Here is a 576716-nt window from a genome sequence, read left to right as displayed (position 1 = left end):
CACTTCAGTTATCAATAGTAGATCAGCTATAGCATCAAAATCAAGAGCCCACAGCTACAGGAACATTTAGCAAAGTTTGCCTACAGTATAGGGTTATCATAGTCAAGCACATTATCAGAGCTGTAACTAGACTTTTTGGTACCCTGTGCCAGAAAGAGCATTGGCCCCCCCTCATTTTTCAAAGGGACATAATGCACCCAAAAAAGGGCCATGGCTTCATTGGGAAGGGCCGGGGAAGAGATAGGAGAGGCCAGGAGATGCTGGGGATGAAATAAGAGGAAGCTACAAGCAAGAATGATAATAAACAGAAAATTGACAGGCCCAAACAGCCCCCCCTGACCTGTGGTGCCCTGTACAATGGCACCGGCCGCACTACCCTAGCTACAGCCCTGCACATTATGAGCCTGATTCAGAACATGGAATGCCAATGTTCATGGAGTTGACCAACTGAATAGCCACCGGATCATATACCAAAGGAGGCAAATCCCGACAGGGGCTGGTAAGGACACTAACCCTTCCCCTACCCTACCTTAACCCTTCCTTAGTAATGCCTAACCCTAACCTACTCCCCTAGTGCCTAACTCTAAACTCACCCCATTAGTGCCTAACCCAAACCTCCCTTCCCCACACCATAAACATAACCCTGCCAGGGGGGTACCTAACCCTAACCCCCCTAGTGGTGCCTAAACCTAACCTCCCATTTCCCTACCCTAACTCTAACCCTCCCTGGGAGATACCTAACCCTAAGTCCACCTACGGGTCCCTAAACCTAACCCTCCCTCTCGCGGCTAGAACCTAAGACACCCGGCTTACCTTCGTTCAGTATGCCGGGTGTTGGGATTTCATAGTGGAGCTAATAATAGGAGTCGGGATTTCGATGCCTATCTTTAGTCCCATGTTGGGCTTGCAGTGGTTGGGAAATTGGCGAATGGGATAGCGCCCGCCAGAATCCAGACTGCATCCCGGTATTACAGTGTCTACTGATGCTCATAGTGGGTGTTTCAGTCCTTGCACATTTATACACATGGATGTGCACCAGGAATGGGATTTGTAGCTGCATTTGCATAAAGTCGCAAATGGGCAACTGCCAAAAGACACCGCCGTGGCCCCATCTGCATCCAGCCGAAATCATGCCCTATATCTGAAGAGGGTTATTTCAATACATAGATCAGAAAAGCAACTTGCGTACATAAGTAAAAAATTGGAAACATTGGTCGTACATCGGTTGCACATCGAAGCTAGAGATGTGCAGTTCAGTTTTCCTGAAAAACAAAAACTCACCCCTACATCGGGGTTCTGATTCGAATTGAGTCCCAGCTCGGATAACTTTTGTGGTTCTGAGTCCTGGCTTAGGTCTGCTATAAGACTTGAACTCAGATTTAAATACCAAATCATGGGTTTTGGATTACATGTAAACAGGCCCAAATAACATGATTTTAGCTGATTTTCTTATCAATTAAAAAAAATCCAAAACCAAAACAAAATCAGAACCAGAAACACTTGAGGGTGGCTTTGTGGCATGTGCAGAAGCAAAAAATCTGCTTCACTGCTTCCAGCATTGACTATTCACAAATCTTTGAATCGGGACTTATGTGATGTTCTACTGCAAGGTACAGACATAGGGAGGATGCAATGTCGATGTTTGCGCAGTTGACCAATGTTTTTTTGTACTGTGCATGTGTCTGAGTCGCATGGTGCATGTATCTAGATGGCTTAGAGACATCATTTGCAGTGAGGATTTAGACAAAGATGGATTGACAGTTTCATTGGCCCTAGCAACTTACTTCAGATGAATATTCTGAGTAAACACAGGAATGCTCAGAAGTTTGATGGTGTGACCAATGTGCAACAGATGGTGCATCTTTGTGTGCAAGTGGTGGATTGGTGACACCACTAGTGGGTGCCTCAAAACCAATCCCAGCGGCTGCAAAATTTGCATATTTTCTCACAATTGCTGCAAACAAAGATGTAGCGGTGATGGGATTTACATCCACCTCTGAATCAGGCCCATACTTAAAAGATTCAAAATGTAGACAAAAGAAAAGGGTATTTCAAACAAGTAAAAAATATGACAACATAAAGGCTCAAATATGGAAAAGAGTAGAAGACTTTTACAAATGCATTGAACATCTTTCCATCTCCATCTCTCCAAGCCCATTGCAGTCCATTGTACAAAAAGGGAGGACATTTGGGTTTTCAAAATTCCATTTAAAGATACTGCAGAAATGTCTTATGAGCATAAAGGAGGAACAGTTTTTCCTAGATTCTAAGAGGCATGTGTAGCACAAATCAAACATGACACTGAATCCATCCTCAGAGAAGTATGGCAGTGGTAGAGTTGTCTTATGGGGATGACTTTCAGAGTCACTTACTGTACTTACTATCTTAACCAGGTTCAATGGAAATATGACTTACACACATTTCAAGTAAATCCCTACTCTTGGCCAAAATGTTCAAGCTGTGGAGGACAATGATCTAAAATGGCGCACTGCAAGAGTAGCAAAGAGGATTGGAATTAAGAAAATATATATTCTTCTTTAGGGGCTTAATAAGTGTATCTTATGTATTTTCCTATTTCTACATTGTTATTGCAATTCCCCAAATCTCACACCTGATAATTATGTAACTTGGTTCATTTTGATTTTGTTGGTAGTACAGTTGGTTCCATCACTCTCTTCTTGGCACAAACAAACTTCACTCATTTGTCTCGGCATTCCCTGCTCACTGAGACAAAGGACACAACATATTTAAAGTGAATCACAAGCTTACCAAGTAGTTTGGGGGATGACTTATTAGTGTTAAGAAATGTATAAAGTTAATGTCATAGAATGTTGAGGACTCAAATGCCCCAAATAAGCACCTTAAGCATTTAAAGCTTGATGTAACGTTATTACAGGAGTCAAAGTGGAGACAAGATGACCTTAATGTACTGAGGGACACCTTGATAGGGGAGTATAAAATGGCTACAATAACTGTAAATCAAAGAGGGATAGTGGTGATAGTAATATTCATATTTATTATAATGCTGTTTCATTGATAGCCTGGATGACATAAATGATAGATATCTGATTTTTAAAACTTGAACTGGAAGGTGAAAAAATTACTCTTGCTACAATCTTTGCTCCACCAGGCCCTAATAATGCTTTTTTCAGGTATATAATATCACCTTCAGGATTGGTGCACAATTAGGCAGTTGATTAATTAGGCACAGTTAGGCAACTGATTAACCAAAATCCATAAGGCCAAAGAAAAATGTAATCTTACAGTAAGTTGTGATGCGGGAAAGCATTTCACTGGAAGAGCTGGGTCACTGCAGATGGCATCAATTTGGGAATGTCCTGCGTTGACGCCAGCTAAATTCCGGATCTGATCCGGTTTGGAACACTGTTCCAATCTCTGGGTCATACCCAGAATTTAGGTATAAAAGCGGTATAACTTACAATTGTTTTCAAATTGCAAAGCTGCATGCGACCGAGGTCAGCTTAATCAGGCTGGCCGGCTTGCGAGGCCAGGAAACTGCCTCCGTCAACGCAGTCCTTGGCCTTGCTACTCCCGGAAAATGAGGCGGACATGCCCCAGTTTCTGGGAATGCCGGCCGCCCCCGCCCCCACACCGCTTGTTAAATACCCCTGCCTGTCAATCAGGCAGAGGCATTGAAGGGTATGTGTGCGATTACACAGCACCCATTCTTCACACTTGCAGAATGGTTCCTGTGCACATGCAGATTCCTAATAATCGGGAATCTGCATTCAGCATTGCACCTGCGTGGAATGCTGAATTAGCCCCTATGGTCCTATTTCACTGTCCATTAAAATAATCTGTAAACCCAAGCCTAGAGGTCCTGGGTTCACTTACAGAAAGTCCTTTTGAGGGATGAACCTAATTGTTGGTAACCCAGACCACAGCTGACTAATATCAATTAAGTGCACAATTAGGGCCCTTTTAGTATACAAACAAATCAGTCTCTACATTGCAGTGTTGTCAATTAAATGAAAGGTGTGTCTTTAGTGATTGCAATCAACATAAATTCCTGGTTTTATCTCACCAGTCTGCTTTCAATATAGGAGGATGAGGATCCCTCATATGCGGATCAACATGCACACATTCCAGCTTGTGGCATTACAGGACCTGCGTTCTGTCCTCTGCAGCTTCAGGAATCAGGGCATCTTTGGGAAATTACTTTCCTATAACAAGCCTGTGCATTCAGTAAACCCCTCTCAATGCATGCTTAGCTGCTCCCCTTCCAGCTTCAACACCCCACCAGAACTCTCCAGCAACTCTGCCGCAGACTTCTGGCTATTCTGCATCTGTCTCTGCCTTCTGCGCAGGTGCCAGCTGTGTGTCCCAAAGTCTTATGAGATGTGTAGTACTGTAGGCCAGTTCCCACAGCAACCAGGTAGGTACACTAGGTACCATGACTGTTGGCACCGTTTATGCACCAAAAGTAGACTTAAAATTGTTGGATAAAGCACTCTGTGTGCTATCTTGCATCTTTTCATCTGGGCACTATGACCCAGCACCACCAGAGGAGCATCCTCTGACCTGACCTGCCAAGTGTGCACAGTTCTCCATGTGTTGTTCTTCTAGTATCCTAGTGTGAAGCAGTGGCGTCACAAGGCGGGTGCGGGGGGTGCGGCCCGCACCCGGGTGTCACCCGCCGAGGGGTGACACCAAGGTGCAGGATCCCCCTCAGTGACAGGAGCCGGGTGCTGCACTATAGCATTAAGTGCAGCACTCGGCTCCTGTCAGTGAGGGAGCCGGCACTGCCCATGCCCGCACCTCCTGCACCCCCCGCCGGGCATCACCCCATTGATACCTAATGTATCATTTTGTTAACCACGGCCACGGGCCGGGTTCGCGCCGCGAGGCCACGCCCCTCCCAAAGGCCCGCCATGCGACGCCACGCCTCCAACACACCCCCTCCCGAAGGCCACGCCCCCATTTCGGCAGGTGCCGAGCGCATGGCGTCCCTCCCCGCACCGGGTGTCACCGTGGGGAGGGACGCCACTGGTGTGAAGGACCTATACCTGAGTGTCTCCAACAACAAAGACTGTAATAGTGTTATTTGGGTCAGATGCTCCAAATAACACTATGGGCCAAATGTAATAGGTAGTCAGTTTTAGTAACAGTACAAACTTGCACTTTCTCGCACTTTTAAAAAGTGCGAGTTTGTACTGAAACTCGCAAATTCAATAGCCTGCAAACTTTTCAGCTCAAGGCTATTGCATTTGCGAGTGTAGGCGAGTTTTTCCCTATGTAAACTGATACATTTTAATGCAACTAGCATTAAAAGGTGCGAGTTTTACAGAAGCCATCACAGATCAGTCAGATCTGTGATGGCTTCTGTGTGTGTTAAAAAAAAATGACATGCACCCCCTCCCCAAAAGCATAACCAGCCCTGGGCTTTATAAAGCCTGTCCTGCTTCTAAAAATACAGGGCACAACATGCATAGGGGGCCCCTGTATATTAAGAACCTACACAGGGCTTTGTTGAGCTGGTCCTGGTTCTGGAAAATCAGGGGACAAAAGTAGGGGTCCCCTGAAAATTCCAAAACCAACACCAAACTCTTTCTAGCATGGGGATAATGCCACAGCCAGGGAAAACTTTTCACCGGTTTCCCCAGCCAAAGCATTACCCCTGACCGCTAGTCAGCCCTGGGCAGGGATCCCTGGGGAGGTGGGGACCCCCCCAATAAAGGGGTCCCCCTCTCCAGGGCACTCAGGCCTTGAGTGATAGCCCGGGGCTATCCCTGGCACCCTAGGGCGGTGGGTGCCGGGTTGATAGTGTTGTTGTTTTGTGTAAAATAAAGGTTTAAATATTGTCTTTAGTTGTAGAACCACAAGTACCAGCAAGCCTCCCCTGCATGCTGATAGTTGGAGAAACACAAATACCAGCATGCGGGGCATTACAGGCCCACTGGCACTTGTAGTTCCACAACTAAGGAAATACTTAAAAAACCATCACACACTGTGAAAGTAAAAATTTTATAAAACATACCTGCAAACTCACACTCATACTCACACATACTCACCTAGTAATCCATAGGGGTACCTGAAATAAAAATCCATACTCACCTCTCCTATGCGTAGATCACCTCCTCTTGTCCAAGTAGGCATTCCAGGGGTTAAAACAACAAAATGAGAGTACCCGATTCCAAGCCGGACTGAGTAAAGGTGTGTGTTTCCACATACCTTTACTCCACGTAACTGACCAGGGCACACATATGCCCCGTCATTGAAGGAGCCACCAGCCAATCAGCAGGCATCTCCATCTGAGCAGCTCGCTGATTGGCTGAATGCAGTCTGCCTGTGTTCCCCATAGACTTCTATGGTGAGAATTTACCGTTGAAGTCTATGATGGGAACCGCTACATCATATCCACAAGGTTAATTGAGTTTAACTTTGAGGTTACATCATTGATACAATGTCGCGACATTGTATCAATGATGTAACCACAATATTAATCTCAATTAACCTTGTGGATATGATGTAGCGGTTCCCATCATAGACTTCAGTGGTCATGGATATGTGCATGTTTCTGTGTTAATCTGACTATTATTTGGGGACTTTTGGTTATCTTTTTTTGCGAGTCTAAAACAGACACCCTATTACAGTGGGCAAGTTGATTGTTTTCAATGTGAAAACATCTGGATGCGAGTTTGAGAATGGGGATTTTTAGTAACTCTGAAAAATGCGTGTTTTAGTGAACTGACACCCTATTACATTGGAGAGTTGTGAAAAATTGCGAGTTTAGCACCAAACTCACAATTTACCAAAAGTAACACCCTATTACATTTGGCCCTATGTCTTCACCTGTATATAATGTATATATTCCTCTGCTCCTACTGTATTTATGCTTACAGTGTATGCACAACAATGTCCATTATTAACCCCATATTCCCCTGGATGCAACTGGAGATATTGCATATTTAATCTGCTGCATGCTTGAATTAACCCTCTGCTATACTGTACATGCTTTCTAAAGGATAATAAACTAATCTCTGGTTAAGTAATCTGCCATGTGTACTTTCCTACATTGCACACAACTGACAACTATTACCATCATAACATCTGTCAATAGGTTAAGTGTCCCGGCACCAGCTTGTGAAGATTAACGATACCAAGAAAAAAGGCTGCAGCAACATGAAATAACATGATCTGATTGAGTACAGAAAGTCCATTATTTATACAAGGGAAATTGTACAGTGCAGAGGCTATTATAATATTCATAAAACTAACAGGCTTAGAAAACTACACCACATGGAAGTTTGCCATGGGTGATAATCCTAACCAAGATGATGTAGATAAAGACATGGGAACAATAGGTTTAGCTGTGAAACACTGTAGCATGTATATTCTATTACCCATGCAAAAACATGTGCACTTGATATGTGGATGGCTTTCAGACATCTTATGAAGACAAGAGTTTAATGTGAAAAATCAAACTGAGGGGTACTTTATATGGCACAAAGCTGAGTGCATGGAAGAATATGAATAATTACATAGATAAAATACTATCTATCTCTCAGTAATTAACATCAGTTGGTGACCAAGTAGACAAGGAGGAGGTTGTAATGGCATTGCTGCAAAACCTTATGCCAGGTTATGTTTTCCTAGTAGTGGCTTTGAAATCTTGTGCTATGAGGCTACAGAGAATGTTCAGGCCAAGTTACTGCAGTTTGAAGAGTGAATACCTGTAGAGACCAATGCTGAGAATTCAATTTTACTTTCAAGGGACGTAAAACCCAAAAAAAAGAAAGTAAAAAATGTTTCAACTATCACAAAATAGGACATAAGACCTCAGAGTCCAGAGAGACTGAACCAAATCGTACTTAATCATACAACCAGGATAGAAGGAATAAATCAGTATTGAATGTAGCAGTCACAAAAAAGATTGCTGGTACATAGATTCAGGAGCCACAAAGCAGTTTTCCTGTTACAATAGTTGGTTCATGTCACTAAGGCCATGTGATCTTATGAACGTCTGGGGAATAGGAGATAAAGTGGGTGATTCAGTGGGGGCATCAATTGCATCAGTGGCTGTGAATTTTGTCACAGACACTACTGTATCTTTATTCTACTGCTAATTAGCATGAAAAAGTCAAGTGTTAGCTAATGCCACCAAGTGTCAATCCTTTTTTGAGATGCCCACCAGTTGCAGTGTGAATACGCCAATGTGTGTACAAAAATGCACTATAGATGCACCATCAGCCTCAATATCAGCCATTCTGCCTGTCTATGGCAGGCACAGAAAGCCCAAGTGACCATGGCTGCCAGTGTCAGAACAAGTGAGTCTTTAGACACAGTCACTGACATTGACACTCTTGCGACTGTAAGCCATACCCTAGTTACCACTTAGTAATGCCCATAAAAATTGCATGGATTTCCACACAACTTTGGTCTGCATCTCCCAGCAACAAAAATTGGGACACGTGCATGCATGTACAGAGGTATTTGTGTCTGATGATTTACCTGCATTTACCCCCAAAGTCCATGAAAGTTGGGACATTTACTGTGCATTTAAGAATTAACGGTGAAACAGTTGTCACAGGCATATAAGATGTATTATTTGTGCCAGATCTAGGAACCAATCTGATTGCTATCAGTTTACTGGAGAAGAAAATAAAGTCCATGTTGCAAGAGTCAGTATGTTGTGTACAACAAAAGAGGGACTGTAATTACAACAGAACACGGTGCCAACAACTATATATCCTTGACAGTGAAAAGTGTTGTGTGATGGCATCTTCTGACTCCAACCAGTCCATGGAATTAGGACAACAGAGACTGGGTAACATCGGGTATGACAATGTTCAGAGGTTTGGTGACAGGGCTGTCAGTGAACAATCCAGAGAGACCAGAGTGTGAAAGTTGCATAAAGGGGAAGTAAACACTTTGCCCCTTTCCTAAGTCAGCATCCAGAGCTAAACTACCATTGGAACTAGTGCACACAGATGTGTGTGGTCCAATGGAGGTGGACTCAATGAGCATAAACCGCTACTTCATGCTCATAGATGATGCTACAAGAATGATGCATGTATAGTTCCTGAAAACCAAGAGTGGAAATTACAAGTAATGTTGTGGAATACAAGAGTCTAGAAACTCAGATGGGTCTGAAGATAAAAGTGCTAAATTCTGATAATGGTGGAGATTATGAAAATAAAGATCTAGCTGTCTCCCTCGTGAGTAATTCATACAGCACCAACTAACAATTGCCTACACACACAACAGAGTGGGGTGAGTGAAATAGCAAACAGAACAATTGTTGAAAGGGCACAGACCATGTTAAATGATCCAGGTCTGGACAAGAGATTCTGGACAGAATCAGTCCAAACTGCAGTCTATCTAAAGAGCTGAGCACCTACAGTGGCAATCAAAAGTAGAATGTTCTTGGAGGCATGATCTGTTAAAAGGCCAAGTGTAAATCATTTATCTGACATTGGGTGTAAAGCATATGCCCATATGTCTAAATAAAAGAGGTGCAAGCTGCATCCTAAGTCCATCTTGTTTGTCATTCTATGGTATTGTCAATAAAGCAAAGGGTAAAAGGACACAGATTGTGCAACATTATAGAAAAGAGCATCTAAAGACTTTGGACCAAATGTAATAGGGTGAGAATTTAGAAAATGTGAGAGTTTAGCAGTAAAATCTCACTGTTGTATCTTCAAAATGGGAAAACCTATAGATGAGAGTTTAAATCAAGAGAGTTTTTTGAGTCTAAAAACATGTGAGTTTGCATGTTCTCAGACTCTATCACATTGGCCAAGTTTAAAAAGTGTGAGAAAACACTCACATTTTCTAAACTCTCACCCTATTACATTTGGCCCATAGTGACCACTTTAACCAAAGACAAGCAGGACATTGTAACATCACAAAAATGTGATGCCAATTACTGTATGCCCAAAGCTGGAAGTGTGTCAGAGACTGAAACCACAGGTACTGTATAAGTGTTCAACCACAGAGCAGAAGCTCTATGAGGAGCAGCAAAGTTGTTGCCAAGGGTTACACTCAAAAATCTGGTATTGACTATGGGGATATCTTCTCGTCTGTTGCAAGTTATAGTAGGTTATGTATGGTCATTGCTATATATCTACTGTATATGATTTGCTACTATATCAGTTAGACTTTGATTCAGACTTCCTAATTGGTGAGCTAGTAGAAGAAATTTACATGGAACCACCAGAAGATTAAAATGTTGGAAGGTTTCCAGAAGGAAACGTATGTCTTTTAAAGAAATCATTGTAGGGGCTAAAACAGAGTGGCCACTGCTGGTACATCATACTAGATAGTGTACTGCTAGAGTTGAACTTTGTTCATTCAAAGACTGACCATTGCCTGTAATAGAAATGGGTAGAGAAAAGCTTATTCATCATATCAACTTTTTCTAAATGTTCTGGGCCTGGGGAAACTGTTGCAATATGATGCTAGGGGCAAACGGAGGTCAGACATGGTGAGCAGGAATGAGGATATACCTCAGTCAGAATCAGTATGATTCTGACTGAATCAGTATGGCCAGTGGTTCAAATCAAGACAGCGGAAGCCAGGCAGGGGTGAAGCTCCCAACTGCTAATTTAGGTAAGTACCGCTAACCTAATTCCCTACCCTAACACCAACCCTCCTTTAGGGGTGCCTAACCCTAACCTCCCCCTCAAGTGCTTAACCCTAACCCCCCCTTCCCTGCAGCCTAAACCTAAGTATCCCAGGGGGGTGCCTAACCCCAACCTCCCCCCTGGGGTGCCTAACCGTAACCCGCCTTCCCCTAGCCTAACCTTAATTCCCCCCGGGAGCCCTTAACCTAACCCCCCACCCCTGCGGCTGTCTGTGCCTGGCACCTGGCTTACCTTCGATCGTGATGCCGGGCGTCGAGCTCCCGGCGTAGATAAAATGACAGGCGTTGGGATTTCGATGCCTGTCATTAGACACTTGCCGGGATTAGACAGTGAGGATGCCGATGGTTGGCATGTAGACCATCGGCATCCCGACTGCATACCACCTCAGTCAGTACTGCAACCTCTGTCTCCTCCGGGAGCCAGCACACCAAAATCTGTGTGTGTTATCAATTTCTGGCAGTGGCGGTTAAGTTCTGATGTCACGCAAGGGTCAGGCTCAGAGGCAAGAAAGAAAATTACTACTGACAAAGTGACGTACAGTCATCACTCAGTTGCCCGCTGTGTGCTGCTGATGTTGCCTGTCACTGTATGCGTGATTATTACATCCGCCTACCTTGTTCTCAGCTTTCTTTGTTATTAGTTGATAGACTATGTATAAAAATGGATAATGAAGTGTATTACCTTGCATCCAGGCAGAGAGGCACATGACGGCTGTGTTTGTCCTCAACCAATTTTCTGAGTAGTTACATTAATGAACAGTCCTAATATATGTAAATTGGTATGTATATGGCCATACCTGTTCTTTATGCTTTATCATCTACTTGTTTCTGGTGTCATTTATTAACCCAAACTGAAAGGTGCACAACTTTGACCTGATTATAATGTAATGAGGACCAGCTGTGACTGCAACAACTGTACACAGATCATGATGTGTGCAGGAACAGGATAGATATACACAATTTGTTTTGGATAATAAGTGAAATAAGTGAATTTTAGCAGTTTTATAAGAAATGTTTATCACTCCAAAATACCTACATTTTTCCACCATTTCAGGTGCTGATATGTACTTTTAATGGGACACAAGTTAGGCCTTGACCAGTCAGTGACAGATAACAAGGTGATATGTGAGAGGGGTAATTATGATGGACAACGGGGTGATAGGAGAGGAGGGGGTAATGTGAACTCTGTAATGATAAGTGGGTGGTGATCTAAGTAGGGTAATGATGAGGGGCGTGATGTGTGGAGGTTAATGTGATAATGTGACCTGGGTAATAACAAGCAGGTGGTGTGAGGGGGGTTATATGAGGAGGGGGTGGTGTGAGAAAGGTAATGATAAGGGGGTGTTTTTCGTTGGAGCACTTGATATAAAATATAACTTATTATTTTCATTAAAATTATTTTTAATAACATTTGCAAAAATATTGCAATAATAAAAGATGTACATAGGATAAAGGTATCAGATTACAAATGATTTGTGTCCCATTTTGTGTTTTTACTGTATGTATCTTATTGCTAATACGGAGCTGCAGAAACACAGGGGCTGAAGAGAACTGGGGGAAAGTGGCTGGAGATTATTCTCAACTGACAGGATTATTGGTACAGGTTGAGTCTCCCATATCCAAAATGCTTGGGACCAGGTGTATTTTGGATAATGGAATATTCCGTATTTTGGAATATTTGCATATCATAAAGAAATATCTTGGGAATGGGACCCCAATATACACACAGAATGCATTTATGTGTTATATACACCTTATACACACAGCCTGCAGGTAATTTTATACAATATTTTCAATAATTTTGAGGCTCAAGCAAAGTTTGTGTACATACATGAAATTTATTTATGTTTCATATACACCTTTGTGCCTTAGACAAAGTTTGTGTACATTGAATCATCAAAAATCAAAGGTTTCATTATCTCAGTCATGCCAAAAATATTCTGTATTTCGGAATATTCCGTATTTCGGAATATTTGATATATGGGAGACTCAACCTGTACATTACTAACGCCTTTGTTCCCCCAACTGTGCAGGGGCAACAGCAGCAGCAACTTGGAACTGAAAGGAAGGCCCCTGGGGAATCCGACTGGAAGAAACAGGAAAAAGGTTAGTAGTTATTATTATTATTATTATTATTATTATTATTATTATTATATCCATCATAACTTTTAATAATATAATTTTTAAAATAGTATAGCTCTAGAAGGTATCACAGAAATTGAGTCCGCAAATACTGGGACCATCATAGAAGCATATATATAAATCACATAGACAGTTAACAAACACAAAACATATACACAAATTGCATCAGCGAAAATATTATTTCGTGATAAGTAGAGAACAGTGGTTCTCATGCAGGCTTCCCCTCGCAGATCTTGTTATATTAATATTAGGGGTGTTCACTGGCCACTTTTCGTGTTTTGTGTTTTGGTTTTGGATCTGGATCTTTCTTCGTGTTTTGGATCTGGATTGGTTTTGCCAAAACCACCCTTCAGTGTTTTGGGTTCTGGGTTTTGTGTTTTGGATCTGTATTTTTTTTATAAAAAGCATAAAAACAGCTAAAATCACAGAATGTGTTGATTTTTCTGCTCCTATGCTATTATTAACCTCAAAAACCTTAATTTACACTCATTTCCAGTCTATTCTGAACACCTCACACCTCACAATAGTGTTTTTATGTCCAAAAGGTTGCACCGAGGTAGATGGATGACTATGCTAAGCGACACGAGTGGGCGGCACAAACACGTGGCCCATCTAGGAGTGACACTGCAGTGGCAGACAGGATGGCAGTTTGAAAAACTAGGCCCCAAACAGTACATAATTCAAAGAAAAAAAAGAGGTGCAAGATGGAATTGTCCTTGGGCCCTCCCACCCACCCTTATGTTGTATAAACAGGACATGCACACTTTAACAAACCAAACATTTCAGCGCCAGGGTCTGCCACATGACTGTGGCTGAAATGATTGGTTCGTTTGGGCCCCCACAAAACAAGCTGGCAATTAATCTGTCCCTGCACAAACTGGCTCTACGGAGGCAAGATGTCGTCCTCATCCTTATCCACCAATTCCTCACCCTCTTCAGTGTTGTGTACATCCTCATCCTCACAGAGTATTAACTCGTCCCCTCTGGAATCCACCACCACAGGTCCCTCTGTATGTTCTGGAGGCTGGTCTCCCTGGAAGAGTTGATGATTCATTTTTATGAACATCATCTTCTCCACATTTTGTGGAAGCAACCTCCTATGCCTTTCGCTGACAAGGTTCCCGGCTGCACTAAACACTCTTTCGGAGTACACACTGGAGGGGGGGCAACTCAGGTAAAATAGAGCCAGTTTGTACAGGGGCCTCCAAATTGCCTCTTTTTCCTGCCAGTACAGGTACGGACTGTCTGACATGCCTACTTGGATGCTGTCACCGATGTAATCCTCCACCATTCTGTCAATGGTGACAGTATCATATGCAGTGACAGTAGACATGTCAGAAATTGTTGCCAGGTCCTTCAGTCCGGACCAGATGTCCAAACTTGGTCCTGCCTGCCCTGCATCACCTCCAGCGGTTGCTTAGGATACCTAAGTTTTTTCCTGGCAGCCCCAGAAGCGGGAGAAACTGAAGAAGGAGCTGTTGACGTGTCACGTTCCGCTTCAGCTGACAGTGTTTTCACAAGCAGGTCTTTGCACCTCTGCAGGCTTGTGTCGGCTGGAAAGAGAGACACCACATAGGCTTTAAACCTAGGATCGAGCATGGTGGCCAAAATGTAGTGGTCTGATTTCAACAGATTGACCACCCTGGAATCCTGGCAAAGCGAAAGAAGGGCTTTATCCACAAGTCCCACATGCCGAGCGGAATCCTTCACTTACTCCAGCTGCTTCTGCAAAAGCCTGATGAGGGGAATGACCTGACTCAAGCTGGCAGTGTCTGAACTGACTTCACGTGTGGCAAGTTCGAAGGGCTGGAGAACCTTGCACAATACGGAAATCATTCTCCACTGTGCTTGAGTCAGGTGCATACCCCCTCCTTTGCTTATATCATAGGTGGATGTATAGGTTTGAATGGCCTTTTGCTGCTCCTCCATCCTCTGAAGCATATAGAGGGTTGAGTTCCACCGCGTCACAACCTCTTGCTTCAGGTGATGGCGGGGCAGGTTCAAGAGTGTTTGCTGGTGCTCCAGTCTTCGGCATGCAGTCGCTGAATGGCGAAAGTGGCCAGAAATTTTTCGGGCCACCCAAAGCGTCTCCTGCACGTCCCTGTCTCTTTTCAGAAAATTCTGCACCGCCAAGTTTATTGTGTGAGCAAAACATGGGACGTGCTGGAATTTGCCCAGATGTAATGCCCGCACAATATTGGTGGCATTGTCAGATATCACAAATCCCCAGGAGAGTCTAAGTGGGGTAAGCCACTGGGCGATGATTTCCTCCAGTTTCTCTAAGAGGTTGTCGGCGGTGTGCCTCTTACTGAAACTGGTGATACACAGCGTAGCCTGCCTTGGAACGAGCTGGCGTTTCTGAGATGCTGCTACTGGTGACGCTGCTGCTGTTGCTGCGTAAGGTGATACATCTACCCAGTGGGCTCTCACAGTCATATAGTCCTTAGTCTGCCCTGTTCCACTTGTCCACATGTCCATGGTTAAGTGGACATTGGGTACAACAGCATTTTTCAGGACACTGAGGACACTTTTTCTGACGTTTCTGTACAGTCTCGGTATCGCCTGCCTAGTGAAGTGGAATCTAGATGGGATTTGGAACCAGGGACACACTACCTCCATCAATTGTCTAAATCCCACTGCACTAATGGCAGATACCGGACGCATGTCTAACACCAACATAGCAGTCAAGGCCTCAGTTATACGTTTTGCTTCAGGATGACTGCTGTCGTACTTAAAGGACTGTTGGAGGGTCAATTGTTTAGTAAAAGTAGTGGTGTTCCTACTTCCTCTCTGGGATGATGAACGACTCCCAGCAGCAGCAACAGCAGCAGCGGCAGCAGGAGGCGTAGCAATGCAGGATCCTCCGGAGGAATCCCAGATAGGAGAGTCAGTCATGCCAGTGACATGGCCTGCAGGACTACTTCCGATCCTGACTAAGGAGGAAATTGATGAGGAGGGAGTTGACGGTGTGGTTTGCAGGTGCTTGGATACAACAGGACAACGGGATTTAGGTGTCCCTGGACTGCTTGCGGTCTTAGCCAAAGTTTCTGAACTTGACAGTAACTTTTTATGAATGCGCTGCAGGTGCCATATAAGGGAGGATGTTCCTAGGTGGTTAACATCCCTACCCCTACTTATTTCACCTTTACATATGGTACATATGGCAAGACAGTTGTTGTCTGGATTTGGATAGAAATATTGCCAGACCAAAGAGGTGGAATGTTTGGTCTTCTGCCCAGGCATGACCGTGATGGGCTTTTTCATCCCACGGACAACAACAGTCTCCCCTGGAGCCTGATTTAAACAAACCACATCACCATCAGAATCCTCCTCGCCAACTTCCTCCTCAGCGCCAGCTACACCAGTATCCTCATTCTGTTGTACTTCTACAGTGACATCTTCAATTTGCATATCAGCAAGTGGACTGTGGGTGCTCCTTTCAGCACTTGCAGGGGGCGTGCAAATGGTGGAAAGAGCCACCTCTTCCCATCCAGTGCTGGGAAGGTCAGGCATCGCAACCACCACCACACTTGGACTCTCCTTGGGGATTTGTGATATCTTCTTAGAAAGCACAGTTCTTCGCTGTGCTTTTGCCAGCTTAACTCTTTTGATTTTTTTAGTGGGAGGAGGGCTTCCATCATCATGTGAAGCCGAACCACTAGTCATGAACAAATGTGAAAGACCTTAGCCATTCTTTGCCACTCCGTGTCGTAAATGGCATATTGGCAAGTTTACGTTTCTCTTCAGATGATTTAAATGTTTTTTTCAAGGTCATTTTCCTGAACTTTGCCATTTGGGATTGTATGTGCCCTCTACTATGACATTGAGCATCGGCCTTGGCAGACGACGTTGATGGCATGTTATCGTCTATGTCATGACTAGTGGCAGCAGCTTCAGCACTAGGAGGAAGTGGTTCTTGATCTTTCTCTATTTTATTTTTATCGGAGAAAGTTTGGTCCTCCATTTATATTATATCGATTTGATATATACGTGCGGCTAAGGTGCACACAAACACAGAAAATATTTTTTTATTTTTGCCGGAGAGTAGTGCACTTTGTGGGTTACACCACCCTTTAAGAAATGAGCCAGCCAGCTCTTTACTTATGGGAAACAGACGCACGCTTGGCGCTGCTCCTTTGTTGATGCACGTGTGGCTACTGTGCACACAATTTACAAACACAGAAAAAAATATTTTATTTGGTTTGGAGTGTACTTTGGGGGTTACAGCACCCTTTAACGGTCAAGCCAGCCGGCCCTTTACTTATGACACAGGCGCACGCTTGGCACTACTTTGTTGATGCACGTGCGGCTACTGCGCACACAATTCCCAAACACAGAAAATATTTTTTTATTTGGTTTGAAGTGTACTTTGGGGGTTACAGCACCCTTTAACGGTCAAGCCAGCCGACCCTTTACTTATGACACAGGCGCACGCTTGGCACTACTTTGTTGATGCACGTGCGGCTACTGCGCACACAATTCACAAACACAGAAAATATTTTTTTATTTAGATTGGAGTGTACTTTGGGGGTTACAGCACCCTTTAACGGTCAAGCCAGCCGGCCCTTTACTTATGACACAGGCGCACGCTTGGCACTACTTTGTTGATGCACGTGCGGCTACTGCGCACACAATTCACAAACGCAGAAAATATTTTGTTATTTGGTTTGGAGTGTACTTTGGGGGTTACAGCACCCTTTAACGGTCAAGCCAGCCGGCCCTTTACGTATGACACAGGCGCACGCTTGGCACTACTTTGTTGATGCACGTGCGGCTACTGCGCACACAATTAACAAATACAGAAAATATTTTGTTATTTGGTTTGGAGTGTACTTTGGGGGTTACAGCACCCTTTAACGGTCAAGCCAGCCGGCCCTTTACTTATGACACAGGCGCACGCTTGGCACTACTTTGTTGATGCACGTGCGGCTACTGCGCACACAATTCCCAAACACAGAAAATATTTTTTTATTTGGTTTGGAGTGTACTTTGGGGGTTACAGCACCCTTTAACGGTCAAGCCAGCCGACCCTTTACTTATGACACAGGCGCACGCTTGGCACTACTTTGTTGATGCACGTGCGGCTACTGCGCACACAATTCACAAACACAGAAAATATTTTTTTTATTTAGATTGGAGTGTACTTTGGGGGTTACAGCACCCTTTAACGGTCAAGCCAGCCGGCCCTTTACTTATGACACAGGCGCACGCTTGGCACTACTTTGTTGATGCACGTGCGGCTACTGCGCACACAATTCACAAACGCAGAAAATATTTTGTTATTTGGTTTGGAGTGTACTTTGGGGGTTACAGCACCCTTTAACGGTCAAGCCAGCCGGCCCTTTACTTATGACACAGGCGCACGCTTGGCACTACTTTGTTGATGCACGTGCGGCTACTGCGCACACAATTCACAAACACAGAAAATATTTTTTTATTTGGTTTGGAGTGTACTTTGGGGGTTACAGCACCCTTTAATGGTCAAGACAGCCAGCCCTTTACTTATGACACAGGCACACGCTTGGCACTACTTTGTTGATGCACGTGCGGCTACTGCGCACACAATTCACAAACACAGAAAATATTTTTTTATTTGGTTTGGAGTGTACTTTGGGGGTTACAGCACCCTTTAACGGTCAAGCCAGCCGGCCCTTTACTTATGACACAGGCGCACGCTTGGCACTACTTTGTTGATGCACGTGAGGCTGCTGCGCACACAATTCACAAACACAGAAAATATTTTTTTATTTGGTTTGGAGTGTACTTTGGGGGTTACAGCACCCTTTAACGGTCAAGGCAGCCGGCCATTTACTTATGACACAGGCGCACGCTTGGCACTACTTTGTTGATGCACGTGCGGCTACTGCGCACACAATTCACAAACACAGAAAATGTTTGGTTATTTGGTGTGGAGTGTACTTTGGGGGTTGCAGCACCCTTTAATTGTCAAGCCAGCCGGCCCTTTACTTATAACACAGACGCACGCTTGGCACTACTTTGTTGATGCACGTGCGGCTACTGCGCACACAATTCACAAACACAGAAAATATTTTTTTATTTGGTTTGGAGTGTACTTTGGGGGTTACAGCACCCTTTAATGGTCAAGCCAGCCGGCCCTTTACTTATGACACAGGCGCACGCTTGGCACTACTTTGTTGATGCACGTGGGGCTACTGCGCACACAATTCACAAAAACAGAAAAAATATATTTTTTTTTCAGCACTTGGGGGGAGCACCCCTGACAGACAGAGCACCCCCTGGACAACACTACAGCACCCCTTTAGGACTGGGACACTGCACAGGACTTTGGAGTGGACACAGCCCCTATGGAGAACTGACTGCACAACACAGTCCAGCCAGCCCCTATGGACTTTGAAGTAGTGGACACAGCCCCTTTGGACAACAGCAGCACAGCACAACACAGCACAGCACAACACTACACTACACAGCCCAGCCAGCCCTAACTCCCACCCTCCCTCTTCACTGTCCACAGCCGAGTGAGAAAATGGCGCCGACGCGGGTACCTTATATAGGATCCAAAACCCGCGAGACCCGGAATGCGGGATGATGACGTTTTGCCTCGATTTCAGATCCGAGTCAGGCGGGAAAAGTCGAGCCTGACTCGGATCGGCCTCGGATCGGGGGGGGCTCGGGGGGGTTCGGATTTCATAAATCCGAACCCGCTCACCCCTAATTAATATCCTAGACTGCACAAATATTGCAGTAGTAGAGGTTCAATAGTATATGTATTGGTCTACAGGGTATATGTGTGGGTAATCATCATACCTGCAAAAGGTATAAAAATAACTACCTGTTGTTGACATGTGGGTTATGATATGGAATCACAGAAATATACTTTTATCACTCATCAGTGATTAAGTCCGAGGAGATATCCCCAGCAACATGTGTAACAAATATTCAGTGCTCATTGATATTCCACATATATAGAAAATACCTTGTAGTCTCTTAACCACCAACAGCTCCTACAAAGATGTGTTGGACATTAGTTCAAAATCACAATAAAAGGGTTCAAATACATCTGTGACTGCTCCTGTGGGATATGGGAGTATCTCAGTTGTCGCTTGGTCATAATCTGACCATCTTCACAACATAAAGATTGCCTTGCACAGATGAGAACAGCAGTTTTAACAGTGCTGTCCATAATCACCTGTACAGAATAATTTATATATTTCTGTGTAGATACAGATGTAAATACTAATACTTAGAAATACCAGCAGACATTGCACATTTCAATTAAGAGTATAAGATAAGGCAACAATGTATGCAGACAAGTTTAGAGTCCCATAGGGATGATACAGTTACCCTTAGTAAAAAGATATGGAGGGAGGGGTGGCATGTGCACCTGCAAGATCGCATCCATCTGTTATCGCGGCTGTGCCACTGGGGACACGCGTTTCACATGTAGGGCTTGTTCACCCTCTTTCTACTAGGGTTCTCCACACATTTTTTTATCTCCATACAGGGTCCAAGTGTGAAGGAGGTGCCCTGCATACCAAAGGCCAGAGACCTGAAATACCACTATGTCACAAACACATCTAGCCCCAGCTGCAGCGGTAACAGATGGATGCGATCTTGCAGGTGCACATGCTGACCACCCCTCCCTCCATATCTTTCTACTAAGGGTAACTGTATCATCCCTATGGGACTCTAAACTTGTCTGCATATGTTGTTGCCATACCTTGTACTCTTAATAGAAATGTGCAATGTCTGCCGGTATATCTAAGTATAAGTATTTAGATCTGTATCTACACAGAATGTATAATATATAGATCCTGCTGTCACCAGTGTATGGAGATATTGGGGTAGATTTAGTATAGCTTCTAAAACAGACACTGTAAATAGTGCTGTTGCCTATAGCAACCAATCAGCTTATGTCTAGCATTTCTCTATTGCATTCCAGAAAATGATAGCTACAACCTGATTGGTTGCTATGGGCAACTCCACCACTTGTCTGTTTTAGAAGCTATAATAAATCTACCCCACTGAATCCTGTAGCTGCATGTGATAACCTTGTGTTATTCTGCACCTGCTTATTTCTGGTTAATAAGCCAATCCCTGGTTAAGTAATCTGCCGTGTGGACTAACCTCCATCGCACACCATTGACATCAATTACCATAATAGGATCTGCCAAGTGAAATTGCAGTTATGTAGTGTATTACAGGATGCAACAGTAACACAGAATAAGCACATAGAGGGGCAGATAAAGATGGGAGTAAAGCAAAAAAAGGAGCAACTTTGCACCTGGACATTCCATTTTGTAATGCAAGTGGTACAAATACTCTACCTTTTTTAGTGCATGCAGGGTAAATACTGGCTGCTTTTTCATGTAGCCACACATACTGGACATATTTATTTTTACACTGTAATTTAGAGTTCAGTCCCTCCCAACTGTAAATCTCTCTGTATATTTTATTTTGCCCCTTGCAGTGAAATATTGTTTTGCAAGCAGAAAATAGTCTCATTTTTTGCTTTACTGACAATTTTGAATAAGCCCCAGAATCTTCAAACACTTGGATGCCGTACCCAAGTTTTAAAAAGATCTGTCTGAAATGAGTATTTAAGACACCTTGTGCCAATGCTCATCAGGGAAACGGCAATCCACTAATAACATAAAAATAATACAACCACAATCACTTCATGGAAACAAGATGATATCCTAAAAGCTAATTTAATTTACAGTCAACAAACTTGTCAGTCAGGATCTGTCACGTCCAAAACGGATTGTGGACCAAATTGTGGACCCGAGCAGTTTCTTGATTTTGAAATGAAGCTGGACAAAGAGGATATTTATTCATGAATGTCTCTGCCTTTGCAGGAGGAAGCGGAGGATGCAGACCAAGAAGAAGAAGGGAAATTAACCCCTCCGGGGTAATCTGAGCATGACTCCTGGAGAAACTGAAGTGTAGGAACCTTGTACCAGTGCTGACTGGGAACGCTGGTGGAGGAGGCTCTGTGAAAACTCACAGGTGGCAGCATCAGTTGTCAGAACTGAGAAGGACAGTCCAACTGGCAATGGAACTATGAAGTGAAGCAGGAAGCAGAAGTCATCTCCAACTGGTACTGCAAACTGTAACACTGAAAAGCGAATGTAGCTAAGGAGCACAGAGAACTAGACACACAGACTAGCAACCTAAGAACTCCAAGATAGCCCTTAAGTACCCAAGGTTTGAGCTGGATTGGCTGTCAGAGCCAACTGTGAATTATGCGTAATTGATTGGCTCACTCCTGACATGTGACCAGATCCAAGATGGCAGCGCCCAGCACACGGCAGATCCTGCACAGACTCCCAGCTACCACATCTCCCTCCTGCTTCTATGCATAGTCACATGAATCAAAAGTGGCTCCTCCAATCCTGTGACATTAAAATTAATTTCTGACTTCTTCAATATCAATTATGGTGGGGGCATAAAGAACTGTGGGCTGCAGTTGAAAGCTTGTGGGCTGCTTTTTTTTACCTTATATTTGTTTAAGAATTTACTCTTTGTTTCAGGTATGCTGATTGTACAGTCAGAGATCGTACATAGGATTTGTTGGATGAGCCAGGTTCTATGCTACTGCAGGATAGGTTGATCTAAGGTTAAAGTCAACAATGCTGTTTCTACATTTATAGCAGGATATGTTCTGGTTATTGCTTGGAGAGTTGCTCTGTAGAATTATATAGCCTGATGAAACACACCTATATAACATTAGACATTACATACAGATGTGTCCTTGCTCATCTAGCCTCAAAATGCCATGAAGCATATTGAGCCACCAGGTCTCGTGCAACTCTGCTAGCGGTAGACACATTTTTGGCAAAATAAGACACCTAAGTCCAATGCAATGCGACTAGAAAGCATTAATTTGATATGTGACACTTGTATATATGTGTGCAACTAAAACTGAAATCGGAACTTGGTGTGGAAGAAAGCTGCGGCCACTGCATCATAGCACTTCGTATGCTGATTGAGAAACTCAGTTGCACAATTTCCTCGTGTGTCCTAATCACATCCTATTGCGACTTAGATGCAGTTTTGGCAAGAAAAAAACGCTAGAGGGGCTGTTTGGCATGGCTCCAGCAAAGATGAGTGAGGACACATCTGTATGATATCTGTAAAACATAGAGGGATGGATTCTGAGTTACATGCAATCAGATTTTGGGGAGGAAATAGCAATTTTCACACTACACATGATTCATTGCCTAGAATAAGCTATTTTGTTCAACTACTGTCGATTCAGAGTATCAAACATCTCAGCCTCAGCATGTGGCCAAAACTGCCTTATCATATGCGGGCATGGCTTTGTAGTATGGGTGCGTCCACAAGGCATGCCCCTGTTTTTCTCAAGCTGTAGGGCTACCTCCAGCAGAGAGTGAGGGCACAGGTGAGAGAGAATTCCCAATCTTCTTCCTACCCCTCAGGGATACAGCAGACAGGATGGTACAGCAGGACAATACCTGAAAAGCAAGAGGTCTGCTAAAAGCTTTCTCTGCTGCTGTGGCTGTTTCATAAGTGCTATGGGTCACTTTCTTTTATGTGTCTGTGCTTGCTTGTGCACAGTGAAGTGAAATAAAGTGAAAGTGATGCAGTCAAAAATCTAATTGTAAATAACAATAAGTGCTGCACCCATTTATATATATTACAACTAACATTCATATAGCATCCCCAATACATACTTTGACTCAGTGAATTGCAATTAGCCTTGCTCAGTATTGTTTCTTGACATATTAAGCTAACCATAACCCTAAAAATGAATGGGGTCCTTGGAATTGTGTATAGTATGTGTGCTTTAAATCTCTTTGGCTTAGCATCATTTGTGCTCCTCAAAGTACACTTCTACTTTCTGGTCTTTGCAAAATAAAAGTGAGCCAACTATGTTCAGTAAATGTGCAAACAAAACTGTGCAAAAGTGTAACCATCACTTTAACGTCCAACTTACTATAACTTTAGAACAGTCTCTTACATTAATAATATGTTCATTAAGGCTTTATGTATTGCTTATATTAACCCTTAATGTGAGGAAACATCAGGACTGTCTGTAGGGATGCGGTCAGAATGCCGACCACTGGGATTCCGGCAGTCAGATTGCCGACGCCAGAATCCCGACACTTGTTAGAATACCGGCGCCGGCATCCCAACCTCCGGAATCCCAAAGGTAAGTACTGGTGTAAGGGGGATGATTAGGGTTTAGGTTTAGGCACTAGGGGGAGTGTTGGGGTTTGGCTGTGGGGGGGAGGTTAGATTTAGGCTGCAGGGAGGTAGGGTTAGGTTTATGCACTAGGGGGAGGTCAGGTTTAGGCACCGGGTAGGGACAGTTAGGGGTAGGGTTAGGGGTTAGATTAGGCTTACTTACCTTGGTATTCTACCTTGGTTGTGATGCTAATGTCGGGATTTGACCACCGGAATCCCAAGCGCTGGCATCCCATACCCAACCCCTGTCTGTATTACAAGTGAAAGTGAAAGGTGCAAAGTTAAATCCAGAAATGTTTGGTTAATATCAACTGGATTTGGTCTAAAGGAAAAAGTGTTGCTTTAATAAATACCATGTCCACATAACATACAGTATTCAAACCATTAATGTAAGGAATTGCTTACAATGCAACCTACCATATTCATATTGTCCATGTTTCACCAGAAATAATATAATAGCAATAACAGAGTTTCAAACTACATTTCTATATCAAGTCACTGCATAAAACCATTTTTTTCTGCACGCGCATATTTTGTCAGTTGTATGAATAAGACTAGCAATAAAAATACAGACCCTAGAGGAAGCAGGGAAATGGTATCCAAGGTAACAGTGATTATATACTCTACTGAAAACTGTTTTTGTACCTGCACAATAAACTTTTATGTAGTAAGCATGCTAACTTTACGACCAATAAGTCTGCTCACGAATGTTTCTTATTTAGGTACAGTAATGGAGTTCAATGTTTTCACCTTAACAAAATAACAAACTGTAGTTGCTGACAACAGAATTGTTATTTTATTTACAGGTATCAAAGACAGAAAATGAAAGTACAGTATCCCAGCCAAAGGCATAATAAAGCACGCGAATGCTAGCATAAGCATGAGAAGAGATAAGCACCCTGTTTTTTATTGTAGCAGTACTGGTTAGAACTGGTTTTTTGGTCGCAGTCATGTTATTGGTATTTGTATTGAGTCAATCAGAGTTTGACAGCCTATCAGGGACCTGTTTAGGCGGGCTCTGTTTAGAGTTATCAGTGCACTGGGAGGAGTCAGCTTCCTCTTTTCCAGTTGTGATCCCACCCACCCACCCTGCAATTTAAATCGGCTTGGGCCGATGTTATTCGTTGGAGTGTTATTCTTTGTTTTCTTCCAACAGGTGAGGCGCAGCTGGCGGAAAGCAGTGCTCCTCGGCGGCTCAATTTAGTGCAGCTGAACTTGGCTAGCATCCCCCCTTTGAGGAGGCGAGTCGGTCGCTGCCTTAGGGGAGGACCAGGTCTCCATCTTATGGAGGGATCAGCACTTTGCTAGATTAAGGGGAGATGGTACTACTCGAGATAGCTCGCACTTGGGGGTGGAATCTCCACCCCCATCTTAGTAATACATTCCGCTTATGGGCTGTAGCCGAGTTAGCACTGCTTTTTCGCCACCATGCTCGATGCTATTACAGATCAATTACAATCCAATTAAATAAACTTGGCTGCGACCTCTTTATTGCAAATCTATTCAGTTGTCAGTGTCGTTATTTTAGATGTTAAGTTTAAGTTAAGTATGGTGAAAATAATAAAACTATGGGTGACTTAATAAAGGGAAATTGTCCTGTGCGATTAATATTTTGTACAATGTGTAGTGCTGTAAATATATGTAACCTAAGATACAATAAGGGGCCAATTTACTATTTATCGGGTTTTTGACCCGATAACTATAATTTATATTACTATCTATAGTGGTAATAAGAAATAATGCACTTCCAGTATGTATTAAGAAACACATCCAGGAAGAGAGATTCCTTCAAGTACCCCATCCCTGCGATATGTAAAGAAAAGTGATTGCTAACGCGTGGGACCACCGGCGCTCTACTGCACATGTGTAATCATCAAACTGTGCATGTGTGAGAGGCATTCTAAGGATCTCTCTCCCAGTAAAATGTGCAACCTGTGGCCAATACGCTATAATGGCTAACACTATCTAACTTTAACTTCACATTCCGGAGCTTGGTTAATCTCATAATACTATGGGGGTTGCTATTGCTATCGGAAATGGGGTATCCCCGTCATACACCCTGGGGATGCGTACATTTTGCTGGAATTCCCTCAAAAATGTCTTTTCTTGAGGCATTTCCACCAAAATTTTTTACTAAATATGCCCCTAAATTTCAAAATAAAGATTTATTACAAAGGCATTATACAGCCATTCTGTGCATAGTGTTAGGACATATAAATTATTACTAGCGGGTAGAGATGTGCACTGACCCCCATGTTTTGGTTTTGGATTTGGATCTGGATTAATTTTCATGTTTTGGTTTTGGTTTTGCAAAACCACCCTCATATGTTTTGGTTTTGGATCTGTATTTTTTTTTTACATTGATAAAAACTGCTAAAATCACATAAATTGGGCTTGTTTTTGATCCTACAGTATCATTAACCTCAATAACTTTAATTTCTACTCGTTTTCAATTAGTTTGGAGCACCTCACAGCTCACAATTTTGTTTTAATCCAGTTTAGGCCAAAAAGTTGCACCAAGCTAGCTGGCTGACTAAGCTAAGAGGCAGCAGTGGGCGGCACAAACACGTGGCAGTTCAAGTTTCAACATAGAACATCAGGAAACAAATGTTTTCATTAATAAAGTAGCCTGAGGGAGATGGAGTATGTATGTAGTTGAAGACATGGAAAGGAAGCTCTTTTTTCAGGCATTTTAGAGTTGGTTTAGAGTGTGGTGGCATTGTAGTGGCGTAGTTGCCTTGCTTTGGTGAAAAAAAATGTTTTTTGTTAATTAGTTAGATATTTGGATGTGTATGTTCTCCTTTATTAAATTATCGACCAAACAGTCCCTGCCAAGAAATAACACATATCATATGCGCATGGTTTTTCAGGAGAGTTGAACACCAGCAAATGATTTACATGCATGCTATTGTTCTATTTTACCCATGATGTTGTTGTCCAACACCATACTAACTTTAACTAATTTAATAATTCAAGAAACTTTAATGAACAAATTAAAATTGGATGATGTCAAAATAAATCTGTCCTTAATTTGATCCCAAATATTGTTGTCCAATGTCATTATTTTTAGATAAGTATTTAGAGTTAAGATAAAGGTTAACTGTGAATAATAATCATTAGGAAGTTTATTGAAAAAGAAAGAGAAAAAAGTGTCAATGATCAATAAGGTTGGGTGAAGTTGCAATACGTACAAGGGCACCACACACTGTAAAAGCCTCATTCAAGAGCTTCCAAGTTTTCTATGAGGCAAATTCTGTTAAAGAAATTTCCAAATATAGAATAGCATTAATAAATAGATCTCAATTTTATAATCTGACTGTCATAGAAGTGTTTTGTAATATTTAATTAGTAATATTACTGCTGACAACCAGAAGCTTTAGGATATAGGAAATAGACCAGTGCTGGTATGATTGTGGAGAGCAGAACAAATTTTGGGAGACTTAATTAGACTACTAAAAAATAAGACTATCTTTGCAAAGAGCCTTATATCTAAGTCATTTGGAAAAAAGGGGATGAGATCAGCCATACCACAAAAACCACTGACAAATGAAGTGAATAACATTGATTACCTCATTACAATGGCACTTGTAAGGGGCAGGATATATTAGGCAGCAAGTGAACACTCAGTTCTGGAAGTTGATGTGTTGGAATCCAGATAAATGAGCAAGTGTAAGGATCTGAGCAACTTTGACAAGGGCCAAATTGTGATGGGTAGATGAATGGGCAGAGCATCTTAAAAACATCAGGTCTTGTGGGGTGTTCCTGGTAAGCAGTGGTTAGTACCTACAAAAAGTGGTTCAAGGAAGGAAAACCGGTGAACTGGTGACAGTGTCATGGGTGCCCAAGGCTCATTGATGTGAGTGGGTAGCAAAGGCTAGCCCATCTGGTCCTAACCCATAAAGGAGCAAATGTAGCACAAATTGCTGATAAAGCTAATGCTGGCTATGTTAGAAATGTGTCAAAATACAGTGCATTACAATTTGTTTAGCCACAACCAGTTAGTGTACCCATGCTGACCCCTGTCCACCACCAAAAGTACCTTCAATGGGCACATGAGTACTGATCCATGGAGCAATGGAAGAAGGTGGCCTGGTCTGATGAATTATGTTTTCTTTTGCATCATGTGGACAGCCAAGCGTGTGTGGGATTTTTACCTGGGGAAGATATGGCACCAGGATGCACTATGGGAAGAAGGCAAGCCGACAAAGTCAATGTGATGCTCAGGGCAATGTACTTCTGGGATATGTCATTCATGTGGATGTTACTTGTACCATCTACCTAAACATTGTTGCAGACCAAGTACACACCTCTATGGCAACAATATTCCTTGAGGGCAGTGGCCTCTTTCAGCAGGATAAAGTGCCCTGCCACATTGCAAAAATTGTCCAGGAAGGGTTTGGGGAACATGACAAATATTTCAAGGTGTTGACTTCAAAATAAAAAAATTAATTCCCCTTTCCTAAATGGATGTGCTATACTGTATGCAGTTTAGCGCACCGAATGATAGAACCCACAAGGTTTCCTGCATTATAGCCATGATTGGAATATAAAGTGCCTGCTGAGTGGCTAAGAGCAGTCTGACTCTTAACCAATCATGGCTATAGTATACATAATCTTGTGGGCCCTTTCATTTGGTGTGCAATACTGCATGTTTGGGATCAGGAATTCTGTTTTTTTTATTTTAAGAAAACTTTGGATTCTACCTAGAGAAGGGGAATGGTCTCCTCCAGTGAGAAGGTAAGTATGTAGTGTGATTGTACGTAAATGTGTAATAAAGGAATACATCATTTGGTGTATGTCTCTTTTAAAATCTTCTTTAAAGTGGGGTTACAGGTGTCACCGGCCTGCTGACACTTTTGGCCTTGCTGGAACCTCTAGTCCAACTCTAAAGAACAATTTTATTTCTAACCTTTATACCATACCCTTGAACCAACTGCCAACAGGGGTCTCGGGGAATAGCTGTGGGCTTTCAGCTCAGGGCTTGCTGATCCTCAAGATGGATTGCAAGCCCTGAGCTGACCAGTTTGGGGCTGGTTTACATTATGGCAAGGGGACCCCACACTGTGTGTTTCCCTGCTGTAGTGTAAGCCCCATGGCTGGTCAAGCCCGGTGCTGGCTACTGGATATACTGGTGAACCCCAAGCCATTTTTACCCTGAATTTCCAGTAACAGAACGGGCTCAGAGGTCAGAGGCTGGTTATGCCTTTTTTGGGGGGTCCCATGCCAATTTTTATTTTTATTTTTAACCCATTCTTTACAGTCTACACACAGAACCACTACAATGTATAGTATAGCGCTAGCTGAATGACAGGAAACCCACAAGGTTTCCTACACTTAAGCTGATTTTAGCCAATCAGAGGCCAGTTACTATGACAATGGCCACTTATTGGCTAAGAGTTGACGGATTATTAGCCAATCATCACTAAGGTAAAGGGAACAAAAGTGGGTTCCCTTAGCCTAGATTCATAATGAATTGACACTAAAATGTTGACAGTTATTATGCTGACATTGTTAAAATGTTGACAGACGATGTGTCGACATTTTCAGAATATCGACAGGTGAAATGTTGACATTGTCAGAATGTCAACATTAGGGTTGTGCTGCAGATGGAAAGGTTAGGGTTAGGCTATGGGGAGGGGAGGATTTGGCTGGGAGGGGAGGCAGGAGCATATCTTTAGTGGGTGCAGGGGGGTGAGACTGCTATGGGGCCTGGGCCATCTCTGGGGCCTGACCTCCCCCTGCACCCAGTTATGTTGTAAATGTCTGGACACTCACCTCCTGAGCCCCGTGGATGGCTTGTAATTTCTTTGCAGTGTGCTGCTGCAGGGCAGCAGAACTCATGTGCCGGCCAGCTATGTCTCTCCTCACTGATGCTTGGAGGAGTTATAGCTGTGTTCAGGCCTGCCAAGAGCCGTGGTGGGCCCTGGTAATAGGGGGCATGGCCTAATAGGGGAGGCAGCAGCCACAAGCAGTCTCCAAATGCAGCTCAGCACACGCTGTGTGCTGGGCTGCTGTGAGGGGGGGGTGGCACCGGACCCGGGCCCCCGCCGGGCCCCTCAGGAAGCCCAGGCCCGGGTAATCTGTACCCACTCCCCCCCCCTCTCGGCACCCCTGGCTGTGTTGAGTCTACTGGGACATTCCCATACAGCAGCTACACCTCTTCCCTGTTGTTAGTGAAAGAGATAGATAGCATTGCCCATTATCAATGGTATGATGAGAGAAAGAGTTGAGTGCTGAGCTTAGGCTTTATAAAGCCCAGAAATCTCAGAATGTTGTACATTCACATGTGCTTATATTACAGACTGATAATATAATTGCACATGTATAGACATGTACAATACATTTGTGCATTCTCTGATATGTACATATCAAATACATTCATGTGGTTGGGTGACAGGAGAGGATGTGGCTTTTTAATATCTTACTGTTCTTTAAATGAGAGTGTGTATTGGATCCTGACTTTATTCAGTGGACAATTTGCAGAGCAAGCACTGGGCTATTTAATTGCAGCAGTTTCCTGTTTCCCTTAACTGATTATTGTGTTTGCAGCTTTGGCTTTGCCTTGCACATTCTGGCATTATTTCATATGTATTATTGTGAATTTTCTTTGACTACATTTCTGCTTGAGTATCTGTTTATTGTCATAATCTCCTGTAATTGTTCTCCACTCCTACTTGAATAGACCATGGTTACTCCTGATATCTTCCATTCTGGCAGCTGGAGAGCTACTCTTATTCCAGATATAGTTATACATACTGGCCATATGCTCAAGCCCCTACATTATACTGTGTAAAATAGTTAGTATTTTGTCTTTGCAACCTTGTATTTTACTAAAAAAAACATGGTTCACAAATAAAACTTATATAAAGTCATATGTACAGTACTCCTTGAAGAAGGCACCAGTGCCAAAACGCGTTGGAGACTCTCACATCAAACCTAACACCGATACAGGCTGACCTCCACTGAAGATCCCCATCCCCATCAGGGACTGCCAGTGCAGAAAGCTCTCAGCCCACCTGCCCACTGGTCACACCTCCAGTGACCGGCTCTACCCCGTACCAGCCTCTCTCCCTTCCCCCCCCTCCCAGGCGTGATCAACAACTGACTCCTGGCCAGGGTTGTCTCCACTGTAGATCCCCATTTCCACAAGGGACTGTCAGTGCAGAGAGCACCCCGCACATCCGGCCGCAAGTCCACACAGCCAACATTGCCAGTGACCAGCTCCATCAAGGTCACACCTTCCATATCCCCCCTCCCCCCAGCTTTTTTCAAAACATTATCCCGGGCAGACCACCCCCCCTCCCAGGGGTGGTCCCAGCGCACACGCTGCGACCCAGCCTCCCAGCGGCCCAACCATCCACACCTCTGGCTCCGCACCACCAGCGGCATGACCAAGAGCCAACCTCAGCTGCACACTCCGGTTGCTGACCTCTGCAGACCAATCAGAACAGCCATGCACTTGTAGCACACCAGCAACACCAAAAAACCTGCAGCTTCCAACCTATCTGCAACGGCCGCAACGTCGACTTACATCACCATAACAAAAACCTACCAGTAGGTTAGTACTGCCAAGACTTGCACCAACACACAGGACGCTGCACAGGTGTTCCAACCCACTCTGCACATCCCCCCACCCCCCAAGACTTCCTAGACCATAGGTCCAGCTGGGGTGATGTGCAAGGTCACTGAACCACACGGGAAGGAGGGTCCACCTACCTCCCCAGTCTCATCACCACTCATCACTGAACCCCACCCATCTGCCCAGGATCTCAACAGAGCAGCATTGTGACTACTCAATAAAAGATTTTGCCCCAAACTACTGTGTCTCGCTGGACTCATTTTGACCTTATCTCATTCCCCTTTTCACATTACTCCATACTACACTCCATACCCAATCACACCATCCTTCTCACCCCCAAAACACAACCACCACAAGAAGAAACATTCCAATTAACACCACTCACAAATACACACAAGTCATCACCATCACCACCACTAGCAGGGAGAGCACACCTTACCCCCCCTACCCCATTTGTACAGTACCAGCTGGCCAATCCTGTCCTAGGCATATGCAGTGTTTGCTAAAGAAATAAATACACCCATGGTTCCACATCCTCAATCACTAAAAGATTTACAAGAATTGCATTGGTTATAAGAAGTTGTTTTGCTTGTAGCTATATTAAACAGTTATTACTTTCCCAGTAGTGCCATATAACTGATAACACAACTGCAATATTCAGTATGATCGAGTGTTGATGCCAGAGTTAGGAAATTAATCAGAGTTCTGTGTCCAAAGTGGACTATCTTTAATGAACGCCCCCTCCTGCATGTGACATCTGTGTTTCCACTATTGGATTAATAAATCATTATGAAGATAAAGGGGAATCTGGTGATAATGTAATTTGGGATGATATAAAAGAGACAGGTATTTTAACATTTAAAAGCTTTGTTGGCAGGCTACAAAGAACATGGTTGGTAATGTTCCAGTATACTCAATACAGAAAACTAATTGATTGGATTATGAATGGAGGCCATTTATAAGGCCAATTATCAGAGGTGGAGCATATTGCCAACAGTAATAGCACGTTATAGTATCTGTATAGATGATCTGTTGCTTTTTGTCTATAGATGTTGTGATGCCCAGGCCAATTTTCAAACACAGAGCTTATACGTATAACCTTGACATGTGATAAGGTGAATTTGAGGCTTGTTGTATACTCTTCTGAACTTCATGTTCTGCATATTCACTGAAACATATATTGGAAATTGCTTAGACCTCTGCAGATAAGCAGATCTAAGTAGTGTGCAGCTGCAGGCTAGTAGAGGGAGTAGCAAGGGCTGAGTCAGTACCTCCTACTTTTCTGAATCTGCACACTACACATATTTGCTTAGCTGCAGGGGCATATATATAATGAGTGCAGGGCAGGGGCAATCTCTTCCATTGGGCTTGTTGGGCAGTTGCCCAAGGGCCTGAGACTTGTAGGCCAACCCACCCCCTGCAGCTGCAGCCAGTTGGTAAATTTATGATATTTTTATAAGCCGGCCACCGATGCACTGTATTCTGATCTAACCTCCCCCACCCCATCCCCCCCGGGGACGAGTACTCACCTCAGTCCCAGTTTCACTTCATCCAATGGCTTCAGACCAGTCTCTCTACATGTGTGGGAGGTCTGATGGGCATGCAGGAGGGTTTAGTTTTATTGACCATTTAAATTTTTTCCCATGAATGGGTGGGTAGGGGCTCCAGTGCATTGCTTTGCCCAGGGCCCACACTGCTATTAAGACAACCCTGCAGGTGCTTCTTTAGAGAGGAGACCCGTGTTCATCCTTCGTCATAGCCCCTCCTCTCACTCCGGTGTCCGGCAGCTGACTGACATGGCTGGTCGGACACTGCAGAATCAATAGACTCTGGGCACTAGAGTGTGCCCAGGGTCTATTGGGCATGCGCAGATCGCTGGGGAAATGGCGCGGCAGCCATTTTCTGGAATTTGAACAGCGCTACGCAGGACTTTGGAGAGGTAAGTGTGACAAAGTATGGGTGCAGGATTTGCAGTGCAGGCCCCTCTGGACCTGGGGGCCCATGTGCACTGCACACCCTGCACCCATTATAGATACACCCCTGGTGCAGGGTGTGCGGGGTACTGCACACCCTGCACTCATATTATACTTATCTCTCTGGAGTCCCACGTCGGCACCAGTGTCTTAGCTGTAAAAAACAGCTGGAAAATGGCTCCCATGGACATTTTCCCATCGTTTACACATGCGGAGTACAGGGAAAATGTCCCCGCTGCCATTTTCTCGGTGACCTGCGCATGCGCTATAGACTCTGGGCACACTCTAGTGCTGAGAGTCTATAAGTGCAGCGTTGGCCACATGGGCCCCCTCCTCTCTAGAAATGCCCCTGCTTAGTGGTATAATGTCAGGTACATATTTGCACAACCGGCAATCTTATCCTTCGCAAGATTACTGGTACACACTAGGAAGATTTAATGAATTACAGAATAAGCAATCATTCCATCCTTCATTAAACTGCACAGCCTCGCATGCGATATCGTGTGATTCGCCATGCAGCATGGCCAATAACACTATACTGCATGTGACCCACAGTCGGTCATACACACTGCATGATACTGTATGCCCGATTTGTCATTCCGATTTGCCGAAATTGGGCAAATTGGGCCGATATCGTGCAAGTGTGTACCCACCCTAAGCTAAGAATTACAACTACCTTAGTTATGGTTAGAATTATAAGGCTTACTACAAAGGATCAAATAGCTCATTGTACAGTATGGTGTCTGACAACAATTCTTGAGTGAGTTCAAGTACCCTGATGAAGGGGTAAGCAAATGTGTGTTTTTAATATAAGAGGGATAAATGAAAGTTATCCCCCTTAACTTGATAAAGGGGTGCAGTCTCATTGTTTTATCTTGCAGTGCAGAGGACACACTCATTGGTTTATCTTGCAGTGCAGAGGGCACACTCATTGGTTTATCTTGCAGTGCAGAGGGCACCCGCCCACCTAAAAGGACCTTATACTTTCCCCAGTTCGCAGTTTTAATATTTTTCCAAATTTAATGGTACCACTTGTAGAAGTGAATTTTGTAATGTGCTCTGGGAAATATAATAATATATATTTTATGCACACAAAATTGTTTCATGTACTATAATAAAGAAACTATGTCCCCTTACACTCATTACTAATTTAAGCCCAAAATTACAATGTTAAACCAAGCAGTAATTCTTGAGAAAAATCAAACAATATTTTATTGAAAAGGTTACTAAAGTGGTATAAGATGGAACTGGCGTGTGTAATTTTACACAATATGTCTCTAAAGATTTTTCACCACCTCCTCACAAGTCAGGGCAATTTTCGTGATTACGGACGCATCTTTCAAAAGATGAGGGTAGGCCTGCACCTTGAAATGCAATCCAGAGTATTTGGGGAGTGGCATTGGGTATGCTGATTGCATGTCCTCTATTAAGTATTAGGTTTGCTGTGGATATTACTACACCAGGGGTAGAGCAATTTTGTGCATTACATTAATATTTAAAGTAAAGAGGTGATATAGCATGAATATTATGTAACTAGCCAGTAGGTGATCAAAATGTGAGAGAATCCTGCTCCTGTATAGCCCACTGACTATCATATACTACATAGTATATGAATACTTCCTTTCTCACGCTTTTTATATATCATATGTCTACTCATGTATTACTGGTTCATACAATTATTTAGCGTTATTAGTTTCAATTTATTAATGGCTCCTTAGAAGGGTTTGTGAGAAAAGTAGGCATTACACAAACATCTGTTGAGAGGGATGAAGTGATAAACATTATAAGGTATCACCTAAATCATTGCAAATTACTTTTATATTTAGCATCTCATCTGCATTTGTTTGATCTCATTGGGATGCCAAGGCCTCGAAAAACAATTAGCCATTTAATTTCTTTTAATTCAAAGCAGCTGCTGAGTATAAAAACTCAATAGGGAATAAGCTGAGCTTGGTCCCTGATCTTGAATATAAAATTAGGGGTTCTATGCATTATGCTAACTTTGCTGAGAGTAGGTTAAACATATTTACTCTATTTACAACTTTGTAAATGTTTGAGGATTTAAGATAAGACATACTTCTAGTTATCATATTTCAGCTTTGTGTAGAAAATAGAATTAAAGGAAAATTAATTTTAAAATTCAGACATTCTGGCCACAGCTAATGAGATGGGGATTATCTAGAGCAGGGATAGGGAACCTCAGGCCCGGGGGCCGAATAAGGCCCGTGGAATCATTTGGTCTGGTCCTTGGAGCTATTTTCTGCTAGCCTCATCTGGCTAGCAGGGTGCCTAGAATGTCACCCTGCAGCCAGAATCTATGCAGTAGTGCCACCTGCAGCGTTCTTAGGATGCTTCAGACAGTCACCCTGTTGGCCTTACTGATCCTGAAGCATCCTCAGGATGCTCCAGACATTGCTGTAATCACCGGCATTTGTGACCCCACCCCTGTATGACATCACACGGAGGGGGGCGCAGCATACACCCAGCCCTCGAATAATGTTGTATATATCAAAATGGCCCACAGCAGAAAAAAGGTTCCCTACACTTGTTCTAGAGAAATTATTTTGTGAACATGAAGTTTTAGAAATTGCTCATCCAACCACTGATTGCACTTGTCTTTCAATAGCTGTTTTTGATTTATTCAGTGTTACTGCACTGTAATTTATAGAATGTTTGCATCTTCAGCAAAATTATGAATTTGAATCTGATGAAAACTTGAATGTATGCCCTGATTGCGTCATGTGCATGCTCGCAACCAGTGCTTTTTAAATTAGTTTTTATGAATCTGTTTATATAAGATGATTTATAGAAGATTAACAATAAAAATAAAGCAGGGTGTTCCACATTTAAGCATCCTAAATTTCCAAGACAGTTATATCATGCAAAACTATATGTACTATATGCAATATTTCAAGTCACACTACCAAAAGCAGACATAGAGTAGCTGTGTCATTTCACTCACACACGCATATTTATAGTCACTGCTACACATCCACTATATATCCTTCCCAATTTATCCTCCAACTGTTCAACACTTTCCCTTAGCACATATGCTCTTATGGGCAAGGTCCTCTACCCTCTTGTTCTTCCTTAGCACAAGCCATGTCACCAGGCCCCACTCCCTTGTCTCTTCATCTTCAGTGACTGTTTTTTAATAAAGGATCACTGAGTACTGAATTGACTTGCCTCTGCTTACTCCTGCCAGCTTCAGTGAGATTATCTAACCTTATCCCTGTCAATATGTCCTGTCTAGTCTGTTGTGGTGTGGTTTTAATGTTTTGTACTTATGCTAGCTATGGTCTGTGTCACATCTCATGGATAAGTAGTAGATACTGGCCTGTATTTCGTGATTAATGAGACCTTGTACTGAGGTGCGGAGTCTAACGTGCTGGCGGTATTCTCCAGGGACCCCAGCAAGGAGGTTTGGACTTAGCTGTGTATGACATGCAGGTCGCGGCCCTCAGACTTGGTTCCCTAATACAGGTGCTGGTGTACTCTGGATGCAGAGGTGTATGAAGGAGGCATGTAAATGTAGTCAACAAGCCGGGTCAGAACCAGCCGGACAAGATGGTACCAGGAATCAGACAATATCAAGGTCAGGAATGAAGCCAATGTCAGAACCAGAATACAAATCACAGTACCAGAGAGGAGACGGAATCGGGTCACGGACAAGCAAAGGTCAGGAACGAGCAGGAACAATCACAGATAGAGCAATGCTGGAGTGAGGTTGGAAGCCTATACTCTGGCACCAGAGTGTACTCTGGAACCTCCTTATATAGGAGGAGGCTAGAGTTTGGTGCCTAAGCAATGTCATTCCCCGGTGTGCCTGGTCCTTTAAGAGTATTACTGAGTGGCCCATGCGGCTATATGAGAGCCACAGCTGCTCACTGGAAGGAGAGGAAACAATCCGTCGGAACCACACACAGCATGTCCCGGCCGGCTGCACAGCAGGGGAGCTGCTGAACATTGTAGCAGTGGACACCGGGAATCACCCACCTGCTGCCCTATGGACCACCAGCACTGCAAGACCCAATAGGTAGATGCCAGGATCCAGCACGCCATGACGGTTTGCCATTGTGTATTGTATTTATGATTTCATACTGTTGCTACTTTATATTTAGCCTCTGTGGTGCTCCGTAAACTTTGTAGCCCTTTTATAACTAAAAGTTAATATTAATAATGACAGATAGATAGATAGATAGATAGATAGATAGATAGATAGATAGATAGATAGACAGATATAATATAAAGGGTGAGGGGGTGTCCATAAAGTCTGGACGCATGCTGAATTATATTATCTAATATTTTTGCAGATTGAAGATCTGACTACCTTGATTACTTCTTCTGCGGTATGCTGATGGCACAAGTGTATTAGTGAAAATCAGAGACACAAACCATCTGAGGCAACACATCAAGGTAGCATGTATAAAGATTGATGGAAATGCTGTGTTAATGTACCATGTTCATTGAAATTTTGCACAGTGCATTGAAGTGTATATTTCTAATGAGGGACAACAAATTGAACACATCGTGCAATGTGATGTATTGTAATGTAATATCAATAAACCATTTTTAGGGACTGGAGTTTGGAGTAAAGGGAAAAATCAGCAGCTGTGCACATGGACAAACCTAACTTTGAGATTAATTTTAAAAGAGATTTATTTATCAAACTGTGTTTTTCAAAAACACTGATTTTCTGCGTCTTTAAAGCAACAATAATATTAAATGCAAAACACACTTTTTGTTTTACATTTTATATTAATTTCCAGTTAATTTAGAAAACCCTACTTGATAAAGAAACCCTAAAGACCAGGGGCTGGCTGGCAACTTTCAGCCTGGGGGGCAAACCAGAGCAAGTGGCCCTGCTTTTCTACCGGCGAGTGCAATTTTAAAAATGGGCATGACAGTAATGTTGGGGGTGTGTACCACAGTAAACTACTACTTGCCTGATTTTTTGAACCTATATGGTACACATCATAATTACCTTTATTTACTTCAATGACATTGAATATATTACACTATAAGGTGCTTGCTTTTCACCTTCTGACAAGAAAAAAAAAAATTATATATATACACATTGCTTGAAGTGTGCAGGTATGAAATGGTATGTCATGCCGTTACTTCACTTCGGCACCCGTCCGGCACTGGGACTGTCCCAGTGCAGGTCAACAAGCGGCTGCTCTCTCTGCTTGTTTAAATTTATCTCCGACAACGAATCAATCATGGCTCGCGGAGCAGCAGCCAATCAGGGGAGGCCGGGGCTGGGACTATCACTGTCTCAGCGCCGGTCACCAAGCAGCTGTATGTTTAAATTTGGCTCCGGCCATGAGCCAATCACGGTTAACGGACCGGCAGCCAATCAGGAGCGGCCACGTGGCCACTCAATTGGATGACAGTCCGCGAGCTGTCATTTGCTCACAGCCGGCGCTGAATTCAAAATGCCAGTACCACCAAGGAGAAAGATTGGGGAAGGGCCCAGGGAAGGGAGCGCAGCAACCGCGTTTACCAGAGCAGAGCAGGGTGAGGTGGGCAGTGTGCTGTGGTGTGAAGTATGCTATGAGCTATATACACACACACAGTCACACTTAGCACACACACACACAGTCACACTTAATCAGCACACAGTCACACTTAGTCAGCACACACACATACAGTCACACTTAGCACACATACAGTCACACTTAGTCAACACACACATACACACAGTCACACTTAGGACCTCATTCAGAGCCCCTCACAAAATGCGAGCGCTCACTCAGAATGACCTCCTGGCCGCTCGCTAAGCTATGGGTTGCTACCCACAGCTTTAGCGAGTGACCAGGAGATGGTCGCGATGCTCTCGACCATCGCGACCATTGGGGCTTGCGACGAGACCCTTGAGGTAGGGTTTCGTCTGCCGCAAGCCCCAGAGAGCTTTCGGCGCTAACAGAGCCATAAGCTCTCCACTGACATCACTCGTGATGTCAGTGGGGCCGCCCTCAAACAGCAGGCGTTCGCATGGGAACGCCTCCATTTGGCCAGCCACCCCCCTGGCCCGCCTAACAAACGGGGCGAGCTGTCGAACACCATCGACAGCCGCACCGTTTGTAGTGAGCCCCGGAGCGAGAGAATCTCTCTCTCACTCCGGGGCTTGCGCACGTGCAGTGTGGCCACTGCACGTGCACAGGGCACAACATTGACTCACTTGCGAGCGCTCAAGCACTTGCGAGCCGGACTGAATGAGACCCTTAGTCAGCACACGCACACACACAGTCACTCACACAGTCACACTTAGTCAGCAGACACACACACATACAGTCACACTTAGCATGCACACAGTCACACTTAGTCAGCACACACACACAGTCACACTTAGTCAGCACACATACATACAGTCACACTTAGTCAGCACACACATATTTTAAATAACAAAACAACACAAAGTTTATGCCACTGTGACACCCTTCACTTACCTGGTATGGGTGTAGAAGACAGGAAGCAGGCACTCCTCATCTCTGCAGCTCCTCTTTAGGCTCTTCCCACTCCCCCGATAGGCCATGCCCCCTTTTTCATTCTCCAGCCTCTTGGAATTGTGGGTAGGGAAACCTGGCTCCCCATTGGTCAACAGCGGCCATCTTTTGTAGCCTGACATGGGGGCAGCCATTTTGTGTTAGCCCATGTTACTTGAATTGGCTCTCTCTCTCTGGGCAGCAGCACTGGAGCCGAAGCGTCGCATCCTCTGCATGCCGGCCCTGACACACCAGAATTGTACCGGCCCGGGGCGCAGATGGCACCCTGCCCCCCGGCCCAGCCCACCACTGCTAAAGACTGTCATATAGAAATACATGCAGAAATAGTTATTTGCTTATTCCATTTTAGGTAAGAACAGGAAATTTGGTTATAAATGTTTGATTTTTATGGTTTTATCACTAAGCATCATCCGTTCAAAAGTAGAATTAGAGATACAGAAATATACACATATTCCAATTTATGTGTTTTCTAGAGTTTTGACCTATTAAACTGATGAAAGAAGATAAGAAAATAATTCAGGAATTAAAACATTATGAAGGTAAAATTAGCATCCAAAGAAGATTATTTAAATTAATTGTCCTATGTACTAACAGGAGCTAGGATTGTTACATATTGAAGCTACATATTAAAACTTGTGCCAGTGTGTGCTGAAGTGCATTCAGTGTTGGGTTAGTTTCTCAGAAGTTAACTACAATATGACAACATTCCTGAAAGTACAGTATGTTGATATGGTGGAAATATTTTCTATTCTGCATCAATGTATGAGATAAAGCATTTTTTTTTATAAAGAAATGATGATGGGAGTGGGTAATTAGCATTTATAACACATAAAATATATTAAAAGGGCATTGGGCCATTTTATCTTTAGTGTGTCTTGGCATAGATTGTATAACCATCTGGAACTCAATTAGAGGGCAGCAACACCATTCTTTCATGAGAAATTCTTTCAGTTTGTTTTTTAATGAAAAAATATATTGAACACTAGTTCAGAACTTATTTTTTGAGCATTGCCCCCAAATTGGTGATATCTTTCACTTAAATTTCCATGCCAACATTACCTATACATCCAGTTATAATAGATTACCAAATTGTGAGGCTTTTAGTGCTGTGGTTACTGCCAACTGTGATCCCTTTGTCAAAAAGCCATTGACAAAAATTCAGTGTAAAATATGAATAAAATCATGATCATGGTGACTCTGTGAATACAATACAATAGTCATCCTCACAGGAGTATATTTCAGCCTCCTTATTCCTCATCCATATAATATATAATCATTGTTTTCCAGTTTCTCTGTTGAAGGAAATGTCAAGGGTTTGCGTGATATCTTGAGTTTGCTCCTATACTCATCAAATATACAGTAAGATAAATTTGCCTCTGATAAAATGGACCCAGAGGTTGGCTGTGTGTGTGAGTGTGTGTATGGGTGGGAATTAAGAATGGAATTGGGTTGCTAGAGATTACAAATTTCCAGTAACATACCGGAGTTCTAGATGTGAACTCCAGCCTCCCAATAACATTTTCAGGAAGCACAAATGTACACATTGGTATTTTTGGATGAGGAGCACTCCTGCACTGCCTCCATCCTCAATGCTACCAGGTAACTGAGTTAGAGGTCTCCAGGACCTTCCAGAGCTCTGCAGGAGGCTTGAGCTCTGACATACTCTACTGTGCATGTGCATCTTGTTCACGTGTTCACTGATATATCAACTGAACATTTCAAACTCTGTCCCCCGATTCCTGATCCCTGGTTTCCCCCTCCCTTCCCCCCACTGCACATAGTTTGTCAGTAGTCCAGTGATATCTCACCACCTATCACTCACCCCTTCCTACGTTTGTCCCTTGTGCCTTTTCTATTATTTATGTCCACATATTACAGCCGGCTGAACATTTAAACACCATAATATTGTTTTTATTAATAATGTATCATTGAGTCAGTTTTGATACAATTTACATTTTTACATTTTTGTAACATTGAAATAAACCTCATTGTTTCGTTTACAAGTAATCAGGATTCAGTGTGAATTTCTGTAGTAATATACAAACTAGGGGTGTGCACTGGCCACTTTTCGTGTTTTGTGTATTGGTTATGGATCAGGATCTTTCTTCGTGTTTTGGATCTGGGTTGGTTTTGCCAAAACCACCCTTCCGTGTTTTGGGTTCTGGGTTTTGTGTTTTGGATCTGTATTTTTTTTTAAAAAAGCATAAAAACAGCTAAAATCACAGAATTTGTGTGTTTTTCTGCTCCTATGCTATTATTAACCTCAATAACCTTAATTTCCACTCATTTCCAGTCTATTCTGAACACGTCACACCTCACAATAGTGTTTTTATATCCAAAAGGTTGCACCGAGGTAGCTGGATGACTATGCTAAGAGATACGAGTGGGCGGCACAAACACGTGGCCCATCTAGGAGTGACACTGCAGTGGCAGACAGGATGGCATTTTGAAAAACTAGGCCCCAAACAGTACATAATTCAAAGAAAAAAAAGAGGTGCAAGATGGAATTGTCCTTGGGCCCTCCCACCAACCCTTATGTTGTATAAACAGGACATGCACACTTTAACAAACCAAACATTTCAGGGCCAGGGTCTGCCCCACAAAACAAGCTGGCAATTAATCTGTCCCTGCACAAACTGGCTCTACGGAGGCAAGATGTCGTCCTCATCCTCCTCATCCACCGATTCCTCACCCTCTTCAGTGTTGTGTACATCCTCATCCTCACAGAGTATTAATTCATCCCCGCTGGAATCCACCACCACAGGTCCCTCTGTATGTTCTGGAGGCTGGTCTCCCTGGAAGAGTTGATAATTCATTTTATGAACATCATCTTCTCCACATTTTGTGGATGCAACACGCCTTTCGCTGACAAGGTTCCCAGCTGCACTAAACACTCTTTTGGAGTACACACTGGAGGGGGAGCAACTCAGGTAAAATAGAGCCAGTTTGTACAGGGACCTCCAAATTGCTTCTTTTTCCTGCCAGTACAGGTACGGACTGTCTGACATGCCTACTTGGATGCTGTCACTGATGTAATCCTTTAACAGACAGACGCATGCTTGTTGCTGCTGCTTTAAGGATGCAGGTGCGGCTACAGCCCACACATTTCACGAAGACAGAAAAAAAAAGAAGAATTTTTTTATTGTTTGTGGAGCGCACTTTGAGGGTTACACCACCCTTTAATAGACAGATGCACACTTGTCGCTGCTGCTTTGAGGAGGGAATCATATGCAGTGACAGTAGACTTGTCAGAAATTGTTGGAACGTCCTTCAGTCCGGACCAGATGTCCAAACCGGCCCTTGACTTATGACACAGGCGCACGCTTGGCGCTGCTACTGTGTTGATGCACGTGCGGCTACATCGCACACAAGTCACAAACACATAAAAAAAATAGTTTTTTATTTTTTGGAGCACTTTGAGGGTTACACCACCCTTTAAAAGACAGAGGCACGCTTGTCGCTGCTGCTTTAAGGATGCATGTGCGGCTACAGCTCACATTTCACAAAGACAGAAAAAAAAAGAAGAATTTTTTTATTGTTTGTGGAGCGCACTTTGAGGGTTACACCACCCTTTAACAGACAGACACACGCTTGTCGCTGCTGCTTTAAGGATGCAGGTGCGGCTACAGCCCACATATTTCACAAAGACAGAAAAAAAAAGAAGAATTTTTTTATTGTTTGTGGAGCGCACTTTGAGGGTTACACCACCCTTTAACAGACAGACGCACGCTTGTCGCTGCTGCATTGAGGATGCAGGTGGAATCTAGATGGGATTTGGAACCGGGGACACACTACCTCCATCAATTGTCTAAATCCCACAGCACAAATGGCGGATACCGGATGCACGTCTAACACCAACATATCAGTCAAGGCCTCAGTTATACGTTTTGCTTCAGGATGACTGCTGTCGTACTTCATCCTCATCGCTAGGGACTGTTGGAGGGTCAATTGTTTAGTAAAAGAAGTGGTGTTCCTACTTCCTCTCTGGGATGATAAACAACTCCCAGCAGCAGCAACAGCACTAGGAGGAAGTGGTTCTTGATCTTTCCCTATTTTATTTTTATCGGAGAAAGTTTGGTCCTCCATTTATGTTATTTTGATATATACGTGCAGCTAAGGCGCACACAAACACAGAAAATATTTTTTTATTTTTGCTGGAGTAGTGCACTTTGTGGGTTACACCACCCTTTAAGAAATGAGCCAGCCGGCTCTTTTCTTATGGGACACAGGCGCACGCTTGGCGCTGCTCCTTTGTTGATGCACGTGCAGCCACAGTGCACACAATTCACAAACACAGAAAATATTTTTTTATTTTGTTTGGAGTGTACTTTGGGTGTTACAGCACCCTTTAACAGTCAAGCCAGCCGGCCCTTTACTTATGACACAGGCGCACACTTGGCACTACTTTGTTGATGCACATGCGGCTACTGCGCACACAATTCACAAACACAGAAAATATTTTTTTATTTGGTTTGGAGTGTACTTTGGGGGTTACAGCACCCTTTAACGGTCAAGCCAGCCGGCCCTTTACTTATGACACAGGCGCACGCTTGGCACTACTTTGTTGATGCACGTGCGGCTACTGCGCACACAGTTCCCAAACACAGAAAATATTTTTTTATTTGGTTTGCAGTGTACTTTGGGGGTTACAGCACCCTTAACGGTCAAGCCATCCGGCCCTTTTCTTATGACACAGGCGCACGCTTGGCACTACTTTGTTGATGCACGTGCGGCTACTGCGCACACAATTCACAAACACAGAAAATATTTTTTTATTTGGTTTGGAGTGTACTTTGGGGGTTACAGCACCCTTTAACGGTCAAGCCAGCTGGCCCTTTACTTATGACACAGGCGCACGCTTGGCACTACTTTGTTGATGCACGTGCGGCTACTGCGCACACAATTCACAAACACAGAAAATATTTTTTTATTTGGTTTGGAGTGTACTTTGGGGGTTACAGCACCCTTTAACGGTCAAGCCAGCTGGCCCTTTACTTATGACACAGGCACACGCTTGGCACTACTTTGTTGATGCACGTGCGGGTACTGCGCACACAATTCACAAACACAGAAAAAATATATTTTTTTTTAGCACTTGGGGGGAGCACCCCTGATGGACAGAGCACCCCCTGGACAACACTACAGCACCCCTTTAGGACTGGGTCACTGCACAGGACTTTGGAGTGGACACAGCTCCTCTGGACAACTGACTGCACAACACAGTCCAGCCAGCCCCTATGGACTTTGAAGTAGTGGACACAGCCCCTATGGACAACAGCAGCACAGCACAACACAGCCAGCCCCTATGGACTTTGAAGTAGTGGACACAGCCCCTATGGACAACAGCAGCACAGCGCAGCACAGCACAGCACAACACTACTCTGCACTACACTACACTACACAGCCCAGCCAGCCCTAACTCCCACCCTCCCTCTTCACTGTCGACAGCCGAGAGAGAAAATGGCGCCGACGCGGGTACCTTATATAGGATCCAAAACCCGCGAGACCCGGAAGGCGGGATGATGACGTTTTGCCTCGATTTCAGATCCGAGTCAGGCGGGAAAAGTCGAGCCTTACTCGGATCGGCCTCGGATCGGGGGGCTCGGGGGGGTTCGGGTTTCAGAAATCTGAACCCGCTCACCCCTAATACAAACCAACATAAAAAAATTATTGTTAAAAAAAACATTTTGTCAATTATTTGGACACACTAACAGCATAGGAAAAATAGAAATGTTTAGAGGTGAGCACTAAGATAGCACCAAACAGGTGCAAGTTTATTTCTGATGTGTGTGTTTTGAATTAGCCATAGTGGGAGGTCTGGCATTATGGATCATATTAAATCAAAGACACACAAAATTGCATTTAGTGCTTCTTTAATCCAACACTTCCATTTTGACAAAATGACAGCTATAGAACTATTAGCCATTCTCAACAACCAAGAGAAATAGATTGGACATTGATACAGTAGGAGCCAGTCTATTAATGAAGACACATTTTGTAAAACTATTCTGTGAGCAGATTATAGCTATTATCTTCTAGAAGGTGCTAGTTATATGTTAAGTAGAATCTGATTGGTTCTATAGGACTTCTATAATCTCTCACTTTAGTAAATATACCCCTGAGTCTCTTTGTTTGGTGCTGGGCTGTATTCCAAATTTGAAGACTTGTAAAAAATGTGTAGAAGGTGTCCTAGGAAAGGACTGTATGACAATTCCCAAAACCCAAGAGTGGAACTTTTTTAAATTAGACCATTCAAGAACTTTTACAATATTTTTGCTGCTTGATTTACTCAAATGGTGCAAGCTGCAATTCATCCAATCTGATTTGATCAATCCTAGTGTACTCTGTACCCTGTAATCATCCTGCACATCTCTGAACTGTCAGCAGCACTGTCGCATGTTTCCCAGAGCTGAAGACAACTGAAAATGTACATAGGTTCTGCATGACCATATCACTAGGTAAGTGCATGTCAAAGGAGCATGGAGGTAAGAAGTAGAGAGTTGGGGCCAATTTAACTAACCAAAATGTGTGGCTGCACCCTTCGTCCTATAATGTGGTACCTCAACATCATCAATTGTTCTGTACACCTCTATGGACAAAGTACAAAATTGAGATGTTGGTGTCTGTGAGATATACGGGTTCAGACAGTCTCCACAGTGTTCCAATGGGCACTTTGAGTATTTCACAGAGAACTGAATTACCTTGAAGATAGTCTGGTGATTTAAATCTCACAAAGACAGTGAATTCCAATGTGTTATAGCTGTGCAATCACCTACTTATCATTTTTTGCCATCTACCTAATCATAATTGTATTGTTTAATGGTTAGTGAGAAAATCTTTGAAGCCGCTAATATACGCAAAATGTGTTGACTACGAATGTAATTGTTCCATCTATTCACCAGATGTGTCAATGTTCTGTTGCTGTCCGTGAATGATATTTCAGTTTCCCCAGCAGAGCAAGCAACATGGAGGGTTATAGTTATGGTATTAAAGCAAACATGTTGCTGAAAAATGTTCTCTGTCTAGAAATGTGTATAGCCACGGAACAAAGGAATTTGAGGCACTATGACTTTAATGTTTACATTTTGGAGTTGTACCAAACTCTGTAACAGTTGAGCAATGATCATCATTATATCCAGTAGATATATGGGTACAGTACATATATTATAGAATGAGAAGATAAGATTTATTGAGAGGCTGATTCAGAGTTGGAAGCAAAGCAAAAAAAAACAACTAGTAACTCTCCACTTTGGCAAAACCTTGTTGCAGGTGGGGCAGATTTAAAATGTGCAGAGACATATAGGGTTGGGAGGGGCATGTCCAATTTCAAACCTAAATTAAGGGAATCACCAATCCGCCAGTCAGAAATGCAGATCGGCGGCTATCGATGATGACCTACCTGTTGGGGAATCTGTGAAATTCTTAATGTTGAAAATGCCCGATTTGCAGATCACAGTCTTATATTAATCGTGTTGGATTTCAATGATTCTCTGACCCCATTGTCTTTGGATCAGGGAATTGACCCAATACATTGCAGATATATGGGGTCCTTTACAGTAATAATATAGCTGTCCAGCATTTGTGGGCTACATGTAAATGCAGCCTGTATTTATCCTGCATGCAAAAACAATAAATGTATATGCACCTCTTGCATTGCAAAATGTTTTTTTTTTATTTGATTCCAATGCAGAATTGGCCAAAGAATTAGTAGGATTTTGCAAATAAAATCCTGCTAATTATGATGTATTTTTATTTCAAAATACATTTTCATTATACTGCTTCCAAATACCTTTAAGTTCTTCAGAAATTAAGTGCTTAAGCAGATTTTGTTTTTGTAGCATTTACCAGTAAAAACGAAATACAGCCCTGGCCTTTTCATAGACATATGAAAGGAGAAAAAATAAATAAATGCTTTAACTGGTTTTCTATGCATTGATTTTCCTAAAGAGTCAGCGTGTGGTTAGATGCTCTCCAGCGCCTGATGGTATTTCCAGCCAAGGTAATAACATTGCTACAGTTCTGTACCGAGATCCACCCGTACAGGAGTTGGTAAGATGTGAAATGTCACATCTCTGCCTCATATCTCTCATTCTGCTTTGTTTCTGGGTGACATTTTAATGGTAAATGTTTTATGTTGATGGCAATCTGACATCTCTATGAAACAAGGACATAGATTGTTGAAATTACTATTGAGACATTGAATTAGTATAATCAGAGTATTGCGCTACAAGGTAAAGTCATAGATACGAGGAAATGAATCATTGTAAATCATTAAAGCACTTTATATTTATTTATATTTATCCAGTGTAGCTTGCACTCTGTAAATAAATGAGAATATCTTACTGCAGAAGTGAAAAATGGCATGTCTTACAGGTCCTAAATAACCTGTCTGTGTTCTAGAAAATGCGCATCTCTTCTATCAACCCTACCCCTCTATATCTGAATGTCTCCCTCATTAGACATCAGCAATCACAAAGGACACAGGCCCCTCTAGCCTTAACATTTATCATCAACTATCACTGAAAATTATCTATGCTTGTATTGAAACAGACACAATTTCTGCAATGACTGTTCCAAGAAATGTTTTTAGTTACCTTGAAGGGGAATCATCACTAAGTTCATGAAAAATGCCTACAAAGGAAAGATATAACATTTACAATACAATAAATATGTAGGTTGACATTTCTGACAATCTTAGGTTGGCATTCTAGATTGGAACACTAAGGTCGGGATGTAATAGAGATCGAGTCTGCCAGAGGTGTGGGATGCAGACTGATCTCGATCGTTTTCTAAAGCTACAGTCATTTACAAGGCAAAGCCGAACTAGCTTTGGATTGTAAATAACTGCAACTTTAAAAAAACGATCGAGATCAGTCTGCATCCCACACCTCCGGCAGACTCGATCTCTATTACATCCCGCTCCAAGTGTTTCATCGCTCTCTAATAAGAACAGTGTCAGATAATAATGGATAGATGGCTTGGTTCAGAGATGGATGTAATGACGATTTTTACACAGAACAAGCAATTTTTAGCTGTTGCGCATGTATCAAATTTACACTGCGCGTGTGCTGCGATTGTCTTGCGATTCCACATGCACAGAGAACCCAATTGCAAAGTAAACTTTTGGGGATGTATTGAAGGGGTGGTTAGAAAAACACAGGTGTGTCTAACCCATACTTGCAAACTCTCTCTCATTGTCAGGGAGACTCCCTGAAACAGTAGCAATCTCCCTTACTCCTTAAAGAGTCTAGCAATCTCCCTGATTGCAACTTACCCTATTATGAAGCTGTTATATTAAAAAAAAAGAGCTATATACATTAAAATTAGAGATGAGCAGGTCCGGGTTCTCAGAGGACCGGACCCATCCGAACATACGGGATCCGAGAAGGATCCGATTACGGCTCCGGTTTTCCAGCTGAACTCAGAATCTAAAACGAGGCAAAACATCATCATCATCCCGCAGTTGGATTCTCGTGGCTTTTTGGATTCTGTAAAGATCCCGGTGATCAGCGCCATTTTCACATTGACTGTGGAGAGTGTACAGAACAGACGTGCTCTGTTCTTCTCTCTTGTTCAAGGGTGCAGTGTTGTTGGGCTGGGGCTGCAGTACATAAAGTGGTGGGTGCTGCTGTGGCACTGTTGTCCTGTCAATCAAGGGGTTAGGGTTGCAGTTCATAAAGGGGTGCTGTGTCATCCAGAGGTGCTCTGTCAATCCAGGAGTGTTTTCCCCAGTGCAAACAAAATAAAAGTTAAAATTAAAAATGATCAATCCACAAAAAATTATTTTTTGTGTGTGTGTGCTACCTACACTGTTATTGTTCGGTGACACTGCCGGCCAGAATGCAGTTTATCATTCAAGTATTTGTGACTCTGCAGGTGGTTCATATGCACTCTGCAGGGGTACTTTGTTGTCCATAAATGGGTGCAGTGTTATTCATCAAGGGTCTGCTGCCTTGTCCTTTGGGTGCTCTTCCCCAGTGTAAAAAAAAAATGTTTGGTGACACTGCCGGCCAGACTGCAGTTTATCATCCACGTATTGTGACTTTATAAGTAGTAGCACAGTGTGTTATTCTTATTCATAAAAAATATTGTGACACTGTAAGTGGTAGCGCATTGTGTTATTCTTTTCTTATTCTTAAAAAATCTTGTAACACTGTAAGTGGTAGCGCAGTGTGTTATTCTTTTCTAATTCTTAAAAAATCTTGTAACACTGTAAGTGGTAGCACAGTGTGTTATTCTTCGCTTACTAAATAAAAAATATTGTTACACACTAAGTGGTAGCGCAGTGTTTTACTCATAAAAAACTTGTGACACTGTAAGTGGTAGCGTAGTTTGTTATTCTTTTCTTATTCATAATAAATTTTGTGACACTGTAGGTCATTGATACTGCAGTGTAATATTTAAAATTGGTACAAGTTGACGAGTGTGCTCTACCCCACTTAATTCGTGTTTGTTGATATGGAGAACGATCAGTTGAGAGGAGAGCAGGAACCACATACTAGTGCTGGAGCTGCTACCAGTGCCAACAGTAATGATTATACTAGTCTTTCTACATCATCTACTAAAGCCAATGCCCAAGGGCATATAGGGCTTAAGTCAGGGCATCTAAAATCAAAGAACTAATCTTTTACAGTTATAAAGAAAAACAATCAAAGGGAAAGGTAGCTGCAGAAAGACATAAAATTGCCAATATGCCTTTCACCACACGAAGTGGCAAGGAAAGGTTAAGGCATTGGCCTTTATTTATGACTGGTGGTTCTGCCTTACGATGATTTAAGCACAAGTGAACATGCTGACATAGAAATCGAGGATGCTTCTGTGGAAGTGCACTAGGATGAGGAGGATATTTGTGTAGCTGACGCTAATAAGATGTTGATGAAGAGGATGTTGATCATATTGTTGATGAGGATGTTTTTTGTGTAAATCTGGCATCAGTGGAAGAAACAGTTGTTGCCCATGATAAGGAAAAGCCCATTGTTATGTCTGGACATAAGACAACAAAATCCACTTCTTCTTATGTGTGGAATTATTTCTACCCAAATCCGGACAACAATTGTCAAGCCATCTGTACCCTTCGTAAAGCCAGAATAAGTAGAGGTAGGAACCTTAACCATCTAGGAACCTCATCCCTGTTACATCTTCTGCAGCGCATCCATAAAAAAAGTTTTTTCAAAATTCAGAAACTTTGGCTAAAATAGTACCAACAAGCAGTCCAGCATCAGCTAGCTCCCTTCTTTCTGCAAGATCCAAGCACCTGCCATCTTCACCACCAACACCTTCATTGACAATATCCTCAATCATGAAGTGATTGGTTTGTTTGGGCCCCAAAAAGACAAGCTACCAATAGGCAGCTAACATTGGTGGCAATGATCTCTACAGTATGTGCACAAACTGGCTTTACAGATGCAATATGTTGTTGCCTTTATCATCCAGTTCCTCAACAGTGTCTACATCATCTTTCTTCAAACAATATTAATTCGGCCCTGTTGGAATCCACCTTTACAGGTGCCTGTAATTTTTGGATGTAATTGGTGGTAAAGGTGTTCCTCATGGAATTTGTAGTTAATTTTGATGAACATCATCTTTTCCAAATTTTGAGGAAGTAGCCCCCTATGCCAATCACTGACAGGGTTCCTGACTGTACTGAAAACTCTTTTAGAGTACACACTGTGGGGTGGGCTGCTCTAGTAAACCAAAGCCAGTTTGTGCAAGTGCCTCCAAATTGCCTTTTTTTCCTGCTAGTAGTCAAACGGGCTATCTGACATACCTATTTGGATGCTATCATTAAAAATAGTCCTCAACCATTCTTTGAATGGTGACTGTATCAGATGGAGTCACAGTAGAGGTCTCATTAATTTAATTGTAGGCAATTCTTTTAGATCCTACTAGATGTCAAAACTTGGCTGTATTGACTCACCTGCATCAACAATGGGTCTTTTGGGAAAGTTTAGTTTTTCCTTGGCAGCCGCACTTGCTGGAGAAACTGAAGGAGGAGCCATAGCTGCATCACGTGCCTTGAGCTGACAATTTGCTTAACAACAGATATTTGCATCTCTTCAGATCTGTGTCCATTGGGAAGAAAAACATGACATATAACTTAAACCTAGGATTGAGCATGGTTGTCAAAATGTATTGATCCAATTGGAAGGTCCTGACAAACCTTGGTTCCTGGTGAAGCGAATAAAGAACTTGATCTACAAGTCCAACATGCTTTGCAGAATTGCTTCATTTCAGTTCCTCCTTCACTTTCTCATGTTGCTTTTCCAACAGTCTAATTAGGGAAATTACCTGACTCAAGCTGGCAGTATCTGAACTCACTTCACAGGTGACTACTTTAAAGGGTTTCTGCACTTTGCAGAACATGGAAAGTAATTTCCACTGAGCTTGAGTAAGGTACATTCCCCCTACTCTTCCTGTGTCATAGTTTGCTATATAGCTTTGGGTGGCTTTTTGCTGTTCCTCTATCCGCTGAAGCATATAAAGGGTGGAGTTCCACCTTGCTTCAGCTGGTGGCAAGGCAAATTCAACATTTCTTGCAAGTGCTGCAATCTTCTACATGCACCTGCTGTATTGCAAAAATGTCGAGGAATTTTTAATACCAGAGAGAGCATGGCCCTGTCATTTAAAAAAAAAAAATTGCACCACCAAGTTGATTGCATGAGAACACCAGAGGACATATTGGAATTCACCCAGCTGTAATGCTCTCACAATATTGGTGGCATTGTCAGTAATTGTGAGAGTCCAAGCAGGGTAAGCCATTTTGCAATGACTTCCCTGAGTTTTTCTAAAAGTTTGTCAGTGGTATGCCTCTTAGTGAAACTGGTGATACACAGAGTAGCCTGCCTCTGAATGAGCTGAAGTTTCTTAGATGCTGCTGTTGGTGCAGCTACACCCACCCAGTGGACTGTTACAGTTATGTAATCCTGCATTTGCTTTGTTCTGCTTGTCCACATATCTGTGGTTAAGTAGACAGTGGGTACAATGGCAATTTGCAGGACACAAATTAATTTTTTTAATGTCCCTGCACAGGCTGGGAATTGCTTTTCTAGTGAAGTGGAATCTAGATGGGATTTGCTAGTTGGGACACAGGACCTCAATTAACTGTCTAAAACTAAACCCACTCCATTATTGGTGGATATTGGATGCACATCTAATACAAGCATAGAGTTTATGGCATCAGTGTTCCACTGTGCAACTGGGTGACTGCTGACTGTTTAATAGTCAATTGTTTTTTCAAACTACTCCTGGGATGAAGATCCACTCCCAGGAGCAGAAGCAGCAGCAGGTGTTGTGCTCAAAGATTCTTATGGGGCCAGGACTGATGTCATTGATTTATTATTTTTTGTAAATGCCTCCTCCCCTCCCCTCCTCCCTCATAAATTTGCTTCGGAATCAATAAATTAAAAATGAATTTACTACTAATTAACCCTTCATTTCCCTGTCTTCAACTACATACATACTCCAAGGTCTTTTGAATAATAAAAAAATTTGTTCCTCGATGTGCCATGTTGTAAGTTGAAGTGCCATAGCCACTGAAATCTTCTACATGTGGTTGCTGAATGCCAATTATGTCCAGAAATTACATACATTGCGTACAGTAGGCTGAGGTAATCTGAGGCATACCACCTGTTGTTGACAAATAACTTCCAGTAGGCCCGACAAACATTATGGATAATGGGAGTTCTAGTTCAGTTAGAGAGCTAAAGGCTACTTTCCTCTGATTTAAACAGCGTCTTGGTCCCATTATCCCTAACAACTTCCCTAAGCACAAAGTAAACGTCTGTTTACAGTATGTACTAGCAGCTCCTCCACAAGTAAGGCATTTCTATTAGTTGTATAAAAAAACCTCCTCCAGATCAAAGATGTAATTCATAAACTGAAGAACTTGTTCCTACATTGATCTTCCCTCATCATTTTTTAAAGAATCAAAACATTAAAATAAATAAATTAAAAACTAATCAATCTTTCTTTCCTTTCCTGACTTTTGTCCTTAAGCATATTCCAACTCCTTCGGGCCTTTGACCTAGTTCTTGATTAATGAAAACATTCCTGGTTTTTAAACTTTGTATGGGGTTGTATAGTTTATTAAACTTCCATAATGTCTACCACTGCAGTACCACTCTGTGCCATGTTGGAAGCTGAACTGCCATATGTTAGTGCTACCCACTGCTGTTACTTAGCTTTGTCAGCCAGCTAGTTGAATGCAACCTTTTGGCCTAAACTGGATTAAATCAATATTGTGAGTTGTGAGGTGGTCAAAATTTACTTGAAATGAATGGAAATTAATGTTAATGCAGTTAATAATACTGTAGGAACAAAAACAGGCCCAAATTATGTGATTTTAGCTGATTTTTTATGATCTTTTAGAAAAAAATACAGATCCACAACCAAAACACGCAAGGGTGGTTTAGTCAAAACCAAATTCAGATCCAAAACACGAAGGAGATACAGATCCAAAACCAAAACATGGGGGTTGGCGCACATCTCTAATTAAAATGGGATCATTAGTATAATTTCCCCCCAACGGATATAAGGCACAATAATCACCTATGGCTACATGTATTTTCTGAAAAGTATAAGTGTGTTTCCATCAATAAGTAGATCTTACTAACTGCTAGTTTTATGACACCCCTCTCAGATGTAGCAATATAGTATGTATAGGTGTTGCTTTCACAATCTTCCTGAACAGTTTTTTTTAAAAGTAGGCAAGAATGGTCTTACCATTTAAATGACGTACCTAAATTAGCCATTGTGATCTCATATGCAGCACGAGAACTCTGTATTTGAGACAGGTTAGACCTTCCGCAAGCGCTGCACCAATATTTACACAGGTATGCAATGTCAGATGCAGATTAGAAGGCAGCAGTGAGCATCCCTAAACTTGGGTAAGCTTTGGTACTATTAGTATATTTTTGTAGCTATTTATGTATTAATATTCAGGCACTAATAAAAACACAAAAAATATATATGAATGTTTCTCCTTATTATAGTATGCAGATTGTTGCAGCGCCTAGCTAGTAATTCTGATATACTCTCTTAGATGATCTATATTTAATCTTATCTAAAGTAACAAGGAGCACAAATGATTTTCAATTCAACATTTAATATCTGTGTGTATATATACATTCGAAATTTGCATTTAAAAACAATCCATAATTATACAGAACACCAATCGATATGAAAAAATGAAAAAAAAATTAAAAGAAAGTCTACCTTTACATATATAATCAATATGCAGCTGATTTGATTATTGCAATGATTTAGCCTTTTGTCTCTAATATAGTTGCAAGGTATTTCTAGCTTATCTTCAGACTCCTTTCTTTAGTGCATCCCACAGATCATATTATTAGCAAACCCGGTTAAGCGGTGTAAGTATAGAATTCATAGGCATTAGAGAGGGTATTGTTTTTTAGGTGAACAGTTTTCATGTTGACATGAATAATGTCAATATGAGGTCGGCATGATCAAAATGTCAACATGCTAAGTATGTCAACATGCTAAGTATGTTGATATTCATCATGTATGCACAGATGACAGGTCGACATGATAGAATGTCGACCTACTTTAACGTCCCGGATGGCAAAGCACTCACTTACCTGGCCACGATGGCAGTGGCACATCCAGTGACAATATTCAAGTCCCATGGTCATGTGATCAGCAGTTTCAGTGAGTATTTTCACCCTATTCCTAACCCTAATGCTTATTCCTAATCGTCCACCTAGTGCCTAACCAACCCCCCCTCTCCCAATGCAACCTAACCCTAACCTTCATCCTGGTGCCTAACACTAACCCTAACATTGTGAACATGTCAATATTCTAAATATGTCGTCATTGTGAACATGAAGATATTCTGAGGATGTTGGCATGGTGCCTAACGACTCATTTATGTAATTGAGGTGTTTACATTGTGAATTGTTGACATGGTACTGTAACTGTTGATCATGTGGCCGTCTACCATTAGAGATGCTGACTTTGGCCCTCATTAAGAGCCGTACGCTCTGAGCAGAGCACACGCTCTGAATGAGGGCCGCCCTCCATGAAAATGGAGCGTCCTCCTGGACGCTCGTATAGCTGTCCAGGAGGACGTCTGGTGCATGCGCACGACGGAGCTCCCTCCGTCGTGCGCATGCTCAGTCCAGAACATCGACCCACTTGCGAGCGGACAGCCGCTCGCGAGTGGGTCTGAATCAGGCCCTTTGCTCCCATTGACCCTAGCACCATATTAAGTGTTGCAGACATGGATAAAGGAGCATTTCTCCTTGTCATTGACTCCTGAGCATAGACGAAAACACCTAGGGCCTGATTCAGACCCACTCGCAAGCGCATAGCGCTCGCAAGCAGGTCAATGGCCAGGCAGTGCGCACGCGCGAGCCCCGGAGCGGGGCAGAGCTTTCTACAAATGGGGTGGCTGTCGATGTTAATCGACAGCTCGCCCCTTTTTGTAGGCAGGTCAGGAAGGTGGCTTGCCAAACAGGCATTCTCGAAGGAACGCCTGCCATTTGGGGGCGGCCCTACTAACAATACAAATGATGTCAGTAGTGAGCTTCTGTCTCTATTTGAGCCAGAAGCTCACTGGGGCTTGGGTCAGATGAGACCCTACCACAAGGGTCTCGTCGCAAGCCCGATTGTCGCGATGGTCAGGACCATCGCTACCATCAACTGGTCGCATGCTAAAGTCACCCACAGCTTAGCAAGCGGCCAGAAGGCCGGTCAAAAAAAAAAAAAGCCATTCAGACCTGCGAGCTGGTCTGAATCAGAGCCCTAGTTCTCAGGATGATCTTGCTGCATTATATCTGCTTCAAGTAAACACACATAAAAAAGTTAGTTGTATGATTTTATAATCATATCTTGCTCTGTTTTGCTTTCATTATTATGCATTATTTTGTGGAACTCTTTTGAAATCATTCTTGTGACTCAAAATGATAGTGTGTAACTGAAGCTCAGAATGTTCATTTGAGTGCTGCACAACTAAAATAATAATAATAATAATAATAATAATAATAGTAATTATTATTATTATTATTATTATACAGTATATATATTATAAGTGCACAGTTGTGCCCTTATATTAAGGCTGCATCTAAAAAAATGGAACTCTCTATAGAGAATTCCAGAGGGGGGGCACACCTCAAAAGCTTTTGGAGGTACCAAGATGAAATTTGGCATGGCCAGGTAGAACTGTCGCTTGGTGCTGCATGCCAAATGTTAGTGCAAAAACATAAAAAAAGAGGATTTGGGAGTAATCTGAACTTCCAACTGTCACTTTTTTGTGGCATTCTCAATTAGGACCACTTTTCTGCTGTTCTCTAAGGGGGATTTTTGGGAAGGCATAACTCAGGGTAAGGGACAAATTTTGACTAGGAGTTTGTTTCATTTGCTAGCTATTGTGCCAGGGTACAGTACGTACTTTTGGGGTTCAGGAAAATTTGAAAGTTACAGTTTTTAAACTATTACCTCAAGAATGCGCCATTGAATAGATAGGAGATTTCAACTTGTTGTGCAGCTGCAGTAGCAGCCTCCAGAAGGTGTACTCACTGTGGCCTCACTTGGGTGCACAAAGATGGCCGTCGTTTGCGGGCTTTAGTGGTGGTGGGCCATTAGCTGCAGTGGGACCTGGGGGAAAGGTGTGAGGGGGTAGCGGGGGTTAGCTGAGGCCAGAACCTGGGGATGGTAGCAGGCCTTAGCGGCGGCGGTGTGGGTGGCAGTGCAGTTGGCAGTGGGGCAGGCATGAGGACCTGGGTGAGGTAGCAGCACACAGAATGCAGGCTTGGTTCTGGAAGATCCATGATACCTGCTTCTGTGTTTAAAAAAAATAAAAATAAATTATGTGACCCTGCCCCCCAAAAAACAACCAGCACTGGGCTTTGGAGACCCAGTACTGGTTGTGCTAAATACAGGGGACAAATGATGTAGAGGTAGCCTGTATTAAGAACAACCAGCACCAGGATTTTCAGAACCAGTCCTGGTTGACAAAATCTGGGGAACAAATAATGTAGTGGACCACCATATTCAGTGCCACCAGCACTGGGCTATGAGCCAGCCCTTATTCTTGAAATACAGGGGGAAAAATGTGTAGGATCCCCCTGTATTTACCAGAACCAGCACAGGACTCTTTCTAGCGGGAGGGTGATGCCACAGCCAGGGGAGCCCTTTCACCGGGCCCCCCAGACAAAGCATCACCCCTGACCACTAGTCAGCCAAGGATAGGGATCCCCGGGGAGCTGGGGAACCCTCCAATAAAAGGGTCCCCCTCTCCAGGGCACCCCAGGCCCAGTCTGATAGCCTGTGACTATCCCCGGCATCCCTGCAGTGGTGGGTGCCAGGTTGATTGTGTAAAGTGTGGTGCAAGTAAAGAGTTAAAATATTGCCTTTTGCTGTGGAACTAGTGTTTCCAGCAAGCCTTCCCCGCATGCTGGTACTTGGAGAACCACAAGTATCAACATGCGGGCATTACAGGCCTGCTGGTACCTGAAGTTCCACATCTAAAGCAATATTAAAAAAACACAGAACACAGTTGAAAAGTAAAATTTTATTAAAACATATATGCACACACACAGGTACTCACACATGCACACACACTATGTATCCCTGTAGCTATTCTGTCCTATTCTCCAAGTAGATAATCCTATGGAGTACCTGTAATAAAAACTCCATACTCACCTCTTCCTATGCATTGATCTGTCCTCTTTAAGCAATCCAGGGTCTTGGCAAAAAAAAAAAACAGAGATACCCGGACTCACCGACATGACAGCTCCACCCAGGATTTCAGTTCAGAAATCTCAGTGCAGAGTGCTCACTGACTGAGAGAGGTGAGCCTTCCGCCTCTCAGCCAATGAGCTGTTCTCACCATTGACTTCAATGGTGAGAACCGAACGTGCCCATTTCAAAAATCGTGCCTCAGCCCCATTTTTGAAATTCAAAGATGGCCACTGCAAGCCAATCACGGCTCGCAATGTCATCACCCCGCCCCATCTGCTTACTTAAATAAAGCCAGTGCAAGGCGCCGTCCACTTAGTTCATCAGCCGGGTAGCTGAAGAGAAGACCAACTGAAGCAAGAAGAGACCGGGAATTACTGGATGGGCGGCGGCCAGGAAAAAGAGCTTAAAGGCCACCGCTCTTCAGGTGAAGAAGCCATGGAAGTCCTGGTGGAAGCGACAGCTATGAAAAAGAGCTTAACCACTTAACTGATTAATTCTTTTTCCAAAATTGTAGGTTTCTTTTATGATTGAATTAGATCAAGAACATAATTTTAAACTTATCCATCACTATTTTATTTGATAAAAATATTTTTTTAAAACACAGTGTACCATAAAAATAGTAATTTTTATGTTATACCATAGTGATGGCCATTGACAGTTGTACCATCGATGGTTCAACCATCGTTAGAAGCCATCAATTGTTTAGCGGTTGGTCGAGATCTGTGCAGACCACAACTGCTGATGTTTCCTAAACATCGAGGGTTGCCATCGATGGTGCAACATTGATGGCAACCAGCAATGGTAAACCACTTGTTTTCAGTCAGACCATCGATGATTTACAAACCTTCGATGGTCGTTTGCCATCCCTAATCAGAGGCTCTGTGATATCTATTGATGTACATATATATATATATATATATATATATATATATATATACAGATAAATATATATCGAACACATGTATATATATATATATATATATAAATGTATATATAACTGTTCCTGTTTACACACACACATATATATACTATATATATATATATATATATATATAATACTGATCCTGTTTACACACACACATATATATATACATATGTTTATATATATATATATAGAGAGAGAGAGACATACACATATATACATATGTTTAGTGGGGGCGGGTAGAACTGTCGCATGGTGCTGCATGCCAAATTTCAGGGCAAAAACATACAAAATGAGGACATGTGAGTAATCTAAATCTCCAACTGTCACTTTTTTCTGACAATCTCAATTAGGAACCCTTTTCTGCTATAGTCTATGGTGGATTTTTGGGAAGGCTTAACTCAGGGTAGAGGTGGAATTTAGATTTGGGGTTTGTTTTATTAGGTAGCTATTGTGCCAGGGTACATGCCCTTGTGGTTCAGGTAAATTAGAAAGTTACAGTTTTTAAACTATTACCTCAAGAATGCACCATTGTAGAGATAGGACTTTTTAACTTGCCTCAGTAGGAGCCTCCAGCAGGTGTAGTCATAGTAGCTTCTCTTGGGTGCAGCAAGATGGGCGTCATTTGCGGGCAATAGTGGCGCTGGAAAAAAACAATGGTTGCAGCGGCTGGGACATGGATGTGGCGGTGGGGACATCAGCGGCGGCGTTGGCTCGGGTGTCGGCGGTGGTCATGGGTGTTGGCAGTGTCAGCGGTGGTGCAGGTTTTGGCAGTACCCAGCAGCGGCGGAGGGTCCGGCGGTGGTGCAGATGTTGGCAGTGGGCCTGGATCCGGGAGTATTCAGTCGGGAGTATTCAGTCCCCGCCAGCCATTCTGCCGAATATGGCAGTGCCATTTTTGAAATTCAAAGATGTACGCCATGAGTCAATCACGGCTCGCAGCAGCCATCTTTGAATTTAAAAAATGGAGCTGAGGTGCCATTTTTGAAATGGGCGCCACTACCATACTTGGCAGAATGCTGGCGGGGACTGGATCCTCTCGGATCCAGGCCTGCCACTGACACCCAAACAGGCACTGGTCCTGCAGCTGCTGGGTGGCACCGACGATGATGTTGCAAGCCGTGATTGGCTTGTGGTGGCAATCTTTGATTTTTGAAGATGGCCGCCGCAAACCAATCATGACTCATGATGTCATTGGAGGTGGCGGCACCTGAAGAGGACCACAGAAGCCCTGAGAAGGTGGCAGCCACCCCCCAGGTGAAGACTCCAGAAGCCCTGGTGGGTGGGCACCCACCAGGTGAAGAAGCCGAACCCCTGGCGGGTTGGCGACTGCCGGGCAAAGATGCCATAAGTTTTTTTGGGGAGCGGCAGCCATGAAACAGAGCTGACACAGGCTGTCGCCCACTAGGTGAAGACGTCGAAGCCCTGGCAGGTTTGCGCCTGCCAGTTGAAGACGCCAAAGCCCTGGTCGGTTGGCGCCCACCAGGTAAAGGCACCAGAAGTCCTAGTGGGAGGCAGCCATGAAAGAAAGCTGACACAGGCTGCCATCCATTAGGTGAAGACATCGAAGCCCTGGTGGGTTGGTGCCCATCAGGCGAAGACACCGAAGCACTAGTGGATTGGTGCCCGCCAGGTGGAGACGCTGAAGCCCTGGCAGGTTGGCGCCAACCAGGCGAAGACACTGGAAGTCCTAGTGGGAGGCAGCCATGAAAAAACCTGACACAGGCTGCCGCCCACTAGGTGAAGACATCAAAGCCATGGTGGGTTGGCGCCAACCAGACACAGACACAGAAGTCATAGTGGGCAGCAGACAAGTAAAAGAGCTGACACAGGCTGCTGCCCACTAGGTGAAGACACCAAAGCCCTGGTGGTTTGGTGCCCAACAGGTGAATACACTGAAGCCCTGGTGGGTTGGCATCTGCCAGGCAAAAATGCCAGAAGTTCTAGTGGGAGGCAACTACAAAAAAGAGCTGACACAGACTGCCGCCCACTAGGTGAAGACTTTGAAGCCTTCGCAGGTTGGCGCTCGCCAGGCGAAGACACCAGATGTCCTAGTGGGAGGCAGCCGCCCACTAGGCAAAGACACTGAAGCCATAGCAGGTTGGTGCCTGCCAGACGAAGACGCTGGAAGTCCTAGTGGCAGGCAGCCAAGAATAAGAGCTGACACAGGTCGCCGCCCACTAGGTGAAGACGATGAAGCCCTGGCAGGTTGGCGCCCACCAGGCGAAGACGCCAAAGCCCTAGTTGGTTGGTGCCCACCAGGTGAAGATGTCAAAGCCCTGGCGGGTTGGCGCGTACCAGGCAAAGATTCCATAGGTCCTAGTGCGTGGCAGCCATGAAAAAAAGCTGACAAAGACTGTTGCCCACTAGGTGAAGACGTCAAAGCTGTGGTGGGTTGGCGCCCACCAGATATAGACACCAGAAGTCCTAGTGGGAGGCAGCCATGAAAAAAAGCTAACACAGGCTGCTGCCCTCTAGGCGAAGACACCGAAGCCCTGGCAGGTTGGTGCCCACACGGCGATGCCGAAAATCCTAGTGGGAGGCAGCCACATAAAAGAGCTGACACAGACTGCCGCCTGCCAGGCAAAGAAGCCAATGCCCTGGCGGGTTGGTACCCGCTAGGCGAATACATTGAAGCCCTGGCTGGTTGGCATCCACCAGGCGAAAATGCCGAAGCCCTGGCGGGTTGGCACCTACCAGGTGAAGAGGCTTAAGCCCTGGGGTGGTGGTGGCCATGTAAAAGAGCTTAAAGGCCACTGTCCCCCAGGTGAAGAGCTGTAAAATAAAATATTACAATATTAAAGTGTGTTGTTTTATTTAAATATTTTTTTTACAGGTGGACTACAGGTGGCAGTGGGCCCTAATGCCCAGCATGCGGGTACTTGTGGTTTTCCAAGTACCAGCATGCAGGGAGGTGTGCTGGGACCTATAGTTCACCTGCAAAAGAAAATATTCTTTAAAATGCACCACATCACACAAACAACCTGGCACCTACCGCCCAGGGGTGCTGGGGATAGCCCCGGGCTATCAGCCTAGGCCTGGGGTGCCCTGAGGAGGGGGAGTCCTTTATTTAGGGGTGTCCCCAGCTCCTCAGCGATCCCTGGCCTGGACCGACTAGCGGTCAGGGTTGATGCTGCGGCTGGGGGGCCCGGTGAAAGGGCTCCCCTGGCAGTGGCATTAGCACCCCATTTGAAATAGTCCGGTGCTGGTCCTGGAGAATACAGGGGGACCCTACTCATGTTTAACCCCTGTATTTCCAGAACCAGGACTGGATCAGAGCCCAGTGCTGGTTGCACAACTTACGGGGGACCACTACATCATTTGTCCCCCGTATTTTGGCAACCAGGGCTGGTTCTGACTAGCCCGATGCTGGTTGTGCTTAAATACAGGGGAACCCTATGTCATTTGTCCCCTGCATTTAAGCATAACCAGGACCGGCTGCCTGTGTTTAAAAAAAACTGTAAAAAATGGCGTGGCCCCACCCCCCAAAAAACAACCAGCACCGGGCCTTGGAGACCCAGTACTGGTTGTGCTAAATACACGGGACAAATGATGTAGGGATTCCCTGTATTAAGCACAACCACCACAAGGCTTTTAAGAACCTGTCCTGGTTGCCATGATATGGGGGACGAATGATGTAGTGGTCCCCAATATTTAGCACAACTAGCACAGGGCTCTGAGCTGGTCCTGGTTCTGGAAATACAGGGGGAATAAATTCATAGGACCCCCCTGAATTTCCCAGAATCAGCACCGAACTCCTTCTAGTGGAGGGGGTGATGCCATAGCCAGGGAAGCACTTTCACCGGGCCCCCCAGCCGCAGCATCACCCCTGACCGCTAGTCAGCCCAGGCTGGGGATCCCTGGCGAATTGGGGATCCCCCAATAAAGGGATCCCCCTCCTCAGGGCACCCCAGTCTGATAGCCCAGGGCTATCCTCGGCACCCCTTGGCGGGTGCCGAGTGTGTAAAGTGTGGTGCATATGAAAATATAAATATTGTCTTTTCCTGTGGAACTACAGTTCCCAGCAAGCCTCCGCCACATGCTGGTACCCACAAGTAACAGCATGCGGGGCATTACGGGTTTACTGGTACTTTTAGTTCCACAGCAAATGCAATATTAAAATGAACACACAATACACCATAGAAAAGTACAATTTTATTAAACATACATGCACACACACATGCATACACACTATCTCACATACTCACCTATGTATCCCTGAAGCCAATCTGTCCTCTTCTCCAGTAGGTAATCCAATGGTGTACCTGTAATAAAAAAAATTCATACTCACCTCCTCCTATGCATAGATCTGTCCTCTTCGTTCCAAAGTAGGCAAATCCTGGGTCTTGGCAAAACAAACCCAAAAAATTACCTGAGCCCACGGACATTAGTAGTGTCCTCTGAGGACACTACTACCTGAATGACAGCTCCGCTGTGGGATTTCAGTGCAGAAATCCCTGTATGGAGTGCTCATTGGCTGAGAGAGGCGAGCCTTCCGCCTCTCAGCCAATGAGTGGTTCTCACCATTGAATTCAATAATGAGAACCGAGCGCGACATTTTTGAAATTCAAAGATGGCCGCCACAAGCCAATCACGGATTGTAACGTCATCGCCCCGCCCCCTCGGTTGGCTTAAATACTGCCAGCACGAGTTGCCGTGCACTCAGTCGGTGGTGGGGAGGCAGCAGAGAAGAGCTGCCAAAGACAGAAGATGCTACGGAAGTCCTGGATGGGCGATGGCCATGAAAAAGAGCTTAAAGGCCGTCGCCCTCCAGGTGAAGATGCCATAGAAGTCCTAAGGAAGCGGCAGCAATGTAAAAGAGCTTAGGGTTGCCTCCTCCCAGGTGAAGGCCCCGCTAAATAAAATATTTTAAACAATGGTATCTGTCTGTTTTATTTTAATATTTCTTTTGCAGGGGTACTATAGGGGTACTATAGGAACCAGCAGGCCCTTAGTGCCCTGCCTGCTGCTACTTGTGGTTCTCCAAGTGCCAGAATGTGGGGGATGCCTGCTTGGACCTGTAGTACTACTGCAAAAGACAATATTTATATATTCATAATTCATATGCACCACACAAATCATCCCAGCACCCACCACCCAGGGTAGTCCTGGGCTATAAGCCTGGGCCTGGGTTGCCCTGAGGGGGGGACCCCTTTATTGGGGGGGTCCCCAACTCACCAGGGATCCCTGGCCTGGGTTGACTAGCAGTCAGGGGTGATACTGCGGCTGGGGGGACCCAGTGAAAAGGCACCCCTGGCTGTGGCATCATCCCCCCCGCTAGAAGGAGTCCGGTGCAGGTTCTGGGAAATACAGGGGGACCCTATGCATTTTTCCCCTTGTATTTCCAGAAGCAGGTCCAGCTCAGAGCCCTGTGCTGTTTGCGCTAAATATGGGGGACCCCTACGTCATTTGTCCCCCGTATTTTGGTGCAACCAGGACAGGTTCTGAAAAGTCTGGTGCTGGTTGCGCTTAATACAGGGGACCCCTACGTTGTTTGTCCCCTGTATTTAGCACAACCAGTACTGGGTCTCCAAAGCCCGGTGCTGGTTGTTTTCTGGGGGGCGGGGCTATGCCTTTTTTTTTTTACACATTACATTTCTAACAGATGCATAGATGGATCTCACTGCTGCATACGTGCATCTGTGATTTATTGATTTGATTTTCTGAGGTGCATACGCACTACCAGTGAGCCTTCTGTCACCCACTGATGCCCCCTTTGCACTGCACTACTGCCACTTCTCTGCACCACTGCTGCTGCCGCTACCCCACAAGCCTACAGCTATCTCACACTATGCACCTCGCAAACCAACCTCCTGTGTGCTCTCCCCACTTCCACCTGTGTTAGTGAACCATTTTGTTGCCCTTCTCCCTTGCAGGTGGCCCAGTTTGCTCATCCAAACCCTGATAATTAATAAATTTAAAAAAGCTATGATATTCCATAGACAAAAAACCTCACTGTTTCTCATGTCCCAATAAGGCTGCTAAGACATGATCTGAAAATTCACAAACCTATTGAATTTCTGCAACTCAAACTCCAAAAAGCCATAATGGACCTGTTCCTTGTGAAAATACAGATATGGTATGCCATGACACCAAGTGGTCAACTGCAGATTCAGAATGAGATTGCTGTCACTCACAAAATGGTGGAGCTGCTAATTCACAGAATTGTGTGTTCATTGGAATACACACATGCAGTCTATGCAACTGAGGTTTTATGGTAGCTTAGTTAACCCCTTCACTGCAGAGCATAAGTGGGACTCATCCTTGCATATGCACCAACAGTGCAGAGGACGAGCCCTATACATCCTCTATAGCAGTGAGTATAATACCCCCAAAAAAATATTACATTGTCCAAATGACCAACAGGGACTCCCTAAAGGTGCCAGTGATGCGCATCACTGCTGTAAAAAAAAATTAAATGGTGGAGGGGAAGGCACTTTAAATTTCTCTATCTCCCCATCATATACCACAAAAAGATAAGTGCACGCTTGTTTGAAAGAGAGGAGCCCCCTCTTCAAAGCATTGTGCCTTTATATAAACCAGGCATTAATCACTTGCACTACAGAAGAATATTGTAGTCCAGGCATGGGGAAAATCTCCCCAACCTAGCTACCAATATTAATGGGTTCGATTTTAGAAACAGTAGGCTCCCCAATAAAGCTTCTTAATATTTATTGTCTGGGGATCACTTGTGGTCAAGTTACACAATGCCATGATATTGAAAATGTGCATTTTCTATATAAGGGAGAGGGGACCATGTGCTTTATAATAATAATAACACTTGCAACTGTATGAGTACCTATATTTGAAAGTAGGGAGTCCCCCCTTTCAAATTTGTGGCCCACTAATAACTATTGTCTAGTGATCACCGGACAATATTACTCTGTGGTACAGAAAATACACATTTTCCGTATATTGATCATGCTCAAAATTACATCTGTAAATATGAGAGCACCCATATATGAAAGAGGGGAGTCCCTTATTTCAAATTATGTGGCCCCTTTAGCAGCTATTGTTTAGTAATAACCTGTAATTACCATATATTATCATCCAGCCCTACAGAAAAAAAATCATAGATGGGAGAAGGACACATTGTGCCCTACCTCCCCCACATTGGCCCACACACACATGAGGGCAACCTGCTTTGGAAGAGGGGAGAGTCTTATTTCAAATTATCTGCCCCCCTTAGTAGTTATTGTCTGGTGTTTGCTAGATAATAATAGAAAACACAAAAAAATAAAATGTTCCATAGATGGAGGATCAAAAGCCCCAATTTCCCCAATCTTGTGCCAAAAAAAGGGGTCGCTTCATGTTTCTAATTTACCTTGTGATACATAATGAGGCTTGTAGACAGCAATCCCCCTATTTCTTAATGAGATATCTAATTGTTTCACACAGCATCTCATTTTCTGTTCATTTATTGCTATTGTGTTTTGGGGCCTTGAGGTAGGCTGTTTTCTTACAGTATGTCTGCTTACATGCATGATTAATAAGGTATTTGCTCTATACATTCATTTTAGTTGATTACTCTTTGCAATTTATCTTCAATTGTTACCTTATTTGCTGTTGAATTGCTTGATGTACTTTTTTGATTTGCTTCAGTATTAATAAAAAAAACACTTTGGAAAATAAATCCCATTATTATTCCTACCATAGTTTAAAGATTTTAAATCATTTTTAATTGCAGATATTTTGGTGTAAACCTACAAGAAGAAGCCTGCTGTTTGCTATTTTTGGAAGTTGAAGTAATGTCAAAACAAGAAGCAAAAATATTTATTTGAAGTGTTTATTAAAAAAAATCTTGTTTGATTTGGTTCACTTCATTGTAATTCAATTCAATTTTATTTCATAAGATAAGAATGAACAAAACAACGAATGGTATTTTCTGAAAACACAAAAGTCTTCTGAAAAAAACAAAAAAGGTACAGCATTATTTGTACAGATATTGCATAAATAAATCGGTTATATTGCTGTTGTAATATGACAAGTGTTAAAGTTGAAAAATGGCCTCAGCACAGGGGTGAAAAAACTTTTACCAGTGAAAAGGTTAAGGCTTGGACTGCAAGGCCTAAGCCTCTTTGGTGCTTTATTTGGTCTCTCTGTGGCTTCGGCAAGTCTAGAGCATTGGTGTCCTTCGCCTTAACTGGCATTTCTTTTTTCTTTTGGTTAAAGGGCCTACCTGACCTGACTAAAAGCTTTTTGATTGTGAAAGTTTTAAAGGATCAGACACAGATCAATCTGATTCCAGCTGATAGAAGGATTTAATTTTGCTTATATTTTTAATTGTGGTAGTCATGGAGGTTGAGGTTTCAAGTGTTTAAACATTCCTATTTTAACTGGCTTTTTCCATGGCATTTCTTGAGGCCTTTCGGATTTCAAAGGTCGCTCTGTACAATTGGGCTGAGTCAATCATGCCTTGTACAGACATGTTCATTGGGGAGGGGTTGGTAATTTGCAGAATTCAGCACTCCAAGACTGACCAGCTGGGGATGGGCCACTGAGTTTCTTTTATTAGCAGAGTAGTATAGTGACAGCAGATACTGTAGTAGTAGCAGAGTAGTATGGTTACTGCATATAGTAGTAGCATAGTAATGCTATCACAGATATGCATAGTTGAATGTGCTTAGTGCAGTTGTCCTCCAGATGAGAAGCTAAAACAGGTACTGTGATGACACAGGGGTAACTATCTCGGTAGAGGGTGGATTTGTGCAGTGTTTAGATGCTTTAATGAGGGTCAACACACACAGCTTCCATGGTAAAATCATATAAATGAAGCTGGACTTGTCAGCAAGAATCAAAATAGAAAACAACAAACAGCCTGTTCCCTATTTAGGGCTTTTAACTCACTTCTTGACCCCTGACTACCTTTGGGGAGCTAGTTTGCAAATAAAATCTCTGCCTTCTTCCTTGCAAGTCTATTGCCGGCTCCTGCCTGGCTTGGCTTGGCTTCCATAGCTACACAACACAGTCAGTCTTTGTGGCCTTCGCTGCTTCAATGTATACAGTCTTTGGAATTTTTGGTCCTCCCTGCCTCCTGCATGTCTGGACTCAGGCCCCTCGGTCCCCAATGGCCTCCAGGCACGTTGAGCTCTGTAGCTGCCAGTCTTCCTTGGGCTGATTCCACATGCAGCCCGACTGTAGGTCTGCCTCTTTAGCCCTCACCTGAGCTCTCTCCACAAGACAGCCCTAAGGTGTGGCAAAACTTAGTATTTCTACACTGTATGGGTGGATCTCTCCTGCCCCACACTGTATATGCTGCTCACTAGTCCCATCCCTTGTGATACTGCGACATATCCCCCTCACCAGTTTGAAGGCCCTAGGTTCAGCGACATGGGAAGATGCACTTTCATGATGATTTCCCTCTTCACTCTCCTCATGAGGAAAATCCACCGCATCCATGGTCATACAGACTCTTGTGATCTCTGGGTTTCTCATTCTCCAGGTTCCAGAGTTTATCTTCCTCCTAACTTTTGTTCTCACTATATTTTACCATTTGTACTCTTTGCTTTCTTTATGCCGTACTTGAGGCTCATCCTTGGGTACCACATCAGGCATTAATAACTTGAAGTCACTTTTCCCAAAGTTACATACTTCATCTTCATATTTGTCAACTGCATCAAAACCCAGCAAGCTATTTTTCTTGGAATCTTTTGGTTCAGACCAAAAAAAACTGCTTTTATGATCTTATCAGATAATTGCATTGAAACATCTTTAACCTTCAACCTTGAAGCCTTGTATTGGCTATTGGCATACTTCACTGGCAAATTATTTTCTTTCAAAGAGCCACCCTCACCCTGAGAGTCGCCAGCATCACAACTTCCAGACCTTGGCTTTATGTCAAAAGACTGTGTACTGGCACTGCCACATTCAGATTCCAGACTCTCATGTCCATGCAAGATACTTGAATGTTTGCTCCATTAATCCACAAACTTTATCTCACAGCTTTGATGGTTATCTGCCACTTCATTAAGGCATACAGTAGATCTCTTGAATTTTCTTGTTCTCCTGCTGTTTGAATCTTAAACATATGATGAACTTCCACATGTTCCACCAGCACAGGTTGAAGTTAACTCTCCACAGAGGTGTTTATTTTCAAATACTGTTTAGCTGGACTACTTGCTTCGAGCATTTTAATGTGAGACCACTCCACTTCCCCACAGACAAATTCAGCAGCATTGCAAGTTCCATCCTGCTTGCACAAAGGCATTGTTTCACGTACATGAGTATTACTGTTCACAAGACTTTCAGTATTAACTTTATTTATGGTTCTGCTTTACACTGCAAAACTGTGTGATTGACTCACATTCATATCACTCTGCACACACAGCAACAAGAGAGTCTCATCCTTTGAAGCCATCACTAACTTTGTAGACTTCTGTACCTTTGCTTCACGGGATTTGTGATCATTATCTCTATACGTCACTTCTTTATCATCAATTTCAGAATTTGGTTATGCAATCTGGACCTGTGTCCCTTTTGGAGGATTTTACACCCTCAGCTATCACTGTAAGCTGAAACACACTGCAAGGAATCTCATCCACTTTTTTAAGACAGTCTTTTAGGGAGTTTCCCAACTTTGATACTTTGGTCCCATCTTGGACACTGTGAAATGTAATGGGGACAACTTCATTGTCAAATTGCTGCTGACAAACATCATTCTCCTGGAATATCTTACTTTATTCAAGCATTTCATTGCTCGCCCACTGCTTATAACACAAGACACTGTGCACAGGTAGCATATCACTTTGTGCCCCAGCCTTTTCAGGACCAACCTGTAAAAATTGCTGCTTGTGTTTATATACTTCTGTCACACTGGGTTTATCAAATACATCAGACACCATTTTGGATCCAGAATCCAATCTTAAAGTGCCAATCAGCTTCCCCTGCTTTTCCCACTGCCATGTGGAACTTTTTCTGAGCCACAGCCAGCTGCTCTTCCAGCTGGGCAATTTTCGCCATGGCACCTTCGAACTTGCTCTCTGACTGCAGAAGATTGCTCTCCACAACTTCAAAATCAGCTAGTCTCAACTTTTGTACAGCTATTTAAGACTCTGCCACGTTTAATTCAGATTGCAACTCCAGTTCTTTGGTATTCCTCTCCATTTGGAATCTTTTCAACTGGTCCTGTGTACTTAGCAGACACTTCTCAAGGTTGTCACTCAGTTCTTGCAACTTCCAAGCCCTTATGGGCAATGTTAAGCTCTCTCTCCAAAGCTTCACTGTGCTCCATTGTGTCATGCAGCCTTTCCTCAAGAAATACATTTCTTTCCATCAGACCCTCTGAAACTGCTCTAGCTGCATTTAAATTGGACTGGAGAGTTTGTACTTTCTTCTTACAGCTGACTTCAAGACGGACAATCTCCATCTCCTTCACGGCCTGTCTCCCACTGAGTGTGAGTCTGCAGCATCTGGAGATATTTATCTTTTACTTCACAAAACTTTTCAGCCAGAGAACTTTTCTCCAATTCACAATCTTTAAGCTTTACTTGTGTGGACACAATTAAAGAGTCTTTTATTTTAACACCAGAGTCAGATCTGCCATGTTCACTTTCGTGCGCTCTGCATTACTCTGATATCTCTGGACACATTCTTTCAATCCCACCACTTCATGCTGAAGGACTACACACTTTTTGATTCAATTGAACAATATCTTGCTTTAATATGTCATTCTTTGCTAGCAGCATATCATTCTCATACCCATTGGCCAGGATGGCACTTGCCAGGGGCAAAAGGGGGTGCTGTCCAGCAGTGCCACCAGCAACCAAGGGGTGGATCAGGCTGGAACTAGCGGCAGTGCAGCTACCACTAGTCCCCCCGGGCCCCACAAGTGTAGGACAGACCGCAGTGACAGCGGTCTGCCCTACACAGTAACAAACACACAGCTGCCAGTGGCAGCTGTGTGTTTGTTATAGCAGCCAGCCAATGAGAGTCACACAGACTCTCATTGGCTGCTGCGGCCATGGCGGTCATCGGCAGGAGCCGGGATCAGGTAAGTTGTGTTGTGTTTTTTTTTGTTTTTGTATGTTTTTTTTTCTGCTACTGCAGAGAGAGAGGGAGGAGGAGGGGGGTCACTGTAAAGGGGGTGGCTGCTACTGGGGGCACTGTAAAGGGGGTGGCTGCTACTGGGGTCACTGTTAAGGGGTGGCTGCTACTGGGGTCACTGTAAAGAGGGTGGCTGCTACTGGGGGCAATGCAGCATAGGGGGATTACTACTGGGGGCAATGCATAGGGAGACTACTACTGGGGGCAATGCATAGGAGGTATTACTACTGGGGGCAATGTATAGGGGTGATTACTACTGGGGTCACTGCATACGGGGGACTACTACTGGGGGCACTGCATAGGGGAGACTTCTTCTGGGGGCACTGTATGGGGAAGGTGACCGCTACTGGGGTCAATGCATAGGGGGGAATACTACTGGGGGCACTGCCTGAAATTATGTGGGGACGGGGGCGCAAGTCCATTACATTGCCAGGGATGCTCGTATCCCTAGATACACCTCTGCTCCTAGTGCACCTTGCACCTTACTACACACACTGACATTTTTATTCTGCTTTGACAATATAAATGCCTCTTTCTCTGGAACATTTTGAAATGTTTGAGAAGTCACCACAAAGGATCAAACAACTTTTAATCACTTTGTTGTAACAGACCTTCACTTTCACCCTGGATGCTCCAGTCCTGGATTTGCAAATCTCCAGCTTCAGACTGGACTTTTGTAGCAGGCCTTCTGCCTTTAACATATTTCTTTTTATTTCCCATAATTCTTGGCACAAAATACACAGAGACAACTTGCTTTTGTTTTCACTATATCACACTTTGCCTTCAAAAGTATTTTCAACATAGCAAATCATCTTTCTTCATGTGGCACTACAATTACCAACATGTATCAAGCAGTCTCAACAGCCTTTCAATAGGAATCTCTGCTCCACACCACACTTGATTAGCCATACCTGACTAAACTAACTTGAGCATTTCAGCAGAATAAATGACACAATTTCTTTTAACCCTTCCAAAGCTGCAAAAAATCCAAATGCTTTGAATTTTCCTTCAGGAATTTCAACGTGTGCACATTTCTCTTCACAGACACAATATACAGTATATTTCAGAGCTGACAATTGCCAAACATTTGTATGTGTCATAATGGTTTTCCATGAACTGTATGCAGGCAATTTGCAGAAAAACAATACTCCAACAACTTTTGCTTCTGGCAAACTTTGCATCTCCCAAGTTGCAGACAATTCTCTTCAAACAAAACTTCATAATGACTTATCTTCACTCACCAGTTCACATTCATTAGCTGTTATAATCCACCATTTCTGCATGGATCTTTCTTGCGTAGACCTTTATACCTGCATGCTCCAACATATTGTGATGACACAGGGGTAATTAGCTTGATAGAGGCTGGATTGGTGCAGTGTTTAGGTGCTTTAATAAGGGTCCACACACACAGCTTCAGTGGTAATATCAAATAAATGGAGCTTTACTTGTAAAAAAGAATCAAAATGGAAAGCAACAAACAGCCTTGTCCCTATTTAGGGCATATAACTTACTTCTTGACCCCTGACTACCTTTGGGCAGCTAGCCTGCAAATAAAGTCTTTTCCTTCTTCTCTACAGCTCTATTGCCAGCTCCAGCCTGGCTTGGCTTGGCTGACACAGCTACACAACAGTCTGTCTTGGTAGCCTTCCCTGTCTCCTCCAGGTATAGTCTCTAGTTTCCTCAGCCTGCAGCTTAGCTTCTTCAATGTATACAGTCTTTGGAGTTTTTTGGTCCTCCCTGCCTCCTGCAGGTCTGTACTCAGGCCCCTTGGCCCCCAATAGCCTCCAGGCACACTGGGCTCTGTAGCTACCAGTCCTCCTTGGACTGATTCCACATGCAACCTGACTGCAGGTCTGCCTCACTAGCCCTCACCTGAGCTCTCTCCACAAGACATCCCTTAGGTGTGGCAAAACTCAGTATTTCTACCCTGTGTAGGTGGATCTCTCCCATCCCACACATAATCTGCTGCTCACCAGCACCATCTCTGGTGATACTGCCACAGTACAATGTATGAGCCAAGATACTGATGGTACTGTGTGTGTGTGATGCAGGTGTTGGTGCTGGTGGAAGTTAGTCCACACCTGGTATGCTTAAACAGTTCATAGATTTATTGTAATCTGGTAGAACAGTAAGTAACAAATGACACAGGGATATCACAGGTGTAACAGCCATAGGCAATCTGTGTTGAATATAGCAGCCTGGAGATTTGAGTAATGCTATGCATTATAGTGCCCAGTGGCTCTTGCACATGAATATATCAATATTTGCCCCAAGGTGGACAGATGTTGGCTTGTCCATGCTGATCACCAATAATAGAGGTTCACCGATGTAGATAAATGTGTTGGCCAATGCTGTTAAGACCACCACTTATAGATTTTGCTAGTTAGGGGCATGAATATTATGTGAATTTCTACATAGTGAGCTAATCAGAATGCTTCAAATGCCAACACTCTCACTTAGTTGCCAGTAACGGATACAAGCGGTCTCTTTAAACTAGGCTACATCATTTTATTGGCATCTTGTGTAGCCAATACAAAGTGGGAAGGTGAGTGTTACCTTTTGTGTGTCTTTGTAAGATATAGTTGACATATTGAAAGCCAATTAGAGGACTACAATTGCAGACCATTCCCTGTAGTTGCCAGTATTGGAATCCAGCTTTGTCCCCTCACATTATGTTACATTATTTGATTGGTGTTCTATGTAGCCAATACATACTGTATTGGGGAGATGGATGTTTAACTCTGCTGTATCTATGTAAAATATAATTTATATTCTGAGGGACTAGTGAAGGATGAGAGGGTGGAGAATCATTAGATTCATTTGTTCAATATCCAGTGGTTAAGGAGTGGGTGGGGAATTATCATGGTTGACAAAAAAATGCAACAAACATACCTTGTTTGAAACAACATTGCTTTCTTTATTTAGAAATAAGGACTAAAAAACTACAAATGCTACAAATGTGCCTAGATTGAAAAAATTACCATTATCAGTTTATGAATTGACTCAGTGGAATTACCTGATCTATAAGAAGAAGTAATGATTACATGATTTCACACTGTGAAATAACACACTATAAGTGTATGATTACACATAATTATGTTTAATACTGTTTTATAATATTTTCACATTTTCTTTACAGTATATTTGACTGTCTATTTTTTGGCTTATTTGTATTTTTATGAATAAGATAAATAAAAGTTCAGTTTTAATAATTACATAAAAGAATGCCCCACTAAAGGTGTTTATTTTCCCTTTGTCAGTGTTCAGTGTTAACTATTTACTCCTAGGGAGCAGCACCAACAACAAACAATATAAACTGAGGCTAGTCAGAAAACCAGACGTCCTCAGCCTATACCTGGCGCTCCCTAGAACACAGCTGAAATAATAATTGGAAATTAAAAATGAAAATACATATATAAGAAAAGGGAAAAAAATTATTTAGAATCTATATCCTCCACAGTCCACAGCGCTGCAAAACTTAATGCCAGTTGCCAATCTGACATACAAAACTACAACCATATGAAAGAGAAATAAGTTGTGCTGCTGTGACTGGGTAATCAGATGTGCTTGATTAATCAAAATAACCTTAGCTTCTCTGAATCATATAAAAAAAATAACATTTATTTAATGTACACACAATAACATTGTAATAATATCATAAAATGTAACTCTTCACAAATGTATTCAACACAATGATACAGTTGTTGCAACAACTCAAATAGCTATTAAAAAGTATCAATTCAATAAGTTATATTGCCATAAAAGAAAAGAGTCTTGACTTGGGTCAGATTGTAGGTAATACATATCAAATGCTCACCACTTGTTACCACATTTGAGTGCTTTAGATATCCAGCAAATTACTTTGTATATGTCAGCGTCAAGCTGGTGCTTGTTGTGCGTCAGAGCTCACTGGTAAAGATGAATATTGAAAAGAGCGCTGGATGTATCTGGATAGTTCGACAGAGCAATGCTCCACTCGGCAATGGGATATGCGGTGAAATTCCCACAGGGCAGGTGGGACGGAGTAGCAGCTGTAATGCAAGACAAAGGTCTGACTGACACCGCGCTCTGTTTCCAACAGCAATGTTACCTTCGCTGCACTGCTCTACGTCCCAGCTGCCGGCTGATAATAATCCAGTCCGAATCGGAGCTCACGCCTCACCGCAATGAGGCGTGAGCATCCTTATTATAAAAGAAGTCGACTATATGGGGTAAATTTACTAAGATTCATGTTGGGCCGAGATTGCAATCTCGGGTGTAAATATAGTTTTTACCAACACAGGTATTTACTATTGTTAAAATAGGGTGTTTTTTTTATTTAGGGGGGGTGAATTTGGCCGTGTTAATTCCGCAAATTCAGCAGTTTTATTCCCTAGAAATGAATACACCATCTACTCAATTCGGAAATACTTTTCATTCACTTCAGCATGCTGGTCAGTCCTGGTTTTAAAAATAGCATTGCAGGTGGATACTACCTAAGATGCCTAACACAACTAAATAACAGAACTAGGGTGTGCACCTCTACCTTCTATCTTGACTACTACTATGATACTGCGCCCATTAGATGGTATAGCCAACTGCCAGTCAACTAATGTACCAGTCAACGAATGTGAGTGCATCCAAAAATTAAACTAGTTGCCCCTAGACAAAAATAAAAAAGGGAGGGTGGATAAACAAATTGACCTTAGCAAAAGTTTAATACAAAAATCTTGCTGCTGGAATTTCTTTAATTATCATTTCAGATTTGCCGATTAGCTGACTTATGTCTGCAGAGTCAGACAAAAAAATCTAAATCAAAACACACCCACAAAAGAACAATGAAATTACCATAAATTAGTCACAAATTATGAACAAAAAATTCAAAAATTATACCTACAAAAACAGATCCTAAGAAACAGACCTTATATAACACATAGGGGTACATTTACTAATATTCATGTTGGTCCCGATTTAATCCATTTTTAAACATGGATAGTATCAATCAAAAACGCCCATTTATTTTTATTTAATTTACCAAGCCCCCATTTTTAACAGGATCGTGTTGTCCAATGGTTAGAAGTCATGGAATAGAACTGAGCTGAATTATAAGTTTTAGCATGTAATATATTGTACTATATACTGTATATGTCAAAAAGGCTGTATTGTGAAAAAAGGTTGAGCCTGGTAATGCTGTGATCAAATTGTTTGCACAACAGGCCATATTGGAATGCTCAACAGTGATCAGTGAGCTTCTTCTAGAGAAACTCTCTACTCCAGTCCTCAAGTACTCACATTTTCTGTATTTCTTTAATTATTATTATTATTATTATTATTATTATTATTATTATTATTATTATTATTATTATTATTTTTCTTCTTTTGGCATGCAGGGTAAATACTTTCTGTTTTTGCATGTAGCCACAAATACTGGACAGCCTTATTTTTACACTACAATTAGATCTGAGTTTGCATACACACATCTCAAATTTAAATATATTGACACATTTTAAATCTGCCCCACCTTCAGTGCAACATGGTTTTTTTTCCCAGGTGCACAGTTACTTGCTCTTTTTTGCTTTGCTCCCAACTCAGAAAGAAAATCCTTATGTGGTAAAGGGTAACGGAGATAGCTGTGTAATGCACTGCTATTTCAGATTTACCTGAAACTTTTACAGTAGCAGCTAACATTGCATGTTTTTAACATATACAGGACAGAAAACATGATATGCCTTGTTGTTGTGCTTAATATCTGCAAATGATAGATCTTTCTTTTTGTTTCAATTTAATCTGTTAACGGCATTTGGATTCTCTACTATAGGATGCTTTACCTTCACATGGCAATTTGTTTGTCCTAAACCCTAAGTGGGTGTGTACACAATAGGCCTGATTCATCACGGATCGCAACTGCAACAACGTACGCAGATTGGCCGATAGTGAATACTGCGCATGTGTATGCACAACAGTGCACGTGCATGAGTTAGCATTGCGATCGCTCTGCAATCACTCACACAGAAAGAAAGCCATCGTAGAGCGAGTGACGGGAAGTCAGCGTTTGGGGGTGGTGACAATGGAGTGGTTGGAGAAATGCAGGCATGCCTGTCCGTTTGAACGCCGTTGCATGGGTGTGCATAAATTAGCCACTGCGACAGCATATTCAGCTTGAGTACTCACCTCTTGCAACAAGGTTAGCAATTTTTGAGTAAGGTCAGACCTGCTGTAATTCTGTGTGAAAATCCGATGTTACCTATGTGTAACACCCCCTAACCTGGGTATACGTAAGAATGGGGTTTCTAGGTTCTTTCTTGGGTACAGAGAGGTAAAGAGGTAAGTAGACTGACTTTGGACAAGTATATTAGGTATTTTATTACAATGAAAAGATCTTATCATGTCGATTGGCACTTTAACAATGAAAATGACAGGTTTAATCTCTATTACAATTCACAAGAATAATACAACAAATTATATTTTATTGTTCAGGAACATAGGGCCTGATTCAGACGCGGACGCTATTTGCGGACGGTCGTTCCAAAAAAGGGGCCGGCTATTTAAATTGAGCCCTCGCTCTTTGCGGTTTGTTGATGCCTCTATGTCTGAGCGAGCGAACGAAAAATGCGCTCGCTATTTTGTAAAGACACTCCTATGCCGTTCGCATCACACGTCATCTCCGTTATTTATTAGATTAATCGGGTACATCGAAATGCATCTGAACTGCTCGCAGTGCTTGTGGTAGGTTTTTCTTACCGCTATCACTGCGAGCAGTTCAGGCTAAAAGACAACCAAGTGACGTGGTCGATGACGCTTCTTTACTAATTATGCACTCCCATTAAACGCCCTTTTGACCGTTAGGCACGCCTGCGTTCGGATCTCCACTCCCCCGTTTTCAAGCACCTTCCCCTGTTACCGCCCACAAATGGTACATTCTGTCAATCAAATTAGCAGCCCCTCGCTGTTTTGCGAGCACACGATTCCTGACCGCAATGACTGGTTGGCGCATGCGAATTACGACCCATACTCATGCGCAGTTGTGCGAACATCGCTCAGAGCGAACGAGCGGCCGGTTACGAGCGACTCTGAATCAGGCCCATAGCCTCCTTGCAATCGATAAGGACTCCTCTACTGCTGATTCCAAAAGATTAATGAATACAATGCTTTTCCAACAACAGTTTAACCTAAATACTTATAAGCAAATAATAGTGACAATGCATAACAGTCTCTATGTAGTCCTTCTATATGCTAACTAATTTCCTAAGATTTTCTGGCCAGAAAACAAATAGTTCATGAATTAATATAACCCTTAAGTCCTGTTGGTGTACACTGCGTTGCCCAGGTTAGTAGATGTTAGCGCTGACTCTAAACTGTCTTTAGTAAAGGCCTCTCCAATTACAATAGCTCAAATTGACAAAGCTGAGCGTGCTCCTGTGACAACTGTCTCTCCTTATTAATCCTAGTCGGTGGAGTGGCTAGTTTGGTTATAATTTAAGCAGGGATATGAGCAATCAGCTGCACTTCCAGAAGTTACTTATGTTGCAATTTAACAATTAGTACTTATGTTGCAGGTTGGCACTTGCAGATAGACTTAATTCTTTCTACCTGTCTGCAGTCTCTTTTTATCCTGAATGCCACTGTATTTGTTGGCTTAAGTCGGGAAGACTGTGTGTCACTCTGCCGCTAATCTTTCCTAATGGGACAGGTGCTTAGCCAATGTAAACAGTAGCCAGCAGTAATGCACTGCATGTTTTTTCTAGAAGGCTCTTGAGGGGTGGTGATGCCAATGGGGTGGCTTAGTCCAACTGCCTGCCGTTAACTATGGTGGTCAACTGGAACGGGAATATGTGCGGTGCAGTTTCTTACCACCCGGCTCCGCGGCTGATCCTCCCCATCTCCTCTCTACTTCTGCAGGGACAGTTACTGCAACCATCTGTCCAGGTCTAGCCGCACCTCTGCTGCAGCTCAGGCCGCCAGTTTCCGCCCCAGCCGCACCTCCTTTCTCGACTGCCTTCCGCTTCCTGCTGACAGGTTCTCTCTGCCTCCACAATGTCTGCGGACCGCAACACCGACTCTCAGCACACCTGGATCGAGACTCCTGCCCTCCGGCTCTAACAGGTAAGCCGTGCCTCGGACCTCTCTTCAGCCACCGTTCACTCCAGGAACTACTGCCTCTCTCTCAGCGGCACTGCCACCAACATCCCTCAGGTACAGGCCCCTTAGCACAGGAGCTCTGCTCCACTTAACTGCCTCAGGCAATGACTCCAACTGTCAGTCCTGCAGTCCCTTATATCTCCTTCCTCCGGGTACCCTGCACGCTCCGGCTTCTCTATATTCCCCAATGTCCAACTGGGGTATCTGTTACCCTATTTACCGTCCTTTGGTAGCGTCCTGCTCTCGTGACCCTGAGTAACACTGGGTCCCTCTATCCAGACCGTTCCATAGTTTCTCCTTTATGGGGACAGTTTATACAGCCATTTTATCAGCAAATAACATTTTATAACAACATTTTTCACTAAATAACAGTGCATTTGTCTTCATACATATATAGGGGCACTCCTGACTTTTTACTGGCACAACTTTATACAGAAATGGGATCCTCTAATTCCGGGGTACCACATATGTATACGCAGGACTGCAAGTTATTACTGATGTGAGATAGCGGTAGTGGGAGGTAGTAGGCGTCTATTTGCTGGCTGTGCGATGGCTTTGCGATTGCATTCATTAGCATATTTTCACAGCAGACATCCATGCGTAATCGCTGCTGCGATCGCAATAGCGATCCATATTAAATCAGGCCCAATTTGTTCCTGAAAGGACTCCTGATTTGCAGCATGGCTCTCATATGTACCATAGGCAACTTTTCTTGTTCTGGATTTGATTTTCTTACTCTTATCAGCCTGAATAATGTTTTAGATTATTAAGGCAGAGGTCAGCCAAGCTGTTTGTTTTTTGTTGTTGTTGCGTTGCTTTGACATTAAATTGTACTTCTAACAGGTGTAGCAACATTTTCAAAATGTTTAAACTACAGAACCTGAAGTACTGCATATATTTCAATAACTGCATTATATTTGTGATGTATACTGCCACGGAATGCTATATAATTTCCTCTTGTACATCCACTGATTATTTGGCAAGTGGTTCAGGTTCATTTGTAAAAATAAAATAATAATTAAAACTGAAGCTGGCAATTTAAATTTCTGTATACCTAGACATACTTGCTTAGCATAGTTTTGGCAGAGAGACAACTAAGTAAAAAATTAGAACAAATGGGATAAAATATTGTACAGCTGTTCTAAAACAGACGTCTTGCTTGAATGCATTAGCTGTCTACACTTCCTTAGCATGTAATGGGCAATATATTAATTTATAATTAATGTAATACTGTGATGCTCAGCAAATAGCTGCATGTTCCTCTAATAATTAATCACTGAAGTAGCAGACATTAATGGCTGGCAGAATTACTGCTTTCAGTAACTGGCTAGACCAGAATACTTTGTTACACCACCTTAGAAGGCTGTTCTCTTCAATGATTTTTTTTTTCTAAATAAAGAAAAATTCCTCTCAATTTAAAATGAAGACTGCAAAGGTTAAGAAATGAGACATTTATAAAAACTGTTGCACATATAACCATGAAATAAAAGATAAGGTGGCCCTTATCACCATTCAAACAATTGCTTTTATTTTCCAATCAGTAAATAAAATGCCAAACTGATTTGTAGCTATGGGCAATCACAACATTTGTCACTTAGATTGTCACACTGAGTACAAACCTTAACAGAGCAGCTCAGAGCCACTCCTCCCTCATATTATCATGCTGGAATTTTTTTCCCTCCATTTTTTCCTGTAGCCAATGCACTGCTTCTTCTGGCTCACCCCTCCCATCGGACCAGGGCCCTCATTCAGAGCCGCTCGCTAGCGGCCGTAGGCTCGTTCCGAGCGATGTTCGCACATCTGCGCATGCGTACGGTTTTCAGTACGCATGCGCGAACCAGTCAGTGTGGCCGAAAATCGTTTGTACGCTATATAGCGAGTGCCTGCTATTTTGAGTGACAGAATGAGGCGTATGTGGGTGGTAACAGGGGAAGGTGTTTGAAAACGGGGGAGTGGAATTCGAACGCAGGCGTGCTTAAAGGTCAAAACGGGCGTTTTAAGGGAGTGCATAATTAATACAGCAGCGTCATTGACCACGTCACTTGGTTTTTTTTAACTCAGAACTGCTCGCAAAATAGCGGTTGAAAAAACCAACCACAAGAATAGCGAGCAGTTCATACGCTGTACGATGTACTTGATTAATCTAATAAATAGCGGACATGACGTATGGTGCGAGCGGCCAGGGGGCGTTTTTATCAAATAAACGAGCGTATGTTTTGCTCGCTCGTTCAGACTTAGAAGTGTGAACAGACTGCAATTTGCGAACGGATCATTTGAATAGCCACCCCTTGTTTTTGAACGAACGAACGCAAATAGCGAACGGCTCTGAATCAGGCCCCAGGTGTCTTATTTTAAGCAGATAACAAGGAAATTATAACCACAAATGTTTACCTCCAGATTACTTTCTATGTGTTCTTTACTGTTTAGATGAAAAAGGATGTACTTTTCCACAAAAAATATCACAAATATAAAAACAATAGTACGCGCATGGAATCAACAGTAGTAAAATTATAAAAATATAAATACTATATTAAAAATAGATAAAACCAAACTAATAGATTCATCATATCATAGATGAGCAGTCATTTGATACAATACTACAGTAACAAATCACAGTGCAGCATCCTAATGAACATATAGGCCCGTATTCAAGTAAAAGTGAAAAGTCGAGATCCGTGAAAAAATATCGCCAATTGCGACTTTTTACCTGACGGAAAAGTATCACCGTATTCAACTCGATCTGCTTTTCGCATACGCAGAAAGTCAATGCAATGTAATAGTTGAAAATGATTCGCCTCTGAATAGCAGGAGAAAAGAAGTGCTAAATTTTTGTTTGGGGGTGCATAGGTGGGGAAACCACACAGAACCCTTGGAACAGCCCCCAAATGGAGAACTGCATCAAAAAATTCCTAAAACAACCTTAAGAACACCTCAAAAAAGTGCATTGAATTTGGTGGCGAAAAAGTGCCAAGTGGGGGGACAAGTTCGCAAACTAGCGAAATAAGGTTCTGGGGGTGCTCCAAGAAGGGATCAAGAGTTTTTGGGACTGCAGGTGCCTTTATGAAGGCAGAAATTCGCATTTATTAAAACAGCACTTTACAAACATTAAAATATGCTAGCACCCATTTTCAGGTACCCCAAATTTGACAGGACTAATTATTTTCTACAAAAAAAACCTGCTTTATGCTATTCTTCACCACTTGTGCAAAAACACTAATTAGTGGCAATTGTGTGAACTTTAAGTACTCCGAACAGTTGTATTACGGCTAATCGGGCACTACTACATTGATCCCCAATGTTTCTGGATCTTTTTGGGGGGTTCAGGCTGTTTTCCATGATTCTGACACCACTTTTCTACTGTTCTGACATTGTGTGTCTCCGTTCTCGCATCTTTTGGATTTGAATAGGGCGAATAGCGGGTACGCGCACGATAAGTTTCCGCGGCTAAAATGTAGGCGAAAAGTCCGGCAGGCAACACTTTATCGCGTACATAAAACTAACTAAATACGGGCCATAGTGGAAACAAAAAGTATTGAGCCATTTCAAATCAATCAATCAACCCAAAACCGTTAACATTTTTATTATTTATCCCCAAGTACAAAATCCAGGATAAAGAATTGGCTGGTTTAGACATCAGTGTGTTAATATAAGGAACACTCCATGTTCCTAAGGAGAATGATTCATTGGTAATAATAATTATTGGTTCATTGGATTCATAGTTTTAAATTTTTTCAGGAAAACACAAAAACAGAGGCATGTTTATTTACAAATTACGCATGGGATACGACAGCAGCCAGCTGTGCAGAACAGATCTCATCTTCTTGCTCTGGACCACTGCCAGTGATGTCCTGGTCTGTGACCGCCAACAGCACTCCAGAAAATGCGCCCCAGAATGCCATGTGAAAGTCACTCCAGGGTGCATGTTCCTAAACCAAAAGTGCGAGGAGGGAAACATAATTCCCCTCCAAGCACAAATATGATGATCTCTGCATGTGCAGAGATCAGCTGCAGCAGGTGGGAAAGATGACCAGTCCCCCCTACCCAAGGGATTGCACAGTAAATGAGAATTGTTCCCCTACCTTATATTTATTAACAGTTTCTTATATAGCACAGCATATTCTGTTGCGCTTTACAATTGTAAGCATTAATAGAACAAAACTGGATAATAACAGACAGATATATAGGTAGGAAGGCCCTGCTCACAAGCTTACAATCTATAGGGAAATAGGCATTGATGCACAAGGATAGGTGCTATATATTGCATTTTGGTCCAGCCAGAATGCACAGTTTCTTGGTTGGCTGCATGATCCAGTCACACAGGAATGTCAACCAAATGTCATGAGGATGTGAGAGAAAGACGATGTGTGAGATTGTGTGTGGACTGTAAAAGGGTATGTAATTAGATGTGGAAGCTATGAAGGTTATGTGGGAGGTTCTGGAATCTGATAAGCTTACCTGAAGAGGTGAGTTTCAGGGAACGCTTGAAGGATTGGAGACTAGAGGAAAGTCTTATTGTGCGAGGTAGGTTATTCCATAGAGTGGGTGCAGCGCGAAGAAAGTCCTGTAACCGTGAATGGGAGCAAGTAATGCATGGGGATGAGAGACGTAGATCTTGTGCTGAGCGAAGAGGTTGGGTTGGGAGATATTTTGAGATGAGTGAAGAGATGTATGTTGGTGTGGTTTGGTTAATAGCCTTATGTGTAAGCAAGAGTATTTTGTATTGAACAAGGTAGAAAACCGGCACCCAATGGAGGGACTGACAGAGCGGGGCAGCAGAAGAAGAATGTTTCGCAAGGAAGATAAGCCTTGCAGCTGCATTCATAATGGATTGTAATGGTGATAGCCTGTTTTTTGGAAGACCAGTAAGGAGGCTATAGCAATAGTCAATGCGGGAAATAATAAGTGCATGGATTAGAGTTTTTGCAGTGTCTTGTGTGAGATATGGTCGAATTTTGGATATGTTTTTTAAATGTATATAACATGATTTTTAGACAGATTGAATATGGGGAACAAAGGACAGTTCAGAATCAAGGATGACACCAAGGCAGCGAGCTTGTGGGGTGGGGTGGATGGTCGAGGTATCAACAGTGATAGAGAGATCAGGTTGGTAACTGTTATTGGCCGGTGGAAATATAATTAATTCTGTTTTAGAAATATTAAGTTTCAGATGGCGAGATGACATCCAAGATGAAATGGCAGAAAGACATTCAGTGACACGGACCAATACAGATGGAAATAAATCTGGAGAGGATAGGTAGATTTGAGTATCATCTGCATACAGATGGTACTGAAATCCAAAAGAGCAGATAAGTTTGCCAAGAGAGGTGGTATAGCTTGAGAATAGTAAATGACCTAAGACAGAGCCTTGCGGTACTCCAACTGATAGAGGTAGCGAAGAGGAGGCAGAATCAGAAAAACGAACAGTAAAGGAGCGATCAGATAGGTAGGAAGAAAACCAAGAAAGAGCTGTGTCCTTAAGACCTAGGGATTGCAGTGTTTGTATGAGAAGAAAATGGTCAACAGTGTCAAAAGCAGCAGAGAGATCTAGAAGAATTTGGAGTGAGTAATGGCCTTTAGCCTTGGCAGTGACAAGATCATTTACTACCTTAGTCAGTGCTGTCTCTGTGGAGTGTTGGGAATGAAAGCTGGACTGAAGTGGGTCCAATAAGTTATGTGAGTTAAGAAAGTGTGTGAGGCGGGTGTAGACAAGTCTCTCAAGTAGCTTGGAGGGGCATGGGAGCTGGAAGATAGGACAGTAATTTGAGAGACTATTAGGGTCAGAATTTTGTTTTTTCAGAATGGGAGTAATCACTGCGTGCTTGAACAGTGATGGAAAGTTGCCAGTAGAGAGAGAGAGAGATTACAGATTTTAGTTAGGGTTGGGATAAGCACAGGAGACAGAGCTTTACTGATTTGTGAGGGTATAGGATCTAGAGGAGAGGTAATAGAGTAGGAGGAGGAGAAGAGTGTAGATACTTCATCTTCGTTTGTGAGATCAAATGAAGAGAATGTGCCAGAGGGTTCAGGTAGGGAATTGAGCTGGTCACTAAATAGGAAGCAAGATCTTGTGCACAGATAGTAGCAGGTGGTTTGGGTGATGGAGGGGTAAGAAGCAGTTTAAATGTATTAAAAAGTTGCTTGGGGTTAGAAGCTTGAGAAGAGATTAGAGATTGGAAATATGTTTGTTTGGCAGTGTCAGAGCAGTACGATAAGAGTTGTAGATAGTCTTATATGTGAGGAAGTCACTTGGAGTATGAGACTTTCGCCACTGACGTTCAACTTTACGCGAGAGTTTTTGTAGATGCCTTGTTAAGCTAGAATGCCACGGTTGATGTCTGACTCTACGTGGTGTGTGATGGGTAGCTGGAGCTACTTCATCGAGGGCTTTTTCTAGAATCTGGTTTAGGTGTGATGCAGCAGTCTCAGGAGAAGTGAATGTAGAAATTGGTGAAAGTTGTTGTTGTAGAGAGGTAGATAGATGTTGAAGGTTAATGGCATTAATATTTCCACGGGTTTTAGGTTTAGGTTTGGTTCATTTCAATGATGTTGATGTAATAGAGGAGAGTGTGCAGGTGATAAGGTTGTGATCTGAGAGAGGGAAAGGAGCATTAGTGAAATCAGAAACTGAGCATAGTCTGGTGAATACAAGATCAAGACAGTGGCCCTCCTGATGAGTAGATGAGTCAGTCCATTGGGAGAGGCCAAGAGAGGATGTTAAAAAGAGTAGTTTGGAGGCATGAGGAGATTGTGGACTGTCAATGGGGATATTGAAATCACCCATAATGAGGATAGAAAATGAGGAACCCAGGCAGAAAAGTGTTCAAGAAATTGTTGAGGTTGCCCAGGTGGGCGATAGATAACAGCAACTCGCAGAGAGAAAGGTGTGAAAGTCCTGATAGAATGTACTTCAAATTATGTAAATGTGAGTGAAGGTACCTGTGGGAGAATTGTGTATGTGAAAGATTGGGAGAGTAATATTCCTTCCCCACCTCCTTTACAATTACCAGGCCTGGAGGTGTGTGAGAAGTGTAGGTTACCATGTGAAAGTGCAGCAGGGGAGACAGTGTCTGATTGTGTAAGCCATGTTTCTGTTATTGCCAGAAGGTTAAGGTTGGTTGAAATAAAGAGGTTGTGGATAGATGTTAGCTTATTGCAGACAGAGCGTGCATTCCATAACGCACATTTTAGTGACTTGGATGGTGAAGGGAGGCATGCAATGTTTATGAGGTTAGCTGGATTTATAGTTCGTTGTGGGTGTGGAATGTGGGTTGGGCCTGGATTTGGTGATATGTCAACAGCTAATAGAAGCAGCAGGAGAGAGATATAAATATAATTGTTGGATTTGTCCGAAAGATTTTTATGGCGACAGGTTGTGGATGTTATTGTCAGTGTGTATAGATAAGTTAAAAGCTTGTGCGTGTTCATAAGTGGGGAGTAGATTAAAGAGGTAGCAATATGTACAGAAGGGTGAGCTGCAGGAAGAGTAAAGGATGTAGTAGCCTTAGAGATGATCCATGAAGTGAGATTATAAAAATAAGTGTTTGATACATTTTTTTTTTAATTTGGGAAAAATAAAATTTTCTAAGTAATGGGTTTGTAATTACCTTATACTGTGGCTATATAAAGAGAGGGACCAATGATAAGTTTCTCATTCATCTTATAGCATTGTGGTAATTATCCATAACATCACATCCCTATTTCTAATACTGTCTTGTTTAAAGGTGTGTCATGGTTTGCCCTAACCAATTATTGTATTAATGTTTATGGTAAGCATTTTATGTATTATTTTTAAATAAATATTATTATACTTTTTTTATGGTCATTTACTCAAACTAGTGCTCCACCTTTGTTTGTATTGTATATGTTTTAGCTGGTTGTACAATCTGCTGTGTGAGCAGCTTGCTTAATTAGGTTATATCACCTGACTGATTAGCGCATATTACCTTTTACACTAAAAAGCTGTAGCTGTTTATTAAAATCAATATTATTTGTAAATGGAACCCTTTATATTTGCTGCTCAATACACATATCATAGGGCCTGATTCAGCTTGGATCGCAGTTGCGAATATGCACACAATCGGCCGATTGTTGCCTTCTGCGCATATGAATGCATCACAGTGCACGAACCGGTCACTGCGTACAGGACTGCAAAAGCAGTGACTACGCAGACCCACTACAGAGTAATTGACAGGAAGTGCCATTTGTGGGTGGTGATGTGGGTGGTCGGCGAAACGCAGACGTGCCAGTGCGTTTGAACTCCGTTGCAGGCACGTCCATAGATTATCCACTGCAATGCCTTATGCAGCCTGAAGCCTCATAGTGTGCGCTGAAGTTAGCAATTCCTGAGTAAGATCTGACCTTGTGCAAGTGTGCGTGAGACTGCGATAGTACCCGATTGTACCAATGTTTTTGCACAATTGCTAAACATTGCGGATGTGTGGCAGGTAAAGTGGGTGTCCTTATGTTATGCTGCGGAGGCATAGCAATCACAATGAATTAGTATACTATCGCAGTTGAACTGCGTGCATAATCGCTAATGCATTCGCAGTTGCGATCGGTAGTGAATCAGGCCCTTAGTTTACCATATTATTGCACAACTTTGACTGTATTATGTAATTATGGTAATTTATTATTTTATTTATTTTTTACCATTAACTACTTTTTGATGCTGTTACAAATAAAGGCCAGTTAGTAATACAAAGCAGTTTCTAGAGAGACACATTTATTTTATCTTTTCACAGGATACTGTTTCATTCACTCACCACTGCTCTTCTTATCTCCCTGCTGTTCTGTACTTGTGCCCGGGAACAAGGCAAAGGACCTTGTGATCTGTATTACAAGTTTACTGCTATTCTATGATAAACACATCTGCCGTTTCACGGGCTGCATTTGTCATCCTTGGTAAACTGGTTGTCATTCTCATTCTGCGGTGTTATGGGATTATCATTGTAAGTGGATCCTTATCTAGATTTGGTCCTTTGCCTGCAATGAATGACATTTTCTGCAGTTTATAGCACACTTTCAGATTCTCAAACTGTCATATTTATGCGATTGCCTTCCTGTCATGCATTTATTAAAGAAGCTGTTCCCCTATCAAGACAAAAACACCCAAAACTTTATTTACTGACAAACTAAAGTGGATCTGATATAAAGAGCAAGGAATAGCCATGACCTCTACACATGATCATTAATGCTCATATAAGATTTGTGCTGTGTTCACTATACCATTTATTCAGACAGTCTGACACTGCATAGTCATACACACTTTATGTGAAATGCATAACAGACCATGGACACTGCCCGCTTATAAAACCATTCTTTGCAGAGATATCCAAAGGGAGAGCTGCTTCACCTTAATGGCTGGTCCTGACCCCAGCCAGACCCCCAGACTGGCCAGATAATTAGTACACCCTTCTCTGTACCACTGTGTACAGTTACAATAGTAAATAATGAGTCAGAGGGGCTGATGCAGAGTTGTTGGCAACATGGGCGTAAAGGACTATAAAAACAATAAAGCAAAATATAGAGCCTTTCTGCTCATATATACAGCGATATACATCTCGAGATACATACGTGTTGATCTCCATGATATGCATTTGCGTAAACATGTATTTACAGGTCTCAGCTAATGACAGAATCCTGGGGGTCGGCAAATATGTGTATGTTCACTTTCTGATCTTGTGCAAAGTGAAATTATGTAAGATATGATACACAAACTGGCACAGTACTCACTTTGCATCAGCCCCAAAAAAATACAATGTACTGTAAATGCAAAATCAGAGTCTGGTTTTGAGGAACAAAATTATGAAATTTTGGAAGAGCGGACATCTATACTGTGCAAGAGGAGCAGTTGAGTGAGATTATATATGTTAATTGCGTAGTACAGTAGGTGAACATGTGTTCTTAATTATTTGTAACAACAAACACATTAGATTTCCTTTTGCAGTGTATAATATCAATAATTGATATTACATAAAGTGGAGTGTATTCATAGGGGCAGTCTTTGTTGGGCACAAGGATGCACTGACATGTCTGCTAAAAATTTTTTTTTTTGCTGGTGGTCTTTGGGTCTCGTTGTATACTGTTAATGGGATCCAAATTATGTCTCCATATATGGAGAAGTAAAAAAAAATAGGTACACACCGAAAAGTGGCACATATAACTAAAACATCCCTGATATTCTCCCAATATTTTGATTAGTTTAAGAAATAAAGGAGGCTAATTTGATAAACATTTTAGGGAAAAAAATGAAAAATAGTAATTTAAAGGAAGGGGTTTGAGTAATTTAATTTAAAAAAATGTTGTACACTGATATGTTCCGCCTCTTCTGATTTTACACCTTCTGAATATGTCACGATAACAAACAATGAAGGAACTATGGCTGCAACTCCATTGGTGCTTTTAGAGGCCCTAAACACTTAAAAGATTTTGGTGCCCCCATATATATTTTGCTCACAAATCCCAAAATTCTTGCCAAAGTCTTTAAAAGCCTCTAAATTAGGAGAATCCCCCCCATGTGGCAACACTGTACTGAGGGCATACAATCGGGAAGCCGGCTGCTGGAATCCCAGCAGCCAGCTTCCTGACTGCTTTATCCCGCTGTGGGATAAATGACGGGCGTCTATATCTAGACGCTGCTCATTTCCCTGATGCCGGGAGACAGCCGCGGGGGGGAGGGTTAGGTTTAGGGCCCCTGGGGGGAGCTTAGGGTTAGGCACCCCCCCGGGAGAGTTAGGGTTAGGCTAGGGGGAGGGAAGGTTATGGTTAGGCACCCCCAGGGAGGACTAGGGTTAAGCACCCCCCGGGGGACTTAGGTTTAGGCAGCGGGGAAGGGGGGGATAGGGTTAGGCACTTAGAGGGGGGATTAGGGTTTAGCACAGGGGGGAGGTTAGGGTTAGGCACCCCTAAGAAGGGTTAGGGTGGTTAGGTTAGATTAGTTCATACTTACCTCACCACAATCGGGATTTCCAGCACTGTCGGGCTTCCGCTGCCGGGCTCTGCTGTTTTGTCGGGCTGCCGGGATTCAAACTACCGGCCATGCACCAGCCGGCATATCATACCGATTCCCTGCCGAGCGCAGCTGCACTCACTCTAGTGGATGACTGAATGGGACAGCCGACATGACCAAGACAAGAATGATCATGTGAGCCTCGGTGGATCGTGTGGAACATTTCTCATGAGGCACCAGTATATTCACATCCCAGCAGCCCTGGTACCTCTCCATCACTCGAATATCTTGATGAAAGCGCTCTTCTTGCTCCTTGTTGAGATCGTTGCAGTTTTAAGGAAAAAAGTCTAAATGCGAGCTGCAGAAATGCATCTTTATGTACATACAGTACATGCACAAAGAGCCTGGAAGCTCTGCAGGAGTTCCTCAACAACATTTACGTACTCTGGGCTTTGATATTTGCCCAGAAAGTTTGTGCGTTTGTGCTAATGGACTTTAATGCGAACCATGCACTCCACTCACTGTCCTCCATACTTTCATTAACTTTAGTATCTTTCATAAGTTCACTGATCTGAGGCCTGTCAAAAATACCTGCCTTTAGTTCGGCCTGACTGACATGTGGACATTTGTGATTGAGGAATACAAAAGCTCTGCTTTCTTTGTTGAGTGCCTTGACAAAACTTGTTATCAATCCAAGTGTGATGTGCAGCGGTGGAAGTAAAGTTTTCTGCGGATTTATAAGAGCTTGTGACAGAACATTGTGCAAACCTGGTTCCAGGCCAGGTCTTGTTTCTCAATTGCATTTGACATAGTGCTGCTTGTCTGCTCAACTGTCCCACAGACATAGAAAGCAGGGGTATTTGGTATAGCTGCTTTGTATACCCAGTACTATGGATACAACCTGTAATTACAAGTGGTGTTAATAGGTACTAAGTATGGTATCACATCATTATTATTACTGGTGCTTCAAGAGAGATTTTCCAGGTGCAAAATCATTCACAAAAGTCTTTGAAAAGGTCCTTTCTTCCAGAATAACTGTATTTGTGTACCATTGCATATATATCCTGTACAATTGATGCAAATGTAAGCCTGCTTTGAAACAATAAACATAATTTCCAAACTATTATATAATTTATTTAAGAAATATGAACTTTTTTAAACTTGAGAGAGCAAAAATCCAGACCCGATTCAGCATAATGAGTTATATTTTTGAATTCACCATGCACTACTTATAAAAGATCACCTAAAAAAGCCTTAATCTCAAAAATGATGCAGACCAGAGTAATTGAGTGTTACATCCCTAATCACGTTACAGTATAGTAAGTGTTAAAGACATAATACATATAAGCAATATAATTAATTATGTTTTTTTTATTCTAGAAGAGCAAATGCAGAAATCCTACTTTTACAGGAATGCATCTTCAGAATCTGTGCACTGCATTCAGGGCCGTAACTAGAGGTGTGCGACCAGTGCTGCTGCACAGAGCACAGGGCTTTGTAGTTGACAGCATGGCCCTTGCTCCTCAGCCAAGATCACTGTTGCGGCGGCAACCCCAGTGGGCATGGCCACCCACCTTAGAACATCCAGAGGATGCTCCAAGTCAGTGCTGCACATAGTGACACTGGAGGCCCTGCTCCCTCCGCAAGGCGTAATTACGTCAGTCGCTAAAGGGCCAGGGCCAGCACAGGGTGCACTTAAGCCCTGTTACAGCCCTGACTGCATTATAACATGCATCATTTATTATTAGAGATGTGTACGGGCCCTTGTGTATTTGGTTTGGGTCTAATCCATCATCGTGTTTTGGTTTTGGCAAAACTACCATCAAGTGTTTTGGTTCAGATTCGGTTTTAGATTCCTTAAAAATCATTATAATAATTAGAGATATGCACTAACCCTCGTGTTTTGGTTTTGGATCTGGATCTCCCCTGGTTTTGGATCTGGATTGGTTTTGCCAAAGCCTCTCCTTCGAGTTTTGTTTTTCGGTTTTGGTTCTGGATCTGGTTTTTTTCTTAAAAAATCGTAAAAACAGTTAAAATCATATAAACTTTTTTGTTCCTACAGTATTATTAACCTCAATGTCATTTATTTCCACTAGTTTCAGTCAATTTTGACCACCTCACAGCTCACAATATTGATTTTTTCATCTAGTTTAGGCCCAAAATTTTCACCAAGATAGCTGGCTGACTAAGCTAAGCTGTAGTAGTGGGTGACACAAACACATGGCAGTTTAACTTCAAACATGGCACATCAGTAAACACTTTTATTATTCAAGGGATGCCTGAGGGAGTTGGAGTATGTATGTAGTTGAAGACAGGGCAGGGACAGGAAGGTTTGATTGGTAGTAAATTTTATTTTGTTTTTTGATTCTGAAGAAAATGTATGAGGGAAAAGGGGAGGGGAGGAGGCATTTGCAAAAACAATGTGATGCATTCACATCAGTCCTTGCCACAGAAGAATCCTTGAGCATGGCTGCTGCTGCTAGGAGTTGATTTTCTCATCCCAGAAGGGGACCAGGAAGAGTGCTTTCCAAAAAAAAATAAACAATTGACTTAAATAATCCTTTGCAAACCTTCTATAAAGACATTTCCCAACCTGTACAGAGACATTAAAAAAAACATAGTTAGTTAGTGGCCTCAAAGTTCAACTTAACCAGCACAGAGATGTTGACAAGTGTAAGATCTATGATTTAAGGCAGGGGTAGCCAACCCTAGTCCTCGAGAGCTACCAACAGCGCATGTTTTCCAGGTCTCAGAGAATCATAACTATAATAATTAACTCCACCTGTGGATCTTTCTAAATGTTTTGGTGAGTAATGAATACACCTGTGCACCAGCTAGGTCATCTGGAAAACGTGAGTTCTCGAGGACTGAGGTTGGCTACCCCTGATTTAAGGCCTTACGTTGTGTCTTTCTTGAGAATCCTGCACCTGCTTCTGTGGCTAGGAGTGGATTTTCATCCCAGAAAGGGACCAGGAAGAGTGTTTCCAAAAACAATTGACTGAAATAATGATTTGTATTATCTTCTGTAAAGGCATTTCCCAACCTATACAGGGACACTAAAAAAACAGAGTTAGTTTTAGCGGCCTTAGTTCAAACTGCCATTGTTCCCACTGTCCACTTAACCATATCAGATATGTGAACAAGGGGAACAGAGCATTAAAAGCAACATTTCAGATTTAAGGTTTAAGTCTTACGTTGTGTCTTTCTTGGGAATTCTTTCTTGAGCGCCATGCCTGCTTGCTGGGAGTGGATTTTTTTCTTCCCAGAAGGGGACCAGGAAGCGTTCTTTCAAAAAAGAAATAAACAATTGACTTAAATAATCCTTTGCAAACCTTCTGGAAAGGAATTCCCCAACCTGTACAGGGACATTTAAAAAAACAGAGTTAGTTACTGGACTTCAAATTGCCGTTGTTCCCACTGTCCACTTAACAATATTACTTAGAGATGTGAACAAGCGGAACAGAGCATTAAATGCAACATTTCAGTTTAAGGTTTAAGTTTTATGTTTTGTCTGGAGATCATTCAGAAAGCAAAAAAAGAGCTCCACCACAAGCAGCAGATGACTAAACTCACACACAAAGGTTTAATAGAAATAGATAAAACACCAGATCAGATGTTTACCCTGGAAGATCTGTCTGATTCATCATAGTGCCCCCAAGACCAAGATTGTGCAAATTCCGCTAAAAGAGAGACTGACACCACAGCTAAACATGAGTCATCTTCTGGATGTGAATTGTCTCATTTGCATGGGGAAAACCCAACCCTCAGATGAGATGGATCTCAGCCAGTGGACAACATTGAAATCACCATTAAAAAGTCACAATGGAAGACTACAGTGTGGAGAATCTTTCTTCACAGTCAGGAGAGGCCTCAGAGAACATGAAAAAAAATACTCTAGGTGCTGAACTTCAAGGGATTTCTCCATCATGTTCTGCAGTGTGGAAAGGTTTCATTCACATGTTTTCTATAAAACAGTTCAAAGTTACAGCCTTCAAAGTGTCTGGCTATAACACCCACCTTTGCCAGGAATTACCAAAGATTATTACAAGCAAAGGATTCATCTGTCCGGAATCTGTCTGGGAATTCATGGATCGTATATGGTCTGAATGCACTAAGACATCCAGTGATTCTGTGTTCTGTAGCCAACTTTATTCCTACCTGAATCACAAACTGAAATACGGAATAGTGAGCACAGACAATATGGAGGCCTTTGTTATTCCGCTGCCTGCATGCCAACCAATACCTCCCAGACTACATCCACTGGGGGGAACAGATCTTGATAATGACCATCCCCATTTGTTGCTAGACCTTCTTCTTCCAAACCATCCATCCTGGACTTCCTGTCCAAAAAGGGTGAGCAGGACACAGAAAGAGGAGTTAGATGTCCCCGATTAAATTTTTTTTAATCTATAATAGATGATGTGGAGAGATACGAGCTTCAGATGTTGGAGCTGGGGCTCCCACCTATTTGGCTTCCCTCCAGAGAACAGAGCTCTGTTCCTCAGGAAGTGTCTATGCCTGAGCTGATAGGTAGTCTCTGTCTGTTGGTAAACACCCTTCAGGAGATGGCAACCCAAAATAACAACAACTATAATAATAATGTGTCCACTGATAACCAGCCTGATCCCTTAACTGCAACATACCCCATATTGCCAACTCATAACATGAAACCCAATTTGCAGCCTCCTCTTCCTTATGACACTAATCCAGTCGCCATGGTTGATCAGTCAGCCATGTGTGGTCCACCCAATTTTTTACATTCTAACTTCATAATAACACACTAGACTTATAATCTTTGCTTTTGTTTACATTTTTGAATAGAACAGTTTTAGAATTTAGTATGTCCACTCTATATAGGTTTGTAAATAAATATAGGCTTTAGTTTTTTTAGAGCATATAACTTTATAAGCTGTTGGGATAACATTTCTGCTATGTTTAAGATTTAAAAGAAAAACTTTTTCTAACCCAATAACTTAAAAAAAAAAAGTTTTCATTGCAATATTCATGCAGCCCCTTGACGGACAGCAGCACAGCACCCCTGCGCAGCTACGCCGATGACAGGTGTGGCTAATACACACACAAAAATTATTGTTTATTTTTTGGGCAGCAGCCCTTTGACAGACAGGAGCACAGCACCTCTGCGCACCTACGCCGATGACAGTGACAGCCAGTTGTGGCTGACGCACACACAAAAAAAATGTTTATTTATTATTTTGGGCAGCAGCCCCTAAACAGACAGGATCACAGCACTCCTGCGCAGCTACGCCAATGACAGTGACAGCCAGGTGTGGCTGACATGCACACAAAAAACTTTTTGTAACCCATTAACTTTAAAAAAAAAGTTTTCATTGCAATATTCATGCAGCCCCTTTGCAGACAGCAGCAAAGCACCCCTGCGCAGCTACGCCAATGACAGGTGTGGCTAACATGCACACAAAAAAGTTGTTTATTTATTATTTTGGGCAGCAGCCGCTCGACAGACAGCAACACAGCACCCCTGTACAGCTATGCCGATGACAGTGACAGCCAGGTGTGACTGACACGCACACAAAAAAATGTTTATTTATTATTTTGGGCAGCAGCCCCTTGACAGACAGGAGCACAGCACCCCTACACAGCTACACCGATGACAGTGACAGCCAGGTGTGGCTGACACACACACACAAAAAAAGTTATTTTATTTTTGGCCAGCAGCCCCTCGACAGACAGCAGCACAGCACCCCTGCGCACCTATGCCGATGACAGGTGTGGCTAACACGCCACACAAAAAAAATATTTTATTTTTTAAGCACTGAGGTGAACCCCTTAAAAGAGGCAGCAGCCCCTTAACAGACAGCAGCACAGCACCCTGCACTGATGACAAGTGTGCTTAACACTAACTTTTTTTATTTTTTTCACACTGGGTGTGGGTGAAGAGCACCCCTGAAGGACAGAGCACCCCCTGGACAACACAGCACTACAGCCAGCCCCTATGGACAGATCAAGTACAACAGCAGGCCCCTATGGACAGGACACCAACAGCCAGACAGCCCCTATGGACATGACAACAGCCAGCCAGCCAGGCCCCCTATAGACAACAGCCAGCCAGTAATAAGTATTAAGTATTGACAATAACAACAGCACAGCACAGCTCCCAGCTCCCTCTCTCTTCACTCTCCACAGCCGGAATGAAAAATGGCGGCAAATCACGGGACCTTTATAGAATCCAAAACCGGGATGATGATGTTTTGCCTTGTTTTCAGATCTAAATCAGGCGGGAAAACCCTAGCCAACTCGTATCTGCCTCGGATCTCCGAAGTTTGGGTTGGTCCGGTTCTCAGGAAACCGGACCCGCTCATCTCTAATAATAATAGATACAAAATGTATAAAGAAATTGCTAAAACAGCTAAAATCATGTAATTTGGACCTGTTTACATACAAAATAAAACCAGAGTTCTGTTTTTACTGTAAATCCAAGTTCCGAACTGACTACAGAACCGAACCAGGGCTCGGTTCAACTCGGAACCTCAAAGTGATTCCAAATTGGGACTCGAATCGACTCGGAACCCCTATGTTTGGGTGTGTTCGTATTTCAGGAAAACCGAAATGCACATGTCTTTTTGTTATTCTCTTTCATTTGTATCTGTTGCAACAGGCATTTTTTCGAAACACATGATTTTAAAGATGTGAAAAAACTTTTATCTATAATTAGAGCTATTATTTATCACTTATTATTGCCATGTGTTACTTTGTTCTCTATAAGCCAGATTTAACAACAATATAATAGTTTTCACATGTCAGTTATACAAAGCAATAATTATACATTTGCCCTGATTTTGAGTGTGTAAGATTTTATAACACATTGGAAACTTACAGCTAAAGACTAGCAGCCACTATTGGAACCAGGTTAATTACATGGCTGATTCACAAAAGGAGTCAGCGTCTGTATATCTAAATAGTGTGGAAAGGTCACAGTTGGAATGCAAGATGATTGTACAGTAGTAGCATGAAAGATGACTTGGGAATCTAAAACATTCAAAAAGTTCAAGAAACAAGGTACTGAGAACAATTAACAAAATGGAACAGTTTATATTCATTCAAATTTGTCGATAAACTGTACAATAAGCAAACAAAGAAGATAATAGTAATATGACACTTACAGTGAAGCCAGCAAACTGCAGAATTATAGTCTTACATGTGTACTTTAAATAACTTGTACCTAATTAAAAATGCAGCATATACTGTAGATATGCCCGGCATGTAGATGCGTTGATTGTATACTATATATGCATTGATCCTGAAATAAAGATGTGACTAGCATAGGAGGGTTTGTGTCTGAATGCTAAATATGCCACATTTGTCAGTACAGTAGATAGCTGTCACTGTACTATACCTACACTATTATCTGTTGTGTATCAGACAAATCTTATGATCAGTTATTTACAATGTACTAATGTCATTGACTGTATTGTGTATCAGACATTTATATTCACATTATGTCTATTTACTTTTGTTATTATTATTATTATTATTATTATTATTATTATTACTATTATTCTGCATTTGTCATTAAACAGCTGTCAATGTGCCTAATGTGTTGTTAATAAGTTACTCTCTATGCTAATATTATGATTATGTACTAGTATATCAGCACATTATGCAAATTTAAATTTATATATGTAAAGCAATGCAATAATATCTTGGAGGAAAAAACATTTCTTAAACAATATATAAATATCAACAAACATTAAAAATACTAATTATAAAAACAAAAGTCAGCAGTAAAATCTAATCATCATGAACAAGATGCCTGAACATGTTCAATAATTCTAATAAGAGTGTGTCTTTTGGCCCATAATTGCCTTAGAAAGTCCATGAGACAAGTACTCTCATCCAGGACTTGTGTATGAGAAGAGACAAAGTAATCAGTGTAAGAATATACATTATGAATTGTACTATTTCTTATCCTTTTGTTTCATATTGCATGATATAAATGCTGACTTTTTCCAGCACCCTTTCAAGTGATGCATCAAACCTTTTAATTATAAAAAGTGGAGAAGTTGTCCATAGCAACCAATCAGCTTCCAGCTATCATTTATCTAGCACCTATGAGCAACTGCTGCTAACACAGGTAAATGGAGGAGGATAATTTAGTGGAAGCCAGGTAAAGGCTTGATTGAGTGATTAGTAACAGTAATAGCTATAAATAAAAGTAAATCAGAGATATGAAACACTATGAAATAACAAGCTTCCAAAATTCAAATAGGAAATTACAGTCCTCAGGACAATACAAGAGATTCAAGGCAGAGTAACATAGTAAAAGCCGATAAAAAGTAATTATATGATATGACATGATGATATACTCTGTATCTGTAGAGAAGCTGCAGCAAATGTTGCCTATAAGAAGTTGGTGATTGATGGCCTTGCAAGATACAGAAGAACATAAATGCCCCATCAAAGTACATTAACATATGGTGCCTGTCAAACACAAACAATAAAAGGATGATAAGGAGGATGTTACTATATCTATAGCTAAGCTGTCATAAACTAGGCCTATATGCCTGGAAGAAAAGCTGGTGCAAGATATAGAAGAACATGAATGTTCCAGTAAAGTACAGTAATATGTGCCAGCTGTCAAACACAGATTCTTGGTAAAGCCCATAATGAAAAGTAGTGCACAATGGAAATGCCCTTTGGCACTACCTCCCACCCTTATGTTATATATTAAAACAGACATGCACAGTTTAACAAACCAAGCACTTCAGTGACAGGAACTGCCACTTTTGTTGCTGAAGTGCTTGGTTTATTTGGACTCCCACAAACCAAGCTACCAATGTGCTTAAGGTGGCTAACAGTGTTGATAATCATTGTCACAATTGGAAGATATCATTATCATCCTCACATTCACCCTAATCAGTGTTAAAATTATCATCACAATTAATTGGCTCATCCCTACTAGAATCCACCTTACAGAAGTCTCTGCACTTTGTTATAATTTGCAGCAAAGGTCTTCATTTCGATGAACATCACTTTTTCCACTTTTTTTTTTAAAATAGCTTCCTTCGTCAATCACTCTCAAGGTTTTTGGCCATGTTAAACACTCTTTCAGAGTACACACTGGAGAGTATGCATTGGTACTAGCTCATCTCTAGTACCAATGCATTGTTAGGTACATTTATTTATACAGGGTATAACTAAATTAAACACTAATATAACTCCCACATTTGCTCACCTCAGGGCTGATACAGAGTTGAAAGTAAATCACCTGTGTAAAAATGTATACATATCTTGCAATGCCACTTCCTCTACATGTATGTCTGGTTTGCTACTAGTCAACATCAGTGGGCACTTTAACCTATGCTATGCAAGGTGCAAAAGATATGCCTCCAAACCAGTGGTGTCATGAGGGGGGTGTGGGTGTCACCATTGGACACCCTTGCCCTTCTGCTCCATGTGAGGTTTATGTCCTCCCTGAGCTAGCCTTAGGACACCTGTGTTATGGTTTGAGGGGGTGACACCAAAATGCAGGCTCCTCTGCAGTGAGTGTAACCTTCTCCTGTAGCACCCGGCTCCTGTCATAGAAGACAAGCTGAAAGTGCGGACTGCCCAGTCTCCCAGGGAAGCCCAGTATCTCCGGTTGCCGCTGCCCCCAGAGTGATGTTATTGGGATCCCCTGAAAGGCCACAACCCCTTTATTTAAGCCCTATCCCTTTTGACCAGGGGCACCTCTGGCTCCAGAGAGTGCACCAGAATGTCAAGACCAGGTGACATCTCTGCTCCAAACAGGTGTGATTATGAATTGCCTATGCAAGAAAGCCACATTACAACCCAGTTCCATCTTTTGGTCATAGGTGTAGATGTGATTGCAATGCATACGATTCTGCATTACTTGCAATTGCATGTGCTCAATTCAAGAGCATGCGCAGAGCAAATTAATGCAACATACGCTCCGTAAAAGTGTGAACATTGAACTCTGCATCACCCCCTGCCTCTTAGGTAATAATTGCTATATCCATGTTTGCCTCATTATGGAGAAGTTATGCATATTCCCAGGAAATATGGCAGCCAGGCTATGAGATACATCACATAAACCCTAGGTAATGACTGAATAAAAATCGCTTTGATTATTAAAACATTAACTCATTTTGCACAGCTTGAAGGAAAGCTGTATTTGTGGCATTCACCTCCCCTATGACTTGTGGAACCTGAGCAATGTAGTAAAATTGCTCTTTTACCCGTATAAAGAGCTGAATAATTTGCTTGATGCATGGCAGGAATAGCCCTATGACCTGCTTCAGTACATGACTAAAACATCTGCGAAATCCCTGCCACTGCAGGTAGTGTTGCCTGGAATGAGTTAGGCACACAGAAACAAATCCAACAATTTAATCAGCAGTTGGATTAATGTTCAGATGCTTATTAAAGGCTCAAAGACCATCTGTACAATTTGCAGATTCACCAGAATGACACCTCAGTGTATGCATGCATCTGAGCCAATATTGGCTTAGGCATGGCCTGTATATTCTCTCCCTGTGACTGCTTTTCGGTCTTTGCTGCTGCTCTCCCTTCACTATAAATGACAGCAAGTACCCTATATGACAAATTAACTTATGACATATTAATTTAACAGACAAATGAGGATATGAGTGTGGATTATAGAAGCTAGATCAGAAACCAAGTGTGAGATATTGCTACAATAACCAGCTTTACAGATATAGGACCTGATTCAGCAAGAATAGCAATTGCACAGCTGCACACATGCAGCTTTGCAATTGTGATCCTTGCTATTATGCAATTGCAGCAGGAGGTGTATGACACCCTCTGCTGCATTTGCAATCCCAGCACTGCTGCGTAGGTCACAGGCTGGGATCACCACCGCGGCCATCGGTGCCGGGCCTCCGGCCTGCTGAGTAAGCCTCAGCTTACTCAGACTGCCCGGTTTGCGAGCCCAGAATACTGCGTTGATCAACGCAGATCCTGAGCTGGCCATTCCTGGAAAACGGGGAGGACACACCACCTTTTCTGGGAACATCGGCGGACCCCACAGCGCCCCTTAAATACCTCTGCCTTTCAATCAGGCAGAGGCATTCAAGGGTCTGCATGTGACTATGCAGAACTCATTCTGCACATTCGCAGATGGGTTCTGCGCACGTGCAGATTTTCGATGAATCAGTATCATCATATTTAGTAAACCATAATGTTGATCATGTTTTCAAATACTTTTAATCTAACAAACATGACATAATTCTAAATTGCACGTATGCTTATGTAACCCCCTCTCAGTGTGCATGCGGCCGGCGGTATTTTAAACTGATTCCGTGTATTATATCTCACCTAGATGTTATTGCATTTTGTCTCCATGCCTTCCTACGGAATCGGTTTGATATCCCGACAATGGAAGGCTGCCTGGTGCAGAATCCTAACAGTGGTAGGCAAGTACCCTAACCTCTCCCACCCCCCTAACCCTCCCTTGGGGGTGCCTAACCTAACCTCCCCAGGGGGTGCCTTACCCTAACCTCCCCTTTCCCGCACCCTAAAGCTAACCCTCCCGGGGGGTGCCTAACCCAAACCTCCCCCCAGTGGTTCCTAACCCTAACCCCCCCTTCCCGTAGCCTAACCCTAACCCTCCCCAGGGGTGCCTAGCCCTAATCTCCCCCCGGGGGTGCCTAAACCTAACTCCCCCTTCCCAGTGGACAGAGTAGTTACTTACCCGTCAGGATAATCGGGATTTCTGCTCTTTGAGATGCCGACGTCGGTATCCTGTTCACCTTCAGGATATCGTCGTCTGCATATTGCTGGGCGGCGGTATATTGACGCCCGGCATGCTGTCCACCGGCAATATGACTGCATCCTCTTCCTACACCCTTTGGCACCTGCCTGGATGACAACAATGCATTCTATACATAACGTACTTGACAGTCTTTATAACTATAGTCTTGGCAGCATACACAGCCATAGACTGCTATTGAGAAAGAGGCACAATTAATGGTTTGTGAAAACAGCACAACACCACACTTCCTGGCCATTACCAACATAAGGAGCTGCAGCCTGCAGTTTACAGGTAAGAAATCTCCAGCTGCTGCCCCTTTATATCAGTGACTGGCTCCCAAGGCCGCCTTGTGGTAAATACTGACACTAATCAGGGCCGAAACTAGGATATCTGTCACCCGGTGCAAGGCAGCAATTTTGCGCCCCCTCCCTTCCTGTACCAGAAGTTTGTCCTTGCTCCTCCATAAGGCAGTGCACTACTCAGACGTCCTTGGTATAGTGACTTACATTCTTCCACAACCATAATGCCCATTACACATTATGCCACACACTGCAATGCCTATTACCAAAGTGCCAGTTACATATTTGGCCGACACCATTTTATACCCCACAGTAAGGCTTCTAATTACTTTAAAATTACCTGCTCGTTGTCAGGGGTTACATGCTCGTTGCCAGGGGGGTTTATGCTTGTTGCCAGGGGGTTTATGCTCGTTACCAGGAGATTTCACGGGAGAAGATGAAGCTTTCAGCATTTTCTCCCGGCAGCGCCAGAGTTCCCGGTGTTGGGAACGCTGTGTGCATTGCACTGGCCTAACAGACACTAGAGGTCCAGTAGGACCTCTAGCATGTCTCCTCCAAGGCGGCGGCCATTTTTGGATGGCCGTTTTCAGCAGAGTTCATGCGGACGGCTAGTCCGCAAGGAATTTGCTGAAAACGGCCATCCAAAAATGGCCGCCGCCAAGGAGGAGACAGACACTAGAAGGCCAGTAAGGACCTCTAGCATTTGTCTCCTCTTTGGCAATGGCCATTTTTGGATGGCCGTTTTCTGAGTCGGCAGCCCCCAAGCCACCTCGAGTCAGCTTTTTCACCCCTGCAATCCGGCACCCGGTGCACGTGCACCTCTAGCCCCCCCCCTAGTTGCGGCCCTGCACTAATGTTATGTCACTCATTCAGTTTTTTTTAGTCTGCTACTTAACCCGCCCTGATAAGAGGATAGGTTTGCAGATGTGTCATGCAGCAATCACCTCCTGAGTGGCGTCACTGTTGGAAGGCCTGACACACACCTAAATGCACAGAAGGGAGCACTAAATAAAGAATTACAAGTTGATTTAATAAGGTATATTTAAAAAACATATATTAAACCTTAAATACAATATAATCACAAAGAAAACAAAGGTATCCTGCACATGACTTTTTAATGACTCTTATGGTAGTTAGAATAAAAATCAATAATTAAAGCAGAATGTATTAACTGCAAAAACCAACTTATATATCAATAAAATAGTAAAACATTACGTGATATTTTAGGTTGGTGGTGCTCCCCTGGGTAAACTACAGTACAAATGCATACTTAAAAAAATGTTACAAAAGATGAGAGGTACATTTGTAACAAAAACAGAAGGAACCCATGGTGGGGGCACAACTTAGATATAGGCCTTTGAAGGTTGGATTTATATGAGAAATTGGAAAATTAGTTTAAAATAAAAATAAACTTTTAATAGGTACAGTTAAAATAAAGCGAGAGAAAGCAAGTAACCAAGTCTTACATATAATGTATTGAATTTAGAGTTTTAGAAAATATATAGTGTAAGCTGGGAGAAGGTATTAATTGATAAATCTCAGTGTAAGTGCGATAGAATTCTATGTTTTGGAGAGAACTTATTTTAATGTCTTAAAGGTACAGGTACACTAACTCAGAACCATAAACTGCTGACATGAGAGGTGCTAATATGCACCTTAACCAATTTTATAGGTACAGACTAGTTGCTCATTACAATACTTGTGTATCCTTATCGGGATGCAATCGGGAAACCGGCTGACATGATCCCGACAGCCGGCTTTCCGACTGCTTTATCCAAGCCTGGGTTAAATGACAGGCGTCTATATCTAGACACCTGTCATTTTCCCGACGCTGGGAGACAGGCGCCCAGCACCCCGGTCGAAGGGATGCGAGCGGACAGCCGCGGGGGGATTAGGTTTAGCACATACGGGGGAGACTTAGGGTTAGGCATCCCCCCGGGAGGGTTAGGGTTAGGCTAGGGGGAGGGAGGGTTAGGCACCCCCAGGGGATACTTAGGGTTAGGCACCCCCAGGGGGGACTTAGGTTTAGGCAGCGGGGAAGGGGGGGTTAGGGTTAGGCACTTACAGGGGGGATTAGGGTTAGGCACTTGGTGTGGAGGTTAGGGGTAGGCACCCCTAAGTAGGGTTAGGGGGTTAGGTTAGGTATTACTTACCTGAAGACGATCAGGATTTCCAGCGCTGTCGGGCTGCCGCTGCCAGGATCTGTTCATCTGTCGGGCTGCCACTATCGGGATTTCATACCAATTCCATCCTTATCATCAAGGATATTATGCTTGGACAAAAATAACTATCTTAATGATACATATACTGTATGCTTCACTATGCCACAGTAATCATGCAATCAATGGCCAAAATAATTTTCAGTCCCAGTAAAGAACAACAATTATCTTTTAATAAAGGTAACATCTCTGTTCCAGCAAGTATTTTGTATGTGCTTCTATGTACTCGCCAAGCAAATATCTTGGAAAATCATAAATCGCAGAAAAGAAATGATATTGTATAAAACTATGGCTTCTCCTCCCAACTCTATTACTTTAAATAAATTGCAAAGGGTGCTACTCTGCAGTGACTAAATATACAATACAAAGGAGCAGAAGCATATCTGTAATAACCAAGAACTTAGCTATAGTATAGGCTAAAATAAGGACATGTCGAAATGCTACAATATATTATACTGCATACAGTAATTATTTAGAAAAAAAAGTGTATTAATTTACAATGTGTTTCCTAATTAACAAGGTGTTTCCTGTTATATAGTAATATAAAAAGTTTTTGTTCTGATTGTAGGCTGAATCCAGCAGGGTTATGATCATATAATTGTTTCTTCTTAATATTTTCATCATGCTTGCATTCTTAAAATTAAACCATGTGCTGCATCTGCTTGTTTATTACCTAAAACATTATCTTCTACTTGTGTTTCATCTTCATCCTTGATCAGTTCATTACTCCCATCATTAATCTGACCAATACCATCATCATCATCTTTGGTCACCAGTTCAACACAAAGACATACAGTATATGGCTTAAATATATACATGTGTGTTGGGATGCAATGATAAGGTCAACATTTACAATTTCGACAAGCACCATAATGTTGGTAATTATGATGTTGACATTTTTGAAATGTCGACTTGCAATGTGCCGACATTCTCAGAATGTCCACATGTCCACAGTGTTGACATCTGAAATGTGAAATCCTGACATTCTCAGAATGTCAACATTAGGGTTAGGCTGTGAGCACTAGTGGGAGGGTTATGGTTAAGTTGCCAGGTGAGAGGTTATGGTTAGGCACTATGGGGAGGGTTAGTGATTAGGGTTAGGGATAGGGGATTAATATTTACTGGAATTGCCACTCATTCAGAGGACTGCACTGGGACTGCTCCAAATGTGACCTGGAAAATACACCCCTGGAGATACACTACCGCCGGGAGCAGGTAAGTCACCGCTACACCACCAGGAATGGTTTCTCCATATTCTATCATATTCTATATGCCCCCGTTTCTGGGAATGCAGAAAACATAGGCAACATGCCCCCGTTTCCAGGAACACAGGCCGTCTCTACCCCACAAACTCCTCTGCCTGTCAATCAGGCAAATGCATACAGGTGCCCTGTGCGAAATAGCAGGACCCGTTCTGCACATGCGTATAATGGATCCTGCGCATATTCCCAAGCAACTAGTGTGCGCTGTTGAATCAGGCCCTCTGTGCGTGGTAAAGTACAGGACAAAAGAGTAATTTAAACAAACACATCAAAACAAAATAACTGACATGTGGGAAAATGTAATGTCTATTGATCGTTTAAACGAGTCATTGTAGTTAACCAAATCTATATAACTACATATACAGAGAGATGTACATACAGACAGCTAAACATAAATGGATTGGTGAAAGAGCTATATAACATTTGCTTACCTTAGTAGTGGGACCTGGCTATCAAGCCCAAAAACAAGCTACCTAAAAAAAAATAAGCCCAAAAACAAGCAACAAGCAACCATCCAAAAAGCAAGCAACTAGGGGAAAAAACAAGCCCAATTCTGCTTGTTATAAGCGGACTTGGCAACTATGGTGAGAAGAGAGGAGAGGTGAATGCTGCAGTGAAAAGAGGTGAGTTTTGCTTTGAGGAGAGGTGAGTGCTGCAGTGAGGTGAGGTGTGAGGAGAGGTGAGTGCTGCAGTGAAGTGAGGTGTGAGGAGAGGTGATTGCTGCAGTTAGAGGTGGTGAGGTGTGAGGAGAGGTGAGTGATGCAGTGAGAAGAGGTGTGAGGAGAGGAGAGTGCTGCAGTGAGGTGAGGTGTGAGGAGAGGTGAGGTGTGAGGAGAGGTGATTGCTGCAGTGAGGTGAGTACTGCTTTGAGGAGAGGTGATTGCTGCAGTGAGAGCTGGCGAGGTGTGAGGAGAGGTGAGTGCTGCAGTGAGAAGAGGTGTGAGGAGAGGTGAGTGCTGCAGTGAGGTGAGGTGTGAGGAGAGGTGAGAGCTGCTGTGAGGTGAGGTGTGAGGAGAGGTGATTGTTGCAGTGAGGTGAGGTGTGAGGAGAGGTGAGTGCTGCAGTGAGGTGTGAGGAGAGGTGAGTGCTGCAGTGAGGTGAGGTCTGAGGAGAGGTGAGTGCTGCAGTGAGAAGAGGTGTGAGGAGAGGAGAGTGCTGCAGTGAGGCGAGGTGTGAGGAGAGGTGAGTGCTGCAGTGAAGTGAGGTGTGAGGAGAGGTGATTGCTGCAGTTAGAGGTGGTGAGGTGTGAGGAGAGGTGAGTGCTGCAGTGAGAAGAGGTGTGAGGAGAGGAGAGTGCTGCAGTGAGGTGAGGTGTGAGGAGAGGTGATTGCTGCAGTGAGGTGAGTACTGCTTTGAGGAGAGGTGATTGCTGCAGTGAGAGCTGGTGAGGTGTGAGGAGAGGTGAGTGCTGCAGTGAGAAGAGGTGTGAGGAGAGGTGAGTGCTGCAGTGAGGTGAGGTGTGAGGAGAGGTGAGTGCTGCAGTGAGGTGAGGTGTGAGGAGAGGTGAGTGCTGCAGTGAGGTGAGGTGTGAGGAGAGGAGAGGTGTGAGGAGAGGTGAGTGCTGCAGTGAAAGGTGGTGAGGTGTAAGGAGAGGTGAGTGCTGCAGTGAGAAGAGGTGAGTGCTGCAGTGAGGGGAGGTGTGAGGAGAGGTGTGCTGCTGTGAGGAGAGGTGAGTGCTGCAGTGAGGTGAGGTGTGAGGAGAGGTGAGTGCTGCAGTGAGGTGAGGTGTAGTGTGAGGAGAGGTGATTGCTGCAGTGAGAGCTGGTGAGGTGTGAGGAGAGGTGAGTGCTGCAGTGAGAATAGGTGTGAGGAGAGGTGAGTGCTGCAGTGAGGTGAGGTGTGAGTATAGGTGATTGCTGCAGTGAGGTGAGGTGAGGTGTGAGGAGAGGTGATTGCCGCAGTGAGAGGTGGTGAGGTGTGATGAGAGGTGATTGCTGCAGTGAGGTGAGTACTGCTTTGAGGAGAGGTGATTGCTGCAGTGAGAGCTGGTGAGGTGTGAGGAGAGGTGAGTGCTGCAGTGAGAAGAGGTGTGAGGAGAGGTGAGTGCTGCAGTGAGGTGAGGTGTGAGGAGAGGTGAGTGCTGCAGTGAGGTGTGGTGTGAGGAGAGGTGAGTGCTGCAGTGAGGTGAGGTGTGAGGAGAGGTGAGTGTTGCAGTGAGGTGAGGTGTGAGGAGAGGTGAGTGCTGCAGTGAGGTGAGGTGTGAGGAGAGGTGAGTGCTGCAGTGAGATGAGGTGTGAGGAGAGGTGAGGTGTGAGGAGAGGTGAGTGCTGCAGTGAATGGTGGTGAGGTGTAAGGAGAGGTGAGTGCTGCAGTGAGAAGAGGTGAGTGCTGCAGTGAGGGGAGGTGTGAGGAGAGGTGTGCTGCTGTGAGGAGAGGTGAGTGCTGCAGTGAGGTGAGGTGTTAATAGAGGTGAGTGCTGCAGTGAGGTGAGGTGTGGTGTGAGGAGAGGTGATTGCTGCAGTGAGAGGTGGTGAGGTGTGAGGAGAGGTGAGTGCTGCAGTGAGAATAGGTGTGAGGAGAGGTGAGTGCTGCAGTGAGGTGAGGTGTGAGTATAGGTGATTGCTGCAGTGAGGTGAGGTGAGGTGTGAGTAGAGGTGATTGCTGCAGTGAGAGGTGGTGAGGTGTGATGAGAGGTGAGTGCTGCAGTGAGAATAGGTGTGAGGAGAGGTGAGTGCTGCAGTGAGGTGAGGTGTGAGGAGAGGTGAGTTGTGGGAAGAGGTGATTGCTGCAGTGAGAGGTGGTGAGGTGTGAGGAGAGGTGATTGCTGCAGTGAGTTGAGTACTGCTTTGAGGAGAGGTGATTGCTGCAGTGAGAGCTGGTGAGATGTGAGGAGAGGTGAGTGCTGCAGTGAGAAGAGGTGAGTGCTGCAGTGAGAGGATTTGTGAGGAGAGGAGAGTGCTGAAGTGAGGTGAGGTGAGGTGTGAGGAGAGTTGAGTGCTGCAGTGAAAGGTGGTGAGGTGTAAGGAGAGGTTAGTGCTGCAGTGAGAAGAGGTGAGTGCTGCAGTGAGGGGAGGTGTGAGTAGAGGTGTGCTGCTGTGAGGAGAGGTGAGTGCTGCAGTGAGGTGAGGTGAGTGCTGCAGTGAGGTGAGGTGTGAGGAGAGGTGAGTGCTGCAGTGAGGTGAGGTGTAGTGTGAGGAGAGGTGATTGCTGCAGTGAGAGCTGGTGAGGTGTGAGGAGAGGTGAGTGCTGCAGTGAGAATAGGTGTGAGGAGAGGTGAGTGCTGCAGTGAGGTGAGGTGTGAGTATAGGTGATTGCTGCAGTGAGGTGAGGTGAGGTGTGAGGAGAGGTGATTGCCGCAGTGAGAGGTGGTGAGGTGTGATGAGAGGTGATTGCTGCAGTGAGGTGAGTACTGCTTTGAGGAGAGGTGATTGCTGCAGTGAGAGCTGGTGAGGTGTGAGGAGAGGTGAGTGCTGCAGTGAGAAGAGGTGTGAGGAGAGGTGAGTGCTGCAGTGAGGTGAGGTGTGAGGAGAGGTGAGTGCTGCAGTGAGGTGTGGTGTGAGGAGAGGTGAGTGCTGCAGTGAGGTGAGGTGTGAGGAGAGGTGAGTGTTGCAGTGAGGTGAGGTGTGAGGAGAGGTGAGTGCTGCAGTGAGGTGAGGTGTGAGGAGAGGTGAGTGCTGCAGTGAGATGAGGTGTGAGGAGAGGTGAGGTGTGAGGAGAGGTGAGTGCTGCAGTGAATGGTGGTGAGGTGTAAGGAGAGGTGAGTGCTGCAGTGAGAAGAGGTGAGTGCTGCAGTGAGGGGAGGTGTGAGGAGAGGTGTGCTGCTGTGAGGAGAGGTGAGTGCTGCAGTGAGGTGAGGTGTTAATAGAGGTGAGTGCTGCAGTGAGGTGAGGTGTGGTGTGAGGAGAGGTGATTGCTGCAGTGAGAGGTGGTGAGGTGTGAGGAGAGGTGAGTGCTGCAGTGAGAATAGGTGTGAGGAGAGGTGAGTGCTGCAGTGAGGTGAGGTGTGAGTATAGGTGATTGCTGCAGTGAGGTGAGGTGAGGTGTGAGTAGAGGTGATTGCTGCAGTGAGAGGTGGTGAGGTGTGATGAGAGGTGAGTGCTGCAGTGAGAATAGGTGTGAGGAGAGGTGAGTGCTGCAGTGAGGTGAGGTGTGAGGAGAGGTGAGTTGTGGGAAGAGGTGATTGCTGCAGTGAGAGGTGGTGAGGTGTGAGGAGAGGTGATTGCTGCAGTGAGTTGAGTACTGCTTTGAGGAGAGGTGATTGCTGCAGTGAGAGCTGGTGAGATGTGAGGAGAGGTGAGTGCTGCAGTGAGAAGAGGTGAGTGCTGCAGTGAGAGGATTTGTGAGGAGAGGAGAGTGCTGAAGTGAGGTGAGGTGAGGTGTGAGGAGAGTTGAGTGCTGCAGTGAAAGGTGGTGAGGTGTAAGGAGAGGTTAGTGCTGCAGTGAGAAGAGGTGAGTGCTGCAGTGAGGGGAGGTGTGAGTAGAGGTGTGCTGCTGTGAGGAGAGGTGAGTGCTGCAGTCAGGTGAGGTGTGAGGAGAGGTGAGCTCTGCAGTGAGGGGAGGTGTGAGGAGAGGTGATTGCTGCAGTGAGAGGTGGTGAGGTGTGAGGAGAGGTGAGTGCTGCAGTGAGGTGAGGTGAGGTGTGAGGAGAGGTGATTGCTGCAGTGAGAGGTGGTGAGGTGTGAGGAGAGGTGAGTGCTGCAGTGAGAATAGGTGTGAGGAGAGGTGAGTATTGCAGTGAGGTGATGTGTGAGGAGAGGTGAGTGCTGCAGTGAGGTCAGGTGTGAGGAGAGTTGAGTTGTGGGAAGAGGTGATTGCTGCAGTGAGAGGTGGTGAGGTGTGAGGAGAGGTGAGTGCTGCAGTGAGAAGAGGTGAGTGCTGCAATGAGGGGAGTTGTGAGGAGAGGAGAGTGCTGCAGTGAGATGAGGTGAGGTGTGAGGAGAGGTGATTGCTGCAGTGAGAGGTGGTGAGGTGTGAGGAGAGGTGAGTGCTGCAGTGAAAGGTGGTGAGCTGAGGTGTGAGGAGAGGTGATTGCTGCAGAGAGAGGTGGTGAGGTGTGAGGAGAGGTGAGTGCTGCAGTGAGGTGAGGTGAGGTGTGAGGAGAGGTGATTGCTGCAGTGAGAGGTGGTGAGGTGTGAGGAGAGTTGAGTGCTGCAGTGAGAATATGTGTGAGGAGAGGTGAGTGCTGCAGTGAGAGGTGGTGAGGTGTGAGGAGAGGTGAGTGCTGCAGTGAGAATAGGTGTGAGGAGAGGTGAGTGCTGCAGTGAGGTGAGGTGTGAGGAGAGGTGAGTGCTGCAGTGAGGTGAGGTGTGAGGAGAGGAGATTGCTGCAGTGAGAGGTGGTGAGGTGTGAGGAGAGGTGAGTGCTGCAGTTAGAAGCGGTGAGTGCTGCAGTGAGGGGAGTTGTGAGGAGATAAGAGTGCTGCAGTGAGGTGAGGTGAGGTGTAAGGATAGGTGATTGCTGCAGTGAGAGGTGGTGAGGTGTGAGGAGAGGTGAGTGCTGCAGTGAGAATAGGTGTGAAGAGAGGTGAGTGCTGCAATGAGGTGAGGTGTGTGGAGAGGTGAGTGCTGTAGTGAGGTGAGGTGTGAGGAGAGGTGAGTGCTGCAGTGAGGTGAGGTGTGAGGAGAGGTGATTGCTGCAGTGAGAGGTGGTGAGGTGTGAGGAGAGGTAATTGCTGCAGAGAGAGGTGGTGAGGTGTGAGGAGAGTTGAGTGCTGCAGTGAGGTGAGGTGTGAGGAGAGGTGAGTGCTGCAGAGAGAGGTGGTGAGGTGTGAGGAGAGGTGAGTACTGCAGTGAGGTGAGGTGTGAGGAGAGGTGAATGCTGCAGTGAGATGAGGTGTGAGGAGAGATGAGGTGTGAGGAGAGGTGAGTGCTGCAGTGAGGGGAGGTGTGAGAAGAGGTGTGCTGCTGTGAGGAGAGGTGAGTTGTGAGGAGAGAAGTGCTACTGTCAGGAGCTGTAAGCAAATGAGTGCTGCTGTGAGGTCAGAGGAGCAGAGAGGTAGGAAAGAAGACCTTCTGAATAAAAGAAGATGGAAAAGGCGTCCACGGAAGAAGAGAAGACACCACTGACCGTACCAGCAGCCGAAGCAAGAAGCTGAGGACCACAGAGTGCTGCAGTGGTGAATAGGAAAAGAGCTAAATGATACTCCCCACTGCAGCCTCTCCCAGTATTCAGCCACCTTCACTTATTTAACCCCCCCCTAGACCACCAGGGTTGGCACTAGGCCCATGGGTGCAGTCAGGCCTCAGGACTGCAGTGCTTGTTAGGTGGGCAGAGAGCCTGTGCCCCTAGTAGGTGACCCTGGGCACAGGCCCAGGTCACTGTCATTATTTGAAGTGGGGTTATGAAAATATCAATTGAAGGGCTCAGGATTTGGGTCTGCCTAAGTAAAGCCCATATATATATAAATATATATATATATATATATATATATATATATAAGCTTGTGAGCAGGGCCCTCTACTGTCTGCCTGTTATCAACCAGTCTTGTTTTCTAACTATGTTGATCCCAATTGTAAGGCACGATGGAATATGCAGGGAGCTATATGAGTAACTGTTAAATAAATAAAAAAGTAACAGTTATTTTAGTTGTTCATCGAGTCAGTCTCATGCCTGCATCACCCGATCATAAATAAGCTCCAAGGAGAGGTGTGGAAGAGCTGCACTAGATATTTCCTTTCGTAGAGAAACAGCCGTGATGACATCATTCTTTATACTGTAAGTGCGTCAGGCAGCTTCCGGAAGTGTGACAAAAGGCAGAGAACACTATGGGCCTGATTCAGAGCCGCTCGCTATTTGCGGTCATTCGTTTAAAAAAAAGGGGTGGCTATTCAAATGAAGCGTTCGCACTTTGCGGTCTGTTCACGCCTCTAAGTCTGAACGAGCGAGCAAAACTTGCGGTTGAAATTTTGAAAAATACGCCCCCTGGCCGCTCGCATCATACGTCATGTCCGCTATTTATTAGATTAATCGAGTACATCGAACAGCGTATGAACCGCTCGCTATTCTTGTGGTTGGTTTTTTCAACCGCTATTTTGCGAGTAGTTCTGACTAAAAAAAAAACAAGTGACGTGGTCGCTGACGCTGCTGTATTAAGTATGCACACCCATAAAACGCCCGTTTTGACCTTTAAGCATGCCTGCGTTCTGAATTCCACTCCCCGTTTTCAAGCACCTTCCCTTGTTACCACCCACATACGCCTCCTCCTGTCACTCAAAATAGCAGACATTCGCTATTTTGTGAACAAACGAGTTTCGGCCGCACTGACTGGTTCTCGCATGCGTATTACAATCCGTACGCATGCGCAGTTGTGCGAACATCGCTGAGTGCGAACGAGCGGCCGCTTACGAGCGGCACTGAATCAGGCCCTATGTCTTTGTCCTCAGGAAGCAATCAGGTGTCCAAATATTACATTTCTGACACTCAGAGTCTGAAAATGTTTTTGTTACCCAGAACCAATATAATTTTTTGAGTCAGATTTGGAACCTATGGTTCAGGGGCGTATTAAGAGAGGAGGGGTCCCGTGTGCATTCCCGGCCAGCGGCTCACTGACCACTGAGTAGACTCGGTGGCGGACATTTTCCAGGCGTTTTGAGGAGTCCTGCTACAGCCGACACGGGACTTTGCAGAGGTAAGTATTAAAAACTCTGAGTGCAGGGCGTGTGCGGTGTGGGCTCCTGTGCCCCGCACACCCTACACCTATAGATATACCCCTGCTATGGTTTCAATTTTGATTATTTCATTATATTATTTCTGTTTTATTATTTTACTGCTGGTTACAAGTTTTTTTATTTTTTATGTAAAACTCTTTAAATCTGAACACTTTATATAAAATACTATTCAAATATTAGTATCATTTTTAATGATTCATTGATAACATGACATTATAAATTTACAACTGTATCATGGGGAAAACTCTACATGGCTAAATGGCATTGGGACATTTTTAGATCCTGTCTTATGGATATACAGTATAAATTTATTGACAAGTACAAAATAAATGACACTAAAAACAGATGTGTACAGTAACAATAAAAGTGTTAAAAGAGGACTTTGTATATATGTATACATACATACTTACATACATACATATAATAACCTGCTTACTAGCTTACAGCTCAGTGTATCATAAACCACACAATTGCTAAGCCATGCAATTATGTACTGGTATTTCTATGTTATAACCAGAGAAGACACTAGGGGACACTGTGCCTCTTCCGTAGTCCACACTACCCATCCTACCTCCTTTCTAGTCCCTGAGGATTCTGCTTAAGCTAAGGCTGCCAATGAAGTCAAAGCCTAATGCATTTCTCTGTGGTACCACAGGCTGCATCTCTTTCAAATTACAGTGCAGGCGGACCAGACAACATTTTCTGAATTAGCATCTCCGGAACTCCTATGCTCACACACACACACACACAGTACACCACATCTAGAGTACAGCAAGGTAGCTGTCTGCTTTACCTATGGACATTATCTTCACTTCACTTTGGATTAGGGTAAAACTCTGATTTTCTGCGAAGCAGAGAAGCAATTTGGAGGTAGAAGCAGGAGTTCCTGTGGAGAACCCATTTTGGACACCTGCATTCTTTTTACATTTTTTGTATCCCTTTCTTTTGGATAGCTAATGGATGAGTGAATGCAACACTGGTCTTGAATAAGCTAAGTTTCTGGAGTTCTATTGGAAAGCAAGATGCACCCTTCCACAAATATGGAAATGTAACTGGGATCTTTGATGGATATCGATTTTAAAGAAAGACCACAGGTAGGTTATATCTAGCTTTTTATTAATCCTTTCTGATTGCTGATGCTGACATAAACCTTCCAACTTCTGCTCAATTTATGATAGAAATCACTGTTTTAATCAAACACAGATGTCAGGGTGGCACATACTGTATTCAGGATACATAGTGGGAACTCAAGTGCAAGAAAATAATGGAAATTAAAAAAACAAAGCAGCTTTCTGCACTCCTCAGTTTTTAAAACATTGCTTATTTTCAATCATCTGAAGAGCAATTTATTTCTCGTAATCAATCATTCAGACATGTTAATGATTTCAAGGGGTGAATAGAGGGGAAATCAGCATATGATTACTGCATAAAGTTTGCCTCTCTGCCTCACATCTAATACTACTTTCATGCTTCAGCTGTATTCGCCTTGTTCAGGAATCAAAGCATCTGGTTAATTGTGTGAATGAATTGGGTATTTGAGGTTTCTTTCAATTACTAGGCAAAAAAAAAACACAAACGAAGCATTTTATATGTGGCTTTTAAGCACATCAGCTGAATTCCTGATGTCACGGTGTATGTGGTATGCAGTTCAGGTACTTTGATGTCCTGCATATTGTATGTAAAATTCTCGCTATAGTAATGTATTATGCCTCTGGCTCTTAACTGCTGTATTATATTAAAATGCTTTTCACATTTTCATAGGCGCAGTCTAGCAAAAGTGCTTATCCAATTAAAAAGAGAAGCTTGTGGTATAGAAATGATATTAGAAATACAGATTCAATTTTTTCTTGCTGTGAAATCTCCATAAACAGTGCACACCCAGATCTCAAATACACAGAGAAAACTGTGTGGGTGTGTGTGAATATATATATATATAGTGACAGGTTATATGAACTTTAATAGATTTTATTTCAATGAAACGGTAGGAAAATAAAATGTGTACTGCAAATATTAGTAATTTCTATTAAAAAAAATCTCAAAATGATTTATAATACTATTTTACTGTGCTTTTTTTAGTTTTATAGGCCTGTCTGGAAAGCGAGGGGTTAATATTTGAAATTTTCAAGAGACTATCAAAGTCACCATTATTACACTTTAGCATCTATAATGTATATTACAAGGAGTTGTGCAGGCAGGTATGCATGCATGTACTGTATGTATGTGACAATATATAAAACTCATACAATGTGCTGCGAAAGCTGCAGAAACAAAGAATATTTGAAAATCATAGAAACAGAAGGTTGTATAGTGGACATTACTTATGAAATCTTGATTTGGGGGGACAACAATGTGTTGAAAATATGTTGAAAAAAATCTTTCCTTGTTCAGCAGCAAAACTTTAGGGAAGTTAATCAAATGTATGTTTTGTTCCAGTAAAGGGCAAGTTTGTTTAGTGTAACAGTTTTGTAAATTTAAGCATCATTATATTATATCATCTATTTTAAAATATTATTGAGCTCTCATTTAAACTTTTTCAGGTCATGTATAAAATGATGGGATATTGAGTTCTATTGCCTTTTATTTGAAGGGGAATTTTGAGAAAAAAGTGTTTCTAAGGTTAGGTTCGCCATTATGATCCCTGCAAAAGAAGTGTAATGCAGGCCTCTGTACCCGAGGAGACTGAAGCTTTTGTTGTTATCTTTCAGCCAGGCCAAGATTTGCACAATACCAATGGAAATCTACAGAAAGGGGATGACAAATTAATTCTAGCCCAGAACATCTTAGTATAAACTATAAAGCATTGATGACTTTCTTATTATAATTGTTGATTAGGTTTTTGTTGGCCTAATCTAGATTTTGCCATTTATCGCAGAGCATATGGTGAAGTGAGCAAAGCAATGCTAAGCTGTTCTCGCCTTTGGGTCTGATAATGAGGAGTTCCTTAATAGCTGCAGGGCATTTTCAGACAGAAGAGGAATACATCAGGTGAAAGAAAGCTACACAGCTTTGTAGTACACAATGTAACTGATAAGGTTTGTAAGCAGAGCATATTTTAAGTGGATTTTTTTTCGAATTAAACTTTGTAGTAGAATATTGACATGCAACAGGGAATATATGGTCTTGCTTTGGAGCCTTGGTGCCTATGCACCTGCATTTGGGAGGAACTCAGAATTTAAAATGAGTCATTGAATGAGAATATTACATTGTCATTGGTTTGTGCAGGTGTGCTGGGTTTTCAAAATGTGTCCCTAATGTTCATTATTGTCCAACTGCACAATTAAAATCTTTTTTTTTGCATGATAGCTGCAGGTTTTTTTTTCCTAGTTCTATTTAAAAATACAGACAAGAACACTATAATTAGATTTAGTTAATGACTTGATGGGCTTTGTAGTGCTCCAAGGTCAGCTGAGACAGTATCGCAAGCAACCTGTAAGCATATAAAGGTTCACCAGCAAACTGTTCTTGGAATCTATTTAAACATGTTGACAACTACGCATTGTGCATGAGTGTGACCTTATTACACGAAGTGACACTTCTCCTAAGCAGCTTATTGCACCTGAGTAGCTCTCCATCTCCTGTTCTGGCCTAGTGCATTATTAGCTTAATTGCAGAAGGAACAGCGCCTTTTATGGCAATGCTTATTTGCATATAGTCATTAATGGGGGAGTTTTATGTTTCCATTACCTTTCTGGCTTTCTCATTGAGATTTAGAAAATAAAAGTCATCCTGGTGGGATCTGTTGAATTTAAGGAAAGTAAAAACTGACTTACTGAAGTTTTAGATCTAGTCAACAACACTTTTTTTGTTTAATTATAAAGGAAAAAAGTAAAGAAATAATCAAAAAACAAGCATTTTAGGAGAGTGCTTTTCTTTCAAATACCAAAGCACCAATTCTATTGTGTTTCCAAATAATTACAATGCCACTGTTCTCTCAGAACCTGACTTCCGCTGTGATTTCCTAGCAGATGAGGTCACATACTATATTTACAATCATGTGCCATAAGTAGTTAGTACATCAATGCAATATTCAGTGACAAATGTGGTATGAAGTGGCTATTCTGTTAGCTGTAAACCTGTTTTAAATATCCACTGTCAGAATTTCCTGCTAGCCACTGGTGGGCGAGCTGTGTCTTCTTTAGCAGCTGTGGGGAGAGCGAGCTGTTCAGGGGATGAAATAAGGAATGCCGTGCCACTACAGTCTACATTATAAAGCAAGAGCAGGAGTGACCTTGAAAAGTGATAGCGAAAAGTGCAGGTGTAATAAGGATTCCAACAGCTGTCTTGTATGACAAACACATGTTAAAGGCAAGAAGAGGTTGGCTGTGAAAAGGAAGAAGTGGAATAGGAATAAAATATTGTTAAGGCTTCACAGTAAAACACTCAATTCTCCACTAATACCAATAATAATCAAATTCATTGCTTGCCCAGGGAGTCTGTAGTTATTAATACTATTGTAGTTGTAGTATAGTAGTAGTAGTAGTAGTAGAATTTGTATTTTCTAATTTATTACAATGATAGAGTATTGTTTATTTACAAACCACCCAGGTTTACTTCTTGCTGCTCACCCCTTTGAACCCCTTAGAACTTGCAATTGTAAAGAATTGTGACCCCAGTCATTTAGCCATTATGATTACAAAACCTATGTAACTGATAGTGGATAATAGCTTCATGTACCCTAAGGATGCAAATCTCACTAGGACACGTATCCTCTTTTCCTTTAGATACAGCTAGCAATTTTGGTTGTTTTTGCATCATTAGAGTAAAAATGATATGAATAGATAAGGAAGGCCTTACAATTATTTCCTGTAGGACTCCCCAGAGAACATATTAAGAAGTAGTTTATAAAGTCATAGGGGATTTATGAAACCTATTAAAGAGGACAAGTGGAGGTGTTGCCCACCTCAGATTTTAGCTTTCACTTATCTTGCACAGTCTATTAAATGCAGGGGCATATCTTTAATGGGTGCAGGATGTGCGGTGCACACGGGCCCCTGGGCCCAGTGGGGGCCCGCACCGCACACCCTGCACCCATATTATCTAATACTTACCTCTCCGAGGTCCCATGTCAGGTGTCTCAGCCCTGCACATAACACCGGAAAATGGCCGCAGCTGACATTTTTCCTGTGTTTTGCACATGCACAGTGAGGAAATCACAGGGGTAAATGCTGCCGCACCATTTCCCTGGCGACCTGCGCATGTGCAGTAGACTCTGGGCACACTCTAGTGCCCAGAGTCTACCGATGCTGCGGTCGGCGGTCAGATGCGTCACTCTGCTGCCGGCCGCCAGGGAGAGAGGAGGGGGTCCCCGACAGGGAATGAATACGGGCCCCCTCCTTTATTAATACACCCCTGATTAAAATATAGCTATAATCTGATTGGTTGTTATGGACAACACCTCCACTTGTCATCTTTAAATGGTACCATAAATCTCCCCCAATAAGAGCAGTGTTAACATTTTTACATGTGTAGCCAAGCATTTTATTTTCATGATAATATATCGAGTAGGTGGTAATATTGCATTGTTGTCTGTTAAATCTTCAGAGAAGCTAATATTCTTTGCAAATGTCCAGATATATAATTTTGTATGTGCAAAAAATAATTCTAAAATACATTTTACTAAACAACTGCATAAAAAAATGGATACACTTTATTTTTTAAAGAAAGAGGCCACTATAGATACAACAGTATGATGTTTATTGCTGCAGTACCATCTATGGGCTGATTAATGTTTATATGTTTGCTATAGTACATGAAGAATTAATTTCAGGAAACTACAATACTTTAGGGACCTAAAATTTAAAAGCTTCACAAATTTGTTTCCTTCCCTTTAACACTGTATTTTAGATTTAGCGTCTGTAAATAAAGGGCTTATAATGTAAATGATTGCAGTTGTTTAGAAAGCAAACTGAATAATAAATATAATAAAATTAAACCCCACCTTGAAAGGAAATGTACTCATCGTATTCTTTTTTCTACTCGGTAGTGGACTATAATTCAGATGAATGAAAGGACATGTTGATGGTTGTTTATTCTAACTGCCTCCTAAATTATTAACAAATTATCTAGTACTGCTGCTTTGAAGCTGGTAACGATGGCCATGTTGGCTAAATTAATGATCAGCCGTAAATGCAAAAGTCAGAACTGAACGTAAATCACAGAATGAAACAAGGATGGTTTTACGCTTATGTGTAGGGACTCAAAGGCCCAAAGCAATCAGAGGTAAAACCATGCATGTGTTAGCTGTTTTATGCCAGTAAGACGAGGGCTTTGAGGAATGGGAATAGGATGTTGCCATGAAATAAAGAAGAGTGCACAGATGATACAAATGCTATTACATGCTATACTTTTACAGATACTGTAAACTATTGATGGTCATGTATTTGGCAACAAATTGTCTAAATCAGCGGTTCTCAAACTCATTCCTCAAGAACGCACACAGGTCACATTTTCCAGGTCACCTAGCAGTTGTACAGGTGTATTCATTACTCACTGACACATTTTAAAAGGTGGAAATAATTCTTTCACTATCGATTCTATGAGGAGACCTGTAAAACATGCACTGTTTGGGGTCCTGTGGACCGAGTTTGAGAACCTGTGGTCTAAATACAGCAAAGAGTACTGACAGTTATAGCCCAGAACGCCAATAACACTTACCTAAACTCTATCACCCTCAGTCCCCTACTGTGCCTCGTTCTTATTCTCGGATTTGGGCTGATCATTAGATTTACTTGAATATTCTCTGATGGAACTCTAGCCAAATTTTGGGCCCTATGTTTCATAAAGGAAATTATGTTAAAAATTAGTTAGTTATCCTTTGATATACCAAGGTTAAAGGTGTATATCCTATTAGCCGCGATAAAGCGATAAATTGTCACACATTAAGTTATCGCACGCATCACGCAATAATGTCACTTATCATATCTAAGCACACTCCCGTATATTGAGCAATCCGATTGCAGAAGTCGCGATGGTGCATTAGTGCGATCATTCTTGTTGGTTTTACCCGTGAAAATTATAGGTAAAAATGGGGAAATCTGCCTGTACCCCCAAAAAAGGTAAAATTATATAGGATAACAGTATAGAAGTATATTAGTGACCATAATAAAAGTATTTGGGGTTCTTAAATTGTGTCAATGTCAAAATGGCTGTTATATGCATTATTCTAAAATAGTCAAATAATGATAGAAAACAAGTGTTTTTATTGCAAAATAAATTTTCTGTTTAAATTGGGGGTTTATAAAAATGCCTATAAGCATATATATGTGTCATTTAAAGCCGCTTTAAAAAAACCTACAAAATACATCTCTAACACCCACCTGCAATCTTAAAAACACCTCTTCCATTCATATAGCACCCACATATACAGTACCTGTTTCACATCATTTAACCCATTTTCCTACACTTTGCACTTTATCATCCCAAAAATTACTTGTCATTATTGGCCAAATTAAGCTAATTAAAAAATATTTATTGCCTTATTAGTCATTAAGGAGTGTCCCAGTGGTTCTAAACCAAGTCTCAACATTTTTAACTTAAAATAGGGATTTTTCCCAACTTTTCACCTGGTCAGGAGGTGGTGAAAATTAATTTGTGAAAAATTCAACAGAGAATTTGCACCAGCTAATTATGCGGATAACAGGATTGCACTATAAGTATTTAGTCGCTCGATAAGCCGTTTTTCATGAAAAAGCATCTTATCATGGCTAATAGGATATCCCCCAAAATGTTAGTAGTCTGTGTACTGGATAAACTCTATAGTGGGACTTTGCAACTAGAATTATACCCCTTTCACACTGCCGAAATAACCCAGGTTATTGCCAGGTTGACCTGGGCCATGGCTCAGTGTGAAAAGGTCCCTGAAAAATAACCATGACCAGGTTTGGACACGGGAAGGGCACAGGTCATTGTGCAGTGTGAACGGTCCAATCTGGGTTATACAACCCGGGTCATGCCTTGGAGCATTCACCACCATGTCCATTGGCTAAACAAGCTCCATCAGGTGCCCATTACTTATGGGCGGGCAAAAACAATTGAATTCCCTGGATAGATGGATAGATAGATAGATAGATAGATAGATAGATAGATAGATAGATAGATTACAGTATGCCTTTCACACTGAGCCTTTGACCTGGGATATTGCCTGGGCAACTCGGATCCTGGTTTGGTTTGAATGGGTCAACCCAAGTTGTGTGTCCCAGGTCCTCGACCCTGGTCATGACCAGGGTTATTCTCAGAAATGACCAGGATATACTGTGGTCTGAAAGGTGCGACCCAGGTTATTCAACTTGGGTTATGGTAAAAGCTGCTGGATGGCGGATCAGGAGCATTTTTCATGACTCATCTTCGTGAGCATGTAAAAAAAACATTGATTTCTAATTACATATACTGTTTTCCAGGGCTGACATGGGTGCAGTGTGAAATGGCTTGGGACTAACCCGGGTTCAAGGTGCAGTGTAGCACTCCTTTCACGCTGCCAGCAATAACCCAAGTTATTTTGCGTGAACTCACAGCAACCCGGTTATTGTGCTGTATCAAAGGACTGAGTTGAAATAACATGGGTAATGCGACCTGGCATTTCAACCTAGGTAATGAGCAGGGTTGCACATGGGGTTCAACCCGGCCCACGGTGCAGTGTGAATGGGTAACCCGGATCAATGTGTTCCAGGTCCCATTCACAGCATAGGAAGAGCAGGCACTTGGAGATGATCTCATATCCAAGGGCTGGCTTGGCATGTGATGTAATCAGCTCGGCCAGGTCAGGCTGCCAGTCTAATACCTGTTTCATATCTAAATGCCAGGTCACACCTGGAATTTTATTCATGGGCCCATCCCGGGTGCGACACCTTTCAGACTGGTGGCTCCCGGCAAAAATGCTGGGTTTATGACATCACTATCATCACATGCTGAGTCAGCGCTTGATGATGAGATCATCTCCAAGTGCTAGCTTTACCTAGCAGTTCACACTGCATCACAAACTGGGTTGAACACGTGTTCAACCCTTCTCTTGACCAGGGTTGAAATGCTGGGTTGACCCAGCTTATTTAAACCTGGCTCTTCCACACTGACCAAGTTCCTGCAAGTTCACATGCAATAACCCAGGTTTTTGGAGCAAGTTTGAAAGGGATGGACCCATGTACAAAATCCGGGTGTGACCCGAGATTGTGATGTGAAAGGGGTATGAAAGCAGGGGCGTATTTATAATGGGTTCAGGCAGTGTCAGACTGGGGAATAAAGGGCCCACCGGGGTATGCAGTAGTAGGGGCCCATGCTTAAGAGTTGTGATCATCCACTAGAGGGGGTGTGGACAGCCACCACATTTGCTTGGCTAACCATTAGGCAAATATTGGTGTAATTTCTATAGAAGAATATCAAGAACCAATGTTTTTCAGTGATCCTGCTCCACGAGGTAACTGAATCTCCAATAGAGTAACAGTGTACAATTCAGTGCAGTCTAGAACATGACCCCTAGAGGAGAGGGTGGGACCCTCAGGCAGTGGGGCCCACCGGGGATTTCCCCTATACCCCTGTGGGCTAGTCTGACCCTGGGTGCAGGGTGTGTGGTGCACACAGGACCCTGGGTACAGGGGGCCCACACTGCACATCCTGCACTCATAGTTAGTTATACTTACCTTTACACAGATTCCAGTTTCCTGCTCTGCAGCAAAAAATTACAGGAAAAGTGGCGGCGACTATTTCCTGTTGACCCGCACATGCACAGAATAGATGTCCACCAGGAAAAAGGCGCGGGCGCCAGAATCTACGGTGACAGATAGGAGGGCGCCCAAACGGAGGCTGCACAAGGGCCCCCTCCTCTCTTAAAATACCCTTGTATGAAAGGGATATGAAGAGCAGTAACATGGGTTGAAAACTATGTTCAGTAACCTGGATCTGACTCAGGATTTAGATGTGAAAGGGAGTATTAGTTTGTAAGCATCTTTATGAGCAAGACCCTTTGTTTTCCTGTCTGCGTTTATTTTACCTAACTTGTACATCCCTGTTTTATGTCTATATTTTTCCACACTATCCAGTGTTACAGAGCACTGTGGTAGCTCACAAATTAATGGTGGTACAGGTTGAGTCTCCCATATCCAAATATTCCGAAATACGGAATATTCCGAAATACGGAATATTTTTGGCATGACTGAGATAGTGAAAACTTTGATTTTTGATGTTTTAATGTACACAAACTTTGTTTAAGGCACAAAATTATTAAAAATAAAGTATAAAATGACCTATAGGCTGTGTGTATAAGGTGTATATGACACATACATGAATTTCATATATGTACACAAACTTTGTTTGAGCCACCAAATTATTGAAAATATTGCATAAAATTACCTGCAGGATGTGTGTATAAGGTGTATATAAATCATAAATGTATTCTGTGTTTAGATTGGGCCCTTTTCCTAAGACATTTCAATATGGTATGCAATTATTCCAAAATACGGAATATTCCGATATCCAAAGTACCCCTGGTCCCAAGCATTTTGGATATGGGAGACTCAACCTGTAATAATAATAATAATAATAATAATAATAATAATAATAATAATAATAATAACTTACACATTTATTCACATAGTGCTGTTTCTTAGATGCCACAAAATGATAATTCTTGTGTGTGCCTAATGTTTGCAAAGGTATTGTTTGCAAGTGTTGCGTGTCCTTTCCCTCTTTATGAAGCAGACAGTGGATGTCCCAATACAAGAGTAAATTGAGGAAATAAGAGACGTCAGGTAAATCAGCCCCGGGTCTCCAGAGTGTACCTAATGTTTTAGCCTATTTGTATGGTCTGGACTATTATGGATTTTTCCGAGGCTCTTCCTGTGAATTACAGATCACTTAATGATAACCAAGTTCCTAAGCAGAATACTGTTTCTCATTCATCACAACTTAATATATATTAGAAAGCAAGTTTAAAGATCATACCACAAATGAAATGAGACACAGCTGTGGACTCTTCTAGCTGATGTTACCTGTGTAATAGTCTCAGCAAAAAACACTGATGCAGTTGTACATTTCGTATTTTTCATTGTTTCAGTGCATGAAGGTATCACTACATTTCTCACATTTTAGCACCGTATGTTGGCATGCAATTTACATGCTGTTGCATTTGTCAAAACATGATGTATAGAGTGCGTCAAATTCAATTATATGCACGTGAATATGTCACAAGCCTTATTTAAACTTAATGAAATGCACACTTCAATATTAAGATTAATTGTTGAATGACAAAACACATTGTTTAGAAGTATTCTTGCTGGATTATATATTATGCTGAGTTGTTCTGCTGTACAAGGTAGAAGAAAACCGTTTTATTAACATGTGCCTCACAAAATGAGTCACGCTTAGACCTAGATTTATATAGGACTGAAAATGTGTCGGTCATGTTATAAAAATATAAAAACAAATCAGTGCTAAATCCTTCTATTCTACAAAACAGCAGTCCTCCAAAACAGGGAGATTCTACACAGTCTAAAGATAATAAATACACAGGCATATGCCTTTATTGTCTTCTGTATGTTGTGCTAGCATTTACATGCACAACTGAATGCATATAGTACAGCCCTATATTTGCTTCAGTAGGAATTGGGTCAGAATCATTGGCAAGCACATGTTATGAGAGTGTGGTCATGCCTCAAAGTGCCTCTAAATTGACACTAATGACCACTAGTTTGATGCGCTGGGCTACCCCATTTCCTTCCCTTTGACTGTAGCACACATAATGCAGAGCAGCAGTTAACACAACATACAGTACAACCTCAATACATCCCCAATTCATCCCCAATAGGGACTGCTTTACGACCAGTGCAACAATCTAACCCAGGAGACAGTAGCCCTACCCAAATCTTGCCTATATATATATATATATATATATAATAACAAAGAAAAGTCACTTGCCACTCAGTTCAGCTCTAAACATCCACCTGGGTGCCATCCAGAACCATAGTATAATCGTATATAAATGCAGCAGCACTCTCAGGATTTCGTGTTGGAGAAAAACACTAAGAAGCTGGTATCTGTGTCAACGTTTCAAGTTATCCTGATGAAAATTTATAATGATAAATTGAAACATTGACACAGATACCAGCTTCCTGGTGTTTTTCTCCAACATGAAATCCTGAGAGTGCTGCCGCATTTTTTATACGAATATATATATATATATATATATATATACACATCTGTGAATGACCAAAATAAATTTATAGAAATTGCCTTCTCTTGACAGAACTTCAGATGTTTGACAATGTATATACATCAAGTTAGTTGTTGTCAGCTATTTCAGACTGAAAAAAAACACACTGCAATGTCCTTCAATATTCACACTGACAGAAACAGAAAAACCTTACAATCTGATAGTATCTTAACCCTCACCTGTCTAGCATTAAGTGAAACTTTATTATCTACTCTGCTGCAAGTTAGTGCCCATTTTTGACAAAGGCTATGTAATATCCATTGATTGGCTTGCTAATAGTAAAGCTGGCCATACACATATCAGTTTGCCAAGTTTGTTCTTCAAGTCCATTAGATCTCCACATATGTAGCCAGATGTAATCATTGTCCATTGCATTGTAGTAAAATTGCTCCAGTAGGCATTTAACAGATACAATTCAGCAGTTGATTAGTATTGATGGCCTTTTGAGGCCTATACATGCTGCAATTTACTATCAATTCAGTCTAAAATGGACTACTCGGCCATTGAAATTGTTGCATGCGTGGATCCTTTATAACTTTGGCAGATTTGGATATCATTAGCACAGAAGTAGTACGAGAGACCAAATAAGCTCTTTAGTCCACCAAAAGAAAAAATATGTAGTTCTAAAATCAGGCCCAAGAAAACAGAAGGCCTGTTACAGAAGATAACAGGCCTTGTGGGACACCCAGCAAGTAGTGGGAGTGAGGAGGTGGATGTTCCAGAGGCAGAGACACTGTAGGAGCAGTTGGTTAGGTAGGACCCAGTAAATTACTCCATCATGAAAGCCATTAGAGTTAGGGGTGTGCAGGCAAAAATGGTGATCAACAAACGACAGAAAGGTCCAGAAGGATGAGTGTAGAGAACTGATCCTTAGACTTTGCTGTAAGTAGATCATTGGTTGATCTCTTTTGTGATGGCAGACTCATAGGAGTGTAGTCATGGAAACCAGTTTGCAAGGTTGAGGAAGGAGAGAACATGAGATTAGCAATTGTAAATGAGCTGCTCAAGTAGTTTGGTGGAAATAGGAAATATAAATTGGTTTGCAGTTAGAGGGAGTGACTGTGCCAAGATGAGTTTTTCAGGAAGGGTGTTATATATTGGAGAGGAGCTCTCAGTTCATCTTGCCACTCTAGGACCTCCAACCTGCGCTACTGTGCATGCACGGCTTCCAACCGTGTCTTTCTCCTTGCTCTGTTCTTTATAACGGACGTGCCCCTAAGAGTCCCCAACATAACGGAGGCTGTGCCTACTATATGAGACCCAAATTAACACTGTGTCACCACTGTTCAAAACATTAACTATCCCATTGCCACCACTGCATAACTACAGTATATGAGTGTACTACAGATGCACAATAATGCCCAGCATACCCTGTACACTCCAAGCTGCAACTGGATATCTCTGCATCCTGTACCTGCTGCTTATACTGGTAACCCTGTGTTATCCTGCTCTCTGCTTCTACCAGTTAATAAACCATTCCCCAGTTAAGTTTATCTGCCATGTGGACTGACAACCATCACACACAGCTGCCAACTAATACCACATTAGGATATGCCAATAATATACACATGTCTTTAAAGGAGGATGTTGATATGCTAGTACACAAAGACAGTTTGAAGAGGGTGAGCTACAGGTGGGCATTCAATGGTATAGCGGGAACAAACAGTTGAAATGTAATAGTGGGTACAGTAGGTTGTGGGGTGAGACAATAATGGCTAACATTTGAACTTTCTTATGGGGAAGAGTAGAAGAATGTCTGTAAAGCAATATCATGTTGAATAATATTGGTTTTGTGTTTGAAGTAGGTGATAGACCCATTCACTGTGAGGGAGAAAGGGAAGAGTGGTGCAGGTGGGTGCTGATGGGCAGTTAAGTGGAAAAGAGTCATTGCGAGTTAGGAGATTAGGTGTAAATTAGAGAAGTTAAGTGAATTTGCTTGAGAAGTGAAAGTACAGTGTTAGATGAAATGGTGAATTTATAATTAAGGTAGATGGAATTGGGGTTCAGCAGTGCTGAATGGCCATTATATTTAGTGTGTGTATTTAGTGGTCCATGGAGACCAGACATGGGGGAAAATAAATTACAACATATAAAATTTCCTAAACTCCGCTTCTACAGTCCAGGTTTTAAGGATATCCCTGCTTGAGCACAGGTGACTTTATTAGCACCTCAATTTGATTTAACCATCTGGGCTCAAGCATGGATATCCTTAAAACCTGGACTGTAATAGAAGATTTTGGGAACCTCTGCCCTAGGGAAATATAAGGCCTGCAAAAAGGTTATTTTCCCGTAATAATAAACAGCTTCTTGCTGCTTGCTCCTCCACATGATTATCCATAACAATCTATGCTCCAGGAGTAGACACATGTCTATGGCTGCATGTCTATCTATGGCTGTATCTACAATGGCTCTTTACTTTGTAGCAATTACATGAACACGTGCTTACAGTACTCTTCCTATGCTTTCACACCCCTTCCCTCTCCCATTCTGCCCCAGGGGCATAAGGAGTGGCTAAAATCTTATTACATGTACAGTATATATAGACATGAACATTGTTGAAATGCTTGCACAGTACGAAATAGCATATTTCTTGCAAAAATGGGGCTTGCATACAAATCAAAATGAATCTCAAAATGTCTGCTGGCTGTAGAATTATTTGAAAATAAATGCTTATTGTTAAGATCACGTTCTTCTGTGACAACTTCAGATGTTGTTGTACATAGATCAAAGAAGCAAAAATAGAAATAAGAATGTGAAATTTAGGGGGGGATCAGCAGTATCCCTATTTTCATTGCATATAGTATAGAAAATAGATAGGGAGATATAACAGAGAAAGAGGGTAAAGGTGCCTACACACTTGCCGATATTTTAAACGACTGAACGATAACGATATCATTGTCGTTCAGTCGTTCACTATATCGGCCAGTGTGTATGCTAAAACGATGAACGATAATGACGAACAATCAATGATGCGTGCTCCCGCGGGTCGTTGGTCATTGTCGTTCATCGCCCGAACATGCAGGCAAACCTGATGAAATTGTCAGTTGTTGCATGTTCGGGGATGAGGGAGGGTGCCCAGCATTGAACGATATCGTTCATGATATCGTTTAGTGTGTCTGCTCAATGTCATTGAGCACACCCCTAACGGGGACACACTAGACGATATCGCTCAAGGAGCGAATCGTCTAGTGTGTACGCACCTTTAGGCATTGAGATGACTGCTAACCCTCAATCCTACGCTTTCAAATTTTGTCATGAAAGGCAATACATTTACTATTACTTATTTGTAAAAGAAATCACATCTCAGCACTGTCATGCTGTGTAAGGTAAGCAAACCTTCATCCTCTAATGCAGGATGCTTATGAAAAATTAATATTGTAAGCCAGCAGAGGAGTAGAAAGTATTGTAGCCTGGCAGTATACTGTATGACTCACTAGGGTATTTCCACATCTCTTATATATAAGGCTTTGTTCATAGTATTCAAACAGCATATAAGACAGGCATGTATCATATCATGCATCAGATTTTTCTACTATTCTATTAGTCTTCATGTGTAATCGAGGCATTACAAAATAGATGGATAACTACACAGAGTTAAAATCAGCGCACCTATATTTAGTTGTTTAATCCATTAATATCCACATCCTTATATGTATGGGTTAAGCTGCCAAGCACATTACCATAAATGTCACTGACAGGCCAGAACTCTACTGACATGACCAATCTGTAGTTGATTCATTTTGATTCCTGGCCCCCCACAACCGTATCTTCAGTTAAATGGCAGGATATGCAGTTTGTGGAGATAAACCCTGGTGATGTTTTCACTGGGGTCCCCTTAGCAAGACTGAGAGACACTCAAGTCCGGTAAGATTATCTCCTTCTAAACTCTCACAGGAGCACCGTTAAATGTATTTCTGTTCATTTTGTCAATTTAAGTTTAAACAAATAGTTACTATAAAAATGTAAAACATAATTACATTGTCCCCCAGTGTCTGCTCCTAAATACTTAGGTATGCAGTACAGAAAAAAGTAAATTACATTTTTTTTATTTTTTTTGGTTTTGATTTATACATTTGTACAATTGTGATATGTGCACTCATCACAAAGGTACAATGGAAGCTGTGTAATTGAGGTTTGCACACAATCCACAAGCGATGCTGATGTCAACATATTATATTTATAATATACTGCGCATGTATGAAAAACTCAGAAAACCCTTCAGGCACATGCGTTCCACAGAGTGTATGCACGAAGATGCTGTTGCGATCGGGATAGACGGTAGGAGATATAGGGGGTGCAAAGTGATTGGTGTTCCTGGGCAGTAACTAGGAGGTGGTAAGAAGTGAGCACAAAAAAAGTCTGTCCCATGGGTGTGTTATGGGAACGTAGTGGGTGTGCCAATGTAAGCAGCTGCCTTCCCAAATGCACAGCTACTGTACTGCCAAAGAGGCCATGGTCAGATGAAGTAACATTTATGTGATTAACAGCTTTATTAATTGTGACTCCACTTACATTATCTATTTGGTAACCTGTAAATGTGACCTACATTTTGTCAGTCGCACCACAATACCTCTCAAAAGACGTTTTATGGAACACCATCAGACTATCCTAAATAGGGTCACCACACATAATTTATCAAATCATTTTTTGCAGAAACACAATAGAGATCCAAACTGTTTTAGAATTGTGGGTCTTGAGCAGACTCCAAATACCCCCAGAGGGGGAGTTAGGTATAAAATAATCTGTCGACAGGAGGTCTTCTGAATGTTTAAACTCAACTCTTTTCCTTCAGAGGGCCTCAATGAATCCATCAAATTAACTCATTAATCGTAGGAGAGGGAGATAGGTTCCCCATTACTAACTCTGAGACCACAAGTATACTATCTTTAATATTGATTTCCATCTTGGTCAGACTCCAGGCTCCCATATTTCTTCTTTTTTTCTTGCTGTTTTCTATTGTGACCCTTCATACGACCTACAGTATTTGCTGTAGGGGTGAGCAGGTTCGGTTTTACTCGGTTTTACCCGGATCTTTTTATTGGCTATCGCCGAACATGTGTTTTGGATAGCGAATAAAATCGAGCCAAATTTGCGGTAAAGTGGCAATAAGAACCGAGTAAAACCGAGTAAAACCGAACCCGCTCACCCCTAATTTGCTCTAAGTGTTATTATTACAAATCATTTTATACAGAGTATTCTGCTATTTAAGTAAGAATTTAAGAATCATGGTAATGATCTAGCATTATTCTATTATATTGCTTGTAAGACAATATCAATTTATCTTGACCCTATGCTAGTTCTATATTATATATTTGATTGTTCCCCCTCCATCCCCTAATGTCTATATACTGTTTAAATATTGATTATATTGTTGCTAGATAAGCCTTATAATTGCACTACAGCCAAATGACTAAACAAATATTATGTCATTGTCTCTTTTATATACACAATGTTGATAATAAAGGTTCTGATTTATTTATTATAAACTACAAATCCAGAAGTATATGAGACACTTGCTTTATTGATCTGCCAATTGGTTGGCTAGATCATGTGATTAATCAGAGAACACTACAATTCCTATGGGATATCCTTGTCAAACATTGTTGATAGATCGGTCTTGTCACAGGACATACTATATGTGACATAAAAACAGCGGCATGGCTACTCCGGCCACACTTATACTGCAGTGCCTAAATTCATCCTGTCCTATGATTAGATATAACCACATAATTTCCCTGGATCATTTCCTGTGTAAAAGCTGACTTATCAGGTCACATTGGAAAATACTACAATTCACATGAATCTATGCGATGTTCCAGTTAAAGCCTGCTGATTCATAGTCCTGACATGTGACCGCTGTTTACCAGGTCACATGTCTTTTGTTTATATCATGTGACCCAGTAGTCACAACATGATAAGATATTTATTCCAGTTGTATGTATGATTATATTGCGTCCATTCATTGTGCAAGTGTTAATATAATAATTATAGATGTCTCCTGTAGTTTACATTTTATATATATTTTTCAATATGGCTTGGCTGATTAAGCAATTTGCACAGTCTGCAGCTGCTTCCTGTTTGCACTCCATTTTAGGTATACAGTATAAGACAAACATGCATAGGGTACAATTATATGCTTCTGAGGAAGTTGTGGATATATTCCACGTTGAAACGCGTAAAGCTGGTACTCTGTTTTTGGACTCTCTGGACATTTGGACTTACATACTGACCCATATGGACCAGCTGTTTGAAGCTACTCCATCTATCTACACTTACCATCTACTACCATCTGTTGCAGAGACTCTTTGCTAATTCCACAAGACTGAGTTTTAATCTGTCTACAAACTGGTAATACTGTCAATGTGCTGGTTAATATTCCAGATAATAAACATTGTGGACACTAATTGTGACATGGACTCATACAGACTCTATCCATTGTGGTCCAAAATCCATGAAGTGTTCATGCATTTGCATTTATGCAGTTTATTTTATATTTTTATTAATGGAGCTCAATAAATTGCTCTTTTTTTAAGTTCCAACTCAGCCATATTTACATTTCTTTTTTAATTACTGTTGAACATATCATTCATTTTTATGGAATAAACATTTTAGCAAATTTAATTGGTATTGAAATTTGATGTTTTGAGCGCTGTTCTTTCTTTTCAATATAATTAGTAGATCTTTTCTGGCTGAGTGAAACAAAAAGTGTTCCATGTCTGAGTGGTGCTTTTTTCAAGTATTAATTTTTTTACAATGCTTGCAAGTATTCTGCCATTTTCTGGACACTAGAGGAATTACTCCATGGGAGAACTATTCCATTTTATCTCAGTAGTGCAGATCTCTCTCATTAATAATACATACAAATATGCAAAGAAATAAGATTCTCTAAGCTTAATAACTTATATAAATATGTGTACCAATGACAAATTGTAATAATTTTCTGTCCTTGAAAGTAAAATAGGTGAAACCTACAGTATTTTGGATGCTGAATTCAAATCTAGTTTTAGAATTTTTCTATTAGGCATAGTTTTGAGAACTAGATTAAATAAATTTTACAATCATTGGATAATTATTTTCGCCAATATGGCTATTATTACATGTAACACATGTATACATTTATGGTTATAATGAAAAGCTATATTTTCGCTGTAGTAACATCTATTTTCAGTGTCCAGCAATAGTTTGCCAACATAGACAGGCTCCACTTTCCTTGGTAACATTTTTCCATGTCAAAGATAGCTTATGAAATCGCTTGCCGTCTTCATCGCTGATTGCCCCAAGATTTCTCTAGAAAACAGTCTAAGTGGGAGTCCAAAAAGTTAATATTTAGACTCATATTGTAACCAAGAGCTTTAAATGAGGTCAGAAGGTCATTTACAAAGTCACGATAGTTTTCTGATTTGTGATTTCCCCCAAACAATTATTTTAAATGACAACCATGCAAATTGTTCTTGTTCACTAAGCTCTGCATCAAATTTTTCAAATCTGGCAGTTACCTGATTTGAGGTCTTACAAAAATACCCTTCTTTATTTTTGCCTCACTGGTTTGGGGAGTTTATTTATAGTGTTGACAAAAATCTTCATCAGCCTAAGCTTAATGTGCAACGGAGGCAGCTAAACATTATCCAGATCAATGAGAGGAATATTGTAGCATAAATATTATATTATATAAATTGAATAAATATATATGTTTGTTACTATTTTGGTTCCAAATGACCTAAAGAGCTTTTGCTGGAACAAAAAACCTATGAGTAATAAAAAAATTGTGAAACCATATTTGAATCCAGCGTGAAAAGTATATCAGAATCAGGTACATTATTTTTTTGTGTGGGACAAAATCTATGTTAACCAGTGTAATGAGGCAGATTTCAGTCCAGCAATGAAGAATTTATGTTTTTATAATTGAATTCTTACTTCCATAGTATAAATTAGTAGGTTTTACCCTGTTTATAGATCTCATAATAAAGCATATAACTTTATTTGTCTTTTATATGCCATGCTCTTATTTCTCCAGAACAAGCCACGATCCCCACTCAATAATATTCTCTTGTTATGTCCCAACGACCACACGACAAATGTAACTGTTATGAAAAATGTTTATGTGAAAGTGTGCATGTACAATAGGGGCAACATTTCACAAATGCCAGAATGATTATACGCAACTTTGTTTAAGCCATATACATATGTACTGTCTATGTAAGTAAAAATAAGCTCTACTTATAATTAGAACATATTTCTATTCAACTACATTTTACAATCTTGTTCATATTTATTTTCTTCATGCTACTTCATCTCTACTTGCGAGCTTTGCACTTTTTTGATAATGTAATAATTGTCTTGTCAAAGTATTAATGGGTCTGTTTAATACTTTCATTATAGGGCTACCACTGTAGCTAACAAAGCATTGTGCCACTTCTTCCACTTGAACTGCTTTCTTCAAATCTCCATGATGCCAATTCATTTGTATAAGAACCTCTTTATATCTCTACTTCGTATGTCAGCATTGATAAGTGTTTTAGGATGGCAGTATAAAGAGTAAGCCATGCTTTGCACTCTGTGATATATGATAGTGACTGTTGGCACTATAATAACATTTAGAGGTATAGTAGATCTACAAACTCGTGGCTTCTTAAAGATACCGATAACCAGCAGCTATGAACTATGGATTTATAGGAGCAACTGAAACAAGCCAGATATTTTTAAACAGTGGTGTATTTATAGTGGATGCCCGCACCCCATACTTTGCATCCATTGCTATGACTTACCAGGTGGCTGCCTACACCAGTATTATGGTGATATCTGTTCACATACATGGTGTTGGCTATTCCTGGAAATATAGCACATGCTCTGAATATAACAAAGTCTTTGCTATCCTCTGTGCATGTGCTGATGACATATTTTCATGGGGGGAGGCCTAAATATATTTGCATAAATTCCCCCCCCCCTTCCCCCAACATGTTCCTAACCCAGCATTTTTCTGTACAGGGCATTAGTCCTCCAAAAGGATATCTATTTCTAAAGCTGCATACACACAACGATTTTGTTACCAACGATTTTATGAACGATGTTTATGAACGATTATCTGTCAGATTATCTGTCAGATTTTTTTAAAGTGTAATGAACGATTTTTTTGAACTACAAACGATTTTTGCATATTCCCTTAATGAAAATCGCTGAGTTGACAAGTCTGACTGAACTACAAACTACAAACTACAAACGTGAACACGCATGAACAATAATCGTTCATCATTTGACTCAGAAAGTGAACGATTTTTTCAAACGATTTTCGTTAAACGATATCGTTTAACGATAATCGTTCAAAAAAAGTTGTGTGTGTATGCAGCTAAAACAATATCCAGCTATGTTTTGACATAAATTACACAGAGAAGAAAGTAAAACTAATTTCTGTCTGGAAGTATATGTACTGTTTGCAAATACATGGTTTGCTTAAAATGTCTTCTTTGCAAATGTGAAAATGTCAGGCAATCAATGTAAAATGATCAGTGTTAATAGTACAATAAAATGAGCTGAATCATGTATTCATTTACATTCACCCTTTTCTCAAGCCAGTGAATAAACTGAATGATTTATAATTTCCTATGGGCTGCCATGCTGTTTATTTCCAGGTATATTTTGTGCAGCATAAGTTACACCAATCAGAAGTTCCTTCCTTACTGATGTAATTTCCTTCAGAACTAATCACACTCCTCCATTTGGTATTAGCAGGGGTTAAAGTGGGCAGGAATGGGGTGAAACTGAGCGCCCGATTCAGACCCACTCGCTAGGCTGCGTTCGCATGCAGCCTGATGATGTTTGCAATGTGCGCATGCGGGAAGCGTACGCTCGCTGCACATAGCCACCTCGCTAGAGTGAGTTACAGGAGAAGCCGTGTGTCGGTGGTGACAGGGGATAGTCAATGGAAACGAGGGAGTGGTGGTGTGAACGCAGGTGTGCCTGAGCGTCTTAACGCCATTTCAGAGGCATGCATAATTAAGATACTGCATCATAATACACGTCACTTGGTTGTTTTACACACTGAAGCACTCGCAGTGCTTGTGGTAGGGTATGGTCAACTACAAGTGCTGCCTTTGCTTCCGATGGTACTCGATGTTACAGATGGTTGCCTACACTTCCTGGAGATGACGTGCACAAGTGGGCGTCTTAAGACAGACTGGTGGGCGTCTGCATACACTGCGTGATCGCACGCCAAGACATAGTGGGCGTGCCAATGCCTTGCTGTGCGATCGCGGATTTGCATACTTTTGCAGCATGCAATCGCATCTAGTGAGCGGGTCTGAACCAGGCCCTGAGTTCCATCACCTATAATGGTAGGTGGAACTAGTTCCCCCTCTGCCCCATCCCTGAATATAAGTCCTACAGACAGAGTACCATGGTCTGGTGGTGGCCGCCTCCCCATCCTCAGTTTCTGGCTCCATGATCCTCCTCCTCCACCTGTGGCCTGCCCCTCCCTGTCACTCCTTTTGCGGCACAGCGTATGTGACGTCATGCCTTCACTGCTGCTGCACAGTGCACTGAGGAGCCATGAAGAGGAGCAAGGGACAGGGCAGGCACGAAGGTGAGTTGCTGCTAGAGGGAATTGGTGGGGTATAAGCTGCAGGTGGGAGAGGAAACACAGGGGCAGGGAGCTGCTGCTAGAGTGACCCGGGGTGGTATAAGCTGATGGTGGGAGAAGAGACACAGGGGCAGGGAACTGCTAGTGGGGGTCACAAGGGAAAGGAACTAATGGGGAGGGACACATGGGGGTAAGCTGGAGAGACACAGTGGGGTGGTGTTGGAGTAAAGACATGGGAATGGTGCTGCTTGTGAAACACAGGAAGATGGTGCTGAAGAGACTGTGGGATAGAGAACTTTTTTTCTTTTTAAGCAACCTAACATTGTAGGCTGATGGCAGGAGTGCTAAAAAAGCATCTAAAATGTATTACACACTGTCATAGCCACCAAATCTTCTAGTCCCAAGGCCCCTGGCCATTCACTTTAAAGTTTCCTTTACACAACAGTGTGTGTGTCCTGATCAGTCTTCACATTGTTTTGGTCTCTAATGTGTGTGTATGTGGAGGGGAGCAGGCAGCGAGGGAATTGAGTTCCACCACCTCTCTAGGACCACTTTAAGACCTGGGTATTAGTAATTTTGTGACTCATCTCTATGCATAGTCGCTGCAGTGAATAGCAGCGTGTGCAAAAGGAAGGAATAAGGCAGTGCTGCTTTTGCTTTATAATTTTGACTATAAGTAGGTGATGGCTGTTATAAATTGGAAATTGGGACTACTAAAACTGCCAGACTATATTTATACCTGTCAACAGAGCAATGTTTATGAACAAAGATATCTCCTACAGATTTATAGGGTACCTAAAAGAAAGCACTCATTAAATATTAAAATATTCAACCTTTAAATAGATAATATTTACTAAAGGCTAGAGAAAAAATTGTTGCAGTAGCTAATATCTTCCCTTGGCTACGCTTCTTTGTTCTTTGTTCCTTCAATGGCCCTTGAAGTATTAGGAAAAAAAGGAGTGAGGCTGGGTATTTACACTGTCCGACACTGAATACTACACGCTTTCCTGTGCACCTCTATGGTGTGGCAAGAAAAGTCTGTGAAGTGGAGGGCCACAAGTTTCTCAAGAATCCAATTGCCCCATAAAAGTTTATTTGGTGGACATATCCATTAAGTGTATAAAACTATGCAATGAAATACTTTAAATTAAACATTAAGTATAGATCTTAGTGTTATTATGGATAATATATACATAACTACCAATAGTAACCATTGATAACCAAGCAGTACAGCAGTGAAATTATTGTCGCACTATTTGACAAATAATAAGGTTTCACATTCAGAAGCATGGAGACTAATCTTTTGTGATACATAATAATTAAATAAATTAATAGCAAAATAAAAAAAGAACAAAGAAAAATGATTTCAGTGTTGAATCCATTTTTAGGGCAGTCCAAAATTCAAATAGGTAAACCGCACCAACTGTCAGTGAGTCCTGGCTGGTGATGTTTGCCAGCATTTAGGGTGGCAGTGGTGTGGCTCTTCTATTTCAATTTTGACTGCATTGTAGCCCCACCTCTGGAGCCGCCACTGCATGTAAAACAAGCCTTATGCTGACTCTTGAGTCATGAGGATCCTCACTGTGCTTGCTGTTCCCTGAATATATGCAATTATTGGCTAGTGCACATGTGCTAGCCGGGACTGTCGAGTCATGATATGCACAAGTCAGCAGTTCAGGAGGCAATTTGTGAATCTGTGAAATTACCCAAGCTTCCCAAGAACTCCAATACCAGTGTAAATACCAATATTCTGGGAGTCTTCCACGTGTTCTGAGAGCATAGCCACTTATAACATGCAAACAGACAGACTAGACTGACTAGATGGATATGATTGTTTGGTCTGGTGATCAAATGCGATCACCTACAATAACTATTGGGGGGCATATTTTTTGAAAAAGGGGACCCCCCTATTTCAAATGAAGGTGTCTCTAAGTGTGTACATGCCAGTTTGGGAGAGACAGTGCACATCTAGGTGTTTATTAATAGTGATATTAAATCCCTGAAAAATAATATTTCAGATTGCTGCACATTGCAGAGATTTGGAATGTTTTATGTTTGCTATTTATCAATCCATGATAAATAGAATGATGAATACTCAATCCTGGTGAATACCCGATCCTGATCGGTGACTGGCATCCTAAAACTGCTGGCAAAGAGTTTCTGCAGTATGCGGGGTATGAGTTTCTGCAGTATGCGGGGTCACCATGTTGCCTGTCTTGAAGCGTAGGCTGTCGGAGAGGGATCCTAAGGAAAATATGCATACTATGAGAAGACAATGATAGAAATCTGGACTTTTCCATGTAAAAGTGCACAGTGCTCATAAAAGCTTAATTGTTACAGATTGCATAGAAAGGGAAACACTCATTCCCTGTCACGTTAGAACACTTCAGCTCTGAAGATCCTGAATAATGAAGGGTCTGTGAAAACATAATTGGTTGATAAAATATTATTACACAGAAAAATCTTTCTGCTAATTCACTAGACACATTACCTATATCAGCATAACTAATCTGATTTGTCTAGATTTTCAGTTGTTCTTGGGCTTTGTTCACAGTATTAATGGCTTATAGATGCTGCAACATGCCCTAGTTCTTGTGACAGTGAGTGTTAAGGGCAGCAATACAATTATAGCAAGGTTTGCAATATTGCAGCATGGTTGTGATAAATATTTCATCAATTTAATAATCCAAAGGATGTGGCAGGTATAGGCATTAAAGGCATTTCCCTGTTTCTTCCTCTCATTAGGCTCCATACTCATGAGGACTTCCAAAAAATAGCTAAGAGCAGCTAAATCCATTGTAAAGGTTACCGCTTGACTATAGTAATTTATAGTTATGAAGCCAAGAGACTTTGCTAAATAAGTTAGAAATATAGGGTCATTAATCAAAGTGTCTCAACCATGCAAAATATCAGATACAGTACTGAGGGGAGAAAGCTCATTTTTATTATCGGGAGTATATTCTACTGATCTCTGTGAGTATGGCAATATTTACAGAATGCAGTACTACACATAACTGAAATGCACAAAGTAAATCAGATTTTACAAGTTTAATAGATTAGCTTATTAAAATTCATTGGTCATTTGAATAACCGAAATCAACACGTGTCTTACAGACAATAATGTTGAAAAGTGCCAGATATCTACAGCTGACTCCATTTTGTTCACTGACACGGTGAGGACAATAGACAGTATACCTGTATTCACATATCATACAACAATCCACCAATGATTTATTTAAAGAGGCTTAGCCATATTTTGTTTGACATTTTCTCTTTATACTATATTTGTGTAATGTAAACATTTAGCGATGCATACATAATATTATCCTTATACAATTAGGTATGCCTACTGGGCTCACCTCACAATGTTTTGCTGTTATTTTTTCCATCTTTTATAATGACTTTATATTTGAATGTAAAATTTCCATTGACATGTTTGTAAATAATGGTTGTTCAAGTATATTGACATCCGATCGCACTGGTTATACACTAAAGATATTTCAGTTACAGTTTCACAATACAAATAATATCCTCCTTAGCAGCTATTGAATCCAAGGATGTAAAAATACAGCAAGTTGCATCTGTAGACAGCTCCCTTGTCTCAGTTGTTGCTGCGGGCCTAACAAGAACAGACATTATGGTCACAGTGGCGATGTAAAAAAGTCACATATAAAATATTGTTTCCAATTAATTGGGAAGTAAGGTGGCACAGTGGTTAGTATTTCTGCCTCATAGTCCTGGGTTATGGGTTCTACTTCAACCACGACCCGATCTATGTAGGATCTCTGTGTATTTGTCTGGGTTTCCTCCAGGTGCTCCAGTTTCCTCCTGCAATCCTAAAACATACTGAGAAGTTAATTGGCTTCTGACCGAAAACATGAACCCTAGTTAGCATGTGTTTTGCTGTGATATATATTATAGATAGTAAGGCTCTACTGGGGCAGAGAGCTGTGTAATTGTGTTGCTATATGAATGAATAATGTTGCTAAATAACAATAATAATAATAACAATAACAATAACAATAATAATAATAATAATAATAATAATAATAATAATAATATATACATATATACATATCAGGCATAGCTAAACAAATAAAGTCAGTGACGTTAATATTTGTTAAAATTGCCTTTGGCACACCTACTGTAGGTAAGTGGCCTAATTGGACATTTAGATCCCCATTTAATAACGAGTGATATACTCATTATCACTCATTACTAATCTACAATGGTGCTCCTACCAATCAGCTATTAACAGTCATTTTTGAAACACAGCCTTTAAAATAACAGTTAGGAGCTGATTGGTTGAAGGATCTTTGTAGATTAGTAGCAAGTGATAATAAGCATATCACTCGTTATTAAATGGGGCTTTAGTTGTTTGTCTCTGGGCTTGTTCTAAGTGGCAGGATCAGTCTGTGTGGTTGATTAAAATGCATGTTATAAGTTATAACTGGGGTGGGAGCTTGGCTTAATTTACTCTTTGGATTTAGATCAAAATTAGCAGAACATTACATTTATATTAAATGCTACAAAGTACAAACCAGAGTATGGGAACCCTGGTAGACTTTTACACTCAGCTGTAAGTGCACTTTAGGTACCTTTCATCGCATGATTCCCCTTTTAAAAATAATACAGTGCTACATAGCTATTTGTACTGCAACAAATCATTATGTTCTATTCTATATTTCTTATCAGAAAATCTTCATTCTGTGTATTTTACAACACATACAAAGTGGCTGTTTTCTCAGACGCCTTGAGAACCATTGAAAAAAAGTCTAATTTTCACAGGATGGATCACTCGATTTTGTTTTCTTCTGAAAAAGTCCCAAAAAGAAAAATACAAGCAAGGCAATAAAATAAATGAATTATACAAAGCCGACAGAGTGCTGGCATGCATCTTATATTCCCTAGGCTCCAGTTAGTGATAGGTCATTAAAGGCAAAGAAACCTGAGTTTGCATAGTGACAAATTAGCAAACTATTGCAATCACTGCTCCACAGGTACAGTTCAGCCTGGAAAACAGACTGCAGAAATTTATAGTACCCTAGGCCATATGTTAACCTTGTAAAGGGAATGCAGTCATCTCCATTGAGTTGGCCAGCAGTTGGTTAATAATGCTTAAAACTTTGTCCACTTTGCATTATCTGACTTTTACTATTTCAAAATTGCTTAGGAGACATACGCTGAGGGAGAGACTCTTTCTGTAGCCAACACATATAAAATAAAAGCAGCTCATAACCTTGTACCTAATGCTATATGACTTCAATCATGTGATAAGCCAAAGGAGAAGGGATTTCACTCCAAATTAAGAAACAAGGGGGGAAATTTATTTAAGTATGGTTTAGTGAAATCATCGTTATTTCAGCGATTTTTTTGCCAGTTTCCAAACTGCCTGATTTAATAAAGGCCCAACCACTGGATGAAAAAGCTGGTTTTCAAATGGCCACATTAGAAATTGTAGCACCAGATTCGGTGGTGTCACTGGGGTCGGTAATACCCAGTGCAGGCAAGTAAAACCCCTTCATGTGACAAAGGCGCACATGACCAAACAGGGGATTTTAGTCTCATGGGGAAGGGGCATGGCCTCACGGCACATCTTCGGTTTCATCACTCTGGGGGCATGCCCAGCAATCCCGGGAATGCCGGGCTGCCCCAAGAGACTCTCCATGCATTGCTGGTTCCTCATCAGTGACCGGGAGCCGGGCTCTGCACAATAATATCACAGTACAACATCTGGCTCCAGGTCACTGAGGAGGAGCTGACATATTGGTGTCACCCCCTCAGAGGGTGACACTAGAGGAGTAACTATAGAGGGTGCAGTGGGTGCACTTGCTATGAGGCCCGGCGGCTTAGGGGGCCCGCCAGCCCAGCAAGCGTCCCCCTGTACCCTCTGTAGCATGGCTGGCCAAGTTGCTGGTGCAACTGGGAATGCTGGTCTCTGAAGCGATCAGAGACTAAAGTCACCTCAGATCACTTCAGAGGCCAGTGTTGCCAGTGATGCAATGCGTAGGTGCATGGGTGATGTCACCCATGCACCCACGATGAGAGGAGCCTGCGCCTGCTGCTGTATCTAGTTAGATCGAGTCAGCAGCAGCGTCAACGCAGGAGAAGAGCTGACGGCATGAACTGGAGCATTTCCCAGCGGCCAGCATGAGAGGTAAGTACTGCACAGGGGAGAGTGGCCACAGCATAAGGGGCACTACTAGGGGCATTACTGAGGGCACAGCAAAAGGGGCACTACTAAGGGCATTACTGGGGACACTGCATTAGGGGCATTACTGGGGGCACAACATAAGGGGCACTACTAGGTTCATTACTGGAAGCACTGCGTAAGGGATACTACTGGGTGCACTGCATAATGGGAACTACTGGGGGCACTGCATAAGGGACTTTAATACAGGGGGTTTCCATAAGGGGCTCTAATACAGAGGGAATTGCATAATGGGCACAACTACAGGGGGCATTGCATAATGGGTACAACTACAGGGGCACTGTATAGGTAGACCTATGGAGGCCCCAAGGAAATTTTTCTATGGGGCCCCCATTCCTCTAGTTATGTCCCTTTGTAACACCCTGTGTGGTCCGTGCCCTCCGCAACCACCTTGTAATGACACTGTCCAGATGTATTTATATTTATGCATGGTAAGAATACAAATCATGATATCTATTAAGCTCCAGTTTGACAAAGCATGGGAAAATTACTGGAACTCAGGTTAAAAAAGTGGTTGAAAGAGCTCAATAGCTGAAATTGCATTCTATTTAGTCTGTCTTGCTTGTCAGTAGTTTAAAAATAATTAAAGCAATAACAAAAATAAACTCTCCCTTTTGTTCTGTAAGAGTCTAATGCTACTCAGCATTTAACACAGTCCTCAGACATTTGGGCTCCCAAACCTAAAAATTTCCTATGGTAAGTGGAGATAAATCTCTCATAGGGCTCTATTTATTAACAATATTTTTACTAAAATAAAGTGAAAAACGGTGTTTTCACACCCTTTACACATTATTTTAGCATCACCTACAGTTATTACAGGGCAATTGGAGTAGAATTCATAAAATTCTACTCAAACCCCTAAGTATGACTTATTTTTAGTAAGCAGATCGCATTTCCCATAATTGTAATGGGAAATGTGATCCGACCAAAGTTACTAAAAATAAATTGTAACAAAATACCGGGGAAAGCCCGGTGATAATAACGCCACCTGGAAGTGGCGTTATCCAGGGTCTCCCTGTTACCGGGCTCCTACTCTGCTCAAAAAGGCAGAGCAGAGCCCGGAGTCGGTCCCAGTGATCAGCTGTGTGGTCTAAACAGACCACACGCTGATACACTGCAAAAAAAATGGTCAAAAAAAAAATTCACTTACCTGACTCCAGGGACTGGTTGGTTAAATAGTAGTGTTCAGCGTTAACCTACTCTAGGTTAGTGCTGGACACTACTATTTAACCCATTATTTTCTCTTGAGTTTGGACAACTCTGTGCCCAGCTGCTTCCGAGAACATTAGCAGGCATACTGTAGCGCTGCTGTCCACATTCTGTATAACATAAGTATCCAGGGGCTGGTGGTCGGGGCTCCGGTGATGACTCCCCTCTGGTCAGGTGGTCTCCCATGCTGCACTGCAGCCCGGTCATAAGATGATCAGGTCCCAGTGCAGTATGGGATATCAGCTGACCGGAGGCATGGAAGACATCACCGTAGCACCGATGACTACAGGTAAGTGCTATTAAGGGAAGGGGGTTCACAGGGGGAGCTGTGATCATGGGGGGTGGGGCTTAGTGTCAGGGGCAGGGCTTAGCACTAGGGGGTAGCAGCGGCGGCCGGACGGCGCATGCGCGGGGCACTAGTCACGGTATTTCTTTGTGAAAATATCATGAATAGAGTGCGGGGAGGGGACTTGCAGGGACAGAGCTTTCTTGCAAGCTCTGTCCCTGCAAGGGATTTGTAGTAAATCCCTGTGATATTGCCTAAAATCGCAATGCAAATTCAGTCGGTAATATCACACTACAATCTGCATTACAAATGCAGATAATAGTAAAATAGAGCCCATAGAGAGACCACTTTTGATTAGCTTCCCATCTATTAAGTAGGCAGACTTACAGTCATGAATACATTTGGCATTGGGAGCTCCTCATGAGCAGTTCTTATTTTTTTTTAATCTCATGTGGACTATGATGGATCAAGTAAATAGTTTACTTATTTTATCTGGCCACTATTATTTATTAATTTATTTAATAGGGTTGATTCAATAGTGGCTAATGGCATCTATACCAGTGGCAATGCTCGCAATCTAGTGCGCACACACCCTCACTAATGTTACAGCAAAATAAGGGTGAATTGGGTGTCCTTGGTGTTCCATTTCAAATGTTCCAATGCCATTGCAAAGGCATAATGCATAGGACCTCATTCAGAGTCTCTCGCAAGCGCTGTGCACTCGCAAGTGGCCCGATGGTTTGCGAACACGCTTGCGCACGCTTCATTCTGCACATGTGTGAACTACTCTGTGCGAGCGCAGCCTGCTCACTCGCCCAGCAAAGACAGCACAGTGAAATGAGTGACAGAAGAGGCCATTTGTGGGTGGTAATGGGCAGGACACTAATAACGGGGGAGTGGAGGTGCGAACGCAGGCATGCCTGAGTGTTTCAACGCCGTTTTTAAGGTGTGCATAATTAACAAGCAGCGTCATAGTAAACGTCACATGCTTGTTTTTTTACAGTGAAGTCCTCGCAGTGCTTGCGGCAGGGTAAGGCAACCACAAGCGCTGCGATCGCTACCGATGGTGCTCAATGCACAAAGGTTTTAATACACTTCCTGGAGATGACTTGCGCAAGTGGGCGTCTCAACATAGGCTAATGGGTGTCAGCATACACAGAGCGATCGATCGCACAGCCAAAGTGGGTGTGCTTATGCCTTGGCCAGCGATCGCATCCCATGGTGTCACTTGGAAAAATTTGCATACGCTGGATGCGAGCGAGTGGCCGCTTGCGAGACACTCTGAATGAGGTCCATAGCCTGCAATTGAATCAACTGCCAGGGGTCCCTTTTATTTATTTATTCAACAGGAGCATTAGCATAGATGTATTTAGAAACAGTGGTATACAATGGACAGGGGTATGAGGAAGGATCCAGAGCTGCTCTAAGTTAGGGTCACATAAAAGGACTGGGCCTGAGCAAAGTCAGGTGTTTCTCATCTGTTTTTTTAGAGCTTAGTTAATAGCTCCAGGTTGCAGTCACCCTTGCAAATAATGTAGACTCCAGTATCTTGCATTACTTAGCTGTCATTGGAGTTGTCTCCTGCAATTGCAGGGGTGCTCATATCATATGGAACTGCTTTGTAGGACAGGTGTAAGTACATGATGATGATGACTTGTAGTAAACCAGGTGAATATGTTACCTATGCAGAGATAAAAGCATCTTGAGAAGCATACAGCTCTACATATGTGTCGAAAAATTCTATTTTTCTGTACATTTACTTTTGAATAAAGTACGCCAATTTAAATTTCAACTTTGGATTTAAGTAATCCCAATCCTACCCCAACCACACCTCTTAGGACATAATTCTAACTCTATTAATAGACTCACAATATTGAAAATAAGCTAATGCCTTCAAAGTTTACCCAATGGAATGCCCACTGCTGCCTTCTCATATCCATCTGATGACATGCAACAGCGTGAACATCTGGAACATCAATATAGATCTAGCAGCCATGCAGCTTCTGAGTGAAGTCTGACCTGTCCAAATATTGCGGCTCTCCTGACACGTAGTGAGCTCTCGTGCTGCGAAGGAGATTACAATGGCTAATTTATGCACGCCCAGGAAACAGAGATTAAATGGTCAGACACACCTGTGTTTGCACAGAAATCCCCAAAGTTGTTCCCCAACGCTGACTACCTGGCACTCACTTTGGGAGTGAATTCTCTGTGTGAGCGTAAATGCAAATCAAACGCTGCAAGTGAGTAGTGCAGCTTTTGCACAGTGGCTAACAATTGATCAACCTGCATAAACATCTGCATTTGTGTGCAGATCGGAATCAGGCCCACAGTACAGAATTGCATTTGTGTACTAGCAAAGCAAAATCAGAAATCAAAGATTACACAGCTGAAACTTTCCATCTCTGTGAATTTACCTATTCTGCTGCAAAACATTATATATATATGACATTTTGCTGCAATGTTTTTACTCTCTAATACACATCTATACCATCTATTAATGTAACACACTTTTAATGTTTCAGTATGTGTGTCTTACCTACAAAATAATAATATTTTACTTGCTTAATCTCATAGCATCTTCACTACACAGCCACATAAGAAAATCCCTATTCATTAAATCTAAACAAATTCTACAAATCCCACTGCTTGGAAAAATGGAAATGTGTTCTTTATTGCCACTGCATTATAGGCTGTTAACTAGAGATGTGCGGTTTGGTTTTCCTAAAATACGAACACACCTGAACATAAGGGTTCCGAGTCTAATTGAGTCCCAGTTCAGAATCACTTTGGGGTTCTGAGTCAAACCGATTCCCGGTTCAGTTCTGTATTCAATTTCGAACTCGGATTTAAAATCTGAACTCGGGTTTTGGATCGCATGAAAACAGGTCCAAATTACATGATTTTAGCTGTTTTAGTGATTTGTATTGATTTTTATTGATTTTTAAGGAACCCAAAATCGAATCTGAACCAAAATACTTGTGGGTGGTTTTGCCAAAACCAAAACACGATGATGAATAGAATCAAAACCAAAACCAAACACGGGAGTCCGCGCACATCTCTTCTATTAACTATTTAAGGTACTCTAGCACTTTACCCCTGTCACCAGTTATTTCAGATGCAATGCCATGCAATTGTCAGTGAACAAAAGTTATTTACAGTATGTGACAATAGTTGAATCTGTATGGCTACTTTGTGATTTCAGGTACACATAACGACACATCAAGTACACTCACCTACACATCTAGAAAAGTATGTTCCTTATATCTTTCCCCTCTTTATTTTCATATGTACTGTATGTGTCGCTCATTTATAATGCATAGAGGCCAAGTTGTCCCACAAATTAAATTTTTCAAACCCAGAGGGAAAATGTGCCCATATATCACATCTGCACTGCTTTATTATATGCTTGTGATTATTTTCTTATTTCAGGTTTTACACCTCTAGGTATTTTTATATTTACTGTAAATTATTATGTATTATACTTTCTGCAGCTATTTTAGTGTAGAGTTGCCAGTGCCTGGGAGGCTTGTCTCTTGTTCTTATTCATAGCATACAGTATGTAAAGCAAATATAAAGTAATTTACCTTTTTCTTGCTTCCATATCACTATGAGAAAAAGCTTGCTGCTCTTTGCTAATATAAATATATATTCTGTGCATATTGAACTAGGCAAGTTGTTTCTGTGTGTCAAAATGTGTGGCTCTGTGAGGCAATACAAGCCTTCTGTGACAGCAACTGATATCAGTTTACATTGATTCCTATGGGAAATCCATAACTTGCAAACATGGAGCATAGGCCGTGGCATTCTTAGGGGAATTGAACAAAATTACTATGTACTAAATTGCTAAATAAACAGTAATTTCTAGGATAGGATTTTGTATAATAACCTCCTACAGGGAAATGAATCCACTTTATGCACCCCAGTAGAAAATTGAAAAGCATTGTGTTGGCATAATTGATAACATGCATTAGAGCACTGTTCTATTTACTGTTTTTAAGACGGATGCTTGGTATATATTATATAGTAATTTGTAGGGTGCTTGGTAGTTTACAAAATAAAATGGAAGTTTCATTTTTAATACATGCCAAGTGAGAATATCACAAGTGCAAGCAATGTTGCAATAAAAAGTATAGAACTGCTAAAACAGATATATAGATGTACTGTATGGGCTTACCATACTATACGTTTACACCAGGACACTCATGAATTACACAGGTTCTAAGGCTGGTTCTTACTTAGAGCCTGCATTTCACCTGGTTTTAAGCAGCCATAGAGCCTGTGTAATTCATGAGTGTCCCGGTTTAAAAGGATAGTATGGTAAGCCTATATATGTACATTGATGTACAGCTTTGTATAATACAGAGGTTCCCAAGCTGAATCCACAAAGCACCCTAACAGTCCAGATTTAAAGGCTATCCATGCTTGTGTATACAGTATATGGTAAAATCAATGATATTTTTCTAGAAAAATTGTTTCAGGAACTCTTGGGAGGGGCAAAGGTGGGCGGAGCTGTGAATAATGTGGTTGGAGCTACAGCAGGGGTGGGGCATGAATTGGAGTGTAAAGCTGAATAATATGCATGAAATAACTGGGACAAAATATGTCCCCCATGCTCTCTATGGCTTCCCTGCATCTGGCTGCCATGTTAATGGGGTGATTTTTATCAAATGAAGGAGAAAGCATCTGAGTAACAAGCATGCACACTTGTTTTATGTGGAGTGGACAGCTTGATTAATGCACAAAATGCCTGCAATATCAACCCCTCCCTCCCTTCCTCCCAGGTATGATGTCCCATTGGGACAGCGTCCAAAAGAAGTGCCTGATATATGTGTGCTATGTAAGTAATGCTATCCACAGTATTGGGAAGGTAATAGCCCCCAGCAGAGCGGCAGTGGAGTACACTATACAATATATTGAGAAAGGTTACATTTTGTGGTTGAGTGATCCTTTAACTCCTCTGCTCCAATAAGACTACGATATGAGCAGCATAGATAGGGAGACCTGCCTCACATTCTGGAAGGTGATAATGATGGTGAGGATAACAAAATAGGGACTCAGAATACTTGGCAGGGGCAGAACTATGGGAGACAATGGAGGCGCCTGCAGCCAGGCTCCAGCTCTGAAGGGGCACCTCCTCCATTGTCCAAAACATATTCACCCCACTTAGGGCTGTAACTATGTACCTGGAGTGTACTATCCCGGCTGCCCAATACATGGCACCCCTTCCCGGCACCTGAGAAGCCACCATACAGTAGTGAGGAGCTCCATGTCAGACCATCAGCTGCTGCCTTTGTCTATCTATACCTGTCTGTATGCAAATTGCTTCATTACAGTGTCAGCTGCTGTGACGGGGGGGTACTAAATTATAACTTGCCTCCGGGTGTCTGGGATGAACTTATGCCACTGATACTTGGAACTGTGTATATAGATCCTGGATCAGCCCTGGCCAGGTAATTACACACAGGAAGATGGAGACATACAGAGTAAGTTCATCTGGCATGTCATATCACCATGCCAGGGCAGCCAGGAGGGGACCCTTGCTGTTCACCCGTCTGCATCATTAGAGAGGAGGCATGGGTAACCAGGTGCTCTCCAGATGCCGGGGCACTAAAGGACCCAGCACGCTCTGATTGCCAATGCTGGCACCTCCACAGCAGCTGGGGACACTGCCTGACCCTGGGCTGTGGAGACAGGGGCAGTACCTGGTATTACTCACACTACTAGGGAGATGATCTTGACACCATCTCCCTCCTCCTTACACGGCCACTGCGCTGTCTGTCTCAGCGGGCCCTTTTCTTATGGTGATAGATCATTCATGGGCTGCTCTACTTGCTATGACAGGCGCTGACGGGCAGAAAGACAGAGGGGTATATTTACTAAAGTGAGAGTGCTTAGAAGAGGAGATGTTGCCCATAGCAACTAATACAATTCTAGCTATTATCTACTAGAAGGTGCTAGTTAATTGTTAAGTAGAATCTGATTGGTTGCTATGGGCAACATCTCCAATTTTAAAAGCTCTCACTTTTGTAAATATACCCCAGAGAGTTGCCTGGTGCACCTTCATTCTAGTGCAAAGTAGTAAGCCTGATTTTCAAAACCTAATGAATGTCAGTTAAGCTGAGAGACAAGTATATACCTAGTCTGCTTTCCAGAGCGTACCCAGTAAATGCCGTGAGAAGTTTGAGAGAGTCTGAATGCATAAATATATGATGTTAATGACTGGCATAAACTGGGGCAGTGAAGCCTAACTTGGGATTCCAATTCATATGTTCCAAACTTGCCCTCAATATGCCCTAGGGAGAATAAGAGACATAAACACTACTGTACACTGCCATTAGTCCTAGGCTACACCCTTTGCCTACCAGTCAAATAGGAAATGGGATTCCACCCTGCACCAAACCCACATTACAGTTTGTTCATGGAGATCTCAAAAAGGGCAAAAACCTTGTTTCAGACAAGTTTAATGGGTTGTATCATTATTTTATACACACATTTCATAGAACCCCATTAAATAAAGTGAGCCATACTTGACTTCCCCGAAGGCCAGGACAAGGACACAGAGATTTTTAATTGTGTCTCTACTAAGCATATACTGTAGGTTATGCAATGGAGAATAGCTTTCTGTGGATCAATCACAATTACCAGGACCATAACTAGGGGTGTGTGGCTGGTGCGACTGCACAGAGCACAGGGCTTTGTGGGCGGCACCGTCACATCCCCACGGCCCCTACTTCTGGCTGGAAGGAGTCTGGAACAGCACCCTGCCACCAGCACTGCTGTGGTAGTGCTGTCTGTAGCAGCCATTGGAAACTACAGGCAGGCACCCTGCCATAATTACAGCTGCCCGGAGCATCAGGTACTACTGCAGCTTCAAGTGCCTGAGGTCCCATCACTTTATGCGCAACATCATGACGTCACATGGAAAAGGGATGCGGCTGGGACAGGGCGCTCAGAGCCGTAATTATGGCTCTGACAATTACCACAACTGACACAATTTTAGTAATACTCTGCAATTGTACAGTGGGGTAGGGAAAAAACTTTATATTAATATGAATTAATTTGTACTTTTACATATATTTTCATTTATTTGTTGCTCTTTACTAACCACCTTATTCCAGTGACTATAATAAAGAAGAGAGTTGTGAATAGAAAGACATGAGCATGGGGGATGCATAGTTACAAATTACATTACGAAGTGCTAATTCACTGACAATTACAATAAGTATCAAATTAAATCTATCAGTCCTGTCACATATTCATCCAACACAAAGCTTAGGAGATGTTTCTATAACAAATGTGACCTTGCAAACATTCTGTACAAGGTAATAATAGACCAATTATAAAGTTAAACTAATTTTAACATTTTTGTTACATTTAACAATTTATCAATGTGAGAGAAATTGCACAACTGAATCTAAAACTAAAACTTCTACTAGACAAGCCATAAAGTATGCCGACTTTGTCAGAATATCTTGAAGATGATAGGAGAAAATGCTGATCACAAGGGCACAATGTAGAAATTTGTATAATCAAGGTCTGCCCACCATTGGGTGATTATATAAAATGCATCATCCTGCAGTAGTGGAGGCCTGCAGTGATACAAAATGCACATTATCCAAGTCCAATTTAACTGAATGTACTGATAAGCTGTCTGGAGCAGTGTTACTTTCTACCTTATTACACATATTAGCAAGTTATCACACATCGATGTGAGGAACAAGACACAGCAATGAGCAAGCTGTGATGTTGCAAAACATGTCACCTCAATCCATCTTCTCCAACTTTATACACTTTTCAGCACATATTCAAATCTCCATGAAGTTTAGCTGCACTCAAATATGGTACCACAACATTTTCATTTTTCCTGCACCACTCTATGGGGTGCCAGGGAAAATTGCTGAAGTTGCCTTTCATGAATTGCCACCATTCTGACAATTCCAGGATCATTTTATGGTTTTCCATCTGTAACTCTCAGAGGGCAGGTCTACAGTGTCAGCAAGCAAACACCAATTATGATAAACTTTCTGCATAAGTGCTTTTCAGGATCTGGAAATAAAGAATAGGACACGTACCATAGAAAACAATTGCTTATGAGGATATCCGTGTATATTTTTCAAAAAGCACCAACATCGGTCACTATGTATGTCTTAAAAAGTAGCAGTTTGATAAATAACCAGACTGCGGAATACACTTGGCACACATTTGGGGATCTTTAGCATTGACTTGTGTTCTCTGCAAAATGAAATGTAAACTTTTTCAATTGTCCTTAAACAATATCTGCTAATATGTGTATTACGCTCCAAAGTAACACTGCTCAGACAGATAATCATTACATTCAGCTAAATTGGGCTCAATTAATGTGTCAGTTACAGTATGTGATTAAGTACCTGTATCATGTAACAAAGTGTCTGGAACAGAAGAACAAAGCACTAAGAGTACAGATATCTCCTGCTGCAAAGGAGTTAAAGGTGATTCTCACTCATTGATTTCCATTTTGCTCATGAATATTCTGCTGTATTTGCAAGCTTCTCTCATCAATATTATAGATAGCTGATGGACAAAGCAAATTATTCATGGCGGATACAATGCATACCTGTCTCTATCCAAATGTATCACTTTATTTTCACTTTCTCTGAATTGCATTGGAATGGAACAGATTTTTTTTCTGTATGTGTGTATGGAACAGCATTGTTTTCGTTGAATAAGGAAATGGAACCTAATGAATGAAGTTTATAAGGTAATTAGAACCGAATGATGTGTCCCTTAGTGTTTCAGGGGCATTAAAACATTAGCACTACTAAGTTGACACTGGGAATAAAAAGAACTTTGCATTCAAATCAACTGTCCAATTTTTCACAAGATAGTCCCAATTATAGTAGCACAAAGGCTCGTAGTAGGTGGTTAGAATCACGACCACCTAGTGGTATTGTTGGTATGATCTGAATTGTGGCATAGCCATATATGGCATTTTGGAATTTATTCTATACATTGCATTTATATTGTACAGTATACTGGCCATTTGGGTATTTTTTGGCATGGTAGAAAGAGGTGTTCCAGCTGTGGTCATCCACTGAGACTACCTCTCATTTTTTTTAAATGCCAGAAAAGTTTTGTTTACAAAGTATATAAACTATGATGCCTACTTTTTATTAAGACACCATTGTGGTGATAGCCTAATTTTTATTCATGTGATATGTACTGAGTGTACAAAAAAAATTAGACTTATCTGTTTAATTTTATAGAAACCTGTTGCAGATATATACATGCATGACTAAACTTGTACATAGGAGCTTTAGTTTCACTAATTAGATTAAAAAAAATACATAGATTGCATAAATGTAAAAATTAAAAAAATAAATAAATATTGCATTCAAATAATATTCAAACTAAAGCATTTTTCTTAGCGATTTTGATCTGTTATTGTTACCCTACTTTTACATAGGCTTCTCCATGCAAAATCATCATACCACAGGCAAAGTTATCTCTGGCAACAGGACTCTTCGCCTCATTGATAAATATGTGAAAGAGGTGACCACTATTTTCCATTCTCTAAACAAAAGAGTTACATTTGCTAGACGTCACTATTTCTGATTTCCCCCTAGTCATTTCTGGGTCAGCCCATGTGGTAATCAGTACACAGTTTAACTTCCAAGGTCAAGTCTTTAGTCTTGTGAAAGCTCAGAAATGCTGTCCTTGAGAGTGAATAATATTACTAAGAAGCAGTGTCATTACAAAAGTGAGGAATTAAAGAGCATTAAAGATGGAAAGATTACCACCACTGTGTTGGCTTGTACAAGGGTACTATTGGAAAAAATAACTTTTTTTCTTGCAAACATATTAGAACATTTGAGCCACCTGGCAATTGTTAGATATCCATAACCTATCTTTTGAGGACTATGGAGAGGGTGCTCTGAAGTATAGACATATGGCGCGTTAAAGTATTTAAAGGGAAATTATTCTACATTTTCCAAATCAAAATTTACTGTACATTTAAGAGAATCTTGCAAGTCCTTCCTCATCCATTACTTATGGAAATTGCTTCATATGATCCAAAGGTCCATTCCCTTGCTACTATCTCAAGCCTGGTTGTCCAACCACACTTCTGTATTTTTAGTTCCCATTTTAATAAAGAAAGCAATCAACCATATTGTCTCAGTGATTATAAAAGTAGCTGTTTATTATGTTCATCAATAAAGTTTAATATATAAACTGTTGTACACATTCTTTTCTTGATCACTATGCTACACAAACTAATATCTTCAATTAAAAGAGTGGTATATGTGGCTCATATTACCACCATAGTAGAATTGTAAGTGGTAACCTAGTTGCATAGATGTTTTTATGGTTATTCTGTGTATTTATGTATACCATGTTGATTATATCTTAAGCCATACTGCATTAAACACTATCCCTAATAAGTTATCACATCAAATATTTTAATAATGTATATAGTAGATATATTTTTATGTTTTTTTCAATTAATAGTTTTTATGCCTCTGTTCAAGCCTTGAGCAAGTTCAGGGGTTGAGACTACTACAGTACTTCTATGGCTGCTCATGTTTTTGGCTTATTCCTTACTTGAGCCACAATAATATCATCCCCATCTCCAGTGATGTCAAGCTACCTATCTTATTGTAAGGGTTTTGGGAGGTGATGAAAAGAGAAATTAAAAATCGGCAACTGGACTGATGGATGAGCTCTATAAGCAACATTGGGATTACACTAGATAAATTCCTATAAGAATATTTTTTCTATACATCTATGGGTGATAAGTGAGGCATTTAAATAGGAAGTGTGATCAATGAGCCCCACTGGCTAATGGCATAAATGTGGATACAGTCAACATAACTTACATAATATAAACATGGTTTAATGAAATCAAATAAAATTAAGTATCAAAGCAATTTCACAGTGATACCCATTTCTGTTTAGGAATTTGGAGTATCTATCTATTTATCATCTAACTATCTATCTAATCTATGTCATTATTTATTTCTTAATGGCATTCCATATTTGCATCTACACTGTCAAGCAGTTTGTTGTATTTCTATTTTACTTATTCATGGGAGTTTATATTCCAGAAATACCTGCTTATATAGTTTTATCTGTAGTGTATAAAAAGAAATCTACATTTTAATATTTAATGGTTTTGTTTACCATTCGTTTTATTCTATATATTATCTAGCAGAATATAATAATAATGATTTTCTTTAATTTTTAAAGGACGCGGCCTGCTTCTTATTTTGCCTACACACTGATGATTAGCATTCCTTAGAACATTAATCTCTATTTTGCATTCTACGATTTTATTTATTAAAATAAGTATAATTTGAACTGAAAAGGCTCAACTGCTGTTTTAACATTGCTACTAAAGGCTAATGGCTGCTTAGAAGCGATTTCCAAAGGCAATTCTTTTGTACTGAATAGTAAGAGATAATAAGCTACCATTTGTCAAAAAAAGGGAAAAAAGAAAAAAAGAAACGGTTAGATAAAGACGATACCTTTGTTGGTTAACTGAGTTTTACTGTGAAGCACCACATCTTTTACAAAGAGGTTCTTCTGATATGTAAGCATTCACAGCTGACATTGGAAAGTGATTAAAACTGGAAATCCCTTGGTAAATGTTGTATTTTTAGGCATTTTTTAGAAGTAATTCTGGCTAAAAAAAACTTCACTTTAGCACATATAATTATGGCTATTTGCTTTAATATCTGAAGTTGATAGCACAATATATTCAGACTAAAATCTTCCATCATAGTCAATAGTGTTGATAACCACAACTCTTTGGCATTCAGAATATACTACTTGCAATTGTTGTTGGTAAAAACTGTACTGTATGTAATGGAAGTTATTTTTGAAATGCTTGTATTGTATGGTTGTATTAAATGAAAACCAGTTATCTTCAATATAAAGGTATTGGAGCCATTATCAAGGAGCAAAGAAATAATTTGCCAGGCCAGATCAGTGCTCTGTTGAAACTAAAGATTATTTTAAATCTCAACCTAGGTTAATTGATGACTACAGCTTGGTCTAATGTTAAATTTATGGTGCATCACTGGCATAAACTTATCTCAAACCTTCCCTAATTTTACTATCTACCATTTCTTTACTCAAAGCTATAGATACTGCACAATAAATATATTTCTAATCTCTCATATCTGCTCAGGGTTCTAAATCCAACTCCTATTTAGTAAATTTAAATCACTCTTCAACCCTCCAACCCCAAGCCATCTGGCAGCCATCATTGCCCATTGTCTTGCTTCCAATTTAAAAGACATGGCTTGCAAGATAAGACATAAAGTGTAGCATTACCACTAGGCTGTTTTGGCGGGCGCGGCATCCTGCCCACCTTCTGGAGGGCAAAAAGCACCCTGCCCACCTTCAGGAGGGCAAAAAATGCCCTGCCCTCACACTGCGGCTGCCGTCTTCACCCACTGGTTGCAGTGTCCCGTGGTTGGGGAAATACCTGCGCCCGGCATCTATTCTCCCTGTCAGCAGTGCTTGGGGGCTGCCCAGCGTGTCCGTAAGTTCCGGGCAGGCCCCCAAGATTGACAAAAAGGGTGCCTTCGTTAGCTCAAGCACCCTGCCTGCTGCTGGAGCTAGAGTGAACACTAAAATGTTATTCTCTTCTTCCAGCAATAACATGGCCAATATCTTTCCTGCACCTGTGGAACCTTATCTTTGTTTGATAATACAAATGAAGATGAATCAAATACTTTTCTCATTCCAACGGCGGTATTCAATTGTTATAGCGCGCCCGATCTCCCGTCTAAAGTGATGGGACATCACGGGTGCTATTCAATTGTTGCTGTTTTTCGCAATGATTGTGCCCAAAGTGGTCGGGTTTAACTGCATAAAATGGCTACCCCTGACTAAAGTTCTGGACACGATTGTGAAAAGTGCTGTTTGGGCGCCCAAACAGGTCACTTTTCACCCATTTCAGCTCACACCCCCCTTGAGCTGCGAGCTGAAATGGTGCGCTGGAAGCTGATCATGCCTGGCAGGAGCAACAATTAAATGCTCCTGTCGGGCGTGTAAAAGGGCATAACATTTGAATACCGTTATACTTTCTCAAATTGAACCTAAACCAATTTGACATTGGCATGGCACATTTGCATAAATAAAATATTCTCAGCACTTGCTCCACACACAGAAATTCAGGATCACACCTGCAGCAGTAAAAAGATACATTGCCAACCTCACAAAAGCATTAATAAAAAAATTGATCTGCACCGGTGTAGTAATAATTACACTTGCATCCACATAAAATAATTTTTTTAAAACACATTTATTAATGAGCACATATAAAAATATATAGATATTAACAGCTTATTAGATATCACTTACTAAAGATATAAGCCATATACAACATCAGAACAACAATTGTAACAATCCAAAATAGATTATACACTCATCAAATCAAGTAGCAAATACTAATAGGTTTGAATAGATTGTTACTAAATTGTTTCACTAAAATGCGGCTGTGTAATCATTGCCCATGCTCCTGAGGTTAGATGCTATATTTGATGTGTACAACAGTAGAAGTCCCAATATTAGATTACGTTCTTTTGGGATTTGATGTCTTCAAACAGTTCCTGGTAACTTACCAGGGGTGATTAGTAGCTGCCTGTCTCTGGCAGGAGCCGCGCTTGTAAGTGCCGATGACAGTGTAGCTCAGCTTTAAATTCCTCTGCAGTGTACAGATTTGCCAACTGTGCTGTCACTGTGAAACAAAAGGAAGTTGAATACTTACCTGCTCTCTGCCCGGCACCCAGTGCTAGCTCCACCCCCTGTTACCCAGAGTCCTTTGCAGCAGGTCTGACATAACCTGCTGCTCTCAGATGCTGGCACATGCATAGTGGGAAGCAGACATATCAGACTCACAATATGTCAGTTTTTGCACTGCTTCCAGGCATCGTGGAGGGACCATTTACCCAGAGGAGGACGCCGGACAGCTGTCTACATGAAAGGCTACAAAACATCACTATATATAGCATCCTTACTTCATTATGTTACCACATTATTTTCATTTTGCATGTTTGCCAGCATGAAAAAAGTTATTGGTATAATTTTTATATAGGCCTTAAGTACTTACAGTATATCTAAATTATTTTACACAGCTGACATATGAGGCAAGTGGAGGCCATTAATGGTTTTGTGGCTGTACGGCGATGGGGAAGTGGATGAAGATGCAAAAGTGTCTTAAGCTGGGTACACACTGACAGATACATTGGCCGATCAATTGATCTGCCAATGTATCTGCTGCCCGTCGGGCAGTGTGCACCCGCGATATGTCAGTGAACGTCTGCAGACCGCCTGTACACACACAGCAGCAGCCGCGGGGAAGTGGTGGGACACGCCCCCTGGTCACCGGGACCTGTGGGCAGGCACAGATGATGGTTGTTCAGTGTGTACGAACAACCATCATCTGCAGATATATCTGTATAGTGTGTACCCACCTTTAGGAAAACTAAAACTTTATCTTTGGGGTATGAGTTACCTGTCTTTCTGCAAAAGGTTAAGGGAGCAATGATACAGTATGTGACTAATGACATACTGTATAAAGCTTTTTAAGAGAGTCTATTCATGTATTTTGGAATGCTAGGTGTACATATATCTATGGTGGGCTATTTTAATGACATGTTTTCTCTGTAAAATTGTGGTTTACATGCTATCGTTACCACTTTTTATTTCCTAAATAATATAAAGGTGCATTTCTTCTAAAGTGCATAGTTCATTCTTACCTTGTAATGTACTCAGAAACATGTCACATTTCACACCGCTCTAGCTCATTTGCATGATTGAGGAATAAGCAATTATGCTAACAAGGTGCACAATAGCAGGCTGCCAGACAGCTTAGTAAAACAGTAACAATGTTTTGTATGGTCAATTTCTTTTATAATTGTATTTTTGGGCTGTTTTATACAGTGATGTTTTCTTTTTAGCTTAACAATCTGTTTTTATAATATCCAGTCCAGTAACCAGATTATAACCTATCAAACTCACCAAAACAATGATAAAATAAAATAATGCCCAGTATAAACCTACTCAGATCACCACCCAGGTTCACTGGTTCCTCTGACTTCTTCCCTTATGAAATAGCATCTTTTAGTTACAATGTATTCCACCACTAACCGGCAAAACTGAACTCTCATTTCCAAATGCAGTATAATAACATCCAACCTGTGTAGTGTGTTAGCCACACTGATAATGTTTTCACTATTTGTAGATCTATATAAATTCCGGACGGCTCTCCTTGGCTCCCGAGAAAGTGGGCCAAACTTTTGCATGCCACATGGTCTGGTGGATAGATGATGCAATAAGCATTGAATTTGGTCATGGTCAGTGTGAGTGTGTGGACATGATGACGCCACAACCTCCTGCACCTCTGACATAGACTCTCTTGGAAGTGGCTCTACAACAGTTGGCTATATGCTATAGATAACCATATTATTTGTGCTTAGTTCAATGTACAAGTTGACGTCTTGACTCCAGTTGAAGCCCAACAGTATTATTTTCATTTATGAAAGCAAGGAAAGTCCCCCTTGTGAGTGTTATGTATTAGCATGTCTGATATATATCTGCCACAAATTTTTTTTTACAAAGGTTTAAATGTTAAGGTTTGTGATGTGGCCTCACCTATGTCATGACCAGGGGTGACAGGCTGCTGAGATCGCGGTGCTTACCGCTCCAGGCACTGTGGCATGGTGTTTCCAGCAGAGTTGCAGGTTCCTGGAGAATAGCGCTGGGTGCTGTGAGTCTCCGCAGACCAAGGGCTTCCATCTGGAGGCAGGTGAGAGGGGCTGAGACTGGAAGAGCTTCCATGCTGTGACCACTTGGCGTGGCCATCTTGGATTTGGGTCACATGTCTTTTCTGGCCAATCAGGTTCAGTCTGGGCTGGGGAGGCTAGCAACCAATCCTGCACTACCTGAGGGTACTAAAGGGCTGTCCAGAGGCTCTTTAGTTGCCAGTGCAACGTCTATCACAGCGTATGCTGTGAGCTAGTTCTCTGTGCTCCTTTGCTCATTTAAAGTGTCAGTACCAGTGTGTTTCTGCAGACTCCCCTCTCAGCCTTGGTGCAGTTTGCTCCTGTTACTACCTGTCTCCTGATCCCGTCTACCTGCTATACCCAGCCTACCCCGGGTCTCTAAGTTCCGCCAGTGTCTCGCAGCCTGGTTCTGATCCCGTCGCGTGCCACTGCTTCATGAGTCATACTCCCCTAAGGCCGGCTGCCTTCAAGTACCAGCAAACAAGTCCTCATTCCTCATCCGACTCCACTCCGGGTCCAAGCGCACGCCAAGCCGTGACAGTTTGCACTGGCCAGATGGATTCGGCCAGTGGACAGGATCTGAGGGCCGACTTGCTCCAGGGTATCGCCAGTCGCCTAGAGGGACTAGAGGCGTCTCAGCGCCAAATGGCTCAGTTCCTGCAGGAAATGTCTGCAAGCTTCCCTGGTTACTGTTAATTTGCCTGCCGCCACCAACCAGCCAGCAGCTCCAGCTGTCCCTGTTCCACCTGCACCATCTCATTTGCACCTTCCGACTCCCAATAAGTTTGACGGGAACCCCAAGTTGTGCCGAGGGTTTCTCAACCAGTGTGACGTCCACTTCACACTACAGCCTGCGAACTTTCCATCTCCAAAATCCAAAGTGGCATATATAGTGTCTCTACTGACCGGTTCTGCCCTGGACTGGGTTTCGCCTCTCTGGGAGAGGTCCGACCCGTTACTAGACAACTACTCTGGATTCCTCACGTCCTTCCGGAGGATTTTCGACGAGCCCGGCAGAACAACCTCCGCGGCGACGGAAATCCTGCGACTTCGCCAAGGGAACCGACCAGTCAGTCAGTATATCATTCAATTTCAAATGCTGGCTTCAGAACTAAAATGGAATGAAGAAGCCCTGACTTCCACCTTTTGGAATGGATTGACAGATCGCATAAAAGATGACCTCGCCACTCGTGATCCGCCGGCTACCCTCAATGAGCTTATCTCCCTTTGCAATAAATTGGATTTGCGGTACAGAGAACGCCAGAGTGAAAAAACTAGGGGAGATCGCTTTAGGTTCCGGCCGACCACTACTCCAACCCTCCCTCCGTCTGAACCTGCGAGTGACGAACCCATGCAGACTAACTGGGCCCGCCTCACGGTAGAAGAACGGCAAAGACGCCGACGAGAAAATCTATGCATGTACTTCGGGGAGACCGGTCATATGGTTGCAGCCTGCCCACGTCGTCCGGGAAACTCCCGATCCTAATCTGTGCCGGAGACACCAGGTTAGGAGTGATGTCTCCGTCTCCGTCAAAAAATGAATCTACCCTCTCCATTACTTTTGAGATCTCCACTGGTTCTAAAACTGTTCTTTCTCTCCTCGATTCAGGGGCCGCTGAAAATGTTATCACTGCTGAACTTGTCCAGGGGCTCTGGCTTCCTGTCTCCTCTCTCGACCACACCATCACTCTATCTGCTGTAGATGGCACTCAGATTACCAACGGAATCATCTCTCAACGTACCCTTCCTGTGCCAGTTCGTATCAGAGCTCTCCACACTGAAACTATCTGATTCCTAGTAATTCCCAAAGCCTCCCATGAGGTCATCCTTGGATACCCCTGGTTATGCAAGCACTCCCCCAATATTGACTGGGGCACCATGCAGATCTTGTCCTGGGGAGAGACTTGTCAAGTATCCTGCCTTCCTCAAATCAAACCCGTCAAAGGTAGTTACATTGCAACCACTACTCCAATTCCCTACCAGTATCGCTCCTTCTCTGATGTCTTCTGTAAGACCAGAGCCGATACTCTGCCTCCTCATCGGGAGTGGGACTGTCCTATTGAGTTGATTCCTGGCAAAACTCCTCCGCGAGGTCGTACTTACCCACTCTCCCTACCCGAGACTGAAGCCATGTCAGCATACATCCAGGAGAACCTGCAAAAGGGGTTCATTCGACCATCCTCCTCACCGGCAGGGGCAGGATTCTTTTTTGTGTCTAAGCAGGATGGAGGCCTGCGTCCTTGCATCAATTACAGGGGCTTAAACGATATAACCATCAAAAATCGCTACCCGATACCCCTCATTACTGAACTTTTCGATCGAGTAAAAGGTGCTACTATTTTTACCAAGCTGGATTTAAGAGGGGCCTACAATCTCATTAGGATAAGAGCCGGGGATGAATGGAAAACAGCATTCAATACTCGAGACGGGCATTTTGAATACCTGGTAATGCCTTTTGGTCTCTGTAACGCTCCTGCTGTGTTCCAAAACTTTGTGAATGAGATCTTTCGGGACTTATTATATATCTCTGTGGTAGTATACCTCGACGATATTCTGATATTCTCCTCCAACATTGTCAGACATCGATCCCAAGTCAAGGAGGTGTTAACTCGCCTACGAAGGAACCACCTGTACTGCAAAGCTGATAAATGCGTATTTGAAGTTCCCTCAGTTCCCTTTTTAGGTTACATTGTTTCAGGTGCCGGCCTTGAAATGGATCCCCAGAAAGTTCAGGCAATATTGGATTGGTCTCGTCCGAATTCTTTGAAGGCAGTACAAAGATTTTTGGGCTTCACAAATTATTATCGAAGGTTTATTAAAGGAATTTCCACTCTCATGGCACCCATTTCCGCCCTAACTTCCAAGGGGACAAATCCATCCCGATGGCCTCCAGAGGCTGAAACTGCCTTTCAACTCTTAAAGCAAGCCTTCATTTCCGCCCCCGTGCTGAGACAACCCAACATTAACTACCCATTCTTTCTTGAGGTAGACACCTCTTCTGAAGCGGTAGGGGCAGTACTATCCCAGAAACTCGAGGATAGCAAGTTTCATCCCTGTGGCTTCTTCTCAAAGAAATTTTCCCAAGCAGAAAAGAATTATCCCATTGGAGAGCAGGAATTATTGGCTGTGAAACTAGCTTTTGAAGAGTAGCGTTATCTTCTTGAGGGCGCGATGTATCCCATCACCGTTTATACAGATCATCGGAATCTCCTATACCTAAAAAATATTCAGTGCCTGAGTTCCCGCCTGGCTCGATGGTCAATATTTTTTTCTCGTTTCAATTTTACTTTAACTTTTTGCCCAGGCTCACTAAATCAAAAAGCAGATGCCCTCTCTCGATCACTCTCCTCCGACGCATCTTCCGAAAGTCATAAGGAAACTCCAGTTCTAGACTCCAGAGTATTCACTACCACTTGCATTCAACCTCCTCCCGGGAAGACATTTGTGGCCTCAGATATGCGCAAGCAGCTTTTGAAGTGGGCTCATACCTCTCGTTTTGCCGGACACCCGGGCATACGCAAGACCTTGGAATTCCTGCAACGATCATACTGGTGGCCTGCTATGAAGTCGGAAATTGAAGCTTTTATTGCCTCCTGTCCACAGTGTGCTCAACATAAAACATCCAGACAGGTTCCTGCCGGCACACTCCTACCTCTGTCAGTACCAACCCATCCTTGGACACACCTTTCCATGGACTTTGTAATGGATCTACCTGTTTCTAATGGGTTTACCACCATCTGGGTAGTAGTGGATCGTTTCTCCAAAATGGTTCTTTTCATTCCCCTCAAGAAGTTGCCGTCTGCTCCAGAGTTGGCTCAGTTATTCGTCGACAACATCTTCCGTCTCCATGGACTTCCAACTGAGATTGTTTCTGATAGAGGGGTACAGTTCGTAGCCAGATTTTGGAGAGCTATATGTTCTATCTTTCAAATCAAACTGAATTTTTCAACAGCTTACCACCCTCAGTCTAACGGGTCTACAGAGAGGGTCAATCAAGACCTTGAGACTTTCTTAAGAATTCACATGTCTTCATCACAAGACAACTGGGCAGACACCTTACCCTGGGCCGAATTTGCCCATAACAGCTCCTATCATTCATCTACGGGGCAAACCCCATTCTTTGTAGTTTTTGGACTGTATCCCAGAGTACCAGAGTTTCAAGAATTGCCAGTCTTCGATGTACCAGCAGTGACCTCCACCCTACAGAAATTGTCTCAGATTTGGACTCAGGTCCATTCCTCCTTACAAAAAGCCTCTCTTCGATATAAATTAACAGCGGACAAAAAAAGGAGAGCGGAGCCCAACCTAAAAACAGGTGACTTAGATTGGCTATCCACTTGGAATCTTCGCCTTAAAGTGCCGTCTATGAAATTTGCTCCTCGTATCATCGGTCCTTTTCCCATCGTTCAAGTGATCAATCCAGTAGCCTATAAATTAAAACTTCCGTCCTACCTCAAAACACCAAATTCCTTTCACATTTCCCTGCTGAAACCTCTCATCCTGAATCGCTTTCGCAAGACTCTGCCACGCTCCCCCAAAGTCTTGACTGAGCGGGGTGTAGAGTTTGAGATCAAACAGGTCCTGGACTCTCGTTTTCGTTATGGGCAACTCCAATATCTACTGGATTGGAAAGGTTACGGTCCCGAAGAATGTTGCTGGGTGAAAGCTGAGGATGTCTACGCTCCTCGCCTAGTGCTTAAATTTCACTCTGAGAATCCTGGTAAACCCAAGAAGTGTCCAGAGGCCACTCCTAAAGGAGGGGGTACTGTCACGACCAGGGGTGACAGGCTGCTGAGATCGCGGTGCTTACCGCTCCGGGCGCTGTGGCATGGTGTTTCCAGCAGAGGTGCAGGTTCCTGGAGAATAGCGCTGGGTGCTGTGAGTCTCCGCAGACCAAGGGCTTCCATCTGGAGGCAGGTGAGAGGGGCTGAGACTGGCAGAGCTTCCATGCTGTGACAACTGGGCGCGGCCATCTTGGATTTGGGTCACATGTCTTTTCTGGCCAATCAGGTTCAGTCTGGGCTGGGGAGGCTAGCAACCAATCCTGCACTACCTGAGGGTACTAAAGGGCTGTCCAGAGGCTCTTTAGTTGCCAGTGCAACGTCTATCACAGCGTATGCTGTGAGCTAGTTCTCTGTGCTCCTTTGCTCATTTAAAGTGTCAGTACCAGTGTGTTTCTGCAGACTCCCCTCTCAGCCTTGGTGCAGTTTGCTCCTGTTACTACCTGTCTCCTGATCCCGTCTACCTGCTATACCCAGCCTACCCCGGGTCTCTAAGTTCCGCCAGTGTCTCGCAGCCTGGTTCTGATCCCGTCGCGTGCCACTGCTTCATGAGTCATACTCCCCTAAGGCCGGCTGCCTTCAAGTACCAGCAAACAAGTCCTCATTCCTCATCCGACTCCACTCCGGGTCCAAGCGCACGCCAAGCCGTGACAACCTATAAAGGCAATTTGTGATGTGGCTTGTTTAGATAGGGAATGTGGTGATTTTTTTAAAATCTCATTTAAACTTAGAATTTTAGTGAATACGGTACTACATGGTGCACCCCATGACATCTTTAGCTTATATTTTATGTTCAGGAGGTGTATGAGAACATAATACCTATTATAAAAGTGTGGGATTCACTGAAAGTGGACTACCACCTTAATAAGGGACAGATAGCAATAAATATAGATTAGCATAAAGAAGGTGAAGAGAACTGTTGCACCTTATACTGTGCTCTGTAGCAATGCTTACCCATTTTGTGTTTATATTGTTTAAGAGGTCACAAGTGCAAACCTCCCAACATTTGGGGGATCAGGAAATTATGCAAGTGCCTTCAGAGGAAGCACGAACAGGAGGCATGGTCTTGCATCCTGCCCTCACTGCATGCCACATTTGGGGCAAGATTGACTATCATGCCCCATTGATCATCACAGTTGGGTCATATCCAGTGCTTCCCAGGCTGCTGGGTTACCCCAGCCTCTCTCTTTAGTAAATGTTGGAAGTTGTGCATATGGTTGCTTTTTGTAGATGCCTGTGCATTCCATAAATATCTAGGTAGCTAAGAAAACGAACATCAATGTGTGTGACATTTGGAAAAGAGATTTATGTGTTTTATTATTTTCATTTTATTTTCTTCTTCAGTCTTTGACACTTTGACTGCAATTCATGATTAATAATTGAATGTGCATGTACAGAGTGACAATAGCCTAGTAAAATGCAAAGTCCCAATGCACCATTAAACATATGTTTTAGATCTACAGGTCACATTCGAGTAAAAATATATTAAATAAATGACATCACACATTACACACTACAAGGAAAAATAATAGTAACATCAGGGAGCAAACACATACTTTGGAGCCAGTTACATCTTGTATTATCTATCGTCTTGAAAGTAAAATACTGTACAACATGATTTCATATGATTACATAATGCATTAATTTAGTAAATTTACATTTTATGATGATAATATGGATGATCATAATGATTATTATTGTTGATTTGTAAGGTGTTACAGCAGGGGCTGACTGGAAAATTTTAGCCTGGGGGCAAATTCAATAAAGTGGCCCTTGTTTTTAGTTAATGCAGAAGAAGAAACTGGCACTCCAAACATGTTATTTGCATAAACACAATGGTTTATTAGCAATATTAAGCAACATTTGTTTTGGACGCTTGGCTTGAGAAAGGTCCTGAGGGTTTGAAGCAATGCTGAATATATCTAGTAAACTGCTGCTTTGATGTAAATTATATGTTTGGAGTGCCAGTCTCTTTTTCTGCATTACCTATATATGTATACATGTGTATATATATATATATATATATACATGTATACATATATAGGTAATGCTATATCACTATATATATATATATATATATATATATATATATATATTGATATAGTCGGGGTAGGGGGTGTCTCTCCTGGGGTAGATGGACACCTCCTTACACACAGCAGCGTAGCAAGGAAAACAGCACACAAGTCCAGGGATTTTGTGCAAGCTGGTCGGCACCAGTTTTATTGTGCAATATAAATAAAAAAATAAACAAAACATAAAAATAAATCCTAGTCCTTCTGTGCACTAACTAGACAGGTTCTTCCCTCTCTACAAGTGGCAGGTCCTACTGCCTTACCAAAAACACAAACACAGCACTTTCAAATATCACAGTGTCTCTGAACAAACCTCTGAGTGTCTGTTCTCCCCAGTCTATGTGAGACACTGAACCAAAACCTAACACAGCTTATCTGAGCCACTTCCAGGTGCAACTACTAATCAGCCTGCTCTCAGACTGAAAGGCCCAACACCTGGAATGGCCTGTGAATGGAGCCCTCCCTCTTATCTCACATCCACACCCCCAGGACCCATTATCCAACTTTTACCAAAAGCCGACACTTCTGGTCTGTTTGGCATAACAGACTTCTCCTGGGGTTTTTAAAACACATATGATAGGAATCTGGGACACACATATATGCCATCCCAGAATTCTCCAGTGCTTCTATCACAATATATATATATATATATATATATATATATTAGGGGTGAGAGGGTTCGGATTTCTGAAATCCGAACCCCCCCGAGCCCTCCCGATCTGAGGCCGATCCGAGTCAGGCTCGACTTTTCCCGCCTGACTCGGATCTGAAATCGAGGCAAAACATCATTATCCCGCCTTCCAGGTCTCACGGGTTTTGGATTCTATATAAGGTACCCGCGTCAGCGCCATTATCTCACTCGGCTGTGGACAGTGAAGAGGGAGGGTGGGAGTTAGGGCTGGCTGGGCTGTGTAGTGTAGTGTAGTGCAGTGTAGTGTTGTGCTGTGCTGTGCTGAGCTGTGCTGCTGTTGTCCATAGGGGCTGTGTCCACTCCTCCAAAGTCCATAGGGGCTGGCTGTATTGTGCTGTGCTGCTGTTGTCCATAGGGGCTGTGTCCACTCCAAAGTCCTGTGCAGTGTCCCAGTCCTAAAGGGATGCTGTAGTGTTGTCCAGGGGGTGCTCTGTCCATCAGGGGTGCACCCCCCAAGTGCACAAAAAATAAATATTTTTTCTGTGTTTGTGAATTGTGGGCCTGATTCAGAGCCGGTCGCTATTAGCGCTCGCTCGTTCAGAAAAAGGGGGTTGCTATTCAAATGAACCGTTCACTCTTTGCCGTCTGTTGCCGCCTCTATGTCTGAATGAGCGAACAAAACATGGGGTCGTTTTTTTGATAAACGTCCCCTGGCCGCTCGCATCATACGTCATGTCCGCTATTTATTAGATTAATCGAGTACATCGACCAGCGTATGAACTGCTCGCTATTCTTGTGGTTGGTTTTTCCTACTACAAATTTGCGAGCAGTTCTGACTATAAAATAACCCAGTGACATGGTCAGTGACGCTGCTGTATTAATTATGCACACCCATAAAACGCCCGTTTTGACCTTTAAGCACGCCTGTGTTCTGATCACCACTCTCCGTTTTCAAGCATCTTCCCCTGTTACCACCCACATACGCCTGTCACTCATATTAGCAGGCATTCGCTATTTAGCGAACAAACGATTTGCGGTCGCACTGACTGCTTCACGCATGCGTATTATGATCCGAACGCATGCGCAGTTGTGCAAACATCGCTCGAGCGGCAGCTTACGAGCGGCTCAGAATCAGGCCCTGTGTGCGCGGTAGCCGCACGTGCATCAACAAAGTAGTGCCAAGCGTGCACCTGTGTCATAAGTAAAGGGCCGGCTGGCTTGACCGTTAAAGGGTGCTGTAACCCCCAAAGTGCACTCCAAACCAAATAAAAAAATATTTTCTGTGTTTGTGAATTGTGTGCACTGTGGCTGCACGTGAATCAACAAAGGAGCAGCGCCAAGCATGCGCCTGTGTCCCATAAGTAAAGGGCCAGCTGGCTTGTCTGTTAAAGGGTGCTGTAACCCCCAAATATTTTCTGTGTTTGTGAATTGTGTGCACTGTGGCTGCACGTGAATCAACAAAGGAGCAGCGCCAAGCATGCGCCTGTGTCCCATAAGTAAAGGGCCAGCTGGCTTGTCTGTTAAAGGGTGCTGTAACCCCCAAAGGGCACTCCAAACCAAATAAAAAAATATTTTCTGAGTTTGTGAATTGTGTGCACTGTGGCTGCACGTGTATCAACAAAGGAGCAGCGCCAAGCGTGGGCCTGTGTCCCATAGGTAAAGGGCTGGCTGGCTTGACTGTTAAAGGGTGCTGTAACCCCCAAAGTGCACTCCAAAAAATTTTTAAAAAATATTTTTTTGTGTTTGTGAATTGTGTGCGCAGTAGCCGCACGTGCATCAACAAAGTAGCGCCAAGCGTGTGCCTGTGTCCCATAAGTCTGTTAAAGGGTGGTGTAACCCCCAAAGTGCTCCAAAAAATAAAAAACAATTTTTTACTGTGTTTGTGACTTGTGTGCGATGTAGCCGCACGTGCATCAACACAGTAGCTCCAAGCGTGCACCTGTGTCATAAGTCAAGGGCCGGTTTGGACATCTGGTCCGGACTGAAGGACGTGCCAAGAATTTCTGACAAGTCTACTGTAAATGCATATGATACTGTCCTCAAAGCAGCAGCGTCTGTCTGTTAAAGGGTGGTGTAACCCTCAAAGTGCGCTCCACAAACAATAAAAAAATTCTTCTTTTTTTTTCTGTCTTTGTGAAATGTGTGGGCTGTAGCTGCACCTGCATCCTCAAAGCAGCAGCGACAAGCGTGCATCTGTCTGTTAAAGGGTGGTGTAACCCTCAAAGTGCACTCCACAAACAATAAAAAAATTCTTCTTTTTTTTCTGCCTTTGTGAAATGTGTGGGCTGTAGCCGCACCTGCATCCTCAAAGCAGCAGCAACAAGCGTGCGTCTGTCTGTTAAGGGTGGTGTAACCCCCAAAGAGCGCTCCAACCAAAATAAAATAATCTTCTTTTTTTCTGTGTTTGTTTGTGAAATGTATGTGCAGTAGCCGCACCTGCATCCTCAAAGCAGCAGCGACAAGCGTGCGTCTGTCTGTTAAAGGGTGGTGTAACCCTCAAAGTGCACTCCACAAACAATAAAAAAATTCTTCTTTTTTTTCTCTTTGTGAAATGTGTGGGCTGTAGCCGCACCTGCATCCTCAAAGCAGCAGCAACAAGCGTGCGTCTGTCTGTTAAGGGTGGTGTAACCCCCAAAGTGCGCTCCAACCAAAATAAAATAATCTTTTTTTCTGTGCTTGTGTGTGAAATGTATGCGCAGTAGCCGCACCTGCATCCTCAAAGCAGCAGCGACAAGCGTGCGTCTGTCTGTTAAAGGGTGGTGTAACCCTCAAAGTGCGCTCCACAAAAAATTTAAAATTCTTCTTTTTTTTTCTCTTTGTGAAATGTGTGGGCTGTAGCCGCATCTGCATCCTCAAAGCAGCAGCAACAAGCGTGTGTCTGTCTGTTAAGGGTGGTGTAAACCCCAAAGTGCGCTCCAACCAAAATAAAATAATCTTTTTTTCTGTGCTTGTGTGTGAAATGTATGCGCAGTAGCCGCACCTGCATCCTCAAAGCAGCAGCGACAAGCGTGCGTCTGTCTGTTAAAGGGTGGTGTAACCCTCAAAGTGCGCTCCACAAAAAATTAAAAATTCTTCTTTTTTTTTCTCTTTGTGAAATGTGTGGGCTGTAGCCGCACCTGCATCCTCAAAGCAGCAGCGACAAGCGTGCGTCTGTCTATTAAAGGATTACATCGGTGACAGCATCCAAGTAGGCATGTCAGGCAGTCCGTACATGTACTGGCAGGAAAAATAGGCAATTTGGAGGCCCCTGTACAAACTGGCACTATTTTACCTGAGTTGCCCCCCCTCCAGTGTGTACTCCGAAAGAGTGTTTAGTGCAGCGGGGAACCTTGTCAGTGAAAGGCGCAGGAGGTTGCTTCCACAAAACGTGGAGAAGATGAATTATTAATTCTTCCAGGGAGACCAGCCTCCATACCGTACAGAGGGACCTGTGGAGGTGGATTCCAGCAGGGACAAATTAATACTCTGTGAGGATGAGGAATGTACACAACACTGAAGAGGGTGAGGAATCGGTGAATGAGGAGGATGAGGACGACATCTTGCCTCTGTAGAGCCAGTTTGTGCAGGGACAGGTTAATTGCCAGCTTGTTTTGAGGGGGGCCCAAACGGACCAATAATTTCAGCCACAGTCGTGTGGCAGACCCTGGCACTGAAATGATTGGTTTGTTAAAGTGTGCATGTCCTGTTTATACAACATAAGGGTGGGAGGGTCCAAGGACAATTCCATCTTGCACCTCTTTTTTTTCTTTGCATTATGTACTGTTTGCGGCCTAGTTTTTCAAACTGCCATCCTGTCTGCCACTGCAGTGTCACTCCTAGATGAGCCACGTGTTTGTGCTGCCCACTCGTGTCGCTTAGCATAGTCATCCAGCTACCTCGGTGCAACCTTTTGGACTAAAAACACTATTGTGAGGTGTGAGGTGTTCACAATAGAGTGGAAATAAGCGGAAATTAAGGTTATTGAGGTTAATAATAGCATAGGAAAAATTAAAATTTTCACATACTTTTGTGAAAAATAAGTGTCAGGGCTATTCAACAAGTTCCGAAAAAGCATTTTTTTCGGAACTTGATGGACGTACTCTTATTTACACTTTGCAGCAGCTAATCAGTCTGCTTTCTTAAATGAATGCCAGAAGACCAGAATTGGACCTCTAGAATGGAGCCCTCTCTATATTTGTATTAATTCCTGGAAAACTTAAACCAGGTCATATTTTAGGCAAACCACTTGGAAGAGGTCTTCCCATCACCCTAAACATTTTCACAGGAGTTTAAAAAGCATACCAACATACATCCAGACCATTTCAATTTAAAAATGTTGCAGTGTTTCTCTCACAAAGGATGAGCTGTGTTAATGATCGTATTTATAATAATGTACATCATCACCTACATTCCTGCAATAAGGTCTGCTGGAATTCTTTATGAATGCTTTTATCATGGCAGTTCCACCATACCTAGTTGTCCAAACATTGTCATCACTTCCAGGTTAATGACCTGGGTGATGTAATGCACATGCTTGTCCATTGCCTGAGCATGTACAGAGGACAAGTAATGGAAATGGATACTTCAAGATTCCTCTCAGATGAATTTTGTGGAAAGTAGCCCATAGGCTACAATAGTAAACACTATCTAATGATGGCACTAGTTATCAGGGAAAAAGTTAATTAAAGTTACGCATTCCAATGCTTCATATATGTGGCTATATGTATTGCAGCTCCATAGTATCCTATGGGGACTCCAGTGCCCCTGGACCACAGCGGATATCTGTGATACAGTATCTGCAAACTTGCAGGATGCACTCTGATTAAAAATAAAAACAAATCAAACACTGTAAAAACCCCACTGCCCACCACACACACATATATCCTCAGCACCTCACTTATTGTAAAGCAATTTGCTTCACCACAAATACTGAGACAAATGTAGGCACTGGTTACTGGACAGGATGGTGCGCATTGTGGGCATGTTTCAGAGCCGCTTGTAGCGGCCGCTCGTTCACTCTGAGCGATGTTCGCACAACTGTGCATGCATATGGTTCGCAATGCGCATGCGCAAACCAGTCATTGTGGTCGGAAATCGTGCGCTCGTAAAACAACGAGGGGCTGCTAATTTGATTGACAGAATGTACCGTTTGTGGGTGGTAACAGGGGAAGGTGCTTGAAAATGGGGGAGTGGAGATCCGAACGCAGGCGTGCCTAACGGTCAAAATGGCATTTAATGCTCGCAGTGATAGCGGGAAGTAAATCCTACCACAAGCACTGCGAGCAGTTCAGATGCCTTTCAATGTTCCCGATTAATCTAATAAATAATGGAGATGACGTGTGATGCAAACTGCAAACGTGCATCTTTACATAATAGCGAGCGCATTTTTCAGATGCTCGCTCAGACATAGAGGCGTCAACACACCGCAAAGAGCGAGCGCTCAATTTAAATATCCGGCCCCTTTTTAAGAACGAGCATCCGCAAATAGCGTCCGGGTCTGAATCAGGCCCTATGTGTGTCAGTCTCCGTGTCCACCCACGCAATAACAGTGTGACAGACAGCATGGCAATTGATGAATAAGATAGACCCATGGGGAGGAGGTGCTGAAACTGAGAAGGAAAGTCAGAGGCAGATATGGGAAAAGAGTGACAGAGGGGTAGGACAGAGAGCCAGAGACTGAGGAGCAGGTGGGACAGAGTAGGGCAGGAGAGTGGTGGGTAGGAGCAAGGGAGACTGTATGACAGGGAACAGAGAAAAAATTAGAAGAGTGTGAGATAGAGAAAGAGAAAAAGACAGAGGGGGAAGAAATAGTACAAAAATAGAGATATGGAGGGTGGAGAAAGAGAGAAAGAAAACATCAGGCAATGCCTGAGACATCGGCTACAAATGTGTCCTCATAAACCGCTATACGACGCAAGATACATGGTGCAACTAAGATGCTCTGGGAGGTTTAGCATACAGTAGTTTACTTTGAATTTTGCATCATATTCACTTTACAGATGCAGACAAACACCACTCATAATGTACAAGAGACGCTGTCATTTTAAGATCGATTCTTGCAAAATAATATTTATATTTTTGCATGTGAATGAAACATAAGGCACAGCGAGCAAATGCTTCCCGAACTTCCACACTGGTTCGCGCATGCGCACTGCAATGCATGCGCAGAATGCGAAAATCGTCCAGCTATGAGCGAACGCTTCTTAGCAACCGGGTCTGAATCAGGTCCTTAATCTTCAGCATTACTTAACTCTGAGACATTTTATGCATAGCAATGTCACTTTTTCATAGTGAAATGACAAAATGGCTGCCACATATATATGTTGTAGTAATTTATATGCTAGTATGTTTGTTTTCATGAACCTTAGGGAGCCATTGGTATAGAGAGAAACTCACAGCCATAAAGGTCATGCAGTTATTTTTCCAGAATACATATTTTTCCTTTTCCTAACACTTTTGTTTGACATTTTACTCAGCTCATTCTGCTGGTGTGACTTCTGCAAGCAATATTCTGAGCTTCCAAAGCTCAAACAAAATTTACTTTGACAGACTATCCCTGCAGATACTCCCAGTTATAGTGATTTAGACCAGGTATGCCATTGAGCTTCATTCTATAATAAATTCCATTCTTTTGCGTGTAAAGAACCATTTGAGGAAATGAAACACGTTTCGTTTGTCTCATATGAATTTAAAGAAATGACAGTATATGAATCTATTAGAGCACTGTTTCCGTGAAATAAGTAGTGGCACTAACACTCTATGGAACACGGCATATATATTTCAGCCAATAATAAAAGAAAAGAAAAACTTCATTAAATAAATCAACCACACTACTGCCCACTTTTCTCTTGTTCTCCAGCTGGACCATGAGTGGTTTGATGCAGGCATAGACAGATGTACACATTGGAAATCAAAGCACATGAATGGCATGTAGCTCTTTAGCCTTTCTCTCTCGTCTATAGCCGAATTGCAATATGTGATTCTAATGAGCAGATAGAAAAGAACAATCTGAGAATAGTTGCTTTAATAAGCGTAGGCCATAGAGGCACAGGTAGCCAGATATTATTTGTAAAGTAGTAGGTTTGCATATAGAGACTATGGGCAAAATGTACTAAGCGGCGGGTTCTAAACCTTGGCGGTTTAGCGGCGGTTTTGCTATCCACAGGTTTACTAAGGCCAAAACCACTGCAAAACCGCTGTCAAAACAAATTTTAGAATAGAATAGAACAGGGCTGCCATTTAGAAACTGCCGCAAAACCGCCACCAAACCCCCAGGGTTTAGAACCCGTGGTCAAACCGCTGGGGTTTAGAAACCGCCACTTAGTAAATTTTGCTTTATGTGTTGCAGAAATGCAGCTCTCACAATCTATCTGAATTTGGACCAGAAGAAGTATCCAGCAGGTTAAACTCCTTTGTTTTCCATCTACCCCATCTCACAATTGTTTTACCTATTTTTACATGAAATATACTTTATTGATTTAATTTCCTCTTTATGTTATATATGCTTTATTGGAAAAATATTTATATAAAAAGATTAGAAGTTGGTTGGAAGGGATCATCACCTAGGATGCATAGTGTGTGTGTGCAGATTCATTCATTGTTAAATAATAAATGTAGTTATTATCTTTTCATATATCAGCTCCATTGCAGTGTTATTTACTCAAGAGTAATCAAATAAGTGTTAGCCTATTTACTGTAAATGAGGTTGCATCCTTAAATAAATGCAAGCTTAAAAGGAAAAATTCATAGCTATGGTGAGATAATAATTTTCAGAACTGCTCATTAACTTCTGTCAACCTCACTCACAAACTCATTTTTCACAACAGTGCTTTTTTGTATGCGCTACAGCTAGAGGGGTTAATGGAATCATTACATTACATTGAGAATAAATGACCTATAGAACAAAAGGTTGGGCATAAAAAAGACTTGTTTTTCAATTTATAATGAATCTTGTAATTAGGGGGAAGCATACATGTACATATATATCCTGCAGTATACTGTATTTTGCTGTCTGCTGCTGTTTTAATAGCATTTAATATAGGGCTGATGCAGAGCCAGCACTAGGAGGATTTTTGAGTTTTTGAACTGTACATGTCCAGAAAACGAACATATAAATGCCTTATTGTAGAGTGAAACACATTATGGATGCATTGAGCTTTGCAACCAGAAGATGGAACGGTGGTGGGAAGTGGTGTTCTTACTTTATGTCGGCAAAGTTCAGTAAAAGCAAATAGGGCTCATGCCGACTTGCAATTATGCACATTTAAGCATGTTAATAGGTGCATCTATTGTTTTCTGTAGCACAAGCTGTCTCGCTTGTGATATGAATTATTGCAAAGTAAGCGCTTAAGTTGTATAGGTAGGTATACCTATCGAGGTGTGCAAGGCACTGCATACAGAAATATGTAACTTTTGTGTAACTATTTTCCTTTGAAAAAAAAATGCACCCATTTTGCTACCAATTCAGTAACAGCCCCACAGTGTTCACAGTGTAAATGTTGCCAAAATAACAGACTATGGCTATATCCTTCCCAGAGCATCACTAGATCTGGTGACACCCGGTGCGCACTTTGTATCCCCCTCACACAGCTTTCGAAAAGGAGACGTGTTTCTGCGCTATTGGCTCCTCCTCTTTGCCACTAAGGAAGGAGCCAGCATTTTGATTTCACCCCATCCGAGGGTGATACCCATTTCAGCCCGAACCCCTATAGCTTCGCCACTGATCCTTCCTTCCATCTCCTGTAAGGGGGAAATGGACAAAATATAAAATACTGTATTAAAGTTATTATGATTAAGTGCTCAAGTGGTTCTCAAACTAGTTTGTAGAACTGATGTTTGAAAATTTGTAAATAATTTTTTAAACTTTAGACTACAAATGAAACTAAATTTGAATAAGATGAAGTGATTCAATTATAAATGAGTTTAATAGCTAGATTTTATAATATTTTTATGTTTTTTTTCCATGCAAACTATGAACTCAGTAATGTTTTCTGTTAAATGAAAAATAACAGTTAAAAATATTTTAAAATGTTGCAGAAAAAGCCACGGGAATCTAACTAGACTGACCCAGTTGACTGTACCGCACACAAGTTCGAGGCTCTTCAACTGGCCATAATCCATTGAGTTTTGTTCCACCATCTCTAATAACTATATTATTACATAAAAAGATGAGTGAACCAATTTGGAAAGGTTCTGAATTTTGGCAGTTTCTATTTACTGTTTGACACAACAAAAACCACTGGACCAGTGAAGATACATTACTCACCTTTAGCTATCATTTTACTTCACCATTCTGACCCGGAACATTTACTACGCAGCTGGAGATATCTCTGATATTTTCTGCATTCAGATTTTGTTAAATAGCCTTGATACCTAAAACTTAATTTAGTTATGGAATAATGGAAAGTTATGTATGTTATTTCTTGATAAATAAGTTCCTAAATGCATCAGAAGAGGTTATTCATAGCTATATGTTTGTGCTTGATTCTCTAAGCAATGCACAAAGAACGGTTGGTTGTTCACCTTTAATATACCGTATCTGGGACCAGAAACTGTAACTAAAACTGTGAGTCTATTAAAAGGTGAAGAATGAATAAACTATGGGCCTGATTTATAAAGTGATAAAACTTGTCGTGTATGATAAATGGTGATCTAGGCAATCAGCTCCCAACTGTAATTTTTCAAACAGATGACAGTTAGGAGCTGATTGGCTGAAGCACCATTATCATACACCATGAGTTTTATCACTCTTTGTGAAAGCTAAAACTCATTGATAAATAAGGCCCTAAGTTTTAAACTTCTTACTAATCCATGCTGTTTTAAAGCAGTTAACATCCATTTAATTACAAAGCATTCTGCATTCTTAGTGAGTCCCCAATAGCACATTTTAAATAAAATCACAAAACTATGGGCCTGATTCAGAGCCGGACGCTATTTGCGGACGGTCGTTCAGGAAAAGGGGGTGGCTATTCAAATGAACCGTTCGCTCTTTGCGGTCTGTTGACGCCTCCATGTCTGAACGAGCGAACAAAACTTGCGGTCGTTTTTTGGATAACTACGCCCCCTGGCCGCTCGCATCATACTTCATGTCCACTATTTATTTGATTAATCGAGTACATCTACCAGCGTATGAACTGCTCGCTATTCTTGTGGTTGGTTTTTCCTACCACAATCTTGCGAGCAGTTCTGACTATAAAATAACCCAGTGACGTGGTCAATGACGCTGCTGTATTAATTAAGCACACCCATAAAACGCCCGTTTTGACCTTTAAGCACGCCTGCGTTCTGAATTCCACTCCCCGTTTTCAAGCACCTTCCCCTGTTACCACCCACATACGCCTCCTCCTGTCACTCAAAATAGCAGACATTCGCTATTTAGCGAACAAACGATTTTCGGCCGCACTGACTGGTTCGCGCATGCGTATTAAAATCCGTACGCATGCGCAGTTGGGCAAACATCGCTCGGAACGAACGAGCGGCCGCTTACGAGCGGCTCTGAATCAGGCCCTATATTTTTATCTATAAAACAAAACTCAGATGTGTGCAGTAATGGCAACTCAGGAGGACAAGTAGTTAAAATTCACAACACTACATAAAAATTTACCATTTCAAAGTTTGAGCCTGAGTGCTTTGTTCTGCATTGTCAGGAATTAATGATTCCTCAAAATCAATATTATCAATCAACTATGAAACAGATTTAGATGTAACCTGAGGAGCAAGTAGTGGATCCTAAACAACAAATGGAATATTTCTCATCAGATTTTTTTTCTCCTAAACTGGGTAGCAGTGGGAATAGTTGCTTCTGCTAATTGTTTTATTATGCTGCAAAAATGCTTCGGTTACTCTTTACCACTTATATTAAACAAATATACATTGATATTTAATTTTATTTGTAATAATAAGATTTTCAAATTTTAATCCAAACGCAGGACAAAGGTATAAAAAAAAAAAAACAAAATCATAAATTTGTGACCTGCTATATAAATGACCAAAAGTTGAAGTTGGCTGCTGAAATTTAGTGGCTAGGTCGATAATTAGGGGTGTGCAACAGGCGCGCATGGAAAGGGGGTTTCTGAGTACCCAGAAACCCCCCTGCCCGCCAATCACTAAGTGTAGTGTGGACTGCAGTGAGTGCGGTCCGCACTACACACTAATCAACACACCATCGCCGGCACCGGGTAGTACGCTCGTACTTATCGGTGGCGGTGTGTTTATTTTAATAGCCAATGAGAGTCAGACAGACTCTCATTGGCTGCTGTGTCCATCAAGGGAGCCAGCTGGAGCTCACTCATGAGCTCCGCCCTCTGGCTCCCCCCGCAGTGGGTAATGGGAGAGATGTCACAACATCTCTCCCATAGTGCAGAGCGAGCCGGGAGGAGTGGACACTGGACAGCAGCAGGAGCGGGATTCAGGTAAGTTTTTTTTCTGTGTGTGTGTATAAGTAAGGGGCATGGGCACTGGCACTTCATAGGGGGCACTACTGGGAGCACTGTAAAGGGGGGGCACTAATGGGGGCACTGTATAGAGGGTGTGGACTATAGAGGGTGTGGCTGCTACTGAGGGCACTGTATGGGGGGGCGCTACTGGGGGCACTGAATAGGGGGGTAGCCCATTTTGGGGGCACTGAATAGGGAGACTACTACTTGGGACACTATATAAGGGGCACTACTGGGCCCCTGCATAGTTGGGACTACTACTGGGGGCACTGTATAAGGGGCACTGCATAGGGGAGACCGCTACTGGGGGCACTACATAAGGGGCACTACTGAGGGCACTGCAAAGGGGGGACTACTACTAGGGGCAATATATTAGGGGCACTACTGGGGGTACTGCATAGGGGGGATTACTACTGGGGGCATTATATAAGAGGTACTACTGGGGCCACTGCATAAGGGGGACTACTACTGATTTATTAAAGACCCCCTACCCCCACTAGTCGTCCACTGCAAAGGGTGGACCACTAGTGGGGGTAGGGGGTCTTTAATAAATCATGCTGGCTGTATTTAGTTGCCTGCTGCATTCATGTTTTTTAGTGATAGAGGTGTGTGTGTCTGTGTCAGTCAGTGTGTGTGTATCCCGTCATAGGCTGAGTGATATTTTTTACTGTAGTGGTCCTAAATCCTGTGTAAGCTGTTTCTATCTATCTATCTATCTATCTATCTATCTATCTATCTATCTATCTATCTATCTATCTATCTGTCTATCTATTTATTTGTGGCTAGATGTTTTTTCATTGGTTCGGTAACCAAGGAATTGGAAACCCCCCTTTCTAAATCCTGCATTTGCCACTGTGCAATCACTGTTGACACCCAGGGCACAAGGCGAATGGCTGACACCATCGCTGCTCTAGTTGCACCTGACTCAATATTCTAAAGTGCCTGGAAGTGCAACTCACTCATTGCAGAGACAAAAGCATGTCCAGTGCTCAGTTCTGTGCTCCTGGCCCCCTCTTCTGTGACATCATGGTGTCACATGGGTAGGTTGCATCATGAGCATTCAACTCAAAGTGGTTTTTGAAAGCTCAAGCATGCTGATTTAGATCTGGTCTCCAGCCACACATTCAGTGGGCAGCTGTTATTCACCTAAGTTAATCAGCCAACAGTTTCTTTGAAGAAAAGCCCAGATTTTCAATGGTGAAAAGGGATCTGAGACTCCAGCAGGGAGGGTTAGGTCTTTTTTGCCTTGTTTGGGAAAATTTGGGTGTGGCCTGGAATGATCCAAAGTAACACAGATACACAACGATACAAAAATAAGTGTATCCTCCAATGAGATGCAAGTTATTTAGCTTTTAACATGTTAAAAAAGAGAACACACACTGGTAAATGAAAATCTAGGACAGCATTGGTATTTCTGGCACTAAGGAGAGAAGTACAATACACACTTCAGTAATAAATTAGAGCTTAACATTGAGCATGCATATAATACTTCAAAATAGTATTTCCAATCATTGTTTCACTTAATAGTGTTATTATAATATTTTATTCACAAATTCAGTGCATTATTGCATTTTCTAAATTTTTCTTTATATTATTGCAGAACTTTTTATTAATATTAACATTATAATTTATATTATAATAATTTTGCTACCACCAAAATAATTCTGTAGAACTGTGTAGGTGTATGCATCATAAAGATCTGCATACATAGAGACAATAACTACCTGCTAAACTTACAAACCAAAGAGGACTGTGCTCATTAAAGATTGCAACCAGAGATGAATGCAATGTACAAAATGTTCCGCACTGGCCTTGAATTTTCCCATTTTATGAAAAATGGGATTAAGTGTTCCCATGTTTCTCCAACAACACAGAAAAATGAATTAAAAGCCAGTATTCCAGTACTAATTATTAACTATAAATTAAAAAAATGCAAATTTACATGTGGTGTGGAACAGCATTTTATGGAATGGTAGTATTCACCGGTACATCTCACCTATATAAACAGGAAGGGGTAAATTTAAGAAACGTGTTGGTCCCGATTTGTTCCATTTTTCAACTCGGATAGGAATGATCAAAAATGGGCATTTTTTTTTCACTTTAAAAATCGGGAATTCACCAAGCTCCCGGTTTTGACAGGATCATTTTGATTGATGGTGTATTTGGTTGATCCTGTCTGTTTTGAAGCCCTGATTTCACCGCCAGAATTTCTCTCCCAAACAAGCAGGCTGCACATATCAGTGAAATATGTGTAGACTGCTTGTTAAATGGACTATGCAAATGCCAGCTGCCGGGACACCATGGAGTTTCCTGCCAGCCAATCAGAGGCTGCTTCATATATTGTGTTCTCTCATTGGCTCGGGTACACCTGGGTTCCAGCCAATGAGAGGCCGCAATATGTGAAGCTGCCTTTGATTGGCTGGTGGGACATGGGAAACCCCGTGACGTCCCGGCAGTTAGCATTCGCATAGTATAGGTATGTGTGGCAAGACACATTCCAATACTATTCTGCTCGGTTTCGGGTAAGCACGTTATTGTTTTGCACAGACCACCCGGGATCCTCCGGAGACCAGTGCAAGAATCAGGTGAGTATTGGATCTTTGTTGCAGGTACTCCCATTGGAATCTTCTGGGAAAAATGGGACTGAAACATCTGGTAGAAGTGTGAATGGGATATATGTATGTAATACACTTGTATTAAATACGGTGTGTGTGTACTGTCTTTCTTTAACTATTTATTTTACAGTGGGGGTACGGGTGCTGGCCGCCTGCTGGCACTTGTAGTTCCACAAGTGCCAAAGGGCAGGCATGCTGGCACCTGTAGTTCCACTGTAAAATACAATAGTTTAATATTATTTATCACTTTATTACCCCCGTACCCACCGCTACAGGGGTGTGGAGAAGAGCCCCGGGCTTAAGACCAAGCCTGTGGTTCGCGAGAGGGTGGACCCCTTTTTTAGGGTGTATCCACCTTCCCTGAGATCCCCAGCTTGGGGTGAGAATGCTTTGGCCCTGGAGACACATCAATAGGGTCTCCAGGTTGTGGCATTACACCCCGTCGGTTTGTGTCCAGTTCTGGTTTTAAATACAGGAGGACCCCTACACAATTTTTCCCCCCTATATTTAAAAACAACACAGGTGCTTGTTCTTAAATTATGGTGGAACACTACTTGTTTTTGTTCCCCATAATTTTTGGAACCAGGACAGGCTGACCAGTCCGGGGCTGGTTAGCCTTTTGGGGGGGGGGGAGTCCATGTCAATTTTTCTTCATATAATTAACCCTCAAAAACACAAGAATCATTAATAACCATACACAAATCACACTGATTTGTGTATGTTGAATGGCAACTTGTAGCTCAGGAAGTGGTGCATTTAAAACTTCTATTGAGTCCCCGATATGAGCACAAAACGGCCAAATTTAGCAAAACGAATAATGGTAAATCCCCTATTTAGGCAGAAATGAGTTAAAAGTACTTCCAAATTAAGCCGATTGTGATATAATTTCTATTGCAAAAAACAGATGAATTTGTGGCATAAAACCACCTGATTTCAACCAAAAAAGATGAACAAATCACCCGACTTTAATGATAGTAAATTCCCGATTTGCAAAAAAGTTATATTATCACTGCATGCTCAAGATCCTGGTATCTTCAACACTCTTTAAACATGGGTCATAGGCAGTGATCTTAAAGAGGATGCCCCTTAAATCATACTTGCCTACTCTCCCAGAATTCATAGAGCAAACATATAACAGCACTAACACTATATGGCTGATACATATTCAAATTATTTTAGCTAAAAAATGCATACCAATGTAGTTTCTGCAGCAGCAGAAAAGAAATGTAGCATACTTTTCATAATGTTGAAGCATGCCTGGCACATTGAATACATTTTTTTAAATAAAAAAAAAATAAAACATCCTAAGAATCCTATGGTTTATAAATTTTAAAGTGTTTATCTGCATTTTTTTTTTTTATCTGACTCCAAGTTGTAATGGGGAAGTACCTCCTAGCTTAACTACAAAATTTTTAAACTACTATCTGGTTTGATCGGCTGCAGAGTTTGCAACCGGGCACCTAACTCTAAATCAGCCCAACTGTACACATTTTGCCCTAACATTTTGAACAAATGATTTGGTAAAAATGTACTGGGATTTAAAGACAATTATTTGTCAATTGTAGAACATCAAATTTTAAAGTTACAGTACTTCAGGTAGATTATTATTGAATGAAAATCTAATGTTACAGTGGTGTGCAATATTTATTTCTAGAGTGCTTGTTGCCAACATTAAGAGCAGCACAGCCATGTTGAGGGCTTAAGAAATAATTAGCAAAATATTGGCTCAGCTCATAAAATGGCTGCCACCACTACGTGAAGGTGATTGCTACACATTAAAAAAAATTTTCAATTTGATTTTTTAGGTTAAAATTGCTTATATGCATGAACTCATTCGCTACATTTTAAATTCAATAAAAGCTGTGGATTGGAATTAGCACCAATGAATGTTTAATTCATAATGTATCCTGACTCTGTATGTTTAGAGCCATTTTATTGCATTATTTAATATGGTAATAAAGAGGCATTTTGCTGACTAAAGTCTGTGTATTTAGTTAATACAACACATTTTCAGCCTATTACTATACAGCATATGATCACAAATAGAAAAATGCATTTGATGTATGAACCTTTTAACCTCTCTAACGGAAGCAAATAATTTGTTTTGCATTTTGCTTAGATTTCTGTTTACTTTGCAAGTTAAAATTTAAACAGTTTTTGGGAATTACAGAAAATAGAAAGGTTAACTTCAAACAAAACCAGACTGCCTCCCAATTTCTTGCCAAGTTTGCTGCCCGGCTCCCTAATTTCCTATCCACAGACCTGCCCACTCTCATACTAGATTTTAACATTGCCATCGACAGACCTAATGACACTACTGCCTCTTAACTCTGTTTCCTCCTTTGGTCTCTCCAAGTGAATGTCATATCTCAACCAATACCATAAGAAATCCTCTTTCACCTGCCTCTTCTCCACATTTAGCTTCTTCCATATGGTCTTTTCACACTCAGTCCACAATTTAATTTCCTACTGATACACCTTGTCACTCCTCTTATTTCTACAATATTATATTCCTCAATCCAAAAAGATAAACCACCTGCAAAGCTTTAGTACTGCTGAGTGCCAATTGTGAAAATATTGTTCCAATGCTAATTTCTACCAGTACATATGCATGCTGTCTTTTTAGTGTTTTTATTATACTGTATTGGTCGAAATGTGACAAGATACGTATTCTTCTCATTCTCACCTAGCAAACCTTCTTTAAGTCCCTTATATCAAACCACTGCCATTTCATATTTGTCACATCATTACTATTTATTTATATAGCACCAGCAATTACACAGTGCTATACAGAGAATTTTTGTCATTTATGTAAGTCCCTGCCACATTAGAGCTTACAGACAAGATTCCCTACCAGACATGCACAACACTGTACAATATGTTCTTCAAAGAAAAAATTGGCACCACTAATCAAGAAATTTCCTCTTACCAGACTGAGCACCATGTAAAAAAATCTCTTGAACCTACCCAACTGCCAATCTACATCTTTATTCCCCTTTGCTTACTACTTTAATTGATTTGTTTGTGTTCAACTTCATAATTGCTTTTCTTGCTTTCACTACCTCCTCCTCCCCATGCACTCTGACTTTCACCCTCTACCCTCCACTGTTACTGCCCTCACTAAAATGACCAGTAATCTATTCGCAGCTCAGTCATTATCCAGACCTGTCTACCACAATTTTCTCATACCCTTCACTTACTTTTCTTGCTACATACTGTTCTTTCCTGGCTCATCTCATTTAGTGTGTTTACTTTTTTCTAATTTACCCCTTTTACTCTCTGCCCCTATATGATTTAAATTCTTTCTTCAATGATACATTCCACATACAGTACCCATCAAGAAATTTCCTATTGCCAGAATCAGCACCACATAAAAAGCATTTGTTAACCCCAAACTCTCTCTCCAACTATCACCTTAGTCCCTTGTTCCTTTTTGCTTACAAATCACTTTAATTGATCAAATTCTGTTCAATTGCCTAAACTACTTTATTTCCTCTCACTCCCTCCTTCACACTATGCACTAAGGTTTTCATCCTCTCCAATGACATTGACAGCACTATAAAGACCAACATTCTATTTGCAGCTAAGTCAAAGTATTATGTCCCTCTACTTATCCTCCTGACCTCTCTGTCTGTCACTTTTGACACCATCAACAATACCCCTCATTACCCTTTTCTTTGTGGCACTGTTATTTCCTGGCTCACATCCTGCCTTTCAGCCCCCGATTCAGTGTTTCTACTTCTTTTCATTTTTCCCCATTACTACTTCTATATGTGAGATTCCTCATAGCTCTGTCCTTGGCTCTCTTTTCTCTCTTTGTGCTTCTTTTCTCTGTGAACTAAAACTTGTTTTTTGTCTTTACTATCCTTCCTGACCTTTCAGTTTATCTTTTATACTGTGTGTCCACCTACCTAATCACCATTTCCATTTTGTTCTTCCAACATTACATAAATCTTAACTTATAATCATCCCTATTCCTAGTGTCACTATGCTCCCAAGTCTCCCTCACATTTGGCAACATCACACTCACCACACTCTCCTACTGTATGCTTTATGCTTTGACATCATCCTTGACTCAGGGTTAATCAATACATCTATTCCTACTCTACAATAATACCTTCACCTTCTCCTGAATACACCCCTTTTTCATTCTAGACATCACCTATAACCTTATGCTTTCTTTAATTATATGCTGTCTTGATTACTTCAACTTCCTTCTATTTAGCCTTCTCTTCACCTGTCAATCTTCACTAATCTATCCTAAATTCTGCAGCAAGACTGATCTTTCTCTATCACTGCACCACATAATTTTCCCTATATTGACTCCCCATACTCTCTAGAATTCAATTAAAACTACTCACCTCCATCTTCAAATACCTCGCCAACACTTCTATATTATACATTACTGTTCTAGTCATTAGATAATTTGCCTCACACACTTTTAAAACTGACTTTGACCTGTGTCTCACCTCTCACTCCCAAATCCAAGTCTACTCCATGCTGTTCCACACTTATAGAACTATTTAACACTCATTACTATACTCTTCCCCAACATTCAAATGATTTCTCAAAACACTACTCTTCATATATAGTCTACATCTACACTAATCCTAACTGATACTAATACCCCTTGCTACTAGTAGATCCTATCCCAATCTTCTCTTCGCGTTCCACTCAGCTATTTCCTTCTCCTGAAATTGTAGGCTCTCAGAAGCAGGACCCTGTGCACAGTATCTCACATCCATAAATTATTTGTCAAATATGCTGGGTTTGTTTTTATTTATTACTTGCTTTTATGTATAATTTGCTTTCAGTATGATTTAATACAACCATGTTATAGTACAGTGGAGTTGTGTGGTTTCTTATAAATAATGATTATTATTATTATTATTACCAGTTATTTATATATAGCGCACACATATTCTGCAGCGCTTTACAGAGAATATTTGGCCATTCTCATCAGTCCCTGCCCCAGTGGAGCTTACACTCTATATTCCCTACCACATGCGCACAAACACACGGGTTAATTTTTTTGGGGAACCAATTAACCTACCAGTATATTTTTGGTGGTGGGAATTGAACCCATGACCTCATTGCTGTGAGGCAGTAACGCTAACCATTACACCATCTGTGCATAGTTTTTATACAAAGTAGCCTAAAACATAAATATTAGTTTAAACTTAGTATTACTGTGCACAAAAACTCCAGTATATCTGAAAAAGTAAACAACTGTAGTATTTACCATGACTATTATACAATATGTACAAAAATAATTTATAGACCAAGCTATTAGTTACCTCCTACCTTAAATTAATCCCAAATGAGCACATTGTGCTATTTCAGATGGACAGCAATCATGGAGAAAGTGTATACATTCTGAAGCTATAAACACAAGTGCTTACTTGCACAACATCAGTTGCATTATGCAACAAATATAGATTAACAGTTTTGCTTTGTCCTGCACATTGTAAATTACTCTCTTTGTGTCTCATAATATCACAGTTAATTTGATGATATATAGAACCAACAACTGCTTACAAAAACACTGATTGCAGTGCAATTTTCTTTTACATCTAACAATTTGTTATATTTTAACCTATATTGAATAGCTAAAAATTTGGATTTATTACAATACAGTAAAATAGAACTACAGTATGCAACATGGAATAAAAGCTGCTTTTATGCTGAGATCTCTAAAAAACCCACTGAGCAGCTACAGGCAGTGACACAATAATCAGCCTCATTTATTTCTACAGAAACAGCCATTTTAAAAGATATTTCACTAAAATGTTTTTATTTCATCAGTATTTCTTCAGAGGAGAAAACTAATTGAGAGTTCAACAATGAGAAATGTGATCGAAATGCATATGAGAACATTAAGAATCATGGCATAATAGAAATGATATTTAGCATGAATAAAACCACTCATTGTCTTGATACTGCCTGGTTTGATTTTAGAGATGCCAATGTAAGTGGATATGCCTTAAATTACTGATTTTACACCAACTTTCTCAGGTCCTCTTCTCAACTAGGAAAGTAAGACCACATAGTAAGGAAGTACATAATAAAAAATGAGCACAAAAAAACATTTCTTTTCTGCCCCTTGTACTGTTTTGCCCTAGTCATGTACTCAGCTGGTTATATTATAACTTCAGCCATGTATACTACATGAAATAATATGATTAATTTAACTTTGAATTTCCCCTAAAGCTGCACTGCAAACTAGTAACATTTTTTTTTACTATTATATCCCAAAGCTAAAGCCCTGATGACAGCTGTGTGCTGTCACTTTCCAGGGAGTCAGGTTGAGTGGGAAGACAGATCACAAAACTAGGATTGCAGCTTGTAATTGGTCCCTCCATTCAAATTAACTCTTTGCTGGCAACTTGGTTATCTTACTTGATTTGGTGATTCTGTATTACCTCAGGAGCTGCTACATGTAACCACTTTATTTAATGAAGAGGCAGTCTTGCTTTTATAAATTACATCCATTGGAGATCATTCACCCGAAGCACCCAAATAGCTGGCATCTATGCTGCATACGATCACCAATATCTCCACTATAATTCAAAATATAGCAAGACTGATAGGAAGTTAAGCAAAAATATGTAAACTAGTTTCCATTGAATAAAAAGAATAAAAGTGTGAAGGTCATTTATAAAGAATTTGCATCACACTTACCAGAATTTGCACTGATGCACAAAGATATCTTCCATGGTGTTGAAGAACAAGGGAGTACTGAGTAGTCTTGCACAGCTTAAAACATGATTTACTATTTCAGCCAGCTACTGATAGGTTCTCTGAACTGTTTGTAGAAATATGAGTATTCAGAGCTTTTTTGATAAACAGATCCTTGTAAATCATTCTGCCAGAATGGGACATTTGGTTCTGTGAATTATGTTCATGGTAATAAATGCCCTAGCAGCAATTGACACTTGAACATAACCTTATCCATCTTAAACAATAAACTAGACACAGAGACAGATAAATAATAACTTTACTATGCTGGCAACCAAAAGAAACCACAGCTGGCAGTGATCAATGATTATCAATCAGATGACTATAAAATCTTGGAGGTCCAATTGCCCATTCAGCATGTCCATAGATCACATGATACTCCCCATACCTTCAAAGCCCAGTTAGCCAAACGAGGCAGCTGACCCCAGTAGGGACAATCAGCCAAAAGGTATATTAAAAGTGGAGTGACCTATTATGCAGTTCACAGACCCCTTAGTTGCAGCTCTTTCCCTTCCAATGCCAGAAAAAAAGGTGGCATCCAAAAATTTGCCAAAAATAGGGAGGGTGGGAAGGGAAAAAGCTGAAGAACGGCAGTTTCCTGTAGGAAGATGGCCTAAGTAAACTACAGCCCCTTCCTTAAAACCATCCCTCATCCTACCATCCTACCTCATCCTACCATTGTCTAGCTACAAAAACCATGCAGCTGTATGTTCAACTGTCATATAGCCTGTGGTATTAAGGGACATCCTGTGCAAGTGGGTGCCCTCCGTCTTCATGAACTTGAGCCTTATTTTCTTCCTTATTTTTGCTTCTAAAATGTATTGAAGCATTAGTGCAATTCAGTATGTATGTTGATATTACTATTTATAGTTTTCTCAGTTGTACAGTACAGTGCTAAAGACTATTTCAATTTTTTATTAACTAACAACAATAGTGGTGCTTCAATTCTCTGCTACAAATATTTAATTCTAATAAAAATTTGCAGAGGTTTGGAAAATGCTTGCGGAAATACCAAAAGAATTAAGCAGTGTTACTAGTGAACAGACTTTCTATCATAAATAAGGAGGAGCTTGACAATGGTTTTCTCTAAACCGTCATACAGTTACACTTGTAAAAAAGGCACACTTATCACTACCATTTTGTTTTTGGCAAAGCACTGTTTTTCATGAAATGTGCACTTTTAGGAATGCAATAAAGTGTCTTATGATAAATAACAAACTGTAACATTATTAAACCGTAGTGCAAATTTTCTTTTGTTATCACATAAGTGTTTTTGTGTATCCTGTTTTATGTGTAAGCACGTGGCTTTGCAGCCCTAGATGGTAGCATCTGCATGTGTTTTGGACTATTTCAGCAGGAAACTTTGACCAATGTGATAAAAAGCTTCAAGCAAACTTTGAACCATTTTTTTATCTACTACTTTCACATATCCTGGTTCTCAACTTCACTGCACATCTGCAAGCTAGTAAACAGGCTTATACGCACATATTTTTGCAGAGACTGGCATGACAAAGTGATATATTAATTATTACAGCTCACTGAGGCAATTTTTGTGGGAGAAATTGGTGCAGTTCGGTGTGTCTTATTGCTTTGATACAGTAAGTGACAATAAAAAACCAGGAGAAAGGAGCCTATTAATGAAAGCCCCTTAATCTGTCATATCATAGTACATTCCATTTTATATTTGCATAGTCTACTATTGCACTGTGTCTTTAATGTGCTGTTGTTGCTACTTATTTTAGACAGGATTTATTTCCCATATCCAAAGCCTAAGAAAGCTTGTTAACAGATTGCTGGCATACGCTACTTTCTAATATGTGTTGACCTCTTGGGACTGTTGGCTGAGGTTTACCAGAGAAAGAGCAAGAGTGTGACACAGCGTTATATCATGTGAGTGTATATCACTGCTAAGATCTGTTCAGGTTAGTCACTGTAAATGCCCTGAATCATTTCCCAGGGTGTTCAAGCTGTGATTCTGTGGGAAGGAGGTGTTGGAATCAGACCCCATCTGACTAAAACTATGAATGAGGAGGAACATAATTGACAAAGCATTATATTGTAGCATTTGCTATCTTACAAGACAATTAACCACTGTTTTTACACTCAACTATTTTTACAGTCTTGAATGATATTTATTAAAATACTGGAAATCTTAGCACTGAAAATCCACTGAGAAAGTTGTGAAATATAATTTGAAATCATCAAATAAAATAAGTAAATAAAACAAATAACTAAAATCCTTTACAAGCCCATGTTTTTAGTATATCATGAAGGAAGAGCACACCACAGTGTCGACAGTTATGATGTCGACATTGTTAAAATGTTGACAGACAATGTGTCAACAGTATTGAAAAATTTGACAGGTAAAATGTCGATGTTAGGTTAAATACAGGAGGAATAGGGTTAGACTGCGGGGGGGAGATAGAGTTAGGCTCTAGAGGGAAGGTTAGGGATTAGTGTTTGGGGAAAATACTCACCCAAATAATGTATGATTGTAGGTTTGAGCTAGAAGTCATGGAACCGGGAAGACGGAGCTGTCAGGAGCAGGTAAGTCAGTGCTGGTCCACCAGGGACAATATGTTGAGATTCTAGCATGCTGACATTCCATCACTATCTACATGATGGATGTCAACATGGTCAACATCAACATTATGACCATGTCAACATGCTGAATGTTGACATAACTGTCGATACATCATACCCAACCTTTTTATTAGGCAAAGAAGAATCTGAGACATGAGAGTATGATAAATCGTAGAAGAGGAACTTTTAGAATAATCAACACAATATGAAATTGCCCCAATACCAGTGTATTGCAATATTTATGACTACACTTACTAAAAGTGGTTATAGGTCTCCATGATTGATTAACTCAGTAATTATTGCCATAGCAGCTGAGTGATTCTCAGCTGCCCTGTGTTGCTGACTGGTAGTGGTAAAAATAGTCTGGCTGCACATGCATGACCTCACTTGGGCTTTGATGGTTTTTTTTGTATAATTTTGCAGGTATACTGGTTGGAAAAATAAAACTTTTTTTTCAATGAATATTCCCTTTTTTTCCTAATGAATATGACAATCAAAAATGGAACATTTGAGTGGTATTGTATAGGAAAACATTAGTATAGTGGGTCTTCCAAAAGCAGTAGCTTGTCCTATTTAGAGGTAACATTTGTGTTCATGTCAGTAAACTCCCTAATGTTTGAAGTCTATCATACGCCCCCCCTTCAATAAATATCTAGCATAAAAATCCAAAGGCAATAGGCTAGATTCAGTTAGCTGCTGTAATTTACATTGTAAGGAAAAGTGTAGCTTTTATGCTTGAGGCTATTCAATTCAAACCCATTTCCTCACGTGGTAAAATTCCGGCTTACAAACATTACCCCATAAGTACCTGGAGCTATGGCTTAATGCAGTTGCAACACCCACAATAAAAGCACTTACTGCGGTTTTCTGTTCGAGCCTCCCTTAGACTTGAACAGAAATCCTGCGGGCTGCAGTTGATTATCCTTCGCCTACCAATTAGCATGCAGTTTATTACTGTGGCTAAGGAAGCCAGCCCAAAGACTTGCAAACAACAACTCAATCATTGGCATTCGAATCTCGCACAATTCACAAAGCACACCTACACTGGTGGAGTCCAATTACCTGGACAGGACAATAATAGCCTAACACCAGATAATTTGAGGGGTGAGTGCACCCAACAAATAAAAAATAAACATACATTAGCTCTGTCACAGTTTATCAACACAATGAAAAATAATAGGGAGGAAGGGAATTTTAAGAAGACAGGATCCTAATTACCCATACAGAACTCCACCCCTCACCCACTATAGGCTCTGTAATCACTAGGAAAAGAAATATGACCACATGCAAGTGTCAATCAAATATTTCTTAAAGAGAAAGGTGAATTATAACTCAAATTCAGGGTTTAAAATGATCTCAGGCTTAAAATGTCAGAAAATATTATTTATTGTGGCTGTAGAGGGTGACCATGAAATTACTGGATTTATGTAACTAGGAATGTTTGGTTTCATATAAATAATTCCAAGGACAGCTTTAAAATGTAGAATTTTGAGAGTAACACTATTTTTTTTTACATTACCAGGACACAAATTGATCTGAATGATTAATAATTCTAAAAGTGCAACAAATATGTTGTTGATAAAAGAAGGCTATAATATATATTTTAATTGTTTAATTGTTATGTTTGTTAAAGTTATTTACCTTTGTGTGGCCCATTCTGCTTCTTCTTGCTGTTTTTTGAAATACTGTAGCTAGTATTTGGTCATAAAATGAAAATGCTAATCTTCACTAGCAGTTCTAGATTTACATTCAATTTTAAGATTACATTTTTGGATAACAAGTTGAATTCATATAGATGTAGTTTGTGGGACACCACTGTCTTTCCTAATAAGTCTGACAGGGTTGGGTACAGGATGCTTCCACTGAGGATCCTGGCAGTCAGAATCCTAATGCTGGCATCCCAACAGGGTTAGGATACAGATACCTGTCGGTAAGTATCCTAACCCTACCACTACCCCTAAACATAACCCTCCCTCCCTGCAGCATAAACCTAACCTCCACCCTGCAGCCTAACCATAGCTCACCCCCCATGCCTAACCCTAACCCTCATCCTAGTGTCTAATGCTAACAACCAAATGCTAACCCTACCACTAACCCCAATTCTTACCATCAGGATGCCAGCGGTCGGGATGCTGGCGCTGGGATTCTGACAAGAGCCTGACATCACTACTCTGTGTTGTTGTTAAAATTTAGATGTTCTATAATGGCTGTAGGTTAGTTTAGCTGCTTACAATATCATTTGTTTCATTTTTCTTGTTTAGGGACTTCAAAGACTCAAAATGCAAATCCAAATGTCACATAAAGGGGAACCAAGCTGAAAGATAAACATGTAGAGAAATAGAGAAAAAAGAAAAAAAAGGTCTAATATTAAAAGGCATAAAGATTTTTTTTTATTTTCAGATGATATCTGTTGTCACTGCTAATGAATGGAAGGATAATTGACTGGACTGAGAATATTAACACTTTTGCTGCTGACAAAGGGGAATTGTTGTCTAGAAATACCTTTAAACCTGAATTGATGACCAAAGTAAAAAAAATATATAATTTACCTGCTCATTGAAGTCGGAGGAGTAGGGCACAGGGAAATTACATAGTTGGATATATTTTTGTAAATAAATAAAAACAAAAAGAAACATGTGGGCAGTCTCTTCTTTCAAATTAGGTGACCCTGAAGAAGTTAATGTCTGCTCATCAATGTGGTTGTAAGATTTAGGAAATAATATTTGGAGATCAATAAAACAACATAAACATAGAAATACTGAATACTGATAGCAGTTGATAACGGTTGATAACCAGATGATCCACCTAGTCTATTTTATTTATTAACAGTTTATTCAAAGGACATGTGTAAATGTTTTTGCTTTGTCCCAAACATGTGTAAATGTTTTTACTTTCCTTTTTTTAATCATGCTGGGAGTTTATTGCAAATATCTAAAACATTTTCAGTAGTGATGAGGCATATTTCCAAGACTGTTCTACAAAATACTTTATTTGCTTTGCTCTGGATTTAGATGGATTTAGCTGCAGAATTGTGATCACTTTGGCCACAGAATTAGACTGGAAATTCCACAAAACATTTCAATTGCATAGCAGAGTGCCATTCCATAGAATGGCAAAGCAACAGCATAACTTGAAGAATGTATCATAGGCACTATACTCCTCTGAAATTAATTGTGCTGCTGCAAAACAAAATTGATATTACTATTCTAATTTCGCTCATCCCTAGTATTAAAAAAAAATCTGTTTCCTAGCATTAATTCTGAGCATCAACTATAAGTTTACACTTAGTCTAGATATATGCAGAAACTTGATCCCAGGTTAATGGACAGAATTTACTTAAAGTAGGTGTCGTGTGTGGGTTATGGCATGAAGAAGTATTTTTTTCAGTGGTATTAGTTTTGTCTTCGAATTACAGTAGGTGGCAAAATCATGGGCTGTGAGGGAGGAAGAGGGAAGAAGTACAGTTGGGCAGAGATTTGATAGGTGGCAAAGAGAGATTTGGGTCACAATAGGTTATATTTGGAGAAATGAAATATGTTTGCTTTGCAAGTGAAAGGGCAGTACTGTAAGATGAAAGGGTGATTTTATAATGGAGGAGGTCTGCTGTAATATGTAACAATTGTGTGGCTATGTACTGGCTGTCATTGGTCGATATGACCTGTCATTTATTAGACATTACTACAAAATGTCAGTAAAGAAATTGTCATAAAATCATAAATATATTGCAGCAATACAAGTTGTCTGCATACTTTCTCATTAAAATCATACTGTTATAACATTACAGTAGCAAGTGCTGTGGTACAATGAGTCCTTCTTGCTTGCTCTCTGGGGCTAAAGTTAACAAGTTACCCCTTTTAAAGTAAAAAAAAATTGATTCTCCTATTCACAGACAATGCCACATTTATTATAGATATGTATAGAACTAACTAAACTTCTCTTGTAGAGTGAAGGATCCTGTCATGAAAGGACTAAAAGTGAAGTGGCTTATTGAAAGAGAAAAATTCTAATCCATTCAAAGTCCATAATTGTGTAAATGTGACAGCCTTTAAAGCCTTTCTTTCCCAGTCACCAAAAACATGTAAATCCGACTTTTTGCTGACGGGATAAACATTTTTGCAGTGTTTATTTTAAACCTTTCTAATGCCATTCCTTCCCCAGTGTAACACAAAAGCACATTTCTGTTGATATAATTCTTGAGCTTTTTTATGGTAATTATGAGGCAAATATAATCCTTCTTGCTCTGGCCCTGATTTCAATGTAAAGAATTGACACTTATCAACAGAGAGATGATATGTATTTTTTGAAACATAAGCATATCCGTAAAATAAACAACATATTGGGGTCACCCTGAATTAATGCTCTTTTGATAAAATGCTGAAGTGCTCATTTGGATAAAATTCCACTGCATGTGAAACAGAGAAAATATTTATCTGCTGTTGAATAAAACTGTTATTTTACCACTTTCTGAGATTTCTTGACAGCAAATGACTACAAACAGGATCACATTTTTATTTGTGTTGACCACAATTTATACTTTTATGTTTTATAAATAATAGGGTTAATTAGAAACCACAGGCACATGAGCTTTGGTTTGTAGATATCATTGCCTGGACTCACAGTTAGGTACTGCATTCTTCAAATTTAAATACTGTGGGCCTGATATAGCATTAGGAACAAATGAAAAAGGAACAATCCATGTTGCAATGCTTGGTGTGCAAATAAAGTAATTTTTTCATGCAGTGAAAACACTAGCTGGTCATGTAGTGAAGAAATACAGAGCAGCTTTTTTTACACTGAAGTATAGAATTAAGCTAGGATAACCCCTTCCTAACTATAAATCTTTCTACATATTTTAAATCTGCCCCATCTACCAAGCAGCATTATTTTGCCAAAGTGCAAATTGCTTCTTTACTTGCTCTTAACTCTGAATCAGGCCCTCTGTGCTTAAGTTGTGGACCTGTCACATCCTGTACACAGATTATTTCTGTGTCATACTGGTGCATTGCCTTTCCCTGCTCTCATGTGTCCTTTTTTTGGTACCTTCAGGTCAAACTTTCATTTAAAGTAGTATCAGTCATAGTTGTCAGTCCTGCTAACCATTATCTGTTAATTTAAAACTAAAGTACATAAGATTAAGACCTAAGGACAACCAAGTCCCTCACCTATTGCGTTTCATGGGAATAAGGGTTCCCTCACATATGAATCTTCATACTCCAAGAATCTGTACACCATAAAATCCTGACACCCAACGTGACTGAAATGTATCTGAGATGTGTGTGTATGTGTGTGAGTATGCGATAAGGAACATAGATTATAAGCTCCACTGGGCAGGGATTGATGTGCATGGCCAAATTTTCTCTGTAAAGTGCTGCAGAATATGTGTGCGCTATATAAATAATTGGTAATAATAATAATAATTAAAAATAATAATAATAATACTGGTGCTTGACAAGATATCTTTGCTTGGACTGCTAGTTTTGGAATAGTAAGAGGTGTGTATCCAAATTGACTTCTTGAATTTCATGGCTGTTTATTGATGTCAGCAATACCGGATAATCTCCTCCCCATCGATCTGACAAAGAATTAAATGTAAAACTCATCTTATCATGAACAAATCTCCAGTTTTTATGGAGTGGCATGTGAAAGGCAGCTTTGATTGCATGTCAATGACAGAGGCTTGTAATTCCTTAAAATGATTAGCCATTTTTTTCAAATAGTTCAGTCACATCCTCAGCAGAATACAAGTCTTTTGAAGGGTTTAGCATTAATTTAGGAAGATTTCCAAACAGTAGCTAAAAAGGTAAATGTTCAAATGGCCTCTTGAGAAATCCAAATGTTGTACAAGACAATGGGCAAGACTTCTGGTCACAACAAGACAGTCTGTTGAGTAATTTTAGTCAGTTTATTCTTAATAATTCCATTAAATCACTTGATGTTGCCATTGTCCTATGGATGATAGGGGGTGTTTAACTGTTGCAGCTTGAGGGCTGCTTATTGCTCACCTCTGCTTTAAGCAAATGAGACAACTTAAATAATGCTTTGCAGTAAAAGTAGATAAACCAGGTGAATGCCAGTAGGTCTTAATCCAACAAACCATACCTATTTTATCCCCATGTATCAATCCATGTAACAACTCTTTTAGTGTAGGCAGAATATATTTGAGTGCTACTGGTTTCCTCTCTGTGTTGAGTCACATCCTTGAGCATCAGTGGCATATTCCCCATCCTTCCATCAGGAGTTCTCCTGTTCTAAACAAGCTGATTGCATACAAATTACAGTTTGTTCATCAAATATAAAAACAACATTTAATGATACAGGAGTATCAAAAACTTTTTCAGCAGCATCAGCCCTATGATGCTTTTTACACATGGTGTTGTGTGTGATTGTAATTTGACCAATTATATATGTTTGGGCAGGGCTTCCACAAGTTCTTTACTGCTTTGACAAGTGCAATAGGGGTACCATTGGATCTTAGGAAGTCTCTGAGTTTATGCAGGGTGAAAAAATTGTGAACTACCCCAAAAGAGTAACAAGAGTCAGTATGTTTACAGTCTTTCCATTGGCAAATTTGTTTGCTTATTTTAATACCATTAATTCTGTTATCTGTGCAGTGTGGTGGCTAAAGTGCTTCTGATTTTAACACATGTTCCATAACTACTGAGTATCATGAAGTAAAGAAGCCTCGTTCTGTGCATCTGTGGCAACTGCCATCTACAGGGCAGAATTAAAGATAGGAGATCAGGTCATGGAGAAAAACTTTGTTCCACAACTTTTAAAAAATCGTGCTATGCATTTAATGCATTTGATTCTAACTCCTCTCCTTCCTCTCTCTGAAAATTCTCAGTTTAATTTTTATGAATAAGTCTAGATGTATTAATTACATTACATATTTGCAGGATTATGTTGACAGGAGCAAATAATACTACTGTAGCTCCCTCTTTGTAAGATATGAAGCAGTGATGTGATATGTCTAAGACAGGTGAGTAGCGAAATAACTGCATAGGAAACATATAGGAAAAGTTGGGTTCCTAAAATTTCATCTGCTTTTTTCCACCAGCAAGGTTGCAGCAGCTACTGCACAGAGACATAAAGGGGGAAAGGCTGGGTGCTTCAGTATTAATCTGATGCTGGGGATATAATTGCAGCTCACCTGCCAGGGGTGGCAAACCCCTAAAAGAACATGAACAAAGAGACAACAAGAACTTTGAACCCTGTAATACCAAAAATTAGTTTATTGACTAAAATAAAATGCATATTGTTAAAATGTATAAGCTAAAATTGATAAACAGAATCTTTGGTGCAAGATGAGATGAATGTAAAACAACCTAACCTGAGAAACCTAGGTCTAAGCGAGTGGATCAAACACTGTAATAAGGGAATTCCCCAACAAAGTGAATTAGAAACAATGTGGCCACATTTTACAGATCTTGTATCCCCATTCATCATACTATCTCCTAGAAGAAGGCCCGAAACAGCTGAAACATGTTGGGGTACTACATTATATATTTCAAGCTTAATGAACACTTTAAAAATCCTGCTTCAGAAAAAATAAATCAATTTTGTATTTCCAACCAGTTGTGGTCACAAGACAAATCAACCCAGAAGCATCGAAGAAGGAAGATGGGACGGAGTTGACAAGCCAGCAAGGAGTAGGGAGCAGACATCTGGAGCGCATCATAGAGGTGTCTCCATCTGGAGGGGGTGTCCGGTCACCGGTTCATACAAGCCCTAGCCGGTACATCCCTCCTAAGGCACGACTAGTCCCCTCTGAGTCCCGGGTCCGGGAGAATGTCTTGCAACAGATACACTACCGGGCATCCCATCTGAAGGGGAGTGCATCAAAACAGGAGGTCCTTTTATTTGCTTCAGTGCCCCAGCTCCCTATTCCAATGAAGACCACCCCGGGCTCTATTTAAAGTTTCAAGTTTAAAGATCAGTGAACTTTTTCTACCATTTACACTGTATAGTTAAATGAGCGGGATGCTGCAGTCTGCCTAAACATTCATTATCTCATTTACCCTGGTCAATTTCCTATTCAATACACAGAGTTTTTGCCTTTTAGACCCCATACCTACGGGTGTACCCCCAATTCATTGTGTTCTCAAATTGGACGGTCTTACAAGTAACATAAGTCAAGATTATTAAATATTTTATTACTGCATTTATATTAAACTGTTTTTGTGTTTATAATTCTACAATAGAAGTAAAGTTACTTTCTATTCATCCCAGTTACTGCATATTTATTATAAAACAATAAAGGGCCACATACTGCACCAGAACAGGATACACATTTCACATACATAAGAGGGTTTACTTCACACCTCATAATGATTACTAACAACCCACCATTCCATTAGGCTGAACGCTGCACCCCTTTGTTTCAATTTTGCATCTATATAGGTGAGAGTACCTATTGGTTGTCAGCAGATTGCTACCACTATAGAGATCAGTGCACAGGTTCAACCTTTTCTAGTTGTGTACTCAGTATGTCATCCAAGTACTATCTCCGAAGTGTCATCATCCTGTGCCAGTTCTGCATTTGGAACCACAGTGTGTGTACTTAGTACTTCATCCAAGTTCAAACTCCTAGTGCCATTTTCCTGTGCCAGTTCTGCATCTGAAGCCACAGCATGTCTACTTCATACTTCATCCAAGTACAAACTCCTAGTTCCATTCTCCTGTGCCAGTTCTGCATCTGAAGACACAGCATGTGTACTTAGTACATCATCCAAGTACAATCTCCTAGTGCCATTCTCCTGTGCCAGTTCTGCATCTGAAGCCACAGTCTATGTACTTAATACATCATCCAAGTACAATTGCCTAGTACCATTCTCCTGTGTCATCCCTGCAACTGGATCAACAGGGTGTGTACTCAGTACATCACCCAAGTGCAAAACTTCCAGTATCAATCTCCTGTGCTTTCCCTGTGATAGTGTTCTTCCATTTCCCACTTGTGCTGGATACCTAACCAAAGGGCTGTGACCTGCTTGCTGGGTGCAGCTTAAGCCCAAATCCCGCTTGGAGGGGTCACTGATGAAAACCTCCCAGTAAGTTAGACTCCGCACCTTTGGTCAGGTCTAGCCAACATCCGGTACTTGTGGATGGGGAAGGCATCTATCCTGGGCCCTCACCTTAGATTCCTTTCTCAACATGGGTCCATGTCTTCTAATCCCTCTCTAGGGGATGACCATAGCACAAACATGACAGAATACAGGCATGCTGCATATCATTTTAATCAGCAGAAGCTGATTGTGTTAACTATTTGCATTGTTATGCGAATAAGATGCATTTGAATGTAAAAAGTCGGCCAAAAAAGATGCTTAATTCTACAGAGTCACACCACGAATGGCGTGACTAGAAGGGCTGTTTAGCATACAAGAAGACTAGATGTAAGAGCAGAGGACACATCTGTAGTTGTGAGAAATGCATTTTTGTCTCATCAGTGTGATGCAGAGGTTCTGGATTCTATTGCACAGTCAATACATAAAGTGATGCAGCTCTGTGAATAATTAGTAAAAATGCAGTATGTGTGGGCTTCTTATTGACTGGTTGTGTCATTTGTTGCACTGCCTGCATGCACCCTGTTGTTACATTGCAATATAAAAGGGGGTTTAGAGATATTTCTATGTAGAGAGCACAGAAGTATATCCAAAAAAAGACAAAAAAGCCTAGGGTGGGGCACCCTTGAGAAAAACAATATAAGTAATATAAACAATCTGAAAGTGATATCGTGAAATAAATTAAAACTTAACGTTTATTCTTACCTAAAATAATACTCTCTCCTAGCAGTAATTACAATGTATCGCAAATAACAAATGACACAATAAGCACCCACAAAGGGTGTATGAGAGAGATGAAAAGAGTAATTGTTAACCAGGATCAAAAAACAATTAATAAAAACCTTATATATGATGCAATCAATGGTTGCAAAGACAACTGATATGTAATATATATATGTTGTAATCACTGTCAATATACAGGAAGAATTAACTTGGTGTGAGTAGATATTCAAGTTAATGAGCAACCATATGCATATAATCTTAATAAGGTAATATGGGCGAATATATAAGAAGGACCTCAAATCTCTAGTCCTTAAATGAAAGTTCACAGAGAAACTAGACAGACCAACTTAAAGATTTAAGTACAATTGTAATGATTCAATACATCTTAATAGGGGAACCTAGATAAGTGTAAGTACGCTCAATTGTGTGCATCCTGGTGAGCTACTTTTAGCAAAATCAAAAATACAGGTAAGATAATGTAGTTGAGAAAACACATTCAATAGTTCTTATTCATCATATAGGACAAATGACACATATAACCACCTTTTTAAACAGTGCTAGGATTCTAAATGTGGGTTTTATGACATATACCACGTTGAGATAATATGGGGTAAATAAAAAATTACACCCAAGTTATAGGCACAATAAAGGTGAGTAATTATAAGGTGTCAATAAACATATTGAGTCAGCATACAAATGAAGAGTCTCTGTCACCTGATTAAAGAATAGGGTTAGTGAAATCACATAAGGTCGCAGTAATGACTTTACTAGTTTAGGTGTACTGTATCGTAATTCTGCATCCATTTATATATGACATAAAAAAATCACAGTCATAATTGGTTATTATATGAGGATATCAAATGCCTAAACCAGAGATGGTAATGAAAAAAGTAAGATCTGGAATAAATGGACGCAGCGTCATTTCTTCTATCCCTTCTCTGGATCAAATAGGGAATGAGAGAATGACAGCAGCGTATATTCCAGATGAAACAACAGACAGCGCTTCTGCTGTCTGAGATAATAGCTGCGTCTCTCCCCTGATACCAATTGGCATTGCAGGGGGAGTCAAGCGCTAGGGACTCAGATGAGAGAGTACTTATAGAGCGATAGAAAGATACCTGTAGGTAAAGTCTTATTTCTGTAGGGCTGCAGTGAGGTGCGTATGAGGTCCTTGCTGCTTTGAGCACTGGAACGGACGCGCGTTTTGCCGGGAAGGCTTGGTCACCTGATCACCAGGAAATGCTACTGCTTACTGCTAGATAAGGAGCTGATGTCCAATCAGCAAGCATAATATGCGAGTGACTGCTAATGAAGCCTATGAGCACAGGCTATGAGCTAGCCAATCAATCTCTGCCCATGTGCTCAAACATGTGTTCAGGTTGAAAAGATTAGCATATGTACACACACAATGAGTCATCGCTCTCTCAATGTGTAGAGACTACTGTGCATACAGGAAAGAATGCACAGTGCTACGGATGGACAGATTTGGCTGGAAACAAAGTATATTAGATACAACAACACAGTTAGCTAAAAGTATAGACCAAGGAAGTATAAATATGAGCAAACTATTAAATGAGGATTTAATGTTCAATCAGCGAGCTTGGTATGAGAGTGACTGCAAAAGCAGCATATAAGCACAGGCTATGAACTAGCCAATCATTCTCTATCCGTGTGTTCCAACATGTGTTCAGGCTGAACGAATTAGCATACATAAACAGACAGTAAGTCATCACTTTCATTTTGTGCAGAAACTACTGTGCATCCTGGAAAAAATGTGCAATGCTGCAGATAGATGGATTAGGCTGGAAATAAAATAAATTAAATAAATATGACAAATAAAAAAATAAAAAATTTATAAAAATATACATAAAAATATATTAGGGAATAATGACCAATAAATTATAAGTATAGACAAATCTTAATGAAAAATAAAAATGAAGCAAAAATAATGAAGTGAGGTATGAAGACACATAAAGAAAAAATAATTCTTTGTATTATAAGAATATATATAATTAAATAGGAAAATGAAAAAAATATAATAACCAATAAAGTGATGTTTAATATTTAAATAGTGAGAAAAGATAACAATTGGAGTGAATTGCTAAAGAAATACTGAGCAAGTAGTACCAGACAAGTCGAAGAGACCTGGGAGGTACAATATAAAAATTATAAACTTAAATCGTTGATTATGAAATAATGCAATCAAATACACAAAAGAGGAATATACAGTACATGTAAATGTGAAAACAGTGAAATAGGCGCAAAAGCTGAGATGTGTAGGGAAAGGAGGATCCAATAATTGATAAAAATGTGTGTGCATCTTGTGTATGGTGAAATCAAGAAAAATCGTCAAAAAATGAGGGTACCTGGGGATAGGCAGTGCCCTATATGTGTAACACTTGAAGTGTATAGTGTCTGGATGCTTTATGCCCGTTGTGTGGCAAGGAGGTGAGCAATTCTTATGTATCCTGCAATGAGGCCTGCTTCAATGGAGTACAAAGCAGAAGATCTTTGACATACTGAACAAGGGTAGAAAACAAAATAGGTTAAGTTACAACTTTAAGCCTGGCTATATCAGTGAAATCATAAGGCAACCTGCTCTAGGTATATTGAACACCTTTGTAAATAAAAGCAAAAAATATTGACTGTCCTGGTGTATGTGCTCAGAGATAAAAAGGAACAGAAATCTATCACTAAGAGGTGCATGCTGCTGGGTGGTATCTGAATCAAAATAGTAGCTGGGTTGGGAACAACAGGAAATTTGGGCTGGACTAGAGTTAACCACCCTCAAGATCTGTACAAAACTCCAGCCATGCCCACTGTGCTTTTCGAAAATGGTAGATGGTCATATTAACATATAAGTTACTTTATTGCTAAACAAGTATTATTTTCTACAACTACTGTCTTTACTGTATTTTTCTGATAAGGAGAGTGTTGAGGGACATGCTATCAATATTCTTACAGCTGCTATATCCACTAGAAAGGGTAGTCCCTCCTGTTAATGTTCATTTTTATAGTTGGCTCTGAACCAGTGCAAGGGATGAGGGGGCACAGGGATGCTGGCTGTTCCAGTTATTGTGTTAAATCCTCTTCTGATTCAGTGTCCTGGGGAGGGAAGGGAGTGGGAGGGTATGATTTCTGCAGATCCTAGCAAAATGTCCCTTCCCATAACAGATTAAACAAACAGCATCTTTCATTGCATTCCTGGCTCTTGTGGGCCCACACCCTGTTAGGGCATTGTCTCCTATGGGTGTAACTGCCATATTACAAGTGGCATCTGCTGCCCTAAGCATTAGTTTGGTTGAAGTATTTTGTTTCTTTGTTTACACATATTGGCCCTCATTCAGAAGCGGTTGGAGGATGCAAGTGGTCACTCAGAAACTGGGCGGCCGCTTGCATCCTGACCGTCCGCCTCTATTTCGGTCATTAGACTGTGGGTTCTGACGACTGCTAGGGTGATGGTCGCGATGGTCTTAGACCATCGCGACCATCGGGGCTTACGATGAGACCCTAGGGTAGGGTCTCACTTGACGTAAGCCCTGGAGAGCTTCTGGCTCTTTCAGAGCCTGAAGCTCTCCACTGACATCACTAGTGATGTCAGTGGGGCCTCCCCCAAATGGCAGGCGTTCCCATGGGAACGCCTCTGTTTGGGCTGCCACCCCCCGGCCCGCCTTCCAAACGGGGCGAGCTGTCAATCAACATCAACAGCTCGCCCCCTTTGGAAAGAGACCTGCTACGACCGGCACTGTCGGTCATAGCGGGTCTCACGCATGCGCAAGAACAAACATCGAGGAGGCCGTGCGGTCGTAGACCGTACGGTCGCCTCTGAATAAAGCCCATTAACCTTTGCCACATTTCATGATTCTATGTCAATATACTCTGAGGCACAAAATTATATTAAAATATAGAAATACAACTTATTGGTGCATATTATTATTATTATTATTATTATTATTATTATTATTATTATTGTTATTATTATCCTTTGTTTATATGGTGCCACAAGGATTCTGCAGCACCTTACAAAGTACATAAACAAATGAGAACACAAGAAAAACAGTTATTAACAGTACAAACAACGAGGGACAAATACAAGGTTTATAAACATTGGTGCATAACTATTAAATAAGCAGCTGTGTGTCAGTAATGAAGTATTTGGTGTCATTGTGGGGTGTTAGCAGTAGATGAAAGTATATGTAAGTCAAGGAGAAGCACGTGAGGGAAGAGGGCCCTGCTCATGAGAGCTTACATTCTAAAGGGGAGTGGCAGATAAACAGGGGTGACACAGATGAGCTAGATAATGAGGAAGGAGCATGTAGTATTGGGTTAGGATGAGCGCTGAAAAGCTTTGAGGAAGAAATGGGTCATGAGAGCCCTTTTGAAGATTAGGACCTAAGATGCAAAGTTATCAAGGAATTTTGAGCTATGGCCAGGGGGACAAAAAAAGGCAGCTGCTCGAAGAAGTTGGAAGAGGTGAATATCATGAGCATTGAATGTAATGGAGAGTTTAGAAGGTAAGAGTTGGTGGAAGTGACCAGATGATAGATGTACCCCAACACCAACAATGTGGCAAGCTCCAGGCCAGAGAGTGTGAAAGAATGTGAGGCCCCCAAAGAAGATAGCTGCAGGAGAAGTGGTGTCAGGTGGGTAAATCAAGGATTTGGTGATGGCTAGGAGATTCAGGGAGTTGGAGATCAAGCTGTCATGGATGAGGGCCTGTTTATTATAGACAGATCTGGCTTTCCAGAAGGCACAGGAGAAAGGGACAGAGTTAATAGGAGAGAAGAGAATGAGATTATTAGGGTTGCTGTAGTGTGGAGGTGAGATTGATTTAGAGCAGGTGATGAGGAAAGTGTGGGTAAGTGGCGGACTTCAGAATGAGGTAGGGTGGTGGGCAAGGTGGAGGTTTACTGTGGTTTTGGTGGAGGAAAAGAGAGGTGACTTGAAAATAAGGGAGGGTGCAGAGCTTAGTGGAGGTGTAGCAGGACCATGGTGTAAGAGAAGTGAATGATAATGGAGTAATGGGAGATGTGGTGGAGAGTAATAGATGGAATGAAGGGAGACAAATGAGAGGAAAGAGGGGGAGGAGAAGATTGAGGAGACTTTGGATGGAGGAAAGAGGTGAGAACTGCTGGTAGAGGAGGAGTGGAAGAAAAAAGAGACATGTAGATGAGGGAATTGGGGGGAGGAAAAATGGCAGTAGTAGTGATGAGCATGAGATAAAGGAACAGTACAGTTAAAACATCTAAAAAACAGATAAAAGGAAGAACAGTGCTGCTAGATGTAAAGGTACAACTACAATAGTATATTTTAAAAAAAGAGTTTGGAGCTGTTAAAGTTGCAGGACTTTAAAATTAGAATAAAGTTTTCTTTAAAATTTATAGGTGTGAAATAATGGTAGATACTACAGTGGTATAGCGATAAATTGAAAGTGGTTAAACTCCGCACCTTCGGTTAGGTCTAGCCAACATACGGTACTAGTGGATGAGGAAGTAATTTATCCAGGCACCTCATCTCCTGTTCCTACCCCAACCTGGGTCCACATCTTCCAATACCTCAGTAGAGGGTCAGCATAGCCTGAACGTGACACCAGGTTGCCTCTATTTTAATAGATTATTAACTCCATGTCCGGTGGGAAGGTAATATATACTTATCTCCCTGAGATAGATATCTTCTAAATTAAATATCGACTCCACTTAACTAACCTATATCCCTGAGACAGGTATTTCAATACAGTACATAAACAACCAATCACAAAACCACAAAACATTGTTTAATCCACGCTATACACATGCGGGCTATCAAAGAACCTCTAGGTGGAAACCTCTACCCATAATTGAGAGATGTGAGTCAGAACAAAACATGCAGATGCAAAGAAGTGTAGTATATTATTATTATTGTTTATTTATATGGAGCCACAAGTGTTCCGAATTGCCTTACAAATTACATAAACAAATAAGTGAACAAAAAAAATATTCATAAACATATAAGTAAACAAGAAACCAGTGACTTACAGTACAATACAATGCAGGACAAGGACATGGTTTATATTCATTGCTACAGATGTGTCCTGCTACATATTTGCTGCACATGCAGCAAATCACACCACGCAAAGCGTGTGCCCCCGAGCTGATACCCACGCTGCCATAAGAATGCATGGTATGATCACAGTGTGTAGTGTATGCTGCTGCGGGTAATCACATGGTGCAATGCATGAGCATGTTTGTAACACAATCGGCAAAGATGTAACAGGACACATCTGTATATTGGTGATCATAACACTCAAATAACCAACACGGCATAAGCAACAGTGTTAGGCGCGCTAGTGGGTAGTAAGGAGTAGATGAAATGAAACATTAAGAGAAGTACAAGAGGGCAGAGGGCCTACCCTCTGCCCTCTTATAGCAAAACAATAGTACAGAATTTCTAAAACAGTATATAGTAGTGTAGTTATAACATGTAAACAGATACATGCATGCATCTGTTCATGTTCAATATTTCATCATAATCAGTACATATGCATTTGGATCTTACCCCACAAATACTGAGTCACTTATCAGAATCTGGTATCTCCCAGAGTCAAAAAAACTTTATCTCACAGGATAGAAAGCACATGAAGCTCCTGGAGAGGTCCAGAATTGACAACCGGGCAGTAACATTAGACTGTTATGACAATATTCTTAGCAGTGGAATCCCTTCCCGTGGTAAGGGATGCCATATGTCTGGGGCAGCTGAAAATGGGGTGTTGCCTTCAGGGAGGGGTGTGGCCTTGGTGAAGGGGCATGGCCTCACAGCCCGAACCTGGTCCCCGGCCCGTGGTTATCAATGGGGTGGTGGGGGGTGCCGGAGGTTAGGATACATATATAATAGAATGGGGCAGATAATGTAGATTGTCCTTGGCTTGGTGTTTACCTCTGAAAACATTCTTGTAGATTATGTATGTATGCTAAAGTTCACAAGCACTAGTAGGACATCTAATATTCCTATATAGGCTAATGTTTATAAGCATATCTGAATGGTGTGCAGACTTAAACTATTAATTAAGAAGAAGCAATATGCAATGTATGTCATTAGGTTCATCCTGATCTCATATTGATTAATAATATTAACATCTATATCAATCATCAATAGTTGTCAGCTGATATAAAATTAAGTTGGGGGTTACTAGAAAGATTGCATTTATTATTATTCTCTAAAACTCTAAATTATTGGGTTGACAGGACAAGAGCTTAGATTGTCCCATACAGTATGTAGACTATAATATATCTTTCAAAATCTAACAAGCAGCATCTGCATTAGATTTGCAAATGTTGCATGAATTCCAGGATGACACAATTAGAAAACACTTTGCAACTGCTCAATGTTCTATAAACATACATCTATTATTACATTGTTGTTACTTCTGCAGAAGTGATACATCTGTAATTGCATCAGGGTCATGTAAAATCATCTTATAATATTTAATTCTATAGAGGATTCGTCAAGACTTGTTCTATCATATTTAATTCTCAACTCAGCAATTAAGACATACAATTTAGAAAAGAATAATACAAAAATAATAAAATTGTCACTCCATTGCAGTCACATAATCTCATTAGTCTTCTTCAGACAATTGTGGAGATAGCTAATATATGAATCATAAATCAAGCATTCCTTTTCAAGTAAATCCCAGAAGTGCTGTCATTACAACGTATAATAACATATTAATAAAACCAAGAGTTAATGCTATCCCTATTTGTAGAGAAAACATTAATTTCACATTAAGTAAAAATGCAGAAGGCGTTCTTTGTTGAGACACTGGTTTAAAGTTAATGAAGTCAAGGTGACCTATGTCTTTTGATAAGGCGTCACAAACAAGGATGTTTATTTGTTACGGAGATAGAGGATAAGATGAGTTGTTTTTGCTTGTCAGGCAAAAGCTTATTTTATTTCGTGTTGTTACTGTAAATAAGATCTTTAATGAGATCTGTAATGAGACACAGGGAAATTAAGTTGAAAATAGATTTTTTTAATTTTTAGTAAAGTTGAACTCATATTAAATTACATATAAAGTGAATAAATACAAATTTGATAGGTCTGTAGAAAGGTGTATACTGCAGATACAGTAAGAGATGGAATATTGGAAAAAGTTGAGTCACAGTTGGAAACAAACTGTAGACTATACCATAAAACAGAAGTTGATACATTATAAATAAGTGGTAGTTGTCAATTTTGATTTTCCTTTGAGGCATAAATGCTGTTGAATTAAGTGTGTGATCAATTGTAAGGTCTCATTTAGACTGTTCAAGAAATATATGAGCGAGAACACCAAGAAAGCAAAGAATGACCTGTTTTATATTCTATCCCATTGTCAGAGAAACTATTTGGACAGAGGAAATCAAATTTATTAGCTGCTAATTGGATGCTACTTCTAAGACAGCCTGTCCAATATGTGAAGTCTTTGTCCAATAAAGTGGTTTGTTAGCAACAGTAAAAGCTAACAGCATACAGTACAAATGTAAGACTTTCATTGCTACCCCATGTTGAGTCTACATGAATGCTAGTATCCTAGAGTGACACTCACACAGAATCTATGTCATATGCTGCTGAAGCTGTGAGATGCAGTTTATAATAGTAGATAGATGCAGGCTTGGACTGAGCCACCGGGGAGTCTGAGAAATCCCCGGTGGGCCACAAAGATTTGCAGCCATGCTCTCTTTAATGGGAGGGGGAGGGCCTATGGCATCATTCACTATAACAGGGTGCAGTTTTCAGTGCATCTGCTTGCCGGGCAATCATCAAGGCTGTGACTGAACCAACCGGCAGCTACACACAGAGCACAGGGCACACTGCAGTTGACACTGCAGTACTGGGTAATTCCATGAGACTCTGCAAAGGGGTTAGAGGATCATGTGAATAAAAGTGCAAAACTGCTGACATTCCCAACTCCCCACCACCGATACTGCCCCATCCACAACACTTATTTCATACATTATGCCACACTGCAGTGTCTACGCATTATATCACACTGTAGTGCTTCCATAAATCACACTGTAGTGCATCCACAATATGCTACACTGCAGTGCCCACACATTATACAACAGTGTACTCACAAGAAGTCACAGCCACCTCAGTCAGCCGGCAGAGTAGCAGTCGCAGGCTCACAATGAGTCACTCCCATGAGACTGCACTGCTGCTGATCCCCACAGGTTAGTAGAGCATGTGATTGGAGGAGTCATAACATGCTCCTCTAATCTGTGGTGATCAGCAGCAGTGCAACCTCATGGGAGTGTCTGATGGTGAGGCTGTGACTGCTGCTCTGCTGGCTGGGACTTCTTGTGAGTACACTGTGGTATAATGTTGCGCCACTACAGTGTGCCATAATGTGTGGGCACTACAGTGTGGCATAATGTGGATGCACCACAGTGTGATATAATGTTTGGAGACTGCAGTGTGGCATAATGTGTGAAATAAGTGATGTGTATGGGGCAATATCGGTGGAGGGGGTTTGAGAATGTCAGCAGTTCTGCACATTTATTCATAGTTACTATAATAAGTTCTTCATTTAATATGTGTGCAGGTTCCATTCTCAGTCAGGTAGCACAAACTCAGGAAAAGGTCAGTTTTCTCTATCTTGGATGACGATGCCTCCACCTTTGTCGGACTACCTGACTAAGTCCTGACCGCATATCACCAGCACCACGGGGAAGAAGAGGAACACCATCTGCAGGTAGGGACAGTTAACAACATCTATAGCCCCACTGGGGTGAAGAATAATCAGCTATAAGAACATAGTCACCGAACTGCCCATCGCTGCACCACTTATTCCTAAATAGGCTATAAACATACTGTAATGATTAACCACCTCTTTTAACCCACTATATATAATGCTGTTGCAAAGTTTGTGTTTATTTATTTGTTTTATTCCATATATATATATATATATATATATATATATATATATATATACCAGTAAGAATAAACAGGCGTCACTCCCAGACTGCTGTGCAAAACGAGTGTATTGACAGATCGACGTTTCGGGGCCTTTCACCCCTTCATCAGGTCATGTCCTGATGTAGGGGTGAAAGGCCCCGAAACGTCGATCTGTCAATACACTCGTTTTGCACAGCAGTCTGGGAGTGACGCCTGTTTATTCTTACTGGAGTATGTATGGATCTCTGTCACCATAGAGGAAGGCACCCCAGCCAGTTATAGTTGGTGTCAGCTGCCAATAGAGTGCCGGTTCCTGTATATGTGTGATATATATATATATATATATATATATATATATATAATTTTTTTAAAAATTTCTTTATTTTCATTTTTTATCTTGATTACATTTTATTTCATTTTATAAATTTTTTCATATTATATTAATTATATCTATTTATTTTATTAACACATAACAGATACATTGGTGCTTGGTCTCAGCCTTTTGGCTGAACCCACATCTTTCTGTGCGTAGCATAGTAATCTTTTTGAGTTTGGGTAAGTATCCGATTCCTAACCCACCCCCTCTCCCTAACCTAACCCTCCCACCCTGGTGCCTGAAACTAACCTCCCCCTTAGTGCCTAATTGCAACCTTCCCCTCCCCACACCCTAAACCTAACCCTCACCTCAGTGCCTAATACTATCTCTCCCCCAGGTGCCTAACCCTAGCCCCTAACCCTCCTGCCAATGCCGCTACTTACCTTTGGGATGCCGGTAGTCAGGATGTCAGCGCCGGGATTCTGACAGGTGTTGGGATTCTGGCGCTGGTATTCTAAGCAATGGTATCCCCTGTGGTGTATGCAATGTATCCCTTTTACAGCTATACATGTCTGCTTATTAAAAGTTTTGCAAATATGCAGTGCAATGTGGTTTTGCCAAGGTGCAAATTTGCTAATTTTTGCTCATTTTTTTGCTTTACACCTACTGTAGCTCTGCTTAAGCCCCAGAATTAGCAAGTTCCAACATTTCTTCAATGTTGGAAAAGGCCAGGACAGGTTGTGGACAGATCTACCCTCTAAGCTGATATAAGTTATTTTGCACCTGCCTTCCTCTCAGCCACTAGCTGCAGCCATGACTTGTGTTGTTGCACAGTTGCGATGTGTGATGTTGTATGCAGGAAATGGTTCACAGCATGTTAATTGCCTTCTCTGAAGCATCTACTGTATATTAGAGAGTCCCAGTTCAGCCAAACTTATCCAGTACACTGGGATCTGAGTTTATCACCAAAATCTGCAAATGTGGGGCCTGTATTATGAAGACATCATAGTCTGGGGACTATATATTAAAACCTCCAGGGATTTGGGTGTCTTATGTATTATAAATTCACTAGAAGTTTTAGGGATCTGCACTGTATCATCACTAGAGTTTTGGGAGACCTGCATTGCGAAAGTACCAGAGATTTGTGATGGTCTGCATTTTATAGAACAGGATTATCCTTGAGTAAGTAGCTATGAGTGTATATTGTGTTTTGACCATTGATCTATTGTGGGCACAAGAATGATCTGTTGTACAGTGATTAGTAAAATGTTCTTTGTATGTATACTGTTTACTAGGTGTGTATATAATTTTTTGATTAAGATGATCTCTACATTGTGTATTGGTCATTCTGGGCTATTGCAGGGGGAAGTAGTTTACAACCCACCAGTTGGGATGCCGGCACTCATAATACCAGTGCCTGAATCTCAACATCAGTTGGAATTCCGCTGCCTGAAGCCCGGCCGCCAGCATCCCAATGGTATGTATTAAGGTTAGGGGGAGGGTTAGGTTTAGGCTCTAGGATGAGGGTTAGGGTTAGGCTTCATGGGGGGTTAGGGTTAGGGGGGAACGTTTGGGTTAGGCTGAGGGGGTATAGGATTAGGATTAATGAAAAAGGTTGGTTAGGGTTAAAAGGAGGGTTAGGGGTTAGGCAATTTACCTTTGAGCATCGGGATTCTGAGTGTCGGGATGGCGCTGTCGGTATTCTGACTGATGACATACTGACCACTGGGATCCTGTACCCAACCCATTGCAGGGAACCTTCATGGCATCATTTAATTGCATATGATTTCCATCATGCTCTTTGATCTTATCATTAGCATTGATAACATAAACAAGAAGTAAATGTTTGCCATGATACTGTATACTCTTCCTCAGAGCTAGTAACTGTAAGTCCAATAGTCCTACAGTAGGAAATAAACAAAGCATGTTACCTTATATATTGTAGGGGTGTGCACCGGCCACTTTTTGTGTTTTGTGTTTTGGTTTTGGATCTGGATCTTTCTTCGTGTTTTGGATCTGGATTGGTTTTGCCAAAACCACCCTTCCGTGTTTTGGGTTCTGGGTTTTGTGTTTTGGATCTGTATTTTTTTTAAAAAAAGCATAAAAACAGCTAAAATCACAGAATTTGTAGGTTTTTCTGCTCCTATGCTATTATTAACCTCAATAACCTTAATTTCCACTCATTTCCAGTCTATTCTGAACACCTCACACCTCACAATAGTGTTTTTATGTCCAAAAGGTTGCACCGAGGTAGCTGGATGACTATGCTAAGCGACACGAGTGGGCGGCACAAACACGTGACCCATCTAGGAGTGACACTGCAGTGGCAGACAGGATGGCAGTTAGAAAAACTAGGCCCCAAACTGTACATAATGCAAAGAAAAAAAAGAAGTGCAAGATGGAATTGTCCTTGGGCCCTCCCACCCACCCTTATGTTGTATAAACAGGACATGCACACTTTAACAAATCAATCATTTCAGCGCCAGGGTCTGCCACACAACTGTGGCTGAAATGATTGGTTCGTTTGGGCCCCCACAAAACAAGCTGGCAATTAATGTGTCCCTGCACAAACTGGCTCTACGGAGGCAAGATGTCATCCTCATCCTCCTCATCCACTGATTCCTCACCCTCTTCAGTGTGTACATCCTCATCCTCACAAAGTATTAACTCGTCCCCACTTGAATCCACCACCACAGGTCCCTCTGTACCTTCTGGAGGCTGGTCTCCCTGGAAGAGCTGATAATTCATTTTGATGAACATCATCTTCTCCACATTCTGTGGAAGCAACCTCCTACGCCTTTCGCTGACAAGGTTCCCAGCTGCACTAAACACTCTTTCGGAGTACACACTGGAGGGGGGGCAACTCAGGTAAAATAGAGCCAGTTTGTACAGGGGCCTCCAAATTGCCTCTTTTTCCTGCCAGTACAGGTATGGACTGTCTGACAAGCCTTCTTGGATGCTGTCACCGATGTAATCCTCCACCATTCTGTCAATGGTGACAGTATCATATGCAATGACAGTAGACATGTCAGAAATTGTTGCCAGGTCCTTCAGTCCGGACCAGATGTCCAAACTTGGTCCTGCCTGCCCTGCATCACCGCCAGCGGGTTGCTTAGGATACCTAAGTTTTTTCCTGGCAGCCCCAGTTGCGGGAGAAAATGAAGAAGGAGCCGTTGACGTGTCACGTTCCGCTTCAGCTGACAGTGTGTTCAGCAGCAGGTCTTTGCACCTCTGCAGGCTTGTGTCGGCCGGAAAGAGAGACACCACATAGGCTTTAAACCTAGGATCAAGCACGGTGGCCAAAATGTAGTGGTCTGATTTCAACAGATTGACCACCCTGGAATCCTGGCAAAGCAAATGAAGGGCTTCATCCACAAGTCCCACATGCCGAGCGGAATCGCTCCGTCTTAGCTCCTCCTTCACTTTCTCCAGCTGCTTCTGCAAAAGCCTGATGAGGGGAATGACCTGACTCAAGCTGGCTGTGTCTGAACTGACTTCATGTGTGGCAAGTTCGAAGGGCTGGAGAACCTTGCACAACATGGAAATCATTCTCCACTGCGCTTGAGTCAGGTGCATACCCCCTCCTTTGCCTATGTCATAGGTGGATGTATAGGCTTGTATGGCCTTTTGCTGCTCCTCCATCCTCTGAAGCATATAGAGGGTTGAGTTCCACCACATCACAACCTCTTCAGGTGATGGCGGGGCAGGTTCAAGAGTGTTTGCTGGCGCTCCAGTCTTCGGCACGCAGTCGCTGAATGGCGAAAGTGGCCAGAAATTTTTCGGGCCACCCAAAGCGTCTCCTGCACGCCCCTGTCGCTTTTCAGAAAATTCTGCACCACCAAGTTTATTGTGTGAGCAAAACATGGGACGTGCTGGAATTTGCCCAGATGTAATGCCCGCACAATATTGGTGGCGTTGTCAGATATCACAAATCCCCAGGAGAGTCTAAGTGGGGTAAGCCACTGGGCGATGATTTCCCTCAGTTTCTCTAAGAGGTTGTCGGCGGTGTGCCTCTTACTGAAACCGGTGATACACAGCGTAGCCTGCCTTGTAACGAGCTGGCGTTTCTGAGATGCTGCTACTGGTGACGCTGCTGCTGTTGCTGCGTAAGGTGATACATCTACCCAGTGGGCTGTCACAGTCATATAGTCCTTAGTCTGCCCTGTTCCACTTGTCCACATGTCCGTGGTTAAGTGGACATTGTGTACAACGGCATTTTTCAGGACACTGAGGACACTTTTTCTGACGTTTCTGTACAGTCTCGGTATTGCCTGCCTAGTGAAGTTGAATCCAGACGGGATTTGGAACCGGGGACACACTACCTCCATCAATTGTCTAAATCCCACTGCACTAATGGTGGATACCGGACGCACGTCTAACACCAACATAGCAGTCAAGGCCTCAGTTATACGTTTTGCTTCAGGATGACTGCTGTCGTACTTCATCCTCCTCGCTAAGGACTGTTGGAGGGTCAATTGTTTAGTAAAAGTAGTGGTGTTCCTACTTCCTCTCTGGGATGATGAACGACTCCCAGCAGCAGCAACAGCAGCAGCGGCAGCAGTAGGCGTAGCAATGCAGGATCCTCCGGAGGAATCCCGGATAGGAGAGTCAGTCATGCCAGTGACATGGCCTGCAGGACAACTTCCGATCCTGACTAAGGAGGAAATTGATGAGGAGGGAGTTGACGGTGTGGTTTGCAGGCGCTTGGATACAACAGGACAACGGGATTTAGGTGTCCCTGGACTGCTTACGGTCTTAGCCAAGGTTTCTGAACTTGACAGTAACTTTTTATGAACGCACTGCAGGTGCCGTATAAGGGAGGATGTTCCTAGGTGGTTGACGTCCCTACCCCTACTTATTTCACCTTTACATATGGTACATATGGCAAGACAGTTGTTGTCCGGATTTGGATAGAAATATTGCCAGACCAAAGAGGTGGAATGTTTGGTCTTCTGCCCAGGCATGACCGTGATGGGCTTTTTCATCCCACGGACAACAACTGTCTCCCCCGGAGCCTGATTTAAACAAACCACATCACCATCAGAATCCTCCTCGCCAACTTCCTCCTCAGCGCCAGCTACACCAGTATCCTCATCCTGTTGTACTTCAAAAGTGACATCTTCAATTTGCATATCAGCAAGTGGACTGTGGGTGCTCCTTTCAGCACTTGCAGGGGGCGTGCAAATGGTGGAAAGAGCCACCTCTTCCCGTCCAGTGCTGGGAAGGTCAGGCATCGCAACCACCACCACACTTGGACTCTCCTTGGGGATTTGTGATATCTTCTTAGAAAGCACAGTTCTTCGCTGTGCTTTTGCCAGCTTAACTCTTTTGATTTTTTTAGTGGGAGGAGGGCTTCCATCGTCATGTGAAGCTGAACCACTCGTCATGAACATACTAGGGATCGACCTTGGCCGTTCCATGCCACTCCGTGTCGTAAATGGCATATTGGCAAGTTTACGTTTCTCTTCAGCTGATTTAAATGTCTTTTTCAAGGTCATTTTCCTGAACTTTGCCATTTGGGATTGTATGTGCCCTCTACTATGACATTGGGCATCGGCCTTGGCAGACAACGTTGATGGCATGTTATCGTCAATGTCATGACTAGTGGCAGCAGCTTCAGCACTAGGAGGAAGTGGCTCTTGATCTTTCTCTATTTTATTTTTATCTGAGAAAGTTTGGTCCTCCATTTATGTTATATCGATTTGATATATACGTGCGGCAAAACACAGAAAATAATTTTTTTTTTGGTTTGGACTGGAGTGTACTTTGGGGGTTACAGCACCCTTAACGATCAAGCCAGCCGGCCCTTTACTTATGACACAGGCGCACGCTTGGCACTACTTTGTTGATGCACGTGCGGCTACTGCGCACACAATTCACAAACACAGAAAATAATTTTTTTTTTGGTTTGGACTGGAGTGTACTTTGGGGGTTACAGCACCCTTTAACGGTCAAGCCAGCCGGCCCTTTACTTATGACACAGGCGCACGCTTGGCACTACTTTGTTGATGCACGTGCCGCTACTGCGCACACAATTCACAAACATAGAAAATAATTTTTTTTTGGTTTGGACTGGAGTGTACTTTCGGGGGTTACAGCACCCTTAACGGTCAAGCCAGCCGGCCCTTTACTTATGACACAGGCGCACGCTTGGCACTACTTTGTTGATGCACGTGCTGCTACTGTGCACACAATTCACAAACACAGAAAATAATTTTTTTTTTTGGTTTGGACTGGAGTGTACTTTGGGGGTTACAGCACCCTTTAACGGTCAAGCCAGCCGGCCCTTTACTTATGACACAGGCGCACGCTTGGCACTACTTTGTTGATGCACGTGCGGCTACGGCGCACACAATTCACAAACACAGAAAATAATTTTTTTTTTGGTTTGGACTGGAGTGTACTTTCGGGGGTTACAGCACCCTTAACGGTCAAGCCAGCCGGCCCTTTACTTATGACACAGGCGCACGCTTGGCACTACTTTGTTGATGCACGTGCGGCTACTGCGCACACAATTCACAAACACAGAAAATATTTTTTTTTTTGGTTTGGACTGGAGTGTACTTTCGGGGGTTACAGCACCCTTAACAGTCAAGCCAGCCGGCCCTTTACTTATGACACAGGCGCACGCTTGGCACTACTTTGTTGATGCACGTGCGGCTACCGCGCACACAATTCACAAACACAGAAAATAATATTTTTTTTGGTTTGGACTGGAGTGTACTTTCGGGGGTTACAGCACCCTTAACGGTCAAGCCAGCCAGCCCTTTACTTATGACACAGGCGCACGCTTGGCACTACTTTGTTGATGCACGTGCGGCTACTGCGCACACAATTCACAAACACAGAAAATAATTTTTTTTTTGGTTTGGACTGGAGTGTACTTTGGGGGTTACAGCACCCTTTAATGGTCAAGCCAGCCGGCCCTTTACTTTGACACAGGCGCACGCTTGGCACTACTTTGTTGATGCACGTGCGGCTACTGCGCACTCAATTCACAAACACAGAAAATAATTTTTTTTTTGGTTTGGACTGGAGTGTACTTTGGGGGTTACAGCACCCTTTAACGGTCAAGCCAGCCGGCCCTTTACTTATGACACAGGCGCACGCTTGGCACTACTTTATTGATGCACGTGCGGCTACTGCGCACACAATTCACAAACACAGAAAATAATTTTTTTTTTGGTTTGGACTGGAGTGTACTTTCGGGGGTTACAGCACCCTTAACGGTCAAGCCAGCCGGCACTTTACTTATGACACAGGTGCACGCTTGGCACTACTTTGTTGATGCACGTGCGGCTACTGCGCACACAATTCACAAACACAGAAAATAAATTTTTTTTTGGTTTGGACTGGAGTGTACTTTCGGGGGTTACAGCACCCTTAACGGTCAAGCCAGCCAGCCCTTTACTTATGACACAGGCGCACGCTTGGCACTACTTTGTTGATGCACGTGCGGCTACTGTGCACACAATTCACAAACACAGAAAATAATTTTTTTTTGGTTTGGACTGGAGTGTACTTTCTGGGGTTACAGCACCCTTTAACGGTCCAACCAGCCGGCCCTTTACTTATGACACAGGCGCACGCTTGGCACTACTTTGTTGATGCACGTGCGGCTACTGCGCACACAATTCACAAACACAGAAAATAATTATTTTTTTGGTTTGGACTGGAGTGTACTTTGGGGGTTACAGCACCCTTTAATGGTCAAGCCAGCCGGCCCTTTACTTATGACACAGGCGCACGCTTGGCACTACTTTGTTGATGCACGTGCGGCTACTGCGCACTCAATTCACAAACACAGAAAATATATTATTTTTTTAGCACTTGGGGGGAGCACCCCTGATGGACAGAGCACCCCCTGGACAACACTACAGCACCGCTTTAGGACTGGGACACTGCACAGGACTTTGGAGTGGACACAGCCCCTATGGAGAACTGACTGCACAACACATTCCAGCCAGCCCCTATGGACTTTGAAGTAGTGGACACAGCCCCTATTAACAACAGCAGCACAGCACAACACAGCCAGCCCCTATGGACTTTGAAGTAGCGGACAACAGCAGCACTACACTACACTACACTACACAGCCCTAACTCCCACCCTCCCTCTTCACTGTCCACAGCCGAGTGAGAAAATGGCGCAGACGCGGGTACCTTATATAGGATCCAAAACCCGCGAGACTCGGAAGGCGGGATGATGAAGTTTTGCCTCGATTTCAGATCCGAGTCAGGCGGGAAAAGTCGAGCCTGACTCGGATCGGACTCGGATCGGGGGGGCTCGGGGGGGTTCGGATTTCAGAAATCCGAACCCGCTCACCCCTAATATATTGGGATAATATACTGTAGCAGTGCCAGTTTATTTTACATATATTACAAATGTCACCTCTCTGCATTGATACATGAAATTTAAATAAAGAAAAAAATGCTAATAAAAAAGCTATTAAAAATACTCTGCCTTGGCCCACCCTTTCCATTATATATACTGTATATAGCAATACTCTCCAAGTACAGTAGTAGAGGGACTTGGTAAAGTTCACATACTTTCTTATGCAAATGAATGAATTCTATGATGATTTATAAACATATGGGGGGCATCAGGTCATACAGCAGTTACTCTATCAGGTGACAAATTGTACTTTTCAAAAAATGACAGCCACCCTGACATTTAATCCTCCTTCCACCTATGCTAGTCATGTTAGTGCCAGATTTCATATTACAATTAAATTCATACCATCCACATCCATTCCAGAGCTGTGCCAAGTGACTAATCTGTTAAAATGAGAATGATTTTATGCTGCTTTTTATCTTGCCATTTCACTTGCAGCTCAGATATGTAAACTTAGACAAATATTATACTATACATTTTGTATTTTGTGATTTTTCTGTTTGATACCAAGGGTTTATAAATGTTACCCTGCCAACAATTTTATTGGAGTAACGTTTCTGACCCAAGGTTTCAGCATTGTAATTTGATTTATTTTTATGAAAAATACCATTAAAATCACTTTTGGATTGTCAAAAATGTATAGTTTCAGAAAATACATAGTTTGGCGTACAGTACTTTATTAATGTTGATTGTTTTTGTGGTTGGTTATTGGTGGATGTTTCACTTATAAGCACTATTGTTTTTTATTTCTTTATAAAAAAAAATGTTATTGTATAAAACAAATTACAATAATTACTTTTATTACATTTTATTTACAGTGGACCTTGTTCAGACTGCGATTACGCACGCAGTCGGCTGATTGTTGCGTTCTGCGCAGGCATACGCATCACAATTTGCGTGCATGACCCAGCCACTGCATTCGGGAATGCGATCGCAGTGACTACGCAGACCAATCTCAGAGTGATTGACAGGAAGTACCATTTGGGGGTGGTGACCGGGAGGTGGTTGGCGAAACGCAGGCATGCTAGTGCATGGGCATGCATAAATTATACACTGCGATGCCATACGCAGCTTGAGTACTCACAGTGTGCAATGAGGTTAGTAATTTCTGAGTAAGGTCAGAGCTTGTGCAAGTGTGCGTGAGGCTGCGATGGTACTCAATTTTACTGATGGTTTTGTAGGCTTACTAAACATTACGGATGTGTGTAAGGTAAGGTGGGCATCCTTATGTAGTGCTGCAACGGCATAGTGATCACAATGGATTAGCATATCTTCGTATTGAGACTGCGTGCGTAATCGCTATTGCATTTGTAGTAGTGATCATTGCTGAATCAGGCCCTGTAGCTCAGTAATGTAAACTGTCAATTTCATCAGAAGCCAGTTAACCCCATCAATATGTCTTTAGAGTATGGGAAGAAACCAGAGCAAATACATTATCTACAGAGATAGGATTCTGTTATCAATAAAACAAATGACCTAGAGCTGTAGTGTAGAAATGCTGATTACTATGCAAGTAAAATACCACAAGCCTGTTACGTACAGTATTACCTTTTCTTTTCTTTTAGCTTTGACTTAACAAATTGCGATGAACCTGCTAAGTTTCTTAAAATATTACTACAATCTTACTAGCATTATTTCACAAATATTATACGGTACCTATACATAAACAATACGCCATGTTTGTTCTATTATGGTGAACAACTCCAAGTCTAATCTATAGATAGAAAACGGGACTAACATATATCAATAGTCTCTGATAAACAATTAAGGGTAACTGACTTCTTTAATAGGCTGTCAGTATATTCCCTGCTCAGCTGTGTAACACGTATGGGGTATATTTACTAAAGTGCTGGTTTTTAGAAATAGAGACGTTGCCCATAGCAACCAGATTCTAGCTATTATCTTCTAGAAGGTGCTAGATATATGTTAAGTAGAATCTGATTGGTTGCTATGGGCAACATCTCCACTTCTAAAAACCCACACTTTAATAAATATACCCCTATGACTTTATTTTGGGATTTTCCAACTTCAGCCTCAACGAGTAAAACATAGCAGTACATTTTTTTCTTTATCTCCGACACAGATGGAAATTCAGTGGCTCTGTATTCCTTTTTTTAGATTTTACATTATCTGAGACAAGTTGAGTTGTTTTAAATTTTGACTTTTTCACTTGGACAAGGTGAGGATTCATTTTAAAACCTTGGCTGCCTTTTCAGGAAACTGATGGATTTATTTCACCCAATCAATCACAAGCGACAAGGTACAGGGTTTATCAAGGGAGGCAGTTTAATCTGTTGTCTGCAGACAGCCTTGATATCACAATTCTGTGTAATATTGAAGGGTGCAGTCCCGCTCTTCCATTCTGTGTGGCATACAGGGCTGTGAGGTATCCTTTAAAAATAGCATTGTTGTAAATAATTATTGTAAGATCCTCATATTCTATAGGCATCCCTCCTTACTGCTCACAGGGGCTGAAAAAAAGAACCTTGTTGGTGATCTGATTGTGTTTAGGAGTTATATGCATTTACAATCATAATAAGCTTTAAAGGACATTTAATATCTGCTATGCAGTAAATCCAATTGTTCTAACTAGACATTAATGTTGGATCTTGCAAGAGAATCTAACTGACAGCTCAAAGGAAATTCTACAATAAGCACTTTTCTTTCATGTTGTATGCTGCAAATATACCCATCTCATGCAAATGATGAATGTAGCATTACAAACAATTACTGTAAAGGTCTAACCCACTCTCAAGCTTCATTGATTTAAACCAAACTCTGCATGCAGCATGCACCTTATCATACTCCTTAGTGTTAATTAAATAGTCACAGGCTATCACAACTTGAATTCAACCATTTGAGGATTAACTTACTGGAAGGAGGTGTGTGACTGTATACATAGTCAGCTATTATGTAATGCTTGTGCACCAGATTGCTGTAATAATCAGTTTTAGCTGTACATACTGTATATTGATGCAAAACAATCCATATGTACTGTACTCTGATGAGCTGATATCCATTATGTGTCCATTGTGTGTCAAGGGAAGAAACAAGAACAGTAATGTACTGAAGGGAAAATTTCCATAAGGTTTAAAAAGTGTTTCTTTTTAAATAAAAACCTGTTTAGCCAACTAGTGCAATAGTGATATTGTGCCCTGGGCACTAATTGGGGTGAGGGGAAATTAAATAAACAAACAAATAAATAATTTTACTTATCTTTGGTATTTAATATTCTCACAGATGGTTAGAATTTTTCAACATGTAAAGAGAATAAAATATGTATATAGTATAACTATAATCACTTGTTTCTACTTTCCTTGGGTATTGAGGGTTCCCCATAGTATTAGAGTCCCAGGGCACTCTTCGGGTTGTGCACAGGTTCTTGCATACCATTTCATCTGTTTAGCGAATTGTTGACAACAGTGTCAACATATGCAAAACAAGGACAATCAAGATACATGAGTATGAGCAGGCAGAAGATAGTGAAGCCCCTACTTAAGAGAGCTTACAATCTAGTGGGGCAAATATGTGACAAAGGAGAAAGGATGGATCTAGTGGTGATTGGAGTAGCAGCAACAGTACCAGGTAGGAGTGGAGTGGGCAATGGTAAACAGATGTGTTTGGCGATCAGTAATGCAACTCTTTGAATTACTGGCTGATATTATCAGAGTGGTTGAGTAATGCTCAGAAGCTTCTGTAGTATGTTTTCATAGAAGCATGTGATAAATCATGTTTAGTGCTGCAGCAAGCACATATATAAAAATTATGTATTTTTGACGCAATATGGGTGATTATAATAAGTATTTCCAATAGCCACATGTTCATTATGAAACATATATATAATATGCAATGAGCTGCCTCAGATTGATGACACATTAATGTTCCTACCTCCACCAAACCTCTATTGCAATCATTTTGCCAACAAAACATTAAAGATTGAGGAGAGCCTGGTTAGGCATTGTAGGGAGTTTCATATGTGGCTATCGGCATGATCGTTTGCAGTAGTTACAGATGGGAGAAGACGACAGAAGGAATAACAGAAGGAATAAAGTTTTGGTTCTTTGTGGGACAAGATAAATTTGAATAATAATATTGTGACAGTAGAGCAGACAGGACTGCAAGAGAGATCAAATTTTAGGGCATTGTCAAGGATAATACTAAAGCATGGAGTGTGGAAGATATGAGAGAATATGACAGTGAGAGAGGTTGGGGGCATTTCAAACTCAGGAAGGAAGAATGTGATGAGTTTTGTAAATACTGAGTTTTAGGTAGCACTGGTATATACAGTATATGTAAAAGAAGCATAGTTGGACATACAGCAGGGTATAGAAGACGAGAGGTTAGTGAAAAAGACATAGCACTGCTACAGCGACGGCACAGAATTAAAGACAAAAATAATATTTTAAGGCAAACCTTAATATTTAATTTTTTATCTTTAATTCTGTGACCAGGTCTGTAGCAGTCTGTTTCTATTGTTTTTTGCTATTTGGGATCTACAAGTTACAAGCAGTAATTCTATTACACATATTGTTATCCTTTAGCACCAGGGTACATACAGTATATATGTGGGTGTCCACAAACTTTTGTGACTCTTCCCAACTGCAGAAAATACCCCACTATAGCAAACTAATACTTTACATTCAGTTCTGATGACAAATCCCTCCAAAATAAAGCCAATTTGGATAAGGGCGTAGTGGCCAGTGCCAGTTTAAAATAAAGTTGATTTAAAAAGAACAGTTGGAATAGTGACAGTTGAAGAACTGCCTGGTGTTAAATCATGACCCTGATGATACCCTCACAAAAAGAGAGTTGTCTGAGAGGAGGACTGAGTATCTGTCACACTGTCACATGTAAGGAAGGCTGAGTATTGTAGGAGCAGAAAAAGTATGAGAGAAATCTGCTGAAAGATCAGAAGTGAAATTGAGTTAGAGAGACTGCAATAAACTGAAGTGAGCAGACTGGCTGAGACTTGTAGTTCCATGCAAAGAGCGAGCCTCTGAGAGTCCCATCTAAGTGAGAGCTGTACTTACTACACTGGTGAGATAAAAAACATTCATATGTCCATAAGCAAGCATTGTTGTGAAATAGACATTGTTTAGGTTACCTCTCTACATATCAGCACTGCAAAATTGCTATCTGACTTCCAGTTGTGTATACACTTTCAGGGCCCTAAGGTGCATTGAAAGGCTCTGACCCAGGTTATCAATGTTCAAGTCATTTAGAGAGTTTTCATCATTGTCTAGTATTCTGGACATTCCTAGCAAGCTAGCAAAATCCATATTATGTTAGGCTTTGTGATTACTCAATTTTTGCATTGTTTATAGTATCTATCTTAAAGTAACATTCTGTAGTTTGTAATGTAGGAATAGGCTGTGATATATTTAATAAGTTTATAGCTTCCTTATTACTATATATCCAATGTATAAAGACAATAAATATTTCAGCTTGTTTTTCATTAGTGATGAGACTGTGAGACTGCATTTAATTTATTGTGAACTTAATGTAAGTGTAAATCTCCTTTCATTTATTACTAACATCTTGCTTCCCTATCTCAGCTCTCAGCTGGGGTCAGTTAAATTAAATATTCCATTCATGCGCAAGCCTGGCTGTGCATTTACTGTGTCTAGGGGAAGAACCCTTACCTTTATGCCAGGGTGTGGTCTGAGTCGGGAGTTGCCGCTGAATGAAAAAGCAGAAGGTTGATCCATCAGAGAGTTATCTTCAACTTGCACCTGCTTCATATAATCCGTATCCTCGACTTATGGGGTAACATATATGTGTAGAGAAAAGGCAGCCCCCCTCAGTAAAATCTGCCACCTCAGTGAACCATTTGCAGTCAGTGACTGCACTGGCTATACTGTGACTGGCAGTGGCTTCCCATTGGAAGCACTATCTGCCCATCACACACAGTACATGCAGTCCCTGGGGGAGGAGTGTTCACCCCCCGGGACTGCAAGTAAGGGCTGCGATTAAAGAGAGCTTCCTTCCAGTGGGAAGACAGTCCTCTGCCTTTTGGCTGCAGCCCTACTCATCTTCTAGGGGCTGCTGCTGATGTAGTCCCAAGAAGTCAGTGTTTTGCATATGCACAGTCCCACTTGTGTGCATACATTGTGCAGGCACCAGGACCCGGCTGGCCTGGGACTGTCTCCTCCTCTCTGGACTAGTGCTTTGCAGTGCAGACAGCATGGGCAGCAGCAGTCCACCTCATCCAGGAGGGTAGGTGCCACTACCTTTACCTTTAAGAACATTGTCATAACATTACATATCCTCATCCAGGAGGGTAGGTGCCACTACCTTTACCTTTAAGAACATTGTCATAACATTACATAAATTTAGTATTTCAGTTTTATATATTGTATATTAGTTTGAGAGTAAAGAAAGTAATCTTAACATTTGTTACTGTACCTTGAATTTATTAGATAATGGAAAGTCATTGCATAAGCTTGCAAAGTGTTAAGCTACCATTTCACTGTGCAGCCTGGGAATCGTAGCAACAACTCCTGGGTAAATTAGACTAATATTATCCCTGGTGTATCAGCTGCTGCTTTATGTCATTTGAATGATTTAATTTACAGTGAGCTCAGGAACACATAATGAGATGTAACTCAATTTTCTATGCACTCTATATGTCTTTTGTTCTACATTACTTTGTTTAACTACTACCTGAACTTGCGTTTGCAATGAACAAGTGAAATACCTATTACAGAAATGGGTTATAGTTTAGGAGTATTTTCATAGATGGGAAAACACCTATTTCTTTGGACTTGTGGTGTGAGATTTCAAGTGCACATGCACGCACAGTGTACTACTGGCTAGAGATATCTCTACTGATAAGTTGCTTCATGAAACTGACAAGCTTGGTTAACCCTGTGTCAGCAAACCAGGCAAGATCAAATCTGCAGAGTGTAATGACTCTGAGTGAATTTCTATTACACTAACAGCAAACATCCCACATCTGGGGTTCCAGCTTCTGATTACAGCTAGTAATAAAAGAATATATTGCTAACTCCGTCTGGCTACTATGTGGGGCAGTGACACTCAGACATATTTCATGTGTTCGACTTTTTCCTTTCCCAGCAGCAGTTTCTTTGATAAGATAACACTATTGAAGACTATAGATTTGACTCATTCACTTAATAACTTAAAAAGAAATCCTACCCAATGTTTAAACTCTATTTAAATATTTATAAATATGTAGTAAATGTGCTGTAAAACCTATAAGCGTGAACTACTTTTTAACAGAGCACATTGTTGTGTGTGCTTTGTATTTCTTATTCATGCAAATGCAATGTGATGGATGTGCTCCCACACAGGGGCGCCGAGAGGGAGAAGCAGGTACTACTTACAGTATCTGGGCCCGAGCCGGTTGGAGGGGCAGGACGGGGGTCAGGTCAATGATTGCCTCCACTGCTCTGCCCACTACTGATGGATGTGCCCAGGGCCAGCAACAGAAATTTTGGGCCCAATAAACTCCTCACCTCCTCACCAACACCCCCAACTCCACCACCTTTGATCCCGCACCCACACATCCCTCCCCTGTATGTGTGATATGTGATGCATAATAATGTTAATTGAAAGCTATGTCAGACTTTAAAAAAAGTAAAATTGCATTATGACTTACCACACTGCCTCTCTGTCACTGATGATGCAGGCTGTAGTTCTTGTCTGCCTTCTCTTCCAATGTCTTTTTGTTTACACTGCTGTGGATGCCTCAGGGGTAGGAGGGAGAGTGTCTGCAGTCAGCCATCCTCAGTTCTCAGCCCTCATCACCTTTGCCAGCCCTCAGACTCATCACCTAGGTCAACCCTCATTCTCTCATCACCTTTATCAGCCCCATCATCTTTGTCAGCCCTGAGCCTCTAATCACCATTCTCAGCCCTATCACCTTCCTCAGCCCTATCACCTTCCTCAGCCCTATCACCTTCCTCAGCCAGCCCCATCACCATCGTCAGCCAGCCCCATCAACATCCTCAGCCCAATCACCTATCTCAGCCCCCATCACATTCCTCAGCCCCATCACCTTCCTCAGCCCCATCACCATCCTCAGCCCTCATCACCATCCTCAGGACCCATCACCTTCCTCAGCCCTATCACCATCCTCAGCCCCTATCAACATCCTCACCCCTCAGGACCCATTACAATCCTCAGCCCCATCACAATCCTCAGCCCCCATCACCTTCATCAGCCCAATCACCATCTTCAGCCTCCATCACTATCCTTGCAAGCCATCACCTTCCTCAGCCCCTTCACCTTCCACAGCCCCATCACCATCCTCAGCCCTCATCCCCATCCTCAGGACCCATCACCTTCCTCAGCCCCATCACCATCCTCAGGACCCATCACCTTCCTCAGCCCCATCACCTTCCACAGCCCCATCACAATCCTCAGCCCCCATCACCTTCATCAGCCCCATCACCATCCTCAGGACCGATCACCTTCCTTAGCCCCCATCACCTTCTGCAGCCTCCAGTCCCTCACTAGCACAGCCTGCCGAGTCAGAATGTGTGTGCTGCAGAAACACATGCTCCTTCAGTGAAAGTGGCAGCTGTACGGACGATGTGACCTATGATGTCACACTACCGGGCCGCAAACTGCAAGGGCTCGCCCAGCCCAGGTCACATTTGAGCCACCTGGAAGAGGCCAGCACTGCCTGGGCCAGGCTACAAGAGAGATGCGCAGCGGTCAGTATGGGTCCCAGCAATCGGCCACACTGCACCCACTGGAGCAGTGAGCCTGTGGCCCCATTTGGTGCCCTTTGGACTTTGGGGTCCCTCTGGACCTCAGGGCCCAGTACAGTTGAACCCCTAGATCCCCCCCTGTTGCTGGGCCTTGATGCACCAGTATAGCAGTGCAGACGTGTCAGCACCTCGGGCAAATCAAAACCTGTACACCAAATACAGTTTACTTACTATTACAGTAAGCTATCTTCTTTCTTTTTTTATACTAATATTAATATACTGTTACTCATCAAAGTGAGAGTATGATGGTTGCTTTTATTTGGCAATGATACTTTTAAGCATTGATGTTCTTGTGACTTCTTCATATGGTTTACTTTTGCTTTAATGCTCATTCTGGTCAAATCCTCTGTCATACAAACTTTTCGGTGGTATATTTTTCATGGCTGAAAAGCAATGTGGTAGTCTGTAAAGGCAGGCAGGTTTTCTAGTATTTAGAATAACTATAACTATCACTTAACTTATCTTAATTAAATTTAATAAAACAATTTTTATTTTTATTTGCCCTTTTCTGCCCATCAAAAGGGACAAGATTTACTGATTTCATAACAGAAGCCATGTTGTCAGACAAATAGGTATGTTTTCCAGGATATCTATAATCTAGATAGGTGGCCCACAATTGCTGGTGAGTTGGCTGTAAATAGCTTTTATGGCTGCAAATGTACAGTGACAATTATTGATTTACTTGATGCACCTCATTGGTAAAAACAATAAATCTAAAATATTTCAGAGCATGTTTCCCTTTTTTTTTTAGTAAGTCATCAGCGATGTTTAAACAGACTACTCCTGACATTCTTCTTTGTTTGGTATCTGAAACACAGTCTGTGCAAAGAGAATTACAGGGTTTATAAAATTAGAGAACCTTGTCTAAATCTCCCAGACACAATAAGGTTACAGTGGATAGAATTAAAGTAATAAACCCTAAAGCAAAACAAAGAAGAAAGTAAATAAAAATCCAAGAACCAGTGGAAAAATAAAGCTTAGTAAAAGCTGAAGAGTATTGTGCATGATTTGTATTCTCCTAATCTATTGTTACCTATTAAGATGGTGTGAAACTGATTGGGCTCAATCCAATTAGGTAAGAATTACTCACACCCATGTGTGGCTGTATGCTGCACTTACGTAATTCTGGATTTGCACATTTTGCAAAATAAAAATAAATAATGTGTGAGTCTAGGGTGAGATCGGGCCACATTTCGCATAATAGAAATAAAAATGCAAGTCCAGGGTGAGATCGGGCCGTGAGGGGGCTAATTGCAGTGCCGTTGCCAGCATTTCTATGCCGTTGCAATGACAATTCACCTCTGTTGCACCTAACTGGATCAAACCCATTGTGTCACCTCTTTTACCCAATCCATCTGAGGACAAACAGCTATAGATAAAATATAGGTTGCTTGAGCAGGATGTGGGCATATCTAATAAAGGATGTTTTCACTCTAATAGGCATATGCTATATTTATCACAATCTGCAAAGAAATTGTGGTTGCGATGTGAAAAATTTGAATATATCCGCAATATGATATTTGCATACATTATATGAATGTATTCTAATTCACATCATAGAAAAGAGCTTCCAAAAAAGCTCTGTCCCTGCAAATCCCCTTTCTGCACTTCTCGAGTATTTTTCGCAAAACAAAACCATGAGAATGTGTTTGCGCATGCACCGGCCTCAAAGCTGATAGGCCAAAGGCTGATCACACAGTACATAAATATTTAAATAGTTATAATAGAAAATAATTAAATAAAACATACCTGCATGCTGCACCCAAGGGTTGGTGATCAGTGAGCTCCTTCTGTGACCTCCAGTCAACTGATCTGTGCAGTCAGCTGAGGTGCTGACCAGGACTGCAGCTGGCCATACAGATCAGCTAACCAGGTCACAGAAGGAGCCACCAATCAATGATCCCTTGGTGCAGCATGCAGGTAAGTTTTTTTTATTTATTTTGTATTATAACTATTTATTTTCTCTATGATCAGCCTGTAGCCTATTAGACACACAGGCTGATCACAGTAGCTGGCTCCTGGATCTGCTCTGCCTGTCACCATGCAGGAAGGGCAGAGCAGGAGTAGGGAAAATGGAGGGAAGCCTGCTTAATGCCATTTGAAGATGGCATTATTTTTGCGAGGTTCCCTCTGAAATTATTTAGCAATTTCTTTTTTAATAAATCTGAAACAGATCACATTTCCCATTACAGGTATGGGAAATGCGATCTGCATAATAAAAATCTGAGAATTTGAGGAGATGCAGGAGAATTTTGCAGATTCTCCTCCAAAAGTCCTTTACATTTAAGTGATACTAAAATAATGAGAAACAGGTGTGAAAACAAAGCCCTTTGATATATTTAAGTGATACTAAAATAATGTGAAAAGGGTGTGAAAACTCCCTTTTTACATTAACTTTGTAAAAAAAAATATATTGATATATATGCTCTTAAACATCAAGCCCTCACTGTTGTGCCTTGCTTGCGATGGAGAAGTCTATTGACGGACATTGTGGAGGTACATATAACACTACTTGTTCTTGTTCTGTTATCACCATCTCAGGATAATGATAATAGAAGTGAACTGAAAGTAAGTATATGAATGAAAAAGAGGCATACTGTACAGTATATAAAACATAAATTCATTTTTAAGAGAAATTAAATTAACATAAATTATTAACAAACAGGGAACACATATATTAATTACTTAGAGAAAGGAAAATACTTTATATGTATTGCTTTAGTAAGGGTAAACATTAGTTTTATTACACTAAAGGCTCCACATTTCCTTTTTTTGACCACTGTATCAAGCAACCAGAAGTACCAGGAGAGGGCCAATGCTATATCATCTACAGGGTGTTTCATGTGCTACTGGCCCCAAAGCTTTTCTTATAACTTTTAACATAATTAACATTTCAGAGGTGGGGCTACAGCGCAGTCCAAAAATTCAAATAGGGGAATCACACCAACTGCCATACTCTCTGGCAGTTGGTGTGGCTCACCTATTCAAATTATGGACTGCGCTGCTGATTAATGTGGTCAACAGCTGGCCTTCAAATCGTGCATATGTGAACAGCTGGCCTGGATGCTAATGAAACACCATGTACAACAGTATTTTTATAGGCAAAAAGTATAGTAGATGACTGGCAAAGACCAGGTAGTCAACAAAGTAGATAAAAACAACATCAAAACATCAGCATTATTGCTTTTCTAGGGTGGGAAAATTCCTTGTGATAATAGTATTGCAGCAAACAGGAGATATACATTTTATAAATACATATACTGTACTGTACACACCAAGGAAACCTATTTCATACATATTATAAACTACACCCACATATTTTATTGTCTATTGAGCCTCTATTGAATATATATAGAATCAAAACTCTTATAATTTTTTTTTACTTAAAGTTGGTCAATAATAAAGTGAATATTCTAGCAGTGCATTGCTTGTGTTTATATTTTTACTAACATAAATTTGTTATCTCCTTATTGGCATAAGCCAATGTGACCTTTGCCCCCTCACAGCAAATACAAAAAAGTCCAGCAGGATATCCCTTCAATTAGAAGTTAAGTGATGCAGTAACTGGCTAAGAAATGTTGTTTAGAAGTGGGAACCACAGAATAGGAAACCCCTGTGTTGTTAAATTCTGTAGCCCTTTGTTCAGGGAAAATGCATCAGGGATTGTAGTAACAGAAATTTTTACGTGTCATACATTGTCATGTGGTGCACTCAGCAGACAAATGACCTTAGCTTGAAAACAGCCTAAAAATCATTCATCCCTATGAGGAACACTGTGGTTTTAACACTGATCAGACTGTGCATGCCTACTAAACGTGCGTATTCTGCAATTCCATCCTCCAGTTTTGTGCTTATGGGGTCTATTCAGTATCCCTTAATTTCTACAAAAGTAGTAGAAAATTAAAATTTTCACCTACTTTTGTAGAAGTTAAGTACCGGGCCATTCATTATAAAGGTAATGCAGGAGATATCATGACCTTCAGCTTCGATCTGACCTGTGTATATTTTCAGAGCTTGACAGTGTGAACCTTTGCCACCTTGGCGCTGATTCCCAGACCCCGTTCCTTCCCTATGGAAGGGAGTCCTGGGTTGCGAAGAGGCATCTTTTCAGATACCTATGCCCCTGTTTCTTCCACCAGTCATCAGGTGCTTTGTGCGCATGACTCGGCAGTGCTAAGATCACTACTACCAAAGTAGCAGTGATAGGTATTGCGGGGACAGCTGATTTTTTTATCAGCTGTATCCACACCGGAGCAGTGTTGAATTGCTCCATTTTTTTGTATCCACTGCTGCTAATCGAAGCGAATTGTATACTTAATTATCAGGAAACACCTGTCCACTGATGGTAAATAGGTGCCTTAATAAACTGAAAGTTCTGCAACAGCCAGGTTTATGATAGAAATTCATTCTTCCCATTTTGCAATCAGTCTCTTTTCCTATTGTGTCTGATATTTTGAAATGTCTTGCATTCACAAATCGTAACTAAAAATTAGAATAGCTGCAACAACATAAAACTCAAGTATAATGTTGTGGAGGAACAGGCCATTTGGCAGAGATGCTGGTGTTTCAATCATCAAATTCTGCTTTGCCTTACCATTCCCGACCATTCTGCATTTCATTTGTAAGTTTTAATTTTACTGAATTTACACTCTATAAATACAGCAGAGACAACGATAATTCATCGTGCTCTCTGTTTTGGTTAGGGTAGGGTATAGTAATGTATAAGTCTGTAATAGGGGGATTTTGAAACACTTTGTCCTTCATCATAACTTAAATAGCCCATTACATATGTGGAAAAGCTAGTTTCTGCACATTTATGGTAATGGCCCATTCATCATCAGGGGTCCGATAGGACCAACTGATATTCATCAAACTCCAAAAACTTTTCAGTTTTCAGAGTTTGCCTGTGAGAACAAATGCCATCTTCAGACGGTGCTTGTTCTCAAAGCCCTACTCCTTCCTATGGGAAGGAGTTCTGGGGATGCAAAGTGGGATCCCTCACCTACCCGGTGTGCATGTGTGACCTTAACTTTGCGCATGTGTGATCTGAGGTCACACATGCACAGAAGCCGGTGACGGGTAGAGGTAAGTAACGCTGCTACTTCTGTAGCAGTGTTACTAATCGCGGGGACATCTGCTTTTCAGAGCAGCTGTCCCCACACCGGAGCAATGATGAATTGCTCCAGTGATAAGTATCCCCCATGGCTAGGTGTATACTTAAGTATCTACCGGTGATGAATAGGTTCCTTAAAGCCAATTCCACTGGAGAAATGTATGAAATACTACTACAGAATTACGTGAATATTCAATTGAACAGTTTTGAATGTCCCACTCATCTCTAATTGCAATCATTTGCCTTATCAACATCTTAGGCAGTGGTATTATCAGATAGTATATACTGGGTTTAAAATCAGTTTACTGATATGCCCAGAAGTGCATTAAAGCTCATATATCCTGGAAGACTAATTTTTTGTGAATTAATTGAGAAAGGAATACATACTACATAACATACCATAAATTCCCATTATAGATTAATGTATGGAAAAGCTTATAATTCATAAACTATGGAGGGTTCTTGAGGTGCAAATATGTGACTCTCAAGTTCTTGCTTTCCGCATGTGTCCGAGTCGCACTGTGTATGTGTCTTGATGGTAGGTTTGGGTTTTGGTCTTTGGCTGCTATGGTCTTGGGGTTTTCTAATACGCTATAATATATGGAAACAAACTTCATATGTTTATTAGTCATGAGCAGGGTCATAGCTAGGGGCAGGCGACCAGTGCAGCCGCACAGAGCGCAGGGCTCTGTGGGTGGCACAGTCTCCACCACACGGCCCTTGCTTTTGGTTACAGGGTGTCTGGAATCAGTGGCGTAAATTCATCCCAGATGCCCAGAGGCAAGTTATAATTTGGTGCCCCCCCCCCCAAAAAAAAGAAAAGAAATATGGTGCATATCTATTTATCTATCTATGACAGGAAGAGGTGCCATGTTTTGGGCGGCCGTGACGGTACACTCCGGGTACATATTTACAGCCCTAAGAGGGGTGAATATATTGTGGGCAATTGAGGAGGTGCCCCTTCAGTGCTGGCGCCCAGTGGCAGGCGCCTCCATTGTCTCCAATAGCTTTGCCCCTGCCTGGAATGGCACCCTACAGCCAGTATCGCCGCAGCAGTGCCACCTGTAGCATCCATTGGACACTACAGGCAGGCACCCTGCCATAAATACAGCTGCTCAGAGCACCTTGAAGATGCTCCAGGCACTGCTGCAGTTCTGGGCGCCAGCGGCCCCGACCCCTTATGTGCAACATCATGATATCATGCATAAAGGGAATGGAGCTGACACAGGGTGCTCAGAGACCTTGTTACGGCCCTTGTCATGAGTATCTTTATCATGTTTTGACAGATTATAAATTTGAAAATTGGGACATTTAAACCATGCAATAATCCAAACAGAGAATGTCGTGAGCTAATCAGATCGAGCACCTAAATCAAGTTTCCATACCCCAAATCATAAGCCCCATGCCGTTTTGAAATGAAAATTGGGAATATCTCAAAAAATGGTACTTTTATGATTTCCTATCCATATTTCAACCGCAAGCACAAATTCCCATTCTTCCACACTTTTCTTTTGTAAAATAATAAATTATGCGCTTGCAATAAATAAATAAATAGCATAATATGCATAGAAAAACACATACCCATATGAAAGTCTTATGTAAAAAATATACATTTATCTTTATTTATAATGTAGTCTGCAGTTTTTCATGACATTTTCAGGTGTCAGAGGTAAATCTAAATATAGAGCTGTCTAAAAATGCTGATAGATGGATTTCTCTAAATCAAGAATCAAGGTGGAGGAAACCATTACAACTATCTTACAGCCTTTGAAAAATAAAATCAATAATACAGATTTCAGTTCAAATTGCCCAGGATCAGTAGAATCAGACATAGCAGTTTGGACCTTGATTGGTTAAGCTTCAACCAGCACCTATGGGCTGTGCACCAATCTATGTTAAGCCGTCCCGACTTTTCCTACATGCTTTATTATGCTCAGTAACTAGTTTGTAGGTTTATTTTCCATGACGGCCTGTTCTCCTTCAGTACACTTTATCTCTTCTCATTTTTAAGGCAAGTGGACTTTTTTAGAGCAGCTAAGGTTTACAGTTTAGCTTCCAGCTAAGACTCTGATAAAGATTACTGCTGGGGAGCTCTTATTATTACAGTTGTATAAAGCTTATGTCTTAATCAGTGATTTCAGCAGATGTTTGTTTAATGAATTTCTTAAACCAACCATGAATTTTAAAAAATAAATATATATTATACTGTATATATACTTTATAAACTGTAAAAGATATGCAATCTGCATTTAAAAAACAAATGAAAAAAACAAACCATGAACCATATTTACACAAAATACCTAATACAAATTCAAGGCCAAAGCAAAAATGTTGTTTGTGAAAATCTATTGTTGAATCTTAAAGTTTGGAGCTTCTGTATTCCACAATTCCAGGTGTTTGTACTTTTAATGTCACTCATTAACAACAATAACAACTGCAACAGGTCACACATGTATTAGAGTGGCAGAGTGGTTATGGTGAGATTGTATTTAGTTAATATGATTCATGGACCTAGGAAAACCTTGGCAAATTAGAGATTGATATGAAGTATCAATAGGAATGTATCTGTATTAAAATAAGCTGCAAAGGTTTAACTTATACACGTGTTACAAAAGTTTTAGCAGTCAAATTGGAACCATACAAAAATTTTATTTACACCATCTTTGTAGGTTGGATTAAGGTTAATGTAACATGGGTAAATAACATAATTCTCCAATCTTTAAGACTCCCAGCTAATTAAAAAAAAAAAACTGGTGACCTGTATGTCAGATACAACACAGCATGTTTTTTGTTGTTGTTTTTGTTGTATTGCTTGGGACCCTGGTCTAGTCTGCATGGGCTTAATGTGAAGAAAACGGCGAGAAAGAGATGATCCAGTGTTATTGTGTTTCCTGGTAGCTGGCACCTCCCCCAGAATCAGCTACCCATGAGTTAAACCATGAATCAGAGCTCCAATGCTGCCTTTACCACCCATTCATTTCTCTCTCCTTCTATATCATATCCACCCCTCTCCTCATATTTCCCTTCCTTTCTCCCATCAGTTTTACCCCTCTTATTTGCGTATTTCCTGTATATTTCTTGCTACAGTATGTGGGGTGGTAGTTTTAATGTTATATGGATGGGTATATTAACATAATGTGGGGTGAAGGATATTGTTATGTGTGTTTGTGTGGGCTGGTATATGTTTGATGGATATTAATGTTATATGTGGGTGGGTTCATAACATACTTGCCTTCTTTCCCGGAATAGCCAGGAAGCTCATGAAAATTGAGTGGTGCACCCAGTCACCCAGAAAGGTGGACAAGTCTCCAAGGTTCTGGGGCTGATGACGCAATTCATGTTGAATTGCAACATCGTGTCTCCTCCCTTCGCTCATTGCTCCCAGAATTGCATAGTAAGAGCAGGGCTATGATAGCGCAATTTCGTCGGCATGCCCCCAGACCCGTCTACCTTTGTCAAGCCCAAACCTCCGCCACCTGCAGACCGAGCCACCTCTGCTGAGCCCCACCACTGAAGTGCTGATGTGGCTGTCTCCGAAGGAAAAGGCAGGCAGCCAAAAAGTCGGCAAGTATGGTTCATAAAATATGTGGGTTGATGGAATCACTGTTAAATGTGGACTCTATTAATTTAATGTTGGGGCTTACTGGAAGAAATCAGCAAGGTTGTTACTTGTTGATGCTATTAATTTGATTTTGGCAATGTTAAAAATACTGTACATGCTATAATTTTAATGTTGGGGCTTGTTAGGGTGACATAGGGTAAATGAATAAAAGTGATAGCTATTCATTTATATCAGGACCTTTGGTGAGGGAGGTAGCTAATTTATTACATGGACTGCTATTCATAAAATATTGGAGATCTTTGGAGGGAAGGTATAATTATTGAGCATGAGTGATTTTAATTAAAATTTGGGGCTGGTTGGAGGCAAGCCGTCGCTCCAGGTCTTGCACCAAAGGGGGTTTACTGTCGATGTTGAGTGACAGCATGCCCCCTTTGGTGGGCGAGCCGGGGGGGGTGGCTGTCCAGATGGAGGCGTTCCCATGAGAACGCCTACGATCTGGGGGCGGCCCCACTGACATCACAAGTAATGTCAGTGGGAGAGCTTTCGGCTCTGTTTGAGCCGAAAGCTCTCTGGGGCTTGCGGCAATGAGACCCTACCACAAGGGTCTTGTTGCAAGCCCGATGGTCATGATGGTCTTGACCATTGCAACCATCTTCCTGGCTGCTCGCTATAGCTGTAGGTGGTCACCCAAAGCTATGCGAGCGGCCAGGAGGCCGTTCTAAAAAAAAAAAATACCGGCCCTGATTCAGAGCGAGCGCTGTGTCAGAGCGACCGGCTCTGAATCAGAGCCAGTATCCCAACATTCCAGGATTCAGACTAAAAGTAATTAATCTTAAGACCACTGCAAAGAGAAACAGATATTTAAAGCTAGAAGAAAATGTAAAGGAGAGCAACACAGTCTTCCAATTCTGGTGTGAGAGCCCTGATTTTGGTGTACTGTGCGACTTCATCATGGTTCTATTTGCATGGGTAGTTGCACTAAGTTATCGGAATTATGAACAGGATAGAATAGAACAGTGACAGATGCATCTCAGCACATTGCTACTGTTTTCATTAGCGACATTGGCTTTGGTGCTTAGCATCCTCTGCTATGATTGGTTATTGATGTTCAGAAGGCTATCCAAACCATTAATTCATTGAATATTATAGATTTAGCTTGAGGACTGCTCATTTTTAGACCTTGCAGATTTTGGATATGCTTGCTTGCCGACCATGCTGAATAATATTTTTTCTGACTATGCTTGTTTGCCCCAAAAGAATTTCAGCCTGTTACATTATCCTTGCCTTTTGGAATGCATCTGGACTACATTGCTGTTATTTTTTGTACTGGTTTCATTTTTGTCTATGCTCTTGGACATTTATTTATTTAAAAAAAGTTATTTATATAGTGTAGACACTTATGTTGTGCTTTAGAATGGGTAAGTAATTTTGGCATGGATAGAGGTGTGAAGGCTAATGCCAGGTACACACTAGAAGATATGTTGTCTGATCCAGCCGGATCAGACAACATATCGGGCACATCATCTAGTGTGTACCCACTATGTTGCTATCTATGGGGGTCATTCAGACCCACTCGCTAGCGGCAGTACGCTCGCAAGTGGGTCGATGTTCCCCACTGTGCATGCGCATGACGGAGGGAGCTCCGTCGTGCGCATGCGTGAGACCCGAGGAGCGAAGGACTTTACTTCGCTCGGAGTGTCTCATCAAAGGGGGCGTGCTGTCGATGGTGACTGACAGCACGCCCCCTTTGGTGGGCGTGCCGGGGGCGTGCCTGCCAGACGGAGGCGTTCCCAAGGGAACACCTACCATCTGAAGCCAGCCCCACTGACATCACTAGTGATGTCAGTGGGAGTGATTTTGGCTCTGATAGAGCCAAAATCATTCCTGGCCTTGCGGTTGAGAAACCCAACCGCAGGCTTTTACCCGCAGTGCCGATGGTCGCGATGGTCAAGACCATCGCGACCATCATTTTGCATGCTCGTATATGCTGTGGGTGGTGACCCACAGCTATACGAGCGTCCAGGAGGACGCTCCATATTAATGGAGGTGGGCCCTGATTCAGAGCGAGTGCTCTGGTCAAAGTGTCCGGCTCTGAATCAGGGCCTATATACCATCTAGTGTGTACCAGCCTAGACTAATGTCTTGCTTAAGGAACCATTATTACTAGTTACATCCCTGGCTTTAGACACTCTTCCCCATTGTTATGTAAACTGTGGTGAATTTATCAAACAGTAATTTAGTAAAATTTCTACATTTTCTTAAGCTTTTGAGTGGATAATGACTTCACCTATTACATTAACCATTTGGAAATCACTACAGAACTACCATTTTTGAACCTGTATCTGTTATTGTTAACCTGCAGTGTCACAAATAACAGGAAAAGTTGTCCTCCATTCACTAACCGGCCTTGCTACTTAGCATTGGTTCCAGTACTCCAGGTGGTGCCCTCAACTTGGGAGACCCATTCTAAAGCCAAGCAACATTGAGACCTTTATGGTACCGCTGGCCTATGGGTTCTATTGAAAGAAAGTAAATAATAGTGGCCCATGTAGATATCGTAGATAAAAAAATCTCCCCTTTATTTATTTTACTAACTAGCACTGCACCCTTTATTGCTTTTTATAATTAATGGGGCCACTTCCATGGTTTAAATAATTGATTGTACTCCTGCAATCTATGCTATCAGTAAATACTTTCCTAGACTCTTTTTCTTTTCTTGGTGCAATCCTGTGTAATCCATTGATTAAAAAAACAAAAACAACAATAATGCCAATTATATTTTCCTAACTGCATGTGCTTTGGCTAACACACAGGGAATAAGGGGTTTGAAAACATCATTGATGAATTGCATTTGGACACTTAAGGCATGATTCAGAGATGTATGCTAATCATTCTCTCACCAATCGCAGTAGCTAATATATGCTAATGCTTTCCAAAGCACAGCTCAGCCTATGGATGCCCACTGCAGCCTTCTCATAACTGTCTGATGATGTACAAAACGTAAACATTGGGACCATTGATGCACATCAACCAGCCATGCTGCATATGTGGCAAGTCTGACCAGTGTCAAACACTACAACTCTCCTGACACACAGAGAGATCTCTTGCTGTGCTGGACATCATAGTGGCTAATTTATGCATGCCCATGAAACAGCATTTATACGGTTAGACATGCTTGCATTTGCTTAGCCACCCCCCGTAACCTCCCCTAAACTGTGTCTTCCTGTCACTCACATTGTGAATGGATCCTCTGTGTGGGTGTAATTGCAAAACAATTGCTGCACATGCGCAGAACGGGTGACACTCATGCACAATGGCAAACAAATGCTCGATCTGTGTATAAATTGGCATTGCATACATCTCTGAATAAGGCTTCTAAACCACTGGATAATAAATTGGTTTGAAGGATAAAAGCACTGGCTTAAAACTGCCAACAAAACAAAACTGCACTTTAGTAAACTTACCCTATCACTTGCTAACTTATGAAATTATATATATATATATATATATATATATATATATGTATATATATAACTCCAAACAATCAGTAGCGGCACTCGAACATATAGAGACCTCACAACAGGTAATATCACCAACGTTTCGATTTTAATCAATCGTCATCAGGGTACCCTGATGACGATTGATTAAAATCGAAACATTGGTGATATTACCTGTTGTGAGGTCTCTATATGTTCGAGTGCCACTGCTGATTGTTTGGAGATATTTGGGACTCCGGTGTGGAGAGCCCTGCGGAAGGCACCAACGACGCTGTATTTTCAACGAGTGTGCCGCCCACCAGGATTGTATGTATATATATATTAGAGATGAGTGGGTCCGGTTCTCAGACTTGGTTCCTAAAACGAGGCAAAACGTTGTCAATCCTAGTGCCTGATTTGGATTGCATATAAGTCCCTTCCTGTGGAGATCGGCGCCATTTGCTTCACTCCGGCTGTGCTATAGGCTGCTGTGCGGCTGAGCTATGGGCTGTGCTGAGTCTGTCCATGGACTGTGCTATACAGGGGCTATGCTGTCCATCATGGGCTGTGCTGTCTGTCCAAGGGCTGTGCTGTCCATCCAGTGACTGTGCTGATTCATCCAGGGGCTGTGCTGTGTCCATCCAGGGGCTGTGCTGTGTCCATCCAGGGGCTGTGCTGTATCCAGTCCATCCAGGGGCTGTGCTATGCCCGTCCATGAATTGTGCTGTGCTCTGTCCATCCACTCCTGTGCTGCTGCCGCACCTGTCCAGTGCTCATCTGTTCCAGTGTTTCCGACGCACCTGTCTGGTGTCCATCTGCTCCAGTATTGCCAATGCACCTGTCCGGTGTCCATGCACTCCAGTGCTGCCAACACACCTGTCCAGTGTCCATCCGCTCCAGTGCTGACGACGCACCTGCCTGGTGTCCATCCACTCCAGTATTTCCAAAGCACCTGTCCGGTGTCCATCTGCTCCAGTGCTGCCAATGCACCTGTCCGGTGTCCATCCGCTCCAGTGCTGCCAAAGCATCTGTCTGGTGTCCATCTGTACCAGTGTTAAAGAAACAAAGTTTTAAAAAAAGTAAAAAAAGCTTAAAATAAATTAAAATTTAAAAAAACTTAAAAAAGGTCTAGATCTGGTAGATCCATCCAAATGCATTTTGCCTATCTATAGACTTCCTCAGGGGTCATATCCTTACTCACCTTACATACCTACCTCATATGAACTTTGAATGGATTTATATTGATCTCACCTGGACTTACTCCAACAGAAACAGACCATTGAGACTTACAAGATAAGCTTCCTTTTTATCTATCTATGTTGTGTGTAGTATGTGTACTTTGTAAATTAAAATTTATTATTTACCAAATGTACCACACTATGGAGGCAAATTATTCTGCTCTAATAAGGTTGCAATTGTCCGGTTGGTGACTTTCTGGGTGTTGTGGGGAAGAAAGACAAAAGCTGAAGGCTACATCCGATGTGGGACCCTATGACTGTGATCTAAAGATTGTTTGTGATATGCTTAATATATAAGTATATATACAGTACGCGCATATAAATATCAATTCACAAATTTTCACGGTTTAGTCAATTACTGCACTATCAAGCACTGGTCCATTTTCCCCTTTTTCCTTAGATTCATCCGACCTACCAGTCGGTTATTTTCAAGGATCAAGTAGCCACCTGTTTGAAAAAGGAGCATAGTGTGACTTAGTATCTAAGGAGGAAATAGACTTCCTGAACCGTATAATTTCCCGTGTGATTGAAGAATTTAAGGGGGAGTGCCATAGTTCGATCCCACTTTTTTTTTAAATATATATATATATATATATATATAGAAGACTACGTGGATTGGCACTCGCATATACAATGATCATCAACTCCAGTGCCCTCCGCATAAATCCATACAGCAGAAACAGCAAACAGACGGCGGCACTGTTATGGATATTTAATACACTTACTTTTTCATGAAAGTCTCCGAGTGCCGCCGTCTGTTTGCTGTTTCTGCTATATATATATATATATATATATATATATATAAAGATGGTTTACCAGATGTCAAGTAAAAAGCACGGCACTCCAGGATTAATTCCAAATGAAAAATAGCTTTATGCGTCATATATCGTACATCATAATCCTCTTTAAAATGTCAACGTTTCTGGGCCACTCCGGGCACCGTCATCAGGATGGAGGAGACGTACAAGATAAGTCCACAACAAGTGTATCAAATTTGCATACGCATCGAGCGAGCGAATGCATCTAGCGAGCGGTTCTGAAATTCTGAATGAGGTCCAGAGATCCTAAGCTATATGCTATATGTATCCTAAGCTATATGTAACCTTATCTCTGTTTGGCAGCTGAATGATAGAAAATATAAAATCAGGACAATAAATAATATTTTATAATATTAATGTAAAATGACAATTGTTGTTGCAATGTATTAGTATACCCCTTACAGTTGAACAAAATCAATCTCTTTTCTCTTGGTGAAGTGTGTGTATAAATTAATAAATTAAATAAGACAATAGGGGATTTGCCAATCAGGTGGAGGTATTAGAAATTACTAATTCCGTTAATTTAGAGCAAATATAATACAGCACACACTTCTGTGCCAGGGCAGTCACATACATACTGATAGATTTTTTGCTGTATTGCTTGCAACTAATTGCTAGACATACATGTTAAATCAGTCCCTCCTTTGCCTTATAATGAAAAGCAAGCATTAGAATGTGAAGATTTAACTTTGAGCTTAGTAAATGGCTCATAGATCAGTATTTTCATTTTCATATTAATATATTGTTGAATAATTGGAAGGAAGGACAGCTGTGGATCTCCGTTCAGTCTCTTGTTGAAATCAACATCCATTAATATGAACAATCAAATGTTTATCTGTCTTGTACTAAACAAAGATGCAGCTTGATTTATTCCAGTGCTGGAGCAAAATAGTTGACACTTTAGTCTGAGCTTCTTATACTGTTCCAGTTGAAAAAATACAATGTTTATCTGATGCATAATTTGCAGAAAACAGTGGCCTATACTAGCAGATCATTGTTCGTGCATATGTAAATTCTGTTTACAATTCTGCCGATAACAGAGAGGAAATTGAGAAGATAGCCAAGGGATAATACGTTTCCGTCCAAAACCTTTATTCAAAATAAAGCAACAACAAACTTGTAAGCATATTTTTGTTCCCTGCAAATCATTGGTAGGGTGAGCTTAGATGCTGGTTGACTCCAACATTTTAGCTCTGATTAGAAATTCACAGCAAGTTCAATGCTGGAGATGAGAAAATTGGCAGAATATTAAAGAATAAGGAAAAATCTCTATACACCTACACAACTCAGTACAAACTGCACGATCCACTGTATCCAGCAGAGTTTTTCTGTATTTTAAAGAGAAAGCAATGTCAGTATTTTGAAATAATTGTATGTGCACCCTCAGTGAAGAGAAATTACTAATTGTACTTCTTTTCAAAGGGTATAATGATTGAAACATCTTATTTTTAAAGAGAGTGTGAATGCATGTGAATAGTTCTACATTTTTATTTTTTCAGTATTAGTCTACAGTTGGCAATTGCAGGATCTCTATGGAAAATCACAGGTGGAAAGCATAGGGGTTGAAAGATGATAATACTGTAGCTGTAGTGTTCTTTACATTTCATGCACATGTCTTCTAAGAACTGACCCTTGTCTTCAGTTTTCTATACACTGGGCCTGATTCAGAAGTGGATACAAACTGAATGCAATGCCGATGGTGGGTTGAGCGATTATTAATTTTACTGTACAGGCTAGAAAAGTCCTGAAAACCCCAACAGTGCATGCGTTCACCTGAGTGCATGCAGAGACACACTGTTACATATGGCATCGCTGGCTATAGAGCTGGTGGAGCAAGACCATGGGAGGTGATTGAGAGGTTGCCTGAAGTGTGCACAAAAAAAGTCTGTTTCAGGGGAGTGTCATGGATGTGTCAGTGATCCCAGCTGTGTTCTCAGTTGCTGAGCCAAGGATGCCATGTTTATACTGAGTAGAAAAGAGGACACTGTGCCTGCCATAGGCTGAAGCAAGGGTCATTGGTGCTCGCGATGGTGCACAGACTGTGGATTGTTCAGAACCACTGGTGGTGTTGCACCATACATAGGCATTGAAAGTGGGCATCTTAGAACTTGCACTCTCCGATGATCGCTAGTACACAAAGGGCAGGCTGAAACAAACATTTGCATATTAGCACTGCTGCGTCTCCATGTGCATCTCTGAATCTGGTCCACTATTTGATGCTGACAGTCAAATAAAGGACATGGATGGTTAATGCGATTTTATTACAACAATCATTAACAGGTAGGGCTCCATTTTGTTAAAACCAAAGACCATGACCCATATAAATAGACTGCGAGTTGCAGGAACCAGCACGATTGTGGAAATTTAGCCCATAAATTTAAAGTGGCAATGATTTAAAAGGCAAAACCAACCAATGTTTTGCCTTTTAAATCAATGCCAATTTAATTCTATGGGCTAGATCGCCGGAATTACACCAGCACCTACAACTAGCAAGTTATTACATATGGGCAAATGTGACCTTAAATTTGTTTGGTTTATTATACTTCTTGGTGCCAGTATACTGTAGGTGGCTATCCCACTAAGGGGTCTATTTACTAAGGCCGGCCATACACAGTGCAATGAGGCGACGGGGGATCCGACGTCTGACATATCGGGAGGTCCGCACACATGGCACGATCGGGTGGCCGACCGCCCGATATGCCGGCTCCCCACTCCCTCACCCGCATAGCAATACATGGGATCGCACAGCGCCTCCCCCGATCGCATGGTTCTGCAGTGCGATCAAACGAGGCAATGTACGACCCCACGGGAGCGCGCTTTGTATGAAATCAGGCCCTTAAACAGTGCGACATCGCACCAATCCATCGGATCAGCTACTTTATCGCACCGTGTATGGGCTGCCTAAGACTTGGATGGATATAAAGTGAACGGAGATAAAGTACGAACCAACCAGCTCCTAACTGCCATTTTTTAAACACAGTCTGTGACATGACAGTTAGGACCTGATTGGCTGGTACTTTATCTCTGTTCACTTTATCTCCATCGAAGGCTTAGTAAATAGACCCCTGATACTGTTCAGATGTCAGAACTATGGGAAAATAGACATATGATTTAGAGATTTCAGTTGACAAAACTGGGAAACATGAGATTTTAAATAATTCAATAGAGTCTCAATGTACTGATATTTTGTCAAGAGGTTGAATACAGTTGTTATCAAAAGCTTACTTACAATTCATTTAATAATCACTGATATTAATTAAGGTTGTTTTTATCTACATAGATGGCATGGTTGTATGACATGACAGCACAATGCATAGTATTCCTGCTTTACAGCACTGGGGCCATGGGTTCACCTATTTGTGTAATTTTTTTAATTTCAACCTTTGGGAATGTTTCTATGTGTAATGGTTAATAGAGATGAGCTAACTTGATGCAAAATTTTAAGATAAAGGAGTTTAAAGATGAAACAGGATTTTTCTCAGATATGTACTGACCTTTGGAGAGAGATAAAGTAGACGGAGATAAAGTACCAAACATTCATCTCCTAACTGTCCCTTTTTTCAGTCTGACAGTTAGGAGATGATTGGTTAGTACTTTATCTCTCTCCACAAGACTTTCTCCAAGGCTTAGTACATCTACCCCATAATTTCCGGGTTCAGGTTTTGTTCACCATTCCGCAGAATGCCATGCTGCATCAGGACCAGCAAAACAAATCATGGGACATGGCACATCCATTTTTTTTAGGCCCCCCCCATCCCAGACCCTGGCAGGTACAGGCCAGTCAATTGAGATTTTGCCTTACCTATATGTGGTTTCTCTTGGGAGCCTATGAGCCACAGTGTCCCTCCATGCTCTCAAAATGTTCCTCTATGCCCCCATGCCGCCAGTCTCCCTCCATGCCGCCAGTCTCACTCCATGCCGCCAGTCTCCCTCCATACCCTCACTTAGCTTATTCTATGACTGCCTGCTGCGCATTCTCTGCTTTATTTGTCTTTTCTTTTAGTGAAAAGGAGATTCGCAGTGCACTTATCTATATCACAACAGACTAGGTGGGAGATAATCAAGCTAGAGAAGGCCTCACTTTCCCTTAAGGCCAAAAGAAATACAAATACAAGTTAGCTTGCGCTCACATATGTAAAATTATGTGGCTGTGACTAAGGATGTGCGCCGACCCCGTGTTTTGGTATTGGTTGGATCTGTAACTCCTTCAAGGTTTTGGATATGAATTTAGTTTTGGAAAACCACCCTCAAGTGTTTTGGTTTTGGATCTGGATTTTTTAAAACAAAATTAGAGATGAGCGGGTTTCGGATCTCAGAGATCCAAACTCACCCGAATTTCGGGGGTTCCGGGGTGATCCGAGCTGGCACCCCCGCTCTGCCGACACCGCCGGTACCTTGCATTAACAACACCCCTGCACTGCCAACACAGTCAGCAAACCTGCACTGAGGAGACCACTGGCTCCCCCGCTCTGCCGACACAGCCAGTAAACCTGCACTAAAGACACCGCTGGCACTTCCACACCACCATTCCATGTACTGAGGGCACCGATAGCAACCCCCACACTGCAGACACAGCCAGCAAACCTGCACTAAAGACACAGCTGGCACCCCCACACTGCCGACACAGCCAGCAAACCTACACTAAAGACACCGCTGGCACCCCCGCACTGCCGATACAGCCAGCAAAGCTGCACTTAAAACACCGCTGGCACCCCGCACTGCCGACACAGCCAGCAAACCTGCACTAAAGACACCGCTGGCACCCCCGCACCTCCGACACAGCCAGCAAACCTACACTAAAGACACCCCCGGCACCCCTGCACTGCCGACATCACCGGTACCCTTCACTGAGGACACTGCCAGCACTGCAGCACTGCCATTCCATGTACTGAGGACACCATCAGCAACCCCACTCTGCCGACACTGCTGTCACAGTAAGTGCACTATTGGTGTTTCCAACCCACACTGTATGACACACTGTATATGTGTTGGAAATTAGAAACTGAACTGCCACATGTTAGTGCCGCCCACTGGGTCACTTAGCTAAGTCAGCCAGCTAGCTGGATGCAACCTTTTGGCCTTAACTAGATGAAGCAAATAATATTGTGAGGTGGTCAAAATTGATTGAAGATTACTGGAAATAACTGTTATTGGGGTTAATTATACTGTAGGAACAAAAACAGGTCAATTTTATGTGATTTTAGCTGTTTTTATGTTTTTTTAAGAAAAAAATCCAGATCCAAAACCAAAACCAGAACACGAGGGTCGGCGCACATCTCTAATAATAGATAAAAAAGGTTTTTTTAAACGGCTAATATAATGTCATTTATGCAATCCAAAATCCGAATTCTGAGCCGCAAATAGAACAGAACCACAACCCTGAATTACCCGGATCTCCTCAGGAGATTAGAACCGCAACTCAGATTTACCCGGATTCACGAAATTCGGGTGTATTCGGATTTCTGGAGAACCGAACCGCACATCTCTAGCTGTGACTAAAGTGTGTGACAGTAATCACAATAGTAAGTTGGGTTAAGATTTAAATGATTTTTATTTTATCCATGTACATGTAAAATCATATGGGTGGGACAGACATACTCACATAAAAACAATAGGAGAAGGAGGTGGGGAGAGACAGGGGGAATGGTAATTACTAAAAGGGAAATCCAAGGTAAAAAATAAATAAATAAAAAAAATCAAAATAAAAAAAATTAGATACAGAGTCTTTGACACTCGATGGTTCCATTAGAATGAATATGAACAAATAGATTTCAATCAATAAACATTGTATCCATACTGAAGTTTGATTTCCAGCAGAAGTTCGTGTTAAAGTATGTACTTAAAGTACAGCTGGTGCTGTTGGTATTAGGCTTCTCTGTAACAATATGTAGAATTTCTTAAGAGACCGGATCCATAAAAGACTATCGGCCCTGCTGTGGCCAACAGTCTCTCCCAGCAGCAGAGGGGTGGTTGGGGTAAGTGCCCGGGCTAGCACTTAACTGTAACTGTGATAGTAAGCAGTGCCGGATCCTCTTGCCTCTCGGTGCTCGCTTGACTTCGCCGGCTACTTGATTCTCGATGGACTTAACCTAAGTAGCATGGGGCTGGTATTAGTCCCTTTGCATAAGCATTATAAATATAAATAATATTTTTTATTTTTTATTTTTTTTACACATAAGCTCCCCATCCCACACTGTGCTTCCATATCCCACTGTGCTCCCCATCCCCCCATCTAACACTATGCTCTCTCATTTCTCATCCCACAATGTGCTCTCCCATCCCACACTGTACTCTCCCATTCCCCATCCCACACTGTGCTCTACCACCCCACTGTGCCCTCCCATCCCCATCTCACACTGTGCCCTCCCATCCCCTTCTCACACTGTGCTCTCCCATCCCCCACTGTGCTCACTCATCCCCACCTCACACTGTGCCCTCCCATCCCCCATCCCACACTGTTTTTTACCATCCCACTCTGCCCTCCCACCCCATCCCACACTGTTCTCTCCCATCCCCGACTGTGCTCTCCCATCCCCACCTCACACTGTGCCCTCCCATCCCCCATCCCACACTGTGCTCTACCATCCCACTGTGCCCTCCCACCCCCATCTCACACTGTGCTCTCTCCATCCCCATCTCACACTGTGCCCTCCCATCCCCATCCCACACTGTGCTCTCCCATCCCCCATCCCACACTGTGCTCTACCATCCCACCGTGCCCTCCCACCCCCATCTCACACTGTGCCCTTCCATCCCCATCTCACACTGTGCCCTCCCATCTGCATCCCACACTGTGCTCTCCCATCCCCCATCGTGCTCTACCATCCCACTGTGCCCACCCACCCCATCTCACACTGTGCTCTCCTTTCCCCCACTGTACTGTCCCATCCCCACCTCACACTGTGCCCTCCCATCCCCCATCCCACACTGTGCTCTCTCCATCCCCCACCTCACACTGTGCCCCCCCATCCCCATCACATACTGTGCCCTCCCATCCCCCATCCCACACTGTGCTCTCCCACCCCCATCTCACACTGTACTCTCTCCATCCCCCACCTCACACTGTGCCCTCCCATCCCCATCTCACACTGTGCTCTCCCATCCCCATCCCACACTGTGCTCTCCCATCCCACTGTGCCCTCTGCTGAGTTTGGACTGACTGCTGCTGGGTGGGACTGGAGAGGTAGAGTACTAGGGTGGGGACAGGGATGCCTGATGACTCCTCAGTGGAGGAGACTTCAATTGTTCAATGTACATCAAAATCCTTCTATAAGCAGCCCCACCCCTACCCTAGTGCTGACCTTCTCCAAGCCCCAGCAGTGAGTGACACAGACCTGGCCAACCTTCTGCTATGAGTATATGCAGCATGCGGCTGGCTGCAGGTAATTTCTACAGACCGGATGGCAGATGGTACCCTGCCCCCCCCTTCCCCGCTCAGCCCATAACTGGACTTGCTGCAGTGATCAGCAAGGGCCCTGTACATACCTACACTCCAGGGCCCCCTAGAACCTCAGGGCCCAATACAGATGTACCCCTGGACCCCCCCTGTTGCCAGACCTGTACTGCATACCTCCCAACATTTTAAAGTCCCACAACACGTCTCCTTACGCACACCAATAGGGTTTGCACTGGGAAGGAAGCCCCCACGTGTGTGACATTTTGGAGGCATGACTGCTTGTCACAGCCCTGTTTCTTATTTTACTGGGGGCTTTTCCAGTGCTCTGAGAGCTGCTGGGCAGCCCCCTACCTCTCCATGCACAGTGTGGATGACGCATGCATGCGCATTTCATCCATATTTGCATTTTGCGCACTTTAAACTCTATTAACAGAGTTAGGCTAGCAATGATCAATTCACTTTGATGTGTACTGTATTAAATTTACTTAATATATGAATGACAGTGTGTTTGTATCGTGTATTGCGGATTCCTAATGCATTCTGTTTTTTATTTGGTAATGTTGGAAGGTGTATAAATGCAAACTATATGTTACATAAGTAAATTCAGATTTGCTTACTGTATTATGAACTCAAATCCCATGGTAAATAACGTGTCCTTTCTTAGAAATTTTCTTTACTGACTTAAAATAGTGGAAAATATAGTAATATGACTGGCAGTGGGAAAATATTATTTTTAAAATAATTATGTTTGTAGAACAGTAAAGGGTTTACCTGATACTTTTACCACTGTACAAAAAGCAACAACAACTAAAAAAACTATTCAGTTCACTATAGATCAAGACCAACCTCTGGTCTTACAACGCTGGATCCCAGAATGGGAATTATAATAACAGTACCTTCCAGTAGTGGCCATCTCAAATCAGATTGTTTTTTAAGATAAAACTAACACTTCCTGGTTCATACAGTGAGTGATACTGGTTCAACTTTAATATGGGATAATTCTTCAGCTCCTAGGCACCTCAGGACTGCCCACCAGTCAGGTTACTTCTAGAGATGTGCAGGTCCGGTTCTCAAAGAACCAACAACAAACAAAGTTAGGGGTTTCGATTCGAACCTAATACGAGTTCGGAATCACTTTGGGGTACCGAGATTAACCGAGTCCAGTTTCGGTTGTCCCTGTGGTTTAGAATTCAGATTTTGGATTGCATGCTAACAGGTCAAAATGACATCAGTTTAGCTGGGTTTAAAAAAAAAATACAGATCCAAAACTAAAACCAAAACATGAAGATGAATCTGGAGCCAAAACCAAATCACAGGGGTCGGTGCACATCTCTAGTTATTTCACACCCAAAATAAAACAGCCCCAAGTTCTTCTGACAGGTTTTGTCTGACTTGAGAATTTTTCAAAGTATGTTCTGTGAACAGAAGAATTCAGTATATATAGGCACCAGGTGCACCTATTAGGGCTAATACACATTAGATGGAAAAATAAAATTGGAGTCTGAAAATAGTTACCAGAATCCTCCCTGCTCACTTACTTGCTGGACGCAGTAATTGTAGGACATGATTCATTCCATGTATTGCAAAGCATCATTGAGAATCAAGGACACATTACCATAGAGATAAATGATCTTCACAAGAACAGTTATAGTTGCATCCACCATATTGTTGTACCTACTGTGTACATGTTCTAATGTAACCTTTTACATTCATTAATGCATCAAAACATTTTTGTTTTTTCTATGTGCTGGCCAAACCATGACTATTAAACAGTTACTAAACTATTGTAGACTGGATGGTTTTGTATTTATCAGTGTAATTAAAAGCTTATGTTAAAGCAGAATTGGTTAATATGAAACTTCTCATCTGCTGTGGAGGAATAATAGGACATGATATGACTTGTAGTTCCATAAATAATGAACACCACAGGATGCCTAAACTTGATTAAAAATGTTGCTTAAAAATTGTACTTGACAAAATTAGACAAAAGAGTCAGTCAGTAATAAATCCCACATCTAATGCCTGTTACACCTCCATGCTTTTGAGATATTTTCAAATGAATTTAAGACAATGCTTTGACATACCTGCCAGACACACGAATGAAATACATGTCAGCAATTCATCTTTCTTTGTCTTGATATTTCCCACCTATCTCATTTTCTCTTTTGCACTCTATGGGAGGTTTATATGTTACTCCCTTTTATCTGATGTTAAATGAAAGCAATGGGAGCGATTCTATGCATGTGGCACTAGGTGTTATCTCATCCAGAGACAAAGCATTGAAGGCCTCTGACAGAGCTCTGTAATGTTTCATGTTCTCAAGCTGACAAGAAATATAAGGAATGTTATGTACAAATTACTCTACATAAAATAGAGTGTCACATAGAGTGTGGATGTATACATGTCATATATACTTGTAAACAGAGCCGTAACTAGACTTTTTAGTCCCCTGTGCCAGAAAGAGCATTGGCGCCACCCCTCTATTTTTTAAATAGGGAGATAACACACCCAAAAAAGGACCATGGCCTCATGGGGAAGGGCCAGGGAAGAGATAGGGGAGGCCAGGAGATGCTGGGGATAAAATAAGAGGAAGCTACAAGTGAGAATGATAATAAACAGAAAATTGACAGGCCCGAACAGCGCCCCCTGACCTGTGCCATGGCACAGGTCGCACTACCCTAGTTACAGCCCTGCTTGTAAATACGTATACAAGTTCAGGACCCCAGCAGTAAATGTGCATTCTCAGCTGTCAGCTGGCATATGCGTCACCAGGTGGCCAACGAAGAGGGATCCAAAGGATCTGTTTTTGGAGAATATCTCACAAATATTTAATGAAAATATACCCCAGGTGTGCATCTCACATTGCCCCCCAAACCAGAAATTAAATTGGTGCTTTATATTTTTAAAAATAATGCGATATTTAAATGAGCCTGAAGGGATGTAGATTGACCACTTAAGGGGAGTTGTAGAACCTTTTTACCACTGCATAATTTTTGCATATTTTTAGGTGTGTCAAAGAATGGATAACTGTCATAATTTTCATTGGGACACCTTTTGGACCCTCCAAAAATTTTATTATATGCACTCAAATAATATAGTGAAAATATTAAAAAGTACAAATGTGACAGATAAAATTAATGTCCTGTTTCAGTAATGACTCATTTAACTTAATGGTTTTAGGAGAAAAGAGCAAATGCTTACTTGAATAAAGGGAGCGGTCCAAAAACTATAGAAGAAATTTGTGTGCGCTATATAAATAACTGGCAATAAATAAATAAATATATAATATTTTGTCAGCACTCATGTATACTGTATCTCCCAACATGTACACATGCAAAATCATGACAAAATAGGCCCAGCCCCAATACACCCAAACCTGCTCCAATTTACTTAGAAATGCCCAATTTTTGTCAAAACTCCACCACTTTCCTTGTCGCAAACATCTCCTGAATATTGGGACTGTTGGGAGATACAGTATGCTTCACAGTTAAATCATGGTCTGCAGCAAAGCATCTGCAGTACACTGAAGCAGGTCCAACAACTATAACAAGCAAAACCTGTTTATACTGTACATTGTACTGCCACAATTTTTCCAAGTCCAAACAAACACATACTGTACATATAAAAGCATACATATACAAAACGTATAGGATAAATGGCGGATGTACAACTCACTCTAATCACTCAGACACATTCTGTTTAATATTATACGTAAATATGTCAACTGAATTGACCTCTTGCATAGAAAAATAATGTTTTCGAATACAGAGCTGATGGTGCTGTCTAGTATTGGATAAATCTGGTGCTGGCTGTGTGAGCTGCAATCATTTAAAAAAAATCTAGTACTGGATTTTTCTCTGCTGGATTTGATAAATAAGCCTGGCCCTGTGCATGGACTGTTATTTTTGCACTATTTATGGAGCATTTACAACCTTCTAGATCAGGAGCAGTCTGTGACAGAAGGTTACCATATTTATGTGTATATAAATCCATACAGAAAAGGAGAAGGAGAAAGTAGGGCTCTAAAACTTAGTATTTATTACAAGTAGTGATAGGCAAACATTTCAGCGAAGAGCACTACAGGAACAGGAACAATGGTATGTCTGAAATTATTTTTGTTATATTTTGCTAATGTTACTGTGGAAACAAAAGGCACATGGGGCGGGTTAGTAAAGCTGCCATTGGATAGGGACACGGCATGTTGGATAAAAATGATCCCTGTCTTCCTTGCCATTTGCCCATACTGTGCACCTAACTGCACTGCTCTAGGTATTTTCAGATGTTTATATAATTTCCAATGCAAATTATGCAGGTTACAGATTGATGTGAAAGATGTGAATTAGTAAAAAAGTTCAGCTCAACTGAGAGACACATTAATTATATATACTGTACTTTGAACAAATGAGTTAACATCAAAAGGCACTTATCCAGTTTTCATATAAAAAAAACAGAGAAACCAACGGTGGTGGATAAAACTATGTGATACCTACAACCTAAATTTCAATAAGCATATATCTTACTGTCATTCAATTTTCTAAAAAAAAATAAGTTTTGGAGTAAGAAAACCTCTTTGCTCCACCACTGATCCTCCTTTTATTTCAGATGAGAGCAGATTCAATGGTATTCACAAATCCTCTTAAGAACTCCTTCTCCCTGTATCTCACTTGAGGTGAGGAACTGGTGTCTGGGACCATCTTCCATCAGCTTGAGACCATTTCTATCTGACATGGAATGGTGTCCTTTGCTGTATACCCATGGAGTTTCCACCTTTGTGTGGTACATAAGCTTGTTGATTTCTATTAAAAGTGAGTGCATTGTATAAATGCATTTTTATTGCCTGTCAAAGGGTATTGCACTACTGTTTCTCATTTCTCTCTGCTTTGGGTTGATGATCCCGAGATACAAGGAGAAGGAGTTCTTATGATGATTTGTGAATACCATTGAATCTACTCTCATCTGAACTAAAAGGAGGATCATTGGTGGAGCAACACTAACGCCAATAATTTTTCTGATAATTGAATGAGAGCAAGATATCTGCTTATTAAAATTTAGGTTGTGGGTATCACATATTTTATCCACTGTTGGTGTCTCTGTTTTTTACATGAAATCTGAATAAACACCTATTGATGTTAACTCGTGTATTTTGGAAACAAGGTGAAACTTTTATTGTTAACCTCTTGGCTGCATTTGCCATGTGCATTGCACAGATTTACAAATCATTGTTTATTTTATATACTGTACTTTGCCAAGCCTGCGTTCAAAAGTTTTCCACTTATTTTTCTTGCGTTGTCTCACTCTTCCCACAAATGCCATGATCACAGTTCTCCAAGCATCCAAAGCACACCACGTTCCCATTTGCATTAAAGAAATAAATATGATTATAGAAATGAGTAGTAGTATGATTATTAAGAGGCCGACCTCCAGGCAGGGTAGGACAACCCACTGGATCTTCTTTCTTTTCCTTGAGAAATAGGTGAGGTGGGCTGATGCGATATGCGTCATGCAGAGGTGGGTGGGGACTAATAATACATACAAATAAAGTCCGTGTGCCCCCCTTCCCCCCCGGCACACCCATACACTGTGCAATGTCATAGATGGTGTCACTGCACAGCCGGGGACAGGGCTGTAATGATGCAAATCGAATGAGGTTGAAAAGTAGGTAAGTATATCATAGACCTATTGTGTAGGCAGGTAGGTGTATCCGAACAAACCAGCTTTCCCACTCCCAGAAGCAGAAGAGATTCATATAAAATGAATAAAATAAAAGGATGGCCTGTTATCACTGCAATTTGACCATCATAGGCTGGGCTACCATTATCCAAAGAGGTTACCAATATCCAAAAATATTGCCTCACAGTACAGTTAAAACACTACTGACTACTCAGTATAAATCTCTTTACAAATGATGTCCTTATGTTTATTACCTCTATTCTAAAAGTGCTTCATGTGTACTGTATACTGAATTATGTTTAGCTTCATGTACAGCAGTTGCCTTTTATTTTTAGCAGATTCATAGCTGTGTAGTTGGATACCAAGGACACTATGGTTATTGTACTGTAGGTGGATACAATTTGAAAGGCAAATGCAAACAAAATCCTTTAATGTGTTGTCTTAGTACTGCTATGGTCTCCTGTGTTTTCTATTTCTGTTACATAATAGCCCTCATGCTGACAGGCTATTACAAGAAGGACCTCCAATGGGCATGTAATAAACGTGAACAGCTCTCTACCCAGCATCTGACACGGGGCACAGTATTTTCCAGCTCAGCCTTGATGATGAAAACATGGGAGGTGGTTGCTGGAAAACCTGTAGCACATTGGCCGCAATATTTTCAGAGATTAACTAAATTGGGGGAAAATGTACGGTACATGCTACACATACAGTTATCAATTAGTGGCTAGTAGCAAAATATTTTTGTTTCTTCAAGGGGTGATATATTCCAAACTATTGTTATAACACACAAACCACAAGATGTTAATTAATTTATACTTACTTCAGGTACTGTACAGCTGTATACAAAGCATCAATGCTATACCTTTTGTGTAGGATTCACACACATACAGGGCAAATCTATATATATATAAATATATATATATATATATATATATATATACACACACACACAGCATATATATATATATATATATATACATACATATATATGTGTGCGTGTGTGTTTCTGTATATATATATATATATATATATATAGCAGTAGCTGTTATATAAAACTGCCAATATTTTGAAACATTGGTACAATACAAACGGCTAGATTAATTTAATAAGTCATATTGCAGAGAGCTGTTTGTAAACTCTGTCATGGCACAAATGCCTACCTCTCTATCAAATAGATGTACTACATGAAAGACGCAAGTTTTCTTTCATACCACCAGGGGGAAATAATTCCTTGTTACAGAGAGAGCTGCCTCCTACAGTACGTGCATACTGCATTCCCCTTGGCTTTTTGTTACTGATTGCCTTGTATTGAAAGTTAAACCACATTATTAGCATGCAGAGGATTTACCTAGGAAAAATAAGCGATCTGCGTTTGGTGCTGTAGAAAGACTGACTGTACAGGAACCACATTTAAGATTTGATTTCTGCTGGAATCCTTGGAACAAGGAGCACTATATTGTCAGTGATAAAGCATTTTAAACCTGGTCACACAAAGCAAGACTGTCAGCGGTCCTTGTATATTATTCATCATTTTCCAAATATTTCCTTCATTCTTTAGTAGACTCAATGAAGCTCAGTGCTAAAGAAAGGGCAGTAATTATTGAGACAAATAATATTTATTTAATTAAATAATATGTTATTTATGAAAATGTCCACTAACTATAGCAATGATTCACATTGACTTTGAGCAACTATGATGCATTTTGGACATTAAATTGTTAACACATGACTGCATCAATTGTTTAGTGAAACAATAACAATAACATATTCAATGTCCACAGTAAATTGTAAGCAGTACTTTAATCAACATTAAATAGTTTAAATGCTATTTATTTATTTTTAATTCAGGAATAAGTTTGTCACAAGTGTTCAGCTCTCCATGATCATTCTGTCTTTTTCTCTTCCATCTCTACATATGTGACTGATGAACCAATACATATGTGACAGATGAACAAATACATATGTGACTGATGAACCAATACATACTGTATGTGACTGATGCAGAGTTGGAAATAAATTGGGCATACTGTATATTACTCAAAATAAATATACAGGGGAAATAGCATCATTTTACTAGAGATGAGCAGGTTCGGTTCTTAGAGAATCAAACCTACTCAAACTTAACACATCCAAGTCGGACCCGAGCCGGGACTCGGATCTCCCTATCAATTCTGGATACCAAAATGAGGGAAAACATCATCATCTGGCAATAGATTCTCATGGGTTTTGGATTTGGGAGTCAATTTCAAAGTCCCATTGAAATCAATGGGCTGACCATCTCTCATGGCTCTCAGTAAATGGATCCCTGCATTCGCATCCACTGAGAGGCTGCTGCTGTGCTGACACAAGCCAGGCATGACAGGCTTGTGCACTGCAGCTCTCGGACCATCATCGTCCTCACAGACACCACAGGAGGCATTTATCATTGGGGGAACCCTCCTGCCTGCAGTCACAGTAAGTGCACACCCACACTGTATCCACTATCCGACCTGAACGGTATCCAACCTGCACTGTAACCTACACTGTATCCAACGCACACTCTATATGACCCACACTCTATCCAACCCACACTCTATCCGACAAACACTGTGTCCGATCTGCATTGTATACAACCTGCACTGTATCCAACTTGCATTGTATCCAACCTGCACTGGTACCTGCACTGTATCTGACCCACACTGTATCCAACCCGCAATGTAACCAGCACTGCATCCAGCCCACACTGTATCCTACACTGTATCCAACCTGCACTGTATCAACCTACACTGTATGCGCCCCACACTGTATCCACCCTGCCCTGTAACATGCACTGTATCCAAACCAAACTGTATCCAACCCTAATTGTATCCAATCCGCACTGTAACCAGCACTGCATACAACCCACACTGTATCCTGTACTGTATCCAACCCGCACTGTAACCTGCACTATATCCAACCCGCACTGTATCCAACCCACACTGTACCCAACCCGCACTGTAACCAGCACAGTATCCAACCCGCATTGTATCTGACCCGCATTGTATCCAGCCCACACTATATGTCCCACACTGAAACCCGCTCAATGTTTAACTTTGTGTTACAAAGTATTCCACACTGTACCCCAGAGGTATGGAATGCTGTTTTTATAGTTGGGGAGATTTTGGGGAGCTGCTCAACAAAAGGCTGCTTGATTGAGTTCCAGTCATATGTGGCCCAGGGCCCCCAGGAGGGAGTTACAGACTGGGCACTGAGAATTAGAGATGTGCTCCGACCCCCGTGTTTTGGTTTTAGATCTGGATTTCCCCTGGTTTTGGATCTTGATTGGTTTTGCCAAAACCTCACCTCCATGTTTTGTTTTTCAGATTTGGTTTTGGATCTGGATTCTTTTCTTAAAAATCACATAAAATGGGCCTGTTTTTATTCCTATAGTATTATTAACCTCAGCAACATTTATTTCCACTCGTTTCCAGTCAATTTTGACCACCTCACAGCTCACTATATTGCTTTTATCCAGTTTAGCTGGCTGACTAAGCTAAGTGGCAGCAGTGGGTGGCACAAACATGTGGCAGTTCAACTTCCAACAAGGCACATCAGGAAACAAATGTTTTTATTATTCAAGAGAGGACTGAGGGAGTTGGAGTATGTATGTAGTTGAAGGCAGGGCAGGGACAGGAAGGGTTGATTGGTAGTAAATTTAGTTTAATTTTTGGATTCCGAAGAAAATTTATGAGGGAGAATGGAAGGGGATGAGGCATTTACAAAAAAATATTTGACACATTCACATCAGTCCTTGCCCCAGAAGAATCCTTGAGGACCATGCCTGCTGCTCCTGCTGGGAGTGGATTTTCTTATCCCAGAAGGGGACCAGGAAGACTTCTAGTAGTGCTTTCCACATGTAAAAGCATTTCCTAACCTGTACAGGGACATTAAAAAAAACATAGTTAGTGGCCTCAAAGTACCAGTTAACCAGCACAGATATGTGGACAAGCGTAAGATCTATGATTTAAGGCAGGGGTAGCCAACCCTGGTCCTCGAGAGCTACCAACAGTGCATGTTTTCCAGGTCTCCTCACAGAATTACAAGTGTAATAAATAATTCCACCTGTAGATCTTTCCAAATATGTTGATGAGTAATGAATACACCTGTGCACCAACTAGGTGGTCTGGAAAACGTGAACTGTTAGTAGCTCTTGAGGACCGAGGTTGGCTACCCCTGATTTAAGGCCTTACGTTGTGTCTTTCTTGAGAATCCTGCACCTGCTTCTGCGGCTAGGAGTGGATTTTCATCCCAGAAGGGGACCAGGAAGAGTACTTTCCAAAAACAATTGACTTAAATAATCATTTGCAAACCTTCCATAAAGGCATTTCCCAACCTGTACAGGGACATTAAAAAAAACATAGTTAGTTAGTGGTCTTCAGTTAAAACTGCAGCTGTACCCACTGGCCACATAACAAGAGCAGATATTGTGGACAAGCAAAACAGAGTAGCAAATTTAAGATTTAACGTTTAAGTCTTACGTTGTGTCATGAGCGTCATGCCTGCTGCTGTGAGTGGATTTTCATCCCAGAAGGGATGAAGACATTGTTTTTTTCTTCCCAAAAAACACAGATCTGAAGACATGTAAATAACTACTGAGAGGAAAAAGAGGCAATTTGGAGGCCCTTACACAAAACTGCCTTTGCTTTACTTGAGCTGCCCACCTTCCAGTGTGTACTCAGAAAGAGTTTTCAGCACAGCCGGGAACCCTGTCAGTGATCGGCCTTTGACTACATCCACAAAATTGGGAAAAGATGGTGCCCATCAAAATGAACTACAAATTCTACGATAAAGTCCTTTACCGTCAATTACCTGTAAAGATTACAGAGGCACATGTAAAGGTGGATTCCAATGGGGACAAATTAATATTGTGTGAATAAGATGATGTATACTGTACATCACCCCAGATTATACCATCACCCAAGCCTATATCGTCATCACTTCCTGTGTTGTTTATAAATTACAGTTCCTCTCCCTTTTAGATTGGGGATTCATTGTCCACTATAGTGGATGCGAGTCCATTTTAGTCCATATCATCACCACACCACCTACAAATCTTCTGACCTAGGCTACAGGAGGAGCAGCTGCACTCTGGAATACGGTTGCATGGAGTTGCCCCTCTTACTCACTGAAATCCAAGTAGAGGGGCAATGGGTAGGGAGTAGGGACACTAATCAGATAACGCAGTTTTTGCTGCTTTATTTTATTTTTTTAAACCATATCCTCTATTTTCACCTTTGAAAATGTTTATGCAAATCTCAGAGGCATTTTTGATGCCATGGCTAACGTGCACACACACAGGAAAAAAACACAATGATTGTTTAATTATTTATTTGGGGGGGGGGGGGCACTTGGGAGGGAAAGCACCTGAATGAGGCACCAGCCTCTTGATAAACGACACAGGCAGCAGCCCTGCGCAGCTACATTGCTGGTGATATGTGTGGCTAACGTGCACACACATACAAAAAAACCCACATTGATTGATTTAATTAATTTTTGGGGGGCACTTGGGAGGGAGAGCACCTGAATGAGGCAGCAGCCTCTTAATAAACGACACAGGCAGCACAGCACCCCTGCGCACCTACATTGCTGATAAGTGTGGCTAACACGCACACACAAAAGACTGTTTTTATTTTTTTCACACGGCGGGTTTGGCTAACAAGCACACACAAAAAATTGGTTTTATTTTTACACATGGCAGGTGAGGCTAACACGCACCCACACAAAAAATTGTTTTTATTTTTACACACTGGAGGAGAGGGTAGAAATACCCCTGAATGAGGCAGCAGCCCCTTGAAAAATGAGACGCGGGCAGCGCACCTGCACACCTATGTTGCTGATAATAATAAGTGTGGCTAACGCACACACAGAAATAAAAAAATATATTTTTATTTTTGGGGGTGATGAGCATCCCTGAAGGACAAAGCACCCCCTGGACAACACAACAAAACAGACAGCCAGTCCCTATGGACAACAACAGCCAGCCAGTCCCTATGGACAACAGCCAGCCCCTACGGACTACAGCCAGCCAGCCCCTATTGACAGGACAACAGCCAGCCAGCCCCTATATGGATTATGTTATGACAACAGCCAGCCAGCCCCTATGGACAACAGCAAGCCCCTATGGACAATAAGCAGCCAGCCCCTGAGTGACCGACAATGACAAGTTCAACACAACTGTAGCCAGCCCCTATGCACAGCAAACAGCACAGCTCCCAGCTCCCTCCCTCCTCACTCTCCACAGCTGGAATGAAAAATGGCGGTGATCGTGGGACCTTATATACTATCCAAAACCTGTGAGAATCTGACAGTGGGATGATGACGTTTTGCCTTGTTTTGAGATCCGTGTCAGGCAGGAAAAGCAGAGCAGACTCGGATCTGACACGGATCCCCTAAGTTCAGGTGGGTGTGGATCTCTGAGATGCAAAACCGCTCATCTCTACTGAGAATAGGCATGTGCTGGGAGCATCCACATCTGCTGTTGCTATTTTACACATGGTTTAGGTTTTTTTTCTTTGCTGTTTATTAACCACTATTACTTTTGAGCAATGATATTCCACACACGATTCTTAGTAAATGTTGCTGCTGCCCTATCGCTTAGTTTAGCTAGCAAGCCTTTGGCCTATGTTGATGGACAATATTGTGAGCTGTAAGGAGGTCAAAACTGACTGAAAAGTAATGGAAATAATGGTTATTGAGGATAATAATACTATAAGAGCAAAAATATTGTTTCTTATTTTAGCTGGTTTTGGCAAAAAAAAAAAAAAGGTTGGTTTTGGCAAAACCAAAACCTGACGACGAATTAGAACCAAAACCAAAACACGGGGGTCAGCCCAAATCTCTACTTTTTACACATATGCAGAACTGTCGGCAGCATATGCATCTGACTAATTACTAGTCATCATACTATTTATGAACTGTGCCTATGTCAGATCTGCATCAGTTCCTTAATGGCAAGTTTCCTCTTATGTGTATAAACATATTAGTGAGTATGTTGGCTGATGATGACATTAACACTAGTCTTTGTGTGTGGTTGAAAATCTAGCAATAGCAAGTGCAAATGTTTCAAAACTACTAATCCTTTTAACTGTGTCATTTTTATTTGTTACCAGTTACAGTATTTATATAGCACACACATATTCCACAGTGCAGAGAATATTTTGACCATTCACATTCTATATTACCTAGTAGCCAACTCACCTACAGTAGCAGTATATTTTTGTAGTGTGGTAAGAAAACCGGAGAAACCAGAGGAAACCCAAAGAAACGTGGGGAGAATATGCAAATTCCACATAGGACCGAGGTGGGAATCAAACCCAGGACCTCAGTGCTGTGAAGCAGTAATGCTAACCATTACACCATCCATGCTGCCACTGTCATCAATATTGACTGTAAAAACACAGCATCCTGAATCTGTGATATAGTCTCAGCAGCACTGACATACAGAACGGAGTGTGAGATAATCCTCCCTTCTCACATGTGAACAACTCATCTTGAAAGTACTTGTTTATTAGACTCTTTGAGACACTTGGGCCAATGGCACACAGGTACTTTTATTGCTGTATTGTACATGTTCTTTGTAAATGCAGTAGTGTCTTAATGACTGAAATGCAATGTTAAACAGATTGGGTGTATGAACTGATGTTCACACAAAGTTGCATTTATCCTTGATCAACATTTTCAGCCAAATAATGCAGCATCTAAAAGCCCTGGGAAATGGGAAACACTTAAAATTGTTAAAGGATCACACAGTGAATAAGATTTAACTTGACAGGACTGTAGTTTACAATGCATCTGTTAGTACTGGCAAATTGAAGACTGTCCAGCATCTCTTGAGACTATTCAAGGTCTACCTTTATTTAAGAAAATGTAAAAGGTTTTTAATGTAGTGCAAAAGGACTCTATCTGTGCTGTCGTGTGTAAACCATATGCTACCTTCCTTTATACTGGGTCCTACTCTTCAAGCCAATAGTGAATCACTATAAAAGAACAACAATTCAATAGGTCTATAGGTGCAGTATACAAGTAAAAAGTTTAAATCCTGGAAAATGATGTGGTGTAACCGACCAATGTAATAATGACTTAACAATAAAATGTTGGCTCAGGCACTGTATGTATTATAGTTAATCCATCCACATAGTAAATATACATGCAATGAAAACATAACATTTCTGTACAATATATATTATACAGTATCTATTAAAAAGAACAAAGATTACTACAGTGCATCCGGAAAGTATTCACAACGCTTTACTTTTTCCACATTTTGTTATGTTATAGTCTTATTCCAAAATTGAATAAATTCATTTTTGTCCTCAAAATTCTACAAACAATGCCCCATAATGACAATGTGTAAAAAGTTTTTTTGAGATTTTTGCAAATTTTATGAAAAAAATAACCACTAAGAAATCACATGTACATAAGTATTCATGGCCTTTGCCATGGAGTTCAAAATTGAGCTCAAGTGCATCCTGTTTCCACTGATCATTCTTGAGATGATTCTACAGTGTAATTGGAGTCCACCTGTGGTAAATTCAGTTGATTGGACATGATTTTGAAAGGCATACACCTGTCTATATAAGGTCCCACACTTGACAGTGCATGTCAGACACAAACCAAGCATGAAGTCCAAGGAATTGTCTGTAGACTTCCGAGACAGGATTGTCTCAAGGCACAAATCTGGGGAAGGGTACAGAAAAATATCTGCTGCTTTGAAGGTCCCAATGAGCACAGTGGCCTCCATCATCCGTAAATGGAAGAAGTTCAGAACCACCAGGACTCTTCCTAGAGTTGGCCGGCCGTCTAAACTGAGCAATCGTGGGAGAAGGGCCCTAGTCAGGGAGGTGACCAAGAACCCAATGGTCACCTTCCAGAAGGACAACCATCTCTGCAGCAATCCACCAATCAGGCCTCTCTATTAGAGGGGCCAGATGGAAGCCACTCCTTAGTAAAAAGCACATGGCAGCCCACCTGTAGTTTGCCAAAATGCACCTGAAGGACTCTGTGGTCTGATTAGATAAAGATTGAACTCTTTGGCATGAATGCCAGTCGTTATGTTTGCAGCAAACCAGGCACCGCTCATCACCAGGCCAATACCATCCCTACAGTGAAGCATGGTGGTGGCAGCATCATGCTGTGGGGATGTTTTTCAGTGGAAGAAACTGGGAGACTAGTCAGGATAGAGGGAAAGATGAATGCAGCAATGTAAGAGACATCCTGGATGAAAACCTGCTCCAGAGCACTCTTGACCTCAGACTAGGGCAACGGTTCATCTTTCAGCAGGAAAATGACCCTAAGCTCAAGGCCAAGGTATCAAAGGAGTGACTTCAGGACAACTCTGTGAATATCCTTGAGTGGCCCAACCAGAACCCAGACTTGAATCCAATTGAATATCTCTGGAGAGATCTGAAAATGGCAGTGCACCGACGCTTCCCATCCAACCTGATGGAGCTTGACAGGTGCTGCAAAGAGGAATGGGCAAAACTGCCCAAACATAGGTGTGTCAAGCTTGTGGCATCAAAATCATTAAAAAGACTTCAGGCTGTATTGTTGCCAAATGTGCATCAACAAAGTATTGAGCAAAGGTTGTGAATACTTACGTACGTGTGATTTCTTAGTTTTTGTTTTTTATTAAATTTGCTAAATTTGCCAGTCCATTATATTGCATGGGGCACTTGGATCCCTAGATACACCCCTGGTCAGCAACACTTGAATATGTATCAAAAAAGCCAACCTTTATTATATAGAGGTATAGCATGCTACCAGGTGTGGATTCACCATAGGCTTTACTGCTGTGACCACAAGGCATTTTTTTTTTCCTTGGAGCTGGCTCTGACCCATTAGTGGCCATCCTATCCAGCAACTGTATTACAGTACTTGTGCCATGAATTAGACTGATACGCAGTGTCCTGGCATTCAGTAACTATTTGTGCTGAGTCATTCCAATCAGGTCCTAGCAAACAATCCTCTCTTATACCACTTTTATACCAAACTTCCGGGTCTAATCCGAGGGGGTTGGAACTTGGTTCCAATCTGGATCAGATCCATAACGTACTCCTTTCATGCTGCAGTGCCGACCCAGGATATTCCTAAGTCGGCGCCGTTCACACCAGAGCTGGGTCTGCAGTGATCCGGCTCTTCCAGCATTGCAGTGGACACTTAGAGAAGATGTCATCTCCAAACGCCACTGAAGCCAGCCAATTGTGGTGGCATGCGGCACGATCTGGGTCATTGTGACCCAGATCACACTGTTTGGGCAGGCAAGGTGCTATGGGAACGATCGGTGGCCAACCCAGCAAAGTACCCGAGATGGATCCCTGGGTCCATGGACCCTGGTGGATCCATTTACACAGACAAAATTCCTGGGTTGATTTTTAGGTTGATGTAAAAGGGGTATTACACTAATGCAGTAATTTGAATGTTCTTTGTATTTCAAGGCAGTGATCAGGATGCTTTCTGCATTGTACTTAGCCATTAAATTGCCTGCCATTGTTTTTGATGGCACCACCATTTTTTCCAAGGCCATGTTAACTTTCCAATCCATACAAAGTACCCACAATCATGACACTTTAGGTCTGATTCTAAGTTGGGAGCAAAACAAGAAAAATAAAGTAATTTTTCAACTGGATAAACCATGTTGCAAATGGATTTATATTTTTGCATGCAGGGTAAATGCTGGCTGCTTTTTTGATGTAGCCCACAAATGCTGCACAGCTTTATTTTTACCCTGCAATTTAGACTTGAGTTTGAACACTCCCTCCCAAATCTAAGGCTGGGTACACACGTAAAGATTTTCTGTCCAACCATCCAACTAGTTGATTGGTTGGAATGAAAATCTGGTAACGTATGGGAGTAACTGATGATCAGCAATTTGCTCCTAAATGCCAGAAAACAGATGAAAATAGTCGTCAGACAAGTTTGTTAAATGTTTGATCTAAACAATTTGTTCAAACAACAGTTTTTGTCCATTTTCCAGCATTTGGGAGCAAATTGCTGATTGTCATTTGCTTTCATACCTAACCAGATTTTCCTTCCAACCAGTCAAGTAGTTGGATGGTTGGACAGAAAATCTTTACATGTGTATTTACCTTTAATCTCTCTGCACATTTTAAATCTTCCCCAAGGTACAAAGTTACTTACTATTTTTTAATATGCTCCCAACTCAGAATCAGCCTCTTAACTATAAACATTCTATGGGTTCTTTCTTGACACACTATATGAAATGGTTGAGATTAACTGGATCTGTTAGTTAAAGTAAAAATATGAAAGTTCCTTCAAAAATACATTTTAAAAAATGACTGCAAATATAAGTACTACAAACTAGGTATATCTATGGTGACTCTTGCAAATACAAATATATAAATATATGGAAGAACAGCTCAGATTACAGATGTTTATTGCATTAAGCCAGAGATGAATCATTTATACAAGAAAGGATATATCAGAGAGAGTAAGAAAGCTGTTTTTTAAGCACTTTTTTTTCCGCTTTTGCTATTTTGCATGATTGAAGGTAACTAGAGCCTTGAAAGGAAGAAAAAATTGGTAATGATCTGCATATTTCAAAAGTAAATAAAAAAGCTGAACATATACAATTCTAGCTGGAATGTGTGTGTGTGTCTGGGTGTGTATCTGGGTGGGTGTGTGTGTGTGTGTGATTCTTAAAAGGCAACACCTGCTAAAATAAAAATTTTACCTAAAGGCCCCCATACATCAGAGATGGATTGCAGCAATCGTGCAATTTGCAATCGATTGTATATAAAAATCTTTCCCTTTTTCAATCGATTTCAGATTGCAGAATAGCCACAATCGATTGAAAAAGGGAAAGATTTTTCTACACAATCGATTGCAAATTGCACGATTGCTGCAATCCATCTCTGATGTATGGGGGCCTTAACATCTCCAACTGTAAAAGCATTCTAAGGTTTGTGAAACCTTACCCTCCTCAATGCCGCAAGTAGACATGAGCAAAATGTTCACAACTGTTCCATTGAATATTCACCTTAGTCCACATTTGGGTGCATAGTTTTGCCCTTATTCTTCTAGTTAAGTGGGGGAAGGACATTAAATGAGGATTACCAACAACACCTGTTGTAAATTACTAAATGTTTACACTCAAACCATTTATATCTCAGTGACACCATTAGTTCCAAAATGATTGAAGTTTTGTGTGAATACTGGTCCTTCTCTTTACATAGGAATTAGAAACACTATATAAGGCATAAAGTATCTAGCATCCTATGGGGGAGATGTACTAAGCCTTGGAGAGAGATAAAGTAGAGAGAGATACCAACCAACCAATCAGGTCAAGTCACTTTACCAGCTGTGTTTGAAAAATGACAGTTAAGAGCTGAAATGTAGGTACTTAATTTCTATCCACTTTATCACTTCCAGGCTTAGTGCATCTACCCCAAAATATTATTTTTATTATGTTCTGAGTGATTATAATATCTGGATCCTTACCCTACTCATTACCTACCTATCTTTTGTAGTGATTTTCTAACCACTGTCTAGTCAGACATACATTTTAGTTTCCCTCCATTGCCTGGGAAACCTATTCTGTTCCTGCAAGGCAAATGTGCTAAATCTCCATGACATGCTGCCATCATTTATAAAATTAATTTATGGTGCAATTCTGCAAATGTTGGTAAGCCTGTGCTGATGATTACAGCCACTTACAGTGTTTAAGAGCCACTATCAATTGCATTTTTCAAGCTGTGCTTGGTGAAGATTTATTACAACAGCAGCTGGTACAGATTTAGATGTTTTTGGGAAAACACTTTGAAGGAGTTTCTATTCGAACACTGTGAACATGTATAAGTGAACAGGACCTGTTTGATGTGTATGTGTAAAAGGTAAGATCAGAGAATAGAAAAGGTAGCTTTTGCCTTTAGGAAAAAAAACAAACAAACAAATCTAGTACACATTAGCAAACATGGATACTACCTTTGTGTTTCCATCTGCAGTTATCGGGGGCAATTCTAATCAGTGCAATTGCTGTAATGTACAGTTCTGGAATGGTACACCTTTGCCAGCTACATCACAAGTTTTTCTCCATAGGGGTGCGCTGGAAACCTTGCGATATTAATGGGACATTAATAACAAATATGTGGCGCATCATGTTGAATTGAATCAGCCCCATTTTGTGTAACTTGTATGTCCCTGTCTTATGTGCTCTGTTCTCCTCAATGTCCGGTGCTGCGGAGCACTGTGGTGCCTTATAACTCAACAGCAATAGTTATAGTCCTAGCTGCTGTGCCTGGCGTTGCCTGGGTTTTGTTTTTTTCTTTCCTTTCTCTCATAACCAGTGCTAAAGACTCAGGGGTAAATTTATTAATGTGGGAGTTTTTAGAAGTGGAGAAGTTACTCATAGCAACCAGTCAGATTCTTGCTATTATCTTCTAGAAGATGCTAGTTAAATGTTAATGTAAGTAGCTTTCTGGAACTTGGCCCCGACAGCTAACAATATCTTTAGATGATGCTGCAGTAATTGCTCTGGACAATCTGGCAATCTACTCAATTGTCTGGAGTCTGTATGCCTGTAGAGATGTGTCCTGCTCACATCTGTGGCCAGCGCTGGGACTAAACATCAGATCACAGCACTCACTGAGGTGCTTCTTTTCAAATTTGAGCCAATTGAAGCTCACCATCTGATCTCTCTGCCCACTCACTCTAGCTTTTGTTTGCTGGCACAAGCAGTGCTCAGCCAGTACAATGGCTGTGGGGAAAAATGGAAGTGCTCCCGAAGAGGCACAAAAAATGCAGTGACGGAAGACAGAAGACTGGAAGAGGTGACAGAAAGAAGACAGAAGATGCCGGGTCAAGCCAGAAGACTCTAGGATGCCTAATCCCTGGCGACAAGAGCTAATATTGGCCCCTTTGCTGTTCAGGTGTAGGCCGTTGACCGTCAAGTAGCAATCGGAGCCAAGACAGTGGTGAGAGGCAAGAGAGGATCCGGCACTTGTCAAGCTGAGGAGTAGCACTAACTCAAGCGGGGAAGGGCCTGGGGCATCTTGGCTAGGGCACTAAAATTGGTCAGGCCCAGCCCTGGGTGACACATGTCCAGCAGTGCAATCACTAATTACATCCCGCAGAGACAGGCACCTATCGGAGACACAGTCCCTGCATCTGACTATTGGTAAATCCAGGTGATACTTAATTTATTATTGCTTTGAAATGCAACAATACGAAAATATAATCATCTGGGAAAATTAAATGGTAAATATAAGCTCCTATATGTGGAGTATTAACAGACAATTGGCAAAACATTGTTATGCTTATTTTCAAAATAGGATGAAAACAGTTAATGAATAATTTCAAGAAAAACATGAATTTGTTTAAAAAATCTGGATCATTTAAATTAGGTAAATTATACACTATTTGGCAAATCAATTTGTTCATATGCAATGATAACAAAAAGAAGCTGTTTGAAGTACTGGGGGATGGGAAGATAGATTACTATATGCATGCAAGATAAGTTAATTTGCTGGCATACACTCACATCAATGCAATTTACATGTAACATTACAGTTTGATTAATGTGATCTTTATAATTATGTTTTACAATAACATGCACTACATCTGAATAATAATGTATTCATTTAGTCTATCAGTTATGTGAATGTCATGTGTGCTTTTCTCATGAGTGTCTTGGATTTATAGCATCTGTGTTCTATAAATATAAACGTAAAAAGCGCAAGGAGCAAACCAGGCACAAGATGAGCAACAACATCTAGAGCGCTATCAGAACTTGATTATACAGAGAGTGGAATGAGAATATCATTGCATGCTGTAAGATTTTCTCAAGCTTCCCGAGTGTGAATATTGTAATATAATATTCAAGAGATACTGAAGTTTGCAGCGTTGCTTTCATTTGAATGATATAAAATATACTACTGTAGACCTCCATTATATTGATGACATATAGGACAAGCTATATAATTTTTTTTTGCCTGGAGTGTGGATTTACCGATTTAGAAGAGATTACAGGAAGTGCTAAAAATCCCAATACTCCAGACATTAGGGAAAACCATGCTGCTTTTCTAGCACATATATTGGTTGGGAGATCCAAGCGGTGTGGTAAACAATGGCATCAGGAGTTACAAGTAATCAGAGGGAGTTAATACAACATATCTCGACAAACCTGTAATGATCATAGGTAAAAACATTTTAACAAATGAAAAGTAGTACCATTATGAGATTTTAACATCCTGTAATGCAAATGTTTTTCATTGATGGAAATAATAGATGTAAAATAAGGTTATTGGAGAACATCCTCTTTAAATTATATATAATATATGTTAGTAACCACTAAATTTATTTATTATTAATTACCAGTTATTTATATAGCGCACACTCAATCTGCAGCACTTTACAGAGAATATTTGGCCATTCACATCAGTCCCTGCCCCAGTGGAGCTTACAGTCTATATTCCCTACCATGTACGTACAAACATACACACTAGGGTTAATTTTTTTGTTGGGAGCCAATTAACCTACCAGTATATTTTTGGAGTGTGGGAGGAAACTGGAGCACCTGGAGGAAACCCACTTAAGCACAGGGAGGATATACAAACTCCACACAGTATGGGCCGTAGTGGGTATCGAACCCATGACCTCATTGCTGTGAGGCAGTATTGCTAACCATTACACTGTCTGTGCTGCCCTGCACTAAATGGTACTGTGATGCACTCACTATAGCACTGCCACTATTTGTTACAGTATTGCATCTATTCTAGCACTGCAGCAGTGATCTGCCTCCCTTATTGCTGACCACACTACTCTCCCAGGTTCTGAACGTTAGGTTTATTGTTTATTTTTATTCTATTTTCCATTTATAAAGCAGCAACATAAACAAGTAACTGTCTAACAAGAGGAGGGGAAAGGGTTGTGTTGTGACCACCCACATTGATTGGCAGGAAGGTGATTCTTCATGTAGTATAGTTTCAATAGAAGCAAACCAAGCTCCCATGTTAATCAGTGGTTCTGCTCCACCAATTAACTGGATTCAGTATGATTTACCGCGGCCATATGATTCTAATCCTGACAGTGGCAGCCCAACTAATTCCCCCCCCTAATCCTAACACTACCTTAGGGGTGCCTAACCTTAGCCTCCCCCACAAGTGCCTAACCCTAATTCCCCCCTAAGTGCCTAAACCTAATCCCCCCTTCCCCGCAGCCTAAACCTAAGTCCCCGGGGGGATGCCTATCCCTAACCTTGGTTCCTAATCCTAACCCCCCCTTTCCCCTAGCCTAAACCTAACCTCCCGGGCTGGGTGCCTAACCCTAAGTCCCCCCCGGAAGCCCCTAACCTAACCCTCTCCCCCCGCGGCTGTCCACGCCCGGTGCCCAGCTTACCTTCGATCGGTAAGCTGGGTGTCAGGCTCCCAGCGTAGGTCTAATGACAGGCGTCAGGATATCGACGCCTATCATTAGTGCCTTGCCGGGATTAGACAGTCGGGAAGCCGGCGGTCGGGATTACGTACGTCGGCTTCCCGTCTGCTTCCCAATTAACTGACCTTCTCACAATGTATAATTCAAGTGCACAGTCTGGAATCTGACCCCTGGAAAAGGGGGTGAGTCCTCAAGCAATGAGACCAACAAGGGATTTCCCCTGTATCCATGTGGGCCAGTATGACCCTGGAGTAGGCAGTGATTGCGATTAAGTGTGATATTACAGTACCAGTAAATGTGTTGCACTGTTGGTTATTATAATATGCTGGTTGATAGGGATGTATCATACATGATGGCTAGACTGATCAAGGTATTGTTAATCATGTGATAAAACAACTGCTATTTTGTTCTGTTTCTTATTATTTATTAACCTTACAATCCTAGTGCAGCTATTTTAATATGATTTCAGTTTGTTTATGTTTTTGTATAATATTAAGTTACACTCAGAAAAAAATCATATGAGTGAGGAAGCAATTTATTGTTTTATATAGAAAGAGGTTATAAGTGAGCTTATGCTATTTTAGAAGTAATTCTACTTACTGTTGTTTTAGCCAGTGGTGCAAGTAAAATCAATATCTTTCCCTTTGCATGCAAAATGGGCATGGCCACGCATCATAAGGTGCATGGCCATGCGGCACTGGGTCTATTTCCCCATAACACGCCCTAATTTCTCAGCGCTCTGGGACATGTCTTCCAGCAGCAAATTTAAGAAGGGTCTCTCGGCCAATTTGCACCATTAAATCCTCCCCAAATGTGTGCCAATCACTGCTGGTTGTACCTCCAACTCAGCAGTTGCAGAGAGGAGCAGCCACTGGTAAATACAGAACTTGCACCAGTGTAAAGCCTAGAGCTGCAGAGAGGAGCAGTCGCTGGTAAATACAGCACTTCCCCCTAGTGTATACCTGGCGGCTGCAGGGAGGTGCAGCTACCTGGGAAATGTAAATAGCAGATGTACTGTACAGCAATTTCTGATATATCTGAAATATTGATACACATAGTTGAAGCTATCAAATATGCCACACGCATCTGTCTATTCAATATATGACCCAGGCCAATTTCTAATGGTGGAATTTATTGATCCTAGGCTAGTAAAAAATTGCTATTTTAAGGCATTCTGTTTAAAAAATGTTTTTAAATAAAATCAAGTTGTATAAATATTTTTGACCTAATGCAATCATGAAAAACCTGACAATTTCTTAATGGTTTTGGAAAAAATATTATCCAGTTAAGTGGTTAAAAAGATGCCTAATTTCGCCTTTGTGATTTCTGAACTTGTCTCCCTCCAAAAGTTACCCTGTATGTTACAAGAACATTTAGTCGCACTCCCAGGTGTCTTGTTGTAATAAGAAACCTTCACATTAGAAGGGACTTTATTTGTTTCCCAGTGATTCCTGCTAATAAGTCCTTCCTATGAAGCTCAGTCCAGCGGAATCAGGAAGTTACAATTATTGATATTGTGCAAGGATGGGGAAAAGATAACAAGTTACTTACAGCTTAATGACTGCACAGGTCACCAGGGCTGGGATTGCTTTCTGTGTTGTTTCTGTTGCTTTGTGACAGGCATGGAGCTGTGTGTGGGAGGTTTTAGAACTGTATGTGATATGTATGGGATATGTGTTTGGCTTTATATTTATGGATATTTATAATTGACAAATGTGCAAACTGTGAATATATATATTTTAATGCTAACAATAATTAAGTCTGCTGATATATTTTGTGCCATAGCAAATTAGGGAAAGGGGGTTGGGGATATCCCAAGCACTGATAATGAAGACACAAAAAATATGGATTTAAAGGTAGGTGTATTCCAAATTATATAAATTGAAGGACAGTATCTGTGTGATAATCTCTTCTATGGAGGTGCACCCATGAGAGTTATATTGGACATGTACACGAGAAAAGAAGAAGTACTCTCTTTTGTGGGGCACTCAACCTACCTATTGAATGTAATCATAAAATGTAACTTTTATGAGTATATCGCTAAAAGCTTACATATATAGAATGTTAAGCATATGATATAAAAAAATATTCTATACATAAACAACATAAAACATAGAACAACAGACAAACATTACACATTAAATATTAAATATTAAATACATAAATATTAAATCTGGCCACAAAAGGCCCAGTGGATAAACAGCTGACTGACTTGAAGCAAAGAGATCATCAGTTATCTAATCTCTGAGTTCCTGTTAATGGTAAATCAAACGTAAGAGCTATAACACCATTTCGTCAGACAGGTGGCGAAAATTATATAGAGATGATAATATATATATATATATATATATATATATAAGGAAGGAGAGTATTCCTTATATTGATAGCATAGGTGACCACCAATACAATTCCAATACCTATTTGTTCGAGTAGGTCCACTTATTATATGACTGAGATTAAGCTTAATCAAGACATACTAATAAAAGTAAAATTTTATGATTACATTCAATAGGTAGGTTGAGTGCCCCACAAAAGAGAGTACTTCTTTTCTTGTGTACATATTTTGTGCCATGCAGAGCGTTAAGGTAAACCATGTTTTTCCTGTAAATGTAAACATTGGATTATAGTGTAAAAGATGTTTTCAAGTTGATAGCTCTGTCTTTATACTGATCTATCACATTTCCTTCTGCGTGACAATGTGGTATCCCAGTTGTTGAAGTGGGAACAGAAAAGTTAGGTATCGATGATACCGATCTGAAACAGCAGCTCCAGTAGATCTTCCTTTTCCTTTGGTGAATGACTCCACAAGCTTTAACCACCTCAGGCTGTAGCAGAGAGGCTAGTGCCATACACACAGTAAAATTACATAATGTGACAGCCCTTGTAAATAGAATAATTGAGTAGATTTATTATAGGGGGTAGGAGCATGTAGATCCGGGGCAGGTCACTGTATGAAAATAGTGGTTAACCCATACATATGACAGGAGATTGCAGCACAAAAAGCAATATAGCAATTTCAACACTTAGCAATACAATAGTGAACAGGCAATGGGATATAAATATCTCTAATAGTTATATTGGCTTATTTATCTTTGCTGCTGCAGCACCTATTTGGCTATAACTAGAATAAGGCCGATTTCTCAGTTGTCTCAATATACTATACTATAAACACACATCACCTTGAAAAACATGGATATATAGTAATAGCAACATACTGTATATTATTATTCAGCAGATTTAACATAAACCTCAAAACTGATCAGTATTTTACTATAAAGTGCACACAAAGTTCTGTCATAGGAGTACTCTGTTGCTGGGTGATCACTGACTTATAATGTGCATGTATTTGTAATGTGCAATTGCTAATAACAATAAGCATAGCATCGATTGCTGTTCTTTTCCAATTCCAGAGACCAATAGCTTTTGGATTTCCAATGATAAGGCACAATATACACAGCTCCACTTGCAATATATGCCAAGTATTTTCAGCACTGTACAGTAACAATCCCAAAATGCTCTTAAACTCAACTCAGTATTCACGCAAAATGGCTGCTACTTTTTACACTGACAAAATCTCTAGTAGCTCAGGCAAAAAGAATATCACACTGTTTACTCAAAATGAGTGTCCTGCACATATTAGTATTTACATAGCACTTGGAATAAAGCATTTCTTAGTAATTTTCTGTATCTGTAGATATTTCTCAGTATCTCTCATACACTATCACATTAGCTCTGCAACAGTTCTCAGTAGCTCACAAAACAGTTCTCAATAGCTCCTAAACAATTCTCAGTAGTGCTGCAGCTCAATAGGGAGTGGGACACATCTCTTTTACAGCTCCTTAACCTTCATTGATCTCAGCTGTGTCTCCCAGTGTTTACACATTGTCTCCAGCTCTCAGTCTCAGCTGAAACTTCTGCAGCGGTCACTAAGCACACCATTAGCAACTATTCAGTGGTTTCTCTCACCTCACAACTTCAGTATCTTGTCTCTCAAGGAAAACTTGCAGCAGTTCACTCTGCTCTTTGGCATCTCTCGGTCTCAACGTTGCATGTGCAACCAACACAAACTGTCCTGTTCCTGGCTTGTCTCAGTTTTGACACATAATGGCTCCACCTGGTGGCAGCCTCCTATATTGCAACATCCATTGGCTCCTGTCAGGGGTATCACATCAACAGGTCGGTTCACTTTTTCTAACCTATTGCATTACATTTATGGAATTAGGCAGGGTTTTCCATCTTCAACTTCCTGTGCAGAAATAATGTTTGGTAGCTATGTAGTTTGATAGTTAAATAAACAATGGTTGAACACTTTCAACCATGTTGGCATTTTGTGGGCAGCAACATGATTTCACATTTACTGTTGTAACTCCTAGTCACTGTATCATGTAGCTAGTAAGGCATAAGTAGCTAGTAAGAGCATAAGTAGACAGCTCACCTCCTTGCTGATCATTCCTTTACCCCAACTAGATTATGGGTGTGGAGAAGTAGTGACTAAGAAGTCACGGCTCTGCATCTCTTTATTTATCACAGCCCTATCTCAGCCTTCTCACCACTGCAGCACTTATATTCATACTTTGGGGCTCTTCTGTTGCCTCAACCCTCCCTCATTTAGAGCCACATCCCTTTTTCTTCTATTATGAGGCTTCCAATACCTATTCAGTTTAGCCATGCTGCCTATTACTGTCTGAGCTTTTGTATGTGGGGACTCTACAACTTTTTAATGATAATATGGGGCTCCTATTCCTTCTCTCTATTACTGGGCTCATGACCCCTTTTTATGGTCAATTCACCTCTCTTCATATGTGGAATATTTGGCCATGTTTTTTTGTGATAATTCCCCATCGCAATATAATTTGGGGTGACTCCCCCTTTCTTCAAAAAATTAACGCACCAAGGGAGCCCATTAACTCATCTCACCCTTTTTGTGATAAAATAACTGTCCTGTTAGTCCATAGCTACAAACTCATGCTGTTGGACCCCCCCACTGTGATAAAGATGCTACTAGGTTTGTAAGTGTTACTGCAGCTGCACTGTACCTCTAAGCTACCACAAGTGGCACTGCTGCACTCAGACATATGCACTGTGTGGAGCTGATTGAACCATATTGTTCTCCATTCTCCTAGCTGCATAATAGTTCACTAGCTCATTTAGTTCAATTTGTTCCACTCATTGACTAACTGACTCCACAGGACACATGCTATACTTTATACTGTAAGTTCTGTTTATTCCACCAGATCTCTTATGCTTGTTCTGATATAAATCTTTTGCAGTGGCAATCTATATGTTTGTCACTAGTATTTCAATTAGTGTATATTTTAAAAGTAAAAAATTGACATTTTCAAAATACTCTGAATTAGTCTTTCGCATTTCCATATTATGGAAGTAAAAATGAATAAATAAATTTGAATGAACTTTGCAGAGCTCAACGTCCCTTTAATAGTTTGTTGCATAAGTGATTGCCCTTTTAAAATATAAAAAATGCTCATACATATTAAGAAACCTATCTAACAGGACTATAACTCACCCAGTGAGCTAATAGTAGTAGTAATTATTGTTTTTGTAATAGACTAGATCTATGTTTCCAATTGCTTCTCAGAGCAGGGATCCAAAGCCAATCAAATGAACTCATATTTTTAACAAATTTTTTTAGTGAACTAGATCTAAACTAATAGTTTACTATGACTAATGTCCAAAACAAACTAGATTTCTCATCACCACAGCTCTGTGTCTCACAAATTACAGAGAGCTGTATCACTCTGCCTCTCTCTTCACTAACAGATCACACACAGAGCACTATATCACTCTGTCTGCTGTCACAGAGGGGTGCTATATAATCAAATAGTTTCTCAATCTCAGGTTGATGCAATGGCGAGATGCAACTTTCTGTAGTGTAGATAACTGCAAACTTGTGACTGGTTTACCAGTAATTCCTGATGGTTGTTGCTGGCCTACATCTATTTATGACAACAGGTCCCTGTGCCTCTAATTTCATTTCTCCGTGAATCAACAATAAATCTTGTTATCCTCTTGTGATCCTCTAAAAGAGAGAAATACATTAATACACAACAATGGCCTGAAACATACTTTTTATTTGTGGCAAGCATTGATAATTTCAACTGCAACTACATGAAGGCAAAATATAGGTGGGACCAGTGCTTCAGTTGGTCCTAGAGAGGTGGTCGACCCCCCCCCAACATCTCGCAGAGCTACTGCGAGATGGTGCCTTGCCATGGTCAGTGGTGCACATAGGGCTGATGATGCCAAGAGCAAATAAAAAAAGTTGCACCCTTGAAAACTGTTCTTTAAAATTATGGCTGCATACATACTGTATATTATTAGTACTGAAGCACAAATTGGAAACACAATAAGGGACACGCAAGTGCAAGCTAAGACCTCAATATTACTGGGATGAATACCATATGCACACAATGCACACACTGTTGTGCATAAGACAATTTAAAGTGACTGGCCAAGGGAATGGTGGCCACTCAGGCCCCCAGAAGCTTTAGGTACTATGATAGAATGCTTTTTTAAACACTCCTACCAACAGCTACAACTACAATGTTAGGTCACATAAAAAGATGGATCATAAGAATTAAAGGACAGCCTGGCTTTCACTCACCACTGGCTTTAAAAAAGATAATTGATTTTGAGAAACATATTATTGGGGGTGAGCAGTATGCCTGAAGGACCTACCGGACTGACATGGAAGAGGCACATCATAGTCGGCATTTGGATATTGGGACTATAGGTGCAGAACTCTGATGAGACTTTTTTTATTTGTATCTGTTACGACCTGGAAGGTTATTTTAGTGTTCTATGATATGCTGTCATCATTTTATTGTTAGTAAGTGCATTTATTAATTTTTAACTTTCCATTGTTACTATTATTGATACTTATGGAATCTATAAGGTGTTCCACTTGACAATCATACGAGAGGAGGAAAAGACCTTGAGATTAGCCTAATTAATGCATGGAGCTAGTAAGAGTAACTGATCACAATAATTGAAAGATTGGTGACGAATATACAAAATAATACAATTTGTTTATTTTGTGGACACTGAGGTGTTTTAATTGTGTCAATGTAATACCATTGTGTTTTTCTATTTTGTTACATATGAACATGGAATATCAATTGATACACTGAAGAAGGAAGATGAAAGCACAGATCCTATCAAAAAGTCATTCATCTTTATATATCATTGTGCAAGTGTCACTGTTATATTATTTTTTGGGGCAGTCAGTGCAGAGTAGGACTGATAGTGATTTTACTTATTTCATTTTAGTTTCAGTGCCATCAATGTCACTCTTAATTATTTTTCTGCCACCCCTCTGGGTATTTTGTTATGGGGTCCCCTCAAACAAGTTTTTGGGCTCTATTTACTACAATCCGCATATTGAATGCGGATTGTAGTGTGATATTACCGAGTGAATTCGCATTGCGAATTCAGGTAATATCACAGGGATTTACTATAAATCCCTTGCAGGGACAGAGCTTGCGATAAACCTCTGTCCCTGCGGATCCCATCCGCACTCTAGTCGCGGTATTTTCGGAAAAAATACCGCGACTAAGAGCCCGCGCATGCACCGACCGACCACCGCTACTACCTCCCCACCGACGCTAAGCCCCGCCCCCGGTGCTAAGCCCCGCCCCGGCGCTAAGCCCCGCCCCCCGCGATCGCGGACCCCCGCGACCTCCCCTCCCTTCATTACACTTACCTGCATCCTCCTGGCCTCCGGTGGTCTTCTCCGGGCTTCCCGATCAGGTGATCTCCCATACTGCACTGGGGCCCGATCACCTGATGACCGGGCCCCAGTGCACTGTGGGAGACCAGCTGACTGGAGAGGAGCCATCACCGGAGCCCCGATCACCGGTCCCTGGATTCAGGTAAGTGAAAAAAAAAATGTTTAATTTTTTTTTTCTTTTTTTAACAGTAATCAGCTTGCGGTCTCTTTAGACCACATAGCTGATTACTGGTACCGGCTCCCGCCTCTGCTCTCCCCGTTAGAGCAGAGTGGGAGCCCGGTTACCGTGGGAGACCCTGGATAACGCCACCTCCAGGTGGCGTTATTATCACAGGGCTTCCCCCGGTATTTTTTTTACAATTTATTTTTAGTAACTTGCACACAGATCACATTTCCCATTACAATTATGGGAAATGCGATCTGCTTTACTAAAAATAAGTGATACTGGGGGTTGGAGTAGAATTTTACTAATTCTACTCCAATTGCCCTGTAATAAATACAGGTGAAACTAAAATAATGTGAAAAGGGTGTGAAAACACCCTTTTTCACTTTATTTTAGTAAAAATAATGTTAATAAATAGAGCCCTTTGTCACTTGAGTGGCCCATTTTTTTTATATATATTACCTATATGGTGGTTTATCTGCAATTGTGCCTTCCCGGGCAGTCAGTGTCTTGAGTTTGTATTCAGTATACATCTATTAATGCGGGTAGCGGGCTTTCATGTGGTACAGAAACCACCTGTTTGATATGACTAATATGTCAGCTTCTTAAAACAGAGCTTCAACCAGATAATAGTATATACATATGAATAGAAGTTGTATCTTTCATACAACAGAGGTCCAACCAGATAATACATAACAATGGTTGTTTTGGGTCAGGGAAAAATGTGAACTCTCCTTATCAAAAATTCTGGAAAGATGTCATCCTCCTAAATCTCTTCAGTCCCATCCCTCTGTATCTCTACAGCACCGTCCCATATCTGTATTTACAGCACCATCCACAGTGTCTCTACATCACCATCCACAGTGTCTCTAATGCACCACCCCACCTGCATTTCTACAGAGGTATCCCTCCTGCATTTTTCCAGCACAATCTTCTGGCAGGTCTGTAGCACCATCCTCCTGTGTCATTACAGCACCATCCTTCTGCATCTCTGCAGCACCATCCTCCTGTATCTCTTGTGGACCATCTGCAGCACCATCCTCCTGCATCTCTCTAGCTCACCCCCTGTGTCTCTCCAGTTCGCCCCTCTGTGTCTCTCCAGTTCAGCCCCCTGTGTCACCTTTGTCCACCTCCCTAGGTCTGTCAAGCTCATGACTCTTGTTTCTGCACAGTGCACTCACAGATGTCTCTCCAGTACCTGATGGCTGCTGTTCATTTTTGTGGTGCTCTGTCATGATGTCATATATTCTGTGCCACCAAAACAAAATCCAAAGACCCACTGGCACCTGAGGAGAGGGATGTGGTCATGGCCCTTGATACCACTGCCACCCACATCATCTATTGATATGGGTGGTGGGGCAAGCTCTCTGTGGGACTCCTGAGAAGAGAAGTTTTTTCCGAGCCCATGGACTCACTGTGCGGAGCATTGGCAGATATGGAACTAGTTCCATCTACCATTACAGGTGATGGAATGCAGTTCCTCCCTGATCCAGCTCACTTTAACCCCTGGGTGGGACATACAAGATTTCTATAAATATTGATGATGCCATCCTTATTGGCTTAGGCATAGTTTTATGAGGGATGATTCCATTGATTTGTTTACAGATTGCTATAGTCTGTGGTATATTTTGAGAATCATGCGTTAGTGGGCAGACTTGACAGAATTGAGAATGGAGTACACATTGAAGCTATATAAAAGTGGCTTGAGACAATAATCCAAAAATTCTATATTCCTCTTTGAAGAACATTTCTACTTCTTCCAACTAACATTAATGATTTCTTCAAATTGATAGTGTTTTGTGATAGTTACCTGTAACAAACTCCTGTGGGAGGCTAAAGGATCACTGGACCTCATTCAGAGGTGGTCGAAAGAAGCGATCGCTCTCTCTGAATGAGGGTGGGCGCTTCTTTTTTTTTGGTGTGGCCTCCTGGTCGCAAGCTAAGCTGTGGGTTACCACCCACAGCTTAGCTAGCGACAAGGGTAATGGTCGCGATGGTGATCACCATCGCGACCATCGGAGCTTGCTACCAGACCCTAAGGTCGGGTCTGGGCACTCGCAAGCCCCAGGGAGCTTTCTGCTCTGATGGAGCAGGAAGCTCCCCACTGACATCACTGATGATATCATTGCGGCCGCCCACAAAATGGTAGGCGCCTCCATTTTGGAAACCACTCCCCCGGCCCGCCTACAAAAAGGGACGAGCTGTCGATCAACATCCACAGACGCCCCTTTTGTAGCAAGCGCCGGAGTGAGAGAGTTTCTCTCTCGCTCTGGGGCTTGCGCACGTGCAGTGTAGCCGCTGCGCATGCGCAGGGCTACCCATCGACCCGGTTGCGAGCACATCGGTGCTTGCGACCGGGTCTGAAAGACCCCTTCTGTCTTTTTTCCTGCTGCCATGGACTGTAAGTCATAAATCCTGCATTCTTCACTTCAGGTAAACTCAACCTACTGGAGGACCACCAAAAAGTTGCTGAACAAAGACAGCGATATTTTGTAGTCACTGTGACTGCTGTCATTGCTTAGGAGCCTCTGCTGTCCTTGCTCAAATATCCCTTGGTGGTGCCCCAGCAGGATGATCACAGTGTGCTCTTATCTCTGTGTGAATGTTGCTGTGAGTTATAGTCTCTGCTGCTCTTGCTAGTGTGAGCTGTGACTGAGTGTAACATTTTTTATCAGTAATCTTTAAATTACAGTGGGAGATATTACTGAAAATATTAATTTTCAGTTTTGTAAACAACTGTTTATAGATAACATGTATGCAGTGCTCGAAGTGTGCTATATACAACAATATGGTATACCGGCACTTCAAGCACTGAGCCCTGCTGTGCCACATGCCGGAAGATTTGGTGCCGGGCTGCCAGTTGATCACAGCTGGTGCACCAGCAAACAGAACAGGGGCTCGGAGGCCTTGGATGTTTGTGTGATCAGGAAGGCCGAGCTGGTGGAGGACAGAAATGATGACCAAAGGTGGGAGCAGGAGATAGGGAAGTGTGTATTGAGGAGTGTCTGGTAGTGAGCATCCCAGGATGCTCCAGCTGCTGGGTGACTATAAATCCAAACATGTTGGCTGTCCTGTATAGGAGACACATGCAACCACCCAATATACTGATCACACTCTGAGCCACCTAACACTGTACTTATGTCCAGAGCAATTCTTATTTTCTCAGGATAGCGCATGTACTGTTCAGGTGTTGTCTCTCTATTATATTACCCATACACAAGTGTGTAAGTTATGTGTTCACTCCATATGATAGCACTTTTCAGTCCTTCCAGGCTGCTTTAGTTATACAAGGGTGCTATATAGGGAGCACTTATTACTCAGCTATGTTATATGAGGGTGCTATATAGGTAGTACTTAATACTCATCTATGTTGTATGAGGGTTCTGCCTGTATAGGGATCACTTATTACCCTGTATCAGTTACACGATGTTTGGCATTACGGTGATTGACATAATGTGTATAAGGGGCACTATTATATGAAAAGGGGGCATGTCTTAAGGACACACACCATTTTGAGTGGCCATGTCCCCTTTTCTGGTGCGCTCATAAGTACAACCCCAGATTTTCCAGACCCTCACTTCGAAATTCCCATTTCGACCAATGCATGTATGTGGAATATAACTTTATACTAACCTAAATAATTTGTTTGTTTTTCAGAATGGGTAAAAGAGAGATACAAAGCTTCATCAGATGGGTATTGGTTCTCATTCTCTGCCTTTTAACCCTATGGGGACGTATCGCTGTAGCATCAACACATCACAGAATCCATTCAGGTAGGCATAAAGTTTTACTGAGCAGTATAGTTACGAAGGAATTAAACAGTCTAAGATTTACAATGTTTATGTTCACTTACTGTATTTGGTGAGTAGTTGGGAAATAAAAATTTATGTAAAACTCCATTTACCCTTGCCATTCTGCTGTCTGTAGTACCATGTGAAATGCCTGCCTTCTCATTACTTATACTGTACATACTTTCATAAACATTTAAATAAGTATACACTGTAACGTAAATGAATATACCAACAAGTATAAATTAGTTATAGTGGATGGGATGTACTAAGCATTGCATCCACGATGCGGTACACCCCGCCTGTCATCGGGAACATACCGCGGTTGATTAACACGGTAAGTAGCTAGAATATTGCAAGGGACAGTCCTTTGCGATGACCTAGGAAAGAGGGACTTCTGGGTATAACACCCAGAAGTCCCTCTGGCATCCTTCTGCACATGGGCATAAGGCCGCGGACCGCGGGGGTGATGGGAGGGATCCGATTGGCTCCCTCTCAGGTGGAGCATGCCCATAGGCTTATATTGGGTAATGCCACCTGAAGATGTCGCTACCCATTGGGACAAAGCACCGCAATGCACCACATTCCGGTGCTTAGTACATATGGGGTATGCGGTAAAACCCCGAAAAAGGCATTTTCAGGGGTTTTACCGCATTTTTGTGTTTAGTACTTCCCACCCTCAGACTTTATCACTAACGTTTTAATACACCCCCAAATTCACTTTTTGAGAGAGGTATCAGTTTGCCACACTAGAAGCAGACTGTTTTAAGCATTTTCATGTACCTGTGAGGCAGGGATAATCTGGTACACATAAGCAAATTTGGTAAATGTGGCATAAACTTTTGTGTTGCCATGTCATTGAATTTTGAGGAACATTTAGAGATGTTCGTGGACACCCGTGTTTTTGTTTTGGCAAAACCACCCTCAAGTGTTTTGGTTCGGTTTTGGTTTTGGAAACTATGTAATGTGGCCTATTTACATGCAATCCAAAACCAGCATTCGTTTTTTAAATCTGAGTTCCGAATTTACGGCTGACCTAAGGTGGGACACAGTTCTACTCAGAATGCCAAAAGTCATTTGAGCTGGGACTCGATTCGACTTGAAACCACAGAGTTCGGGTGTGTCGGGTTTCATGAGAATTGAACCGCACATATCTAATTTAAAGGAAAAGCTCTATTATATATTTTGCAAGCATTCAGATGAAACAATAATATGCAAGAAAAAGTACACAGTAAAAAAATATAAACCTACTAAGTGTTATGCTTGTTATGTAGAACTTTCAGCATGGCACAGTTATCCACTGAATGACTATTTAATTTGTATAGTGAATTGTGCCTTAATGTATACCTCTATGAGAAGCAAATCAGTCCTCCAGTGTATAGAATACCAACCTCATAACATAACCAATATTATGTTGTGCATATATAGTAATATAATATTTGGCTTTAAATATTGAATTATGACATTACAAAAAACAACATGGTTTAAAAATAGTCCTGGATGCAGTTTATATTGGACAGTATCAAAAAGATTCTAATCATGTCCAGGGATCTTTAGAACAGGTAAATTAATTGTATTTACTGTTGTCTAGTAGCATGATGTGGAATTTAAACTTTTTTTATTCTATTTCAACTTATCTTTTTGTATTGTATAATAATAAGGCAATGTATATAACTTGCTGTATATTGTTGTACTGGACACCTTATTGCAATCTTATAGAAGAGGGAAGCCAATCACTCAATATTACAATTTAATAAATCTACATATTTTGATAATGATAATAAAATGATAATATGTTTCTTCCTTGACTGTAATCATATTACAAGGAGCAGCTGTTGCTCAGCCTACACCTGTTAGGTTAATAATTGTGGGTTGGAATGACCACACAGTTCTGTACACTTTAATTTCATATAACTACCGTCAGCAAGTGTTTGACAATCTCTAGCAGAGCCTTGCAATCTAGTGTTTAATGCCCCAAATATACACTTTTCCTGCAAATCCTCACAGAATCAGAAGTGGTTCTGTCATGAGCAGAGAAGGACCTGTCTATTTAACTCATATTTTCTTGTCAATTTCAGCAAAATAATCTCTAACTGTAAATATGGTGTATATATATATATATATATATATATATATGTTTTTCTTTGAAATAAATAAGTCTTATTTCTTTCTGTGGAATTGTTAAACATGTACCGTCTGACCTGAATGACCTAAAATGTTTGAATATGGTGTAAATTACAATATACATTTATGCAGTGTTCTGTAAAAGTGATAATTCTTTAAAAAATATCTTCAATTTATTGTGGTGACAAAAATAAAACATGTTGAATGCTGGAGGCACATAATAAAACAAATGGGCTATCAAGGTTGCTCATTTTTCTTATTGCTGATTTATTGTAAGGATTGACCCTCTGTTTATTGGAATCATGATAAATTTCGTAAGGGCTTATTCAGATGGCTGGTTTTAGTACAGCCTTACAACACCGACTGCAGTGCTTCAATGGCAATTTATGTGCATTTATACTTTATTATTTCGATTCTACAGTAAATGTATAAAATGCCAACACATTATGCAGTGGTGTACAATAAGGGAACCATGACACAAACATATAATGACATGAAACAAAAGATAAAGATGCTCCTGTCCAAATGAATTTACAATCCAAAATGTGTTGTTAGAACAGTACAGTTGTAGCTGCTATAGATAGAAGTTCTCATTTGGGAAGCACATTGGAAACGCACTGCTAAACACATTGGTTTTGCACCAGCATAACATGATTGCCCACCAAGCAATAATAGTTCCAGTATACTGTAGCCCATAGATGCCGACATTCTGGCTGCCCCTTCCGGGAGGGGGCAGCCAGATCGGCAAAATCGGGGGCGTGGCTGGCGTTTGTGGGTGGAGTGGGGGGCGTGACCACGTGATCACGTAATTTTGTCCCCGTCCCCGCTACACAATGGTTAGATTTCCGGCATTGTGCAGCAGGGGTCGGGCCAAAATGACTCGATTTGGCGTGAATCGCATCACCGCTCCCCCTGCTGTGGGGGATTCTCATACACTTGTGGGGGGGGTGGCAGGAGGGGTTGGCAGCTGCTGGTAGGCTTACCTGCCTTTACCTGCGGGGGGGGGGCGGGAGCGGCACCCAATTTTCGGGATGCTCCCAGCCATATCGGGAGGGTAGGCAAATATGCTGTAGTCTCTGTTTTCAGGAACCATCTCTGCAAACTAGAGCACATATGTGTGAGGAGAGGCTAGTGCTTTTTAACCACATCTCATCAAAAAAATGGACTCTCTACAATTCTTTCTCTCATTTCAATGGTATCACCTTAGAAACTGAAATCTCATTTGTTGCACTACTTTGCAAAACCAGAAACAGGGGCTTATCTATAATAGGTGCAGAGTGTAGGGTGCACATGGGTCCCTGAGTCCAAGGGGGCCCACACCGCACACTGTGCAGCCATTTATTAAATACTAATTTCTCCTGAGTACCACGTTGGCTGTAGCAGTGCTGTAGAAATCACCAGCAAAATGGCGTGGTGGCCATTTGCCTGATGTCTTACGCATGCACAGAAGGGAAATCATTGGGAAAATGTCTACTTTTGCCCAGGGTCAACTGCTGTCCATTGTGATGGGTGGCCACCATGTAGATAGGAGAGGGCCCCGGCGGAGACTGCAAACAATCCCTCTCCTCTCTTAATACACCCCTGACCAGAAACACTGGTGCTCCTACATCATATATTGAACTCATGTACTCCGCCCAACACCTCCTATTGTCTGGTGGAAACATTGCCTCCTCCACAAATGCTGCCATCTTTTTGCACAAACACTTCAACAGACATGTAGATGCACTAGTACAGATTAATTCACATAGCACAAGCAAAGAACAGTAGACCCATAGCTTTACATGATTTATCATCAGTTCTTGGAAAATGCATAAGATTCAGAATTCTATAGAAGATTTAGGGATCTGAATATAAACTTGTCAGTAGAGCATGTTAGCTTGGTCCAGAGGGAACAGGATAGTTGGAAGCTAGATTTGTGAATAAGGGGGTGGAAATGAACTTTGAAGTTTTATGATTATTTTGATTAAAGAGGTGAATGTGAGTGTGAGAATGGAGGAGATAGAGACAAAGAAGCTGAACAAAAGATTTGTTTTATTTATATTTGTGGCAGTGGCTTAGCTATAATGGGTACAGGGTGTTCATGCCCCCCTGGGACTCAGGGACCCATATGCACTGAGCAGACTGCACCTAAAACTGACCCCACTGTGTGCTGTGTAGTGGGTACCATCCATACAATCTGCAGGCAGCACAATTTTTTGAGGTGATGTCTTCAAAAACATGGTCCCGGGACATCTGTTAGCAAAAGACTCTGTGCAGAGTCTTAGCGATGTATATGTGCATATGCCTCTGCTTTGTATTGTCAGATGGAAAGGTTTACATCAGGGTTGAGTGGTATGCCAAGTGTGAATTATTGCCTTGAGGTTCACATATAAGTCCTCATTGTTTTCCTGTACTGTTTCCATATTTATTTTCCTCAAATAACTTTGTCACATTGAAACAAGGACCAATCAGATTGTCCTTCCATGCTCAGCTATGCATAATGCACACTCATTTGTGGAGGTAACTTTATTATGTTTCCATGTTGCATAGACTGCTTTCCGCCAAGCTGCGCCTCACCTGTTGGAAGAAAACACAAAAATACATTCCAACAAAAAGATATCGGTACAAACCAATTGACATATAAATCGGGTGGGATCACAAACTCCAAAGAGGAAGTTAACCCCTTCTCCTGCCTTATATAACACTGCTAAAACCTGCCTAAATGGAGCAGCTAATAGACTAGTTATCTTGATTGACACCTTGCAACAACCAATTATAAATTATCAACACCAAACCAGCTCTAACTAGTATTGTTCCAATAAAAAAACAGTGTGCTTATATCCTCTTTAGCTTATGCAAGCATTCAAGTATTTTAAGTCATCCATAGTCTTATTATTTTCACACCACTCTTAAGCTTAATCTAAATAATAAATAATGACATGACAACTGTATAAATTGGAAGAAAGAGGTCACAGACACATTTATTAATATCAAATTAGAATGAGAATTAAGCCTGGTGGCAAAAATGCATTTCCTCCTTGGTCCATAGTCCATATAAGGATTTATTTACCAAAATGGGTTGGTTTCCACCCCTTGCGCAAACCATTCTGGGTATTACCACTTCCCCTTAAATAACCCAGTGCTGGTCCCTCCCTATTATGGAGACCTGGTCCTCCCGTAAAGTAGTGACCAACTCACCTCTCTCAAAGGGGAAATGCTAGCCAAGCTCTGCTGCGCTAAACTGAGCCGCCGAGGAGCACTGCTTTCCAACAAACATGGACAGATGACCATGTAATGCCACCAAGACCCTAACCTCTAGATCTACTCCAGACCAAACAAAATGGCTGTGACAAATATCTCCAAACCTTCTCCATTAAGGTGAACCCCATATGGCTTATATAAATGTTCCTCCTCATAACAAAGATGAGGGTGCCTTATAACACATCCATTTAAACCAACTATGAACCTGGACACTGCATCATTCAACTTTCTCCTAACCCTATTCAAGTACCATGCCAAAACCTCAATGGGATGACCTCTGACCAATATAGTTTAACCTGCGGCCAATGGTCAGCAGTTATGTTCAAATCCCACTTAATGGCAATAAAATCAACTCCACTCCTTTACAAGTACCCACATTAGTACCACCTAAATGGACCACTAAACTGTTTGGGGCCCCCCACTTGCTCTCTGAATGCCAAAGGAGGTCCAAAAGACCACTCCACCTAAACCCTCTTAAGCCAATCCAGCGAATTCCACAATGGGCTGACCTAGCACAAGGATGTCTGCTAGCTCAGTAAAAAAAAGAATGTCCTACAATCCACACCTGATAAGCTTTCCCCACAAAACCGAAATGTGAAAGATTTATAAAAGGCATTAGTATTGTATAATCATTAAACTTTTAACCAAGGAATGGGAATACTGAGTTGGTTGGGTGACCCAGATGGAGGTGAACAACACAAAACCTCATGTCTTTTTGAGGGCAAAGTGAAAAGATCTCCAATCTCCCCAGGGACGGGTAGCATAAGGCCCTGGGTTTCCCAAAGAACAAACTCGAAGGGAGCATCGCTACTTCTGCAATTTATCACCTCTTATATAACCTTTGTAAGCAGAAGACTTCCACCTACATAATTGCTTAATTGTCTCAGTGGAATAACCTGACTCAGCCACACATGTTGCCGCACCTATCCTGAACAAGTGAGTGCCGTAAGGTTCCAATGGCAAGCCCAGAGCTATCAGACAACTATTGAAAATGTTTGTGAACTGGAACTTAGAGAGAGGAGAAAGATCTGCATGTGCTAACCATTGTACCCCCCTTTAGTTCTCTGCTGGTTGTAATGGCTAGCTAAAGCTACTGGGCATATGCTCTGCTCCGGATGTGAAGGAACAGAGGGCCTGATTCAGAGCCGGACGCTCTGACCAGAGCGCTCGCTCTGAATCAGGGCCCTCCTACCTAAAAATGGAGTGGCCTCCTGGCCACTCGCATAGCTGTGGGTGACCACCCACAGCTTATGCGAGTGGCCAAAAAGATGGTCGCGATGGTCAAGACCATCACGACCATCGGGCTTGCAACGAGACCCTTGTGGTAGGGTCTCGCTGCCGCAAGCCCTGGAGTGCTTTTGGCTCTATCAGAGCCAAGAGCACTCCCACTGACATCACTAGTGATGTCAGTGGGGCCGGCCCCAGACGGTAGGTGTTCCCATGGGAATGCCTCCGTCTGGGCAGCCACGCCCCCGACACACCCACTAAAGGGGGCGTGCTGTCACTCACCATCGACAGCACGCCCCCTTTGGTGCGAGACCCATAGTGACAGCTTGGCTGTCGCTATGCGGGTCTCGAGCATGCGCATGATAGAGCTCCCTCCATCGTGCGCATGCACACTAGGGCACCATCGACCCACTTGTGAGCGCTCAGAGCTCGCAAACGGGTCTGAATTAGGCCCAGAGATCCAATGCCCCCTACCCATCTGATCTGTCTTTGATCTATTTATTTTTAAAAGAATCAAATTGGAGAGATTGCTTTATAGATAGATATTATCCTAAACAGTCTTCTACCTATTAAGACATCTATATATGATTATAAGCCATTTATGACTGGGCACTATTGTGTATTTTAATCACCTTTCATACTTTAAGTCTCACACTTTAATATTTTTGTATTTTATTTTGCTTTGTTTCAATACCACTTGAGTGGATATTATTAGATTAAGAAAAGTTAAGTTTTAACTACAAATTATTGCGAGACTGCTCTGCACTCGTTTGGGACAACCTTTTCTCTTTCTGTATTGTTGATTATCTAAAAGTACCCCCATGTTAATGGACCGCTGTTAACTCTCCCAGCTTTAAAACCCCAAAAGCCAAACTGAACAAAATGGACTCAAAATCATCCTTAGCTACGCCTGATTCTGCTACTACCAAACTTTAACATCCCTGTATCAATAGGCCTATGAGAATCCCCCAACCTCACTTGCTCCTTCCCCCAAACTTTCAGCGCTCTAGAAATAATAAATGACTTGGTAGGATCTACCAAACCGTTTAAACGAGAAAATTAAGAAATGCCTGCTAAAGCATCTGATATAGATGCTGTTGAATGACCGCACTCATGCCAACATAACATCCTGTAGGCTCTTACCCTCTTCCTTTTCTGCAATAAAGGTGTGCCATTCGCTCCAAGCCACTGAATAGGTTCTCAATGTACTTGGAGCAAGTGCCTTCGATATGAGTCCCTCAATGTTGGCCTTATGATCTGCCAAACATAATCAGGACAAGATAAACTGTGAGCCACCACCACAGGCACGAGCATTCTAAACCTTTCCCGCTGAAAACAGGATAAAGCATCCAAAATCTCGTTCTCAACCCCCAGGACATGTTTAGCCGTGAGATCAATATTCCTGGTCAGATAGACAAAAACCAAATGCCTAACAGCCTTAGCACCTGGTGACAAACCAACTTTTGACTATTGATAGCCTGCACAACCCCCAGGTCATCGCACCAAAATAGATTCTATGATTGCTAAGCTTTATAGCCCAAATCTCGACCGCTACCACAATTGGAAACAGTTCCAAAAGAAGTAAGTTGCTCATGAAACCCTCAGATTGCCACGACTCAGGCCAAGCCTCCGCGCACCACTCTCCTTCAAAGAAAGCACTGAAACCCAATGCCCCTACTGCGTCATTATACAACTGAAGTTGGCCACTGGCATGGAAGCCAAATGCAAACCCTGTTAAATTCCCATAGAGATCTCAAATCAGACCCTAAAATCATCTTTCATTTCAACAGAAAGGCGAATCATATAATGGGGTTTTTTCACACCTGCGAAGGCTCGCTCTAACCTACGACAAAAAACTTTGCCCAATGGAATAACATGACAAGTGAAATTGAGCTAGCCTAGCAAGGGCTGCAGCTGCTTCAAAGAGACCTTTTTAGTTGAAACAAAACTTAACAATAACTCACTAAGCTTCTGCACCTTATCACAGGGTAATCTGCACCCCATCATTTTGTTCTGAGCAAGAGGAACTCCCATTTCTAAGAAAAATGCCTGAACTGAAAAAAGCATTACACTACAAATGTCACTATTACATGGCCCCATTAGTAAAAAGTAATCTAAGTAATGGGCAACACCTGATTGTTTGGTACCCGCCTGAACACACCACTGCAAAAAGGAGTTAAATGGTCAAAAAAGGAGAAAGAAATAGAACAGCCCATAGCTAGACATTTATCTACGTAGTATGAACTGCCTACCTTAAAACCCATATATCTAAATGAACAGGGATGTAAGGGAAGCAACCTGAAAGTGGACTCAATATCTATCTTTGCTAACAAAGCACCTTTCCCAAAACCCTGCACTATACTAAGGGCATCCTTGAATGATTGGTAAGTGACGCTGCAATCCTCCAGATCTAAAGTGTCATTGACCGGACCACCCTCCGGGTAAGTCAGGTGTTGTATTAACCTGAATTTCCCTGGCACCTTCTTTGGCACCACACCTGGAGGTGAAATACAAAGATCAGTCAATTGAGGTGAGGTAAAAGGGCCATTCTACCCAATCTGACCTCTGAATCTATTTTCTCTGCAACCACCTCTGGTAAGTCCCTAGCTGAATTTAAATTCCTTTTGGCCAGAACTAAAACTGGACAAACTAACGGCAATCTAAAACCCTTATTGTAATAAAAATTCTGCCTTCTACCTAAGAGGATAATGGCTTAACCAATGTTCTAAAACATCAACATTAATTGGAGACATAGCTTTACTTAGCACCAGGATGCTGGTCTCCCTTTCACACTGCGTGACCACCAGGACGACTGCAGTCCTTCCCCCGCAAAGCATATAGATGTGTCAATAGTGGCAGCCTATCCATCTGCTGCACTGTGCGTTGTTAAATGCATAGCACTTTACTCTTCCCACTGTGTTAAATCCTGGTCGGGCCACAAAGGGTTGCTTATGCCCCACATCTGCTTTGACAGTGGGTCGAGCATGCTGAGTGACCTCCAACCACACCTCTATGTATTTGAACCCAAAATTAAAAACTTTTTGTCCATCCTGCTTTTTCCTAAAAAGCTCATTATATTGCCTCAAGACATTAAATCTGGCAGAAACGTACGTGCCTTGCACCAAATGCAAATATTTGAATACATTCAAAATCTCAGTTGGCCGTGTTTCAATGTAACAAGCTGCAAATACGTACATCCCAGAAAGCCAATTCTGGTAACTCCCCCTAGTCTCTTCCACTACCGGACCCCAGATTTTGCTAAATCCAATGCCTTCTTAGCATCATGTGAGATTGTGAACATGTCGACATATCGACCTTTTCTTATTTGCTCTCTAACCTTGGACCTAACCCCCTCAAAATTGCGGTGTTGGAGCAGTGAACCGCGTCCCCTGACACATCCGGAGCCAAACTGGCTGCTACACTACCAGCTCTTATAGGACTTTTGCCCTTGCCCTTTAATTTTGCACAAAGTACTTCATTAGCTTACACGGATTTTCCGCGGAGCTAGAAGAACCAGAAGATTCTTCAAAATGCGATGTCGGAGCGCTACCATTAGCTAAAATGTTCTTCTCACCTGATCCAGATGCCGAAGGGACCACTGACCCGATAGCAGATATAGAAACCTGTCCCTAATTGCACGGTGTGCCCAATGCACTTTGACATGTCGACAACTGATCCTCTGTGACTATGGATGTGGATGTTGAAGCAACCGCTACCGTATGAACCATAGGAACCTGCAAACTTAAAACATCCACATTAGAGACAGAAATTCCAAGTATAGTGGCAGCAACTTGCGGCGCCAGCAGAATCAGTGTCAATGGGGTTGCAGGGGGCTGAGGTGGTAATGCCTGCATTGAAACAGGGGGCAATGCTGATGGAGGAGCCTGTGGAAGGGGTTGCACCACTTGATGTGGGCTTGCATGCTGGCCAGGCTCATATTGTACCTGCTGAGCATAATGGTTAAGAAGTGCAGGGGCAGCAACATAATGCTGCATTTATTGTCCCACTGCATGTGCAAAGGGTAGGGCACAAAACTGCTGACTAATGCCCGTGAATTGAGTTTGCAATGGCTGTTGACCCAACCCTTAGCTAAAGTAAGGGGACCAATAGAAGGTGGACGCAGTCACATTGCCCGGTACAAAATTTAAAGCCTGCATCCCTCCCTGTGCACCCACTGCAGCTGATGGAAAGGGAATAATGGGAGCAACAAAGTTGTGAAAAGAGCCCCCACCAGGTGAAGACTGACAGCTGCCCAACTGCCTACCAAAATGGCCCCTGGGAGAGTACTGCATTCTATTTGCTGGTGATATGCTTAACTCACCAGCTCCTGGAACAAAGAGGGGTGATTCTGAGGAGGTTAGAACCTCCTCAGTCTCCAAAATGGTGCCAGCGGCGTGGTGGGTGGGGCTTGCGGCCAGGGCTGCTAGGCTGACCGGAGAAGCCAGCAGGCAAGGGATGCCTGAACCGCCCGCTGAGCTCCTTGCCAGCCAGGCTTGCAAGCTGGAGGGAGAAGGGGTAGGGAGGGGTTGCGTGGGACTAGCAACAGCCGCCACCACGGCTGACAAGGGGTTACAGAGGAAGCAATGGTGACCATTAGAGGTCTCGCTGCTTCTACCAAGTGGCGAGGAAGGGGAGCATTGTGTCGGGGATGAGGCATAGAAAGGCAATAGGTTTAAGTGGGACAACAAAAGTGTGCTGACAGCAGAAAACGGGAGGAGGGGTAGGGGGGAGAAAGGAATGAAACTAAAGAACGAAAGGAAAAGAGGGGAAAATATGAAGTAAATAAAGGAAGGTCAAGGAAAAAACAACTTGTAAAAGAAATTAGAAGAATATATAGGGACAGAAAGCAAAACCACAAGATATATATAGTGATACAGTTTACTTAACAGTCCGGATCACAAACTGGAAAGTGGAAGTTAACCCCTCCTCCAGCCTTACTATAACACTGCTAAACACCGCCTAAACAGAGCAGCTAATAGGCTAGTTATCTTGATTGATACCTTGCAACAACCAATTATAAATTATCAACACCAAACCAGCTCTGTTTTGAACTGTTTTGTTAAAAATCATTGGAGGGCTGCAGGCACTCTCTTTATATGATCAGTCTGCCCTTAGTTGTGACTTTACAGTGAAGTCATAAACTCTGAATGTGATCATTGTAACTTAACACCGCTTAAATTTAACACCATTGTATTTCCTCAGTCCACTAAAACACATATGAAAAATCTGATTAGCTTTTGTGCAATTAGAGCACGTTTATAGAACTAAAACTGCACAGCTCAACAGAATTAAGCTACCTAATATGCCACTGCTGAAAATGAAAAGCATGAGGCATACTTTATACATTATCTCCTGTTCAACATACTGCTGCAATGTATTAGGAAGAACAACTCACACTGCCAGAAAACTGAGCTTAATATCAATAAAAGCATCATACATTTTCTAGTATATTGGTTCCAATATTGTCTGCAGTGCTTTGCTGAATCACTGCAGACTTATTTGTCTTTCGAGTTGTACATACAAAAGTCAATGAAAATGTGATTTGCAAACGCCCTTCTGGTTTTTAGAACATTTCATTTCCAACTCCAGAGAGGAATTGAAAAGCAGACTTAGCATAATGTTGATATTCTGTGGAGCACAGCAGCGGCTGTAGGTTGACTTAACAAGTAGGGAAAGCAGACTGTGTCTTAAGATTTCTTAACAGAAGGGTGTAAAACTTATTAGTATTCTCCTATCATTTCAAAAGCAATTGAAAACTTTTAGAACACGTTACTGTTTATTACTAATCAAATTAACTTAAAAAGGCATAATAAGGAAAATAATGTATTCGAAATTTGCAGGTAAAGTGCAGAACCAGCTGGCATGAGTTAATAGTAGCAGTGGGAGGGAGGGACAGATTATTTTGAAATGTACATCATATATAGCACTTGCCTTAACACTTGTGAAAATAGTTTCCTGCTGTGTTTTCACATTACCTGCCATTTAAAACTAGTGACATTTCACAACCTTTGATAATGAAAATATTTCATAGATAATTATATATGGGATTTCTTGTTAATGATATAAAACACATTCAAAACAAGTGTTATCACACATGATTGCTGTGGAAATGCAGCAGTATCATTTAGAATAAAATAAAATTTCTAGTCCTCAATTTAAGTTTAACTTACTAGGGGCTGCTGTCTGTCAGTGGCATATTAATTGAGAAATTGGTCTGCTATTTTAAAGATTAAGGTGCTGTTCATGGGCTCCAGTGGTGTAGGGATCCACTCGGATCCCTCTTCATAACCACAGACCTCCTTCTATAAGAAGAAGAAGGGTCATGAGTAAGCACCATCGGAAGATGGAATTGGTACTCGCAAACAAACTTTTTTAGGTGGCCCTATCTAATAATGAATGGGCCTATTACAAAAAAACATGCAGAAACAAGAGTTTCCGCATGTGTAAGTAGCTCATTAGTGATGATGAATAGACCCCTAAGCAATAGTTATGTTTATATTATAATATATACTAAATAAATAAATAATAATAAGCACTAAATAACAATAATAATAATAATAATAATAATAATAATAATAAATACATTAACCTGTACAGTATAGAAATGTACACAGTCAACAGTACTCACACGGCCAGCACATTTAACCTAGAGATGTGCGCAGACCCTAGCGTTTTGTTTTTGGATCATATTCATCAATTTGTTGGCAAAACCACCCTCAAGTGTTTTGGTTCAGATTTGGTTTTGGTTCAATTTTGGATTCCTCAAAAATCAATGAAAATTGATAAATAAAATTCAACAAAAATCAATAAAAAATTGATAAATCATGTAATTTGGACCAGTTTACATGTAATCCAAAACCTGAGTTTGGTTTTTAAATCTGAGTTCATGTGACAGACCCCACTCTGTCTCATTGGGGCTCATACAGGTTTACAGTCCCTCATGATGGCCCAGCAGCATACTGATGGTTACATGTCTGTGTGTCCAAAGATGAATTACAGGTGATTTGTGTCTGAGAAAGTGTACCGACTTTCTGGAAATAATGGGTTCATATGAGAGAATAAGAGAAGAGTTACATCTGTGCAGACTCTTTTTGTTACCAATCTCAATATCAACTGTGTATAGCTTGCAAAGCTTAAATACTTTTTTTAACTATCACATTTTATTAATTTATTAAGTTATTAATTTATTAATTATGGCACGCAAACATTAAATAGGGTTTTCCATTCTATATTCCGTATCACATGGCCACACCTACACACTACAGTAGGTTTATTTTTTTGTCAGAAGAAAATTAACTTATAACATGTGCACCATAAACTAATTTACAAGCAAAAATGAAATAAATACTTTTTTAAAATTATAAAAAATATTTATACATTTATAAAATCTTTGCTGAAAATAAAAAAAAATAATTCAGTCTGAAACCCAAATATGCTTAAATATCTTTTATTTATTTATTATTACCAGTTATTTATATAGTGCACACATATTCTGCAGCGCTTTACAGAAAATACTTTACTATTCACATCTGTCCCTGCCCCAGTGGAGCTTACAATCTATATTCCCTACCACATGCTCACACACATACACACTAGGGTCAATTTTGTGGGGAGCCAATTAACCTATCAGTATATTTTTGGAGTGTGGGAGATAACCGGAGCACCCGGAGGAAACCCACGCAAGCACAGGGAGAATATACAAACTCCACACAGTTAGGGCCGTAATGGGAGTCAAAACCATGACCTCAGTGCGGTGAGGCAGTAATGCTAACCATTACACCATCTGTGCTGTCCAATCTTTTCTATGCAGAATAAACTATTTGCCCAATGTGACGTAGTATGTAAGTGGACTACACTGAAAATGATGCGTGTTCTATAATAAATATTTTCTCAGGTGAAAAAGAGGATTTTTTTTTCATTTCTACTTGTTTTGGGCAAGGTCTGCAATTTTTTCTATAAGACTGCAACAAATATTTCCTGGAATGTCCATATATTGTGAGAAAAAAAGAGAACTAATTTAAATTCTGAAACAAAATGAGTTCTATCACTATGTTTCAGCTCAATTTATGCCTGAATTATTAATTTTGGTACAGTGGCAAAAGCTTGCCCAAATTATTTGATGGATCTGAATTCTCACATTTTGCTGGAAGCACTGTATATCCAGAGGTGCCCTTTGCTGGTACGCTCTGTCCCCAAGGTATGTGACATCATAATGTCACACAACAAGCACTGGTAAAGAAGAGTGTCACATGTGTCCTAAGCATACGCCCGGCACCTTTCAATGTAGATGGGTGCCGTTGGGGGAAACAACTGTGTCTTGAGCCCTGGGCAGCATCACCAGTTGAATACAAATCTTTTCAACCCTGCTGTTATTCTTCCTTAGTATTTTATTTATTTTTTTGATTATTTAATCGTTTAGCTTTTTGAAAAAAAATATATTGTTGTTTACGTTTTATGTTCCTATATGCCACCCTAACTGCGGCACACTTTAAAATAGCTAGTGTAAGTTGGTGCTGTTTGTTTTGGACATGCTCTCCGAATTCTTCCTATATGCACCCAGTCTTAAACTGATGATCTGGTGAGATAATTAATGAGCTAATTTAATTGCCATTTTTTTTGTTTATGATGCTTGTAATATTGAGTACTGCTGGGTGTATTACATTAACTATTTCTGCAGAGATAGTTGTCTTGCAAAACAGTGCTGTGGTATTATATAGAGCCAAACATTTTTGATTGGAAGGCTGCCTTTACAATTCCTTGCATCAATAACCCTTTTAGACATTAATGGAGTGCCACTCATTGAACTTAGAACCAGTCCATTAAAATGTCATTTCTTGGTCCAAAACTCTGAAATCTCCCTCATTTGTGACTTTAGACCATGACAGTATTATATTACCCAAGAAAATGCTAGAATTGGATTATTAAAATGTAATTGAATCTTTATGTTCTGATAAGAAGTCCATCTATATTTTAATTAGTTTACATGTTGCTGAGCAAACCATCATATTGGACATATTTAAAATTAGCATAAAGACAAGATATTGCAAATCAGCAGAATTACTGGCAATTAAGCTTTAATAACAACTTAGTTGTTAGCAGTCTAACAACGTTTGTAAATTGTGACTTTGTGTCATCACTGCAAAAACAGTTTATGGATTCCACCGATCCAATGTCCTTGGCTGAAATAAATAAAAATAATATTACTTACTAATCAATTCTTTCACATGTAAGCTGTGAACTAATCCATCTTTCAAATACAGCTCTCCTCCTTTATGTCCCAGTAAATTAAATCTCACAGTCAAGGACTTTAAATTCAGGTCTTTCTGTTTTTCATTTAGAGGCACCATTTTGAGTTAGGTGGAAGACATTTTGTTATGAATTATACAACCTGTGTCATTAAATAGTATTGTTACTAGATATACAGTGCAAAAAACAGCACATACATAAAAAGCATGGGTCTCTGACATTTATTGTATTAATTTTAAGTAATCACCTAGGGATATATTTATCATTGTACAATAATAGTGTAGATTTTCTTTTGATGCTTAGTGCAACTATCAAAAATTTCTGTTTCTTCAATTTAACAAAACAAAAACTTTGCTGGGGCAGATGAGCAATGCACAACTCTCCAGTCTGTGTCCTTCTGCATATGCTTGTCCCAACATCACCAAGTCACACATGTAAACTGCCCTCAGAGACCGGTATTGGCTTGGGCTTCCGGTATATACTGTATTGTGTGTACATATATATATATATATATATATATATATATTAAAGCAAATAATTGTTATATATTTTTAAAAGGAAAATATTTTTTCCCAAGTATCACTTCTATCACTATCCTTAGGTGGCTATAGCATAGGAGGACAGCCAGATGCACATATGTTGCTACTTTCCTTGTTTTTTTTTAATTCTCTTTAATGCACAAACATTAAATAAGTGAGTAATTACAATTAAATACAAATTGTCATACTTTATACATAAACCAGTCATTAAAACTTACAAGTACCAGACAATTACTACATGTACTACATTAATAAGAGGTACTATTTTCAAACTCTTACCTTACTCTGTGATACAATATATTATAACATTACTTAATAATGTAAAATGCCCCTTTAAATCAAACACACCTATAAATAGGTACAGAAGATATAGTAGAACTGTGGTGCCGTCTCTTGGTTGAGTATAAATCTCCTTAATCACATGCGAAAATGTCAACATCAGAAAATATGCTTTGTCCTTGAATATTAAATCACACTATACTCCTTTTCTAGACAGGTGGCTGCTTGATCCTTAAAGAATACCGATTGGTAGGTCGGACTGTGTCTAAGGATGAGAAGAGAGGGACAAGGACCAGTGCCTGATAGTGTAGTAGTTTCTTAAACAGCAAGACCTCATATGGTGTACTATATATGCGTACCGTATATATACTTGTATGTTAAACATATCACAACAATCTTTAGATCGCAGAAATAGGGTTCCACATGGGAGATAGCCTTCAGCTTTTATCCTTCTTCCCCAACACAACCAGGATACCACCGAACGGACTATTGCAACCTTCCCATTCCTCACTAGGAGAATCATGATTACAAATACTTGGAAGACATATGAAGCCTGGGGAATGATGGAACCAATCCCCTTACTATAACCAATCCCCCCAAAAAATATGTATATATACGAACCCCCTAACCCCATATATCAATTCTTCACCCACAACTCCCCTCCCAAATAATAACTAATAAACAGTCTTTAATTAATTCCTGTATTGGACTGGCTAGGGTCATCATGTACTTTTCCCACATGTCAAAAAACAGCCTAGAATTTCTTTATTTCTGGGTTGATGACTCTACCCAGTAAATTTGAAATATATGATATAACTTATCCAAAAACATAGACATAGATGGTATTGATGCCTGTATCCACATTTGTATAATCACTTTCCTTGCAGCTGCATAAATTGCCAAGAATAGTTTATGTCTCCCCACTGAGGCCCTATTGCCCGAGGATACTATACCAAATATGGCCCTTTCCTTGTTAAATATACAATAACTAGACTCCCCATATTTTTCATGGAAAAGTTATCTCCAGAGGTAGCAGAAAAAAGCTATAGCTTGCTATACCTAGTAATAACCATTGTCAGCTGTGGGGCTTATTAAATATGGGAAAGCCCTATCTTTTCAAGGGATTTAGGTCTCTTCTCCCATTTATAAATAAATCCCTATATATGATCATTCAGTTTTAGTAGTATCAGTGCAGTATGGTCATTATTGGGATGATATAGAGTTCATTGCAAGCCAGTCCTACCTCTAGTGCAATAGATCCATCTGAAAACAATACAATTCTACATAGCCTGCTATTAGGGTTGCTATAATATCCATTTAATCTGGGGCAAATATGAATTACACCAATTTTGTGGCTGATTAAAACTAGGCGAAATGCAGACTTGAAGTTAACCAACCACAGAACCTGTGTAATACTTATGTGTCCCTGAGTAAAGGGATATGTCAGGTTTGACATACTGGAACCCCTAGTGAGGGGTTGTGATGGTAGTTTGGAATAATTCGGGGAACTAGCCTGGACATCAGGACTCCTCATCCACAGGTCTTGGACATTGACGAGACCTGGTCAAAGGTGCAGAGTCTAACCTGCAGGGAGGTGTTCACCAGTGACCCCTCCAAGTGGGATATGGGCTTAGCTGCACCCTGCAGGCAGGTTGCGGTCCTTTGTCCAGGTATCCAAGCCCCGTGGGAATAGAGACTCGAATGTCAGTCGCCCAAGGGAAGTGCCTAACCAAGGCACTATTGCACCGGGAGATTCACCAGGAGATGCTGTTTGTGAGGTACTTGTAAATAGCACTTGGCACACAAAGGATACACAGGGAACGGTGTGTGGACACACTTAGCCACACGGAATGGCACTGGTAATATACACAGGTTGAGATGGAATGGTACTGTAGCTCACAGGAGACACTGGTAACTTTAATGTTCAGGCAGAGATGGAATTGCACTGAAGCTCACAGGAGACACTGGTAGCAAATATTCAGGCAGTGATGGAATAGCACTGTAGTTCACAGGAGACACTGGTAGCAAATATTCAGGCAGAGATGGAATTGCAGTGTCACTGAAAACAAAGCTCTCAGGCTGGGATGTAATCAGCACTGTTGCTCACAGGAACACTTGTAGCTTGTAATTGGTGCAGCTGTGAAACACTCAGGATAACCTTGTAGCTGGGAATCACAAAACAGCATGCACAGGTAGAGATATTAATCACCCTGGTGCTGAAAGGAGACACTGGAACTCCAACACACACAGATCTATAAAAGCACTGTAGCTCGCTGGAGGCTAGATACACAGGCCAGGAGTGTTATAGCTCTGTGGCTCACAGGAATACACAGGAGACTTGGAACACAGGCAGGAATGTTATAGCTCTGTGGCTCACAGGATAATACACAGGAGACTTGAAACACAGGCAGGAATGTTATAGCTCTGTGGCTCACAGGAATGACACTGGAGGCTTGGAACACAGGCAGGAATGTTATAGCTCTGCTGTTTGCTGGAAAGCACTGGAACAAAGGCTTGGAATCCGAGGGAACCTGAAACAAAACTCAACTAGTAAACTAGGATTGACAACTGTTGATCAGGCAACTTCCTGGAGTTCTGGAGGCAGATTTATACCCATGGGTAGCAGATTACTGGAGCACAGCGTCAGCTGACTGAGATCATGTTACCATTGGTTAGGAGGACTGTCACATGAGAGGAACTGTCATGGCGGTGCCCATGATGGGAACTCCGATCCCCAAAACACACAGCCAACCATGGAAGTCCGCAAAAGCGCCTAAGGTAGAATACTCAGCATCACACACCTCATTGCACCAGGCGTCTGACCACAAGGAAGTCAGGGGAAGCCAGCACAGAGGTAAGAGATAGCCGTTCCTAGGCTGAACCCTGACAGGATACTAGTGCAACCCTACAGCCTTTTCATAATCATGCTCTCACATTACCTATATGTATCAGCCTGTAATCACCCAGTTATGTAATTTCACTGACTAGTGGGCATGTGACTAAGATGCGTACTACTCATCACTGCCCGTATTTGGTACACTGAGCTCAGGAGAATGAACAGTCCGAAAACACACAAGATTCATGTTTTGTTCAACTCTCCACCACCCTCTGTCTTTAAAAATATCTCTTGAGATAAACATTTTTGTTTGCCACTTTGGGCACATCAATAATATATTATGTAAACATTTGACCCAGTGGGATTGTATTTTTTTTAATTATTTTCTATTCATTTATACTAGAGATGTGAAGGCTCGGATTAGTTCTGCTTTTCCCGCCAAATTAGGATTTTCCCTGCCAGAAAATGGGTCTCAGAAAGAGGCAAAATATCATATTTCATGGACAAGCATCATCTTTCTTGGACGTTTGTCAAGGAAAGATGATGGATGTTTGACCCTGAAAGATGATGTTTGCCTCAGAATTTGGTGGGGGAAACCAAACTAATCCGAGTCTGCACATCTCTAATTTACATCCATTCACATCCATTAATTATTAAAATAATACTACCTGATCTTAACAAATCCTAGAAACATTTCAAGGGATGTTGCTTGAAATAATTCTTAGGCTATTATACTGTATCTAGCGTACCATCACCATGAATTGATGTTATCATTTCAGGATTAATTAATGATGAGTAAATAAACATAGAACTTTCCATGTTTTGTTTAGCAATTTTTATTATAGTCATTACCCAATAATTATGTGTTCACTGAATCATTCACTCCAATCTTTTATGCTTGTTCAAACAGAAAAGATTTGTTCAAAGGGGAATATATATATTGTGATAGGATCACTGGTAAAGTGGTCTGTGGCAGGTACATTTGTACCAGATTCCTGTCTTTTGTGTTTTAAACCCCCAGGAGAAAGTCTGCAGTGTAGCAGGCTTGAGTTTCGGCTTTTTGAAAAGCCGGTTTGGGACCTGGGGGTTGTGGGTGAGAGGAGAGGGAGGGCTCCACCCACGGCCACTCCAGGTTTTGGTTCTCGCAGCCTGGTAACAGGCTTGATTGGGTTCCCACCTGAGGGTGGCCAATATAAGCCTAGTGTGTTGAGGGCTGATTGTCTCATCTGGGAGAGCTGGCAAGGAGTTTGCTCAGAGACATTTGAAAAACCTATTTGTGAGTACTGTGCTGTGCTTTGTTGCTGGCGAGGGCATTAGGCCCTGCCATTTTCTGGTAGTGAGGGAACTACCTGTGAAGTTAGTGCCCCGACAGGGCTAGGATTTATATTTATTTCTTCTTTATATTTCTGTGATTGTACAATAAAGACTGGCGCCGACCAGCTTGTACTTGCATCCAGACTGGTGTGCTGCTTCCCTGCTGCTGTGTGTGTGTGTAAGGAAGGAGTCCTCTACCCAGGAGAGGGACCCCCTAACCTAACTGTGTCACAATATGGTGGAGAATGCGGGCAACCACACACACTGAAGTTGCAGCGAGAGGAAAACTTTCCGTTTAAAAATTAAAGGGACAAACACCAAATTTGTGAGTGTGGAAATAACACTGTGTCCTTGGAGTCCCATAGTGGAGGCGTCAGCCAATGCTCAGAGAGGCAAGGTTCAGCTTCCAACCTACACCCCAGGAAAAAATGGAGGACATTATTAAGGCCTTGTTCCAAGCTACAGCAGCTCAGCAGGAAGCTACCAGGGCTCAGCAGGAGACTAACAAACTTCAGCAGGAATCCGCCAGGCAACAACAGGTTGCCATCGAGGAAACCCGCCAGGCCTTAGCGGAAAACCGCCAGGCCTTAGCGGAAAACAGCCAGGCCATAAAAGAGGTGGTACAGCACCTGGTCGCCCGGCCCAGAGATGTTAATACTGGTCCTCCCACCACCACTCACTCTGTACGAGCCAGTCACTTCCTCCAAAAGATGACTTCGGGCGATGATGTGGAGGCCTATCTCGCCGCATTTGAAAGAACGGCTGAAAGGGAGAGTTGGCCCCAGGAGCAGTGGGCAAGTCTGGTGGCACCTTTTTTGTCTGGGGAGCCACAAAAAGCATATTTCGACTTATGCCTGGCTGATGCCAAGGACTATAAAAAACTAAAACAGGAGATCCTAACTCACTTGGGAGTCACCACCTTTGTTCGTGCCCAATGGGTCCATCGTTGGGAGTTCCATATGGACAAGCCTCCACGTTCACAGATGCATGACCTCGTCCATCTGTCCTCAAAATGGCTACAGCCCGAGACGCTGACGGGACCACAGATCGTGGAAAGGGTCGTGATGGACCGGTACCTGCGATCATTACCCGCGACTCTGCGCAAGTGGGTGAGCCATGCAGACCCTAAGACCGCGGACTAGTTGGTTGAGCTAGTGGAGAGGTACGTGGCGGCTGAGGAGCTGATGAGTATGCCCCACCGAGCCCCGATGGCGCACCGGCGAACTCCCACAGACACTGGTAAGACTGTTCCAGGGGAGAAGGGTGCTGGGCGGAGGAATATACCTAAGACTGAGGGTGTAGAACCTGGAGACAGGCCTGCCAGGCCGGGAAGGTTCTTGCCCCGTAAACAACTAGACATTAATATGACTCAGTGTTTCCGATGTGGTGGCTTCGGCCATATTGCCGCTAATTGTGCACGTACAACTGAACCTATGCAATGTGATACTGCTCATGTCTAATGCAGGGGGTCTTTCTTTGCACAGATAGCTTGTACGGCTGACCGGCAGCCTGAGACTGATAAGCACATGTGTGTACTCACTGTAGATGGCAACCGAGTAGAGGCACTGTTAGACTCTGGTAGCTTGGTGACACTTATAAAAGCTGAGCTGGTGAACCCCTTGAGGCATACAGGGAAAACTGTTGGTGTGACCTGCATACATGGGGATACTCGATATTATGTTACAGCCAAAGTGAACATCGAGACACCATGTGGCTCTGCTATAGTTTCTGTGGGTTTGGTGCATGGTCTGGTGTACGATGCAATATTGGGGAGAGACTTTGCTCACTTCTGGAAGTTGTGGGAAAGCCGTTTTGTTCCAGAGGTGAACAACCTCGATCCATTTGAGAAGGTTGTCGATGTAGTGGAGGAGGGAGTTTCTTCTGAGTCAAAGTTATTCCCTTTTTCTACTATGGTTGGCGAACTAGAGAATGTGGAACGTGATGGTGGCCCGCCAACTGATGTGCCTCCCATTGAGGTGGGAAGTGTTGTTGGGCCAGGTGATCATCTGCCTGCTTTAGAGGTCAGAAGAGAGGTCTTTGCCATGGAGCAGTTGAATGACCCTACTTTTGTAAAAGCCAGGGAGAATGTAAAAGTAGTTGATGGTAAACCCGTAGACCCTGATAGTCCTTTGTCCTATCCCCACATGGCAATGTGTCAGGATTTGTTATATCAGGTGACTAAGAAGGGGGAAGATGTTGTGGAACAACTAATAGTTCCCCAAGCCTACAGAAGAACAGTGTTGGATCTGGCCCATGGTCATATAACGGCAGGCCATCTAGGGGTAGAGAAAACCACTGAGCGAATAATGCAGAGGCTTTTCTGGCCCGGGCTTCATAAAGAGGTATCTGACTTTTGCGCATCCTGCCCTGAGTGTCAGTATCATACTCCCAGGCCACATTTTAAGGGTCCAGTAGTTCCATTGCCTATCATAGAGGTGCCGTTTGAAATAATAGCGATGGATTTGGTTGGACCCTTAATGAAGTCTGCCAGGGGACACCAGTATATTCTGGTCATAATGGATTATGCTACCAGGTACCCGGAAGCGATCCCGTTGCGCAATACTTCAACCAAGACCATTGCCAGAGAGCTAGTTCATGTCTTTAGCAGGCTGGGTATACCTAAGGAGATACTAACTGACCAGGGTACACCATTTATGTCCAAAGTTATGAAAGAGTTATGCCGCCTGTTCAAAATCGAACAGTTAAGAACTTCGGTTTATCACCCCCAAACCGATGGGCTGGTTGAGAGGTTTAACAAGATGTTAAAACACATGCTTAGGAAAGTGGTCAACAAGGATGGTAGGGATTGGGACTACTTATTGCCGTATTTATTGTTGGCCATAAGAGAAGTTCCCCAGTCCTCCACCGGGTTTTCACCCTTCGACTTGTTGTATGGGAGACACCCAAGGGGGTTACTAGACATTGCCAAAGAGACATGGGAGAGGCAGTCTAGTACTTACAAAATGGTGATTGAGTATGTTTCTCAAATTCAGGAGAGAATTGCTGCGGTAGTGCCGATAGTGAGAGAGCACCTGGAACAGGCTCAACAGGCACAGCAGAGGGTATACAACCACAATGCTCAGTTACGCAGCTTTGCTCCTGGGGACAGAGTGTTAGTATTGGTTCCCACTGTGGAAAATAAACTTTTGGCTAAATGGCAAGGGCCCTTTGAAATCTTAGAAAGAGTGGGGCAGGTCAATTACAAAGTTTACCAGCCAGAGAAAAGAAAGCCGGAACAGATACACCATATAAATCTGTTAAAGCCCTGGAAAGATAGAACGGTACTGTCGGCCGTCCAAGACCCTCCAGTAAGTCCAGGGCCCTTAGTTCCCGAAGTGACAGTGGCAAAAACCCTGTCGGCAATTCAACAACAAGAGGTCAAGGAGTTTCTGATTAGAAATAGGGTGCTGTTCTCTGATGTACCTGGGAAAACCTTGGTCATTAAACATGACATCATCACTTACCCAGGGTACAAGCAGTGTTGGACTCTATAAGGCAGGTTTGACAGCCAACCCAAAAAAGTGTTGTCTAGGCATGGAGGAAGTAAAATATCTGGGATACACCATTGGCAGAGGCCTGATAAAGCCTCAGCTCAATAAAGTTGATGCCATACAAAACTGTCCATGGCCTCTGAATAAGAAGCAGGTGAGAGCCTTCTTGGAAATTACGGGGTACTACAGGAGGTTTATACCCAACTTTGCAACCATGGCAGTCCCACTGACTGACCTGACCAAAGGCAAACAAAAAGTCATGGTAGAATGGAGTCCTGAGGCAGAGAAAGCTTTTCAGGAGTTGAAAGTAGTGTTGTGTTCCCAACCAGTCCTGATGACTCCTTATTTTGAAAGGGAATTCATAGTACAAACCGATGCATCAGAAGTAGGTATAGGAGCGGTCCTGTCCCAGAACAAGGAGGGTGAGGAACACCCTATTTTCTATATTAGCAGAAAGTTGAATGTACATGAGAGAAACTATGCCACAGTGGAGAAGGAGGCGTTGGCCATAAAGTGGGCGTTAGAGGCTCTTAGGTACTACTTGGTCGGAAGAAAGTTCAAATTGATCACTGACCATGCCCCTCTGAAGTGGATGTCTGAAAATAAGGACAGTAATGCGAGAATTACAAGATGGTTCTTGGTGTTACAAACTTTTAGATTTTCAGTTGAACACAGGCCAGGAAGCCAGCTGGCCAATGCTGACGCGTTGTCACGCGTTCATTGTTTGGGGGCTTCAGTTGTTCCGCCCCACAGGTCGAAACAAAGGGGGGGATATGTGACAGGATCACTGGTAAAGTGGTCTGTGGCAGGTACATTTGTCCCAGATTCCTGTCTTTTGTGTTTTAAACCCCCAGGAGAAAGTCTGCAGTGTAGCAGGCTTGAGTTTCGGCTTTTTGAAAAGCCGGTTTGGGACCTGGGGGTTGTGGGTGAGAGGAGAGGGAGGGCTCCACCCACGGCCACTCCAGGTTTTGGTTCTCGCAGCCTGGTAACAGGCTTGATTGGGTTCCCACCTGAGGGTGGCCAATATAAGCCTAGTGTGTTGAGGGCTGATTGTCTCACCTGAGAGAGCAGGCAGGGAGTTTGCTCAGAGACACTTGAAAAACCTATTTGTGAGTACTGTGCTGTGCTTTGTTGCTGGCGAGGGCATTAGGCCCTGCCAGGTTCTGGTAGTGAGGGAACTACCTGTGAAGTTAGTGCCCGACAGGGCTAGGATTTATATTTATGTTTTCTTTATATTTCAGTGATTGTACAATAAAGACTGGCGCCGACCAGCTTGTACTTGCATCCAGACTGGTGTGCTGCTTCCCTGCTGCTGTGTGTGTGTAAGGAAGGAGTCCTCTACCCAGGAGAGGGACCCCCTAACCTAACTGTGTCACAATATATATATATATATATATAATATATATATATATATATATATATATATACACATATTGCTCAAACTGGGAATTTAGAGGTGGGGATATGGAAATTGTAGCCACCAACCCCCACCCCAAAGCTTTAGGTATTTTGATAATATAAGTTTAATATTATATGCTTTTAGCACTATGTAGCAGGATATGCTAAACAAACTTTGCTCACCTCTCTTATGTGTCCCTTCTGCTTTCTGTTATCTATTTCCTTTGTCTGTCACTCTTTTTATGTGCTCAAATCCTTATCATAGGTAACACTATAACTCCCCACATGCTCTCCTTTGTGTCTGATCACCTGCATTTCTCTCTCCTTTACTTACCCCATGCACCTCTTACTGCTTGCAACTCTTTTATCCCCTGCTTCCATCTATACCCCTGCACCACACTCCCTCCTTCCCTCTTTAATACCCCACAATTCTCACTGCTTACTTCCCTCACTTATCCAACACATTACTCACTGTCTGCTTCCCTTTCACTCCCTGAAACTCTCACTAACTGCTTTCCTCTCACAACCCCAGCAACAGTGGTGGTATTGTGTGGAGATGTGTCCCAGTGGCACTGCAGTTTAAACTTGGCCCCAACCACTAGGGCTGCCATCAGAAACTGTGGGGCTCGGGACTGACAAAATGCCCCCCCACAGCCAAATTTGCCTCTCAGTGTCCTCCCACATTGCCCTCAATCTCTAGGTAACCCGCCAAATTCTCCTCTGTCTCTCAGTAACTCCCCCCCACACACACATTTCCCTGTCTCTCAGTGCCCCCTCCACATTCCCCTCTGTCTCTTTATGATGCCCCACATTCCCTTCTCAGCTATAATATTGTTATAATAGGAGTACTCACCAGTGAATAAATGTTTCTGTTAGAAGGATCAACATCTCCCTGCCCCATGCTGGAGGTGTCTGCGAATTTCCTCGACCATAGTCAGACTCTCAAGATGATCCAGGCCCCAGGGCTCAGGATTGGGAGCTGCCTAGGGCAGTGTGGTGGTGCAGAAATTGGACCATTTGAGTGCCAGATGCTGATGACTCCTTTGCCCTTGGGAGGGCCATGGGGTGGGCTGGGAGCAGAAGAGAGAGAAGCCCCGGGCTGCATCTGTGCTGTATGATGAGCTCAGTGCAGCATGAGACAGGGTTTCAGTGCAAGACCTACTGGCCACAATTTAAAAGAAACAATGGCCTTTTTAAATTTGGCACCATTCACAAGCCAATCACTGCTTGTGGACCGCCAGCCAATCAGAAGCAGTGGTGGCAGCTTTTAATTGGCTGGCCATTCATAATCTTTGTTTGGCTCACACCCGGGTGCCAAATTCTAAGGCTGCCAGTTGTTTTGATTTGGGGCCAGTCCGCAAGCTGGGATTTTTCATTTTCTTTTATGTATCAAAAGCTTTGTCTAGGTGTGCATTGGATAACGCTGGCTACACAATTACCAATCGGCTGCTCGATATGCCTGGGCTCACATCACAATTAGGCAGGCATTCAAATTTGCCCACCAAGTTGAGATGCCAATGTTCACGGTCCCTGCAGCAAGTGTGCAGGTGGCTGGCACATCACCCATACACACATGCAACTGCACCAATATATATTTCAGATATATTGGCATCACCTCTGGAACTCTCTCCCACTCCCCATCAGACTCTCCACCTGTTTGCAATCCTTCAAATGGGCTCTCTAGACCCACTACTTCATCAAAGCCTTCCAGCTATCATTCTAAATCCTTGCTACATGCTCCTTTGTCCCCATCTACCCAATCTGTGTCAACCCAGTTTGTCTTCTCCCACCTCTTTAGATTGTAAGCTCTCACGAGCAGGGCCATCTACCCTCTTGTGCTTCTCCTTATTATAGTGTAATTTACTTCTTACTCACCACTAGGGCACCTAACACTTGGTTGCTTATGCTCTGTTGCTTATCTAGGTGCTATGGTCGCTAATGTAGCAATATATATTATCCATTACAAGATCTGCAGACAGATTTAGAGCTGGGAAAGGGTGCCCGGTATTTGTTTGCTACGTGCAAAAGCAGCCTATATTCAGCCTATATACAGGGACGTAGAGAGACTGACCAGGCGCAGATGAAGGGGGTGTGGCCTAATCGTGGGTGAGGTGGCCATGCTCCCTTGAGCTAAAGAGAGGAAAAAAAACACTTTTGCAGCGCCGCTTGGCGGCTCTTTGTGCTGGGGAGGGTGGCGCTGTGAGCCATTCAGCCCGGTGCAAAGCCAGAGGGGGGCGCGACCAGTGTGGCAGTGCCGGACCCGGGCCCCTGCCAGGCCCTCTAGCAAGCCCAGACTCGGGTAAATAGTACCCACCCCCCTCTCGTCACCCCTGCCTATATTTTCCCTACATGCAAAAGATTAAATGCATTTGCACCTATTGCATTGCAACATGATTGTTCTAGAAGCAAATTGTTCCTTTTATGCTTTGTTTCTAACACTGTGTTAGGCCCTCATTGTCTAAAATAATAAGAAAAGCATTGCACTTCCATTTGTAGAACTGTACAAGAACTGCATTTTTCTTTGGAGCATCGCCATTTGTTAGATTTTCTATGGTAGTATGCATCCATAGTGTTTACTTTATATACTTTATAACACATTTGTAGAGTATGTATATCCTGTACATGGATTTAGATATTTTTAAATTTAATTAATCACAAAAATATCCACTTTCAAAATAGTCTGATTGTCCATGACATTAGTTGGGGAAAAGAGCTGAGCACACTAAATACAAGCTCCGAAACTGACTGAGAAGATCAATTAAAAGTGAAAGTGAGCATGACATATAAAAGTTTATACCGTATAAAAAAAAATCTTAATTTCATTATCAGTTTTCTAAGCAGATCATACATTCAATGTTAATAGATGATTTTAAACAACTCCACTTTTAAAGACTAAGGGGTTAGGAGACAAAGTGAAATGAGATAAGATGCTAGCCAATCAGCTTCTAACTGCCATGTCACAGGCTGTGTTTGAAAAATGATAGTTGGGAGCTGATTGGCTGGTACCTTATCTCCTTTCACTTTGTCTCCTAACACTGCTTTGTAAATAGACCTGTAAACCTGTATGAGACACTTGCTGTGTTTTGTTCTGCAGACGAATCGAACATCCCCAGAAAAGCCAAAATTTGATGAATTCTAAATATAAATGGAGCTATTGACTTGTCTCATTGCCGTAGATTATTAGAGCATTTCAAGTTATTTTTTTTGTAGTTATTTTGGGTGGACCCTTTATGTTATTTCTCAACATTTCAAATGGCCACAACATTTTCAATGTACTGTGGCATGGTGGTAGTTGTATTGCCGGAAATATGTCTGTGTAGAAATAAGATAATCTGTAACCTAAAGAGCTCCATTTATTATTAATTACTGGTGTCCTATTTCATTTAGAATCACAATGATACTTCTGAATATGCCACCAGTATTTAACAATACTTACCTTTCCGGCGAGGTCCAGCGGCATCATCTGCTCAACTCCCAGCAACCTAGTGATGTCAATGATGATTGTTCACTAATGCACATGCCCAATGGTGATCTGTGTATGCGCATTGTGCTTCCACCTGGTGGAAACTTAGCAAAGTCTGGAAGGCTTTGGTTTCCATTGCCAGTAATGGGGACTGCATCTATAGATGGCGTAAGTGGTACAGTGACAAACAGCTGTAAGCTAAACTTGCAGAAATAGAGAACACATCTTACAGAAATACTGAACAGAGGACATAATCTCTTAGCGAGTGCTTAACTGGTTATGATTCCTTCTTAAATGGAGTAATACAACACATTTAAAGAGATTCAATTGGGAAGTAAAGAGACAGAGCCAGCCCAAGGCATAGGCATTATAAGCCTATGCCTAGGGGTGACTGGAATGCCCTTGGGGAATTTCAGGGCTCTGCCCCTGCCCCCACCTACCACACTGTCAACCCCACTGGCTCCACTACCCTCCCTCTCTCCCAGTGCGCTGCCAAGATCGGAGCTCTCTGATCAGGCAGCGCAGCGGATGGCCAGGCCAGTCATGTGACTGTGACTTGCATCCGCCCTCAGTATGAGTATCTGCCTTCCAGACTGGCTGTGTTCAGAGCAGCCAGGCTGTGTTCAGAGCAACCGCGCATGCGCGGCAGACCGGCAGCTTATTGGACAAGCCCAGGACCTGGGGAGCCGCTTCTACTCCTCCCAGTAAGGTAACATAGATGTAGGTGTGTGACTGTATGTGTGTATAAATATATATATATATATATATATATGCATGTGTACATGTATACTGTATATCTATATATATATATATATATATATATATAGTCCAGAACTGCTGCCATTTTTGTCTATATGCACATATGTATTTGGATAGATAGATATACACATACAAGAATATATGTAGCTGCTATTTTTTTTTTATCAACCTTTTGGAAACCCCCCTCTAAAAATCATGTGATTGCCCATGGCCCTTAGTTATAATGAGCTTCTGCACAGAAGCTCATTCTGTCTACAGGAGGAGACAAGATGGCCACGGGAGGGCATACTGCGCATGCCCTGCCACTGCCACTCCTCCCATTGGCTTTTGTTGAGCAGAGCCATGAGTAACAACTCATGGCTCCGCCTCTGCCTCCATCTTAGATGATCAGACCAAGCCATCATGAAGAAGGGGCAAGGCAAGTACCACCAGCATCATTAAATTTAGCTGTGCTGTGCCAGCATAATTTAAAACAAAGGAAGCAGCCAGGTGAGTGACTGCTTTCTCACTCTCTGGGTATATTAAGTGTGTGTGTTAGGTGTGTGTTAAACTTCAATAAATGAATTTTCTAGCTGGGTCTGGGGAAAGGTGGGCAGCCATGACTGGGGCTGGGGGAAAATGGTGGTTTTGTCCAGACCAGTGCTGCATCTGACTATGAGAGGAGAGGGGGTAGTGTGTATATATATATATATATATATAGTTATAATCCAATGTGTTATTTTTGGCATCCGTGTATAAACAATAAGATTGGTGGTGGGGGGTGGAGTTACTATGCGAATGGGTTGCCGGCAGTCGAATACTGATGATGCAATCTCGACGCGCGGGCATAATGCTGATGCCAATATCCCGATGGACATCAGGATACCGGCGTTGGCATCCCAACCACCGGAAGCCTGTACGTCTGGACACCGGGTGAGTATGCAGGTAAGCCAGGGATGGGGGTGGTTAGGATTAGGTACCCCCGAGGGGACTTGGGGTTAGGTACCCCCCGGCAGTGATAGTTTTAGCGTGTGGGGAGGGAGGGTTATGGTTAGGTACCCCCCAGGGGAGGCTATGGTTAGGCACCCCCCTGGAGACTTAGGTTTAGGGTTTTGGGAAGGGGTGATAGGGTTATACACCACTGGGGGGGACTTATGGTTAAGCAACTCCTAGGGAGGTTAGGTTTAGGCACCACTAATAGTGGGTAAGGGTTAGGAGGGGGCAGGTGAGGGTTAGTACACTTACGTGATCATGTCAGGATCTCCTCCTGTTGGGCTACCGGAAGTGGTATTTGAACCGGCGGCTAAACAGCCATCAGTATTTCAATACCATTCTGGTGGTGGGATTATCTGCTATGGGGCACCAGTCAAAATTTTGCCTAGGGCACCAAATTGGCTAGGGCCGGCTATGTAAAGGGATATATATGGATTTTGATCCAAACTGAGGATTGTTGGGATATAAGCTGTTCATTGTTGCAAAGAATAGAACAAAGTTACACTGTGGGTGAAATTCAATGAGAAAGTAGGTAATATATTGTATGGAATAATATATTCCTTACTGTAGTTATAAGGCTATTAAGTTAAATAGGAATTCCATGATCAAATAAAAACATTAACCCACATGCTGAGGACTTTTTACAGGTCACATAAATCAGACTTTTGTTTCTGATATCCAGATTAATTTACAACAAAATGTTTAATATTCCTTATTTTCTTAATGAATGCTGTAGTGGTAACAATCAAACTCACCAATTATACAAAATTATATCAGATCTCCTTGGGCATCACACCTAGCAAAGCCCTGCGCACCCCTCTTGATCACCACTCCACCTGCTAGACCCAGGCGACCAAGCACCGCCCCCTGGGAGCAACCAACACCAGCTCCACTCACAGCTGTTCTTCCAGCAGCAATCCCTAAGCGATCCACACCAACAGGCACCCACCAGGCAGCGGGAACAGAATGCCAGCAACGCGGTGCACCAAGCCCCACAGTGCACCAGCAAGCTACTACCACACACAGAGCTTCCTCCAACCGCTGACACCACAGCAGCCATCCAACACCGCATCTGCAAAAGGAAACTCTAACACCAGCTACCAGCAGCCAAACCTTTTTCACCAACAAATCCTACCGGTAGGTAAGTGACTCCGAGACTTATACCCCTGTGTGGGACACTGCCAGGGTGTACATCCACAACCGCCAGACCCGCTGCCAACCCACCACTCCCCTCCCCCCGAGACATCCTAAGACTGTTGACCAAAGGTCCAGCAGGGGTAACGTGCCGGTCTATTGAACTGCTCAGAAAGGAGTCCCCTAAAAGGGTCCACTCACCTCCCCAGTCTCCACCCACACACACCCCCAAGTGGATCGCTCACCCCACCTGGGTGCTTGGGGCCGAACAGGATTAGTACTGTATTTTTCCAATAAACCCTTTGGCCCCCATTTCTGCCTCTGTCTTCATTTCCTCACCCATCACCTCCAGTCCATTAGACCCCCTTCCCTCCCTACACCCCATCACTCCACACACAATATCGAACACAAAAGACCACGGCACACTATTACTCCAGCATTACACCCATAGGACGAGCGCACCCTCCGCACCCTCTACCCCAGATCTCCCTCTTAATACAGATGCATGCTGACTGTTTACTCTTGAAGTATTACAGTCATGACATTTAATGTGTCAAGGCAGTTTATTTGTTCTTAGTTCTGTATTTTTCTTTAAAACCTGTTCCACATCAAAAACCCAGCAGGAAACTTCTGTGTACTCTTAACATCCAACCTATCTCATCTTTTCTTCCCCTTTATCGACAAAGGATTTTAAATGTCCTGATTATCAGTGCGTTTTTTAATTTGGCTTCCGTATTCAAAGAGTCTCTGCAGATCGGAGATTAAGACATTTTGAGATGAAACAGGGCAATGCTTTGCTCTAGAATGACTCATCTGGAAATTAATTCCACACAAGTTGACAAGCTGTAATTGTTGCTCAGAGTTTGTATCTACTCGTACACCCATTAGAAGAATGTTGACAGGAACTTTACATTAAACTCATTAGTGCTTATCATTGTGTCTTCCAAATATTAATGAGTATTTAGCATTCCTCTTTGCCTTTGTTTGTGCATATGTAATTCACCTTAGAAGTTGTTTTGCTTTTTTTCCCTTACTGTTTAAAAGGAACCCTTTGAATTAATCCTCTACAGATAAATATATACATTGAATGCTAAAACAATTGCATGTGTCAACAAAACAAGCAAACTTTTTTGCAAAGTTTGAAGTGGTAAAAAGGTCTTTGAGGCGAGGGAGGTGAGTAAATTAGGAGGAGGCTTAATTTGCCCTATTTTTATTTTTTTTTTAATTTGTAAGATATGTAATCTGAATTATTTAGTAATTGTCTTTCACAAATGTCAAATGGAATGTATGTGGCTTGTCACACTTGCAAATTAATTTCAGCTATTTATGCAGTTTAAATGAGACAGCTAGATGGGAACAACTTGCCAACATTCCATTCAAAATGGGAAGATGGCCTGTTGGCATTATCAGATGAAGAGTGGTCCTATATCATGGGACATGTATGAGAAGCTATACTCTCAGTTAAATCACAACACATAGCTTTACCTATTACAATTGGTGTATATCACCCCTGCAAGGTTAACATAATTCAGCAGAATGACTGATACAAATTGCTGTAAGTGTATAACAAAAGCAGGTAAGGTTCAAATATGTTCTCTATATCTGCAGACCCCAAGAGTTTCTATATTCGGACTAACAGTGAATGCCGTTTTAGACAAAACATGGGCAATGTGTGACTATTGTCATTTTATTACTTGAGCCAAGATCTGTATAGCTAGGATCAGCTTCTGGGCATCTTGACTTCAAAGGAAGGAGAAGACTTGTTGATAAAACTATTGTCAGTAGTGTTTCATATAAAGTACAATAGCAGAAATGCCCTGTCTAAATAAAGTTTTTGGTCCAAATAGACTGAATCCTGATTGCATTACATGAGGGGAAATGCTGATTCTGTTAAAATTATAACTTTTCCTTAAATGATTCTCCATTTCCTGTTAACATGGTCCAAGCATATTGATTTTCTTATTCCTTAACACAGAGGTTCCCAAACTCGGTCCTCAAGGCTCCCTAACAGTCCAGGTTTTAGAGATAACCATGGTTGAGCATAGGTGGCTTAATTAGTACCTCAGTCAATTTGATTTAACCACCTGTGCTCAACCATGGATATTGCTGAAACCTGAACTGTTGGGGAGCCTTGAGGACCATGTTTGGGAACCTCTGCCTTAACATATGTTCAAGTTTTCTGATGTAAAAAAAAATAATGCAGAAACATAAACAGTAAAATCCGTACCCAAAACATAGCTTTTAAGAGATGTCATCAGCAGTGGCTCCTGCCCTCTTACCTGAGGTGGGTTGCCGCTGCTGCCTGTCTTCAGCGAGACTGGCAGGTGGCGCTTCCAATGGGAAGCTACCTCCAGTTACAGTGAAGCCAGTGCAGTCACCGACTGCACTGGCTCACTGAAGTGGTGGATTTTACTGGGGGGGCTGCAGCCTCGCAGCCCCTAGGTAAGCTCCACCACTGGATGTCATCAAATAAAATGTAAGAAATCAAACTGGTGTAATGTTACAGCAGTCATTGCAGTCACTGCTGAGTTCTCATAGCTTCACCGTGTAAGGGTGAACTGAACTGCCTTTCCAGTTTGCTCATGTCCTTAATCTTACTGTAACTTGATACTTATGGAAGTGTCAAAATGTGCAAACATTTTGTTGCTGGCACTGAAAAAAAAAAACCTTCTTGCATTTTCATTGATCCTACAGAGCCCTGAACATGTTGCATATACAGTATTTCAGGATAGGCAAAAATTTGCAATTGCAAAAGTTGAAAATACAGCTTCGCGACATAAGGCAGCTTTGGTGCAACTTACCCACTTCTTTCATCAGTGCTTAGTTGTGAAAGTGGTTCAGCTGTATCTGAAAACTAATAAAAGCTAGGTACTTATCTTTGAGCTGGGCTATCTGGCCACTTTGTCTTTGTTTATACCCAGTCTTGTTTTATTACTATATATATTCCCAAATAAAAAGAATATGCTGGTGGTGTATAAATAAATGTTGATATTATAAATAATCTCGATTCTAGACAAGCCATACATTCTCAGTGACACAGATTTAGGGCTTTTTTGCCTAAAATTCATGTGAAGACTGCAATTTACACATTATTTTGGTATCATGGCTATTTACCAACAGCATTCTCACAGGAAATTGATTTTGATGCAGCAATTTAAGTAAATGGTCCTGACTGTGCATTGCCGTGCATGTGTAGTGTCAGAAATTGCAGTGAAGTGACAGTTCTATGATCCATTTATACATTTTCCATCATATGACAGGTAGACAGAATTAAAAAAATTTGTGTATAACATCTTCTAAATGGGATGTTGTTGATATCCCGGCGGCCGGTACCCCAACACCAGTTAGAATTCAGGCAACTGCAACCTGGCCGCTGACATCCCGATGATTGGGTTTAGGGTGAGGGTTATGTTTAGGCACTAGGGGGATGGTTAGGTTTAGACTGCGAGCAGGGAGGGTTAGGGTTAGGCTGCAGAGGGGGGAAGGTTAGGTTTAGGCAGCAGGATGGGAGGATTAGGATTGGGGTGTGGGGAGAAAAGGTTAGGTTTAAGGGTAGGGGTAGATGTGGGGTACTTTCCGACAGGTGTCAGTATTCTAACCCAGTTAGGATGTCGGTGTCGGGATTCTCACCACCGGGATCCTGAGCGCCGACATCTCGTGCCCAACCCCTCCAAATAGAATTTGTAATACTGATTTTAAGCATGTATAATTTGTGCTTTGGAAATAAGTAAGTGAAGTACTAGCAACTAAATGAAGACGTATTAAAATTCTTATGAGTCATAACAGAATCAACTCCTGTACAGTATGTCATTTTAAGCACACATTATATACATGTATCAAATCAACAGGTATTCTAGGTATGTCAATAAAACACTAAATTAAAAAGATCAGATGGACCCTTTCACAACTTGCTTAACCTTTGTTTATGCCAACATTGGTCAAATAATGCTCATTTTCTATAGTTTATGGCAGTGTTTTCTATAGTTTAGGGCAGTGTTCATAACATTAAAATGTCTTAAGCAAATGTGCAGAAATCATTATAAAACTTGTTATTGACACAGGCAGCAAACTTTTAAAAACTCAAGGTTACTGTACAGACAGGCACTACGTTTTCGTTAAAACAAAAACAACCCTTGTGACAGTTGATAGATAGGCAATGTGATTTTACTATGGATTGTCAAACGCATCAATATTTCTGTGCATTCATTATTTGACAACCATGAAAACTATACATCACATACGGTACATAGCAGAGTTGAAAATGAACACAATTTAAAATAATGTGTGGTGTATTCAAACACATTAGATACACTATTATAGATGATAGAAGATAGCTATAGAAGAGTACTGTAACTATGAAAATAGTGCTTGTGTTATTTTAAACTACATTATATATTTTTTCACATTTCTAAATGTAATTAGCTCAGAAATGCCTTAAAGCTTAGAATATGATATTGTCCTCTCAAACATGAGCATTAGGACTAAACTTTTTTTTAATAAATATATATAATAAACATATGGCAACAAAAGTGTCAGGAAAAAAACAGTTGTGACTAAATACGACTCAAAGTTGCGTATGCCCAGTTGCTAAAAATAAAATATACATTAAATTAAACAAAACAAACATTTTAATTACATTTTGTATACACAAATTTGTGCAGGCGACAAGAAATTAACCATGAAGACTGGAAAAATTATGTTTGTTCTCACTATAGGTTGTCAAAAGGGAAGAGATTATTGAAGAAATTCTATCTTTACTCTGTATTAGAAGTACATTTTCCAGTGTAGTGTAAAGGTAATTAAAGATTACAGTGTAATAAAATGACAACATGTAACTTACGCAAATGGGGGTAAACCCCTTCAAAAAATTTCCAGCAAGATTTGGGTAGCAAGAGGAGTCTTTCCAATGTTAACATTCATAAAAGAAATCACCTTTCTAGTTTTGGAGCCTGATTTAAAGAAAAATTCTAATCAAGTTGAATATTCCTCCCGGCATGCTGTTCACGCATGGCAAATCCAACCACTTGGCCCAAGGGTTGAGCATAGTATTATCATAGAAATTGCTACAGGTATGCATTCATTTTGATGATTTCTTTGTTCATTTGCAGCCGGTCAGGTTGTTGGAAGACGATCGTATAAGTAGGCTGATACTGTCATCATCTGCATATCCCACCATACCTGTTAATGATCCTATATAAATTAGAATGGATCAAAGTTGCTTTCTGCAATATTAGAGGTACTATTCATTCTCCCTTCATTTCAACAAAGTGTTAATTTTTGCCTGCTTTTGTAGAAATTAAGTATCTTAGCCATTCATTATAAAGGTAATGCAGGAGATATCATGGATATCACCTGCTTACCTTTCAATTTCAATCTACCCCGCTATCCCTATAAAATCATATGGGGAAATTAAATTCACAAAACTTCGAAAATACTAAATTTTTGGAGCTTTACTGCAGGAAACTTTGCCATCTTCAGTTGGCGTTTGTTCCTGCATCCTGCTCCTTCCCTATGGGATCCTGCTCTTTCCCTGTTTGGCTCCTTCCACCGGATGCCGGGGTTTGGGGCAAGATACATGGACCTCAGTTCACACAGGTGCACTAGCACTGCTTAGTCAGACTCGGCAGTACAAAGTTTCACTGCTACAGAAGTAGCAGTGAAGGGAGTCGTGAGGTCAGCTGATTTTCTGATGAGCTGTATCCGCACCGGAGCAATGTTGAATTGCTCCAGTGGTTTTGTATCTATTGCTGCTATTCACAGTGTGTTGGATACTAATGAATAGGCACCTTATTTCTTGATATCTGATTAGACACTGCAGTGTGCATTAGCACCTTTACACTAGTGAATATACTATATCTTCTGAGCCCTACAAGCAATGGAATACTTGATATCCTCAAAAGCTTGCAATGGAATGTGGTAGATTGGAGTCCACAATGGAGAGAAGGAGACAGGGGCATATCTATAATGGGTGCAGGGTGTGCATGGCACACGGGCCCCTAGGTCCAGCGGGGTCCACAACACACACCCTGCAGCCATTAGTCTTACACTCACCTGTTCATAATGCTGTTCTGCAGTGCTGAGCCGGCGCTGCAGAGCAGCAAAAATCACTGGGAAAATGTTGTCGCCCATTTTGCTGAAGACCTGCGCATGTGCGGTAGATTCTATCACTAAGCGAGAGTCTAGTGCACCCGGTGCATCCGGTGCACCGCGGCACCACCGGAGATAGGAGGGGGCCCACACTGAGTCTGCACACAGGCCTTCTCCTCTCATAAAATGCCCCTGGCAGGAGAGCAGGTTTATAGGGAAACTAGTCCTTGATCAATAGTCTTCTCTAATCATTTAAGTTTAGTGAAAATACTCATGGTTATACTTACTTACTGAACAATATAATGGTCTATTTCAATTAATGTAAACATAAATATTGTGTTACTTGAAATGTTGTTTACTGTTTAGCATTAACATATATATCTTGTTATGTTTCATTTTTTTTATGTTTCTGAATCTTATTTCATATAAACTCCATTTCCTCATATATGTATATTTAGATTATTTAGCAATTTGCATAATTCCAATGTAGATTAACCACTATATCACCTCACTTTCATTGTAGTGTGACAGTTATATTTGATTTGCATTTTTCACACTAAAATTCAATGCCTTGAAAATTATCCATATTTTTATATCTTGAAGCATTTCAGATCCCTCCTATTCATTTTATTTTTTCTTAATATAGTTTGAATTTCTTGCTGAAAATAGAGAAAAATCTGTTTTGAAGTTTTGACTGTGGTTTTTGTCAGGGATTTTGTACATTCAGTTTATAGAAAAAGGGTAGAAAAAGGTTAGAAAACTGAAGAAAATATAATTGCAAGTAAGCTGTTTTTGTCTATTAAGCTTCTTAAAGTTGTATGTTAAATGATCTCTCTTTAACACATTTCTAAATAGTAGTTAATTTAATGTTGTCATCTTCAATGTCCAGATATTTTTTCTTTAAAGTTAGAAATAAATATCTCAATACTTTTTAAAATGTATTAACCCTTTTAAGACTGGGCAATCTATGATTTTTACTACAAGCAAGCTAAACAATAAATAATACTTTTTGTTACATGTTTATTTACATTATTAATTGCTTTATTTATCTTCCAAGGATAACCCCCTACTTGACCCATATTTCACAGGAAAAATGGGTTATCACCGGTTAGTGCAATTTATCAAGAGGGTTGCAACAATTTATTGGGAAATCCCCTACTTACCGGTCATTCTCACATTACATTCTCCATACTCAGGTATTGGGAATGCAATGCATGTTACTATTTACTCAGCTTTCCCCTGTTTTAGTTACAGTAAAATCGTAGATCATCAGTGGATGTCATTACCGATAAAGTCTACATTGTCAGCAATAGGGACCCAGCTGAATCCCCACCAGGTTGAACAGCAGGAATGCATGCACAGGCAGCTGACAGACATGGAGGATATCCACATTGACCCTTTCCTGGTAGCATTTAGCTGCCGGTAACACAGAAATAGAATGCACAAATTGGTAGGACACAGCTGGACCTCGCAGATCATGCAAAATTCCAACGTCGACATGATGACTGTTGACATTCATAATGACGATTTTCAGGCAATGTTGGCATTATGTCAGTGTCAACATCCGCAATGTCCATGTCGACATTCTGAACTTGAAAAATCTTCGTGTCGACATGATAAATGTCAACATCCTGAATGTCAACATAACATACCACACCTGTAATAATAACATTATTAATTATAATAATATTAGAATATATTGTATTTGATTATATTGGTAATAACACTCAAAATATTGGTAAGATTTTTAAACTTAATTCCAATAAACTATTATTTTAACAGACATCACACACACACTTATATTGTTGTATAGTTTCACTTAGATAGCATATTTTTACATACAGGTAGGTTTAGTGGTAGGAACTAGCGATCATGCTCTATGGGCTCAGTTATATTAGGTTTGAGCTTGTAAAGCAATTTTGTTTCATGAAACTGACATACATTGCATGAACGCACAACCTGAGAAATGTGAGATCCAATTAGAAATGACAATTCGCAGTAGTCGTGGCAGGGGGGGCGCAAATTTTCTACAAAATGTGACCTGGGAGAAGTGAATGAAAAAGTAAGGAAACCATCCTGTACCCCAAAAAAGTTACAAATGAGATAGCAGGACCATATAGAGGGACCATAAGGATAGTAATGGAGGTTTTTAACCTGTGTCAAATGGCTGATTTGTGTACTCTTTATTAATGGTGGAAAAATGATAGCTAGCCAGTGTTTTTCATCAAATTAAAGTCTTTCTAGCATTATGGGGTGCAGAAAAATGTCTGTATAGTATAATGCTGGGGATGCTGCATGCAGGACTTGTACTGCATAGAGCTTTATTGTAGATTACACTGTGGGGTATCTTTACAAAGCAGCAGGTTTTGCAAACTGTGCCATACTGTACATGTACAGTAGTAAATGGCTGGCATGATAAAATTGTACAAAGACTGTGTCAATGAGTACTTAGTTTGCAGGAATTTTATTTCAAATAAAACAGATTTAAAAAAAACATAACTTGTAACTAAGTGCTTCAGAAATATTCATTTTTTTAATTTTCCCTGTGCCCACAGCTAGTAGCATTTTAAGTAGAATTGAACGAAAATCACAGGTTCAACAGGCATTGTGATGTTTGATATATTTTGAATAGAACACTCATCACTGTCACAACAGCAATATGGCCTTATGTGGTGCAACTTATTCACTTCAAGCCAAAACATTTTATACATGATAAATAGGCACTCTGTAACAGGCTTTCTTATAAATAACATGTAATTCATCTACTCTATTTCCCTCCTTCCTAAGCTATACATGTCAGCTTTCATCTATATATTCAAGCCATTCTTTTTGTTCAACAATAATTTTCTCATGACATGAATTGAAAACATAAGTGACAATTCACTTTTCAAGTGCCCTAGTAAATGGTATATTCATTGCAGCCCCTGCTTAGCTACCACTAACTGCTTAATACCATTGTTGTATATGTACCTTTTTACATGTCTGGTTGGTTAATGATTTAATGGGTGTTATTTTCACAATGCTAGGAACTGCATGGTTATGACTCTTTTTCATGGCTGCACAAAAGATTTCTTCCTTCTCCACAAAACCATGCAAGCTATTAATTAGTGTAAGCTTTCGAAAGGTGCTGTGTAATTGTCTTTAATTATGCCTATGTTTATTGTGTTTTAGGATGAAAGCGGAACAATGATTAATTTTGCAGTTTTACTTCATCATTGAGAGCGGAAAATCTATGTAATTTTCTGAAAGAAAAAAAAAAGCTTTTTCTGCAATTTTTTTTTAACCAAGAAAGTCTCAGACTTTTGCTATAGAGGCTGTAATGTACATGACTATGTCACATGTACATATTGTACTGTACAGTACTTACCATGCTCTGATAATCTTGGATGTACACATCAAAAATTTAAAATGTCATTAATTTGTAATATGCAATGCTATAAGGACAGACGTATCAAACAATGGAGAAGCTGGCCATCTTAACCAATTAAATTCTACCTATCACTTTATAAAATGTACTAGATAAATTATAACAAAAAGCTGATTGTTTGCTATGGGTAATTTCTCCACCTGTTCTTTTATAGAACTCCCGTACACAAAGCACGATGCCCCAATATATCTGCAGAAATATTGGGCATCAGCTGTGCAGCACAGCCGACGTGATATGTCTGAGAATGATGTAATTCACAGGCATATCGCTGCTACAAACTGGCCAACGCACGCAAGATATATTGGCCGATCAATTGATCGCCCAATACTGTATATCTATCAGTGTGTACCCAGTATAACTCTATGGGATGCGGTTTATTTACCCATGTCTGGAATGCCGGACATCAGAATCCAGGTGCTGGAAGCCCAACTATGTACTAAAGCTAGGCATCTAAATACTGATGCCTTTCTTTAGCCAGTCGCCGATATCCCAAAGCCCGGCATCCCGAACGAAGGTAAACAACTGTTAGCTGTTAGCCGCAGGGGGGAGGGTTAGTTTTAGGACCCCCTTGGGGGACTTAGGGTTAGGCACCACCCAGGGAGGGTTAGGGTCAGGGTAAGGGAAGGAGGGATTATGCACCACTGGGGGAGGTTAGGGTTAGGTACCCCCCTGGAAGAGTTAGGTTTAGGGTGCGGGAAGGTGGGGTTAGGGTTAGGCATCACCGGGGGGAGGGTTAGGGTTAGGAACTACCGGGGGGAGGTTAGGATTAGGCACCACTAAGGGAGGGTTAGGGGGGAAGGGGAGGGTTTGGGTACTTACCAGCCCCAGTCGGGATCCTGATGGTTTGGGCTTCCAGCGTTGATATTTAGTCTGCCGGCAAAGCATCCGGTGGCACTACATACCGATTCCAACTCTACACTTGTCTGCCTTTTCTTCCGCAATCCGCACCTCCACTCATAAAGATTTGCAAGTGTAAGATGCAATCAAATCTACTTATGGACATCTACAAAAACATATTTTGGTATTCATGGGCAGCACGGAAAGGTTTATTTTAATCTAAAAAAACCAGAAGCCATTAATGTGCAACTAGATAGAAAGGAATCCAGGAGAAGGCTGTATTACAGAGGCCAGGAGAAGGGCTCAATGTTAAAGAAACATTAACAAGGAACAAGATAATCATGTACATAATCCCATCCATGAGGACATGTTGTCCCGTCAGAAACTTTGTTAATTTATTAAAAATATTTTCAAAATATGAGCTTGGCAGAACAAGTTTAAAATACAGTAATGCAAAGAGCAGTCTCCATATAAAGCTGGGTACACACCACGAAGGCTCCTTCTGAAGATGGCATTACCCTATAGAAGCATGCATTCCAGGGCAATGCATTCCAAGGCTTGGTGCATATAAGAAATGCGGTCAAACCACAGAACATTGCATTTTCAGGGGTTTGACCACATTTTTCACATTGCTGCATCCTGCCTAAAATATGTATACAGTACAGTATCTATTCTTTTGTCCTTTCATGTTCCTCAGTTACCATCAAATAGTATTGAATTCTTTTACTGTATACCATTTTGGCTTAGATGTGTTATTACTATTAGCTAGAGATGTGCGCAGACCCCTGTGTTTTGGCTTTAGTTGTAAATCATCATTATGTTTTGGTTTTGGTAAAACCACCCTCAAGTGTTTTGGTTTGGTTTTGGTTTTGGATTTCTTTGAATGTTGATAAAACAGCTAAAATCATGTAACTTGGACCTGTTGTTGTTCCTATAGTATTATTAACATCAATATCATTAATTTCCAGTCATTTCCAGTCAATTTTGACCACCTCACAGCACTCATATGCAATTCAAGATATGCGAGATCCGAATTTTAGATCCAAGTTACCAAACTTGGTGAGAAGACCCGGGTCAGGACTTGTTTCTACTCGGAACCCCAAAATTATTTGAGACAGTACTTGATTTTACTTGGATCCCCAAAACCGCACCACTCATCGCTACTATAAGCATCTTTAATTAAATGTTGTGACAATAAAAATAGTAAGATTTCCCTATTACATTTTCCTGATGTTCCCCCATTTTCCTACACTGTCAACAACACAATGAACTCACCTATGTCACATGCTCACTTAATCCTTGTCTCTAACAACTTCCAACTGTTACCTAATCATGGACCACATGCTGCCACTTTCTCTTATGCATCTTTACCGACATTTGAAAACTCCTCTCCGGGAGCAGCCTGGAGAGGAGATGCTGCTTTCAGGTTTGGGGGTGAGGCCGGACTGTAGACGTCATTAGGTGATTCACGTCATTTTAGCCCTGCTCCCTTCCTAAGGACCCGCAAATTCCCCCAAAAACTCCTCATCCTGCCCATTTCCCTAGGAAGAGGGCGGGATGTGGGAGATCTGTCTACTCTTCTTGGGGTAAGAGAGGCTACCCAAATAATCGTGAGCTTCCTGTGACTTCCGGGAGTGTAGGCAATTATTCTCTTGCAATATCTCTAAAATGCTAACAGAAATGGTGCCAAATAATTTTGCTCATTTACACATTTTATCTTGGCTGATTCTTGTAACTCTCTTTTAACTGTTTTCGGTTCCTTGGACTGGACTGTTCTCATCTCAGACCAGGGCCAGACTTGGAATAAAAATAGGCACTGACATTTAAAGCACATAGGCCCTCCTCGACATCAGCATGTGGCCACAGGCGTAAACTTTTCCCCTTACTATTCATGACTCCTCCTACTTCTTAGTCTATGCTCTTACAAATATATTAATAACAACATTAATAAATAACAACATACATTCTCTGTAATAAAATACACACAACAGAGCTGTAGGGGACTGAAGCATGTGCCATAGTCAGATATTCGGTATTTGGTTGGTTTTGTTAGGTAAATTTATCACTTCACTGGAGTAGGTCACACACAAACAAAGGGGAAGGCATTTTCCAGATTGACCATGCTCTAAATTAGCAGTTGTATAGGATTAGATAAAATACACTTTAGGTATTTTTTAGCATAGGGGGGCTAAACCCACAGGAGGACACATCTGTGCACTCCAAAGCAGAGTCCTCAGTGTATATAAAGAGTCCTCAGTGTATATAAAGAGCATTGGTGTACCCCTACATATTGTAAAGTAGAGAGAGCACATGCTAAAGGTGCATGCTCAAAAAGGGTGTGTGGTCTCACTGGGAAGGGGTGTGGCCATAGTACCGCCAATTCAACCTGAGTCACATTAAACTGCACAGTAGTGCCCCTTATTCACATTACACTACACAGTAGTGCTCCTTATAACACATTTTGCCATGCATTAGTAGTGCCTTATAACACATTATGCCATTAAATAGTAATGTCTTATAACACATTATACAACACAGTAATAGTGACACTTATAACACATTATGCCACACAGTAGTAGTACCCTTTATAAACACATTATGCCACATACAGTAATGCCCCTTACTCATTATGCTGCGCACAGTAATGCCCCTTACACATTATGCCATGCACAGTAGTAATGCCATTTACACATTATGCCACACACAGTAGTATTTGTCCTTTACACATTATGCCACACACAGTAATAATGCCTCTAACACATTATGCCACATAAGAAGCATTACTTTCTAGTGCTAATATACAATAATGGAATCACTCTACTGACCAATATACAATACAGGGACCATTGCAGTGACAGACATACAGAGAACATTTTAGTGACCTATACACTGTACAATAGATAACATTTTAGTTATCTACATAAGGTGCAGACAGTGTTCTTGCAGGTTTTGATAACTTTACAATTTCCATTCATACAATTTGGATGTTAATGTCCATTGGCTATAGATGGGCCTTGTCATAAACCATGCCAATCATAAAAAATATAAACCATGCCCATCATAAAAAATATTATTATTATTTCAATTCTTATTATTATTTTTACATGTAAAAATGTATACATTTTAAATGTACTGTCTCATATTACTGACTTAGAGTATTAAAAAAAATGTGTATATATATATATATATATATATATATATATAGACATCCATCAGGCAGCGGCACTCGTCAGACTTCCAAAGATGAGGCAAATAACAGACACACGAAGTGTTTCAACGTTTCGGGAGTAAACCCGAAATGTTGAAACACTTGGTGTGTCTGTTATTTGCCTCATCTTTGGAAGTCCGACGAGTGCCGCTGCCTGATGGATGTCTGTCTAAGGTTTTCTATTGCTGGCACCCCGGTTGTCATACCTAATGGAGGGAGTGCCAGCCCTATGGATTCTATATATATATATATATATATATATATATATATATATATATATATATATTAGGGGTGAGCGGGTTCAGATTTCTGAAATCCGAACCCCCCCGATCCGAGGCCGATCCGAGTCAGGCTCGACTTTTCCCGCCTGACTCGGATCTGAAATCGAGGCAAAACGTCTTCATCCTACCTTCCGGGTCTCGCGGGTTTTGGATCCTATATAAGGTACCCGCGTCGGCGCCATTTTCTCACTCGGCTGTGGACAGTGAAGAGGGAGGGTGGGAGTTAGGGCTGGCTGGGCTGTGTAGTGTAGTGTAGTGCAGTGTAGTGTTGTGCTGTGCTGTGCTGCTGTTGTCCATAGGGGCTGTGTCCACTACTTCAAAGTCCATAGGGGCTGGCTGGACTGTGTTGTGCAGTCAGTTGTCCATAGGGGCTGTGTCCACTCCATAGTCCTGTGCAGTGTCCCAGTCCTAAAGGGGTGTTGTAGTGTTGTCCAGGGGGTGCTCTGTCCATCAGGGGTGCTCCCCCCAAGTTAAAAAAAAAATAATATTTTGCTATGTTTGTGAATTGTGTGCACTGTGGCTGCACGTGCATCAACAAAGGAGCAGCGCCAAGCGTGCGCCTGTGTCCCTTAAGTAAAAGGCCGGCAGGCTTGTCCATTAAAGGGTGTTGTAACCCCCAAAGGGCACTCCAAACAAAATTAAAACATTTTTTTTTGTGTTTGTGAATTGTGTGCGCAGTAGCCGCACGTGCATCAACAAAATAGTGCCAAGCGTGCGCCTGTGTCCCATAAATAAAGGGCCGGCTGGATTGACCGCTAAAGGGTGCTGTAACCCCCAAAGGGCACTCCAAACAAAATAAAAAAATATATTTTTTTGTGTTTGTGAATTGTTTGCGCAGTAGCCACACATGCATCAACAATGTAGTGCCAAGCGTGCGCCTGTGTCCCATAAATAAAGGGCCGGCTGGATTGACTGCTAAAGGGTGCTGTAACCCCCAAAGGGCACTCCAAACAAAATAAAAAATTTTTTTCTTTGTGTATTGTGTGCACTGTGGCTGCACATGCATCAACAAAGGAGCAGCGCCAAGCGTGCACCTGTGTCCCATAAGTAAAAGGCCGGCTGGCTTGTCCATTAAAGGTTGCTGTAACCCCCAAAGGGCACTCCAAACAAAATAAAAATATATATTTTTTTGTGTTTGTGAATTGTGTGCACAGTAGCTGCACGTGCATCAACAAAGTAGTGCCAAGCATGCGCCTGTGTCCCATAAATAAAGGGCCGGCTGGATTGACCGCTAAAGGGTGCTGTAACCCCCAAAGGGCTCTCCAAACAAAATAAAATTTTTTTTTCTGTGTTTGTGAATTGTGTGCACTGTGTCTGCACGTGCATCAACAAAGGAGCAGCGCCAAGCATGCGCCTGTGTCCCATAAGTAAAGGGCCGGCTGGCTCATTTCTTAAAGGGTGGTGTAACACTCAAAGTGCACTCCACAAACAATAAAAAAATACTTCTTTTTTTTCTGTCTTTGTGAAATGTGTGGGCTGTAGCCGCACCTGCATCCTTAAAGCAGCAGCGACAAGCGTGCGTCTGTCTGTTAAAGGGTGGTGTAACCCTCAAAATGTGCTCCACAAACAATAAATAAATTCTTCTTTTTTTTCTGTCTTTGTGAAATGTGTGGGCTGTAGCCACACCTGCATCCTCAAAGCAGCAGCGACAAGCGTGCATCTGTCTGTTAAAGGATTATATCGGTGACAGCATCCAAGTAGGCATGTCAGACACTCTGTACATGTACTGGCAGGAAAAAGAGGCAATTTGGAGGCCCCTGTACAAACTGGCTCTATTTTACCTGAGTTGCCCCCCTCCAGTATGCACACCGAAAGAGTGTTTAGTGCAGCCGGGAACCTTGTCAGCGAAAGGCGTAGGAGGTTGCTTCCACAAAATGTGGAGAAGATGATGTTCATAAAAATGAATTATCGACTCTTCCAGAGAGACCAGCCTCCAGAACGTACAGAGGGACCTGTGGTGGTGGATTCCAGCGGGGACGAGTTAATACTCTGTGAGGATGAGGATGTACACAACACTGAAGAGGGTGAGGAATCGGTGGATGAGGAGGATGAGGACGACATCTTGCCTCCGTAGAGCCAGTTTGTGCAGGGACAGATTAATTGCCAGCTTGTTTTGTGGGGGGCCCAAATGAACCAATCATTTCAGCCACAGTCGTGTGGCAGACCCTGGCGCTGAAATGATTGGTTTGGTAAAGTGTGCATGTCCTGTTTATACAACATAAGGGTGGGTGGGAGGGCCCAAGGACAATTCCATCTTGCACCTCTTTTTTTTCTTTGCATTATGTTCTGTTTGGGGCCTAGTTTTTCAAACTGCCATCCTGTCTGCCACTGCAGCGTCACTCCTAGATGGGCCACGGGTTTGTGCCGCCCACTCGTATCTCTTAGCATAGTCATCCAGCTACCTCGGTGCAACCTTTTGGACATAAAAACACTATTGTGAGGTGTGAGGTGTTCAGAATAGACTGGAAATTAGTGGAAATTAAGGTTATTGAGGTTAATAATAGCATAGGAGCAGAAAAACCCACAAATTCTGTGATTTTAGCTCTTTTTATGCTTTTTAAAAAAAAAATACAGATCAAAAACACAAAACCCAGAACCCAAAACACGGAAGGGTGGTTTTGGCAAAACCAATCCACATCCAAAACACGAAGAAAGATCCATATCCAAAACCAAAACACGAAAATTGGCCGGTGCTCACCCCTAATATAAATATATATATATATATATATATATATATATATATAATACAGTAAATGACAAAGGCGCCTCCTAGTGCAATCAAGTGCAAATGCCACCAATGTGAATTAAATGTAACTTATAAGTTAACTCGTACCATATGGATAAAATAATTGGGCTTATCTCAAAGTTTTATATAGGTCAACACGAAGTCAACCACATTACGATTTTTTTCATGGAATTAATAATTAATTTCTGTGATGCCATCAGACATGATGGGGTGCAGTACAAATGAAACATGGCAGCCCATGACCATCTCACACCCCACCATATATATATACCGTCAACCCATAATACTAACCCCCCTTGCTCCTGTTGCTCTTCATTCATGTTGCTGAAGCGTGCGTGTGCATGTCACACATAGGGCAGAATTAATTAGCTACGATAATTCGAAAACATGACATCTGTGAAGTTTTCGGACACTTCGGGGCTTTTGGTGCATTCATGTCACTTCTTTTGCATATGCGCGCTCCCATTTTTTGCACTGTCCTATTCCAAAAGATGCGATTGTGCCCAATATGCAGTGCCCCCTGTAGTTGTGTCCCATATGCAGTGCCCCAGTACTACCTCATTGCATCGCCAGCTCCATGGTGTCAGGGCTCCTGCTGCCATTGACTGGATCTAACTGGATCCAGCAGATGCACAGGCTCGTCACATGGCGGGTGATGCCACCCGCACACTGAATCACTGGGAACGCTGGCCTCTGAAGTGATCAGAAGCTTCTTTAGCCTCTGATTGCTTCAGAGATCAGCGTTCCCAGTTGCTATGGGGTCTGCGTGGGCTTGAGTCGCATCTCATCAACAAAAGAGCCACGGGTTGGCTACTGCTGCCCTAGATGTTGGTGAACTTCTGCAAAAAATATTTATTATTATCATTTAATTTTTTTAGTTATTTATTTTTAGATTTAACTACCTCCCCACACTGCATCACATTACATCACTACACTCACCTCCCCACACTCACAACCTTCCACACTACATCACTACACTGCTACACTGCCACCCCACACTACATCCTCACACTACCACTCCCCATACTACATCACTATTCTACCTCCCTTCACCGCTTCACTATACTACATCAGTACCTCAGTACATCCCCAAACTCCATCTCTACACTACATCACTATACCACATATCTCCCCACACACTGCATTACTACACTGCCTTCCACACTACATAACTGTCCTACTGTTACTAAACTACCCCTCCCCGATAACATTACAACATACCCTCCACAAGCACTGACCTTTCTCTGTCTCTTTGCTCTGTTGACGAGCACCTGCAGAAGTGTGAAAGGCAGAAGTAGAGGGGCAGCATGAATGATTAGAGAGGAAGGAGGGTGCCGGCCTGAGAATGGAAGGAATAGAAGAAGTGAGGGAGGCAGCTGGTTATAGGAGCAGAAAGTCAGGACTAATTCTGGGGATGAGAAGGACTACTGTGTGGTCGTCTTCCAGCATAGTCACTACAGTGTTGCTGAGCAGAGCAGCCAATATGTGGCAGGTCCTGAAGGAGGTACCAGCCACAGCATGTCAGACTTTGTACACCAGTGGAGGAGGGCAGCAGGGAGGGCAGGAGGTGGGTCACCCTGAACACTTCAACTTCCTCAGTATGTGCAGCCCTTCTACCACTGTGATTGGTGAACGGCCAGCGCTATCCATCAATCAGTACTGTAGCAGCTGCTCACAGGATATAACCCTGTGGCCATAGAGAGTGAGCGAACAGGGAGAAACCGCTATCGGCATCCCAGCCACCTCTCATGCAACTGCATTATAACCTGGGGCCGCAAATCATTAGAATTGTACTGAGCAGGGTGGCAGATGGCACCCTGCCCCTGGCCCAGCCTACCCCTTGTCAGGAGGGAGTCGAAGCTGAGCACAGTGTCTGGAAGGAGGTGAAGCTGAGGACAATATCAGCCGGGAGGCAGGCAGTGCTGCTTGGCCAGTCCTGCGGACAGCAAGACCGATACATCTGGCCATATGCCTTTATGGCATTTGCCAGAAGAGCCAGATGGCCATTCCAGCCCTGCCTCAGACTATTTAAAAATCTAATCACAAACCAAACAACCTCTGCTGCCCCTCTCTGACAATCCTTACATGGCTCCAACTAGTAAATCAATGGAATCAGTTTTAAAATTCAGCTGAATTTACACAATTGCACGTACTGTTTGTTATTATATAAAGTGGCTCAGAGTAATGTAATAATAGCTTCAAAAACATATGATACATACAACAAATACATGTCTCTTATCTGTAAATATAAGACATACAATTATCTAAACTAAAGCTGCATTTGCGAATAAAAAGTATTGTTTTATTACATTTTAGGGTGTTTATTAAAGTGGTTTTAAGTTGTACTTTGTTGTGTGATTCTTCAGATGTATCCATCTTTCTGCAAAGTTAAAACTACTTGTAGTTTGTGTAGACACCTTCCAAAAGCAGAGAGTAGCTATGCTCAACAGTATAAAAAATTAAAAATCAAGACAATTTGCATTACACAATAATTTCCTCCGGTATTGTCTATATAACTGTCTGAGCAATTCAGCATCAATGCCTGATTTGCTTATACAGGGTGTCCCATAATGATGGAGCATATTTTAAACGCAAGTATCTAGGACTGGAACAAGCACATTTTTTAAGGACTATAGGCCTGATTCAGTACGGACCACAACTGCGATTAAACACACAGTCTCTCTGTGAAGATATGCTAATGTCTGCGAACGCTATGCTGTTGCAGCACTACATAAGGATGCCCCCCTTACCTTACACACATCCCTAATACTTTGCAAGACTGCAAAATCATTAGTTACTTCAATTACAATCGGAGCCTCACGCACACTTGCACAAAGTCAGCCCTTACTCAGAAATTGCTAACCTTCCAGTATGCAGTGAGACCTCATGCTGCGTATGGCATCGCAATGGCAAATTTATGCACGCCCCTTCAACAGCGTTCACACGCACTGGCACGCCTGGGTTTTGCCGACCAACCTCCATCACCACCCCCAAACAATACTTCCTGTCAATCACTCTGCGATGGGAGTGCGTAGTCACTGCAATTGCAGTCCCAATTGCAGTGAGGTCTTTGCACATGCGCACTACAATGCATATGCATGTGTAGTACGCAACAATTGACCATCTGCGTGAGTAATTGCACTTGCAATCCTTGTTGAATCAGGCCCTATGTGTAACACACAACCAAGGTACAGAAGTTCATAGAACTCAAGGTTTGAGTATCACATCCCTTAGATCACGGATGGGGAACCTCAGGCCCAGGGTCCGTATAAGGCCCCCGGGACCATTTGGTCTGGCCCTCTGAGCTAACCTCATCTACCTAGCATGGTTCCTAAAATGGTACCCTGTAGCCAGAATCTATTTAACAGTGCCAACTGGAGTGTACTTAGGATGCTTCAGACGGTCACATGGCTGCCCTTACAGCTCCCCTGAGCATCCTCAGGATGATCCGGGCATTGCTGTAATCACTGGCGATTGTGGCCTAGCCCCCATGTGACTTTACATGGAGGGGGCGTGGCCTGCACCAGGCCCATGAATAATATTATGTATATCAAAATGGTGTTTGGCAGAGAAGATGTTCACAGCGTATGTGTGTGTTTGTCCTCGACTAGACTGGTCAGCCAGTGGTTGAGAGCTTTCTGCTAGGCCTTAACATTAAGGATCAATGTCTTGGAAAGGAGATCAACATTGACTCCCACAGTCAGACTTTAAAATACATTTTAAAGATGGGCGAGTGACCACGCTCTTGTAAATTAAAAATAACTTGTGCCCCATCATTATGGAACATGCTCCTCCATTACAGTAGCTTTAAATGACTGACAATATATTTCAGTTCAAAGGATTTAATTTACAAATTATGTGATAAACCCACAATCCGTTATTTCTATCCTTGTCATGACCTGTATATGTTTCCTTAAACCAAGGGCAATTACTCTGTGAAGATATTGGGCTGAGCTCTATGAACACTAAAGCTTTTCCAACTTTAATTGCTGCTGCTTCCTGCTCTATCCAATTGTAAATTAATTGACTGATGTGGAAATTACATTTTACAAATTACAAAATTTTTTACACAATTTGCAAATTTGAAGCCAAAAGTCAGCTAAACTCCAGCAAATATAACTTATGAAGTATAAGTTTATCTCAATCTACATCCCAACAATTAGCTACAGCATGTCATTCCACTTGTTGTCCCACTGTCTTACCTGAAGCTTATCTTGAATCCAATATTGACTGTATATGGATCTTAGAATTTTTAGAAAACTGGATGTGTCTGGGTCTGCATAAGCAACTTAAAGCAATTACGCACAATTCAGTGGTACAGAACTCAGTCGCATCTCAACTTCTGACTGCGTGGGTGTAACTGGGTGGCAATGGGTTGTTCACATGTAGGATAAATTTGATATGAGCGTGTAGTGAGAGTGTTGACAGAATTGTGGGCTATTCAGACGTGAATGTATCTAGAGATAAGAGAGATTTTCTATGTCACGGGTAGGGCTTGTGCAATGTGTGCTGTTGATGATGATGACGGCTACTTTCACCAACAGATGGATGGGGCAGTGCTTTTGCATAGATGTGTTTCTGAATACAGGCAGAAATCTGCATTTATTTCTTAACAAGAAAAGCAAACAGAATTGCAGCCATTTACATACAACTCTTTATCTCCACATTTTGTGTCTCACTTGTTCTAATGAGCAGGACCCTCTTCACTCTTTTGTATATGTCTGTCTAGCTCTTAAAAATTGTGCAGCTCCATGTAAAATGTCAGTGCTTTATGAACGTTGGAGAAAATTAATGAACAATTAAGCTGTGGAACGTTTTCCTGCCAAATTATGTTTTAGTGAGTTGCCAAAGTAAGAACGCACTTGTTACACTTGCATGATTGTATCCATTTATGCTCATGAAATAAGCACCACCTACTTATACTTTATGACATTTTTGAAAGTGTGGCCTGGTATCTTAATGTCGGGGAAGGCAAAACATTGTGCACTGTCTCCCTAATGCATTTTCTTGTATCTTTCATACATGACAAAAACATTATTTCTTATTTGCTTACCGAATTAATTTAGAATTAATCACAATGCTTATAGTTTTTGTTTTAATGTTACAGTTTAGTTTTATAGTGTAGATCTTGCAGAATTTATCATCATTTATAAGATATTTCTATGCACCTATGGTAGGATTTTGCAAAGATGACATTATAATGAACTTATAGCATCTAAGTATCTTAGGTATGCATTTTATTGCAGATGTAGCACTCTATCTCTTCCTCTCTTTTACCCTTGAGCCTCTGAAAGGTGTAATCCGTAAAAAATTTGACAGCTTTTGTATTTTGCTCTTCGAAAAAAGCCATTGTTATCTGTACAACAGTATACGAGCTAGAACAGCTTGTCTTGTCTCATGACCATGCATCAAAACTCTCTCCACCAAGTGCCCATGGGATCCAGCTTACTAGAATCCATTGGTCACAGACAGCTGGCAGCGTCTTCTGTGCATTGTGCGTGCCTCTGCATCTGAGCCATGTATTTCTCTAAGCTTTGCTTTAAATCCACTGTGAATAAGACAAATGCTGTCTAGGGTGTTTTTAAAGTCTTAGTTACACTGTGCTTAAACATTAAAGAAGAAATCACCAATTAGCTAAATAGAACTGTGTATGTGTGTATGTACAGTATGTCTGCACACATGTATGTTGTTCTGGGCTAAACTTTCATTGACTGTAAGCAGAAGAAACCATAGTAGCACATTTTTGGCGGCCATAGTTCACCACCAGTCACCTCTTACCCTGCTGCCCAAAATGCTTCTCCTTTCAAACTTCTCCTAAATTGATCAGTGTGAAAATAGTAAGCGCAGCAGCAAGCTATGCAAGCCTTACATATATAGATTTTGTTGATTTTTTGTTGATTGTATAAACCTGTATTAGTCTCATAATCCTTTCCAAAAGGTAATTAAAAATCAATAATGTATCTGTCTGCATGGCATAGTTTTCTGAATTTATTTGCATATGACATCATGAGATTTAATTTTCCCGTTTATAACCATGCAAACCCGTTGCTAATAATAAAACATGATTCACTCATTGCTTTGATCTGAACTAATTAGTGCTCCCTGTGACTTTACTTGTCCAGTTCTTATCTGTATTGAAATACCAAAAATAGTTATATTATATGCCTTAGCCATTCCTCATTGTGAACACATTCTGGCACGTAGCAAATGATACGTATGTCTTTTTGACATCTGACAAATTCTCACAGTCCCTGTCATCATACGCATCAGTGCCACCCGCATATTATATAAACCTAGGATATTTCGCGTGGGATTTGAAGGCAGGTGCCTTGGAATATGTCTGAAAGGGATTTCTCTTGTCAGATATTTTATTTGTGAAACTCTTTATTCCCTCTGTATCCTTTCCTTTTCTAAATTTCCTATTCAAGTGACTGAGCTAAAACTCAGAAGAAACTGTACAGAAAAGATACAGATCTCTCCACAGTACTGAACAAAATGTTTAGTTTGCTATTCCATTCCATTACTTCTTTTACAATCCAATCCTTGTTTAAAGAGATTTAAAACAATACCAGCAAGAATACAAAATATCAGGATGCCAATGGAAATAGAAGCCAAGGATTTGAAGTTGAAGGTACATTTATACAAAGTAGCCTTTGCCCAAATGTGTTGATAGAATACAGCCAAAAAACAACAAGTGTTTATAAGCAAAATGAACCAAAGGTACTTGATAATAATACAGTATATACTGTATTAATTTATGCAAAAATCTGTGTTTAATAACTATTGTGTAGGTTGATACAGTGGTGGCACTGAGGGCACTTGCCTTGCAGGCAAGAACTTATTGCACACCCTGGTTTCATGTCTCTTGGAGGCATGCCCAGCACTCCTGGAGATGCCAGATGGCCCCAGAGACTCTCCCTGCAATGCCAGCTCCTCCTCAGTGATCGGTGCCGGGCACTGCAGAATAATTCACAGTGCAGCAGCTGGGTCCCTGGCATTGAGGAGGAGCTGGCATTCTGGTGTCACCTCTTGGAGTGTGAATCCTGGTGTGGTCCCCACTACTCACACCCACCTAGTGATGCCACTGGGCTGATTTCTGTTTTTTAAATAAAAAAGGGCTGTTTGGCACATTTTTCTTGTAGACAGAGAACAGACCATTTTGCAGAGGTACAAAGTTTCGGTAATGCAACGTTTTTGTTCCACTTTTGTTTTTGCCATTCCATGGACTGGCACTGTGCATTATAATTGTAACTTTACATTTCAAGTCTCTGAATAGAGCACAGATGACAATGATCAATTCTTCCTGCTATGTGATAGTACTGGGAACACTTAATTCCAAATTATGCTGGTGAAATGTGTAAACTTCTATGGATGGAGGAACAAGTAGAATATCTTCCAGAACAGTTTCAAAATTTTCATTCATTCCTAATCGTTATGTAAACAGAATGCCATGATACACACATAATCTAGAGAAATTCTGTGTGGGACTACAACATTTATTATCTTGTTATCTAATACAACAGGCCCTCAAGATCTTCTATTTTCTGATGAAAGTATAGTAAAAAAAAACTGATATATATGTGGGCAAAATATTAGTTGCATTATGTTACACTACTATAATGAAAAATGGACTTCAGGGAGGAACTGAATGTTCCAAAAGTACCACAATGTATGAAGCACATTTCAAAGAAACAATTTGCTACTGTATGTGTATTATACATAATACACATGTCATGTGTAATACACATATAACTAGCTAAGCACCTGTAACATAGACATTCTATTCATAACATTCAGCATGGGGACCTGTAAATTGTGAACAATTTAATATGAAAAGATGCAATTTCTATCCTCGCAAGCTGTTTTCACTGTGCAGTAAACTGCAGAACGTTAAAAATATGAACTACATCTAGTAAACTAAGCATGAACATTATAACCAGATTTTTCACCTTTCCCTAGTTACTGTCAACAATTTATGTCCATTAGCAAACCGAAGCACAGGATTTTCTCATTATGAGATTCTTATGGGATAGTGTGAACATCTGTTCTGGAAGGGGTTCAATCAGTAACAAACATGTCACCATTTGCTGAATGGGACTTTTTTTCAGTATCAGCGTCTCGCAGGAACCTTAGTCAACACTGCTGTCATCTAATTTAAAGCCGCAATCTACTCTGGCACTTCACAGCCTCTGTATTTAGATTTTCAGGTAAATAAATTTTAAATATAAAGCATCCTGTACGATCATTGCAAAGCTGAAGCCTATGTTTTCTAACATAGGTTGTTTCCAACAACTTGTCTCATTTACAATCAGACCTTTTAAGTGTAAAATAGCCTTTTTTTGTACTGTGCATGTGCACAAAAAGTGTGCAACTATAGACCATGTACAGTAAAGAATTCTGCATGTAATTACCCTATGCAAAGAGGTGGAAATAGCCAGATATGCTCATCACCAGTGGGTCTTCTACCCCTTTAGAAAATATCATCATCAACAGCACAACAGCATGGACCTTTACATGATGCAAAAAAACGTACCCAAGCAAGCTCTACTGCTCACAGCTTGAGCTAGTAATAGCTATTATATGGGCACAGTATCATGGCTTCAATATGACTTCATGATTTTAAGCCAATCTACCACAGTTTGGCACTGCTAGCTAAAATGGCCAACGTCTAACTGACTCACCAGTCTTCACCAGGAACCACCACAAGGAGGGATGGTCACTGCCAGGAGCCCACAGGTTAGTCCTCCAAGCTAGCAGTGAGTGCGATCAGTGTGTGAAGTGGAGTGCTCAGAAAGTATACAGTATATTAGCACTGAATGATAAGAGCTGCTGAATGGTAATTCACTAGATGGAATTTAAGCTGAGTGAGTCTCAAGCTATAAGGTTGCTAGAGGCACAAGCTGGAACTGTGAAATGAAAACTGATGGGAGTGTGGAGGCACAGGCTGTAACTCTAAATTGAGTGCTCTGGAGAATGCAGAGGCACAGACTGGAACTGTGAGATGGGTACTGTGGGAATTGCAAATGCACAGGCTGGAACTGTGAGATGAGCACTGTGGGGAGTGCCAAGGTACAAGATGGAACTGTAGGACAAGCACTGCAGAGACTGAAAACACTCCTGTAACCAGGCTCCAAAGGTTCACTATTCAGAGAGATGTCAAGAAGTTCTGGCATTGAGCTTCCAGAAGGGAGGGGTTTAAATAGCCCGCCTAATCCCAGGAACTCTGGGATAGGACAACTTGATCACCTGACCAGCATTGCAAATGCCATGATTGGCTTCAGACTTCTTAAGACTTTTCCAAGATGGTGGCTCCCAGGAGACACACCCTCAGAAACTCTGATGGCCATCCAACAGCAAGGAGAGGGAACCATCATCCTGTGTGGACCATCAGCAACCAGAAGCCAAGCAGCACATGAAGTGGGGACCATGGTTTGGTGGATTGTGACAAACAGACAACATGGTTTCACAAGCAAAACCTGCAAACTGTATTAAGATATAGCAGGCAGGGCTGACCACACTATAACAGGTTAACCAGTAGCATGAAGGCCACTTGTCATAGTGTGTATAAAGTAGATAGATAGAGAGAGAGAGATAGTCAGGTGTGTGTGTGTATGTGTGTGTGTGTGTGGGGGGGGGTTGCCTTATTCTGTCTCTGGTGAAAATGGGTATGTTAGTGTAGCAGTTGTCATTTGCCTAACTCTCTTTACCACTGCACTGCAAGCATAATCTTATGAAAATCCGTTGGTGAAAAGTCATGTTGTCAAAGTAAACCACAGCTGCTTACGAGAGCTAACACCTCCTTCTGCACCCAGCAGATAATAATCCATGGAAAGAGGAGTAATCTAAAAATCTAACATAATATATCCTTAGAGGCAATGAGAAACATTGTACAATTGAAAGAATATATTTGAAGACAGTCAGCCCCAACAGGGCAATGTATGCTGTAAGAATGAAGAAGATGAGTGTTGGCTTGTCAGTTAAAAAGCACTGAAATAGTTAAATAAAAAATATGTTTTAGGTGGTAGAGATGTTCTAGACAGTAGTGCTACATATCCATTGATTAGAATTATATATTTTACATGCATTTATTCCAGTTTAAAAGGATTTGAAACTATGAAGTCATTGAACCAAGTCAGACCCTATCTTTTTAAGGTTTTACACATATTTAGCCTACATTCTGCTTTTTAATTCTACTTTTTGAAATTAAGTATGCTTCACATTTCACTTCATTTATAAAATGTATAATCATTAAAATATATGCATTTTTTTAGATCAAAATAACCTATAATGTCCACAACAAAGGGTTAAAGCAAAATAAAGGTTTTTCTTGTGTTTTCTTCAGTGAGCCAAGAATGTCACAGAGGTATAGCAGCCCTGGTGACACAGAACATGGGCAGGACCTCACGTAGGTCTCATCTTAAAGACGCGTAACATAATACAATTACTGTTCATCTTGCTATTTAGCTAGTCTAGGGTTAGATAACATGTCACTGAGACATATACATCAGTACAAATTTTTAGGAATAAGCTGATACTGTATGAACATTTAGGGGTAAATTTACTAAGAATTGAGTTTGGGCGAGTTTGCCTTTTTTTAACTCGATTAGCTTTGCTGAAACTCAGGTGATTTGAGGTTCTGAAACTCTCAAATTTACCAAGAACTGAGTTTAGCTGAGAGTGAGCCTTCTCCCTGCAAAACTCTCCCAAGCAAGCAGCCTGCACATATCAGTAAGCTATTTGTAAGCTGCTTTGTTCTAGGCTGTTAAAAAAGGGGTTAAATATTATTTAAAAAAAGACGTAATGTCCCCCCTAAAGCTTAACCTGACCTGGACTTGCCAGCCAGTCCTGGTTCTTAAAATTATGGGGAACAAAATGAGTAGGGTTCCACCGTAATTTAGAAACCAACACCAGGCTGCAGAGTCAGTCCTGGTTCTAGTTATAGGGGGAAAAAATTGTGTAGGTGTCCCCCTATAATTAAAACCAACACCGGAACCCAAAACATTCCATGTCGGTCCCAGACATTGAGCGGCCGCTACATGTAAAGTGACCACTGATTGGCTCGCGGCCAGTGAGAAATTGCAACTGACTTCGGTCATCTGTCATTTCGCGATGTGTAAGTATATGCTACAACATATACTTACACATGTCTGCCCTGGTTCAGGTAAGTCGTTTTATTGTTTTAACAAGACCCCGGATGCTACGGAGACCAGCACCAGGAACTAGGTGAGTAGAGACTCTTTTTTTCAGCTCCTGCTGTGGATTATACTTGGAGAAGGGGAAAGAAACATGTGGAAGCAGGTATGTGTGAGTGGGTAGGTGTATGGAATAAAGCTTTACTAGGCACGGTGTGTGTGTGGTGTCTTTATTTAACTATTTATTTTACAGTGGGGGTACGGGTGCCGGCCGGCTGCTGGCAATTGTAGTTCCACAAGTGCCAAAGGGCAGAAATGCTGGCACCTGTAGTCCCACTGTAAAATACAATAGTTTAATTATATTTATCACTTTATTACCCCCACACTCACAGCCCACGGGTGTGGGGAAGAGCCCTGGGCTTCAGACCAAGCCTGGGGTTTCGGTGGGGGTGGGGACCCCTTCTTGTTAGAGCCAATAGCTCTCTGGGGCTTGCGGCAATGAGACCCTACCACAAGGGTCTCGTTGCAAGCCCGATGGTCGCGATGGTCTTGACCATCGCAACCATCTTCCTGGCCGCTCGCTATAGCTGTGGGTGGTCACCAACAGCTATGCAAGTGGCCAGGAGGCCGCTCTAGAAAACAAGAAGGCCGGCCCTGATTCAGAGTGAGCACTCTGTCAGAGCGTCCGGCCCTGAATCAGGCCCTGTATCCGGCTTGCACTGTATCCAACCCACACTGTATCCTGCACTATATCCGACCGGCATGGTATCCAACCCGCATTGTATCTGACCTGCACTGTATCTGACCCGCACAGTTTCTGACCCGCAGGTATGGAATGCTATTTTTATAGTTTGGGAGATTTTGGGGAACTGTTCAACAAAGAAGCTGATTGAATGGGGTTTTACATGGGCACAGAGTGCCAGTCATCAATGGCCCAGCACTCACAGGAGGGAAATACAGCTTGGGCACTGAGAATAGGCATGTGTTGGGGGCATTTGTACTTGTGCAGGGGGCATTCATATCTGCTGTTGCGATTTACACATGGTTTAGGGTTTTTTGGTTTGCTACTTGTTAACTACAACTACTATTTTGAGCAAGGATATTCCACATACGATTTTTAGTAAATTTCTGTGTTGTATTGTTCTAAATTGAAAGTACTTGCGAGTTAGTTTGATTGGTTATTGCTATTACATTACTAATTTGCAAAAAAATGTTAAACAGAAAACACTGCTGTGTGTTTGTGCCACTGCTTTGTTGGTTGCTTAGTTTAGCCAGCCAGGCTTTGGCCTACCGTATATTGGTAACAAATATTATGAGCTGTGAGGTGGTCAAAATTGACTGGAAACAAATGGAAATGAATGTTATTGAGGTCAATAATAATGTATGAACAAAAAAAGCCCAAATTATGTGATTTTTGCAGTTTTTATCAATTTATGAAATTAAATACAGATCCAAAAGGGTGGTTTTGGGAAAGCCAAATTCAGATCCCGAACACGAAGGAGATAAAGATCCAAAACCAAAACATGGTGGTCGGCGCACATCCCTAATTGTAACTGCATCACCTACCATACTATAATTTGCTGGGACAACTCCTCCGATATCAAGCTGGAGTATTTACTCTAGGTTTCGGAAATGGCAGGCGTAATGTGCATGAGCTGCTATCAGCCTGCGCATAAGGAAATCGTGGGAAATGTAGCTTTCCTCAAATGTTACAGATATTGTAGTCAATAAGTTAGCTTTTCAGAGCTTGATACATTCTGGCAGATTTCAATTCCCATAGAAACCTATGAAATCTGATCTGCCAAATTAGCCAGAATCAGACTGGCTCACAAGGGTATTGGTGTGATCCACTGCCAGTCCATTGAGTCAAGTACATTGTTTAGAGGCAACTAGTTCTCTGTACCCACACCTACAATCAGCATAATTGACTGTTTGTGATGTCAGCAATGCTGGTTGTATGTGCAGGAGACTGTGTGCCTGTAAACACTGCACTGGAATAACAGATTGCCTTCAGATACCACCAATACCTGAGGATCCAGTCTGATTCTGTCCCTAATCATACAGAAACTCATGTGAAAATCCTCTGAAAACTGCATAGTTGCGAAGGATCTGCCACAAATCTATGTTGATGCATCTGCCCATAAGTCACTTCCCAAAATTAGAACATGTCACACTCTCAACTATAATATATTATTTGTGCCCTTATCTTAAGGCTCAATCTAAAAAAAAGTAATTCCTCCATAGAGAACTCCTGAGGAGGGGGCATGGTGTTTAAGGGGCTACACCTCAAATGCTGTTGGAGGTACCGAGCTGAAATTTGGCACGGGCGGATAGAACTGTTGCTCGGTGCTGCATTCCAAACTTCAGGGCAAAAACATAAAAAATTAGGATTTAGGAGTAATCTAAATTTCCAACTGTCAGTTTTTTCTCTTTTTTTTCTCTTTTTTCTGCTATTCTCTATTGGGGATTTTTGGTAAGGCATAACTCAGGGTAGGGGGCGAATTTAGACTTGGGGTTTGTTTTATTAGGTAGCTATTGTTCCCGGGTAGGTGCTATTGGTGTTTAGGTAATTGAGAAAGTTACAGTTTTTAAACTGTTACCTCACGAATCTGCCGTTCTAGAGATAGGAAGTTTCAACTTGTTGTGCAGCCTCAGTTGGAGTCTCCAGCAGTTGTACTCACTGTGGCTTCACTTTAGTGCACCAAGATGGCTGGCCAGTGCGGGCGGTGGGTTCAGGGGAAGAAAGCGGCCATTAGCTGAAGCCACGACCCTGGGGGGGATAGCAGGCATTAGCTGCGGCTTGGACCCTGGGACAGTAGTGGGCATTAGCGGCAGTGGTGCAGCAGCAGTGCAGGCGGTGGTGGTACAGGCAGCAGGACCCGGGGGAGGTCATAGCAAACAGATGCAGGCTTGGATCTGAAAGAGCCGTGATACCTGCATTTGTGTATAACTAAACAAACATAGAAGCATGGATGGGATCAGTGAGACCTGTCTGTGCTTCTGTGTTTAAAAAAAATTGTGTGGCCCACCCCCCCAAAAAAACAACCAGCACTGGGCTTTGGAAACCCAGTACTGGTTGTGCAAATAGAGAGGACAAATGATGTAGGGGTCCCTCCATATTAAGCAGAACCAGCACCAGGCTTTTCAGAACCAGTCCTGGTTGTCAAAATATGGGGGACAAAGGACATATGGGTCCCCCATATTCAGCGCAATCAGCACTGGGCTCTAAGCCAGTCCTGGTTCTTGAAATACAGGGGGAAAATTGCATTGGGTCCCCCTGTATTTACCAGAAAGAGCACCAGACCATTTTTAGTGGGGGGTGCTAATGCCACACCCAGGGGAGCCCTTTCACTGGATCCCCCAGCCGAAGCATCACCCCTAACCACTAATCAGCCCAGGCCAGGGATCCCTGGGGAGCAGGGGACTCCCCAATAAAGGGGTCCCCCTATCCAGGAAACCCCAGGCCCAGGCTGATAGACCAAAGCTATCCCCTGCACCCCTGTTTGGTGGGTGCCAGGTTGATTATGTAAAGTGTGGTGCAAGTAAAGAGTTAAAATATTGTCCTTTGCTGTGGAATTACAGTTCCCAGCAAGCCTCGCCCGCATGCTGGTACTTGGAGAACCAAAAGTACCAGCATACGGAAAATTATGGGCCCACTGGTACCTGTAGTTCCACAGCAAAAGCAATATGAAAAAACCACAGAACACACACCATAGAAAGTAACATTTTATTAAAACATACATGCACACACACATGCACAAACACATGCCCATCGGTCCTCTTCTCCAGTAGATTATCCAATGGTGTACCTGTACTTAAAACTCCATACTCACCTTACCTCCTTTGTGTGGAGCAGGTCCTCTTCATTCCAAAGTAGGCAATTCAGGATCTTGGTAAAAAAAAAAAATACGCGGACCAGCAAACTTTAGTACTGTCCAATAAGGACAGTACTAGCCAAATGACAGCTCTGGCATGCAATTTCAGCACAGAAATCCCAGTGCAGAGCTCTCATTGTCTGACAGAGGCGAGCCTTCCGCCTCTCAGCCGATGAGCGGTTCTCACCATTGACTTCAATGGTGAGAACTACACGTGCCTATTTAAAAATTGGAGCCTCAGCGAGCCAATCACAGCTCACGATGTCATCACCCGCCCCCATGGCTGCCTCATGTAAGCCAGTGCGAGGACATGGCATGCCAGACTGTCAGCCGGGTGGCAGCAGAGAAGAGCTGCCCGAAGAAAAAAGATGCTGGGGAAGTCCTCGATGGGCGGCAGCCATCAAAACAGCTTAAAGACCACCGCCCTCAAGGTAAAGACTCCGTGGGAGTCCTGGGGGAAGCGGCAGCCATGAAATAGAGCTGAAAGGCTGCCACCTCCCAGGTGAAGGTGCAGAAAAATAACATTTTAAAACAATCGGTGTCCTTGTTTTATTTTACTATTTTTTTTACAGGGGTACTATAGGTACCAGCGGGCCCTTAATCACCCGCTTGATGGTACTTGTGGTTCTCCATTTACCAGCATACAGGGGAGGTCTGCTGGGACCTATAGTCCTACTGCAAAAGACAATATACTTTCGTATGTGCTACACTACACTATCAAACTGACACCCACCGACCAGTGGTGCCGGGGACAGCCCTGGCCTATCATCCTGGGCCAGGGGTGCCTTGGAGAGGGGAACCCCTTTATTGGGGGGGTCCCCAGATCTCCAGGGATCCCTGGTCTGGACTGACTAGCGGTGAGGGGTGATGCTTCAGCTGGGGGCCTGTTGAAAGGACTCCCCTGGCTGTGGCATTAGCCCCCTGGTTTAAAGTGTCCAGTGCTGGGACTGGTAAATACAGGGGGACCCTATGCATTTTTTTCCCATGTATTTACAGAACCAGCTCAAAGCCCAGTGCTGGTTGTACTGTATACGGGGGACCCCTAATTCATTTATCCCCCGTATTTTGGCAACCAGGACTTGTTCTGAAATGCCCAGTGCTGGTTGTGCCTCACACAGGGGACCCCTACATCTTTTGTCCCCTGTATGTAGCACAACCAGTACCGGGTCTCCAGAGCCTGGGGCTGGTTGTTCTTGGCAAGGGGAGGTGTGTGCATGCAGTTTTTTTTTAAATATACTTTTATTCATTTTTTTCTTAACTCAGATGCATGGATGGATCTCTCTGATCCATCCATTCATCTGTGTCTTACTGATTTTTTTGGAATACACAGTTGCATAGACTGCATGTGTGTATTCCAATGAGAACACAATTCTGTGAATTTACCAATCTCACCCCAGGGTGTGATGGCATGCCATATCTGTATTGTTCAAGGAACAAGTGCAGTAAGGCATCAGCCTTAATAATCAGAATTTCATTGCTTTTTGAAGAAATTCTATAGGTTTTGTGAAATTTCAGATCATAAGATCTAAGAAGCCTTAATGGGACATGTGAAACCATAAGGTTTTTTTGTCTATGGACATATATATATATATATATATATATATATATCTTCAGAGTTACAAGTAGTTCTGTGTCTTCTGAAATATACTGTCCTGATTTTCCAAATCAGTATACTGTGGAACATACATAACATTTTTTTCAAAATAAGTAAAAATTGTGATTGAAATGCCAAATGCTCTCTTCTAGACATTTATTCTCACCAGAAATTTTCCTACAGTATGTTATTTTTGTAATTAAGGGTGAAAGTATCATCCATCTAAGTCAGTGACTTCAAACAATAGGATACAATAAATATATTATTTTCCGAGTAAACATAAATTTAACAACTAAGGTCAAATAAATTAAAAACAGAACAATTGTTAGTCTACTACTAAATATGAAAAATAATTAAGATTCTTTGGCTTAGCGTTTAAAAAAAATTCTAGTGCTACATTCTTTGTTTGTAACGCTTTGATATGCCAGAGAAAAAAAGATAACATTGTTAAGCTCAATTAATGGAAACCACTGATGTTGTCATTTGCAGCCAGACTCTCTCCATGGTTTTAGGTAACACTTTCAGCCTACAACAATAATTTTCTACTATATCTGCTTCAACTTTAATTTATTTCATTTAACAACATATTCTAAAACATATGAGTTAGTTGAATTTGTATTAATTATTCAGTGTTAATTTTGTGTATACTGATTTGCAAATTTGCATTACCATAATTAAGGCATGATGGAATAACAGTTCATTTACACTCAATCCACAATATGTGAATGAAAGGAATGTACCTGACAGTGCCATAATTACCTGACAGTGTCATAATTAGTTTGAGATGGATATTGGATTTATCTACATTGCATCTTTGGCAGTAAACTGCAAGTTATGAGTCAAACTTTAACAGTCTATTCTAATAACACTGTAAATCATATATTTTAGATATGATCTATATTATGCCACAAAATAGTGTTCAATGCATTCATTTACCTAATATGAAAGATCAAGTAATAGCATTGACATATACATATTTGGAACAGTTCCCATACTTTGATAAAATTTAACATCAAACAAACTTCCCATTGAATATTTCTTGCTTACTTTACTCCACTATTAATTGATAGTTATCTAGTAGGGTTGGGTTTGGGAAGCCCGGCACTCGGGATCCTGCCGGTCAGAGGGCCTGATTCAGAGCTGAACGCTCTGACCTGAGCGCTCGCTCTGAATCAGGGCCCTCCTACCTGTTTTAGGAGCGTCCTCATGGACGCTCACATAGCTGTGGGTTACCACCCACAGCTTATGCGAGCGTACATGATGACGGTTGCGATGGTCAAGACCATCGCGACCATCGGGCTTGCGATGGAGACCCTGCGGTTGGGTCTCACTGCCGCAAGCCCTGGAGTGATTTTGGCTCTATCAGAGCCAAAATCACTCCCACTGACATTACTAGTGATGTCAGTGGGGCCGGCTTCAGATGGTAGGCGTTCCCATGGGAACCCCTCCGTCCGGCCGCCACGCCCCCGGCATGCCCACCAAAGGGGGCGTGCTGTCAATCAACATTGACAGCACGCCCCCTTTGGTGCGAGACCCAGAGCGACAGCTTGGCTGTCGCAGTCCGGGTCTTGCGCATGCGCACGACGGAGCTCCCTCCGTCGTGCGCATGTGCAGTGGGGCAACATCGACCCGTTTGCGAGCGTCCTTTGCTCGCGAACGGGTCTGAATGACCCCCAGAATCCCGACGCCAGCATCCCGACAGGGCTTGGGTACTGACACTTGTTGGTCAGTGTCCAAACCCTCCCCCTAACCCTAGTGCTGCCTCCCCAGTGCCTAAACCTATCCTCCCACCATAGTGCCTAAACCTAACCTACCCCTCCCTGCACCCTTAACCTAACCCTACCCCTTAGTGCTTAACCCTACCCACTAACCCTAACCATCCCCCTAACCCTGCTACTTACCTTTGGGATGCCGGCGGGCGGGGTGCCAGTTCCGGGATTCTGGCAGTAGTCGGGATTACGGCGCCCTCATTCTGAGCACCGAAATTCCTGTGGTCGGTATTATGACTGCATCCCATTTAGTTCACTATAAGCAAAAGGTGGTTAAAAACTGTTTACAGTGTCCTTCAATGATTACTGATTGGAAATTTGTGCAAAAATATAATTACAATGTTATCTGAAATATTTTCAGTTTTGACAAGTTAATAAAATCCAAGTACCCTCAACTATCCCCCCTTGCTGCCCGCTCTCACCCTGGATTTGCCACAAAATAGTATCTTTGCAGCGTGAGTAAGTGCGGCTGTAATTGTGGCATACAGCCGCATTCACTCGCGCCACGAAGATACTTGCAGCTAATTTGATCGAGCCCATAGACTGCTCAATTCAATAAGCCGCAAAGTAGGCAAGTCCTCATTCCAAATGTATAGAAACTCCTGCAACAGCACCACAATTCGCTCCCTTCACGGCCCAATCTCACCCAGTGTTCACAGATTTTTGTACGCAGCAACAAAAATCTACGAGCCCCTAGGTACTATAAGTGCGGCATATACTCGCATTTCCTCGTGTCATGAGGTGACTTGCAGCTGTTTGGATTGAGCCCAAAATGTTTTTATTAAATCATTTATAGAAGACAAGTTGTATTTTGGATTTAGCAGAATCTTGATTTATTGCTTAGAAACATCACTCACCGTAATATGCAACAAATTAAATGATAACTGCCTTTTTGTATCACATAAATGGATTTTGCTATATACTCTATACTGCATATCTCACATTGGCGGAATGCATCAAGCATCGCTTTTTGTAATGCATTCTGCCAATGATTGCATGCATACTGGCATTTATTAATGCCATTTGCATGATACTTAAAGCAAAGGACAAGTCTCCTGATAAGAGCTGCCCTTTGTGGTATTGGGACATCCGGGTTTATTATCCAGGAGTCCTTCTGCATATTCGCGGCCATCCGTCAGCGCATGTACGAGCTGCAGGGGATCCTGAGAAGGATCCTATTGGATCCCTCTTGTGTAAAACTCACATAGAAGCCCATAGGCTTCTATTAGGCAACGCCATATAAAGATGGAATTGCCTATCAGGACTAAGCTCTGGAAAGTGAAACTTTCCAGAGCCTGGTGAATATGGGAAATGTGGTTAAACCTTTGACTGCATTTTTCAGCATAGTGCATCTCACCCATTAAAGTACAGCAGTTTTTACATATCCATTTATAGAACACTTTACTCTAGTTGCTTAATTAAAGCATTATTTAAATTAACAGCAATTTAGATTAATTTATATACACTTTATTTATTTATTTATTGGTTGTTGTGATTTATAGAATAAGGGCCCATACATCAGCAATACATTGGGGCAATTACATTTTTGCAGAGGATTGTATAATAATAATAATAATAATAATAATAATAATAATAATATTTGAACAATTTACACTTTTAAAGTATGTTACAAAAGAATTTACCTCACCGAGTGTAGACTTAAGGAGACCTCGCAGGCAGCCGTCCGCAGTCAAAGTAGGCAAATCCTGCGATCGCTAGTAAGACATTAAAACGCCCACTATGTTTTGCCGCGCAATTGCAGTATGAAATTAGACGCCCACCAGCCTGACACAAGATGCCCACTTTCCCTTAGTAACATACGTCATTTCCAGGAAGTGTATTAAACAATCTGTAAAATCGGCTGACATTGGACCCATACGCAGCACTTGTCATTGACAATACCCTACTGCAAGCACTGCGAGTGCTGCTGTGTTTAATTCTGCCATGTGAAGTGTATGTTGAAGTGTATTAATTATTCACACCCCTAAAATGGTGTCCCAATGCACAGACACGCCTGCGTTCACACCACCACACCCCCATTACCATTGACCACCTCTTCACCACCAACAAATGGCACGTCCTGCCACTAATGCTTGCGGAGCATCTGTGTACTGGCTGCGATCACTTCCCGATGCAATGACTGGTTCGTGCATGCGCACTGCATCTTGTACGAATGCACAGATTGCAAACATCAACAGGCTACGTGCGAACGCAGCCTTGCGACCGGGTCTGAATCAGGCACTTAATCTCTCTGTTTACAATTCTACAGTATTGGAGGGAAATATATCAAACCTTCTACAGGGGACAAATTAATGTGTTGCCTAGAGCAACCAATCAGATTGTAGTTATCAGTTTATAGAATGTACTCTAGTGAAAAATGATAGCTAGAATCTGATTAATTGCTTTGGAAAACAGTTCAACTTGTTATCTTTAGAAACTTGATAAATGTTCCCTTAATTTTCACTTACCCTTGACCTTGTAGATTGAAGGTAGTTGTGTTCAACTTGCTATCACTACCAACAACAGACAAGTAGCACAAATATCAAATAGAAGAGCCACACCAAATGCCAGTGAGTCTATCATTTCCTACCTATCTATACACTCTAAAAGGTCGCTATTTAGCATAATAAGTCACACAAGAAATGATTACTCTTCAGACTTTGATTGTGTTTCCAAAGCACAAAAAGATATTATTCACCAACTAGCAGATAGTTACATGCTGTGATCTAAATACAATTAGCTCAAACAAATTATACAATCACAAGGTATAGTCGATACATATGCAGGCGCTCTGGATCCAGATTTCAGGCATCAAATGTGAAGCCTCCGTCAGAAGAAAGAACAAGCAGACTAACTACTGGAAATAGATCATCCATATATTTACCCTTACAGAGATAGGCAATACAATAGAACAAGTTGGCATAGTCGCTAATTACCGTTGTGCATCTACGTGTTTGTGAAGTACACCGTGGTACGTGTTTTGCAGAGTTGGTCATATGATATGTTTCAGTAAATGTATGTATTTGTATAATGAGGACTTTTAACATTGTTCTATTGCATGGGAATCACACAACGCTAAATAATAGCATCTCCGTATGTAATTATAATGTGTGAGATTCACTAAAATGGCGCTGAGTGGCCATTAGCAAAATGGCATCTTGTTGCCATTCGCAAAATGGCATCGTGCAGATTTTACTTTTACCAGATTCTGTCTCAGCCAATTATCCAGCTTTGACAGTCCACCATTTGATAGCAAACAACATGCTATCACACTCTGATTTTAAAATTACTTTAGGCTTACACTATGACATATTATTTAATGTTATATTATGGGATGGCACAAGGGGTTCTTCAACCATCAATAATGTGTCTCTGGGAGGGACATAAAAATACCCTTATACGCACACTGCGGATCTTGGGAGATCATGGGAAAGATGTGGGGATGCACCTAACCTATAAAGGAAGTCTTGAAGGGGATAGGGACTTACATTATTTAAGATGTTTTAAAATAACATTTTAATAACACATTTCATGCATGGCTAAATTTATACATCATCTGATGGTACATTCTAGTTCAAGGTTGTAATGCAGTCCTACATTTACCTCAGTAATCATATTGTTACTTCTAACCACCATCAAAATTTCATTCTTTCGGTTTACCTTATCTTTACATTTTCCATATTTCAACACAGTAGGAACACACCTGACACATAAGCCAGTTACTATGACAACCAATATGAGGATAAGGAGTTTACCTATACTAGCAACAATTTCCTGGACCAACTCCCCTAGACCGGATAACCATTTCACGGAGTTTAACCATGAAACCCATTCCTCTACCTTCTCCTCTATTTCAGCCATTGAAGCATTATGGTTCTTCTGAGATTCTCATTTCAGCTGCAGAATTTTGTCCATCTTCCAGTCTATCATCTCCTTGGGGTCAGTAGTGTTATTTGTAATGTATGTGCAACACTTTACACCAAATTGGGTGGCCAAAGTTACACAATACCCTCCAGTGACAGCTGTTAAATAATTTAACACTAGTCTATGTTGCACCAGTTCTTTCTTGTAAGCTTGCAACTCCCTACCTGTATACCTAAACATGTCATCATACATCTCGGTGATATTATCTATTAATTTAGCAAGATCTCGGACATATCTAAAATTTTGTGCACCCCGAGTGATCCTGGTGGGATCCAATGTGACTAAAACTTGAAAGCCAGTTGTTTCACTAATCAATTGTGTGGCTTTATGTACATCACCAGGTATCATATTTCTTTTGTCTCTATGTTCATACTGTGTGTGAAGATATGGTGATGGTGTGTTTTTTTTTAATACCAAGCATTTCACCATGTGTAAGGGTCATAACTTCTGGTACTACTCTTCCCAGGTAACACAAACCTTCAGAACTCGGAGAGAGCCACTTATACACTTTTCTACCACATATAAAATATACATCATCGGGGAGAACAGAAGGAATAGTAAACATCAGTAACCTACACATTTCCTTAGCAAGTGATCCTACTTTAGGTTCTCCCATTTGACTCATACAAGTTTCTCGTTGTAATATCTTGGCACAATATCCTTCTGGTACCATACCAATCATTACTTTGATGTTAATTAGTGTATATTTATACTGGAAGTGTCTTCCGCCCAACCTAATTGTGTGTAACAGTTCAAAATTTATAAGTTCATTATCAGCTCTTAGTGAGAAGGTCATCGTCTGGTTATTCCATGTCACCTCCCAACTTCCTGTGTCATTAGAGTTGGTGATGTTCAAACATAAAAGTGATTTATCTACTTGGTACTGGTGGAGTTTAAAATAAGGTGGTTTGGACTTAAGAAATTTTCCATCTAGTGCATGCCCTCTTTGCGATTCGAAAACCTCAGAGACATTCAATGGGAATGGCACTAACCCTACATTATGAAGTCCTTGAGGCACGTGAGAATACATCCAACAGTCAGTTTGGTTTAAAACTTTGCCCACCATGGTATGATAATCCTCTAAAGAATACCCACCCCAATACTGATTATACTTAAGTTGGCACTGTTGGATGCATCTCTTATCGATTATGGACCCACAGAACTCACACATACAATAATCCTTACACGATAGACCTTCACACTGTCTCTGAGTGTCCAGAATAGCAGATCTCTTAACAATTACTGTACTGGGTTTGGTCAGATACTCCCCTGGTTGGTTTAGCACTCCTTCTCCCAACTCCACTCCATTCATATCACCATCAGCTCCCCTCTCCATCCTCTCTCCTCCGTCACAGAAACCAGAGATCCCGAAACAACCCAAGATAATGAGAACTCTGGGAGAAAACACACAGATTGCCAAAGCAGACCAATCCATTGCTGAAAACAATGATCCACAAATTTCTTTAGCTCAGGTATCTCACTGTAACCTTTCACCTTCCCGGAACAGATTCGCGATTGACAGGTCTACATTATCTGCCTTTTCTCTCCACTGGTTGCTTGACCTTCTTACAGTGAGTGGAATGGACCCAGGTATCTCTCTCCGCCACTTTCAATGAAGTTGTACTCATCAGCAACATCTGATATGGACCTTCCCACTGATCTGTCAAACAACGTGAATGCAAGAAATTTCTGATCATAAAAAATTCTGCAGGTTCAACATCGTGACAGTTTGTTTCAGGCATATCATGTGACAACAACTTCAGTGTCTGCTGTTGCTGTTTTAATCATTGTTTAAGATACCTTACAGCAACCTCGTTGTTACTTTTCAAATCTTCCTGTGGACTTATAATCAAATGAGGTTGTCTACCAAACAGTGGCCCTGATTCAGAGCCAGACGCTCTGACAGAGTGCTCGCTCTGAATCAGGGCCGTCCCTCTGAATTTTAGAGTGGCCTCCTGGCCACTCGCATAGCTGTGGGTGACCACCCACAGCTATAGCTAGCGGCCAAAAAGATGGTCGCGATGGTCATGACCATTGTGACCATTGGGCTTGCAACGAGACCCTTTTGGTAGGGTCTCATGGTGCAATCCCTGGAGTGCTTTCAGCTCTATCAGAGCCGAAAGCACTCCCACTGACATCATTTGTGATGTCAGTGGGGCCAACTCCACATGGTAGGCGTTCCCATGGGAACACCTCCGTCTGGCCAGCCATGCCCCCGACACACCATCCAAAAGGGGCGTGCTGTCACTCACCATTGACAACATGCCCCCTTTGTAGCGAGGCCCATAGCGACGGCTTGCCTGTTGCTATCCAGGTCTCATGCATGCGCATGACGGAGCCGCCTCTGTCGTGCGCATGCGCACTGGCCTAACATAGACCCGCTTGCGAGCGCTCAGCGCTCACGAGCGGGTCTGAATTAGGCCCAGTATTTCAAAGGGGGACAGATTGAGCGGGGGTCTAGGAGTTGTCCTGATACTATGAAGGTCAAGTGGTAGTGCTTCTGGCCAACCCAGTCCAGTTTCTGCCATGATCTTATGATCTTACTTAATTTATTTTTAATAGTACCATTCATCCTCTCCACCTTGGCACTGGCTTGCGGTCGGTAAGGGGTGTGGAGTCTACTATTAATACCCATCAGTTTACACATGTTTTGGAAGACATCACCTGTGAAATGAGTACCCCTATCACTTTCAATAATTCTAGGGATACCATATCTGTATACAAACTCCTGAACTATTTTCATAGCAGTAAATGCAGCAGTATTAGTGGCAGCTGTGTATGCCTCAACACAATTAGAAAACACATCACTGCACACTAATACATACTTGAGATTCCTGCAGGGTGGTAATTGGTTTAAATCAATTTGTATTACCTGAAAAGGTCCATCGGTCGGAGCAATGTGGGATGGTTCGGTGGGGATTATTTTCCCAATGTTTTTCCTCAAGCAGGTCAGACAGGACATTGCTCTCTTTTCTGCTTGGGAAGAAAAACCTGGTGCACACGAGTATGCTCTCATCAATTTGCACAGACTGTACCTTACTTTCCCAAGTGAGTCAGACCGTGCACTGCCTCAGCCAGGTTTGGGTTATACACCTTGGGGGCCACTGGTTTACCTTGTCCATCTCTCCAGAGTCCAGAAGACTCTTGCCCACATCCCTTGGACCTCCAGACTGCCTTTTCCTGAATGGAAGACAAATCTTTCATCTCAATTAATTTCTGCATGTCAATCATTTAAAACATCACTTTTAACCCTGCTGCCCATTTGGCAGCTTCATCTGCCCTGTTGTTGCCCAATGACACTGGATTGTCCTCACATGTATGGGCTTTACACTTAATTACAGCCACTGCCTTAAGCAATTGGATTACTGTAAGTAGCCCTTTTATATGTCTGGAATGTGCAACTGGTGTGCCTGCTACTGTCATAAAATTTCTCAGATGCCATAAAGCACCAAAATCATGTACCACCCCATTGGCGTACCTAGAGTCAGTGTAGATAATAGCAGATTTACCTTCTGCTAATTCACAAGCTCTTTTTAGTGCCACCAGCTCCGCCATTAGGGCCGAGTGAGGTGGACCAAGATTTTTGGCCTCTGTGATGTCTTCATCATTTGCAACAGCATAACCTGTACATAACTCTCCAGTGTCAGTTTGTCTATGACAACTCCCATCTGTGTAAAATGACACATCTACATTTTCTAAAGATGTATCCCATATGTCAGGTCTTGCAGTAAAGGTCTGATTCAGATATTCCATACAATCATGTGCATCAATATACCTGCAGAACTCACCTTCCGCCAGTGACTCACCTCTCTCCACCCTTTGTGCATCCTGTTGCACATATGGTAAATACGTTGCTGGGTACTGCACCATTTGATGGTGATGTTTGCAGGTGCTATTAGGGCTAGTTCCCATTTTGTGAACCTAGCTGAGGAGACATGTCTGGTTAGGGCAGAATTCATCAAAGCAGATACAGCATGGGGAGTATAGACAATCATATCATGGCCTAATACTACATTCTCACTGTTACTGACCAATAGAGCAGTTGCTGCTACACTTCTTAAACACGTTGGGAGTGATCTTGCCACAGTGTCCAATTGTGCACTGTAGTATGCTACGGGCCTACTGGCATCACCATGTCTTTGTGTGAGGATACCTGCTGCATAACCATTAGCTTCCACACAGTACAAATCAAAAGGTTTTTCATAATCAGGTATTCCCAATGCAGGTGCCCTTGTCAGACTATCGTTAAGATTAAGGAAAGCCTGTTCTGTTTCCTCTGTGTGTATGAAACGATCGGGCTTTGAGGAAGAGACTATGGACCTCATTCAGACCTGGTCGCATGTGCTGCGCACTTGCAACCGGGTCGATGTTTTGGTCCTGTGCATGTGCAGCGGCCGCACTGCACGTGAGCAAGCCCGGAGTGAGAGAGAAACTCTCTTGCTCCGGAGCTCACTACAAAAAAGGCCGGCTGTCGATGTTGATCGACAGCTCGGCCCATTTTGTAGGTGGGGTGGGGGGGTGGCTACACAAATGGAGGTGTTCCTGATGGAATGTTTGCCATTTTGTGGGCGGCCGCACTGACATCAGCAGTGATATCAGTGGAGTCTACCTGCTCGATCAGAGCAGGAAGCTCCCTGGAGCTTGCGGTTGCCGAGATCCAGCCTTAGGGTTTCTTCGCAAGTCCCGATGGTCACGATGGTCTTGACCATTGTGACCATCACTCTGGTCGGTTGCTAAGCTGTGGGTGGTAACCCACAGTTTAGCTAGCGCCCAGGAGGCTGCACTAAAAAAAAGAAGCGGCCGCCCTCATTCAGAGAGAGCGATCGCTTCTTGCGACCACCTCTGAATGAGGGCCTAAGTTCTGTAATGGTAAGGCCAAAATAGAAAAACCTGGGATCAACATTCTGCAGTATCCACACATTCCCAAGAAGGTACAGATTTGCTGTTGGTTTTGCGGCAGTGTCATGGTCTGTATGGCTTGGATTCTGTCAGTGGTCAGATGTCATAACCCCTGGGTTAGGCAATGTCCCAAGTATTTAACCCTGGACTGGCATGGGTATAGTTTGTCCTTAGCAACCCTGTGTCCTGTTTGCGAGAGATTGAGCAATAAAAGTTTAGTATCATTTAAACATGACAAATGAATCAGAACATAACAATAAATCATCTACATATTGTATTAGAACAGATCCATTGGCAGGTTGAAAAGATTGTAAACAGTCGTGTAAGGCCTGGGAGAAGATACTGGGGCTGTCTATGAAGCCCTGGGGAAATCGTGTCCATGTGTATTGTACACCCCTATATGTAAAAGCGATTAAGTACTGACAGTCAGGATGCAGAGGTACAGAGAAGAAAGCAGAACAGAGGTCAATGACAGTGAAATGGGTTGCATTTGGTGGGATCTGCATGAGAATGATAGCAGGATTCGGCACTATGGGAAATTGGCTCTCTACTACCTTATTAACCCCTCCAAGCTCTTATACCAGCCTATAACCCCTCCCACCACTCTTTTTCACAGGAAAGATGGGAATGTTGGCTACACTTGCTGTATGGACTAAAATTCCCTGTTGTAATAACCGCTCAATTATGGGATAAACCCCTATCTCTACCTCCTGTTTTAATGGGTACTGGGGAATTTTTGGAGCTTGTCTACCACTTTTAGATTTACCATTACAGGACTTACATTTGCCATCAATCCAGTGTCCTGTCCATCTTTGGTCCAAAGTGAATCTGGTATTTGGGATAACATTTGATCTACCTGAGATGGATTTTTACCAGAACCAGTAGAGTGATACATTAACCTTTGGGGTGTGTCCAATATATCCCTCACCTCGTATGCCACTCTCTCTGGGATATCTAAGCATATACCATCAGGGGTAAAATATATGACACATCCCATCTTACATAACAAATCCCTTCCCAGTAGGTTGGTAGGGGCCAGGAGAAAAGAATGCCTGGTATGCAATGGCCCAATAGTAACCTCTGTGGATTTGTTTAAAGGATAATGTTGCACCCATTGCTGGTACTGTTTCGCTGGTCACCTGTAAATTAGCAGGGGATTTTATCACTGATCTGGTCACCCCTGTTTCTACAAGAAAATAATGTTTAGTACTAGCTATATCAATTAAAATTACAGGTTCTTCTCTAACATTGCCAGTTAACCTGACTGACTGTAGACTACAGCTGTGACCTGGCCCCTGTCGTTGACTCTCACTCTCCAATACAGCATTTAGGACCACGATTGGATCAGGTGGCTGTAGAGAATTCCCTGCATTCTGCATATATCCCTTATATGGATATCTAGGTACTCCCTGGTTAAGGGGCCCTACCCTCTTCACCTTACAGTTCCTACTTACATGTCCCACTTGGTTGCAGTTAAAACACCTTCATGAGTGGGGTGGGGAAAAGGTTGTTGTGTAGGTCAGGCAGTAGAGAAAGATTGTGAGTGTGGGTATGAATTTTGAGGGTAATATGGTGGCTGAGGGTAGTATGGGTTATGTGGTTGTGTGTGATAAGTGGGGTAGGGCTGTTTTTGTGGTGTTGAAGGATTATTGAGGGTGTGTAGCTGTGCAGGTGCATGTGTGTCTGGTGGCTGTGATGGTATATTCATTCCTTCTAGAGCTTGAATGCTAACAGACATTATTTTCCCTCTCTTCTTGCGGATGTTTTTATCATGCTCAATAGCAGATTCCCTGAGTGTGTCTACAGTAACTCCCCTCCAGCCAGGTAGAGAGGTCTGGACTCGGGTCTTTAGATTGTCTTTAAGACCATCCATAAGTACCATGATGACCATTTCCCTATGGTGAGTGCTATCTTTAATATCCTCTATCCCAGTGTACTGGGTGATAGTCTGCAGAGCTCTGGTAGAGTAATCTTCTGCAGATTCACTCTTTTTGTGTTATGGTGAAAATTTTACTCCAGTTTGCTACTACCAGAAAATATACACCCAATTGAGTTATTATGCGGGTAATGTTACCTTGGTTATCCTCGTCTGTTAAGGGAGCATCTCCCCCCAATACACAATCCGTGATAAACTTTTTCACATTGGTATTGTGCGGAAGACACGCCCTTAACACTACTCACCAATCTTTATTGGTTGGCTCGAGAGCATTACCCAAGTTTTTCACAAATATTTGGCATTTTGCTAATTCCTTCTTAGGGTCAGGGAAGTCAGTCATTATGGAATTTACTTCTGCTCTTGTCCAAGGACAATGCATCACTACATATCTTGTGGGCACCACACCATTCACATCCGGATTCCCATTGGGAACAGTTATTGTCCAGATGGGATGGAGACCGACCACACTGCTACCTTTAGATTTGTTACCTGGCTGGAAATTCAGTCTATTACTGCTGTCTACAGGATTAACAACTTCTGTTACAGGTACAGCAGATGTTAACACTTCCTGTACTAGCACTGATGAGGATGGGGCCACCTCCTGTGCTCGTTGAAATGGAACCTAAGATTTGTGCTGCATGGGTAATGGCAGACATAACAACAGGTTCATCATCCACATCATGAACATTTTCCTTGTGATCACCTAAGAGAGGCTACAGGTTACATGTTACATTTTTATGAGTTTTTACATTGACTGTACCTCCACCCCCATCCACATAGGGCGGTGATGGAGCGCGTGAACTACTGACATTACCTTCCGCAATGCTACCTTGCTGCGCGTGTGCGCTATTTTGTGGCACATACGCAACACTGTTTAGCGTTGCTTGTGTATTCCCCTGCATTGGGCGCGCGACACTTGTCTGCGTTGCATGCACACCCTTAAGCCACATATCCCCCTCATGCAGCCATAACTTTAAACAATCATCATACTTTATCTTTTTCTTTCGAGAGTGCACCATACAGATGCTATCTCGGACATTGGGCTTGATTCAGAGCTGGAAGCTATTTGCGCTCGCTCGTTCAGAAAAAAGGGGTGGCTATTCAAATGAACCGTTCGCTCTTTGCGGTCTGTTCACGCCTCTATGTCTGAACGAGCGAACAAAACTTGCAATCGTTTTTTTGGGAAACTACGCCCCCTGGCCGCTCGCATCCTACGTCATGTCCGCTATTTATTAGATTAATCGAGTACATCGACCAGCGTATGAACTGCTCGCTATTCTTGTGGTTGGTTTTTCCTACCGCAATCATGCGAGCAGTTCTGACTATAAAATAACCCAGCGACGTGGTCTATGAGGCTGCTGTATTAATTATGCACACCCATAAAATGCCCGTTTTGACCTTTATGCACGCCTGCGTTCTGATCTCCACTCCCCGTTTTCAAGCACCTTCCCCTGTTACCACCCACATACGCCTCCTCCTGTCACTCAAAATAGCAGGCATTCGCTATTTAGCGAACAAACGATTTTTGTCCGTACTGACTGGTTCGCGCATGCGTATTACGATCCGTACGCATGCGCAGTTGTGCAAACATCGCTCAGAATGAACGAGCGGCCGCTTACGAGCGGCTCTGAATCAGGCCCATTGTTCAATACCTCCTTATCAAAGCTGCCAATTTTGGGAAACGGTTTCACACTCTTCCTCGTCATTTTAAACCATATTTCACAGTACCTAGTTGCATAAGCACCATACCTAGTATGCATAATAGCCGTGCCGACCTGATCGGTGCTTCCAAAAGCAGCACATCATCTAACATCTCTACCGTTTGCTTGGCTCCCATCTTGGGAAAATAACACTAAACTTTTCAATAGAGATTTAAATCGGTGAAAGAATGTCAAGGCTACTTTCACTTACCTGTGGACGATATTAACAGGATGTGCCCACACACCTATGGAAGAATAACCAGGCTGCTTCCACGCACCTAAGCCCTTTTCTAGTTCTTTACACCGCTAGAATTTAAGCATTCCAATAATGCTTACCCTTTTCAGTGATTTCGTCCACCACTGCTCAGTTACAATCACAATATGCCACAACTGTGCGGTTCAATCACAATGCCCAATAACCCTAACTGATCACTGGATGCTGCAATCACACTGAGAGCTGATACCTACAACAAATCAACAACTACACCTGCTGTGTGTATAGACTTCGGTATCTACTACCGAGCCACTAGGCCGACACCAGGCGACTAGCCCCTAAGAGTCTTACGATACCCCAATATCACAATGCAATCTCAACGGCTTTGTTTAAACATGTGGCAGCAATACAGGATATACGTATACGCTATTGTGCGACTAGTTGCATACACAATAATGCGACCGCTACACAAAATGTATTATTACCCTTACGCTATTGTGCGACTTCCCCTTTTAACATGAAATTTTATCAACGGAGGAAAACAAAACATTTTCCTCCCTTGTCACTGGATTCTAATCAGCGCTCCTTGAACTCACATAATAACGGATAGCGGTCTCTCAGCAACAAAGTGGTAGCAGGTATTCGAAGGCACAATGCGTTCTTTCCTGTGTATGGCACCTCCACCCTTTTGCTGAGAGATCGATAATCGTGTGTTACCGTGTGACTGGCAGTGTGATCTCACTCAACGAGCCCCCAACTATCGATTAATACCTATCTATACACACTAAAATGTCGCTATTTAGCGTAATAAGTCGCACAAGAAATAATTACTCTTCAGACTTTGATTGTGTTTCCAAAGCACAAAAAGATATTATTAACCAAAAAGCAGATAGTTACATGCTGTGATCTAAATACAATTAGGGCAAACAAATTATACAATCACAAGGTATAGTCGATACATACGCAGGCGCTCTGGATCCAGATTTCAGGCATTAAATGTGAAGCCTCCATCAGAAGAAAGAACAAGCAGACTAACTACTGGAAATAGAGTGTCCATATATGTACCCTTACAGAGGGGAAGCAATCGGGAAGCCGACTGCCTAAATACCGGCAGCCGGCTTCCCGACTGTCTTATCCCGGCATGGGTGAAATGCCGGGCGTCTAGATGTAGACGCCCGCATTTCCCCAATGCCAGGAGACCGGCGCCCGGCATCACGATTGTAGTGATGCCGGGCGCTGCAAGCGGACAGCCGCAGGGGGAGAGGGTTAGGTTTAGGGCTCCCGGGATGGAATTAGGGTTAGGCACCCCTGCAGGAGGGTTAGGCTAGGGGGAGGGAGGGTTAGGCACCCCCGGGGGACTTAGGGTTAGGCACCCCCCCGGGGGACTTAAACTTAGGCAGCGGGGAAGGGGGTGGTTAGGGTTAGGCACTTAGAGAGGGGATTAGGGTTAGGCACTTGGGGGGGAAGTTAGGGTTAGGCACCCCTAAGGAGGGTTAGGGGGGTTAGGTTAGTACATACTTACCTATCCACGATCAGGATTTGCAGCACTGTCGGGCTTCCGCTGCTTCGCACTCTGCAACTGTCGGGCTGCCTCTGACGGGAATCGAGCCATGCGGCCGGCGGTATATCATACCCATTCCTTACAGAGATAGGCAATACAATAGAACAAGTTGGCATAATCCCATTGGTTCTTCCTCCTGGTTCTTCTGTTACAATACAGTCCATAGGTGAGCTCGTATGATCACAGTCCAGCCTCCAACAGCCGTTTGTGTCCATTTTCCCGCTGAAGAACAAGTCTAAACTGGCTGCATTACAGAGTACATTTTAATGCCTATCTCTCTATGATACATAATTTCCAGACACATGTTGCAATTTCTTTGTCGATGGAACCGGAAGCCTGCAAATACACAGTGGTTTAGAATAGCACCAAACACGATCTGTCTGTCATGTACTAAACCTGAGATCTTAAATACAGTCTCTTTATTACATACTTAATAATAAATAAAACCTTGAATATAAACATTTATGCTAGGGAACCTTTTTATGTAATTGTAAGGATATTGCGTAAAGTCGCTAATTAGCGTTTTGCGTCTATGTGTTTGTGAAGTACACCATGGTACGTGTTTTGCAGAGTTGGTCATATATGTTTCAGTAAATGTATGTATTTGTATAATGAGGACTTTTAACATTGTTCTATTGAGTGGGAATTACACAACACTAAATAATAGCATTGCCGTATGTACTTATAATGTGTGAGAGTCACTAAAATGGCCATTTGCAAAATGGCGTCTTGTTGCCATTCGTAAAATGGCGTCGTGCAGATTTTACTTTTAACAGATTCTGGGCCTGATTCAGACCCGGTAGCAAGTGCTGAGCGCTCGCAACCGGGTAGATGGTGGCCCTGAGCACGTGCGCACGACTGAGCCGGCTCCGTCGTGCGCATGCGCAACACCCGGATGGCGACGGGCAATCCGTCGCTCCGCGTCCCGCACCAAAGGGGGCGTGCTGTCCATGTTGAGTGACAGCATGCTCCCTTTGGTGGGCGGGCCAGGGGAGGTGGCTGCTCAGACGGAGGCGTTCCCATGAGAACGCCTACCATCTGGGGGCGACCCCACTGACATCACAAGTGATGTCAGTGGGAGAGCTTTCGGCTCTGTTTGAGCTGGAAGCTCTCTGGGGCTTGCAGCCACGAGACCCTACCACAAGGGTCTCGTCGCAAGCCCGTTGGTCGCGATGGTCTTGACCATCATGACCATCATCCTGGCCGCTAGCATTAGCTGTGGGTGGCAATCCACAGCAATGCGAGTGGCCAGGAGGCTGCTCCATAAAAAAAAAAATAGACGCCCTGATTCAGAGCGTCCGGCTCTGAATCAGGGACACTGTCTCAGCCAATTATCCAGCTTCGATAGTCCTGGCCGGCAATGTTTGGCAGTGTTTGGAAGGGCAGTTGGTGTTTCTCCCCTATTTGAATTTTGGACTGTGCTGCAGCTACACCTCTGGAGCCGCCACTGGTTATTGTTTATTTTTTGTCCTTCTGAAGGGGCCTATCCATTAGCAGATCTTTCTGAAAGACAAAAGATAAAAGATTTATCTTTTGAAAATTCCTGGGGCTGCTGTGACAGATATCTGTCATGTACATGACTGATTTTTGCAAACGACGAACGCTGAACAATATTGCATGACATCATTCTGGGAGTGGATTTTTTTAATATTTCTATTAATTTTCATTAAAAAAATCATTTGTCGTTTTACCGCGATAGATATTTCTAATATCTGTCAGCGATAAACGATAATTGACCAACATGTTGGAGAGACAAAAGACCGAAGTTGTCGGCCACTGGAGTGCGCATTTTTATCATTCAGAGCCTATCCATTAGCAGATAAATTGAACAACTGAACGATAGTTAGACTGGCTCAATACTCCATTTATCTTAAGAAGGGTCTGTTGAAAAGGATAAGTAAATGCACATATTCACCTTTCCAATCTAACTAAGCACAGGTATGAGTAACACAACACCTACAGAGTTGTCATGCTTATCTTGCGGTACAGGAAAGAGTGTTGGGGCTCACTACCAAGGTATTATTTACAGAAAAACATCTTACATTTTTACTAACAAAGTGCAATTATGGTGTAGTCCATTGCAAACCAATCATCAGGTAGCTTTGATAATCATTTATGGACCTCAATACGTGCAAATCCGCACGTATTTGAAAACACATCCAATGTGTTAAATAAGTCTATAGCTACAGTAGCTTTGTGGGTTTGTGTATCAACCTGATTGCACGTGATTGCACGACAGCATAGGTACAGCTATGCAAATATCAATATGCTGCATTGTGTATGACTAGTGGTTAGTACATTATTATATTTGTTATTAAATAATCCCCACTTGTGTTTTTAATTATATAATGCTGAGATATGGTTAAAGGTGTATATTATGTATCTCTCAATTAATTAATAAATACATTTCTCTATGTTTGATTTTGATGATTAAGAGGATTAATTGGCTTACTCCATGCTACAGACTTGAAAAATAAAGCTGCTAAAACCTATATATTATAGTTGTGTATAGATAGGCTACTGTATTTTCTTTTAAGAACAATGAAGAAGAGACAATGGGGAAATCAAGTAAAGGTCGGAAAATTGTTAAAACATTTTTTTAACCGGTTTAAAATCAATCAAAATTGCTAGGAATTACTGAGAAAATGGAAATATTTGTCCAAACTGTTTAATTTTGAAGCAACAATGCTTAGCAATTCCATTGATTTGAAAAAAGTGAAGTCACAAGCTATGTTTAACAATATCAATAATTTCCCATTCGTTTAAGTGTATCCATAATTTAAGTGTATGCACTACATTTAACAACCCCACTGAATTGAATGGCTGCATTGATATGAAAGGTAAAGGCTTCATCTATATCATTTTTGATATTACTAGTCAAACAGAATAATTGTAAAATAGTACAACATTTGGTCACTATACTGCAGGTACTATATCAGGTCTATTCTAAATTATCTTTAATTTTTTTGTTTTTAAATGTGGGTGACATCCCCAGCAGTGTTAATTGTCTGATATCACATCAATAGAGATAGGAAGTGGGTTTTTCTCTGCTAGCAAATCTAAGGATTATTCCGCACCTGACCGGGAGGTTACTGCAGGACCTTTGTCTAGAGTCTCCTTGTACAAAAATAGGTGGTTTGATTCAGTTCCTTCACATGAGGAATGGACTGAGATTAGAAGAGAGGCTACCACCAGATAACCTAGATGTTTACTAGAATAGGGTATTTGGACTGGAACTGGTATGGAAATTGGTAGCCGTCTTGGAACTGGTATAGCAATAGGAACTGGTAACTGGACTGGGAGCAGTACAGCAACTGTTAACTGGGCTGGAGCCGGAATAGCAACAGAAATTGATAATCGGACTGAGACTGGTATTGCAATTGGTAACTGGGCTGGAATCGGTATAGCAAAAGGAACTGGTAACCAGGCAGGGACTGATATAGCAATAACTACCAGGCTGGGACCGGTAAAGTAGTAGGTAACCAGGCTGTGGCTGGTTTGGCAATAGATACTGGGCAGGGACCAGTAAAGCAATAGGTAACCGGGCTGGGACCAGTATAGTAAGAGGTAAACAGGCTGGGCAAACAGACAGCTATCTAGAGAAGGCTTAAATATGGACTACCCATTGGTGATTGTCTGCCGAAGTCAGATGAAACAAAATAACACTTGGATTGGTAGAGTCATGGTCAGCTGACAATTTACAACATGATGGCACCATGCACCAGAGCTGTCAGGAGTACAGGCTTGCTAACTGATATAGGTGCATGCTGCAGATGGTGGCAGGGAGCAATGGGAACCACTGGACCTCTGGAGGAGCCAGGAGAGGCAGCACCAAGGTAAGTATCAGGGTTTAAAACCCCAGTGCATGACAGGAAGTCTTTAATTACTTTAATTGGTTTAGTCATTTGTTATCATTGTGTACTTAAGTTGAATGTTGAAAACTTCCACTGCAAGTATAGAAATTAAATAGTAACATGCTTTTATTATTGAGATGAATTAAAGTGTTAACAAATGACTAAGGGGTCTATTTATAAAGCAGTGAAACGTGTGGAGAAGTGGACCAGTGGAGAAGTTGCCCATAGTAACCAATCAGCTCCTACTTATTATTTTATAGACTGTACTTGATAAATGCTACTTCAAAGCTGATTGGTTGCTATGGGCAACTTCTCCATTGGTTCACTTCTTCACTGCTTGATAAATAGACCCCTTAACCACTTAATGAAAGAGTTTAGATTCTAGAGTAATACTGGGAAAAACAAAATTGTGTTCAAGCTCTGGGAAAAAAAATATTTGCAGATCACTGGTGAAATTATAGCTAGTGCAGGGCATGAATCCTGTAAATAAAGGTTGCCAGTCAATGCTTTATTTCCCCCGCCTCTCAGTGTGCCCACTTTCCTTAGTCTGGGTGTCAAGAAATGAGGAACATGTCCTATGCTTACTGGGTTTACATAACTAGTCCATGCCCTGTCAGGCAACTGATCACATTGGCCAGCCTCTTCTGTTTTTTGCTATAGCGTGTTTTATCCAGCTGTCATGACTTCCATTTTTTGTCTGCTGTTTTTCCTTGCATCCAAGACATTGTTATGACTACAGCAATACCTGACTTTGCTCTTGCTTACTCCCTTGGTTATTCCTTACTCACCTTTGTAACAGAATTTGGCTTGCTGCCTTCTCTCTACTATTCAGTCCTATTAAGACACCCTGTTTTGGTGTTATGGTGTATGGTTTCAAGTGCAAATTCAGTTTTTGCACCTGTTTTGCCTAACCCTGCATTAACTATGGTTAACTTGGAAATAGTTCTACCTCCTCATTACAGTGGAGAACTACAGACTTGTAGAAGCCTTTTAAATCAATATTATATTCACTTTCAACTTATAATGGAAAACATATACCTGAGAACTATTAATGAATATAAAAAGTGACAATTTCCTTGTTGCCTGGCTACTCCCTTGCCGGGCATCTCCTATATAGGAGAAAAAATAACGATTAACCACAATTCACATGCTTTTACCTCAGCCTTTTAAAGGTATTTGATGAATCCTATCAAGTTGCATCTGCTTATGCCAACCTATCATGGCTCAGGCAAACAGCTACTGTATGACAGTCAGTGAAAACCAATACTATCTTCTACAAATAGTACCGTATGCCCTGCATTTTCTCATCTCTAGTCACCAAAAATATACAATCATTAAGCATATTGTCTGTATCTTTATAGATGGAGTGTTGCATAAGAAGGTTTAGCTGAGTTAAGCTGGGCATCCACTATACAATTTTCTGTCAGGTATCTGTCCAATCTGGCTGGTTGGAATGAAAACCTGGTAATGTATGGGAGCAAATGACAGTCGTCCATTTGCTCACAAACACTGGAAAATAGCCAAAAATTATTTTTCAGACAAATTGGTTAAAACACACAAATTTAACCAATTTGAACAATTTTCTGTCCTTTTTTCAGTGTTTAAAACCATATGATCGACTGTCATTTGCTCCCATACATTACCAGGTTTTCATTCCAACCAGCAAAATTGGACAGATATCTGACAGAAAATTGTATAGTGGATGCCCAGCTTTAGACAATCTATTTTTTTTATTATTGATCCAACTTATGTAAAGTTGGTGAAAACAAAAGTATGTACTATATTACATTTTGTTAACTATTAATATCTTGCTTCCCTTTACCTACTGCTAGCTCTCCATTAGCACATCATAGTGTATATTTAGTAAACATACAGTCAGGTCCATAAATATTGGGACAGAATTTTCATATTTTGTCCTCTATTCACCACCACAATGGATTTGAAATGAAGCAAACAAGATGTGATTTAACTGCAGACTTTCAGATTTAATTTGAGGGTAATTACATCCAAATCAGGTGAACGGTGTAGAAATTACAATGGTTTCTATATGTGCCTCCCACTTTTTAAGGGGCCAAAAGTAATGGGACAAACTAAACAATCCTAAATCTAACTTTCACTTTTTAATACTGTGTTGCAAATCCTTTGCAGACAATTACAGCCTGAAGTCTGGAATGCATAGACATCACCAGACGCTGGATTTCTTCCCTGGTGATGCTATGCCAGGCCTCTACTGCAAATGTCTTCAGTTCCTGCTTGTTATTGGGGCTTTTTCCCTTCAGTTTTGTCTTCATCAAGTGAAATGCATGCTCAATCAGATTCAGGTCAGGGGATTGACTTGGCCATTGCATAACATTCCACTTTTTAGCCTTAAAAAACTCTTTGGTTGCTGTTGCAGTATGCCTCGGGTCATTGTCCATCTGCACTGTGAAGCGCCATCCAATGAGTTCTGAAGCATTTGACTGAATATGAACATATAATATTGCCCAACATACTTCAGAATTCATTCTGCTGCTTTTGTCAGCAGTCACATCATCAATAAATACAAGGGAACCAGTTCCATTGGCAGCCATACATGCACACACCACGACACTACTACCACCATGCTTCACTGATGAGGTGGTATGTTTTGAATCATGAGCAGTTCCTTTCCTTCTCTTCTCTAACCATCACTCTGGTACAAGTTGATCTTTGTCTCATCTGTCAATAGGATGTTGTTCCAGAACTGTAATAGCTTTTTTAGATGTTGTTTGGCAAACTCTAATCTGGTCTTCCTGTTTTTGTGGCTCACCAATGGTTTGCATCTTGTGGTGAACCCTCTATATTCACTCTTGTGAAGTCTTCTCTTGATTGTTGACTTTGAGACATATACATCTACCTCCTGGAGAGTGTTCTTGATTTGGCCAACTGTTGTGAAGGGGTTTTTCTTCACCAGGGAAATAATTCTTTTGTCATCCACCACAGTTGTTTTCCGTTGTCTTCCGGGTCTTTTGGTGTTGCTGAGCTCTCCGGTGCGTTCTTTCTTTTTAAGAATGTTATAAACAGTTGATTTGGCCACACCTAATGTTTTTGCTATCTCTCTGATGGGTTTGTTTAGATTTTTCAGCCTAATGATGGCTTGCTTCACTGATAGTGACAGCTCTTTGGATCTCATATTGAGAGTTGACAGCAACTGATTCCAAATGCAAATGTCACACCTAGAATCAACTCCAGACCTTTTACCTGCTTAATTGATAATGAAATAACGAGGGAATAGCCAACACCTGTCCATGAAAAAGCTTTTGAGTTGATAGTCCCATTACTTTTGGCCCCTTAAAAAGTGGGAGGCACATATTGAAACTGTTGTAATTCCTACACCGTTCACCTGATTTGGATGTAATTACCCTCAAAAAGTCTGCAGTTAAATCATATCTTGTTTGTTTCATTTCAAATCCATTGTGGTGGTGAATAGAGGACAAAATATGAAAATTCTGTCAATGTCCCAATATTTATGGACCTGACTGTACTTAGAAAAAGAATAAGACTTTTATGTTTACAAATATGAATATGTATAAAATAAAGGTATACCATATATGTAATACATTCTGATTTCCTGGAATGGGATACAATCGGGAAGCCGGCTGACATTATACCGACAGCTGGCTTCCCGACTGTCATATCCCGGCGAGGGTGAAATGCCCGGCGTCTAGATGTAGACGCCGCTCATTTCCCTGATGCCAGGAGACCGGCGCCCGGCATCCCGATCGAAGGGATGCCGGGAACCACAAGCGGACAGCCGCGGGGGTGGAGGGCTAGGTTTAGCGCACTCGGGGTGACTTAGGGTTAGGCGCTCCCCCTGGAGGGTTAGGGTTAGGCTAGGGGGAGGGAGGGTCAGGTTTAGGCACCCCCGGGGGGGACTTAGGGTTAGGCAACCTCCCGGGGGACTTAGGTTTAGGCAGCGGGGAAGGGGGGGTTAGGGTTAGGCACTTACAGGGGGGATTAGGGTCAGGCACTTTGGTGGGAGGTTAGGGTGAGGCACCCCTAAGGAGGGTTAGGGTCAGGGGGATTAGGTTAGGTTAGTCTATACTTATCTTACAATGATCGGGATTTCCAGCACTGTCGGGCTCACGCTGCCGGGATCTGTTCCAGTGTCAGGCTGCCACTGCCGGGAATTGAACCGCCGGCCATGCTTCTGGCAGTATTTCATACCGTTTCCCCTGGAACTGGTGTGATTTTAGCAATATATAGCAGCTACATTTAAAACTGTAATATGTAATCAACCTGGTTTTGCCTTAATACGAATTGCGTGTTAATAATGTAACTTCTATATTGCAAAAGTCATGCCAGTTTCAAGAAATTGTATCCTATTACATATACCCCCAAGTCACATTTTATATACAGTTTTCTTCCTATATTTTGTTTATTTTGCTGTGAGCAGATAATAGCGATATTCATTTTACACAAACGCTGACTGAATCAATATGTTATGTTTTTCAATTCTGTTCTTTATTATACTATGTTTTTCAATTCTGTCTTTCTGTCAACGTATCATTTATCCAAGTACCACTTTTAATACCATCTCAGGATGGAGTTTACAAAAGAATTCTTGAAAAGGAGACTCCCCCATGTAAAATATAGCTAAGCATTCAAAGCATTCATAAGTGCATCTATAAATCCCTTAAAATTTAAGGCAAAACAAAATACTCCTTTTGTCAGCAAAAATCCATTTTACCATGCAATCAGGCTTTTTGCCTTTTGATAAATTGACCTTTATATATTGCACCAATTTTGGCTCTCAGTCCATTATCTACATGCAGACCTAAAAAAACAGCTGTAGCAGGTCCTCCATCTTGCCTAATTCTTTGAGTTGGTTAATGCAAAGTTAATATTTCATCAGTGTCTACATGGTCAATGACAACATTTAAATGTTGACTCAATGAATGTCGACATTATGACTTTCGACATATCATAATCATACCACACCCATATATATACGAGTGATGTGTTTACCATTTGCTACTGCTGTTTCCTGTAATACTTTGTGGAACATTCATTTTCTTGTATCATATTTTATTGTGAATAATCACAGACCTCAAAAAATATGTAATAATGTTGCCAGACTGGAGACGAAATGTGCCAATAACAATATATGTGCTCACCATAAGGTAAGGCTATCCTATCCCTTAATGTACAAAATGTGAAAGCTGCTACTGGATTCCCCATTGTACTGTAGTTCAGGAATCTGTAATACTGTAATAGTGATGAAGGTCAGTGCAGGAATTATTGCAATAGATGGAGTCTTTATCACTTATCTTAATGAATCACAGGCTGCACCTTGTCTACTCAGCACTCAACAACTTTAATTCTGTATTACATTAGTGATTCTTTTTAAGGAAGCCCTAAATACAAAATTAAATTATATAGGCTACAGAGAAAGTGAAGGGACAAACAAGTTACTGGGAAAATAACATACTGCTGTACTGAATTCTAATATATTACACTATTACCTACATACTGTACTCACTGAGAACCATAGTTCACCTGTCACAGAACAAAGCATTGCCTTTTGTATCCTGTTCTGTGCATGCTAAGTGGAAAAATGCTAGATTCTGAAACCATTGTTGAATGTATGACCTTTATTCTGGACTTTGACATCCTACCTTCCTCCAGATGGGAGTCATTTCTCACAAAAGAATTTGAAGGAAAACAGCCAACTCCCGAGTACAGATGCTGGGACGGATTTTCAGAGGGATGCATGTAAAAATATGACTTGTGTAACCTTTATTTTACTGTGCATATTCTTGCAAGTCAACCATCCTTCTTAAGCCGCATATCCACTACACGATAAAAATTAACAATTACAACATCGTTATCATTTATTAATTGTGCAGTGAATATGCCGGCAACGACCAGCAATGTGTGCTCCCGCTAGCCTTTGTCGGCATCTGTCATCGTCTGAACATGCAGGCCAACCTGCCGATATCAACAGGTTGTGCATGTTCGGGGATGAGGGAGGGTGGGTACAATATACACTGCACAGTATGATGAACGATTGAACGATTCTGATGTTGTAATCGTACAGTCGTTCTACACTCGTGTAGTGGATATGCACCTTTAGACCTACCTAGTAATTTGACTTACATGCAGTGGCGGCTCTAGAGGTGGGGCTGCAGCACAGCCCATAATTCAAATAAGGGAGCCACACCAACTGCAATTCTAAACATCATCAGCCAGGACTTACTGGTAGTAGGTGTGGCTTCCCTATTTGAATTTTGGACTGTGCTGCAGCCCCGCCTCTAGAGCCACCACTGCTTGCAAGCATCATTTATGTATCATGGCATAAGGATACATCTCCTGTGTGCTGTTTTCAGATTTTGTTCTTTATATAAATTCCACAAAGTCATAAATGTTGTTTTCCAACAATAAAGACAGAAGAATAAAATAATTCAAGTTATGTCCTTGATCTTGAATTAAATCATCTCAGGATTGAAAAAGAAAAACTAATAAAAATATTTATTATGTGAATACAAACAGCAATATTCCCCTAATATATTCCTCAAAGAAATGCAATTAAAATGCTTATTGGATATCTTTTAGAACAAGAGCTATTTTAAGTAGTGTAGGGGTTGACAAGAGTCATAATGTTCTATAAATATTTTATAGTTTAATTATGAACTGTATTACCTTTTGTCCTACCAATTGATTTCACTTCTAACATGGAATAAAATCAATTGTTCATTACATGTGCTACACAAGAGTAAACACTGTGTTTTCAATATATATTATATACAAATATTATATAACAGGACATACGGGCTAATGCTGGCCTCATGATTTTATAAATAAAATTCAAGTGATTATTTACTGACTGACAGACTAATTAAAAATTCTTCACAGGCACTGAAATAGTTAACACTATTTTGCTTTAGGCCTTATTTTTTTGTCCATTAAAAAAATTAATCTCAGGTCCAATCAACTTCTGCAAGCATTACCATAGCAACATGCAATTCAGAATAGCCATCAATAAATCAGCTATTTTTGAGAGTTGAAGAGAAATGCACATTAATAATGTCAGACTGTAGCTGCAAATAGCCTGGTGAATGTTTTGTAAACCTATATAATAGATTGTAAAAAGAACATGTCTGTTTCTATGCTTGTAATTGATAAATTGCAGGCTTGACCAGCTTCAGTAAAAATCATGGCTTTTTACTGGATATAAAATATTCATGATAATTTAAATATGTAAAATATATATATATATTTTTTCAAAAACAGAAATATAGTTATAAATGGTGAACTACGGGCCTGATTCAAAGTTGAACGCTATTTGGATGTTCACGCAGTAGAGTGATTAACAGTGGCTTGCGCATGCAACACAGCCGCATTGCGCATGGGCTGCGAATGAATTGATCTCGCTTGCTGTGAGGATTCACTTGCAATTGTTTGACAGGAAGAGACCATTTTGTTGGGGGTTATGGGAGGTTCCGGCCAAAACACAGGCGCGTCAGGGCCGTTTTCTGGATGTGTACTAGCCAGCATCTGTGATCGCACACACGGAGAACAAAGCTCCAGCGTCTCAATTACCACTTCCATTTTGAGTGTCTATAGAGTCATCCGAGGAGTCGATGTTTTGAGGATCTGCGTACAATGCTATGATTGTGTACACAGTTGCGGGCAGCTGCGATGGCTCTGGTGGGTGTTTTACTACAAATTCTGTTGGCTGAGGCATTAGCATACTTGAGCAATTACTAAGAAGCAAAATTTGCTAATGTGTTTGCACTTGCGTACAACTCTGAATCAGGCCCATGATATTACAGTAGTTTGCTGCTTTTCAGTAAATTTAGATTTAGAATTTTTATCAAATAAATGTATGCAAAATTAAAAGTTCCATTCAATTAACAAATTGTAGATACTGCTAATACTTCAGAATAAACTAGACTTGAAAAGTAATACACAAAATACAACTTTGCAATATGAGTTGGTTTAGTTATAAACAGTTCAGCTAATAAAAATATAGTAACTCTTCATAGTAAATTGTGCATTATCATTTTCAGAGTAGCTTTAATTCTGTAACAGCCTTAACAAAAAGCATTACTGCCTGGAGAAACAAATACATGTTTTACCCCCTTTCCCTCAAATTTTACTAACATAGCCTAAAATATTTATTTCATGACTCCCATAATGAAATTAAAATACCTAAAAAGCTATATTAAACTCTTCTACCCACTATTTAATGATTAGCACCCATCTAAAGGGAAGAGAGGAATGGATCTGTAGATCCATGATTTAAACTTTCCAACCATAATACGACCGAGTTATAATAAAATCTAAGGATGTGGCTAAAAATCAGGGAGAGATATCAACACTACATAGCTAGTACACATGAGCTATTTTTCGTTAGGTGATTTATATAAAATTATTTACATTACAACATCTACTTCATATAACATAATAAATGAGTCATACATAACTGTAAATGTAAAAAATGTAATAGGCTCCAATTGGCTGGTCTCAGTGTGATTATAGCAATATAGTCAATTGATTCAAAGGGGAAATTGGTTTAAATGCAAAAACAACATAGTTTTGCCTTAAAACTAATTGCCACTTTAAAGCTGGTGGCTATATTGCTGGAATCACTCTGTGACAAGCAAATTTAAGATGATTACATTTGAACCCATGTGTTTGTACATTTTATATGCAGTTTGTATGCAGTATACATGTGAATGATATGTGCTAGATGCATTTACATGCATTTGTGACTGTGTTCAGAATGCAAGTCGCACAAAGCTTTACTCATATTTTCAAGTTAGGCTTACAGATTTACATTTACAACCCCTATAGAATTTAACGGGCTATTAAAATGGGATGCGATCAGGATTATTCTGACTGCCGACATCCCTAAACAAATAAAATCAGAGAATGTTTCTTCTTCCAAAGACTAACAGACCATGTTGAAAAGCAATGTAGCTCTTCCAGACACCCCAGGATTGTTGGGACTAGGTTAAAAAGGAATATAGAAACCCCTGGACTTGCCTCCTCAGTATATGCTGTATATCGGTAGACATTACACAATACTAACTAGTAATAAAATATGAATAAAACATAGGAACATTTATTAAATAAGCTTTCATTGAAATACATATTAATCAAACCAGTTTATTAATGAAAAAAAAAATTATTGTATTTAAAGGCTTCCTCTTTTTTGTAATCCATGGGTAATGTTAATTTGCAATTACATATTTTCTTATGATCCACATGAAATGCTATTTACTGTAATTGTAATCCACCGATAATTTAAAAATTATTATTACAACAGGTTGAGTGAGTCTCCAATATCCAGATATTCCAAAATACGGAATTCTCTTTAGCACAACTGATATAGTGACACCTTGCTTTCTGATGTTTTAATATACACAAAATTAGTTTTAGGCACAAAATTTTTACAAATATTTAATAAAATTACCGTCAGGCTGTGTGTATAAAGTATATATGAAACATAAATGCATTGTGTGATTAGACTTTGGTCCCATTCCCTAGAAATCTCATTATGGTATGCAAATATTTAAAAAATTCCGATATCCAAAATAATTCTGGTCCCAAGCATTTTGGATATAGGAGACTCAACCTGTATTATTATCATTATTATTATTATTATTATTATTATTATTATTATTATTATTATTATTATAATAAGCATTTATGAATTTAGCTCCACAAATTATGCAGTGCTCTACAGAGAATATCTGTCATTCACAGTAGTCCATGCTATAGTGGAGTTCATAGTCTATATTCACTAGGGTATATTTTAGTCAGCAGCTAATTAACCTACCAGTATTAGAAGATATACCTATAACAAATGGTTTAACACACTAGCTGTGGCATGATTAGCTGGCAATGAGATTCCCTGCTTTAATGATTCATCATAGAGATTAAAAGAATCTCTATTAATGTGGAAAAAAAAGACATTACTGAGGCATTCCAATCATATAAATAGACCATTCATTTTAATTACCTTTTCATTTAAATGGACGAATGAATGAAATGAGTGGACCATTTTAGTAAATGGAACTTTTATAAGTACTGTGAATGCACTGAAATACAACAAGCAGAATAAAAATTGCTACAACCCAAACACACTGAAATGTAGATCTGGATGTAAATGGGTATGGACACACAAACAACAATGGGATTTAATTTTCCATAAATTTTCATACTTGGAGATTAAAAAAGTCAAGTGCATGATTACTTTGAATAAACCAGAGGGTTTATACTAAAAAAGTGGAGGTAAAATGGCTCATCAAGCATCTTAACACTGTTAAAGTAAAAATGTATGTCCCACCTTACAGTGGGAAGAGGGTGCATGCTATTTGACACTATTCATTTTTTTTCTGTCTAAAACTAGATATTTTATTCACATGTCCACTTCAGTCACAAGTCATCAATGTTTTCCAGCCAACTATAAGAAACACAATTTGCTCATCCACCCAGTAGACACTCATGGATCAAATGGCACTTGAAGATGACCATATCTACAAGCGTCCATTTCCACGCCGGAAGAGCCGGGTCACTGCAGATTCGGCTCCAGTGTGAAGGGCGCCGCCTCGGGATTATCCAGGATTGGTGCTGGCTATATTCCGGGTCTGATCCGGTTTGGAACCCTGTTCCAACTTCCGGGTCAGACCAGAAATTTAGGTATAAAAGCGGTATTATTGTGACACCTTAATCATCAGTCATTATGGATCTTTTACAAACCCAGGACTGACCTCTGGATTAAACTGATTCCCTTACTCTACAACTTTCCCAACTACTTGTTTTGTGAGATATTAATATCACTAGTTAATAGTAAAAAATAATATATTTAGGAAACTGTTTCACTTTGTTTTTGATATTTTTGCAAGGAGGACACTAAAGTCACCTCTAGCTGAGTTAAGTATTATACTCATAATGGAGGCATGGAAATATTTTTTGTGACTGTTCTCTAAAAGACAGTATAATATAGCAATTTTACGTGTGTCTATAACCAGTCTTGTGCTTTTGCTCCATAAAAATTATGCATCTTCTACCTCTATGTCAGATTGCAAAAAAAAGTGATAAATCCTAAATTTAAGAATCAGGTGGAAAGAACAGCCGCAATTTTCAGCTAGTTGAAGGTAGAGAAGCGTGACTTGCATTGAGTAGGTTTTGTCTGCTTGAAATTGCATCACGCTTTAACAAAATCTCTAGACAGAGATGACTGACTTGAATTTAACAAATTCACTTCCAAATGGAGCATATTTATGCTATTTTAAGTAAGTCTTGGCCTGACTAACATATGTTCCAATGTGCTCCTGCCCTTGTTAGTTTTCATTAGAGGCTATTATTTATAATGCACTGTATTAAAAGACACCATCTGCTTTTCTTAATTACATTTTTTTTTTACAAATAAGACAGACAAATATCTAGTTTATAGAGTTGATTAAGACAAGTATATAATAGAAGAAATTTTGCATACTGTGGGTAGCAAATGTTCATAATGTACTGTATTAATAAATGAGTATGCATCTCATCAAATAAGGATTTTCTCCTTTATAAAACACTGTGGGCATGATCTGAGTTGCATGCAAGTACCAAAGCAGCCACATTTTTCTTTTGTTTGCAGGCTGTATATGCTCTGTAGCAAACATACAAATCTTTGTAGAGCTATAAGCAATTCTGAGCTTGTCGAATCCAAGTCTTTTCTCTCCATCCTTCAAGTGGTCTTTCAGGATGAAAACTGGGTGGCAACAGTGCAGACGCATGTAAGAGAACCATTTAGTGGGTATGTCTAAGGCGTGTTGACATGTAACCAGAGCTGTTTCTTATTTTGAGTTGTGCATCCCCAGAGTGAATACCGAATTTAGCTGGATCTTCTGCACCTAGCACATAGTAAGTGTAAGTGACGATGAGTTACAGCTTTTCTTGTGGATGGATGAGTTGGTTTATGCAAACACTTAAATACATATGACTCAGAATACAGGCATACATTTGCATTAGAATACCATTAAAAATGTGTTTACAGTGGGCAGGGGCATTTCTAGAGTGGAGGAAGCCCGTGTGCAGTCTCCAACATGGGCCCCCTCCTCTCTGTCCAGAGGCCGGCAGCGCACTGAGCTGTGTGCGGCCAGTGCCGGAGTTATAGACTTTGGGCACTAGAGCGCACCCATAGTCTATAGAGTATGCACAGGTCACCGGTAAAATGTCACGGTGTCCATTTTCCCTGTACTGCGCATTCGTAAACGCCAAGAAAATGGCCGCAGCCATTTTCCAGTCGTTTTTAGAGTGCCGGACCCCCGTTCCGATGTAGGACTCCGGAGAGATAATTTTGCAATGAGTGCAGGGTGTACGGTGCGGGGCCCCCCTGGTCCCAGGGGCCCGTGTGCTCCACACACCCTGCACCCATTATAGATATGCCCCTGACAGTGGGCACCCGAAACTGATCCAGTCCTGATTGTGAAACTATGCAGGAAAAATGACATAGGAGTCGCCCATATTTACAAAACCAGCACTGGGGGTGTGATGCCACAGCAAGGGACAGGCTATCAGCCTGGGGTGTCCCCAGGAGGGTGCAACCCCTTAAGTGGGAGTCCTAACTTCCCAAGTAACTTTGGCCTTGGCTGACTAGTAGGGGGTGTTGAATGCTTTGGCAGGGGGACACAGTGAAGTTTGTACCCATGCTGTGGCATTATATCCCGTGCAGGTTTTTAGAATTGGAGATGTTCCCAAAGCAATTAATCAGATTCTACTTAACATTTATCTACAGTAACTGGTTTGTGCAGGCTTGTGTGTCTGCACTAAGCAGCAGCCACTTCAATGGTAACAGGCCGCTGGTAGGCTGAGAATGGCTACTCAGCCAACACTTCCCCGTAGACATCAATGGGCCCATTGAAGTATATGGGGACACACTGATAGACTGAGAAGCAGCAATTCTCAGCCAACCAGTGGCCTTTTACCATGGTAGCGTCTGCTGGTTGGATCTAACAGTCAGCACTCCAGATCCAAAACATGGGAAATCCGACACTGCGAGGATGGTGTTTTGCCTCATTTTTGGATCCAGAATTGGCAAGAAGATCCGAGCCAGGACCTGGATCTACTCGGAACAGGTAATTTCGGATGGGGACGGTTTCCAGGAAGCCAAACCCACTCATCTGTAAATATTATTTTAAATTACAGAAAGAGTACTAGGGGTATATTTAATAAAGTGTAAGTTTTTAGAAGTGGAGATGTTGCCAACAGAAATTAATCATCTTCTACTTAACATTTGTCTTGCACCTTATAGAAGATAATAGCTAGAATTTGATTGATAAAACAAAGAGAGGAAAAAGCCAAATGCCAAAAGGATGTATTTCTCAATGAACGAGTATATAATTGTGTAGGCTGCTGCCCACCACTTGAGAGTAATGCTACAGCTCCCAAACAGCACAAACAATGCTGGAATGCACAAGAATATATAGGTGGAAAGGCGCTGTATACACAAATGTCACTGAAAGTAGTAATAAAATATATTTAATGTAACTATTAAAATAGAATCAAATGCATAAAATAAAACATAAGCAATCTGTGTACAATACAGTCTAGATCCTGAGTAGTAAATGCTAAGCATCCACATGTTATGCATGTGAATAAAAACACATAGTTGTAACAGTATCTATTAGATCAAAAAATGTCTCACTCCAGAGAATGTTGATAATAAATTGTATCCAAGGTAAAAAGTCAGAAACAGATCAGTACTGATTGAAACCAATAGTGTGCATATAACGTATCTGCACTGGACTGCAACAGAGGGAAATTTCCAATAACTCCAATAGGAGAGTGCTCCAATAGATGGCAATAAGAATGGTGGGTAATATAATGAGTGGTGTATCACCAACCGTATGATACGTATTTAGCTATCAGCAAGTCCCTTCTGGCAGCGCAGTGGGATCGGTGCTCCTGCTAGCCAGGTCGCCGCTGTGGCTGTCTATCTCCTGGCTGCAATATTTCCCTCTCCAGGCTCGTGGTGCAGCATCAGGCTGAATAATCAGAGAGAGCTGCAACTAGAAAGAGTACCTAAAATCACATCAAAGGTAAGAGACAAATAGCAGAGTCCGCTCTTACATTCACAGGTCTCCAGGCCTGCTGCAGTGCGCGCCAACCTTGGCTGCAGTGAGGCTGTGTGTGTAATGACAGCTTAGTGTCCAATGTTCTGAGCGGCTCTAAGGGCAGAAGTAAAGTCAGCTTGTGACAGCCCTGCAGGATGGTATATAGGTGAGCAATCTCTTTACTTGGCAGGGGAAGCAATGGGGAAGCCGACTGCCTAAATACCGGCAGCCGGCTTCCCGACTGTCTTATCCCGGCAAGGGTGAAATGCTGGGCGTCTAGATGTAGACACCTGCATTTCCCCGACACCGGGAGACCGGCGCCCGGCATCACGATCGTAGTGATGCCGGGGGCCGCGAGCGGACAGCAGCGGGGGTGGGTGGGTTAGGTTTAGGGCTCCTGGGGGGGACTTAGGGTTAGGCACCCCCCAGGAGTGTTAGGGTTAGGCTAGGGGGAGGGAGGGTTAGGGTTAGGCACCCCAGGGGGGACTTAGGGTTAGGCACCTCCCCGGGGGACTTAGGTTTAGGTAGCGGGGAAGGGGGTGGTTAGGGTTAGGCACTTAGAGGGGGGATTAGGGTTAGGCACTTGGGGGGGAAGTTAGGGTAAGGCACCCCTAAGGAGTGTTAGGGTTAGGGGGGTTAGGTTAGTGGATTCTTACCTATCCACGATCGGGATTTCCAGCGCTGTCGGGCTTCCGCTGCGTCGCACTCTGCTCCTGTCGGGCTGCCGCTGACGGGAATCGAACTGCCGGCCATGCTGCCAGCGGTATTTTCATACCCATTCTCTTGGCAGACCTACAATTTGTCCTTAAAAGGATTTCACAGAAGGAAATATGGCCACAGCTTAATGGTCACTCCACAATTTGGAACATCCAGTGGTAATAATTAACCCCTGATTTGCTTCCTTGTTGGGGTCCTAACTTCCCAAGGAACCTTTGGCCTTGGTTGACTAGTAGGGGGTGCTGAATGCTTTGGCAGGGGGACCCAGTGAAGTGTGTATCCGTGTTATGGCATTATACCCCAAGCAGGTTTTTAGAAGTGGGAATGTTGCCTGCAGCAATTAATCAGATTCTACTTAACATTTATCTAACTGATTTGTGCAGGCTTGTGTGTCTGATCTAAGCATCAGCCACTACAATGGTAGGCTGAGAATGGCTACTCAGCCAACATTTCCCAATAGACATCAATGGGCCCATTGAAGTCTTTGGGGACACATTCATAGGCTGAGAAGCAGCCATTCTCAGTCAACCAGTGGCCTTTTACCATGGTAGCTGCTGCTGGTTGGATCAAAGAGTCAGCACTCCGGATCCAAAATATGGGAAATCCGACACTGCGAGGATGGTGTTTTGCCTCATTTTTGGATCCGGAGCAGGCAAGAAGATCCAAGCCAGGACCTGGATCTACTCGGAACAGTTAAGTTCGGATGAGATTGGTTTCCAGGAAACCAAACCCGCTCATCTGTAAATATTATTGTAAATTACAGAAAGAGTACTAGGGGTATATTTAATAAAGTGCAAGTTTTTAGAAGTGGAGTTGTTGCTCACAGCAATGAATCATCTTCTACTTAACATTCATGTTGCACCTTATAGAAGATAATAGCTAGAATTTGATTGGTTTCTATGGGCAATATCTCCACTTTTAAAAACCTGCACTTACTAAATATATCCCCTAGAGTCTTTGGAGCTTGGGCTTTTTGGTGCCGTTTACACTTTTGAATAGTGAGTCCATTAAGTTTCTTTTTTGTTAACTAAGCATACTTTTAGTTTCCATGGCTTCTCCCAAGAGTAGATAGCAGGCAGGCATCTTGAACTGTGCTAGGAGGAACATCCAGACACACAGCCACAAACATAAAATGTCTTGTGCGTGCACTGTGTGCATTTTGTACATGACATCCTCTTTAGTTTATAGTGGTACAAAGTATGAGGTAGCATAATTATATGATGATTACATTATAACCTATTATTCTACCTTGCACCTATATTAAGCTTTCCTGATTAATGGTATGCAATACTGTATAGTAGTCTATACCTTAATGATACTGTAAATAGAGACAGATATGTGCATTATTAGTGAATACTATGATTTCCTATGCAGTTTGCCAAGGAAAAATATCAGTGGTTCCCAATGAATATTTATTTGGTGGAGTTTGTCTTCTTGCTCATCTTTATTTATAATGAGTGTGAGAAAACTACAGAACGTACATTTGCTCAAACAGGAGGAGATCCTGAGCAGTGAAATATGGGTGCCTTCCCCCTGAGGCAGTATCAGCTTTAAATCTCTCATAGGTTATTAAAACTGAACTCTGATAGGCACCTGGCAGATTACATTAAACAAGCAGGATGTGGGGAGTTTGCCAGGCAATTTAAGCAGGTTTTAGTATTCTGCAAGGCTGAGAATCCCACACACAAATCCTCTCAGCTGCGTCTTAGTGTTAACCCTAAATCATTACATCGGAATCCCTAGGACGATTGGTTCAGTTGCAAACATTTCCTGCATACACAGCCAGTGCATTTAAGCAGTTCATCTGTTTACTGATAATGTAGTGAACGCACAGGTTATATATCAAAGTCTCTGATGCATTAAAGTCAATGAGGGAGCTCAGATCAAAAACCAAATGCACTTATTCTGTATACTAAAATGTAATCTTCCCAGAGCTGGAAAACATCTCAAACCTGTGAGTTTGAATAGAAATTAACTTATCTTCAGGGATGGAGAGGAAATGCAGTTTAGCATGACTAACATATAGTTTGTAGGGTCTGTGTGAAATGTTTGCAAAGTTTTTATTATTTTTTATTTTTTGGTAACTCTTAGTGTACCTTCTTATGTCAAAATAAGCAAATTACCACCACAAAAAACAATGCCAGCCAATATGCATGAATAAATTAATTGACTTTTGTGGATTGCTTCAGTTAACAATAGTATTGATGTAAATAACCATATATTTGTTACATGTAATAAAATGTTATCTACAGCTTATTAATATGAAGGTTCTTCATTTCTTACAAATGCTCTGATTTGTTGACCTATTTATGACATGTCTTGACATTGAGAAATATTCAAATCACTCAGTCATACATTCAAAGTGTATAACACTTTCCTAGTCAATGCTACCATACAAGTGGTTTGATCAATAGTTGGATAATTCCTTTGATAACATAGGGTATGGCCATACCTGGGAAATTCTCAGAATGCTGGGAGTCCCCAGGTGATGCTAAAGCAGAGCGATGTCACCTTTTAGGAACAGTAGCAATGGGCTACACAAGCCCTTCAGCCATCCAATGAAAGCTTGGTATCTAGATACTATCACACAAGGAACTTTATGGCTCAACAGCTTATTAGCAATAAGCAATAAATGTAATAGTCTGCATCCATGTTTCAAAGATACTAGATCATGTATAGGGCATGGAACAAATAATCTAATAAACAACCTTGTGGGTACTATCTCTTGGACACTGTTGGAAACCTGTGTCCACTGGCAGTCATTACAACTAAGGGAAGAAACAAAAGGAACTGTTCAGCAGGTGAATGCCTATTTTGCTGCTGTGCAAGAAAGGAGCACTTCAAGGGTAACAATGTTCTTTCCCAGTTGGGTGAACAGTCCTCACATGTGACAAGGCCTCAGCCACCCTTGAGGGATGCAGAACTTGCACAGGCATGCAAGAATAGTCAAATCAGTATGAGGGAGACAGTAATGACACTAACAGCATGTGTCCTCACCATATCAACACTTGTCACCTTGCTTGAGGATCACACAGCACCTATTAAAAATAAAACAGACACCCACACAGCTAACTAAATACTATTCTAACAATGTGCCACTTACCGTATATACTCGAGTATAAGCCGAGTTTTTAAAAAAATGTGCTGAAAAAGTACCCCCTCGGCTTATACTCGAGTCAAGTGTAGTGCTGACCGGACGTAGTTCGGTCAGAGCTACACACTGCCAAACACACAGCTGGCAGCTGCGTGTTTGGTGTAATCAGCAGCCGCTGAGAGTCTGTCAGACTCTCAGCGGCTGCTGCTGCTCCCACTGCGGGATCCATCTTCCGGCTCCCGCAGTGGGTGATGGGAGACACGTCGTCATGACGACGTCTCTCCCATGCAAAGCGGCCGGAGGAGAGGACAGCGGCTGGACCAGGAGCGGGAGTTTCAGGTAAGTGATTTTTTTTTTTTTTATTCTTGTCACGCCTCTCTCTACTGGGGGGGGACCACAGGGGGCACTACCAGGGGGCGATTACTACAGGGGGCAATTACTACAGGGGGCATTATCAGGGGGCGATTACTACAGGGGGCACTAAAAGGGGGGATTACCACTGGGGGAACTACCAGGGGGGATTACTACAGGGGGCACTACCAGTGGGGGATTACTACAGGGGGCACTAAAAGGGGGGATTACTACTGGGGGTACTACCAGGGGGGGATTACTACTGGAGGCACTGAAAGGGGGGATTACCACTGGGGGCACTACCAGGAGGGATTACTACTGGGGGCACAACCAGGGGGAATTACTACTGGGGGCACTACCAGCTGCTGTCATTTCCCACACTAGGTTTATACTCGAGTCAATAAGTTTTCCCAGTTTTTTGTGGTAAAAGTAGGTACCTCGGCTTATATTCGGGTCGGCTTATACTCGAGTATATACAGTAGCTAAACGATCGCAACCTGATAATACAGCTGGGCTAGTGTAAACAACAACTCAGGTGTGATGCACTAAGCTAAAAGCTAAACAATAATCCCCTCTTTAACTCTACAATTTCAGACAACAAGGTACAAGATTACTACAACAGGTATACACTCTGAAAAGTGACCATATGAATTAAAGTGTGTTCCTGACTTCCAGTTTTCTTTTTTGTCCTATTCCTCTTTGCGAATAAGTGCCTTGTGCACAATACTGGTCTTTCTGTTAACAAAGGCCATGCTGTTTTTTATATCTGTGCAGATCGTTTTGGCAGGAAAAGGGCTTGTAAGGTGTGAACGGAAAACTGTCGTTAATGCTTCGGTGATAAAGCAGGTTTGAAAGTTTTGTTGTGAAATATGCTTTACAGTTTTTTGGTATGAAAACAGGATTTTTGTGGGTGTCGGGAAATCCCTAACAAGGCAGCCGCATTTACAAAAGTCAGAACCTAGAGCCCTACTTCCAGCTGGCCTCAAGCCAAATGCCCAGATAAACTAAGTGTGTCCCCATGGGCCTAATGCACAAAATATATATTTGCTCCTCAGTGGCTTACTACCTAATAAACCTTGTGACCTAGGAAAGCCTAAAGATAGGTCATGGTGGCCCATGGTGGGAGAGCTGGCAGCAGGGAGCTTTAAATCACTTTTTTACTTTCCACTGCTGTCATTTCTTACCATGGGGTAGACTGGCTCCTTGACTGACACCCTAATCTATCCTTCCTTTCTTTTGACAACAACATCTTCAGCCTTGTCTGCAGCATCTTCTGGCCTCTTTCAGGACCTCAGGAGCTCTTTTTCTGCAATGTATCTTTCAGACTCAAACTGAGGCTCTGCTAGTGGCATTCAATATGGCCACCATGAAGTCACAGGTCTGCTGACATGGCAAGCCAGTCAGCTGTTGACGTCACCTGTGCCAATCAAGACTCATCAGCTGGCTTTGACATGGGATTGGTGGCTCTGCTATCACTTGAACCAGGTATCAGGGAGGTAGTAGCACTGTAAAGGGGGGTCCCCATGGCATCCTCGGCATATGATTACTGTTGGAGGTGCCCTTCTACTGTAGGAAAGGAGATGATCAAGGTTTGATGCTGTGGAATAATTAGCAATCTATATTAACCTAAGCTGCCTGTGTTTCTCTCTCCTCCTTTCTGGTTCCAGGAGTGTGTGTTATACCTGAACTCTCTGGGTGTGATATCACTGACATGGGTGGGAGAGGTCAGAGTTCTTACCTAGCATCATTAAATGGCAATGTGATTGTCACGACACCACACCCCAGCCTCAGATACTCCAAACTGATGCAGGTGGGTGGTTGTGACGTGGGTTTTAGTCCAGCTGCCACCATGAAGAGTATTAGAATAGTACTCTTGCGATCGCCAGATACTTAAATCCTACTTAATATTCCACAAATATTTACACAAATGTAGCATGAGCCTCTTCAGGCCATGAATTCATTAGAGCACAGAGAAATGCTGATAAATATTTAGGATTTATTGAGAAAATATCTCCAGGGTTAAATTACAAGGAAAAACAGGTAAATAAATAAGACATACAGATATACAGGCACAGATTGATTTAAATAAAAGAAAAGGATAAAAAGTCAGAACACTAAGTTATCTTACGCTGAGTTCTTAGGAGATCTAAGTGGAGGAAGACCACAGGAGACAGAAGATGGGGAGTACTCCTAGTGTGACGCTACCCCAGGTGGTGTGGGCTGCTGGACCTTATAGTTCCATGACTCCTCCCCACCCTTTCCAGGCTCAAAAGGACTGTCCTTTGTTCTCCCAGGGTCTGTGAAGATGTAAATTAGCATGACTGCAAGAACCTACGCGTCATATATCTCCCATGACTTCAAAAGGCATTTTTTTGTAGGAAGACTGATTAGCTAAGGTGGAAAAATTACACTTTAGCATCCTGTGTGCCTGTGCATTAGGCTTGCACATTGCCCCCCTAGGGTGAAGAGGAAACACTACTTTCATGAACCTTTTGTCTTTAAAGACTAGATAGCACCTGGCCACTTGGTTCTGAGTAGCTGATGCAATGCAGCTTTGACATACTATACCAATTCATAGCAAGCAGACATTCCTGAAATATATATGTTAGGGGAACTATAATAATACATATCACTCTCACAGTCAGGTTAATACTCATAGTACCATGAGCACACTTTACCCAGGGCACACAGAATGCATACTGTCATGACACATGACTTAGAGGAATCACCTTAACCCATGGCGATGGTCACAGTGATGATATAATTTTCATCACTATGTAGCTTTATACACAATTAGCAAACAAACCCATCCGCACTTGCTTTAGACTCTTCCCGCCCCATACCACCCCCTCCCTGAAGATTCCCTGCCACCTACACACTTTACTTACCCCCTATACCTGTCCTCTAATCTGGGTGGTCTGTCCTGTAGCTGTGGTGGGAGCTTTTGTGACACATGTCAGAGACAGGACACACAAATTATAATATACACTACCGTTCAAAAGTTTGGGATCACCCATACAATTTCGTGTTTTACATGAAAACTGACTTCTATTTATCAAATGAGTTGCAAAATGAATAGAACATATAGTCAAGACATTGGCAAGGTTAGAAATAATGATTTTTATTTGAAATAATAATTTGACCTTCAAACTTTGCTTTCGTCAAAGAATGCTCCTTTTGCAGCAATTACAGCATTGCAGACCTTTGGCATTCTAGCTGTTAATTTGTTGAGGTAATCTGAAGAAATTTCACCCCATGCTTTCTGAAGCACCTCCCACAAGTTGGATTGGCTTGAAGGGCACTTCTTAAGTATATATGGTCAAACTCAATGGGGTTGAGATCTGGTGACTACGCTGGCCACTCCATTACAGAAAGAATATCAGCTGCCTGCTTCTTCGCTAAACAGTTCTTGCATAATTTGGAGGTGTGCTTTGGGTCATTGTCCTGTTGGAGGTAGAAATTGTTTCAATCATGCGCTGTCCACAGGGTATGGCATGGCGTTGCAAAATGGAGTGATAGCCTTCCTTATTCAAAATCCTTTTACCTTGCACAAATCTCCCATTTTACCAACACCAAAGCAGCCCCAGACCAACACATTACCTCCATCATGCTTGACAGATGGTATCAGGCACTCTTCCAGCATCTTTTCACTTGTTCTGCATCTCACAAATTTTCTTCTGTGTGATCCAAACACCTCAAACTTTGATTCGTCAGTCCATAACACTTTTTTCCAATCTTCCTCTGTCCAATCTCTGTGTTCTTTTGCCCATATTAATCTTATTCTTTTATTGGCCAGTCTCAGATATGGCTTTTCTTTGCCACTCTGCCTAGAAGGCCAGCATCCCGGAGTTGCCTCTTCACTGTAGATGTTGACACTGGTGTTTTGCGGGTACCATTTAATGAAGCTGCCAGTTGAGGACTTGTGAGGCATCTATTTCTCAAACTAGAGACTTTAATGTACTTGTCTTCTTGCACAGTTGTGCACTGGGGCCTCCCACTTCTCTTTCTATTCTGGTTAGAGCCTGTTTGTTCTGTTCTCTGAAGGGAGTAGTACACACCGTTGTAGCAAATGTTCAGTTTGGCAATTTCTCGAATGCAATAGCCTTCATTTCTAAGAACAAGAATAGACTGTCTAGTTTCACATGCAAGTTCTCTTTTTTCTGGCCATTTGGAGAGTATAATCAAACCCACAAATGTGATGCTCCAGATACTGAACTAGCTCAAAGGAAGGCCAGTTTTATAGCTTCTCTAATGAGCAAACCCATTTTTAGCCATGCTAACATAATTTCACAAGGGTTTTCAAGGGTTTTCTAATCATCCATTAGTCTTCTAACGCGCTTAGCAAACACAATGTACCATTAGAACACTGGAGTGATGGTTGCTGGAAATAGGCCTCTATATACCTATGTAGATATTCCTTTAGAAACCATATGTTTGCAGCTAGTATAGTCATTTACCACATTAACAATGTATAGAGTGTATTTCTGATTAATGTTATCTTCATTGAAAAAAACAGTGTTTTTCTTTAAAAAATAAGGAAATTTCTAAGTGACCCCAAACTTTTGAATGGTAGTGTAGATTTCAGAGATGATCACTTCCAGGGAACTTTGGAAACCATTCTAGCTTACAAACATATTATTTTCTTACAGCAAATGATTATTGCCAATGCAGGAGCTGTAACCTCTGAAAACACCAATATCATGGCAGCCCTTTGAGTCATTGTTTTACTTCTTCAAGCATAGCACAGGCAGGTTTTGATACAATATGTGGTCTCACAATTTTTCGCTGCCTATAACATGAGTATGATGTTATCTTGCTGTCTGATTATAACATTGGATACATACTTATTCATGATTCTTTATTCTGTAGTATGTCAGTTACCAACATACTTTTGGATTGACTTCATATGACATCATTACCATACACCCAGGTTCTTTAATCCATGTTATTTTTGTGAAGTTCTACTTGTGATTGAGAGGTCTATTTACTAAGAAGTGTTAGGAGACAGAGTGAACAGTGATAAGGTGCCAGCCAATCAGCTCCTAACTGCCATCTCACAGGCTGTGTTTGAAAAATGACAGTTGGGAGCTGATTGGCTGGCACCTTATCACTTTTCATTCTGCCTCCTAACACTGCTTAGTAAATAGACTCCTGAGTCTCTAATATCACTACATGAGGAATCACTGTATGACTTACTATACTCCATGGGTTTAGTATGGAAAATTTTAACACTTGCTAAAGTCCGTCTACAATTTAAATGGTAAAAAAACACAACTACAGTAGTTATTTTATAATGGTTTGCCTCAATTGTAAATATTGTTTCCATACTGTATGTGTCCTTTTTTATTGTTACATTCAATTTCAAAGACTTTTCGCAGGTGCAAAAAGACTTTGCCAAAAACCAGGGTAAAGTATTCACCATAGAATAGGTGGCAAAAAAAAGGGCAGAATTGGGGTATTGTGGTACAAACTAAAAAAAAGTACCCTGCACCCCTTGGACTGTCACCCAAAGGTATTCTGTGCCACCAAAAAATTGAAAAAGTTCCACAGGACACCCCCAAAAAAGTGCTTTTGTTTTGGGGTCGAAAAAAAAAGTTGGGGGGCAAACTTTTAAACTAGTGAAATAGACTGTGGGGGGGGGGTTTTCCAAGTCTGTCCCAGGTATTTTTTTGAATGTGGTTGGTTGCGGCAAGTGGATTTTTAACGATTTTAAAAGTTCATTTTAGGGACTTAAAAATATGCTTGCACCCATTTTCATGTACCCCAAATTTGATGGGACTAGTTATTTTCCCTCAATAAATGTTGCTAAATGCTATTATTCCACACTTTGTCAAAGACGCATAAAAGCACCTGTAGAAACCATTAAAAGACCCCAATACCTTTAGCAGGGTTTTTTGTGTGTACCCATAGTGATCCCCCATGTCAGTGCATCTTTTGGGGGGTGACAGGCTGATTTCCTCAAAAGTGACAGGACTTTTCGCTACTTACCTTTTCACCGGGTCCTGTTTTCGCCTATTTGACATTGAATACAGGGATATGCGGGCACGCAACCAATACTTTATCCCCAAGACAAACTCTGATGATGGCGAAAAATCCGGGAACAGACTTTTCACCTGAAATGGAATATGGCCCATAGAAACAACAAATCTACATTGCTAATATACACTGATCAGTTTGGTATGCAACATTTGTACAGTACATCTGTGTGTGACTGTGTGTAAAAAAGGGCTCCGACCACACCAGGTTAAGTTGTGCTCCATCTACGACTTTGGACGTATGTAAAACCAATTCATGTGCAGTAAAAGTTGCCTTCTAGTGTCTCTAGAATACTGTGAGCAGCTTTTTTGCTGCTTCTGCAATTAAATTAACATGCAAAATTAAAATAAAAATACAGTACACTGTTCATCTCAGAGCATTTCCGTCACACCAGGAATCTCACGCTATATGGAAGCTCAGTAAGTGAGGACATGTATGTATCTCTGGCTTCTCTTTTTCTGCCATAAATCCAATGTGGACATATGTAATGAATGGTGTTTGCAGGAATTAATAATACATAACATCCATGATACTACTTGAGAGTGGCTGGGAAATGTCAGTATGGGCCTATTTTACAGTACTAATTGGTGAAATCATGGGAATAACTGTAACACAGCAAAATCCTTTTACAGAGAGAGACCAGAAAAGACTGCAAGCATCAATCAACAAGAAATTTACACAAACACAGCTGGAAAGTCTATATCCAAGCAAATGGCAATTCCAGATACCTCCACTTGGCTGACAGTCTCATTGCTATAGTTAATGAAAACCCAATGATATGCTCTGTTTGAAAATTGGAACACTCCATATTCGTTGCTGTGTTTGACATTAGGTGCAAGTTCAGTGTGATAGCCTTTATTCAACTTAACATGAAACAATATATACAGTAACACTTTTATGAAAAGATACAACTCTGAGGATTTGTCATGATCATAAATCTTTAAATACTAATGCATGCCTACATTTTATGATTACTCCAATCCAATTTTGTATTTATTATTTTACCTTAGAATTGGAACAAGGTGGTGTTGCGCTAATAATCTAAATATTGGAGTTGTTAAAGGATTAAATATGGCAGAAAATGAACAAACGGATTCAAGACACCAAAAATAATATAAGAATCATCATTCTTTATATAAATTGTACTAGAAAATAGACCTAGCTACAATACAACATATACTAAAAAGTTACAATTCTTCTGCAGAAGTCTACACAGACTAATCTAATATACATATATAAAACCTCTTAACATACATTAAATGATGTGTACACCTAAATAGCTGTAATAAAGACTACATAAAGCTGTCTTGTTGAATGACAAAGATCTCACCGGATTGTAATCCACAAAGATATAAGTATAAATGGATGCTCTTGTGTCCACAATTAACACTTGGAAGACTGAAGCCTTGATTAGGTCTCCATATAAAAAGGTAAATGCTGCTGATGTAGTGAAATCCAAGTCTTATACAAGCACTTACTTAGCTCCATGTAACACGGCTTAAAGTCCCCGTCTCTCCAGGTAGCTCGCTGCACTAATGACCTCCAGGTCTTTTAAAACTGTAGCTTCTCCGCTCTGTATTTTGGATAGCAGGTGCCGTGGTGGAGTGAACCCCAAAAACAGAGCAGGGACGGGTGTGAAGGTATTATGTGGAGAAGGAGAAATTCTGAGGCTGGTGTTTGAACGTCTCTCTCTCCTTACCTTCCTCCATGGCAGACCAAGTTCCGCAGATGTATGGGTAAATAAAAATCCAATTGCTCCTGATTACCAGAAGAAAAGTGTCAATGTCCGGCAGTATGAAGAACAAGTTTTGGCAATGTGTAGTATTCCTCTCATATTTAGTCCTTTAACAACTCCAATATTTAGATTATTAGCGCAACACAACACCCCTTGGTGGTCTGAATTGGGTGTACACAGACCCATAGGTGTGTGCAGCTGTTTGTTTTTTGGTTAATCATAATTAATTTACTAGCGCCGGTCTGATCATTTTTGTTGTTTGCCATAGAATTTGTCTAACTTCAATGTTTATAGATGGAAATTAGAGATGTGTGCCGACCCCCTTGTTGTTGGTTTTGGTTTTGCAAAACCACCCTCCTGTGTTTTGGTTTTATTTATGGATCTGTACCCTATAGTGATTCTGGACTAGTTTGACTTGGTGCCCCTAAATTCGGTTGTTGGTGGTTTTCTGGGAACGGAACCCACACATCTCTATTGAAAATATACAAATATACAAATATGCTTGATAAAACTCGGCCTACAATTCTCCCCACATAGTAAAGATATAATTGTTTGTCTTCTCTTACCTTTAGTCCCTAATTACATCCCAAAGCCATAGTGTCAATATTATTTAGGAAAGATGATCCTCTTACAATACAGTAGCATGGGGCAGTATATGTGTGACATTATCAAGGGTTGGTTTTATAATAGCAGTATTTGCGGCATGACCTGATCATCAAAGTGCCAAATATATGTCAGAAAGCAGTCAAAGTGCTAGACAAAGTTTTCTTATATTGATTTACAGATTTTTGGTTATACCTTGGCGCTCGAACCTATATATATAATCCTATAAATAAAATAATGCAGTCTGAATGTCTTAATGAAGTTATCTATTTGTTAAAATCTCAGTTTTATCATGAAACATACAATTGATAATGGTACAGTGTAATCTGATAGTATTAAATTTAAATTCATGTATTCATTTTCCTGAGTAGCAGCCGGCTTGCAGTGTGTTAATGTTAGACATCACTTGTAACAGGACAAAACGTTTGGATAATGTATAAGAGTATGCAGTGGTTATGCAAAAATATGCAAATATCAAAGCCACCATGATTTGTATTAAGACATCCATCAGTAGCTTAGTAAATCCAAACGACTGCATAAAAAGATGCAGCATTGGTCGCAGATCAGTTGACAATTATTGAACTTCTGGATAACTCTATGGTTGCGCAGAATGGGCATGGGAACTGAGACGCTGAAGCCATGAGTTGCCCCCTCCCCATTGCCACCCACAAAATGTCCCAGTCTGTCAATCACTTTGCTAATAAATCCTCTCTGTGAGTGACTATGAAATTGAAACTTGACATATGTGCAGTACGGCTCAGATGCATTCACAGACCACCGATAATCACTGAAACTGTATAAACATCGGCATTAAGTCCATCTCTGAATTAGGCCCTTAAAAAATAAAAAAGTCCTGAATTCCATTACCTTTCTGTGAGATAAATTAGCTCCATGTAAAAGCACATCATATGGAAATGTTTTCCCCTTTGGAGGATTATGCTTCAGTGCGCAATAACTCTAGTCCGTGGAAGTAATGGATGAAATGTGGTAAGCTTTTAAGGCAAGTCATCATAAAATATCCCCTTATTTATATTGGTGTGTGCTATATTCAACATGCTGAGTGGAGTTCCTTCATGCTTGTTACACTAAAAGGGTCATTAGTGAAAATGTCTAGAGTTTTTACAAGGGCTATTTCTGGCAGCTTCTCCTTAATAAATAACTGACTGTGATTATTTTGACCCTATTAGTGGTGGCATAAATAACTCTGTCCTGTATACATGTGAAAGTGCTCAGTGCTGTATGTCCTTAGCAAGAAATGGAGGTGTGGGCTATTAATTATACCTCCTGAGTATATCTCCAATTATCTAAGATGTGTATCAGAAGAGTGAAGGCTTTTGAATCTACTATATATGACAGTAAAATAAAAATGTAATGCAAATGATTTAATAATGCTGTTCAACTTAAAGAGTTTGCTGTATTTATTTTATATATATTTGCATACCTCTATCTGTACCTTTATTGTGATATAAAATGTGGATCATCAATATACTTACAGTATTCTTGAAGGGTGTAATTTTTTAGGTCAATAGTTATAATGTCGACATGGTCGAAATGTCAGCATGCAGCATGTCAGCAGTAACCATGTCGACATTCGACATTCATAATGTCTACAACATGTCATCATGGTGGAATGTCAACCTAACATACCTGGCTGTCCAGTGGTCAGTTACCTGGTCCTGATGGCTGCAGTGGCTTCAGCGCGGCTTCCTGGTTATGTGATTGTCACTTTTGGTGCAGACGTCTGATGGGGTGGTGATTTGGGGAATATTTTCTACCTATACCTCAACCCTAATCTCTACCCCTACCCCTAACACTCCTCCTGATGTTTAACCCTAAAGCTCCACCCCAAAGCCTAACTCTAATATGCTCCTCATGCCTAACCCTAACACTGTCAGTGGCACCTAAACCTAACTGTCGGCATTCTGAGAAGTAAACATGTGGACAGTCTGATGATGTCGACATGGTGCCTGTCAGCATGTTGAAACATATAGACATTCTAGTGTCAACATTTCAACATTGTGGTAACTGTCCATGATGTGACTAAATCCCTTCTTAAAAACAATGAATAAATTCTGTAAAAATACAGCAGATACATATCATTTGTCAGGAAGAGCACACTAACTGAAAAAAATATTTAGTAGTATAGTCAAAACAAATGCATTAGAATATATATATATATATATATATATATATATATATATATATATATATGAATAAATATACAATTCCTATGAATAAAAAAATAAAAATAATATATAGTGCGACCTAATACCGTATACAGGTACAATACAACATAAAACATCAAATTAGATACTAAGCATAAAAATGGATGTGGGGGTACAGTTCAATCCAATGAGATTGGCAAATGGAAAATATGCCCAAGCGTTTTACTTTCCCTATATGCAATATAATCATAATGTCTTCTCACCTTAAATTACCTTTGTTGTATAGACTAGAAAAAATTATCCTGGCACCAGATAAGCATGATTGTTCAAATTATAGACTTAGAAATATATGCTGCAGCCCAAAAAAAGAGTTTGCCTTAACTTTCAACAATGAAATTGAATAGAAAAAATATTTTGGTGGCACTACATAGATTTAATGAGATCATAAACAATGTGACAATCCAAAAGAGTCTTAATTATATACAGTATATAAAATCTATGAAAAAAAGATAAAAGCATGTATTGCGTTTATAACAAAGGTCACATAATGCAAAAACACAATAGTCAAAAAAATACCTAAGTGAATGAATGTAAATAACACCTAAACTTACCTGCTGGGAGGTAAAAATAATAAAATTAAAAATAATAATCCAAATGGAACTGTAGTAAAAGGAATTAATGAGCAAGCTAATATAATGTTGCAAGTGCCTGGGGATTGCCATATTGTGTTACATATAGATCAAAGAACTCCCAAATAGTTCCAAGGTTATAACCCAGAGAGGTATAAATCAGCGATGGAGTGTATATTTATTTATTTTTATTTTTTAACAGTTTCTTTTATAGTGCAGCATATTCCGTTGCGCTTTACAATTGGAAACATAAATAGAACGAAACTGAGTAATAACAGACAGATATATAGGTAGGAAAGCCCTGCTCCCAAGCTTACAATCTATAGGGAAATAGTCATTGATACACAATGCTATATATTGCATTTTGGTCCAGCCAGAATGCAGATTTTCTTGGTGGACTGCATGATCCAGTCACACAGGAATGTCAGCCAAATATCAGGAGGATGTGAAAGAAAGACAATGTGTGAGGTTATGTGTGAACTTTGAAAGGGGATGTAATTAGATATGGAAGCTATAAAGGTTATGTGGGTGGTTCTGGAATCTGATAAGCTCGCCTGAAGAGGTGAGTTTTCAGGGAACGCTTGAAGGATTGGACACTAGAGGAAAGTTTTATTTTGCATGGTAAGGCATTCCATAGAGTGGGTGCAGTCCTGTAACCGTGAATGGAAGCAAGTAATGCATGCGGATGAGTGACGGAGATCTTGAGCTGAGCGGAGAGGCTGGGTTGGGAAATATTTTGAGATGAGTGAAGAGATGTATGTTGGTGTGGTTTGGTTAATAGCCTTATGTGTAAGTAAAAGTATTTTATATTGAATACGGTAAAAAACCGGCAACCAAAGGAGGGACTGACAGAGCGGGGCAGCAGACGATGAATGTTTGGCAAGGAAGATAAGCCTTGCAGCTGCATTCATAATGGATTGTAATGGTGATAGCCTGTTTTTGGGAAGACCAGTAAGTAGACTACTGCAATAGTCAATGTGGGAAATAATGAGTGCATGGATTAGAGTTTTTGCAGTGTCTTGTGTGAGATATGGTTGAATTTTTTATGCTTTTTAGATGTATGTAACATGATTTTAAAACAGATTGAATGTGGGAAACAAAGGACAGTTCAGAGTCAAGTATGACACCTAGGCAGCGAGGTTGTGTGGCAGGGTGGATTATATATGAAGAAAGAAGCAGCTCACCCATATGGTAAATTAGTCTCTGGGTGTTTATGTTCCTACTTTGGACTGATTCCAAACTGCGGAAGCCAGTAATGCCGCTCAAGGTGAACTAATGGTCCAGAGTGCAGTGTTGGTGGTGAGCCAAATCTCAATGCCGGTGAGATGTACCGCTGCACATGGGCAGTGCAGTGAGACCACTGCTCCCTCTGGCATGCAGCAAGATATATGACTGAAGGTGCATTCTGTGAGTGTAGTATTTCCAACTGCGTGTAGATTGTGGCTGTGGCTCCGAAGCACTAGCTGATAGTGGATTTATGGTACCTTTGGTGTATAGCCTGTATCCACTGTGGTATCCATCCAAGTATAAATTGTATGAAATAGAACTCCAAATGGCATCACTGTGCCTAAAACCTGGGAGCAGTCAGTATCATCATTTGTAGCAGCTTTAAAAAATCACACACTAGAGTGTGTCAGTCTCTGTGCTACGGAGCAGCAAATAAAATAGTTATCCAATTGGGCATAAGTGTCCAAGACACTAATTCAGATAAGGTGCAGTTACTATAAAAGGTGTTAATACACTTCAACCTGTACCTTAATGCTGTTTCCTTTTGTGATGGGAGCCACAGCTGAAATAGCAAAGGACGCTGCTTCTCAACTGGGGTTCCAAGTGGCTCGAGGGTCTGCTGGCAGATTTTCCGACGTGGCCGCGAAAGGTGCTTCACGGCAATCAGTGGGATCCAAAGATGAATCTGCAATCTACACGTTTTGTCTGGCGTGGCTTCTTCAGGTTTAGCAGATGAGCAATTCCTCAGACTGGTTCTCTTCTTATACTATAGCGGAACTTTACTTCCACTTTTTAAAGGCTTGGAAATGTGTTTGGTTCCACCCACAGTACATTCATTACTGCGCACTAACATAGACAGACTTTACACACTTAACATACTTTACACAAAAAAATGTGCTGCAAGTCTAAGCCTAACTCTGTCATTCTTTGAGGATAAGGTGATAATAGGTTGCTTTATTGTTAAGTGCATTAAAGTGCCTATGGTAGTGACTATGTATCCTCACAATATTCTAGGCCCTGACTAGTACAAATATAAATATACTACTATTACAGGTACATACATTTGCATACATTTCTTTTTATATATAGCAGATAATATAACATAATATAATAATATTATAAAGTCTAGTGTAGAGTATCCCTATACATTAATCCATACAGTATTAAAATATATATGGAGAATAAATAAAATTCTAATACTACCCTACATATAGAGACACAATTCTAACGCAATATTCATACCTAAAATCCATTAAGTTGTAACAATAGGAATATAATAAAATAAATGTAAGTATAAAAATAAATAAAAATCATAGAAATCATAATAATAATGAATCCAAAATTAAATTATTTTTAAATTATGAAAAAGAGGGTTTTATTCTGTCTGATCAAAGTATATATCCTGGTTTAAACTAAAAAAATGTATACAATTTCTTACCATTTTTTTTAACTAAAATTTTAAGAGGTTGGATAAATACAGATTAGCCATTTATCAGAGGTATTTAAGGATTGTCCTCTCTTCTCATAATTATGTGTTTATTGTTTATTTTAGGAAAGTAACAAGTTACAAATCACCTTTGGGGTAAGGGTCACCAACTCAAAGATTATTTTAGTTTCTTTTTGGTCAGAATATCCTCAAAATTTCCTCTTCTCCACAGTGCAATAATCTTCTTGAGTCCTACAAATATAAGTCATGTTTGGTCGCTATTATGTTTTTCGATAAAATGCACAGAAACACTATGGTTGTCCTTTTTATTCTTAATATTACAGAGGTGATCCTAAATATACACATGTAACTTCCTTTTAGTCTTACTCACATACTGTAGGCTGCACGGGCAGGATAATAGATATATAAATTTCTGCAATCTGGCTGGATATTCTATCCTTAATGGTGACTTCTTTGTTGGTGATGTATGATTGCATCTTCTTCACTACTTGAGTGGCATTTCTAGTAGTCTTCTTACATGCTGTGCATATTTCACACCTTGAGAACCCCTTTGTAATGGGCTTAATTTCTGATTTCATTGTTTTCAGATGACTTTTAGAAACATAAAAACATAGAATATGAAGGCAGATAAGAACCACTTGGCCCATCTAGTCTGCCCCATTTTTAAACATATTGTTACCCTTATTGATCCTTACTTCTTCTGAAGCATATCCTTATGTCTAACCCATGCATGTTTAAATTTCTCTACTGCCTTTGCTTCTACCACCTCTGATGGGAGGCTATTCCATTTGTTCACTACCCTTTCTGTGAAGTAATTTTTCCTCAAATTTCCCCTGAACCTACCACCCTCCAGTTTCAGAACATGTCCTCTTGTTCTAATATTTCTCTATCTTTGAAGAATGTCTCCTTACTTGTTAAAACCCTTTATATATTTGAACATTTCTATCATGTCCCCCCTTTCCCTTCTCTGCTCCAAACTATACATATTAAGATATTTTAGTCTTTCCTGGTACGTTTTGTGGTGTAGACCTTGCACCATTTTAGTTGCCCTTCTTTGTACAGTCTCTAATGTATTAATATCATTCTGGAGATATGGCCTCCAGAACTGAAAACAGTATTTGGGATGAGGATGTACCAATGACCTATACAGTGTTATTATCACTTCTTTCTTCCTGCTACTGATTCCTCTCCCTATATAACCAAGCATCTGACTTGCCTTCCTCATTGCTTTGTTACAATGTTTGCTTGCCTCTAAGTCAACTGAAATAGTGACTCCTAGATCCCTTTTCTCTTCAGTAGTTTCCAGTATAGTGCCATTAATACTATATTTAGCCATTGGATTTTTGAGACCCAAGTGCATGATCTTGCATTTTTTGGCATTAAACTGTAGTTGCCAATTTCTTGACCATTCCTCTAGTCTACCTAGATCATCAATCATTTGGTTTACCCTTTCTGGTGTGTCTACCCTGTTGCATACCTTTTGTGTCATCTGCAAAAAGGCATAGTTTCCCTTCATTACCATTTGCAATGTTACAAAAAAAGAAACTAAAAAGCACTGGTCCAAGTACAGATCCCTGAGGTACTCCACTGGTAACATTTCCCTCTTGAGACTGCACTCCGTTTACTACAACTCTGTTTCCTGTCCAGTAGCCATGGTCTTATCCATTCAACTATCTTTGTATCCAATCCCATGCTCCAGTTTATTTAACAGTCTGCGATGTGGAACAGTGTCAAAAGCCTTACTAAAGTCTAGATAAGCTATATCTATGGCCCCCCTTTATCTTTTTCCTTAGTCACCAAGTCAAAAAAATCAATAAGATTTATTTGACATCATCTCCCCCCAGTAAATCCATGCTGTTTGGGAGTGTTTTCATCAATTTCCCTACTACTGATGTAAGGCTCACTGGTTGGTAGTTGCTTGCCTCTTCCTTGCTTCCATTTTGTGCAGTGGGACAACGTTTACTCCAGGAGCTAGTGACTTGTTGAATAATTCTGTTAATGGTGTTACCAGCACCCATTTAAGCTCTTTTAGTATCAAGACTTTTGACTAATGAGCATCTAACTGTGGGAGCTCTTTCATAAACATTCTTGTTTGTTTGTGTAAAATATCCTTAAGGTCCTCATCCACTTGAGGTATATGACAATGTCTTTTGATACTGTGCTCAAGTAATTTGCTATGAGGCGAATAGCTTGAAATAAAAAGGAGATCACTTTGTTTTTCCTGTTTCTCTTTGTATACTGGGAATTCCCCTCTGTTGATGCTACTTATCCTCTCTTTTCCTTTTTTTAAGGTCTCTGTTTTATAATTTTATTCCTGAAACTCTCTAGTAGTACTTCAGATTAAATTTCAAAATCATTCCTTTTAGTATAATTGTACCAAATCAATCTCAACTGTCTGCCTGGTATGTTGTTTAACCAAGATCTGTGGTGACTACTCCTTGCATCTAAATAACTGTTGCAGGCAGTGGTTTTTATAAAGGTTTTGGTCTAAATTCTATTGTTTTCCACAAAAAATTTTAAATCAGGGAAATATACAGACTCCTTACTAATGTCACCAGTGAATTCCAGGTTATCTGTGTTGGTATTAATATGGTATATGAATGTTTCCAATATGCCCCACAGGCCCTTCCACACAATGATTACATTGTTGATGTATCTCACCCACAATCTTAGATTCTCTGCAAATTCTGTGCTCTTCCATATATTTTCTTCCTCCCATTGGGCAAGGAACAAATTCATATAAGAGGGTGCAAATTTAGACCCCGTTGCTGTTCCCTTACAATGGAGGTAGTATTTATCATTGAACCAGAAATAGTTGTGGTTTAAAATAAAGTGGATGGCTTCCAATATTAATTAAATTTGTTCTTCCGCTAATCCGAAATCATCTTTCAATTTCTTCTTCATGTTTCTACAACCATATGCATGGTCGATTCATGTATAAAATGACTTTATGTTGCATGTAGCTAAAAGAAAGTCATTCTCCTATTCTATATCTTTCAGTATTTTCAGCATCTGAGTTGTGTCTTGGATGTAACTAGCTTGCTGGATTACTACTGGTTGCAAGAACTTGTCCACATAACCTGCCACTCCCATCATGATGGGTCTGTCTGGTGGGTTCTTCACATTCTGGTGTGTTTTTGGCGGGTTTTAGTATACCATCATAATGGGATTTTCTTGTTCAAGATATTTGAACTCTTGTTTAGTAAGAATTTTGTTCTCCAATCATTTCTTAAGGAGGGTAGTTAGTTGCTTCATGTATTATTTAGTTGGATCTTCCTTGAAAGGTATCTTCTAGTTGCTTGAAGCCTTCTTTGACATAATCTGTCCTGCTCATAACAACAATCCCTCCACCTTTGCCAGCCATTTTGATCACTATTTCCTTGTTCTTTTTTAATGACTCCAAATCAGCTTTTTCCTCTCGTGATATACCATTTGTTTTTATTCAACCTAATAAATTTGTGTTGACTATACCACTGAGTTTTTAGTTTTTTTCTAATAGACAAGGTATGTGCTGAGAATTCTGTTTTATTCTAAGTGAAGCCTGGTAGAAGTTCCATATATTTCAACTGCAACTTGTACTAAATTGTCACCTATGTATAGCGCAGTTCCACTTTTTGTTTTCATCATATTTGAAAAAATATTTAATCATCTTATTAAAAAGAGAAAACTAATACCTGGAATAGCTGAATACAAGAGGTGAGGAAATAGTTGTGAAATTACACACAGCAACAACAAAGACAACTGCCTGTAATGACTGTCATTATTATTCCATGAATTGTTTCTAAAGGTTTGTTCCAGAAATAAAATGCCTGTGTTATACACATTTCTCTTGGCGATGTTTTAATATCAGCTATAGTATATCCTTTGAAACATTGTAGCATAAATTGTCTAGTCTGCAGTGCTTGAGGTGTATCAGGGTCTCAAGATATTCTGTTTTAATAGATGTCCATACATTTAAACTGGAAATAGGTGTAACAATTCAGATGACAAATCTAATTGTGCAGATATGATTGTGAAGATCCAGTAAGGGCCTAGAGAAGATATCTGATACCATGCACATACATTACAAAGTGCTATTCATAAGCATCATTAGCAAGCTCCGGCATGGCTGTTTGACATTAATGGAATCCCACAAAAAATTACTCTGTAATAAAAAGCCATCCAAGTCCGTTCAATAAGAGACTGTTACCCTGTTTCAAATCGTACTGGAGCAAGCTAGTGACAGTGGGGGAGATGTATGAATAGATTCACATTTATGTGTTTTATTATGAAATGTTCACAATGATGGAATAATGTCATTTTTTTATACAGTTTGAAAATATCTCAACTGAATTTTTTTTAGCCGTCTGTATTCAGTGCATCAATTCTGCTACCATAAAACCATATTAATTACACACAAGTATAAAAATGATCTATTATTATTATTTGTAATTTAAATTATTTGGAGCTTTTACTTATCTTTCATTTAATAACCATCTTTTTGAAAAATAATGTCTTACATCATTTAGTTCATATAAAGCTGAATTGATTCCTCTTTATTTAATTGCGCTGACACTGCAACCTGTTTGTTTATGTAAGCACTGAAAGCTTTATTATATTTTGCTACATTACATTTACAATTTAATAAGCCTTGCTATTTGTAGATCCTACCTTTGTGCTCTAATTGAGCCTCTGGTCTTCTGAAGAGCCTTTGGTTATGCTGATATTTTGTCTAAGTAATCTTTTTCAAATTGGATTTGTTTAATTAAGTAGTTTTGATTGAACAGAAGAGCATCTTCAAATAGTCGATAGCTATACCTAAATGTTTCTCTTTGTGAAAGCAGTTCAAAATTGGTTTGAGTGGACATGTCTCATTATTACAACTGCATTAAATTGGACTCATAATTATATGAAATAGAAATAATATATTAAAAACCGGGTCTACTGGCAGTTACCATTTATAAATCCCATATTTACATTGTTGCAGTATATAACAGTCTCTATATGTATTACAAATATTTCAATATATTTAGAACTTGGTGATAGCAATATAACCACAGAATTACTTAATGTTCCTGCTTTCATGAGCGATGGGTGCAATTTTTTTTATACATATTTTACCCTGTGCATTCCAAAACTGTAACCCAATCGCAGAAACACTTTTTGTTGTGAGATAAAATGGTGTTGCAGCAAACAAACAAACAAAAATTAGAGGATCTTCTAATTGAATGCTTTACTATTGACGCGCCAATATACATACTTGCAAAAGTGATATAGTCTTCCAACATTTAGGTTGCTATGGAAATAAAGAATGGCAAAGTGATTAGACTAAGCAGCTTAAAAGTGAGGGGGTCATCTGACTCCATCCATTATGTATTAAGGTGTTGAGAGAGAATCAAAGAGCAGAGCATTATCTCCTTACTTCAGTAATTGGAGGTGTCAGGGATGGAAAAAAATAAATAAGAGAGAAAAAAAATATAAACGAGCTCATCGTAATGGATTTGTTAGGCTCACATTTCAGTTAACTTATAAAAGTAATTAGACATCCCTGACACACAGAGTTTAATTTCTCTCCTTCTCTTTGGAACCTGAGCAAGGAAATTAAAAAAGGCTTAAGTGTTAATGGACCTGAGGGTCCCATGCAGTAATTTGATTAATGCATTTTTTTTTCTATTCCTTTCCTCTTCTCCTTATGTCTTCACCTTATTTTACCATGCAAACAAAAAATACAATAAAAATAAGGAATATAGCAAATACAGCTATTAAATAAAGTCATTTATGTCTATGGCTGATTACCCTCTTTACTCAGTGATGACTTTACACTAATATACATTTTATATAAATGTCCCATAACCCAAAATTTAATCAACACATATATTTTGATTCCTAAACTGTTGTCAGATAAACTAATCAGAGATATGTTACAAGCTAATATAGATTCCCTACATCATCCTTAGCCTCTCTGCCCCGTTCATTGCAATAAATGGACTCCATATGTATATACTGTATGTGTGTATTTTCTCTACATCTCCACATAATGAACTGTGTTATTTTCAGAAAAGGTGTCTTATTTTTTTATATTGGAAAGAGAAGCCTCATTAAATGTGAAATGGGACAGCTTCTAAAAGAAAGTAATATTTGCTTCAAGAGTTGTGATTACGAAATACTTTGGAGATGGGTAATTGTGTAATTATTAGAGACGGGGATGAAAGGTATGGTTCATTAGGACAAAATGACCATGAAATAGCAGTAAATAAGAATAAATTTAGTTTACAGCCGTTTAAATGGTTCTGCTTTGCACAGTTGTATTTACTCTAATGGGCATGGTGAAAGAGAGTCTGGGCAATTTGGTATACCATTTACAGAAGCGAGTGAAATTAAATGTTTATTTGGGCTTTTACAATAACTGAGAACACACACACACATACACACATATACATTTAATGTTCCTAAAGTAAGCACCTTATTTCGCAGACTTCAACTGTTATACAGTACTGTATATACTCCGAATTTCATCCTTTCTAAAAGATGCAATTGCGTGCATATGCAAAGTTGGAAAAAACACACAATGCCAACAGCTCTACACCAATAGCATAAACAGTTTTTTATACTATCATTTTGATAGTTAAACACATATTCACTATTACAGTAATTTGAATAAAACGAAAAAACTCTCTAATACAGCAGTTATAATGGTTCTTCTTACATAAAAATAAAATACCCACAATCAATAATAGAACTCTTTGATAAAGCTTCCATCAAAGAAGCGAAATGCGTCAGAGGAAACCTACCCATGTCTGGATCCTTACCTAGGTTGGATTGTCACGAGCCGATTCATTTATTGCTGCCATAGCTGCTGCTTCAGCCGAGCAGGGACACTGATGGATGCACTGGATGTGCACCTAATAGCCACTTATATAAGTGCTGCAACTTAACTCGGTCAGCATGTTACATGCCCTGTGGAAAGGGAGTGGAGGAAATTTGCTCGGTACACTCACTATTTAGGATCTATTTTGTGAGATACCAACTGCTATATAACCTAAATTTTTTTGCAACGTATGGAGCTGGTTCAATAAAGCCGGAGGACTTTTGGTAATAAAATCATCTTGTTTACTTAAGTAGCAATTACTTCCAAACAATTACTGCTGATATTGTTTCCCCACAACCATATAAGACTATGGGCCTGATTCAGTGATGGATTCTAATGTAACCACAGCTGCAATTTTGCATGGCATGCAGCTGCAAAAATATGCAAATAGTTCCAAAGCTTACCCGAGCATATGGATGCCAAACGCTGCCTTCTCATATGCATACAACGTCACTTACCTGCATAAATATTGATAACATCGAGCGGCTATCTTGCCTTTGCGGCAGGTCTGATCTTCCGCAGACTCTGCGGCTCTCCTGACACACAGAGGGCTCTCATGCTGCATAGGAGATCGCAAAGGCTAATTTATGCACGTCCTTGTAGCAGCGTTTAAACAGTCAGACACACCTGTGTTTTTTTGACCACCCCGTTATCACCCCCAGACACTCACTTTGCAATGGATTCTTTTGTGCATCCGTAATCATAATGCGATCGCTGCGCACATGCAGTGTGGCTTGTATGCATGTGCAATGGCAAACAATCGCTCGATCTGCATACATAATCTCCATTGCATCTATCTCTGAATCAGGCCCTATATATGAACAACAGTGGCACATAAGGATTGTTAGTATCTCTATATATCGGCAAAGTGCACTCAGACATTATATAGTGCTATTTTAATTGAATAAATACACTGTACATAGAGTGTTCAGTTTTTATGTATGTACATTTGTTGTAATTTATTTTGCAATATATAAAGATTTTTATTAACTTCTATATGGCGTCTTGATCTTTATTTCTGACTTGCCAAGTTTGTGTAAGGTTTATATACTTGAATATAATCAGCACAACACCACCTTTCTTATTACATAGTGGAAGTCCTACCAAAGATCACGGGTGTTTGTAGCTGCAATTAATTTATTTCATTATTAATGCCCTGCTTGGTTTTTCTTGTTTAAATGTGCCAAACATAAAGATGTGGAACAGCTATTATGAAAACCATTGCTCCAAGCAATCAAATAGGTCCTTTGGGGCCAAAATGGACAGAATCCGTATTTAGCAGATGCAAAAGTCTTCCCGGTTTCATCTTAATTGTATATTTGCACAAAAAAAGTTCCTGCATGTGCTGTAAGTACAGCAGATTGCTCGTTGGATAGCCACATTTGTTTCCTTGTCTAAAATGCAAAACTAAATACAGTATGATGCCAAGTCTAAACTGCAGAGCCAGATATGGCACCACATCTAAAATGCAGACCCAGGACTTGATTCACTACGAATCACTATTGCGATCGCAGCTGCAATTATGCTGCGAAAATATGCAAATGAATACAATCCCCAAGCCGTTGCACAGCCAGCATAGAGACACCCATTACTGCTATCTCACATCCATAATACCTTGCGGCCCTGCATACACATTGGTAACGTTGAGTAACATCGGCCCCTCACGCAGAATTACAGCAAGTCTGACCTTACTCAGAAATTGCTAACCTCGTCGCACGCAGTGAGTACACATGCTGTGTATGCCGTCACAGTGGCTAATTTATGCACGCCTGTGCTACTGTGTTCAAATGGACAGACACACCTGCATTTCTCCAACCACTCCCCAGTCACCACCCCCAAACGCTGAGCTCCCATCACTCACTCTGATATGGCTTTCTTTCTGTGTGAGTGATCGCAGGGCTTTCGCAATGCTAACTCATGCACACGTACTGCGATGCATATGCATGTGCAGTACACACCATCGACTGATCTGCATTTGCTGTTGCAGTTGTGATCTGTGATGAATCAGACCCCTAGTGCCGAGTCTACATTTAATCTGTTGCATAGTATTAAATGTAGACCTACATCTTCTAGAAATATTAAAATACAGACCAATATTAGGTGCCCAGTCTAATATACAAACCCATATCTGGTGCTCAGTCTAATATACAGGCCCATATTTGTTGCCTCATCTAAAATGCAGGTCTGGACTGATCATCTAGCATTTCTGGCCAATGTCAGCTGGGCCAATGGTCCTACATCCCCTAGTATAGTCCATCTGTGATCGGCACACTTCCTTTCTAACATCATGCGAGACATTTCTGAGTAACACCCTTCAGTCAGTTTAGCCGCAACACTCAGGGGATATGTGCACCTTGTCAATAAATAACTTTCAGTTAAAAACCCCTTTTTTTAAAACAGACAATGCTCAGCATGCAATGCAAGGGATGCTGGCTCCCAAATGCACAAACCACAGTTAGATACATAACACATGAGCTATTTGCTCCTATGTAGCAAGCCTAGTTATTCTGATTATATGTAAGCAAGTTGTAATTCTTAGCTTAGACCACTGTAGCCAGACAGAACAATGTAATGAGCAGCTGCAGGCTTTTAGGGTGTACTGAGTACTGAGGGCCTGATTCTGCAAGCAACACACAGGAGAGAACGTATGCTGTTGGCCAATGTTTTTGTACTGCGCATTAATATGCATCGCACTGCGCGTGCTCGAACTAGCCAGTGCGGATGGGTAAGCGTGTGCAGAGTACACGCAGTGCGCATGCAGACCCCTTCTGATATTGATTGACAGGAAGTGCCGTTTGTGGGTGGTAACGGGGGGGTGGTCGGGCGAACGCAGGCATGTCTGTGTGTTGGGATGCCATTTTGGGGCATCCATAATTAAGCCAGTGCGGCGACGGATGCAGTGATGAGTTTCCGTGTACACCAGAAGTTGCCAAGATCCTGCGCGAGGTCTGGTCAACCACTATTATGCAAATGTGGTCGATGGTTCTCGATGTTACCGATGATTACACTATCTTGTGTACTCATCAGGCTTTGGGTAAAGGGAGATGGGTGGCTTAATATAGGTCTGGGCTTCTGCATCTTGTGCTGCTGTCTCCATGCGTATGCATTGATTAGCATATTCTCACAGTGTATGGGTGCGTGCGTTCTCTCCTTTGCGTTGCTTGCTGAATCAGGCCCTGAGTAAGTCCCAGCTGTCCTTAGTAACCTGCAGCCACACTTAACATAGATCTGCCTGACTGCAGTGGACAATTAAAACTAGCTTACAAATAGTGAGAATTATTAGATTTGCTATTGTATTTATGAGCAAATAGATCATGTGTTTGGTATCTGACTACCGTATATGAGTTTGAGAGCAGTAAATGAGACTGTGATTTTGAGTCCCATACATGGCATGATGAGCATTATGGACCTCATTCAGAGGCGGTTGCAAGAAGCGATCGCTCTCTCTGAATGAGGGTGGGCCCTTCTTTTTTTTTTGGTGCGGCCTCCTGGTCGCAAGCGAAGTTGTGGGTTACCACCCACAGCTTAGCTAGCGACCAGGGTGATGGTCGCGATGGTGATCACCAGCGCGACCATCGGGGCTTGCGACCATGGAGCAGGAAGCTCCCCACTGACATCACTGATGATGTCAGTGCGGCCGCCCATAAAACGGGCAGCCCTTAAGGAACGCCTCCATTTTGGAAACCACCTCCCCGGCCGCCTACAAAAAGGGGCGAGCTGTCGATCAACATTGACAGCCGCCCCTTTTGTAGTGAGCTCCGGAGCGAGAGAGTTTCTCTCTCGCTCCGGGGCTTGCGCATGCGCAGGGCTCCCCATCGACCCGGTTGCGAGCACATCGGTGCTTGTGACCGGGTCTGAATGACCCCCTTTGTCTTTTAAATAAAGGGGGCTTAAATGAAAGGTATTATTTAACAGGTGCACAAATGCTGCACTATTACGAATAGTTCACAAGTTAAGTGTCTGAATATGGTATAAAAGGTTTGGCATTCAAATGCCTTACTTGTAGTGTGGTATATTTTAATACAGGGGGAATATGTAATTGAAGGTTATTAGCACAGTGCAAGCATATACTACATATTTACAGATAGCTCTACAGTTATATTTCTGTCTTTGGTACATGTGGTCTGGAGTTTGAATCATCTGCAGGATGAGTTGTGATGTGTATTTTTTAATACAGAGAATAATGCACACTTATGTGTTGTTTTAATTTGAATTATATTTGAATTGTAAGAGCATAGACACAGTAGTAGGAGAAGACAGGATTAGAGAGGGGAGAAGTGTATATTAAATAGTAAATGCTAAAATTTAGACAGGTCATAATCAGCCTGTGGGTTAGTCGTCAGATGTTAAGCTGTTTGGAGGCCAGACCAAGCAGCTCTGCCTCTCAGTGCACTACTTAATGAAATGGATCTAAGGCACAATGTATCATCATAATATCACGTCATGCATACTGGGGGCGGGATTTACTAAAGTAAAAATGTGGTAAAATCACCAAAAATGCAATTTTCAGGGCTTTTACTACATTTTCCATATGTCCTAAGCACCAGAATGTGGTTCTTCATCCCAGTGTGTAACGCCGTCTTTAGATGGCATTACCCAATAGAAGCCTATCGGGACGCCTTATGGATCCCTCCCAGCTCCCAGGGCGCGCGCGTCCTTCTGCGCATGCAGTATTTACCAAGGCAATTAACCCCGGTATGTACCCAATAAGAGGCGGAATGTACTGCATCGCGGATGCAATGCTTAGTATATCTCGCCCTGGGTGAGGCTGGGAACCATTTTAGTAGCCAATAGGGGAATGCCAGGAGCTGGATACCATTGTCAAGGTGGTCATGTGTGCTTTAAATGCCAGGGTGAATTTTTATTCCTAGTCTAGCTCTGTCAGTTAAACATACAGGTCCATGTCCGATAATCTAACTAATGTACTGGTTCATATATAATACACAGTCCAAAATGCAGCCCATATCTGGTTCCAATCCTAAAGTGCAGATATTTGGTATTTGGATAGCCATCTGAAATTGGAGCAGAAGCACTGATGTTCATCCTGAAGCAGGACAAATGACAAATTTTGCAGGGGACGCATGGTAAAATTAATATTGTACGTTGCAAATATGGGACATCCCAGGTGAAATTGGAAAGCTGGCAAACCTACTGTACTTACAACAATATTATGATGAAGGCAGGACAGATTACTATCAATTATTATACAGATCCTATCATGCAACTGTTTATGGTTTACTGTAAGGTATGTCAATATCGAAGATGTGGAGCAGTTGTGAACAACTTGTAAGTTACATGGCTTATAAATGTATTATAGATAAAACATTATAAAAATCCACAATTTGTTAATATACTGTAGGTGGTAAAAAAAATGTATAGGCTATCTCAAACTTGCCTACTTTTGAAAAAGTTTTTGGGGAGATTGCAAAAGCAGCACCTGTAAGCGCGTCCGTAAAGTAGACGTGTATTGCTACATCTAGGTGGCGTGTCCTAAAATTTACTTACATCCAAATGTAAATGAGCCCCAAATATGTTAGTAAAATCTATTTCTTGATGAAAACACACTGATACTTTTCAGAAAATGCATGTAGCCATAGGGATCATGGTGCCTTATAACCAATGCAGGGAAATGGCACTGATTATACCATTTGAATGTATATAGCTTTGTTTTCTTTTATATATATATATAAAAGTTTCATAATGGAGGAAAGGTGTAATCAGGGAGATTGCTAGACTCTTCAGTGAGTCAGGGAGATTGCTACTATTTCAGGGAGTCTCCCTGACAATCAGTGAGAGTTGGCAAGTATGGGCTTTTTTAGCAGGAAACTAATTAGTACCTTACTGGAGAGAGATTAAAATATTCTTTGAGCACAGGAGATGTTTTTCTTCTATCAAGATGCAAGAGAGGGTTTAGATGTTACAGTACACTGGGTGAGGATGATGTAAGAATATCCTGGCTTATGGAATGACAGCTATTTTTATGGTGTTCTCTAAAATACACTTCTGCACACAAACTAAGAGCTACACAGATCTTTGAATATTTTATGAAGCATAATTGGCAGTGCAGGATGCATTACATTGCTGTGTCTGTCCAGTGGGAAACAAGCCATAACACCCATGTGAGAAGATACAAAGAAAATAACAGCTGCAGCATAATATAAAAGATATAATGAATGCACTTCATTTGTTTTACTAGCAATAACTCAACATTATAGATAGTAACAGTAAGTGTGTGATTGCAATCATATCCTGTATAAATACATACTCTATATATTTAACATGTAGTACATATATCAAACATTAAATGAAGTTTACATTGTGTTCCATAAATGAAATGCACCTTTCAGTGCCCTTTGAAGGGAAACCAGTGAAAGTGCTAAACAATAGCAGTGTTCCAGTGCAACATTCTTTATATCTTATACACTATTGCTGATCTGGAAGGAAGGTTCTTGTCATCTGTAACCCCCCCTTTGTGCCTGTGGGGTGGCATAATCTAGATTGTTATATTATGCACATGTCATTCAATTAAATATTTATATCCTGTATTTTAAGAGACTGTAGATGTAATTAATGAATATGAAAAAATGCAGAGGCACGGTGGCTTCTGTCAACATGCACTTGTTTTTATAGGCATGTGCATAGTTTGCCGTGTGATAATGGTGCCATCTAAGAACATCATTTTTTATTCTATTCCATTAAAATATAAACGAGGCTCCAGTAGTAATAGAGCAGAATTATTTTTAAAAAGAAAACAATCAAAAAGTTTTCAATATTAAGGGGCAGGTTTATAAGGGAATTAGCCAGGCCATTTATATACGGTCACATAAAGTTCAAATCAAATTGTGTACCAGTGGCATGCAACAGTGTATAGGCATAAGATATATGTGCCACAGTTTTATTTCAAAGGGCTCTATTTATTAACATTATTTTGACTAAAATAAAGTGAAAAAGGGTGTTTTTCACATTATTTTAGTATTACCTATAGTTATTACAGGGCAATTGGAGTAAAATTCATAAAATTCTACTCCAACCCCAAAGTATCACTTATTTTTAGTAATCAGATCGCATTTCCCGTAATTGTAATGGGAAATGTGATCTGTCTGGTAGTTACTAAAAATAAATTGTAAAAAAAATACCTAGGGAGGCCCTGTGATAATAACGCCACCTGGAGGTGGCATTATCCAGGGTCTCCCCCAGTTACCGGACTCCTACTCTGCTCTAACGGGGAGAGCAGAGCCGGGAGTCGGTCCCAGTACTCAGCTGTGTGGTCTAAACAGACCGCAAGCTGATTCACTGCAAAAAAAAATATAGTAAAAAAAAAATTAACTTACCTGACTCCAGGGACATGTGGTTGGGGCTCTGGGTGATGTCCTCCCTCCGGTCAGCTGGTCTCCCATGCTGCACTGCGGCCTGGTCATCAGGTGATCGGGTCCCAGTGCAGTAAGGGATATCACCTGACCGGAGGCATGGAGGACATCACCGAAGGCCCGGATCATGCAGGTAAATGTAATTAAGGGAGGGGGGTGGTCGTGGGGGGGAGGGGGGTCTGTGATCACGGGGGCAGGGCTTAGCACCAGGGGGCAGGGCTTACCACCGGGTGTAGCAGCGGCGGCCGGTCGGCGCATGCACAGGCACTTTGTCAAGGTATTTTCCGAAAATACCGTGACTAGTGTGCCGATGGGATTCGCAGGAACAGAGTTTTATCGCAAGCTCTGTCCCTGCAAGGGATTTGTAGTAAATCCCTGTGATATTGCCTGAATTCGCAATGCAAATTTAGTCGTTAATATCACACTACAATCTGCATTCAGTATGTGGATAGTAGTAAATAGATCCCTAAATGACCACCACTGACACATCTTACATGGGAGTCATACATTGAATAATAATAATCAAAGTGTAGAATATTTTTACAATAATTTTGTCACAGTAACTAAGAATATATTTTGTAAATTAACGAATTTTTTTTCTTTTCTAAAATGTTCCTTGTAAAAAGGCAATAATAACAATTTATATAGTTATGCTGTTTGGACTTGTATTTTAGGTTTGATGACACTTTAGATTTTAAGTGCTTTGTGCCACATTTATGCTAAGAATGGAATTTGTCCAACTTAGTGACCATAGGAGCCTTTGCCTAATGGCAGGGAATTGTTTGAGTTTGCTTTAGGAAAACTTAAATTTCTTTTAACCACTTGCCTGGCATGGTCGAATCAGATACGACCATACCAGACTGGGCTTTCCCTGACATGGTCGTATCTGATATGACCAGTCAGGAAAGCTCTGTGGGCGGCTGCTGGAAAATACGTTTCTAGCAGCCGCCAATCACAGAGGGACCTCCTGGTTCCTCGGCACACTGTCCCTCCCCTTGGGCTGGCCGATCACTGCCAGCAGTGATTGGACATCCCAACGAAGGCGCACCCACCCCCGACAGCTGCCCGGCGGCTGCTGACAGGGCAGAGAAGGCAGCGCTGATAGCGCTGTCCTGCTCTCCCTCTCTCTCCGGAGGACAGCCGCTGACAGGGCAGAGAAGGCAGCGCTGAGAGAGCTGTCCTTCTCTCCCTCCTCCGGAGCTAGCAGCAGCCCGGCGGCTGATGGCAGAGCAGTGCAGCCACCGGGCAGAGAAGGACAGCGCTATCAGCGCTGTCCTTCTCTCTCTCTCCACCCCCGCTAGCAGCAGCCTGGCGGCTGCAAACTAGACAAAGCAGCCGCTGGGCAAATAGAAGGTAGCGCTTCCAGTGCTGACCCTTTCTCTGCCCCCTCCCTGTCCCAATGCCCTGTTAGCGGCTCCACAGCGGCTGCAAACAATAGAGGGAGCAGCCGCTGGCCAAAGAGCCAACCCCTCCTCTCCTTCCCCATAAGCCCCACCCCATGTATAAACAGCAAACCCCTATTTATATATATATATATATATATATATATATATATACACACATATGCTGTATATATATATATAAAATGTGTGTGTGTGTGTATATATATATATATATATATATATATACACACACGTGTGATCTATACACATGGATATATACATATACTGTGTGTATACAGTATATATATATATATGTGTGTATGCGCGTATATATATATATATATATATATATATATATATTAGTGTGTGTGTGTAGCCCCCCAACCGATGTCAAATAATCGATTGTTTCTATTGATGGCTGAACCAATCGGCCGTCGATGGTACAGCTGTCAATGACCAGAACTACAGTATACCATAAAAATTTTAATTTTTATGGTATATGGTTTTTATAAAAAAAAATTTTTAAAAAGATGTTCTTGACCTAATTCAATCATAAAAAAACCCGACAATTTGGGGACGGTTTTTGGAAAAAAAATTTGTGAGTTAAGTGGTTAAAAAAATAACCTTGCTATATTACATGAAAAAATATATATAAATCAGTTATGACTGAGACTAGTTTAATTATAATTTTCATAAAGAATTAATAAGGTAAGAGTATGTAAAGTAGACCTGCTGCCTATACAATACACAGTGAAGGCACCATTTTGTGGGAAAAAAAAAATCAGTATTCAGCCTATTAATGTGCTATGAACCAGTGACATCTCTTAGGCACTACCTGATTGGATATCAAGCCTCTTAAACATTAGTCTTTACTACGTATAAAAATGTATCTAATCTTATGTGATAAATATCCAGTGACAGGTCTTACTGTGCCATTATTTGTTCAACAAAAAGTGAGTCAACATAACACCTGGTTTTTGTTTGGCTCTCCTGCACTCCAGGGAGAGTAGGCCAGTTTTCCACATGCTGTTATCTGTGCTCACTTCCTGAGAGAAGTGGGCAGTCAGGGTGGCTTGGTGATGCATTCTGCTTTGAGTCCCATCATTGCGGCTGGCTTTGTATAGTGGGGATGGTGCCATGGTGCCACAATGATGCAAGTGTGGTGCCATGATCCTCACACCTTCCACCTGATATACAGGCTACGTAATGTGCCAGTATTCATATTGCCTTTCAATTTTTTTTGGTCTACTGCTCCAAATCACTTATTTAGTAAATTACTTTTGACAGTGATATCCACATATAGTATAACAACCTAACCTTAGTTTGCAAACTCTGACACTCTGGGCCTGCTTCTGACCCACTCGTGAGCGCTGAGCGGTCGCAAGCGGGTCAATTGTGCCCAAGTGTGCATGCGCACAACGGAGGCGGCTCCGTCGTGCGCATGTGCAAGACCCTAATAACGACGGCCAAGCCGTCGTTATGGGTCTCGCACCAAAGGGGGCGTGCTGTCGATGGTGATTGACAGCATGCCCCCTTTGGTGGGCATGCCGGGGGCATGGCCGCCCAGATGGAGGCGTTCCCATGGGAACGCATACCGTCTGGGACAGGCACCACTGAATCATTAGTGATGTCAGTGGGAGTGCTTTTGGCTCTGATAGAGCCAAAAGCACTCCTGGGCTTGCGGCAACGAGACCCTACTGCAGGGTCTCATCGCAAGCCCGATGGTTGCAAAGGTCTTGACCATCGCGGCCATCATTTTGGCCGCTTGCTATAGCTGTGGGTGGTCACCCTCAGCTATGCGAGTGGCCAGGAGGCCGTTCCAAAAAGGAGCAGGGACGGCCCTGATTCAGAGCGAGCGCTCTGTCAGAGCGTCCAGCTCTGAATCAGGGCCTCTGTTCGGAACTGGAGGTTTAATCAAGGTGTATATTCCCACAACAGCCTTGAGGGATGGTATACCTTGGATAGATGCGGCATGTAGCAGTTTAAACAGCTGTTAAGATTAGAGTGATTTGGCTGGCTGTAACCTGTGTGCTAGAAAGATGAGATGCTGCCTTTGGGCTGGTAGCAGCCCTGGCTGGCTGTGGCCTGAGGGCCAGTAAGATGACGTGTGGCCCCTGGGCTGGTAGCAGCCTCTGGGCTGAGTAGCAGCCTTGAGGGCTGAAAAACTTTGGCTTGATGCAGACTTTGGGCCGGTAGCAGCCCTGGCTGGCTGTTTGCCTGAAAGCCAGTAAGATGAGGTGTGGCCTCTGGGCTGGTAGCATCCTTGAGGGCTGTGAGACTTGGCAAGATGATGCTGAGATGCGCTTAGTGCCGCTGGGATGACACTAGTGGCTGTACACAAGATTGCATACACTGGACACTGAAGTGCGCTTAGTGCCACTAAGATGACACTAGCGGCAGTACACACAATTGCATATTCTGGTGTGCGACCTGTGCCGCCTGGTTGACACAAGCCGCTGGATGCTGGGTTGCGCACTCTGGACACTGAGTGCGGTCAATGCTGCCTGGATGAAACAAACAGCAGAAGGCAGGAATGCAGACCGTGCCGCCAAGATCACACGAGCGGCAGGTAGTATGAATGCAGACCGTGCCGCCTAGATTACACAAACGGCAGGAACAACAAAGCTGACTGGATACTGGGAACTCAACTGGATACAGGAGACCACGCTAGAACTGGAAACATGTGAACGCTATCACCGGCATTGGAGCAGCGTTCACAGCAGCAGGATATGTGTCACGTTCATGGTGGGGAATTCTCCTGTAGTGGGGGTGAAAGCGGGAGTCCCGTTTTGTGGGAGGAATTATAGTTGTGGGGCCTGTATATAAGACTTCCTCATCCATGGACGTCAAACGTTGACGAGACCAGTACAAAGGTGCGGAGTCTAACCAGCCGAGAGGTGTTCACCAGTGACCCCACCAATCGGGATATGGGTTAAGCTGCACCTAGCTGGCAGGTCGCGGTCCTTTGCACTGGTGTCTCACTCCATGGGAATGGAGTTGGATTATACGATGGCCTGAGAGAACACACTTCTAAATAGAAGTGTCTTCTGGGAGAGAGGGGTGAACCCTTTGAGGCCAGTGATGGAGAAAGATCCGACTAGCTATCCGAAGGGTTCTTGGATGCTACCTTGCGTCGAGGAGACACTAGGTGAATACTCGGACTTGGACGCTAACTTGCTTCGAGGAGACACTGGAGACTACTAGGACTTGGATGCTAACATGTGTTGAGGAGGAGAAAACCTTGCATGCAAGTAAGATGTTCCGTACACTGCTCCAGAGAGAGTAAGTACATTTGCAAACAGGCTAGATGACAATCGCACTGCTGCGGTGAGAGATGGTAATTGTCCAGCACACAGGTAAGATGGTCGGTACACTGTTGCAGAGGGAGCTGGTGATCGTCCGGCACACAGGTAAGATGGTCAATACACTGTTGGAGAGGGAGCTGGTAACTTGCACACAGGCTAGATGACAAACACACTGTTGCGGAGAGAGATGGTAATTGTCCGGCACACAGGTAAGATAACAAATGCACTGTTGCTCGAGAATGACAGCAAAATCCACAAAAGACTCGGGAGAACCTGGAACGAGGCAGCAGCAAAGAAGCACTCATAGCGATAACGTTACACTTCCTGTTATCCGGAGTATGGCCTTATCCCCAGCAGTAGCAGATAATTGGTGTACATCATCAGCAGACCAGCAGCATGCTACCATTGGGTATGGAGTTGTCAGATGATGCAAACTGTCATAGCTGTATCCATGCCAGCCACCGCAGAAACCAGGCACGGAGCAAACCAAGGCAGTACACATGGCACTAAGCAGAATACTGACGTCTGACCACATGGGAGATCAGAGGAAGCCAGCGCAGAGATGAGCAAAAGCCGATCCTACTCCACAACCTGACAATATGGATGCTGGAGCCAATCCGGATCAGTCCAAGAAAGACGAATTGGAGGTAGGTGGAGTATCAATGAACACTGATCCGACGTTCGCTTTGCACAATATCAACAGTGCAGCAGCTTGTAACACACTCACATATTAAATGGTTTCAAATACTCCTAATGAAAGCAAAACTAAATTATTTAACAAAATGCATCCACATCTTACTAATCAAAAAAATAAAAAATACAATAAAAAATTAATTAAACATGTTCTTCAAGCAGTGCCTTGCATTTCTAATAGGACAGAGACCCTGCTTCAGAGCCAGACGCTCTGACAGAGTGCTCGCTCTGAATCAGGGCCGTCCTTCTTGATTTTTAGAGCGGCCTCCTGGCCGCCCGTATAGCTGTGGGTGACCACCCGCAGCTATAGCGAGTGGCCAGGAAGATGGTCGCGATGGTCAAAACCAGCCCTAGAGTGCTTTCGGCACTTGTGATGTCAGTGGGACCGGCCCCAGACGGTAGGCGATCCCATGGGAACGCCTCCGTCTGGGCAGCCACGCCCCCGGCACGCCCACCAAATGGGGCGTGCTGTCACTCAACATCGACAGCACGCCCCCTTTGGTACGAGACCCAGAGCGACGGTTTGCCCGTCGCTATCCGGCTCTCGCGCATGCGCACGACGGAGCCGTATGACTGAACAGTTGTAATTGGGCCTCAATGGAGCTTTCTCTCAAATACAAAGTTCAGTGAAGGCATGTCCACACGACTGCATGCTATGCAGGGATGGACTGAAGCGTAATTACAGTAAGTCTGTATTATACATATTTTTTTTAATCTCGTATAGACTGGTGCAAGTGTGCATTAATGATAATCAGGTGCACTGCAAGATCTGTACAACTCTTTGTATATATATATATATATATATATATATATATATATATATATATATGTGTGTATATGCATTCTTGTCCGTGTAGGTAATGCAATAGCACATGAGCCTGAGTTTCATCTAATTTAACATCAGGCCCACAGTGGAATTAAATGAGCCTAAAATCCCTAAAGTGTTTCCTACTATCAATTGGTATTCTCATGATCACCAGGACCAAAACATAACAAATATTTAGATGATTATTTATCGATGGAAGAAGAGCAATAAATCCAGCAATAATGTCCATTATTGTCAGATGTACCCTGTAGGGCTTCTTCCAATTTTTAAATCCCAGCAGCTGGCAGTGAGTTGCTTTCACTGGATCTCTCATGGAAGTCAAGGGCAAGCCAGTTTAACAAAGATACTGTAGCAGCAGTGGAAGCTTGTTACTGGGCTTCCAAGTGCAGCTCACATGTGTAACCTAGCAATGCCTCTTTATGTATGTGCAGTAAGGACCTAGACTGGCCACTGGTGCAGTGAGTCACTGCCTGCTGCAGCCGGCCAGAATTGTTAGGAGACTGCACATTGTTTAATTTTGTTATTGTTTTTTTTTTTTAGTAAATAGGCCTGAAACAGGCCTATAGGCATTTTTGGTATTACAGTAAGTAATGAGTAGACTCTTTATTTCTAACAAACTATAGGTGGAAACATACAAATTATTCTGGCTCACTTATAAAAATTAACTTACAGGGATACTGTATTGATTTTCATAGCATATAGATCACATAAGTTTTTTTCTGAATAAAGTTATCTTTTCAGCTCCCTCAAAGCTGCTTAGAATGTACTGGATACTGCTGTGCTAACTTGAAGGACTTTTGAAGTGCAGCTTAGTTAGGTGTGAATGGCACCACAGATTATTCATGTTACAACTGGTAAATCTTGCAGTTTACTGCAAAGTAAATTTTAATGTACTATCTCCTTAGAACTGCAGATGCTTGTAAGTATATTTAACAGAACTAACCACAGTGCATGTGGTATGCTCCAATTGCTTTAGAATAGTGAAAAGGTCTTTGTAGGAGTCCTCTGTTCAACTCCAAATAGTGTTGTGTGATGGTTGCTGCTTCACCAAACTATTGTACCGTTTCCTCCATGTGTTTAATGGATGTAGTTGATCATCACTGCTAGTCTAATGTGTGAGGCATTAACTTGCCAACAATAATGCACTTGACATCTGTCTGTCTGTCTGTCGTCTGTCTGTCTATCTATAGCTGGGCATCCACTATACAATTTTCTGTTATATAACTGTCCAATCTGGCTGGTTGGAATGAAAACCTGGTAACCTGATCTGAGCGGATCCAAGCCCCAACTTGGATCTCCCCCCTTTTCGGTTTTCAAAACGAGGCAAAACGTCATCTTCCTGGTGTCAGATCTTACATGTTTTGGATCTGATATAAGTCCCTCCCATGGTGATTCGGGCGCCATTTGTCATAGGACAGCCAGAGGTTTACAACAGCAGAACTGCAGAGGAAGTTCAAGTTCAACATTTCTCAAGTTCAACTTGAAGTTCAAAGCGACACTGTTTGATGGAAAGTGGCACCCACATGTCCCTATCTCCTGGGCTTAGAGTAAATATTGCACAAGCTAGTTTTTTGAAAGGCAGTCAGCAAAACATTATTTTTTTATCTTTTATAGTGCAGGAACATCTATATTATATATTATTACTTGTGTGTGGTATTAAAAAAATAATAGTGTGTGTTCAAAAAACTTCAGGCCATGATACTGTGTTTAAGACGGTCTAACACTAACAGTCAGTAGGTCAAGGGCCTCTGCCTTAATATTATCTGCGCAGTGTATTGCAGTTGGTGGGCAATAGGAAGCAAGTATGACAGCTGTCACATTTGAAGCCTTGATGGATGTGCTAGTATTAGATCTGCATCAAATATCTGCCATTAATACAAGTGGTTTTAGACAGTTAATTAAGGTCCTGTGTCTCCGCTACCAAATTCCATCTCAGTTACATATTATCAGAAAAGCAATTCCTTACCTGTACCAGGACGTTATAATAATTATTTCTTGTCAAACAAAATGCCATTGTACCACTGGCCACTTAACCTAGGATATGTGGACAAGCGGTACTGGGCAAACTAAAAATGACTCACGAGAGGGGCTCAGCCACGGGTAGGTGACACAGTGACAAGCAGCTGCCTGCCTAATATGCAAATAAAAAAAAGTAAAAAGCTGGGTGACATGAATCGGTGGGTGGAGCCACAATTAAGAAGCCCCTCAACCAACAGGCCCACCGGGAATTTTCACCCCTGGGCATTCAGGAGATGCTGTCTGTGGCCCACATAACATGAAATCTCTACTGTAATGTAATCTGCTACAGTCACCATCCATAGAATGGTGGAGGATTATTTTAATGACAGTGTACAAATAGACATGTCCCTTTGACTACCAGCTTTGCTTTACTTAAGCTGCCCATACTCCAGTGTGTACTTCAAAAGAGTTTTAATCACAGAGAAGTCAGTCATCGGCATAGGAGGCTACTATTTCAAAATGTGAAAAAAAATTTGTTCATCAAAATGAACTATACATTCCATGAGGAAGAACTTTATCGGCAATTATGTTAAAGTACAGAGACTTCGATAATTGTGGCTTCCAGCGGGGATAAATTAATATTGCGTGAAGATGATGCAAACACTGATGAGGGTGAGGATGATAATGATGATGACATTTTGACGATGACGTCTTGGTACTGTAGAGATAACAGCGCTGTCAGCTTAGCTGCCTTTACCCATCATTAACAACAACACTGCTAGCTGCCTTAATCCCATGATTAACAAGACTGTTAGCTGCCCATTGGTAGCTTGTTTTGTGAGGGCCCAAACAAGTCATTCATTTCAGCCAAAAAAGTGGCAGTCCCTGTGGCTGAAGTGATTGGTTTGTTAAACTGTGCATGTCTATTTTAATATACACCATAAGGATGGGTGGGAGGGCCCAAGGATAATTCCATCTTGCACTTATTTTCATTGCATTTTGCACTATTTGGGCCTTTGCTGACTGTCTTTATGCATAGCCAACAAACATTTTTATAGTTTATTAAACTGCCATCCTGTCCACCACGGCAGTTTTGCAATGTTTCATAGATGTCCTACAGTATATTCTTTTAAATTGCTGTACATTTGTGCCATTGCTCTATTGCTTAGTTTAGCCAGCCAGCTTGCTGCAGCCTTTGGCCTACAGTATATTGGTGAAAATTGAAAACAATATTATGAGCTGTGAGGTTGTCAAAACTGAGTGGAAATGCCTGGAATTAATGTTATTGAGGTTAATAATACTGTAGGAACAAAAGCAGGCCAAAATGATGTGATTTTAGCTGCTTTGACCATTTTTTGGAACAAAAACAGATCCAAAACCAAAACACATGAGGAGGGTTTTGGCAAATCAAAACAAATACCAAAACACAAATATGAATTAGAACCAAAACCAAAACAAATAAAGAATTAACATTTTCACCTACTTCTGTAGAAATTAAATTATAAGGCCATTCATTAACTGTGTAACGCAAGAGACATCACTGATATCTCCTGGTTACAATTTTTCCCCCGATAATTTCCACAGTTCCCATAATTTAGTATGGGTAAGTGGAAATTATGTAAATCATCAAGTTCTGAATATAAAATACAATGATTACTGTGCTAGGTATTGATACTTAATAACCAATATAAGGACAATCAATATGAAAAACTGTTTGCACTCTATTAATAAACAGGAGGCTTTGAATAGAAAATACCATTTAATGGTTTAGATATTAAAACATAAACAAGTAGTTAAGATATGATATCATATGTAAAAACAATTACTACGCACATTACAGCACCAAATGTTTTCACGAGCTCATGTTTATATGGCAGCTTGTGCAGCAGAGGGGATCTATTTAGATTCTTCCCTGCTATGGCTCAAAGCTCCGCAGAACTCAAGTAGCCTACTGCCAGCTCCACTTCCATCCCTCCTCCTAGCTGCACTGCACTCACCACTGCAGCTGCAGGAGAGGAGTCTTTAATCTTGCGGTCTCTCAGGTGTTTGCTCTGGCTGGTCCCTCTGGTAACATTGTCCTCCTTCTTCTCATTGATGGGGCACTTTTATCATGCTACTCGGTCTACTGAGTCTCTTTGCAGCCTGTCTTCAATCTGCTCATAAGCTTGAAGACAGACTACAAAGAGTCTCAGAATACCAATGCAGCAGGAGAAAAGTCTCACACATCCAAAAATCTTTTTCAATTAAGTAAAGGTGGCAAGAAGAATGCCCCCATTACTTACATTGAACTCGCAGTGACTTCATTTCCATATTAGCTTCTAAAAAGTGCCAGAATTAGAGGAGCCATTCCAAACCATTACTGTTATTCCAGGGAATGGGTGTTCTGGGGCAAAAATAACAGGTTAGATTTGTGGCAAATAGTGACATTGTCTTTGACCTCAACAAATGATAGTACGTTATGGGAAGCCCTGAAAATGCTTGAGAATAGAATTATTATTATTTTAGGTGAGGTATCTGATAATGAAATAATAGGCATAAGAATCATAAAGCCACTGATCAATGAAAACCAAAAGCCTAAGTCAGTGGAGCACTGATTGTAATGTTCAATGTGACTGACACCAAGTAGATGAAATTCTCCTTTTCTGTTGACATTTCGTCTGTTTATCAGCAGAAGGTTGGACCAAGAGTAATAACTGCTAAGAGATTTTTCCCCATGAAGAGCAAATAGTGTTCTTGTTAAGTTGAACATTCAGCAATGCTTGGTTACTGCATTATGAGAACAATAGTGACCCCACGCTTGGGTTAAAGGTTTGGCAATGTGTATTAGCTATCAATTCCATTTATGAATCATGCTGTGAGTTTATAAAAGCAGAGACAAGGCTAAAAGCACAGTTAGCTGGGTTATTTGATAAATATATTTCTACTGCAAAACCAGGGTGGGATAACTACATTTTTTTATGTTATCCTATGACCAAGGTGATGTAATGTAAGACTTTCCATTGTGATGTGTATATTTTAATAATGCCAAAGAAATCAAGCAAATGTTAGTAACATACATGCATTGCATGAACTATTTATATTTACATTTAATTTCATTTTAATTTACTCACATCATATATTTCTGTGGTAAACATTAATCATTAATTATATTCACATCTGATTCTACTAGTTAAGGTGGGTACACACCTGACAGATACATCTGCAGTTCGAATGATCTGCAGATATTTATGCTGATGATGGTCGTTCATACACACTGAACGGCCATCATCTCTGTCTTGCTGCGGGTCCCGGTGACCAGGTGGCGTGTCGGGGGCATGTTCCAGCCCCTCCCTGCGGCTGCTGCTGTGTGTCTGTGCAGAACAGCCAATGCGATATGTCAGTGAACGCCAACGTTCACTGACATCGCGGGTACACACTGCCCAATGGGCAGCAGATTCATTGGCCAATCAATTGATCGGCCAATGTATCTGTCAGTGTGTATCCAGCTGCTTCTTTCATCATCATAGTCAAGGACCCTGGTACCAAGAGTTAGAAGCCGCTCAAAGTTAATTGATTGATGGTAATCAAAAAAATTTAAGAAAATCCAAAAATTATATTCATTGTTTTGCTAGGAATTCCATTCTGTTTCACAACTAAAATAAAATATATGGGACTACTAAACTTCCGCACTGGTCCCAATCTCAAAGGGATAACAGTCTTTAAAATAAAATCAGTAACAAAGACAAATAGGAATCTTGCCCCCTCCCCAAATTCCCAACCATCCTGGGGTGTATTCCAACACTGCAAGTAAAACAGAACTTTCCTAGTCAATCCCCTAGTGCTGGCGAAAACAATGACTGACGGAGCAAGATGGTCTGATAGCTGCTGCGGAGCAAGCCCCATAGGAAATTATGTATCTAGGGATAAGAGTGTCCATTTCTCTAATTGGTGCTTTTTAGTTACCATAATTTGACAAACCAGTAATGATTAACAAATTAGTTAGCCAGCAACAAAACTCTGAAATTTTACTGAATTTTAACATTTTAAATTGAATAATCTGTCAATATATATTGAATTATGTAGTAATTTTTGAATAAAAAAATGTCAGTTTATTAACTGATGATAAAGTTAACTAACAATATGGACGCAGTGTATTATGCATTTAATGTTCTGCTTGATAAACAGCAGTCGTATACTGTACATGTAAAATGTCTGTCAGAAAGAATGTAAACTTATCAAAGGGGCATGCTGTACATTTCAGATCTCTCAAAATAGATAGTAGTGTCTCTAATTATCATGAATATATCCATTATCTTTGTGAGATCATTTTTCAATGCATGCAATAAATCATGGCACATGTGCAAACATTATGTAAATAATACTACTCCCCACCACCAAACAAGTAGTCAATAATGGGATATGAAGACTTTTCTTTTATGAAAGTGAAGGAAGATAGTGACTGTCTATATAAAACATTGCCCATTTTATTAAATATAAATTGTCATTATATTACTTGTAGTCTAGAGTATCTAGAAACTCTTTTAAATGGCAAAATTACATATCAGATGCACCAAATGGATCCTATTAAATGTAAAGCATTTGATCTGATGCAAAATACAAATATATCTGTGAAGTGCAAATTGCCATGTGTGTGATATCCCTGGCTCCCACAGGAGCCAATGGACATTGCAATATAGGAGGCTGCCACTAGTTGGAGCTGTTACATGACAAAACTGAGACAATCCAGCAATAGAACAAAGTTTTTGTGGTTGTATATGAGACCAGGAGACCCAAGGAGTGGTGTAAAGAGTAAGATGAGCATCCGTAAGTCTTCTGTAAGAGACAAAAGACTGAGCAAAGCGTATCACATAAGTGGGTAAGTGACAAAAGTCACTGAGGGGACTATTTACTAAGCAGTGTTAGGTGACAGAGTGAAAAGTGATAAGGTGCCAGCCAAACAGCTCCTAACTGCCATCTCACAGGCTGTGTTTGAAAAATGACAGTTGGGAGCTGATTGGCTGGCACCTTATCACTTTTCACTCTGTCTCCTAACACTACTTAGTAAATAGACCCCTCAGTATCCGCTAAAGGTGTGCTGAGTGACCACAAGCACCAGCTGAGGATGAGAACTGGAGACAGTGTGTCAGCAGTGGGAGTCACAATATAGATCCATGGAGGGTGTGAGTAAAAGAGCTTTAAAGAGGAGATGTCCCTTCGGAGCTGCAGTACTACTAAGAATTGTTTAGGATTTAATGACAACTGTTTGAGAGCTACTGAAAACTGTTACATAGCTATTGCGATAGTGTATGAGAGATACTAATTATTGACAGATATTGAGAAGTCCTGAGAGATACTGAGATCTGCTATATATCAAATACTCTGTAATCATGGCTTGTACAAGAGACTGAGTTTAAGAAAACAGCATGATATTCATCTTGTTTGATCTACTAAATAAACAGTGCCTGAGTTTACCTGTGCAGAGAGTGGCAGCCATTTTGTGTTTATACTAGGTTTATACTAAGCTGAGTTAAAGAGCTCTTTGGGACTGATATATTAATACTGTGCAGTGCTGGAGATACTTGGGATAATGGTGCAGATATATGAAGCTCTGGAAAGTGATACAGTGCAGAGTGATAACCGTCCAGTCACTCAGCTCCCTACTGTCATGTTAAAGGCTGTGTTTGAAAAATGTCACTTTGGAGCTGATTGGCTGCTTGTTTATCACTCTCCACTTTATCACTTCACAGACCTTCATACATCTGCCCCATTGTGCCTTATCATTGGAAAGACAAAGCTATTGCTCCCTGAAATCATGAAAGAATAGTATTAAATGCTAAGCTTATTGCAATTACCAAATGTGGATTACAAATACATCAAACCTACATATAGGTCAGTGTTTGTCCGTCAACAGTGAGATCTTTATGTGCACTTTAGAGTAAATACTGAACAGTTTTGAGGTATTTTGTTAATTCTGCTGAGTAATAATCTTTTTTGCTATAACTGTATATCTATGCTTTGCAAAGGGTAATTGTGTGTTTAAATATAGGATGTTGAAAGTGCAATTGAGAATTTGCACTTTCTCTAGTTATAACCAAAGAAGCCCATTTTACTACTGGAAAGAGTTTTTGCCCATTGCCTATTCTCTGTATTGCAAACTACTGTGTTGAAATAGTTAAATCCCGTTTCATACTACAGTCTCCTATCATATGTATGCTGCTCCTTATTTTCATACAGTGACCCACCCTGAATCTACGTACTCCTACCCCCTTTTACTAAATCGCCTTGATTATTATATTTTCCAAGGCTGTCACATTGTGACATTTTACTGTGTGTTTGGGGCCTGAGGTGGATAAAGCTCGTGGAGTCATTACCAAAGAAGAAGGATGATCAGCTGTAAGATACCATCTACACCTAACTTATCTGTACCTACAACAACACCCGGTTTTCCACTGCACAGTAAGGAATGACCTTAAAAGTGGGCCTTCCACTCATTCCTTAATTTGATTTTCATAATCTCACATCGCAAAATTAAATCTGCATTCTGCACTGCTCCAAAATCTTGAACCAATGGTTAGCCAGCTCCATTCTTTGCAAAAAATGTTCTCACTCCACCTAATGATTTTGTTCTGCAAAACCAATGCAGCTCGACAGACATCTAATTGCAGAAATGGAGATACATATCTAGACCAGTCTGATTCTACAGTACACAGTAGACGTATTGTGCTTCCCGAATAACCTCCACAGTGCTTACAATTTTTTTCTAAAAAAAGACAAGTTATTTTCTTCACTTGATAGATACAACTGCTACAATTTACTAGTGAAACACTTAACTTTTTTCATCATAGCACACAATCTTAAGATCTTATTTGTACAATGCTATAATGCATATATATGCATTCCTGGTCAAGAGTATGCAAATATGTCATGTTATGTGCACTAGGTGTTTATTTACTGACAGCCAGTCTGTGAAAAAGAGAGTTTTTGCCCGTTAGATACAGTAAATAAGTTCTAAAATATTGCTGAATCTCCCGGTGGAGTCATTTCTCTGAAATCATAGGGACATCCGTCACAGAAGTCACAATGAAGGTGACACTTTTATGAGGAAAGCAAAAAACAATAAAAGTCGATAAAAAATCTATAAACAAGTCACCGGGTCGTAGCATGCGCCCATTGATGATAAACGGAGACAAAGGCAATCTGCTTTTCTTTCCTGTTTTTTGGCATCAGTTGAAAAAATATATGATCTTTGTTGACAATGTACACTCAGTTTGACAGCAAAGTAAACGAATAACTGGCACCTTAAAAAGGTAGCAGCAGGAACTAAGCCACAAAGACCACAAATGCAATAACTTTTATTAATTCATGCTTCATTAAGGATATGTTTAAGACACAATAGTGGATTTATAAGACAGGCTAGTGCAGTGCCAAAATGCAAGGTTTTTTTTGTATTGCTAGGTGACTGTATATGCAAAATGTCTGTTGGCTTTGGGCATGGTCATAAAACATAGGCCCTGATTCAAATATATGTACATAAACATAAAAGCCAATATTTCACTTACTGTAAATATCCAATGTTTGTGGGTCTTGCCATCCACAGGACCTGTACTATAGTAGTGCAGAGTGAGTACAGTGCCCCCAAGCTACATGATTGACATGCTGTAGCCATTTGGGGGCAGGGATTCGGTGGTGTTGGGCTGTGTTCCAGAGAAGGGGGCAATTTGCTCCTGGTTCCTGGGAGTTTAGAGGCCAGGGTTTGTGTCGTAGGATGCAGATTTTCTGGACTCTCAAGTATCCAGGAGCCAGCCAGACTGAGTAAGTTTTGGCATATGCAGCCTGGCCAAAGTAGCAACCATCACGACCGATGCTTGTGATGATGAGCTGAAGCAGCTACATGCAAAAGCAGCCAGTATTTACCCCACATTTTTACCCCTTGCAGTGAAACATGGTTTTCTACAGATGCACAGTTACTTGCTCTATTCCCAAATTTGAATCAGGCCCTTAAAAGGAATATTCAGCAGAATTACAACAATAGTGCTATTACCATCTCAGATGTTTTTCTTATTTAAACAATGCTTTTATTCTTTTTGTAATCTCAGTATAATATTTTATTTTGATATTTTTATATATATAAGCAGTGGCATAACTAGGGGGGGGGGTCGAGCAGGGCACGTGCCTTAGCAGGCACAGCCGCGTAACATGAATTTGCCGTTATACAAGAAACATCCCTCTGCAATGTAGCTTCCTGCTCTGTGATTCCCGAGCCAGCATCTCCTCTCAGCGTCTGATCTCATCTTCTCCCCTTCAGTCATATTCACATTTAAAAATACAGTCATAACTGGGAATCGAAGCTGTACACTTATGCTTTGCAGTCAGACAGCTTACCATTGAGCTACATTATCTGCTGTTAGAAGGGAAGTCTGTGAATTATAAAAATATCAAACTACTTTACATTCTCATTAATTTAAAACACAGGCAAAGGGGCGTATTCAATCAGGTGCAAAAAGTCAGTTTCTGTGGAAGAGTATCGCGAGTGACGAAAAGTTTCCTCCGTATTCAATTCCGAAGACTTTTCGTCGGTACGGAAAAAGTTTCGCCTATGAATAGGTGTTGAAAAAAAGTGCAGAATTGGGGTTTTGAGGTGCTAAGCTGCGGGAACCACCTTGCACCCTTGGGACAGTCCTTCAAAGGTAAACTGCGTCAATAAAAGTTAAACAAATTCTTTAGATCCCCCCAAAAAAGTACTTTCATTTTGGTGGTGAAAAAGTCCAAAGTTGGGGGACAAAAAATAAAAACTAGCGAAATAGACTCCAGGAGGATCCATAAGTATGCCCCAGGTGTTTTTAAGTTTGTAGGTGCTTGAGGCAGGTGGTTATTTTACAATTTTTAAAACTTCACTTTAGCAACTTAAAAATATGCTAACACCCATTTTCAAGTACCTCAAATTCTCTGGGACTACTTATTTTCACAAAATAAAAACCTGCTAAATGCTGTTCTTCACCACTTATGTAAAGACGCTAAATAGCAGCTATTGAGAGCATGTAAGTACCCCAAATACCTTCAGTAGGGCTATTCTGGAGTATTTAGCGTGATCCCCAATCTCAGTGCATCTATTGGAGGGTGTCAGCCTGATTTCCCCAAAACTGACAGTACTTTTCGCATGTTAGAGTTTCGCCGGGTCCCGTTTTCAGCGATTTCTAATTGAATAAGAAGAAAAGCAGGCATGCGTGCGATACATTTTCGCATTGAAAACCAGCAATGTCGGCGAAAGTCCAGCAAAGCGAAAAGTCCTTTCGACTGGACCTTTTATTTCAAAAATAGTTGGGATTTAAACCTTTCATTTCATGCTTTGCAGTCAGTCACCTTACCAATTGAGCCACCTGCTACTATAGAGAAAGCTTGTGAATTCTTACTATATCAAGCTACTACACATTCTTATTACTCTAAAATACAGTCATAGTTGGGAACTGAACTTAACACCTTCATGCTTTGCAGAGAGTTACCTTACCAAATGCAACACCTGCTTATACAGTGAAATGTTGTGAATTCTAACTATATCAAGCTACTACACGTTATTATTAATCTAAAATACAGTCAGCTAGCAATGTCCACTTTTGACTTGAGCGCCGAAGGGGGGGGAGGGGCGCAATTTTTCATCTTGCCCTAGGTGCCAAATATCCTAGTTGCGCCTCTGTATATAAGTTAAATTAAAGTTAGTGCTCCAATGCCACTATGCGTGATGTACAGTATAAACCAGCAAAGCTGGTTCACACAGGGGCAGAGACATCCAGAGTCACCAGGGTGGTATTTTCAGGTGCTCTGACAATATTTTAAAAAAAGTTGCAGTAATGCAAGAGTTTTAATTTCTGTAATAAATTGCAATAAAAAAAAAATCTTTGTTGCACATTAGTAAATAGCAGCCATAATCTGATATCTAATTAAAGTACTTTAACTTGTATTCTTCCTTAACATCACAAGAGTTTTAATATTGGTCGCAGATTAGCAGTGTGTAACATTCCTAATAATTTCTTGGATATTATCAATCGAAGAGCAACCGGGGGGGGGGGGGGGGCGCTGTTACTGAGACGCGAGGGGGATGGGCATCTGGGTCTGTTATAGTAATGTGTATAGATAGATAGCACATAGATAGATAGCACATAGATAGATAGATAGATAGATAGATAGATAGATAGATAGTTAGTTAGGTAGATAGATAGGTAGATAGCACATAGCAGATAGATAGATAGGTAGATAGCACATAGCAGATAGATAGATAGATAGATAGATCATAGATAGATAGCAGATAGATAGATAGATAGCACAAAGATGGATAGATAGAAAGCACATAGATAGCACATAGATAGATAGATAGATAGATAGATAGATAGATAGATAGATAGATAGATAGATAGCACATAGATAGCACATAGATAAATAGATAGATAGATAGCACATATATAGATAGCAGATAGATAGATAGATAGATAGATAGATAGATAGATAGATAGATAGATAGATAGATAGATAGATAGCACATACCAATTGCAAAAGATGTATTTTTTAAAAAATGTATTGTTTCACAATCAGTAGCTATTAATATTTATTTAGCAAACAGTGAATATGGTTTTATTCATGGTGTTAACAGTCAAGGTGGTGTATTTCTATATCAGTGTATGAACAATTTTCATATTTACTAGCAAATTAGGCATCTTCCACTGATATTTCAAAATATACAGGAAAGGCATTGCTCCTGTATACAGTAGCTTTCATTACAGCAAAACCCATCCGTATTTAATTTCAAATATTTTTGATACTTCTTTAGAATATTATTTAAATATTGGGAAGAGTATTTTATTTTACAATGTTTAAAGGCAATTACAACGCCTACTTTTATTTTTAAACAGCATTGTAAGCATCATCTGCTCTTCTTGTCTATCTCCTGCCATAGAAAATTCTTCTTGTCACACATTACATCTGTACTGCCTGTAATGAATATTTCAGCAGACTTATATGATTCCTGAGAGATGACTAATAAAAAAGACTGGGATAACAGAAAGAGTGCATATTTCTGGAGGATCACAGGGGAATTCTTGCTGAATCAAAAATGAAAGGGCCCCTCAAAGTGCTGCTCCACCTATTAATTAAATATACAGCAAGGGACTTCTGGGTTTGGAGACCTTACACCCTATCTGTGTGGGCTACGTCTGTATGAAATCTTTAATGACAGAACCTTTGTGTTTAAGTTTATCTTTACAGAAGTAATTTCTGTTAAGACTGTATTGTTTTTTTTAACTCAAGAAAAAGAGTTATAAGAAGATATTGTAGTGACATAGAGAATATTATTGTTATTATTTTTATTCTTATTCTTAATAATTCAATAAATCTAAGATTCAATTCAACTGGACCCTTATATACAACAAATTGTGTATGTTGCTGTGTGTAAGTCATAGAATTATTGCTTTTATTTGTTAAACATTATCATTTATGGCCTGGTTCTGAATTGGCCGCGGCCGCATATCTTGACGCAGTTGCGTCTGCATCTTATGCTAATGTCGTGGTCAATTTTCACGCAGATGAGATGACAGCTTGCAGTGTTTTGTGATGGTGCATTTCCGTGACTTTAGTCACACCGTCGGTTGCACCATTGAAACTAACACCAGCCCAATGGCATGTGCAGTTTCTCCGTTTGAGTATGGCCTCCTGTGTGAGCGGCTTTCAGCATCATGCTCACGTCAGCTTAGCCACCCCCCCGTTAACTTCCAGGAACAACTGCTAAAATTCACAGACCCTGCATAGGATTCTGTACTGCTTCTCTGAGCGCAGACAAATGGGATATAAGCGCAGTGCGACGGAGACACATACGCAGACTTAAAACATAGGTAAACTGCATGCGGCATCGACACTGCATCCATCTCAAGGTTAGAGTTTTATGGTTAATTTTAATATAAAAATTAGGTTTCATGTGTAGTTATCTATTCTGAAGAATCATTTGAGAAAGGAAGAGGTATTTAGATTAATTGTACAATATAAATTTGGTACATAAGTATTATTTTACATTCTCTGAAAACGAATCATTTGATTGTGTTGCATTTGCAAGATTTTGATTACTGAAAATTGTAAGCATTAATCTGACAGGGTTGCATGAATCACTGGGGAAATTCCAGGTGGGAAACACTACATGAGGGCCAAACTTCCTATCAAATGGATGCTCAAGGGATGGTCTGACCGGGCAGCTGGCAGGGGACACAACATACAGGAGATGCTGCTGTTTTTCATAAATATAAATAAAAACTAAAATGAAGAAAAATTAAATTACCTAGATAGAGATGTGCTTTGCTGAATTCCACACCCAGTTTTCCTCAGTTGCCAGTGACATATTTAGGGCACTTTATCTGGAGAGGGGCAGGGGTAAGCCACTTTTGTAACATTTGCTGCATGCCTCCTGACTCCATCTCTACTCCTCCTACTCCACTGGGCTATGGTACCTGAGAACATTGTTGTCCTTCTGTGTCAGCCTCTCTGCCATTTCCCTGTCTGTGCCATGCTCTATGTCCTTCTGACTGTCAGCCATTCTGCCTAGTCATTGTCCGCATCTATCTTTCTACTGTCTGTGCCAATGTCTTAGCATTTCCCATGTCTGTATCAGTGTATTTTCCCTTTCTCTGTGCTAGTCTCTATTCCTCTGTCTTCCCATATGTACCTCTGACTTTTGCATGTGTATGCATCTTGTTTCTTCTTTTTGAGTGTCTACTTATTTCTACCCCCCTATGTTTGTCTATCTGTTTTGTATGATCACCACTGTTTCCCCATCTGTCTATATCCTCACTCCCCTTTGTGTTTGTGTCTATCTCTAACAGTAATGTCCGTACATTTTTCTCAAAATTTTTGTGTCTGTCTCCCTGTATCTCTTTCTATATAGTTATCCCTCATCATCTTCAACCATCCCACCAAAACTGTTTTTCATGTGTCCATCATAACACACAGTTTGTCTTGCCCTGTACATTGTCCTGTTACCCCTTACTACACTCCTTCTTTTCTGCTGAAATGAATGGAGTCCTGGTGGCTGCCATTCAGAAGTGACATTGACAAAATAATGAACAATGCCAAATAAATTAACTTGAGTAAGTCAGGTAAGCACAACCTTCTGATTTTAATAATTTTGTTGAGCAAATGTAGCAACTAATTTCTGAACTTTTGATATATTATGTATCCTATTCATCATGCTCAAAACCTAATGAACACATGCACTAATAGAGTTTTAAACTCTGTGGGCCACAGAGATTCCTCATGCAAAATTGAGGTAGATTTCTCAAAGTTTGAAAACCCTATTACCAGTGACCAAGGTAGTATGGCATGTTTTGTACATTATAGAGTGGCTTTTGTTTGCAAGGTATTTGTTCCCTTTATGTATATTACAAAATGGTGTTAGCTATGTCTTCTGTGTGATAACCATGCCTACTTTAATGGCTGGCCATAACTTTCTGACTGCTGGCCACAATTCTTCTGTTTTTTGGCAATGACACTTCAGTGGAGTACATTACAGGCCTTTACCATTGCATTCCCTGATTTGGCCCTTCATGCCTAAGTCAGGCACTGTTAGCAGTTGCCTCTACAAATAGGCTGACAATAGTGATATTTTAACCAAATCTTTGGGCATGCTGCAAAATTATCTTATTTATGTATCTTGTTTGGATGGTTCTTGTTGCTGCCACTCAATGATGATATTAGTGTGTCTGTGTGACATCTAAAATATCCATATCGTTCATACTAAAAGTATTCAAGTAGTGTTGCATTATGTTATTTTTTCCATTCTCTGTATTTTTTCTTAAAAATTACCGAGAAATTTGTGTCATCTTATGCACAGGGATGCATAAGACTGGTGCCAATTTCCCTTTTGGATCCAAAGGTAGATCCAGACGTGCAGCTTGGAACAGCTTTTCAACAATGCCCCTCAGAAGACAGTTAAAGAGATAAAAGGTGGTTCCAGTTCATTCTGTGATCTATTCCGAGTTTTTGTTTGATAATGAGTGAGGGGGGTGAGGAAGCAGACGTTAACTCTGTGATATACATTGCTAGGTAACCACACATTTGGTTCTCTCCACTATTTCAATTCTTTATTATTTTTACAAATTATTTTATTTTTTATTATTTTTTTAATAAATTCAATTTTTCATCTTATAAATTTTAAACTATATTTTTTGTACTGTATACTTTTTAACAAAATATTTTGTCATAAAATGGAACATTTTATGTGACACCACTATTGTAGATTAACAAAATACAAAATATTGTATTGTTTAAGTTATATTTCACCATCGGGCATTTTTTTCAATCTGGAGATCAACACGTAGGACCATACCATCCTCACTAAATCGATGGACATCAGTTTTTATAATTAAATGTCCAAAGCATTTATTATAACCCTTTCAAGGTGAGTATACCACCTAACATTATAGCACCTTGTGTTGGGTTTATTGATCTGTACGATGGTAGCTTGTCTCATTTGTTTCCCCCCCACCGATCCATATCAATCTGGAGTGACTCAAAGACATCCAGATCCATGTTACTTTTTGTAACCACCATAGGACCACAATGAAAATTTTGTTTAACGCTTATCACTCAGCAATATATGGTGAGTGTATTTCAAAATTGTAAAAAAAAGAAAAATTCTCAATGGTATTATATGATAGTTATTTTATTTTTTTACATATCTATAAACTCATCGAGATCACTATCAAACAAAAACATGGAAAAGGACAAAGAAAGTGCTGGAACCACCTTTCATCTTATGCATACTTCTAGTACTTTTACTGAATGCTGGAAATTATGGTAGTACCAAATTCACAGTTGAAGCTATTTGAGTCCCTAGATATCATACATATTAAAATAAAACCTGATCTTATTTTATACTGTTAGATTTATTTCTTGCCATTTTAGTTTTATTCTGAATTGTTGTCCAAGAATTTTATGAGAACACAAAGGTTTTGCACAAGTCCGGAATAGAAATATTTGCTGTATGAACTCATATTTTAGCCCCCTGTAGGTCTTTTCTTACCTTTATGGTGGTTTCTCTGCAGAGGGGAACCTCTGATTAAATCGATCCTCCCTGGTTAGACAATGAGGCCCATTTATCACAATATATGAAATCACCACTCCAGCTTCTTTGTTGCCAGCATCCGGCTTTCACAATTGTGAAAGCCTTCATATGCATGTAGTAGGTCTGCAAAGCACCCTGCTGTGCCCCCTGGCTGACCAGTGCTACCTCTGTAGGCTGTGGCAGCTGGCTGAATCAGGATCCAGAAGCAGGCTGTGCTCACCAAAAAAGATGCCTTTAAAAACTGGAGCCTGAGGTACAGGCTCATATATGCTAGAAACCCATCTGTGCCACTTTTAATTAATGTCCACCCTCCCTTGTTTTTATTCAGCCTCTCCCTACCTCTGTGTCTCTCCAACAGCCTTATTTCCCCTGTGTCTTTCCAGAAGCCTCATACCCACTTGTATCTCTCCAGCAAACTCACAAACTCACCCCCTAATGTCTCCCCAGAAGCCTCACACCTCTGTTTCTCTCTCCAGTAGCCAAAAACCCCCATGTCTCTTCAGCAGCCTCAGTCTCCCAGTGTTTCTCCAAGAGCCTCAGCTCTCCCATGTCTCTTCAGCAGCCTCAGACCCACCTGTTTCTCTCCAACAGCCTTTGACCCCAATATCTCACCAGCAGCCTCAACTCAACTGCATCTCCCCAGATGCTTCACTCCCTGTGTCTCTTCTGTAGCCTTAACACCACCTTCATATCTCTCAAGAATCCTCAGCCTACACTTAACTTTTCTATCTCTCCTACCTGATCCTCTTTGCAGCAACAACTCTTCTGACTTACACCAGCTGCATGTGCACTGCATCAGAAAAAAAGGTTTATTATATCGAGTTCCAGTTGATGATGAAAGGGCTCCCCCTTCATGTTGTGTCTGCCCAGCTGATTACTCCAGTGGCACAGGCACAGACACAGTCAAAACTGGACTGGCCTAGGTGATATAGAAAGACTGCATCAGTAGGCCAGAGGGACCTGAGCCACTCAGAATCTCATGACCAGTTACAGATGGCCCCTCTCTACCTTCCTGTCACTCTGCCTGGTTCTACATGTATTCAGTATGTTTTCAATCTGTAGTAAGTATATATATATATATATATATATATATATACACTGAGCTTCTGATACTCAATGGACTTGTTTATTAAGTTAATATGAATTAAGGAGGAAGATTTAAAAAGCAGGTCTGTTGTAAATAGATCTAATAGTCTGATAATATTACTTGGAAATTATAGTAGATAAGGAATGTGCTTTTGCGTAACACAAGTTTTACGCATAACAAGCACAACACAATGTTCCCATAGTAAAGACTTATCAAAGCTTACAGTATATGAAGTCTATATGAAGTCTAAAAAAGTGGCATTTTACCTGTAACCACTTCAGCTTTGCAACATAACTGATAAATAGTCAAATCTGTGACCTAGTGTTGCAATGTGATTACTAAATTGAAAATTAATGTAAATAAATTGTTAGTACATATGCAATGAAAGCAGGTTTCTCATGTATTTATTTTTCCTTCATTGATCATACTAGAACATGGGTAACTGTGCTGAGTAGACAAATTTGAATTACACCCAGTTCCAAGTCTCTTACATCTGTCCTGGTTTTTATATCATTGTGAAGTTTATTAGAATTGAAGTGGCAAAGCTGAAGTGTTGTATCAGTTACCGCTTGGACAGGGCGGGTATGTATGTAGGATACCTTTGCAACTGTGGCATATTAAATGTTATGTTAACTACTGTACACCCAGGGAACACTCTCTCTGTGTGTCCACAAATATGGGCATCTTGGTTGCAAATTGGATAACAGATACATACAACTAGGGGGAAAGGATAGCAAACACAGGAAATCCACACCATTGCACACTTATAACATTGTGCAACCCATTGCAAATAACCATAATAGCATTTTAACCTGTCATACCTTTTTGCCAAAGAGCTTTACATGTAAGCATCCAGCTGGACAGAGGGCAGGGCAGCCCAGAAGTCTCGTATATAAATGAACAAAAGGGAGTTAACAAAGCAGAATTTGAGTCATGCAATTCATTTGTGAGCGGATGCAGAGCTTTTTCAGAAAAGAAGCAAGCTAAGGATGCACATGTATAGTGTAGTAAGTAAATATTTTTACTGAAGACCCCTATTGTTTAATTGAAATGGATTACCAAAGAAACACATTGAATTTGTACATACAGTATGTTCAATAAATAAGGTAACAAGACCACTCATTGAGTAAATTTATTCAACTTATACATATATGTATAATCAATAGAATGGGCTTGGTAAAGATTATCTTTCCACATACAGTAGTCCCCATACTGTACTTGTCTAAGCATTAGTTCCAATGGTACACCAAGGCATCTATCCCAACATAGAAGAAATCAGTGTGTGAACAAGATGTGTGAACAACTATAGAGGTGTAAAATCACACAGTCCTGAATACAGGACTCCATATTTCTATTCAGTAATGTATGACTTTAAGTGCCTGTATGATTGTTCACACATTTTATATGAATTATATGTCTGGATAGTACTGGTGAAACTACAGTGGACTATTATGCAAGGCTGCTTTTAGTGTGCAAATATGCTCAGGTGCAGGTCGGACTGGCTCACAGGGGTACAGGTGAAACCCCCGGTTGGCCCCACATTATACATATGTTACATTGTACTGCACAGGACTATGGTATAATTTGCACAATGCATTTCTGTTATTAATCTGGAATATTTTCATGCATGCACTAGCAGTACTTAATATATACAGTATATATATATATATATATATATATATATACACATATATATTTAAAGGGGCCCAGACCATGCACTCTCTAATGGTTAGCCAAGCCTCTGTGTAGGCTGGCCACACCCCTTCTAAAGGCCGGCCACACCCCTAAGTATGGGCCCCTATCACTGCATTCCCCCGGTGGGCCCTCATGCCCCAGTCTGACACTGCTCAGGTGTTTTAATTGCTTTTATTTACATTGAATTTGTATGCCTACCCAGACTCATGTAAACCTGGAATCACACATAAGTGCTCAATATGTGGATACACACCTGGGAAAACAATGTAATCAAATGTTTAAAACTAAAGGCCCCCATACATCAGATATTGATTGCAGCAATCGTGCAATTTGCAATCGATTGTGTATACAAATCTTTCCCTTTTTCAATCGATTGCGGATTGCAGAGATGCCACAATCGATTGAAAAAGGGAAAGATTTTTATACACAATCGATTGCAAATTGCATGATTGCTGCAATCAATCTCTGATGTATGGGGGCCTTTACACATGAGACACAGAAATGAGATGCAGCCTTTTTTCACCAGCTTCCAATGAGCTGATTATTTAGCAAGGGCAAAGTTTTTCCACTGTACAAATTTCAGAAGAAATTGCTAACTAAAAACAAGAACATGGAAAACACTTACAGTACCAATTAAAGGATAACTACAAGTACCATGTATAAATATTTAAAAAGTATTAACAATTGCATTATTTTAAACATCAGAATAAATAATTAAATAGAAAGGAACTTTTTGTTCTGGTGTTCATGTTCTTTTTTTTACGCAGTGAGTCTGAGTGATGCTGACCTTTGAGTAATGTTACTGTGAAAGCTGTACACTGCTTTTTCGATATATTCTTACTCTCAGCAATTATAAGCCTTGTGAGTGAATTGTCTATTATGCTATTTGCTGGAACATACATAGACCTTAAAGTCCTTTGTAGCAAAATTTTGATTAACAGTTAGTTGCCTGAATGGTTGAAAATTTAATTCATCAGATGTATAGGATATGCATTATTGTGGACAGAAGTAGAACCTAAATGAGATACACAATACAGTACAGTATATTGATTGTTCTGACTGTTGACCTAAGATATTTGTCTGAGCACATGGAAAAGGTGCGAAGTCTTACAAAAACACCTTAAGCAGATGTAAAAATGATGTCAAAATTCAGAACTTCCTTGGATAAATTATGAGTTTCTGTTTAGATCATACTGAAGCCAATAACACCTCCACTTATTATAAATTAGGATATTATGCTTCTAAATTCAACATAATGTGCACAATTGTCTTTTGGTACTGAAGAGGTTAACAAAACCCATTATAGTTGTGTTAAGGTTACCATTTCTGATGAGTTCACTACTGACTGTACTGCGTTTTAGATGTCCTGGGTTTTACATAAATAAAAGGTAGTGGTAATTACTTAACATTTTCTGCCTTTATCATCTCAATTACATCTTTTCATTCCACAGACCCGACACCTTAATTGGCTGAAATGTCATTGGCTGCCCTTGAACACAGGCCTGGGGCCAGTGTGCTACACTCCTACACACTGAAAGTCATACACTTCTTAAGGGAAAGTCTTCCTCGGGGGAAATCTTCAACTCAATTGAAGGCTGCCACTTAAACTAAGGGCTAAATTTGTAGCGTAACAGTCTGGCTGAAATTGGACCTAGCAATTCTGTGGATGCTGTCTTTAATTAATTTGAAATCAATGTGTTAGTCATGCATTCTACTGTTATAGCAATTTAATATGTGAGAGCACTATGTTCGTTATTTTTTAAGTTTTACTGGTCTGATATCTGTGCTCATATAGAAAGCATACATTTTGTGCAGATGGCGGAATTGCTAAATAAATGTGTTACTATGATTTGTGCTTATTAGTTTTCTGTCATAAAAAGAAAAGATGGAAAGTAAATATAAGATTTCAATTCAGTCATTCCAGGGAACTGTGGTGACTTGCAGTTTTTTTACCACCAAATTTAATATCATAATAGACTGTGTGAAACCTATGGCATGTATGAAAATTATTAAAAAAATATTTCATGAAACAGATAAATATAACAATAGTTTCTGCCACCTCACTGCAGATGAGCAGTAGAACAGCCACTTTATTTTATTTGTCTATTATTTTTCCTTGGTATGTGTATATTGCATCTTTGATAATATTAAATACAAAATTAAACATGTTTTGTATTTAATATTATTGTCCCTTTACAGCCAGCATCTGAAACCGCCAAAGATGTGGCAGCTTGAAAAGCCCCACTTAGTAGTTTTACGATCTTTTTTATGAAGCTTGCTATGATCAATCACCCTCCCTGGGTCATCACAACAATTCTTTAAATATTTTTCAGCATGGCTACCAACCTAACTATTTTATCCGTTGACATCCCCACCATCATCTTTGGTGATTTCAACATCCCAAATGATTATACACATTCTCTTATATCTCCCTCTAATCAATTACTCTCACTAGCCTCATCTTTGGGCAGCACCTACTGTTTTACTACACTTATAGTTGTGTCCACTGCCTTGATTATTTATTTTGTACAGTTTATCATCTTTTTAAAAAACCTTCTCCTTTCTCAGACTACATGGTTTCTGGCTACTTGATTTGTGAAAAAAGCAAAGCAAAACTGCAGCAGACACTCTTTTGTAGTTAAATTATATATATATATATATATATATATATATATATATGCATATTACGTACACACACTAACTGCCAGTTAGAACATTTGTCTAAAATACAATAATACAATATTCCCTCTTTGATTTTTGTTGTCTATTGTATGGAATGACTCCACTCTAAAGGCGCACATCCACTAGCAGATATTAATGGATGACTGAACAATAACAATATCATTATCGTTCAGTCGTCCATTAATTGTGCATGAATCGGGCACTAAAATGTCGGAAACGACCTGCGATGCGCGCTCCCGCTGGTCGTTTCCGACATCAATCATCGCCCAAACATGCTGGTCAATCTGCCAATAACGACAGATTGACCATGTTCGGGGATGATGGAGGGTGCCTACACTGAATGACTAATCATTCAGTGTATGCACTGCAGGGTATGGGGAACGACGGTGCGATTATGATGTCGTAATTGTACTGTCATTTCCTCATCTGCTAGTAGATGTGCAGCATAAAGGCGGGTATCCACTTGCGGATTAAAATGAGCGATTGAACAATAACGATATCGTTATCGTTCAATCACTCATTAATCGTGCACAAATCGGGCATGAAAATGTCGGAAACGTCCAGCTGGTTGATTCCGACATCAATCTTCGCCTGAACATGCTGGTCAATCTGCCGATAACGACAGATAGACAATGTTCAGGGATGAGGGAGGGTGCCTACACTGAACGTCATATCATTCAGTGCAGGCATTGCAGGGGAAGAGGAACAACTGTACGATTACATTGTTGTAATCGTACTGTCATTCCACTATTTGCTAGTGGATGCGTACCTTGAGTGCCTGATTCAATTAGAGGTGAAAAAGCCGCTATCAGCAAAAAGGTTTCGCCTATTGCTGCTTTTTGCCTGTTTGCATCTTATCTCCAAATACAATTCCTGGACCAATTCGCCTAAGCGGAAACTCAATGCACTGAAACAGGCACAAAAGTTTCTCCAATGAATGGCAAGCGGAAAAAAGTGAAAAATCTCTATTTTGGGGTGCTAATGTGTGGAAATGATTCAGAACCCTTTGGACACCCCCCAAAGGGACAAATCAGCAAAAAAATGTAAAATAAAACATTAGAACACCCCAAAAAAGACATGTCATTTTTCGGGCAAAAGTGAAAAAAGTGGCACACAAGGATAAAAAGTAGCGAAATAGGTTTCTTCGGGGGGCTGAATGAATAGGACAGGTGTTTTTAGGATTGCAGGTGCATGCAGCAGATGGATTTTTCACATTTTTAAAAACTTCACTTTAGAGACACAAAAATATACAAGCACCATTTTTCAAGCACCCTAAATTTGACTGGACTATTTATTTTCCACAAAAAAAAATGTTTTCTATCATTCTTCACCACTTGTACAAAAAGTGCTTCTACAAAGTTTTTAACACAACTTAAGGACATAAAGTACTTGTATTAGGGCTAATAGTACACATCTGTAATGATTTCCAGTGTCAGTGCATCTTATTATGGGATTGGGATTCCCCCAATCTATTCAGTTCTTTCCACCTGTTATGCATTCGCCTATTTGCGTTTTTGCCTTTTCTGCAATTGAATACGGTGAATTGCGGGGATGTGCATGCCGCAAATTCGCTTCTCAAATAGGCGAATGCAGTGGAAAGTACAATAGGCGAAAAGTTTCCAACTTGTCGATTCTAATTGAATACGGGCCTATGTCTGTTGCAAGCATTAGTGTTATAGCATAAATCACGAGGTGTACTTACAGCAAAAGTTACAGTATTTATTGGTATAATAAATGAAGCACACATTGATGAATCTGAAATGTATATATTCAATATGTATAATGTATAAAACAGAATTTCAGATGTATGTGAACATGAACAGAATATTTATGAAGAGTATCAAATGCAGAACGTCCCTTGCAGAGCATAATGTAGGTAAATGAATGTCCCAACGCAATAAGCACTCCTTAATTAGCAGACGTGGTAAAGGTAGAAAGTCACAGTATAATATCAGCACAAACAGAGTCCAGGTAAATACAATGATTGATACTGGCCCAGAGCCCCTCAGTGTATTCGGCAAGAGACCCCAAGTTAAGTCTAGCACAGTTCTTACCACTTTAGGCAGATGCCGATGGGTGAATAGATGTTGGTCATGATGCAGACTAGACAGGATGTAGATTATCTGAATAATGGAGCAATGTATCAAAGGATATAACACAAATGTCAGCCAACAGGGAAATAGCTTTGCAGATGCGGCATTATACGACACCTCCAACTCAGGCTGGAATGGACAATAGACGCTGAACACCTGGAAGCCAGACTGGAAACAGGAACAGCGATGGCCAACCGGGTGCCGGCCCAGAGTCCGGAGTAGGCCCTGTCAGGAAACAGAACCAGGGATGGTAGTACTGTAAATTGTAACCAGGAACTGAACCAGGAAACATAGCAACTGTATCCAGTGAGTATAGCACAGTAACCATTAATTATAGCAGCTACATCCGGAGCCTGAACCAGAGCATATAGAGACTGCAAAGATTAATTCGATATTCAACACTTGTATATTTGTTAGAGACTGATTATGAATCTGTATACAAAATGCTATGACGCAGAGAACACAGATTTTTTCAAGTCAAGGTCCAATGTGCTTCGTATACAGATTCAGTCGCACACAGAAAGCCATGTGTCACATATCACTTGCCTGCACCAGGCATTCATGAATCATAGAATATTGAGACTAGCTGTATATAAGAGTTTTTTTATACATATAAAAACATTTACTAAAAAATGAAAAGTCAGTATTGATATCATATTACACTTGGTTAATTATTTTTTAATATCCATTATTCTGTATGTATTGGCACATGCACAATTTAACTCTTTTGTATTGTGTTTGTAATTGGTATTACTATTATTAAATGTTGAGATGTAATAAGGAGTATTTTTGTAATCTAGTCTATTGATCCACAAACCCAGCATGGCTCACAAAATGGCTGTCCTTGCTAAATAGGGAATACAGTAGGTGTGCATCAAAATGAACAATTATGCTTTATTGATTACACTGTCAGACGACAAATAAAAATCAATTATAGATAGTAATAGAAAAGGTCCACTGAACAAGGTTGAAAATATAATTTCTTGACCCTTTAAAAAATTACTGGAAGCACATTATTTTTACTGACATATTATTGAAATCTAAGCTGTATTAAAAACTGACGGCCTGATTCAGGTCCAGACGGTATTGTACAGCCACAGGAAGTGGCTGTAGAAAACTGTCCAGCAAATATTAATATACTGCAGGAGACGTCTATAGAAAACAGATGCCTCCTGACACTCCCTCAGATCACCATTGTGACCAGCTTTAGCTCACTCAGGTTGGCACCAGTGAGACCAGGAAATCTACATCCACCGACGCAGACCCTGGCATTGGCACAGGCAGTAATAGCATAGACACACTATTAGCTCTTTGTTGAGAAAGCCCATCAGCGAAATGTGGGGGTCTCAGCGATGCACAACTGAACCTCCATCAGCATTTGGAAGCACCCTTGGGAACAATGATTGCCTGTATACACAGCACCCACAGTAAGGTACTGTCCTTCTCTTCTCAGACACTCTCGTCTTACACACCAGTCTTTCTGAGCAGCTCCCCTATTAAAGCAGAAGTGAATCTCTACTTTTATTATTTTTTGCACAATCTGTTTTTATTGAAATCAGCAATATTAAACAGTAGTGGATTAAAAATAATATACATAACATATACAGGACATGACGATGATAAACATTGGAATATGAAGAAAAAAGGGTCTCTAGACTATATAAACCATAGCCATGACATTTACTGGTTGTGGTCTAACTAGGGGGGGTCTAGCGGGACTCATGCCCTGGGTGCCATGGCAGGCCCAGCAGAGGGGGGCACCGCCAACCAGGTCATCGTACCCACACGACCTGCCACCATTGCACCATGACCGGGGACTGTAACGAGCAGGAAACTGTGCTTGCTGGTGCTGGCTGGGCTGAATGTAGGTAGAGCTGCAGCGGAAGCACGCAGCCCCTCCCAGGAAGTCTTCCCATTATTCTGCATTCTAAGAGCTTCCGTAGCGCCAGGGTGACAGTTAGTGATTTCTCCTTCCCCAACACTCTCTCCGCTCTGGAGCCCCACTGCAGATGTGTATTAGTGTGTGGTGCCGGTGGGGGGGACTGGGGGGATGACTTTTAATAATAAATGATGACAGCGTTGTATTTATTTGGCTGGCAGCATTTGTGTGAAAGAGGTGTGTGTCTGTGTAGGCTTTGTCAGGGTGTATGTATCTGTGTCAGTGTGTATGTATCTGTGTCAGTGTGTATGTATCTGTGTCAGTATGAGTGTGACTGTGTCAGTGTGTGTCTGTGTCCATCGAATACAGATCAAATATATATATATAAGTACAGTCCACCTCTTACATTCCTGCTAATACAGCGGGGTAAATTTACTAAAATGGGAGTTCTATTAAGAAGTGATGTTGCCCATAGCAACCAGTCAGATTCCAGGTATTATCTTCTAGAAGGTGCTAGATAAATGAGAAGTAGAATGTGATTGGTTGCTATGGGCAACATTACTTCTTAATAGAACTCCAATCTTAGTAAATTTACCCCAGCATGTTTCTTTGTATCTGAAGTTTGCACTGCCACTATTATATTTGTGATAACAAAAGGAAATAGCATTTGTACTAAATTCTTTGGCAGTAACCACTTATGACAGATGCATGTTTCAAGTATTATACGTATGAGGATCATATTCAATGCTTGATAGAACCATATTTACTGGGTTGTAGATATGTATACATTTTAGGATTTGTTTAACTATGAGTATTCTGTGTTATATGCGAAACAGCGCATTTCTTTACATCTGTTACAATCAAGTGTAACATGTGTTGCAATTTTGCATTCTAATACTTCCTTTAACATAAACTGTGAGATATGGTATTTGTCCTACTGGCAAAGAATTGTTTATGTTACGCTGCTGATATGACTTGGTAGCAATCTATAAAAAAAATTTGGGATTGACCGAGTATGATATTTGATTTATCACCACACAAGTATATCTATAGTTCACCATTTTCTTCCAACTAGTATAACTACATGAGAGATTATATTAATTTACTAATATTTAATACTTATTTTATTCAGTGAATCTCTTGGACACCACGTGTGTCCACATTACTATTCAATTGATATAGAAGGACATTGTTCCTTTACCTTTATATGCATATATTATTAAAAGTCATGTTTTAAAATAACAAATGTTTTTCAGATAAGAGTGCACCCATACAGGAGTTGTTTTTTTTCTATCCTGTTCTCTTTCAGGATGGATCCTTGCAGCAGCGGCTCCAGAGTTGGGGCTGCAGCACAGTCCAAAATTCAAATAGGGGAGCTACACCAACTGCCAGTGAGTCCCGGCCAGTGATGTCTGGCAGCATTTGGAAGGGCAGTTAGTGTGACTCCCCTATTTGAAGTTTGGACTGGCTGCAGCCCCACCTCTGGAGTGCCACTGGATCCTTGTTATATGTGTACACCAGTCACCACTAACCTTTGTCACATAGGATTACCGTAGTTGTTTGTCTTACATCTTTCTCTGAATGGCTCCTGTGCAGAATCTACTGTGTTTCCTTTTTAACAATGCATATGCAGTAAGAATAGTCATACAAATAGACATTTGCATATGCAGGACATTAATATGGGTACCACCAACTGCATGTGACAGTGTGACATCTGCAATGCTAAAATACAGGGACTCAGAGCTAGTGAGCCACAGTAGAGCTACAACATGTGTTGGGACAAACACTCCATTCCCTTCTTTAGCCACTAAACTCTGCCTGGCCAGCGTCTGAGCAGCTAGTCACTGACTCTGCGCTGGGTTATTTTAGTACAAGGGGGATTTTTCAGTGCTTAGCTGATGCAGATTCAGTGGATCACCCACCAGGCAGCTAAAGATTATGGGGTTTAGTTACTAAGTAGTGTTAGGAGACAGAGAGAAAAGCGATAAGAAAGTGATAAGGTGCCAGCCAATCAGCCCCCAACTGCCATCTCACAGGCTGTGTTTGAAAAATGACAGTTGGGAGCTGATTGGCTGGCACCTTATCACTTTTCACTCTGTCTCCTAACACTGCTTAGTAACTACACCCCTATGTCACCTAAAAGGTAGCATGTTGCACTGGTCCTACCGAAATCAGGGTGTGTCTGGGAACACCTGGCACACAATGTGGACACACATACTTTACGAATAGAATTATTTTTCGGTATAAACATTTTTTTTTTTCCAGTGTAAATTGACTGATACAGGAAACATGACTGTCTTAGGCATTTGAATACATTGTGACAATTTTCAGTACAGTTGCTCATATAATGCCACCTGTCTTCTCCATCTACAATATCAAAGTATACTTCTGATACAGTCGGTGTGTGTTTGCTTTTTGCATATTTATTGACAGAAATAAATATAAGATATGCCACAAAAGTACAAACTGAAATCCAGATGCTACAAACACACACTAAATTATATCTAAATGATACCTAGTAAATTGTGTTTGAGGTAAGAGCAGATTGAAGGCCACATGTCGCAGAATTATATGATTTAGCTTTAAAACTGCTAGGCAAAAAAGGAGAAAAATACGCAAGAACAATCTAATTTCAATGTCTATATATATGTTGGTGATTAAATAACTGCCCCAGTTATTTACAAAAGTATATTTTAGAGATATTGTTGTTTTTTTCCTTTGATAAAAATCTGTATTAATAAATCAAGCAACATAGTATACGCAAATAATTAAATTAAATAAGGCTATAGACTGCAGATATATGCCGTGAACTAGCCAGCAGTACTGTTGATGACTGTGCTATGTGCAAACTCTACATAGATTGTTTCTAGTAAACAGTGGCATGGGGACCATTGATTGTCCAGCTCTTCTCTGCTTCTTTAGAAAATATTGATAGTGATAGGTCATTACAACAGAGCATACATTTTTTTCCTTAAAATTTTTTTTCTAAGATACCACATCTCTCGTAGAGGTATATTTACTGAAAGTTGATTTCAATCATTTTTAATTGATGTGTTTCTGGGGCTAAATCATATATTTACTAACACTTCTAAAATCAAATCAAATGTGTGATTCAGCCCCGCAGTCACAACATCGATTTAAAATCCACTATAATCCACCTTTACTAAAAAAATCACCTAGAGCTTTCAACCACCACCTAAATGGTTGTCTATGGTCTAAAATACCACATCATGTCATCTATGAAACACAATATATATATATATATATATATATATATATATATAAATAATCGAAAGAACAAAAAGGTGGCACTCCAAGTCTTGTTTAGAAAGGTGATAAACTGGTGCTTTAATCGATGTTTCGGGGTCCAGACCCCTTCCTCAGGACACACAACAGTGACAAAGAACTGTGCAAACTTAAATAGCTAACATGCAGAACTCACCCTCCTCCTCTGCCGCATACCTCCCAACATGACCTTCTTCAGGAGGGACACAATGCCCTGGTCCTGGACTTCCCTGGTCATTTATGATTAGTGGCAGATCCAGAGGCGGGGCTGCAGCATGGTCCAAAGTTCAAATAGGGGAGTCACACCAACTGCCAGTGAGTCCCAGCCAGTGATGTTTGGCAGTGTGTGAAATGACAGTTGGTGTGGCTCCCCTATTTGAATTTTGAACTGTGCTGCAGCCCCACCTCTCACCAGGGAAGTCCAGGTCCAGAGCATTGTGTCCCTCCTGGAGAGGGTTATGTTGGGAGGCATGCTGCCGTGACATCGGAAGTGACTACAGCACAGTCAGGGCCCAGGGGGAGGGAGCAAACTGGCAAGCCTGACAACTTCCTATGTGTATATCATCATGGGAACCACAGTGAACAGTGCTCCACAGTGCATACTAACAACAAACAACATGTAACATATTCTTATACAGTGCATCTAAATCATAAGCTGGAGTGTTTTAGAAAAAAATACATATAAAACAATACAAAAAAATACTATGTGACACAGATGCTCCAAATTACATAATAATATAAAATAAAACATCCCCACTATGTAGCATCCATCATGCAACAAACTAAAATCCAGTGAACCTTATTAAAATACAGTAGACAAAATGACTGCTGTCTTGTGTAAACTATAACATGAATAGTACATATTACATGAAAACACATAATATTTAGATACAGTATCATACATACCTCCCAACTGTCCCAATTTTTGTGGGACAGTCCCATTTTTTGGGAGCTGTCCCGCCCGCGGGCTGCAGTGTCCTGCGGGCGAGGGGGAGGTTGTGAGGGAGATCTACTCACCGTTGCTGTGCTTTTTACGCACACAGCGGTGAGCTTGCCGCGCTGTGCGTGCACCACACCCGTCTAAGGATCCATGCTGTCGGCGGTCTGCCAGCTCCGACAGGGCTGGGCACGCCCATCAGTGTGATGACGCTGGGACGTCCGGCGGGCGACGCCCACCCTCCTGACTACTAACCACAAGCTGCAGAGAGCTGTGGGGGACCTAGCAATACAAAAGACGCTCGGCCACGCCCCCAACCGTTGCCTGACTGCAAGTGGCAGAGTTTTATTCTCTGCTTTCCCGGGGCTGGCTGTAACCATGCGGTATACTTGGGTGATCTACCTGGCATTTAGGATTTTAGATTGAGATTGCAGGTAATAACTAATGGTGTAAAAGGGTCAACCATGTATTTAAAAGGAACAAGGTATTGAAAATTAAAAATTCCAAAAAAATTTAGATGAAGGATGTTCATGTTTTTAATTTTTGTAATTTTCAATACCTTGTTCCTTTTAAATACATGTGTATATATATATATATATATATAGATATAGATTATTTTATATATATAGATATATATACATAGATAAATATATATATATATAGATATAGATCAGTGGGTGTAACAAGGCACGCCCACTGGGTGTATAAGACATGCCCACAAACAGTAAGCCATGCCCCTGCCAGGCCCGCCGCAGCTCATTGACCCTCTTTACAAAATACAAATGTTGGGAGGTATGCAACATATCTATCTATCTATCTATCTATCTATCTATCTATCACACACATTAGTGTATAATATTATTGTACACCAGCCCACTGGCAAAGTTCCACCCCAGCCCTTGTGAATTCCTAAACTCCATTCCTATATGGCCTGTAAGTAAATCCTGAATATGGGATGTAGTTATGAGACTAGTGGTCGCAATGCTGCCGGTCTCAATACCGACAGGGGAATCCCGACAAGGGACTTAAGAAAGGTGCTGAAAATACAGACGCCTATCTTAATCCAGACACCGGAATGCCATCCCGAACGAGCTAAGTCCTCCATGCTCTTAGCATTATCTGCAGGGGGGGGGCTTAGGTTTAGGGAGTGTAGCAGGGTGAGGGTTAAGTTTTGGGGGGTGAGGTTAGGCACCCCTAGGGGGGAGTGATAGGGTTAGGCACCCCTATGGGGGAGAGAAAGGGTTAGGCACCACGGGGGGGTTAGGGTTAGGCACAAAGGGGTGAGGGTTAGGTTTAGGCATGAAGGGGGGAGACAAGTTTAGGCACTAACAGGTAGGATTAGAGTGCGGGGTGAGGAGGGTTAGGATACAAGAAGGGAGGGTTAGGGGGGTAAGGGGGAGGGTAAGTATACTTACCTGACCCCTGTTGGGATACCAACCATCGGCATGCCGCTGTCAGTTTTCTGATAGGAGGCATCCTGACAGCCGGCATTACATACCCATTCCCTGAATATAATGGAGTGATGTGCTGTGAGTCAGTATCCCAGTGATTGCTGTTCCTCCATATCTGATATGCTAGGAGTATGGCACCATGCTCCCAGTCTGACAGAGGAGATTGGCTATACATAAGGCAAGGAGCAGGCAGTGTGGCAGAAACTGGAGGTAGGGGGACACCTGGGCACTCAAGATTTCTGCTGGGCCTGCTTTATAAATCAGCAAGGTAGAGAGTTGTTTGTGTTGTAGTTGTTTGTGATGAGAAACTATTACATGTCTCATATAGGACTCCCATATTAAGAAAAATACAACAAAGACACACATGTGAATGTAAAAACTTGGACCTGTACATTTTTATTTTTTGACAGACTGCATTAATTTGCTTCTTGCAGGAAGGAACTAGTAACGTAAATAGAGGTACTATGTATAGGAGAGCAGATTAATTTGTATACTATACAGCAGGGAAGATTTGAGATGGGATAATTAATGCTTTGTTAGGTCAAAATGCAAAGTTCTGTCTGTGGTTTAAAATAGCATTTCTTTTTAATGCCTTTATGTATGCAAGCCCTAAAAGTAATGGATAAATGCATCCATTGTCTGATGTGCACAGGGAAAGATAAAATGACCAAGCTTTTTTATCAGTTCCATATTATTATAACAAATCCTCACCTGGAGATTGACCACTGAGTGTATGTATGCATGGAACTCATCCAGACACATTTAGAAGGCTCCATCTTTGCCTGGGATTTAAAATTAACACATAACAACTGAGCTGGCTGCTCCATGCCAAGTGAGTAACCATGTGCTTGCCCAACAGCTTCCAGATGTTGCATTTTGGATGCAGCTGTGATGCAAGTTTATGTTTCTCCTGGGTAATTGCATTGCTCTCACAATGCTAGTTTGTGCATGACTGGAATATAATTACAAGTGATAGTGCCTATATTCCTCCAGTATATAGCAATGAATGGATGCAGAATATTTAATATATATGAAGTCAATTATACCTAAGGACAATTCTTTATATACCGTGTCGCTGCAAGAAACATCAAATGTTGTTTTGCAGTGCTATATTATAAATTAATCTTTGTTGCAGCACAATTAATTTGACATATAGATAAATAGATAGATAGATAGATAGATAGATAGATAGTCCCTGATTGCAATGCCTACACAATAGCTGCATATCTGCACCAAGTAGGAAAAAAGGGCAATTGCCCCCCACCCCAAAACCCAAATCCCTATTTAGTTTTTAGATTAGGTTGATGCTTCCTTGTATGCTGAACACAACGGGACTGATGCAGAGTTAAACGTACACCTTTCTGGCATGTAAAGACCTACAATGTACCTCACAAGATATAGGGAAGGATACATCAAGTATTGCAAATACATTGTGATACATACCGCCCCTATTTGCCTTCATTATGGCATTTTTATCACTGGTATGCAGGTATACTTACAGTACTGCCGGGACAGTCCTTCCCATATAGAGATGTCCTGGCGAGGCAAAAGACCTTGTTCTAGACCTTGTGGAACTCAGGGTGAAAGTTTCTTTTGGCACCCCCCCCAAAAAAAAAAACACTCACAAATCAAAGAGGGCATTCTTCTGCGAACACCTAAGGCGCGCATCCTCTCAAAAAGGGGATGTGGCTTCATGGCACAGCAAAAAGTGTATCTGCTGCTGCAGTGTGCTGCTGCTCCACCCTCTCCCGCGGCCGCTCCCAGAATACCATGCAAAACAATGAGTGGCCATCATAGCGATGGAGCTGAGGTGGTCTCAGATGGCGCCGCCGCGGTGGTTTCAGATGGCGGTGCTGTAGCAGACCACCGCAGGTGGGCACTTTCTAATTAGATGGCACCTGCAGGGACATTGTTGCCGCGCCCTCAGGCCATGTGCCCCGAGAAATAGCCCTGCCTGCCCACCCCTAGACCCACCACTATATACAGTACTTATTGAGTGATTACATAGATATTTGCTCAGCTTGGGACTGGTTCAATTAGTCGGGGCACGTGAGAGGGGTGCTGCAGTGCTAAGTGGTTAGGAATCCCTAGTCTATCGGGTGATTACATATACGGCTGCCGCACCTGGGAACCTTTATTTTAAGATGGATTATCTGCTAATTAAACAGCTTTTTTTCTCTTGCTGGTCTCATAATATGTTTCTGGGACTTTAGTTCCATACCACAGATTATAATTTTCAAAATGGACAATCCTGTGAGGCTATATCTCAAATATATATATATATCTTTTAAGCGTGATGAACTATTTTTAAAAGGCTACACATTAAATTATTTTGTAAGAATATACGAGGGCTGAAGTAATGAGACTGATTTTTTTTATTCTGAATCAGATGACTCCACAGTAGCGTCCTTCAAATTCAATAAATTTTTTGCAGCATTTCAACAATGATTCAAAGATGTGCAGTAGACTGTTTTGTGACATTACTTTTAGTGTTGCAGCTGTGACATTTTTCACTTCATCATCTGTTGAGAACTTCTTACTATGCAGTTGTTTTTTCAGTGTTGGAAATGCCCTGCGCAAGTAATAATAATAATAATAATAATAAAAATTATAACAACAACAACAACAATAAAATGCTTTTTAATACTCTGAATTAAAGTGATGGCTACTGTCAAAGTTATGTATCTTTTCCTAAATGTGTTCCCCCTCCCCTCTTACAGATGTGTCCTCATATATGTAATATATGCTGTAGTCACACCAAATACCCCAACTTAGCGCCATGGAACCCTCTTAAAATGTGCAATTTACGAGGGCTGATTGAAAACTAACAAGACTGATTTTTTTATTCAGGATCAGATGACTTTTCTTTTTCAGAGTAGCGTCCTTCACATTCAACACATTTTTTGCAGCGTTTCAACAATGATTCAAAGACGTGCAGTAGACTATTTTGTGACATCACTTTTAGTGTTGCAGCTGTGGAATTTTTAACTTCATCATCTTTTGAGAACTTCTTTCTACGCAGTTGTTTTTTCAGGGTTGGGAATGCCCAGAAATCACAGGGCGCTAAGTGCGGGCTATATGGAGGGTGTTCCAGTGCTGTCCCATTAATATCAGTCAGTGCTGCCAATGCAACAGCAGCAACATGTGGTCAGGTATTTATTGTTTTGGAGCAAAAACCACTGTTTCTTCAGCAAATTGGTACAATGCGGTACCGCAGCACAGCTAATTGTTTCTCCACCATAGGATTGCCTTAACATTTCATGAATTTCATTTCCACTTTTTCTAAGTTTAAAACATATTTCAATCACACATCTCTGACGTAATCTCACAGACACGTCTTCCTCATCCTCCGTGATGAAACATAGGAAGATCTTCCACTCGCTGTCACCAAACAAAGAAGACTATGGCAGTCCTATCACAGGTTCAGACACATCGATGTATGAGCTTCACAGTAACCAGCATAGCGTTGCCACGTCTACCTATGGGGCAGAAAAACAGAGGCAATCAGCCCTCGTATACTGTATACATATGTGTGTTATATTGTGTTTGTGTTTTACAATTGATATTAAATTGATATTAATATAATTATTACTATTATTATTATTCTTTTTATTATTATTAGGAATGTTTCTTGACACTGACCTACTAGTGTTATATAACATAATTTTATATATTTTTTATTAGTGCAGTTTCACACCTTTTTCTTTTTTCTTGTGTTTAGTTTGGATTTTTCACTAATTCTAATTTTAAACTAGCTGCTGTATTTTTACTTTTCATTATATGTGTTTACACATGTGTTGATTAGTTTTTTATTATACATTTAAAAAATATTTTAGCACCTTCTAAAAGATAATAACTAGAATCTGATTGGTTGCTATGGGCAACATCTCTACTTCTATAAACCTGCACTTTAGTAAATATAGTCAAACGTATACATTAGATATTATTAATATTATTCATTGTTATACCAAAACATGTTAGGGCTGAATCAGAGTCACAATCAAGTCTATTAATAAAACTGAATCTCCACCTGTATCAGAGTTGGCCATATCTTTGACAGCACTGCCAATATGAATCCACTTATAAAAGCCGCCATCTGAATCAGCCCTACAACATTACCCAAACCCTACATCTGATGTCAAATGGGTAAAAATGGGCTGTTAGAAAAGACTAGATAGCAAAGGAAAATAAACATTAAAAGGAAAAAAAAAGTTAATAAATACAACGCAGTTTATTCAAGTTAAGGAAAAAAAACAAGATTCCTCACATAGTGCTGCCTTAGGCATGTGTCATTAAATGTAAATACAGCCATGACTGTGTCCAAGACAAGAGCCACTGTTAGGTAAATATACGATTTTAATCTAAGTATATTTAGTATCACTGCAATTTCAAGTCCTCGTTGCTCATAGTAAGAATTTTTCTCTCTTTGTGCTTTTCACTTTTAAATATTTAATCTATCTTTGTAATATATGGTCAGAATGGTTTTTCCTTGATGTTTAATGAATCAAGAGTCTTTTTATACCATGCACACTTCTGCTGCTTTTTAACTGGTGGGTGACTGTATATATATATTTATATATATATATATATATCTATACAAGTCCACTATCTATGTGGTCTGCATCTGAAATAAAATATGTTCTTTCCAGCTATGCCCCCCCAGCAAACATTAAATTGGTAATTTCACTTAAGAATCCATGCACTGTGGCTATCAACACATCAGCATACATACTAATTTTGTGTTTTTTAAAGCATTTCAAATACATATTTATTATTTTATATAATTTTGTATGAAAATTTATGTCTGTTATAATGACCACTTCACAGGCACCCACACAGAATTAGTCTGTAACTGACAGGCTTCTATTACATTAAAAAATAAAAACAACCATTATTATCAAGAACCAAATAGACTAAATTAATGAAAGATAAAAATTGGAAAAATATATCCATAAAAATGTCAAACCTCTACAGCCAAATATACACCTCATTCCACATTTGTCTGCAAAATCTTGCACAGAATTGCATTCATATAGTGAAGCAGAAGCATAACCTCAAGATAGTGTCCCTGATTAGCAATGTACATACAGTAGTAAGAGAAAGACAATTGCTCCAAACTGAAGCACTGCATGATATACCATTAGATGGGATGCGGTCATAATACTGACCACAGGGATTCTGGGAATTCAGAGTGCCGGTGCCGGAACCCCGACATCTGACAGTATCCCAACCACCGGCATCCCGAAGGTAAGTATTAGGGTTAGGGGGAAGGTTAGCATAAGGGATAAGGGTTAGGGTTAGTCTCTAGGGGGAGGGTTAGACACTAAGAGGGGAAGGGTTAGGTTTTAGGCGTGGGAAGGGGGAGATTAGGTTTAGGCACTAGGGGAAGTTAGTTTTAGGCACCAGGAAGGGAGGGTTAAGGTTAGGGAGAGGGGGAGGGTTAGGATACTGACCAACAGGTGTCTGTAACCTAACCATGTTGGGATGCCGGCATATGGATCCTGACTGCTGGAATCCCAAATGCTTGTATCCCGTACCCAACCCCAATAGATGGGTGGCCAGCTTGGTCACTTTAGGCCAAACTGTCAACAAATTGCTTTGCAAGTGTTCGCATAAATGCTCTCCAATTCTGCTGAACATTTCACTACATTTTAGAGAACCAATAAAATACACTGTTTAGCCAATCTCATATAATCGACCAGTTCTGATTGGCTTACTGGCTAGTAAATACATAGGCGTGCTGAACAGAGATCAACTCATTTGCCATTGAGAAAAATTGTTGTCTGTCTCAAAGTATTTTTTTCTTTTAATTGCCGTATAGGGCCGTATTCATTTAGCCGCAAAAAGTCCCGTCCTTTCGCCTGCCGTACTTTCTGCCTACATCGCGTGTTTTTGAAGAAAACACTTTTCGTGCACGTGGCCGCTTTTCTCCCTATTCAATTCCAAAGGTCGCAAAAACGCATCCCAGCGAAACTCAAACAGGCGAAAAGTGCTGTCAGATTTGGGGAAATCAGCCTGACCCCCCCCAAAAGATGCACTGACATGGTGGATCAATATGGATACACCCGAATAGCCCTGCTGAAGGTATTAGTTGTGCTTAAATGCTCTCAATAGCTGCTCTTTAGCGTCTTTGCACAAGTGGTGAAGAATAGCATTTAACAGTTTTTTTGGTAAAAATAAGTAGTCCCAGCAAACTCGGGGTACATGAAAACGGGTGCAAGCATGGTTAAAAATCGCTGAAGTGAGGTTTTCAATTTTTTGAAAAATGCACCTTCAGCAAACACCTGTAATAAAAAAAATGCCTGGGGCATACTTGGGGACCCCCTGGAATCTATTTCACTAGTTTTTAAGTCTGTCCCCCAACTTTGAACTTTTTCGCCCCCAAAACGAAAGTACTTTTTTGGGGTGATCTAAAGTTTTTCATTATACTTTTTTTGACAGTTTGACTGTCCCAAGGCTGCAAGGGTGTACTTTGCACCTCAAACCCCTAATTTTGCACTTTTTTTGCCTGCATTCAGAGGCAAATCATTTCTGCTGGTTACACGGCACAGACTATTCGCGCCTTTGCAATTGAATATGGAGATAAGTTCTCGCCTAGCGAAATTATGGCATCGGTGGAAACTTTTCGCCGAAAGCGACTTATCGCGGCTAATTGAATATGGCCCATAGATTGTGTTGTTCCAAAAATAGAAGTCTTCACTTTAATATTAGAGAACATCCTTGCCAAAATAATATATAATAATTATTTTAGTAATTATATGGAAAATTATTATAAACATTTTATAAATGGGTATACAACATGTGATGCCCTGGGGATGGCCCTTGGCTGGCATTTTTTTGGGGTGCCTTGCTTCTTGGATGTGAACCCCTTAATGTTAGGGACGCCAGTATAGAGGAGCCTTGACGATTGGCCTGGCGCTTATTCATATATTTGCAAATGTATGTAACTAATACCTCTAAATCTCTATTATCATGTAGGATTTAAGTATTGTTTTTGCTGCAGTGTGCTGGGGGCAAATCTTTTTTTTTCCGTGTTCAGTGTAAACCCCGCCCTTTACAAGCACCTGTGTTATGCAATTAGCTGATTTGAGCAACTACCATATATATTTATTTTTTCTTAGTATGGCACCCTGCAGCTAGTATTGCTGTGGCACTCAAGGCACTGCTGCACTTCCGGTTGCTGGCACCCTCGCCCACTATGTTCGAAGTCATGTGCAAAGGGAGGGAGGCCAGCACTGGGTACTGTTAAGCTCTGTTATGACTCTGATTTTAACATTTGAAATCTTTGTGCATTATTGTAGCCCCTGCCAGTCTCTCAAATTTGCCTTAATACTTTGTACCCTGCCCTTTCCCACCCTGTGTTTCAGCTAGAGGGAAATTTGTTTTTTTTACTTTTCAGACTGTTGTGTTTGATATATCTTTGACTGTTCCCTTTGTTGACCTGTCCACACACTCAATTATTGTATACCTAACCGCCAAGTTTACTGAAGATTACCTGAATCAAAGCTTTGCAATAGCAAATAATAACTAGTTGATTGCTCTATTTGTACAGTTTTTCTTGTGGGTCTACTACTGTATATATTTATTGTCCAATACTCTAATGGAGATGTAAAAAAATTATATGTGCACAAGATCCTGCATCTTTGTGGGTGGGACTTGGTGGGGGATCTGTATCTCTATTTATTATTACTGCATTTTTCAGTAAGTTCTAATAGCTATAATTAAAAAAAAAATCATGTATGTATTTATACAGGTTGAGTCTCCCATATCCAAACACTTGGGACCAGGGGTATTTTAGATATCATAATATTCCGTATTTTGGAATATTTGCATACCATAATGAAAATGGGACCCAAATCTAAATACAGAATACAGTTATGTTCTATATACACCTATAATCGCGACCATCACCAGGCCGCTCACAAAAGCTGTGGGTGGTCAACCACAGCATAGCGAGCGGCCTGCAGGCCGGAAAAAAAAATCCCCACCCTGATTCAGAGCGAGCGCTTGCAAACAGTGAGCGGCTCTGAATCAGGTCCATTGAACCATCAGAAAGCAAAGGTTTCACATTCTCAGTCATGCTAAAAATATTCTGTATTTCGGAATATTCCATATTTCTGAATATTTGGATATGGGAGACTCAACCTGTACCATCAAAGTCATAGAAATAAATGAATTTTCGCCAGTGAATCTACACTGTCTGAGTGTTATTTGCAATGAGAATATAAGATGCAAGAATACTCGTAGCTGATGTAGACCACTAAATTGAGTCCCAGTCTTAAATAATGTTGAGAAAATCACATGCACTGTTCTGTAAGCCAATCTGTCCCGTCAATGTACGTTAAAGTACAGTGTGTAGCATTCAATGCTGATTTTCTAGCTAGAACATTTTTGCTTCAGAAAAGGATAATATACACAGTTCAGAGTTTGCAGTAAAAGACCAGTCCAAATTATGAAGGCAGGTGCTGACAGCAGTTAGTTCAGACTCCAGGGGCGAAAGAGAGAATTGAAAGAATCTGTTACAATCTGAACTTCTGATTCTAGCTTATGTAAAAAGTAATATATATGTTAAATATTTGAATAAAGTCCGCTGACAGTCACCATCTGTTGAATAGTAGTATAACATACAAGCCATGGAATAATTGGGTTATGGTGGCAATGTAATAAAAAAAAAACTGCATTGGTAGCAAAAAAATTGGTTGCTGCTACAGTACTTGTATAAATGAACTTTGTTAATTTCTTTGAAGTGCATAGAACTTTAGAAGAGTAAACATTGCTGACACATGGAGATGCTCACCCAGTGGGTTACATAACCTACAACAGGGATGAGGTTAAGTAAGGTTGATTACACACAACAGAAGTTCTTATAATCTGACTATATTGCGAGTTTCGGCAGACTGTTTAGTAGTAGCAATTAGACAAGAATAGCTAAAATACACGACAGAATTGGACACAGTAAAAGCAGATATACTGGAAATACTGGTAAAACAATGATCAAAAATATTACAGCATTGATATGATCTGTTGTAAAACATTTATTTAAATTGTTGAAATATTACATTTTGCTAATTGCATATGAGTAATCACATCCTTGCCATTTCTCTTGGGAGTAAATTTACTAAAAGTCGATTTTGGATCTAGTTTAAAATCGACTCAAATTGACCGATTATCGACTCCTGTGTGTCTATTAAAATTAGTGTATTTACTAAGAATAATTTTTTGGTTCTATTATGAAATAGTTGGTGATGTGATTTCTATCTGAAGTTCTAAATCTGGTGAATTCACACTCAATAGATGCTAAAATCAACTATTAATCGACTCAAAATTGACTTCATTAGACAAATGCATACCTAGTGGCCAAAACATGTTGCATGCACTGTAAGACCCCACACACATAAAAACGCTGAAAACTGCCCTAGCTAACGGAGTGTGTAGTTTTTGGATAGATAAGCAAGGTGTTGGCAGGAGAAAGCAGATTATTTGGGTAGGTAACAGTTGTATTGAATGGTGAAAGTTGTCTTCTCTAATTGTCCGTCCTTTTCTGTGAGGTTGAATTCTGTTTTATTTTGCTTTAAAGGCTGTTTATTTTAAGGTCTTGTCAATGTTTCTGTGTGTGTGTGTGTGTGTGTCTGTGTGTGTGTTGAGTGTGAGTAGTGGTGGTGTAACAATAGTTTGTGTTGTAAACATGTTTGTTTATCTTATGTTAAGTGTACTTAAGTGTTTTAAATGGAGGGAAACAGGAGGATGCAGAGAGTGGAGGATAGGGAGGAGGCTGAGACTGATGAAACTATGCAGGGGGAGGAGCAGGAATCCCAGTCAGATGATGACAGTTCTGCTGGCAAAACTAATGCAAGACACAATGTCCGTTTTTCCTTTGAAGAGAATCTGGCCTTAGTGTCTTTTTTTGTTTCTAGCTATGGATGACTATATGGATGGCTTGCAGCAAGCACAATAGGCAGGCATAAAAGCCAAATGTAGCAGGTTGACTGTGATATGCTCATCACTTTCCCAGACACTGACTGAAAGAAGCCAATTGTAAGGATAGTAAAAACAAAAAGCAGCTTGTGCAGGCCGGATACGGCATGTGACCGTGCACTTGCTGAAATTGAGTCTTCTTAACGAGGTCATACAGCATCATTATGTTGGAATGGCTGAGGCAGAACATCTGTATGATCTCGCCAGCAGAAAATGCATTGAGGTTTAACCAACCACGGAAGAACCTAGGCCTGCATAGACTCTGGGGTACCTCAATAAGCTGCTGAGGTTCCTCTCTTTGTTACTCCTGGGTCTCTTCAATCAGGTGGTGACTGGCATAATACAGGAAAACACACAGCATTGCACAGCCTTGAGTTGCCATGATGAATACAGCCAGAGTGCACCACATGGTTGTGTCCCTTTTTATAGGCATCATAATGAGGCTTCAGCCAATTGCACATGGTTTAGAATTAAACAGACCTGTTTCAGATGTGTCTATTTATTTGAAGTCAATTTACAAATCGACTGTTAGTAAATAAGGGTTTGGTATAGAACTCTATGTTAAAGAACTGATGGTTTGGACAATGGGCCTGATTCAGACCCACTCGTGAGCGGCTGTCAGCTGGCAAGTGGGTCGATGTTCTGCACTGAGCATGCGCACGACGGAGGGAGCTCCGTCGTGCGCATGCGCCAGACGCGACGAGCGAAGGACTTTCCTTCGCTCGTTGTGTCTGATCAAAGGGGGCGTGCTGTCGATGTTGATTGACAGCACGCCCCCTTTGGTGGGCTTGCCGGGGGCGTGCCTCCCTGACGGGGGCGTTCCCAAGGGAACGCCTACCGTCAGAAGCCAGCCCACTGACATCACTAGTGATGTCAGTGGGAGTGATTTTGGCTCTGATAGAGACAAAATCACTCCGGGCCTTGCGGTTGAAAACCTCAACCGCAGGCTCCGGCTCGCAGTTTCAATGGTCGCGATGGTCAAGACCATCGCAGCCATCAAACTGCACGCTCGTATAGACTGTGGGTGGTGACCCACAGCTATACAAGCGTCCAGGAGGACGCTCCATAGTTATGGAGGACGGCCCTCATTCAGAGCGTGCGCTCTGCTCAGAGCATACGGCTCTGAATGAGGGCCAATGTTCTATCTAAGTCTAAAGTCTGTTTTCAGTGGATTTTGAGTTAATTTTGCAAGTACTGTAGGAAATACCCCATTTTAAAAATCAACTGGAAATCGACTGAAAATCAAAATTGACTCTTAGTAAATTTACCCCTAGTGTGTTTTCTAGTCAGAAAGGTCTATTGTCTTCATTCAGTAAACTATTTGCTTGTTTTACTGCATCTTAAGTACAGTATTTACCAATTTGCACACAATCAGAAGGAAAGTGCTTGCACAAGGAATTTTTGAATTGCATGCACCATTGTATCCTCTCAACCTACAGCACTGCTGCCCAAATCAACATGATCTTTATGCTATCATTTTTCGTCCTACAAAGAATGGTTCATTACTACAGTAGAATGGTTTATTAACTAATCAAGGAACAAATCCATGATTGGTCTATATTTTTATTTGCCTACATATACTGTACACTGGTGTGATATGTCTCTGTATAAAACAAGTCAGTATACAAAACTCAGAAACAGAAATAAAATTAATTTGTATAAACATACAATATGCACGTTAGGATGTAATTGTAAAATACAAATAACATGCAATATTGCCTTGTTTAAATGACGTATCAAATTTAAAATTATATATCTAATATAAGATCTGTCGCTTTGTTTAAACTGTGACCTCGACAGATTGGAATAGAATTTTCGTTACTTAATTCTGCCTTTCATTAGAATTCCTACATTATATTTATTATTATAGTTTTATGTCTCCTAACATCTGAGGCTTCCGTTAAATAACTGGCAAAGAGGCTCTCTTCTGTTTAAATGCTCTCCTGTCTTAATTTGTAATGTGGATCAGAACCTAAAGAGCCTGACAGACTCATAGTGTGCACTGTTTGCTGTGCTTTCCTTATGCTATCATAGGTCATCATTATTTTATGGAACAGAGGGAACACACTGCAAGAATGTTAATGACAGGAAAATCAGATCATAAAATGAAGGCACGCTTCCTGATCTGAATGCCGGAGTGTGAGATGAAGGGTGAATTTACTACTGGGTCAAACAAAACATAAAATCAGCTTATAATTGCACTTAGTTTATCACCATAGAATCCAGTTTACATCTAATGTCTCAGTTTTAAATTATGTTTCTTTCATATAGTCACACACATGGAGAAGGAGCTCACTGACAGTGTAAAGATCATATTAGCATAACAATATAACAAACAAAAATATTAGTTAACTCTTTCTGTTATTTTCAAAGAATATATATTGCATAAATGTTCAGTTAAAGTCGTTTTATACTCAAGAAGACCTCACTCAAGAATACAGCTGAATATCTAAAAATCAAACTTGATCATAATGAAACTAAAAACACCAGTAATGAACATAGTAAAATATTACCTTTGAATGCAAAAGACTAGTCTCAGGGCACAAAAAGCAGTATTTTAGTTACAGACAACTAAAAACTATATAGAGATTAGTTTGCAGTTGGTGACCAATGCCCAGAGTTTGATGACCAGGAGATCAAGTGCTTTCAACTTGGAAACCAAATGTAATGTATCCACCAGTGGTGACTCCAGAGGTGGGGCTGCAGTGCAGTCCAACATTCAAATAGGGGAGCAACACTAACTGCCAACCCAAACATTGCTGGCTGGGACTCACTGGCTTTCCTATTTGAATTTTGGTCTGTGCTGCAGTTGGAACCACCACTGGTACCCACCATACAAATACAAGGTGTAGTAAGTGGATGCCATATCTGCTTAGTCATCAATCAATGACTCGAGTAAACAATAAAAAGCAACAGACAATACCCTACCCTGTACTGCACATAATATGCTTATCAGCCCAGCTCTACTCTGACATATTGTTTGAATATTTTAGTGCAAGTAATAGTTTCCCAGCCATTGTCACTACTCCATCTCATGTACAATGATTTGCTTTACTTCTGTGCATTGATTACCTTATAGATGCAGAACCGTTTCCTGATTTATTGAATTTCCCTTGTATTTTGCTCTTGCAGTTCACGTGGAACCTGGCACATGTGAAGTGATCGCTGCTCACAGATGCTGCAATAAGAACAAGATCGAGGAACGGTCACAGACAGTAAAATGCTCCTGTTTCCCTGGACAAGTTGCAGGGACGACAAGAGCAGCTCCATCATGTGTAGATGGTAAGCAGTGTATTCTGCTAACATATCTGTGGCTCTTTCGGAATATGTAGTTTTGTTGGTGAAATACGATTTATATCAGTTTGTGGATTAGTTATAAAATGAAGGGATGACATCAGAAACCCTTACACTGACTCTTAATAGCCTGATTGCTTAATAAAGGATTTATCTGTAGACTGACAAATAAAAGCCAACTGTATAATCATCATTTTTTTTCTCTCTATATTAAAGCATAATGAGATTGTAAGCTATTGAAGTAGGTTCCTTGTCAATCACTGACACATTTAATTGTATATGCTCTCTTTTGTACAGTCTTCTGAAGCTACATCATTAGGCAGATATTTTATTTTTTTATTAGAATGCTCAGGGGTTTGTATTTAATTTATGGCACAATTGGGTACAAGCATCAGTGCTTAGCTGTACATTGGGATGAACAAAATTTTCCGGACTTCCTCATTCTGCATTTTGGCACAAAATCTTGTACTTTTCTCTGATATATTTTAGGCTGAAGGGTCCCCATTCATGGCCTAAACACACCATACAGCAGAATAGACTGATAAGTGTGGTGTTAATTCTACACACAGGTTATAAATTCCACTAAATGCAAATATATCAGTTCAGTGTTGAACGGCATTCAGTAGTGTGGCAAAGCAAAAACAGAGCTTAAATACTCTAGAACAGGCTATTTCCACCAGGGGCCCATGCCTGCTAGAGTAGGGCCCAGATAATTAATACACATTCAGGGGTCGCATAGTATTTTCCATTAATTTTTTTTCAAAGGAGGCTTGGTCATGCATCCTTATTTGGCCATGCCTCCTTTAGTTCTTGGACCCCGCTGCTGGCTCAACAGAGCTCTGCAAACAGCCTGTTCATTTTCAATCCTTAGTAAATCCATTGTATCAACAGTATAAGAAAAGATATTAAAATTTAATACATGTAATATAACTTAAACATGTAAAGAAAAGAGATTTTATTTTAATGTGTTTTAGCATACATATAACTAGATAAATGAGAAATGCCCAATCCTGATCTGTATAACTAGAGATGTGCACTGACCCCTGTGTTTTGTTTTTGGTAAAGCCATCCTCAAATGTATTGGTTTTGGCAAAACCACCCTCATGTGTTTTGCTTTGGATTTGTTTTTGGATTTCTTTAAAATTGATAAGAACAGCTAAAATCATGTTGTCATGTTTTGGGTTTTTAAATCTGAGTCAGGACCTGTGAACTGGGATAATGGGCTGCAGCAGAATTGTTGTGGTTGGATGAGAGGTCTACTCATGGGTGAGACCCATGCGGTAAATGCCTGGGGCTTTTGGAGAGGTCAATGACACGTGCAACGCTCTCAGTCTGCTCCAGGAACCAACTGAATGAAGCTGAACTCCTTGCCTTGAACGAAGGAATAAGGGGCTGGAACCAGTGTTTGAGAACTCAGGTAGCAGATCAGCGAGTAATTCAGGTAATCAGTAGCACACCTGGAATCTGCTAACAAATGCAGCAGACTGATTATCACAGCTGGATCACTGGAACCTAAATCCTCAAGGAGGAGACTAGGTCCAGCACCCAGTACCCAACAACCAGAATGAATGATGTAAAAGAAACTCAGCATGAACCCCAATGCTCTAGGTGAGGACCCACAAGGCAACAATGACCATTGATAAAGGTACTGATGGTATAGTGAGTAGTAAGTACCAGAGTAGGTCTGGAGTTGCATTGCTGATTAAATGCAATATAATGCAGGTCAGGAGTAAACTGAAGTGCAGTGGCATTAATGTCCACTTGAATCTGCAATGAGCAGGAGAGAAATACTCAAAGGACTTGCTAGTAAATGGGGTATGGCAAAAGATGAACTGGATAAGAGCCGGAGTGAGCAGCAGCCAGCCGAAGTGGGACTGCAGGCTTGGACTGGAGTGAAACTGGTGAGAGTAATAGTAATAGAGCCAGACTGGAACTGGTGCTTGAACACAGGCTGGTAGGTGCAGGCTTGGAAACAGCATACAGCGCAGGACTGCAGAGTGGATGGGATACTCAGAGGCAGCAGCTAGCAGGAATCCAGCAGCACAGGTTCAGGCAATTGATCAGAGGTAACTCAAACTCACAAGTGCATGAGATCACTGGAAGGTAAATAACCACATTGTGCCAATAAGGTGCTTGTGTCAGGTTCAGGATTAAAAAGGCCCTCTTGTCAGAGATAGGCTGAAGTGGACATGTGAGTGCAGGAGACAGGTAGAAACTGGAAATTGTTGCTCACCTGATCACAGATAACATGGCTGCACTCATAAACTTATGGAAATAGATTGACAGCACATTGGGACAGATGAGCACACCTTGGTAGAGCACAGCCGGACAGGGCAAGAGTGACTAAGGGCCTGATTCAGTAAGGATCGCTATTGCATTCGCAGCTGTGAATTCGCACGGAACACAGCAGAGAAAATATGATAATGCTGAGCTGACATTAAGATGCCCACTGCCGCTTTCTCTCATCTGTCCACTTTCCCTCTTCTGTGTAAACATCGGTACCATCGTCACACATCGACAACTTACGCAAAATTTGCACCAGGTCTGACCTGCCACCGACACTGCAAATCTTTGCACACCCTATGTGCTTTCAATCTGCATATGCAATTGCAGTGGCTAATTTATGCATGCTCAAATAATGGTGTTCATACAGATAGGCACGCCTGCGTTTCTCCTACCACTCCCCCGTCAAATCCCAATGGCACACAGCCTGTCACTCACTCTGCAATGGATTCCTCTGTGTGTCCGAAATCACAGTGCGATCACAGCGCACCGGCAGTGCGGCTTATACTCATGCGCAATGGCTATCAATTGTTCAATCTGTGTACGTAGTTGCATTTGCATATGCTACTGAATCAGGTCCCAAGTCCCGTTTTTTGCGATACATGTAATTTGGACCTGTTTACATGCAATCCAAAACTTGAGATTCACTTTTCAGAATCAAGTTCTGGACTTACAGCAGACCCGAGTCGGAACTGGGTTCTACTCGGAACTCTAGAAGAGTTCCGAGACTCGACTCGATTCAGAATCTCACAGTTCGGGTATGTTTGATTTTCAGGAAAACTAAACTGAACATCTCTATGCATTACATATATTTTTCCCTGAAAGACATACACACAGTATGCATAGTTTTGAAATACACATAGGCTCATTAGCTTTCCACTTAGTGGTATAATAAACCTCATTTTACTTACACTAAATATCTCTAAAAAACAATCACAGAACTAAAGACTTAAGCACCAAATAAATATATTGCTGATGTATAAATTATATTGCTACTGTTTTTTTAAATATGAAAATGCATATTTAGTCAACTATGTATGTACTTACATTGCTGTAAGTGATTTGTTACAACAAATATATATATATATTGGTTTGCGTGCATGTGAAGCATGCATTATGTTCTCGGGTTTGTGTGCATGTGAAACATGCATTATGCTCTGAATTTATTATTGATTATCCCACCAAGATTAAGGTAAAGCACATAGCACTATATACTGTAAGTAAATGTTAAGAAAATAAATAATAATAAATAAGGTGTATGCTTTCATCAACAGTTTAGTATTATTTTATTTGTTTATATTTCTGAAAATCCTTAATTCATGTTATTTCTTCACTTGATACAGCTTGGAAAGCAATCATTCTTCAATTTGTATACTTATCAATGGCAATAGATCAGAGTGAGCAGGAAACTATTGTACATTGTCAACTGAGTTTCAGTGTTTACATTAGATGCTTAAATACCGGTTGATGCACCATTTGTTGCACCATCAAAATTTGTGCTAGTATTCTGGTAGGTGCAGTTTCTCCATCTACTATGTGAGTAGTTGAGCATTTGTGTACACAAACGCTTTCAGTGACACACCCGCAACATGCCTGCAACATCCTCATAAGTTGCAACAACTGCCTGCATCTGTTTAACCATCCCCCCTATTACCTCCTAGTCTCTGCATGAGGAATGCTCCATACATTACTGCTACTGTGCATCTAAATGTGATCTGCAAAATTAGAACATGTGTGCGGTGCGACTTTGACGCAAGTGTAGTCAAGAAACATCACTTCACAGTGTCTGACATTGCTGCTGCGTCTGACTTTGTGATGCTGTTTGAAGATTTTGGAATAGTGTTTGTTGCAAATAACATTAATTATTATAACATGAGCTCAAAGTTAGGATGTAAGTGTATGTGACTTAAGTCTGCAGTAGACCAGGTGCATATGTTACCATTGCCGACCAGCAGATATCTTAACATAGTTGTTATTTTGCATATAATTTCAACTTCTGTATGAAAAGTGTGCCTGCTATTTTGGACAAAACTGTGGCCAACTCTACATCAGATCCATCACCTGTAGGATATATAACACCCTCCAGAAATCATGAAGGTTGTTAGGTTTATACTGGTGTGTAAGTTTGTGGCTTTTTCTGAGTGAGAAAAGCCTGTGCAATTTAACTATGATTTTAATACAGTATATAAATCGCCAACCTACCGTAGTATAATAATTTCCTTAGCATGGTTAGCAAAAATCTCAGCGAACAAGTTTATTGTTGACTGATCTATCATGATTGGAACAAAATGGCGGCTGATTGATATTTACTTAGACTCGCAACCTGAAGGTGCTGAGCAAGCTTGTGGGAAGGTTTTAATTTGTACATATTTATTTTTTTATTTTTATGATAAAATAACTAACCATGTTATTTGTTCAGATTTGGAAAACTTCTCTGTTTTTTGTTTCCTTGCTTACACTGAATACTGACCCCTATATCATGCGTTCAGCTTCTATAGTTATCCAGAAATGGTGGTGTCAAATGCAGCCATGTTTAGAAGGAGAAGACTGCAAAGTTCTACCAGACTTGACAGGATGGAGTTGTAGTAGTGGGAACAAAGTCAAAACAACGAAGGTAAGACTGCCATAGAAAAATCAATTTTTTTATTTTAATGTACTACATGTATACATTTGTCTTATTGCTTAATTATTCAAAGGTATTATTTTAGATGAACATGAAGCAGCCAAATGCCTATTTTGTTTTGCATCCACTATTCAGGTGGTAGACAAGCAGAGACATATTGTGGACTACCAGTGAAAGAAACATAAACAACAATAGAACTGATAGAAGCCTTGATTCTAAAATTATGGAAATAAAATGTGAAAGATAGCAAAACAAGCATTTTTTTTGTTTCCAATTTGCATTTTGTAAGTCGCATGTGCACAAAAACACCTTACACTTCTTGTGCCTTTAACTACTGTACTTACTAAGAGTTTGAACTAGGGACGAAGGGGGCTTGCAAGCATAGACCGAGGACAGTATGGTCATGTCCTAGTAAATGTGACCTGGGAAAACCAGAACACAGACATATATGCACCTTTCAGGACGCTTATATCTTGTGGTGAAGGTGATGACTATCAGCAGCAGCTTGTGATTGACTTAGTGTGTCTTGAAAATAGAAAGTATTAGGGTATCTTCAGTAGTCTGTTCACATTATTTAATTGATATTTGTATTCAGTTTGCTACATAAAAGAGGATTCCCATTTGATTTTCACAGTGGAAGACAAAATACTGTATATTTGTATTCAATTGAACTTAAATAGTACTTTGATTCAATCTGTGTGTCTAAACTTAATTATATTTTACCTGTCAAATTTAAATTTTGTATTTAATAACAAGACTGTCCAAATTAGGCATGAGCGGGTTCAGATATTAGAAAGCCGAACCCCCCCCTCCGCGCCCCTCCGATCCGAGCCGGAGACCGAATCAGGCTCGGGTTTTCCCGCCTGGCACGGAACTGAAATCAAGGCAAAAAGTCATCACCCTGCTGTCGGATTCTCATGGGTTTTGGATTCTATAAAAGGTCCCCGCGTCGGCGCCATTTTTCAGGGAGGGTGGGGGTTGCTGTGCTGGTGCTGCTGTTGTCCATAGGGACTGTGTCCAAAGTCCATAGGGGCTGGCTGGGCTGTTTTGTGCAGTGCTGTTGTCCCATAAAGGCTGTATTGTACATAGGAGCTGGCTGGGCTGTGTTGTGCAGTGCACAGTGCCATAAAGGCTGTGTTGTCCATTAGAGCTGTGTGTAGACAGAAGAGGGGGGCTTCAATGGCTCCTGTGTCACTCTAGTCCTAAAGGGGTGCTGTAGTGTTGTCCAGGTGGTGCTATGTACATCAGGGGTGCTCCCCCAAGTGCAAAAAATATTTTTTTTCTGTGTTTGTGTGCGCGTTAGCTGCACATGCATCAACAAAGTAGCAGTGCCAAGAGTGTGCCTGTGTCATAAGTCAAGGGCCGGCTGGTCCGTTGAAGGTTGGTGTAACCCCCAAAGTGGCCAAAAAAATTAAAACATTTTAAAAGTGTTTATTTTTCCGTGTTTGTGTGCGCATTAGCCACACGTGCATCAACAAGGTAGCAGTGCCAAGCGTGCTCCTGTGTCATAAGTCAAGGGCCGGCTGGTCTGTTGAAGGGCGGTGTAACCCCCAAAGTGCCCCAAAAAATGAATACATTTTAAAAGTGTTTATTTTTCCGTGTTTGTGTGCGCATTAGCCACATTTGCATCTACAAAGTAGTAGCGCCAAGTGTGCTCCTGTGTCATAAGTCAAGGGCCGGCTGGTCTATTGAAGGGCGATGTAACCCCCAAAGTGCCCCAAAAATATACTGCCTTGTTCGTATTAACAGCAACACAACAAAGCGTTATTTTAAGATATTGCTTTCCAACTTCTTACTCTAGTGATGGACTTTAGCTTACAAATCTCATGTTTCTATATTAGTGCCTTATTTTAAAAACATTCAATTAGAATGACAGCAATTAACTGCAGAAATATGTGGAGGGAGTAGTACGGTCAGGATAGCGATGTGGCAGGGTTAATGGAATATATCACAAACAAATGTTCATATTGCTCACACAGTCATTTTAAGTAATTTAGCCTGCAGGCATATAATTAAAATGTACAGTTTATTATCTAAAAAAAATTATAAAACATTTTGCACTTTTTCTTAAAAAGAAACACTATTGCAAATGCAAACATCAGCTGGAAAAAATACTAACTACATTTTGAATGTTATGGGCCTTGGAAGATAAATATTATTTAAAGCAGTTATGTTTTCATTTACATCTATGATGGACTGGGGCAATTTCCTTTTTTGCCTATGACAAGGTTCAGGAATGGAGAAAATTCAACATGTTGTAAGATCTTGATTAACCCAAAAATGGTTGTAATCCACAAATCATGGATTTTTAACATGCATCATTTCCCCTGTTCCCCGGCGGATTGTTGATCATTGATGTACGCCGATCGCGGTTCAGCAGAATGGATCCGGAAATCAGGGAAATGCACCTCAGATATAGGGGCCCCATTACACATTAAACAGGTATCTGAGAGGAAAACATATAAGTACAGTACACATACATTACATATATAGTATGTAACAGCTGTTTAGTTTCATTCATATTCTCAGTTTATACCTTTCTACAGTACATGAAGATAGTCAGGACAGCTATAAACATTCATGATTATTAAAGCTGCACAACCACTGGAAGGATTATAGTTCTGCCCCTCAGAGCCTTTGTAGTTATTTCTTTGCAGCCAAGCAACTATTCCAAGGTTTCGTGATAAGTCTCACAGCTCTGGTTTTAGAAAGCTGTGTGGCTGAATGTATCTATAAGAAGCAGCAATCAATAAAATGGTGACTTCTGATTGGTTCTCCTGCTTGTTCTCTAATTCTACAGGCATTTGAAACTGGATAGCAAAAAATGTTCATCTTCACTTAAGGTAGTAGAGCAGCTTTAAGGAAAGTGTGAAAATCTCATGTAATGACAGTAGCACACTCACTGTGCTCCTGAGGAACATAATGTGCCATAAAAATGCCTGCCTACAGTACATTGGCTCTAAATGATCACAAGATCTTTGTCATTTGAACGTCTGCCAGCACAAAAAGCTTTAGGAATTTATAGTACAAATATAAAAGGACACAGTTTCAAAGCTATTTTCTCATCATTGTGTTTGAATAGTTTTATTTAGCACCTAGGTTTTTAGTTATATTAAAGCATCAATTTAGTATTTTTTTTCAGTTACATCACAGTAATTGTTTAAAGTACAAATGTAGCAGTTTCAGCACCATGGATAGCATCTTTCATAGACTGTATGTAGAAGTGAACAAAGCTGCAAATAAATTTACCACAGAGCAAAAAGTACAGAGGCACTTTAAAATTCAAAACAAATCTGGTTTTGTCTTTTCAATGATTACAGCTTTAAAAATATGGGACCTAATTCTAATGGGGGGCATCCACTAGTGATTTTATCCCTGTCCAACCTCTAAACGATGTTCCCTTGAATTTTCCCTTGAAATTTGATCTTCCACCCTAAACGATTTGCAAATGTTTTGCAAACGATCTAACGATAAACGATGTCATTTCAATCTGTGATTGACAGCTTTCAGCTATAGTGGGCAGATAGTGGTTCATCGTGAACGATGTGTAAATGATGTGTAAATGATTTGTAAGCGATCTCCAAACGATATGAAAGCGATCAAGTGAAATTGAACTGCATGTTCAGTTGATGGAGGAGACGATCAAACGAGCAGCAGGAGCGTGCATCGTTCATCGTTAGAAACAATTACTGCACGATTTTTAAATGATTGAACGATAATGATATCGTTATCATTCAATCGCCTGCTATAATCGTCTAGTGGATGCCCCCCATTAGTTGTATGCTGTTTGCATCACTGCTGTATCCAAAGAAGCAGTGATGCAAAAATATGGTAATGCTTAAGCATCTGAAGGCAAAAGATGTCTACTGCTGCCATTGCGTATTGACTGCGTCCAAAGATGCAGCATCGGGTCACCATTGGGCAGCCATCGGTTATCTGAGTAAGCCTAAGCTCCTCTGCCAGTGCTAAGAAATCTGCAATGGAAGGCACAGACCCTGGCCTCAGCACACCTACAAAGGGGGGGGGGGCAACATGTCCCCATTTTGTAAAACATTGCCGCATGTCAATCAGGCTGCAGCTCAGAGGGCACTGTGACCATTGTTATAGACAGAGATCGACACATGTGCAGTACAGATCCTGTGCATGTGATGACGGAAAACATCAGAGTTGTGCGTAAACCATTGGGTGTACGTGCAACTCAGAATCATGCCAATGGCCAGACTCACCATAATCTCGCCCCAACCTGCATCTTACAGGTTATTATATAACCACATAACAACCCTTCTCCATATTTGTGTATTTGCATTTACTGATTTTATAATCTTAGCAAAAATCTGGAAAATTAATTCTGCTATGTTGTGTGGTTGGGGTTGTGCTGGTAACACTGCAAAATATAGAAATTCAGAATGCGGATAATATTTAGCAGAACAGTTTTGAAAATGTTGCTCCTCTCTTATATGTATATAACAGTAGTCCCTTTTAAGGCCTGTTTAGGCAGTCATCAAATACATTATATGAATAGCTTATTTGAATTTTTATTTTTTCATTGCAATGTATGTGTTTATTTAATTTATACTTTTAATATATTATGATTGTAACCATCTTATAATATTAAACTTCTGTGTAGTAGAATTTTAACAATACTCGCATGTAAGATTTCTTATATTTAAGGAGGTTAAAGTAGCACAAAGCCAGCAAATTATCAGATTGGCAAGGTTTATATTAACGGGAGATGTGTGATCTTTAGAGAGCCATATAACATGGAGTGTGGACAGAAGCACCTTTCTAAGAGTCAGCCAGGAGCAGACAGTTATTTATAGAGTGTGGAATGAAAATAGCTGAGAACTAGTTATGAAAAAGGACACTGTGGTATTTAGACATTCTGCCAGTGAATTGTACATGGTGTGTAAGTTTTGAAAACTACTGTCTAATTCTTAAAATAAGGAACATATACCTATGTGTGTAGAAAAACAGAACATTAGCCTACTACAAAAACCCTAAGAATATATTCTCAGCTTCTGATACAATGTAAAATATAAAACATTGATGAGGTTCTTAAGACTGCAGAAGAGTTACATTTATATGCTGTGTGTAATTAATATGAAGATATCCCACCAAATTGAAGTTAATAGGTAATAGTTGTTAAATTGTGTCAGAGCTATGACTTTGACAGTAGAACACTGTAATTAACAAAATGACAGAATAATTGCATTATACATCACAATTATTTGTTGCTCTTATTTAAAACAATGCAAATACTGTTATTTAACCAGATTGCATCTATTTTGTGTCTGCTACTAAACCCCATTTAAATGTGTATTTTTGGTAACATAAGTCATTGTATATATATATATATATATATATATATATATATATATAGTCAGTTTAATACAAGTGCCAGCTGAGTAATGATACCAGATCCAGCTACCGTGGGTTGCTACTGGCTAGTACACGTCTCATCTTGTAATATTATAAAAGATCTGCATAGAAACAGAATGCATGCACATGTACTCTAAAGTAACTGATTCCAGCTTGACTATCAGTCAAAGGCTTTAAAACATCTCTATTTTTCCTGTTTTTATTGACATTTATTCAATTCAAGCCCAGTGATTATCTTGAATTGGTACAAAGGTAAACAGTAAACTGCTAGAGGTTAAAAAGAAAAGTTAAGCAAAAACTGAAAAATAATGTAAATTTCACAGTTATAAAAAAAGACCTTTATCAGGGAACATATATTGGATTAAGAACGTACAGTTGAGTTTTATGTTTGAGTAGGTGAAAAGACAGCATCCCAGTGTGTGGGATTTATTTAAATCACATTGTTATCCATGGATGCCAGAATGAGTGCTATTTAGCCCATTGAAATACAAAATATGTGGATCTAATTTCAGCATCATACTGACCAGGCTTGGGCTGATTTTCATTATGACAGTGAGGACTCACACTGTTGTGGTGTGAAAGAACCAGTTTGGCAAAGCCTAGCTCTGGTTACCTCTTTGAAGTTGTATCATAAGCTAGTTGCCAGCCTGCTTAAATAGTAACCATAAAGTAGCACTTGTGTTGGCTTTTAATTTTTGGAGCCCCTGCAGTTTTACAGTAGCTATTTAATTATAATTTTTTTAAATCTCTCTCTCAAGGAAGGCCCTCTATCTCTCTTCTTGTACTATGTCCCTGCTCCCATCTCTGCTTTCTATCTCCTCCCAATCTTATCTTCCTACAGCTTGCTCCATTGGATCAGGTGGCAATCCCATCCACCTTCTTTAGCTTCACATTTCCTTCTTGCTCACCTCTGGCTTCCCCTGCTCTAATGTATCTTTGAACCCCCTGGGCATGTGTGCCTCTGCCTCTATTCTCAGGTGTGCCTTTGTACCACATGCCTATATAAGTCTCTGTGCCTAAATGCCCATGAGTCCCTATGCCCCATGTCCATTTGTGCCTCTTCCACCTATGCCCATAAGTGCTTCTACCCACTCTGCCCATATGTACATGCTCCACCTACCCATGAGATATTTTAATTTTTGAAATATTCAGGTAATTCTTTTTACATATTTTTCATGCCGTTTTTAACCTTAATTTTAATATTAAAAACAAAAACAAAAGACTTGGTGAATTGGGGCATTTAAAACATGGATGTCTTTATAATCTAAAACAATTATATATGTATATAGGAGTTGTTTAAGTATTCACTTTCATCAGAGACACAAAACATAGTACGCACACCTAAATACTGTACAGCAATTCCATCAGTCATCTGTGCGCTATTCTCGTTGGCTGAAGCATGGTGTCAGACTTGTTTCCCTTGAGAGCTGTTCAGACATGACCAACCTTTATGGAAGAATTTCTTTTGAATTCTGCATGCAGATTCTATCTTTATTAGTTACTGCTCCATTCCATCTGTCCTGACATCCACACAAACGCCTCCCTCCCTCAATTCCTCCATGTCTCTATCTGTCTGCCTCTCTTACTCACTGCTATTCTGCCTCTTTCCCTTTCTGTATCCATCTTTCTCCTGCCCCATCTTTCAGTCACTCCTCCCTCTCTCTGTCTCTCATAATGTATGTCTCTATGTTATGATGTGCTCTGGAACTCTTTCTGTGCAGAAATATTGTTGCTGTGTGCTACCCACACAGAAGTATCTTGTAACATATGGCTCAGTTGTGTATCTATAATAAGAGCAGGATGTGCGATGCACATGGTCCCATGGGTCCAGGGGACCCTGTGCCATCCCCCCTGCACCCATGAGAGTTCTACCATCTGCCATTTCAGATTCTGTGCAGTGTCCTCCCTAAAGGTACTCTCGTGATTACTGTATGTATTTGGATGGTACCAGCACAGCAGACAGAAAAGACTTTGGCAGTCAACCAGTGTCTTTGCACTCTTCGGTGCCAGATGCCAGCTCTCGGGATCCTGCTGGTCAGAATTTCAACCCCAGCATCCCGACTTGCTTAGGATCAGTGGCGGATTTTGCCTAGGGGCTGCAGGGCTGCAGCCCCACCAGAAAATTCACCACCTCAGTGTAGTCACAGTACGAGTGTCTGTGTTTAATTTACAGTGTGTCTGTGTGTAATCTGCAGTGTAAGTGTCTGTGTGTAATTTGCAGTGTGAGTGTCTGTGTGTAATCTGCAGTGCGAGTGTCTGTAATCTGCAGTGTAAGTGCCAGTGTGTAATCTGTAGTGCGAGTGTCTGTGTGTGTAATCTGCTGTGCGAGTGTCTGTGTGTAATCTGCAGTGCGAGTGTCAGTGTGTAATCTGCAGTGTGATTGTCTGTGTGTAATCTGCAGTGCGAGTGTCTGTGTGTGTAATCTGCAGTGTAAATGCCTGTGTGTAATCTGCAGTGTAAATGCCTGTGTGTAATCTGCAGTGTAAATGCCTGTGTGTAATCTGCAGTGCAAGTTTCTGTGTGTGTAATCTGCAGTGCGAGTGTCTGTGTGTGTAATCTGCTCTGAGTGTCTGTGTGTGTAATCTGCAGTGTAAATTCCTGTGTGTAATCTGCAGTGCGAGTGTCAGTGTGTAATCTGCAGTGTAAGTGCCTGTGTGTAATCTGCAGTGCGAGTGTCTGTGTGTGTAATCTGCAGTGCGAGTGTCTGTTTGTAATCTGCAGTGTAAGTGCCTGTGTGTAATCTGTAGTGCGTGTGTCTGTGTGTGTAATCTGCTCTGAGTATCTGTGTGTGTAATCTGCAGTGCGAGTGTCTGTGTCTAATCTGCAGTGTGAGTGTCAGTGTGTAATCTGCAGTGTAAGTGCCTGCGTGTTATGTGCAGTGTGAGTGTATGTGTGTGTAATCTGCTCTGAGTGTCTGTGTGTGAGACGAGGGGGGCAGTCCAAATTGGGCATACAACTATACTTACACAATACATTGTAGAAATGTAACTATCCATATACATTATATATACATATATATATATATATATATATATATATATATATATATATCTGTACTCATACATACATATGCAGAAACACCCCCTTAAAAATCCTGTGTCTGTCCCTGCATAGCAACCATTCAGATTATATCTATTATCTTTAGAAGCTACTAAATAAATGTTATGTAGAATCTGATTGGTAGCTATGGTCAACTTCTCCACTTCTAAAAACCTGCACTTTATTAAATACACCCCCTTGTGTTTATCATCATTCCTGTGTATTGCCAGAGTTTGAGGGTGTTCCAATAATGTATGCCTTTGTAAGTTTATGTTTATTTCTATTTAAGTTGTGTATAGGACGTGTGTATATAATGTAGGTATTGTAAAAAGCAATATACCCCCTAGTATACAATATAAGAATATTAAACGTGATTTTGGAGTTTGAAAACTAGTAAAATAATTTTTTCTGCAGCTCTGAACTTTCATATGGTCATGGAGCTTACAATAGGTATACATTTTGAGATTTTTAACAATATGACACATGTGCCTGAACAACATACACAATCGTGTACAATGAAACTGTGTTATCAGGGTGCTAGTTAAAAAAATATTTGCATAATTGGTCTTTCTCTGGATGTGCATACAGTACTGTAACTTGCTTCTGGTTTAGGTTTTTCACTGAATATAAATATCCCTGTAACCAAATATATACTGTATATTTTTTAAATGATATTATGTTTTGAAATACTAAATAACACCTTTATTAACCAACTTTCCTTAAAAGGGAAATACACTTGTAAATTAAACACCGTTTTCATATTAACAATTCCATGACAACATTAAACAACAGCAGTGTTGTTCTTTGTTATTTCTATTATTATTATTAATGTAGGAGAGGATAAAATACTGTATCAATAGGGAATAAAGTATACACAGTAAAAAAATATGCTAAATGATTAAAATAGTTTGCTATGAAAGTAAAATGGTTCATTATAAAAACAAACACAATAATAAGAAAAATGAAGGACCTTTTGAGCTTGTTGAATTGATTCCAATCATTAATTAAGTGGAGGTGAAAGCACAGTACTAAACTGCCTCTCAGTAGGAAATGTCAAAGTGTTACTTGGAATAAGCTGCCATCAGAACCAATGAAAACACATATTAAGGGGAAAAAAGAAACAATATTTTTCTGTTCTCTTGCATTTCATTGAAGCATTAGAGATATATAAATAGTGGTGATTTTATAGTCTAAGCAGGAACAGAAAGGAAAAGCCAGGTGGGTGTAACAGGACAAGTCTCTCTTCTGCATCAGTGAAATAATTATTAAGCCAACTGATTTCATGGCACTATAGTACCCAGATCTGCAGGTTATTCTTAATCAGTAACAATACTGTAGATCTGGGCAGCTGTTGTGCTACTTACTCCGTAGTTTATCAGTAAATTTTATTCATAGTCTAGAAATAAGTAATATCAAAATAAGGTAGATATTGTAATAATGAAGTCATTATTAATGGCATTGAAATTGTATGTAGTTTAAGCCAGTGTATACTGTGACTTATGTGCTGTGACTGCTTGGTTTGCAATGAACAAACATTTATAGCAACTAAAAATAATGTTGTTATATTTTAGCAGCCATTAACTCTGAGCATCCATACACTGCCTAAGAACAAATGGAGCACCAGGCTCTGCCAATGATTATGCTAGTAGTGTTCTCTCTTGAAAGATGCATCTAAATTCCTACTCTACACCCACCACCTTACTTCCAGCCATGTGTTGCAGAGAGTCTACCAGTTGTCATTTTGCACAGACAACTCTAGTGCTAGTAGGGCAGATTACGTAGTAGTAGTAGTAGTAGTAGTAGTAGTAGTAGTAGTAGACATGAAAGCTGGGAGTTTTAGCATGGTCACACATGAGAGCAAGGGGTAGCAGGAGGGACAGATGGCAACAGGGGTGAATTATCAGGGACACAGGTGGTAAAAGGGTTGTATTAGTAGGAACACATATGACAACTGGGGTTGGTGACAGTAGTAGTAGGGACACATGACAGCTAGAGGCTAGTAGAATAAACACAGATAACAGCTGGGGGTAATATCAGTATAGTAGTAGGAGAACACAGGATGACAGGGGAGTGTACTGGGACAGTACAGGCAGCTCTCCTGAAATCCAAGATACAGCTTGCTGTCCTTCAGGCTGATGTATTTTAGTGGTCTGCTGCAGTATGTTAGCACAGCCCCATTCCTCACTCAGATGGTCTGGTTCACTCTGTGGCTACTCACAAGCTGTGCTGTAGCAGAGTCCTCTTCACAGTGGTGTAGCTATACATAGACTGGGAGAGCAGGCCTATGAGGGACATCATTTAGTGATACAATACTTGTGGTCCTATAGGATTCCACCTTTTGTAGGCCACGGAGGCCCTGTGACATCCAAACTGCTACAGATATACCGCTTTTATACCTAAATTACAGGTCTGACCCAGAGGTTGGAACAGGGTTCCAAACTGGATCAGACCTGGAATTTAACCAGCGCTGACCCAGGATATTCTCGAATTGGCGCCATTCACACTGGAACTGGGTCTGCAGTGACCCAGCTCTTCTGGTGTGGAAGTGGACACTTGGAGATGACTTAATCTCCAAGCACCACTGAAGCAGGCCAATCGGCCGACATGTGGTGTGCTCCAGGACATCATGACCCGGATCGCGCCATTTACACTGCAGGGTTTCACGAGTCATTCCCGTGTTAAAACCTGCAATTTACCTGGGTTGGATTGCTGGGTCACTCCACCTGGGAATCCAACCCTGTCCCCTTTTATACCAAGGAGCTACCCAGGTTAACCCTGCAATAACCCAGGTTTTAGCTCTGGTGTAAAAGGCGTATAAGTGACACGAGCTGTAACTACTACCGGACACCAGGTCCAGAAAATTATACAGCCCAAAATGTGCTATAGTGGCCAGCCTTCTGCCTCTATCTATCTATCTATCTATCTATCTATCTATCTATCTATCTCTATCTATCTAAAAGAAAAAACATTCACCAATTTTGCAGCTTATGAAGCATATATTTATTTTTTTACATACCACCAACTAAAAGTACATGTACTGTACATAATTTTGCTAGCCTGTGTACAGTATTCAGATATAAAAGAAAGGGACACTCAAAGGTTCTCATTACCTCTTTATGTTATAGGGCACATCTGTACCTTTCAGTGGAATGAAAACACAAAAATAAATAGATTTCTGGAGTCCTCAGTTGTTTTTAAGACACAAGCTGGTGCAACAGTAGGCATTTTTTGAGCATCTGTGAAGGACCTACTGATATTATTCTTTTCAGTCCTCTTCAGGAGAAATTAAGTACTCCACCTGTGGTGAGTTCTAACATGGCTCTTTTCTTTATACAGTACTGTACATTCTGCCTATCCAGAGAGTTGTGCTTTTCTTAATAATAACCCAATAATAAGAACCAAGTCCTTCAATATGAAATAAACCACAGCTCCTAGGTATTTTATATCACTGCTATTAGACAGCTAGGTATGACTGAAATCATCAATATTGAGAATGATTTGGAAATATTCAAGCATTTTATCTTGAAAATTGGCTGTATTATGCACAAAATCTGCCCAATTATTTCACATTGCACTCACCCAAATCAATCAGTGTTATAAAATCAATCAATCAATCAATCAATCCATGATTAGAGGTGGATATGTTTTTGCCATCTGTCTAGATGCCAAGTTCTGTATCATATTGAACCTGTAAGAAAACCTTAGAGGGCAAGGCAATACACAAAGTATGAAAAACCCCCATACGTCCATGCCGCTCTGCCATCATCATTGTAATAATAAGCAATTGGTTAGTTTTAAAAATATGGTTTTGCCACTTGAACAATAGCCTCCAATGATTGTAACACACACACACACATATATATATATATATATATATATATATATATATATATATATATATTTGCACACTCGCTTTTCCCAGCAAAGAAAGAGTAAAAAAGGACCAGCACTCACGTTTAGATGATCAAGTATTTATTCACAAAGTCATAAATGATGATTATAGCAGAGGCTGTAGCTGCCCGATGTCAGTTTCAACTGATGCTTCTCAGTTTTTCTTTGTGTATAGATACTTTATCATCTAAACGTGAGTGCTGGTCCTTTTTTACTGTCACCATTGCTGGAAAAAGTGAATGTGCTTATGAATTTTTTTGCTGAATACTATTTGAGTGCTGTCTCCTATCACCTTTGACTCGGAATCCCAAAGTTTGGGTGTGTTCGGTTTTTAGCAATACTGAAATATATATATATATATATATATATATATATATATTATCCACGATCTGGCACTCTTCAAATACAGAAGGAGTAACTTTGCTGGGTGCCATACACAGGCAGACCACCAATGTGAGCTGCTGAAATATAGACAACCAAATAGCGGCACTCCGGGCTGAAATAACTTGGTACACAGAGACCTTCTTAGAGCAATGTTTCAGCGCCTTTATTAGCGCTTTTGTCAAGCCAACATGTTGGCTTGACAAAAGCGCTAAAACATTGCTCTAAGAAGGTCTCTGTGTACCAAGTCATTTCAGCCCGGAGTGCCGCTATTTGGATATATATATATATATATATATATATATATACATATATTCTAGTTTTCATTTGGTATGAGAAGCATGTCTGAAATACCACTTCTGGGCTTCAGTAAATAAAATTAAATTTTTCGTTTGGCAATAATTTTTTTTCTCATTCAAAGAGAGGGACACGATTATAAAATATCTTTGCTGTAATTATTGTACTCTCTAAAATTCAAATGAGAAACAAGTAGATTTTGCTAGGTAATGATTCTAATTGTACTTTTGCTCAGCACTAGGACAGATGAGAGTTAGCTACAGTAAGATTTTTCTATAGAATAGGCTCTGTTTAACAAGCTGTGAAAATCCATATACTGTACTGTATCAGTGATAAAAGGCTTTCTCACTGCTTCAGACTATTCATGTAATTTTCATTAAAGTTTGCTTCCCTAGATTTAGATAAAATCATATTATCTTAGGATGCTGTTATGTTTTATTTACCAGTTTGCGATCTGCAATCCTTTGCAAAAGTGGCACTGCATATGTGCAATTTCTGTTTCGTACATGCGCAGTACCAATGAAAGCTATTTTTTAACTGGGCATACGTGACCTTATCAGCTCACACATGACCAGCGTGAAGACAAGTGTCTCAGGGGTCTATGTACTAAGCCTTGGAGAGAGATAAAATGGATGGAGATAAAGTATCAACCAATCAGCTCCTTTAATTTTTAAAACAGATCTTGTAAAATGATAGGAACTGATTGCTTGGTACTTTATCTCCATCCACTTTATCGCTCTTCAAGGCTTAGTACATAGACTCCTCAGTTAGCTTCTCCCATACCAAGGGCTTTTCAGACACCGTGATGCATCTGAAGACCGCAGTAGGTATTTATTTTATAATTACTGGAAAAAATGCAAAATTTTCGCCATGAAGGCAGACTAAGTCTACCACTACCTACGGAAAATTCTTTTAAAATAGAGGTCTATGTATATATGTATTTATTTACATTGCACTAACATTTCCTATTATTCAACCATAGATGAGAAAACATATAGTGACATTTCAAGTGAATTGTGTTTAATATTGGTACAGACAATTTCACAGAGGTGTGAAAGTGTAATGTTAACAACCTTGGAGTTATGCATTTACATTGCAGTTCCCCAGAAGGGCTTTTGCAGTGTATTTGTAAATACGCATTTGGTAGAATGCAGTCTATTAATAGAGCTGAGATGCTGACAGTAACTGAATTGTGTTGTGTAGTATGATAGAATAACAATCATTGGGAAGACGTGCAACATTTTGTGGCTAAATAAGAATAAGGCAGATTTTTCACATTTCACTAATCTCTACTTTGAGCTATGCCATAATGACCAGCCCAAGACAGTGTTGTAAACAGTGAGAAAATATATGTAACAGTTTTAATCAGTATGTCAGTGTAAATTAGTAACTGTCCATGCTCACTGCTCCAAAGCTCATTAGAGATGTGGCAGCCAGAATCTGCAGTGTGTCTTATTTCTAGAATATTGGCATTTACTCCAGTGTTTAACATAAGGGATACATAATATATAATGTTTTATGACATACTAATAAGTAAAAGGGACATGTGTGTTCATAGTGCATATCAAATGCACACCAAACAGTTCTGCCTACTGGTGGGCTTGTCTTGAAGAAATGTAATAATAAAGTGCTATTTCAAGATTTTTGATACATACAGCAATAATGTTGAAAAAAACTTAACCCAACTCCATATAAAAATACACATTGACACTCTCAGCATATCACAGTATGTGTCAGTTTATCTCATTTCATGCATTAAACCATGTTCTGTGAAAGGTAATTGGGTGGGAGTAATTTGAGGTCTGGAAAAAAAAATCCCTCCCACAAATCTGTATTAATATCTATAGCAAGCTGCCATAAGAAACCTACTGTGTAAGAGAGCTGCCAGAAATCTGTGACACTTGTTGCTAATCTAAAGTGAAAAGTGAATTGCAATTGCATTGTTTTTTTAATACTATTTATTAAAAAAAAAAAATTTACACTATATTAATATTATTATTGTATATCAACAAGTGTTACAAAAATGTGCAGTTCAGTGTTGACATCCAGCATATCACAAAGCAGCAAACAACAGCAAATTAGTGAGCATTTTAAAAAGCAGATGGTTTTGTGTGCCTAAAAAAGTGCATGCAAAGCTTACAATTAAATGTGGAAAAGTATAAAAATAATAATGTTTGGGAAAGTAAGGGAGTGGGCATGATTCATTTGGACGTTAAATACAGTAAAGCAACAGGCTGGTGTACATAGGGTTTTAGGAAGATGGCGAAATAGAGGATGCCTGTTATGTTACATAGTAGTATATGAAATATGTATAATTTGGACCACATACCAGTTTGTACTCCATTTTAAGCTCTAGGGGTAAATTTACTAAGATTCGAGTTTGGCTGAGATGACAATCTCGGGCGAGTTTAGGCATGTTTTTCATCTTGCAAATTTATTAAAGACAAACTTGAGTGAGTTTGGGAGAGAATTCTTTAATGCAACTCGTAAAACTTGGGAGAACTTTTCAGGAAAAAGATGCAGCTTGCAAATTTACTAAAATTCGAGATTACAAGCTCGGGTGAGATTAGAGCAAACTCGCAGAGAAATTGAAGTTTCAAACATTCACCCTCCTGAGCTGTGAGTTTGTCAGAAACATACACATATCAGTGTGAGTTGTGTATGTTTCTGCATGTGTAGTTAATGTATAGCGTTTGTATTAAAAAAAATGATATAGGATCCCCCCCCCCAAAAGCATAACCAGCCCCGGACTGGTCAGCAAGTCCAGGTTCCAAAAATTACAGGGAACAACATGAGTAGGGTTCCCCCGTAATTGAGTAACCACCACCTGCAGCACCTCCAGTGCTGGTTTTAAATATTGGGGGAAAATAATGCGTAGGGGTTTCCCTTTATGTAAAACCAGCACCGGACCCAAACTGACCAGGGTGTAATGCCACAGACAGGAGACCCTATTAACGGGTCTCATGGCCAAAACATTCTCACCCCAAGCCAGTAAGGACAAGCCGGGGTCTCATGAGAGATGGGGAACCCCACAAGAAATGGTCCCCTCTTTCCCAAAACCCCAGGCTTGGTCTGAAGCCTGGGTCTCTTCCCCGCACCCATGGGCTTTCGCTTGCACCTTATTTGTGTAAGTTAGGTGTGTTATTTTGATGTTTGGAGGATCCCTTGGGTTATTCATTTATATTTTTCCCTAAAGATATGCTACAAGCATTAGCTCACAACTTCTGTATGTAAGTTAGGTGCCTCTTCCATTATCAATAGGGGAATAAATTAACTACTCATCCCTTTTGGAGTAAATTACACACACATATACTGTATATCAAAATAAGGTAGATATTGTAATAATGAAGTCATTATTATGGCATTAAATTGTATGTAGTTTAAACCAGTGTATACTGTGACTTAAACCAGTGTGTGCTGGGCTAGTTATGGGGGTGTCCTGCGCTCTGGATTTGAACCCTAGTATGTTAGGGACCTACCTGACAGAGGTTACCTGGATAAGGTGGGTAGGCCCATAACCGTGGCCATGATTATGCTAAAAACCTCTATTGGTTGCATAATTTGATTGCAAATATATTTATATATAATTAGTAATTGGAGTTGTGCACCTGTGATCTGTTTGTTTCTGTGCCTACAATAAAAGTTTCACACAGGCAGCACCTCCCATTATATATATTCAGGGTGTGCAGTCCAGGAATCTTTCCGAAAAGGCCCCAGTGACTTTGAGGGAGATTGCAGATGGCTGTAGAATGTGCTGCGCATAGTGAGGCTCACTGTTGTGGGGGCGTGGTCTGCTCCACCCAAAGGGTGTGTCATAGCTCACCTATGGGCATATATATTCCTATAAGCTGACACCCTAGTTCCCCCACTGACATTAATAGATCTCTGCCCTGCCACATTGACATTAATAGATCATACACACACATTACATGACTAGATTCCCCCCCCCCACACACACACACACAGTCTCACACACTTCACATGAATAGATTCCCCCCCCCCAGACAGACACACACATCACTGTACACACACACCAGTAGATCTCCCAACCTCCATTCCTCTCTCTCTCTCCCTCTCCTCCCCTACGACACTGACATTAATACATTTGGCAGGAGCTGCAGTGAGCTCTAACACTCACCGTCTCATGCAGCTCCTCTGTCTCTGTCTTCCTCCAGCATCAGCTTCTCCCCCCTCTGTCCTCTGTTATCACTGGCTGGCCATGGAATGCAGGGAGCATCAGTCTCTCCCAGCAGTCTGTGTGCAGGGGAAGGCGTGCCCAGGAGACCTCCAGGCCAGTAGCAGCCACACTTCTGACTCCCTGCACCCTGTGAGTGCCCCCTGCGTCAGGCCCCGTCCCCTTTACTTCCGGACTCGCGCATGTGCAGTCCGGATTTTTAGACAGGGCAGAGGGAATGCGGGGGATTCAGCCTACTCTTCGGGCTGGCGAGAGCTCCCACCTTAATTCGGGGGGCTCCACGAAAATCGGGAGGGTAGGCAATTCTGTGCAAATGCAATCCACAACTGCATTCTTTCACAGATCGCAGTTGTTAAAATATGCTAATGCCATCCAAAGCATAGCCAAGCATAGGGAGGCCCACTGCTGCCTTCTGATATCCGTCTGAAGATGTGCAATACCGTAAACATCTGGCAATCACGCACCATGTAAGTCACGTCTGACCAGTCTGACACACAGAGAGCTCTCATGCTGTAAAGGAGATGACAATGGCTAATTTATGCAAGCCTTGAAATGACGTTTAAGCAGTCAGACATCCTGCAATTTTCTAACTACAGCCCCATTACCACTCTCAAATGCTGACTACTTGTCATTCACTTTGTGAGTAGTTCCCCTGTACAAGTGTATTTGCAATGTAATTGCTGTGTGTGCGCAGCGTGGCTTTCACACATGCGCAATGGTAAACAGTTGCTCGATCTGTCTCAATCTGCGAAAGTCTCTGAATCAGGCTCTCAGTGTGTTCCCATCAGCATGACAACTATAAACAACCATACAAGTAATGCTGCAACAGCAGTTAGTATTGATTAATGGGCCTGATTCAGTACAGATTGCAATTGTGATCACAGCTGCAAATTCTTATGGTACGCAGCTGCTAAAATATGCTAATGCTTGCCAAAGCCCAGCCAGCCTAAAGACGCCCACTACGGATTTCTCACATCCGTGCAATGCCATTCTTCTGCGTAAACATCAGTACCATAGACACACTTCAGCCAGTCACACAGCATTTACAGCAGGTCTGACCAGCCGCAGACACTGCAAGTCTCCTCACATGCAGAGGGCCCTCATGCTGTGTATACAATCACAGTGGTTAATTTATGCACACCCAGGAAACAGCATGTGCTGCAGTAAGCAATTCCTGAGAGAGGTTTGACCTGCCTTAATTGTGCGTATGGTTCCGATGTTACTTGATGTTGCTGATTGTTTCGCTATATTGCCCAAGTATACGGATGTGTATAAGGGGAAGTGGGTGTCCTTATGGTAAGCTGTGGTCGCAATGCGATTGCAAACATTTGCATTTCACTGCTAATATTAGCAACTGCGGTGCGTGCGTTCTAGCAGAATAGCGATCCTTGCTGAATCAGGCCCAATGTATACAATACATGTATACTAGACACCATCTAGTGGAAAATTCTGTGTAGAAAAATTATTTATTTTTAGCTAACAATGATATCACAGAGAAATTTAAATAATACTGGTAAGTACTTTTTGAGCTTTAATATTAATATTGACAAAACAAAAAGCAAACAATGATGCAGGACTACAAAACAAAGGACAGTACAATGAACGTTCTTTAATGGTATCATATATCATTAAAGAGACTACATGGTGCAGAAAAGAAAATATTATATATATGACCATACACACATGAACTTTGGGGTTGCGATTTGTTCCTCACCCAGTTTAAGCCTGCACAACTGTTTCTGTTTCAGTTAATGTCTGTGTTTCAACTTACATGATTATTATCACCGGTCTGGTATAATTGGTTAATCATACACCTGACTTGAATCCTACAAAATCCCTAACTTTGTGCAAGTGTACCTAGAAAAATAGATGCTGTTTTAAAGGCAAAGGGTGGTTACACTAAATATTGATTTGATTTAGATTTATCTTCTGTTCATTCACTTTGCATTTTGTTAATTGATAAAAATAAACTACTAACACTTCAATTTTTGAAAGCATTCTTACTTTGCAGAATATTTTCCACACCTGACTAAAACTTTTGCACAGTACTATATATATATATCTATATATATATATATCTATATATATATATATATATATATATATAGTTTCCAACTCAATTCAACTCTGTATACTTTGTTTTGTAGTCAATACTCTGATATGTATCAATTTATGTAGTTATAAATTAGTACCCCCCATGTAGATGACCCATATGTGTTATAAAGCACCTTTGCAATGATTATAGTTATATCTTAATCCTATTTGGACTGCGAGATGTTGAATGCCTCAATCACTGTGGCAGTCTATGTATTCCATAAAATAATATTGTCTCCTTAAAAATATTATATATATTGTAATGGAGGTTCAAATAGAATAATCTGCCACACTTAACCTCTGACATACAATGTATCTGTATCAAATTATTATCATGCCAGAGGTCTCACACACCATTGGTGTTTATGGATCGCTGGGTGCTGGCTCCAGTCAGAAAGCCTGACTAAACAGAATATGTCCCCACATCCCGCTTATCTCCTCTCAGCTCCCTTCATAATACTGCGTGCACAGCGGTCAGTGTGTCAACACAGAAAAGCTGGGATGGCAGCTGCTCTGTGAAGATGAATAGAGCCAAGGCTACAGACAGACAGCCGTGCTTCACTACCAAAGGTGCAGCTGAAGGGTGTTGATGATTGATCATCATCATCCTTCATTTAAAATAATCACCTTTATGCAACTTCTGACAAATCGTGATGGCTAGATGACTGGGTCAGAGCATCTTAAAAATGACAGGTCTTGTGGGGTTTTCCCAGTATGCAGTGTTTAGTGCCTACAAAAAGTTGTCAAAGAAAGGATGACTGGTGAACCAGCAACAGCGTCATGTGTTCCCAAAGGCTCATTGATGCGGAGTGAAGGCTACCCCATCTGGTCCGATTACATAGAAGAGCTATTGTGACACAAATTGCAGAAAAAGTTAATTTGGCTATGACAGAAAAGTGTCAGAACAAACTGTGCATTGTACCCTACTGAGTATGGGGCTGCGTAGCTTCAGACAGCTCAGAGTGTCCATTCTGACCCATGACCACTGTACCTACAATGGGCACAAAAGTGTCAGAACTGGACCATAGATAGAGCAATGGCAGAAAGTGTCCTGGTCTAATAAATCACATTTTCGTTTGCATCATGTGGATGGCCTTGTGCATGTGTTCATCATTTATCTAGTGGAGCTATGGCACAAGAATGCACCTCGGGAAGAAGGCAATACTTTGTAGGTAGTGTGATGCTCTGAATGATGTTCTTGTGGGAAACTTTGGGTCCTGGCATTCATATGAATGTTACTTTGACTTGTACCACCTACCTAAACATTGTTGCAGACCAAGTACACCAATTCATGGCAACAGTATTCCCTAATGGCAGTGGCCTCTTTCAGAAGGATGATGTGCCCTGCCAGACTGCAACAATTGTTCAGGAATGGTTTGAGGAACATAACCAATTGTTCAAGGTGTTAACTTGGCATCCAAATTCTCCAGATCTCAATCCACTCAATAATCTGTAGAATGTGCTGGAAAACAAGTTCGGTTAAAAAGTGACACCTCACAACTTACAAGACTTAAATGACCCATTTTTGAATCTGTGAGAACACCTGGATGCACAATATGGTTCTCTGAGGATTGGATTTGGGAAGTACTGCTGTACATTGCCCTAGAAGACACATTTTGTTATCTTTTACAAATAAAAACAATTTATTATACCTTGCAATTATTGCACGTCTGTGTCCAAATATACTTTCACTTATTTGCTGAATCGATGGGCACAAGGTCATTTTAATTGTATTGAATCCAGGACACAGAGCAGAACCTGGAGTTTTATGTTCTCAGACATAACAGTGTAGGATATAAGTCAATAACATAACAATGTTTTACTATGTACTATACGCTTTTGCGGGTGTATCACTGTAATTTGAGCTTCTATCAAGCAAGTGATGGTGGCGGGGATGGTGGTGTTGGAAGATGTTAATTTACTTGATGCAAGCATCAATATTAACCTTTTCAACATTCGTATTACAATATTTATTATCATCGTTCAAAAATGCATATACAAATGTGTATCGTAGTTACAATTTCTATTAATTTTATTGTTTTTACAAACAATATGGATTGTCTACTGTTAAAGTGTAAATGCATGTTAACCCATAGTAACCAATCACTACTTAGGTCTGACAGAACTAGTGGAAGCTAGCGACTAAAACATAATGTCTGAATGGTTGTTCATAATTTCTATTTCCTGTAAGAAAAGTTGTTGGATTTATTTCTTTAAATTTTGAAATATGCTCAACATTTGTTCTCTCACTTTCTCAAAACATTTTTTTAATCTCCTATAGAAGATATTTAATAAATCCACTGTGTATTAACTTTGATTCAAACACACATTTATCAAAAAAAGACGGCCTAGTGTTCTTCTTGTGTGGTTACAAGATGTCCTCCAGGACAAGGTGCAATTAAACAAGATGAAATAAATAACAACTGATGTGTCACGGTTAATCAGTTGTGTAATATTGCAATCATTGTTCTTAATTTGACTAGCGGCAAGAGTTTTCCTAATCAGTTTTAACATTTATTTCCATTTCCTTCAAATCAGATGCACAATATTGCCTTGGAGCTTAAAATATAGATACTTTATAAAGCATGCCTTCCAAATTCAAATATATTGAGAATCAGATTGTACTCTGGCACAAAAATAGTTAGATTAGGTTTATACTTTGAATTAAATATATTTGGGAAATTAGATTGTAAATGGATCATTATCATGATATGTGTATCTGGACTAGTATCTGATTATTCAAAGGACAGATGTCCTCATCACAGTGTTAAAAATAGCCCAGAGCTGCCTTGTCTGAACCTTGTGGTGCCAGTATGCATGGTTCTTTAAAGAGGTAATGTGTAATGAAGTTGGAATGAGAGGTTTGCATTGTGACAAACTTTGGAACAGTTCCTTGTTGTTTTTTGTAAAGTACTTGATTTATGCTTTAATGAACATGAAAGTGAGGAGAATGATGCACGTAAATAAATAAACTCCCAAGTGCAGTGGCAGGGGAAAGTTAGTTCAGTAGTCAGTGATCAAGCAAAGAGCAAAGAAAATAAATCAAGCTAAATCTCTTTTGAAATGTTAAGTTTCTGCTTCAGTAAAGCAGTTTGTGATAGAACATACTTTCTCTTACAAATTAAATTTTTAGTCACTAGCCCGACTCAGTACCAACTGAGAGTACTCTCGCACCTGTCAGCTCTGCATTGCTTCTTCTCTCCACGTGTACATGCAAGCGATTTGAAAGTAAGTAAAAATTGCTCTGCTTACTTGTAACTAGAGGTGAGCGAAGCTGAGGTGGAAAAAGTGTTTTAGCAGAGATAATACAAATGTGGGAGTGCTAATGATTTGTAAAAAAAATATTTACACATATAGTGAACAATGATAAAGATATAAATAATTCACATTGAATGACACAAATGACATGAAGGAATTAAAAGATTGATGACAAAAATAATCAAACCAGCATAATATATATATATATATATATATATATATATATATATATCTGGTGCAAAAAGAGAAGAAAGAAGGGAGCGCTATATCATGCATGAAAAAGTTTTATTACAAGCATAAAATATCCACGTCTCCAAACATAAGAAGATGGACTCGTACCAATTTAATATACACTGTGGGCTGGATACCACATGACATATACTGCACCAATAGGCAGAACTCCGTCCCGGCTGCTGATCTCCTCGGTTTCCACACCGCTCAATGAGCCTGCTCAGTATCGCGATCGGTGACCACCGGAGCTTCTCACCACGTGGAGGATGCCAAACGGTGAACACACTGCGTCAGTCAGGCCACGCCCTGGGGCGTCACCGTTTGGTGTCCTCCTCGTGGTGAGAAGCTCCGGTGGTCACCGATCGCTATACTGAGCGGGCTCATTGAGCGGTGTGGAGACCGAGGAGATCAGCAGCCGGGATTTCTGCCTATTGGTGCAGTATATGTCATGTGGTATCCAGCCCCCAGTGTATATTAAATTGGTACGAGTCCATCTTCTTATGTTTGGAGACGTTGATATTTTATGCTTGTAATAAAACTTTTTCATGCACGATATAGCGCTCCCTACTTTCTTCTCTTTTTGCACCAGATCTTTTGTGCCCACTGAATCCAGGGCAATTTGAAGGAGAGCTGCGGTCCTCAAATTTAGGATCTGAGTGCTACAAACTCACGGAACTGTGCAGGATTCTTATGCTGGACTATTGAGAATTTATATAAGGACAGCCTTTAAAATGATCAGCGCATGGGTATTTGTATATATATATATATATATATATATATATATACAGAGGACCTACAAAAGCATATATGACAAATGCAGAATATAGCAATGTGGAAGTAAAAATTAAAATGATGATTCCACTGTTCTCTGATAGTTGTGAAATTGTAATATACAATCAGAGTTGTCCCAGGAAATGTATGAGATAATATGCATGTGGTAAAGTCTTGCACAAGTGAACAAGGTATATCCAAACCAGGGGGTTTGAAAACTGTATAGAATATAAGTATTCTTAAAGTTTCCAATGGTGGTAGTTAAAATTGAATGTTATCTTTTTCTGAAACCAGACACTGGTGGGATCAAGTCACTCTCAAAAAATATTTAGACAAAGACATGATCCCGAGAGGCCTCAGAATATTTAAATCCTGCTCTTTTAAAGATGATCCTACATTTACTACAGAATGGAATACAACACTTGACCATTGTTCCAAAACACTTATGCATCTTTTGATTAAGTATAGAGAAACTAAAGTTAATGAAATCCAAAAAGAAATTGAAGAAATACAAGTGTCACTTTCTAACTTTTCTAAACATCCAGAATTTGATAACAGAGATCTTAGACTAAACAGTAAACTTGAAGATTATGAAAAATCTCACATACAAATTAAAGACAGGAAAATGTCTAGAGATAGAGAAGATTATGATAAGGACAGAGGGCCTGATTCAGAACTGGACGCTCTGACAGAGCGCTCGCTCTGAATCAGGGTCGGCCCTCTGGTTTTTCTGAATGGCCTCCTGGCCGCTCGCATAGCTGTGGGTGACCACCCACAGCTATAGCGAGTGGCCATTATGATGGTCGCGATGGTCATGACCATCGCGACCATCGGGCTTGCAATGAGACCCTTGTGGTAGGGTCTCGTTGCCGCAAGCCCAAGAGTGCTTTCGGCTCTACCAGAGCCGAAAGCACTCCCACTGACATCACTTGTGATGATCACTGACATCATTTGGTATGAGACCCGGAGCGATGGTTTGCCCATCGCTATCCGGGTCTCACGCATGCGCACGACGGAGTCGGCTCCACCGTGCACATGCGCACTGGGCCACCATCGACCCGCTTGCGAGCACGTAGCGCTCGCGAGCGGGTCTGAATCAGGCCCAGAGTTCATTCCTCCAATGGAGAACTAAGACTGTCTACACGTCATCAGGAGAACATACACACACCTCTAAAAACAAGTGACAAAATCACAATATTCTGATTATAGTAGGGCTACAAACAAGAGACATACCAATTTACGGAATTATTCAAACTCCGAAGGCGAATCAGCCACATATTCCAGACAACATAGTAGATTTACATCAAACAAAGATTTTAGTCATCCCAAATGATTTGAAGTACTCAAAGATAATAACTACACACCTGCCAGAACATCTGATATAGATAGATGGGGTTTCACCAGACATAGAAGTAACCCGTCAGATAAAGATGCATCCAACGATAAAAAAAGCTCTTCCATTTCTTTTTTAGAACAAAGCAATCGGTCCCCACACAAATTTGTCCTCAGCCCACCGAACAGGACTGCAAAGTCCCAGTACACACCCAAAAGGGGAAGAGTCGAGGACATAGAGGGAGAAGAGGAGGGATCAAGAAGACATACAAAAAACACAAGATGGAAGTAACCACCAAGAACATTTTTAACTTATCTAAAAAAATCCTGACCCCTGCTGAATAATCCATTTTATCTAAAGGACTTAAATTTGCTCCACAGACGAGACCCAATCTCTTTTCACTATTTGTTGATTTTAACAAATTCACTAGAACTCTTATTTGTAAACGCTACTTCTGTATGAAATCACTCAATCAGAGGGATATTGATGGCTCTCCAATCGTACTGGACAGCAATGATATTGGAGCTCTGGATGCCCTGGAATCATTATTACAGGAGAACACAGATATGTCATCTGATATGCCAGAGATTCCATTATATGACACTAAATAACCCAGAACTAACATTTTCAAAAAAAAGTTTGAATTTTAACCCCTTCAACATAGAGGCCCATTTATAGAGTGTTTCTATACTAGCACAATGAATGTTTTTAGAAATGTATGCACAAATAATAAAGATTATTCATTTAGAGATAATATATCTAAAATAGAGAGAATTGCACTGAACAAACTGGTGAAAGATAAGACTATCATTATCAGGCAAACAGATAAAGAGAAGAGCCTAGTATTACTCAATAGAGAAGATTATCTACTAGAGGCTTCCAGACAATTGGATAACCATCAATTTATCTGAAATTACCCTCTGATCCTACAAATAAATTTCAAGAAGAATTATACAACTTTCTCAATAATACTTGTATCACTGGCACCATCACTAAGGACACATTTAAATTCTTGTTTATAGATCACCCCATCATACCTATTTTTTATTATTTACCTAAGGTACTCAAATCCTTAGAATACCCACCTGGACATCCTATAATTTCAGGAGTAGGTTCAATGACTACCAACCTTCCAGCTTTCGTGGATACATATCTACATAAGTATGTTAGTGCACTTCCACTTAATTAAGGATACCACAAATTTTTTACAGATGTTTAATTCTATAATTTGGAAAGATTCTTATATATTATTAACTTGTGATGTTGAATCATTATATACTATATCCCACACAAATTGGGACTGTTAGCTATTGTTCACTATTTACACTGCGATATAGATATGGTTTCTGAACTATGTGACTTTTTACTATTATCTATACATTTTATTTTGGAACACAATTATTTTTCATTCAATACACAATTTTTTCTTCAAAAATGGCGGACAGCGATGGGTACCAGGTTTGCTCCGAGCTATGCCAACCTCTACATGGGCCTATTTGAGGAATGCCATGTCTAGTCCGGTGAGTTCGGAGCGAGCCTGGTACTCTACAGTCGTTACATCGACAATATTTTTATTATTTGGGAAGGTGGTACTAAAGAGTTAGAAAGTTTTATTAGTCACCTTAATCACAACACTTTTGGTCTTAGTTTCACTCATAATTTTTATTTTACCACTATTAATTATCTTGACATCCAGGTTAAACTATCAGATAAGAAAATACAATCAGCTATGTATATTAAAGATGTAGACTGCCAGAACTATTTACATTATAAGAACAGTCACTACAGACCTTGGAAGAACAATATTCCCAAAGGACAGTTCATTTGTCTCAAAAGACACTGTTCTACTGAGCTATTATTTAAGACTCAAAGCCAAGATCTATATCAGACTTTCATCCAAAGGGGATATCCTATATATATTTTAGATCAAGCCCTTGAAGAAGTTCATAAAATATCTAGATCCTCTATTCTCTTCAAAACAGACAACAAAGCTGCAAGTAACATGAGTTCTGATAGATCTCTTGCTTTTGTTACTCAATTCAGTACAGCTGCTAATGATATTAAGAAAATTATTAAGAACAACATGTCTATTTTACATCATGATAGATATCTCAGATCTTCACTTCCATCTAACAACATTATGACATTCAGGAAAGCCTAGAATCTGAAACAAAAACTAGCTCCAAGTTCTTTTCCCATCGATACACAAATAGCATCTTTATCATCTGGATACCACCTAAACCTAAAGGTTTCTATAAATGTGGACACAATAAATGTATAACCTGTAAACACACAGTTAATTATACTAACACTATCATTTCACATAGTACAAAAGAAAAATTTGATATTAAGAGTTTTTTTAATTGCAAGTCGCAATTTGTTATTTATGTTATTGAATGCAAATGTGGCATCCAATATGTTGGAAGGACCACACGCAGTTTACTCCTTAGATTTCTGGAACATAGGAAAAACATCATCAAAGGTTTCAAACAGCATAGCATTTCGCAAAACACATAAGTAATTTTCAAAGAACAGAGATCAAAGATATTACCATTACGGCTTTAGAAAAAATTCACCTCACAAAAGAGGTGGAGATAGGTTTAATCTTTTATGTAAATGTGAGACCTATTGGATTTTTAATGTAGACACTCTTTCGCCCAAACGGCTGAACGATACCATTGAACTTAACTACTATTGATATCCATGTGGGTATGGAGCTCCAGATCCTAGGTCCCTAGGGGTGAAATCTTCACATAGCCACATTGATGTCCAGATCCTCATGTACCAACTAGCTGCCAACTTTGTCAACACATGCCCCCTTATGCATGCGTGGTGCACCACTGGTCAGTCCCTACACTTTGAGTTTAAATATATCTCATAGTTGGGGCTGGCCACTGCTGCAACACGCATGTGAGCATCTTCTCTGTTCACTCTGGTTACCTTTTTAATTTCTTCATTTCACAAGTCACACAAAAAGCTATTGGGTCTCTCCATTCAGATCAATTTTTATCGAAACACATAATTATGACAAACAGAGAAGTTCCATCTATATCATTATACAAAAGATTACATTTGATAACCCATTTAAAATCATGCATTTGCAATCTAGTTAGATAAATATATCTGATTCTTATGATTACTTATTATTTATTCAATAAGGTAGACACCAATGTCTCATAAGTTTATATGTAATTATATGTATGTCCACTGACTAATCTCGAAGTAATCAATGTGATCCATATGTTCTATATAATCTATGGGTCCAAATATGTATACATATGTATGTATTGCTATGTATATTGTGGTCATCATTATTTATTATTCATTATTCGCTATAAAATATTTTTCAACATCGAATATCTATACTATTGCATATTTATTCCTTTTCATTGTTATTTGAATAATCTGTATTCATACAAATGGATTTTCTATTTTTCTTTATTCTTATTTATAATTCTATTTTTAATAAATTGTTTTTTCATACTAATTTTTATAATAATTTCTATACATAATTATATATATTTATATTTATAGATTGCTTCATTTTACATTTACATATATTATCTCAAAGAATGTGTTGGAAGTGGATACTTCATATACAAACTGTTGGTACAGAGTGTCACTTCTAACTTAATTTACAACATATGTGGTTTTCACCTGCAACTAATTATCACAATTACTTGGAGTTATAAGGCTGACCTATTTGAATGGGAACTTTTTACCTCTGAGGAAATGGCCAGCTGGACAAGGCGGAGAAATGCGTTAGTGTTCCTATTCTGACTATGCATTATTTCAGGATGTGCTGATTTCAGCCACTCCGCTATTAGAAGCATTACTGAGAGCAATTCCAGGTGTTCAGTACAAACAGTGAGACGTCATCTGAGAAGGAGCGGCATACGTTCATTCAAGCCGCTCCACACATAGAGTTACTCCGCCAAAGGACGCTCTGCTTCTCTACCTCTTTCTCGGCCGGGACCCATGAGTGCAATAACAGCAAAGTCTCCTTGCCGCTCAGCACCTGCAAGGTACTTCTCATCCAGCAGGTAAGCCATTGCAGCCATTCAGAATTGTTCCGGCAACATTCAATTGTAACTGCCGCCATTGGAAATTTTAAGAATACTTATATTCTATACAGTTTTCAACACCCCTGGTTGGGATATACTTTGTTCACTTGCACAAGACTTTACCACAAGCATATGTTCTCATATATTTCCAAACTCTAATTGAGATATTACAATTTCACAACTATCAGAGAACAGTTGAATCATCATTTTCATTTTTACTTCCACATTGCTATATACTGCATTTGTCATATATGCTTTTGTAGGTCCTCTATATATATATATATATATATTTTTTTTTTATGCTGGTTTACCTATTTTTGTCATCAATCTTTTAATTCCTTCATATCATGAAAAGTGAATTATTTATATCTTTATCATTGTTCACTATATGTGTAAATATTTTTTTACAAATCATTAGCGCTCCCACATTTGTATTTCTCCTTGTTATTTTAAGTTTTTGGGATCTGCCTACCCCCCAAGTGGTGAGCTGCATACTGATTTGTATCTTTTAGTTCTCTATGGAGTGCCCGATTCTGTGGAGGTTTTTTTTAGCAGAGATGCCAAATTCTTCATATATTACTATTTTGTATTTTTTGCACCTACATGAGAAATTACATTTCACAGTTTACATCTGTCCATTCTGCACAATTAATATAGAGTTGTGGTATCAAATTATTCTGCTTGGAACAAGACTGATAAAAATTCCAGAATACTTTAAGCAATATTTAGCCAGAGAAATATAAGAACATTTACCCCCAAATTCAGAATGCAGTAAATATTTGCTTACTGTACAGTATGTCTATTTGAAGTGCAGATCCTGATTAAGCAGAGCTGCAATTCTGTGCAATTAGCATGTGTACTACAGAGTAGCATAGCGCTGCCTATAGCTCCTCATTTGTTGTCAACACAAAAAGAGAAGACTCGGTGCAACATTGGCAGGCCATGTACAAGAAAATTTCATGGGTCTGTTGTTCTCGTTAGGGAGCTGTTGATAATTAACAATTTATTTTGACCTTCCACAATATATTATGTGTAAATATTGAACAATCTTAAAATGTGTTAAGATTTAAATTATATATACTTTTGTTAACTAATCAAATATATAAAGGTTCTCAATTAAACAGTATTTATTTAAAATTTCCTAATCTTGTTTTTGATTTTTCTTATGCTGCCCACATAATCTGGATTGCCCTCTCATTCAAAATCAGACTTGCCTATAACCTCCCATTCTTTAGCCCATTCTCTGCTAAGAACAAGCTGAGCTTGTCCTAAGCACTGCTTTAGAGAGCTTGGCCGGGCCCAGGTAAAGGAGAGGGCATGGCCTAATCACAGGAGGCATGGCTGACACCCCCTTGACAAAAAATAAATAAGTCACTTTTACAGCACCCAGTGCTGCGCGCTGGGGCGGGGGGCGCTGTAAGCCCCCCAGCCCAGCGCTAAACGCCATAGGAAACTGCTTCGGCTGCTGCAGCAGCTGCAAGCAGTCTCGCACTGCTGCCGAGCACAAGCTGTGCACTGAGCTGCTGTGAGAGAGGGGGAGGCGATGCTGGACCCAGGCCCCACCGGGCCCTCTAGCAAGCCCGGGCAAACTGTACCCGCTCTCCCCCCTCTCGGCACCCATGGTCCTAAGCAATACGGGGATTCAAATGGAGGTGAGAAATTTACCTAAAGTCCCTTACTTATAATTGCTGTTGCTTAAATCCAGGAGGAGGGGGGCATTGATGACATCATTACTTTGTGAAAGTGTTGACTATCATTAAGACCCACCCTTTCCAGTTATAACACTGCAGATTTTTTTTTGAAATCAGGAAATAGGGAATATAGCAATAAAAGTAGAGATGAGTGGATCAGTTACATTCAGATCTGAAAGCTAATTTTATTGGATATCTGGTTCTCACAAGTTTTGGATAGCCAATAAGAAAAATCTTAAATTCCTCTTAATTGACAAAAAGAAATCAGAAGAATTGAACTGCACATTTCTCATCAATAATGCTCTATCTCACGATGCTGTCACAAGTAGACTCGGAGCATTTAAAAGGTGGAGGTTATAATGCCCATATCTTCCTCATCCTGGCATCAACAAACACAGGGGTGGTAGGTTAATGCGGTAGGTTGTGTTTTTGGACTACCATGTTATTCTTACACATTTTATGTATTTCATTCAAATACGTACATAAAAAAAATCATTATCATTTACAAGTTTATATTTTATTATGAAAACCATTGTGTACAACCTCTTATTTTTCTATTTTGGAAAGATGAAGTAATGATGAAGCAAGAACCAACAAGTAATTTATTGGTGGGAGTTAGGAAAATAATACTGTAAACACATTTGCCTTGTAGTTCACTTCTTTCCAGTTGATTAAAAAAAACATTGTTTTTGCTATTTGTGTAGATTGAATTTGAAATTTGAGAAAAAATAAGCAAACTGATGCTATTTTCTGGAAATTCAAAATCTACTGAAAAAACATGGTATGAGTTGTCTGTACACTGCATGAATAATTACGTATATTAAATATACTATCTAGCCACCCATCTAACTCTAGTTATTGTGGAACATGCTAATACACACACACACACACACACTAGGTTGTAGGTTGAGGTTGAGACTGCTCTATCCGGTATGTTCTGCAGATGCACCCTCTTCTGGGTTGACCCAAAGCACAGACATCCTCTATTTCACCTTCCACATACCTTCTGCTTTACACTTTAACTTGGAAATGATTGTGCATCTGCATATAAACTTGTGAAGAATCCAGACTGAATGGTTCCCTTGTGGCCTAATCCAGCATTTCACCACCCTAGGTATGGTCCCCGAAGCTTTCTTCAGTTGGACATATTCATACTTCCCAATATTCTTCATGCAACAAGATTGATTTAACCTGGTCCCGGTTTGCTTTGCCAATAATACATATATGACATCTACTGTATATAGCTCAATTTTTTTTACTTCCGATTCCTCACAAATTACCAAACAGTTAACCTACGAGTTCCAATAGCAGGAAGATTGGAGGAAACTTTGGATGTAGATCAGTAGGCTTGTAATCATTGAAGAAATTGTCTATTTGTACATGGACAGAAAATTCTTATAAATTATTATTTTGGTGGTAAATGGTCCCCACAAAACTTCATACTGCAGTATATTTCCATCCACATCAAATCTGTGCTGGGTGGAATTGTTGTATATGGACACTTTGTTTTACATTTGGTGGTCCTGCCCCAAGATAGAGACTTTCTGGTGGAAAGTCTGAGATCTAATTCATACTATAACCTATGTTTCTCTCCCTTCCAGCCTCTCCTTTCACCTCCTCCCATGATCTACTCCAGATATTCCTAAATGCACTTGGAAACTTGTCAACCATATTTTCACTGCCTTTGATGTTTGAAAGCTTCTCATTGGAAAGATCCAGACTTGGTTGGTATACAAATTAGAACATATTACTAGTATCCTTAATGATTGTTCCCACCTAATGTTCGGTCTGTGGAGTTCATGGACTGGCCATTTTGATACATAACAAAACTTCCTCATTCACCAAATTGCATTATTTAAGTTCTGTGGTTCCCCTTTTCAGCTCTCTCACATTCTTTGCTCTCCCTTCATCCCTCTAAAATGTACTAACCCATGTTTTTTACATTATTTTTACTCTTGCTCCTTGATAAAATAAATCTCTCGTATTGCCATGTACATGTCCAGCAATTTTCTGTGCTGTCACTTTTTCTTGCTTTGTTAATTTTGTTTCTGTACTTTGTAAGGATCTGTGGACCCCTTGTGGCACCATATAAATAAATAATAATAATAATAATAATAATAATAATAATAATAATAATAATAATAATAATAATAATCATAATAATAATAATGTGCGGTTCGATTCTCCAGAAATCCAAATCCACATGAATTACGTGAATCCAGACCAGATCTGAGTCATGGTTCTAATCTCCTCAAGAGGTCCGGATAAATCAGAGTCGCGGTTCTGATCTCCCAATGGTTCTGAATTCTGATTTTAATCTGAATTCCGGGTTTTGGATTGCAAAGAAAACATGATGTTAGCTGATTTTAAAAACTATCAAACTATCAAACCAAAACCCTTGAGGGTGTTTATACAAAACCAAAATACAAAAAAGATGAATGCAAATCCAAAATCAAAACAAAAACATGGGGGTCAGTGCACGTAATAATAATAATAATAATAATAATAATAATAATAACAATAAAATGCTTTTTAATACTCTGAATTAAAGTGATGGCTACTGTCAAAGTTATGTATCTTTTCCTAAATGTGTTCCCCCTCCTCTCTTACAGATATGTCCTCATATATGTAATATATGCTGTAGTCACACCAAATACCCCAACTTAGCGCCATGGAACCTTCTTAAACTGTGCAATTTACGAGGTCTGATTGAAATCTAACAAGACTGATTTTTTATTCAGGATCAGATGACTTTTCTTTTTCAGAGTAGTGTCCTTCACATTCAACACATTTTTTGCAGCGTTTCAACAATGATTCAAAGATGTGCAGTAGACTATTTTGTGACATCACTTTTAGTGTTGTAGCTGTGGAATTTTTAACTTCATCATCTGTTGAGAACTTCTTTCTGCGCAGTTGTTTTTTCAGGGTTGGTAATGCCCAGAAATCACAGGGCGCTAAGTACAGGCTATATGGAGGGTGTTCCAGTGCTGTCCCATTAATTTCAGTCAGTGCTGCCAATGCAACAGCAGCAACATTTGGTTGGGCATTGTTTTCGGCAAATGTGGTCTTGTTTTCCTTATGGCTCTGCACAAATAGGTTTTCAGGATGTTTGCATAGTAGTCACCATTAATTGTCTTTTCAAAAGGAACCCAGCGCTGTAGGATCATACTGTGTGCATCAAAGAACAGCAGAAGCATGACTTTACAAGCCTAAGGAATCACACTGAATATTTAGGGCGGAGGTGAATTTGCGTGTTTCCATACACTGGACTGTTAGTATTCTGGATCATAATGATGAACCCACGATTCGTCACACATCACAATCGATGTCAGGAAATCGTGTTCTTGCACAATTTAACTCGTCGTCGCATCTGCTCTTCTGTGAGATTTCTGGGTACCCACCTGACACATACACAATGTATTTTCAGTTCCTCTGTCACAATATGCTGAATGAGCTGCAAAGTGAAGCTGAAAGTTTGCATAAAGTTAACCTTCTGTCATTTTACCACATCTTCGCAGCTTTGGCAATGTTGACATCTGTAACCATGGTGGATGGTCTCCCAGAACGCACTTCATCAGCCATTCACATATTACCCTTTTTGAAGTGGCTAACTGTTTCTCCACCATATGCTTGCCGTTACATTTCATGAGTTTCATTTCGGCTTTTTTCAAGTTTAACTCAAAATTCAATAAAAAGACACGTCTTCCTCATCTGCCATGACAAAATGTACAAAGATTTTCCACTTGCTGTGACCAAACAAAGAGGGCTACAGCAGTCCAACTGCAGGTTTAGACACATCGATGTATGAGCTAAACAATAACCAGCATGGCGTTGCCACATCTACCTATGGGACATTAAACAGGAGCAGTCTCATTACTTTTCTATCAGCCCTCATATTTGCACTGCTAAAATGCCAATGTTTACAGTAAGTTTCACCAAGCCTCTTGCTCTATATTACAAAAAGATGCTAGGTGTATGAGGTCACATGTATTTCTGTTTCCCTTTCCCTCCTGTGTTATAATATGCAAAACATTCAAATAAAATGACTAATGTTGGAATGTGACCAGCCCAAAAAGTGCCAATATATGCTTTGTTCCATCAATTATCACCCTTTCATTCAAGCCTACCACTTTTCCTCCTAATTAACCAACCTCTGCTTTCCCCCTCTTTACCTAATTTTCCTCTTTGTGTCCACCTATCCCTTAGATTTTCAGCTACCTTGAACCCTCTATATCCTACATGTTAATTAGAACACTGTAATTATATATATATATATATATATATATATATATATATATATCCAAAGGAATCAAAAACTGGCACTCGGAGTCAGAAACAGGACAAAAATGATGTATATACTCAAATGTTTTGAGGTTACCACCCCGTCATCAGGACAAAATACATACAGCCTGATGACGGGGTGGTAACCTCGAAAACGTTTGAGTATATACATCGTTTTTGTCCTGTTTCTGACTCCGAGTGCCAGTTTTTTATTCCTTTGGATGTCTTTTGCGTTACTGTATGCACCGGAGCAAGTTGTCCGTTGATGTTTACGAGGGCCGGCAGATTGAGTTTTCCATATATATATATATATATATATATATATATATATTAGGGGTGAGCGGGTTCGGATTTCTGAAATCCGAACCCCCCCGAGCCCCCCCGATCCGAGTCCGATCCGAGTCAGGCTCGACTTTCCCCGCCTGACTCGGATCTGAAATCGAGGCAAAACGTCATTATCCCGCCTTCCGAGTCTCGCGGGTTTTGGATCCTATATAAGGTACCCGCGTCGGCGCCATTTTCTCACTCGGCTGTGGACAGTGAAGAGGGAGGGTGGGAGTTAGGGCTATGTAGTGTAGTGTAGTGTAGTGCTGCTGTTGTCCACTACTTCAAAGTCCATAGGGGCTGGCTGTGTTGTGCTGTGCTGCTGTTGTTAATAGGGGCTGTGTCCACTACTTCAAAGTCCATAGGGGCTGGCTGGACTGTGTTGTGCAGTCAGTTCTCCATAGGGGCTGTGTCCACTCCAAAGTCCTGTGCAGTGTCCCAGTCCTAAAGGGGTGCTGTAGTGTTGTCCAGGGGGTGCTCTGTCCATCAGGGGTGCTCCCCCCAAGTGCTAAAAAAATAATATATTTTCTATGTTTGTGAATTGTGTGCGCAGTAGCCGCACGTGCATCAACAAAGTAGTGCCAAGCGTGCGCCTGTGTCTTAAGTAAAGGGCCGGCTGGCTTGACCGTTAAAGGGTGCTGTAACCCCCGAAAGTACACTCCAGTCCAAACCAAAAAAAAAATTATTTTCTGTGTTTGTGAATTGTGTGCGCAGTAGCCGCACGTACATCAACAAAGTAGTGCCAAGCGTGCGCCTGTGTCATAAGTAAAGGGCCGGCTGGCTTGACCATTAAAGGGTGCTGTAACCCCCGAAAGTACACTCCAGTCCAAACCAAAAAAAAAATAATTTTCTGTGTTTGTGAATTGTGTGCGCAGTAGCCGCACGTGCATCAACAAAGTAGTGCCAAGCGTGCGCCTGTGTCATAAGTAAAGGGCCGGCTGGCTTGACCATTAAAGGGTGCTGTAACCCCCGAAAGTACACTCCAGTCCAAACCAAAAAAAAAATTATTTTCTGTGTTTGTGAATTGAGTGCGCAGTAGCCGCTCGTGCATCAACAAAGTAGTGCCAAGCGTGCGCCTGTGTGATAAGTAAAGGGCCAGCTGGCTTGACCATTAAAGGGTGCTGTAACCCCCGAAAGTACACTCCAGTCCAAACCAAAAAAAAAATTATTTTCTGTGTTTGTGAATTGTGTGCGCAGTCGCCGCACGTGCATCAACAAAGTAGTGCCAAGCGTGCGCCTGTGTCATAAGTAAAGGGCCGGCTGGCTTGACCGTTAAAGGGTGCTGTAACCCCCGAAAGTACACTCCAGTCCAAATACAAAAAAAAAATATTTTCTGTGTTTGTGAATTGTGTGCGCAGTAGCCGCACGTGCATCAACAAAGTAGTGCCAAGCGTGCGCCTGTGTCATAAGTAAAGGGCCAGCTGGCTTGACCGTTAAAGGGTGCTGTAACCCCCGAAAGTACACTCCAGTCCAAACTAAAAAAAAAATTATTTTCTGTGTTTGTGAATTGTGTGCGCAGTAGCCGCACGTGCATCAACAAAGTAGTGCCAAGCGTGCGCCTGTGTCATAAGTAAAGGGCCAGCTGGCTTGACCGTTAAAGGGTGCTGTAACCCCCGAAAGTACACTCCAGTCCAAACCAAAAAAAAAATTATTTTCTGTGTTTGTGAATTGTGTGCGCAGTAGCCGCACGTGCATCAACAAAGTAGTGCCAAGCATGCGCCTGTGTCATAAGTAAAGGGCCGGCTGGCTTGACCGTTAAAGGGTGCTGGAAACCCCAAAGTACACTCGAAACCAAAAAAATAATTTTTTTCTGTGTTTGTGAATTGTGTGCGCAGTAGCCGCACCTGCATCAACAAAGGAGCAGCGCCAAGCGTGCGCCTGTGTCCCATAAGTAAAGAGCCGGCTGGCTCATTTCTTAAAGGCTGGTGTAACCCACAAAGTGCACTACTCTCCAGCAAAAATAAAAAAATATTTTCTGTGTTTAGCCGCACATATATATCAAATCGATATAACATAAATGGAGGACCAAACTTTCTCCGATAAAAATAAAATAGAGAAAGATCAAGAACCACTTCCTCCTAGTGCTGAAGCTGCTGCCACTAGTCATGACATAGACGATAACATGCCATCAACGTCGTCTGCCAAGGCCGATGCCCAATGTCATAGTAGAGGGCACATACAATCCCAAATGAGAAAGTTCAGGAAAATGACCTTGAAAAAAACATTTAAATCATCTGAAGAGAAACGTAAACTTGCCAATATGCCATTTACGACACGGAGTGACAAGGAACGGCTAAGATCGATCCCTAGTATGTTCATGACTAGTGGTTCAGCTTCACATGACGATGGAAGCCCTCCTCCCACTAAAAAAATCAAAAGAGTTAAGCTGGCAAAAGCATAGCGAAGAACTGTGCTTTCTAAGAAGATATCACAAATCCCCAAGGAGAGTCCAAGTGTGGTGGTGGTTGCAATGCCTGACCTTCCCAGCACTGGACGGGAAGAGGTGGCTCTTTCCACCATTTGCACGCCCCATGCAAGTGCTGAAAGTAGCACCCACAGTCCACTTGCTGATATGCAAATTGAAGAATTGAAGTACAACAGGATGAGGATACTGGTGTAGCTGGCGCTGAGGAGGAAGTTGGCGAGGAGGATTCTGATGGTTATGTGATTTGTTTAAATCAGGCTCCGGGGGAGACAGTTGTTGTCCGTGGGATGAAAAAGCCCATCACGGTCATGTCTGGGCAGAAGACCAAACATTCCACCTCTTTGGTCTGGCAATATTTCTATCCAAATCCGGACAACAACTGTCTTGCCATATGTACCATATGTAAAGGTGAAATAAGTAGGGGTAGGGACGTCAACCACCTAGGAACATCCTCCCTTATACGGCACCTGCAGCGCGTTCATAAAAAGTTACTGTCAAGTTCAGAAACTTTGGCTAAGACCGTAAGCAGTCCAGGGACACCTAAATCCCGTTGTCCTGTTGTATCCAAGCGCCTGCAAACCACACCGTCAACTCCCTCCTCGTCAATTTCCTCCTTAGTCAGGATCAGAAGTAGTCCTGCAGGCCATGTCACTGGCATGACTGACTCTCCTATCCGGGATTCCTCCGGAGGATCCTGCATTGCTACGCCTACTGCTGCCAATGCTGCTGTTGCTGCTGCTGGGAGTCATTCATCATCCAGAGAGGAAGTAGGAACACCACTACTTTTACTAAACAATTGACGCTCCAACAGTCCTTAGCGAGGAGGATGAAGTACGACAGCAGTCATCCTGAAGCAAAATGTATAACTGAGGCCTTGACTGCTATGTTGGTGTTAGACGTGCATCCGGTATCTGCCATTAGTACAGTGGGATTTAGACAATTGATGGAGGTAGTGTGTCCCCGGTTCCAAATCCCGTCTAGATTCCACTTCACTAGGCAGGCGATACAGAGACTGTACAGAAACGTCAGAAAAAGTGTCCTCAGTGTCCTGAAAAATGCCGTTGTACACAATGTCCACTTAACCACAGACATGTGGACAAGTGGAACAGGGCAGACTAAGGACTATATGACTGTGACAGCCCACTGGGTAGATGTATCACCTTACGCTGCAACAGCAGCAGCATCACCAGTAGCAGCATCTCAGAAACGCCAGCTCGTTACAAGGCAGGCTACGCTGTGTATCACCGGTTTCAGTAAGAGGCACACCGCCGACAACCTCTTAGAGAAACTGAGGGAAATCATCGCCCAGTGGCTTACCCCACTTAGACTCTCCTGGGGATTTGTGATATCTGACAACGCCACCAATATTGTGCGGGCATTACATCTGGGCAAATTCCAGCACGTCCCATGTTTTGCTCACACAATAAACTTGGTGGTGCAGAATTTTCTGAAAAGCGACAGGGGCGTGCAGGAGACGCTTTGGGTGGCCCGAAAAATTTCTGGCCACTTTCGCCATTCTGTGACTGCGTGCCGAAGACTGGAGCGCCAGCAAGCACTCTTGAACCTGCCCCGCCATCACCTGAAGCAAGAGGTTGTGACGCGGTGGAACTCAACCCTCTATATGCTTCAGAGGATGGAGGAGCAGCAAAAGGCCATACAAGCCTATACATCCACCTATGACATAGGCAAAGGAGGGGGTATGCACCTGACTCAAGTGCAGTGGAGAATGATTTCCGTGTTGTGCAAGTTTCTCCAGCCCTTCGAACTTGCCACACGTGAAGTCAGTTCAGACACTGCCAGCTTGAGTCAGATCATTCCCCTCATCAGGCTTTTGCAGAAGCAGCTGGAGAAAGTGAAGGAGGAGCTAAGATGGAGCGATTCCGCTCGGCATGTGGGACTTGTGGATGAAGCCCTTCATTCGCTTTGCCAGGATTCCAGGGTGGTCAATCTGTTGAAATCAGACCACTACATTTTGGCCACCGTGCTCGATCCTAAGTTTAAAGCCTATGTGGTGTCTCTCTTTCCGGCCGACACAAGCCTGCAGAGGTGCAAAGACCTGCTGGTGAACACACTGTCAGCTGAAGCGGAACGTGACACGTCAACGGCTCCTTCTTCATTTTCTCCCGCAACTGGGGCTGCCAGGAAAAACTTAGGTATCCTAAGCAACCCGCTGGCGGTGATGCAGGGCAGGCAGGACCAAGTTTGGACATCTGGTCCGGACTGAAGGACCTGGCAACAATTTCTGACATGTCTACTGTCACTGCATATGATACTGTCACCATTGACAGAATGGTGGAGGATTACATCGGTGACAGCATCCAAGTAGGCATGTCAGACAGTCCATACCTGTACTGGCAGGAAAAAGAGGCAATTTGGAGGCCCCTGTACAAACTGGCTCTATTTTACCTGAGTTGCCCCCCTCCAGTGTGTACTCCGAAAGAGTGTTTAGTGCAGCCGGGAACCTTGTCAGCGAAAGGCGTAGAAGGTTGCTTCCACAGAATGTGGAGAAGATGATGTTCATCAAAATGAATTATCAGCTCTTCCAGGGAGACCAGCCTCCAGAAGGTACAGAGGGACCTGTGGTGGTGGATTCAAGTGGGGACGAGTTAATACTTTGTGAGGATGAGGATGTACACACTGAAGAGGGTGAGGAATCGGTGGATGAGGAGGATGAGGATGACATCTTGCCTCCGTAGAGCCAGTTTGTGCAGGGACACATTAATTGCCAGCTTGTTTTGTGGGGGCCCAAACGAACCAATCATTTCAGCCACAGTTGTGTGGCAGACCCTGGCGCTGAAATGATTGATTTGTTAAAGTGTGCATGTCCTGTTTATACAACATAAGGGTGGGTGGGAGGGCCCAAGGACAATTCCATCTTGCTCCTCTTTTTTTTCTTTGCATTATGTACAGTTTGGGGCCTAGTTTTTCAAACTGCCATCCTGTCTGCCACTGCAGTTTCACGCCTAGATGGGTCACGTGTTTGTGCCGCCCACTCGTGTCGCTTAGCATAGTAATCCAGCTACCTCGGTGCAACCTTTTGGACATAAAAACACTATTGTGAGGTGTGAGGTGTTCAGAATAGACTGGAAATGAGTGGAAATTAAGGTTATTGAGGTTAATAATAGCATAGGAGCAGAAAAACCTACAAATTCTGTGATTTTAGCTGTTTTTATGCTTTTTTTCAAAAAAATACAGATCCAAAACACAAAACCCAGAACCCAAAATACGGAAGGGTGGTTTTGGCAAAACCAGTCCAGATCCAAAACACGAAGAAAGATCCAGATCCAAAACCAAAACACAAAACACGAAAAGTGGCCGGTGCACACCCCTAATATATATATATATATATATAAACAACACAGGACCAGCACTCATCAAAAATATAAGCAGCTTAGCGGGGTGCCCCCACAAAAAATAGCAAACTACAGACAAGGAGGTGCGACACTCATGGACCAATATGAAGATACACGACGGTGAGCCAGATAACGTTTCAGTTCTTTATGTAACTGTCTTCAGAAAAGTACAAAACATACAAACACCATACCTTAAGTAGCCCATCACCAATCACCAAGTGTCCAATCCGCGCCGCATGTTCAGCGTCCACATTCCCGCTGAGTCGCCGGCGCTGATGATGACGTCATCACTCACGTCGCACACCACGTGACACCCACACCAAGAGTTGCTAAGCAACCAAATAACAGATTGTTTAACTACATCACCACCAGCGCATGATACATAGTTATATTATATAAGTACAGCAGTACATGCAGGCTAGTTATACGCTAACAATATCAAAATACACTAATCACATAGCCTATTTACCCAGATAAACCATAGTAATAATTTATAAGAACAAGATGTATTTTAAAACGGGACATATCTCAACACACAGGTCATAATTGCTTAAACTTCAAGCTCATAGAGAAATATACACAAATTATGCAACAGTGCTGAATTTACCCCTAGTACAGACCGATATTACTTAAATTAGTACACTCTCGAAACACATCGCCCTACTGTATAAGTGGACAATTAAATACCTGCACTATCCTGTATAAACCCAATTAGATGGAAATATACTACATACAAACATCAAAACACTATCATCATGAATCATTAGCCAAAGGGAACTTAAGTCTAACACATAATGGCAGTGATGCATCAGGATTTAACTAAAGCCAACAAAGGAGATATTGTCATTTAGACCTTTAGGGTATAGTACATCAAATCTCAGAACCCATTCTGCCTCTTTCCTTAATAGTAATTTCCCACGATCCCCACCCCGCATTAAAGGTGGGACATGGTCAATCATCCGATATCTTAATGACGTTAAAGTATGCTTGGATTCCTGGAAATGTCTCGCTACGGGTTGGTCACTTGTACGATGGGTGATTGCTGCTTTAATTGCAGACCTATGGCCCTCCATCCTTTCTTTAAATTTTCACTGTCTTCCCAATATAGGAGAGCCCACAAGGACAGATTATTTGATATATCATGAACATGCTATTGCATGTAAGGTGATGCTGTATGAAAATTTTTTTACCCGTATGCGGATGATAAAATATGTTACCCTGAATCAAGAATCTGCAGGTAGTACATAAGCATCTAAACACCCATGTTGTTTAATACTCAGGAAATGAAGAGGACCTGATGTATCCTTAGAACTGTAGTTTGTTTTCACCAATAGATCTCTAAGATTTTTTCCCCTAGAGTAACATGGCATAAGATTAACCCTGTTTAGATCAAGGTCTGGATCTGTTGCCATCTGTTCTGATGTTCTATTGATCATTGTAGAATGTACATTGAAACGATGGGTAAGTACTGAGTATTAAACAACATGGGTGTTTTAGATGCTCATGTACTACCTGCAGATTCTTGATTCAGGGTAACATATTTTATCATCCGCATACGGGTAAAAAATTTTTCATACAGCATCACCTTACATGCAATAGCATGTTCGTGATATATCAAATAATCTGTCCTTGTGGGCTCTCCTATATTGGGAAGACACAGCGAAAATTTAAAGAAAGGATGGCGGGCCATAGCTCTGCAATTAAAGCAGCAATCACCCATGGTACAAGTGACCAACCCGTAGCGAGACATTTCCAGGAATCCAAGCATACTTTAACGTCATTAAGATATCGGATGATTGACCATGTCCCACCTTTAATGCGGGGTGGGGATCGTGGGAAATTACTATTAAGGAAAGAGGCAGAATGGATTCTGAGACTTGATGTACTATACCCTAATGGTCTAAATGACAATATCTCCTTTGTTGGCTTTAGTTAAATCCTGATGCATCACTGCCATTATGTGTTAGACTTAAGTTCCCTTTGGCTAATGATTCATGATGATAGTGTTTGATGTTTGTATGTAGTATATTTCCATCTAATTGGGTTTATACAGGATAGTGCTGGTATTTAATTGTCCACTTATACAGTAGGGCGATGTGTTTCGAGAGTGTACTAATTTAAGTAATATCGGTCTGTACTAGGGGTAAATCCAGCACTGTTGCATAATTTGTGTATATTTCTCTATGAGCTTGATGTTTAAACAATTATGACCTGTGTGTTGAGATATGTCCCGTTTTAAAATACATCTTGTTCTTATAAATTATTACTATGGTTTATCTGGGTAAATAGGCTATGTGATTAGTGTATTTTGATATTGTTAGCGTATAACTAGCCTGCATGTACTGCTGTACTTATATAATATAACTATGTATCATGCGCAGGTGGTGATGTAGTTAAACAATCTGTTATTTGGTTGCTTAGCAACGCTTGGTGTGGGTTCACGTGGTGTGCGACGTGAGTGATGACATCATCGTCAGCGCCGGCGACTCAGCGGGAATGTGGATGCTGAACATGCGGCGCAGATTGGACACTTGGTGATTGGTGATGGGCTACTTAAGGTATGGTGTTTGTATGTTTTGTACTTTTCTGAAGACGGTTACATAAAGAACTGAAACGTTATCTGGCTCACCGTCGTGTATCTTCATATTGGTCCGTGAGTGCCGCACCTCCTGGTCTGTATATATATATATATATATATATATATATATATGTAAGTTATTCCACTATGTACTATTCTTTATGTATGCAGATTGTTATGTGTTACCCCTAAGTAACCTGCTGCAGAGCCCTTGTGCACTGTATATATAAAATATAATAGTAGTAGTAGCAGCAGTAGTGGTAATAGTAGTAATAGCAGCATTAGTAGTACCAGTAGTAGTAGCTGTAGTCATAGTAGCAGTAGCAGTAATAGTAGAAGCAGCATCAGTAGTTGTAGTAGTAGCATTAGTAGTAGTAGCAGTAGAGGCAGTAGTAGTAGTAGTAGTAATAGTAGTAATAGTATTAGTAGTAATAGTAGTAGTAGTAGTAGTAATAGTAGTAGCAGCATCAGCAGTAGCAGTAGTAGTAGTAGTAGTAGCATCAGCTGTAGTAGTAGTAGTAGTAGTAATAGTAGTAGTAGTATTAGTAGTAACAGTAGTAGTAGTAATAGAAGTAGTAGCAGCAATAGTAGTAGTAGTAACAGTAGTAGTAGCATCAGCAGCAGTAGTAGTAATAGTAGTTGTAGTAGTAGTAATACTAGTAGTAGTAATAGTAGTAGTATCAGCAGTAGTAGTAGCAATAATAGTAGTAGTAGTAGTAGTAGTAGTAGCATCAGCAGTAGTAGCAGTAGTAGTAGCAACAGTAGTAGTCAGCAGCGGCACCTACACTCTTATCTGAGAGGGGTTGCCGCTGCTGCTACTGGCCTGGGTCCTGGCATCTGCTAAATTAATCTGGCAGGCATCTGGACCTGCGCATGAGCAGCGGCGGCACCACCTAACACCAGCTTCTCAGGGCTGCATTGGTTGCAGCCCCAAGAAGCCCTGTAGGGCTGCCTGAAAGGCAGAGCAGTGGCTTCTACTGGAAGCCGCTCTCTGCTGATTGCAGCCTGGACTGGCAGTCCCAGGGGGAGAGAAACACCTCACCCTGGCTGCCTGTCTTCAGTGTGACGGGCAGGTGATGCTTCCAATAGGAGACTTCATGGGTCTTTGTCTGTTACCTCTTTGTCTGCTTGTTGTCATATGTTCAGTATTTTCCTGACCTAGCCAAAGCACCAGTTGCATTATAATCTACCCTTAACGATGCCAAGTATATTGTTTGCCACTAAATCAGTGGTTCTGAAACTGGGTGCTGTGGCACCCTAGGGTGCCTCAGGGCACTTGCAGGTGTGCCTCAGGTTGGTAGTCCAGTACCAAATAAAATTATTTTTATTCAGTATGATAGGAAAAACCAATGGCTGCTAATTAAAGAATATCTGGACACAAAGTAATGCAGTCCTGTCAACCAATACATAACTGAACCTAAGGGTGACATATAAGCAGGGCTGCCATCAGGAATTGTAGGGCCCATGACTGCCAAAATAGGCAGGGCTCCTGCGCCCCCCCTCCCGCTACTGCTAAGTCTAATTAATTATGACTTATCTTATCGCCTTGTGCTTCTTCCTTCTGGCTTCTTCTCCTCCTGGGCTGGCTGGTGCTGCTCCTCACGCGCTGCGGCTCATCTGACCTCTCCCATCCAGTAGCGTGAAGTCATGCACCCCAACGCCAACGGAATTTTTTTTTTATTGAACAAGTGCAGGGGCAAACGCAGGATTTTCTGAGGGGGAGGGGGGTTCTAATAATATATATATATATATATATATATATATATATATATGTGTGTGTGTTTTGTTAAACACACACATACACATATAATATATACAGCATATAACACACATGTATATGTTATATATAACACATATCCTCGCTAACATACATACATACATCCACACTAAAACATACATACACATATATACACACTAACATATATCGTACACATACAGTATATACATTAACACATACAGATATATACATACACATGTATACACACTAACACATACAGACATATACATATGCATATATACACACTAATACATACAGACATACATACCCATATATACACACTAACACAGACATATACATTACATACACATATATACACACTAACACATACAGGCATACATACCCATATATACACACTAACACAGACATATACAGTACATACACATATATACACACTAACACATAGACATACATACCCATATATACACACTAACACAGACATATACAGTACATACACATACATACACATAACACCTACAAAAACAAACATACTTATTACTTACACTTCTGCGCACCAGCTGGTTGCTAATGGGTGGCAGGCACCTTGCATTATTAGGCCCCACCCCTAAGGAATGATGCAACTTGTGAGTGTGCGGGGGCGGGGCTTGATGCATTGGCTCTGCCTGCCCAAACCAAAAGCCGACCGAAGAGGGGAATAGGGGAATCATGGAATTGGGAAGGAAGGGGGAGGGAGAGGTTTCTCAGATTGGAGCAGGTCTATTTAATCAAGTACTGCATGCCGGCAGGCGGTAGCAGTGCCCCACTCCCTGTTCACTCATGGGGGACTATGCAGCAGTTGTAGGAGCAGGCATGGGCCCCCTCCTGTTCTGCCAGTGTCCGGGCCCGGGACTCGAGTACCGGCAGTCCCACCCTGATGCCAGCTCTGCATATAAGCACAATTTATTTAATTTAATTCTTGCTGAATTTCTCAATAAGAAACTGTTGGCCTAGGGGTGCCGTGGAAAAAATGCTGATACTCTAGGGCACCATGATTCAAAAATGTTTGGGAACCACTGCACTAAACCATACCACTAAGCAGCAGGTACTCTTGCTGATAATAGTGCATTGTCCTATACAGTACATTCTTCCTGTGGGGAAGAATCACCAGGTCCCATTGACAGTAGCTCCCTTGTGCGTAGCATGGGTAAGCTTATTTCACAAGCATCACAGTGATACATGTACAGCTTAAATGCTGATATTCATCTCAGTATGGCAATAATAGAATAAAATATTTTTGCTATCTATATATATATATATATATATATATATATATATATTTTAGGGGTGAGCTGGTTCGGATTTCTGAAATCCGAACCCCCCCGTGCCCCCCTGATCCGAGGCCGATCCGAGTCAGGCTCGACTTTTCCCGCCTTACTCGGATCTGAAATCGAGGCAAAACGTCATCATCCCGCCTTCCGAGTCTCGCGGGTTTTGGATCCTATATAAGGTACCTGCGTCGGCGCCATTTTCTCACTCGGCTGTGGACAGTGAAGAGGGAGGGTGGGAGTTAGGGCTGGCTGGGTTGTGTAGTGTAGTGTAGTGTAGTGCAGAGTAGTGTTCTGCTGTGCTGTGCTGCTGTTGTCCACTACTTCAAAGTCCATAGGGGCTGGCCGTGTTGTGCTGTGCAACTGTTGTTATTAGGGGCTGTGTCCACTACTTCAAAGTCCATAGGGGCTGGCTGGACTGTGTTGTGCAGTCAGTTCTCCATAGGGGCTGTGTCCACTCCAAAGTCCTGTGCAGTGTCCCAGTCTTAAAGGGGTGCTGTAGTGTTGTCCAGGGGGTGCTCTGTCCATCAGGGGTGCTCCCCCCAAGTGCTAAAAAAATAATATTTTTTGTGTGTTTGTGAATTGTGATCGCAGTAGCCGCACGTGCATCAACAAAGTAGTGCCAAGCGTGCGCCTGTGTCATAAGTAAAGGGCCGTCTGGCTTGACCGTTAAAGGGTGCTGTAACCCCCAAAGTACACTCCAGTCCAAACCAAAAAAAAAATTATTTTCTGTGTTTGTGAATTGTGTGCGCAGTAGCCGCACGGGCATCAACAAAGTAGTGCCAAGCGTGCGCCTGTTTCATAAGTAAAGGGCCGGCTGGCTTGACCGTTAAAGGGTGCTGTAACCCCCAAAGTACACTCCAGTCCAAACCAAAAAAAAAATTATTTTCTGTGTTTGTGAATTGTGTGCGAAGTAGCCGCACGTGCATCAACAAAGTAGTGCCAAGCGTGCGCCTGTGTCATAAGTAAAGGGCCGGCTGGCTTGACCGTTAAAGGGTGCTGTAACCCCCAAAGTACACTCCAGTCCAAACCAAAAAAATATATATTTTCTGTGTTTGTGAATTGTGTGCGCAGTAGCCGCACGTGCATCAACAAAGTAGTGCCAAGCGTGCGCCTGTGTCATAAGTAAAGGGCCGGCTGGCTTGACCGTTAATGGGTGCTGTAACCCCCAAAGTACACTCCAGTCCAAACCAAAAAAATATATATTTTCTGTGTTTGTGAATTGTGTGTGCAGTAGCCGCACGTGCATCAACAAAGTAGTGCCAAGCGTGCACCTGTGTCATAAGTAAAGGGCCGGCTGGCTTGACCGTTAAAGGGTGCTGTAACCCCCAAAGTACACTCCAGTCCAAACCAAAAAAAAAATTATTTTCTGTGTTTGTGAATTGTGTGCACTGTGGCTGCACATGCATCAACAAAGGAGCAGCACCAAGCGTGCGCCTGTGTCCCATAAGTAAAGAGCCGGCTGGCTCATTTCTTAAAGGGTGGTGTAACCCACAAAGTGCACTACTCTCCAGCAAAAATAAAAAAATATTTTCTGTGTTTGTGTGCGCTTTAGCCGCACGTATATATCAATATAACATACATGGAGGACCAAACTTTCTCCGATAACAATAAAATAGGGAAAGATCAAGAACAACTTCCTCCTAGTGCAGTTGCTGCTGCTGGGAGTTGTTCATCATCCCAGAGAGGAAGTAGGAACATCACTACTTTTACTAAACAATTGACCCTCCAACAGTCCCTAGCGATGAGGATGAAGTACGACAGCAGTCATCCTGAAGCAAAACGTATAACTGAGGCCTTGACTGCTATGTTGGTGTTAGACGTGCGTCCGATATCTGCCATTAGTGCAGTGGGATTTAGACAATTGATGGAGGTAGTGTGTCCCCGGTTCCAAATCCAGTCTAGATTCCACCTGCATCCTCAAAGCAGCAGTGACAAGCGTGCGTCTGTCTGTTAAAGGGTGGTGACACTCTCAAAGTGTGCTACACAAACAATAAAAATATTCTTCTTTTTTTTTCTGTCTTTGTGAATTGTGTGGGCTGTAGCTGCACTTGCATCCTCAAAGCAGCAGCGACAAGCGTGCATCTGTCTGTTAAAGGGTGGTGACACCCTCAAAGTGTGCTACAGAAACAATAAAAATATTGTTCTTTTTTTTTCTGTCTTTTTGAAATGTGTGGGCTGTAGCCGCACCTGCATCCTTAAAGCAGCAGCGACAAGCGTGCGTCTGTCTGTTAAAGGGTGGTGACACCCTCAAAGTGTGCTACACAAACAATAAAAATATTGTTCTTTTTTTTCTGTCTTTGTGAAATGTGTGGGCTGTAGCCGCACCTGCATCCTTAAAGCAGCAGCGACAAGCGTGCGTCTGTCTGTTAAAGGGTGGTGACACCCTCAAAGTGTGCTACACAAACAATAAAAATATTGTTCTTTTTTATTCTGTCTTTGTGAATTGTGTGGGCTGTAGCCGCACTTGCATCCTCAAAGCAGCAGCAACAAGCGTGCGTCTGTCTGTTAAAGGGTGGTGACACCCTCAAAGTGTGCTACACAAACAATAAAAATATTGTTCTTTTTTTTTCTGTCTTTGTGAATTGTGTGGGCTGTAGCCGCACTTGCATCCTCAAAGCAGCAGCGACAAGCGTGTTTATGTCTGTTAAAGGGTGGTGACACCCTCAAAGTGTGCTACACAAACAATAAAATTATTCTTCTTCTTTTTTCTGTCTTTGTGAATTGTGTGGGCTGTAGCCGCACTTGCATCCTCAAAGCAGCAGTGACAAGCGTGCGTCTGTCTGTTAAAGGATTACATCGGTGACAGCATCCAAGTAGGCATGTCAGACAGTCCGTACCTGTACTGGCAGGAAAAAGAAGCAATTTGGAGGTCCCTGTACAAACTGGCTCTATTTTACCTGAGTTGCCCCCCCTCCAGTGTGTACTCCGAAAGAGTGTTTAGTGCAGCCAGGAACCTTGTCAGCGAAAGGCGTAGGAGGTTGCTTCCACAAAATGTGGAGATGATGTTCATAAAATGAATTATCAACTCTTCCAGGGAGACCAGCCTCCGGAACGTACAGAGGGACCTGTGGTTGTGGATTCCAGCGGGGACGAATTAATACTCTGTGAGGATGAGGATGTACACAACACTGAAGAGGGTGAGGAATTGGTGGATGAGGAGGATGAGGACGACATCTTGCCTCCGTAGAGCCAGTTTGTGCAGGGACAGATTAATTGCCAGCTTGTTTTGTGGGGGCCCAAACGAACCAATCATTTCAGCCACAGTCGTGTGGCAGACCCTGGCGCTGAAATGTTTGGTTTGTTAAAGTGTGCATGTCCTGTTTATACAACATAAGGGTGGGTGGGAGGGCCCAAGGACAATTCCATCTTGCACCTCTTTTTTTTCTTTGCATTATGTATAGTTTGGGGCCTAGTTTTTCAAACTGCCATCCTGTCTGCCACTGCAGTGCCTCTCCTAGATGGACCATGTGTTTGTGCCGCCCACTCGTATCTCTTAGCATAGTCATCCAGCTACCTCGATGCAACCTTTTGGACATAAAAACACTATTGTGAGGTGTGAGGTGTTCAGAATAGACTGGAAATGAGTGGAAATTAAGGTTATTGAGGTTAATAATAGCATAGGAGCAGAAAAACCCACAAATTCTGTGATTTTAGCTGTTTTTATGCTTTTTTTCAAAAAAATACAGATCCAAAACACAAAACCCAGAACCCAAAGCACGGAAGGGTGGTTTTGGCAGAACCAATCCAGATCCAAAACACGAAGAAAGATCCAGATCCAAAACCAAAATACAAAACACGAAAAGTGGCCGGTGCACACCCCTAATATATATATATATATATATATATATATATATATATATATAAATTTTTTTTGCAAATATTTATTTACTTTAACTAGCACTGGAAGCCCAAGTCTGGGCATTTAAATCCACTGCACATGCTGGAGACACATGCACATATCCCTTCAGACGGGCCAGATGATGCAGTTGTGATGCCTAATCATAATAGACAGAACCCATAGTTTGTTATGCATTTTCACAGTAAACCTTTTTGCTGAAAACAAATCATCCTGGGGTTGCTCTGGCAATTAACCTTCCTTTTGCTATCACATTGATTTTTAGAAGTTGAATATTTTAACCACTGCAAATGTCCTGTCTGTGTAGAAAGAACAACATTAAAGTATTATTGTCATTATTACACAGAAATCAAAAGTAGAACATACTTTGGTAGAATTGCCACTACATACTCTAATATTGCCAAAACTATTGCTCCACAGTTCAAAACCTAATGGAATTAAATGACAGTACAGTAATATGGTCCTATCAGGGGATACAGAGTATGGCATATCTGCACACCTAGGGGGAATTTCATTAAGATTCTTGTTTGACTACTCAATGAAATTGCTGGAAATCACTGGAAAGTTTTAGAATCAAAATCATGAATTTACTAAGCAGTGTGTTGGATTGTCTTTTTTGATTCAATTGTGATACTCATTGATTCCAGGCTTGTGCGAGATCAGTCGATTTTGACCCATTTACAATAGACTGCTGACAAATAGAAGCATGAATCCGCTGACAGTCAACAGTGGATTCAAAGCTCTGCTCATATCAGTATGAACTGTTCAGACTTTGTGTGTAAAAGAGTACATAAAGGGTTAATTTAAAAAAAAAAAGTCTGCCTCTCCTTCCAAAAGCATAACTAGCCCCGTACCTCTGAGTCCATTCTGGTACTGAAAAATCATGGGAAAATGGAGTGACCCCATGCCCCGATTTCCCTGTACCAGATCGGGCTTAAAGGTGTGGTGCTGGTTATGTTTTTGGAAGGGATCTCACGCAAATATATTTTTAATATTGACCGTTTATTTACACAGTAACACACCAAAGCCTGCATAGATTACACTAATCTGTGCAGTACTTTGGACAAACCCACCGCTCACAGTCAGGTCTATTGACTTTGTGCTGCGATTTGGGTGCAATTGTAAACAATTTGACAAACATGATTCTTCGTACAGTAAATCCATGATTTCTATTCTTGTCAATGTTAACAATATGATGTTTGTACGAATGGCCTAATAAAGTCTGTTGTAATCAAAAGTCATGTTTTACAGTGAGTTTGCCTTTAGTATATCTCCGATTTGCCACGGGGATATCACAGAACACAATTTTCCATAGAGTAAAAGTATTCAAAAACATGGACACATTGTGAGTGGAGTAGATTTTATAATTGTTGTCTCTTGCACTTGAGGTTTGGCAGTGGAAATTTGGCAGTGTTCATGTGTAAATTCAGAACAGTAAGATTGTGGAAACACAAATTAATAAAGCAGCTTCGAGATACATCCGATTTTGACTAACACATAACTTTAAGATATGCCTATTTGTAGAGAGGGTATGTTTACATGCCCATAGGTATTTTTTCAAGTTTCCAAATGAATGATGTTGATGGTAATAATTTTGCACCAAACATGTACCCATGGGTGTAACTACCATGGGTGCAGGGATTGCAGCTGCTATGGGCCCAGAGCTTAGTGGGGCCCATCTTCCTTGTGAAAGTTACATGGTGGAGACCTTATATTGAAACATTATCTTGTGATATTCAGAATAACATATTTAAAATATTTCAACATACTGAATGGTACCTGCAAAATAAACTACTGGAAGCTCCCAAAAGTTAATTTGTCATAGATATTATGCACCTTTTGTTATATGCTGACTGAAATTATTGTACACTGGTGATGTAAGTTCACTGTGGCTTTGATTAGCGGGTTATTAACAAAAACAACATAATGATACATAATTCGAGCTACATCATTGATAGTCTTACATAGACTTTCAGATCACACTTTGTACAGCAGCTGATTCTCTCCCACCCCTCCCTTTATTATTATATTATTCTTTATTTATATGGAGCCACAAGGGCTCTGCAGCACCTTACAAAGTATATAAAAACAAATGAGCACACAACAAAAACATTTATTAACAGTTAAAACAATGCAGGACAAATACATGATTTATAAACATTGCTGCATAACACTGAAATAAGCAGCAGGGTGGCAGCAACCAAGTGTTAGGTGCTATTGTAAATGAAAGTATAATTAAGGGAAGGAGAAGCACGTGAGGGAAGAGGGCCCTGCTCGTGAGAGCTTACATTCAAAAGGGGATGGGCAGACAAACAGGAGTGACACAGATGGGCTGGATTATGGGAAGGAACATGGAGTAGTGGGTTAGGATGAGTGCTGGAAAGCTTTGAGGAAGAAAGGGGTCTTGAGAGCTCTTTTGGAGATTAGGAGCCAGGAAGCAAAGTTATCAAGGAATGTTGAGCTAAGGCCAGGGGGATGAAAAAAAGAAGCTACTCAAAGAAGTTGGAAGAGGCGAATATCATGAGCATTGAATGGAAAGAATTAAATGGAGAGTTTAGAAGGTAAGAGTTGGTGGGAGTAACCAGACAACAGAAGGACACCAACACAGTGGCAACCTCCAGGCCAAGGAGTGTAAAAGAATGTGAGGTCCCCAAAGAAGATAGCTGCAGGTGAAGTGTTGTCAGATGGATAAATCCAAGATTTGGTGATGGCTAGGAGATTCAAGGAGTTGGAGATGAAGCTGTCATGGATGGAGATCAGTTGATTATAGACAGAACTGGCTTTCCATAGGACACAGGAGAGAGAGGCAGAGTTAGGAGAAAAGAGAAGAAGGATATTGTTAGGTTGCTCTAGTGTGGGATTGAGATTGATTTAGAGAAGGGGGATAAGGAGAGTGTGGGTATGTGATGGGCTTCTGAATGAGGAAGGGTGACAGCAGATGGTGGGCAAAGTGGAGGCTTAGTGTGGTGTGTGTGTGGAGAAGAGAAATAGTTAACTTGGAGAAAATGGAGGGTGCAGGGCTCTGGGGCGGTATAGCAGGACCAGGGTGGAATAGGAGTAAATAATAATGGAGTTATGGGCGATGCGGTGGAGAGTACTTGATGGCATAAAGGGAGATAGAGGAGAGGAAGGAGGGGAAGGAGAAGGTGGAGGAGACTATGGAGGGAGGAAAGAGATGGGAACTGGTGGTAGAGGAGAGAATTATGTAGCTGCTGAGTGTATTATGAGTAAAAATTATGTAGCTCCCTTCTTTTTTCTCCTCCTTTGTTACCCTAAGTTTTCTTATTTCTCTTTTTCTACTCCATGGTTTCTATTTACTCAGAATTTTGTTAGGGTTGGTTTATTATGGAAATGAATAACATTTGCTTTCATTTTCTGACTTTTTATTCTCATGTCTATATATTGTGAATTTTCAAGCGTATGCTAGATGTACCTTGCTAACAATATGTTTCCATTTGTTTAAATATGCAATTCTTAGACCTTTATCTTGCTGGTTTGTTTATATGTTTATATCATGGACTGCTACTGCTCATAGTTTCTCTTGGTGCTGTGCCATGTAATAACCATTGTCGATCAATATTCTGACTTTGCAATTCTATTTGGACTTTTCTGTGTGTCTTTAATGTAAAAATTTGAATAAAAATATTTGAAAGTTACATTTGTTATATACATTTTCACCATTGGGTGGTACATCGGAACCCTTACAAACTTTTGTTATGGGGCCTCCAAATACCTAGTACACCCCTGAATTTATCTATGCTAGATTTCAAGTTGTATACACCCATCATATTACTTGCTACTTAAAATACCTTCTTCAATATCCATAAAAGTGTATGGATGCATTTATGCATCTATGCACAGAGTGGAAATTTGACTTCTCGGACAGGGATGAAGTGAATTTAGGAAGGCTTGATATTGTGATGAATGGCACTTTTTATTTTGCCATAACATAACATGCTAATTTAAACCTTTTTTTTCATAGCATACCATACAATTTGCATTCTACTAAGCTTGTCTAAAGGGTCATACAATGAAAAAAGAAAAAATACTATGTGGGCAGACTTCAGGTCTCATTACTTGTTAGTTCTCCTTTCTGTAAAATTGTTTTCTGCATTCTAAAGGCTCTAATTGGAAGTTTTATGACTATCTATTGTAATGGCATTAGTGAGCCATATTGATTTCAGAAATGCATCTTATTTGATGGAAATGACTTGAACTATAACCTAAGCCAACAAAAAATGCCTATGAATAGACTCCTAATTGACTTACTGTTCTTTGCTGGTAAAATGACTGTTAGCTTTGTGGGTATATTTTCTGAAAATAATTGTGAATAAATGTAATTGAATTGTCCTCATTTGCTATTTACTCTTTCATTATCAAAATATATACTGTACAATACAGATGTCCAAGTTGTTAATTATTGTTTTTCAAAGAGAAGGGTCATATATGTATGCCATAAATAAATATTGTTATCTAAAATCTTATCAATTTACTATATTCCCAGTGTTTTTGAGGCCCCCAAAATGCCTTAGAGGCAAAGATGCATGACCCCAGGCCTTCAATTAGACAGCGCTCAATACATCTATGGGACCTCAGCTGATGGAAAGCTATCAATTGCTATCGTTCAGCAAAATGTATTTCTGTGCTGACCTACATGTTAAAGTTTTATTTAAGGGTATAATTCATAGAAGAGAAAAGTACTAATAAAGTAACTATTTACTTCTACACGTACAGTATTTTGTACAGTAAGTAGCATTTATGAAATGTAGTTAAACTAGAAACATAAACTCAAAGGTATTGTTTATATGAGATATTACAAGCATGAATGGAAATTTCCATATTTGTCTTAAAAAAGCTAAATACATTTTACAGAGAGCAAGAGCTGTATTTGCCGCAGTCAAGACTTCTGCTACTGGAGTTGCACCTGGTCATAATGTTTTTATAATAGTCAAAATATTTTGCAGGCTAACAACTGGAGTCATTAATGTATTTGTACCTGATCTTTCTTGTATATCATACTGTATTTCCAATGTAATTGTTCTCTTTGTGTACTTATAAAACATGTATGAGCTATACAAATAACACATCTGGTAAAATTGGCAGTTGTCAATGAATTTTAAGAAAATTGTCTCTGAAAATTATTTTTCAGAGTTTGGGTTTGTAATCACCAAAAGGCTTTTTAGATTTATTTTATCTGTATTTGTAACATGGCAGTCAATAAAGGAGATAGTATACCTTGCTGCTAATCCCAACACCACTGAATGTTTTGTATTTATCAGTCAGATGACTTACAGTATTACATCACTCATGCTTTGAAAAACATTTAAAAAAACATACCACTCACGTTACCGTCACTAACATCATCATACCTTGATGCTTGCAGTAAGTGGTGAGCTAAATTTCAGCTAAATTTCACTTACATCAAGTGTTGCACAGAGCAGCCCATTCCATATAAGTGCAAATTGCTGATGATACAATCTTTGTGATCTGTCTTTCTACGCCATTCTGTGCAATGCAATTTTACATTATATTTTGTACATTTTCATTTTGTTGAATTTAATTTCTAGAAATAGATCTGTCAAATGATGTTCAATTTATTCTCCTGTGCTCAATGCTTGAGGTATGTCTATTAATACTGAAGACCAGATTCTGTCAGAAAAACTATTACATATACTTGTCCTTTGCAAAGAATCCTGTCATCACTCCTACCATCCTGCCCATGTCATTAGGAAGTCCGAAGCACTCTTCATAAATGTGGGAGATTTCTTGCTTATCATTCACAATGTTGTACACTGGCTAGTTGCCAGTTTCCTCTATGAATGTTTCCACCTCTAAGACAAGTATGTATACTTATGCCCAAAAACGGTGTATAGATAACAAAGAGATGTGGCTTGACAGTTTAAATAGTAAATACAAAAGCTGTATTACACTATTTGTACACAGTATAACAAGAGAGAATATCATCTTATTCAACAATATGAGTTGCATTTTTAATCTAAAATATAATGAAATACAAATGCAAATATAAATTATACAAATTAATTAAATACAGGCATCTTACTTTTTCATTTTAAAAATCATAGGTAAAAATGTTCAACTTAAGTAACCTACAGTAAATGGAAATGTCAATGAAGTAATGTCAATAGATGGCAGCAATTTGATATTATATAGCTGCAGTGCATCTTGATAAATACATATAGTTGCCCAAGCCTTTGTATACTTCCTAATCGGCATATATCTGGATGCATCCATGTCTGATTGTTGTGCAAGTACATGAATGTGGCTTTACTGAATTCAGTCTACATTTTTCCACTGTTTAAAGCTTGGAGTGAGATAAAATAATAATATAAAGTACCAACAAATCAGCTTCTAACTTATATTTTACAGGCTGTGTTTGAAAAATGACAGTTAGGAACTGATTGGTTGGTTCTTTATCTCCCACAATGTTATCTCTCTCCAAGCTTTGATAAATACCCCTCTAAAGTACCAAAAGCTGGATGGTTCAAGATACAATCAATCAGAAATGGCTCCATAGTACTGCCTATAGTCATCTTGATAAATACATATACTTGCACAAGCCTTTCTATACTTCCTAATCGGCATATATCTGGATGCATCCATGTCTGATTGTTGTGCAAATACATGATTTTGGCTTCACTGAATTCAGTCTACATTTTCCTACTGTTGCCTGACACTGTTCCACATATAAAGGCATAGGAAAATGCAACATAACAATGTAACATAACATTTCTGATGCATATGTGCAGTACAAAAAAATCACGCTTATCCAACTCTAGTCTAAATAAGACCCTATATTGTAGGAATACAGTATATCATTGAACATACAGTTCAAAAGTAAACAACGAGTGGAATTCATTACATGGATGCCCCTCACATCCGTTCCAAAACATAAAAAATGAAAGCACTGTGTAAGAGCCTGCAATAAATTCTTTCTGATGGAGAAAATATTTCTGTACTTATTCTGTGAAAACGATGTGTGAGCATTTTACGCTATTGTGATTTTTTTTCTCTCACTGCTCATAAGTTTAGAAAACTATGTTACTGATCCCATTAAAATTACTACCCTCAAATGCTTTTAAATGTGTTTCATATTTTATCAATCCTCGGAGTGCTGGCATATTCATTTAAATAATCAGCACAATCTCTGAGAAGTCGGGTAAAGATTTAGCTATAAACTTGAAGAGCATATAGATTTGTGAATTTTAAATATTGAATCATTTAACTACATTATAAAATGGCATATGTGTTTATCAAGGTTTATAAAGTACATTATTTTACTAGATTGTCAAATTTAAAATTCGGTATGTTTCAAAGACTAAAGTACAGATACGAGAAAGCTCCTGCTTCCCAATCTCTAGGATAAAATGAAAGTAATATTATGCTAATTGCAATGAATGCAAAATGAAAACATTCTTTTCATTTTTATGCTCTGTATAAAATATAAGCCATTAACCAATAACTCAGAAGGAGTTAAATTAGGATCTAGGCACTGGCTGCTAAACAGTGAATTTATACTGTATATTTTTTGTTGTATAAGTTGTTTACATTTATTTCACTGGAACTGGGCAAAGATTAAAAAAAGGCCAACTGTATGTTATGGTGTTATTTTCAGTAGCAGTTTGTATATGTTGCAGAAACATTCTACCCATAAGTATTTGCAATGGGTTTGGAAAATATGGTTAAGGCCATTGCAGCACCTGCCCATAGCTGGGCAGAACAGGGGCCAGATCTAAATGTTGTCTCTTATTTGTGTTATGTATATTTAAATTCAAGAATATTGGTAGGCATGTATACATTTATACAGTAGTGAAAGTAACGTGGTATGGGCTGTTACACCGTACCATTAAGAAATGAGTAGCCAATACTGCATTACAACTCACACCTTGTCGCTGATATCAGTGCTCAGTGGCGAGATGGTCCCCGGTCCGTGAGTGACTGAGGGCAGCACAGCAGCTCCAGGAGTACTGGGAATGTACTCAGAGTGACGAGAAATTGGGGCATGTTGGCTCCTGCTTGACAGTAGCTAATTAGCAGCACAGAATGGCAAGCAGTGGCTACAGGAACAAATAAAATACCTAGATGCATATAATGGGGTGGTAATGTACATGAAGCAAACATGTTATTACCATTATATAAGACAATATTTAGACTGCACCTTTGAATATGGGGTATAGTTTTTAACACCTCTTTTTTTAAATCATATAAAACCTGAGAGGGTTTACAGCCGGAGCATATCTATAATGGGTGCAGGGTGTGTGGGGCACACGGGTTCCCGGGTCCAGGGGGGCCGCGCACCGCACACCCTGCACCCATATAATGTAAAACTCACCTGTACATGGTCCCGCATCGGGTGTCAGTGGCCATTTTTCTGGCGCTCTGCGCAGTAGACTCTGGACACACTCTAGTGCCCAGAATCTACTGCTTCTGCGTCAGTCGGCTGCCTGCCCCCGGGGAGATAGAAGGGGGCCCTGCACAGAGAATGCACACGGGCCCCTTCCTCTCTTAAGATGCCTCTGGTTTACAGGTAGGCAACCTCAATATTAAAAGTAATTAAATGGTTCAATTTAACCTCTCTCTCTCCTACTCTCTCTTTCAACTGTGATATATTTGCAAAAAAAAATATTAGAGGTAGTCCAGTAAATTGGAAAGATGTGCTTGACTTTTTGGACCATATAGGGCCTATGAACACATAGTGCAGCACTTTCCTGTAAGAATGATTAAGCGGTGGAAATCCTTATCATGTAAGGGGTGGTGGCACATCACTAACAGATGTCAAAGATTGATTTGATACTTTAATAACAAGACATTGTATCTGCAGCTATAATTAGTAAAATATATTATTATTGATTGAAAATGTATTGGATTTTTCTCCCCATGAGTCTAAATAGGCAACTGTCACACTAAGGGTTTTGTTTTCCTGTGAATTAACACTAGAATATATCAGAGGTCAAACATGATGGTCCTTTGTCATTTCTCAACTTACAGTTCCAACCAAGTAACTGTATAAAAAAAAGTACAAATATGTCTCACCTTTTTTTCTTCTATACTACAAATTAGACAAGTGACCAATAATTATCTTTCATTAAAGCACATTTATGTATTACGCATAATCTTATTGAAATGATTAGAATACCTTTTGATGGTTGTATAGGTTTTGCATAACTTAGACAAAACATTTAATATGGACTTATTGAGCAAAGTTCATTCTAAAGGGATGCCCAATTTGGTGTTGATGTGTGGGATACATTCTGATCTTGAATAGAGAAGCGGCTCCAGAGGTGGGGCTGCAGCTCTGTCCAAAATTCAAATTGGTGAGACACCCCAAACGCTGCCAAACATCGCCAGCCGGGACTCACTGGCACCACTGGTTAATTATAAATATATAAAAAATATAAATATATTAGTTTAGTATTTGCTAGAATTTGAAAAATATATATTTTATTCTCAATTTCACTTTAATTTCCTACACTAATTTACTTTTTTATTCACTCAAATTGAAAAGTTACTAACATAAACAGAGTATCGTTATAGTATGGCCTCGTAATTATGACCAGATGATAACATTAAGAGAGATGCATATATGGCTGCCTAAGTAGGACCCCTTCTGATTGACTGACTGGCTGAGAATTAATCTCTGAAGCAGCTAGATGCTTTGTTTGTTGCTCATACATACAGTATATTATGTGTTTTCTGCATATTTTAGTACATATATTGTTCATACACAAGTTGTACTGTTGCATTAGATAAGTTTTTGTTACATCTTATTGAAAAATAATTGTGATGCCAATACAAAAGGTTAAAAACATAAGTGTAAGGTTATCTGAGTATTTCACGATATAGACATACACTATTTTTAAATTTTTGTGAGTGAAGTGCATACAACAGGCTTGATTCTGAATTGCACACAGCTCCTTATGTGGATGCATTTAAAATGTGGATATTTTCCCGGATTCTCCTTCAACCATTCTCTACATGTTTTGCATCTTCCTCTTTTGTACTCACACTCTACTTGATGGAGGTCCATCTGTCAGCATGCTAATGAAACTTTGTTTTATGGTTCTTTGCATATATATGTGTTATTCTTGGTAGGGGTGTGCACCGGCCACTTTTCGTGTTTTGTATTTTGGTTTTGGATCTGGATCTTTCTTCGTGTTTTGGATCTGGATTGGTTTTGCCAAAACCACCCTTCCGTGTTTTGGGTTCTGGGTTTTGTGTTTTGGATCTGTATTTTTTTTTTAAAAAAGCATAAAAACAACTAAAATCACAGAATTTGTGTGTTTTTCTGCTCCTATGCTATTATTAACATCAATAACCTTAATTTCCACTCATTTCCAGTCTATTCTGAACACCTCACACCTCACAATAGTGTTTTTATATCCAAAAGGTTGCACCGAGGTAGCTGGATGACTATGCTAAGAGATACGAGTGGGCGGCACAAACACGTGGTCCATCTAGGTGTGACACTGCAGTGGCAGACAGGATGGCAGTTTGAAAAACTATGCCCCAAACAGTACATAATTCAAAGAAAAAAAAGAGGTGCAAGATGGAATTGTCCTTGGGCCCTCCCACCCACCCTTATGTTGTATAAACAGGACATGCACACTTTAACAAACCAAACATTTCAGCGCCAGGGTCTGCCACACGACTGTGGCTGAAATGATTGGTTCGTTTGGGCCCCCACAAAACAAGCTGGCAATTAATCTGTCCCTGCACAAACTGGCTCTACGGAGGCAAGATGTCGTCCTCATCCTCCTCATCCACCGATTCCTCACCCTCTTCAGTGTTGTGTACATCCTCATCCTCACAGAGTATTAATTCATCCCCGCTGGAATCCACAACCACAGGTCCCTCTGTACGTTCAGGTGGCTGGTCTCCCTGGAAGAGTTGATAATTCATTTTATGAACATCATCTACTCCACATTTTGTGGAAGCAACCTCCTACGCCTTTCGCTGACAAGGTTCCCGGCTGCAATAAACACTCTTTTGGAGTACACACTGGAGGGGGGGCAACTCAGGTAAAATAGAGCAAGTTTTACAGGGACCTCCAAATTGCTTCTTTTTCCTGCCAGTACAGGTACGGACTGTCTGACATGCCTACTTGGATGTTGTCACCGATGTAATCCTTTAACAGACAGACACACGCTTGTCGCTGCTGCTTTAAGGATGCAGGTGCGGCTACAGCCCACACATTTCACAAAGACAGAAAAAAAAAGAATATTTTTATTGTTTGTGGAGCGCACTTTCAGGGTTACACCACCCTTTAACAGACAGACGCACGCTTGTCGCTGCTGCTTTGAGGACAGTATCATATGCAGTGACAGTAAACTTGTCAGAAATTGTTGGCACGTCCTTCAGTCCGGACCAGATGTCCAAACCGGCCCTTGACTTATGACACAGGTGCACGCTTGACGCTGCTACTGTGTTGATGCACATGCGGCTACATCGCACACAAGTCACAAACACATAAAAAAAATAGTTTTTATTTTTTGGAGCATTTTTTTTAAGTGTTACATCACCCTTTAACAGACAGACGCACGCTTTTCACTGCTGCTTTGAAGACAGTATCATATGCAGTGACAGTAGACTTGTCAGAAATTGTTGGCACGTCCTTCAGTCCGGACCAGATGTCCAAACCGGCCCTTGACTTATGACACAGGCGCAAGCTTGACGCTGCTACTGTGTTGATGCACGTGAGGCTACATCGCACACAAGTCACAAACAAATAAAAAAAGTATTTTTTTATTTTTTGGAGCACTTTGAGGGTTACACCACCCTTTAACAGACAGAGGCACGCTTGTCGCTGCTGCTTTGAGGATGCAAGTGCGGCTACAGCCCACACAATTCACAAAGACAGAAAAAAAGAAGAAGAATATTTTTATTGTTTGTGGAGCGCACTTTGAGGGTTACACCACCCTTTAACAGACAGAGGCACGCATGTCGCTGCTGCTTTGAGGATGCAAGTGCGGCTACAGCCCACACAATTCACAAAGACAGAAAAAAAGAAGAAGAATATTTTTATTGCTTGTGGAGCACACTTTGAGGGTTACACCACCCTTTAACAGACAGATGCATGCTTGTCGCTGCTGCTTTGAGGATGCAAGTGCGGCTACAGCCCACACAATTCACAAAGACAGAAAAAAAAAGAAGAATATTTTTTTTGTTTGTGGAGCACACTTTGAGGGTTACACCACCCATTAACAGACAGATACATGCTTGTCGCTGCTGCTTTGAGGATGCAAGTGCGGCTACAGCCCACACATTTCACAAAGACAGAAAAAAAAATAAGAATTTTTTTATTGTTTGTGGAGCGCACTTTGAGGGTTACACCACCCTTTAACAGACAGACGCATGCTTGTCGCTGCTGCTTTGAGGATGCAGGTGGAATCTAGATGGGATTTGGAACCGGGGACACACTACCTCCATCAATTGTCTAAATCCCACTGCACTAATGGCGGATACCGGACGCACGTCTAACACCAACATAGCAGTCAAGGCCTCAGTTATACGTTTTGCTTCAGGATGACTGCTGTCGTACTTCTTCCTCATCGCTAGGGACTGTTGGAGGGTCAATTGTTTAGTAAAAGTAGTGATGTTCCTACTTCCTCTCTGGGATGATGAACAACTCCCAGCAGCAGCAACAGCACTAGGAGGAAGTGGTTCTTGATCTTTCCCTATTTTATTTTAATCGGAGAAAGTTTGGTCCTCCATTTATGTTATATTGATATATACGTGCGGCTAAGGCGCACACAAACACAGAAAATATTTTTTTATTTTTGCTGGAGAGTAGTGCACTTTGTGGGTTACACCACCCTTTAAGAAATGAGCCAGCCGGCTCTTTACTTATGGGACACAGGCGCACGCTTGGCGTTGCTCCTTTGTTGATGCACGTGCAGCCACAGTGCACACAATTGACAAACACAGAAAATATTTTTTTATTTGGTTTGGAGTGCACTTTGGGGGTTACAGCACCCTTTAACGGTCAAGCCAGCCGGCCCTTTACTTATGACACAGGTGCACGCTTGGCACTACTTTGTTGATGCATGTGCGGCTACAGCGCACACAATTCACAAACACAGAAAAAATATTTTGTTATTTGGTTTGGAGTGTACTTTGGGGGTTACAGCACCCTTTAACGGTCAAGCCAGCCAGCCCTTTACTTATGACACAGGCGCCCGCTTGGCACTACTTTGTTGATGCACGTGCGGCTACTGCGCACACAATTCACAAACACAGAAAATATTTTTTTATTTGGTTTGGAGTGTACTTTGGGGGTTACAGCACCCTTTAACGGTCAAGCCAGCCGGCCTTTTACTTATGACACAGGCGCACGCTTGGCACTACCTTGTTGATGCATGTGCGGCTACTGCGCACACATTCACAAACACAGAAAATATTTTTTTATTTGGTTTGGAGTGTACTTTGGGGGTTACAGCACCCTTTAACGGTCAAGCCAGCCGGCCTTTTACTTATGACACAGGCGCACGCTTGGCACTACTTTGTTGATGCACGTGCGGCTACTGCGCACACAATTCACAAACACAGAAAATATTTTTTTATTTGGTTTGGAGTGTACTTTGGGGGTTACAGCACCCTTTAACGGTCAAGCCAACCGGCCCTTTACTTATGACACAGTCGCACACTTGGCACTACCTTGTTGATGCATGTGCGGCTACTGCGCACACAATTCACAAACACAGAAAATATTTTTTTATTTGGTTTGGAGTGTACTTTGGGGGTTACAGCACCCTTTAACGGTCAAGCCAGCCGGCCCTTTACTTATGACACAGGCGCACGCTTGGCACTACTTTGTTGATGCACATGCGACTACTGCGCACACAATTCACAAACACAGAAAAAAATATTTTTTTTAGCACTTGGGGGGAGCACCACTGATGGACAGAGCACCCCCTGGACAACACTACAGCACCCCTTTTGGACTGGGACACTGCACAGGACTTTGGAGTGGACACAGCCCCTATGGACAACTGACTGCACAACACAGTCCAGCCAACCCCTATGGACTTTGAAGTAGTGGACACAGCCCCTATGGACAACAGCAGCACAGCACAACACAGCCAGCCCCTATGGATTTTGAAGTAGTGGACACAGCCCCTATGGACAACAGCAGCACAGCGCATCACAACACTACTCTGCACTACACTACACTACATTACACAGCCCAGCCAGCCCTTAATCCCACCCTCCCTCTTCACTGTCCACAGCCGAGTGAGAAAAGGTACCGACGCGGTACCTTATATAGGATCCAAAACCCGCGAGATCCGGAAGGCGGGATGATGACATTTTGCCTCGATTTCAGATCCGAGTCAGGCGGGAAAAGTCAAGCCTGACTCGGATCGGCCTCGGATCGGGGGGCTCAGGGGGGTTCGGATTTCAGAAATCCCAACCCGCTCACCCCTAATTCTTGGGTATTTCTATCCCATTTGTTGTTTAGTTATTGCCATATTTCCCAAAATGTGGATATTTTGCTAAATCGACAATATGCATATCTTCTTGCATACACGTGGTGCTACCCCTGTTTTTGATCCATAGGAGCAGTTGTGGTCATTTGTATCACCACTCATACCCACTCCATGCTGGGTGCAAGAAATCCATCTTTAATAGGTGTACGCTCTCCATATGCACAAATCAAAACATTACGTAACTCTAGCTACTGTGCATGCCCACGACACTCCCAAGCCACTTCTCTTCCATGCTTACTCTCAGTAAGAGGCCAGTTGATACACAGAAACATTTTTAGCAGCCATAGTTGCCAACAGTTTAAATAATATTCAGGCACACTTCACTGCAGACTACATATATGTGAGAATACTTTGTGGGACACTCTCTAGATGGAATTTTGTAAAGTGCATTCCTCATCACTAACTTAGGGGTCTATGTACTAATGCGACACTGCCCCGATTATTATGTGTCCATCTCACCGGGAATATTTTTTATTTTTAATGAAAATATCCCTGCTATGCTTAACTTTTTGGAGTTTAGTACAAAGGAGTCAGATCGTAGTCCCCATTGATAATAATGGGGACTGCGATCTGAAGTGCTGATTAGCACTTTGCCAAAGATTCTGTGAAATCACCTGCATTGTGCTATTAGTACATACAGCAGCAACAATACATAAAATTATGCAGAAACTGCAGTTTCTGCATAATATTATGGAAAAATCAGCTTGATACATTGGCCACTGAATCTGGTTGTAATTTTCTTCTTTAATAATTATTACCTTTTAAATAAATAAGGATAGATAGTGAGGGCATTCAATCTGCAGATACACTTATTTAAATAGCTAGATTTGCCCCTTGAGTGGAAAGTGGAGACTTTATTACACAATGGTGTAAGAAGACAGTTTACAAACTCCCCCCCCTCCTTCAATAAAAGGAGAGTTAGATAAATTAATATTCAAATAGATCAAAAGAGGGACATAAAGTTGGAGTTACTTTATGTAACCTTGGTGTCACCAAAATCAGAGGTATCAAATAATCAATGTTGTGGACCATTATTTATATTCCTCTGTGTGCGTTTTTCCCCAGTCATCAGCTGCTTAGCTGGATAGTGCCCCAGGAAGGGACATTTTCCTTTTGTCAGTGATTGGAATATCTAAAAGCAAATAAAAGCCTCTTCACTGTAATAATGAACCTGTACATTAGCTTTTTAGTAATCACATGAAAGGTTAAACAAAGTTCCTCCATCTTTTCATGGAACATAAGCAAATGCAGAGTGACAAACCCAGTCTCTTTGTGTGTTGTCACTACGATAAGATGGGTGCAATGCACAGGCAGCTAAATATTAATTTGATTCAGGTCCTTCTGGCAGGAGAGGTGTTACCTGATTTCAAATGTTAAAAATTGCTCACTCAGATAAAATTGTTAAGCTCACGGCATCATTGTTGATTTTAATTTTACATTTATTCTCTCTGTGATCTGACTAGCTGAGGCATCTGACCAGATGGTAAACCACTCCATTAAAAGATCTGCATCATTAATTTTATGCATAAATCAAAATATAGAAATATTCTGGTAGGAATAAATAATATAGAACACTGCAGAAATCCACCTTAAAGAAGAATGATGCCAACAAGAGGAAAATAAAATAACAGTTAATCTGTAAAATCTTAATCCTCATTACAAACAATTTTGCAGTACATTTAAGTTGATACATTTTTAGAAGCATTCAAATTAGTTATTAAGTTCTGGATCTGATGTATTGTTTATCTTGTATTAAATTACAAAATAATCAACAATAGGTGAAGAGATCTATTTCTACTGAGCTGTGGCATCCACTTTGCTCAAGTGCTTAATTTGTCTGTTACATGTCCCAAACACTAAATTGCTGGCAAATTCTGTATGGTGACAGATATTTAATTAAACTATCATCTATATATGGCCATACATTGCTAATCCTGTCACATAGCCTGAGAGCCAGGTTTTCAGATTAGGATATGACCAGGGACTCATCTAGACAGATTCAGCAAGTTGGCATCATATTTTGCACCACAGTCATTTGTTGGACAGGTGATCACAGGCTGACAGAGATCCTTTACCAAATAGAATCTTAAGCATGGTTGAAAACTATTAATTTTGATTAGTAGATTATTGATGTTTATTATTTTGTGTCTCTTCACACAGCGATAGCAGACCAATTTGCATATACATATTGCTGTCAATGATGCTTTAGCCAGCATAAAAGAGAATAGCTATCAGTACTTAATGGCATCTAAAAGAAGAGATTAGAATACCACACTCTTCACCATGTACTGATTTTACTAATTGCGGGATTAGGGTAATTTAGAAACCGACATGGATTGACTGAGGTTTTCATGTCAAATTGAACTAAAGGTCAGTTTTGATGTCAAAACATATTCCGCCGTTGATCCCCATCGGATTAAAACAACAACCTGCCATGGTATGTTCTACATGGCGGCGGATTCTATTGAAACCACAGTGAATTACAAGATATTGTATCCATATTCAATTAATGGTGCTTTTATAGAAACACCATTCACTTGACAACATAAAAACATACTACTGTGGATTAGGAGCTATTCTATTTACAGTATATTAATTTAATGCTGCTAATCTATTTGTTATTTAAGGCATCATTCAATTGGCATCTTGGAAATAAACACTTGGCTACATTCACTTTCATGTTTATTAGTGAATTGAAAGCATAATTGCCTACTTTTGAAAAACTAGTTTGAAGGAGAGTCAGCCCTGTCGAGGGGGATTGCCATGTTCCTCCCAAATGGTGTGTCTAGCTTCACCTATGGGTGTGTCCTACAGTGGCAGTCCACCAGGACTAACACCAGCCCTATGCTAGGTGCAGAATCTGTTATAGTATGGACTCCAATGTGTGCGATTATGCATCTGAGTCCGAAACCACTCCTGCGACACTCCCCCGCAACACGCCAGTGACATGTGAACCTATGGTAACTAAATGGTTGGTGGTGGCTGGCAAGAGAATGTATGTTGAGGCACAAGAAGTAGATAAAGGTACCTAAGGCTTATAACACAATATATGCAATAGCAAAATATACAATGAATATATGTAATGACTAATAGGATGAACCAACACAGTGAATAGGGAGATGCTATTTAATGATCAGCTGGGATCAGAAGGTATCAGAAGGTATTATGTCCCCGATGTTCAGATTATATCAGTAAATGTATGACTGAGGACATATATGACTATAAGACTATCGGACATGACTATGAGACAGCACATATGACTATAGGACAGCATATACATGTCTATGGAAAAGTACTAACATGACTACAGCAAATACATGAGTACAAGAGTATATATATGACTATAGGATACTACATACATGACTAGGGCCTTGACTATAGCACAGCACATACATGACTATATGACAGTACATTTTATTTCCTTTTCCTCTATGGTATTATTCACACCCACTCCCCACTGACTATGCCCTCACCAACTTGTTCCATCCAATCTGGGCTAGCAGCTGGCCCCCTGTACCCACCCATACACTGATTGACAGCTGAGCCAATGAGACCAGGGCCAGCTGTCACATAATGCACCCTGCTCTTATGGATCAGGGGTATTTCAGAATGGGCATCACCCATGTGCTGTAAGTGCTGCCACCCCAATTGAACAGAGGGTCATCTGCTGTGGGTGGGGGAGGAGGGGGTGTGATGGGAGGTGCTGACTTTGCGGGGAGTCCCCAGCTGCCTTTCCCCATTCTCTGGCTGTCACTGCTGTGTGGCTGGGGGAGGAGCCACCCTGGTAGAATTATTGCCCGCAGGGTGTGAGATGGTCAGATGCAGCCCACGGAGTTGATTGGAGATGTAGTCCCGAGCCACTGCTACTGGATGAGGCAATCACCTTCTTTCATCAAGACCCCGTCCTCATCACAACTGGACTCGCACATGTGCAGTCCAGATTCCCAAAAGGGCAATTGGAAATCCAGGGGTTTTATGTCATTTTCTGGGGTAGAAGGAAGCTCTACAATGAACCGGAGGGTCTCCTGCAGGATGTGGGAGTGTAGGCATCTATGGTTTAAAGTTGTAGAAAAGTAGTAGGAAAAGCATGCAGTGTAAAGTGATTTCTGATTTTGGTGAGTTTTTTTAAAGTGGTCTTGTTTCTTGCTCTGTACAATGTATATTTGAGGTGTGTTTCACTTATAATATTTTTTTTAAATCCTGTGCACATTTTATATGTGCGTGTGTGACTGTGATGTGATTGTGTGTTTGTATTTTATACTTGTGTTTGTGTACAGTATTTTGGTTAAAGTCCCTTCATGTCTTGTGAGAGGCATCATCATTTTACTTTTTTTCTCCTCTAGAAGCCCAGAAAGGAGATGCACCTGACCACTTTATGTCATTAGGCATAATTTGTGTAATTTTTCCCCCGATCCCTTCCTACAGACCTGAGATTACTGGAATTATCTCTCAATCCTGCCCACTTTACTATGAAGTGGGTGTGGTGCGGGAGATCCACCCACTCATCAGGGGGTGCGAGGGACTACACCAAACATCTGGAATCTACCGCATTTTCCAGGAGAGTAGGCAAGTTTGGCAATCATGTTCATCTGGACCTAATCACATTTTTTTAGCAGATTTGTCTGCGTTTTTACAGTGGTTTTTAAAACTGCTGCTAGATAAATGTAGGGGTTTCTATTTATCCGATTCTTTGAATGGCCTAAAACATCAATGGTGCATTGATATTCTACTGTATTCTAAAGTGTAGTTTATCTGCAGTTTTGAGGTGGATTTAGCCTTAATAAATCGTCAGGTTGCAAAATGTCCAGAAAACTGCCACAACAATGCTAGAAAACCAAACACACTGCTTACTAAATTTTGCCCTTTGACTCAACTGCAAGATTGGATGTTGTACTCTATGACGTTCATGTGAATGTGCCTATTTATACACTTTGTCTGGGATTAATGTATTTTGGAAATCTCCTGTGCTCTTTCCTTGATTTTCCTTTTAACTTTGGAAATTGTCTTTTATGAATTGTGTTTCTGTGCACAATATATTGTTAAACATAGTTTTAGTTTCTTTTATTATTTAAGACAGAATTGAAAAAAATTATTATACATACAAAAGGGCAGAGCAGGGATACAGAAAAGATTCTGTTGGTATTTATTGTTTGTGTACAGTTCTACTTGTGGTGGAATGTGATGGTGCTTGGTAACTAATAGTAATAGAGAATGGAATGCTATATTTTGATCAAATAAAATTGTATGAACTTTTGTCAATAATGGTTTTAGATGTTTTTCTCTTTTTCACCCATGCATTGTAAAAATGTGTCTTGACTATTTTGCCTTCTCCTACACAATAGGGTAATACTTGTCAGGAACATAGATGTCATGTGCATCATTATGTTCCGCAGCGCCTTACAAAGTACATTGATAACTATTGCATAAATAAAGTGTTTGATGTGTTTGCCATTTCTACTATGTGTGTAATTTCATGGAATATTGATCAATATATAGGAATTAATTCATTAACCATCACAGGAAACTACATTAGTCTTCTCTAGTCTGAGAAGCTCCATTTTTTTGTGACAGTGATGAAAGCAGAGCCTGCTCCACTTTAATTTTATCATTCCTAATATACTTGAGCCATAAGCATTTGTGAATAGACAGAGAAGGCCCCACTAATTGAGAATGCCTATTGCTTTAGGTTTCATCTTGTAAAATCCAAATTAGAGGGGAGTCAGAGAACAGGACTTGAGTTTATTTTTACCTTTAAATGGAAGTGATTAGTCCTCATTATACATTATATTTCAAACCTGTCTGAGTATTGAGTTATATATTCTAGAAGTGGCCTAAATGCACTTAATTAGCTTCATACTGCAATGGATTTAGGTACAGTTCTCTGCTCCTGATGTTCAGAAACATTTTGAAAGGTATAAAGATAACATTTTCTGTTTGCAACATAACTGTTATTTGATGAGAAAATAAATGAGGCCCAACATACTGTTAGGCAAGAGTCAATCTGAAATAAATTGTCCTTCAATTTTCTTGGTAATCTGTACACTTTGGATCAATCAATAAACAATACATTAAACAAGTAAAAAACAGTGCCAAACCTAGAGCACAGAATGCAAACTGAGAGCATCCCATTTTGTAGAACTCACATTCCCATTCCCACAGCAAAGTTGGCTGGTGTGTGTAGGGTCCTTAGCGTAGGGAAATGATTAAACAGAGCCATCAAATTATATAATGACTCATGTGTAATTTCATTCATGTATATATTTCAAGCTTGTATATCTTAGTACTAGCTTATATGTGTTAAAGGACATGGATATCCAAGCCTGCAGATTATCCTCACCTGGGACAGTCCTGCTGAATCTCTCCCTGCATTATACTGTATATATATATATATATATATATATATATATATATATATGCAGGCAAATCTGGATGGCACTCCCAGACAAAAAAAATAGTGAAAAAAAAGAGCAGACAGAGCCGTTGTCAACAGTCAATGTTTCAGCGACTATGCACTTTTTTTCAAGACATACAGTACATAATGTAACAAAGACACACTATAAATACCTGTAGCAATCACCTCGTGTTCCACACCTTCCAGCCCGCAAACACCGTCGCTCCCACTGATGACATCATCACATAGATGCACAGGATTGTCTTAACAGCAGTGTGGGCCCTGGGCAAAGCAATGCACTGGGGCCCCTAGTCACCCATGCACGGGAAAAAAATGTAAATGGTCAATAAAATGAAACCCTCCTGCATGCCCATCAGACCTCCCACACATGCAGAGAGACTCTGTCTGACTGGTCTGAAGCCGGTGGATGAAGTGAAACTGGGACTGAGGTGAGTACTCATCACGGGGGGGATGGGGTGGAGGAGGTTAGATCAGAATCCAGTGCACCGGCGGCCGGCTTATAAAAATATCACAAATTTATCAAATGGCACTGGCTGCAGTTGGGCGGGTTGGTGGGCCCCTATAAGCTTCGGGCCCTTGGGCAACTGCCCAACAAGCCTAATGGAAGAGATGGCCCTGCAGACACACCAATCAAGTATAAGGACGGCCCTGGAGGGCAAAATTTGTGACCACCGGTGACACGCCAAGATATAAATTTATTGATTGGGTCCCCCTAGTATAAGAAGCAAAATGGATTTAAACATTGCAAACTGTCCACCCTTTGGGTTTAAATGAAAATTTGTCATTTATGAGTTTTCTATTATATACAGGTATATCTTTATAGGTTGGGCTAGTATAGCTCTGTAAGTATCCTTACTCTTATAGATGGGGACTCTGACGTACTGTATATTATGTTTGAGTCTTATTCCATGTCAGATCTATGTATATTTTATTATTGTAATAAGAGGAGCACCCTGGTGAGCTGTGGCTGCTGTGAGCGAGTGCCGGACCACGTGAGACTATAATTATATATATATATATATATATATACACACATTGTTGGTGTAGGTGCTGCTGGAGCTGTCCTGAACTACCTCACTCTGGGTCTTAATTCAAGCTCACGTTATTGGTACAACGTTTCGGCGTGACTAGCACCCTGTCTTCAGGTATACATAAACAATAAAATCAAAAAGAGCTTACCTTAAAACCCCACCGATTAGATGTGAATGGCTGTCAGTCACTGGATCCAGGTGCAAGCTGCCGAAGGGTGTCTGGCACGCCAAAGTGACATCATCACTGCTCACCTCCGGGGGTTGTCATGCCAACCCAAAGCATTTCTCCAGGCTCCGCTCTGTAGAAAACAATACACACTGTGACCAACTAGAAAAAGTGGTTAAAAAATGTATGTGGTGACCAGAAATCAGCGCACCAAAAAAGGAAAGAGAGTATATAAAAAGAAAAGGAAAACGGTTATATTAAAAAACTAAGATGAGATGAATACACAACTTGTAAAAGGTAAACAAATATGTCATGGATAAAACACAGAGATGGAAAGATGAGAAGGCTCTTTAAAAAGAGATCTAATGATCCCAGGTAAAAAAAAGTTGCAGAAGCATCTGATCTACTATGAGTATACTTCCAATGCATCTCCTTTTTTATCTAAACCACTGGACTGCTATAAGTGCTTTGGCTGCATGACCTGCCACCACATGATCTCTGGTTCCTGCTTCCACCACCCGCATTTTAGGCGAGTTTATAGTATTAAACACATCTCGATCTGCACTTATTTTTACATCATTTATGTGATTACCTGTCCATGCAGATTGAATTATGTTTGGAAGATGACTAGGACCATGAGGGAATGGATGGTACTACATCGTTTGGCTATCAAATGTGCCCTGTCTGGTAAAACATCTGACCAACCTGTGGCCTGGCATTTCACCGAGCAGAATCATCCTTTGGCCACATTCAAGCGCATGGCTATTGACCATGTGCCGAAATCTCTCATGGCTGGAGATAGGGGTGGCTGTCTCCTCAAACTAGAGGCCAGATGGTAATTTAATCTTAACACCATCAGCCCACTTGGCCTTAATGATAAACTTTCTTGGAACGTCTTTCATTAATTGGTTCTTGACCTTAGCTCCTCAGTATTGCAATTTCCTTCCTATTAGCTGCCTTAGGGGATTTTGGCCCTCATTCAGAGCCGGATGTTCTGAGCAGAGCGCACGCTCTGAATGAGGGCCGTCCTCCATAATTATGGAGCATCCTCCTGGACGCTTGTATAGCTGTGGGTCACCACCCACAGCCTATACGAGCGTGCAGGCTGATGGCCGCGATGGTCTTGACCATCGCGACCATCGCCACTGCGAGCCGGAGCCTGCGGTTGAGTTTCTCAGCCACAAGGCCCGGAGTGATTTTGGCTCTATCAGAGCCAAAATCACTCCCACTGACATCACTAGTGATGTCAGTGGGCCGGCTTCTGACGGTAGGCGTTCCCTTGGGAACGCCCCCATCTGGGAGGCACGCCCCCGGCACGCCCACCAAAGGGGGCGTGCTGTCAATCAACATCGACAGCACGCCCCCTTTGATCAGACACAACGAGCGAAGGAAAGTCCTTCGCTCATCGCGTCTGGCGCATGCGCACGACGGAGCTCCCTCCCAGTGCACACCATCGACCCACTTGCGAGCGGACAGCCGCTTGCGAGTGGGTCTGAATCAGGCCCTTAGTCGACCTCGAACATGACATTAATTATAGTGAAGGTTTATTTGGACCTTCATTTTTTCCTCTACTTAAGAGATTTAAAACTTACAGTGAAAATAGCTTCAGTTCCCCTCTTTTCTGTTTTTCTGTTCTTTTTTTTCCCTTTCCTTCCTTTCTTTTCTACTGTTACCCTCCCCCTTTTCCTTTTATTTTATACTACAGCCTATCTCCATGCAATGTCATGTGTAGCACAGATGGTGTAATGGTAGCATTACTGCCTCACAGCACTGAGGTTGTTGGTTCGATACCCACTACGGCCCTAACTGTGTGTTGTATATTCTCCCTGTGCTTGCATGGGTTTCCTCTGGGTACTCCGGTTTCCTCCCACACTCCAAAAATATACTGGTAGGTTAATTGGCTCCTAACAAAAATGACCCCTAGTGTGTGTATGTGCGTGTGCATGTGGTAGGGAATATAGATTGTAAGCTCCACTGGGGCAGGGACTGATGTGAATGGCCGAATATTCTCTGTAAAAGCGCTGCGGAATATGTATGCGCTATATAAATAACTGGTAATAAATAATAAATAAATAAATGTGTATTATTTAGTGCATGTATTCCAGTATTTTTGAATTTTTTTTTTTTTTATTATATACCCTTCTGGAATATGCTGTTTAATTTGTTTTTGCACTTTTGTACTCTTTTCTTTTAACCACCTATGGGTCTACTAAGCACTTGTACTCTACTACTTTTTCATTTTCTTTGTTTACCCTGGGCAGATACACATGCCGCCTTCTCCCATTGGCATCCTGGTTACCTTGGCAACCAGAGGGTGCTTGCTTGTGAAGTCCCTTAATTGGTCTTGGAGTGTTACTGTCCTGGACACAGGAGACCAAACTTTTCCACCAGCTGGCCAGATTTCTGCTTTCTTTCAACCTTTTCCAAGCAGGACTCTTTCTTCACATCTTCTGGTAGGCGACACTGGTCTGATTGCGGCCAAAGCCTTGCACTCAGGCTCCAGATCTTGCTGCTTTCCGATTTATTCCTCCGGTTCTGAAATGTGAGCAACAGCATCATATAAGTTAGGACATCCAGCCATTAAATCAGTTGTTGGCATGTCTGGACCAATATGGTCGAGTATAATCTCCCAGAAAAGTGGAAAGTCTCGCCCCAGAAAAAGGGAATGCGACACCCGTGGTGCTATTGCCGCTATCACTTGCACCACTTGTCCCCTCATGGTCACTTTAAGACAGACACGGTCATATTTCTCAGTATCCCCATGGACACATAGGACTTTTACTGGTGGCAGCCGGTCCATCAGTCCTTCTAAAACCAGAGTGCTAGGCATCTGGCAGACTTCACTGTCTGAATCCATCAAAGCCAACTCTGTCTGTTGTTCTATCAGGACTGGAACTTGGAACAGCAGTCGGCTATCCAGGGATAAGGACATGGTCACACAGACGGGGAATGTGGGGCTTTGTTGCCACATTGAAAGTGCCCAGGTTCACCAAACTTAAAGCACCCTTCTGGGGTCACCCTGCACTCTGTGCCAATATTTTGTGCTGATTATTTCCTAAATATCAGTCTGACACCCTTCTATGCTGTTTATGTCATATTTCCTAGAGAATAATATTGGTCAATGGCTATTGCAAGCTCATTAAATGACTGCGGATTGCTCTGCAAAACACATCTTTGCAGCTCTTGCTTTAGGTTCTGCACACAATAGCCAATTGCCAGGATTTCCAGGATCCTGACCAGTGGGGTTTGTTTGGACACTATCCAACTCTGGATAAACTTCGCCAGGTCGACTAGCTGAGTACGTGTTGTGGACCCCAAACTATATCACCAGTCATAGAAATGCTGTGCTTTCCCAGGCTGTGTCACTCCTACCAATGCCAGAATTGCAGCTTTTCAATGCCTAGGCTTTGAGCATATCTACATAGGCTCGCTGGGCTTTGTCCTTTAAATAAGGAGCCAATTGTGCCACCCAATCCTTTATTGACCATTTAAGCTGAGTTGCCGACCTCTCAAATGACAATAGAAATACCTCAACATCATCTGATGGGGTCATCTTCTGCATTACGGCAGGCCTGCATTCACCCAGTTGCAGCTTACTGAGCTCTGCCAACAGCAGTTTGTTGCACTCCACCTTGGCCTCAGCGAGTGCTAGCATGTGGGCTTGCTGGGCCTGTTTTGCCATGGCTAAATTAGTTAAGGCTTGGATGATTTCCTTCATCTTGCTCCCTGAGCTCACTGAGTAGCGAAATTGGGCCTCTCTTATTATGCACCTTTAAGCCAGTGTTTTGACACTAATAGAATCTAGCTGCCAGTGGCCACTGTGTATTACCTTCTAAGAGGCACAGCACCCCAATACACACAGGAACACATTTCCCTGGTTTACTTGTACCACATTGTGTTTCAATACAGTCAAAACATTTCTTCATGTGGCACTACAATAACCAGCAAAAACAATGCACTGTCTCTTTTATTGGGCTTACACAGACTAACACAGATACCTATGTTTAGCAGCCTGTACTTAGTTATCTATATCACACCCAAAATTAACAAGGACAAGGAGAAAACATTTGGTGCTTCTCAGCCAGCTAAAAACCATTTTTCTACTGCAATAAATCTCAGAAACAGTTGAGTTTGTTTAGAAATAATCACACTTGATACATTTGCCACCAACACAACTTTTCAACATGTGCAAATAGACTGATTTATATAGGCCGGTTTAATCTCACTCACCAACCCAGCAAGACAGCGTCTAACCTCTTCCACGTGAATCGTGGCTAGCTGATTCATCCCACGAATGACACCATTTTGTTAAATTGTCCTTACAAACTAAAACACAGCAGTTGTCCTTGTCAGATGGCTTTTTACTGATGGAAATGTTGCATCTTCACATTTCCCAAACAGCATATGGCACCCTGACACTAAGCTAACATTAGCAGCTCACTATCATCTGGCCAACTAATTCAGCATCAGGAATCCCAGAATGCTTTATGCTTTACACATACACCCACCAATCAGACCCATATGGAGCAGCTGTGTTTAATATCTTTACCCAAGGAACAATGTAGACCACTTAGAGAAGGAACCCCCTCAAGTGTAAGAGAGCGCTGTTCAATTAATCGGCATAAATTAGTTGCAATGTATTAAAACAAATATTAATCCCACAGTGAATAATATCCTTACAAGGGGGTCATACATAATATAAAAAAAATTGTTTAATCACTAAGACAAATAGCAAATAGACTGTATATAATCAATCAGAAATAGACATAAAATGACATATATCAATGTGTATAGTGTCCAAGAAAAAAGAAAAGTAAAAAAATAAAAAGATAAAAAACAGCTTGTTTAGCAGAGAATTTTAACTGGCCAACGTATTGTCCTTCTTTGTATTTATATTTGTATAGAGCACATTTATAAACTCAATTAATTTCGCCTTAAAAAGCTTGATAATCCAAGTACAGAATATTCAGTCACATCCATAAAATATATATTTGTTTTGACTTGTGAACTGTCCAAAGCTCACTAGAAAAGATATAATTCCAATCTCTTTAAGCTTATTTCTCAATATGGATATAGAGCAGTCCGCAAGGCAGTGTTTGGTATAAAACACCTCACGTATTGCCTTAATAATAGAACATCCAGTTAATTTGTGCTTAGTGCTCCATAATTGTATTAGCTCATAGAGTCTCTTTCATTACCTCCTGCTGCTGGTTAAATTCCGATGATGCAGTTCCAGGAATCAGGTGGATGGATGCTCTCTTATATATTTGAAAAGAATATTACCATGCTATTTTAGCACCAGTGGAAGTCTCTCCGGAGTGGTGGGGGTACAGATAAAGCGTTTCTCCGCCTTAATATCATATCAGCAGCTTCCTCAGGGAATGAGTAATGTTCTTTATAGCAGAAGAGGGCAAAGAACCCTCTTTGCCACAATATATATATTGGTTTCAACTTGATCTGTCAAGTTAAAGCTGAGCAATAAATAAAACTACATTTATTTACATCATCAATGCAAGAGACAGGTGTGGCACCATGCTCGCAGATGGTCAGGGGTGGGGGGAGAGGTGCTTTGGTCTACCAGTTTTTATAGTGCTGCTGGTCATGTGAGAACCACTTCTGCAACAGGGCCCCTATGCATTGCAATACAACTAGAACATCTCAAATACATTTTGGCAGAACCAATTTCATTGTGGGCGAAGTAGCTGGCAACAGCTAATATTGCATACACAGTAACCATGTTTCACAATGACTGAACAGCAGAGTTATTTCACTTCACCTTTTCCAAATGTCTCTTGGCCACTGACTGTGAAAAGCAAATGTTACAAAATCCATAAATATATCTTTATGTAGCAAATGTAAAAATAACCTCACATTTCCTCATATTTAGTGCTGCCCCCTGACATTGCAGCAGTAATGTCACAGTCAGGAATCTCACTCCAAGTCTGAGCAACAGGAGATGTGATCAACACCTTCTGTCTGCTGATGTAGGACATACTAAAGGGGGGTATCCAGTTAGCGATTTTTATGAACAATTGAATGATAACGATCGTTTGATCATTCAATCGTTTGCAAATCATTTGCAAATCGTTTGCAAAAGTGTCTAAAATGATCAGCGATGCGCGTTCCCGCTGGTCGTTTAGACATCTATCATCTTTCCAACATGCTGGTCAACCTGATGGTATCTTCAGGTTCAGCATGTTTCCAGATGATTGATGACCCTGAACTGAAAGACTGCTCATTCAGTGGAGGCTCATCACATGACTGACAAACAATTGAACGATTGCAATGTTGTAATCGTGCAGTCGTTATCAGATCTTGTAGTGGATACCCGCCTTTACTGACTGTAGTTAATTCTTCTCCAGGAGAAGCCTGGAGAGGCAATGCAGCTGATAGCTGTGGAGGCAAAGCTGTGCTCTCCACTTCATTGGACCCTGCCCCCAACATGGCAGATGCTGATATTCGCAGGTCTGAGAAATTAGGAAGTGGGCAGGATGTGGGAGTTCCGCCTACTTTTCCAGGGGCGCGGAGGGTAGCCTCCCAAAATTTACGGGTAGAGTAGGCAAGTATGATTTAAGAAACAGTGAAGATAGGGGTAGCGCTAGCAATGCCTGAATGTTTTTCACCTCCGAGGGGGAGAGGAGGCCGCTTAGGGCATTCGTATAGCTTTCACAGGACCTGTATAACATGCATGTAATTTTAGAATGGTAAAAAAGTTTTATATTTCCAATCATTTCTGAAATATAACCAGTGGCAATATTTCAGTGAACATTAATTTCTGTGCTCAACCCATTTTTAATGTAATAAAATTGAAGAATAGTGCCTCTGAATGTTACACATGTTACAAATTTAAGTAGAGTGCCTGGTACTGTTACAAATATTAAAAGATCATATCAATCAATAGTACAACCTTTTGTTTTCTTTCTTTGCAGGTTACACGATAGTGTCTGGAGAACATGCAGGAACTGTTCAAACAGTGCAAGTGCTGAGACATGCCAAATCTACACACTGGCATACTACACTCTTGCAGTGTATCTTCCTTCCAACATTCGGATACCACTGGATATTAGTCCCAAACTGACTTTCAAGAGGAGTACCTTATTTCAATTAAAATAAGTGTAACAACTTAGCCCCGTAATGGGGGCGGAATCTACAAGAACCCATAGACCAATTTAATGAATAAAGGAATAATGGAAGACATTTATACACATGTTGGACGTATCAGAAATAAAATATGCTTACTAAACTGAGATACATAAAAAAAACTGTTGAATGCGGTGTAAGAACTCCCATTTTATCCTTGTAATTTTGGCATTTTAAACTATATGTTTTTTTATTTGTTTTTATTTGTAAGAAGATAAATAAGTTATTTCTCCCATGAGAATCAATGATCCTTATAATGGTGATAATTAAAACTTTATGATACCCCGTTATATACAGTATGACTTGGAAATACTACTTTTTGCAATCCTGTCAAACTATAACAGAAAAATGTTTACATACTGTAGCAATTAGCAGTCCATGTATTGTAAAGATGAAAAACACAGAGTAATTTTTCAAGGCTGCGAAAAAGCCCATATTTGACTAGGCCTCACCGAAAGCATGCAGCAATTAGTTTCCTTATACTTTAAGGCTGTGCGTATTTTTTAGGATACATAATTTATATATTTCTGGAAGATAGTGTACTACGTCCCAAATGTTTGGCCAATAGCAATATACTCATTTCATCTAAAGTCTATCTTAACATATATGTGATTCCAAGGCTCTAAGTATACAGTCTCAAAACTTTGCATGGTTATTCATATATTATCCTTGTCACATTCCATTTATATCTATAACGCAAAACATGTTTAATTGTTAACAAGTTCATCAATCAAGTTTGAGGCTCCATATTACAAATGCCAAATACATTTCCTGTTTTGTTGCTTGAACTACTACATTCTGTTATAAATTAAGTCCAATTTATGAAATTTAAGGTATTTTCAGTCCTGCCTATTAACATTAATACATGAAAAGAAAGCCTTAATCATTAAGAATAACAATTCAATTAACATGCCAACAATTGTTCCAGTAAGGGGTGGTTTCCTCCCAGAATATACCACTCCCAGGTAAAACACTATAATTTAGAGAAAAATAAAACACTGTTGTGGACTACATTTTGTTATATTAAATCAACTATATATTTTTTAAATTATTATTATTTTTATTTTTTATTTTGCAACTATGCCACTGTCTTGTTCTTTAAAAATATGCCTTTGTAATGTCATTATTGTAATTATTATTTTCTATACTAAGTGAATCCATGTACCTATTGGTTTGAAAAGCCCTTTCTTATTGTACATTCTCAGGAGATTTTATATCCTCCCATGATGCGTTGTCATGCAGTGCATTCAGTGATCCATGACTACAGCTTGGTAAAAATAAGCATCACTGACCTCTATGATATAGACGGCAACAATACTTGCTGTAGTTTTGCCAGATGGACCAATAATATAACAAGCAGTGTTATGGTCCATCTAGTCCATTCATCAGCATTGGAGCTCTGGTGATGGTTTGCAGAAGGCACCACAGGGCAAAGCATCAAAGGATAATGTAAACTCTAACATGAGTATGATAACTGATACTGTTTAACATTTCAAGAAGAATCTTGATATACACCATTCATGCTAAGGTGCTACAAGACAGGTTGAGAAAAGACTATATATTTAACTGGTGAAAAATATTTTAAGATAATTGTCTTGTGGCAAGAATGTGACTCTTGTAGACTGCTTAAGAAAATCAATTTTTGCAAGGAACAAATTTGTACAAATGAGTCTATTCTTGGAATCATGCTATAATTGCTGCTGACCGAGTTTGTATAATAAGATGTAGGTAGGATAATTGGTGCTAGCTCCTAACTGGGTAGCAAACAAGTTATGTCACAGGAGGAGCTTTTTGGGTCACCAAATTCTTCTCTACCATAAATGTCAGTAATTAGCGTATGTATGTTACGGAAGACTCCTTCTCTTCTCATTACACACACAGGCTAATGCAACTGGCAGACATCAACCTTACTTGTTAGCACATTCATTTTCCAAAAGAACTTAATTTCCTGCAGTGTGATATCAGTTTAAAAGGCAATTAAATAAATATGGTCATTGCCTGTTTTCTAGCTGACAAACATTGGGAGATTTTTCCAGGAGGATCAGCACACTAAATCTACTTTAGAATGTTTTAATATACAAAGTTACCATGAGCAGCCTGAAATGCTATGGCTTTAAATGTATATCTATGGATTGATTGTCAGTTCTGGGACACTAATTTAGTTTTATTATTATCGGATCAAACATTCCAGATTGTGGGGGGGGATAAATATGATAACTATTTAGTTATGAATCATTATAGGATGGTAAATGACATACTTTGGGGGTCACACATGTATTTCCTTTTATAGCCTAACACTCACTCCCATATTACACTTGGTGAGCAGGGAGTGTCCTGGCTCTATATATATAGTAATAGTATATAGTATTTTATTTGTGGGACAAAACATAGACCAAACCTCCATCAAAATAAATAATATTTGGTAGAAATGACAAAATTGTAAAGGCTATATTTACTTGATTAAGGTACCAAAAAGTAATGTCTGTCCTAAATGAAGCATTATAAATTTACTTCTTTAAAGTAAAAAGAAATAAATTTTTCCAGCTGTAGACAATATTGAGTAGAAAATGATGGAGAGTATAAAATAGATTTGAGCCATTGACACACAGTTTGAGTTTTATCTTTTCAAATACTCAAATCTTTATTTCTGTCTTGAACAATTAAACCAATGATTCAGATATTTGACATACTTTTACATGATATTTACTGGTGCCCCTAGAAGTGTCTTGTACACAATGCAAACTAAAGGTGCCTACACACTTACCGACTTGCTGACGATCTGACATCGTGCACAATTTCCCTTGAAACTCTCCCCGGCAGCTCTGCACACGATCTGCACATGATTTGTTGTCCATTCTTCAAACGATCTCCCCTGCATCCAGACTTTTTCCAGTGCATTGTGTCCTAGATTGGCAGATCTGTCCTACAGCATGGCAGATCTGACGATGCGATGTGCAACCAGCAGGGACACGCATCACAACTTGATCATGAGTGGACTCACAATTTGGGCATTTTTTCACGATCTGTTGTTCCAATGCGTCGGAATCGGCCAGACCGTGTAAAAAATCAAAAAGTGTTTAGGCACCTTAAAACTCACTTTGACAAATGAAAAGCTACAGGATAAATGGCCGTAAGGTCTTCAAAACATTCAAAATATATATTATTCTGGACAATATCAACATCTGATATGGCAAAATCTGGTTAGGTTGTGACAGTATCGGCAATTGTGCAAAAACAGATGAGCAAAATTGTCAAAATGGTCCAATGTATTTCACTAGTAGAAATTGGCTTTAAATGGAATTTTACTGGAATTTTGCTCATCTCTAGTCTGATTTTTGCCAATGTGGTGTGATTGTGTTTAGTACAATACAGCAATACAGCTCAGTTGACTGTTTTAATAGTGAATAATACTGGTTCAGTACATGATATAAGGTCATACCTTAATTAAAATGGATGAAACTTCTAAAACCCTACAGATTTGCTCACTTCTAGACACTTTGATGTATGCATTGGAAGTTGTCATCAGCTTATCAGTAGAATATACAATAGTGTATTTTGTGCATTATAATTATATATATTATCAAGCTTTTATTAACCGTTTATGGATACACTGATAAAAAAAACAGATGATAGGGTCTATCTATTAAAATCTCTGCTTATGTTGTTTAGGATTTAGTTTTATGTTTTTTTAATTCATCTTTAGATGAACATTACAAAATAACAGCAATTACTGGGTACAATACAGTGTTATTTTCATTAAAAAGGATATGCTTGTTGTAAGTTCACTTTTTTAAGTAATCAATGGTTTTTATCAAAATATGTATTCTCTGCATTTCTAAATTATCTTTTAATTTTCTAACAGTTTTAGATAATTATTTTGGATTTTTTTTCTTTAGTTCTTAAACACCTTTACAAATAGTTACAATCCATTGATAATATAATGTACCATACAGTAAATGACAGTGTTGTTTATCCCTTGTCCACTCTGAAGAAGGTACCAAGAAACATGAAAAATATCTTAATGCAATCACAAGTAAGATGTAAATTAAAGGCAAATAATAAACCAACAACATCAACAACTACTCACTGCAAAAGTATAATATGGGTTCGGGCCAAGAGGAAGCCATTTTAAATCACTAAACTGTTGTAGATTTCTTGGTCCGCAACAAAGCCAAAGAAAGCACCACAACTACAATAAGAATGATGCAAGTTGGCAATAAATTGTTGATTTTAAAATAAATATATTCCAGTTGAATCACTCAATAGTATTATGATGAAATCATGATACTGCAAAGATGGCGGACATGCAACGCAACAGCCCATTATATGGATTCCCGTGACAGCAAAGGATTTCCCTGCAGATTACAGACATGCTACTGTGTATCATGATAACTTTGTTATTTAAATGTATTTTGTAAAAGGATATGTACAACCTGTTTATGAAGCTACTCTATGTAAATACAAACTCAAGGTATTAAAATCAAATCTCTGACAAAAAAAGTTTCACTTGTATATTAAATGTCAGTGCTGCTGCTTGGTTCAAATGGATTTTCTGAATATAAATAGATTATTTAGACTAGTGGATCTCCAGTGCGCTGTAGTCTCTCCATAATAATGAGAATGCAGAACGGTATGGGATTTTTAGATATCTCTAGTGATAATGGTATTTATTATTGTTTGTGTGTTTCAGTGACAAGGTCTAGTAATCTTAACATAACCCCTTTTACCCAGCCAGACTCTCTATGCCTGCATCTTTTATTTTCTGTCACTGACTGCATTCCATTGTTGGTGACTGGTTATGAATTACAACCTCTCTATTAAAAAAGGACCTGGGGGGACAATTTTTTCCCTTCATATACAAGTTCATAAGCCACTTGTCGAGGGTACACAGTGAGGGCGATTTATTGACCTGTCAGATTTCTCCACAAACATATTTTTCTTTTGCTGCAGCTGCTGTAAAGTAAAGGTTTAGTTGTCTCCTTTAGAAGTTTCTATTTTTTTTTAATTCTTTGTTAAGTTTACAGTATTTCATAGCACACACTCCGATATTTCATAGCACACATTGTACCATCTCCAAGGGTTTACAATACATACAATAATTTTTCCACCTATTGCACTGGGGCCCTACTTAGAGAAAGAAGTAAATACACCTAAAGGATTTTAAATTTGCATTTGGAAAAACTTTGCTGAAATGTTAGAGATGCAAATGCAATTTTTTTATGTTTTTGTATTTTTTTGCATGCAGGAAAAAATACTTTTTTCACTGCAATTGTCAACTTTATATTTTATGTAAAATTGTCCTCCATGCTGAAGTGAAACATGATTTTGTTAAAATACAAAATTATACCATCTATCTGGATTTAGGGTAGTGATTGATTCTGGTTAAATACTTCCTTTAAACTGCATTACACATACACTAAACTTGTTTTATTAATAATCTTAAGTTGTCCACACATAGCACATGGAGCATGCATGCTAAATCAGCACAGCAGAAAGATGGAGCACACTCTAGTGACTGGCACAGAGTGCTCACACAGGCCACGAACCTGGAATTAATGGACATGGACCAAATGGACATGTAGTTTAAGGTATTTAAACCCCAGGACTTTGGTCACAACTTCAACTACCCTTGAAAAAGTCTTAACATGGGATGAAACGCGTTGTAAGACACTTGAACATTACCTTTGAATTAACCTTACTTTAATTCACCCTGACTTTGATGTCTGTTTTATAGAATGTTATACTTGTATACCCTTCTTGATACTACCTCTGTACCACAGTGAGCCATAGACAGGTATGTGGACAGATGATTAAATGAGAATTTGAACCCTTCTCCACGTATAGTGTGTTTGCATAGGTCTAGTCGGACCTTAGTGTTCCTTTGCCCCCCATACCCACACACAATAACGATACAGATAGAGTAAGTTTGGTGAACCAGCAGGACAGCAGCGAGATCCGAGTAAGTCTGCACTTCTTACCCACTTTTCTGCATAATAGTGTCCACCAGTACCTGATACTCTGTTTTTTGTGTGAACTTTGAGGTGGAGTGGTGACATACTGATGCAGATACCAGGTGGAAAAGGGAGGACTATTTACATTGTGATACAATTTACCAGTGAATGTTCTGCACTATTTAATATTGCATCATAAATTGAGATACAGATGAAATGAACAGCCCAGACTTTTTGCAAACTGGTGATTAATCTAGGAGACTTTTTTGTAAAAACACCCACCCCACAGATTTTTCTAGGTGGATCCCACCAGGACTACACCGATACAACAACAATAATACTATAACAATATGAGATAATCATGTCCATTACATACAATACCTACTATTACTTTAACCACAACCTGGAGTGACATAATAGGACCTTAGAGCGCTCAAACTATACCCCATCTTCTGTAAAACTTGTTTTATTGTAATCAATTTATTTTCAGGAGTTACTTTGGACAGCATACATTTTAAAACATACAAGTGGAGCAAAAAAGTATTTGGACAGCCACCAATTGTGCAAGTTGTAGCACTTTAAAAGATGAGAGTGGTCTGTAATTTCCATCATAGGTACACTTTAACAGTGAGAGACAGAATCAAAACAAAAAATTCCGGAAACCACATTGTATGATTTTTAAACAATTTATTTGTATATTCTTGCGGAAAAAAATATTTGGACAATCAAAAAGTTTAACTCAATACTTTGTAAAGTAACCTCGGTTGGCAATTACAGAGGTCAAACATTTCCTGTAGTTCTTGACCAGGTTTGCACACACTGCAGCAGGTATTTTTGCCCACTCTTCAATGCAGATCTTCTCTAGATGTGTCATGTTTTGGGGCTGTCACCGGGCAACATGGACTTTCAACTCCCTCCACAGATTTTCTATTGGGTTGAGGTCTGGAGACTGGCTAGGCCAATACAGGACCTTGAAAAGCTTCTTACAGAGCCACTCCTGGGCGGTGTGTTTGGGGTCATTGTCATGCTAGAAGACCCAGCCACATTGCATCTTCAATGCTCTTACTGAGGGAAGGAGGTTTTTCCCCAAAATGTCACGACACATGTCCCCATTCATCCTCTCCATAATACGGATCAGTCATCCTGTCCCCTTTGTAGAATAGCATCCCCAAAGCATGATGTTTCCACCCCCATGCTCACAGTGGGTATGGTGTTTTTGGGATGCCACTCATGATTCTTCTCCCTCCAAACACGGCATGTGTGGAGTTTATACCAAAAAGTTCTATTTTGGTCTCATCTGACCACATGTCATTCTCCCAATCCTCCTCTGGATCATCCAGATGGTCACGGGCAAACTTTAGATGGGCCTGGACATGTGCTGGCTTAAGCACCTTTCGGGTGCTGCAGGATTTGAATTGATGACGACTAGTGTGTTACTAATGGTAACCTTTGTGATTGTGGTCCCAGCTCTCTTGAGATCATTGACCAGGTCCCCCCGTGTAGTTCTGCGCTGATTCCTCACCGTTTTCAAGATCATTGATACCCCACGGGGTGAGATCTTGCATGGAGCCCCTGGTCGAGGGAGATTGTCAGTGATCTTGTATTTCTTCCATTTTTTAATAATTGCACCAACAGTTGATCTCTTCTCACCAAGCTGCTTGCCTATTGTCGAGTAGTTCATCCCAGCCTTGTGCAGGTCTACAATTTTGTCCCTGGTGTCCTTAGACAGCTCTGTGGTCTTGGCCATGGTGGAGAGGTTGCAGTCTGACTGTTTGAAGGTGTGGACAGGTGTCTTTTATACAGTTAACCAGTTCAAACAGGTGCCATTAATACAGGTAACGAGTGGAGGATAGATGAGCTTCTTAAAGAGAAAGTAACAGGTCTGTGAAAGCCAGAATTCTTGCTGGTTGGTTGGTGTCCAAATATTTATTTTCTGCAAGAATATAAAAATAAATTGTTTAAAAATCAAACAATGTGATTTCCGGAATTTTTTGTTTTGATTCTGTGTCTCACAGTTAAAGTGTACCTATGATGGAAATTACATACCTCTCTCATCTTTTAAAGTGCAACAACTTGCACAATTGGTGGCTGTCCAAATACTTTTTTGCCCCACTGTATATATGATATATCTTTAATGTTGTAATTCGAATTTGGATAAATATGGCGACTGCTTATGAAAAGGAGAATATGTTGCTCTGTCGCTGGAAAAAAATGGGTGTTTTACCAGCAATAACACTCATGAACAAATTGTACTATAAATGAATAGTTTACAATTGGGATAAGCATACCAGTGATAATTGCTATGTTTATCCAGGTGAGGCAGAGTTGAATGCATTTCAGTTGCATCTCCAACTGCGATGGAAAGGGCCTAACTTGTCTATAATGGAGCATTTTCACGTGGACTGTGCTGTTCAGGAGCATAAATACTGTACACCTGTTTCAGAAATATCTTTATAACCAAGGATAGGCATGGTTCATGTGAGCACTGATGATGACTAGTAGAATACCAAGTGTGTGAATACTATTGTTCTGCTCACTGATATGCGTAGAACTCTGCATACGGGAACAGAGCCACCATCAGGGGGGACTGCTAGGACTCTAGTACTGGGCCTGGAGACAGTGCCGAAGAATGTACCAGGCGGCTGGCAGGGGCCAGGGAGAAAGCATCAGCACTGTGGCATTTCAACTATGTAGTACGTAGTGGAGCCGGCCGTGAGCTGTGACTGGCTCGTGGAACGGCAGCCAATCAGGAGCAGCAGCTCCTTATCAGCCAATCAGGAGTGGCCGCTCCTGATTGGCTGCCGTTCCGCGAGCTGTGATTGGCTTGCAGCCAGCTGCATAGTACAAATGCTGCAGTGGCGTGGATGCTGGTGGACAGTTCCAGTCTGACTCCATAGTTGAATTCCACAGCACTGATGCTCTTTCTTTCTCACTGCCTGCCGCCCGATGCATTCCTCATCACAGCTAGCCAGGCCAAATCTCTCTCAGGACAGGAGAACACAGGTATGTTGACCCTGCCCTGTGCCCCCCTTCTCTTGACCAGCCAGCACTGTTCCCCCCAGTCCAGTCCAGCCAGTCTTTCCTGTGCCCAGCCCCCCGTTCAACCAGCCAGCTTTCCCTGCCTTTCCCCTCCCCCAGTCCAGCTAGTCTTCCCTGTGACCCCTACCTAGTCCAGCCAGCCTGTCTTACCTGTGCCCCTCCCCATGTTCAGCCAGCCAGCCTGCCTTGCCCTTCCCCAGTCCAGCCGGCCTGCTTTCCCTTCATTGCCCCTCCTCCAGTCTTCACTTGTTCCCCTCTCCTAGTCCAGCCAACCAGCCTGTCTTCCCTGCGCCACCTCCCCATGTCCCCCAAGCATTTCCTGCACCCCCCCCAGTTCAGCCAGCCTACCTTGTCTTGCCCCTCCCCTCCCCATTCCAGCCAGCCTGTTAAGTCCAGCCAGCCAGCCTTCCCTACCTCCCCCGTCTAGCCAGCCTGCCTTGCCCCCCCACAGTCCAGCCAGTCTTCCCTGTACCACCCCTCCTAGTCCAGCCAGTTAGCCTGTCTTCCCTGCACTCCCTCCCCATGTCCAGCCAGCCTGCCTGTCTTCTCTGGCCCTCACCTACTGCCCTTTGCCCCATAGACCAACCAGCCTTCCCTGCCCTTTGCCACCCCACTCCACCCTTCCCAGCCCAGTGCCCCCCCTTGTCCAGTGTTCCCTGCCCTGTTACATCCCCCACCCCCTCCTCCTTGCCTAGCCATCCATGGTTTTTGCACCAATTGAAGCAAAACCCCTGCTACAGCTCCTCCCGCATTATTCATCACTCTGCCCAACTCTGCCTTATATTCGGGGGCGCTGCCTATTTTGTTAGTAGTGGGCCCCAGAATTTTTGATGGCAGCCCTGTATGGGAATATACGCATTAAGTCCCATGCACACACTATAGGAGTATTCACTACCAACTTGCATTCAACTTTGCATCTGTCCTAATGTTAACAAGCTGGCTCATGCCAATGTGGTAAGTCAACTTTACAGATGAATAGCTGTCTTGACCATATTTTTTTGTACTAACTGTAGATGATAAGCAAAGATAAAGATAATATTTATGGCACTTATGGCTGGATTAATAATAGGCACTTATGTCTGACCCATATTTATATACATATTTAATATTACTTGTCACTAAAAGGAACTTGCTGAATAAAATCATAAATATGCATCTATATACTAAATGATGGCTTATATGACATCATTTATTTTATATGACTGATTGTCACAATCCTGCTATCCCCAGATGCTGGCGTCGAAGGATCGGTGAAATCCAACATGTTATATTTCACTGATTTGCCGATAATGATCAACATACAGTATGATTGTGATTTGCAAATCAGTGAAATTTAACATGTAGAATTTCACCGATCCTCTGTCGGATCGGAGAACATCGGTAGCCGTCAGTCGGCATTTTCGCCAAGCAGATCGCTATATCCAATTGGAAGATCGTGTAATCTGTTGTTTGGTTTATGGGCCCCTTAAGGATGATTTTCTCATTAGCACTGATTCAGTACAATCCATTAATTTAATTACTTGGTGGCTCAAATGTCTATTTGTCGATTTGCACATAGTGCTACTTGCAAACCTTTCAAGATTCCATGTTTTGATTTGTCCAGCTATGCACCTTTGTAGCTACTAAATATGCACCGCTTATTTCTAAATAATAGGGTATGGCCCTTTTTCACATGATAGCCAGGATTGTCACATAAATAATCAAAATGTTTGGGTCAAAATGTTGGGTATTTATATTCTGCATACTATACATACATACATACCAAATAGCTACTTACTCTGGGAAGTTATATACAATACTCTGTAAAGTTGGGTATTCTTATAACCAAACGTTACCATCAACTTTTCCAGGCCAATTTCCCCGCATTCTTTCCCAAATCAAACTAGACCTTCTTTCATGGTCCCGTCATTTAATTTCCTGGATAGGTCATATTAATATGATTACAATGAATATCTTGCCTAGACTCCTTTATCTTTTCCAGTCCCTCCCTATAAATGTTCCCACCTATGTTTTCAAATTTCTCCAATCCCAAACAACTACATTTATATGGTCAGGAAAACGACCACGGGTACGTCTCCGAATTCTTCAGAGATCGTCTCAGGCTGGTGGTCTGGGTAATCCTAATTTTAAACATTACTATTTTTCTGCTCAGCTCACTCAATGTATCTTATGGAATAGCTCTGATAGAATATGGGTTCAGATTGAGGCAGAGGCCATGGGACTGCTTTCTCCTGCTTCCCTTCTTTGGATCCCTAGAGCCCGTCACCCTAAAAGAGTTCGTGACCACCATATTATTTCTCATTTGCTGTCATTATGGGACATAGCTTCCCATAAATTCTGCTTTTCCCCATCTTTCACCCCAATCATCCCACTATTTAATTCCTCAGGAATCCCTCCTGGTATGTCTCCTTTAGCTTTTCTTCCCTGGCAAATGGCTGGTATTAGATATGTCAATGATTTGACCTGTGACACTTCCTTTCCCTCATTTGCTGAACTCCAGTCTAAATTTCATATCCCCTGCAAACATTTTTCCAAAATCTGCAACTCCGGAATTTTCATAACACAGTTAAACACCGCCTTGTTCACCGTTCTTTGACTCCTACTGAGAAGCTGTATTTACGCCACTCCTAGACTGCTGGCCTAATGTCGGCTCTACATTCAGACCTCTCCACACCTTTAGACTACACGTGTGACCCACACGAGTTAGCCTGGTATAGGGATCAGGGTGAAACCCTGAACTCTGATGATTGGAAGGAGGTTAGGGAGAGAGCCGCCTCCAGTTCCATATGTGTTAGAATAAAAGAGAACGTCTATAAAATTCTTTATGGATGGTACCTGGTCCCCTCCCGCCTGAAAAAGTTGTTCCCTGATACATCCGATAGATGCTGGCGTGGGTACTTGTCGGAAGGCACATTTTCCACATCTGGTGGAGCTGTCCAAAACTCACTAGTTTTTGGCTGGATATCAAGAATTTGATTATCTCAATTACTCATCTCCCGATCCCTTTGGATCCCAAATTCTTTCTTCTAACCCTGCCCTTTCCGACAGCCAACCACTACCAAAACAAATTAATCAGGCACATTCTCTCAGCTGCTACCTGTCAGCTGGCAGCTGAATGAAGACAGCCATTGCCTCCCTCCTCACATTCTGTCATCAATAGGGTTTGGTTGGTTCAGCGAATGGAATACATGACCAGTATCCTTAACCACTCTTGCAAAACATTTGACAAGGTCTGGGCCCCCTGGTAATCCTTTTTCAATGCTAGTTCCCTTTTTACCTAATCTTCTCTATTTCTCCCCCTTTATTCTTCTTCTTTGACAGTTCTAGCCATGCTGTCTACCTTTTTTCTCCTAATCTTTTACTTTCCTTACTGGTCTTTTATTTTTTTTTTACTCTCTTTCTCAAGATTTAAAATTGTATCCCAAAGTTTTATTAATATCACTGAATTCTATTCTTGTGTACTTTTATTGTAATTTTCAGTGAAGATTGTCTGTCTTTTTATAGACATATCTTGCTGTATTTTGTGTGGATTTTCAATTAAAATACCATAAAAAAAAATACTCTGTAAAGTGCTGCACCACTGCTGCAGCAACAGTTTTGGCAGAAATTAAAATCGAATAACCTATAGTACCCCCAACCCGTGCATGGTTCTGTGCAAGGAATCTCAAAGTAATGCATTTATATACCATGAAAATAATTACTAGTAGGGGTGTGCACCGGCCACTTTTCGTGTTTTGTGTTTTGGTTTTGGATCTGGATCTTTCTTCGTGTTTTGGATCTGGATTGGTTTTGCCAAAACCACCCTTCCGTGTTTTGGGTTCTGGGTTTTGTGTTTTGGATCTGTATTTTTTTTTTTAAAAAGCATAAAAACAGCTAAAATCACAGAATTTGTTGGTTTCTCTGCTCCTATGCTATTATTAACCTCAATAACCTTAATTTCCACTCATTTCCAGTCTATTCTGAACACCTCACACCTCACAATAGTGTTTTCATGTCCAAAAGGTTGCACCGAGGTAGCTGGATGACTATGCTAAGCGACACGAGTGGGCGGCACAAACACGTGACCCATCTAGGAGTGACACTGCAGTGGCAGACAGGATGGCAGTTAGAAAAACTAGGCCCCAAACTGTACATAATGCAAAGAAAAAAAAGAAGTGCAAGATGGAATTGTCCTTGGGCCCTCCCACCCACCCTTATGTTGTATAAACAGGACATGCACACTTTAACAAATCAATCATTTCAGCGCCAGGGTCTGCCACACAACTGTGGCTGAAATGATTGGTTCGTTTGGGCCCCCACAAAACAAGCTGGCAATTAATGTGTCCCTGCACAAACTGGCTCTACGGAGGCAAGATGTCAACCTCATCCTCCTCATCCACCGATTCCTCACCCTCTTCAGTGTGTACATCCTCATCCTCACAAAGTATTAACTCGTCCCCACTTGAATCCACCACCACAGGTCCCTCTGTACCTTCTGGAGGCTGGTCTCCCTGGAAGAGCTGATAATTCATTTTGATGAACATCATCTTCTCCACATTCTGTGGAAGCAACCTCCTACGCCTTTCGCTGACAAGGTTCCCGGCTGCACTAAACACTCTTTCGGAGTACACACTGGAGGGGGGGCAACTCAGGTAAAATAGAGCCAGCTTGTACAGGGGCCTCCAAATTGCCTCTTTTTCCTGCCAGTACAGGTATGGACTGTCTGACATGCCTACTTGGATGCTGTCACCGATGTAATCCTCCACCATTCTGTCAATGGTGACAGTATCATATGCAGTGACAGTAGACATGTCAGAAATTGTTGCCAGGTCCTTCAGTCCGGACCAGATGTCCAAACTTGGTCCTGCCTGCCCTGCATCACCGCCAGCGGGTTGCTTAGGATACCTAAGTTTTTTCCTGGCAGCCCCAGTTGCGGGAGAAAATGAAGAAGGAGCCGTTGACGTGTCACGTTCCGCTTCAGCTGACAGTGTGTTCACCAGCAGGTCTTTGCACCTCTGCAGGCTTGTGTCGGCCGGAAAGAGAGACACCACATAGGCTTTAAACCTAGGATCAAGCACGGTGGCCAAAATGTAGTGGTCTGATTTCAACAGATTGACCACCCTGGAATCCTGGCAAAGCGAATGAAGGGCTTCATCCACAAGTCCCACATGCCGAGCGGAATCGCTCCGTCTTAGCTCCTCCTTCACTTTCTCCAGCTGCTTCTGCAAAAGCCTGATGAGGGGAATGACCTGACTCAAGCTGGCTGTGTCTGAACTGACTTCACGTGTGGCAAGTTCGAAGGGCTGGAGAACCTTGCACAACACGGAAATCATTCTCCACTGCGCTTGAGTCAGGTGCATACCCCCTCCTTTGCCTATGTCATAGGTGGATGTATAGGCTTGTATGGCCTTTTGCTGCTCCTCCATCCTCTGAAGCATATAGAGGGTTGAGTTCCACCGCGTCACAACCTCTTGCTTCAGGTGATGGCGGGGCAGGTTCAAGAGTGTTTGCTGGCGCTCCAGTCTTCGGCACGCAGTCGCTGAATGGCGAAAGTGGCCAGAAATTTTTCGGGCCACCCAACACGTCTCCTGCACGCCCCTGTCGCTTTTCAGAAAATTCTGCACCACCAAGTTTATTGTGTGAGCAAAACATGGGACGTGCTGGAATTTGCCCAGATGTAATGCCCGCACAATATTGGTGGCGTTGTCAGATATCACAAATCCCCAGGAGAGTCTAAGTGGGGTAAGCCACTGGGCGATGATTTCCCTCAGTTTCTCTAAGAGGTTGTCGGCGGTGTGCCTCTTACTGAAACCGGTGATACACAGCGTAGCCTGCCTTGTAACGAGCTGGCATTTCTGAGATGCTGCTACTGGTGACGCTGCTGCTGTTGCTGCGTAAGGTGATACATCTACCCAGTGGGCTGTCACAGTCATATAGTCCTTAGTCTGCCCTGTTCCACTTGTCCACATGTCCGTGGTTAAGTGGACATTGTGTACAACGGCATTTTTCAGGACACTGAGGACACTTTTTCTGACGTTTCTGTACAGTCTCGGTATCGCCTGCCTAGTGAAGTGGAATCTAGACGGGATTTGGAACCGGGGACACACTACCTCCATCAATTGTCTAAATCCCACTGCACTAATGGCGGATACCGGACGCACGTCTAACACCAACATAGCAGTCAAGGCCTCAGTTATACGTTTTGCTTCAGGATGACTGCTGTTGTACTTCATCCTCCTCGCTAAGGACTGTTGGAGGGTCAATTGTTTAGTAAAAGTAGTGGTGTTCCTACTTCCTCTCTGGGATGATGAACGACTCCCAGCAGCAGCAACAGCAGCAGCGGCAGCAGTAGGCGTAGCAATGCAGGATCCTCCGGAGGAATCCCGGATAGGAGAGTCAGTCATGCCAGTGATATGGCCTGCAGGACTACTTCCGATCCTGACTAAGGAGGAAATTGACGAGGAGGGAGTTGACGGTGTGGTTTGCAGGCGCTTGGATACAACAGGACAACGGGATTTAGGTGTCCCTGGACTGCTTACGGTCTGAGCCAAAGTTTCTGAACTTGACAGTAACTTTTTATGAACGCGCTGCAGGTGCCGTATAAGGGAGGATGTTCCTAGGTGGTTGACGTCCCTACCCCTACTTATTTCACCTTTACATATGGTACATATGGCAAGACAGTTGTTGTCTGGATTTGGATAGAAATATTGCCAGACCAAAGAGGTGGAATGTTTGGTCTTCTGCCCAGGCATGACCGTGATGGGCTTTTTCATCCCACGGACAACAACTGTCTCCCCCGGAGCCTGATTTAAACAAACCACATCACCATCAGAATCCTCCTCGCCAACTTCCTCCTCAGCGCCAGCTACACCAGTATCCTCATCCTGTTGTACTTCAACAGTGACATCTTCAATTTGCATATCAGCAAGTGGACTGTGGGTGCTCCTTTCAGCACTTGCAAGGGGCGTGCAAATGGTGAAAAGAGCCACCTCTTCCCGTCCAGTGCTGGGAAGGTCAGGCATCGCAACCACCACCACACTTGGACTCTCCTTGGGGATTTGTGATATCTTCTTAGAAAGCACAGTTCTTCGCTGTGCTTTTGCCAGCTTAACTCTTTTGATTTTTTTAGTGGGAGGAGTGCTTCCATCGTCATGTGAAGCTGAACCACTAGTCATGAACATACTAGGGATCGACCTTAGCCGTTCCTTGCCACTCCGTGTCGTAAATGGCATATTGGCAAGTTTACGTTTCTCTTCAGCTGATTTAAATGTCTTTTTCAAGGTCATTTTCCTGAACTTTGCCATTTGGGATTGTATGTGCCCTCTACTATGACATTGGGCATCGGCCTTGGCAGACGACGTTGATGGCATGTTATCGTCTATGTCATGACTAGTGGCAGCAGCTTCAGCACTAGGAGGAAGTGGTTCTTGATCTTTCTCTATTTTATTTTTATCGGAGAAAGTTTGGTCCTCCATTTATGTTATATCGATTTGATATATACGTGCGGCTAAACACAGAAAATAATTTTTTTTTGGGTTTGGACTGGAGTGTACTTTGTGGGTTACAGCACCCTTTAACGGTCAAGCCAGCCGGCCCTTTACTTATGACACAGGCGCACTCTTGGCACTACTTTGTTGATGCACGTGCGGCTACTGCGCACACAATTCACAAACACAGAAAATAATTTTTTTTTGGTTTGGACTGGAGTGTACTTTCGGGGGTTACAGCACCCTTTAACGGTCAAGCCAGCCGGCCCTTTACTTATGACACAGGCGCACGCTTGGCACTACTTTGTTGATGCACGTGCGGCTACTGCGCACACAATTCACAAACACAGAAAATAATTTTTTTTTTGGTTTGGACTGGAGTGTACTTTGGGGGTTACAGCACCCTTTAACGGTCAAGCCAGCCGGCCCTTTACTTATGACACAGGCGCACGCTTGGCACTACTTTGTTGATGCACGTGCGGCTACTGCGCACACAATTCACAAACACAGAAAATAATTTTTTTTTGGTTTGGACTGGAGTGTACTTTCGGGGGTTACAGCACCCTTTAACGGTCAAGCCAGCCGGCCCTTTACTTATGACACAGGCGCACGCTTGGCACTACTTTGTTGATGCACGTGCGGCTACTGCGCACACAATTCACAAACACAGAAAATAATTTTTTTTTGGTTTGGACTGGAGTGTACTTTCGGGGGTTACAGCACCCTTTAACGGTCAAGCCAGCCGGCCCTTTACTTATGACACAGGCGCACGCTTGGCACTACTTTGTTGATGCACGTGCGGCTACTGCGCACACAATTCACAAACACAGAAAATAATTTTTTTTTGGTTTGGACTGGAGTGTACTTTCGGGGGTTACAGCACCCTTTAACGGTCAAGCCAGCCGGCCCTTTACTTATGACACAGGCGCACGCTTGGCACTACTTTGTTGATGCACGTGCGGCTACTGCGCACACAATTCACAAACACAGAAAATATTTTTTTTTTTGGTTTGGACTGGAGTGTACTTTGGGGGTTACAGCACCCTTTAACGGTCAAGCCAGCCGGCCCTTTACTTATGACACAGGCGCACGCTTGGCACTACTTTGTTGATGCACGTGCGGCTACTGCGCACACAATTCACAAACACAGAAAATAATTTTTTTTTGGTTTGGACTGGAGTGTACTTTCGGGGGTTACAGCACCCTTTAACGGTCAAGCCAGCCGGCCCTTTACTTATGACACAGGCGCACGCTTGGCACTACTTTGTTGATGCACGTGCGGCTACTGCGCACACAATTCACAAACACAGAAAATAATTTTTTTTTGGTTTGGACTGGAGTGTACTTTCGGGGGTTACAGCACCCTTTAACGGTCAAGCCAGCCGGCCCTTTACTTATGACACAGGCGCACTCTTGGCACTACTTTGTTGATGCACGTGCGGCTACTGCGCACACAATTCACAAACACAGAAAATAATTTTTTTTTAGGTTTGGACTGGAGTGTACTTTCGGGGGTTACAGCACCCTTAACGGTCAAGCCAGCCGGCCCTTTACTTATGACACAGGCGCACGCTTGGCACTACTTTGTTGATGCACGTGCGGCTACTGCGCACACAATTCACAAACACAGAAAATAATTTTTTTTTTGGTTTGGACTGGAGTGTACTTTCGGGGGTTACAGCACCCTTAACGGTCAAGCCAGCCGGCCCTTTACTTATGACACAGGCGCACGCTTGGCACTACTTTGTTGATGCACGTGCGGCTACTGCGCACACAATTCACAAACACAGAAAATAATTTTTTTTTTGGTTTGGACTGGAGTGTACTTTCGGGGGTTACAGCACCCTTAACGGTCAAGCCAGCCGGCCCTTTACTTATGACACAGGCGCACGCTTGGCACTACTTTGTTGATGCACGTGCGGCTACTGCGCACACAATTCACAAACACAGAAAATATATTATTTTTTTAGCACTTGGGGGGAGCACCCCTGATGGACAGAGCACCCCCTGGACAACACTACAGCACTCCTTTAGGACTGGGACACTGCACAGGACTTTGGAGTGGACACAGCCCCTATGGAGAACTGACTGCACAACACAGTCCAGCCAGCCCCTATGGACTTTGAAGTAGTGGACACAGCCCCTATTAACAACAGCAGCACAGCACAACACAGCCAGCCCCTATGGACTTTGAAGTAGTGGACAACAGCAGCACTACACTACACTACACTACACAGCCCTAACTCCCACCCTCCCTCTTCACTGTCCACAGCCGAGTGAGAAAATGGCGCCGACGTGTGTACCTTATATAGGATCCAAAACCCGCGAGACTCGGAAGGCGGGAAGATGACGTTTTGCCTCGATTTCAGATCCGAGTCAGGCGGGAAAAGTCGAGCCTGACTCGGATCGGACTCGGATCGGGGGGGCTCGGGGGGGTTCGGATTTCAGAAATCCGAACCCGCTCACCCCTAATTACTAGCAACTAAGAAACTTGGTTTTTTTAGATATTTTTTTTCCAGGGCACTTGTTATCCTGAGTGCTAATAGCTTTTGTATTTATATTTCATATACCATTAGGAAATATTGTTGATTTTTTTATGATTGCTGCATTAACACTTTTATTGTTGAAAAAGCCATAAACACATAGGCGAGATATAGAAAGCATCAAGACGGAGAAGATGCTAAAGACACATTACTTGTTCCAAGCACAAATTGAATTGGTAGCAGGAAATGATAGAGACACAAAATGTTTGCAGAACTCCAGCTGACCTTCAATCTAATCTGTTCTTGGTGCTGAAGCAGTAAATGAGACCACAGGATCCTCTCTCTACTATATAACATAATAATACCAACTGCATTTCAATTAAAGCAAAATTACTGCTTGGAAATACATTCTTTTTTAACCTAAAGCAAATGTCTACTTCTGTCTATCTCAGAGCTGTAACAGGGCTTAAATGTGTTTTGTGTTGGCCCACCCCCTTTGCACCCAATGTCATGATGTGGGGTGCATGACGTCATGTCGCATGGAGGGGGTGGGGCAGGCAGCACTGGTAAGTGCAGAGCTTACTGGACCATACTAAGGATGCTCCAGTCAGCAGTACAGACTGCAGGTTGTCTGCCTGGAGCATGTAAAGGATGCACCGATGGTGCTGCAGCAATGATCCTGGCTGTAGGGTGCCATTCCAGGCACTCTGCTGGCCAAAAACAGGGCTGTGGGGTGACGACGGTGCTGCCCACAGTGCCCTGTGCTCTAAGCGGCGGCACCAGTCGCACACACATAGTTAAGGCCCTTGTCTGTCTATCTATCTATCTATCTATCTATCTATCTATCTATTTATCTATCTATCTATCAATCATATCAACAGACAGTACCGGTCAGAGAGAGCAGGGGCCCGGGTGACAGCAATACAGAATATATGAATCGACAGCTGGTGAGACACAACGCTGTTGCCGGTATTTTAAATATAGCGTTGGCCACAAGACATTACAGCTCACGGACCAGCAGCCAATCAGGATCAGCCATTGCGGCCGCTCTTGATTGGCTGCTGGTCCGCGAGCTGTGATTGGCTTGCAGGCAGCATCATATTTCAAATACCGCTGGCGACGCTGTGTCTCACCGGCTGCCGTTGTATATCTGCACAGTGGGCCCACTGAAGAAACAAGGTAGGAGTCCCTGCCCTGTGCCCCTCCACCTAGAGCAGCAAGTCTTCCCTGTCCTAACCCTGTACTCCAGCCAGCCTTCCCTGCCCCGTGCTCCCCTAGTCCAGCCAGCCTTCCCTGTCCTGTGCTCACCCTAAACCAGCCAGCCTTCCCTGCCCTGTGCTCCTCCTAATCTAGCCAGTCTTCCCTGCCCTGTCCCCCTCCCCAGTCCAGCCTTGCCTTCCCTGTGCCTCCCCCTAGTGTACCTAGCCTTCCCTGCCCCGCCCCTAGTCCAGCCAGCTTTCCCTGCCCTGTGCCCCCCAATAAAGGTACAGCCTTACCTGCCTTGTGAATCCTGTCCAGCCTTCCCTGTGCCCTCCAAGTCCAGCCTTCCCAGCTCTGTGCCCCCCATGACCATCCTGCCTTCCCCACCCCCTTTGAAAATTTTTAAACTGGGTTATGCACTATTTGATGTACAACCCCCCTGTGTAGCTCTACCCACATTATACCCAGCTCCACCCACCTCTGCTTCATCCACTGGGGTGCCCTGCCTTCTTTGTAAGTACCGAGCCCCACGATTTCTGATGACAGCCCTGCATATATGTGACATTTTACTGCCCATCTTGACCGCAATAAATGTAAACACATCCACAACATGTGCTTACTGCACTTTTGCTTTCACCTACATGCACCTTCCAACCCATAACCCATCCCACTTGCAGGAAACCATAAGTGTAAGTTACCTGGAAAAAAATATGCACAATGCAAATAGTGCTCACTAAAAAAAGAGCAAATTGAGTCCAAAAACAAATATTTTTGCATGCAACTCTGAATGAGTTCCATTGTACACATGCTACACTATGAAACCAGCATTGTAGGTCTGAGTCTAGCATTGCACAGATAACTTATTCATCAGAAATGTAATAGCGTAACAACCTCACTGCTTAGGATTAAGTTTGTGAGGAGTGTGCATGTTCTGCCAATGTTTCAGGGGTGGATGAAGGAGGGTGGGCGATCAGGATGATCACCCCTGTAACTCACACACCTTCTCCATGGCTTACTGCTTGTACCACAGATTTAAATTTGCAGTCAATTGATCTGCAATTGACAGTTTTAGCATTGCACTTGGAATTAATGCATGCATTGCATCGACAATCCTGGTGCATCAACAATCCTGGCAGAAGGGTTGAACTCATTTTCAACACAGCTCGCAGTGCAGTGTGAATGGGTAACCCAGGTCAAAGCGACCAGTTTCTTTCACTGCATAGAAAGAGCTGGTGCTTGGAGATAATCTCATCTCCAAGCGCCAGCTCAGCACGTAATGGCAGTGACGTCATCGACCCACAAAAATCTGGGTCAGGCCATCAGTCTGAAAAGGGTCTCAGCCAGGTAACAACTGGGATGGACCTGTGAGCAAAATCCCAGGTGCAACCCAGGGGTATTAGTGAGGTCTACTTTTGCAGGAAGGCTTTACTAGCCATATATATAACACTCCTTTTACACTAAAACCCCAGGTCCAACCCAGGTCACTGAGCAGCTGTTTCAATCTACAGTATGTCACTGTGGCTTGAAACCCATTCACATTGTAGGCTGGACTCGGGATATTGCCAGGGTTTCGCTCTGCCAGTGCTTGAAGATGACATAATCTCCAAGCATCCAGAATGTGGCACTCTGTATGCACTTAATGGGACCCGGGTCAGATGACACAGTTTTACTGCCCTGCAACTCGGATCCAACCCTTTTTGGCACCTGGGTTGGAATCCCGGAGCAGCAACCCAGATTAGACTGGCAATAACCCGAGTTTTAGCTGCAGTCTAAAATGGGTTTAAGTAACCAGGACAGTCCAGAATTTGATGCATTACCCTGATAATGCTGGGATGCTATTGCTTCAATAATATGTGAGACACACCAATACTTTTTGTTGACTATCCACACAATCCTCTAATTACAAATGAAAAAAAAACAACATATCCTATGAAGATAATTAATCATTTATTACAATAAAATGATTAAGTAATTGTCTATATATTCTCTATGACATTAACTAAACTGTAACTTTTAACTTTGTGCACAAACACACATCCAGGGAAAAACATCCTGGAGAAGAGAAAACCAGCAGAGAGAATGAAGATTTCCAATAGGCAGCACAAAATGCAAGCTGTAGGGAAGCAGTGGGGGCAACAGGACACATTCTAATTTCACATTATGACACAATTAAAAGCAAACATTTACCAGCTTGCTGAAAATAATCAGCTAATTGTGTATCTTTGGGAGGGATGTGTTTTTTCTCTTTTTTTCTTTTCCAGCGATAACATCCCTTTATTAGATTGTCTGAGTAATTAGTGGCAAAGCCAATTTGTTTACAACCAGTTGCTGAATGATAATTGGCGTCTCCTGTTTTATGTTACGATTTCAAAGTGGAATGCTGTATAGTTTAATGGGAACCCATTGAGTGATTCACAGGATAAGCTTCATTTAGCAAATAGGGCGGAGAAGAGGCAGTCAGGTGACAAATTGGAGCAATGTTTTAATTCAAGCAATCCAGAGCAATGTATCATTCTCATTTATAAACAAGGAAGGTGGTTTGTGATATTGCTAAAACAGAATCACTAAGCTGAATCATTATGTGTTAACTGACTACTGTACTGTACAGAGTGTTAAAGTTTTAAAGTTATTATTTTGCAGATTTAGTTATCAAGATAACTGAATGTGTATCTAATATTTTGAGTATCTACAGTTCAGTTATGGTGTAGGTATGCCAACAGCTCTTCGTTGTCTTTATCATATGCCTTCCAGGACAGGCAGCTGAATGTAGGGATCCCACCTGTGATGTCACGAAGTGAGCTGTCTAATTGGTGATTACCTGACTTACAGTAGCTGGCCTTCTCTTTAACCTCTTCTGTGCTGTCTAATCACTAAATCTGTCTACTAATTACTGAACTAGCTTGTTTCATGACCATCCTGTATCGAACTGCTTTTGCCTTCTGCCCCTTCTGATGCTTGATTACTCCCAAATACAGTTGCGTCTCATATTTGGGACTTCATTGCAATCTATGGTGTCTTTCAGCAATATTTATTAATTCCTTACAAGAGATTCCAACAAAAAGGGTGTTTCTTGACAACCAGCTGATCATTTTTGTTTTCTGGTGTGCATAGTACAAGTGTCATGAGAAGCAAGCACACAAGCAATCTACAGCAAAACCACTCAACTTCCGCTAGCTGCTTGCTTGTTAGGGATGGCTGAGCAGCTGGACTGGTGACCACATTGCGGTAATGCTGGCTGAAAGGGCTTGGATCTGTGGGTGCATTTTAAATATATGTATTTACCCTTTATGTTGCAGAAATCTTTATTTCTCATTGCCACAGTTTCCTGATCTCTCTCTGGTTCAATGGCTCCCACTGCTGAGCTAGGGCGACAATACAGACCTAGTAGAGGAGGATCGGCCACTGGGAGCAAAGAAAGTATGGAAGCAGGGGTGGGACAGAGTAGGGGAAATATGTGTTGCTGGATGGGGCAGCGGTGGGTGGGTATTTGGCTATAGAAGAGTAGGAAAGGTGGTGGGCATTCAGCTGCAGCATATATATTGTAACAAGAATACTGGAATAGTGTTTCAAGACAGGTATATTTGTCATAGGCTTCCAACCTACATGTTTTAAAACCCCAAAAAGATAATTGTGTTTATTCTGCTGAGAGCTTTTGGGCTGTGGTAAAAGTTGGTTAAGGGTTCCTGGGGTTATGGATGGAGAGTGAGGCTGGGCTCCATCTATTAGGCCAAGTTCGAGTATTAGGGCCTTTAGCCTTAGAGAAGCCTACTTAGTAATTTCACCTGTATGAGGGCGTTAAAAGGCTGTCAGCCTGAACATTATGGCTCTCACTGCCTTGGGTAAGGGACTGCAGAGTCTCTGGGGGAGATGTATTATAGCGGCATGTTAATTGCCAATATAACGACTTCTGCTTCACCTCTTTACCAAGGCAAAGCAGGAAGCACTAATGATGAGATGAATGAACATCTCATTGGCCGGAACGGGGGAGTGTTACCTCCCCCCTCCGGTGATCCCTGCCTGAGTACACAGCGCATCAGCCTAGTGCTGATGCGCTGTGTCTCAGTCCCGGCCGGCTCCACTGAGCATGTGTGGGATCTTGCAAGTATCTCGAGATCCCGTGTGCAACCCTGTAGCTGGAAGCCACCTCAGCAGGGATAGTGCTGTCCCTTGTGTAGGGATAGGGCATCGCCAGGCTGTAGCTTTCGATAGTGACAGCTGCAGTGGGCAGAATGGTCAGGTGAACTGACCGTTCATACATTGCCCAGGCTACTGGCACTACTATCTTGTAGATAGCAGTGCCGATAATGACAGGGGCCAAACACCCCAATCATACATTGGGGAGAAGTAGTATCAGCGCAGATAACATGCACTGATGCCGCTTCGATGCTCCATACATCTCTCCTTCTGTGAGATAAACCTGTTACTGGATACAAATGAGCGTGACTTATTTAAACTCATTATGTTTTTGTAGTGTTAGTCAGGAATGACTTATGCTTAGTTAGTGCCGGACAGGCAAGGTATTTTATCTTGATGTTTAATAAAACTGGCTGAGGTCGGTTGCACCATAAACCTTGGACTTTCAGTTGCTGTGCACTACCATCTACCCCAGGAGATGGTATCTGTTCCCCTAACACTGTTACAACTTGTTGGAGAATGCAGGCATCTACAGAATGCAGGTCTGTGTTTGCCTAAAAAAGAAGTCAGACTACAGATACAGCCCAGAGTAAAGTCGCAGGAGTGATACTCTGCAGAGACTTTATACAATGTGAAACATGATGGGAGTTGTGGTGCATCACATACAAAGGCAAGTCCAAGTGGTATTTTGTCTGCATAGTCATTGTAACTGTTACAGGTAAAGCACCAGGCACTCCTTTTTGGAAAACATTGCTGAAACAGGTCCTGGGTAAAAGTGGCTACAAAGTTACATGCAAAACCTGATAACATTAAAGACATAACTAAGGCCTTGATACAAGCTACATCAGTGCAGCAGGAAGTCACAAGGCAACAGCAACTGAAGGTCGAGGAGATAAGTTAACAGCACCTAGATCGTGAGGCCTTCAAAGAGGCGGTGCACCATCTCGCAGCCCGGCCTGGAAATGCATCCTCGACTCTCCCAATCAGCTCGAGCTCTATACAAGATAGTTACTTTAAAAAACAACTAGGGATGTGTGCCGACCCCCGTGTTTTTGTTTTTGTTTTGGATCTTTATCTCCTTCAAGGTTTTGGATCTGAATTTGGTATTGCAAACCACCCTCAAGTGTTTTGGTTTTGGTTTTGAATCTGGATTTTTTTTAAATAAAAAATAAATAAAAAGTTTTAAAAACAGCTAAAATCATGTAATTTATGCAATCCAAAACCCAAAATTCGGATTTAAAATCCGAATTCCAAACCGCTAAAAGATTAGGATTTACCCGGATCTCCTCAAGAGATTAGAACCGCGACTTGGATTTACCCGGATTCACGAAATTCATGTGGATTCGGATTTCTGGCAAACCGAACCGC

At 41.2% G+C, this 576716-nt stretch overlaps 1 protein-coding gene and 1 long non-coding RNA gene across 2 annotated transcripts; one reads left to right on the top strand and one right to left on the bottom strand.

Annotated features, from left to right (window-relative positions):
• Positions 1-114571: 114571 nt before the first annotated feature.
• On the top strand, positions 114572-551278 carry TAFA3 (TAFA chemokine like family member 3). Its single transcript, XM_088454427.1, has 5 exons — positions 114572-114958; positions 283331-283446; positions 466272-466421; positions 471206-471330; positions 550865-551278. Exons 2-5 carry the CDS (start codon positions 283332-283334, stop codon positions 550874-550876), a joined length of 402 nt encoding a protein of 133 aa, XP_088310553.1. The 5' UTR covers positions 114572-114958; position 283331; the 3' UTR covers positions 550877-551278.
• LOC148479687 (uncharacterized) lies at positions 140050-146331 on the bottom strand. Its single transcript, XR_015871984.1, has 2 exons — positions 146244-146331; positions 140050-140469 (listed from the first exon to the last, which is right to left on the bottom strand). It is a non-coding gene; the product is annotated as an uncharacterized LOC148479687 (long non-coding RNA).
• Positions 551279-576716: the final 25438 nt, after the last annotated feature.

Source organism: Taudactylus pleione, unplaced genomic scaffold, assembly GCF_031769625.1.
Source record: "Taudactylus pleione unplaced genomic scaffold, aTauple2 ptg000615l, whole genome shotgun sequence".
Classification (NCBI taxonomy): Eukaryota; Metazoa; Chordata; class Amphibia; order Anura; family Myobatrachidae; genus Taudactylus; species Taudactylus pleione.
This window is presented reverse-complemented; position numbering and strand designations above follow the sequence as displayed.

Coding starts and splice junctions, on each gene's coding strand:
- TAFA3 (XM_088454427.1), top strand. CDS start 283,332: ATGGGTAAAAGAGAGATACAAAGCTTCATCAGATGGGTATTGGTTCTC. Junction 283,447..466,271: donor ACATCACAGAATCCATTCAG/GTAGGCATAAAG, acceptor TTGCTCTTGCAG/TTCACGTGGAACCTGGCACA. Junction 466,422..471,205: donor AGCTCCATCATGTGTAGATG/GTAAGCAGTGTA, acceptor TCATGCGTTCAG/CTTCTATAGTTATCCAGAAA.